This window comes from Dunckerocampus dactyliophorus, chromosome 7 (genome assembly GCF_027744805.1).
Source record: "Dunckerocampus dactyliophorus isolate RoL2022-P2 chromosome 7, RoL_Ddac_1.1, whole genome shotgun sequence".
NCBI classification, from domain to species: domain Eukaryota; kingdom Metazoa; phylum Chordata; class Actinopteri; order Syngnathiformes; family Syngnathidae; genus Dunckerocampus; species Dunckerocampus dactyliophorus.
Window position 1 is genome coordinate 11,332,057 of NC_072825.1, and position 520,708 is coordinate 11,852,764.

The following is a 520,708-nucleotide window of genomic DNA, read 5'->3' on the forward strand; positions in this document are numbered from 1 at the left end:
CACCAAGCCAGGGAGTTATTAATACTGTAAGTCCACACCAGCTCGCCGCCTCTCCCTTGTAGCAACTCCAGAATAGAACAAGGTCCAGCCCCTCTCGGTGAGTTTGGTTCCAGAACCCAAACTGTGGGTCGAGGTGAGTCTGACTATATCTAGTCGGAATGTCTCAACCTCTCTCACAAGTTCGGGCTCCTTCCCCACCAGAGAAGTAACATTCCATGTCCCAAGAACTAGATTTGGCCGCCTAAGACCAGGTCACCTAGGCCTATAGCCCTAAACAATATAGCTCCTAGGATCACTCGGGCACACAAAGCCCTCCATCACGATAAGGTGGTGATTCACGGAAGATATAAGGTGGTGATTCACGGAAGACATGCTATAAAAAAGCATGCTATAAAAGTTGTGTACTCATTCATATTTTTCTATATATAATAAAAAAATATAAAATATAAAAAATATTATATATATATATATATATATATATACACTGTAGTCATCATATCTTTAATATATACATATATGTATTAAAAATATAACGAGTACACATTTTTTATATCATGTTTGTGGCAGAGAGAGTATATATACAGGGTATATATATTTAAAAAAAAATCTTGAGTACCCCCTAGAGTGCCTTCAAGTACCCCCAGAACCAGTGTTGTCAAAAATACACTTAGTTTTCCACTATTGAAATACATGTGCTGAACTTGAAAATAAATTGCTGTAATGCTTCACAACAAATAAAAAATCATTTGAGGATCGGAATGATTGAGCTGTGGAAATCCATGCACACTGACACTGACACTGAGCACAATTACATCATGGCACATCATCATATTATTTATCCTTTTTTTTAACTCTGTTTTTGCTTGAGACTATACAGTAAGACTCTCAGCAGTAGTTGTGCTGTAGCTGGTTGGAGTGTGTGTGTCCTGATAACATCCCAGCAGACTGGAAGTAAGCCAGCCATGGGCAAACTTACCATGCTGTTTGATGTGGAGGGTTGGCTCCAGGCAGACCAAGCATTGTGTCCCAAACAATGAACCCCAGACCCACTGAACTATAAACATGTCCTTTTGGGGGCGTTTTCCTTAGATTCTGTACTGGAGACACCCAATGTCAGGAAACCTGAGGCGACTCTTCTAAATTTAGTATCTATAAGAATTCTAATGCTGCTGACTTGCATTCCAAGATTGTTTGACGACTTTTCTAATTTATAATGCACTTGGAATGTTGCTGGATTCTTGAATGGAGATGTAATTGTTTCTTGTAATGCAAGAAATTCAGTTCATTTTAAATTTGAAAACAAAAATGTCCTTTTTAACCGTTTGGTGTTGAAATATTTATTGGTTAAAAAAATTGAAAAGTGTGTCTTTTGTCAGGGGTTGCCACAGCAAGTCAATCATACCATTAGTTTGAGCTCAGAGAGCGCAGACTTCCGCCAAACGTAATAGTTCACCCAATATTGTGCTTCACACCAAAATAATAATACAACATTTTTTGGACCAGTCTTTGATATTTTGTAGAACCTTTTGGAAACTTGTTCTGTATTTTTTATGTTCTATTATGTTTATGTTCTATTATGTTCTATTATGTTTATATTTATTATGTTCTGTATTTGTTTGTCTATTTTTTGTGGAGTTATATGCACAAATGCCGAAAATGGTCCTATCTCACAATGTTAAAAAATTCCTAGACTCAGACGGTGATCTGGATCACCCCCAAAATTGAATCAGATCTTCCATATCTCTTTCCGACAATTCCTGAAAATTTCATATCATATCCATTCACAACTTTTCAAGTTATTTGGAGAACAAACGAACAAACAGACAAACAGATAAACACCGGCAAAATCATAACCACTGTGTTGCGCATGCGCTTTGCGCTGCGCTTGGCGGAGGTAATAAAGAATTACATGATCACATTACCGTACATTATTAAATTCCATCAGGCTGCTGTGCAGATTTTGGCCGACCTGCTTAGGGTCTTGCTTATCATTTTTATTGTTTATTCTAATAGTATTCATATTTTACCATTTTTAATCTCTAGTTTAATTTGGAAGAATTCCTGAAGATCTCTGCGATTGACTGGCGACCAATCCAGGATGTACCCCGACTCTCGCCCGAAGTCAGCTGGGATAGGCTTCAGCATAATCCCGCGACCCTAGTGAGGATAAGCGGCATAGAAAATGCATGGATGGAAATGCTGAAGATCCCTGACCTATTTTGGCAATTTACTCACTACTGCAGTAAGCCCAAGCCACCAGCTATTGGCGCTACTGAGTTTTGTTGTATGTCGGTAAGCACTTCCGCTTCCTCTGGCTGGTCAGCTGACTCTGATTCGACTGTCAGGAGACCTCACCAACTGTGATTGAATGGTAACAATGCGATTCACCGTCTCATAATATGCAATAAAAGTTACATTTGTCTCCTAACGACCACAATTTAATACATAGGTGAGTAAACCCTTCAACAAATTTTACCGTCAGCCCGTTTAAGTGTTTTTCAGCAAAGCTAATTTCCAACGGTGGCTAAACCCTGATGGATGGAGCTGTAACAATAATAATATTCTATGGACTTGTTTGTGGGCATTAGTTAGTTATCCATATGTAAATATCATGCTAACATTATACTAATATTTTACTGCCATTGTCTGTAGCTTGTGTTTTTAGGGTGTTATGTCGTCCCATAACATTTAACGGGATGATTTTGTGTTGAGACACTACTTTTTACTTAACTTTGAATGTTGCTCAGTAATCTCAAGTACTAGTAGTAATCAGGTAGTCCTCTGACAGAGACTTTGGTTTGAGATGTAAGGCTGTTTAACTGTTGTTTAAAAAAATACGACACTTACAAATGAAAATACAATTTGCCCTTTGAAGACCTGTAGTCCAACCAGAATCATGACTGAGTTTTGGTTGATCTCTGCTCCGGGAGAGAAAACCTGCCAGCAAGCATGGGACAAAATGATGGCGGCAACCACACGCACCAACAATCTTTCTACCAACCACAAGTTCAGCATCCCAGACCTGAAGGTTAGTGTGGATTCATCTGCTTCACTGCTTAATTTTTTGTATTAATTGTCATCCTTTGATTTACAAAGTTCCGATACACAAACTTAAGACGCAAGCAGTTGCATTCACTGGCTCGAACTTAAAGTAGAGCTACTGTATTAAGTATTTTGTCTTGTGTTCAATATAAAGGTTAGTTATGATTGAAACTGGCAAAGTGTCACACAATGAGAACAAATATAAACAAAGCATAATTATCTTTGTTTTGGTAGAATTCTTCATCCAATTGTATGCATTGGATCTCTTGTGTCCGGTCCTGTGCTTGTTTTTTTTTTATTATAAATTTTTTCCATAACAAAAAAATATTTTAAATTCCTAAATTCCTCATAATTTTTTTCAATCCATTATTATAATTAGTAAAGTAGTGCATTGTAAAAATCTCACCTTATGAATCCGCTGTCAAGAATATGCTGCCTCTGTGTATGGGAAGCAACCTTTAAAGAGCTCCGTTGTTTGCATGTTGAAGTGTTGATTTGGTGAAGTTTTCATCCAAGTCAGCTCAGCTTGTCTGGTTTGGGTCCCCTCTGTGCTGAAGGTGAAGTAACCCCGTTGACCTTGATGCCACACAGGGCTGTAGTGGGCTTCTGGAACATTTAATAATGCATGAGTGGCTCTGGACAACGAGGCGCCATCCTAAGTACACCGGGCCCCTTGGTTGTCACTGTAGGCTGACTGGACCCCACAAGCCACCGTTTAAACACAACCTGCCCGACCCCCACCACTGTCTAGACTCATGTTATTAATAATATTGTGATAATGCTTTATTCTGTTTTTGTGTCTGTATACAGGTGGGAACTCTAGATGTCTTGGTTGGGCTGTCAGATGAATTAGCCAAATTAGATTCTTTTGTTGAAAGGTAAGACATTTGCAGAGTCATGGTTAGATTATTGAACCGACTCGGGTTCAAAAGTACTTAATGCATACTTTGTAATATTAGGGCTGCCAAAAATAGCGTGTTACGGCGGTGACTAATATATTTAATTAATTACGTTACATTTTTTAGCGTCATTAACGCACACACATCATGGCAAGCCACGGCTCTCTATTATGACGATAGACGGCGGCACAGTGTAGCTCCCCCCCGAGTCACACAGTGTCTGATTCTCTTTTATAACTTTATTCTTACCTGAACACATTAACAGCAGTGCAATTCCAACAACATATATATATCTCCTGGTCCAAACATACACATCTCTAGTCCATTCATTGCAGCAACACTTCCTCATTGTCAGAGACAGAGCGCGAGATGCGTTCATGGACGCACTGAAAATCACAACAGCGTCTTTATTATGCGTGTATGGGTGGTCTAAATAAACAGAAATGCAATGAAAATCAATAAATAAATCAATCACCCACTTTGTAACTCTTAATGCGCAAGTGCAATTAGCTGAATTCAAGTGTGCTCGTAAATCCCAGAAAATCTTTGAACGCAACTCCTCATTGCTCATACTAACACAGTTAAAGTCTGATTCAAATAGTCTGCTATTAAAGAAACCAGTTTTAGGAAAATTGATTTTCAGACTTCTGTGCCATCTCTTAACTTAGTACAATTTACTGTTCTACATGTCCACAAAGGAGTAGGAAGAAGCGTATCTTATTTAATCCCCCACCAATCCATTTCACATCAATTGCAATACATTTGTTCACTTCCTGTATTCCAAATGTACTCTTTGCTAGTTTGAAATGCATAGGAAAATGATAAGGTAATATAAGGTAATAATAGTGTGACATGGTGATTAATCATGGTTAATTAATTTGAAATCTGTGATTAATCCGATTAAAACATTAAAACAGCCCTAATATATATATATATATATATATATATATATATATATATATATATATATATTTTTATACCGTGTAAATCTCTACCATTTGATACCATTTATAACTTGCAAGAGTGAGCCTTAGTGCGGATTATTAATGAGGTACTACATTTTATAACATTCTTGCTAAATGTCAACAAACCAATTCATAACCAATGTATAAAATCTAAATGAACTTTCAGTAAGGGTAGCCTTATTGTAAAGCGGAACGAAAATGTCTCATAACAATTAAATGAAATCAGTCGTCATCATAAAGTCCATCTTCCCTTATTATATGCATCATTTTCCAACTCTCTGGTGCAACTGGTATAATCCCACCTCTTGTCTTGTAACAATGAGGAATTTCACATGCTGCTGAGTCTAGCATGACTTGCAGTATAAACATGGCAATTTGCAGTTTGGTGGCACACCAACAGCTCTTCATTAGTCATATTTATAGCCAGTGACTTACTGTATGTTCCGCAAGTGTGTTTGACTCTTCTTTATCGTCCTTTGGAAATATTAACGTCTAAATCTCACACAAAGTGTTTACCGTCTTTCCCCTGCTTTGCTTTCCTCTGTGGACATTTCCGAGAATGTGTGAGAAAATCAACCTCACAACTTGGTTTGACTGTAGGCTGCCTTTTTGCAGTTCCCCATTGATGTTTCCATCCAGCATATGGAAAATAAAACATTTTGTGTGTGTGAATGCTTGTACGTGGGTTCGAGGATAACTTAGGAGTGGTCGTCTTTGCAGACTGCATGGAGAGTGAATATGAGAGTTACACTGGCTTTGTGTATGCAGCTTGTTTTGATAAAGCATGTTTTAAATGACTCTTGGCTAGTGTCGTGAAGAAGGTGGCCCAGTACATGGCCGACGTGCTGGAAGACAGTCGAGACAAAGTGCAGGAGAACTTGCTGGCCAATGGAGGTACAGTACAATTCTGATCCTGTTTTAGTAGCCAATGTTATTTTTCAGTTGATTCTCGAGAGCACTGACAGTGTGACTAACCCAGGGGTCGGCAACCCGCGGCTCCGGAAAGAAGAAAGAAAATAGAGAGTTTAGTTCTGAATGGACATTTTCATTTACCTTCACTGCCAATGACGCTGGCTTACCCGTGTGCTTGATATGTGGCAAGAGATTAGCAAACAACACAAAATGGAACGTTGAAAGACATTTTCAAAACAAGCACTCGTCTGCCCAACTGCAGATGAGCGTAAGAGAGCGATTTTGGAACTACTACAGAAGGTTGAGGAGAGCAAACATACTTTCAAGAAGTGGATGAACGCTCCAAACTCAACTGCAGCTGCTAGAGTTGTGGCTGCACATGAGATCGTAAGGAGGAGGAAGCCCTTCTCAGATGAAGAACACTTGAAAGAATCGTTCATAAAAATATCAGAGCATCTATTCTCCGACTTAAAAGGGATAAACAGGAAATTATTCAAAAAATGAGAGAAATACCTCTCTCTGCATAGACAGTCAAGGATAGGACCAAGAGAATGGTAACAAACATCACCAAATTGATGACATTAATTCAGCACAAGCATATTGAATTGCCTGTGATGAGTCAAGTGATGTAAACGATATTGAGCAGACACTCTGATATACAGATTGGTGATCGCTGATGGGCTTTTCGGTGTTAAAGTTGGCTACGTCTCTTTTTTAATTTGACACAAATAGGAGAGTGACTCAAAAAGGCTTACATAACTCAGCATTAAATTTCAAAGTAGGCCTACACATGCGTTCTGCACATCTGTTAATTGAATTGTGTTGTTGTAATTAAAAAGATAACACGTTTTAAAAGTTTTTTAAGCTGTGTAATGGTTTGTGGCTCTAGACTATTTTTGTGGACTGGAAGAGGAGGCAAAATGGTTCTTGGTTGCTGACCCCTGGACTAACCAATAATAACTGAATAACAGAATCATCTCTTATTCATGTTTTTTCCTTTTAAATCAACACCATTGCAATGGCTGCCCGACAAGTCTTTTTTTCCTCCCCCCCAGTTGATCTCATCACTTACATCACACGGTTTCAATGGGACATGGCCAAGTACCCCATCAAGCAATCACTAAAAAACATTTCTGAAATAATCTCTAAGGTAATGTTGGTGTTTAAATCACAGTGTACATTTTTTTGAATTATTTTGAATAACTTTCACATTGCACTACAACAGTGTGCTGACTTAAGGTTAAGTGTGTTATTAATTAATAGGCTGTTTTTGTGGGGCGTATTTTACAGCAAGTCACCCAAATTGACAACGATTTGAAGACCAGAGCATCAGCTTATAACAACCTGAAAGGAAACCTACAGAATTTAGAAAGGAAGAATGCGTAAGTAAAAAGTAAAGTATTGCTGTTACACTTGAACACTTTAATACAGATGAATTCATCTGCATGATTCATTGGATCAAACATCCTAAAAAGATGAATGCATGCGCAGCGCACAGTCACTCAAAATCACACAATTCCACTCACTGGCTAGGATCTGTGTGCATACCATACCTGTCAAAATTTCCATTCGAAAATAAGGGAACTTTTCCATAGAATATTTATTATCATCCCAGGCCTATCCCCCACTGAACGTGAAATCTTGAAATCACATTTTAATCTTACGAGATCTTGTGACACGAGATGTTATGACACACCTACACAGTAACAATGAATGGGTGGGTATTAATCATGATTAATGTAAATTAAAATATAGTGATTAATCTGATTAGATGCTTTCATCTCTTGACAGTCCTATAAATAAGATTATTTATCTGCGACCACTCTAGTGTCTTTTTAATGCTGAATTATCTACCACGGTATTACAAACATGCCAGCTTGCTCGAATATGGCTGAACATAGAAACATTAGTGGCTAAATACTGTCCTGTCTATTTCAAAATTATTTTATTGTCTGTTAAATATTTCACAGATTAAGAGGAAACTATGACATTTTGGTAGCGCTAGTACCATGATATGCTGTGTACACAAAAGTAATTACACATATGATCACTACATTTACAGGATGCGAAAATGGCAGAAAATATGGAGTTGATTATATCGTACTTTACACTTTCCCACATAATTTTCCAATTTTTTTATTCTTAAAAATCAGTTCCCCTTTTGCACCAGAAAGGAGGCATCTGTGTGTATTTTTACACTTGACCGATGCTTATTCAAAGGTCAAGCTGCAAGGATCACTGACTTTGCGTGACCATGTCAGCATAGTCTTAAAAGTTAGCACAACTCTTTAATGCTTTGTCAGCATTGACCTCCAGGCTGGGTTAAAAGCTGTGTTTTAGTTGTGTGTTTGTCTGCCCACAGGGGGAGCTTACTGACCAGGAGCCTGGCTGACATTGTCAAGAAGGAAGATTTTGTTCTTGACTCAGAGTACCTTATTACTCTGCTTGTTGTTGTTCCAAAGTAAGTGAATTTAGATGCAAAGGTTTTTTGCAGGAAAATTAATGTATGAATAAGTATGACCCCACTCTGTTATACTCTCAGAACGTCGTATGCTGACTGGCAGAAAACATATGAAACGCTAGCTGAGATGGTGGTGCCTCGATCCTCCAAGTAAGGAGTGTGAAGCTAGATGAAGTATTTGTACTGGTAGCATACAACTTGTTTTATTTCCATTCTCTTTGTATTTTTGTCACTTTTTTGTGTGAGGTGTTTGTGGTATATTTTCTCAATTCTTACATACACATTGCTATGTATTGTTTTCTGTACCACTCAGTAACATTTTTATCTTTATTTTTTCTAGTCTTCTGTTTGAGGACAATGACAGTGGATTGTTCAGTGTGACACTATTTCAGAAAGCAATCGATGACTTCAAACACAAAGCCAGAGAGAACAAGTAAGATGTTCAAGTCAAGTCAGTTTTATTTATATAGCACCAATTCACAACAGACCTGTTTAAGTCAAGGCACTTTCTACACAGAGCAGGTCTGGAACATGTTCATGCTCCTCATACATTAAAGCAGGGGTCTCAAACGGAACTCAATTGGGGGTTTTTGGAAGTAGAGTCTGGGTGAGGCTGTCCCGGAATCACGTTTCAACCAAGTGACTAACTCATCAGCAAACAGGAGGTCATTACTCAACATCAGTCTGACTCACAGTGTCATACAAATGTTATAACCATCACCAGCAACAAACACACAACAGGTAGATAACACATAAACAGGATGACTACTACCAGTGGAGGATAATAAACAACAGTTATGTTAACTGTACACACGTGACTTTAGTAACTTTTTACAAAAGAAGTTCCACAAAGCATGCTGGGAAGCCTGAAGCACTCCCAGCGATGGCAGTGATGCTGTCTCCCAGCATACTTTTGCAAATGCCCCGTTGGCTGCAAATTTGAGACCCCTACATTAAAGTAAGCCAACTGAACCCCATGAGCAAGCACTTTGTGGCAAAGGCAAGGAAAAAAAGAAGCCTTAAACAGAATCCAGGCTCTGAGATAAAGAGACAATAGAAAGAGGAGTCTCTGTTCAACTGTATAGAGACACTCTAACACTCTCCATTCACCTACAACTCCATGCATTAGTTTATATAAGTTGATGGTTCAAGAGAACCAGGTCAAGGAAGTCTAAAATTTCAGAATCTTAAACCATGATCAAACAAACCAAAAGCACTCTGAAACAGCTTGATTTTTGCACAGTTAATATTGATTTTTGCATATTTAATGTTGAAACGAAATACTGTGTGTATATTTACATATTTTTTCTATTTATTATTCTTTATATTCTCCAACTCCGCCCTGCTTGCAGATTCTCTGTGAGGGACTTTCAGTACAATGAAGGGGAAATGAAGGCAGATAAAGACGAGATGACTCGGCTGTCTACAGATAAAAAGAAGCAATTTGTAAGTGTTTAGAAAAAAGTTTCAGATGAACTAAAGTTGGCCTTGTGTCGCAGTTAAATGTTTTCTTCTGTCAGTTCTGCCAACAGTAGCGCTTCAGCAAATAGGATCAAACTTGGTTAAAATGATATAAGTGTAATATAATAAGTCTTGCTTTCACACTAGCACTCTTTGGTCTTTCTTAATTGAACTCTGTTTACCCTCTTGGTATGGTTTGTTTAGTCATGTAAACATGGATGTGGGTGTCACTTAAACATGCTAAAACCAATCCAGTGTAGGTCAATATATGCTAAGCTATCTGAACAAAACATCAACATCTTAACTTTGTGTTATAGGTGGCAAAGCAGATGAGTGTAATATCTAATAATATAGCTTTAATAATGAATTCATGTTATTTTTACAATAAAAAAAAAAAAAAGCTGGCTCCCAGGCCACACTTTGGACACCCCTCCAGTGTAAGGAAAGATCATTTTCTTGCGATATCCTTTTAAAATGCATTCAGCTATGTGCTGGTATACTGTCGCCTGGTAAACTGTCCAAATACGGATATCATTAAATTATCAATAAAGGACAATTTTGCATTTAAATTCTTATGCCCGCTGTTGACCAATAAGAGAAGAGAGTGACATCATATGGCTTGCTGTGACGTATTTTAGTACACTGGAAATTTTTAGCATGTCAGCAGGAACTGCACGAGCGGGGAAATGCACAGTTAACAAACGCATCAATTGATTTGGACCAGAGAAAGCGGCCTATAGATGTGAAAGCATGCTTTCTGACAGCCACTTCCACATTTAGCCAACAGGATATTCATATGAAATAGACTTTACTAACAAGGGGTCTCAGTTATAAAAATGTGTGTACGCACAAAAGCCAAAAATGGTGTATGCACACCGGCCTATTTCCCTCACACATGGCTAAGTATAATCAGGTAGTGATTTGTGGTATTTTCCAGACAGTAATATTGTTCAGACATGAGGGTTTTTATTTAATCCTGTTTTGTTATGTTGACATTCACTTGCAGGACTGATAGTGACAACATTGCAATGAATGACATATCATTCAGCATACCTTTAATGCTAATGCTATTGGATGCAGTGTTGTATTTACACGATCAAATATGACAATTTGATGGATACTTTGCGGAAGGATAATCTGAAAAGAATGATGCCATTTAAAAATCCAAGGGAATGGAATGATTATGGTGAATTATATAAGAATCCAAATAAACAGTAATAATAAATACAAGTATTTGATTGATTTTATAAAAGCATGAATCGTGTGACGGGTTTTGTGACAAAGCGGGTCTATAATTAAGTTTGATATGAAGTGGAAATAAACTTCATAATTAAACAGTAAAAAGGGGTGTACGCAGCCTTTATAAATGAGACATATAATCGGTATTTCTTTGGTGCAGGGCCCGCTTGTTCGATGGCTGAAAGTGAACTTCAGTGAGGCTTTCATCGCGTGGATCCACATTAAAGCACTGAGGGTTTTTGTTGAATCTGTTCTCAGGTGCTCTCTTCACTTCGCTTAGATTTACAGCGCTTAAGCTAAACACTACTGAAGTGAAGTGCTGTATTGTTGAGGAGTAACTTCCTAATGTGGTGACCCTCAGATATGGACTGCCAGTGAACTTTCAGGCCATGCTACTGCAGCCTAACAAGAAGACTGCAAAGAAACTGAGGGAGGTGCTCAATGATCTATACAAACATCTGGACAGTAGCGCTGCAGCAATTATTGACGTGAGTACTTAAAAAAAACCTTCTTACAGATCATTATAATTTCAGTTATCCGGGGATGCGTGGTGAGAATTTTGCATGAGAGCGCCCCACAAAGTTTGAGCAAACATTGATTGCTTAAGTGTGCATGTTTCAGCCTCTGCCTTGTCAATACCAGTTGCTGATACTTTGTGCGTTTTGCGCCAAAATGGACTCCGAATCCTCGGGCGTGTTTCCATGTGTTGATGGCAGTAGTATGACAGTAGTCACCTGGTACAACGATTGACCCACCAGTCTTTGGATACCTGCTGAGAAGATGCTAAGTTTCCTCATGCACATCCATCCATATTTTTTTCAGTCAGCAATGGATATTCCAGGATTGAATCTGAGCCAGCAGGAGTATTATCCTTACGTGTACTACAAGATCGACTGCAACCTTCTGGACTTCAAAGTGTAAGACTTCCTTTTTCACGGAACATCCCCACTTGCTCCTGTGTTCCTGGAGTCTCCTCACTTCCACACTGAATGACTGAAATTACTGCATGCTCATTCCTTGTGGCTCCAAAAGAAACCCCACACAAGCTTATACCACTTTTAAAAAGGACTTTTATGACTTATGTATGAGTTTTTATGAGTTCTACATGATGTGGAAGTGTCATATGAAGAAGTTGGGATGTTTTTAAGTTATCCCTGTTTATTTTCTATGCCACTCCTAAATCTCACGAATGGTCGGGTAAGGGATCTTCACAAGAATTCAACAAGATCTTTTGAATTTCTCACATCACGACTTTAGAAGTCCATGTATGACAACTTGACACCAGAATGTGTTTTTTTCGGATGTAAGAATTGTATAGACTAAGGCAGCAAATGAAAGATTTTTTGTTTGGTCACAGCTCCTCTGCTCTCGCCACTTCAAGAACAGTTTGACGCTGGATTCTCCAGTGTTCATACAATTACTGTACATCCAATATCAAATTCTTCTTTACTGTTTACTGATAACCATTAGCATGTAATCGATTGAGGGGTGTGTTTCGGGGGGTTGGAGATTACCTTTGTCCCCTGGGTTAGGGGTTAGCTTTTCGGGCAAGAGGAGAAGAATGCAGATTTACTCTGCACACAACTTGAGCTTTATGGAGTCTTTTATTAAAATAAACTTTCTATCGTGCCCCACTGGGATTCAATATCATTTTAAAAGCCCCTGAAATGAGTATGATAGGGCCCCTTCAAAGACATTTGTTTACAGTTTATTCTTAAGGCACACATTGTGAAATTAATTTAAAAAATGATGATGGACTGTATTATGTATGTAGCCATTCCACATGTATTGATGACAGCACCTCCTGTGTTGTTTTTTTAGAGTTATGTGTTACATTAAATTCCTTCTATTATATTGTATGTGTGGCAACCAAATTAGGTGTGTGTTTGTGAGATGACGGCATGCTGATATTGTGAAACATGTTGTTTTGTCCTGTGTATAACTTTTAACAGAGGTACAGCTGAACATTATGAAAGTCAATTATATTGATTGGTGATCACACTTTACTAATGGTCTTAATTAACAAATGAAAGGACAATAACGTACATTAAAACATTACATTTTGTTTTATGGCATTTTTCTTGATTAGGCTTGAGATGTACCAGTCTGCAGTCTTATGTTTCATTTGATAACAAACTACCGCATACTGCCCCCGGACTGGTTGCAAGTCAATCACAGGGCACATAAAGACAGTTAATAGAACATGCACACTTTTGTGAATGTGCATGCACCCTGATAGAGAGTAGTTGTTTTTTGTTGTGTGTAGGCATCATTCACATGAGCAAAGATGTAAATGTTATAACATTCCCTCATGTTTATGTCAGTAAATGCCTGTTAAAACCGATAGTTACAAGAAGCAGAGAGGGATATTTCTGCTTGGAAGGCAAGTCCCCTCAGGTGAAGACTAGATTTTAACTTTTTAACATTCATAACTGTTATACAAGACTAAAAAGAAGTCAACCACAGTTATTGTAAATAAGCGGTTTAACATAAAGTTTAAATGTGGCTCATTTGTGGCGTACATTTTATTCTAGTTTTATTATTATTGTCAACTTAGCCCATTGTCCTGAACTCACAAGCAGCTTCATTTACCTTTATTAAGTAACAACGATTTACCGTAACCAGTTAAGTCTCCCCTTCACTTTGATACCAATATCATCCATGTAGACCTTGTAAATTAAGAGAAAAATTGTATTTATTTTGGTGTCTTTTTCAACAATACTGTTGTTTCTACATTGATATCATAACGCTGGTATCGACACAATACTGATACTGCCGTTGGTATCGATAGTATTTGGGATCGATCCGCCCACCCCCAACCGAGAGGGCTGTAGCCACACATCGTCTTGTGATTCTCGGTATCAGAACCTTGAGCGGGCCACGACAGCGTCTCACGGTGCGTCCACACTGTTGCTGTTGATCCAGGAGGAGGACGTGAGTGAACATCAATGTCTTCCCCAGGTTAGCGCTTGCTCATCGGCTTTGCCTGCTCTCGCTATCGAGATAATGAGAGGATGGCGGAACCTGGAGGCGGGCTGCATGGACTGACGGATGCGAGTCAGCTCAGTGAGCATCAGCACCACAGCACGATGACTTCCACGGGGGACGCGCGGCCGGAGGATCTGTCGTTGGAGGAGATTCTGAGGCTTTACAGCCAGCCCATCAACGAGGAGCAGGCTTGGGCCGTGTGTTACCAGTGCTGCGCTACGCTGTTGAAGGAGCATCGGAGGAGGAGATGCTCCAATGCTGCCCAGACACCCCCATATCCGACGAGAATATCAGGACCAAGCGATGTTCGGATTGCAAAGGACGGATCTGTGAAGCTGCATCACCAGTGCGGTGAAGGTAAACATTGTACAGCATTTTAAACACGATCATAGCAAGGTGATGTCATAGAATATGAAGGCCAAATATACTGCCATACAATTAGCAAGGAGTGGTCTTAAGTGTCATAACAATATACAAGTCGGCCCCCACATGACCAGTGACAAACAAAGGAACCCTCTTTTAAAGTGTTCTCTGGATTTTCACATTTTCCTCTTCACTAAAGGCACATGTTTTGCATCATGTGACTTCCACGTATAAAATCCCCGCAGCCTATTTTGCGGTTTAAGATCACACCACAATGCTCATTGGGTATTAACTGGGGAAAGCATGTGATTAATGTGTCTGGCTGCTGATAGGTCAAGGTGGAGATGCATGCCTGCATGGATAGACGGATACAGAAGGTGTATGTGTAAATGTCATGAGGTTGATCCTCCCACATATATCACAATGTGTATAATACCGCTTACTAGCAATTGCAATGAAAGATGATCAGACTAATTAATGACTTTAATTATATACTTATATATGATGTAAACTTTAACATACTGTGACATAGTAAACCAACAACTCACAACTACTCTATTACTATAAAGGGTGTGTAGAGTAATATCAATGTAATTGATTATTCATTATTATTCAACCATTACATGCCTGATGTTATTTTTCCAAATGACCCTGATGGAATTCAAGGTTTGCGTAACAAATTTTTGTCGACTCCAGCTATTAATTGATTCTTCAACAATGCTCCTAGTTTATCGTCTGAAGTAAGATAACATAGCAAGGCTCCAACAATGCTAACTAAGACATATCACACTATCAAAAAAATGTCACATTAACATTGCTGTACCTGTGTCTTTTTCTCAATTTTACTGCTAGAATATCACAAGGGCGGACTCATACTAGGCCAGTCGTACTGTGCTTGGGCCCGCTTCACACCTAAAATCCACCACGTTTGACTAGTGTGAGTGCTCTGATACATGCTCAAGTTTGACACACTTCCCCTCCCTGTGCATGAATGGAACAGGTGGGCCAGGGCACAGCATGATTGCGTTCACACAGGTCATCGAATGACTGTAATGCAGTCGCTTTGTGCAGGTTCTTAATGATAACCAACACATTTTATAATAGAAATAAAATACAAATTCTCAAAATAACGTGTAATGTAATTTAATGAATGCTCTCGCAAGTAATTTATGACAGCCGCCACCTTGCACAAATTAGATACTCAGAACGACTCGAAGTAAAGGAGTTCAGGAAGGTGCAGTAATACTGCAACCGCAGACCAGGTCAGGTTCGCTATGATGTGACGTCGATGTGGGCTTATGTGATAATTCAAAATAACAGTATTAAACAAACAAAATGTTGATGGAGCCCCAAACATTTGCCTATCCTGGGTATGCCAAGGGCCTCTGAGGACTTGTACTAACCGTAGATGTATTCCAGGTCATGTCCAACTGCCGGTTTGTCACGCTTATGCTTTATTGGTTAGGGGTAATCACTTCAGCTTACAAACTGAGTGCAAAGAGCTGACTGACTAATTGCCCATCTACTTTATCTGTCTGTCTGACTACAAGGACCCACAAGGGATGTATATTATACACAGTACTGTAAAAAGCCTTTGAAAAGATAACAATTCTCCGTGTTTGCTATTGTGGTTGGAGTTTGCAGTGATTTGAACTGCACTGCATCATACTGAGAGACGTATTTTGGTTACCTCATATTGTGTCATGAGAGGAAAACATAAAAATATGAGACACTCACTACAGTACAACCACAATACTTTAATATTGGCACAGATGCTCTTTAAGTAACATCGGGGTGGTTGATCAACAAGCTCTTTATTGCAAATAAATAGCTACTGTCGGCCATAACCACGCCAAAGCACATTCGTACAACAACAGTGGCTTTCCTCAACTGACGCCAAAACACGCCCCACCGCTGCTGTGTTTACGGCAACCCAAAAACAGTCAAACAACACAGAAGACAAACATGTGTTTGTGGCTACAGGTAGGGGTGTCGCGATACACAGCTCGTGAGACGAGACGATACACAATACAATATTGGGTTCACAAGAAGGAGACGAGATGATATTTTCACATTAGTTTCAAGAAAACTACAATGACAAAATACAGGACTGGACAAACAGACTTTTTATTTAACTGAGATGTTTTATAACTTTGCATGCATAACCTAAGCATGATGATTTTATAACTGTTGAACTTTTTTTCCACAAATTGAAACAAAAACTAAAAATCATTAAAGTTAAAATAATGGCGGCAGTTGTAGCTGCTTCTACTGATCATTTATGTTGATATGTAATTACCAGTGGTGGGCGGTGCATTTGCTACCAGGGCCTTCAGTGGGAACTTGACCAGCCAAAATTTGTCTTTCCATATTTTCCGTTATTTTTGTTTGAATTACATCACAAAACTTGTATTTTTCTTTGATAGATTAGACTTTTTATTGATTATAGGTAATTATTGTGTAATGGTTTAATTTATATTGAACATGCATACAGTTTACATTGAAATGCTTCATGTTACCATTCACAATTCCACATGTCCGAAAAGGAGTAGGAAGAGGCAAATCTTATTTAATCCTATGTTGTTTTCAGAAGACTTGTGTACAGATCCTTGTCATATGGGGCCGTGCATTATCATGTTGCAACATGATGTGATGCTTGTGGACAATGGCATAGCAATGGGCCTCAGGATATCAACACAGTATCTCTGTGCTTTCAAAATGCCATCAATAAAATGCACCTGTGTTTGTTGTCCATAGCATACTCATCGAGTGTGCACCGTCAGCATACTCACCTAACATGTCATCGATTGAACACGCTTGGGATGCTCTGGATTAGCGTATACAATATTTGAGGCCAATGGTAGTCACCCCAGATACTGACTGGTTTTACTTTGCCATTGAAAAAAATACTTCTGCTGCTGTAAAAAGCACTGGAATTCCAAATATCCACTAATCCATAACTGGAAGGAAAGGTACAAAGGCTGAGCATGTAAAATTATGCGTTATGTGTGATGTCACATTAAATATCGCTGACTCAAAAACAGGAATGCAAAAGAGTTGCACAGTATTGTTGGCTATGTTGTAATGTATTTACTTGTATCAGTATGTGTGTTTTTCACAGGGTTACACAATAGATACCTGGATGGTTTCCACCAAACTAGGTCATGTCACATGGGCCATTTATTTTTTGGGATCCGATTAGTTGAATATAGCATTAGTTTTTTAAACATGATATTTGATGTTCTCAGTTGTGAGTTGAGTTGTCATAAAGTACGTCGACTCTCAAATGCCACAGAGAAGGTACTGCAGCACTGCAGGTATTTTTATTGGCATTTGTACAGTGGTACAATGGCATACAATGGCTGATTGTTTGAGAGAGTCTATAGGTGTAGATACTTATTTTGTCTTGGGGATCTAGACCTATAGACTCAATAGACGTTTCTTGAGTCAAGGGCATAATCTACTAGGCCAGGGTAAATTTCTGCACGGTAATGCTATAAAGTGCATCTTAAATCTGCTGCCTAAAGCGTGACAACCCTTCTGTCTTGTTTCCCTACAGGTAAATACAACCTGTGCACGCAAACAGAGGTGAGTAACCTACTTGTGTTTTAATTATTACATATTAGCATTACATGATGTATCTGGGGTCCTGTCATCTGTGTTATTCTGGCTCTTTACATAGAATCGTTTAAATACACCCATTTGTTTACAGCATTTCTTGGGTGGAAGAATGGTTCCATCCTATCTTAGGAAAAGACAAATCAGTTCCTTTAAAATTCCAATTTTGGTTTGTTTTTTCTTTCTGTAAATTAGTTAGCAGGCTATTTCCTGGTTCATGGAGAATCACGTAAAATGACATAAAATATATATTGGACAGACAACCATTAGAATTCTGCTGCTTGATGGTTTTAATTGTTACTGAAAAGTTCAAAAGAGAAAATAAATTCCCCTATCCTCATTTTAGTCTGGATATGCACCAACATTTCATGGGTTCTTCCTGGAAACATGTGCCACTCCGCTACACAATTTGTAGAAATTTGAAATTTGTTGTGTCAATGTTGTTTAATCCTGCTTGAGTGGAACCCGTTTAAGTCGATGCCTCTTGGATTGACTGACTGACATCGATATAAGCGGTTGTTGACATAACCAAAATCAAAACAGAAACGAGCCATTCCTTGCACAGTACTTGTGACTTTCAGGATTTATCAACCTACGCCAGTTTGTGGGCATCGTTTTCCTCCAGTTGTGCATATTTTTATTTTGATTCTTTTGTTTTCATATGTTATGTTCATATGCTATGATATTTCAACTAGACAGCTGAGTAATGATAGACTCCTAACAATAATGATGAAGTTAACAATACTACAATACATGTCGACATAAACAGACTGATTTTTTTAAATAGAAGTGACCCTTTTGGGTCTCAAATTTTATGTCGACAAAAGCGGTATTTTGACGTCAGCTTAAACAGGCACTTTGAACACGATGGACAGGGACTTGATGAGTTGGTTGGCATAGACGGTTGTCAACGTAAGTGGGACTGAATTAAGCGATTTCCATTGTAACTAACTATACCTTTTGTCTTCATATTTTTCTTTTGCACATGGCAGAGGTAACTTAACATTTAACGTGTACTTACTCCCATATAGAATATCAATACAGTACATCCAATGTAGCCTTATCTCCAATTTTATTAAACATCACATTGTTTGTACACTGCCTCAAAGAATGTGAACAGTAGACGAGGTTGTGAATGTCAGATGATGTTTTTGGGTCTTAGAGGCAATTCCACAAATTTTCCTGGGAATTGCCAGCCTATACATCATGTGTTCACTAGTCAGTTGGTTTATGTCAATAATTTCTTTAGTACTATTGTAAGTGCGCCTTGAATGTGGATTATGTTTGATTTCATTACATCCTTTGGATTTGAGAAGTCAGTGCCTAGATGTTTAGATGCCTTGTACATGGTTTCTGTTTGCGGGAAAATGAAACTGTTTTTCCCTTAGCTTCCACTTAACTAAACAAATTGCAGATGTCAGCGAGAGCAGACCTTTGCGAAGGATTTAAACATCCATCCATCCTCAATGCCGCTTATCCTCACTAGGGTCGCGGGTATGCTGGAGTCTATCCCAGCTGATTTAGGGCGAGAGGCGGGGTATACCCTGGACTGGGGGTCAGTGAATCACAGGGATTAAACATTTGTCACCTATCAAATAAATCAAAACAAAATGATTAATGATCAAGGATCATATTCACTAAAAGTAGGACATGTTCCATCCAAGGGAACAAAATGCTGTGTTGTTATTTTTCTCGGCAAAAATAAAAAGATACTGTATATATGTGTTTTGGTGTATGAGCACTTTAATACCACAGCTTCTGACCCTTCATACAGTTTAGTTTTCAGCATTATTATTAAAACATCTTTATACTTATTTTTACACTCACAGTGTATGACAGTTGAGAATGTTAAAGGGGCCCTATTATGCTTTTGCTGTTTTCTGACCTATAAATGTTGTTACAATGTTGTATTCTCGTGTTAAACGATGCCAACACGTCAGATAATGAGGTTTGCACATTTGGAAGTGTGACCTGAAAGCAGTTTTGGACAGCTCTGCATGCTGAGTTTTCTTTAACACCCAGTTCCATTGACGTCAATGCAACCCAGACTTCCTTATATGGGCATGCCCAGGCAAACGCTGTAGGCCTGCCTTCCCCCCGCTCTGCTTCGCTCTGCTCTGTTCACTGTGCGCCCAGCAAATGTTTGTTCGGATGTGCCTAAAGAAGCAAGCATCAAGCAGAAATGGTTGGAGTTGCTGATTCCCGGCCAGTAAGAAAAAAATAAGCTCATCTGTCAGCGGCACTTCACACGGGACTATTTTGCGAACATGGGACAATACGAAGCTGGACTATCCGCTAAACTGTTGCTGAAGTCCGAAGCCTTTCCAACGTTACTTGGTCATGTGTAAGAGTTTTATTTATCAGTGTCCTAATTGTGTTTATTTTGTCTAAGTAATGGTTCGGCAGCTGTCCGGAAGTCCTCGGGAGTGCTTGGGAGTGTGACCAATCACACCGGAGTGGGCTTGGCAGAAGGTGTACCTGGTGGAGGGCAAGGGGTGGTCCCATAGGTCCCCTTTAAAATGTTGCTGAAAATATTGTCAGTATTGTTTAAAGGTTTAATGACGGAAACCGTTCAATTCCATTATTTTGTATAGGAAAATTAATTCTCAATCCAAATTTATTGGAGATTGACCAGCATCCTTGAATGGAATGCGTTCCACTACAGTGTACTTCTCTAGATTTCCACATCTACCAGAGAGGAAATCAAAGTAGACATGCTCGTCATATGATAGTTAGTGGTCAAAGTAGTGCTGTCAGGTTTAAATGTTGGAGAAAAGAATCTCCAAGAACTGGTTTTGCCTAAGGAAAAATTCCTTCCTTATTCTGTCTTATGATGAAGAATGTGAATGAAATATTTGTAAACAACTTCACAAATGTGTCTTATCTTTGCACACACAGGTTACCATTTAGTTGTGAGAGCTTTGCAAGAGATTGTAATATAATGTAATGGCACAGAAATATGTATATGTTTATTATTTTCCCCACGACTAGTCAACCATATAACATTTTTGGGGTTATTCTTATAGTAGAGCCTCACCTCATCCTAACTGTGCCGACTCACATATGATAGATAGATAGATAGATAGATAGATAGATAGATAGATAGATAGATAGATAGATAAACACTTTATTGATCTCCAAGAGAAATTCACATTTCGAGCAGCTCTGCAAAATGTCATAATGAACTTAATCACTTAAATCACAAAATAGAATGAAACAACCAAGGCAAGACATGACAGACAAGACAAACAAGAAATAGAATAAGAATAGATAACAATAAATAAACCAATAAATATGGGACAGATCATGTCAAGTTTGTAGTGTAATAATACATAATGAATAATAATCATAATAATAATACAACATAATAGTAATACATCATAATTTAATACTGTAAGTCCAGTCCTGTGTATGTTTTTACCGCGCCGCCTCTGTTGTGTTGAAAAGCCGCATGGCGTGGGGGAGGAATGATCTGCTTAGTCTTTCAGTGGAGCAGGGTAGTGATAGTAATCTGCCACTGAAACTGACCACTGATATCAGGCTGTCCAGCTCAGTGCCAATGACAGAGCCTGCCTTCCTCACCAGTTTGTCCAGGCGTGGCTAAGTGCTCTATTTTAAGTGAAACCACAATTATTTATGCTCAAGTAACAACTTGAGATGAGATTGTAGGGTCCTTTGCAGGACAGAAGCAGTTTGGCAAAATAATTGTGTCATAACCAGTATTTCAGCCTTTTGTTCCTTGACACAAATGTTAAAATTTAAGTCAAGTTGATTTTATTGTTACTTGTGATAACGCTAACTTCAGTACCTGTAAATCTCCTTTGTTTGGCATGGTTGCCTCTTTGCCAGTTTGCCCTTTTTCATCTCCTCATCAGCCTATCATTATGCTTGGTTGCTTGGAAGCCTGGGAACCACTCAGTGAGGCTGATATGCATGGTTGGTCAGCCTTCATCATCAGATGCCTTAGAATCACGAGGAAGGTTCTTGTTAGTAAAGTATGACTTATTCTCTTTTAAACTAAAATAGATTTTCAGATGATATTTTTAGGCAATGAAGGGTAGTGTGGGAATAAAAAAAATAATCATGGTTTGTAGTATTTTTCAGAACTCCTAACTTTGTTATGAGCAGTCAATCAAAGTTAATATTCTACTTGCTACCATTTTACTCAAGGACTCATGCTACAATGTTGTTAGCATGGCGGCCGACACCTACTCCTCAACCTCCCTGTGCCCTATTGAGCCTCACTGGCCAGGGCAAGTTGGCTCCGGTGCCCTGGCCAGTGAGGTGCGGTGGCTACCATTCATCAGCTTGTGGGAGAAGTGATTGACGATCAGTTGACTTTTTTTTTTTTTTAAATGGAGTGAGCAAACATACCATGTTTTTGATTTGATGGATTATTTTGTTTGTTATTAATTTCTACCACAAATGTCCCCCATCAACTGCCCTTCCAGGGTGAAGATTACAAGTAATAGTGTGATTTCTTTAAAACAAAAGTACATGGCCCTGAACACGGTGTGTGTTTTTGAGCTTGGAATGTTGCGGGTTTGTGGACGTGCATTTGTGTGTATGTTTTTGTTTGTTTTGTGTGTTTGGTGCTGGGTTCTGACTGAAACCAAGAAGTGGCACTCAGCCATACCCCCTGAAGAACCAAAGCTCTAATGCACTGATGGAGAAGAAGAGGAAAACTACATATTACAATTCTCTACCTTTTTAACCTCTTTTACAAACTCGTATCTACGCATACATTTCCGGATTTTGCCCTCCTTCTCACTTTAACTTTTTACTTTGCTCCTTCCTGGATTCAGTCATGCTGCCACTTTAGATCAGTTGTTTATGCAATCTGGCCGTCTCTCTCTCTTTTCTCAGTGCTCAGGCAAGCAGATTAATCCCCTGTGTGATTTCTCATTCTTGTCTTTTGTCTGAGCCTTGGCATTGCTGGTTTTATCAGCCATGGCTCTCCAGTCCCACATTTATATGGTCCAAACAGGCAAAACAGAGGCAGAACCAAACAAAGCCATAGGTAGATTCAACAAGGTTTAGGAGATAAGCAACGGTATGCAAAATGCTCAGTTTGCAATGTGAACAAGAACAAAAAATGCAATTATCTAGAGATAAAAATAATATCAAAATTAAGGATGACTCATTTTTTCAGTCTACCCACCCCGACAACTTACACCACAAATTACTACAACCTGTTGTCATTTAATGTTTTTGCATAAAAGTTATGAATCAAAAAAGACAATTCAGGGTCTGAATTTTCTTTTTTCTTCAGAATGTGTGTGACACAAAAATGGAATTCTAATGTTTTTCGTGCATGGAGAGTACAGGGGAGTGAAATAAAGCTGTGCAATATGATCATGACCATGACGCTCATGGTCATGATCATGGTTTGTTTATTTAGGACGTGCTGAACAAGTTACATTAAGGAATATAACGGTTACACGATTCACATGTCCGGAAAGGAGTAGGAAGAAGCAGACCTTATCTCTGTAGAGAAAGGAATAGAGAATGTGTCGCAATAGAGCGATAGCTTATGCAGTGATGAAGGAAAAGAGATTAAAAAAATAGCAAATAAAATAAATTCAATAAGTTTATAACATAAATGACAATACAAATTAATAAATAGATAAAATAAAATAAATTACATTAAAGATATAAGGTGACTAAATAACAAATACAGGACTAAAAATATGACAGAAATATTGTATAATGCATGATGGAGATTGTGCTGTAGATTGAGCAATAACTTGATAAAGGAATTAAATATATGGCTTCATATTTTTTTTAAATTAACATTCATGCTTCTTCTGTTGAGATGATTAATAGATCATTTATTTCTCAGCAAATTGAATGTCAATGCCTTATTATTCCTCAGAGTGGTCAAATGTTTCCAATTCCAGATCTTCTTCTTCAGCAATTCAAACCTTTGTGTTATGGTGTTGTTGTTGTTGAAAACAAAATGAAAATAAAATACTAAATGCAACACAATCCTAACGTACCGTTAAGTTAACAGACTACAAGACGATAATGCCATGTGCAATGCTGAGCAAATCACAACGAGACATGCACGTGAGTGCAAAAATGCAAGTATGTGTGCATTGTTGGAATATCACAAGGCGGGGTTGGAGTCAGGGTCAGCGGCCTTGTGGAGATTCACGCATGGCATGAGATAATTAGTAGAAAACAGACTTTATTACTTAAATAAGCTTTGTTTTTAATGAATGATTTTATGAAAACATTTTACTCCATACTTTTATCCAAATAAATAATATTTTGACAGCAGTATATGTTACCATAGTTTGGTGTGTACAGTATATAGGTTTAAGGGTCTTTCATATTGCTGGATAATAGTCCAGTTTCTTTCAAAATTGTTATGCTCATTAGGGCCTTGGGACTCCTTTTCACTCCTTCAGAAATATGTCTAAAGGGAATATTATGCTGATTGGATAGAGATGTACTGTTCGGATTCAAAGTTGTGGTGTTCTGTGTCCTCCTACAGGTGATTGAGTCTCTGGGTATCATGATCTACAAGGCTCTGGACTATGGGCTGAAGGAAAATGAGGAGCGGGAACTCAGTCCTCCTCTGGAGCAGCTCATTGACATGATGACCAACATAGTCGAGAGCGATGTCTGCCCTGATGAAGGCTATGAGGCAACTGAAGAAGAAGACGACGCGGATGACGACCCTGACAACATTTCGAATCTTCATGGCTACAAGGGTATCCTTAAGGTATGCAGTAAACGGTGTGGGAGCAGGTGGGTTGAAATGATGCTGATGGCCTCAGCACAGGATGGAGCTGTGGTATTCTAACCAACTGTATGTAAAACTTTCAGAAAATGCGTAGTATGATTCCACCATATGTACTGACACTGGAACTATACTCCCAAAGGCAGTTGTACCCAAAGTGCGACCCAGGGGCCATTTTTGTTGGCCCACGGCTTCTTTAAAAAAAATTTTAAAAACACATTCTACATCAGAACATTACGAAGGATGATAGGGCCACACTGAAAAGAAAAAAAAAAATTAAGTAAAAATGGCCTTGATTTGGATATTCAAGAATAATTTTGATAAAATTGCAACATACAGGACTAAAGAAAATACCGTTAAAATTGCCTTTAATTAAAAAGATAATCACTTTAGCCAGGAATTATTTAGTAATTTAAAAAGTTCTTATCTTTACTATTATGTTTTGTTTAACCCCCCATGTCTTGACTTTTATAACGTTTGGATAATCAGGGAATGTGTTCACTAATTACAATTTTAGATGAAAATAATCCATAAATAAAATAGCATGTAAAAATGTACACAAATATGCTTAGCATACCTTGACCGACACTGGATTGGTTTGAACTCGTCTTATAAACACCAAATGTGAAGAATATCAAAATGGCCCCTGCATATTTGAATTCTTCTGTATGCCGCCCTCGGGGGAAGACGTTTAGACACCTCTACTCTCAAGTGTGAAGACCAAATTTATTATATATTAAGCTGATAGCTGGACAGCCATTTTGTACTTATTCTGGAGTACGAAAGTGTGGATTTTTTTTTTTTTTTTACCCGAAAATCCATCCAACCCTAAGTTTTGGGTGAGTACGGGCTAGCCTAGTAAGTTTGCTTATAAGGTAGTCATTGCATTATGTTTCTGACTAAATAAAGGTAAGTCCACCTTGGGTTCATGAATTTAGTTCAAAGTATCTTGGTCTTTTGAATCTCATAGATCGTAGAAGCAAAGAAGTCTGTTGAAGACTGTTGCTTGCAATACTGCTTAATTTATTTTCTGCCTTTTTTCTAGTTTTGTACGGACCATCTGCCCAGTCAGTCGGATGCCCCCAGTCACTACCAGGCAGTATGTCGTGCTCTGTACACAGAGACCAGGGAACTACGGACATTCCTGGAGAAGATCAAGAGTGCCAAAGAGGTGGGTCATGGGTTTATAGCCTTGGAGAAGTCCCGTCCCCTCTCATAAATCTGTACAGGTTGATGACTGACCCTTACTCTTGCTATAAAAGACTTTCTAAGGCAGGAGATTTAGTGCTGGTGGCTTGCATGGCCCAGAGGTGCTTTGGGATGACGGCATCATTGTGAAGCTTCTTGTGCATGTGTTGAAGGTTTCACACTATTTAGTCTCATTCCAAAACCTTTTTGCAAATAATTTTAAGATTAATTGTAGCATTGCAGTTCTACCCGGTCTCATTTATAAAAGTATGCGTAACAGCCCAACTAAAAGTGCGCATAATTAATATGTGATGGCGTGGTATAGTATAGCCCTGTGATTGACTGGCAGGCTGTACCCCACCTCTCGCTCAACATCAACTGGGATAATCTCCAGCTCACCTGTGACGTTGAACAGAATAAGCAGTGAAAAAATGATTGAATCATACTATATGAGTGTAACATCTATTTTATTTTAGTACTTAGCCATGACGTGAAAGGAGGGTCAGACAGTAGCATGAAATAGGCATGCACATTACAGAGGCTCACAGAGCTCTATATAGCAGTCAGACAGTCAGCTGAGGCATCTGTGGAAATGCCTGTAGATAAATAAATGAATGGGTTCATCACAGCACATGCTGTGACATAACACATCTTAATCTACAACACGTTTTCTTTATTTTGCTGCCAGTGATAAAACATATTTGGAAAATTAGAGTCTCTAAATCATGATTAACACTAAATAGCAACCCTTAATCATTGTTATATCGAGCACTGGTAGTGTCGTTGTAGTCCATGCTGCTGCCTTTTGTGCAGTCAGTGCAAGTTCAATTCCCAGACAGTCCCCCAACACGCAGCCATTTGATTCTCCAGTGCCAAGCCTGGATAAATGGGTGGGTTATGTCAGAAAGGGCATCCAGCATAAAAAGTAAGACCAACAAATTGTGTGAGTGACATTCTGTGGCAACCCCTGATGAGAGAAGATGAGTGAGAACCCCCCGATTATTGTTCTATTGAGCGCAGTCGGATCATTTTATAATGGGGAAAAAACTATGGTGGCACATCAACATTAGATTTTACCCATTGAATTAATGGGCGATAGAACATTTATTGAGACCTCAATGGAGGCTGTTGTTTCCAAGACTCCAAAAAAATGCTAATTTTCATGTCAACTTGTTCCACATGATTGCATTGAACTGTATGCAGCAGATTCCTCCAGCTGCAGCGAGGACAACAACATTCTAACTTACTGCTGAACCACCTCTTCCTGCTTTGAGTATGCTGACAATAAACACGCACTGGTTAGGTTTGTTATCAGCTAATGATAGTGAATTGGCAAATTAGCTACTGACGTTAGTTGTAATTGAATGTACAGTAATCCCTTGTTTATTGTGGTTAACTGGTTCCGGACCCGACCGTGATAAGTGAATTTATTATTTTTAAAAGGAATATTAGTAGTTAGAGCCATTACCCAATGTAGTAGACATAATAAGAGCAAATAAGCCATTCAAGACATAAATAAAGCTCGTGTGTGTTGCTGTAAATGTGTTCCCTTAGGGAGATGAGTGGCGGGCGGTCAGGAAGTGACGTCTGGGGTTCAGAGTTGAGTTTTAGCTTGCCGTGGGTGACTGCAGCAACGATAGTGTTTTTATTATGGATTTTCATTAGAGATTATTGTGCCTGTTGTAAGACAATTCAACCCTGCAATAAAAATCTGTTCAAGTGTCTCACCGAACATTACAGTAACATTACTGACACCTAGTGACCCGTGTAGAATATTGCATCTTATTCACAGCGTGTTTGAACGCGTCTACTGAATTCCTTATATATGTATTTTAGTTCATTTAGCCAGTTTAATGCTTAAAAATGCTTGATTTAGGCAAAAAATACGTACAATTTGCTTTAGTATGCATTTTTTTTAAACAGCATTATTTATTAATTCATATATTTTTGAAAAACTGTGCTAGAATGAAGCCGCGAAATTCTAACCACGATGTGGTAAGGGATGACTGTATATCAGGGCTCATCAACACAGCGCCCCCGGGACAGGGTAGGTCACCACAACCACATGAGGCACCCGCAAGCCTGCTTTTTATTCAGGTTTTCAGTTAATAATGTGAGAACACTACAAAGAAATGCATTCTGGAATACAAAATGTGAGTTGTGGATATCAACATTTAGTTAACGTTCTGGTAAGACAAGCATATTCCGTTTGTTTGGGTTAAAAAAAATAAATGTCACAAAAAATGAGTAGACCACTATTGGTCACATGCAATCCGCTAAACTTAGCAAAAAGCCCTCTTTTAAAAACAAACTTTTAAAAGGTTGTAAAAATTTTAATCAGCCCTTTAACACAAAAACATTTAACACTCAAAAGAATATGTCTGCATTTTGTCTGCATTTTTTTACGCAGTAAAAGTGGATGTAAAAGTGGTCATTTGCGCAGTCCAGCCCTGCACATGCTGGGGCTCGAACCGACAACCACACATCCCCACCATATGAAACTTAAGTCAAACAACACTAGCCAGTGCCAAAAACATCCCAAATTTGTGTAAATATCTTGACAAATGGGAGCCTTTTTATCCCTACCTAAAGAAGAGCAGGCGTTTCCCATGTTGTCAAATGCAAATTTGAAAAGACAAAGATGATTACAACTTTCTGCTTGATTGCACAACATTACAAAAATGTGGTTGAACACAGGATCATTTTATCAGTGCATTTGACTTTTTGCCTAGCGCCCTATCAGGCTGTTGCATTAAACACACAACATAATGTTTTTCCACTGTTCATTCATCTATTAACATCTAGTGAAGGACTCACATTAGGCTTTGCCTCGAGGGCTCGGCAGTGGTTTTGAAAATGTCCTTTTGGGAGATGTGTGTGTGTATTTGTGTGTCTCCACCTCAGGGTTCCTTCCTGTTATGCACTACTGCAACTGCCCTTTTAGTGTGCATAATGCACCAGAATGAATAGAGGGAATCCGCTAGGTTACGTAACTGATAAAAAGAAGGGAGGACAGAGAGGATACTTATTGAAGAAAGCAGACTAAATGAATGACGTTCACGGATGAACTAAGCCAAGGGTGTCCAATGTGCACCCCCGGGTTCATTTGTGCCGGCAGCTCTTTTTTTAAAATAATATTATATAGAAAATAAAGGGGCTCTATCCCAGATTTCCAACTTTTCAGACATGACAGACAAAATGTTTGCTGTTTGCTGTTTGCTCTTTGCTGATAACTACAGTGGAACCTTTGTTAGCATCATTAATTTGTTCCAGATGGTCTGACTCTAACCTCAAACGGACGCTAACTGAATTAATTTTTCCTCAAAGAAATAATGTAAATCAAAATAATCCCTTTGAGAAAGCCAAAAATGTTAACACAAAGCAAAGTTTTTATAGTTTAAAATGATAGTTTGAACAATTTTTAACAATTCCAAATCCATATTAATGACGAATGAAAGGGATGAATGAACATGAACCCAAAATGGAGCCAGAGAAAGTTTCAAGTACCGGCATTTGGATAAAGAAGGTAAAAAATACTGTTGAATTGAATTAAAAAAATATCTCAATAACAAGACAGGAAGATGATGTCCATAAAAATGTGTTTTGTTTTTGAGAGTCAACCGCTGATGACATCATAGACGGGCGACGTAACTGACTTCCGGTTCCGGTTGCCATTTTGTTAGCAAACTAGCGTCTTTGTTAGAAGCTAAGGACATTTTGTGATCAGAATACATTAATAACACAGACACGTGCCGTATTGTATGCTAACTGGAAAATGTACGCAAACCGAGGCAAAATTTTGACGTTAACTGAAAAACATGCTAACCGGGGCGGACTCTAACCAAGGTTCCACGGTATTAGCAAGTAACCGGTTGAGGGGTGCATGTTTCTGTGCAGCTCTGAGCGGTGGCTGATGAGGATGGGGGCGCTGGAGCCCAGCTTTGACCCCTGACCATTTGCAACAGAGTAGGCGTGGTCGGCGGAGCGGGCTGCGGAATATGAGCGTTTCGGACAAGAAAGGACATTTATTTATTTTATTTTATTCAAAAGAAACTATAGTGCCCCACTGGGATCCAATATCATTTTCACAGCCTCAGCAGGATAGAGCCCCTTTAGCATAGCATAGCATAACATACATTTATGTGTTGCTGACCTAAGCATTATTAATGACCAAAATCATGTTTGTATTGTTTTTTAATCTCTTTAACCAAAATGTTAAAAAAAAAATACAAAAATTGTTGTTATCTGAGAAACTTTGAATTTACTGTTTTCTAAAGACTGTACAGTCATGCAGATTATTATAATTTATTATTATAATATATTATTATATATTTATTATTTAATATTTATTAAAATGTATTCCTGAACACAAAATGTGTTTGCAAGCTGCTATCAAAGGAGGACATAGAAAATATTAAGTTATTTGGTTATTAAAAGGACCATCTAGTATTTTTTTCTATTTGCCAACAAAATCACAATTTTCTTTTTAATTTAAGATTTTAGTTTAGTTTTATTTTCTTGTTTTTAATGACGAATACTCTAAGAAATGTATTTTGCACTTTACATTGGTTTGGTTTTAGTGTGTTTAACTATGTTATTTAAATGTGAAGAATATCAAAGTAGATTTCCTTACATTTTTTTGTATGCGACCCTTCTTGGAAAAAGTTTGGAGACACACAGAGTCTTGCTATAATTGACACATACTGTAACGGTAACATTTTACTGAATGAGGTTCTGAGGAATTGATTATTTTCCAGTGCTCTATATAGCGACATATAAGTAGCCTTATAGTATATACAACCTGTATATAACTAAAATTCCTACCCATTAGATGTTAGTCTTGAATTCTCTTGTAAACAGGGTTCCTACTGTTACTGCACTGTTACTACTGTTCTGTTTTTTAAAAAAAAATGGATGGATGTGTTTTTCTAAGGCGCTTGCTAGGGCAGCTAAAACATTTCTGTTAGAACACAGAGTAGGCGACGCATCCCGGAAAACATCTGGGAAGATTGACAAGTTGAGTGGCCAGCCTTTCTGCTCTTATCCTCCTCTAACCCTTTGTATGAGCTACATTACCTAGCTATAATCTCCTGGAAATTATATGCTGGTATTATTTACATAATATTGCAACTAACCATTATTTTCTTTGTTGATTAATTTGAAGCTTGTTGTTTTGATTAATCAAGTAATTGGTACAAAATCAATACAAACCAAACACAAACAGTTAGTGGTTTGGTCCGCAACATATTGCAAAAAGGGCAAACATTTCGATCACTGTTTTCAAAAGTCAAAGCTGATGTGTGGGAATGTTTTGTTTTGCCTAAAACACAACGATAACAGGTTTGCTTTCATGGATGACTAAATTGAAAAATATTCCCTTTTGAGTGGCTGAAGTCAGAGGATATTTACATTTTAAAATCAAAAATAATGAATTGAATACCCCAATAGTTGTCGATTAATTGGATAATTAATTAATCATCCATTCATTGATTAATTGTTGCAGCTCTAATGGTACACATCTATTTAGTGAGTCTGGAAAATGTCCCATAGAACATTATCAATGCTACTAATATGCTACTACTATGTATTTGTAATGCAAATCAATTTTGTTTCAGTGATTACTAACACATCTAAAGAAAAATCTGTTTACAGTAGTACTACATATGTCAAAATAACGGTCATTGATATAACTTACCACTATCACAGCCTGATGTAACCCCTTACTGTTGTTTCTGTGATTCCACATGAATACTTTCCTGAAAGTATGCGCATCTGAATGGGAGAAGGGTATGTAGTATTTGTTAGGTAATATATGCATACATCTGTGCCTTTGTGTATGAGTGTGAGATCAGCTGTGAGTGTCAGCCTCCCCCCAACCCTGCACAGCTGATCTGTATGGCAGCAATGCCAGGCAATGTCTTTGTCTTCTTAAATAGATATTCATTGAAAAGAAGCTAATCGACGTTTTAAAATACAAGCATGGTGGGCTTCTACCACGGCATTCAAACACATTTTTCATTTAAATTTTTAGATTCTTAGCCACCGGAAGAAAGATTTGCACGTGTATGAAAGCTTTATTGTTATTGTCCGTACAACAAAATTACCACAGCAGTTTGTTAGATAAGGGTATGAAATATCATATAAAAACAGAAGACTCACAATGACATTTTGCACAAACGGAGGGAAACAAAAACGGTTACAGTAATCCCTTGTTCAACCGAAATAAGTGAATTTCCATGAAGTAGGATTCCTTTTTACGACCTTCTAAATACGTTTTTTAACATTATTAGGGCCCTCTAGTCATGAAATAACACCTATATACCACCTTTTGGATTACCCAATATTGCAGATAGACTCAGAGGAAATAAAGCCATTTAAGACATAAATACAACTTGTGCTTGTGTGTGTCGCATTAAATGTGTTCCAGATGTGTGGAGGACAGGAAGTGACGTCTGGGGTTCAGAGTTGAGTTTAAGCGTGGTGTGGGTTACGGCAGCAACAGTAGCCTGTATTATTATGATTTTTGTTATTATTATGATTTTTATGTTATTAGCATAGTGCCTGTTGTGAGAGCATTTAAACCTGCAATAAAAGCCTTTTGTTCCGGTTATCAAATCTGGTGCTTTTGTCACTGAACAATTACTGACCCCTAGTGGTAACCAATGTAGAATACTACATTCACAATTTGAATATGTCATCTTAATGCCTTGTAATGCCTTTGTATTTTAATTTAGCCATTTAATGCTTGAAAATGCTTAATTCAGACAGAAAACACCGACAATTTGCTTAAATATGTATATTTTTGACAAATAATAGGCCATGTTCAAACACAAAACTTAAATTAATATTTTGTTTGAAAACCGTGACAGAGTGAAGGTATGAAATTCAAACCGCATTGTGGTGAGGGATGACGGTATGTACTTGGACATAGACGGGTTCCACTGTAGTAACAATTTGACCATTAGTAACCAACACTAGTATTCAAGTGCAGCATTTCAATAAATGGTTTCCATAGTTGACTGCTTTGCAGCTGGTGTGATATCATTCCTCTCATTCAGGGGCATTCGCTGTGACCCTGAACAACATATGTGGTATAGGCAATGGATGTATTCTGCTTCTTCCATCATGTGCAAAATGTGATGTTTGTGTGCTGTACTGGTAATTCCAAAGAGCTAATGGAGCTGTTCCAATAAATAACGCTCTGCATGGTCACTGGCTAGATGAACAGTGTTTTCCTTAAATGGCCTGCTTTAATCCCATAAGCCCTTCAACGTTGCCACGTAACAATGGAGCACTGTACACACTGTAGTCCTGCAGTTATGATACAGCAAAATGCATGTGATTGTGTGAGTGATGTTATGTAACAAATACACAGCAGAGCTTATATTGCAGTCACGGCAGCTGTTCCTGGGTAGGATGAGACTGCATCTAGATTTCCCCTTTGAGTAGACATTCTAGCGGGACGAAGTCATGTGATTTGATTTGATTTGGTGTGACGAGCGCAGCATTAAGCAGAGGGAATATGTTTGTATCCTTATGGATTTCTACCAAGATGGACGTTTTAGTTCCGTTCAGTTGGCATTTATTGGCACATCGAAAGAGTGCCAAACTCCATCCCACTTTCCTTGGGATGCCTGTTGTAATAGTACTCTCCTCCACCATTTGTTGGTTGACAGAGAACTGCAGAATTACAGACGTTGCAATTGAAAATAAGAATATAGGGGAAGACACACACGCACACAAAAAGGGCCGTTGTGATGGAGAAAGGAATTTGAAGGAGAACTATTTCAGATTTAAAATGTCACACTTTTTTCCCTCCTCTTTATTAGTCTCACTTTTCTGCAACAGAACCTTCGTAAGATGGAAGAAGAGTCAACAGATGATCCCAGCAGAGACCTGGATGAGTTACAAAACGCAGACTGGGTAATGTACACAAACTGTCATTGATGTCGACTGATCAATAAAACACGCCTCACCTCAGTTGCTATGACTAAACCTTAGGGCAGCCATCACCAAATGGCGGACCTCGGTCCGGTTATGGACCCGGTGATGGCCCTTTTCTGACCCGTGACCAATTAAAGTGAATGGGAAATATAATAATAACATATAATCATGCTTGCGGACTGATCACAGCGGCAGTAATTGCTTTCGTTATTACGGTTACGTGACAGCAAACACGGTGACGTCACTCAAAATGAGCTAATGAAAATAGTTTGTTGACTTGCCGAGAAGTGAATGAAAACCATGGCTTTCTCATAAGTAAGACAAGTTGATAAAGAAAACCGAACATTTAAAAGTGAATGGCGGGACAAATACTGTATATGTTCATTCTTCCAGAATCCAGTGCTAAACTGCTGTGTCTCATATGCTCTGAAACTGTAGCGCTGGTCAAAAGTGCAAATGTGATGCAACATTACCTGACAAAACACAGCTCATTCGAGGGGAAGCGTCCACCGAAGTCTGATATGAGAGCGTGGAAAATAACGTCCCATTGATCGCAGTGTGAAAAATTTACGAGGGTCATAACACATTCATTTTTAGCACAGCAACGTGCAAATGACTGTTCATTAATGATTGTATGGATATTGGAGCAAAACAAAAAATCTTTCACTCACGAGAGAGTTGTGAAGAAGTCCTTTGTGTGACAAATTCAGGCAAATCCCAATCAGCTACAACAATAACAAGAAAATCTGAACCGAATACTGTTGCAGTTTTTCTGTTAAACAGACACATGTTCAATTGTTATTATTTAATGTTATTTTTTCAGAGAAGCTGGCACAGTTTTATTCAACTTAAAAATAAGCCTCTTGTGTTCATTCCTTGTTTGTACAGTCAAACCTTTAATTAAATAAAAAATTTGGTGCCATTTTCTTTTAAATGCAATTTAGATGCAGCGATAATTGTGTTGTATTGAAGCAATAGGATGATGTGCAGGGTTTCATTTCATTTGATATTCATATAAACTAGTCTGTTTGATGCAATTTAAGGCAAAATAAGGTTCGGACCATCGCTGTGAAAAGAATTGAATCAACCAGACTAAAACTGTTATCACAATGAATTCACATATCACGCCAAGTGGATATTTTCTGCTCTCCCCTCTTGATGTCCTTTACTCCCCACGTCAGGCTCGATTCTGGGTTCAGGTGATGAGGGACCTGCGAGAAGGAGTCAAGCTTAAAAAGGTGCAGGAGCGCCAGTACAACCCTCTGCCCATTGAATACCAACTTACTCCCTACGAAATGCTTATGGACGATATCAGGTCCAAACGCTACAAACTGCGCAAAGTCATGGTTAGTATGCCATCTGGACAACACGTGATGATGTAACTGTTTGTTTTAAAGGGAAGGATGGTGGTTGTGTGGTTAGCACCTCTGCCTCACAAAGTGGAGATTCTGCGGGATTCTCCAAATGTTATAAGTGTGGATTTTTTTTCCATTATTGCCTGTTTCAGGTGAATGGAGACATACCACCCAGGCTTAAAAAGAGTGCCCATGAAGTCATACTGGAATTCATTAGGTCCAGACCCCCCCTTAATCCTGTGAGTGGAACTAAATTCTTACATCTTCAAATCACATTGCAACCCTGTGCAACTTGTGACATCCTTGGTTAGATAAAACAGACCTTTGTGCTGTCGTTTTATGAGCTCATCGACTAGACGATTATTCCACGAGGCAGTCATGGATCATTAGTGAAGAAATGTAACTGTAAATTCACTGCATTTTTTTTGGTGCACACACTTATTTGGATTACAGTCAGTTTTTCTGTGTTTGTAACATTACTTGATATGTCAATCCGTGCTAAAAACGCTATCTCTTTTTTCAATTTTCACAATAATATATTTTCTCATAGATTCTTGAAAGACAGTTAACAGTTTTTGTAAATTCCCTCGTTATTGGAAGGTAACTGTTTATTTGAAAACCAACATTTTTGTAGCTTTTTGTCATAGCATATGGTTTTATCATAGCACATCATTAATTATCACATTGTTGGGAAGGTGTCTGCACGTAAACTCAAGCCACCAACACAGCCTCCCCCCACGCTTCATGAAAGGATACTCGAGGAAATTAAAGCTGAGAGGAAACTTCGACCCGTATCTCCAGATCAGATCCGCAGGGGGCGACTGGGTAAGATCTTCAACACTTTTCTGAGTCTTGCTCTTGTTACATAATAGGACAAACGTACAGTACAGTATATCAGACCGGTTTGTCTGTCTGGTGATGAGCTAACCACCAAAAACAAAGTTTAAAAGCCCAACATATACAGTAATGTGTTTATGATAAATATTATGACCTCATCTTTATATGAGACACTTCCCATGAAACTGTAATGACAATCAATCTTACACGTACACCTACTGACAGTCTACAAGTTACAGCTCCAAAACTGCTCTCTGCACTTGTTGCTAATGTGGCTTTTGTGTTGCAGCTATTGCACCTTGCACCTTTTATTGCTTTACTTGCTACTGTACTGGGTGTCCCTCAGCTCTGTACATACATTATACAAAACAAGGTTCATTTAATTCATAAATGAAAAAGTAAAAAATAATTATTTAAAACATAATTACAATTAAATAAATAAAAAAAATATATATATATATATGTGAAAATACTGTGTATTAAAATGAATACATTCAATTTTAAACATGAAAAATATTTATAGTATATTGTTACTTGATTTTATATATTAAACTCTGTATATATATATATATATACACTGTATATATATGTATATATATATATATATATATATATACAGTTCAAACCGTATATGTATATATAGTTTTTATTTATTTATTTATCTATGGTGTACTCCGCCTCTCCCCCAAAGTCAGCTGGGATAGGCCTCAGCATACCCCTGCGACCCTAGTAAGGATAAGCGGCATAGAAAATAGATGGATGGATAATAATCTATGTATAATATTATAACTATAATATACAGTACAGGCCAAAAGTTTGGACACACTTTGTCATTCAATGCATTTTCTTTATTTTTATGATGATTGACATTGTAGATTCTCAGCACTATGAACACACGTGGAATTATTTACTTAACAAAAAAGTGTGAAATAACTCGAAATATGTCTTAGATTTTAGACACATATTTTATGTCTGATAATTTTTTTGGGATAGCGCTGCAAACCCTTGGTGTTCTCTCAATGAGCTTCATGAGGTCGTCACCTGAAATGGATTTCACTTCACAGGTGTGCCTTGTCAAGGTTACTTAGTGGAATTTCTTGCCTTTTTAATGGGGTTGGGACCATGGGGTTGTGTTGTGTGTGTGTCCAAACTTTTGGCCTGTACCGTATGCATTTTTGCCTCAGTGTCCAAACTTTAGGGACACCCTGTATACAGTATAGTTGGCAATATAGTGAGAGTTGAACTGTAATTTTTGCAATGCATGTTACATAATGTGCATAATATAATAATAAAGCATAATATACATAATGTACACATAATGTTCACAATGCTAACATCAACTGTTTCAAGTTGTTGTGACAGTATCTCTCACTATTGCATTTCCAACAAAAAAAAATGCATGCTAACATCCAGAATGTCTTGCTATGTGCAATATAAGCACTCTGTTCATAATAATACTTTGCCCCAAATAAGCTCCTAATGAAAATGACCGTCCCATGCCATGCATTTCTCTTTGCAGCAATTCGACCACTTAGCATGTCTTTCAGTTTTGATACGTCAGGTAACGTTACTCCTCCTGCTGCTTACCTGGCTTTTATTTATTTCATTATCGCTTCTTCTCTTCTCACTCGCTATGGCCGCTCATCTGCTCTACATGCACACACACACACACACACACACACACACACACACTACCATCTGCACACTGCATTCATATTTAATGTCATGCTTTAGTGTTTTTAGTGGTTGTGCTGATGTGAAACGTGAGAGATTGTTCAGTAGGGGGGAATATAGATGGTTGACACACACAAAAACAATGATTGACAAATTGCAGAAATATTTCGTAATTGGAAAGTAGATTAAAAAATGTAATTATTTTCTAAAAAATCATTTGGCACTACATATGAACAGGTTAACATTTGAACATTCTTAATGGTCATACAAGTGCAATAAAAGGTGCATCACATTCTTTTGCAAAGGCATCATTAAGGGAAAGTTTTAAAGAAAACTTTACAAATAATAAAACAACTGAGTGATTGCTACCTTGGTAACAATTACCAAAAACAGCTCACCATTATAACAGCTACTAGCACTGGCAGCTAGCATTTGACCACACTGCCTGGAATGGTTGCTTCAGCCTAATACGTGGACAGGTTTTCTTCTGTTATTTGTTGCCAGTTGGCAAAACGATTTTAGTATTACCACTGAAGTCTGGAGTCAGCTATTGTTTATTATTATTTCCTATTACCTGTACATTACCTATTAATGTACATTTGGAATTTTGAGACCACTGTACTGCTCACTGCTGGTGTATACAGGCTTTTAGATGCCCATAGTTTTCATACGTTCTGAGGACAGAATTTTGCATTACTCCTGTCGAACTGCATTGATAGGATTGTGTAACAAAACAGCTGCCTGGTTAGGGTTTCTGCTGTTTCCAATCAAGGAATTGAGTGGGGCAGCAAACTGTGTCTCTGCCAGCTTGCCGTCTTCAGTAGTCGTCATTGTACATTTCACAAAAGGATTTTTCATTATTACTGGTGACCTTGCAGAATTTAATCAGTGTGCAGGAGGACATGAGCCTAGAAACACTAAACTAAGCACATTACTTTGTGATGCATAGTCATCCCACCAAAAACATTTATTTCAAATAGCCAATGACACAAATGTGATTGAGATGTTCCCTCTTACTGAAGCAAGTGTCTCTCATCCCAACATAAGCTTTATTATCACGCTGAGTCATTCATGATGTCAGATTATCCTATGTGTCTGCTACTCCACTTGTACTCCTGGGCCCATTTAACGGTTTGTTTTTGTACTTTACTCCACCTGGCAACTATAGGCTATTGTATTTCTGACTGGTGTGCAGTATTTGCAATGCACCTTCAATGCGCCAGACGGCACTTGGTATAAATTCAGGGAGAAACAGATGAAACAATCAAATGTATTATCCAAATGCAAAAAGGTTGCAGCAAAATTTCAATACATTGCATGTGAGAACTTTACTAAATTTCCAAATTTGGAAAAGAATTACAGGTGGTCCTCAGTTTATGGCGTTTCGTGTTCCGTCATTTCGTGGTTGCGTACACACTGTGAAGAATACACTGCAGTATGTGCTCAATCGCTTGACTCTCGCGACCATCATTAGCGATAAAGATCTTGTTTTAACGTCTACTCGGATGTTGTAAGGACGACAACGGGGTGGTCGAGCAACAATTTCTTTACTACAACAACAAAACAGGCTACTGTTAAAGTAGTCCATATGTTAAAAGTAGTGGTAAAAATAGTAACCTTAGGGACATAACGCCTCCAAGCATTACAAAGTTACCAAAATACAGATATATTAAAGCGCTGGTTTAGAGAATCAGAGCAGTTTTATGGTACTGCAAGATTTGCATTGATTGTAGTTATTCTTACTTTCAAAATGGTCAGCCCTTTTTTTTTTAACAGCATTGATTTCTGCCTGTTGAGTCAGCAAACTAGGTGCGCCTAAATTAACTGTCTCCTGTTCCAAGTGCTTCAAATCCATTAATGCCTTCATTGCTTCAAAGTTAGTTTGAACGTTAGATTGATCATCCTTTCATTACACTGACTCATTTCTGACTTCACTGACAGTCGTCTAAATTTCTTAGTCCACTTTTGCTGCTTCATGGTTTGATAGCTGGCTCAGAAATATGACACTGAAAACCCTAATTGCCCCCAATTGGCACCATGCCACCAGGACAACGTAACCACTTTAAAACCACAACCTTCATTAGTCCATATGCTACACCTTTAAAACCACCACTTGATATTTGTGGATCTTAAGAGAATTAAAGCGGGCCTTACATCCCAACATACGTGCTACCACACGCACGGGCTTTGCAATTTTTGGGAAATTTGTTGGCCGTAGCCAACATTTAGAGGAAGTAGGGTATCAGTGGGGTTGCAAGTGTGTCGTATTTACGGAGCAAGCGATTAGTGACACCCATGTATTTGCCGCTCGGCCACCGTTGGTCGCTTTTAGGTCGTGAGTTGGGCGTGCGACTCGTGTGTGCTCGGTGTGCTTCATGTAAGGTTGTCGTATGTTTCACTCGGTGGGGACGTACGTGTGTGGGCATCGTACGAGGCTCATGCAGCCCACTCAATTCGATTGCAAGATGGGCGTACTGGCTTCCTACGGCGCCTACGGCTATCGTGACCGGGAGAACCAGAGTGTACAGCGGGAAAAGCCACCTGCCGTGGCCGGGTAAGGTGCATTAATGTCGGATGCAGTATGTGGGCAGCTGCCGTGCGTCCACGGAGGTCGGGAGAACCAGAGTGTTGGCCAGGAGAAGCCACCCGTCGTGGCCGGGCAAGACACATTAATATCGGATGTGCTATGTGAGTAGTCGTTATGCGTCCACGGAGGTCGGGAGAGCCAGAGTGTACAGCTGGAGGAGTCGCCGGCCGCGGGAGTAGCCGCTCCTTGCGACCTGGCTGCGTGCAATGTTTTCCTGCGTGCACGCGTGTTATAATGTTCATCCCAACTCTCTTCCTACGGGCTTTGCGTGCTGTCTGCGGGTTTGAAAATCCATGCGGGCCACTTGCGTGTCTCTTGCGATTTTCCCCATTTTTGCAAGTAGCCAGCACGTAGGAGCATGTACGTCGGGATGTTAGGCCTGCTTAAGTGTCGTTCTCATAGTTGCCTCTGTCTTTGGATATTGTGTTCATTTGCAAACAAAAAATGACATCACACCAAATGGCAGTCTTGAAATAGTACATGTAGGGACTGTTTTACATTTTTTAAGTGTTAAAATCTGTTAGAGTACCTTTACAACACTGTAATATAGCAACTCTATTAAATTCATGTAATAATAAAGGGTTAGCTTATTTCCTCATACAGTATGTTGTGGATCAAACAACTAACTCTTTGTGTTTGCTTCATATTGATTTGGTTCGTCTAGGGCCAGACCGATTACTTGATTAATCAAAACAACAAGCTTCAGATTAATCGACTAAGAAAATGATCGTAGTTGCAGCCCCAGACTGCATAAAAACTCCCTTCTTGCATTGTTTAAATGAAGAGCGAATTTTAACATAATTCAAAAGGTATTGCAAAAATATGACATATGTTCTTATAGCTTTCCCTAATGAAGGAGGTATTCCCTTCTAGGTTTTGGCAAAACTCGCAGTATGCCACAGGACTTGTTTCGTACGGGATTAGGTAAAGTATGAGCAATGTTGCAGCAATGCTGGAAGGTTTATTTCTCAACCCTTACCTTGTCTCTGTCTGCCTGGCTGCTAACTAATGTTTCCTCTGATTAAATAGTGAAGGACTGGCCAAATGACAGTACAGTGCACAATGCCGACCTCTATATTCAGCCTTTGTTTGAATCCAGAAGATAACCCATCAAAATGATGAGCTACTGAGGATATACCCCACCCCTAAAACCACAGCGCGATTAAAGATCTGCTGTGACTCGTCTTCTCCTTTCACACTAACTCTCACCCTACCAAGTTTTTTTTGTTTGTTTGTTTGTTTAAACATTTGTTCCATGCCTATAAACCACCAATTTTGAAGGTGACCTTTAGATAATCTTCAATCAATGACCCGAGGTCATTGTAGTTGTAAAAATTTGATCTCTAAACATCAAGTGGTGGCTGTGTGGAGCCCAGGGTCTACATATTTTATGAAAGATGCCTCCATGCTCTGTGTTTAACACCCGCTTTTTCCAATCTCCTGCCCTCAGACCAACCTAATTCACCCATCCCGACCCTCTTGGAATGGATCTCCATTTTCCTCTATGATCAGGATTCATTGCATTGTTTGACTTTACTCTCATCATAACATTATTCTTTTACTGTAAGTGACAAACCAAACATCTAATTTGGAATGAGATAACAATGGATGCAAAGAATCACAAGAGGAAATGATTAGAGATCCAGTACTGTTTATCTGGTTGTTTGACTGACAGTAGTTTGTGTGTGGCCATATGTAGATGAATTTAGTCCCTACATGGGCAGGAGGGCATCCAGCACTCTGTCTTTGAACAACGAGCCATCATCTCCCAAAGCGGCACCCTCCGGATCTCAGTCTGTACCCCAGAGGAAGAAGCTTCTGAAGGCTCCCAGCCTTGCTGAGCTGGACAGCTCTGACTCCGACGTCAGTGTGGGCTTTTGTGGTTTTTCCTTTCCTCCAAAATTCATCTGACATCAGCAGAGCAAATTGTGACATATATGTGCTTGTGTGTTCTGTATATTTCTCCAGGATGATATTACAGGGCACAAATCAATAAGTACCTCAAGTGTGGCGACATCTCTAATGGATGATACATCTCCTGAATCAGCACTGGGAAAGAAGAGTGAGTCCTGTATTGTTATTTTCAGATTAGCACATCCTTAAGCGCTTGCATGTTCTTTTGTTATTTTTTATTATGCTCATTGAGTCATTGACTCACAAATATGGATTATTTGATTTACATAATTATTTCCTTTTCCTATTCATGACTGTGTTTTTCTATTCCTGCAAACAAGCTCCACCGCTTTTCCTGCCCATTTCGTCCACCCCGCAGCCAGAGAGACGCCAGACCCCCCAGAGGAGACACTCTATTGAGAAGGAGACCCCAACCAATGTCCGACTGTTTCAGCGGCCCTCTAAACAGAACTCTAAATCTCTGGTGAGTTAACAATGTCTGACCACTTCACGTACAGTGGAACCTCTTTCGTCAAAGTGCGGGGACAATTTTCGGGATGCTACGGACTTGTGCAACTTAAGGGGAATATTTTTCCTCCAAAAATATTGTTGAACTTTGAAGTGTATGACCAAAAGACAGGGGTGCCTAAACCTTTCCCACTGAGAGACATTAAGAGATGCTACAACCAAGCCAATGTAATAAATTGCATGACAAATCTCATTAATTGTATTTTTACAATATGCTGAGGGCCAGTAAACTGAGCACATTGGACATCGCTGCTGTACATGTCGGGGTACATTAGCTTGTTGCTGAGATTGTACCCTCAAAGTGTCTACGTACTGTACTGTTTACACTGTTCGATAAAAAGTGCAGTAGGGATTTGTGTAGATTGTACTTTTGTTTTTGTGTGTTTGCAGGAGGAGTTTTGTTTCCCTGTGGAGTGTCTGTCTCTGACAGTGGAGGAGGTGATGCACATCAGACAGGTGCTGGTTAAGGCAGAGCTGGAGAAATTTCAGCAGTATAAAGAAATCTACACTGCAATGAAGAAGGGAAAGGTAATCTTTTCTTGAATGACACGTTACTTGCATCACTGTATACATGCTTCAATTATCCAATAACATTATACGGTACATGAATAGGGCTGCATCATTAATAAATGGTCTCTGTTTCATGACTACGGCCTATTATTAGTCCTAAAAATGTATATTTAAGCAAATGTTACGTATTCTTGGCTTTTGACACCTAAAATCAAGTCCTGATCCACCATTTTCTTCTTATTTTTAAAAAAGTGCCCGCTTCAGTCCACGTCAACACGTCGATAGATATATACTGTATATATATAGTATAAAATATGATATGAAAACAGAATAATCTAAATAAAACTATGCATGAAAAAACAATTGAAGTACGTTCAAAAATTCTTTGTCTCTGGAGAAAGCCACAAGTAAAAGTGCAAGCGACGACTATTTTCTGTTTTGATTTCGGTTAAGTCGACAACCACTTATGGTGATGTCAGGCAGCCGGTCCGAGGGGCGGCGACATAAACGGATTCCACTGTGCTATGTTGGGTTAAAACATGATTGTGTCATTCTAATGTTGGTCTATTTTCATTGCAGCTTTGCTTCTGTTGTCGAACCAAACGGTTTTCCCTTTTCACCTGGTCCTACATCTGCCAGTTTTGCAAAAAGTAAAACACGATCTACATATAAAAAATGAAGTAAAAAAAACAAACACATTTCATTCATTGCTTCTTTTGTCTTCACAGGCCTGTGTGTTCACAGTGTTGCAAAAAGGTAAGACATAACAAGGCATATTGTTGTTCTGATCGGTACATGAAAAAGGCAACTAGAATTGACATATGTGACACCACATTTCAAATGACAGAATCAGAACATTTCCAGATGCTCTTCCTTGTTAAGATGCTATATGTTTTAACCTATGTTTGTAATAGAAACATAAAGGAAGGAACACATGGAAGTTGTGATCATTAAAAATAACAACAGGTTCAAACATGTGCTTATTTTAGTACCTATTATGTTGACAGATGAGACTGCCATCCAAACCTTATTCCAGCCTGCCCATCTACTCCATCGGCTCTACTAACACTCTACCCAGGGAGAGGATAAGTGCCATGGCTTCTGCAGGACAGGGATTCCATGTGGCTGGAGGTCCAGAGACTTCAGCTTTGGCTGAAGCAGCACCGGCTCCGACTTCCAAAGGACCTAGAAAGGCTTCTGGGGCTGCAGCGGTCAAACCTGAGAAGTCCTCCAGTGGCCACCGACGGCCAAGCATTCACAAGACCATGTCCAAGTAAGACCTTTATCCTGCTTCTGCTTTGGTTTGAATTGAACATTGGTATGGCGGCCTCAGAGGAAAACTCATTTGAAAGAAAGAATTTTGCCCCAAACCTCGCTGTCCTTAACCGGCTGTACGATATCAGATTGAATCCTCATGGAACAACACGAGGATTCAACAAAGACCTAAATTAACAATCAGGACCTATTCACATTAGGCCATTGGTACCGTGCTGGCCCATGCGAGCCTGCATTCACAATGTGCATTTGAGTCACGACCCGTCTGCTTGTTCCGCCTCTTCTATTCTGCTGTATTACTGCAATTTCTCCAACTTTGTGAACTATTTCCAGTCATACATAGAGCCTTTCTGATTTTTAATTTTGTACAAAGTTTCCGCTAGTTACTTGTAAGAAGAGCGATTGCATTAGTTTAATGACACCTTCTATTCTGCTGTATTATTGCAATTTCTATGACTTTGTGGATTATTTTATTATTTGTAGTCATTGTGATTATTTACACTCAACAAAAATATATACAGAACACTTTTGTTTTTGCTCCAATCTTTCATGAGCTGAACTCAAACATGTAAAACTTTTTCTGTGTGCGCAAAAGGCCTACTTCTCTCAAGTGTTGTTCACAAAATTGACTAAATCTGTGTCAGTGAGCACTTCTCCTTTGCTGAGATAATCCATCCACCTCACAGGTGTGGCATTTTGCACAGGTGTGCTTTCAGCTGGCCACAATAAAAGGCCACTCCATAATGGCAGTTTGGGGATTCCTACCAAGCTTGACATAGGTTAAGTGGAGGCTAAATTGTCCATAGGTGTGAATGTGGGTGTGAATGGTTGTTTGTGTGTTTGTGTTCTGTGATTGACTGGGGACAAGTCCGGGGTGTTTCTCACCCAAACTCTGCTGTGATAGGTTCCGGCTCACCCCTGAATGTGAACAGAATAAGCGTAGAAAATGAATGAATAGAATACTAAATACACCATAATAAATATACTGTTAGATTAATACCGCACTCTTTGTAAAGGAAGATATTTTGTATTGAATCTGCCACTTTCTGAAGACCCTTTACATCCGGTGATGATTGGAATATCTTTTTCATCGTCAGCCTCCCCCCCTCTCTTAACTATTGCATCCATCGATTTTAATAAGGGTTTCTATTGTTTTCAGGCTATCTAAGCACGGCTCCTTAAAGTCTCATGAAGCACTGGAGCTTCCACCAGAGCTGACAGAGGACTGGGCCACCATGGAGGTGTGTGTCGACTGCAAGAAGTTCATCTCTGACATTATCGCCTCCAGCAAGCACAGCCTGTCACTGGCCACCAAGAGAGCTCGTTTAAAACGCAAGACACAATCCTTATACATGTCCTCGCCTAAAGGAAGGGAGGAGTACCGGCCCACTGAGCGAACAATCAGTGAGATCTAGACGGTCTTTATATGTCTCTCCAGCTGATGTATGTACTACAGCCATAAGTAATAAACCTCTGGAATGGATGGAGGCTCTGTTGCTGTGTTCACGCCGTCATGTACAGCCCTGTCAGTCGACTGATCTATGATCATTTGGCCCTTTAATTTCTGCTCAAGGACTTTAGGAAGGAGAAAGTACAAGAACCACAATGTTTGTCTGTACTCCCTTCTCTGGTTGCACAACAGAGTGATCCACCCCAGCTCGCACCGAAACTAATAAGCACAAGACAGAAGAAAGACTGTCAGACTTCCTTCAGCTGTTGCAATGTGAGGATACACGAGGCCTGCGCAGTGGTCATCGGGTAAAGAGTGACTGTCATATTGAAGCTATACATTTTGTATCAGGTTTAATTTACTTTTGTATTTTGTTTTTACACTAATCATTTTGGATGAAGTGTCACCCCTCCATTATTTAGAGCAGCTTCAACTGTTTATTAACTAAAATCTATTTTTGGGCAAGTTTAGTGCCATAAAATGACATACAGGGTGTCCACAAAGTCTCTTTACGATGTCAAATATGTATTACACAAGCAGTTGATGAGATATGTGAATCACATTGGTTATATATTTTCTGTGGTTATCAAAGTTTTGCATTTTTTCCTCCTCTAATATTAATATTTATATTAATGTTTGTACTAATCTTTATTAATAATAGTCACTAGTTATTATTATAAATAATAATAAATGTATAATAATACATGTAATAATTTCCACAGATTTTTCAATTCAATTGCATTTGTAATATATTTGTAATATAATTGTAAAGAGACTTTATGGGCACTGTATTTTCTTCTTCATGTGACCCAAAAGAAGGTCTGATAAAGTGATCCGACAACCCTTTTGCTCCAAGGTTGTAAGTATTCATGAATAACAAGCAAACAAACGATCGTACATCATTGTGTGGTTTGCACGTTCAACAGTAATCACAGGTGTGTTTATATGAACTTGCATTGATCGTGCCGTGACCTGTTTCCAATTAAGGTTGTGTGTGAAGCATAAGTTAAAAAAAAACAACATAAATCCCTTGTATAAACCAAAAATTGCATAGGTGGTGTACATTTATGATGCAAATGTGCCCAAATTGAGGAACTATGTTAAAGATGTGTTTGAAGTCATGCTTTCTACTGTTCATTTCTTTACTTATACCACTATGTGCACATATAGACACATCATTACCATTGTCACCACTCTTATTTTAAAAAGCTGCTGCTTGGCAATTATACATGCGTTAACTGGTTGGTTGTTTTAGGCAGCATCAGTGCAGTAATCTTTGTACATTACATTTACTTTAGTTTTCACACCATTAATTATTTGAAAGTGCATTTTAAATGGTAAATGGTACATTAGATAAAATGCCTAATACTGTATTACACATTTTTTTGCACAGACGTTTAGTTAAAGCCAAACAGTGGAAAACATACACTCAGCTCAACAAATACAATACATCTTAATATACTGCCTTCCTTTGCTATCCAGAAACTGATTAACTAACTTGTGGATTTTTTATTTTATTTTCTGCCTTAAAAGTTGTATTATATTAGTGGTCTCACTAATATGCTGACATGTCATTTGCAGTTACTGTACAAGTTTTTGCTGAATGATGTGTTGGTTCACTTGGTTCTTGTGTTGCCTTGATGGTGTCTGTAGGTTGGAGGAACGAAGGAGAAGTTCACAGGAGAAACAGCATCATGCATGAACGGTTTTGCTTGTATCTTCAGTGTGTATTACCTTCAAACTCCAATTCCCTGGCCAGAGTGCAACAAATGAACAAAAAATAAATGCAATACGTCCTACACTTTGCTATCATTTTTTAAATGTCAAAATATGTTTGGTCGACGGCCCCATAATGCCTCCAGGCCTGGTCGATAGGTCTCTGGACATATTTGGACTTATTTTCACTTTGAGAGGACGCAGAGCAAAGTTCAGGTTACAAGGCGACACAATACACTATAGTGGGTTCATTTTGTCGCGCTGTGTTTGATTGGGCAGATTTTGTACCACCTGACCTTGACGTTACCATAGCAATTAGTCAACGGTCACCTCTTGTTTGACTGTGGACGGAAAGTGACCGTTTGTTTGCGATACTACAGATCGGCACGCTTTGCTTTGACTATTATGTTGAGTTAAGGACGTAAGTATTCATATCTTTTAGGCCTTCATATTGTAATTCACAGCCTAGCACTACCGGTTAGTATTAATGGAAAGATTTGGTCGACAATATCTCTCGAGAGCAACATGGCTGATGACGTCATTCGTCGCGTGTCTCTTTACGATGCTCTAACGTTATTGTTTAAAGTTTTCTTTGTCATTGTGTGTAATTTATAGCGCACTTACGTGGAATTACTTGAATTTAAGACTATATTAGCATTTCAATTCATTGACAATCATTCGTATTGACTGATTGGCTGAGCGAAATCACGTGGTCAACTACTCGTAGTAAGGTGTGGAGGATCTCGTTTGCTGACCCATTTAATTTACCAAATACGTATGCTTCATTTTTTTTTTCAAATAACAACCTGTGTTATACAGATGCCTTGCCCTCTCTTATTCTTCTCTGTCTTAATCAATGCTTTACATTGTTCTGATGTTTTAGTGACTAGGTTTTTAGGTGCCCTCCAGTGCCCTGATTTAGTATTGCATGCAGCCTGCTTACTTTTCGCTACATTGACATGTCCACAGATGTATTTGTCCCAGATTCAGAGTCTCAGACTGGCAGCTGTACTGGAGGAATGCTCAGACCAGTTGGACATACTGGAACATGCTCTGACCATCCATATCCACAGGGAGTGCAGCACTGAAGAGCGACAGGTAACCACTTCACAGTCCACAAGAACATCTCTCAGATGGCAGTCAGTAATGTGAGGATGAAAGTGTGATGATGGTGTAAATACTTTACAGTTTTCTTTGTGTGTGTCTTTAGGCCAGAGTAAAAAAGGTGAAACGAGACTGGTGAGTGCAGATGTGTTTTTTACAATTATTTAATTATTAATGGACTGTATACTTGTGCATTATGTTGCACACCACACACAAGCAGGCATGCAAGAACTGATGTCAGAGAGAGGGGGCATGCATGGTACTTCAGTTCCAAAACTCAAGTCCTTATGAACCAAATACTGTAGATCTGAGTTGGATTTCACCTTGAATCATCTTGTGAACCCTACTCTCTTTGTTTTGTTTGTGTAGTCACTATATCTCACAGCAGCTGTCCAAGTTACAAGGTGAGCTGGAAGAGAAACAGAGCTTTGCTTGTCTGCTGCAGGTGGTTCACGGACAGGACCAGGAAAAGAATGCTGAGAGCAGCAAAAGGTTCATCAACACACCATCACGTGGAAACAATACTCTTAATAATCGCTACATTTACCAGAATCCTTACCAAAACATATTAGACTCTATGTAGATTTTCCATATTATTTAATATTTTTTAGATGTTATTTGTCTACAGTGTATTTGTAAATGTGTATTGCCAGGCAAAGGGATGCATGTTGTGTTAGTCACGGTAGTCATGTGAGTGTTTTGCTCCCAGAGAAGCAAAGAAGGAGATGGAGAAGAGAAGGCGGCTGCTACCAAAGCAACAAGCGCAGCTCCAACAGAAAGCAAATCAACTGAAGGTGAGATGGCAAGTCTAAACATCCCTTCATCCATGCTCATGAATTTGGTTGATGCAGCCACTGAATGCATCTGAAACCTCAAACCTTTCCCCTCCGGTCAGGAACTGCAAACATTATACGAGGATATCAAAGATCGGCTGCATCGCCTAAATGAGTCAAATGCTGAAAGGAAGCGTCTTGAGGAGAGAAGCATTGAGCAGCAGCTCCAGAGAACTCAAAATGAGATGAGGGAAGCTGAGAAGCGACTTGAAGACAAAGTAGTGGTGAGAGCAACAAGCCATGTGTAACACATGATTATTCCCACTGATGCATCCTGACTTCCAGGTCTCAGAATCTGGCTCCAGCATCTCTGTGTGGAGTTTGCATTTTTTTTGTTGTGCTTATGTGGGTTTTCAGTTACTCTGACTTTCCCCAATATTCCAAAAACATACATTTTAAGATAATTGGAATGCCTAAATTGTCCATAGGTTATTTTAAATGGTTGTTTGTCTATACCAAGGGTGTCCAAAGTGTGGCCAGGGGCTCAAATGGAAAAAAATGGAAAAATCAGCAGTAATTTTACATGAATAAAGTCATAATGTTATGGGGAAAAGTTCTACTCTAATGTGGAAAAATCAATCAAAATGCTCATCTAAAATGACATCATTTTAGTAAGCATAAGGTTGAAATATTAGAGAAAGACATGTTTAAAAGTCATAGTCTTATGAAAACCAAAAAAAAAAACAACAAATAAAGTTTTAATTTTGGTAAAATTAGGTTGCGAAAAAAGCTATAACTTTGCGAAAATAAAGTCTTATGGAAATAAAGTCAACTATGGGAAGAAAATTTACAAGAAGAAAGTTGAAATAGTTGGGAAAAAAAACAGCAGAAATGACAAAAATAGCTGCAGTTTTACAAGAATAAAGTCAAAATATTATGAGGAAAAATAACGTCATTTTAGTATAATTTTGTACCCCGCCTGTCGCCCAAAGTCAGCTGGGATAGGCTCCAGCATGCCCGCGCGAAGAGAAGCGGTATAGAAAATGGATGGATGGAAGTTTTTTTTTTTTTTTACAAGTCGTAATATTATAAGAAACAAACAAAACAAAATAAAGTTGTAATTTTTGGAAAATTAGATTGGGGAAAAATGTATAATAATACTTGTGAATAATTATGGGAATAAAATCATAATATTCCGAGAAGAACATTTATGAAGATTATTTGAGGCAAAAGTTGAAATATTTGTAATAAGAAAAAACAATAACAGCGAAAAAATGGGGAAAAACAGCAAAGACCGAAGTTCATACTAATAATACGCTTTTTCACCTATATAAAGCTGAGAAGTGGCCCTTGCATCCTTTCATTTTTCAGTATGTGGCCCTCTGTGGGAAAAAGTCTGGACACCCCAGGTCTATACTGTATGTGTCCTGTGATTGACTCTTGGCTGTACTCTCCATCTTGCCCAAATGTCAGCTGGGATAGGCTTCAACGCACTCATCATGCTGAAAAAGATAAGCAGTAGAAACTGAATAAATGAATGAATAGTATTTCAGTTTGGCAACAGAAACTCTATATACAATTTTATGTATACTGTACAGTAACATGATGTATTCACATTTGACTTCAAAGTACTAATACATAGGATTTGCTCTGTCTCGTAGCTCCTGAATAATCAGTTGAAGCTGCAGGAGAGAATTCATGAGGAGTCAAATATATTTCTGAAAAAACAACATCAGGTCAGTATTGGTATCTTACAAAGTAGAGTATTAGGTGCAAAAATGAAAACAAAATTAGGTGAAAAAAGTCAGAATTTCAACTAGTGGATGTGAAAATGATTATTTATGTGAAAATTATGGTCAACCAACAAACTAAATTGAGTTGGGAAATATGATCATTTCTGTACAGCCAAAGGAAAATTTTATGTGGTTGTGGTTGAATTTGTGTTTGAATATTTCCACAAAAGTTAGAAAGTTTATTATATACAAGTTAAGCAATTAACTTCTTCAAACGGCTGCTTATTTGAATGCACAATATTTCATATTGTAGCAAGTGTTAATCCCACATGACATAATGCAAGGAAGGGCTTAATTTGCACACAGAAGTACTTTCATAATTACCAATCGCAGATTAGCCATACCAAATACTCCAACTCAGAGGTCCAAAGTGTCATTAGTACATTAATTAGTGACATGTGATACATAGTACAACTCTGACTGCTGCACTATGAGAACATCAAAAGAAAACACTTACACAATTACCAATATGTAAAGCACAGCAGTTGCAATTCAACAAACACAAAGCATACTTTCACAGTGTCAAGTAACTTCAACTTTACATTTATTTGAGCTTTTCTTTTCTGGAATGAGAGCTTCTTTTCTGAAGTTCAACATCTTGTCAGCCCCTTGCAAATAAAGGAAATAATGAAGCTAGGCGTGATGCCTGCTATAGTGTAGTATCACAAGGAACAAAGCGGGACCAAATAATGCTATGACTGGTGGTGGCACGTTATTATGCACATATATCTATAGTATATCAACGGCCTGCATGTCACTTCAGTGTCCACTGTTCACTACTACTATACAGGAAACAAAACAGCTAGTCAACAAGAGTTGTGGTCGCTCACTCTTTGGAAAACATTGCCCCTAGCATTTTGGTAGCGAATTGAAAATCACGAGCTCAGCCCTCAGCCTAATCTCATGAAACGTCCTTCAACGTCACAGGTAAAAAGGGATTTCTCTGGTATTGCAAATAAAACCAATACAATTTGGTCTGTTATACTTCTACTCGCACAACCTCGGCTCCTAACCGATTTGAGCAGTGAGTGCTTTATGTTGTGTTATACAGTAGATTTCAGTGCACCTCCTTCTTTGGCACTTGAGTGAAGTGATCAAAGCTCCCAGTATTTACACACAATTACTGAGGGAATTGCAATTTCTAGAAATTGCTATGTCAGTTTTCTTTACTTGGCACGCCAAGCACATCATGTTGTTCTTTATTGAGCAGGAGTTGCAGGAGCAGCTGCGACACTGGCAGCAGTGCACAGAGCAGAACATGCAGGAGAAGGAGCAGCATCTCACCAGCATGCGCTACAGAAGAGCAACAAACTTGGAGAAACTTACTGCCATGCAGAAGAAGGTGAACAGTTAAAAAGCCATCTCTGCAAAACAAAGAGTACATAGTCAGCAGGAAGCAGGAACATTAATAAAGTGTAAATGTGTATTTAGTACAGCGAGATGGAAGAGGTTGTGAAAGAAGACTGGGAGGAGCAGGAGAGAATTCGCCAGCGGGAGCTTGAGATTGCAGCTTCTATCAAGGTAAGAGCATTCACGTGGATCTGTCAGCCTCTGATAGCTGGGGCATTGATGACTCGTGACCTTGGATTCCCACAGGTACAGGCTTGGTGGAGAGGTTGTATGGTCCGTAAAGGCTTCGGCATCTATAGGAAAGTAGAAGACAAGAAAGGAAAGAAGAAGAAGAAGGAAGGAAAGAAGAAGAAGAAGAAATAAGTCAGATATTGGGTTTCTTCACGAGCAGTGTACTGATTTGTCTGTTAGCTGGTTAGCAGGCTATTTTCTTGCTCTTGGAGAATGACATATTTTTTTTACTAAACCTCTTAAAGCTCATAGTCTACACTTCAATCATCTTTATTGTTTTATTTCAAATCTGTTTTGGTCGTGTATAAGCGAAACCTCACTGTAGAAATACTTCTGGACCTAATGTAACTGTAATGTAACCCAACCCATTTGCTTTTATTGCTTTGCTTTGTGTTAATTGTCTTTCCCTCGTGAGGACACAAGCATGGCGGTGTACAGCGGAACCTCCAAGGTGAAGTCATAGAATTTGACCCCCCCAAAAAATCAAGAAAAAGATGCCTCGGAGGTTGCACAAAAATATGGAGGTCAAATAGTTAAGACATAATACTTCATCTCAGTGAGCATACATACATACAGTACATGCATACATACGGTACTTGGAAGAGTCTATTCATCTTACGTTGATGGTTGGAAGTTTTATCAAAAGTCTAGTGGACGCACACATTTAGGTCAACAAAGAAAATGAACTCATTAATTATTTTATTATTAATCTTGAACTTACATGTATCATCTAGTAGTAGTAGCATTACTGTAGAAATCCTCTAAAACAGCTATTGAGCCCTAAAATAAACATAAGTTTTTTTCTTGGCATCTAAAGGTCTACATAGATGTTCTTGGTCTGATGGATTGATGTATATGAACGAGTGACATGTCATTCGAAAACTTGCAGTCAAGATACGAGAATCCGCTTCCAACAAAAAAAAATCGGTATCGGAAATTCTTTCTCCTGTTTTTACATGGTATCTGATCGGATACCAAAATTTGCAGTATCGTCCACCCCTAGTATCAACCCTTGATGCGACGGCCAAGCAAACACGCACACTCCGGGTACACATGAACGTTTTCGTATAATTTACGTACTTTTAAACAATGTTAAGTAAAAAAGCAAAATGATATCGAATGTAAAGGTTCGGGAATTGAGTATGATAACGAGTTTCAAATCTACATCATGATATGGTGCATTCATATCCAACTTGTTTTTTCCGACTGTCTTTAATGCAGCCTACGTACAGTATGACCAGCAGGAGGAGTCGCGGACAGCAGTTTGCTGAATGGAAGCAGTAGACTGCACACACTCACACAGTTGTATGAGTAGTGTTAGTGTAGGCGTTGGCAGTGGCGGTTGTTATAACGACAGCACACTGTGAGAGCACATGTGTCACAGTGTGGCTGAGGACTCGCGCAGTTTCTCCACCGAGCTGTCCACTGGCAAGGTAAGCGTCATCACTCTACACGGAAGCTGTTCATAAATGCGTCAGTCTTTAAAGATACGTGTAAATATGCAACCTTGAAAGAAAATGCTTCACATTTGATTACATTGAACATTTTACTGTAAAATGGTAAAATAGCAGTGACAGTCTTGACAGTGGTACATGTAAAATAACTCTAACGACTGCGGAAACCTGATTGTTATATCATAACTTTCAGGTTTCCACACATACATATTGTCATTTTTCCCTGGTTACGATATTGTCATTTTTGCCAACCATGGAGACCAGAAAGGGAGTGAGTGGGAGTTGCCTTTTAAATGATATACACATTCAGACTTGTCAAGTCACTTTATACGCAGGTCTTACCTGTTTGGCCATAGTGATCTGCAATGATTGGAGTGCCACTAGACGCCATTGTAAAATTTGCATAATTTGCCATGACGCTAGACTCCTGCCATAGTGCAGACTTCTAAAAGCTCCAGTTTTTGTGTGTGGACAGGTAAAACGGAGCTTTTTGGTTTCTGTCACAAGAAGTGTACAACATAAAATGAAGTTAGAGTGGCGAAGTAGACGTGCGTGTGCCTGTGCGCTCGTTATGCATGAGGTGTGTTACGAAGCAGAGTTAAGATGCCATTTACTGTACGGCCTAGGTTCCCAAAGTGGGGTACGCGTATCCCCAGGGGTTCACCAATTGTCATAGGGCTTTGGCGAATCAAAATGACAATTAGCACCTAACACTCACAATATGGCGCAGCGGTGAAAACCTGTTACTGTGAGTGACACTGTTACAGATTTCCCCGAAAATGAGGCTTATCGTTGGTTGTATGTATTTTTGTGCTTTGGTTACTGCTTTATTGTGATTGTTAAACTTTCCTTCAATTTGGCATTAAATTAATATGCAGACTTAAACCATAGCCATTGTGAGTGGACAACAAAGTGAAGCTCAAATTCAAGCCATTCAAATGGAAGGATGCCAACATCAAACTGAAAGAAAAGCTATGTAGGATGACTACTTATCTATTTATCAGTGCTCATGTGAAACTTTAGCAAAATGTGACCATGCAAAATACACATTTTTGACCCGGAAATACATTGAAATTAATGAACCAATTAATAATGTTCAATCTTTCAAGTTAATGAAGATAAAAATGTTTCTGTTTTTTATGTGTGTAAGAGTAGGGGGTACATGGCTTCGCATCAAATGTCTGAAGGGGTAATGGCAAGCTACACAGACAGTCCCATTAGAACAGAGATTCTTAACCATAGGGCCGCGCTTGGGCCGCCAGCGCCACCTAGAGGGCCACAAAAAAGTTGTAGTAGTAGTAGTAGTTCTGCACCTGTGGGCCTCGGCTGCATGCTGTTCTCAGACTGTATACAGTGTAAGGGCTGTTATCTGTGAGACAGTCAGTTGCAATACCGCCTCCCACCACTGGTGGCAGTAATACATCAGTCACTTGTTAGGGACACTTGGAGGCAGAAGAAGACACTCAACTAGCAGCTAAGTTAAAAAAAAAAAATCAAGATGAAACCAAGGACAAACACCTCAAAATACGATTTTTTTCAGGAAATACAATCCAGACTTTATCAAGTACGAATTTTTCGAATTCCAAACAAAAAGAAAATGAGCTACAGATGCAAAAAAGGTCTGTTGTGACAATGGTTAGCCACTCCAAATGTGCCAGACGTGTAGCACAACTCACTATAGCAGAGAAGTTGGCTCTGCCTGCCACAGTTGATATGTGTGATCGGAGAGACCGCTGCAAAGAAGCTGCTGACCATCCCACTTTCAAACGACAGTGAGTCGCCGTGAGTTGTTCTTAAATATGTTCTTGCAGTAATTTTTTTCCACTATTAGCCTGTTGTGCATCTCAACATAGATTGATGGATGGATATTTGAATGGGCCCCAGGCCACATTGTACAGGAAAATTTGGTCCCCAAGGTCAAAAAGGTTGAGAACCCCTGCATTATAATGTGTTTGTGAGCCAGGGTGAACAGGTAGCACTAAACCTATCAAATGTATTTGTGGTGAGGCGCAACAAATAAATGCAGCAAAAATTACAAAGCCAAAACATTTAAAATGCCAACCCTGAACTTAATCGTGATTGTTAACAACCAAGGTTGTGATGTCACATGGTTAATCTTTATTTCCCATACAATAAATATAGTTGTACTCCGTCATGACTGCGCATGGATACCATCATGCTTTTCTCCACCAGCTTCACTGTCAATGACGTGCATCTATGCCACCACTGATCAATAGTAGATAATAAAAGGTTACTCACTTCAAATGTAGGCCACTGCTGACCGGGTTGCGCTTCAGATCCCAGCCAATTTAAACAGCCTGGTCAAACAGAGAACACTGTGTGGGTAATGTTGCTGTAGATTGTGTATTTAAATCCACAGTTTCCTAGGTTACAACATATGGTGTCTACACACAGCAGAAGAAAACACATAGAAACATGAATGTACCCAATGCAGTGTACTTTTGACTGGGATTTTTATCATCAAAGGAGACTTTTTTACAATTGTTGTACTAATGCTTGAATCAGCTTTGTTTTTTATTGGCCAATGGTCCTTGTACAAACAACAAAAAACATTTTTGAATAAGCAATTTGTAGCAAACAACCTTTAAACTGAGATAGGCTGTTCATCAGCTGATAAAAAGTTTACAACCATATTTAAAAAAAAACAAAAACATTAGAATAGAAATAAAATGGACTCAGTAATAAGTAACTGCGACATTCACCTCAGAAATGAGTTTGGGCATGCTTGATGCCAGTGTTTCCAGGAGGCTAGTGGGAATGTTGCTCCAGGTGGTGAAGATGGCTTCACGGAGGGCACCCGCTGTCAGGAACTGATGTCCAATTTTGTCCTTTGCCATCCAACCCTAAATGTTCTCAGTTGAATTTAGATCAGGGGAACATGCAGGATGGTCCAAAAGAGGGCGGTTATTCCCTTGGAAAAAGTCCTTTGCCAGGCGGGCATTGTGAACTGCAGCGTTGTCCTCTTGAAAAACTGAGTCATTACCACACAGACGAGGGCCTTCTGTCATGAGGGATGCCCCTTGCAACATCTTCACATAGTCAGCTGCTGTTTGTCACCCCTGCACAACCTGAAGCTCCAATGTTCCATTGAAGGAAAATGCACCCCAGATCATGATGGCCCCCCCTCTACTGTGCTGTGTGGTAATCTCAGGTGGGGTCTCTTTGTCATGTCAGTAACGTTGGAAGCCATCAGGACCGTCTAAGTTCCATTTTTTCCTCATCTGAGAATAAAACTTTCTTCCACCTTTCAGTGTCCCATGTTTGGTACTCTTGTGCAAATTCCAAACGGGCAATTTTGTGACCTTGATGGAGACGAGGACATTTTTGTTTTTAAAACCCTTCTCTGGCAGATTCCTTCTGATGGTTATTGGACTGCACTCAACTCCAATAACAACCTTCACTTGGGCCTACGATCATCCCATGTTCCGGTTCAGGGCTGGTGACTTTTTTTGGGTCTACCAAAACTTTTCTGTTCCGTAACCCTCAGGATTTTTGAAGAAGTTTCAAATGACTGTCTTCCTGTGTTCAACCTCAGCAGCAATGGCTCACTGTGAGAGGCCTTGCTTATGCAGCTCAACAATCCGTCTGCGTTCAAAGAAAGAAAGCTTTTTTGCCTTTGCCATCAAGAGATCATGGCGGTGTGAATATCTGACAGAAAATGACACTGAATTCACAAAAGATTTTGGCTTTTAAAGGCTGTAGTCTTAAACTTTTGATCAGCTGTTGAACAGCCAATTTCACTTTAATGGTTGTTTGCAATAAATTCCTTACTTTTTTTTGTTTTATTCCCATTTCTTCTTTTTGCATTTACTCGACTCTACTACCTCCTTAAAGGGGACTTATTATGCTTTTCCTCTTTCATGACATATAAATGTTGTTACAATGTTGTATTCTCGTGTTAAATGATGCCAACGCGTCAGATAATGAGGTTTGCGCATTTGGAAATGAGACCTGAAAGCAGTTTTGGATGCCTCTGCACGCTGTGTTTTACAGAGTTTTTTTTTTAACACCGAGTTCCATTGATGTCAATGTAACACAGACTTCCTTGTATTGGCATGCCCAGCACCCCGGCTGTGTTTCGCTCTGTTCGCGGTGTTAGCACGTCGAGCAATGGCTCCCAAGAAATGTTTGTTTGGGTGTGCTGAACAAGCATCAGGCAGAAGTGGTTGGCGTTGCTGATTACCAGCCAGCGGGTCTCATTTTGTGAACATGGGCCAATATGAAGCTGGACTATCTGCCAAACTGTTGCTGAAGTCTGATGCCTTTCCAACATTACTTGGTCGTGTTGAAGAGTCAGAAGAGCAAGCTGTAAGCAACAATTTATCAGTGTCGTAACTGTGTTTATTTTGTGTAAGTCATGGGACAAAAGGGGTTCGGCAGCTGTCCGGAAGTCCTTGGGAGTGCTTGGGAGTGTGACCAATCACAGCGGAGTGGGCTTGACCAGGAGATGTACCTGGAGGAGGGCAATGGGTGGAGTAAATTACACAGACCTTTTGGGCGGGAGGCAGGAAACACTGCAGGAAGAGGTGCAGAGTCTGGATGATCTAGAAAGCTTTCTGTGCGGTTTATCGTGTGTAGCTGCTCTATAGGAGTCCAGAACTCAATACAAAGGCCCAAAAATGTGTATAATAGGTCCCCTTTAGGATCCAACAGTGCAAAATGTAAATTCATGCAATTTTTCAACTGGTCTTAAAATTTTGATCCGGAGTGTATATACATTTTATCTTATTTTTTTTAGCCTTTTCAAAATAAAAAATATTTATAAAAACATCAAAGTGGCCCCACACATCCTTAGATTTTTCAGTATGCTTCCCAAGGTGGAAAAGGTTTCGACAGCCCTGATTTAAATGACCTCAATTAACAATCATGTAACCATTTCACTATTCCACCAAGGCTGATTTGTATCCAAAATGTAGAAAAACAGAGTATTTGTGCTGGTTTGTTACAGTATATCACAAAAGTGATGACACATTTCGGCAAGCATTTTAATCTACCATCTCATGGGACAATATTGAGGAAATGGAACTTGGATATGCTTCAGAGTAGTCCAGAATATTGACCTTATCCCGAATATTGACTGCATGTAAACGTGTTTTTGTTGATGCAGCACCCCCCCCGTGCTACATCACTGATCCACACCACAAGGAAGGTCATGTTTATGGTGCAGGGCTCAGGGTTATTTGAAGTTGCTGTTGTAAACACAAATGTGTTTGTGTAAACCTTACAGCAGCATGCAGGGTACAACTCCCCTCTGTTCCCATAAGAGGAGCTAGAAGCAGCCTGATTCTGTCATCTTTCCCTGCTGACGTCATTCCAACATGACCAGCACAACTTCTAAAGATTCAGAACCGGGGGCGTGTGCAAGCCTGGACCCCCGGCATGGTCCTGATGTCTTCTGCAAGTTGTGCCTCTGCAAGCATGCACCTGCGCTCACCAGAACACTGCACAGCTGCAAGTGCATCTTCTGTACAGCTGTAAGTGGCACTGAACCTCCAATTTCACCAATAATACATATACAGTATGTACAGAATAAAAGTTAGGGATATGCACAACTGTTATGTTAGAGAAAGCCAAAAATATGAACACAAAACACATTGTTATAGTTTACAATTATAGCTTTACACATAGAAAACAATTCCAAATACTTGGAAATACATAGAGTATAAATGATGAATGAAAGGAAAATGAACATTTAAGTTTACTTTTACCTCAATTAAAGACATGATTCTTGATGTGACTGTTCTCAAAGACAACATGCGGCAGCAAGATCAACATGGACACGACCTTCCTGTTTTGCCATGAGTTATTTCTTGAATTCGTGTTTCTCAAATCAATAACTCAAAATGGAGCAAGTAAGAAGGTTGCAAGTACCAGCATTTGATAAAGAAGGTGAGAAACACTATTAAATTCAAGAAGTAACTCCTGACAAAACAGGAAGATGGTGTCTGTGCGGTGTGTCGCTGCCACGTTGTATCCTTAGGATCAGCCACGTCTCCGATGAAGGTAAAAGTAAGCTTAAATATTCATTTGTCCCTTTAATTCGGCATTTATATGCATTGAGAACTGTTTTATGCATGTAGAACTAAAAACGTGTTTTGTGTTAACATTTTTGTGAGTCAACCGCTGATGACATTATAGACAGGCGACGGACGTAGCTGACTTCCGCTTGCCATTTTGTTAGTACGCTAAGGACGTTTGTGATAAAAACACATGGAGAACACAGTTGGACTCATGCAGTGTGTTAATAACATAACAAGACGTGCGCGATATTGTACGCTAACTGGAAAATGTACACAAACCGAGGAAAATATTGACTTACATTTTTTATGTGAACTAAAAAACACGCTAACCGAGGTTCCACTGATAAAAATATATAAAATAACTAAATAAAAATATGTCATAAAATAATTGTTTTTTAAAATAAAAAACATTTAATTATCTTTTTATTTAAAAATATATGCAGAAAATATATGTATCTGTATTTAGACTAATAAAAGTGCTCTGCTCATACTGTCGCGATAAGGCAGGGGACTGTGCATATGACAATAAAACTCCTGAATCTTGGATCTTGACTGTGCCACTATCACTCTCAGTCTCATAGCCTGTTTATGACACACTATAAACAAGGTCTTCTATCACTGAAAAGAGGTACAAAGGTGTACGACTAAACTGTCTTTGTTAAATACAAACAGAAAAGTGAGATGTTGATATCCTGCCCTGCTATAGCGAGCTTTGAAAATAGTGTAATTTACTGTATGCAAGTGCAGTACACACATGCAGTGTTTCATAAAAAAAGCACATGATGTAATTGTTACCCAATAATTGACATTTTATTTTATGTTCCTCAAATCTGTCTGCAGTTGTGCAATTCAGTGTTGATGCAACCTTTGCTAAGTGTCCATAATTTCATACTCGAGCTATTAGATATTACTAGATATTACTTATTAATCCAGCACTAGATGTCCGTGAGTACGGGTTGTGTTTTTACATTTTTGACACTTGGTTTGTCCTATTTGAAAATGCTACTGTGACATTTCTATCCCTCTAGTGTCTGCAGCAGTATGTTGAGCTGGCAATCAAGGAGGGTGGAGGGGCACCTATCACCTGTCCAGATATGGATTGCAAACACATTGGCATGTTACTGGACACGGAGGTAAGCCTCACTAATAAAAACAGCGATATTTGTATCACCACTTAAAGCAAATACTGAGGCTTTTACAAAGCTATGACTAACCAAACTAAAGCCAGTGAGCAAACTGTAAGATCCTGTTTCAGCCAAAACATGTTGATACTTGTAAGAGAACACATTTTACCCACAAAGATATAGTTAGAAGCTAAAGAAACTAAGGAAAAAGACAGAAAAACAATTAATAAGCTATATAATAAGTGGGAAGTGACAAAATGTGATGATTTTAAAATGGTAGCCGCTAGATTACATAGGGTTAAATGTTACATGCTCCACAAATTGAAATTAAATTGTATGCTAATATTAGTACAGTACCTGTAACTGTGTAAATGAATACAGTACTAGAAGCCACAGAGGACACTAAGCATTTGATACCAAAATTACTAATAGGGGTGTCACAATACACTCAACTCACAAGATGAGATGATACACGATTTTGGGTTCACGAGAACGATACAAGATGATACACTCCTGATCAAAATCTTAAGGCCAGTTGAAAACATTTTTGCACTCTTAGATCTGTTAGACACTGTTCGAAGTAGAGCTTCAAAATGCAAAAAGAAGTAATGGTAGTGAGGCAAAAAAAAAAAAAATGTAGTAAGCAATATATTGCAAACAAGCATTAAAGTGAAATAGGCTGTTCATCAACTGATCAAAAGTGTGGGAATGTTGCTCCAGGTGGTGAAGATGGCTTCACGAAGGGAATCCACTGTCCGGAACTGACGTCCAGTTTTTGTAAACTTCCCTTGCCATTTAGATCAGGAGAACATGCAGGATGGTCCAAAAGAGTGAGGTTATTCCTCTGGAAGAAGTCCTTTGTCAGGCAGGCACTGTGAACTGCAGCGTTGTCCTGTTGAAAAACATAGTCATTACCACACACCACACACTTGACTTGGTTGTCTTTACTTGAGACTTGGCTTGGGATTAGTCTTGAGACTTACTTGAGACTTGCAAAACATTGACATGCTCCCACCTCAGGCAATATGTAAAATGTATGTACAGGTTGTGACAGTGATTTTGAGGACATTATATGATGATTGATGCTTTTTAACCTTTCTGATCCTGCCCCCCAACCCCCCGCCCCCCTGGCCACACCCCCCGCAAGTGTCTTGGATGATGGTGTATTAATTCACATGTATACAAAAAATTTCACCTGTCAATACAACACGTGTCTTTGCCACCAAGACCCAGAGCATCTTTATTAGTGTCCTCAGTGTACAGCCCGTGTTCACAGCACCACGTAGCTCAAATATAACAAGATATTCTGTGTTTCCAGATAGACGACTTGGCCTCTGCGAATTGTGCAAAGCTGTATCAGCGTTTAAAATTTGAGAGAGGTATGTATTGTTTAGGGTTGGATAACATTTACATATTATTCGATACCAGTATAAAATAAAATCCATAATAAATTGTCACAATTATCACAGCAAAACCAGCAGCAATACAGAACACCACAGGGAATGTGCAAAAAATTCACAAGATTTTACAGCACTTAAAGGGCGAGTTTGAATTATTTGACATGAAGTTGTATGACATCCCTATCAGCCGTGTAGTGCAGCAACAGTGACTTATCTTCCACCCCGTTCAAAAGAGTAATACATTTGCATCACAAAAATGCCTCCTCAAAAAAATGAGACCTCACAAAACACCTGCCATTATATTCGGAGTTATATTTGTCTCCCACATTAATTTAAGTGTACGCTCACTGTGCTGTCCACAGGGGTGAACCTGGACCCAAGTAAAACCTGGTGTCCGGTGCTCGAATGCCAGGCTGCGTGCAGTGTGCAGCTGAGTTCTGAAGGCCAGCCCGCCGCTGTACCCTGTCCCACTTGTCACACCATCTTCTGTTCCGACTGCGGGGGACCGTGGCAAGGTGGCCACACCTGTTCCGAGCTCCAGCCCATGATGCCGCACTCTGATGAAAGCAGGTCAGTCTGGCAGTCACAGAGAATCTAAACCGATCTGTACAAGTATGTAGGATGAGTGTGGAGTATACAAAAGTAACATTTGTTTGTCTTGGAAAAGTGAAGTTTGTTAGTACATCATTTTATCTATTTAGAAACACTCTTCTTTGACTCACTAAGCAAATGTAGTGCCACAGAGCTGAAAACCTTGTCCTCTATGTTCTCCTTGTTGCACAGCCACATTAGTGTGCCACACTGGACTGGGCTGCGCCAGACTGATTGATGTCACCAGGGAGGCGTTGAGTGATAGTGTGATTCCATTGTGTGTGTGCCAAGGGACGGAAAGGAGGAGGGTGGGCCCCCAGCCAGATAGGTCGTTGTACAGAGGGAGCCTGTATACTGCGGTATACTGCAGCATGATGAAGCAGGAAGGAATATTTGGGAAAATATATAGTTTTTTTTATACACCACCACAATGGATGTAATGTAGACTTTCAGCTCTAAGAGGTTTCACAATATGGCAGTTACCATTTAATGACAGCTGTTCTCTAGCGGTATAGCTATTGGCTTTTCTAGAAGTTGCTCAATGACGCCATCATCTCATTTGCATAACTGGTCATGACACGTGTGCATTTAATTGTAGAGAGAGGGTAACGTTGTGGGAGAGACAACAAGTGAGTAAAAAACATGAAAAGCAAAACAAATGTTAAGAAATACAAATGAACTTTCTACTGTCGCTTCTTTTTGTCATTTTTTAAAAGTGTCACAAAGAAGACTGAGCCACCTGTGGGTGCTTTTAATTGGGGCAGGGGCCAACAGCAGCACCTGCTGCTCAGTGAGAAGAGCGATACGTGCTTTCATGTCAGAGTCTGCAAAAGTCTCCAATAACACCAGATAAAATCATGAAGATTTGTTGCTAGTTTTTTGAAAAAGAGTCTTTAGAGCAGTGGTCATCAACCTTTTTGAGCCCAAGATCTTTGATCTCTGCCATGAACCTAAGCACTTTCAACATTTTGGCTTTTTCTCTTTTGTTTTTGCCATTTTGGCTGGATTTTTTTAAATTTAATTTTGTTTCTGCAATGTGCATTTGGCCAATTATCTGAGGGCACTGATGTATTAATGTGTTTATTTTTCCTAATGTTTTCGGGATCATAGATTAAGATTGGATGGTCGATTGTGATTGACGGGTTGGCGACCTGCTCTGGAGAGGTCTGAATTAGACCTGCAGTAATTAATGTGTGAATCGATAATTAATTGATTATCCAATTAATCAACAAGTTTTGGTAATCTATTTGACGTTTTTGATTAAAAAATGTAAACACCCTCTCTGATTTCAGCCTTTCAGATGAGAATATTTTTTAAAATATTTTTTAGTTATCCATGAAAGCAGACATATTATCTTTGTGTTTTAGGCAACACAAGATATTAACACACATCAGCTTTGACTTTGGAAAACAGTGATCGACATTTTTGCTTCTTTTCTGATATGTTGCAGACCAAACCACTAACTGTTTGTGTTTGCTTCCTATTGATTTGGTCTATCTAGGGCCTAACCGATCCATCCATCCATCCATCCATCTTCTACCGCTTATCTGAGGTCTGAATACTCACTATATATAACAACAAAGTTACTAAGTTGTCACCACTGATCCCTCCTGCTACATCTTCTGTGGTGCATACTGTATGAGCGGATTTACGGCGCATACTGCCATCTACTGTACGGAGTTGTAACAACAAGCTACATCCACAGACAGACCATTATAATAACATAGGACGAGCAGGTAGCATTAAATCTATTTGTGGCGATCCAAATTTATTTGTGTTGGCCACCAGGAATAAGTGAATATGTGGGAAACACTGATTTAAGAGAACCAGGGCCAAAGTGTACAAGGCATCATGTTAGTATCATTTTGTGCTTTGCTCAGGACCTCAGAACACAATTAAGAGGGAGTACAGACATATCTTAAATTGTCCGTAAATTTGAATGTGAGTAAAAATGCTAGTCTGTCTCTAGGTGTCAGTCCTATGATTGACAGGTGATGAGTACAACATATGACAGGCAACATTGATAGGTCCCAGCTTCGCTGTGACCTTGAACAGGATTATAGGTATAGTAAATGGATGATGGTAGTTGTTTAAATCAACAAGGCCTGTGCCATGAATTGTGCTCTTAAAATATCCCTGTCATACAGCTGACTCCTACAATAAATAACCCAGTTCAACACGAGCACTGACCCAGGACTGTGCTGTCTGCCGCTGTGATTTGGTACTCTTACTCGCCCCCGTTGTTTGCCATCTCTTGTCTCTCTTTCATTTAATCACACGTACAGGGGCCACAGTGACAGCGACTCTGAGCAGCCTATCAAACAGTGTCCAAAGTGTGGCATCTACATCGAGAGGAACCAGGGCTGTGCACAGATGGTGTGCAAATGCTGCAAGCACACATTCTGTTGGTACTGTCTGCACAACCTGGACGTGAGTGTTGTAAAAACACCACCTTTATGACCTCATGAAAGAGCATTTTCTTCTCTTAACATGTGTCTTTTGTATTTATAGGGTGACATTTTCCTCAGGCATTACGATAAGGGGCCATGCAGAAACAAACTCGGCCACTCCAGGGCCGTGCTAATGTGGGACCGAACAAAGGTGATGCAGCTCAGACAAATACTAATAATAAACGAAACAGCTTGCATGTGGCAGAGCTCCGATGTCTAATCCTGTTAACACACTGACGAGACTCTTATTACAGGTAATAAGAGTAGTGCACTAGCTCTACAAACTGTTGTTTGCTAGTACATTGTATAGTGTGACACATTAGTGACTCACTCTAATTTAGTTCGACAATAATGTCACTCAAAAGCATGTGGTTCATTTGTTTGTTGTTGCATAAATAGTCCTTCATCAGACATTAAGCTGAGATAATCACCCCAAATCTGAAATCCTTGCCCACAGTTGACGTCACAGTGAACCTTCTGACTGCGCGACCAGCTCAGGAATAATAATTGCTACTGGATTCACATCAGGTTATGCAGCATTACAAATGGTTTATGATGGGCTATTAAAGGAGAATATTCATTTTGCTGTCAGACACCCTATTTGCAATTAAGTTGAAATGTGGTTCCCATTATTAAACAAAAGCCAAGCGTATTGACTCCCATTGACTCCCAGTGAAGCTGAGCAAATAATCATATCGTCCAATGAATGTGCACTTTCTCTCCAAAGCAAATACTTCTGAAACCAGAGAGGCAGAGGGCTTGAGTGGGGTTGTATGAGATGTAAAACAACACAGTCAGAATGTTTTCAACGTAAAAAACGGACATATTATATGTTCATTTATACAATAAAACCTCAGTTTTTGTATGATTTGTTTTTTGTCTGAAATTTTCATACAGTCTTGTTTATTGTACAATATTGCACGTAACAAACTAGCCCATTCGAGTGCCCAAGCAAAGCACGCTATGTGTTGCTCACTCACCGTCCGTGCCTTTTTTATTTGAGTGTGACTGCTAAATAACCTGCCATGGGGCAACACAACGTTGTGAGTGCCAGAAATTTCATTAAGATGGTGAGAAACAGCGCAAACCAGGATGTATAGGAAGTCTGCATCAACAATAAGTTCCATCCATTTGTCATTTATAATTATTTTGCATAGTTTTCTGCATGTAGAATTGTAATTATTCTCTATAAAATTGTATTTCTTCTGAATATTTTTATTTTTATTAACAGATTACCAAAAATTCCAGACTATCGAGCACACCGCATCTACCAAATTTAAAAAGAAAAAAAATGTGTACATAAATACACTTGTTTAAGCTGCAGGTGTACACATTGTAACATGTGATATTTACACAGAAGGACACTTTGCAATCCTACCTACACTGTTCAAAACGTAATTTGTTAGTGCCGATGATTGAGACGTGACATGCTTTTTTTCATTGGCGTTCAACAGCTCACACAGTCCAAGCAGAAGCTGTAGTAATTCTACACTTGATCAAATTTACTTAAGATTTGTCAGATGAAAACATGATCCCTGCATAAGACTTCAAAACATATTAGCATCCACTTGACTACTGAGTTCACTACAAACTGTAGTTCTTTTAGCCATAAACTAGCTGCATCAGTGTTTAAGGCACAGGGTCTGAAGCGTGTAAAAAAAGTATCGTTTTGTAGTCCAGAATCTACAGTAATTCATTTCGTATGGGAAAAATCGCCCTGTTTTTGTATGATTTGGTTTTCGTCTGACCTTTTGGCATGAATTAATAATGAAAACAGAAGTCACACTGTATGTGTAATGTTTAGGTGAGTTGGTATTATGTTGGGTGATTAAAAAGTAACACCCTATTTTTAAATACATATAATTTATGTATTAACTATTATTTCGACAAGAAATAGACATGGAAGGAAAGCATGAGGTTTTATTTAAAATTCAGTTTGGGCACCAGAATATGCATCAACTGATTTCACCAGGAACTCTTGAGGGATGGAAGACATAACCTCTCATAATCACTTTTCAAGTTCTTCCACAGTCTCTTGAAAAAAAATAGAAAAAACAAAATACAACAAATAATTTATAAGTATTTTAAAATAGGGAGTTACTTTTCAATCACTCTTGTAGATCTTTGCTTCTCCCGTAGTCGTAGAACAATGGCTAAGTGTCTGCAGAGCTTTAGCGTAGTGCAGTAAATCAGCTCATAATTGGCAAATTTTAAGCCTGCCTGTAAAAGTACTTTATTTAGTACCAGTGTTACTCCATTTGCGGCTGTCTATTACAGCAGCGGTCCCCAACCTTTTTTGACCCACGGACCCAAATCCCCAGCAGAACGGGGGGGGTGATTACATTATAGCGATCAAATTTATCTTATTTATAATGTATTGTGTAAAACTAAGACATGAACAACATCAAATTAAAAGCACAAAATGAATGCAGACCCACCATCCACCAGTACAAGCCTAGAGTTTGTTTTACAGAGAGATTATTACATCGCTGAATGTCGTGTGTGGTAAAAGGCAGTGTGCTAGCATGAATTAACTTGAGACAAATGTGCACATTAGCACTCAGTAAGTTTACCAAAACGTACCTTTATGCATTCCCACATAGTATCAGCATTTGACACCAAATATGAGGTGAAATATGAGAGAAAGTTAGCACACGCACAATGGTGCGTTCAGGGACCGTCGAACAAAGCTTGCAAAAAACAACATATAAATGCCAAAACTATTGTATTTGTAACTGTATATTATTTTTTAAATAAAATAATGGCCCTTATTACCGCAATTGACATAAAATTTGATGTAGCTATTTACAAGTGTATCTTTTTTATTTATCATTGCACCTGAAAGCTTCCCGCGGTCCGGTTCATCCCCACCGGTACTGGACCGGTACTGTATTACCCCTGTATTACAGTGTTGTTGATACATAATTAGATTTTCCATTTATGCATAAGAGTGTATTGACTCGTTTTATTAAACTAATAAAAGTATATAAAAACATTACACACGCACTGTTTGGAATGCCGGAAGGCTATCTGTGGACAATAATCTAAGGTTTAGTTTATATTATTAAAATTGTCTTGGCGGACCTGATATTTTCAGTCAACATTACAACAATACCCCTAACCTCTCACAACATAATGAAGCAGCGGCAAACAGGAATATTTGATCTGTATACATTTGTCCTGGAACAGCACTTTCCTCCCTATTTGCACCATAAAGCAAACCAAAAAAAAGCAAGGATTACAGTAGATTTTCTTCTTACATAAATAGGTTGTGTTGGCCACTACAGTTCTCAAAACAGTCAGGTAAATTCAGATAAGCCAGTGCGGTGGGTTCATGATTGGTGCGGCACTGACTCCCTAGGAAGTTTTTTTATGTTAATACAGGTTGCTCATTAAGAGCATCAGCAGAAAAAGAATAATTCACTTTGGGTAAAAAAAATGTCAAATCCTTCTTAGTTCCATTTATTTATTTTTTTAATAAACTGAAAAACATTTGTGTGCTTACCTTTTATCGGTATATGAAGTACATGCAGTCTTTCCTTCTCCAGGAAAAGTTCTGATGCTTTTTTGAGTCTGATCACCTCCTGGTGAGTTTTAGTATATAATTCTCCATCTTGGCAGTCAAATTCACTCATTCATTCAGCAGATCCTAAAGATCTATTGAATAAATTTGATTTTCAGCTAGCTAGTGCTAGCAGAAAGAAAAAAAAACATTGGCTTTTCCTCTGTGGAAGGACTTCTGTGACAAGCACCTTCCAGCTCATGCGCGCCCCCATCCCTTGTGGATGCATCGGTACTGCATGTGTCACCCGTATGACATTTCTATGCATTTTATTGTCTGATTAGCAGGAACAGTGATGTCACACTTACATTAAAGACATTAGACAGGCTGGAGGAAGTCATGGTGCACAATACACCATGACAACTGCAACATTACAGTATATTATTGGTGACATGCTGACAAACAGAAACTTGCAGGTGCCATGAGCCCACTCTTGGCCAAAAAGCCACGCTCACGGTGGCCTCACCTTCGGTTTCTCAAAGAGTACAATGTATACTTCATTGCCTGTTCTCATCAGACTATTAAAGGAATAGTTTGGATTTTTTTGACATGAAGTTGTATGACATCCCCATCAGCAGTGTAGTCCATCAACGGTGACTGTCCCCGCACTTGGTCCCGTGAGCCCAGTACTTGTCGGATTTCAGTGATGAGAAACGCAGTTCCGGTTAATTGCTGGGGCTACTTAAGTAAAGAGTTTAGCTTCTCAAAGCAATATGTGTTCGAAAGAGTCATACATTTGCATGACAAAAATGCCTCCTCTAAAAAATCAGACCTCGCAAATCACTCGGCTTTATTTTACTCGGCTGTCCATTGTTGCGTATATGATGATGGCTGCAACGCTGGTGGATGCAGCTTCAAAAAATCCTAACTATTCCTTTCATGAATTCAATCACTGCTGCCATCTATCTGGAGGCTTGTGTAAAGCCTGTAAAGGAAAGTGTATTTGAATTTGATGTTATAGTGCCTTTTAATGTAATATTCATGTGCAACATATCATAGTCTCAAATGCATTGATCAGACTGACCACTTTGTTTTATAGAATCTGCTTTTATTGCTCCTCAGGTGGTGGGGATCCTGGTGGGGGTTACCATTGTGGTTCTGATAACCTCTCCGCTCCTCCTGCTGGCCTCCCCGTGCTTCCTGTGCTGCATGTGCAAGACCTGTGGGGGGAAGAAGAAAAAGAAGAAGGACCTCAGCCAGCCAGACTCCACCACATCATAGCAGCTATCCTGTGATGAAGCCCTACTCACAATCGCTTCAGCAGTGGACTCCATGCAGATGGACTCCATCACCTAGAAGAAGCTGTATGCTGGACAATAAATTGCGGTCCTTGACAGTAATGCCAACAACACGTAGATATAATCAGTAACATAGTTTGGTGTGCTTGAATGGTGGCGGTAAATGGATTGGGGTGGTTCCCTCACACCTACACTTCAATACTTCCTATTCTGTGCCAAATGAGAGACATTAGTCAAGTGCCTAAGTCTTGTCAAGTGCCTGCTGATGGGTTGCGTTTTGTTTATTCAATTAATTTAGCATTAAGACAATTGATAGCGGAGTTATACAGAATTGTTCAAAATCTGTCAAGGTACTTTAATGATGCAAGGGGGTATACTATCATTTGTGTGTTGTATTCTGTGGATGAAACATGATAGGGGTTCAGTAGTGCACACACATACAGTATGTTTCACTGAAAATAGATTATTTTTGTTTCCATGCATTTTAAGTTCCAGACTCGAAAAGGTTTTCTAAAATGTGTTCATTATGTATTTATTTGCGACCAGTCCAGGGTGTACCCCGTGTCTCGCCCAAAAGTCAGCTGGGATAGGCTCCAGCATATCCCCACGAGCTTAGTGAGGACAAGCGGCATAGAACATGGATGGCTGTATTTATTTGTTGTATGTCATATCTTAAGTACAATTTCTTTTGATGTCTCTTGAGTCAAATATTTTCTAAAAGTGCCATTGTTACTGAAATAAACATACTGTACTGAATGTGCATCTCTATTGTACTGTACTATGGTCTCATCTCGATGCTTGGCTTGGTTTTCCAAAGCATTCCTCTGAAATATTATGTTTGTGGTTTGCAGAGCATCACAGAGAGAGATCTGATTTACCTGAATGAGAGCAGAATGGAAATATTACATATGTGTCTATTTACATGAGACCACTGTGTGCGACAGTCACAATTGTACATTTTTCTTGAAAAACATCATTCCCGTCATTTAGTCGCCGTTTGTTCCATTTGTTAGCAGGATTTTGTAAAATTTACAGTACTTTTGGGGCTCAAGTCCATAAAACATTGGGCCCCAGCATCAGAAAAGTTAAGAACCCCTGCTTTAAATGACTCCAAGCTCAGTCCTAACTGTGTGTGAAGAGGAATTTAGAAATGAAAGAGAGCGGCACATGCCTGTACCACAAGTCTTATCCGTAAGTGTCACCTCTGCTCCAGCCCGTCATGGAACAAGGTGGCCTGCAGCCTGAAGGCCAGAACTTTGATGAAAAGGAACGCAGAGTGCCGTCATCGCTTACACCAGAACCATGGATGCTTGGTTTCATGGTCTCAAGTTTCCATCACTGAAGATGGACTTTACTACAAACATGGTGAAGGCACTGTCTGTGTCTATGTGAACTTCGCAGTTGCGCATTTTTTTGCCTCTTCCAACCAGCAGTGCATAATTTGGCCAGGTGCACAGCCGAGGTATTGGACCAAAAGTGCATGACGGTGCTGCTGCTTTGGGGGAGATGCTTTAATCATTGAGATTCCACTTTAACTCTCAGAAGTCCATCTCTGTGGTTTATGCATGATGGCACAGCCACACACACACACTCCATTTCAATTTGCGTCAGAAGTGCAGACTTCATGCCGTATATAAGTTTTGAAAGGGTTTAAATCGGTCAAGTAAAACCATAGTTATGAGCAACCATTTTGGCCATGTTATTTCTCATTTGTATGGACTTTGGATGCAGGAAGGCACCAACTGTGAAAGTGAAAGCAAACAGGCAATGAAACATCACCTTTATATTGGTGGGGGAAAAAAAACCTTGTCATCAATCAGTCAGCATTTGAGGCCATTGGGTTGCAGACGGAGAGTAGGGAAGGTAAGCCAACACGCCACCAAGCTGCCAACAAGGTTGAAATTCCAGCACAGGCCTGCCACTTACTTCAGTGATGTTATATTCAGCTTTCTTAAGAAACACACTTTATTTTGGATGGGGGGGAAATTATTTGTTGTGCACACTGTAATGGCCCGAGGTCTCGCCTATCATTAGATATCATGTAACTGAGCTTAGTTTAGCATGTTTATTTTTTCCTCAAGCAGCTGTCTCTCCCCTGAAGTCCTTCAGCGCACCCTAGTGGTCTAGTGAAAGCCGCTGGTTTAACCCCAAACCAAAAGGCCCACAAAAATTTTGAGCATAAATTAACCTGTTTAAAATTTGTGTTAAAACATTTGTTTAATCATTGCATAAAATAAAGAATCATTCTTTTACTTTTACTTTAGCCTGTGAAATGCAAACACATACATTGCAATGAATTGCAATTGCTAAAACCCAAAAGAGCATGAACTGCTCTGTATTAATTATACTGTGTAATTACCTTGTTTGTTATAGCACCAGGACAGTCTAGGGTGTGATGCAGAAAGCACAAAGAGAACATTAAATTGTCATTTAGTGTTCTTTATGCATTTGTACTGTGTAATTTTGCCTGTTTGTAATTTTGGTTTGCACATTATGCAGTGGATATAAAATGTCCTCGTTCTGAAAATAAACAGATAAACACAACAAATATGACGTGCCTATTTTACATTAATATCGGCTGTTCCTTTGTGCAATAAACTTATTGTGTCATTATGTTTTGCTGTGTAACTGTTTTATCTCTTAACTTTAGAGTAGCTGTATTCTACTAGAAACTAGTATAACTTCTATTACTCGAAATGCAAAGCAGTGACTCAGTTTCAGAGTTTACATATACAGTATATATAGTACAGTATACATATACTGTAATGGAATTGATACATGCATCATACTGTACACACGAGTGCCGGAAAGAGAGCTACTCTGCATAATTCTCAATACAATGTGTGTACCAAAGATTTTGATAATTTAGTTGCGAGGTCGTCTGTTTATGGATGTTGAAATTAGCACTTAATCACTCATACACAAGGAAACATAATTGAAAAGACTGGCATCGCTTTTTAAAATTACAGAGTAACACATCGCTTCCTTCATAAACAATCTGTGCTCCAGTGGTTTGATACAGAGGTGAAAAATGCACCTTTCCACTGACATCACATCATACTACGAGCCTGCTGGTCGGCTGTCCAATCAGCGCCCGCGAGGAGGCCAAACGTTCCGAGCATTGTCCAATCAGCGCATAAGCATAACCTCTGCTCACCATCACGTTTCCTCTCATTGGATTATTGCCTAAAAGGCTGTGAAAGCATCCAATCAGAAGAGTCTGCGTCTTTCGCATTGTCATCCAATATTCAGCATCCCCGACTTTGCAACCGAGTTACAAAAGTATGATTTTTTTTCTTGTAGCTCCTTCAATGAACATTTGGTGAAGATGAACTAGTTTCTTATTTAATTCATAAATTATTCATATTGTTTTTACCAAGTCGACAGTTTATCTTTTTATGTAGAAATATGTGGACTTTTTTGGGACTAGCTAGCTTCACATATTTATACAAAAAGTCAGGATTTGATTGGTCTTTATCTCAGACAGAGCTGGTGACAGCCATAGCCTTACTTCTTTCAGCGGGACTGCTGCTGACCTATTTCATAAACTTTCATGGCCAGAAGGTGTTTACATTACCTCTTAGCCTCTTGTCTGCCTTACCAGTCGTCAACCACCTCGTCCCTCAAAGTCAACCAGCTAGGAGCGGGAATGCTGACAACATGTGTGGAAAGGTAAGATTTTGAAAATAAATAGAATACATTAAAATAGGTTACATAGACAAAGGGGTGTCCAAAGTGTGGCGCGGCGGCCATTTTATGTCCTCAGCCTGTTTTTAATTACCCCTTGGCATATTGTAAAAATAAAATAAATTAATTATTAATGAGATATATTATTAGATGTGACGCATTTGCGTTGTCACCTATATGGTGGATGTTTAGTTCAGATAGCTTAACATAACGGACTACATGGGATTGGTTTTAGTATTATTAAATTACAAAATATATCAAAATGGCTACCACACCCTTCAATTGTTCTGCATGCTGCCCTCAGTGGAAAAAGTCTGGACACCCCAGTTAGACTTTTGTGTGTTTGTGTTTGTTAAAGGTACATATACATTTTTGTTTATAGTTTCCTGTTCCATGTACACATGTTGTATAGGTACAAACGTTATAAGACTTGTGCTTGTGTGTGTTGCTATAAATTTGTTCCCGAGGAAAGCTGAGTGTCGGGTGGACAGGAAGTGATATTGGGGGTTCACAGTTGAGTTTAAGCTTGGCGTGGGTTCCTGCTGCAACAGTAGCCCGTGTTTTTATAGGGATTTTTATTTGGGATTGTTGTGCCTGTTGTGAGATAATTCAACCCTGCAATAAAAGTCTGTTGTTCCTGCGATCAAGTCTGGTGTTTGAATGTCTCACCGAACATTACAGTAACATTGCTGACACCTAGTGACCAGTGTAGAAAACTACATATTAGGGGTGCTCCGATCGATTGGCCACTGATCAGTATCGGCCGATTTCCATGAAAAAGCACGGTATTGGCATGTGCCCGTACTTGCTTTTTAACGCAGATCAGCTCCACCGATCACTTCCGCCCCCATTGCACCATCCAGCCTATACCGACCATCTCCAAAACAAACATGACTGCCGTGTGGGATTTCCTGTAGTTGTGAGAATTATGGAAGTTTTGCGCCGTGCAAAACACGCAACGAAAAACATCTCGTCGGGTGGCGCGTTAAAAAGCTTTAGTTTGGTGCGACATTTGGGGGGTGGGCACTTGGCAAGGTGTGGTGAGTTTGAGGCTCGCGATGTGATCATGGGTCAGTCAGCGGCTAACATAGCCAAGACGCGGGACACCGTGTGTGCGTGGCAGTCGGAGGTCGAAGGCGGATAGCCCGAAAAGTGGTTGGATTTATTGGACTGGGTTTGCCGTCTGCCTGAGGGTCTTGCTCGAGCGTATTTTATTTGTATTTTAGTTCATTTAGCCATTTTCATGCTTCAAAATGCTTAATTTAGACCAAAAATATGTCAAATTTGCTTCAATATGCATGTTTTTGGACTAATAATAGGCCATATGCAAGAAAGCATTTATTAATTTATATATTTTTGAAAAAACGTCATTGTAAAGCCGCAAAATTTGAACTGTGAAGTGGCGAGGGACGACTGTCAAATATAAAGGTCAGTGAGAAATACACGCCCTAGGTATACTTTACCAGTGTTGTTTATTTGATTTATTTTATTTTACGCAAATGGCATTTTCTCTTGTGTGTAACAACTCATTCATGTCCTTTTACTGCCAGAGGCTCAAAAGAAGTAAACAAGTGGATACAGGTGGCTCCTCCTCGGGGATTGGGACAGATTGGGATCCGGATGTGGTGATAGTTGGGGCCGGTGTCCTGGGCTCAGCAATGGCTGCTGTGCTGGCGCGGGATGGAAGGAGGGTGACCGTGGTGGAGAGGGACTTGAAGGAGCCTGACAGGATAGTTGGGGAGTTACTGCAACCTGGGGGCTATAGAGCGCTCAAAGAGCTGGGCCTGGAAGGTGAGAGAGATACGTGCACATGTTGTATACTGATGTTGTATACTGATAGAGCTTCATGCTTCTTACTTGGTAACTTAAACCTAAATCAAATGCCAAACTATTAGGCAGTAGAAAATGTGATTGAATGGTGCAGAATTTCCATTATTTTTCTGGAAAATTTCAACAGCAAATGTTGACAGGTTTGGCCAAGAAGAGAGATGGAATATGTTTGTTTGCCCTTAGCTTGGTTAGCCACTAGCAACTCTTCTGCCCCCAACCTGTATTTATTTAAATTTATTCCTTTGGCAAGTACTTCTTCCACCCCTTAGGTCAATCGTATGATTTGATTTGGCTTAGTTTTTACACCGGATGTAACCCTCCCATGACTCCTCCACTGGACATCTCCAATGGCTTGGTCTTGGTGCCTTGCTCAGGAATCAAACCCGCGCTGTCCGCACAAAAGGCAGGAAATTGACATGATTGTTCTCATGACACGTGACATGTATACAATTGTACCTCCATTTCCATTATTAATTTGTTCCAAAAGGTCAGACGAAAAATCGAAATGTATAAAAACTAAGGCAATTTTTCCCATAGGAAATAATGTGAATTCAATTAATACATTCCAGACACCCAAAATATTAACAAAATTAATTTTGTATATTGTAGTTTTAACATGCAGAAAACAATGATAAATAATATTCAATAGTGTTTCTCACCTTCTTTATCAAAGTGCGGGCATTCACAACTTTCTTTGGACCCATGGTGGGGGTTTTTTAGCAGTCGCACTCAGTCAGCAGTGAGTCAGCATTGCGTCGGCTGCTTTGTTTGGGCACTTGATTTTGCGTAACGATAAAATACAGGGAAAACAGACTGGTTTGTTCAATACTGTACGAAAAGCTAGTCAAAATTTTGGCTAAAATTTCTCCCGAAAGTCGAATCGTACGCAAACTGTGGTGTGCAAAAAACGAGGTTTGACTATGCGTTATATGTGCTGTTATTATGTAATATGTTGATGTTATGTTAGATGCTTTTCACTAACAGCTTAAAAAACAAGCAGTGACCTATTGGTTCTTAATAGTAATGAGTGTAACGTTGTTGCCACATTCCTTCACAGGCACGGTAGAGAATCTTGATGCCCATCTGGTCAACGGCTATGTGATCCATAACGTGGAGACCAACACAGAGGTGGAGATCCCCTACCCTCAGCAGGAGGAGAAAATCCAGTGTGGACGTGCTTTCCATCATGGAAGATTCATTATGGGCTTGCGGAGGGCAGCCCTGGCTGAGCCCAAGTAAGCTCATGTGTCAGTTGCCTCGTGACATGAACAAACATACTGGTTTACACCTGATGGCAAAATGTTGTTTTTTTAAATCTGAAAATAGTCGATTTTTTCTACAGAAAACACATGTCATTCAGCATAAGTCAGTCATAATGTATAAATATGTGATAATACAGGTAAAATGTACAGCATACTGTACATGTACAACTGTTGAAAAAACCCACTTTTTTATTTTTACATCTTTATGCTTCATTGATAATGTTTTTTGTGAAGTGATCAGATTTCGCACTTTGTTTGGTGGTCCTTGAGTGCACCATCGTGAGATGCAAAAGTTTGTTTGGCTTTAAGCAGTAGCAATATGTCTTCAAGTGAACCGTGTGTTAAAATAGACATTTTTACGTGCGTCTCGCTATTTGCTGGTGGTTTCACCTGGCTATGCAACTATTTTATATCTATTATTTATCTACATGCACTGTAAGTAGTAGGGATGTCCTGATCCGATCTTCAGGATCAGGATCGGCTGCCGACCCGCTGTATTTTGAAGTTCGGATAATACCGGCTTCCGCCATGAGATCGGGCCGATCCGGTTGCTGTATAATGTTTGTAACGCTGGGCCACACTTCAACATGGTAGGTGCGGTAATGTGCCTCAAAGCTGGTTGCCACTCGATTCCCGCCACCCGCAAGAAGAAGAAAACACAACACCACCATGTAGACATGTCGGCTGTTTACTGTGGTGAAGTTAGTTTCACGTTGGACGTTTGGCTCCGTAGCTACAGCGGTAGTTCCCCCTCACTGTGCCCAGACTGCTGTGTGGTTGTGCGGGGAACTCGCGCAGGAAGTGCTGCTCTAACCGCTGGTTGTTTATACTAGGGGCTGTAAATACTGTAAATTACTATTGCGTTGAAGAGAGTTTATAGAGAGTTAAAAAGTTATATGTTCTGAATCACACCACAAATTGTTCTATAACCATGTCAAATCATTTAGCACGCCCATTTTTTCCAATTTTATCTTTGTTTGGATGGACTCTTAGTGGATTTTTTATTGGATTAGGTACCTGATTCACAGAGGTTTGTTACAAAAGCCAAACAATATAGTTGGTCTTACTGTGTAATAAAAAAGTAAATTCAGCAAATACTTTCGATGCATTATTTTGAATGCTTTGAAGACCTATTTTCAGAGCCATGTTCAATTCCACAAATTCGTGTTTGTAACAAAAGCTCATTATATATTAAAAAAAAAAAAAAGGATTGCTATTGGATCGGATCTGAAGCCCAGAAATGTGGATTGGGACATCCCTACTAAGTAGATAACGCTATATAACAATACGTACATGTTCGACACCTTTACATGAATATCATAATCTTAGTTTAAATATTATGTGCGGAGCACCCCAGGGGTCAATACTGGGACCAAAACTGTTCAACTTATATATTAAGGATATATGTAAAGTGATGAAACTGGTATTATTTGCAGATGATACTACTGCTTTTTGTTCTGGGGAAAGCACATAAAAGCTAATGAAAACTCACAGAGGAAATAACTATACTAAAAAGATGGGGTAATAACTAGAAAAGTAATCTTAATTCGCTAAATGAACTGCATAAAAGATCAGTTAGGATCATCCATAACGCCGTGTAGAGAGAACATACAAATCCTCTATTTCTAAAATCACAAGTATTCAAATTCGCTGGTCTAGTAAATTTTCAAACCGATAAAATAATGCATAAAGCAAACAATAATCTGCTAGCCAAAAATGTCATGCAATACTTTTCAACAAGAGAGGAGAAATACGATCTCAGGGAAAAACTAAATGTAAAACACTTTCATGCGAGAACAACGCTAAAAACCCACAGCATTTCATTATGTGGAACCACATTATGGAACAGATTAAGGAACTCAAACAATGCACCAAGACAAGCGATTTCAAGAAAAAATACAAGCAGTTGATGTTTGTAAAATACAAAGAAGAAAATACAAGTTTTGAACCACTGTGTACAAAACCATGTGATGTGAACCATGTGATGTATTCCATTGTAACTTGTATGCATGTTCAAATAAAATGAAACCATTACCATTAGCATAATAAATAGTAAATGTCATCGTTAAATAGGTTGCAGTGTAAATCACGTATATTTACACTACATGTTGTAGTGTGAAACATGCATATTAAATGACAAAACACATGACTATAGCATTGTTTAGTCAAAAGATTGTTCTCACATGAAAGCGTCCTTTTAAAAGGAATGACATTTAGAACAGGTTTCCTTGTTTGCTTGCACATCTCGAGGAAAACGCCAGGACTGAACTATCATTTGTCCGTTTGCGCCCTCTAGTGTCACATTCATAGAAGGCACGGTGACCGGTTTGGAGGAAGAGGATGGCTGTGTTACAGGAGTTCAGTACAAGGATAAAGACACAGGCCACATCAAGGTACGAAGAGAAAATACGATGTAAGTTGAATGTAAATTATACTTCAATGAAGATTAGAGTGAAGGTGATGATGTCTTTCAGGAAGTGCATGCAGCTCTGACAGTGGTGGCTGATGGCTGCTTCTCCAGGTTCAGGAAGAGTTTGGTGTCTGGGAAAGCGCACATTTCCTCTCACTTTGTTGGATGCCTCATGAAGGTGCCTTTCTCTTATTTTGGAGTTTTTTTTCTCCACTTACTCACAATGACATTTAGGACAGAGCAGCTTTAGAATAAAGTACTTGCTCTTCTTAGGACTGCCCCCAGTTCAAAGCAAACAACGCAGAGCTGGTGCTGGCCAACCCCAGCCCCGTGTTGGTCTATCAGATCTCCTCCACACACACCAGGGTGCTTGTGGACATCAGGGGGGAGATGCCGCGGAACCTCCCGCAGTACTTGGCAGAAAAAATATACCCTCAGCTTCCAGGTAAAGGCAGTCACTGGAAACACTTCATTAGGTACACCAGTGAAACCTCTGCAAAAGTCATACAGTAATGCAAATACGATAGCGTATTTCTTTGCTTACCGTAAGTCATACAGCGGGGGAAATACATATTTAATCCCCTGCTGATTTCTTCCAACTTAGTTGTAAGCGTGAGAATGTGAACATGTATACGTATGTCTACTTGTGCTTTGAAGATGTTGACATTCAGGATGCTTCAGAGCTCCAGCTGAAATGCTGACGTCAGTCACACTGATGTATTGATGTTGTACTTTTACACATTCTGTATCTTCCTGGCAAGGTGGCAAAGTGATGGAGCCCCCGTGTTCTCTTCATCTCTCTCTTCTCTTTTCAGAGCATTTAAAGGAGCCTTTCATGGAGGCCCTACAGAACGATCGTGTCAGGTCCATGCCTGCCAGCTTCCTCCCTCCTTCTCCTGTCAACAAGTCAGGTACTCACAAGCTGCATGCTCAAAATGGAAAATGACTGGAAAACATTCAGTGTTGTACATGATGTCCCTAAAGGCTGGACATGTAGGAAAACTACAAACATGTTTCATATAAATATTAAATTCTTTTTAATTTATATATTTTTTTATTAATATTATATATTTTTACATTTAGTCATTACATTTTTATGTATGGATATTATGTGGATATTTTTATGTCCAGACTTTAGGGACACTATATATAATTTAAAAAAAGGACGGGGCTACATACAAACCTTTTATTTTCAGATGTTTTTTTCCCCATCAGTGGTCATTTAAATGGTATTTTTCCTTGCTCCTTGATGGTTTAAAAAAGCTGCCACAAATGACTCCAAAAAAGTATGAAAGCAACAGTGAGACATGTATTCATGCACATGATATTCACCATGAAATCATTGCTCTATCTTAAATACAAAATGGATGATGCATGTTGTGTTGTAGCCAAAAATCAGTGTGTGGTCTGCAGGCGTTCTGCTCCTGGGTGATGCTTACAACATGAGGCATCCTCTGACTGGAGGAGGGATGAGTGTCGCTCTGAATGACGCCATCATCTGGAGGAGCCTGCTGCGGAACATTCCAGACCTGTATGACGACGGAGCTCTGCTGCAGGTCAACTGCTAATTGCTTATCAACATTCTTGCTGAGCAGAGTGTGTCAGTGATGCTGGTGTTATGGCCTTGGGATTGTAGTGACAGGGAGTGTTTCAGTTCACACTTGCGTACTTGAGACTTGACGGTCTGTGGTGTAAGTTGAGTTCTTTCCCATGTAGGACTTTAATGTACCTGTGCAAGTAAACAACTACTATAGACAGTTGACCCTCCAAATGTATTTATTCATTTTAGTGCAGGGGTTTCAAACTCATGCCAAGGAGGGCCGAGACACTGCAGGGCTTCTTTCACTAAAGCAAGTGAATTTTAATGATCAACATCTCCTTCAGTTCGAGGGAAGGAGCTCATCAATTAAATCACCTGCTGCAGAAACTGGATGGAGAGAAAAGCAGCAGTTTTGGCCCTCCATGGCAGGAGTCTGACTCATGTGTTTTAGAGTCTGCAAAGCAAAATTCCATTCCGCCTTTTCTGTCACCTGACAGGCCAAGAAGAAATTCCACTGGGAGCGAAAGTCATCACATTCCTTTGTGGTGAACGTGTTGGCCCAGGCCCTGTATGAACTCTTTGCAGCCACAGATGGTGAGTTTGCATGCATTGTTATTAGCATGCACAGGCATCATCTTGTCTGTCTGTTTGGGCTACTAGACTCTCTGCATGAACTGAGAAAAGCCTGCTTTCAGTACTTCAAACTTGGAGGGGAGTGCATCAGCGGGCCCATTGGACTTCTTTCAGTGTACGTACAATAGTGTAACACTATCGTTATTCACAATAACACTTTCCTCCTGGAAAATAATACAAAACTATTTCATCATTTTTACCAGTTTATCTCCCAAACCAATGACCCTCATTGGACACTTCTTTGCTGTGGCCCTGTTCGCTATCTACTTCAACTTCAAGTCCGAATCCTGGCGCACCAAACACCGAGCTGTTTTTAGAAGTGGAGCTATCCTCTACCGAGCGTGCACAGTCATGTTTCCCCTCATCTACTCTGAGCTCGAGTACCTGCTGTATTGAAGAGCCCTCCCGACGACAAACAGCGACAAGACTTGGGCTCAAAAATCATCCAGCCTTCAGCATTAGCAAATCTTTCGAGCATGAGGATTTTCTACATGCTGAGTGTGCCATAGTGACGACATGTTATTCTGGGCAAATGTTTGTGCCTTGTGAGTTCTCACCCATGCTTCACTGGACATCTACTGTTGAGGTGGACAACACAAAACATTCAGGAACGTCTCATTACCATGCTTCAACTTTTTAAAATTACAGTACAACCACTGTATTTTTTTAATTGTGCTAGTTTGAATAACCATGAATACTACAACGCCTATGATTACTCTGAAGTGTACCTCTATCTGCTTTTAGGTACTTCTGTACAAATATTGGAAACACTAAAGAATGATCCTGATCCATACTTGAAAGCAAACATTAACTATAGAACATGATAACCTCCAGGTCAAACACCACGTTTTTATTTTTACCCCAAAATATGTGACCCTGTACATAAAAAAAAAAAAACATTTTGGGCAACCATAGTATAAATATCTTAAAAAATGTAAATGCACAATAAAGTGGGGGCATATTAAGTGTGTACACCTTATAACTAATAGTTTAGTCTTTTTAGGTTGGCGCATGCCACGTTTTGCATCACATGACTACGAAGACAAGCACGCATCAACAAAGGACGATAATCTAAGTTTTGGAATGTTTAGCAAATCAAACTGAAAATGTGTAGGGTGACCTGACAGATGTACACGAGATAGATGTCCTGGCAGTGACACATTTAGAAAGGGTGAGTTGGCAAATGTCAAGTCAAGATTTGCCGTGCTGCTCGACTTCCACCTAAGTAAAATACAGTCTTTCACTACAGTACATTACTGTGTATGTTGTCTCTATAATGGGCCAACGCTACCACTAGAGGGCCCTTATTCCCAACTGAGTATGGTAAACAATGTACTGTATGTTTTGGCATACAGAAAAATCAGATGCGGGTGGGGGTCCCCTAGGATATTTTTTATATATTTTTTTATTTACAAAAAGACAAAAAACCTATTCACATATATTTAAAGCCAAAGTTTTATATTATTAGTATGAACATTTCAGCTTTTTTTTTTCATTGCGCCTTTTTGCTTTATTTTGTCCATTTTTGCTGGGTTTTGCTGTTTGATTTATTTTCGGGACAATAATAAATGAGTCACAGGCTACAAATGGTCCCCGGTCTGCACTTTGGACAACCCTGCTGTACAGCCATGCATTTTCTACATAGTCTATCCTGTTAAGGGTCACAGGGAAGCTGGAGCCTATCCCAGATGAGGCAGGATATATTTCATCATATATCAACTTTGTAGAAGTGACTACAAAAATCAGGTTATACAGGCCAAAAAGGAAACAAGACATTCAGACACGTTCCTAGTTACAACCATTAATTGATCTTTATTATTTATACATCACTGATACATGGTATTCTGGTGAAATAATTGGAAGGACTATCCATATTCATCTTTGTGACTCCCCACAAGGACACAAATACTGGCATGGAAGACCAGAAAGGGGGGAGAGAAGTGTCCTTGGTTGAGGGTTACGCACCGTCCTAGGTCAGTTTGCCAGCATACCTACCTGTGTGAGACTCACCTGGCACACAAACCGAACCCCCGTGTTCGCTCTGAACCACATTCCACCCCCTTCCCACCTCAGAGTGATCCTTGTTTTTAGACACACAAGAGCGTTATGGCATAACCTTATTGATATTGGTAGCAGCAAGCTTCCTAATAACAGTTAACATCTTATCGATCTAAACCAAAAAGTACTGTACAGCTACTGCTAAGAGAATCTAAGAACCTGGCCCTGACGCTTTTACACCAGATTAAAGTGCTAGAAGCAAACCCACCAATCCACACTTCATAATATGTATTTATATAGCATCATTTACAGGGTAAATATACATTATATTGTAATCGCTGAAATATCAGCACAAATAGATCACTGTCACACTTAACAGCAAAATATATATGATTATATACACCCATATATAATCATATATACTGATATATAATTGTCATATATGCATGTGAAACGGTTCACCACGTCTCAGGCTTTTCAAACGATACCCAGAAAAGCAACTGTGTATCAAGACGTAAAAGCTTTACATGTTCCTCTCTTGAGCAAGCCGCAAAGTGGCGGCCAAAACGCCGCCGGGGCCCTGCGGGGTATTTGAGGTCACAGGACAGTTATTTGCATATTCCACAAAATCTATTGCAACACGTTACTGTCTACTAACAGTACAGCCAGCATCTGCGAGAGGAGCCGGTGTTAGCTGGACTCACACGTACACCCACTGAACAGAACATTACGACAATGGGCGATGTGGTTATAGCTATGTGCTTTCAGATGGTGTGCTAGGACAGTGAACGACAAGAGGACTACAACACACAATACTCTGATTAGTTTAGCCTCTGGACTGGACTGGGGTGGTGGGGGACAAACAAAATGTTAACAAAATACAAACCTCAGCAAGCGTTCTCTCATCTTGAGCTTCAGCGGTGCCATTGAATCTGGCCTACGACCGCCGATCACTTGATTTGGACACGCCCACACCACCACGCGTATAGGAATGTGTTCATCTTCCTCACTAAAGACCCTGACTCCACAATGAGTAGCATACTACTGAATGGACAACAGTGAGGGGGCTGCTGGGGACTCCTTGAGCTTCAAGTTCACACAAATGAGCTAGACTGGTAGGGCAGCTTTCTGTCACGCACACACGCACGCACGCACGCACGCACACAAAGTCCCCTTTTCAAGGCCTCACAACGACTTTTACCTCCCTTTAGGCGTTCTTCTCTGCATGACACACTCTTCCCTATGCTGCAAGGTGCTGCACAAGGCTGTAACAAGATATACATAAAGGTATTGTTTCCACAAAGAATAAAAAGCTCCGGAATAACTGCAGTAGTAACGCACAACAAGCATCCGATAGCTGGCTTCCGGCTTGGGGAGGCCCGGTCGTGTGCAGTTAGGGTTGGGACGTTGCCATTGTTCTAAGGAGCGCCTTGCTTTGCCCTTACTCAGGACTTGTCCATTTTGCCCCGTGGTGTGCTGTGTTGTTATTCAAAAGCCCAGATCTCTATGTCCTGCACATAGAAATCCTCCTTTTTCGACAGCATGGGATTCCCGAATGTTTTACATGAGTGACTTCTGCCGTGGTAAAGGTCTCCATCCAGCCACAGGCCGAACTCGCCACTAAAAGAGAAGAAAATTCAGCTTTGCGGTGTTTTTGGAGCAGCAAAAAAAGCCGTGTTCCAAATACGGCGTGACCTCACCTGCCTCCCCCGAAAGCTAAGGAGTCCATGTCTCCCTTGATAAAGAACATGTTGTCTCCCGTCCATTTGTACACCTGTTGTAGACACAATAGTGCTGATATCAGATGATATTGCATGATATATCCTTGTTGACATTATTTAATAAGCCCTGTGCAATACTCATTAACCTGAGGACAACAGCGCAGACGCACATTTGCCACCTGAATCAACATCAGACAATTCAGATGGGCATTTTCAACCAACTCTTGCTCTACTAACGTGTCGAATTAGGATTTACTTGCAACAATTCTTCTTTGCTCTACGAATGAACACAATGTGTCACACCCCTCCCCTCCACATATACATCATTTGACTTAACCTCCTGCCATACAAACATGTGCTTGGGTTAGGTATCTGTACAGCAGGGTTGGACGATATGGACCTTAGCATGTATCATCATGTGTCTGGGATGATATCACAACCCCGTAGAATTAACCAGACGTGTCTCAAACTGTAAAGCACATTTATCGATGATCCAATATCTCTTGCGTGCTCTATGGAAGCCAAACCACTTCCATAATACAGCAGTACCGCCCCGTCTTTGCGTTTCCTCCGCCTTCAGCCATGCTCAAATACAGTGCGCTGCGGCCCGCAGTTGCAGGAAATACACGTCATCAACTATGACTGATACGGTTATAAGTCATTTTCTTATCATTGGAAGAATGTATACGAGTATAGAGAAATGATCAGGCCAACACAACAATATAAGCAATAATACATTCAATTAAATATTACCAATTAAAGCTGCTAGCAGCCTTGAACGCGCCCCCGCACCCCAACACAATATGACGTTCACTGAAGTCGGTGAGACCGTGGGACTCAGGACTCAAAGCAAGTACCTTGAGTTCGAAAAGCAACAGGACGGCTCGAGCACAATTTCCACAATTATGTTTCGCGGGTCACCAAAGTCTCCGCCCACATTTGATGGAACAGCCTACAAACCCTACGCAATTTATGACAAAGCGCATGAGTATTAACACCTATTATTACACCATTTTGGTCTTTTTTCCCCCCATTGTTGCTGCGGGCCAATAAAAAAAACAAGTGAGGGGCCACGAATGGCCCGAGCCATAGTTTGGACACCCCTGGTCTACCACATTCCCCGGGAATTGGTGAAACATGTGGCTGAAATTAGGATAGAGTACCAAAAGAGTTGTCCATTAATTGGATAATCAATTAATAATCAATTCATCTCTTAACTGTTGCAGCTTTAGTGCACATCCTTTTTCAAAATAACATCAACCCTCATTAAAGTGTAAAAATAAGCTAACCAAACGATACGTTAGTTTTAAATGTAAAACACACAGTGAGTCTTACTGCTCTGAATGATTTGCTTCACCGTAGAGGCACTTTTTTTCCCCTCCAAAAAATGCTGAATTCTTTCACTCAAGAGGTTCCACAGCAGTTTGCTAATGATGCTTTGGATGCCAGGACAACTAGAAAACACCCAGCGTGAGTTATTAGGTGGGTGTGCCAGATGCAGCGGGTGTTGCATAGCCAGTGTTGGCAAGTACTTTTAAAAAAGTCATTATACTTCCATCCATCCATTATTATGCTGCTTGTCCTATTAGTTAGTTACTTTACCAAAAAAGTGATTGAATTACTGATTCATAAATGTAATTAGTTACCAGGGAAAAGAATTATTGCGTTACTTGAGGTTAGGCTGAGGCCAAAGTTTGTGACTTGCAATTCTCTACCAAAACGCTCGGGGGGGCAGTGTTTCCCTAAGAGCGAGCAACCACAATTCTTGTGGTGGTCGTGAACAATGGCGATTGAAGCAACATCCAGATGATTGATATGGAGATCAGTTCATAATAACGCGCCACATTTCACTGTCGGTAACCGTAACGCCATTGCACGGTTGGGATAGTCATTCAAAGTAATTCATTAATGCTGGAAAACCATAAAAGCGTTAGTAATGCCGTTATTTTTAACACTCTTACTCCAGGCACTGATAAATTGAGGAATGTGCAGTGGGCTTGTCGTTGTGTACAAATCATGTCAGATGAGACATTTGAGCCACTGACGTGTCAGAATTTGTGAAAAAGCTTGTAACGTGTGTACCTCAAACTCTGGATTGAAAGTGAAGAGGAAGGTCTCTCCTGTGCCATAAAAGCCATCGCTGACTTTAAAGGGTTCTGACGCAAGAGCACCAAAAACCTGGAACAAAGAAGACGCAGGACTTACATTCTCTCAAGTCTACTAAAACTTTGTGTATGTCACATGAGACACTAAAATCTTAATAAATTATACACATTGGATGTAAAGTTATGTTTATGTGAATATATCTGGAGGAAGGAAAGGGATCCGTAGCGTTTCTGAGATTGTTAAAAAGGTTAAGAATCCCTGTGTTTCATTGACAGTGTACCTGCCCATCGCTGTCCTTAATGACCATGAGCACTGGGGTGTCCTGTCCCTGCATGGCTCTGTACAGCGTCTTGATGCTCATGCCATGTTTGGATGTGCCAAAAGCAAGCGTCCATGGGTACCCGATGGTTCGTGGTGGCAGATTCCTGGCAAGCTACATTCCAAAAAAAAAAAAAAAAAAAAAAAAACAGGTACAAAAGGGAATGAAACACCAAAAAGGCTACTGTGACCAGTGCTCAATTACATCTGTGCTGACCTTTTAACACCAGCTATCATTTAAAGAAGGCTAACATGGCTGCAAACACACACAGGCATCCCTGGAGAATGTTAAGTAGAGCGCCTCATGAGAGCCTCCACCCCCGGGCTGTGCCCTGCTGCTGACACACTGACGTGCTAACAGCAACTTTGCTACTTGGGGAGGAAAAAGCTAGCAGCATTCTTTTAAACATCAGTTATAACCCTAACAGCCTCAAACATTGGCGTTTAAGTGACAACTTTGATACTGCAGCAGCTTTGCTGTATGGCCTTTAAGCATCGTGTTCGTCCGAATAGTTCATCAGTCTCAGGCCTCTTCTTGTTGTTTCAGCACATTCTGCTTGTAGTGTGGTGGCGGCCGCACCAAAGCCCTGTAATGATGCCACCAGCAGATGAGGTTCCACTTGGTTCGTCTCTGTGCTGCCTGAGCTGCGTCAGTGATTACAGTAAGCCACATATTGGCAATCTATTGGTCAAAGTGCCGACTGGGACATGTTTGGAGGTGTAGGAGTGTTTGTCACAGCAACATGCCTGTGGGCCCTACACGGGAAACACTATTTGATCCCTGCTGATGTTGTAAGTTCACAAAGACATGAACAGCCTACAATTTTCTGGTGGGTTTCTTGTCAGACGATCTTCTCTCAGTCTGTAGTTGTGCTAGACAGTCATGAGGTCACTATAGATATTTACATCCAATATTTTAGATACAATGGAACCTCTAAAGCTCCATAGTCATCTCTCACAATATCGCAGTTCCATTATTGCTCCCTCGCTATATCGCGTTTTTTAAGAAATCAATTAATAAATGTTCGCTGTTTCGTGGTAGACTATGGCCCATTAGTCACAACATTGAAATACAAGTGATATGTAGTATTACATACATTACCTTACATTTACAGTGCATGAAGTCATGAAGACAGCCATGGCATGTCTGACACCATAGAAAATAAAGATCTCCTCCTATCCCGTGTGGAAGTGGTCAGTTTTAAGATCCTTAAGCTTAGAAGAAATAAATTTGAGGCTAAGTGGTTTGCTTGCTAGCTAGCAGCCATCTAGAGTGCCTGCAGCATAAGGGTTGCAATGTGCTGTAAACACGGAGTAATAAGAGTGTAAAGGTGACTATAGGGGTGTAACAAAAAAGTAGGAATGTTAAAAAGTGAACTGCATGAGGAACAATTGCAAAGTCGGTCACCTTTGTATTATGCTTTAGCATTTACCTATTTAAGCTAAGGATTTATTCTTGTATAAAATATGAGTTGAAAAAAATGCCTGTCATCTTAAAGGTTTTTTCTATTGGGAATGTTCGACCCTAGAACAAATAATTTCCTATGGGTGTGTGTGTGTGTGGGGGGGGGATCCAAACAAATCAAGCAGTGTCCAGACGTGGATTGCAGCAGGCACGATACCTTCTCTATTTGCTCAGCCTCCAAGAGATCACTTGGCTCTCTGAGGTTTGGTTTGAATGTTTCTGGCTCCAGCTCAGTCTTAATGGACGTGTCATGCTTGGAGTTTACCTCCTCCTTGGTGGTGATCTACAACAACAAACACCAGTCAGACATCTATGCATTGCATAACAATGATATTAAGTTTGCGTCCCAAATAGCACTTGAGAGATGTCATAGCAAACTGCTATTTTAAGATCATAGAGCGACTTCAGCTACTTTGACTCCGGTCTATTAAATATCACATTGGGAGTATTTGGGTGAGCTGGGAATAGGTTTGACAGTACGCTCTGCACTCACATTGGGGCTGCACAAAAAAATCTTATGCAATCTATTTTCTAAATGACGCCGACTTATACAATTTTACTGAATGCTGCCTTTTGACTGAAGAAATCGCGGACCTGACGGCTGACACTTTCTCCTCCTCCCCCAATGCCCCAGTGGGCCTCGTCGGCCATGGTGAGTGGGTCCACTGCCCTGGTTCTCCCCGCTGATAGAGACGGAAGGAGCGATTGCAATAATTCACTTTTCTTTTGATGTGCATGACTGTACTGTCCAGGGAGCGAGCGTGCTATGGTTTTGATTTGATGGATTCTTTTCTGCATAACAATATGTACCCTCGTCACAGAGAATTGCAATGTCAATTCTAAGCAATGTTGATTCACATTTTGTGCAGCCCTAACTAAAAAAAAAAAAAGCAGAAGAGAGTGCACTCAACATCTTCGGTGGGTAATAGGAGAAGAACCACAAGCTTATTTACCTTCACCTTTGGTGTTTTGACACCTTTGGTGTTTCCTGCATAAATTATGACCTGGATTCAAACTACTTGATACATCTACACTGCATTGTTGGACGTGTTCTCTAAGCTGCAGGGTTTTTGGATTATTTAAATTTGTTGATAAGACCACCACTGGTGGTTAGGAATGTGGTCATGTTTCAGGCCTCATTCACAATGGGTCTACATGTGTTGCTATCAGAGTACACTGACCCATTCAGGAAGGAGGAATGCTTCCAACCTCTTCAACTCACCACAGCTCATTTGATTTTCCAGCAGTTTTGTTGAACAATTGTAAGAACAACTGGACTTCCCTGACCATATTTATTCCTGAGAGTCACACACAGTATGTGTTGTCCAACACATGGAGCTAGTAACATAACCAGACTCAGAAAGTCTGACATGTAAAGATAAGGCTGCTGTCATGGCAACACATCAAGTCTTTTGACACAACTTTTCTGTGTTCAAGTGATACGTTTTTAGTCAACTGCTCTGGAAGTTATTTCAACACTTTATGAATGTGCCCCATAAAACGTTTTTTTTTTGTTGTTTTTTTTAAATAAAGAGAATGCTTTTATATACACAACAACAACTGATGGAGTGTGCAGTCTGGAGCCTAAAGGAGACTGTGCTGGCAGGGAGGGAAGCAGGGCTGGGTGAAATACAGAGTGAGTGGGCAGACAGGGTTATCGGGGCACCTGGAGTCGTTTGCAGAGTGAGCGCAGATCTTCGCTGTTTAGAGCATCGATCCGACGGTGGTACTCCGTCATAGACACTACCTGGTAGTACAAAAACAGGCACAGCAGGTGGAACATACAATTCTGCCAGTTCTACTGCTAGCAACGATGAAAGGTTTCTGAAGTCACATATGTGCGTGAAGCACTGTGATGCAACAGAGGTCTTCATTAGAAGAAAGGGGCCGGGGCAATTTTCAAGCACTCTGTCATTTTGCATGTTTGTGTAATGTTTAACAGCATCCTTCTAGGATATTGTGAAACTACTAAAGTGTTCAGCAAACTGCTGTTCGAACACAACAACCGACAGGCTCATGAATACAACATGACCACAAAAGGACAGAAATAATTCTCAAGAGGAACAAGGATGCAATAGCAATACCAGATAGTAACTTGTAGGTGAGAAAGTTTCTGTCACAGGCTGCATTTACATTGCAGGGCAATTTGGCAGTCACACTTGCAACACCCTCTATTAAGATACCTGTCAGTGTTTACACAGAATTACATTTAACAATCTTAAAAAAAAAAAAAAAATGCCATGTTGAGACACATTTTCAAACATATGCCTTTTCTGTCTCGAAAAACAACCATACAATGGCATTTTACCGCTAAAAATGTATACACTCCAGTTCTTCTGCGTTGTTTTTTTGTGAACAACACAGCCCTAATGTTCTACTCTGGTAAAACTTGTTTTTTTTTTTTTTATAAACCAGAATTCATAGACAAAATCAGCAGAATCTGCTCTGCAGTCACAGACAAAACTTTATTCCCAGAACAAAAGTATTTTATGTCTGACTGCTTTTATCCTCTTGAGCCCCTGGCCATTAAAGCGCACTCTGTTTGGAACAATTCACAAAACTACAAGCCAGACTCCAGACATCCACATGGTGACCTTCTAAGCATGGATTTAGTCCAACAAAGTCACACCCCACATGGCCTACTCCACAGGACACACTTCTTCTGTTCTATCACAGTACCATCACAACAAGCAGAAAAGCAGAAACAGTCGTAAATGCTTCATGATAGAACTTTGAGAATAACAAACACACATAAGGTTAGAAACACGATTGAATTCACGAAATAACTCATAGCAAAACAAAGGTGGTATCCATATGTATTTCGCAGCCTCATAGCAGTCTTTGTCAACAATCAAGTCTTCATAAAAGGTAAAAGTAACGTTAAATGTTCATTTATCCCATGTAAAACTGTAGTTGTAAACCCATAAAGAAGTGTTTTGTGTTAACATTTTTGGGTGTCGGGAACGGATTACATGGAGTTGCGTTATATCCAACCATCCATCTTCGATGCCACTTATCCTCACTAGGGTCGTGGGTATGCTGGAGCCTATCCCAGCTGACTTCGGGCGAGAGGCAGTGTACACCCTGGATTGGTCGCCAGCCAATCGCAGGGCACATACCTGTATAGACAAACAACCATTTACACTCACATTCATACCTATGGACAATTTAGAGTCGCCAACTAACCTAACATGCATGTTTTTGGAATGTGGGAGGAAACCGGAGTAACCGGAGAAAACCCACGCACGCACGGGGAGAACATGCAAACTCCACACAGAGATGCCCAACGGCGATTCGAACCCAGATTTTCCCGATCTCCTAAGTAGCCAACATGCTAACCACTGAACACTGAAAGTACTCCCCGCCCCCCTCATTATTTGAGAAGCACTGCTTACCCAAACAGTTTACGTAAACAGTACAAGCAGGTGCACGTTTAAACCATCAGCCACTCTGAGGAGTTAATAAACCTTGTGTGACAGACTACCACTACATTCACGATGTTAAGTTCTACTTTAGCAGTAACAAAGTCTGAACTCAAACGACAAACCCACACATAGCCGTGCAAATGAACAAGTATGTCGGAGTAAAAGACATTGCTAACTAATATAGATAAAATCTATTCCACCCCACTTCAACGCGACATCGCAGTTAATACAGCATTGTGTCATTGCAGCCACCTTGCCCAGCAAACTTTCCAGACCACTCGCCTGGATTCACCGGGATCATAGCACGAAGCGGTCGTACCGCTGAATATTATAGTTCACTTTTTCTGTATATAACTGAAAGAATAAGAAGGAACGAGCTAATTCGCTAGCGGACTAGTCAGCTTTGCTAGCAAGCTAGCGCGGCTCGCCGACCACAACACAGCATGTGAACGTACAGGAAAGTACATCGCTGTATATCTGACAAGTCAACTGAATGTAAGGAACATACACGGGTATACTTAGGTGTCAGTCGTTTCTCCTGGTCCTTCACCCTCCTAGAAAACATTTCTTGCTTTCTGGGCGAGGTTGAAAGTAGAAAGTGGCATTACAGAGCATAAGTCCCGCACCCGAGAGAGATACATTCAAGGTTTGTACCCTATCAACCTGACTGTCTAAACGCAAACATTTTTTACTGAAGGGGTCGTCATGCGACAAGACTTGAGTGACATTACCAAAAGCCAATCACAACATGGGACAGGAATGGAACCGGAACCACATTGGTTGAAATATTGTAAGCGCAACCCACTACACAAAGAATTTAAAGCAACAGTACCACCAGTCTGCCACATTGATAGATACGTTTTTGAGATTTTTCTAAAACAATAGCTTTAAAGTAGCCTTTAAAATATGTCAAAATCATTTCACTGTAACACATCAGTATAAATTCATTAAGATATTCATAAGAGCACAAAGTACAACTGCTGGTCCCCCTCTGTCATTGTTGTTTTAACAACAGAACAAAAATAGGCAGTGTCTGAACTGGCGCACTTCCGTAGCATTTTGACTGTACAAGTGCGTTCACACTGAGAAGTATCCTGATGTTGCGTTCAACATAGCCCAAATGTGGAATGTACAGCGGTGGACCCTAAACCCCCTTAAGCATTGCTAGCTGGGCTACTTAGCAAAGGGGTGGGACTAACTTGAGTGGTTGCAATTCACAATTAAAAAGGAGAGAAGGGGAAGCAGATAAATAAACAAGCGCATAAAAAAACCAAACACCAAGGAAAGTTATCAAGGAGGTGGCGACTCAAAAATGTTGAGAACCACTGGTTTGCTGTAACTATGAAGAACAGAACACAACCCTGGTTTTGCTTCCTTGTACCACTTCCACATTCTGTAAGAACATATCAGGAGAAAACTTAAAAGACACCAAAAAAGGTGAAAAATGTGAAAACAAATATTAAGTGTACTGTTGTAATTATAGCCCAAATGAAATTTGATTCAATATATAAAATAATGTAGAATGATGTTGGCTGTTTCCCATTCAGCAAAATAGGCTGCTGAATTCCGGCAAACATTAGCGACTGCCACACAACATGTGCCACACGATACACTGACTGAAAAGAGTCAACAATTCCACAAACATGCAAAACACTTTGGTTGGAAGTTTCGAATTTGCAATTCCAATCAAAGCAAGTGTTCACACGGCATACATAAAATACATGTGAGTTTAAATTCACATAAACATTACAATAAAAATCAACAAATGACGTGGTACACAGAATTCCAGATACGGAAGCAGCTTACAAAACGTAAAGTTTGATCACCACAATACAGCACATTTACACTGAGCATTACATAGTGAAAGTAAACTGAAGTGTTGGCTGTTCAATTTGACATACAATACAACACACATGATTCTGGTTTCACAGATGATGGATTAATGGATAGTAAAAAAAAACTATGATTAATCCATGGCTGCGAGCCTGGTCAAAAAAGTATGCAAGTATGGTTGAGGCAAGTTCAGCTGGGTTGACCCTACCTCCCACTCTTTGACATTGAGGTCAGTGATGGCCTCGTCCTCAGCACTCTCAGACACCTCGTGCTTTTTGACAACCATAAAGCCAGGCTCTTGTCCCATTCCTCTGACCCCTTCGCCATACATATCCGGGCTCCACTGCATGAAGAAGACATAAAGGTGGTCTGACCTGAAGGTGGGGGAACAAACAAATAAAATCAATTATAATCGATTTTCCCTAAACACCCACAAATTACAACAAATACACTCTGTCACAGATCAGGTAAACATTTTGGTCTAATATATAAAAAACAAAGGAATTTAACATATAAAATGTGCCATTTATGTAATTGTTTAGATTCTTTTTCTGATTTTCCAAATGGCTGTTAGTTAACAATGCCTTGTCTAGTCCTTAAATGTTTGCTAAACAAGTAATGGCTTACTGGAGATGTTGTTTGATCACAAACACCACAAAAATAATGACATCAGTTATTTACTACAAGTTGCTGTGGTGAATTACAATATGACACAAACCTCTAAAAAGAAAAAAAATGCTCTCATTTGGGTATTTTTGCAACTCCATGACAGATAATTCAACTTGTGATAACACAGCATTGTAACAGAGAGGCGCTTCCTGCCCTAAAAAATATTTTGAGTCCAATGCCCTGGTAAGAATATATCAGCCATCTGCAATAATACAGTATATACAGTCCTCCCTTGCCAAAATTCACTTATCACGGTCGGGTCTGGAAGTAATTAACAGTGATAAACGAGAAATTAAAAAATACAGTAGTACCTCGCATAACGTAAACCTCCTTTCACGTAAATTCCACTGAACGTAAAGAATTTATGTAAAGTTTTTGCATTGTATTACGGAAGAAATTCCATATAACGTAAAGCGTCAAGTTGGTGCAAGATTTTTTTTTTCCAATCAACTTTATTAATGCCTTACAAATTACACTAACAATGAAGTCGGTGCAAATTCAGCTTACACTTGGTGACGCCTTCTGACGCTTCACGCTCTCATTGGCTGATTATCGGGGCACCGCCTACGCACTCAACTCATTGGCTGACTTATACAGCGCGTACGTGAGTTTGTGTGAGAGACAGGCTTTTTCCTTCAACCTCCCTTCCTCTTCGTAGTCCCCCTTAAACTAACTTAAACAATTAAGTTAAGTTACAAATAAAAATTCTGCACACAGCATTATCATGTAGCGCGTGTGCGTTTGTCTGTGAGACCAGCTGACTCTTACTCTTTGAGTCGCGTTTTGACTCAGGCTAGTCCTCCTCCTGCTGCCTCCACTTGCGCTCCTGATCAAGACATCTTGTGAATGGTAAGATTGTTTTTGTTTTTACGTTTTATTAATTTACAGTAATCTTATTACCTTATTTTATATTGGAATGTTACTCTACTATATTTATGCTAATGTTTTCTCATATTTTCCCACCATATTTGGTGGACTTTGAATATTTTGAAGGGCCAAAGGGCTGAGTTTGGGAAGATCTTGGAACAGATTAGGCTATTTACATGTATTTTACGCTTCGTATAACATAAAAACCCTATAACATAAAGGTTCTCTGAACGGATTATTTACGTTGTAGGGGCGTCTACTGTACCATGAAATGACCAATAAAACGATCCTCCCAAACCACCTCCACAAAGGGAGAAGTGTGACTTCAGCTCTACTTGAATTTAGTTTTATCTTTAATTCGGATTGTTTAAGCTGATTAAGTTGCACATTTTTAATAGAGAAAGCGAGATAAACAGACATACTGTATAAATCCATATCACTGTAGTGTAATACTTTGCCTTAGAAGCATGAAGGTCAGGAAGTTCAGCTGTGTTCGGCTCATTCAATATTACACTTTACTTTCTCCCTACACCAAGATAGAAGCACTCATCTCACACACTCACACAAAATGAGTTGTTACATCTACAAGCATCTTTCCAAAACATCTTTCAAAGCTTGTTTCGAATATGATCCTAATATGACCCTTACAAGTCGCATTCAACATGGAAAAGTACTCGCCAGGTGGGAAATGGTGTAGCTAAGCAACCTGTGGCTCAGACAACAAAGCTAGACTTCAGATGTTCATAGTTCATGATGAAGTGGGATTTCAGGGCTCTTACTAGAGTCTTAAATTCAACACATTGCATATCTGAGAAGCATCTAATGCAGTGGTTTGGTGGGTATCCCTCAGAGGAGCCAAACAGCTTAAGTACTCAGGTGCCTCCCAGGAGAGGCATACCTCATAATGGAGCCATGAGTGACATGGGTGCCTGTCTTGATTAAAATGTGATTAGTAGTGAGAAATGGCAAAATGTTAATGAAAAAGCATGACAGCTTTTACTGGTTCACATATATTGCTTTTCTTAAAGTAAAAGTTAGGTCAAGTTATTAGTTTTGAAAAACTAAAAATCCCAGTTTGCCTGCCAAGTAAATAAATAATAAATCATTTGCTGTCTGGCAGAATGTGACAGACCCACAAACCTGACATTGCATATCTGACTGGATTAAAATATAACAATAAGTACAAATAATTTACTATACTACTTGAAATAATACTTTATTTCCAATATGTATCTTTTTTTATTTTATTTCAAACGGTTCCACACAGCCTAACACAAAACATTGATTCATTTATAAGTTAAAGACTGTTATGAGTGCAATGAATCGTAATGCATGTTGACGATATGTTGCAAAGCGACTGACCTCTCCTGCGGCACAGCAAACCAGTACTCGTGCTTCTTGCCCTGCTGGGCATACTGCTGCATAGAGGCGCTGGCATTGGAAACAAATGTCTTCTTCATGGGCTTCCCCACCCGCAGACAAAGGAACTTGTGTGAGCGGCTCTTCCGCCTCTCTGAAGATGAGGAGAAAAAAAATTGAATTCAAAAGCAAAATACTATATTAAATCAAAAGGGGTTATTTAATTGGTATAACAAGCACAACATTTATTTCACGTACAATAAAGAAGCCTTGATTGTTTATTCTCTAATATCTTCCATTTACTGTTCGATTTATCATCTGACCAATGAGAAAAATAAAAGAGTAGCAAACAAACAGCTTATATTAGCACAGTATTCTGTCCATCATTATTTATCATTATCACAGCCTAAGGACACTGAATGAGATCACCATGCCAGGAACATTACACTGGCACATTTTGTGCCTTATATAACACAATGGCCAAAACGCTCATCTGCAAAGGCACCATAGTGGCTAAACATACATCTTGTTTTTGAAGTTGCTGCTGTTACTGTGTGGGCTGTGCTAATATGCACCTAATGGTGGTAAACCCTGCTGAGATAAAAATTGTAAACTGCTTTTGCAGAATAATTGCTGGAGGGAAAATGAGAAAACTCCCTCCTGCAGAAATATGTGTTGAAATCACTATTCAGCGGAGTCCAGTTAAAGCGGGTAATATAACATCAAGCGAGGAGGCTCTGTTCAGACCTGGTGTATGTCCTCTGTGATATGATCACAAGCAGACAGCTCGAGGTACAGTGCACCAGTTCTCAGATAGGCATGACAATGCATCCTCATGTGCGAATAGTGACCCACTTGTGCACCCACAAATGCACCGTTTCATCCAAGATGGATGCCAACAATGAGTCAACAAACTTGGGATGCATGTTGAAATCTTGTCTGAACAGAGAAAGCCATCTTATTTGAGGGTCACTTGGCAATACTCGTCTGGAAGCGACAAACAAGGCTTTAGAGAACTACCTATATGCAATTCAGCAAAGTCCTAATCCCAAATGCTTTGGGGCCTGCAAGTGGTCATAACTGGGCAGTTTGAGAAAGACATTTAAAATCAATTAGACGCTTTAAAAATGTAGCATTATTACATTACTTCAAAATACGGGATGGATATTGTTTCAATTGTTTAAAGTATACTGTTTATTTATTTTGCTGCTTTCTGTACTGTAGTTTTCGAAATGTAATGAACTGTACATAAACTGAAAACATTTACTTTTTTTTTTTCTTTTTTTTTGCCAGAGGCTAGTATTTTGAATAGTCATGACAATGACTATTTGGCTACTCGGTGGGCGGTATATAATGCTAATGCTGCCCTGATTGCAAACAGTGCCTTTACGGTTTCAGAGATGTTTAAAGCCCAGCTTTGCCAAAAAGTCACAATCGCCCCTCTCCTTGAACCAGACCAAAGCAGAATGGAAATACAGTATAAAAGACAGGGGAAGCTTGCAATTTTTAAAATTAGGGATTCAAAACTTCCTCATCACACATTATGATCAACAGCTCAACTCTACCAATTGGTACAGGCCTGAAAAGAGATATTTCACCAAAGAAGAATAATTAACTGTGATTTAAAGTTTAACTGTGTTATAAACATTTTCTTTCTTACTAATTGAATGTGTTTACCCTGTGAGTTGTTGCCCTTTTGTTCCCATTCTACATCATCCTTCTCCACCATCTCTTGTTGCATAGAGTCTGTTTTGGAAACTTCCGTCCCCTCGTTGGCATTCCCCAGTGGACTGGCTGTGGCAGAAAGAGTATCTGTGGAAAGTGGGGCGGCTGAGCTTTGGGACCCTGGACGAGAGGTGCTGCTGCTGGGGCAGTGGGCCTGGCTAGTGGGGGTGCTGGTAGTGGGTGTGCTTGGTGGCTTCTCTTCACTGTGCTGCTTGGATCCCAATGGGGACTGGCTATTCTTTTCAGTGGCAGTGTCAAGAGGGTTATCCTCTCCTGTGGAGGAGGCCGAGGCCTTTACTGCTAGTGGGTCCTCAGGATGGCTGACTGAGCTGCGGGCACTGCCTGGCACCTGGGAGCCAGTGCGCTCCTCCTGAGTCACGGTTTTCACAGATTCTGTAGACGCGCCAGAAGACTTGTCCAGACCAACATCCTCGCTGGATGCTTGCTCTTCCTCCCGTATGGGGGACAGCTCTGTCTCTGTGAAGACATCTTCTGAGATTGAGCCCTCCGTGCTGCGTGGGGCAGTGCTGCCACTGTCATTGGCCCCTGGCTCCCTTAGGCGCTGCTCTGGGTCCTTCTGCTGTGAGGGATGCCTCTCAGGAGGAAGAGGCTCCAGGTCACTGGAAACATACATGATGTAAAATGAGATACAATCATTTCTACCCATAATGCTTTGCCTTAAGGAGGTTTTTACCCTACAGGCTGTCACGGTTCACTACTACTGCTTTCCTTTATGGCCGTTTCTGAGTTGGTTCTGGGTAAGTTCCCAAAGTTACATAAAGCAAACTCTTTGGTGGGGATGGCGTTGCCTCCCCACCTTGCTGCATGTTACTTCCATTTCAACATACTTGTTATTGCTGAAAACATGGAGGGCCCAAGCAGTTCTTATCTTAATCAGGAAATGCCAAATTTTGACTGTCCAATAACACAAATGTCCTAAAAATATTTTGCCTTACCAGCCACAAAGGAAATTCAATCCAAAAAAAAAAAGAAAAAAAAAGAAGTCAACAACAATCGACAATAACAACTCCACAATAGCCGATTATGCCAAATTCAACAATAGTAAGAAACATCTCATTTACAGATCCTCAACAATAAGTTTATATACAAATATAAATATATATACATACAAATTCATATACAGAAATGACTTATAATTGTGCAATTCAGTCAAAATTGTTACGGTATTATTTATATTCAACGATTTTTATTTACTTGCCTTATTTAATGTCGTCACGTATTATTCCTATTTATTAACAATTTATTTCAAATGTATCACTTTTACTACATTTTACCCTTGTCTTATTATTTTTAATTTTTTTCCTTCACACTGCACAAAGTTTACAGTGTCATTTTAACTCCTATATAGTTTTCCTTCCTTTTCACACAAGAAGTGACCAAAATTTCAATGACAAAGTGTAAACAAGTGAAATATGTTAGGTGTAAACATGTAAAAGTTATGTGAATGAATTATCTATCAATACACATGGAGAAGGGGCTGTGCTTCTTCCTACTACTTTTCAGACATGTTGAACTGTGAACATGTCACTACGTGATGTTCCTTGATACAATTTGGTCAGCATGTCTGAAACAAATAAACCAAATCATATCATACCAATGTTCGGACCAAGAAAAAGCCTTCAATAGTAAACCCATTCTTTTCAAGCTTGAAGTTTACTCTCAACTCACACATTGTATGGTCGTTGACTTCTAAACCACTGACACCACAAATGGTGCTCATAGCATTGTTTTCTTTTATTATCCTGCCACATGCATTGGGCTAGTGTGACACCCTCACAAGACGAATTTGAACGTTTCAGTTGTATATTTATGGATATGACAGAACATCTTAATCCACTGTTGCAACATGCCTGAAACATCTGACATGATTGAGCATTGGGATACATAGGGTATCCCGATTACATACCCTTTGACAGACAGAGAGAAAAAAAAAAATCAATTTTGAGGGGAGCGAGAGCAAGTGACAGATTGCCAGGACAATATAACTGTTCCATGGGCAGCAACTCCCAACCAGCTAAATACAGCACTGGGCCTTCCAAGCTGCCAGCAGAGGAAACCAAAAAAGGAAAGCACTCGCCAGGGCTCCAACACTATATTTATAGTTGCATCATTTAGGCTTTGCCAATAACTTAAAAACAATCCAAGCAAAAGAAAACAAAAGAAAGGGAAGGAAACAATTGATTCCACAGAGGTGACTAATTCCTTCTGCACTGAGAGCAGCAACCAGAGCGTAGGAAGGTGAAGGCATACTTAATTAACCTTGGTATAATTGCCATTTCCTTTTTTATTTGGGTAAACATGGGAAAACAATTAAACTGTCAGTTGGTTGCTGATGTAATCAGACCGTGGGTGCAGCAGAGAAACATTGATTAGAAGAATTTTGCTACATTTCTGTGAGGGTTAGAGCTGGGGGTGGATACAAAAATGCATAAAGCATGAACCATAATGAGTGTATCAGTCTTTTGCAGGGAAGAAAGGCTTTGATAGATAGATATTTTTCAACTAACAAAAATGGCTAACAACCGATGCAAAAAATCTGCACTAATTTGACCTCTCACCACCAAGTATTTTCTTTCATGAGTAATGGTAATAGTTTAGTTTAATTTGATGTAACCAGGTTACAAATGTTCTAATCCGGAATAAAAGAATATAAATGTTTAATAGTAAGGTTAATAGAGTTTGTAGATAGGTTATGCAGTAATACAGAATACATAAATAATAAATAAAGGCGTAAAAGTTGACAGAAACGTGCAAAGCAGGACATATAATTGACGATACCTTAATTAAAAAATAAAAATAATAACAAAATAAATAGTTCCAGGAGTAAAACTGACATAAACATTGTGTAATAAATAGTTACATACATAGTATCCTGTAGAGTGGGAAAGAGTTATTAAAAGTGAAAAAGAAAAGTTTGAAAAGAAAAGACCCCTCAGCCAAACCTTTGACCTTAGCTACCTCAGAAATTGTTTTTGTTTTTAGATTTTTAGTCTGAATTACAACTTTTTATGGAAACTGTTTGGCTTTGACCTAACATCTCTGAAAAAGTATTACGAAGTCTCTCAGAAATAAGGAAAATAATCCCTGGAAGATGAGGATGAACTGAATCAATACCGGCAGTGCACTGAAACAAAATCCTTACAAATATGTCAACATTCTAAATATACAAAATGAAACGTATGTAATATTCTCTTCACATTTTGTTGTGTGTGTGTGTGTGTGTGTGTGTGTGTGTGTGTGCTTTATCTTACTCGGGCACAGTCTCTCTGATCTTGGGGTCAGTGATCTCTTTAAAGATGGCAGCAGACTGCACTTCTTCCAGAGGACACATGATGCCATACTCCTCACACCCATGGGCCTGAACCAGTGGGTCTATCCGGTGTGGATCAAACATGATGTTGTTGGGTGTCACCAGCAACACCCCGCTTACTGCACCCTGAAATTGATGCAGAGAAGAAAAAGCGGGATAGCTGAGTAACAATTTGCCCTTTCGATATGTCATGCTGCTGGTCTGTGTTGCTGTTCCCAATATGCTGCACACAGACAGAAAGTTGTGGTCTTCCATTCATGCGAGGCAGTCCTGCGTAGAAGTTTCAAACCAAAGAAATTAACTAAGATTTTACTTATCACTAACAATGATCAAAACCTTATTGTTACAACTGAGAGCCAATTTGAAACCACAAATCTTCTAAATCAAGTAGAAGGTATTGAGCGTCAGAGCTGACCACTTTAATACTTTCATTTCAGCAGTGGTTCAATACCATGGATCTTTGTGTGCGTGTCTGATGGGCAGGAAAGCTGCCTTGACACACACATGCTTACTGGCAGGCAGTGGGTGACAGACAGGGTGGAGTCTGTGTAATTCAAGGAAAGACATTCTATTCTTGGTGCCCTCATTTACAGTATCTCAGAAAATTGAGCAAATACAGTACCTCACATTTCAGGAACCATTTTCATTATAGTACTACTGCTGAAAAATATTCAACACACAGTCATTGCTGTCTAAAATGGAAACACAAGTGAGTACTGAGACAACTGTGTCTTGCCTACAGTCAATCAAGGTTGTAGCATGAGTGTGCATGAGCGATGCCGGCATGGAGGAGCTGCAGTTCAGTTCATGCTGTAGCATGTATTGTGACGTACTGAAGCAGAGCATGATCCCCTCCATTCTGAAACTGGTCCGCATAGCAATTTTCCAACATAACCACCCCAAACAAACCTCAGAGATGATAACTGTCTTGCTGAGGAAGCTTAAGTTGAAGGGATGGCGTGGCCAAGTCGGTCTCCAAACCTGAACCCAATTTAGCAACTGTGGGCCATCCTCAAGCAGAAGGTATAGCCATGTTTCATTTCGACAATATTGCCCCTTGAGAAGATATAATAAAACAGTTGCTAAAATGTGAGGGGTATACTCACTTCACTTGAAACTGAACTTTTTAGCTCGCAAAAATAAAATGCACTAATTTAACCAAATCGAGTAAAAGTGTGACTGCATTGTGCTAGGTTTGTGCTCTCTTAAAAGTGTTCTTCATTTTCTATTTGTTATATTGCTTAGCAAACCTGGATATCTTACCTTGCCATCAGTTATGTATTTGCAGTTGATCTTAAGAAACTTCTCTGTCAGGGCCTCTTCCTCCTCGGAGGTGGATGACACCACTCTCGACTGGCGGAGGGCAGAAAACACTGGAGGGAGAGCAGCCTCTGGTCTGGAGGGGCCATCTGAGTCCTGAGGGAAATGTGGGTGGGGTCCGGACATTGGTGTAATCACAGGAGGGAAGGGGGAAAAAAAAAAGACACTTGTTAATTCTCTTACAAAGCCATCTCATCTGATAAAAACTGAATCTAGTGAAAGAGTTCTATGAATAATTTTTATTTTGTGTGCTGGGTGAAATTGATTTAAATTGCTGAAGCCTGGGCGAGAGCATATACGCCGTATATACGCTGTTTCACTGTATCCTGGTTCAGAAAATGTAATGACAATAATATGCACTGACAAACACAAAGTTTGTTCCACTTGGAAACACATGGTGTAACTAATCTGTGTCCTATTTGATCATACTAATGCAGTTGAGTCTCTAAATATATTATCCATGTATATAATACTGTATAGAATGAATAGCTGTTTTTCCTGCCTTCCGGACACTTATAAGGTGAAAATTATAGCTACTTTTCCAAAATTTGATACCTCTGAATATTATTAAGGATGAGCATGCCCCTCGTGAAGTAAAGGATTCTTTCTTGCCTCACATGCTTAATTGGAGTTTGTTCATGGACCAATAAGTATTTGAAATCAAGCAACTTCGTCTCATACAGTTAGTGTTATCTAACTAACTGAATTGAAACTGCATTCATCAACAGGCAAATAACCCTGAACAAAATCATTACAAGAAAATCTAAAGGAATGGTTGCAAAATAATGCAAATTCCAAGTCTTTTCCTTTTGAATCAGACACAGTGGGTACAAATAAACAATATCTATATCACATGCACGTAAATTACATTATTCGGGTTTAATTTAATGTCAATAAAAAGCATTGCTCTCAACCAAAATGACATTTCATTTTAACAAAGGAAAGTTTTTTTTCCCCACAGGCCTTAAATGAGAATGCAAAATTGTTAGTAGGCAGCTATTATGCAGCTGAATTACAAAATAGATTTTCCCGACAAATTTATTCATATCAAAATTTTAAAAAGGTATCTAAAAATTGCATTGCACAGTTTGGCCTTTTAAAGCATTCTGTAAGCAATACACTCCTGTTCAACATGTGAACACCGGTTGAAAGAATGCACATTTTGCACTGTTGCAACTCAAGACTGTTCTAAGTACAGCTCCAAAATGGTAAGGGTTTAATTTTATTTGAACATGCATGTAAGTTAAAATGGAATACATCACATAACTCAATTCACAGTTCCACATGTCGGAAAGGAGTAGGAAGAAGCAAAGCTTATTTAATCCTACCCCCAACCGTTCCACGTCGTTTCGGTACATTTTATTCACTTCCTGTATTCCATATGTGATTTTTAATACATAGAATAATAAGGTAATGTAACAATATGATGATGTAATAATTAAGATTTTCACAATTTATATAATAATCAGTATAATATTAAATAAATAATAATATAGACAAGCATAACACACGTTCAAGACTCTTCTGCCTTGTATTTTGCAAACATCAACTGCTTGTATTGTTTTTTTGTGAGATTTTCTATTTGTATTTGGTCGTGTGTGTCCTTTCTGGTATTTCCAAATAGCATTATTTTAGTTTCACTTAAGTTCAGAGATAACTTTTTTTTTTTTATAAATCAAACCATCTTTTTAATATGGCCATTTCATCCGTGACTTTTTTAAATTAGCTCTTGTATGCTTCATGCACACAAGAAAATGCAGAAAGAAGAAATTGGAGCAACACACAAATCATTCTGAGCAAGCAACTGACTGGAAAACAACATCCATCCATCCATCAATCCATCCATTTTCTATGTCGCCTATCCTCATTAGGGTTGCGGGGTATGCTGGAGCCTATCCCAGCGGACTTCGGGCGAGAGGCAGGGCACACCCTGGACTGGTCGCCAGCCAATCACAGGGCACATATAGACAAACAAACATTCACACTCACATTCATACTTATGGACAATTTAGAGTCGCCAACTAACCTATTTTTGGAATGTGGGAGGAAACCAAAGTACCCGGAGAAAACCCACGCACACACGGGGAGAACATGCAAGCTCCAGTTTAACTGAAATACACTGTTGTTCAGCTGAAGTTTAGAACCATGGCTCCTACAGTAATCCAATGTTCTTGTTGATCACTTTTTCACATTTTTTTTAGGCATGCTTGATTCAAGTGTGTGGGAACGTAGCTCCAAGGGGTAAACTGGCTTTACAAAGGGCATCCACTCTCTGTAAACTATTTTTGTAAACTTCTCTTGCCATCCATCCGCAAATGTTCTCAACTGGAATTAGTTCAGAGATAGTCCAAATGATTGATGTTATTCTCCTGGAAGAAGTCCTTTGTCAGGCGGGCATTGTGAACTGCAGTGTTGTCCTTTTGAAAAACTCAGTCATTACCACACAGATGAGGGCCCTCCGTCATGATGGACGCCATCTGCAACATCTCCACATAGATACGCCGTTTGATGCCCCCACACAACCTGAAGCTCTATTGTTTAATTGAAGGAAACGTACCCCAGATCATGATTGTTGCCAAGTCCAAACCGGCAATTCTGCGTTGTTGAATACATGGAAACAGGAACTGGAAGTCAGCTCTGTCACCCGTCTATGATGTCATCAGCGGTTGATGCTGTTGTTCTTTGCTAACACAGTTCCGCCAAAGAAGTCTCAAACACAACACGTTTTAGTATTAATTATAGTTTTACATGCATGAAACAATTCTAAATGTATATAAATGATGAATGAAAGGCATAAATGAACATCTAAAGTTACTTTTGTTGACAAATATGGCGATGTGGCAGCTGTGATCAAAAGAAAAGCAGAAATTTGAGGTGAGAAACACTATATAACTCATGAAAAAACACAAAGGTGTTGGTGTTTGTCTCGCATTTCCATATCTCGTTTTGGTCCCGCAACCACATTGTGTCTTTGTATCACGTCTTCAATGAAGGTAAAAGTGACCTTAAATGTTAATTTATCCCTTTCAATCGTCATTTTTATTTATTTATATGCATTTCAAATTGTTTTATCCATGTTAAACTATAATTGTAAAATAAATGTATATTTCGTATATATAAAATTGTAAAACTATAAAAATATGTTTTGTGTTAATATTTCTGGCCTTGCCATGGCTTAATTGAATTTACATGAGTTCTTATCGGAAAAATTTCATCGGTTAGAGTATGTTTCAGTTAGAGCCGCACCTTCTGAAACGAGTTAACGACGCTAACCAAAGTTCCACTGTATAACATTGTTACGTGTAATTTCTCGTCATTAAATCAGTTTGCCAATAATGCACCAGATGTTTCTTCCAACTGCACAACGCAACTTTATCATGTCTCAGTAAAACAGCCATGTTGACACAGACACCATGAGCAAATTTGTTGTTGTTTTTTTTCCTTTAGGACACAGAACTGTAACTGCAATCTGGCACAGATGGTGCATCTGATGGACTGGAAACACAAGGTGTGGTAGTCTTGATTTGATACATAGCTTGTTGTCATACAAAGACTGCACCACAGGGAGAGTGACTGAGGTCTATCTGAATTCATTGCCGAATGAAACCTATCTGAGCAACATTTTGTAAGATGATACAGAATGACTGACCAACTATTGCTGAAGATTACTGATTACTGAATTGACAGAGAAACTACAATAAACTAGAACCCAGGCCCAACATTTCTATTTGTGAATAAGTACCCAAAATGAAAACATTTATAGATATCCACATCCTGCACATGCCTGAACTCTGAATAATTAAATAAGGCCCTCCTTTGCAATGCTCACAAAAGTGAAAAATTATCACACTGGGGAAAATAATGATTTGATTTCCTACTGGTTTTATCAGTTTACCCTTTTACAAAGACATGATTAGTTCAAAATAGGCTCAGCCACACTGAAGATGGGCATGGATGTGTCTTCCACCATGACAATGACCCAACGCACCACTGGAACAAAGGATGGTTTCAAGAAGAAGCACATTATCGTGGAGTAGCCCAGTCACTCTCTGGACCTTAATCACATGAGTTGCCAAGTAATATGGAAAGTATCTGTAAAGAGGAGTGGACCAAAACCCCTCCTATTACAAGCCACTCCAGCAAGTACAAAGTTATGTACAGTATTTAACTCCATTAAATACTTATTAATTTATAACCTTGGTTTAATGTTCTTTTTCAGGTGTTTTGGTGATTTGATATTCGGTCTCTGACTGTTAATAATCCTATCAAAAACATCGGGACTGTTCATGTCTTTGTAAGGGGGTTAAACAAAATCAAATGCCAAATCAGCAGGGGATCAAATAACTGAATAAACACTGTACAGTATATCCACACCTTTATCAATGCAATGGGTTCTCCCTTTGCTCAAGCACCACCCCCCCTTCAACAATTTGCATGGTAGACTGGTCCACAACGGGTCCTTACAGTGATTTATTTGTGGGCTGGGGTAAAGATTCCATCATGGCTGAAACGGCACAAAGTCAACAAATTCTAATAAAAGTCAATAAAAACAGTTACAAAAAAAGAAATGTTAACAAATAATGGAGGGTTAGATAAGATTAGTTTGATCTTCCATTTTTAGTTATCAGGCCAGATATCAGTTAATAACGACTGACGGGCTTGCCAGATGGTGACAAATCAAATACTGTATATTCCAAACAATTAAGACTTCCACAAATCTGAGGAAGACTAAAAAAACCCTTTCTGAACAAGAAGAGACCTAAGATAAGTGAACAGAGTACTGCACAGGACTGCATCAAGACAACATCCGAGAAGACCTCATTCAGGCAGGAGGTGGAAGATCAATCATCTTTTAATGAAAGCCAGTGTACAAAACACCAAGCAATACAAACATTACACTAAAGCATCACCCCAAAATGACCTGACCACGATAAGTCAATTTCCGCCAAGTGGGATTCCTTATTTATCAATTATAATATTTTAAGTTAGAGCATAGAAAACCTGTTTACAACCTACACTTGTATGACCCACAATAGTAAATGCAATAATACAAAATAAGCCATAATATAGACTCACATGCTAGCATTGGGAGAGTTCCGTGTTATAAGTCCTGCGACGGCTATTGCCTCAAAATGTGACATTGCTGACACCTAGTGACCAGTGTAGAATACTACATACCATGTGTCTTTCAAAGCCTTTTCTGAATGCCCAACATTTATTCAAGTTAATTTAGTCATTTTTATGCATGGAAATGCTTAATTTAGGCCAGAAATAATACATTTTGCTTAAACATGCATATTTTTGGCCAATAATAGGCTGTTTATCAATCAATATATTTTGAAACCATTATAGTGTGAAGCCATAAAATTCGAATTGCGATGTGGCGGGGGACGACTGTAACCTATTATGATCCCTTAACAGAGAATAGGGAAGACCACAACTGTGATATGTTCTGAGGGGAGGCTCACTGTGCCAAACTTCGAAAACTGCTTCAATAATGTAATGTGATATGAATAATGTGATATGAATAATGTAAATGTGATATGAATAAAACATACATCTCTTTTTTTACTGAACATGTAACAAACATGGATGTTTCCTTGGAACATGTGACACCTCGCTCAAAGTTTTGGGGATATCAGTTGCGTCATTTTTGTGTAATCCTGCTTATAAACCATCCATCCATTTTCTATGCCGCTTATCCTCATTAGGGTCACAAGGGTATGCCGGAGCCTATCCCAGCTGGCTTCAGGCGAGACTGGACTGGTTACCAGCCAATTGCAGGGCACATATAGCCAACCAACCATTTACATTCACATTCATACCTATGGACCAATAGAGTCGCCAATTAACCTAATGTTTTTGGAATGTACCACGCAAGCACGGAGAGAACATGCAAACTCCACACAGAGATGCCCAAGCGAAGATTCAAACCTAGGTCTTCCCGATCTCCTGACTGTGTGGCCAACATGCTAACCACTGCTTATAAACCAATGCAATAAAAACGATACATCTTGCCTTTGGGATTTCACACTTGGGAGTGTTAACAAAGGGCCATGAAAACATGACCTCCTTGGCAGAGGTAACAAATCAGAAACACAAGAAAAGACAGACTTCTGGAAAGAAATACTAAGAGACCAAAGATAGCTAAAGGCAATGAGAATGCCTGCAGTGAGGACAAAGAACAAAAACGGGAAAAAAGAGGAAACAGGACTGTGTGTGGGAGTTTTTATCAATGGGGATTTGGAGCTGGAGAGTCGGAACTCATAGAACTGTCTGGTGTTCCACTGACACTCACCCACACAACTCCTCCTCACTGTCTCCTGGTACTGTCAACAAACATTCTGCAGCTACTGACCCACACTGACACACGCACCTCAGACCATGGCAGACAGGGGAAGACTGAGGGGGGGATGGCAACGTCTTAAAACCACTACACGCCTCTTGTAAAGTTACTGTACGTTTAAGAAAAAATTGTTGGGACAGACAGTGTTTTTAATCTGCTGAGACCTGCTCGTGTCAATAGCGTTGCAAGCCAAGGACCGGGTGTTCCAATGAGGTAGGCAGCCGTGGGAATTTGTCAGCGTTTTACCAGCTTGTCATCCACTTCACTTACAGTGAACCCACCTCACCTACACAACTGCAATTCATGGCTCCACTTCACTAGCAAGTCACTTCCTAATGACTCATTCATGCTGAAATTCCTCCTCGATGGTTAAATATAAAAGTGGAGGCCGGTTTTTCTAAGCGGTAAAACAGACAGACACACCTGAAAGCCAAAAAAATGCATCTAAATTACACAGCACACACCTGGGATGAAAAATGTGGCTACATATGCCATATGTCTTTGCTTAAGCGTACAGTATGCTTAGCCAACATTGGCTTATATCCTGTGTAATTAAACGTGATACACCTGAGAAAAATTATTACAACTAAAACTCGATTCCTACTATTACAAATATGAGGGGTGGAATGAGGCCAGTAATTAACCACTCTGGGCTAAGCTGTGAGAAAGACATTGATGCTGAGGAGAGAAGATGGGGGTAGAACAGTATCAGGATACAACTGCAGAAAGGCAACATATATGAATGCAAGTTTCCTTTACAACAAGTATAGTTGTTTTTAATTGGACTGGATTGAAAAGTACAGTAAATAACTGCAAATGTATATATATATCTCACAGCTCCACCTCGTGGACATCACAGCCAATTCCATGCAACCAAATAAGCAGTACAAAATTTGACAAACCTATTTCATCATCAAGATGATCATATTGTTACTTGAATACTGAGTAGAAATGTCAGACTTTTATCATTATCACAAGAGTGGTATCAAACATAATGTATCTGATTTTGGCTTCCTTGTACATTAGCTTAATCAATTACCCCCCACAAATTACCCCCCACCTAAAAGACGTCAGGACAGACTGACGAGGCAAATTTAAGGAAGGGAAATATTGTGAAGGTGACAGCAATGATGAGTATGTGAGTGCTTGTACTGTATGAGTGTGTGCATGCACAAATGTACATATCATCATGGGCACACTGAATAGGACAACAAGGGCATGCCGGCCCGCACAGATGACAAGAGAGCTACTATGCCAACAGGCGGGTATAGCTGCCAAATAATCCAATGACAGCAATGCAGGCAGCTACAAAGTCAGCCAGTTCTGTTCTGCAGGGTTTTTGTTTTTTTTGCAGCCAATATCAACAGGCCTGCAGGCCCCCGCATGAAGATACTTCAGAGATGCTTCATTTGACCTTCAGCTCAATGAGAAGACAGAAACGCATTGGGTGAAAAACCTTTATGTTGCAAAATTACAATATCTCATGATACATAGTTAATAGTTTTCTTAATCTGGCAGATCTTCATTTGAGTCCTGACAAGTATAACTTTCTAATAATGGGAATTAAAGTGTCTAGAACTCATGGACATCACGAGAATGAAGATGTTTTGATTGGCCTTTTGTCGTTAGGTGCTTATTGCTGGACTATCTCCAACAGAAAAAAAAAATCAATCTGGCTTGTCGGGTGTGTTCACGCTAATAATAATAATAATAATAATAATAATAATAATAATAATAATAATAATAATATGGTTCTCTGACTCAGACGAAAGCTTTACATCGTACATTCAATCCTGCTTCACTTACTCACTTTGGTCTGTGTAGTGTTCATACGAGTATAGTTTGTGTGTAGTGGACTTTCTTTCTTGAACTGGCACTTCTAGAGTGCTATGTTGAGACATCACAGCAGTCTTACCTAATATATTTGTAGGATGGCTTCAATGTCAAAAATGAGCTTAGTTGATTATGTGCTATATTCTCTCTCGTATGTGCTGTCACTAGTGCAAAGGAATCAATGAAGATTCACTGGGACATACAGTCAAACCTGTCTTAGCGGCCACCTTTATAGAAGGGCCACCTGCCTATAGCAGCCACTGAAAAATCCCCCCCAGCAAATTTACATGTTATAGACCCTGTGTATAGCAGTCACCTGTCCAACGCAGCCAGCAGCCACCCATTTTGTCTCCCTTGGTCAATATCTGACCTGCATATAGCAGCCAAATTACCGACTCAAGTAGAAGCTTCATGCACGAAAAAGTTTTTTTTTTTTCCCCAATCAATGAAGCCGTCGTGTGTAGACTTTAATTACTGAGTCCTAGCTCAGTCACAATCATTCACAAGATCCACACAAACTGTCAGTTGTTCCACATAAAAAAGCCGTCTTCTTTTGAGCTTGCTATTTCCTGGTTAAACATGTAACCATAGGCTGGGAACAGGACGTGCTCCCAGCGACGCTACAATAAAAAAAAAAAAAAAAAACATACGCCAGCATGCATGCGGCAGCGGGAGCAAAATTGAGTTTGGTTGTACTTAACTGAAGTATTTTATCAGTTATCAGTTATTATTAAGCCTCTAGCTTCCTTTTAGTAAGTAAAAACCTTGGCTATGATTGCACTACATTGTCATGTAGACCTACAAAGTACACTTGGAAGAACAAGAGGTGAATAAATGTATTGCAACTGATGTGAAACTGATGAGGGGTAGGATTAAATAAGCTTTGCTTCTTCCTACTCCTTTTTGGACATGCAAAATTGTGAATTGTACTATGTGATGTGCTACTGTTTGACTCATGCATGTTCAGGATTAAAACCATGAACCATGATAATAACAAGCCTAGTAGTGCTGTACAACTTTTATTAGCAGTCCGCAGTGCCATCTACTGGTCAACATTATTATTATTTTTTTCCCCTTTTTTCCTCTACTGGTCAACATTCAAACTGGACACCAACCTGTCTATAGAGGCCACCTGTCTATAGCGGCCACTTTTGCAGACTCCCTCTAGTGGCCGCTATAGACAAGTTTGACTGTACTATGCTGCTCCATAAATTGTGTTTGATCATTAAAACTGGGAGGTGTTTGCGTGCTGACCAAAGTCCCAAAGGGGTCCCCAGCTTCTGCAAGACATTTCCCTAGTTCACAACTTGCACGGTCCTGTGACTATATCGCCCCCTTTACCTACTCCGACTTCTCTTTCAACCATTTTTAAATTCCTCTCCGATTATGAAACGCTTTGTTTGCATGTCATGGCTTCTAACGCAACATGCAGACTCCTACAGATGAGGTCTTCACAACTGTATATAGCAATGGGAGAAGTGTGTGACTATTGGTGGTATCGATGTAGCAAAAGACTAATAACTGTGCCAAGTTTCGTTCCTCTCAGTCCATGGGAAGTGGGTCAGGAGAAATCATTAATGACCGTCCCTTTTATACTGTACAGTATATGACTGTCCTAAATTTCTATTACCAAACATTGCTGAAAAAATGTGTGGTGCAGTTGGTTAGATTGTTTGCAAAGTCATTTTATTTACTTCAAGTTTAAACTCAATTTGTAAAACCACAAGTGCCAGATGTATCAACTAAAAGAGAGGCATCTGCCGTAATTTCTTTTCAGAGCATCTGTTTTGTATTAGGTGATGCTGGCTGCAGTAGTACTATGCATTTTCAAGAATAGTCATAATTGCCACAAAGCCTAAAAATGCTTGCAATTACAATGTGGAGAAAAAAACAGAAACTGAGGAGGTTATTAAGTTCCTTCCTGAAATCACTTGGATGTTGCTCCCAAATAAAACACACAAACACCTTCCAATTGACACATTGGATAGGGTAACGCTCTCTTCCAAGCACACTTCCTCTGCCTGGAATACTGTAATTGCTGCTTGCCTATGAGAGTTCTACCATTCATTAGTTCCTCTAAATATCTGAAACAGCATCACTTTGAAAGGCTTAATTTCTTTGCAGTCACAGCCCTTAACTCTGTTCCTCCTCCATGGAGAGCTGCAGAATATGCTCCTGTTCTCACAGGCATGACCCAAATAGATAAGTAGTAAATGAACAGGAGCCTTTCTTTTAGCAGCCGTGGAGAAAGAAACAGAGCTGAGAGCAGAGGAAGTGCTTATGGTGAGAAGCTGTTGAAATTCAAGTGAAGCGGAGGTGAGAGTGATGGTGAAGGAGACATCATCAATTTTTCCCCATTTTTAAAGACACCAGCAGCCAACAAACATGTTAAATGTATAACTGGGCTGTGTGTGGCATCACATGATTTGCTCATTTAGATGCTGGAGACATTAACTCAAGGACATTTCTCACATTGCAGGTCTGTAAAGGTTATTCAAAAATACACGCTCATCAAAACAACAATGGCTCATTAAAATAATCATTGCATTCAAATATCTTCATGTACTCTTACACACAACCGATTAACATTCAACTCATTACACAAACCAGTTGGGTTGGTCAATTGAAAAATACTTTTGGCTGCTTGGGCGCAAACTAAGAACAAAAAAACTGATCTGTAACTTTACATACCACAATGACAACGACAACAACCCTTATTCGCAAAGCTACAAAAACATCTGAGGACACTAATTTGCATACCGTGAATATCCCACACGTGGACAAACCACTTAAACTCCTGGTTTTATCCAAATTATATTCATAACATGACACAACAACAACCGTGCGTTCTGCCATTCATAAACAACTGCGATGTATTCCGGTATGCACACATGCACCATTTTGGGAACAATGTGTCTTTCAGTGTTAATAGATGTTAATAGTGTTATAGTGTTAATATAGCATTTGTACACCGCTCTTCAAATGCATTTTTTTCTGTAACTGAAAATACAAAAATCACTTGAATGGCACAACTGAGATGTGTATAAATTCTATAGCATAATATAAAAGCACAAGGGAAAATGACAAAGTCTTGCTTTGAGTGCAAGAACAACAAAATAATATATTTTTCAAGTAAATAAATGCAGACTATTACACACACTTCATGTTTCATCCCTTAGAATTACTGGCTATTTTATTGCTTCTTGTCCTCCTTTTCTGTCCTTGACAGCATGACATCATTCTGAATGTTTGAATGCTGTTGAAAGGCCCAGACTATGTTCCCTGTTTGTGTGCAACTGTGTTTAACAGCTGTGGATGACTTGCTGTGGAACCACACGCCTTGGGGTCAACATTATTTGTTGTACATTGTCATGTCTGCTTGTAGGGCGTAAACTTGCTTTATTTGAGTTGGCAGGACTTTCAAGGATAAATCAACATGTCAGCTGCCAGCGGACATCAGTTATATGGTAAAACATATAAAAATCTATGGGCGGCATTTGTTGACAAAAAGCTCAGGGTGACCAATACTTTCATAGTGTATAAGATTATGCATCAGAGGTGTGGTCAACATACCGTCACCTTGTCTAAATCAGCTTCTGAAGAGGTGGGAGAGAGGGGGCTGATGGGACTGAGGGAAGGAGAGCTTCCAACACTGGAGACGTACTCAGGATCAGGAACATACAAAACCTGAAAACACAATACATGTACGTGACATTGCCTTTGTGCAAACACGCATGCACATCACATGTGCATGCACAAGGGAAGACTGGGGAGAACATATACCTATATAAACATAGCTTAACTACTCTACATGTTTTACAAGTTGGTGATGACAAAAACAGAGAATGGAAGTTCCATACTTGAGCAACTGTCAGTTGCCACTGGAGTGTGTCAACACAGCAAATATACTGCTACTAAAGGGAAGCGTTAATATAGGATAAAGAAATTGCAACAAAACAAAACACCCTTTCATTGAGGTAAAGTATTCACCCCCCCTTGGATATTACAGCCTTTTATTGCTTTTATCAATGCAATTTGGCTTTTTTGAAGAAAAAATTGTGCATGTGCATGATGGTCGATACTTCCTCCTCACTCTCCCCAGCGAGGCGCATTTGACTTGATGGATTATTTTGTCTTTCTATTCACTTGTATTAAAAAAGTCCCCCGTCAATTGTCTTTTCAAGACCTCCCACAAAGAATGGCAAAAGATCATAGGACATTTCTTTAAAGCAGAACAAGACAACGAGGAGTCTAATAATAAGAAAATTTGATTTATTAAAAATAAAAGCCTGTGCATCTGAACAAGACGTGTGAGAATCACAATCTCAACGTTTTCGGAAGAATTATGCAGCCCTACTATCTGATATTCACTGTTTTTGGACTTTCTGGGCTCTACTTTACTAATTTAGCCTACTCTCTGGGTTTAGCAAGTGAGCAGATAAAGCAGTCATGAGCCATCCATGTCTTTTGTGAAAGGTTTGGCAGAAAAACATAATGAAGCGATTGAATATAATTTTGGCTGAAAGCAAAAAAAAAAAATACAATCAAATAAAACCTTGTTGAGGTATAGGAAAGGTAACCATTTCTTAAGGACTCTGACTTGAAAAGTTACCAAGTACTGCTAATGATGTGGATTCCTTCAATTTTTAACTTTTCATGTCCTGGTTGTGTAATATTTGGGTAGGCAAAGTGCACAACATGAGGCATGTTTTTGCTTTTGATCAGTGACTGATATTATGAGATTTAGTGTGACTCATGCAAGTTCTGACTTGTTCTGCAGACAATGAGAATAAAATAGACTGTGGTGTAACTCCAGCAGTTTAACTGTTTTGGGATATTTACAGTACTTTGCATGGCTACCTGTGGGATTATTGGCAAATGTTTCCAGCAAACAAGTGAGTAGGAGGAGTATGTTTTCTGTGTTTTCCGAAAAGCATAAATCATGAAATTGTGCAGTTAGTGAATGGCCGTAGTCCCAATCCTGATGCTGGACAGAGGTGCGGGGATAGTGCTCAATATATTTGTGAAGGCGTGCACGGCGGTTCACACCTGGCCAGGCACAACTGCCCTGGAGAACAACTTGTTCAGCTGAACCAGCTCGTTGGGTGTGGTGTCAAACTTGAGTGCAATGCTGTTCAATGTGTCCCGCGATTCCACCTGAACCAAGAGAGAGGACAGAAAATGACATGATAGCTTCTTTTTAGGGCATTTCCATAAAAGCTTTAGTATGTGACATGTATCTAAAAATGAAGAGGCGAAAAAAAAAACAACAACTTGACAGTTATTAGTTTGAAAATGTTAATGTGGCTTCTTTTATTTTCATGCTTGAGTTTGCAAAGTTATGCAAACTTGAGTCGTTGACCAGGAAAAGATTCTCATGGGATGCACAGTCGTAGGCTTGAAATTTTCGGAATCCTTCCAAGTCATAAGCACTCTTTAGTGTTTCCCAAATAAAGCGCCATTTTAACAATGTAGCAATCTATTAAATTTGACAAATACAATGAATGCATTTTTAATTGATAGATTTTTTTTTTAAAATAAAATAAGACCAGTGTGGCAAGGCTTAGTTACAGAAAAAGAGTGCTGACATAGCATTCAGGATTTAGTCCATGCACAGAAATGTAATCCACACATTTGTTGTTTATTCCTAAACTTGATTGGACGTTAATAGATGAGATGCCTTCAATGAGGCAGATTCAGAGGGAAAACATGTATTGCTGGAAATTAAATAACGATCACGTTAGTTGAATACTTTGAATGGGGACACATTTTACTCAACACCGTCACTGAAAATCTAAAGTATTTTCAAGTCATCAGACTAAAGTTTTTGTTATACTGTATCAGTAATTAAGACATGGTAGGTAAGGTGTTGTTCAAAGTTATATTTATTGACTATAGGATCCTTGTGTAATTTAACTCTGTTAGGTTATTATACTGAGAGATCAAGCTGCTGTAGCCTGCAGAGTGACCCAGGTGCGTTTGCTTGTCTCCACCAGTTATGAGGCATACAGCAGAGAGGTAGTCCACGTGCCTGAACCAGTGAAGCTTCTAACATGCCCAGTGGGAGGTTCTACTCTCCAAATAAGGATGACAACCATGTCTGTGTGGGAAATGTTGTATACATGAAAAAAACAAGCCCACGGGACAGAAGCCCTGAAAAGCAGACAGGCAGAGCAATGCATAATCAGGGCAGTTTAATGGCAATTTATTTTTGTGCAGTTTAGTGACTGAGTATTGCCCAGCAACCTTTTCCATACTAGCACCACGAAAGAGGGTAACTTCTAAGAATACTTGACATGACTGACTGTTACCAGACATTTATTTTTGGACAAACACACACACACACACACACACACACGCGCACACACACAGTATAGTCACAGGTAGGACCAAAGGGGAACCACGAGAGACAAGCGAGATCATTGTGCTGTCACACATGAATCGGTTGGGATCGTGTCTACGGGTACCCATAGAGACACACTAAATTCAATATTGACACAGAAGAGAGGAAGCACACATGCTGTTAGAAACTAAAATGTAGTTGAAAAGTGCAAGAGTCCAGTTTGCTTGGACATATATACACGCCTAGACTAATCCATCCATCCATTTTCTATACCGCTTCATCCTCATTAGGGTCGGGGGGAGCCTAGACTAATATTTATTTTAATTATATATAGATTTATTTTGTAGAAAGTAAAGTAAAAAGTGATACATATTTCGATTTGTCTTTAAATACAAAGCTTTGTGTTATTATTGGTTGTTATGTCACACATTTCAGCTTTTTCTCCATTGTGTCTTTTGCTCTATTTTTACAATTTTTGCTGCTTTTAAATTTTTTTTTTTTTTTTTTTGCAGTGACGCAATAACAAATGAGCCATGGTCCGTGTGGTTGGCCACCCCACTTTTGTGGACCTTTGTCGGGGTCGGGCTTGTGGCGTCGGCTCTACAGTGGGCAATATGACTTTTAAATTGACTATTCATTGCAGCATATTACGAACAACAAATCTGTGGCTTTGTCCCGATGCATTTAAGTCATTTAAACAAAGTCGTTCGAAGATACAGCTGTTTTTTTGTAACTAGGTTACGTGACAATTATGGGTAAGCGAGGCTATTCTAAATTCCAGAGGTATTCTAAATTCTAATATATGATGGCACCTTAGGCATGACTTGGTGTAAAAGTGAAAACAAAGAAGGTGTAAGCTGTGTTTAGTGCACAAGTAAAGGACTCAGCTTTGCAAGTCTTTGACTTACCCAGTTTAACTATTGTTGGCGAAGGTAAAGGCTGACAACCAGTTTGTCTATAAACTTTCTAAAAGGAAAGCAGCAGCGTCCAGACGCCACAATAAGAACACATGAGATTAAACATTAAATGTGTGTGCTTGGCAACAAGCTGAATTTTAGCAATATGAAATAGGTACTAAGGCCAACGGTGTCTTTTAGTGAGGTTGATAAAGGGTTAATGACCAGCAGGGTCAAGCCTTTCATCTAGGCAGCTTCAACACAGCATTGATTCTATTGTCCCTTGGCTTGCTACTGGCCCATCCATGAACTATTTATTTTTAGCTTTACAGCTTCTTTGTGGCAAAACATAAAACTAACCTAAACAAACATTTATAGTACAGTCGGTCTTTTTAAAAAAAAGAAACAAACAAAAACAAAACAAAACAAAACAAAAATTCTAGCACATTTGGTTAATATTCTTCAAAACAAGGGTACATCCTTCAGTTAATCAGCTCCAAAACACAATGTAGTAGACACAGTGGCTTGCTGTGACATTTAAAAGAATATTTTGCAGTTGAATAAAACCTACGGTAGCTGGTCCTTGCATTAAGCCACACTTAACAGTAGATCGGCCAATCAATACTAATAAAAATATCTGGTGTCCAGTAAAGTCAATATGGGGAAACAAACCAGTAGGTGGAACAATTAGTATGATTTCAATTTTCCAGTTTGAGATGTTCGCAGACAAACTGGCCGCATATCTCAAATCACAGCATATATGACATGGATGGGATTCCAACAAACTTAAACTCAGCCACTGAGTGCACTGTAACCAAAGCCATCTGTAACTCAAAGGGATAGTTCAGATTTTTTGACATGAAGTTGAAGGAAAGGTGCACAACAGTTGACAGGCGGCAGTGCGCAGTGATACGAAGGATGAGAAAATAGTGCAGAGCCACTGTGAGGTCACGATTTTGTGGTGCAAATGTACTACTCATTTGAATGCATATTGTTTTCAGAAGCAAAACACTTTACTTTTGTGACCCCAGTCAACTAGCCAGAACTACTTTCTTCAACACCAAATATTGACCAGAACTCTGCCCAACGGAACGAAGTAGGGCAAAGGCCACTGTTGATGCACTACACTGCTGATGGGGACGTCATACACCTTCATGTCAAAAGATCCGAACTATCCCTTTAAGTGGGAGAGGTGATCAAGACTGTTACTGACACCTGTTATTGACAAGCGAATGAGAGAGGGGCGAAAGCAGGCCATACCATATTCATGATGATAACATCTAATAATGGGAGGACACTATCTTTTTATACTCTGGATCGATAATGGCCAATATTAATCTAAAAAAGGATATGAATATTCAAGGCTGACATCTCTTCTTCAAGTAGAAGGGTAGAGGTTGTGGCAGCCATCTTGAGAATGACTGACAATTAGCTAATGGTCACCCTACTCAAAGGTTAAGGAGATGGATTCAAAAAGGGCAGTTGGCTAGTAAGTCATAGACTAATGGCTCCATTTTAGACTCTGTTGGCATCAGTGTAGAACATTAAGTTGGAATATCAGAGCAAAGAGAAAGGGCAAAACCATAATCAACAATCAGTGAATCAAGCTTGAAATAAAATGGAATATAAAGTTTAATCACCCATAATCCTATATCTAAGCAGCTATTGCTCTTAATTTCATGATGGATGAATCCCAGCATTGATATGACAGTTGCCATGGTGACTTTGTCATTACTACCCAAATGGCATGTGACTCCTGTGCAACTACATCCTTGTCGTTTATGTGCCGGTCTAATTTTAGAGCCTCTATAAGTCACAAGATTGTGTCCTTTTCAAGGGGATTCCTTCATGGATTTCTCCTTGTATCAGATTAAAAGGCCTGTCTGAGCTTTGATAGTCCTCCGACTGACTTACCAGCACAAATACAAATAGCAATCAAATGACTGCACAAGGGGCTGATTTCCTTTCAAATACCACCGCCCTGCTTGTTTTTAGAATTACATGTGCCAGCATCAGGTGTAACTCAATTCTTCCTATTTGCAATCAAGTCATTAATTCAACATACAAAAAAGCTGTGACAGTAGCAGTCAGGGAACAGTCAACTCAAGTTGTACTACAACATTGGTGAATGCAAACACGCTCAGCATATAATACATGACAACATTCAGATTGAGGAACTGATATACGGTTTATCAATCTGTGATAACATTTCAAACAGTTATTGTACCGTTGCACAATTTTATTTCTGTAATTATATTTACTGGACTGTTATGCCGTGTTTAGCGTCTCTGAGTCCTGTGCGCAATCCAGAGCTGTTCGCCGATTGCACAAAAAGCACTGTAACGCCAATAGGAGTACTTCCAAAACAGAACACAGTTCAGCTTGCCCACTTGTCTCCTCCTCACTCTCTCGCCCACAAAAACCATGCTTCCTCCTTATCCACCAATAACAGCGAGGTGCATTCACAAACATCAGCATTTAAGATTATCAACATTACAACATCAACTGGTTGTTACTGACACCGAGTGACCAGTGTAGAATACTACATATCATGTCTTTCAATGCGTTTTCTGAATGTCACATACAGTAATCCCTCATTTATCACGCTTAATTGAATTGCTTCCAGACCCAAACGTGATAAGTGCATTTCTGCGTATTCCTTCTATATAAATTCAATTATTTCGTAGTTGGAGCATAAAATACCTGTTTACGATCTTCTTAATAATAATAGAAAAAATAAAAATAAATTTAATGCCCTCTAGACATGAAATAACACCCATATAGTCACCTTTACATCCGTATTACCCAACATAGTACATGATCAGAGGAAAATAAGCCATTTAAGACATAAATTCTAGTCAAATGTGTTGCAATACATTTGTGTTGGATGTGTGGGCAGGAAGTGACGTCACGGCTTCAGAGTTCAGTTTTAGCTAGATTACGACCACAACAGCAGCCCATGCTACTATTAGGATTATTATGTTATTATTATTGTGTATGCTGTGAGATAATTCAAACCTGCAATAAAAGCTTATTGCTCTGAAAATCAAGTGCGGTATTTGCCTCACTGAACAATTACAATTAGCGACCAATGTAGAATACTACATTTACAATTTCAATGCCTCTTCTTAATTCCTTGTATTTGTATTTTTAGTTTATTTAGCAATTTTTATGCTTGACAATGCTTAATTTAGGAAAAAAATATGTAACATTCGCTTAAATATATATATTGTATATGTATACAGTACGTACAAAACAGCACGATAGAGGGACGACTGTACTTTTTTTTTTTTTTTTTTTGGGTGCCACCATTTTCAAGATGTACTTAAAGAACACAAAATTATAACTTCAGCCCCAAAACAGATGCATAAGATTTAATCAATAATTTTCATTCAAACATATTTGCATTTATCTTGTAGTCAAGGCACATTCAAATTCGAGTCAGATCCAACATGATAGTCTGAAGCAGCTACAGCAGGACCATAATGATGTAACATACACTTCCTTTCAGAGCTGCATTTAGTTTGACTTTGAGAGGCTGTCCTCTGGCAGACGATGGCTAGAGTGAGAACCTCCCTTGAGCGGCTCACCTATGTGCTGCTCTATGCCTTCTGTCTGTATCTTTCTGTCTCCTCATCTATCTCAGGGTTTCCGCTTCATGTAATGGATCGTGGTGCAGCGGCACGGTAAAATAAAACCCGCCACACCTTGGAAATGATTTTTTTTTTAATTATTATTGTTTTTACATGAAATGTAAGTAATACATTGTATGAATGGACATATATGCTATATCAGGGGTGCCCATTATGGGAATTGCGAAGGTAATGTTGGTCACTTGTCACCTACATCCTAACCGTTACGGTGTAAATGCCATATGACATCAGTCATCTGACATTAAGCCGCCTCCTGATTCGCTCCTGTGCTTCGGCGGCAAAAAAAAAAAAATAGGTGGAGAACAAATGTCCGCAGCCACACACGGATAATGCTTATTATCCATTATCCATTATCCATCTTTATTATTCAGTTTACGGATAAACTAACTGGGCGGTAAAATGCCTATAGCGACATCAAAAGTTATCCGTTCACTTGTAGCAGCTACTTGTGTAGAAAAAAAAGTCAGCTGTTTCATGGCTGAGTTAATTGTGTTTTCTACAAGTTCGCGTCAAACTACTATTTCACAATGAATTGGAAAATATGCGCATTGCCTAAAGCTTTTTAATATGTTGCCTTAACTTCGGCTGCATTGTCTTTTGCATAATCCTTTTAATTTATCGTCTACAAATGGTATAATGGACGCTACGTAGCTATTTTTGCTGACATATTACTCAGTTTAGATCTATCAGTCTGAAAAAGGTTATAAAGCTATTTCTAAAGCTTTGAGACTCCAGCAAACCACAGTGAGAGCCATTATTCACAAATGGCAAAAACAGTGGTAAACCTTCCTAGGAGTGGCCAGCCATCCAAAATTACCCCAAGACCACAGCGACAACTCATCCAAGAGGTCACAAAAGACCACACAATAGCACCCAAAGAACTGCAGGCCTTACTTGTCTCAATTAACATCAGTGTTCATGAGTCCACCATAAGACAGACACTGGACAAAAACGGCCTGCATGGCAGAGTTGCAAGAGGAGAACCACTGCTGAAGGAAAAAGAACATTAAGGCTGATCTCAATTTTGCCAGAAAACATCTTGATGAAAAATACTCTGTTATGACATAACAAATGTTGAACTTTTTTGGAAGGTGTGTGTCCCATTACATCTGGCGTAAAAGTAACATCACATTCCAGAAAAAGAACATCATACCAAGAGTAAAATATCGCGGTAATAGTGTGATGGTCTGGAGCTGTTTTGCTGATTAAGACAGTAAATATAAACATATATATATATATATATATATATATATATATAAAACAGCGACGCAGCAGCGGCAGCAGTCCACCTCCCATGCAGCCCAACACCACAGCTTCAAAAAAATCCTTGGGGAAACAGCGTATCTGAGTTGTTCCCACAGACTTCAAACACTTTCCAATTAAATACAGGTCAGCCAGTAGGTGGATGTGACTGAATGGACTGACGTTATCAGTTTCCAAGCAGATGGGATGCATTTATTCGGGCTATTTCTCAAAAAAAGGCTAGGGAAAGAAACCCATGTAGAGGGTGGGGGTGGAAGATGGCATTGATAAGAAGGCATGAGAGAAAACCCACCATTTTCCTGTGGACACTTGGAGATAGATTATAAAGTTATCTGCTGGAGAGCAAAATAGGGAAACACAGCCGTCCGGCCCCTCGGCACAGGAGATAAGTTTAAGATAAAGGTGTACCTCAATCACTGTCGGCTAAATGTCCCTCACAATGTAAGCGAGGTGGTAAGGCACAAAGAGAATTGGTTATGTCTTTCAACACTTTGTTAGCTTACTGGCTAAGCGCCGGTGCTACATGTCAGGCAAAAAGACACGACCATTGGCAGTGGTAGGTCCATCCATCAGCAAACTGGGAGAATGGTAATAAGAAATAATACGTGAAATAACATGGCCGCACGGTGGCCTAGTGGTTAGCATGTTGGCCACACAGTCAGGAGATTGGGAAGACCCGGGCTTGACTCTCCGTTGGGCATCTCTGTGTGGAGTTTGCATGTTTTCCCCGTGCGTGGGTTTCCTCCCACATTCCAAAGACATGCATGTTAGGTTAATTGGCGTCCATAGGTGTGAATGTGAGTGTGAATGGTTGTTCTATGTGCCCTACGATTGCCTGCCGACCAGTCCAGGGTGTACCCTGCCTCTTGCCCGAAGTCAGCTGGGATAGGCTCCAGCATACCCATGACCCAAGTGAGGATAAGCAGCATAGAAAGTGGATGGACATGAAAAAACAAGAGTGACGGCTGACAGGTTCAGATAGGAATGCTTTCCTTACCCACAATGTGACATTAAACACCTACTGTGTTTTTGTGCAACTGCTCATAAGGCCATGACATAGTGCTTTAGCCGCAATAAACTGCTGTACAATCCTTAGCAAGGTAAACATGGGCCCTGTCAATCAGCAGGTCCAAAATGACTGACAGGTTAGGGAGGTGGTGCTGATGTAGCTTAGGTGTCGGAGATGGGGGAAGGGAGCGAATGCCCATTATTTCCAGACGCCTGTTCAGGCAGCAAGAGGAACATGTATTGAATGAACAGTGACAGAAAGGAGGAAATACACTGGAGAACACCACGCTTTTGCTCCCTTCCCTCTCTTCAGCTTAAAGGCATATCGAGTGAACGGAGCCACAACTATCCGACTCCTCACTGTTGCCACGGAGAGGGCTGAGTAAAATCTGTTTGACCGCAGCTGCATTTGAGGGTCATTTCAAGAACACCAGGCAAAGCAGAGACGGGCTACATTTTTAGTGCAGGCTAGTGGAACAAGAGACCCCCAACAAAACTGGCCCCCCTCCTTCACCCGTCTCCCAAACAACAGCTAAATCAATAGAAATGACACCGCAGTTGGAAGGTCATTCATTCACAGCTTGGTCTGTGGTGGAATGCTACCAATATGTGGCATGGAGAGAATGGAAAAAAACATTATCATCTTGGCATTAATCCTACATGTCTGCCTCTAATCTACCTAGAGAAACATGCAGAACTATTAAAATGATCTTCCCCTTCTATAGATCAGCAGGACAAATAGAGCTGCTATGCATCATGTCTTCACAAAAACAAATATATAGTTTAAGCATCAGGTACACGTGTTGCACGGGCTGAAGTCTGAAATTGCGTCTCTCCAACACTAACGAGCTAGCAAGCATGGTTAGACACGGTGTAACACACAAACATCCGCTACGTAGCTAGTCAGGGCAACAGAAGCACAGGAAGCAGACATACACACAGAGCAGCAGCAAGAAAGCTGAAGATGGTCAAATGCACCAAACGACATTACACAAATAAAGAGCAGAGTTTTCTTTGTGCGGTACTCACAGAATATTCAATGGTCCCTTTGGGTCTCTGGAACGACATGCGCCTCCCATCCTTCTTCTCTGGGGTCTTCTTTTGGCCGGTATCTGTAAGCAGGCGAGGCAAGGTACGCATTACATTCATGTTCCTCTCTCTCCAGCTTGTCACAAGCTGCCGATTCCCAGCCCCGTGGGTAGACAGCTCATTCGTCAACAGTGAGCGCGCCAGCCAGAGATGTGAGCTGTGAGCGCTGGACAGCTTTCTCTCTTGCTCGCTCTCTCTCTCTATGCTTGTAGCTCTGCTTCTATGCTCGTGCTCTTCTTGCGCGCTCTCTCACGCTGTCCTCCTCTGCCTCTCTCTGTTCTCCGCCTAGATCACCATGTAGAGCAATGACATCTGTTGAAAACAATTCACCTTGATTTCCTCCCTTTGCTGGCTCTCACGGCAGACAGAGACCAGGCTGACCTCCATCAGGGCGTCGCTCTGGATGCGAGGCGGAGAGGACTGACAGGAGAGGAAGACGTTGGGAAGTGATATTACCCAAGACAAATATGAAGAGGGAGGACTGGGGGGTGGATGATTACGAGGGAAAGATGCCGTTGAGTGTCTTGCTTGTGTAAAGGGAGGGGTTGTGTGGAATAGCGGCACATGAGGGAGGGTTATTATATTTGCTTGCAGTGGTGTTGTTTTTAGGGATTTGTGAGAGGAATCAGTAAACTTTATGACGGGAAAAAGCAAGGCAGATGACTGCAAAAAGAATGCAACCTCAGGCAACTGGGAGATTACAAATAAATAAATAAAAAGGTAGGGTGACTGGAAATTATGTCTGGGTGTCAACATGTGACTTGAAGTGTACGAAATGTAGTGTGAATATTGGCTGGACAAGTGTGAAGAAAACAGGAAGAATGTGGGGGCTGGGCGAGGACTAGTTGGAGGAAAAGGGATGAAGGCAAGAGGATGGATGGAATACTGAGGCAGTACAATGAAGATGAAAAAAAAATAATAATAAAAAAAAAAAGCTGAGACTGAGAAAAGTGGCCAACCTCCATCGCCACCTCGGAGTAGAGGCAAGAGCAAATAAGCTTGGAAAAAGTACAAAAACTTGCCGCCGATGTCTTATCATTTGTGTTCAGTTTGTCACTGTGTGGTGGAAACAGGTACAGTCTGTCCACTGTGATGTTGTTTTTCCACATTCATAGCCTCCGTCTATGCACACATAGCCAACAGGAAGGCAGTTATTTCAAAACCTGCATAGTCCATGTGGTGCAGTTACATTGTGTGTTCCACATGTGTTACTTGTTATTTTTGGTTGTACTGTGAATAAGGAAGCCACTTGGTTTCATGACTCCTATGGTTTGTGTTAAAGTGTCAAAATAGACATTTTATTGGCGTCTCAATTACTTTGCAACCACATGTGAATAGAAGGTATGTACTGTATTTTGTGATGTCATTAACAAAGAATCTAATCAAAAAGTGTGTAAGAAAATAATACAGTAGCTCTTCATTAATGGCTGCAAATATGTTTGCACATGGTGAGGGAATGACTTGTCCAAAATTAAACATCACCCTGAACGGTAACAGAAGAAATATGCATTTCATTTGCAATCAAAGCACAACATAACAGTGGGTCTATCTCACCCCACACAACCTAGTAGCCTCTGTGGTATTCACACAGTGTAAGTCCACCTTTTAACTATTGCTCAATCCACCAAATATGGCTTCATCTGCATTCAGGAATATACTGTATTGGAGTTTTGATTTTCAGTCAAGCAAGGTTTTGTGAGGTGGAGTGAATTTCAGCTATGATTTGTCTTCTGCTGGGTTACACTGTTTTCCCCTTTATCCATAACACTGATGTATGTCATGCATTCAGGCGGTATAACATAACATCCTCACAATACAGACAGGTGGAGGGACAAGAAAAGCATGCAGAAACAAGCTTGGGGTCATGACCAATAAAGATTAAGTGAAAGCATTTTTTTTCGCCCTGAACAATATGGTGGAAGGTAATCATGTGCTGTGCATCCAAGTAAAACAACAGTTCCCACATCACAGGCTTTTTTTGTCCATAAAGAACGTTTTACTTGGCTTGTTAATGGCCTCGATTACAATAACACAGGGTCATGTGTAAGAGGCGCAAGCAACAGTATGTGACTTGCACGGACAATGAAAGGAGTTACTGTGTCAGGAAAACAAATAAGGCTGCCAATATGTGATATCACGGCTTAGTGAACAATTCAACAAAAAAAAAAAGATACAATGTACTATAAAATACCTAAATAATCATTTATTTACTGAGTAATATTCATGAATTCTCTCATTTCTGTATTCTTGATTAGCAATCTGCTATAGATGAATCACTGTTGCTAAATATACAGTTCCCGCACTTCATCCATAGCAATGAAACTGAGGCTGGCAGGGGAACACGAGAGTCAACAACTACATGACTAACATTCCCTCATGGTCTGATAGAATACACAAGCAGATTTCCCTCTGCTCCCTTGTTTTTCCTGCCTGTTGGTTATGTAGCCCACCCCAGCTGTTATTATTAGAAAAACCTTAACAGTTGGCGAGGAAAAAGCTGTCACCCATAGCCACATTGCACAGGTGCTGTGCTAAGACTGGTTAAGACTGTCTCAGACATTTTTCATGGCTGCACCGTTTCGGGAATTCAGGTCTTAAAACATTTATTTTTCCTGTGAACTACTTTCAGATACAATTGGCCTGCAAACAATTCTTGTGGTTTGTTAAATGTGCATTTTCTTACCCAGAGGTAACTAATAGTGAGCTGAAAGAAGGACCCGATGAAATAGGTTTGTTTTATTATACCAGTGTCCCTTTGACATTGCTAATTGTGTTACCTTATGGCATTGCTTCTCAAATAGTGCGTAGGGCCCCCCAAGGTGTGTGTGTGTGTGTGTGTGTGTGTGTGTGTGTGTGTGTGCGTGTGTGCGCATGCGTCTGTGTGAGACTTCGGACTTACAAAAGATAGAAAAAAAATGCCTCTGACATTCAGCATAAACGAAATGCATTTACGCAATGAAAATTTACACTGAAAATCCCACATACACACTGGTGATTATCATTAGCGATTTACATGGTGATATGGCAAACACCTGCAAATATGAACAACTAATTACAGATTCCACTTAAACAGATGATGCATACTTCCAGGAAAACATTTTCTACAGCTCAACAAGAGACAAGGCTGGCATACTGCACTCCCCAATGGCAGTAGCTACTTCCTGACTATGGCAATTCCCAAAGGGACAAATTGAACGAAATGCTGTGCATCTGTCTGTATATGCAGCACCCAACAATCATGTATGCTCTAGGTTCCCAAAGTGGGGTATGCGCACCACCAGGGGTATGGTAGTTTGGATTTTTTTGACATGAAGTTGTATGACACCCCATTTGCAGTGTAGTGCATCAAAAGTGACAAATGTCTGAAGGGGTACGTTTGGGAACAATGCTGCTGTTTCAGAGTGTATTCAAGTGATGTCCAAGACAGGACTACACAGTTGCCAACTTGCCAGGAAAAACCTTGGTTACAGCAAAGAAAGAGAAGGATTAATACATTTAATGTCCCTAATTAAACAAAATTTGACAGCTGTAAAAGGGCAGTAACAAGCAACTTAAAAGCAAGCAATATCTTTAACTAACAGAAAAGCTATTGCAATTAAAAAGCCCACGCTTGCTTATTATATTTATTGCAAGCTGCAATAAATCATAGCAACTGCAGCAAATGTCAACTTTCTCAACAAATACTTTTACTATCTCAAGAGATCATTGGAAAAAAGCAGACAAGGACTAACAGCAATGAATTAAAAACAGGGAGGTGTTAGGGTGGGTATTTTTGACGACCTCAGACACAAACAAGTGCATGTGTGCAAGAATAGCTGAGCTACAGAATGATTATAATGTGCAGTATGTTTTTTCTGCATGCAATATATGAGTTATAATTTTCCTACTTTTATTGTATTAGTTTTAAAATCTTCATTCCATTTTTATTTAAATTTAAATTTGTTTATTTTTTTTCTCCTGTTAAAATGTATGCAAATTTTATACCGTAACCTTGGAATTTCCCCAATATGGGATAATAAATACCTTATCTATGTGATTGCTACCCACTAGTTACATTTATGAACTGTCACCTTCTGTAAAAGGAGTCCATAAAAAGACAAAGCCAAAGTCAAAACCTATGGCAAACTCGTTCAAATAAAGACCTGTCATATAATTCCTTTTATCGCTCTGTCATGCGTGATAGAGAGCAGTGCATTGTAAACGTGTGGTCACAGAGACAGAAATAGCGCGGTGCGTGTAAATAAGGCTATTTTGTATGCTTAACAAAAGGACAAGAACTTGTTCAATAGGAAACGCTGTCCTTAAATGACTTCCTTTGTGCTCTGGTGCTATATGGAAAATAAACCTAACATGACCTTACAGAATGTTGGGCGGTGGGGGCCTTGGCCGCCTGCCCCACCCAATAAACACTGCACTGGTACAGTGTAGTACAGAAAAACTCAATTTAACACAAAGCGCACGATCCCTATCACTACGCTGTATGCCAATGTGATATTATTGATGCTACTTCTTCATCAATCCAAGTCCCCACTCCTTCCCTTATTGACCTCGTATCAATTTTTTGTATGAATTTAGACAACTCATATTTCGGTTTCAGCAGAATTGAGTGCTTAAAAGGAATCGATGCGCATATCTCTTTTAAACACTCATTTAGGTTAAGATACAATCTAGGAGCAGGAGCAGGTTCTTCATTCCTATCCTAGCTCAACCCTGAGACTAGAATGACACCCTCCAACTTTAACAGGAAACTGTGTGTGTGCTAACATGCTTGTCAGCAAGTGTGTGCCCGTGCTGGAACAGGAGGCGGTCGATCTGCCCTGTCCTCTGATTAACACTCTCCCCGTGTAGAATAATCACACTCTTCCTTCGGCGCCACTAATGAGTTGTAAGTTCTTTACCGTGTGAGATGGTTGCCGCTCCGCATTGTCAATGTCAAAATGATTTGCCTATACTGAGGCGTGTTCCTGGTGACGCACTCTCATCCTTATTCATATTCACAGACATCTGTTGCCATAGAAACAAAATTGGCACAAACTTCGAAGAAAAATGTGTCATTACAAAGAAGTGGGGCAAACCTGTCTACCGCAGTAATTGCAGTAAAGAAAATAACGGTCAGCATATTAGTCTGCAATACTCTTGGGAATTACCAGGGGTGGGGAGTAAACCACTAATGTGCAAGTCTCAAGTCATAACCTTCAAGTCTAAAACAAGTCCCAAGTCACTGTGGTGAGAATCAAGCAGGTCACTGCTCAGGTCATGCAAGTCACAAGTCAAGTCATACCCCGGTTTCCACATTTAAATCAGTAAAGACAGTGGTACACACATTCACATATTCAAATGAAACATCTACAAAGCTGGTTATTATTATTGTGTATGTGTATTATATGTGTATTATATGTGTATGCTATTAAGTGACCCTTAAGAAGGCCTACACTTCATGGCTTTCAGAAACTTTCAGGAAAGAAAATGCATTTGATCATCAGAAAATAATGTAACCTATTTAATTATTAATGAAGTAGTGTCTGCCATGATAAAAATCAATAACTGGGATGTAGTGCCGTGCTGTCCGCATGGTCAACATATCAAAAACGGTACATTACTCCACATAACGTCACATTAATCTTATGCATTTTTGAAAATGTTAGTTTAATAAGCTACATTAGCATTCATGTTGCCAAACATTACCTTTCTATTTGGGGCCATTTGACAAGCCAATAAAGTTCGCAAAACACACCTTTACTGCACATTTTCGTTGAGACGACATATGCATTAGGTAGCTTGTCTTGGCAGATTTTTGATCTGCAGACCTTGCACACCGGTGTTCTCTTCTTAATACCATTCCTGAGTGGATCAGCTCCTCTGTTGCCCCGCTTCTGTGTTGACTGCTGCCTTGCATCGAAAATCACTCGGTGATGTTTCAAAATAAAACATAATTTCTAACGTAATCTAATTTGCATTTTTTTTTTAAGTTAAAGAACTCAACCCCTTTCAAGTTAACTGTGTCAAGTCTGTCAAGTTTCAAGTCATGTTTCAAGTCATGAAGACCAAGTCACAAGCAAATCAAGTCTTGTTACTCAAGCAAAGCCTCAAGCCCTCAAATTTCAAGATTCAAGAGAGTTTTATTGTCATGTGCATGGTAAAACAGCAGTTATACCATGCAATGAAAATCTTATTCTGTTCATTTGCGACTGGGGTCTGACTCTAGTCAAGTCATGTGACTGGAGTCCCCAAACTCTGGTAATTACCACCACCGAGTAGGACAGAGCAAGGACAAAAAGAATTGCTTTGATTGCTGAGGATTATGCAAAACCTACACAACTGTCTGTTCATCAGCTGGGTGATATAAGCACATCGCATTGCTTTTACAGATGCATTTAGCACTGGAATTCCGTGTCACCAGAAACGTCTTCTTCATCTCAACTTGTTCTGACAGTTTGAAACACACGCTAACAACACCTACAGGACTTAAGTAGAACAGCAATTATCTGCATGCACTGTGACAGCAGTCATGTCATCTCTCTCAGGCTTCATTGTGTTGTCATTCTTGCAAAAATGATTAAATCTTTGTACCTTTCATTTATCAAAGACTCCTGGTAGACTAGTTTTCCTACTCTCTACTTGCACTGTTATATCATCACAATGTTAAAAAAGTATGACTAACCAGAGCGAAACCTTGGGTATTTTGGTTATTGCCGTGTGAGCGTTTTCTTTTTGCAGGTCAAAGTTGGGGGGGGTTGGGGGTTGGCTGGTGTCAGGAGTAAAGGAGATGTAATGAATTGTGGTGCTGAAGCCAACCTCTGCATCGGCTGGTTCGATTAGGATGATACATATGCTTAATGTACACTTGGCTGCAGCGTCACCAACAGCTGCTGCATCTATTTTGGAACTGGCAACCTCAAGAGAAAATGTAACATATTTCTAAACCGTACGCCTTTTGTTTTACATACTGTACTCGCATCTTAGGTCTCCTTGTGGAGTCTTGAGCATCTCTGCAGCAACACTCACCTCTTAGGTTACAGCTTCAATAAATATAGTTGAGCTCATCGCTTCTGCTAAGACACACAACTGTGCATTATCAGATCTTCTTATTAAACAAGAAGCAAAAGAACCCTGATAAGGAACTGTGATTTAAGTCTGCTCATGTATTGACACTATAAACTAAGGCTATCAAATATTTGAGTAAATTGGGTATTCCACTGAAAATTCCTAATCGAGTAATCCGATGAAACATTTTTGCTTGGTTTAAGAGCAATGATAAATAAAAGTGAAAATAAGACAGTTCATTTAACAATGAATGCCCAATTGGTTTAGTTTAATTTAGATAATCAACCATATTATTTCTTAAATTCTCACTGTGCATAGGAACGAACTGTACTTATCCACCATGATCAGTGGGCATATGTCTTGGACTATCATGTAATGGTGCTTTGTAGATACTTGTATCCATCCGAGATTGGAATGATTTACTGGAAAAAAAGAGAAATAATTAGTTAATTGACACTACAAAGACTAAATTACATAGCAACATACATTATTTTGATGGCTGTGAATTTATGAACCCTAAGCATAGACCAGCTGACTAGAAATACTAAAATTAAGGCAATATTGTTGTGGAACACATTAGGATATTTTATCCAGCAACCAAGAGTGAGACACACACACTTCCTTGTTCCATTACACACAATTGTCTGCTAGAAATGACCTGCTACTGGTTTGTGAGCTAAAATGTTTTAATTTTCCATCTTCTTCACTCACAGCGCTGTCTTTTTGCAGATGAAATAAACCCTGTATGAAGTCAAGTTAACCTTGAGGGCATACATTCATAATAAACTAGCCACACATTCGACACTAGTGTGGCTACGCAGTAGAAACCTAGCCCTTCACACAGCTAACGTTATGTAAGTAAGGTACATTAATGTTCATACCATTGATTTGCGCTGCAAAATTCAAACTGCGGTAAGGCGAGGGACGACTGTATATTGTGTTACAGATTTAATCAGGTTAACATCAGTTTTTGGGCCAACGTTTGCAGTGTTAGGTCTCCCAGTTTAGCAAACAATGAAACCCCTGGGAACAAACAGAGGTGTGGTTCATGGCTGGTGGATCAACTGCCTCTTGCACCTTTACAATAGCCAATTGTATTCCATCATCACTGGAATGTAAACCTTATCATTTCTCCCCTTAATGGTCAGCTTAATTTTATGTAATTTTATTTTCTATACAGTGCCAGATTACAAGAGAAGTCATTTAAGGATTTCCCTGTAGAACAAGTCTATACCTTGTCCTTTTGTAAAACAAACTAAGCCTTATTTGATTTGTCTTATTTACCCAATGGCATGTCATTTCTGTCTCTACACTGTTGTATTTTTCTCTGATCTCTGTATTGTGTATGACAGAGCGATCGCATTAATTATTTGGCATGTCTTATTTACATGCGTGAAGCCACCTTGGGTTTGGATTTTGTGGATTATTTTAGAGCCTTTCTATTGATGTTTATCATGAAAGATGACAGTTATTTATAGGGATGCTCCTATCAGGGCTTTATGCTGCCGATTGTGATATGGACTGAAATCGTCCGATCTCGATACCATATAAAAAGGGAATAGTCCGGACAATTCATGGGGGCCCAAAAAAAGAGATAATTACTAATAATTTTTATTATTATTATCATTTTTTTTATGTGAACCAGAATTCCTGGCTGCACCCCTGCCACTGGCTATATGATATGAAAAAGGAACCATAAAATCACCTTAATTTAGACAAAAACATATTTGACTCAGTTTTTCAAGAGAACATAACACTCTAACTTACAGAAGATGAAACACCTTCTTTAAGGAGACTTTGGATGTTAGAGTATATTGGTGGAGCTGATTGTTTTTGTTTTGGCACGCCTGCGCACTGTGAAGGAAAGTGGGAGGAGGGCGCTGCCCAAGACATTAGTTAGGGCAAGACACTACATGCACGCAGGGATCACTGCAGGCTGCAAAAGTACTAGCCACAGACGATCGGCTTTTGAAAGGCATTTATCGGCATATGCCGATCATGTGATTTTTCACAGAAATCGGACGATACTGATCGGTGGCCAATCAATCGGAGCAACCCTAATCACATATAAAAACTATTTAGCTTGAACATTGTAAGGCCAATGTATGACCTTCACACAGCTCTTGCCATGTTGCTGAAGGAAACAGCGCAACTACAGGGTTACTTCTTCAGCGGTTGACTAGGTGAGAAGCAGGGTACACCCTGGGCTGGTAGCCATTCAACCACAGGGCTTCTGTTCCTCATTCTATGGTGACATTTCTGTGAAATGCAAAACTGCTGCAAGGATCCCTTGCAGACAAACAGCTCTTAAATCTCAGCATTTTCTCTTGAATCAACACATGTAATCACATATTTCAGACTCCAATATGGAACAGTCATGTGATGAATGGCTCTGCATGCTGATGGATTACAGTATATAACCTTATTAGTAATAGTTGGGATAGGACTCCCTAGCCAACCCACAATTTGATTACGGTTCAGAGGGCAGAGATGTGATTCTACATTGCTGATCCATTACTCTGATTAAAATGTACAAAAATATGCGCTAGTCAACCACAAGGGTCATGTTCCTCATTCTACACTTAACAGTCATTAACTTCTGTGACGTTCATATTGGGTAAATAGACAACGGTACAGAGTTGTCTAATTGTGAAATTAGAAACTGCTGAAAGACAAAGATACACTGGATTCTGATCTCAAGTAGCTGGGTGTTAAGCGATGACCCCGGTCAGCGACCCACCATGAGAGTTCACCTTAAAAAAGAGACAGTGAATGCCTATGCTAGTGGTGGAGACTTTATCATCCTGCTTACACAAGTCGAGTTAGTCGTAGTACCATGGGGCAATAACCGGCATACATAATCCACCACAATGGTTTACACTTCTGCTAGAAAGGGAGGCACAGGGACTGCTAATGAACCACACGACTTTCCATGCATTTTAAGTTCAGCAAAGCATGCATCTGATTATTCTGTGTCCTAATTAGATAAAACCATTAACCTTCCTGCAACTGAGCTCGGTGCTTGATGACTCTGCATGAACTGCAAAGCCCTGTACATTCAGTCAAGTGCAAAGTAAGACTGTGCTATCTTACAGGAAAGCTTTCTTTAAGACACTTGTATATTTACGATTGATAGATTTGATAAACTTCTGTTTCAGGTTAAAGAGGACACTTATTATAACTCGTGCTGTCAAGAGACAAAACAAAACAAAAAGATTAATTATGTACAATTATGTATTCTGCAATTAATTGATCTAATGAATCTCTCTTTTAATCTCACCTAAATATTGCTGAGAAAGCAGACTTGCTCATACATGGGGTGTTCTCTTCCGAGTTTAGTTTGGCGAAGAGCTTTTCTATTGCTTGCTAAATTGCTAAGGTCTTCGCTGCTAGCGTTAGTTTGGGCTGCACTCGCGACTGGGTGCTTTGTGTTGATGTGGTAGGCTAAAATTGACCTGCTTCGGTAGTAAGCAAACTCCTTACAAAAAATGCATATCACTGAATTGATCAATGGTGCTGCCGGGGCATTTTGCAAATATACATTTCCCATTCATTAGACTGACAACTCTCTCATGCTACTCCCTTTTCACGTCTCTTCGGTGCTGCTCACGGCTCCTCACCTTGCCCTCCCAACTACCATGACAGCCTATCAACTTATGCTAAACAAGCCTAAAAACAATGACAGTCAATGAATGCCTTCTTCAGGGTGTGACTGACCATTGTTTTCCAACCAGAAACTGTAAAGTTTGGGATTACAAATTCGATTAACAAAATTTAAACCCCCCTCACTAAATATGACTAATTAATGAATCACAATTCATGCACTAATTTGACACTCATTTTTTCAATTTGACAGAGCAGACAGTGGACGATAAAGAAGCCTTTGGTGGTGGTTGTGTTGCAAACTATGCACAAATTTGCATGAATTGGTCGCATGTGTAAAAATACCAGCACATGGAACACACTATAGTTAAGTGTTGTTTAAGAGATGCACTTTATGACCGCTGAACAATTTTTATTAACGTACATCTTTCCATGGGAGAATGCTAGAAATTAAGGCTGGATATAGTTTAGAGTAGTCAGCGTTAAGCCGATAAAGACACTGTCATTACCCTTGAAGAGTGTGTGCATTGTCTAGTCTTCCACATAAATTAGTTTTAACGAGAGGTAAAATCACTGCTGATCGATCGGGTATCGGCGATAGGACGATCTTTACATAAGAAGCAGATCTTATGTCTCTCCGCAAAGGGGTGTCTACTGCAACAACAGTCACTTGGCGCACAGCCATGTCGTTAGTTTGGCAGTACTACACAGTAAAATAAGGAGTGCAAAGGATTGCAGTTTGGAATTTATGCAGGGCCAAAATAAGTTGCAGTGGGGCCGCAAACAAAACGTTCAATATAACAAACCTCATTCACCATTTAAGAAGCCACAGCACCATACAATATGCTGCATTTGAAGTTAGCAATGTAACCTAAAGCTAGCGGGTTAAAGAGCCCGACAGCAGCTGTTTATTACTTACGCCACCATAAGGAGTGGATGGTTAGAGCTGAATACTTGCTCACAACTTCGTAGCGGGTACAATCCTCACATACTTGCACATACTGTATAAACACATACAGTACAACTAGCCTGGCTCTCTTCCGGTAAGGTGTCACACTCAAAAGTTCCCCCTGCATCTTGAGCTAACTCAAAACATTTCCGTTACAATCCTAATGTATGAGCAGTGAAAAGAGCAATGCTGCTACGAGGAAAATTAGGGAGTTCATGGTATTGGACCACCAGCCATTAGTTTGTCCTGTAGATTATTATTCTATTAACTGCCTCAAACCTTGTGACTTACTTTTATTTGGGAAAGCAAATTACTGCTGTGCATGTTATTTTTGAGAGGCTCAAATCAGGTCTGCAGTGTTACCTGCTGTGCAAGTTTTGTTTGTTTTTAAAATGCGAACACTAAAAAGATGAAAGGAACTGACATAATTTAGCAATTCGGACAGCGAATTTCTAAACTTCTCATTTCTATTTGAGAGAACTACCTCGTGCAGTACTGCACAAGGGTTAAAACAACAAGTTTGTATTGTATGGTATTTTTCAACAAAATACGATTACAACATTGAAGGTATATGTCGTCAGTTATATATAAAAAAAAATCTGTATCGGCAGTTCAGGCTATTCAAAGATCAGTGATCAGCTAGAAAATTGTAATCGGTGCACCCCGATTTTTTAACTGTGAAAGTTTTGAGATAACATGTTTAGTCTTTTCTTTATAGGCATACAGATATACGCTGTTGTGGCTGAATATTTTGGACATCTGGGTGTGCCATGTTGGTAAGATGCTTTTCCTCAAAACTTTTTGTCCTTTATATGTGTTCATAAATTACTTATTGTCCAACAGATTTCTCTACTATAATTACACAGAGGAAAATCACAACAATTTATTGAAACTTTTCACTTTCTTCAACAGCCATCTAAAAAACACTGTACCTGCCATTGTAATTTTTGGTGAAAAATCAGCCATCTTGAAAATGGCCTGTGAGATCCGAGGAGGGACTGGAAATCAATATCAATGTTCAAAAACGTCCTCTGCCCTTGAATTTAAAATGCAATTAAAACATTTTGTTAGACTTGTTTAAATCCTGAGCTTTACGGGGTTAAGGTTACAAAGAAAACCTAAAACATTGATAACACATTCATAAAATCACAAGCTGATGTAATATTATCAAAAAATAACCCTCAAAACCTTTTCTACAACTTTGTGAGGAAGCTGCTGCAAAATCTGGCAACAATGACCAAAAAAAGCCAGCAAAATCCTGGAGGGACTGATTATAGCTTCCACTGTAACAACGGTGAATAAAAATGCCAAAAATGTCATTAATACGGAGAGGTGATTCAATGTGAAAAAGCCTTGGGGACATGACTCACTGTCTGTATAGTTTGAGTATGCACTTCCAGCTGATTTGACATGTTCTAAATGCCTCAGTTGTTAAGTGTCCCACTGACAAACAGAGCACAAAATGCAACCATTGTGACCTGTCAGCTGGTTGGTCTCACACATTCATCTGGGAGAGAGTGGACTTGGAAAATGTAGGAAAAGCACGTTTAAAAGAAACAGAGTGTGACCGGGTAAATTCCATCTATCATGACATTACAAATGCTGCATTCATTCAACTTAGATCGTCAAAACTTGACATGGTAGTCACGAGCACGCTTGCATGCACCTATAATTGAAGTTTGCAAGGTTATAATAATCAGTATTCTTGGAAATCCAAATGCCTTACAATGTTGTCAATCAAGTAGTTTCAGCAAATGGTCTGTCAGAAAATTTAAAGGGTGTCTACGTAACCTCACACACTGCACGTCTTCACAGCAATAGAGCTTCATAAATACTACGTTAGCCGGTCGTCAACATTCTCTACAACTGTTGCTAACTTCTTTTGCTAACTTCAAGGGGCGACCTTGCCTTTGAAAAAAAAGTCCACATGCACCTCGTAATACCGAAGCACAGTGCAGAAATGCAATCAAGTAATACAACGCAGTAGCTACTCTTATTTCTCCCAGTCTACACTGTCAGAAATACCAATTTACAACTACAATTCTGTCATTATTTTAAATCATGAGCTGTAGTTTAAGCACAGAACGACTACGACTGTAGCAACGGCTACTTTGTTACACAGAACAACTGGTAAATATAGTAAATATGTATACTTGTCCAATTATCGATAAGGCGACATAAAAGTTTAGATATCTGAAGGGAGTTTTGCACTGCGCGTTGGGAGCCAAGGTACACGTTGACAGCCTAGCTTGAGCTAAAAAGGAGCTTCCAGTGATCTCAAAACCAGCGACACAAAAGACTGAAGTTTCACCAACCTGTCCTGGTGCTAACGGTGCTTTTGTTCAGCACTGTCTCGGCATGGTACGGGTTATAATGGACTTCGTCGTCCTGTCCGAATGCAGGCCACAGTCTGTGGGTAATGACGTCCCTGACAGCCCTCGCCCCGCTGCCGGTTACAGAGAGTATGTAGCGGTAGTCCATAACTAGCAAACTTAGCTCAAGACAGCTAGGAACGACGACTTCTAATGGCTACCAGCGCTGTAGTCATTCCACTGTTAACTTCAGCGAGAGGTGTGAAAAGTCTCTGACCGAATACAAATTCCTAAACACAAACTATTTCTATTACGTCACCAAGTACACACTATTTTTGTGTGTGTGTGTGTGTGTGTGTGTGTGTCAAGCTGTGCGTTTACTTACACTGACGTCTGATGATTTACGTTCAGTAAAGTCACCGCTTTAAAGACCTCCCAAATTGTTTCGATATTGTTGCTAAATAGATTTTAAAAATATGCCAAAAATACCTCTTTTGTAGGCGGTGGGTGAGTCGATCCAAATATCGAAAGTGTGGATACCGTGGTATCAGTATCGGGTCGATACTAACGTGATGAGATCGTTATTTTTCAGTTGTCTTTGATGTTACGTTGTTGACATTGTATATATTTATTATATATCATATTGTTTATTTATATTATTTATTTATTTATCATATTGTTAAGAAACTTAGGGAACAATAAGTCCTCGGACACTGGAGGGCTTTGGGGGCACAAAGCCAAAGGATTTGAATAGTGGTTTTTGCTTTTGTTTAGTTATTTTGCACTTATATGTGTTTAATAAAAAAATAACTCATTGTACTGCTTTGTGGATATTGTTACATTGTCTTATATTACTGTGATTATACACTGATAACTTGTTCAACAAGTATGTTTTTGTTTTCCTAAAATCTTTTTCCAGTGTATTATTCAGATTTTAATCATGATCACCAAATTAAAGGGAAAAAAAATTACAAAATAATTCAAGGATCTTGAACAATTTCAAGTAAAGTGTAGATATCAGTAAGGGTATTTCCAATACTACTAAATCTTCACCTATACGTATTAGTATTTAATTAAAGTCAAAATCTCAACACCCAATTTATGTTTATTATGAAACTATTTTTGCAGAATTGTCATACTTGACCTCAGACACGTTTATGTTAGTCAGACTTCATATAGCTTTGACTATTCTGTGTATGCTTATCTGGTGTGGGATATCAAAGATATCATTTGCACTAATTGAATAAACCCAAATATATAGAACAAGGTTAAGTGGAAAGGTTGTGAGGAATTCTTAATTCAATAGCGGAGCCTTGGTAAATCATGGGAGTTTAAGAGATTCATTTTAATGATGAGCTACTGTATGTATGACTGATAAATAGGACGACCTTGTCCTTTATTGTCACAACGCATTCTCATTTGAAGCTCAGATAAGACAAGAATATGAAACATGGGACAGCTGGCAAGTCAATGAAAAAGTGAGAAGGGTTTAGTCAGCGAGTCAAGCTCAATACTGAATGTGCTCCATCTGCTGGACGCAGTGAGTAGTGAAGGCTTTAGTGACCTTTAGTCAAAGTTCAGGTACAATAATAGCAAACCATAAAAAACAATAATAATGATGAAATGCAAAGACTTCAAACTTACCATAACATGACTTTGTTATACTATTATTTTACAAGATGAAAGGATAAGGCTCATGTCTGCCTTGACCTTGTAACCTATATGCACAAATACTGTGCCTCTGTCCCCCATTTTGTTCCCCCAAAAGGTGAATGGCTTCCATCATGAAGCAAGGTAATGTAGCCGATATCTGTGAGCTTGCTTGACTTGGCCATGCTTACAAATACAGTACACGTTATCTACCTCTTATGGTCAATCCCAATAAAGGTTTAATAATTCCCTCTGCATATCATTTCATCTGAAAGCTTCACCCAAAAAACTTGACAGTTGTGAGAGACCCTTTACGATTTGAAAAGGAGGTAAAGAGGCCCACAGGATGCCCATAAATACGATTATAGCAAGAAAAAGAACAATACGTACGTCAATGCAGCTAAAAGCCTTGAGCGCCAATATTCAAGCATAGTCTCCAGAATAGAGTGCTGCACATGAATCATTTACCCACACGGTGCAGCTCTACTATTTATACATCACCACCAAGGGGTCACAGGACAGGTGGCTTATTCTAAATACCATAACACCCATTTAAACAAATTAGAAATTTATATTTTTAAAATAGCCTTGAAAAGAAAAGATATGATATGAAAGATACAACCAACATACGGTACACACTCTTTTACAAAAACGTCATGTTCAATAAAGACATTTGAAATACTTTTGTAAACAACCTTACATAAATATGCAGTGACAAGACTTCGTCTGACCCCATGTTCCTCTCTGACATTGCACGGGGCCCTGCTGGTACACTTGGCATTGGGACAGTGTAATCAGACGGGTGTCACACTGGCCCAGCGCCACCCCACAGGGCCTTGTAGCTGCGTGATATACTGTGTTGCTGCACAGCTGCCCACAGCACTCAACAAAACATCCATTAAATCCTCAGAGGGAGCCAGATCCACCCGTTCTCCCTACTTTCCAACCTTATAGTATTTAACGTAACATACTTTCTAGATGTACAGAACTACCACGCTGAATTTTAATCAAGTCATAAGCATTTTCTTAGAATTCACCTCCATTCTGTAATGGAGTGTCGCGTATGGCCAAATCGAGCAAATGAATAATTTCCTCTGTGTTCATCAAATGACTCATTGCCAAGAAATGATGCAAGTTGCTTTGTGCTGCTCAAAACCAGAGTTTGATGCATTGACAGAGACGACAATTAGTCAACCATCAGTGGGACTTCCAAAGTCAAACACGGTATGTTTATTTTATGAATTTGTTCTAGGGTCTAAAATCCCTCATTAACTTTTAAGTAAAAACAAGGCAACATGATGGCAGGTTAGCAAGGGGGTAGCAGACGTCTTATGAAGAGAAAGGTGTTTGTGGTGTGTTATAGACATTGCTGGAATTAATGTACGTCTGCAGCATAACACATCCTGAGCTCTGAGATTGTTTTGCCAGTAGTGTAAGAAATTGTATACTCAACATTGTTATGTGTGAAAACGTTCAGCATAAAAAAAAAAATGCATTCAATCATTTACATGCTTTTAATTATTTTAGTTCATAGTACCGAAGGAGCATACGTGCATTTAAAAAACCCTTTAGTGATGTTTATAATGCAGGCACATAAGTTAGCGTTTGATAGAACAGGACTACACCGGGAATAATTCTGTTTAATGACTTTCACTGTTGAGGTCTTGCTGTGAAAATACCCATATTAAAACCCCCCTCGTGTCAGCCGCTGCCAGCGACAGCCTTGAGAGGGTTTTGTTTGTGACGCTTTGTCATCATCTACGACTGCAGCATTGGGGAATCGGTAAATGTTAATCTCAGCAGTTTCCTATTGAGAGCAAGGTAGGCTTCAGCCTAATCCCGAGAAGAGGAACATCTTTATTACGGCACAACAAACATAAGGGACACAGGGGAGCTTTTTTGCACTGGATAAAGAGCATAAGTATAACCAGAAAACCAGAAGAGCTTGTGTTAGCATATGCACGTAAACACATTTTCACAGAATCTGACATTTACCATTGGAGTGGAAAGCAGCATGAAACTCACTCAAGTGGCATGATTTCACCTGCTGGCAAACTCAAACAAGCCTTTTGAAGTTTGGTAATTGGGAACTTTCATTGTGGTATGTGAGGCAAAAGACATCACTGGGAGCGACTGACATCTCACGACATTTTGTGGAACATCTCTTTAACTAACTAGAGTCTAACTACAGGACCACACTTAGCTTTGCATTTCACAAATTCTGGTCTATTATCCAACATCTTATACAAGAAGCGTTAACAAGACAACGACCCATGAAGACATTCAGAGGAAGCAGGCTGAGGCATCCAGACAACGGCCACAATCAAAAGTGTTTAAGTCCTTGTCAGAGGATCCCACCCTCTTGGAGGCTCTCTCTTCAGGGAACTGAAGCTTCGCCTCTCAAAAGCTGTCACTGCTACAGCAGCTGAGCATGTTTTTCGATTTCACAGCAGGGCTCAAATATTCATGAGAAAAAAATAATCAAATGTCATGTGTTGCCTGTGACAATGATTCACCACATCATCTGGAGGAATAATTATTCAACACTGTGGTTATACAAGTGTCACTCAAACTACTGACTGAAATATTTGTTTTTCCATTTTGCATGATACTGTATATATATTAAGGTGGGTATGTACACTCCTGGTCCAAATTTTAACACCAGTTGAAAAAACTGCAAGAATTTACATTTTTTACTATTAGATATTGAGGGGGTTCTAAGTAACATACAAAAAGAAAAAATGAGAGTGAAACAAAAAATGTTTTGACTAAGCAAAAAACATTAAACAAGCATTAAAGTGAAATAGGCTGGGCATCAGCTGATCAAATGTTTAAAACCACAACCGTGAAAAGCCAAAATCTTGGCAAAAATGTGGATTCAATGTAATTTTCTGTCAGGTATTCACACTGTCATGACTTCTCGATGGCAAAGGCAAAAAATCTTTCTCTCTTTGAACACGGTCGGATTGTTGAGCTGCATAAGAAAGGCCTCTTGCAGCGCGCCTTTTCTGATGGGGTTGGATGCATTAAGACATTTATTTTAAACTGTTTAAAAGATGCTGTTAGGAGTGGCGCCATGACACACCACAACGTTTGGCGTTTAGGTACCAAAACATGGTACCTTTTGATTTTTACGTGAACCGATGATCCATAGTACACATGTAGTATTATATAATTGGTAAATTACCTTTTGTTGGACTTACGAACAAATCGACTTGCGAACGGTCGTCTGGAACCAATTGTGTTCGTAAGTTGGGGACCTAGTGTGTGTGTGTGTGTGTGTGTGTATATATATATATATATATATATATATATATATATATATAAAAAATTAGAGGAACACTTCGAAAACACATCCGATCTAAACTGGGGGAAAAATGATCTTGAATATCTTTCCTGATAATAAGTGGGTGATGTATTAGTAACAAAATGATGCCACATAATTTGATAGAAATGAAAATGATCACCCTATAGAGGGGGGAAATCAAAGACACCCCAAAAATGAAAGTGAAAAAATTATGCAGCACACTGGTCCATTTTGCTAAAATGTCATTGTAGCAACTCAAAATGATTCTCAGAAGTTTGTGTGGCCCTCACGTGCTTGTACGCATGCCTGACAACGTCGGGGCATGCTCCTAATGGGCCACACAAACTACTGAGAATCATTTTGAGTTGCTACAATGACATTTTAGCTAAATGGACCAGTGTGCTGCATCATTTTTTCACTTTCATTTTTGGGGTGTCTTTGATTTCCCCCCTCTATAGGGTGATCATTTTCATTTCTATCAAATTATGTGGCATCATTTTGTTACTAATACATCACCCACTTATTATCAGGAAAGATATTCAAGATCATTTTTCCCCCAGTTTAGATCTGATGTGTTTTCCAAGTGTTCCTTTAATTTTTTTTAGCAGTATATATATATATATATATATAAAATTATAGGGGCCGCATAGTGGTCAAGTGGTTAGCATGTTGACCACACTGTCAGGAGATCTGGAAGATCTGGGTATGAATCTCCATTGGGCATTTCTGTGTGGAGTTTGCATGTTCTCCCCGTGCGTGGGTTTCCTCTGGATAATCTGGTTTGCTCCACATTCCAAAAACATGCATGTTAGGTTAATTGGGGACTCTAAATTGTCCATAGGTATGAATGTGAGTGTGAATGTTTGTTTGTCTATGTGTGCCCTGCGATTGGCTGGCGACCATTCCTCTCGCCTGAAGTCAGCTGGGATAGGCTCCAGCATACCCGTGACCCTAGTGAGGATAAGCGGCATAGAAAATATATAGATGGATATATAAATATATAAAGTGCATATGACAATTAAGTCAACTTGAAGCAGTCAAGGGCAATATTTAGCTAACCAACAGGTGTTGAAAACAGTCTTCTGGAGCATAACCTCATGTTAAGAGGCAACCGAAAACAAGGACGTGATGGTTGATGAGCTGTGTCTTCACGTCTGACAATGACCCACTTCTGCAACAATTCAATCCACTGTTATTGCTTGTGTTTCTCTCTCAGGATTAGTCAGCGGGGTGGCTGGTGGTGATCAATAATTAGTGGCGTCAGAGCAAGTTATCTTTCACCTCCACTTCCACTGCCCCCGCTCACGGTCATCCATCCTCTCTGGGTGTCTGCGCAGTCTGGGGCCACCTTGACGAATGATGGCCACTGGCTTTAGAGGAAGAACACATCCATCTGCAGAGCTAAGTCCTCCCCCTTCAACCTGTTCTCTCTTTATGTGTACATTTTATGTCACCCTAAAGCAAACAGGCTGTTTAGGAATCAAGCTGCAAAAACATACAGAAGAATGTATGTTAATGTATGCAAAAGAGAGGGGGTAAGGGAGGATGGGACATACTGTACATCATGAAGCACTCCTGTCTTCATATACTGCAATTTATTCAAACAAAAAGCAAAGCCTTATACTGAAAGCTGAGCCCACAATAAACTTGACAGTGAGATGGAAAGAGCTTTGTGACTAAGGTGAAGTCACAAAACAACATGCTCTATTACGTCAGTGTCCACTTTGTTATCTGTATTGAACTCTTGGGACCGAGTTAATTGCTTTCTTTTAAACCCAGACGTCGTCATATATTTCATCATTAGCCTAAACAGCCTCCCATGAATCACTAAGCTACAAGAGGAGCACAAAAGCACATAGACCGCTCAACATAAGCCTCTGCACCCTCCATTACCCCCACCCAAAGGCATGAGAATCAGACAGACGTGCACTCTGGGATCAGAGGAAATTATAGCCAAACGGACAGGTGGCAAGAGGTTCTGCACTCTCTCGATCTGTTGTAAAACTGTCCTCACCCTGGACACTCCTCATCCATCACCTGCTATCGTTGGCTCCACAAGTACACTAAATTGAATAATGAATCTCATCCCCTAGGAGATGCAGTAAATGGATAATTTGTTGGTTAAATTATGAGACAGGGGCATATTGCATCATCCAAGGTGTTAGCGGTTAATACACTTAAAGGGTTGCAAAATTGTAGGTCACAGTGTGAACATATCATTAAAAATATAGATGTAAACCTACTGAAAATGGTTAGCTCTTATTTTTTTTAAGAGCAAACCACAAATCAGTAAAAAAACAAAACAGCCTATTTGATGCTGTAAAAATAATGAATATAATGCTAGACCATCAAAAAGATACACATTTCTCCCAATATATTCTACAGTGGGATTGTTTGTTTTTGCCAAGTAACTAATTTCCAATCAAACAGATGAAACAGTTGGAGGTTTTAGGGTTAGACTGTGACTGCAGGGAGGCTTGTTATTCAGTCAATTTTATTGATTGAAAATTGAAAATTGCAGCATTTGTCCTTGCCCTTGTAAGGTGACACCAAGTGCTTTGAAAGGCGTGTAAAAATACAGTTAATTATTGTTATTACTATTGGTCCATGTCCCTCACTTAATTACAGATTGTGGAACATTTGCTACATAAAGGACAAATTATTTGAAATTTTCATGTTTCATCATTTGTTTTATTTTTTATCATCCATCCATCCATCCATCTTCCTCCGCTTATCCAAGGTCGGGTTGCGGCAGCAGCAGCCTAAGCAGGGAAGCCCAGACTTCCCTCACCCCTACTACTTTGTCCAGCTCTTCCAGGTGGATCCAGAGGCATTCCAAGGCCAGCTGAGAGACACAAGTCTCTCCAACGTGTCCTGGGTCTTCCCCGAGGCCAGGGAGGCATCCGGGAGGCATTCTGACCAGATGCCCGAGCCACCTCATCTGGCTTCTCTCAATGCAAAGGAGCAACAGTTCTACTCCGAGTTTCGCCCGGATGACAGTGATTTTAACCTTCTCTCTAAGTGGAAGCGCAGCCACCTTAAGGAGAAATCTAATTTCGGCTGCTTGTACCCACAATCTACTTTTCAGTCACTACCCAAACTCATGACCATTGATGAGGGTAGGAACGTAAATTGAGAGCTCCCTCTTCACCACAACAGGCTGATGCAGAGTCTGCATCACTGCAGACGCCGCAGCAATCCACCTGTCGATCTCGTGTTACATCCTTCCCTCACTCGTGAACAAGACCCCGAGGTACTTAAACTCCTCCACTTGAGGCAGGATCTCATCCCCGACTCGGAGATGGCACTCCACCCTTTTCTGAGCAAGAACCATGGGCTCAGACTTGGAGGTGCTGATTCTCATCCCAGCCACTTCACACTTGGCTGCGAACCAATCCAATGAGGGTTGAATATCATGCCCGATGAAGCCAGCAGGACCACATCATCTGTATAAAGCAAAGACGCAATCCTGCAGCCACCAAACAGGATCTCCGCAACCTATATGTATATATATTTCTGTCCCAGTAGGGGGCAACAGTTCTTTGTTCCTCCAACCGGCAGTGACAGATTGTCTATGAAGAAGACGGATTGTGGGTTGAGAGAGGAAAATGGCGAAAACACATGCAGAAATCGAGCAGAGACAAAACATACAGGCAGCTAACACTGTCAAAGGGCTTGTCTGGTGGTGGATCTGCCTTTAGTAGTGACGCAATCCCAAATGATAGAGGTGACATGGGTGGTGTAGGTGACGTAGACACAAATGCAGTTGACAATGGCAGCCGAAGTAACAAGCTAGTGGTTTAGCGTTGCTGAGCCATGTAGAGCAGTTCAGAGTTGGGTGACTCAGAACCCAACCCTGATTATTCTGACAAGTGGCTGCCATCTGGATCGGTCAGCAGCAGGGATTCATCCCCACATCCAGCAGACCCCACCGTCACTCTGCTTGAATTTGCTTCTCTGCAGAAAATGCTTGCCTTTTCTGTTTTTTGGTCAAAATCAGGTGTTTTTGCTGGAACGCCAATATCTAAAGACCCAAAAAGGCTAGAAACAAATGATGAAAGAAGAGACCTAAAGTTTCTTTAGATACTTTCAATGTTTAAGTAGTCCTAAAACTCAATATTCTGTGGGTCTTGAAAGAATGCCCAAAAACTCTGGCAGTATGGAGCTCTCTGCTCTGAACATGGCTGCCAGTCAATGGGTTAAAAAGTTGACATTTTGCTAAGACTCAATAAAAGACAAAATATTGCTGTGAAAAGCAAAAGTATTATGCCTGAACATACTTGAAGTTATTTTCTTTACAAAGTTTTACATAATTAAGTGTGAGTGATTACCCTGTGGCTGTTGACAGACCTGTAATTCTTTTCTTAAGGACTTGCTATTGCGAAGCACCACAAACATGGCAGGCATCTTGAGGTTATGCTCCACAAAAAATACAAGATTTCTAAGCAGTTGAGGCAAGTAATCAACATCTGTTACTGTAAACTCTCATGGTGTAATCAAACTCATTCATAGAGAAGCCTAAAAGTCAATTTCTAGTTTCATGAATGATAAATGATAAATCCAGCAACTGAAAGAAAATGTATTTTTCATTTACTGATATCACGGTGGACATATAAACAAGGATCCTGCAGGAAATACTGCTGCACATTCCAAGGTTCATAGACAGAGGATGTCAAGGCATGCATCAGCCAAGTAAATGTGGCATAATAATGCCCACAGCCTGTAGATGTCTGCCTGATACACGAGTCCCCAAATATAAACTGTCAAGAACTTGAGGGCAGCAGTCATGACCTTACATTCACCATACATCAGTGTTGTGCTGTCTCTATTCAGTCAAATAAATGTGACAAATAGAATAAAAAAACAGAACCTTCCATTGTCAAATGCTATTTTATACCCGTACTGTTATGTGTAGGTTGTTCATTAATGCTAGTCATATTTCCGCACAACTGTATGTCCATTAAGGCTTAGCGCTGTCTAAGTCGAACAAGAGGGAGTCTTTCTAACCTGATAAATGTGTTTTTTTTTTTTGCCACTACGCTTCTTTGTCACAGTTTTCCAGAGCTCTGCCATTTCGTGAATGTCCAAAGAGCAATGACCCATATGAGAAGACAGCGTACGGCTCTGGCCAGCTAAATCCTGTCCTCCAGCTACTCTTCCTCTTGGATAAACCAGTGCATAACAAATGTGGGCCTACAGCATGTGCAATACTAGGCTTTTAGACATTCTAATAAAGGGGACAGGAAGACTATCAGGAGCTAAGAGAACAGGGCTCAAGGTAATTGTGGATGAGTCATAAACATAGTCTGCCAGTTTAGTTGCTTTAGCTGCTGAAAATGCTTGTTTAACAGCAAAATATTTGCACATCAACATAAAGATGACTTTCACCGTTTGTATATTAGGATTTTCTAAGGATCTAATGTCAATGTTGAATGAGTCTTTGTTTTTTTCTTTGATTGTTTGTGTACAGGCGGAGCTGGACAAATAGATGCCTGTTGATTGGTCAAAGGAGAATGGTTACTTCTGTGTTATAGTGGGAATTAAATCTCATATTTGCAGGTTCTATTCGAATGTCCTTTTATTCCTCAATCAATAATGCTCTCCACAAAATGTGTTTGAGGTTCTTAGGGTGCACCAAAAGTAGGTACAGTGGAACCTCGGTTTTCGTCTTTTAAGTTCTTCCAAAATGTCAGATAAAGATCAAAACGTACAAAAACCGAGGCAATTTTCCCAACGGAAAACAATGTAAATGTGTTCCAGACACCCAAAAACATTAACAAATGCATTTAATAGAGTATAATTATAGTTGTACACACAGAAAACAATGCAAAATCATTAGAAATGACAAATGGATGGATTGTACACCTCCGTTTCTGAATGATTCGGTTTTTGTCACATTTTCGCTAAAATTATGCCTCGGTTTTCATACAATTTTGCACTTAAACTAGTCTGTTTGTTCTGTCCTGAATCGTTCTGCAAAATCAAGTGCTCAAACAAAGCACCCCACCAATTTATTATATATATATATATATATATATCTCGCCAGGATGTACAGGAAGTCAGCATAAACAATACAGTCATGGAAAAAATTATTAGACCACCCTTGTTTCTTCAGTTTCTCGTTCATTTTAATTGTTGCCAACTAAGGATACATTTGTTTGGACAAATACAATGATGGCAACACGTTATTTTTTTGGCAGCACAATTCCATAGCTATTGATCTAAGAACTTTAATGATTTTGGTTATCAAGTAAACCATGGAAACGACTAGATATCAGGTTTTAAATTATATTCTTAAGAGCTATTTTTGTTGCCATCATTATATTTGTCCAAACAAGTATACCTTTACTTGTAGCAGGCATTAATATGAACAAAAACTAATGAAACAAGACGGTCTAATAATCTTTGCCAAGACTGTATAGTTGATGCAGACTTCCCTTACATCCTGGCGAAATTGAATTCAATAGTGTTTCTCACCTTCTTCATCAAATTGGGTATTTAGTAGGTGGTACGTTTTGTGTAAAATTGGGATGCTACAGAATAGGAGGAAAACAAAATAGCAGTTGAAAAAAATACTGCGAGCTATGAAGCTTTGACACAGAAAGTTAAGATGATTGTGTTGCTTGTTTTCTTCTTTATGGAATTCGCTGATAAGTTACACACTGGCACGACTACAATGATGTCACACTATTTACAGAGCCCTTGTATCAGCTACACTGACCTGCCTTCATCCATCCCCCCAAATATCAAATTTCTATACCACTTGTACCTGTTCAGGGTTGCAGGTAATTGGATCCTTTCATTTCAGATGAATTTGTGGGAAAAGTGGACTACAATATGGAATGGTTGACAGTGAAGCACATCAGCCGAGATGCAACCCCATAACCTCCTGGTAGTGAGGCACGTGTGTTTTCGGTATTGATATTTCTAGTATCCAGTAGCCTCATCCACCAAATACATTAGTAAGAAACACACGCAGTTCTTTTCAGCTTTTGTGAGAACAAGACTAATAGTTTTCAGCTATGTCGGAGGATCTGTGAGACACAGCGCTACTTTCAGTTTAAGCCTAATCACAGTGTGACTGCAAACTGCTGGGGTATGCTTTCTAACAGCTACAAAAGGTATTCAAGTCTTCCTTAGCAATTATACTATCTCCTGGGGAACACAATTAGACTTAGACATTAAAGACTTAGTGAGATTTGAAGGAAGATATGGTAACCAACAGTAAACAACACTAACAGTAACACCAACATTGAATTCATTTAAATCACTGAAATAGAATTGAGAACATTCCATTTGCTGTCATAATATTTTTCAGTACTGTACAGGCAATGCTTTAAGTCGGGACTTGTGACAGCAGAACAGCTTAAATAAAATAAAAAAAATTAACTTTACTTGCATTTTTAAAGGCAAACCTGATTGATGTTGAAAATAAGTCAGACTGGGGACAGTAGAAAAAAACAGGACCCTGATAACCAGTTTGTTTATAATGAAAATAAATTAGATGGTCCGATCAGAGTTTTATGCTGCCAATTCCGATACTGATCAATCCATGGGCGAGATCAACTGATCCCGATCACATGGATTAAAGGTGGGTCTTTAATCAAATTGCATTTTATGAGCGCATTTTACAATAGTTCTGTATACATGCCCCTTGAATACTAAAATAACTTAAAATAATAACAATTAATTCATGAGGTGAAGGGAAACAAATATCAACAGTTATATGAAGTGGCAGTTCTTGTTTTCCCTCTGCTGCAAAATGAATCAATATAAGGGCTGGCCCGAGTGTTTGACGGTGGAAAACTGCTTACTCTTCATTTGAAGTATATGTAATCAATCTTAGCCAGAGGATGGCGAGAGCCTTTTCCAAACTAAGTGGGGAAACAGTGAGATTACTGGCTCTGTGGCATTTATAAATTGAACCCATCAAGAAGGGGGGCCACCAAGAGACCCTCCCCAGTCCACGTAATTACACCAGCAGCCCAATATACTGCATACAAATCTTTCGTTTACTGTAGCACTGCAGTAAATTCAGTAGAAAGCATTTACACTGCTGGCACTACAGAAGAAAACTATATTGCTGTTGCTGTCCAAGAGCGGGAAAACAACTACACATCTCCTTGTTGTGTCCTTGTTGGGGGCACTTGTAGATATTCAGACAACTCAAGGTATGACACATGACAATCTAGTTTATAGTGGACAAAAATCTGCATTTAACCTTCGAACAAGTGAGTGTGGCGCATTCTTGAAGGTTGAAGGAGCTGTTTAAAAGCCCGGAATTGATTTCCGGACTACAGGAGTCGTCTCTGGAGACATTCAGAAATGACAAATGCCAGACATTTGTAGCAGCACTGACATCATAGAGATGGTCATGACATTGAGAAAGCCTGAGGAGAAGTCATTCTTTTATTCTAGGTGCATGCCTGTCTGTGTGTCTGGCATGCACAAATCCTGACCTTTTGTCTTGCGCCATGTCAGTACAATTCATGCTTTGTTTTGGTAAAGATTGTAAATACATGTTTGAGGCAGTCAGTTACAATTTAAAATCTCCTCTTTTGACAAAAAGTTGACCTAAACCGACGTTTACCATAATTGTGCCTTCCCTCTAATACAATCTGTGTAGTGCACCATTGATTGACAGTATGTGTGTTTTGTCCTTCTCTCAGGGGGACAAATAGAAACAAGACCAGCAGAAATCAATCAACAAACCTCTTAGGTTTTTAACATGGGATGTTTTTTTGTGTACATTGGCTTCTAGCTCCAAGAAGGCACTTAAGGTGAGTTACCTTGATATGGATAATAACATCAATGACACAGACAATAATATGGGAAGATTCAAAGTAAAATAAACAGGTGACATTTTCTGCCCACAATGAAGTTAGGGTTAAAGCTTCTCGGTTGGATGACAAAAGCATACCATTAACCTTTAAGGAAAAGGTTACCAAGATGTCCTGTCCTCTGGTGAATTGTATGTACTGTATATACAGTACACGCTAGGCCACCACAACATTAGGTACACATGCTTAATGTAATGATTTCAACAGTTTAGTTGACACATTTAGATAAGTATTGTTTGAACAACATCACTCACAGGGTCAGACAACAATCCACACTCCTGCTCACATTAGGGATGCACTGATCCACATATTTCTTCTACTTCTGATCCGATCCCGATATATGAATTTGGACATCGCTACAATTCCGATACTAGAGCTCTTTTTGTTTTAATATTCAACCATTCCAAAAGAATATCAGCATATGTACAGTATCTAGAAGAATATCAGGGACTGTAGCTGTCTCCACACACACACACACACACACACACACACACACACACACACACTCCCGGCTTCGCAGACAGATAACACAGAACTCTTAACATTGCACATAACTTCTGGGTCACTATATTATCAATATTCTTGATTTTATATGAGCTAGTAACTCCTTTCTACCGGCAAGTATGACATTGTAACGACATGGAATTTTTGTGTTGTGAAGCTGTCTGACTGTTTTGTGCGGCTGTGAACTTGCGTGCGTGTGTGTGTGTGTGTGCGGCGCGAGTGAGGACGACAGCAAGTGCATGTGCGGAGACAGCTACTGTTTGCCAGTACTCGGAATGGAGCGCCGTGGCCATCTTGTTTACATGTGTGGGAACGACTGCAAATACAAAGAACCATTCCCACTTACACCTCTGGACAACTTAAGAGGTCCCAATTTGCCTAATAAACATTTTTATGTGTGAGGAAGCTGGAGCCCCCACCCCCCATGGGGAGAAAATCTAAACTCCACATAAAGATTTTGCAGCAAAGCTTCAAACACTCGATCTCCTGTCTGTGAGGATGCCATGATAATCACTAAGCCACATTGTAGCCTTTTTGTGATAGTAGGATAACATATATACTTTATTGATCCTTTGGGAAATTACTATGTTACAGCAGCCACATTTACAGATACTACAGTACAATATAAATAAAATAAGAATGAAAAATAGTAGTACAAAAAAAAAAATCTAAAACTAAAACCTCTGATATGTATATTATCTATACTTGTGTATCAATATCCTATCGAATTGTAAAGGTTTATCCTCACACTTGGAGTATAGGGAACATGTAAACCCCAGCAGGTAAAAAAAAAAAAAAACAGTAACCCTGAGAAAATATAGGAAGACAAAGAATAGACAGAGGGCAGATCCCAGAGAAAATGTTGCACAGTCGGAAGAAGCAAAAGTAGGAGCGGATAAGAGAAAGGCCCTTCATTGGATCTGTGTTGAAGCTAAGCTGCCTTGTGGGGCTACGTGACCGGCCTGGAGCGCCAAGGCAAGAGGGCTCAGGCTTATCTCAGTGCACACATGCAGCTCTGCTGGCAAAACGCAATGTGCCATGGTTGAGGATGCAGCTGACTGAGAACCACAGATAGCTCTCACTCCGTGAGTCCTCCCTTGTGCTCATTCAGTCAGTGAGGAGCAGCACGCAATGGGCTGAAGATGATCGACCACATAGGAAAAATTCAAACTTAAGTAGGATTTCCAGAGAGGCAGGGCCACCTTTTCACTTGAGTGTGCATCGCACAGGATGTTTATAAAAGCATGAATTTAATAAATTGAATATTTCCATTTGCCTGGTTTTATGTTGACCTAGCAAACCCACAACCTATCATTTGAGTGCTTTCATTTCCAATTCACCATGGATGCCGTTTCAGTATCAGATATGATCATGTGCTGCTCTGTGCTTTGTGCTGGTGATTTGATTTGGTACTTTAACTAAAAGGTGTTTGTCAGACACAATGGTTCTCTCTCATCCTCATGATATTATCTAAGTTAATGTGAAAATATTGCATCGCGGTACCTTCTAGACATAGAAGGGATGCGGTATTTGCCGGATTATTAATTATTAAGGACAAGAATGGGATGTATCTGGGGCCTGAATGTCATCTCAAGGACAAGCGTTGCACACTCCAAAAGATTCTTCATAAGGGACTGCCTGCATCTAATACCAAAAGTATTGTGGCAAAATTTCTACCTTTACAAAGGTAAGTACAAATGCATGGTCAAAGATGGCCATACTGCTAAAGACTGGGCATCCTGATGTGTTGTATATGCCATTAAAGATTTTTCAACTTCAGTGTATTTATTTGTAAAAAGGGATGGTGTCCAGCTAGGTCCTCAATATGCAGCGCATGGGCCACATCTGGCCGTCCAAAGCTTTCATTTGTTCCGCCAAACATCACCCACGGCTAACTAGAGAAATACTTGTTTATGTAATACTTCCTCCATTCTGCAGGCGGCAACAGCAAGACATACGCATCACAATGAAGCAGCTGTAGAAGATGGCTCGCATGTAAACAAATATGGCACTATCAACTTGAAAAAGTAAAGGAAAAAAACAACGAGGAAAAAAAAACTTAACAGCAACCGGACTACAAAATGGTATGGTAATACTCAGTTTTGTTAATGTTTATAGAATGCTTGGTTGGAAAGTCAAAATAAAAGTAGTCAAAATGTGGTTACTCCTGTCAAGACAGCATAATGGGACAGTGCATGTCTGGCCATTGGGCCCTTACATTTCTCAAACTGTGGCGCTCTGCATTATGTAGTTGAATAGCCCCGCTGTACCATCAATGTCACACCGATTGTAATGCAGTATATAAGTTGTTACATTTGCTTATAAACAGAATGTGTCTCACTGCAACATGCACTGTAATTGGCACCTTGGGCTATAAACCTGTTCTGCAAACACAAAAGAAGAGCCACCTGAGACACAAATATCAAATGCAAAAAAAGAGCACAACTGTGTATCTGCAGTCAGCCCCCCACCCCACCCGCCTCCCCCAATGTTTCTCATGTCACATGATGGGGAAACACACTTTTATCAAGGGCAACTGGTCCTGCCATGTGCTCACACTCAACAAAACTACAATCTGACCTAAGGAGGCAACAGGATTGCAAATTAACATCTAACATGACACCCTATCGATGTATTGAATAACTGTTGATTTAATTCCGGCCACTGAGTCCTATTCATGAAACTGCATATCAAGCGCACTTGGAAGGGAGCCTCCAGCAAGTTAGTGTATTGCTCCCCCAGCACCGATTCCTCCCCTCTTTGACCCTGCAGTGAAAATCCAATGAATAACTAACAGGGGAGTGATCGGTTTTGTGGCTGCCATAGCACCGCCACTCTTGACGAGGAAGGGTAAGCTAGCATGTGTGCGTGTGTCTTTTTTATTAGCATTTGCTCTGTCAGGTGTTGTGGAGATGCAATGCTGAGTTTGCAGAGTCAGTGCTTCATTCATTTCACCCTGATACATCATTTACTTTCTTAAAGGTCGTTATTTATGATGAATTGTTATGGGACTTTAGATTTGATGATTGTCAGTGTTCAATTGTTTGCAACTCTTATTTTAAGATAGAAATTGCCAGAAGGGTTAGGGATAAGGTTAGGCAATACCAAGTTATCATGTACAGTAAATACTGAAATTTATTCAAACAGAGGAGGGGAATACAAATATTTTTCGACACGTTTGTCTAGCAATATTTCCCATTCATAATAGCGTTGAAATGAAGCGAGTCCAACACCATCAAGTATAATTCACGGTTTCATATTTTAAAGGACATGTCACTGAAGCTTCAAATGATTAAAATTAGTGTGTCCTTGTGTTGTATATTTTTGCATTGCTCAGGTTGTTGATTGTCTTTACAACTGAAGATATCAATCATCTTTGGCAGTATTATGGTTTTCTCCTTAGGGCGACAGACAAGGTTGGCGTCCCCACGTTTACCATCGTCCTGTCCATTTGTCCTTGAGACAATTCTTCCTTCTACTGCATTCTCTGGTCACACACAAAGAAAATATATATAGCACAAAAAGGTAAAGTGTGTGAAGACTGAAAGAGGAAAGAGGAAAAGAAAGATGAAGGGCGAGAGGAAAAAAGGAAAAAAAGATGAAGGGCGATCAATGCGTGCATCACTTAAAAGCCATTAGCTCTATTGGCATGTTATGCAGGCTTTTCAAACAAAGAAGGAGCAACAGTTGTCTGCATGTGTCAAGTGCTTAATCTAACCTACTCATAAAACATTATTCCTAAAGCCCGCACATACAATAAGAGCATGAATCAGACTTGGATAACACAGAAGAGTTGTTGAGCAGTGCACGTCTAGTGAGGACATAGACTGATAAAACTGTTCAAATACACTCAGTGTAGGCAGGAACAATTAAAGTCAGGCTCAGTGAGATGCTTGAGTTCATTCCCTGTTAAGTGTTCCAATACTCAGTAGAGTTTGTTGAGTTTCAGGCTGGATATAATGATGTAAATGTCAGCTTAGACACCAGAACAAAAAGGCTGGGACTCTGGTGAAAAGCAAATTCACGCCCTCTTTGGGCGCAACATTGTCGGCCTCAGTGAGAGTCCATGAAATCTCTGCATTTTCTTTTCTTTATTTCTTACTTACTTGTATTAACAGCTCCAAATGAACTCAAAATTTAAATCAAGCTAAAAGAGCTTTTTAATAGTAGCAGAACATTTGAGTCACACTTTCAGTGTATTATAAGGTGTTGTGTTCTAAAACACCAACGATTTTTTGGCCCTGCGATTTTTTTTTGGGTATTCCCCAACTGGCTGCCTTTTTTTTTTTGTTCATGGAGAACATAGGTGCGGTGACCATGAAGGAGTAAGATTACCACGCACCCAACGTACAACCTGGAAGTCGAACGTACGGCTGTCGCTTCATTTGTACAGCACGTAGGCTGCAAGGCCAACGTCCGTCAAACTTGTAATAGAAGTAATGACCTTGCCTTCCAGAAGGGATTCGTAGTAAGGTTGTAAGAACTGTGCACAATCTGTACGTTGTGCATACCAACAACATAACATCCCTACTCGAAACAAAATCGGTTAAGAAGTGAGTTAGTTTGAAAAAAAAAAACAGAAAAAAACGTAAGCCCCCGTAGAGTTTCTTTGACATGGCAAAGAACCTCTGCGGCCAGTCTGCAACTCAAAAATCATGCCCTCCGTGTGTTTCTTATGTTTTTTGCTCTTAGACCGGCTGTAGGTGCCCGTACGACCGGTTGTGACCAAGGCTTAAGTCGAATTCACATGTTTTGAGTGTTGACGCATCATCATGTGAACAGCTCCTGGCCGGCACGTAGCGCTCAGTTGTAGTTAGGTCCTGCTCCGACATGAAGAAACGAGACAGTTACGGAGGTGTTCATCATGTGCATTATAATCAACCAATAAGTGAGTTTAATGATAATGTTTGACGTCAAGAGTGAGTTGCTTTGAGTATTAGTAATAAAAATATCCACTTATGATATTTCTATGTACTTCTGTTTATTTAGACCACACATACAAGCATAATAAAGATGTGTTGTGTGGATGGTCCGTGAAAGCACTTCGTGTTAATGTAGATGTGAATTAGAGATGCGTTTGTGAGTTAGAGATACATACAGTATATGGTGTGGGAATGAATTGTACAGCTGATGTGTTCAGGTCAGAATAAAGTTATAAAACAGCATCAGAGTTTATGTGGACTCTACACTGTGCCTCCATCTGCTATTTACTGAATTATTGTTGCTCTTCTTGCCTCCGACTACACTGACACCAATCACTGGGAAAATGAAACATGTTTAACACCATCATCTGGGACAAATCATTGATGTGACTTACAGTTGAACACCCAATGGGATACAACATTAGGTGTGTTATTAAAATAGATGTTGTAAATGTGGTATATGTGCCTCAAATGACACGTCTGTCTAAAGCCTGACAGAGAGCACAGCAAGCAGCCTGACACATTATTAATTTCTCAGTAGAATAAATTAGCAAAATGAGGCCTGAGAGAGATCAGTGAGTGGGGTGGGGTGGGGCTGCAAGAAAAGACCACATGGTTACCCGTACTGAATACTATCTAAAATAGAAAGGAGGGTCAGCCACTAATCAATCTTTCATTACGTGAAAGAGAAGCAGAATTCTTTAAAGATGCAGTGCTTCTGTGGGCACACATTGAAGCTTTACATGAGCTATAGCAAATGATTAACTACGATGACTTAAGTGAAGCTTGTACAATTTGTCACTAAGCAGTTAAATATCATATAGACAGAATAAGCCATGGCCACATTGCATTTAATGGTTGTATTACTTCCGACCATGATCGCTCTCTTTCTTTTTAACAGCCTGCATATGCCATTGAACAGATAATGGCTGATGAAAGAAGGTAAAATGTCAACAGTGGGCCCATTATCTCGTCTTTATCCTACAGTTTCCCTTCACTGATTATTGTCAACTGAACTGGTATGAAGGCAGATCAATCCGCTATTACCGCGGAGCCTTGGCCATGCAGCAGTCGATACATGATGACTCTGTAGTGAGTTTATCATAGTGTGAACTCAGCAGAATGACACACCTTCACATGCTCTAGATGTTCTCTTTCGCTATTCAACCCTTGATCTATCACCTCATGATGAACTCCTGAAATCCTAACCTTGCCCTCTGTGCCGTTATAAAACTACGTTATAAAAGCTATAGTATTTACATGACTAATGGCAGAACATCTGCTCAAGAACATGGAACAAAATCTGAATTCAGGATTTTACAGTGAAGGGGCACAAAAGCGTCAAATAGAAATATACAACCTAAAATATATTAGTGTGCGCTAAAAGAAGGTGCTTTTGGAAAGGACAGGACATCCTCCTCGCACTTTTTTAGCATAATTAATCACACTTTTGCCTAGTTGTTGCATATTAAACAGGCAATAAGAAGACAAATTGGGATTGGGATTGGGATAACTGAATTTCCACAAAGTAGAATTGAGTAGAATTTATATTTGAATTGAATAGCGAATTGAATATTTTTGTCGTGGAGTGGAGTCACTGTTGGTGTAGTAACACTGCTGATGGGGATGTCATACAACTTCATGTAAAAAAAATCTGAACTCTCCTTTTAATTTAGGCAAAAAATACATAACTGTTGCTTAAATATGCATATTTTTTTGACTAATAGGCCATATTCAACGAATATTCACGAAACAGCATGATTTAGGAATCAATATATTTTTTAAAAACTGTGATAGAGTGAAGCCGCAAAATTCTAACTGCAATGTGGCGAGGGATGACTCTATGGTATGAAGAAGAAATCTTGCGTATTATTCCGTTTTTTGTTTCTTTAGATTTATGTGTGGAGCAACTAAGCGTAAAAATTTGGCAAAACATGCACCCGTACTGTGTTGCCTGTGCTATCAGTTGTCTGACAAATACACCACATTAGACATTAGAACAACATGGGGAGTCCTAATTTCACATATATATTCTGTATTGTATATTTACTGGGAACCCAAACAAGAATTTGTTAAGGAAGACTGAACAAATTGTCTCATCTAAACAAAGCAGCACCATCATGCAGTCATCCCGCCTCCAGTACAGTGTATTCGGTGCCTGCATGATTGAAAATCTCTGTTGCAAATTTGCCTATTTCAGCAACAAAATCACCCCTCTCCTCTCTATATTACAGTTGATTCACTCTGAGCCTTGTTGTCTCCTGTGTTGGTTGTTCTCCTTCCGTGTTGTTATGGCATGGCCGCTAATTCGGGGCGGAGCAACAAGGCACACCCGCACGCAGCAATTAGGCAGACCTGGGAATGCCAAGTTCCTTTGTCTTCCACCGTTTGCTGTGCAGCATTGAGTTTCCCTCCTGTTTTTAAACCGTGTCCTTTTTGTTAACTCCTGTCATTCTCCTCTGTTGTCTCTTTGTAACATAGCTGTTTAAGTTGTTTTTACTTGTTTTTGGCATCTTCCTAGTTTCCTGGTAAAAGAGGGCAGGTGGATAAGTCACAAGCTTAGGTAATAACTTAACACTGCTTTTTTTTTTGTGATGCAGTTTGCAGTGGTGTAGAACGCCCCCTTTTGAATATTTTGGCTACCATATGTAGCTACATGAAGTCAAAATGAATATATTTGTAAAGCTTTAGCCTTAGAGCTCAATATATTGTCAAATCTTCATAATGTTGTGGCCAGTTGGTGTACATTGAAATGCATATTTCATTCGAACTACAGTATATGGAGCACAATAATATAGTGTTTTCACGCAAAAGCAAAACCAAAACCAAAACCAAAAGCAAAACCAACAAATCACCTACCAATGGTGTAGCCTCTCTTCAGCTCGCCACACCGTGGACTGCGGCGCTGGGAGTTGGTGGTGTTGTTTTCCTGCACCGCGAGGACGGCGGTTGTCTTGGCAACAGGTGATGCAGGTTTGTTGAGGGGCGAGGCTGGCACCAAAGTCGGGGAGAAGCCTTGACTGGCAATGTCCACCGACTGAGACTTTTTCTTCAGTCTGCAGTAAAAAGCAAACCACAGAGAATAAACAATGTTCATACAATATGATATATTATATAATATAATCTACAGATAGGCAGTTTGAAGCTCTGTACTGTATGTGTGAACGGCATTGTAAATGTCAGTGGATGAAAACACCTTTGAATGACCTTAACTGTTCATGAGCAAACCATTCAAAGCATATTTGCATTTTACATTGTTGATTGCAATGGTTTGTCATAGAAATTAGATCACGCAAATACATTTTTCTTCCAGAGGCAGTGAGTCAGCAGGAAAAAAAAATCAATAGGCTAATCGCGTCCTTGTTGAGGTGGAATTTCTCAGCCGCACTGCTCGCACAGCAGGCAGGAATATAGCAGGATAGCATACCGACAACAAAGTAAAACCAAAGCAAAATCATCAACCAAAAGTAATCCCTCAGTTAATTGGCTCCAGACACGACTGACATATGTGAATTTCTGCGAAGTGGGATTCCTTATTTATAAATTGAATATTTTTGTAGTAAAAGCATAGAAAATTACTTGTCTTCATGTTAAATTCTCCAAAGGAAGAGTCCAGGCATAGCTAATAAAATAACTATGTATTCTATGTGATGAATGGCCAATTTAAATTTAATCATTGAGAGTGGTTGTTTTTTTTTTTTTTGCTAACATAGTTAAAGTTTACATGCTGTCTAGAGAGTGACAACTTTTCCTAGTTCACCTTTTTATTTGCAGTTAAAGGCTTCCGAGGTGAAATTTTATGTATCATATATGTAATGCCATGGGCCGAATCAAATCTGTCTAGGACAACTCGTCAAAGCCCATTAAAAGGATGAGCGGCTCCTTGGTTTAAGTTAGAGCAGTTTTCAGAGATTACTAGGCTAATCAGGTAATCCCAAAGTACAACTCACATATGTTCGCTTACGTCTACAAAAGGTTTACATAGTCATAAGCCCTTTAACCCAGCTGTTTCAGAATGGAATGGAATGTTCTGCCAATTAGCTAGCTAGAGCAACATAAGAAGGTCTGTGTAAATGGGACAGCTCAAGTGTTGGGCTAAAAAAGCCAAACTGTGTAGCCTCACCTCAGGTATAGGAGGTTGTAGACTTTACAAAATGACGATTTTAGCAGATTGAAATAAAGCAATAACTGATTCGATCACATAATTAAGTGTCTAATTACAGTATGTCTAATTATCTTGTAGATTAATAACATATCTATGTAATTATGTCTCTGATAAAATTGTTCATATAAATGGCTTATTGTTTTTTTAAAATATATTATCAACAACAGCATTCTCAACCATTTTAATAACAGCATTCTCAACCATTTTTGTAAGTTTCTTTTTTCCCCAAACAGATGCACGGGTTAAAACTATAGAGATGCTTCATATTGGCTTTCTGATTTATCATTTCTAATACCAATATCAACTGATACATATATTGCTAGCAGCTTGATCCTCAAACTAATGTCAGGCCACATCCTGTGTAATGAATGCACACATTATGCTTCGTTTCATGTGATACCACTGGAAGCATTTTACAATGAAACACTATTTGTGCAAAACAAGACAAACACTGCAATATAAATTATATGTAAGTTATATGCCATATGCATTTGTAACATTTTGTCTCAACATCCATTCTTTTTCTAGGGTCACTAGGGTCGGGGGTATGTTGGAGCGGGTAAGCTGACCCAGCTGAGAGGCGGCGTACACCCTGTACTGGTCGCCAGCCAATCGCAGGGCACATATAGACAACCATTCACACTCACATTCATACCTATGGACAATTTAGTTGCCAATTAACCTAGCATGCATGTTTTTGGAATGGAAACCGGAGTACCCGGAGAAAACCCAAGCACTCACAGGGAGAACATGCAAACTCCACACAGTGATGCCCAGGTTCGAACCCAGATCTTCCCAATCTCCTGACTGCCAACATGCTAACCACTAGGCCACCGAGCGGCCCCAGTTTGTCGAAACAAAAGTACTAAAATAACATGTTCTCCTACTATCGACAAGTAAGACAGACAACTCTCAATAAATTCACAAATAAGAATCCAATTAAATAACGCTGGCAACGATATCATTTTGAAAGCTGAACATTTGTATGTGACACAAGGATCCATATAAGAACAAAGTAAAGTGCCAAGTATGAAACTCTGGACTAGTATAATCAGTGAAATTATCAACTGGGCTAATACAACACATCACGCATGAACACAGCGTGGACGAAACTAGCGCTTTACAGTCATTGCAAATTACATATCTACAATTCGAAGGCAAAAATAATTCCAGCCCGCGGACATACTGAGCTTTTTGCAGTGTGGAGCACTATGTCAACTGCGTGTCGATATCAATCTCGTCAGAACAAACTACACCGTTATGAGCAGACATGTAATTTTTATGCAAATATCAGCCGATAAAATCGGTTGGGATGATATCGGACATTCCAAGTTAAAAGTAGGGCTCAATGAACCCCAACACGTTTTTTTTTTCTCATTAGAATATAATTTTTTTCTTTTAATATTTTTTACTTTATTCTCATAAAAAGTTATTGAAAGTGTTTTTCCATTTCTGCTGCTCTTTTAATTTAACATTTATTCATTTTAAAATTTTCAAAATATTTCAACTTTCTTTCTTTCTCTAAATGTTCTTCTCATAATTATGACTTTATTCCCGTAATATCTGACTTTAACCTTGTAGCATAACTTTTTCTGCCTCTCGCCTCATGTCAGCTGGGATCGCAAAGACGTGTAGAGGAAATGGATCGATACAGTACATATTCATATGAGTTGCTACACTGTAGGAACAAATATATAGACATATAAAAAAATAAATAAATAATGAATCGAATGGGAGTTTGACTGGGCTCCTTAGTTTCCCGTACATTTTCAGACTAACATGGCAGGAGGCTCGTCAAACACACATCTTGTTGAAAGCCTTCACAGGAGTGTGATTTGCTAGACGAACAACTATATTTTCTCCCATTTTAAATTCCTAGGTGTAGTCATAACACAGCCCAATACTTTTGTCCAAATGTTGTGTAGGAAAATCCTGAAACAGCAATTCAAGATTCCCAGCTCTCTCTCACTCTTGCACACACTTTCAATCACTCCTGCAGAACTGCCAAAGCAAACAGAATCTTTCTGGCCATTTCAGCCAAATGCTCATCCCCCGACGGACGACCAAAGCTGCTCACGTGATGTAGTGTTAATTTTGTAATGAGAATGCATAATCTGTAGTCCATCATAGAGTGTGCGTTCCCTGGGAATTAAACCCCAAATGGTTCAGTGAGGCCAAATTGGGTAGTTCTGAGAATTAAAAAAAAAAAAATGTTCTGCATCACACACGTTCCCCTAAGAAATCACATAAACCTTCATTACGCTGTATGTGAAATACAGTCAAAAATTATAAATCCGTTCCAAAGGGTCCGTCTAAACAATGTAAATCCAATTAATCCGACACCCAAAAAATGTTAACACAAAACACTTTTAATAGAGAACAATTATAGTTTCACATGCAGAAAACAATGTGAAAATGACGAATGAACAGGATAAATGAACATTTAAGGTCATTTTTACCTCGAATGAAGACTCTTGTGGGTGAGGACTATTGAGGGAGGACAGTACCTTTGTACTTTGCTATGAGTTATTGCTTTAATTCTCACCTTCTCACCTTTTTTTAATCTCAAGTGCTGGCACTGGCAACTTTCTTCATCACATGGTGGATTATTTTGCAGCTGTATTCAATAACTGTGTTAGTTAGCAAAGAACTACAGAGTTAACCAGTGATCATAGAGGGACGACAGAGCTGGGGGATTATGACTTCCAGGTGGGAGTTCAGAGCAGGCTAACAGGCACGCTTTGTAATAAAGACACATTACGAACACAGTTGGACTCATGCAGTGTATTAATAACACAACAAGACTGAGTCAGCAACGTGTGGGATTCTTTATTTGGGCACTGGTCTGTGGAATGATACATGGGCAAACTGAGTAGTTTGTGTAACATTCTCATTTGAGTTCGCCAAATGAATGTGCCTTAAACTGTAGTATTGTGTCAACTAAGTATCACAAAATTTGATATTGGGTGTGGGCTCCAAGATAGCTGAATAATCAAGCAATGGTGGGAGCAGTCCGTCCACATCTTTAAAGACCATCAAGATTCAGCATGCCAAAGGGTAGGATGCAACATTTTATAAGCGCAGCAATATACAATAACCGAGACAGTTAACGCGAATCGAGGCAAAACTTTGGCAAAATTGTATACAGTACATGTATGAAAATGTCTCATTTGCGGATTGTTTGTGGCTTATTTTTAATTTATTGTATTTTCTTACTGAGAAAAAATAAGACCAGACAATTTTACCTGGATTACATAATTTTAATGACTATTTTGCAGTGCATTTGTTTAGATGGCGCATAATGAGGATGAAGATATGAAAAGCAGAGACCTGCAGCTGCTGTTTTTGCCTATGCAGGAGGAGAAAGAGGGATAGTGCCAAGCTGTGTGAAGTCTATCTCCACTCCCTTAGGAGTTGGTACTAATTACTTTCTCATAAGTAGAGCGGAAGCCCCTCTTCTGTAGCTCACCATCTCTGTTCATTGAGCTGCAAGGCCAACTGGTGCCAACCCAATATGAAAGTGTGTGCATGTGTTTGTGTGTGTGTGTGTACGTCAGCTTCTGACATGGAATGAGAAGGCGGGGAAAGAATTAACATGGTGCCTTGTAACATAGATAGAAACGGAAGGACAATCAATGCTTATGCTTGTGTGTGTAAACAGTGAAGGCAGTGTGTGTGTGTGTCTATGTCCTCATTTCACTTATCCACATTTCAATCGAATACAAACTTACTGACACAGTGTTGCTGTCTTGCTTTTTTTTTGTGGGAACAAAAGTATATTTCCTTGAAATAAAGCATTTGGCGACAGGAACAGTGTTGAATGAGGCTAATTTACAATTTTACAGATTCTATTAGTCCAGAGTTTAACACTTTGCACTTTACTTTGTTGTTATACGAATGTTGAATTGGCCACATACAAATGAGCAGCTTTCCAAATTGTATCACTGCCAGCAATATTTAATGGGATTTGTGAAATTGTTAAGATTAACCCGTCTTGCTTGTTAATAGGAGGAGAACATCTTATTTTAGTTGACCATTAAAATATTATTCATATTATAGTAATGATTGTTTAATGCCTGGTTGGGACAAAATGTTTAAAATAAATGTCTTTTTTTCTCTAACTTACATTGCTTACTGCAGTGTGACTTATTTTTCACAATTTGTGAAATGCATCCAGCGGTATCACAGTAAAAGAGGCATAATGTGTTCATTACATGACATTAATTTGAGGGAAGGGCTGTTGCCTATATCGGTATTGGTTGATATCGGTATTGATTGCTGGACAATATAGGGATATCCAATATCGTGTTAGAAAACCAATATTGAGCATCTCTATTATTATCGTTGAAAGGGTTTAGTATGTTTCTTTTAATAAAATACTCCATACATCTCAACTTATGTACAGGGTAAATGTACATTCTTCTTCTCATAGCTGACATGCTCGGATTCATGCCTACTCTGTTGCAATTGGTTAGGGGTTGTGAGTCTGTGCAGGACCCCCTTTTGTTTTATTTATTAGTAAAATAAGAAAATTATGTTCTGTATGTGTTAAGCAAAAACAACCTTACAAGATACATGCATTTAACTGGTCTAGAATGACGTCCATTACTGGTACTGCATCCCTTTGCGCCATTGGATCAATGCATCATATAAGGTGAACCCAAGGAAGAGAGGATTCAAGGCCTGTGTGACGTGAACAAGCTACAGTTATGGTGACATAGATTTGTAGTTCACTACAAATACAGATGCAAACGTGAAGTGTTTCCCTGCCCCGACCTGAGATGAAGCATAATGATTGCTATGGGTTGCCCTGACAGACGGAAAGCACATGCGGTGTTAACATTACAGATAGCTTCCACTGCTCAAATGATATGATGACTATATGATACTGAGGAAAACTGCACATGGGACATCTGAATGGCATTCTACAAATACAGTACATTCTACATCATGAAAACCAGACAAGACTCCACTGGGAAAATACCACAAATTAAACAAGCTCTTCCTCTCACACCAGTGGGGAACTGGGACAGTGTTGGCTTAGCATAAGGGTGTTTTCTTTTTTTTTTTTTCTTCTCCATCTGGGTAAATAGGCTTCGTCACAAGCTATGATTGCACCAATCTCCCCTGCAAGCAAAAAGCGCTCATGAGCACCAGGGAGGAATGAGAGATGCACATCAAAAAGACACCAATGGTGGCAGATTGCTATCAACAAATATGACAGAAACGAGGGGAAGAATAATGACGGAAAACAGACTCAGGCATTTTGTTTTCTACTCGGCTGTTGTGATCTGACCTGGGCCAGGAGGTTGTGGTATATTTGCAGCCCTGCCAAATTGGCATCGCTGCGATTATTCGACTCTACAGGGATCCACGTGGTTTGGCAAATGATGCATAAACAAGAGGAAATTTGAGGCTAAGTCAAAACACACTTATCACACTGCTACTAAGACGGATTAGACTCAGAAAAGGGAGGCTGTTTTCGCAATACCATCTTTTCATCCTCTGCTTTGCTTCCCATACCTCGCCTTGCAGCGGCGGTTGCATATTTTTACAGGGGGAGGGGTTTTTACATACAGCCTCAGATAGGCTATATAAAGCCTGTGGTGCTAAAATGGGATGACGTCAGTCAGTGCTGGCAGCACAATGACCATCTGACAGTAATGATGCTTTAAGTGTCGCCACAGTCTGAATCGCGGTTATGTAACTTTGCATTTTGTAGTTGCTTATTGTTTTGTGGCTTCCGAAACATCTACCAAAGTCAACTTTGTTTGTAGTTCTGCTTAAGGCAATGGATTGCACTAGCATATTTCAGCTGAGGTGTGTTGTTTTTAGCCTGCGGTTGCAACATTTTGAGCCAAAAAGACAGCTTATTCATAGAAAATCCTTAAAGGAATTGAATCAACACAACCGAACCAAACTGAAACCCCTGATTGCAAGCATTGCTGAATAGAGTAGGTGAATATTTATCGTTCTTTTTCCCAATTCAGTGCACACCACAACATCTGTCTGTTCACAACTTGAATGGAGGAAGTTTGGTAGTTTTCCAGACGTAGGATTCCTCATGTATAAATGGTAATGGTAATGGTTTAATTCATCCTGAATATGCATATGAGTCAAACTGTAGCACATCACATAGTACAATTCACAATTTTGCATGTCCAAAAAGGAGTAGGAAGAAGCAAAGCTTATTTAATCCTACCCCTCATCAGTTTCACATCAGTTGCAATACACTTATTCACCTCTTGTTCTTCCAGGTGTACTTTGTAAGGCTACATGACAATGTAGTGGAATCATAGCAAAGGTTTTTACTTACTGAAAGGAAGCTAGAGGCTTAATAATAACTGATAAAATGGTTGACAGAATCGTTGGTTGATAATGAGTGAGTACAGACCATGTACTCACCACAATGAAGAGTTAGTAGTCAGTGTAGTGACCACTTATAAATGGAATATTTTTGTAGTTAGGGAATAGAACACCTGTATCAAATCGTGTTTCAGCATGTCTCATTCACATGAATGAACTTTTCCACCACCTCTTGGACCAATTTGGGGGGAATTCTCAAGTCATTTCTTTAGCCTGTTATTCACTACACAATGCCCAAAGCGACATCTTCTAGTCAGCAATTCCTTCTCCTTTTTCCTAGTTGCACATTTTCTACCTACAGCTGCAGAAAATATAGACTTACCTTTCTTTATTGCACGAGCTTCTTCAAAAGGAGTTCAACAGTTCTTGTAGGACCCTTGCAAATAGAGGAATTAATGAAGCCAGGGGTGACGCCTGCTGTTGCACGGCGTCACACGCGACGCAGCGGGAGCAAATAATGCCACGACTGCTTCACGGATTCAGGAAGCGGTGGTGGCAATGCATACCCACGCGGGAACATTGCATGTCGCACGTACGGTCGTCGTGCACCAGACGTACACAGTACTTGACGAGTTGTAAATAAGTCGTGTGGGAGCTTGATCATTTCGTGCTATTGCGCACCGTTTTCGGTTACGAATTGCACGCCACGTGCGTAAAAACGCAAAACAGTGCGCAAACTACTCTTCACGCTTTTCAGGCGTAAATGAATAAATATATTACACGTATTGCAAAATAATTGCGGGACAATGCGGAGGCAAAACGGTTGCAAGTGTAAACGCAAGTAATACAGTGTATGAATGGACATATATGCTATATCGGGGGTGCCCATTACGGCGATCACGAAGGTAGTGTTGGTCGTGTGTCACCTACATCATAACAGTCACTTCATAAATGTCATATGTCATCAGTCAGCTGATATTAAGCCCCCTCCTGATTCGCTCGTGTGCCGCGACTGCGGCATAAAAAAGGGGAGAACAGATGTCGGCGGCCACACACGGATAACGCAAATTTACTCTTTATTACTCCGATTACGAATAAACTAACTCAGTGGTAAAGTTATCTGTTCAGTTGTAGAGGCTACTCTTGTAGGAAAAAAGTCGATTGTTTCATGGCTGCACTTTTTCATCACGAAATGTGTTTTCTCCAAGTTTGTTTCTTAAACTACTATTTCACGATGAATTGGAAAATGTGCCCATTGTTGAAAGCTTTTTAATGTGTTGCCTTGACTATGGCTGCGTTGTCTTGCATAATCCTTTTAATTTCTCGTATAGAGTATCTGTAATGTATAGCAAAAGCTAACTGGACGTAATACATGATGAACGCTACGTAGCCATTTTCACTGACATATTACTCAGTTTATGCACACAACTATTGAGGAATTATGTGTAATTATGTTTATTGCCGTATTAAATTGAATTGTGAATTATTTGTGTATGATATCAACTATGTTGATGACCAGTAAACTTTGAAACTGAATGTGAAATACTAATCATTAGTATTCAGTTTTGTTTTGTCGTAAGAGGTAGATCGTTTTGATTGTGTGCACCTCTGAAATACATGTACAATGTACATAAATACTCATATTTATAAATAAAATAAATATATATATTCTCGATGTTTATACTGTAGTAGGAGGTAGATCTTTGGAACAATGTAGCCACAGGCTGAAAAAGTGTGAGCACCCCTGTGCTATATAGATACATGTATAGCCTATTATTTACATATTGAGCAATTTTAAACAAAATATCTACAAAATATCACAAAAACGTTTAACTACACTTTATTTTGGAAAAACACCCACCGGAATCGCCTGTCTGCCCTGTTGGCACTTTACAGATAAGGAGTGGAAGAAAAGGCAGAGAGAAAGGCGTTTAAAGTGAATTAACTCGTTTATGAAAACGACCCTAATATTGACGTAATTACCGACAGTAACTCTAGATATTAAAAAAAAAAAAAAAACAACTCCTGATGCAGCAGCAGCACGACACAGCGGTGGCAGTCCGCCTACCATGCAGCCCACCGCCACAGCTTCAAAAAAATCCGAGGGGAAACCCTGCATACAACACGAAGGAATAACCTCTGCTAATCATCTCACCAGCATCTATCTGCCCTGTATCTAACAGGTTCTATGAAATAGATGGAAGGAATTTCAATTCCTGTCTCCTGCAAGGCAGCCAATCATTACAAAACAATTGGGAAAACTGTGACTATCTTAAGCTTAATGAGAATGTGCAAGTCATGGCTCAGACACCCAGAGAACGAGGGCAACAACAACCTGTGGCCATGCATGTTAATGAGGCCTTCTATTGCATCCGAGAGCCTAATGAAATACGGCTGAACCTCGCCACACTCTGCTCTGCTGTCGGACACCTCCGCATAATGATGTATAGAGCACCACGCCGCATTACACCCATCTGCCCTTGCTAAATGCCACAGCAGCAATTCTGTGTCACAGGGTTATTGGGCAGTTTTGACCAATGAGGCTTTAAAACTCCATGTCAAAGTAATAGGAGCTAAAGGCCAGCGACAACACTGACACAAGGTTGAATGAAAAGGGATTCACGAGCTACATAGATGTATGTGTGTATTCGGGAGTGTGACTGCTCCTGTAACTTACTGTAATATGTAATTAAATGCACAGTTTCAAAGGCATCTGCAGACAAAGTACAGTACTTGGGCTAAAGTTTTAATGTACTGATGTATTTACATGGTTTCATGTTGTGAACTGTCGGTCCCAATTGTGATTTAGCGCTTAGAAAGGTTGCGCAATATCAGCAATATACAATAGAAACTATTTCCATTTGGCCTACAAGAGCGATTTGAATTCTATCGCGTTGTGCATGTAGTTGTTGTTGCTATAGCTAGCCCGGCTTAGCCGCTCCTCTAAATTACTAATCCTCGCCTCCATAGTGGCAAATAAACTACATTTCTTATAAGTATCATTCTCACTGGAGGGCTGGGGGACAATAAATAGCTAAACATGCAACACACTGTGTGAGAGAAGCAGGAGGAGAAGAAGTGGCCATGCTAACCGCTAAGCCGAGCATGAATGTAAAGTAGCGAAATAACAGAGGAATAAGTACTCAGTACACTTTAATGGAAGTCTAGCTGGAACCATGTTGCAGCGGAGAGTAACCAGTTATGACCAGGAAATGATCACGTAGATTAATACCACATTAATTAAGAGTGCAGAAGTAGAATAATACAACAGGTACAAGTCGGCCGGAAATGATGCAATACATTACCACATAAGTCAACAGCCAAAAGGGGAGCCTGACCTGTATACCGTCTTGAAATGGTTCTATTCGAATTTATATGGCAAAGAATATATTGTGATATATATCGTTAGCGCAAGAGGCTGCAATATATATCCCAATATGGATTTTAGGCCATCCTTAGCGCCTAGCGAAGTCCCGACACAAATTTTTCACTTCCGATACAATACCGATATTGCAGCCTTAAGTACTGGCCGATACACTTGGACTTGCACGTCTTTGCTTGAGACTTACAAAACACTGACTTCCTCCCACTTCTGACAGTAGGTTAAAAAAAAATCACTTTCTCACACTCTGCAGATGGTTTGGACGCCGTTTGGTTGGGAGTGAAGGTTTGTTTCCTCGCCTGTGGATGCGCAACGGGTTGGTCGTGTTGGGCACTTGTGCATGGCGTCTTTTTCGGACTTAGACATCGCTACTGCTCCTGTGTTCGCATGTCAGCACACTCTGCTGTTGTGATCACAAGGGCTCTATTTGGGCGCTGCTGGAATTGACTGCATGTATCGAGTGCTTAATATTAGAGATTTTAATTACAGGCTGATATAATATGATACTCGTTTTGTTGCTGATATGGTACTGATATCTTATATCAACATCAGATCGTGACACCCCTACCAGCACCTACCTGTACAGCTGTCTTTTTTTACTTTTATTTAAATACACTTTCAAGTGACATGTATCTGATATCACTGTTTCCTACACCACTATATGCATGCGCCCAAGATTTACATACATGAACAACTGCACCATTGTGAACATAGTGCAGCGACAACACAATCATAATCCTTAAATCGCCCTTAAACACACACACATTGCATTCATCAAAACACCAGCTGAAGACACTAGCAAACAATGTCTCACCAGTCAACCAACCCTCAAGCTGTGTCTCGTTATTCCTCCATCACTTGGCAGCATGTGCCAACAACAGTGCCAAACCGCTTGATTTTGATTACAAACAACATCTATAAATCAACCACTGATGGAAAAAGGCTGCTATTCATTTTGTACAGTGTATCAATACAACGTAGAAACTGCCATCAACCAGAGCTTTTCAGATGACTCACAGAGGAATTATCTCAACTGCCACTAGGAGTGGAGGCAGGGTGGGCGGTGTGGGAGCAGTATACATCTGGCTTTGACTCCAGGGCATGCGTTTTCCTCCCTCACTTTCTGGGTGTCTGTATCACTCAGGCAACAAAATACAGACATGCACAGAAAACGCGAAAACTGTTTGCTCTTTTCGTCCTCATCTTGGCAACAAACGCACCCCGTCAGAGTCAGCTGCTCAATCACACACAGCCTCCAGCGGTTCATTCACCGAGTACCCACGGGGACCTTGGGTCTGTTACTGCAGTTTGCTACTGTCCTCCTTCTCCTCGTTGCTACAGCCTCGGTTTTTCTCTTGCTCTCCCATTGGCCGAGTGCCTGTGACAGCCAGCGAAATGATTGGTCAGCAGATGTAGCGGATGCACCGTCATGCCACTGGCTTGTGGTAGTGCAGTTTGCAGCAGCGTGTTCATGTTATCATGTGAGCTCATTATGGCTACACAAGAGAGAAGAGGTCCGCTAGACAGAAAGCTAAGTCCTTTCGTTGCATTTACATTCTTAGAATAACCAGCTCAGAGAAAAAACACTGACTGAAAGTAACTGGCTGGTATTTTACTGGAATCTCATGAGACATACTGGAGCATGCTTGAATGATATAAGAATATAAGAATGAATGATATAAGTGAGTACACTCATTCTTCGCCAATTGGCAATTCAAATTTTGCAGCTTTACTCTCACGATTTTTCAAAATTATATTATATTATAATACTTCTTTCCTGAGCACATTGATTTCACCGAGCCCATAGATGGGAACGCCGAGGGATGAGTGAGTACACCACTATCTGTATCTTTATCTGTACACTATTTGTATCCGTATCTGTACTCTGAGTGGGCGGGGCATAAACCGGAAGTGGGTGTGGTTTAACCGGAAATGAATGGCCTTAAATTGGTAAATTATTTTAAGCCTGAAATTGACATGGATTGATCAGAAGTTTCTATATTTATTTTTTATCATTCAGTTATACTGTATGCGCACTGTGTATGTGTGTAAGTGATTAATTATTTTTTTAATGGTCAAGTTCCTTGGCACATACATCAGCGAGGACCTCACCTGGTCTCACAACACCCAACAAACTATAAAGAAGTCCTGAGAAGACTGAGGAAATTTGGCATGTGCACCAAAATCCTGAGTTTGTTGAGTCCTCCCCTCATTGCAAGACATTTATAAATCTCAAGTCCTACGAAGAACAAACAACCTCATCAAGGACAGCACACATCCACAACACTCATTATTCACACTCCTACCGTCAGGCAGACGCTACAGGAGTTTGAAGTCCAGGACCACAAGGCTGGCAAACAGCTTTTACCCACAGGCCATCAGGCTTCTCAACGAAGCACTCACACACACCGCACGCAACACACGCCCACACTCATAGCACTTTATTTATTTATTGGTATTCATGTCTCTTCTGTTGTTGTTTAATTTATTGGTATTTATGTTTCTACTGTTCTTATTCATTTTCTTGTGTTTTCTTTCTTTTTTGGGAGAATGAACAGAACAACAATTTCATTGCATAGCAGAACTAACTGTTTTACTGTGCATATGACAATAAAACTCTTGAATCTTAACACATTAACAGTTACACAATAGCAGAAATAACATACTGTACCTGGGAGGCTAAATAGGCTAAACTTAACACAACAAGTAGCATATAGTTGTCGCATGCCTACCCTCTTGTGGCAGTCACTGGTAAAGTTCACTCCCTGGTTCATGACAGTCAGTATGAACTAAAATTTTAAAATGTTAAATTATATATATATTTCGATATATAAGTCAGAGGACCAACCAAACTACAAAAAAGTGTAACTTATAGTTCAGAAAATATGGCAAAGTGAAATTATTTGTACAATGTTGTTTTAAAGTTGCTTATAAGATTAAATGTTTCGGGAGCTGAATATAATGTAATACCAGTCACTTTCACTGCAAATGATGATGCAAAACGGGAGGAGCACGTCAATGCCGTGCGTCAACACTAGACATGCTTATGCGTATCAATTACCTGCGGTTTTTCGCGATTCCCTGGTGGTCCTGGAACGTAAACCCAAGAAAAGCGGACTCTACTGTATTGTTTTATGTCATCTGTCATAACTCAGGGACCACTATGTTAGGTCCACCTACACTACGATCTGGAAAGCAGAGTTTTATACAAATATTTCAAGTTTTAATCATCAGATCATTTAACAATGTGTTTATTTTGTGGTAGTTCGCAGTTGCACTGCAAAAGGTGCAAATTTCACTATCCGTTTGCTCTGTTGGAATACCAAATGCTCACATTTTCTCAGCCAATGCTCTCACTTGCAAGGAAAGTACTGACTGGCTGGAGGCACCAACATCTGCCACCACTGGTGTCACTGGCACATGCCAATGAGGTCACACATCCCTGCTGCTGTATGGACACGTCGATGCTGTGGGTCAACTAGAAGTTAACATATGTTGTCATGCCATTATTTGGAGGTTGCATGATTTACAGTATGTGATAGTGACTTGCACACAGAATGCATCTCTACGTTCCTCAGTTGTTTTTTCAAAATTCAACTGCTTTTGTCTACGGCTGCTCCTCCAGACCACACGTCTTTACTTCCTCCTGTCTGCAGTAAGTTGGCAGCCTGCTTGGCTCAAGCTGGTCGGCCCGATGCCCCCCCCGCAGCAGGCACAGTTGGCACCAGTTGGCATATTCTGCAACGTGCTGAAATACACTCTGCACATTAGCTTGAGTGTGACACAGTTAGATGAAGTCGATGACAGAAAACGTGAGCTTTTTTTCATGGTAAATACGGGTCTGTTTACGCAATGGTTGGTTTACACCATGTTTTGAGGTCTGAAGGTGCTAAATGTAGACTGAAAGTTATAGATTATATTATAATTAGACGGTAATCCCTCGTTTTATCTCCCTTAATTGGTTCCAGACTCAATCGCGATATGTGAATTTCCGCCAAGTAGGATTCATGATTCATAAATCAAATGCAGTCATAGTCAGAGCATAGACAACCTGTTCCTGGCCTACTAAATGTGTTTTTTTAAACATTATTAGAGCCCTTTAGACATGAAATAGCACCCCTATAGTCACCTTTATACTCGTATTTCCAAATATAGTAGATATAATCACAGAAAATAAGCCATTTAAGAGATAAATAAGACTAGTGCTTGTGCGTGTTGCAATAAATGCAATCCGGATGTGTGGAGGACAGGAAGTGACGCCGAGTTGAGTTTTAGCTCGGAATGGATTATGGCCACAATAGTAGCCAGTCTTATTATAATGACGATGATGATTATTATCCATTCATCCATTTTCTATGCTGCTTTTCCTGATTAGGGTGGCGGGGGTATGCTGCAGCCTATCCCAGCTGACTTATTATTGTTATTATTTTTGTGCCTGTTGTGAGATCATTCAAACCTGCAATAAAAGCTTGTTGTCCCGGCGATCAAGTCTGATGCTTGTGTGCCTCACCAAACATACAGTAACATTACTCACCGACAGGTAGTGACCAGCGCAGAATACTACGTCGCATTGCGTTTTTGAATGCATCTTCTGAATGCCTTTTCAGACATTTGACCAATATTAAGCCATATTAAACCACAAAACAGCATAATTAATTAATTAATTGAAACCGCAATGTGGTGAGGGACGACTGTATATCACACAATATATAAATTCTATAATATTGTTTCCCCTATCCCTCCAAAAAGCACCACACAAATGGTCTATGACTTGCGAGCAATTGGTTGCCAAGTTCTGTCACAAGCTAATCACAAAAAGCTTGTTTTCTTCCTTTTCTAGTCGTCTGAAACTTACCTATGTTACCTTACCTATGCTAATTTTACCTTACTAAAAAACAGAAAAAGGTAAAAAAAAAAAAACAAAAAAAACTTTTTTTTCCTGATGAAAAATGAAAGAACACAATATTCTGTATGCCTTCAAAGTCAGTCAAACCTGTCTAAAATGGTAGATAGTGAAGGGGTTGTCTTGTGAGAAATGGCTGGGATTGAATGAGTTAATGGTAGCCATGTTTTGTTTTTCAACCAATCTTTCTCATTTAATTACATCTGTGCTTTTCAGTTCCTTAAAGGTGTTCAGCACAGCCCCACTATTCACAGGTGTTAGGGTTCAAGACCACCTGCGAATGGCGAAAATCGACAAGTAAAATAAATAATTGACCGACAAAAATTCTTGTTTCTATTGGTGTAATTTTTCGGGGTCTATTTTTTATGAGCAGCTTGCTCCTTCTCTCCTTCAAAGCCTCCAGCTAGCTTGAAGTTCAATATTCTCCCCTGATTTTGGGGGGGGGGGAAATTACATTTTATTAAAACACAATTAAAGCATAAAATGCATAGGTACTATATGTACAGTAAGATGATGAACAGATGGAACTATGGGATCAGAATCACAGTACAGAAATTATATGTAAGTTTCACTTTGTGTCTGACAGAAACTATGGTGCATTCAAGGACAGCCAAAGAAAGTGCAAAATCGCAGTGCTTGAGGAAATACATTATCAGTGATGCACAAATACGGTGCATCATGGTTTTATAAATTCTTATTGATTTAGGGTGAATGGGATGTGTTTTGGGGGAAAAACAATCTATTTTCCTAGAAAAATAAAATGTATTTATTTATTTTATTTAAACCAAAAATCCATGGATTTACAGGGCCATGAGTGCTCAATCGTGACTGTAAACCACATTTTTTTGGTGGTTCTTTCAAGTCAAACTTCAGGTCAACCAGACTAATGGGATCAAGCTTTGGGCTGTCAACTACAGTGCCAAAAAGTGGTGTATTTGCCAGAAAATAATAGAAAAAAAGGCAAAACAGTAGTGATACATGTTTTGACTAATTTTCACCTATTTGTGGCGTGTCCTATTTCTCCTGCCATCAGTGATGTGAGACATGAGGAGGACACAGAACGACAGATAAAGAATAACATGTTTAGAAGCGAGAGAATGACGAGTTCCACAATGGAGAGTGACAGTTTAGACGGACATTGAAAATGAAGACAAAGCCTCGAGCACTTTCAGAGGACGGTGTCAGTCCCATAAAGAGACTACCACACATCACAAACCATTAGAAACTACACATGATGGAAGTGCATGTGATGGGTCTAGATTACTTGACATTACTTGAACAAAACTGACTACGTTACAAAGTGAACTTGATTTACTGCATACAGCCCACACCCTGCAAACAAATCTGGCTGCTCCTTTGAGTACCTCACCACAAGGATACATGTAACCTTCAAGCAACAAATACAGTCATCAATGGAAACTATTAATGTGTGATAACAGATTAACCACATTGTATGCCACCATCCAAATGAAAAAGATACTGTATGTACCATAATGGTTGTTCAGATAAACTGATTTGCTTTCGTCTCATGCATACATTGGCAGGTCACAGCTTTATGATTATCTGCACATTTCAATGGCATGTAACAAAAGTTCTTTACAAAGATAATGCTCAGTTCTGATGGACTCCGTCAAAGAGTTATTGGTTTAACAATGGTTATTATTGTGGTTGAAGTTTGCATTGCGCTACAACTGCATCATATTTAGAGCTATTTGTAATATTTAGTCCATCTCATGGAGCAAAATGAGGAAACCAAAATATACCAACATAAACAGCTGATGCATGATAGTTGCATATTACAGCAACTGATACCACAATAATAACATACAACATAGAAATTCTATAAAACTAAGAAACACTTTCAGTGCTCCAAAATAGACTCTTCTAGTCCCCATTACATTATTCTGTGTCTAATAGACACAATATATACAGTAGTCATGAAAGACACCTAAAAGCAGTAGTCTTGCATACTATGCAGTACAATGAGAAACGTTATTTTGCTCATTCTTATACTGTACGTGTGTTGCCATATGTTTGCATCTCGATCAGGAGTTTGGTGTAGACATGGTCCTTTTTCCCCCTAAATGCACACACAGGGCGGCCGATGGCCATATTGGGGCCCTAAGCAGAATTTTAGTTGGCCGCCCCACTGCTCCGTTACAAAATTACTGTCATTTTTGGGCCCGGCCCCAGCCCCGGCCCAGGGCAGCTGTGGTCCACATGTCTAGGACCTAACAGACCCATTAAAAGCTATTTTCAAACTAGAATTTCAATGCATGTTCAATGCATGCATTGAATAAATAGGAATACATTGGGAAAAATTGTTATTTTTAGTGCAAAATGACAAATCTAGAGAATTTTAAAAACTCCTCTGTCCTAAAAGGTAGCAGCTGTACCATTACACTACCAGGAACTGACAAGAGTGCTGTCTCTCCTGTCTTGGTTCTCCATGCCTCACTGCAGCCATGCACATTCTTTGCACATTTGAAAAGACTGCGCCCCCCCTTGTGCAAATGGGCCCACCATGGATCCTGGGGCCCAACACAAAGCACCCCTGTGCACACACTTGCCCACTGAGATGATACCAATCTGATATTACCTAATACTGTTCTCGCATGACCATGCCCCAGTGCACAAAGCAAGGGCCATAAAGGCATGTTTAGATAAGTTGATGAGCAAAGAGCTGGAAAAGTCTTGCATTCAAATATGCACGCAAACACTTGATGACACCGAGGCTGGGCTGTGTGATGCATAGACTAAACTTGACAGTCAAATGTGACACAGAAGGTTTTGACAGTTGCATGTTGTCTCAGCTGGATGGCTGCTACAATACAGCTGCAGGCACTGTGATTTCACTTAATGAGATCATTCATTTTCTTCTCACCAGCAAGGTGCGCTCTGCTTGTTAGTTTGATGCAAGAGGTTAAGGGTGCACTGCAGGGGGTGTTTATATTTTATATCTTCAGTGTCATCAAACTGCGTCAGCATTTCATCAGTAAAGGTGTTTGAAAATCCACACGTTTAACATTAAAATTGTGTGGGTGTATAATAACGCACACTCTAAATTTAACCAATATGACAAGAGAGCATAAAATGTGGCACGACATCCGTTGTGTTTATGCTGCAAACGGGGGAAGCCTTCTATAAAAACAAAGTCACACAACCATAAACATTTTGCGTGTGGACGCACTTTAGATTGAGCATATAAAATGCAACACCGTCAGTCTCATCGATGGAAGCGGCGACATCACCCTGAATAGACACGGGATCGTAGAAGTAAGCTCATCTCAGAAAGTCAAAACAAATAAACGTTGTTTCCGTGTGATGTACTCCAGACCAGTCAGGTACTAAAAGCTGATGTGTATCTAAAAACTAATGTAACGTACACATTTGAATGCCAGTGCAATAGCTGTACAGCTATTACATAAGTTATAATACAGCTATTAAACCAAAAAATCCACACTCTTAATGTAGTGAGACTTCAGCCCTTCTCCATAAAAATGTCTTTTGCAAGGGGTTGGTGCCACCACAGGACACAACACAAGCGATATGATGACAAACGTAAAACCAGAAATGAAACTTATTGTGATTTAGTGGTAGCATAGCAACTAAAGCGCTCAATAACAACAACAACAACAGTTTGACAACAATTAGTCAACCTGCAGACCCTTGCGGTCACCCAATGGTGTCACCCTATCATCGGGCTTGTGGCACATGTCCCCACAATTAAGGAACGCAGCACCACGTCAGCTTGGTTTCTGATTTAAACTGGTCGTGCGGTGGGTTCAGAGCACGTGTCTTTGTGGAGGCTGATCAGTACACATACACATACATACACATTATACTGTTTTTGTTTTAAAACGGCTAAAGACACGAAAAGGTCCTTTGTGTCAGGACAGGCTAAAAAAAAAAAAAATTAAAAAAAATGTTGAATTAGAACCTTTCTTCCCGTGACCGCTCACGAGCAACACGGTCAACTATACTTGATATTCCGAAGACAGCTCAGCTCAATTGGGACATCTGTTGTCTTCCAGCACCTTGGCCTCCATCAACACACCTCCCTTGTAATAATGTGCTGTCGCAGGAATTTGGATGAACTGCCCAGCTGCTTCAAAGTTAATAAGCAACACAAATGACTTTGATTTAAAGATTACGTTTTGCTGAAACACACTGTAATCAAACACTGCAGGAAAATTATGCTCGACAACTGCAGCATTCTAATATCAACAGTGTTCATGGGTGCAAGCATTTTTCTTCATTCTTGTTTTTGAAGTGGATGCAGAGAAGATTTATATGAACAGATGCAACACTTGTGGTGTTTGCGGTGGTTCTTTTGCTCTCTGCTTGGGACAGACTGTGACGCATCAGAAGCTGATTTGGATTTTTGTTCCATGTCTATAAAATTTGCCCCTGCTCATGCAGTCATTTGGAAGCTGTCTCCAAGAACACCATCCCACTGCTTTGGGGCCGTTTCTTTGCTGAGGGTACAGGAAGACCCACATTTTTCAACCGCTTCCACATTTCCCCAACCGATTCAGACCACGCCAACATGAAAGCATTTGATTAATAAAGGACATTCAGGCCATTTTTCACATACCAAGAATTCCCACTTTTCTTGACATTCCCATTTTTCAGAATGCAAAATACCTTTGGTCTAAGGAGTTCTAACTACTTCCATATTTCTCAACCAATTCAGACCGTTCCAAAGTCCAAATTCTCAACTCATTTGGGACATTTAGCCTTCCCAGTACATCATGTTAAGAGTTAATTGGCTAGGTGTTAGCATTGCTAGTATGCTAATGTTTGCATATGTTTGCATGCTAGTATGCTAATGTTTGCATTCTAGCATTTTTAGCTATTTTCATGGGTAGACGCATATATAAAAACTTAACACTATTATTCCACGTGTTAGCATGCCAACGTTAGCTTGTTAGCATTGTTAGCATGTTAACATTAGCATAGTAGCATTTTTAGCTATTTTCATAGGTAGACACTTATATCAAGGCTTAGCACTATTATGCTAGGTGTCACCATGGTAACGTTAGCATTTTAGCATGCTAACAGCATAATAGCATTTTTAGCCATTTTCATAGCTACACATATATAGGAACACTTAGCGCTATTATGCTATGTGTTAGCATGTTAACGTTTAACATTAGCAATGTAGATAAAATAAATGAAGGACTAATGTTTATGATGTAAATCACAATATGGGATGACTGTACATTAAATATTGTGATAAATTTGCAGCGTATAAAACTAAAACTAAATGTGACTATAGACTTTCAGTGTTATTTGAAGATGTTTCACAATGTCTATTTCAGTATATTTCCAGCGGCTTGCTTAAGAATAGGACTTAATAGAAGGGATTAAGGTCAAAAATGGGTTTACTTGGAGAAAGGGTCAAACAGTTCGCAAATAAAGGAAGAAACACATGAAGTGTGTAACTGAGCCACAGTGCTGAAAGCCCATTGCTGCATGTGCGGAAGTCCTCAAAAGACATAAATTCAACAGTATCTTGGTGTTCTCCTTCACTGACCACTACTCTGTGCTGATGTGGACCTCTGCTGACACAGTCCGCACGACGTCAGCTAAACCACTTCACCTCCCACAACACACACGCTACATAATAAAAACACAAGCCAGCTTGTGGCCTGTCTTTGCTTTGCCCTTGTCATGGTGACTCTTCCTCCTTTTTACCCAGCACCGCCCTTTCTTAGTAAGCCGATGCCCAACCCAATGTGTTTCTTTTTTTTGTTGTTTTTTTTCATTGGGAAGCGAGTGCGGCAGGATGAAGTAACAACTTCTCTTCATTCCGCCTTTCTCTCTCTCTCTCCGCCCCCGAGAGCATCTTCTGCCCCGCTGCTCTGCCACCATGTATTCATCAGCGCAAACTTACCAAACAAGTGTTCCGACTTCTGCTCCTGAACACACATTGTTGTCGCGACACACACACGTGCAGACACACAAACAGGGAATTTTAAACACTTTACGCATTCGACGTAACAGATGTTGAAATAAATGTTTCTCAAATCACCCAATAAAAAAATGGTAGTGAAGCTCAAATGTACTTAATGTTAACTTCATCCACTCTGTGATTCAAATCAGTTTTATTTACCTAATTGGCATAAATAGCCTCAGGAGAAATGAATACTAATGCCAATGAGGTCAATGTTGGTAAATAAATCTTTTTGTGTGTGCACTGAATAAATGAGCAGTAGCTGACGGCACTTCTGGGAGCCCTTTCTTTGAATGTTACAAAAATTAAACAAGATAAAACATACTTAAATGCGTATCCACACACCAAACATTATGGAGCAATGATCTGTTGTGTTTGATGCTAAATAGAGTAAAAGAATGACAAAATGATGGCAAATGACTGTGATCACACAATCTGGCTTAAAAGCTTTAGTATTGTAGTGACTGGAGTTGGCGTGTGCCGGTTAACTGGTTTCAAGGTGTACCACGGTATGGAAAAAGTCACGATTTCAAAACCACTAAAATCTCGTGTCATACCGTTTCTACGATATGAGAGAAAGTGGGGGTCCAGTGTGGCCACGGTATGGAAATACTTTGTCATGTCCTGTGTTATTCCATAGCAAAAACAGGTTTTTACATGTCGGCATCTCTGTCAATGTGATTGCTACTCAGGGACAAATTTGACTGGCGGAAACAAAGACGATATTTAGTTCCAAATGTGGAAAGGTGCATACTGTAGGTGAGGTGAAAAGGGGCTGGTAAGATAGGTCTTATTTCTCCTTGCATCATTTCCTCAAAAAAAGACTGTATGTGGGCCTCTTGGATCACTTTTCATCTGATCAAAGTGGATTAAGGAACAGTTGTTCGGATTAGAGAAGCGTGCCACACACAGTGTATAAGTAAGGACATGAAACCCAGTAACTAAAGTTATCTGAGAACTTCCTTGTCAGTGTAGTTAGTGATTACGTAAGAATGACAAAGCTTAAGTTCCACAAAGAATGGCAGAGAAAGTCCCATGGAGCCCGTGGGGCTCTCAACATTGTCTATGTTGTCAAAGTTTTATTGATAACATTTCAAATCACTTTGTGATCAGAGTTTTTACCAATTTAATTTCATGAAAAGCAGGACATCTTAATTAATACAGTAATTCTTAACTGGTTTTCAAAACACGTATTTTTTAATATATACAGTATATACACAGGGTGCACCTGAAGTACATACAGTAATCCCTTGTTTATCCCGATTAATTGGTTTTAGACTTGACCGTGATAAGAGAATTTCCGCAAAGTAGGATATCTACATCGAAAACCCGTTTTACAATCTTGTAAATACACATTTTAACATGAGTAGAGCTCACTAGACATGGCATAACACCCATATAGTCACCTTTACATCGCGATTACCCAATATAGTAGATATAATCAGAGAAAAGTGTGTGCAGTCAGACACAAAAAACATATCCGTCGAGTGTATTTCCCCCATGGTAAGCTATCCATAACCATGAATACGTCCTTGAAAAGAAAACTCTCTGAAGAAAATAGAGTTCAATCCAGTCATACTGTGGTTGTGCCATGTGCCATGCACACGCACATGCACGCGTGCATGCAATGAAGCTGTGTCTAGAAGGAATTGCTACGGCTCCTCGCCGGTTTTTAATGATAATCAATACATTTCATAATACAAATTAATAGAAAGACTCAAAATAATCAAGTCACGTCCAAACCCATAGCTCGCTCAGCCCGTTACATCGGTGTGGGTTAGGGATGTCCCGATCTGATCTTCAGGATCGGGATCAGCTGCCGATCTATGTATTTGTGAAGATCGGATAATATCGGCTTCCGCCACGAGATCGGGCCGATCGTAAGTCTGAGCGACACTCCGACATGGTAGGTGCATTAATGCGCCTCAAAGCTGGTTGCCACTTGACTCAAGCCACCCGCAAGAAGACGAAAACCCAACACCACCATGTAGACATGTTCGTGGTGTACCGTGGTGAAGTTTGTTTCACGTTGGACATCGGATATTCGGCTCCGCAGCTACAGCGGTGGTTCCCTCTCACTGTGCCCGGACTGCTGCGCCATGGTGTAGGGAGCTCGCACTGGAAGTGCCGCTCTAACCGCTGGTCGCTTATAATAGGGACCGCACAAAACTTAACTTCATCACAAGCACGGGCATTACAGTTTGTTGAAGATTTTGTAGCAATATGTGCTGAGGCTGACATCCCATTAGAAGAGTTAGCTAAGCTACATCCATTTCTCAATTGCTGGACAAAATGGACCAATGATGTATTGCATCAATAAATGTAAGAATTTTTCCATTTAATTAATGGATGTTTTATTCTAACCCAAATATAAAAATAAGTAAAATAATCAGAAAAGGTAAAAAAAATGAATTCTAAAAATTTAAATGGAAAAAAATGAATTTGGGAAAAAATAAAATGGATTTCATAGGGCCCTAAGAAAGATGTGTTAAAAAAATAAAAAAGTCATATTCTAAATCACACCACAAATTGATCTATAACCATGTCAAATGATTAGTCCTACCCTAGAAGTATTTTGCAGGCCCATGTTCTCCAGTGTTATCTTTTATTGGATGGACTCTTATTGGATTAGGGACCTGACTCAGAGGTTTGCTACAAAAGCCATACAATATTATTGGTCATGCTGTACAATAAAAAAAGTACATTCAGCAATACTATTTTCATAACCATATTCAATTCCACAAATTCATGTTTGTAACGAAAGCTTATTATTAAAGCAAACAAAAAAACGGATCGGATCGGCAAGACTATTAAAAAAAAAAAATGGGATCGGAAGCCAAAAAATATGGATCGGGTCGTAAAAACATGTCATTTCATTAATCACTGCTCTAGCAAATAATGACAGCCACCACTTTCCACAACTGAAATAAGGAAAAGTCAAGGAAATGTTAGTAATACAGCAGGATAGAAGTGATGGGACAAGCAAATGGACGGAAGTACAAATGCTAAGTGTTAGCACAGGCCAGCGCCCAAGTTCAGCATGTATGGATTCCCAAGTACACCCTAAATATTGAGAGAATCTAGACCTACTTTACATAGGGGGCAAAATGCCTTGAGATATACGCTCACAATTTGAGCAAACATACTGGGAAAAAAAAATCAAATGAAAACAATTACAAAATCTAATTTTTATGTGTGTGTGTGTGTTTCACAATGTGAAAAAGCATTATTAGTCAAGAAATTATATTACTGCTTCAGTGCAGTAATGAGGTCATAATTGTATGACCAAACAAGAGCAGCAAGTGAAAAGGCTTGTTAATTAAGATGCTGAATCTACTGCTCAAGAATTACCTTCTGTTTGATGAATGCTTTCAAAACACATCTCTGACAAATCAAATTATTCCCAGCAAAACTCCCAGCAATCCTTTCAAATGTCTTCATTCTGCTCCCAAGGGAGGGAATGCTCGTGTTTTCAATGTCTTTTCTCTTGGACATAAAAAACCCTTTTATGTTCCCCTCGCTGAACTGACTCAAAGTGGTTTACAAATGATAGTGAGAGTGGGAGTGTTTTTGGGCTTTTCCTATCAAATTAGAAGAAAATCAAGCATAATTATATACTGTATATTTTAAGAATTGGCTATTAAACTGTTTAGAGCAGAGCTTTGGGAAAAGCACTTTCAGTCCAACAAAAAAAGCTTTGCCATCAGTTCGCTTTTGATTGTCTTGAGTGAGAGCATCAATACACCCAAAAGGCTTTTTCCACTATTTCTCTGTAATAGTTCATATTTGCACTGGAAAGCACATTATGCTTGGATTTCTTGAAAGCACAGCTTTACTTTATAGCTTTAAAACTACTGTATCTTCTAGATGCCGCCAGCAAGAAAGATGTCTAAGCACTCCAAGTGGGAAACCAGTGAAAAATGTTGGTACATACCCAGCAGGTTTCAGAGCAGGTTCCATTGACTCTTGTGCAAAAGCGATAACAGAACTGATCCCTCAAACAGCTTAACTTGAAAGGGCTTGTCATGTGACCTTGCCCGCATTAGGAGTGTGGGGCACTGTGCTAATTTATTTACCTAATATAACCCAGACAAGCAAGCAGGTGGAGGATGAGAAGAAGGGTTGAGTAGGCCAAGCCTACAACAGTGAGCCTGTTACTGATACCTCAGCCAGGAAGTGAGATACGGGGGATGACCTGTGTAGGAAGTAGAAAGACAGTCTGAACAGCAAACTGTGTTTGAAGTTGTCAAAAAAGGGAATGAAAGACAGCCGGCTGTTAACCCCTTCGCATTACGGGATTTTCTGGCTACAACACCTAAGAAAAAACTCATCATTAAAATTTGATGTTACTGCCCTGCGCTACTTACTTTAAGGGGGGCTGGTACTATTTTTTTACGCACAGAAGGTCATTGGCTATTGTGCCAAAGCAAACCTTGAACGGCTGTTTCATTGGGTCGAGTGAGATGACAGTTCACGAAGTTCACAGTTCATTAAGTAGCGAGATGTGGCTACTGCATCCGTGTTAACCGAATTTGCGATTATATGTGGAAAATATGAGCATTTGAAAAAAATGCAACCAGCGTGTCTTTGTGGACATAAAGATTGGTGTGGACTAACTATTTACATTCACTGGATCACTGGCAATAAAACAGGACCTTATTTGTCAGACTACAATTTAGTATTTGGACTGGACGACTGGTTGTGTTAGAGAGCCTACAGTTATAATTTTATGCTGGAATGCTGTATGTCAGTCCATCCTCAACAAAATAAGCTTTCCAAAATGACGTATAACACACCTAGGCAAATAAAACCCTGGCTTCGTCATGACAATAGTAAGACGGTCCGCCTGCATGTCATCGGAAACGGTAAGGTTCTTCTGTATAAGACAGGAGAAGATAAGGAGATTCAGTAGAACATGTAAAGTCAACAAGCCTAAATGTCTTACAATGTGGAATTTCAACAAAAACAAACAAAAATACCCCAAAAATTGCCTTAAAAGTTGCACGTCATCATTGCGCATGACGTCAAGCAAGACGAGGAAAATTTGGCTAGATTTCAGCATAACTAATGAGACGTCAATTTACTGAGCAGCGAATAGATATGGATGAGTACTGACTGAGTCGTTCAAAGCTTGAGAGTTTTTTACTGAACGGTCACTCTCACGTCTGTTAACTCATTCTTCCCCTTGCGGCCACTAGCTACATTAAAAAAGGCAACAACGTAGGATGTCATTAATTGTGCAACTGTTACTCTAACTGTATTTGTATAAATGTATTAACCCTGTGGAAAAACAGATCTGTTCCTTGCAGCAAATCAATTCTCCTTTACACTTCCTGTTCCTAATCGAGCAGTTCGAGCACTAGAAGAACCCAGGTACTTGCAAATGCCAAGCATCTACTGTTTACGGACACCCGACCAAGACATTACTCAACTCAACTTGACTTGACTCGCCAACACTGAGCATCTACGGCTAAGATGCTGGACGAAGCCGGATGACTCCAACTTGGTTGCCCTGAAGAGACTTCATTTGGAAGTAAAGACGTTTATTTTGTCCATAGTTGTATTATTCAACTTTTGCAGTTTAACCCTTAAGAGACAAATAAGAGTTTTGATATAAAGAATTGTTCGTGTTTCTGTTACCACATCAATCATTTGAAAAGGGAGCAGTGCATTAGGACAGGCAGAGAGAAAGACAGGAGGGATTTGTTAAAAATACAACATTAACTGCAGATCAATAGTCAACAAAGGATGCAATTTATCAAGTACAAGTGGACTATCTTTAATCTTTTCCACAATGGTATAGAGTCAACACTTTTACCTCCAAATCGTGCAGCGTTAACTTGCGTGACTGCCGTAATTCAATGCGGGACAATCTGCGAGTTTCTGCGCATGCGCTCTGTGATGGGTTGAGTTACTCGAGTGTGTGGTAGTTTCTGTACTTGGGTCAGTGACGTGTGATGAGCCCGAGTGCTGAATCAGACATCTATGTCATTGCCATACTGGATGTGGTAAGAAGAGAGAACGGAGAAGATGCCTCGTTCATGTGCTGCATGGAACTGTACCGACCAACAGAAAGGCGCTTCATGATATTTTGGTCCTTTTCCATTTGTTTATGTGACAGATCTGCCACATCCTAACGTGTCACAGCAACGGGCCAAGGCGCTCAATGGGGTGTCAGTGTATATGCAGTCATCCCTCGTTTATAGTGGTTAACTGGTTCCAGACCCGACCACCTTCAATTCATTTCAGTTACATAGAATTCATTGTTAATAAATTAAATAGTTGTTAGAGCATAGAAAACCTGCTTGTGACTTTCTAAATAAGGGTTTTAACATGATCAGAGCCCTGTAGACATGAAATAACACCACTGTCGTCACCTTTACATTCCTATATCCTATTTATCCATTCCTATTTATTGTTTACACCACATCTTAGAGGAAAATTAAACTTAAAACATTTATACGCGAGAACTATGCTGAAAACACACAGCATTTCCGTATGTGGAATTAAAATATGGAACGGATTGAGTAAGGAACTCAAACAATGTACAGAGATGAGCAAATTCAAAAACAATACAAGCAGTTGATGTTTGCTAAATACAAGGCAGAAGAGTCTTGATCATCACAATGATGTTCTGTCAGATTAGGTTTTTTTTTAAAGGAAAAAAAAAATCTGTTTCTTTATTCATATTTATTTATATATACTTTTTTTTGGTCTTACTGTCATCTACTATGTATTACTATCCTGATTATCACAGAAAACATGACATGGAATGCAGGAAGTGAACAGCAAGTGTTGTAATAGATGTGGAATAGATGGGGGGTAGGATTAAATAAGCTTTGCTTCTTCCTACTCCTTTTGGACATGTGGAACTGTGAAAGAATGATTCATGAGCTGTATTCCATTGTAACCTTCATGTTCAAATAAACTAATACCAAACCAAACCAAACATTGCAACTCTTATGCTGCATGGACTCTAGACGGCCGCCAGCAGTTAGGCTCGAATTAATTTATTCTAAAAGTTAAGAAGCCAAAAACTTACCACTTCCACATGGGATCCGAGGAGAACTTTTTTTCACTCCATCATGACTGACACGGCATTACTGCAGCCAAGTGACCAGAATACTACATAAAACTTGTATTTCAACATGTTTTGACTAATAATAGACCACAGTCTACCACGAAACAGCAATCATTAATTAAATTCGAAAAAACGCGATCTAGCAAGGAAACGATAATCTAACCGCAATCTCGCGAAGGACGATTGTATGTCTATGGGAGTCTCCAAGTGTGTGTTATTTTTGTTTTGTTTTTGTTTTTTTTTACATATGCCCTCCATGACAACTGACTCGAGTGAATAGAGTTCCCTATTATCTTCAGTGACTCCTAAACTCAGTTGTATTAGGTTCCTGTAGAAAAATTAGCTTTGAAATATGAGCAAATGCAATCAGTGTCCCTGAACAGATTGTGGTCGACATTGGAGGTTCTACTGTAAAAAGGGGGGGAAAAAAAAAAACATACGCATGGTGAGTGTGTCATAGTGCCTGGTCCTCGCTGTGTATTTCCTGAGTGGCTGTCCTCCAAAGCCATGTCACTTTGGGTCCAGGTGGTAAAAGCATAAGGGCTTCTGGTGGCGGAGATGTGCAACACTCAGCCATCTGGTGATGAGTCACTCTGTCTCTCCTCTTGTTCACTCTGACTAGGCACAAGATTGGAGCCCATCACTGTACGTGTGCGTGCTAAAATGCATTAGTGTTCGATTTAATACGATGGGAACTCAGCACAGACGTAATCTGTAAAGGCTGAAAGCACTCAAACAGAATTGGGATTCCATTTGTTAGAATGCTGTGATGAGGGAGACCTTGACAACTAATTTCATTCAGAAACACGGTGACTGTATACATCAAGAAGCTGTGAATCTCAAAAAAGATAGAAAAGAACAAAAATGACAAGGTGTGTGCGTGTGTGTGTGGACGAGGGCGAAGGGCTTGAATTCACAGCAATAAAGCTCGAGACACTGCACATCCACAGAACTGCAAATAAAACTGAGTATGGGGAGATGTGCTGTAGCCTTCGTGTACATTAATCTTTGGAGTATGGAGGTACACATGCTACTTCTACCACAGCGGAATCTGAGTAAAAGCCTGACTCCAGTATGACAGCTCTGCTCCTTCAGGCCACAACTAACCCAAATCCTGGTTATATCCCCTCCACCTCACTCACATTCCAATCATCTAAGGGTGGTGTGTGTGTGTGTGTATATATATATATATGTATATATACATACACACACACACACTGTATCTCTCTCTCTCTCACTCACTCACTCACTCACTCACTCACTCACTCACTCACTCACTCAAATCGCCACACTTGTGATGATGCAATTATCATGGTGGGAGATACTGCTTTGGTTGTCATGCTTCTACTGCCCCCTATCCACCAACATGTTGCTTTACTACCACGCACAGGAACCATACAGTGGTTGAGAAACTGCAGTCACTCAGCTGAAACTCAAAGACCCACAATGACAAACAAGTTTTACTATTACAGTACAAACGTGTGCCATCATTCTCCCCGTTATTCTGATTTACTGAACGAAAAGGACTTGCTTGCTTTCCGATATGTTAATAATCAGCACTTCAGATCAGTGACGAACACATGATCCCAAAAGCAACCATCAATGGAATTGTTTTAGTACTTGTAACCACACTCCATTTCAAATTTCTAGCGAGGGCAGGGAATTGTAAGACACATTTAAGAGCAAAAAATACAACTTCTGAAGACTTTCAGAGATTGTGAAATGTTGCCTCAATGAGGTGTCAAACATGGCAGTAATGCATCTTTTTTTACTTTCACGGAGATGCATTTAAAAGACACTGGGGGCAGGGCTCAATGTCAAGTGCCTGATTGCCGAGCCTGTACCCATGGGGAGTGGCCGAAGGCGGGGACCTTGGCGGTCCAATGCCTAGCTGCAGAGACTTGCTTTGCGGACATGGAACATCACCTTTCTGCCAATGAAGAAGACTGAGCTAGTGAGCGAGGTCAAGAGGTTCCGGACAATTATGCTGGAGTTGAGCTTGGTGAGAGTTGCTGAAGAGGTGCAGACAGACTTACTGAGCTGGGGGGCAGCTCAGTGCCTGTACATTTGGGGTCAACCTTGAGGTGGGGGATCATTTCCAGTGAGGGTTTGACTCTGGAAAGTCTGCCCTTTGTCACCGATTTTGGTTATAACCACTATGGACAGAATTTGTAGGCACAGCCAAGGGGTTGAGGGCATCTGGTTTGGAGGCCTGAGTATTGAGTCTCTATTTGCAGATGATGTAGTGTTGGCTTCACTAAGCCAAAATCTTCAACTCTTACTGAAGCTACTCGCAGCCAGCTGGGATGAAACTCCGCACCTCCAAATCTGAGTCCATTGTCCTCAACTGGAAAAAGGTGGAGTGCCCTCTCCAAGTCGGGGATGAGGCCCGGCCCCGAGTGGATAAGTTCAAGTACCTCAGGGTCTTGTTCGCAAACAAGGGAAGAATGAAGAGGGAGATCAACTGTTGATTGGTGTGACATTGGCAGCGATGTGGACTCTGCATGAGTGTGTTGTGATGAAGAAGATTTACTGGTTGATGTACATTTCTACCCTCACTTATGGTCACAAGTGCTGGGTAGAGACCGGAAGAACAAGATCACAAATGCAAGTGGCCGAAATTAGTTTCCTCTGCAGGATGTCTTGACTCCCCCTTAGTAATAAAGTGAGAAGTTCAGTCATCCGGAGGGGAGCCACTGCTCCTCCACGTCAAGATGTGGCAGCTAGGGTGGTTTGAGCATCTGGCTAGGGTGGGAATACCTCGGGGTTCCGCGATGGAAGAATTGGCCGAAGTGGCCGGGGAGAGGCAAGTCTGGAGTTCCCTGTTTAGCTGCTGCTCTGCAACCTGCCCCAATGTAAGCGGAAGAAGATGGATGGATGGATTTAAGGACAAGTTGGATATGTTTTTGCTGTTGCCTCTTACCAATAAAATCTGTGCAATAGAAAAAAACTCAACAAAAGCTGTTAAAGTTAGTGTCATTTGATTAATTATCTGTTGTTTACTCTGCAATCCAGAAACAAACATTTGCAGGTTACACTGTAGCTTTGTGTCCCCAAAATGCAGCTTCAGTTGTTTGCAAATCCTCTTTGAGGTAACAAATACACGACATTGGCAACGCACTCACATGCCAGGCATGCTGATGTTACAGAAAACAGTATAATGCTGCCCAGGAAGGCTGTAGGAAAACATATGTTTTTAAAATTGCCTTTACTCTAAAGGGATGTTCTTACAATCAAAGAACCATGTGAAAAAGGTCCATTTGTCTTCATTCCACAAACAGAGCTAGTTTGGCTGACAGTACTTGAATGTAAACTATCAAGCGGCTCTTGCCTGGATTCAAAGGTGGTCTCAAGCATTACATATAAATAGTCTCCTGAATCCATCTCTGGACAGGCACTGACTTGTGTTCACTAACCATTGATTTATCCCTTCCCACTACAGTAGATGCTGATCCCTTCTCGTCAGGTAGCTGATGTTGTCTTCTTCCATTATTCATTCAGTTTTGTTCTGCTATTTCAAGCAGCTGTAAGTAATGCAATATACCACCACAACTGGCTTTTATTCATAACAAAGTATGCAGTAAATGTAAGGTTTATTTAAATATGAACAACTATAGGCGCACTCACAATATGCTCTGAGTAAAACCTTTATTAACTTGTAATGTGTTCAGTAACATAACTATCTTAACTATCATACATTATCAGCAGAAGGCAATCATTATGTTAAAAAATTCATGCATCCATTGTCTATACCACTTGTCCTCATTAGGATCACAGATGAGCTGGAGCCTTTGGAGCCTGTCCCAAATGACTTTGGGCGAGAGGCAGGGTAGACCCTTGACTGGTCACCTGTCAATCACAAAAGAAATTTGCGAATCTGCGGGGGAGCAAATGCCAAACCGCAAATCGCGGGCGTCTCTTGTGCTGGTCCTGGGCCTGCTTAATTATTTCAACAGAGCACTTGTAGGAAAGAAACAAACCACGATAACTGACCAAAAGGATGCTAGGCTAAAGATATAAACAATCGTCCCTACATCGTGGTTCGAACATCACTCCAACACTCTTTTGCGGTTTTTACAAAAATGAATTAATAAATGATTGCTGTTTCAGATTCAATACAGCCTATTAGTACAAAAAAAAATGTTTTAAATGCATATTTAAGCAAATTGTACTTATCTTTGGCTTAAATTGAATGAGCTAAAATACAAGTTCAAGGCAGAATAAGCATTCTAATGGTGAATGTAGTACTGTTTTCTACATTGGCCACTAGGTGTCATTGTTCAGTGAGGCAGACACTAGACTCGTTCCCTAGGGAACACATTTACTGTGACACTCAAGCAGGAGTTTTATTTACATCTTAAATTGCTTATTTCCTCTTATTTTGTCCACTATATTATGACTAATATATTATATATTATTCGTAAATATATTATGACTAATACTGTATATCTTATTTTCTTTGATTATATCTGCTACTGGGTAATACAAATGTAAAGGTGACTATATGGGTATTATTTCATGTCTTCAGGGCTCTAACAATGTTAAAAACCTTATTTAGAATATCGCAAACAGGTTTTCTATGGTATAGAAAACCTGTTTGCGATATTCTAAATAAGGTTTTTATTTAATTTAATTTAGAAAACATTCAATTTATTAATATTGAATCCTACTTGACATAAATTCACTTATCGCGATAACTGAGAGACGACTGTATGGCTCTTCGGTTTTTATGGCTGGCCAAGTAGTCCATCTATGGGAAACCCTGCATGAAAAGAGGTTGGAATAGTCTTAAGTCCTTGGTGGGAAAATGACACCCTCATGCTGAAGTATTTTGAGTAATGCTGCACGGACAGGCTTATCTGTATTCTGAAGGAAGTAGAGTCGGGTGGTTCATAATGTTGTTTCTGAACAGTGGGTGACAAATGGCTGTGCTCTGTAATGCTTTCCTGAAAGACAAGCACAGCTGAATACTGATGACCTTGCTTGGGTGAAAATCGTTTGAATTGTTAAAAACAAAACAAAACCAAACCAAAAAAAAAGCAATATAAAAAAAAAGACAGCCAGAATGGCACTTTGGCCCAGACCTCCCCCTCTGGAACCACTAAAGCCACTTGAAATGTAAGACCTGCTATTTGAAATTTGCTGAGGAAGGCTGATCATCAGTGCTACCAGGCTTGATCACTTGTGGGGCAAATCTGACAGTTGAAAAGAGCTGTGAGTCAATGCGGGCATAGAAAAGGGTACCCACATCCAAACACATCCATTTGCTTGGTTTGAATAATGAGTTGTCTCTGAAAGATACATTTTTGTTGCCGTAGATGATGCACATGCCCCATGTACACGTATTGAGTTTGCATATGAATGCTGCTTTGAGGGAACTTATGCATACTGTATGCATCCAAGTACAGTATATCTTTTATCATATTACATTTGCAATCCTTCATAGCATGGCAAACCGTCCCAACAGTCAAACCTCTGTTTTCGTAAACCCAAGTTTTTGTATGATTCGATTTTTGTCAAATTCTCACCAAAATTTTGCCTCCGTTTTCCAACATTATCTCGGTAATCGTACAGTATTGCACGTAAAAATATGAGTCTGTTTGCCCCGTATCGTATCGTTACGCAAAATCGAGTGCCCAAACAAAGCACCTTACGTGTTGCTGACTCTTTTTTCATTTTTTTTATTTTTTTAAATTGAGTGTGACTGCTAAACAACCCAAAGAAACCTCTACCTCTACCAAAGAAAGTTGCAAGTGCCAGGCCTTTGACAAAGAAAATGACACACACTATTGACTTCAATTTTGCCAGGATGTAGGGAAAGTCCACATCAACAATAAGTTCCATATGTCGTTTATACATATTTTGCTTTTTTTTCCTGCATGTAAAACTATATTCTCTATAAAATACATTTTTGTTAATATTTTTGGGTGTCTGAAAAAGATAAATTAGCTTTACATTATTTCTTATGGCAAAAATTGCTTTGGTTTTAACATAAAACCTCATTGTGGTCACGGGGGTATCCTGGAGCCTATCCCAGCTGACTTTGGGCGAGAGGTGGGGTACACCCTGGACTGGTCGCCAACCAATCACAGCGCACATGTAGACAAACAATCATTCACACTCACATTCACACCAAATCTATTACTATTATCATCATTATTATTTCCACTAGGATTTGTTTTTAACACGGGATAATTTTATTCTCAAAATTAACCGGATCTATGTCAGCCTGTCTCACTTGATGCATCTGCCTGAATTCGGAAGAAGCGTAGGCAATAATGAAGTAGCAGTGGTCCTACACAGCAGAAAACCCACAGAAACAGTCACACATTTTGCGCTGCTCCATACATACCTGTCGTGTACACACACTACACACTGTTGCCAACAGCGGCCAATAACATGTAGGCTTATTTTTTACAAGAGTTCACTAAAACTTAACTTAAGTTTCCGTTATTGACAAACTATAGGAATGTTTGAAAGACAAACCATGCATTCAACTACACTTGCTAATGTATGGTGGTCACGGAGATGATTAATCATATTGAAAGTGTTAGCCCTGTTCGCTGACATTTTTTTTTTTTTTTTTTTTTTTTTTTTTGCATTTTCTTTAAATAGGTTCATTGTCTTTAATTTTTTTTCCTGCGTTAAAATCCTCTGCAAATCCACCATACATCCGGACATATCATATTGCCTTCCGCCATGTTTTCACGAGCCAAACATTACAAACTGTGCATGCTCGTATTCTGCTGCTGCTGCTCTGGGAAGTGGATTTATCGAAGTGCGATTATCAATACGGTTTTACGATCATTTTAATTTGAAACGGTAACACTAACCGTTGGGAATTTCCACACTAATCATTAATATCGGTAATCATTACATCCCTCCAGGGTACCCAATTTTTACTTAACCAGTGACAGTATTGTGCAATGTCAAGGTTACCACCCCAGCAACAAGTGTAGACTAAAAAAGGAACAATGGGTTACTTCCTAGAGCAATACAAATGTAACACAAATGGTATAAGGTTCAGTGTGATGACAAAGGGCTATAAAAGAGAAAAATGGCAAAGGGCCATGAAACCAAAAGAAATGTCTTCTTGTGTTGATGTTATTATGATGTATCTTTCATATTTTCCCCAACTGATTAACTGTCCTTACCCTGATTTATAGGCGTACTATACGCAGAACTGGACTTAGTAATTCATAAAATCTCATATTTGTTGTAAACGCAAACATAAATTGTCTGCTGGCAATTTGGAGTGCAAAGAGCTTTATCTGCACCTCTCTGTGATGTATTGAGTAAAGCCTGTGACGAGGGAGCATTGGAGAACAGGCTTTTAATCAGGAAGACCAAGGCCCGCGGCAGCAGTGTGCAAGAAGGGGGAGAGAAGGGGGAGGCAAACATTACATAAATAGGTTTATGCCACATCAAAATTCGTTATCAGAGCAGATATTAATCTTGTCAGATATATATTTAGAAATGGCTTACATAATAATAGTAAAACCAGTCCAATCTGTTTTTAATGGAAGCAATAAGAGTGACAAAATGTCAACATGCTGAAGAGTACATTTATCACTGCCCTACTGGCCCCTATTGGTGGACAGCAGGAAATGCATCATTAATGATCTGCAGCAGTGACAAATCTACAGTATATCTGCAGTTTCCGAACAAATAAATGACAATTCCACCCGGAAATGTACCATAATAACTGCAGCACAACCACATGCGCTAGCAAAAGCCCAGGTTTTGCAAACGAGTGGATTTCCTCTCTCACACCTTTGAGCTGAGCTGAGAGGATCTCTGTGACTACAACAGTCTCTTTCTCGCCCTCTAAAATTCAGAGTTGTTTCCTCCACCGTGAGTCACCAGAGATTATCTAAGGCAACATTCGGTGCAAACAACAGGAGGTAAAAATTGAAGGCTAAATGTCTTGCATGCTCAAGCGCTTTACTCGGATGGCTCTGACTCTGCATGTTAGGTGACTGATGACCGTTTTAACCCAGAAGCAGATCTTATTTAGGAGCCAATTTACTTTATTTCAATTTAAATTCACGACATCCAGATGCCAAGAAACGACAACATACCGAGTTCTTTTTCTGATTCACGTACATAATGGTGTGCATCCAGCATATTCTGTTAGACTAGATGACCTTTTATAGTAATTGTGGTGGCCCTGTGTCCTTCGGCTTTCGGCCTACGGGTGGATATTATGCAACTTGGCTGACTATATTGGACTATATGTTGCTCTCAAATGTCAAGCATGTGAAGGGTACATAAAGGACATCCCATTTAATACGCCTTTTACATAAGCAAGCACACGAATACAGTGTAACACACCTCTACACACACACACACGCAATTTCATATATGAAATTACACCACAAAAATGTAAAGTCAAGTCAAAATATGGTGTAGTGTTCTGAACGGACATGGTTAATATTTAGATCTGCCTGCAGTACTTCACTGGAAAAATCACCGATGCAATGCTACATGTCACACAGTGTTACCGTCAGTTGGTAAAACTGTAGAGGAATGCTGCATTTACGGCCACAGTGACTGCATGTGCCTTCACATGGAGAACAATGACTTGTAAAATGACTTTGCCAAAGGCACAATTGAATTCAGGACTTAAGCAGTACTAGCCCCTCAGTTTCTGGTCATGTACTTCAAAATGGGATTCATAGATTTTTTTCTTTTTTTCTTTTTTTTTTGCATCAGACGGAATGATTGGGGGGGCCCACATTGAAATGGATCATTTGCATGGAGTAACCTGAACAGGTCTAAGTGAGAGACAGAGAGAGAGAGACAGATTCTCTCCCACAAACATGGGCAGGATATCAAATATAGATGTCTCAATTTCACGAGCACAGCATGCAGAGACAGAATAAATATATGATGGCGAGATCCTCATCTCTCCCCTGATAACCTCACCTTTGTAGAAGCCATACTCTTCACATCATTCAATTGAATTGAGGTCAAAAAACTATTTCCAGATTTTTGCACGTCAAACAGTGGAAAATGAATTAATGTTTATATAAAATGTTATGGCTTGCATTAGGACCGACACATAAATCATAATGTAACACTATGCTTGGGAAATCTACATGAAGCTTTCCATCCATGTGTGACACACACACACACACACACACACACTATGCTACTATTAGGCTCCTGAATGGCTGAAATACCGTCTACTGCTAATTATTGCTACATAAATCACATGGCGCTAAGAGGGCCATGACTAAAAGCTTACTACTCAAATTTAAAAGATAATTAGTACATTTGGATAATTAGAACATTTGGAAAATCAGGAAACCTTTGTGCTGCTTGTGCATGTTACTCGAAGAACTTCCTATAATTTATTATAGAAAATAATAGCACATTACAATCAGTGCTTTTGCTAAATGTTTCAAACCAAAGTTACGTTTAGAGAACATGCATCATGCCTCAATGTAGTTGAGGAGTACGCCAGGGGTCATTCCTGGGACCGAAGTTGTTTATTTTATATGTAAGTCACCGTAATTTCTGGTGTGTAAGCCGCAGAGGTGGACGTCGTTTGAATTTGAACGATGCCGGTTCCGATTCAGATTAGTTGTTTCGATTCCAGTTCCGAAAGATTTGTGATTTCAAAGCTTTTAAGAGGTAGCATCATAAAAGTTTGCATGGTTTAAATGAGGACGCCAACCAAAGTCCTTTTTGGATAAAATTTTGAATTTTTTCAACTTTCTCACAGCTCTATTACTGATCTATTACAGTATACTTTCACAAAACATGTTTACTCTTAAAAGGCACATGCAGAGACATTTTCACATATGCTGTTGTTTATGTGTTAGTGAGTGTGTGATGCTGCAGGCACTTAAACATGCGGTAACCTGGGTGCAGAATATCAAACAACTTGTAAAAGGTTTGTCTATGAGCTATGAGTCTTGAGCTTCCATATTAGCACTAGTATACTCTGCTGCATGAATGTTGGTGTAAGCTATTTTTTATGACACCTCTGTTTTGTTATCACAAGTAAACAGGATGTAGTGCACCACGGTCTTATTTTGAGGGCTGGAAGTGTGTTGTGTGAGTTGAGAAGGTGTCTTGACTTTTGCTAAAAAAGAGACGCGCCATGGACTGTACATGAATAAAGTCGCATCGGTGGGCATCCCGGAAACCTCGGTTACGTCGGCATGAGAGCCGTCTTTCATTGTTTGACTTCCCTGATTCTGACTGCTTAGAGGAAGTGTGACGTAGCGCGTCAACAGTGGCACTCTGTTCTACACCATGAATCTGGAGGTGTTTAATCATGTTTGTCGTGCACCCTCCTTTGCAAGCTATCGTTGTGTTGTGCAAATGTTGCACTGAGGTGCAACATTTGCACATTTGCACCTCAGTGCAGAAAAAAAGAAAAAGTGAATTGTTATTATTTATTATTATTATTTTACTATTTAGCAATACAGCTCAGAAATTCCATGTATTAATCATTATAATAAATGGCCTGAAGGTTAGGCTAGTGAAGGTAGCTGTGCAATGGTGAAAAATCATGCTACCAGCTAATATGACATAACATCAAATGATAATTTCTCTATTTTCTGGTGGAAAATGAGCATTTTTGGTGAATACTTAATATCGGACCATTTGTATTAATTACCCCCGGGCATATTTATGATACCTTACCTGATTAATAAGTTATGGCCATAATCTATGAATAATATACTTGGGTTATTGACCTTTATATTACATAACCAGGAAATCATGAACATAAACAATTACAAATCATTTTTTGACTTTGGAACAGGCACAAGACCACATTAGCACAATTGCGCATTCACAAGTCCCCAGCACATCCAGTTACTGAACTTGACCTTGTTTCTTTACTCCAACGCATTCATTTATTTTAGTTTACGTTTTACATGCACGTGGCGTGCATAACGAACAGGACACCACTACGTTACCTAACACTCCCTCGTGATGAATCACAAGCCCAACCTGAAGCAACTCATAAGTCCACTATGTGATGGCGTTGACTTTGTATCAATGTGCTCTGTACTCTCCTGCATTTACCATTAAAATGTATCAATAAAAAACAATGAAAAGAATGTTTTATAAACTAATGTTTTACGCATGTAGAACAAACAACAAATCTGGATGAAGTTGGAATGGTTTGTGAACCACGGATACCGAACGATTTATCCACATGATACAATGTGTAATGATGGCTGTGAAAAGATATTTAAACTGGGCTAAACAGATCTAATACAGTTTGTGGTGAGTTCAGTAATTACCGTACTGGCCTAAATATGAGATGGTATTTTTGTCCTAGAAAAGAGTCTGAAAAAGACGAGTCTTTTGGGGGGGGGGTTTAGGGTTTTCCGGATGCAAACCAACAGGTCCACGGAGCAAGGGTGGCTTCGCAGATGCGCCACGTTCTTTAAAATGTAAACTGTAGAAGCAATTTTTGAAAACAACCTACATATTCAACCCAGCCGACATTTTATTTTAAAATATTTGAGGGCCAGTCCACACGGGAATATAAAAAGTATTTTATGCCCTTAACCGCTAGTTCCAAGGTGGGAAAATCTGATAACGCCGCCTTGTCGCTGCCATGTGGACAAGCAAAACACTCCTTTCTGAAAACGATGACTGCACGTGACTAAAAGTGACAGGTTGTGTAATGCTGGCAAAAAGCCAACATAAAATCTGAATAATTCGACTGGAATGACTCCCAGTTGACGTTTTGATATTTTTTTCTGTCGTATACTCCAAAATGACTTGCAGGAGTAATTCCACTTCGTCTAGACACGCGGACGACGACGTGTTGTTACTTAATGAGTCACAAAAGCTGCCCGCTCATGTCCTTACTTTGTGCGTATGTCTTTTTTACACCACAGACTTAGGTCCCATGGCAATCTGTTTTTTAGTTTTGGTCTAATCCAGAGTACCGAAGCAGCACAAGCGTGAACAGAGAAAACAACAGTTACGTTCCTAATTTTAAGATAATGGTGATCCGTAAAGTAAACAACTGTTCACTAGCTAAGAAATATGAAGAATCAAATATGATTTAACTGATATTGATTTGTCTTAAAATGTTTTTTTTTTTAATGTTTTGAAAACGATGGGTTGTCTTATATTCAGTTCAGTACAGTCCTTCGCTAATTATATTTTTCCCTGTGTCATACATGGTTGTGAGTGAGTATCGGACAGCAACAATATAGTTTTCCTCTTGGTATAAACAAACAAAAAACAATGAGGCTTCACAATGGAGTAAGCTGAGTGAGCAGCCTGCCTCCAAGAAGGACTCATATTTTACAAGCTTGTACTTTACCCTTCCCATGAGCCCTGGAAAATGAGCCCACCTGCTACCTTCCTCGCCCTGTTGTAACATTATTGTCTACCTGACACATTTTTTAATCCTGTACACATTTCCATTTTTTTGAAAATCATCACGACCAGTCCAGGGTGTACCTCGCCTGTCGCCCGAAGTCAGCTGGGATAGGCTCCAGCATGCCCCCGCGACCCTAATGAGGAAGAAGCGGTATAGAAAATGGATGGATGGATGGAAGAAAATCATTTAAAAAAAAAAAAAAGCATGCGAGTTGCATAACAGAAGCAATTCAATGAGGAGATACAGTAACTGGTTACTGTTGTGTAATGTCACTGGCCCCCCCACATCAAATCACACCTTTTGCACGAGACAGTTGGCACTTGTACCACTGTTATCTATCTGGACCATCAATGCAGTATTTTCCTCTCGTACACTGTTGAGGGTAGAAAAGAAGTCAGTGTGTGAGGAAAAACCTGAGCCGGGGAGATCCCGGTCTTTGTGTGAGAAGCTGGTTTGTTTTAAGATACTGTCACATTAATGGGACTGAAAACGTATCATGCCATCTTTTGTAAAGCCATAAAACACAGACGATGTCATGCGGGACGGTGTTACCTCTTACAGAATACAACCCTGTGGCCATGCAATTTCATTGGCATTCTGGGTCCACTATTGGGGACGTATGTCACCAAATAAAGTCTCACATTTCAATGCGACAAGCTTTTATTTACTGCGAGTTTTTGCATCTCGAGCAATATGTGATAATGCAAAAGTTTGACTTTTTAAACTACACTAGACTTCTTCTTTAAGAATCATTGGGCTGACCAGAAAAGAGCTTTTTGTTTCAAGACCACCAGGAAATGCGGAAAAACCGAGTACCGTAATTTCCGGACTATAGAGTGCACCTGTATATAAGCAGCACCCACTGAATTTAAAGAGAAAAAAATATTTGTACATATGCTGTATAGGCCGCAACGATATACAGGTATAAGCCACAGGTATCCACGTTTTAACATGCACAGAAAGATGCTACACAACGGTTTTTAAACCTTTTATTAAATGTTTTTTCCCCCCCAGACAGTGCGGGTAACACGGCTAGTTAAACAGTGGTCTCCCAAAAAAGCTTCTCCACGTGGTCTCCATGATGAGCCGATCGATACAGAAATATCGATAACAATACCAGATCTTAAGGCTCAACAATGGATTGTCAAATCAAAATATTGATACTTTGATACTTAAGTCATTTGAGATATGCATCTCATTAACAGGAACACTGTTAAAATAAATTAATTATTGAGACCTCGTCTAAATGATATGGAGTTGTTAAAAATAAACAAATAAATTACTTTGATGTCTTATATTCTTTATTTTATGAGCTATGCTATCACATCGGTATTGCGGATACAAGCCTGAATTTTACTCAGCATCGAACCAGAAAAGAAATGGCACATCACTAAGATGAGGGCGCGCGTACGAAGCGCAAAATGGCTACTCCGAAGCACACTAGATGTCGCAAGGTCAGAACGCGACCACAAAATTCGTGGCATCACTGCATAAGCCGCAGGGTTCCAAGCCTGAGAAAAAAGTAGCTGCTTATACACCGGAAATTACCTGATACAGTACACGCAAAAAAATCTCTAAATGTGAGATATAAATGTGAGATACAAGGCTCGCTATCCCTCCCTCCAAACCCTCCTGCTGGCTTGGCGTAGACAGACGCTCTCCTCCAATTTTGGACCAACACTTGCAAAAAAAAGTCCCTTTATGCTATTGTGTAGCTGAATAACTGTTAATGTGTTACGTCAACATACCTGACACCTATTCAGCCTATTGCTCTGCGTGCTATTGTGTAGCTGAATAGCTTGCCTTTCCAGATTAAATCATGACGCATTTTTTGACTGATGCAATTTATATATAAATATGGTGCTGTAAATGGAATAAAAAAATTCATAAAGTTCAATAAACACAGGGCATTCATAATTATTTTTGCATAATTCATTCTTATATAAAGCATGTAATAACCTAGATGGACAGAAGTGCTGAGCTGTTACAGAAGCAGACCAACTATGAAGCAGTGGCATTCTTGCTACAGTGAAATAACACACTCAACAAAGAGCCAACCACCCTGAGGTGCTCTCTTTACTTCAAGGACACTGCTGGCCAAGCTGTTTGCATGACATAATACTTCGGCCTCACAGAGCTGCTGTTGTCTTTGGAAAAAAATAGCTAATGAATACCAAACTTGGTCATGTCATTTGTGGATTAAACCGCAGTTTTTTGCTGGGGGTGTACATTTGTACGTCCTGTGTTGTGATGTGGCTTCAGAGTTTCCCCACTGGCTGGGCAGGGTTTACCCTCTGGATGACATGAACAAAAACTACGGCTGCTGCTATTGGTGTTTTAAAGTGAGTAATGAAATGAAACGCTAATTTAACTCTTCTTCAGTGTTGCCCTCAGGCTCAGCCATCTCCCAGGACACCGGATGCTGCACCTAGCAGAGCTGGAAACCATCTATCCCACAGGAGGATGAGAGGAGAGAGGGAACGAACCAGAGGAGAGGGAGCGAAAGCCCTCCAAATAAAAAAAAAGAGGAGACAAAGTTTGACCCTAGTTATACTATACTAATTGACCAATTGCACAACCAATGTTGCCTACAATTTTAATCCTGCTTAAGCTTGAAGAAAGCTTTTCCTCAAATGAATCTAAAACTTTTGAGCACCCCTATATTACAAATAATATTTGTCGCGATATCGCGGTTCGGATATCACTCCATCGCGGTTAAAAAAAAATCATGAATAAATGTTTGCTGTTTCATGGTTGACTATGGTGTATTATTAGTATATAAAAAAATATTGAAAGACAGGTCATATGTAGTATTCTGGTCACTATTTGGTGTTACATTGATGAAACATTACCTGCATTAAGCCAGCCATCAAACCTATTCTCAAGTTTAGAATACATAAATTGGAGGCTAACTAGTTAGCTCAGTAGATTGATACAGTATTGCTAAAGCGGCGGCCGTCTCTTGTGTCACTTCAGGGATCCCGTGGCCTGCGCACAAGCGGCGCGCAATGTGATAGATGTGTAAACAATGTGTAAACAAACCTAGCAGTATTGAGTATTGAGTGTATGTCTATGTATGGCAGATTAATGCATGGCTGTCCTGTGTATCAATGAACTAATACATGTCATAGTGAGGATGGATGATAGGCTGATATGACCCGACCCACATTACGTTCGAGATACTACAACAGCAATGAACTTTCCCAATGTTCCCAATGCTAACGCCGAGTTATTATGTCTTATTATTTTTTTATTATGTCTACAATATTAAGTAATGAGTATAAAGGTGACTATAGGGGTGCTATTTAAATGTCTACTGGGCTGTAATGTTAAACAACGTTTATAGGTCATAAACAGGTTTTCTATACTCTATGAAAATATTTCATTTATTAACATTGAATCCCATTTCACGGAAATTCACCTAGCGCAGTTGGGTCTGGAACCAATTAACCGCGATAAACGAGGGACGACTGTGATGGGGCTGAGCAAGTTGCAACTTGCAACCTTGTTCAAGCACCCCTCCACAGCGCTTTGTGATCAAAAACTGAAAACCGAACGCCTCCGAAAGATTTTAATGGCACGCTAATCTGATCACACACAAACTCTCTGCATATGTCACTTCGTGGATTAAAAGAGTGATGTGCGAGAGGGATGAAAACTAAAGTAAACCAGATTATAAATAACCACATCAAACCACTCCGATTTATGGAAAGCCATCCTAAATGTGTGGGAAAACCAGCCAATCTTGAGGTGGTGGTACAGGAGTGGAATGCCAGCACCAGCAGTACTGACAGCTTTTCTTTGAAGTTTGAAATTGAGCCTGGGAACGTAATCCACTATCAAATATTTTGAAATAACATATTCAAATTTCATTAGCTTGTGCTCATGGCTAGCAGGCTCACTTTCGCCAGTTTCTCCGGGTGACACCGAGCTGCTGTCCAATGACCTCACGTGTGACGCAATACGTTTAGACTCGTAACAGGCTCCTGAGGGAAGGTAGAGCTCCATGTTTTATATCATCAACATAATCTCGTTTCATGCTTCTTTGGTGTCTAACATTTGCGCAGCTGTCCAGTACAACAAGATCAGCGCGACAATGGATTGCAGCAGTAATAAAGTGAACCAACAGATAAAACGGGCACATGAACACCAGAGTTGGACCACTGACCAGTGGAAAAGGTGCACTGGAAGAGACAGATGTCAGCAGCAAAACCAATTTTAGGAAAACTCACACCACAAGCACCTTGATGGTTAAATTTTAAATACAAGCGACCACTATGAGAGCAGGATATACTATTAATAAGTCCATACTATTAGATTTCCACAACAAACCAGCCCTAACCCTAATCACTAAAATTCACGGGACATGAAGCCAAAACAGTGCAAAAATGACTGGTGATGACTATGAATCATGTCTTACCTTTGTTGTTTAGAACATATGAATGTAATACCAGTTTTGAATTGGTCCATTGTTTGGGGTAACACTGACATGATTATGACCAATAAAGTGGACATGCCTCATGTGTAACCGCCTGTGATGACATCTTCCTGTGACTTTGCATGGATCTTATAGTCAGTAAACTGACCTTGCTTTTGTTATGCTTTTGCTCCCTGCTCTCATGAAACTATGACACGTCGGGCTTTTCCAGCATATTTGTTCAGTCTTCGGAACATGGATTAGCATTGACATTAGCATGCCCTTTGTCAGCACAACACATTTTGAGTCCCCGCTTTACTGCGTTTTAGGTCCTCGGGCTGATGCTGTCATTTCCTGTTTTGTTTAACTGGCTCATCAAATTTTGGCTGATCACAGCAGTTCTGCATGTTGGCACTTGACAGCAAGATCAGGGCAGTTGGCAAATCAAGTTTTTATCATCAGAGGGAGCTAGAAAAAACAACCCTCGCACTCTGCAACTGCAACTGGATTACTCCAACACACTTTATGTAGCGGGTTAGTGGGTCCTCCATCACTTGCCTTCAGATTAGGGATGCCAAATCGCTGATAAATAAGGGGCACCTAATTGGTAGGGCCGCTTTTTTTGTGCGAAACAATTTTTTAACTATTTCTGTATGTTTTTTATGATGTATGTTTTGAAGTAATACGAATACATGGGAAACAAATTGTTCAATCATTCATTTTTTTGTGCAAAATAAAAATAAAAAAAATTAAAAGAATAAAATAAGTGTCTTTCAGCTTTTTCCCCAACAGAGGTCACCACAGCAAGAAAATCCCACGATGATTTAGCTTCATGTTTCCACCGGATGCCCATCTTGACGCATACACCGCTTATGACTTAACACAAGAGTTGGTGAACTTTATGCTCTCATTTGGTGAAAGAGAGGGAAAGGGCGGGGGCAGGTTTACCATCAAATTTCATATAAAGAATCCTGTTATTCATCGATAATCATCGATTTACAAACTAATTTTGAAAACAAAGCGCATCCCTTTTTAACCCAATACCAGATGCATACTTTTAGTTCTAAATCCGTGACGGGATAGCACTTTGGTCCACTGTGGTTATTTTAAGGTGCTTCATAGATGAAGTTCGATTATATATGTATTAAAATAAACTGGTATCTGGTCCAGCATAACACATTATGCCTAGTACAGGATATAGAAAAACTAACCGACAAAGACCATATTACAATAACACTGCATTACAAAGTCTACAATTGCGATAGGGACAGCCACACTGTAGCAATACCCCGAAGGTCAGCCCAAGGAGTCAGCGTACAGTGTTGGGGTGACAGCTTGTTAATAATGATTGGATCAGCAGGCCTTTGCAGGGGGTTAACACTTCCCAGCACACACTATGGTCCCCAGACAGCACTTGCTTCCCTCTGCATACATAAATAATCAAGTCCAAAGCCCCTTAATGTCGATCAACAGCTGAGGGGTACAGGCAGTTAGATATCCAATTACTTTATATGAAAGTCAAGAGAAGTGGGGCGTCAATGTCAGAGCTGATATTTTGTTAAGGCTGTAATTACTAACGTGTCATCATGAGCTTAATTACAATGATGAGGATATGACATTGATCACCGTAAGCATGTGGGGCTGATGAGCAGTGACATTATGTCATGCCTTTACACGAGTAAGCCAAGGACATCGCGGACGTTGTGGAAAGACGTGGCGTAACTGACAGGACAGGGTGTGGATGAATGGTCCAATGAAGAAGACATACAGTGATTTCTCTGGTATTCGATTAAAATGTAAATAGCCTCTGATTTCAGCCTCTCAAATGTGAATACTTTTTAATTCCCTTAGTCATCCATGAAAGCCGACCTATTATCTTTGTGTTTTAGGCCAAGACACACATCAGCTTTGACTTACAAAAACAGTGATTGGCATTTTTGCCACATTTCTGACATGTTGTGGCCCAAACCACGAACTGTGAGCGTTCATGTTGATTTGGTGTGTCGAGGGCCTAACCGATTACCCGATTGATCGAGACAAGCTTCAGATTACTCGATAAAGAAAGTAATCGTTAGCAGCCCTAACAGACAGACACACAGCTCAGCTTTGAAGATGTTAATTGTGGCTCAGCACTACACAGTCGTCCCTCGCGGTTTGAATTTCACGGCTTCACTCTCACAAAAATACACTAATTAATAAACAATGCTGTTTTGTGGTTGAATACATTCTATTATTAGTCAATGCATATGCATATTTACGCTGATGTTACATATTTTATGTCTAGATTAAGCATTTTCAAGCATAAAAATGGCTAAATGTGTTAAAATACAAATACAAATACAGTTCATTTAGGTATAATGTAGGTGTAACATCTGATTTACACAAAAACCCAACTTACATCATGGTCTAGAAGAGAAGAGAAATCATAGCAGCGTTGGATAAAGCCACTAAAAAGGTAGGAAGCAGCACAACAAGATTCTGTTGGATATATGTCTTACTTTTAAGCGAGGCAGATTTATGAATCCATGTAAAAGTAGTCATTACAAGGGAAACTTTAGATGAATAACCAAAATCACAACTGTCACGCTGTTCAACAGTATTCCAGTTCCATTTTAATGAGCCCATGTAGGCAGAAACAAGCTGTAGAAATGCTGCACTCTCCATTTTATTCATTAGAGTGAAACAGATTACATTAGAGGGTTTAAGACCATTACAAGCACAGCGAACTTCCGCTTTGGATTCATTGTCTACATCTTTACACTATACTTCATAGAACATAATTTGCTTTGTTAAGATTAAAATTTTAATGGAACGTTTAATTACACTCCTGCATTGTACACAAATGTTTGATATTGCCTGAGGGAATCCATGAGGGAAACAAATACTGAGAATTCACAAATTAAGCCACACCAGCAAACGGCAATCTCTGACAGCTACGCAGACTTCCTCCCCCACTTTATGGTTCATTCAGCAGTTTAGAAGGAGAAAAATGAATTGTTTAGTATTCAGCAAAAACGTGAATGCGATTTGGAGGCTTTGAATTTCCAGATAGCAACCTATTACAGTCATTTTGACCGTATCGGTGTCATGTGCTGTGCTGACACAGCTCCCAGAAGACAAAGTCCTGCCTTGGTTTAATCATCTTCTCACACACAGTGTGATGATCACACACTCTGTGAGGAGACAGGTGGATGCTGGATGCAGCATCATGAAGGCACTCAGTCATCGTTATTATCCTGGAACATACTTCTTTTTTTTGTTCTCATGGTGTTGACATGTCTAGCAAACAGATACTGCAAACTGCAACGACAGTACTCCCTCGGGGCTGTATTTTGCCATTAATGGTCAGGATACAGGGTTTCCCCTAAGATTTTTTGAAGCTGTGGTGGTGGGCTGCATGGGAGAGCGGACTGCCGTCGCTGTGTTGTGCCGCTGCTGCGTCTGCAATTTTTATTTATTTTTTTATTATCAAAAATTATTATTTTATTTATTTATTTAACTATTTTCAGCAACCAGCAGAAAATGAACAGAGAACATTGCGAAACTGTTCACAGCAAAACTGTTCATGGCAAAGTCGCTAAGAGCACTTAAAGTGAGAGTTAACTGTCATGTTGCCCGCCCCATTTAGTCAAACAGTACTACGTGACTATGTGACATAAAAGTGCAAAATTTTGTACTATTGGACACAAACCTAAATTTCATTTGATGCCTGTTTAAGAGTAATACGAATACATGGGAAATGAATTGATCGCTAATAGATTTAGTTCAAAATAACAATTAACAAAATAAAATAATTGTTATATTTTTGTTAAAGAAATGTGTCAGTGTATAGACAGTATAAATTCAGAGTACAGGGTTATGATAGCACAGGTTTATCTAACTTGCAGAACTATTAAAGCTACTTTAGCTACTACAAGTATTAAAGCTACTACTAAGGAGAGGCGAGCTACAGTATACAGTATGTGTTTTATGTGGCTAAAATTGCACTTAAGCACATCTTTACTCAGTGTGTTCATTTGGCGTTAAATACAGGCGTCATGTTTGAATGGAACACATGTGTAGACTACCGGTCAAAGGCTTTAGAACACCCCATTTTTTCCAGTTATTTATAGAAATTCAAGTCGTTCGAGTCCAACGAATAGTTTGAAATGGTAAAACAGTAAGGGCCGAGTAAGTGCCAGAGGTTAAAAAAAAAAAAAAAAAACAAAAAGGGGAAGGTTACCCAAAATTAAAAAATTATGTATATTTCAGAATTATACAAAAAGGCCTGTTTCAGGTACCAAAAAATGGGCAAACAATTAAAGCTGTTCTGCAGAAATACTAATTCCTACAAGTGTTCCAAATTCTGGAGTACCTACTACTACTACTACTACTACTACTACTACTTAGTACTTACTACCTCCTCTGTCTGCATAAAAGCAGTGTTTGGAACACAATGAGGTACTATACCCTCATGAACATCAGTTGAACAGTATTGAACTGGAGAAAGTAATTTGGACCTCGGCCGGGCAGTACGTCCAACGCCTTACCGCCTTGACTCGTTCGCTCGCTCATTCATTCATTCCTCGGAGACAGAGCGGAGTCAGCGGCTTCACGGCTTCTCCTCTGCCCAGCTAAGTGGTTGGTTCGTTCAGCCGAGGTCCCGCCCTCGAGAGCTATATACCTCACCGCGATTGGTTCGTTCAGCTTCGCACACGACAAGTGTCATTCATATCAAACTTGCGGGCCACACGAATATTAATCTTTCATATTAACACGGGGGCCATGAGTCTGAGACCCCTGGTGTGTGTGAGCATGGCCACTCATGGATTTGTGACTCGCTAAAGCATTAATACGTCATGTTTACGTCAAACTCGTGATGAATACGCTCTTTATACGCCCAAAATTGAAGAAAAAAAAAATGTCGGCGGTTCAATGTATGCCATCAAAATGATCACGTCAGGCATGCGATGCCTAAATCGTCAGGGTGTGACAGGGCCCTAAAGAAAGTCCCGGGGCCCAATCGCATTGCTGCAGCGTCCTCCACCATCACTGAAGACAACAGTCCCCGTCAGCCAGCAAACCATTCCGAGACACGGTTTGTACTTCTGAGTCACTGCTATTCTTTTGACGTTTTGTTAATACTGTAGTGATGTCATGATATTTGACAAATTGTAGGACAAATATACAGGTACAGTTTGTGAAATCCAACTTTGTTTGAGTCATTCTTATTCCCAGGTATGCACAAACTATAGTTAAATCTAAATTACAAAAATAATAGACATAAAAAATTAGATTTTTATAAAATGTCAATCATCTGTATCGATATGTCTTGTGAAGCAGAAAGTTATCATTTTCAGCTTGAAAAAAATGTATTGTGCATCCCTACTTAAAAGTATTTGAAGGAGGTAAAGTTGGCAAGGTTGCTTTTATTTGTTTTGTTTTACAGTGCGTTTCTTCCAACTCCCACATTGGCCAACGTCGGGGTCCCCAATATGGCAGTCGGAGAAACACACGGTAGCTGCTCCCAAGAAGGTCTTTATTTCTGCACTGCTCACAACAGAATGAATGCCAAAAGCAGGAACTTCTCTTTTCTGGTGCCGACAATTGCACACTCTAAGCCTTGTAACTAGGCCGTGCCCCCAGCTCAAGAGATACATGGGGTGCCCAGGGGTGGCCATGGCCACCCTTGGTCACTCTCCGGCCACCGCAGTGGCCACCCCCACGGCTGGGGGACAATTTTGACAAACGCGGCTCTGTGGTGCAGAACATTACTTCAGCCTAACCGGCATTTCCGCTTGGATGCATTTCACTGCAGCACACAACAGAAGAGAGCTGCCTATTTTATGGAGGAGCTGTTTCGCATGGACTGCAAGCGGTTATGCCCTGCACATATTTGGCCGCCATGATGGGGAGCAGAATCCAGAAAGTATACATTGAAAACATGTCCTCGGCACACTGCTCAGCTATGAATTGCTCTAATAGACTGTCCAAAAGCAGTGCCGGATCTACGAGGTAGCCAGTGGTACCTTGGCCACCCAGGTCACTCTCTGGCCACCCCAATGCCCATCTAGACAATTCAGGTATCAACCTATTGCCACCCCTATGTGAGTAACACCTTGGCCACCCCAATGAAAAATTTCGGGCTCCACCACTGAAGAGATATGACCCCTACTGTCCACCACAATTTATCTGTTGGATGACACACCAAGGTGCACAAACAGGACAACATAAAAACATCAACCCAAACTGTCCTTGGTAGAGGTAACAACATATAGTCTTATTTTACGTCTACTGACCCTACCTTACACATACTGGATAAGCAGTGTCTAGCTCATAGGCAACAACCAGAACACCAAAGCCATAAATGATGTATGCAAACACACAAAGCCACATTAAAAATAGAAAGTGTACACACAAGGACACACAACACTAAACTGGGTTATGAAACATCACATGATTTCTGAATGAAGTGTCGACACACAACCGAGGGATTATCAGCTGTAGCGGCTATAAATAAATGGCAGTATACATGTATAGCTTATGTATGCACTGTGGCTAAAGTCACCAAGTGGTCTACTTTTCCTAAACATAGGCCTGTCACGATAATCGTTAAATACATTAATCGAACGATAGAAAAAAACAAGGTCGATAATTTTGATGCCTCGATAAAATCGACATGTGCATATACGTATGCCTGTTCCCTTTTCCGCGTCTCGCGGAACCACACAGGCTGGGTGACAAGAAGGTTCACTCTGCATATGTCTGTGCGCTTTGGTTCTATAGTGGAATGAATGGAGAGAGTGATCCTCCTGTCAGCTATTCAGCCTCTTTGTCCCAGTAGGTGGAGGCAGGGGGCATGTAGTGAGTGGATACAGAGCAAAATTGCATTTTACGCCGCCAGTCCGTTGAGGTCCCGTGACCTCCTACATTAGTTTAACAATACACTACATAACTGCGTGTGTGTAGGTTTTATTGGAGTGTTTTTTTTTTCTTAACAGCGACGGTCTATATAGTGTAGCGTTGTGGGGAGCACTTCCTGTTTCCTAGCATGCTTTGCTGTACTATTTTTGTAAATGGCTGCTAAGTACATGCTTCGAGCTCACATAGTAGTTGGTTACTGTTTTGCATTAGTCGTTGGTAGTGTCTTGTCTGTTGTTAACCACCTATTGCGTTGCTGTGTGATGTTTTAGCTCTTTTATGACACCATGAGTAGGATTGGTATTTGTGGCGACGTGCCGTGATTTCAGTGAGAAGTTCATTGTGAGATGTGTTGTTACTCTGCTTGTGAAATAAGTTCTCTCTTCCTCACCGACTCGTGAGTGCCACAACATGCAACTTCTGTGGTACTTGAGTACCATCTAGTGGTTCAAATGGGACATGACAATAAAAAATTTCTGGGGGAAAAAATGAACAAAAAAAAGGTATTTGAAAAAGCCGATATGATCAATTATCGACGATAATTTATAGCACAGTTATCGACCAGCAAAATTTGTTATCGTGACAGGCCTACCTAGATAGAAAAAAAACATTGTGCTGACCTTTTGGTGCTGAACATGTTGGCGACGTCTTCTTTCTCCTTCTCAGAGTTTTTAAGTTGGTCTACACTTGAGGTTTACTTCTCAAACCTGCAGCACACACACACACACACAAACAAACAAGGGCAGGGGAAAGAAAAAGATATCGGTGAGATTCTCAGCATCACAGTCATTTTGCCCTGAGGTTTTCTGCATTACTCAGCCACTCTGACCTCAGCAACCTCCATTAGCAGGCCTCCAACTGAGCTATTCAAATTGACTGGCTATAGCAGGAGGCACTGAGCACAGCAGAACACTGCAAGCACAACAATACAGTAGAAACCAATAGTCATTCTTTTATTTAACAAATTATCACAGCAGCAACCATTAATAACATAAATTAATCCATTGGCTCTGAAGCAAACACAAGTAATTAAACCCTATTTTAAAATACATCTGCCTGTGTCAGTATCCTGCATACTACTAGGTGGTACAGTCTCCCATGCAGAGCCTCCCTATGCTATACCTTCCATAATGGGTGTGAGTTAGCCTCTGGTCTTTTATGTAAAGGTTATCAGAGACTGGAGATGAGGAGCTGCAGTAAAAGAAGACAGGATTCAATAATTAATACGGAGGTCTATGCAGGCCTCACTTCTCACCTTCGCCTGTCTGTAATGAGATGAGAGGAGGCCCGGGGGAAGGAAAGCAGAATTGAGTGATTAAAGTGCCTGGCTCTGCCCCATCTAACTTCATCTCCACACACGAGTTAGACGGACAAGCCTGCACGTGCATACACATAATCTCATTTACAACTCCTGCAGAGTGTTGTCCTATTCCCACACACACACACACATCACACACAGGGTGGGAGCAGAGGCCAGCTGAATGAAGGCGAAAAGGTTAACAAAGTAGCGTGACACAGGAAACAACTAATACTTCACTCAGGTGACATGGAAATTGAATGCGCACTTAATTCTCCAAGTATACCAAGGCAGCAGCTTCTGTGTTGCTTCGATCGTAATTCAGTGGATAAAACACAGGCCAGTTTTATTCATAAACAGGAATGTATTAAATGAAGCCATCTGCTAAGATTAATTGTTGTGACACTGCATTACTCCAAGTAATGACATATAATTGACAATGCAATAAAAAGGATTAGGGATTCTGAAGCCAAACAAACGGCCAAATAAAAGGGAAGCACTGTTGTAAATCCCATCAAAACAGTAACAGCGGGACATTAATGAGATATCATTAATAATAAAATCTCGCTGTAAAAGAGGTGCAAATACAGTAAGTCAATTATATAATATTTCAATTCATTAATGTGTGTTTTATCTTAATTTTAAAAGGAAAACTGCACTTTTTTAATTTTACCCATCATCCACAATCCTTATGAGACAAGAACATGTGTCTCTCTTTTCTGTGCGTTGTAAAGATATAAAAACAGATAAAAAGAGACAGTTCATTACTGCACGTAATGGGATACACCTATGCCATCTATAAAGCCTTCTGAAAAAAAGCGCCAGCAACGCGCCATTTAAATATAATGTGATGTTCATATTAACCAAGCTACAGCACCTTTTGTTATTGTTATTGTTGTTATTATTATTATTATTAATATTGTTACACTGAAGAACTACGTTACGGACACCTTGACACACTACACAGCCTAACTAATAGCCGGCTATCGACTAGCTTCACCACACACACTCGCCCACAGCGCGTCAGTGCCGCGCTCACAGTAATATAAAATAAAATAAAACAATAAAAACTTGTTGCAGGTTTTTGGAGGTGTTTTAATTGCGGCCTTTGTAGGCGGCATAGGTGTGTCCCATTACGTGCAGTAATGAGCTGTCCCTTTTTATCTGTTTTTATACCTTTAGAATGTCCAGAAAAGAGAAAGACATGCATTCGTGTCTAACATAACGATTGTGGATGATGGGCAAAATTCCAAAGAAAGTGCAGTTTTCCTTTAAAGTCCCCAAGCACAGTATGTGGAAGGGGTTTAATAAAAAGGAGTTACATTATTTCCAATTCCATTGCTTTTAAAAGGTGACTCATCCTCCCGTTTGTTACAGGGCTCTAAAATGATGGCACAGAGTGCTTTACAGAACTAAGCATGGCCACTGGAAAAAAAATAAAGCTTTCAGCCATGTATGTGGACCAAAACACATTCTGAAAAGGCATACAGCCATCCCTCGCTCCATCACGGTTTGAACATTGCTCCCTCACTCACGATTTTTCAAACAAGTATTAATTAATAATTGCCGTTTTGGCCTATTAGTAAAAAAAAATGCATATTTAAGCAAATGTCACGCATTTCTGGCCTAAATTAAGCATTTTCAAGGAAAACAATGTTTAAGGTAATACAAGACGTTGCTGAACTGTAGTCTACACTGGCCACTAGGTGTCACTAGTAACATGCACCAGACTTGATCTCCAACAACAGGCTCTTCTCATTTTACAGTTACTTATGTCACAACAATAGCGGTCATCATCATCATCATAAAACAGGCTACTGTTGTGGCCGTACTCCAGCCAAAACTCGACTACTTATCCCCATACGTCTCTTCCTGTCCACATGTCCGGAAGACATCTATTGGAACACACACAAAAGCACGAGTCTTATTTGTGTTCTAAATGGCTTATTTTCTTCACATAGTGGCCGCGCTGGACCCCCACTTTCTCTCATACCATAGTACAGTATGACAGACTATTTTAGAGGTTTTGAAACCGGGACTTTTTCATATCTTCAAACCGGTAACCGGTCCATGCCTTGTAGTGGTCTTATTAAGATAGAATGGTTGCTAGTGCGTCGACTTATTTCTTATTACCGTTTCATTTAATTCTTGTAGTGCTTTATCACTGTACTGTATGTCCTTCATGTGTTGTGTGTACAGCGTGAGTGACATAGGAGCTAATTTAGGCATAATTTAGGTATAAGATCAGATTTACACCAAAACGCGACTTACATCACAGTCTAGGAACCAAGCTCATGCCTAACCCCAGGACCTCCTGTGTCACATCTAATCTTAAGGAAACATAAATCTGCTTGAAAAAGGACAGAAGACAAAAATATATATATAAAAAAAAAAGTTTATTCTCTGAGCGTACCTTTTTAAGAGTATTTGTTGGATTTTTGTCTAAAAGATCTGCATCGTAATGTAACAATGGCCTTTAATGTAATTCTGTGCAATATACTGTACCAGTCAATAGGTGCTGTTTACGTTATGTGATAGTGCAGCATGCCCTATGCTTAGGAATTATGCATAGGTAATAAGGAAACTTAACTCGGAAATTGTTTTATGCTTTCATTGAAGTAGTTGCAGATGTTATCTCAGCTCAATGTATTTTATGCTTTCACTGAAGTTGTTGCAGATGTTATCTCAGCTCAATGTATTAGTCTGTTTTGATAATCAGGTGACTGGAAACAATGCTGGTCCTAGCAACTCATACAGGGGTTGGTAGTGCTAAATAAAGAAATATTATAAGGTTCTCAGGAGAATTTCAGTTTGGCGTGAAAAAATTCTGTCTCCTGGGGGGGCATGAGAACCATTGCCCGAAATGGACATTCATGTATATCGTATTGGAGTAACCGTATATCGCATGCTTCAGAGAATAGTTAAAGCAGCACAGAAGGTCATCAGCTGCCCTCTCCCATCCCTGATGGACATATCCACCTCCTGCTGCCTCAGCAGAGCAACAAAAATTGTCAAGGACAGCTCCCACCCTGGCTTTGAACTGTTTAACCTGTTGCCCTAGGGAAGGAGCTACAGGGGTGTCAAAACCAGGCCCAACAGGCTGAAGAACGTTTTTTCCCCAAAGCCATAACCGCATTGAAATCAAACATCCACCGACTCCACTAACCACCCCGTCCCCACCCTGCCTGTTCATCCCTCCAGCTACAAATGTCCATCCATCCATCTCCTATGCTGCTTTTCCTCACTTGGGTCGCGGTTATGCTGGAGCCTATCCCAGCTGACTCTGGGCGAGAGGCAGGGTGCACCCTGGACTGGTTGCCAGCCAATCGCAGGGCACACATTGCCATACTGTACAACCAGTCACACTCACATAGCTACAGATGTGCAATATGAATTATGACTGAACCACTGTGCAATCTCTGTATACTGCGCAATATCATACCAATACTCATATTCATTAACATATCATCTCATTCTTTACACTTCTTAAATTAATATTTTATTCTATGCTGTAAATGTGTATATAGTGTACTGTGTATATATTGTCTACATTTTTATATTTATTATATTTACATAGCTGTCTGCACAGAGAAGGGTCTGCTTTAAATCTCATTGTACATGTGTATAGTGACAATAAGGCATTTTATTCTATTCCATTGTATGTATCTCAACTTAAGAACAGTGTGTATAATTCATAGTGCATTGATCCAATACGTACACACCAAAGTAACGACGATAAAAGGAGTAGCACTAATAATTTGTGTATTTCATTTACATAGCAAACATGACTGAATGCATCTAGCCTGTATTTTCTAAAAAGGTACAATTCACGTCGTACACCGGTTTCAATTTGTGGTAAATTCAGCATAGTTTTTTAGTTTTCCTGCATTATTATCCCTGCATAACCTAAAACCAAAACAATGCACTCAGTGGCGCCATGTGGTTCCTCCTGACACGATTAGACTGGACCTTGTCAACTTCTATCTCTGTGGCAAAACAACCGTGTTTGAGGATGTGTGTCCTGCCGAGCTTCATCAGGCCAGCCTTTTGTTTCAGCTTAATTGTCTCTGGGCGTGCAGCACATTCTGACAGACCCCATCAGCATCCAAGCATGTAATGGATTGAGGCAAATCCTTCCGACAGCTAGAGGGACAGCAGGTAGCTTCTGCTGGAGGCTGCCAACTGTAAAACATCAACGACACATAGGTGATGTGTTCGGGCTGAACACAAAGCAGATTTAAGATGAAGGCTGACGAAGTGATTTTACATCAAACTACGATGAGCCAAGCATGTTTTCCCAGCTACTATTAATATGACCAAGTGCAAACAGGCACGCTTTGCTTTGGCTGCAGAAAACTCATCCCACTGTTTCCATTGCAGCAATGTTTTTGATATTTGTCTACTTTGTTCCCTGCCACCGAGCTTGTGAATGACAAACAAGAGAAGGTAAACAGAGATATCAATTGAGTTGTTTGCTGGAAGAAATCCAAACTGTGAGCTGTAGAAGTGGAGTATTGATCACGGGTCGGATCAGCTGCCCCAGCAAGCAGCTAAAATCGGTAACTGCCATGGAGCAGCACAAACATGGAGGAAAGGAAGTAGATAAAAATAAAAACACAGAGCAGGTCATGGTACAGGTATAGCTAGGGGAAGATTTTTGGAGAGGCACATTCCTTCTTTGTTTACATCAACAATTGCGTAACCATGTACAGTATTTTTTTGTTCCTAAAATTAGCAACTAAGCAATGGTAGGTATAGCTGAGGGAACCTTTTCAAAACAATAAAACAATAAATAATTTACAGGAAATACTAGCTGGAGGTCCCCATTTTTGTTTACATCCATTTATTTTTGTTTACGTAAAAATAAATGGCAACTAATAAAGTTCTACTTCCAGCTCAGACTCATTTGTGGATCCCAGATGCATAATTTGTTACATTGCACTAAAAAGCATGAACGCAAGAAGGTTGTTGAATACAAATGTGTCTCAAATATCTACATAAATGTTTAATAATTTGGCAAGTACTGCTTTTAAATGAGGCATTTTTATCCTGCCCAAAATTATGTGCACATCCAACAACTGCAGTGGCATTTCAATCAGGGCCCTGTGCTGTGCTGTGCTGCAGTAATATGACTCATCTGCTCTTTACTAGTGTCCCATGGTTGCTCCTTTGTCAGCACCTACCCATTGTTTACATCTGTCTTCAGTCTCTCATCTCCTCTTTCTCCACTATTAATTTCCTTGACCATGTCTGGTGAAAAACACAGAGCCTGATTGCAGTACTCTTGCTGTAGTAGCAGGGGTCATATTAGCCTCGAAGGAAATGCAATGCCACTCTGAATATTCTCAGTCAATTACTGGCACCTTCTGCCATGTTTAAGTGTGACAAATGGTCATGATCTCAGTGGCATCTTATCCACATCTCCTGTGGGTGAATGGAGATATATCCATGAGGTCAGTAGTTCTGATGGATGGAAGTAGTTCTCAAACAGAAAAACCTACACATAAAATCTTTTGAAGCACAAGTAAAATTTGAAATTGTCTTAATGGACAGTCTTCACAAAACTCCCATTAAGGCTATTAAGAAGATTCAAGAGTTTTATTGTGGTACTGTAATCCCTCATCTATTGAGGCTAATTGGTTACAGACCCGACCGTGATAAGTGAATTTCCACAAAGGATTCCTTCTTTATGAATGGAATATTTTTGGAGGTATGGCATAGAAAACCTGTTTTCGGTCTTCTAAATACGTTTTTTAACATATTAGAGCCCTCTAGACATAAAATAACACCCATATAGTCACCTTTACGTTCGCATAACCCAATATAGTAAATATAATCAGAGAAAATAAGCCATTTAAGACAATTAAAAAAACTCTTACTTGTGTGTGTCGCAGTAAATGTTTTCCGCATGTGTGGAGGACAGGAAGTAACGTTGGGGGTTCAGTTAGGTTTTAGGTTGTCATGGGTTACAGCTGAAACAGTAGCCTGTTTTTATTATTATTATTATTATTATTATTATTATTAATAGCATGGCCGCACAGTGGTCTAGTGGTTAGCATGTTGGCCACACAGACACAGTCAGGAGATCGGGAAGACCTGGGTTTGAATCTACTTTGGGCATTTCTGCGTTTTCTCCGGTTTCCTCCCACATTCCAAAAACATGCACGTTAGGTTAATTGGAGACTCTAAATTGTCCATAGGTATGAATGTGAGTGTGAATGGTTGTTTGTCTATGTGTGCCCTGCGATTGGCTGGCGACCAGTCCAGGGTGTACCCCGCCTGTCGCCTGAAGTCAGCTGGGATAGGCTCCAGCATACCCCCGCGACTCTAATGAGGTATAGAAAATGGATGGATGGATGTTATTGTGCACCAAGTCTGGTGCTTGTCTCAAACAATTAGTGATTATTGACCAATGAAGAACACTACATTGAATTTTTTTTTGGACGTTTTTATTCTTGATGATGCTTAATTTTGGAAAAATATACATAGTTTGCTTAAAAAAAATGCATTTTTTTTAGGTCATACTCAACCACAAAATAGCATGATTAGCATTAATATATGTTTGAATAACAACGTAGCAAAGCCACAAAATTGGAACCGCAATGTTTCGAGGGACGACCGTACAGTGTATCCCACAGTACCGTAATCTATCTATGGCATGTAGATGACTTCATCGTCAAATTTGCATAACTGGCCATGGCGCAAGGCACTGGCCAGACATGAGAGTTTTAAAAATTCAGACTCAGCGTTTCTGTACGAACTGATAAAACTGAGCTTTTTGGTTAAGTCGTAAAAAATCCACGACATGATCTCATTTTTTAAACCATATTTAACAACACAACATGAAATTATTTGTTGAACATGAAATTGCTGGTTTCATTTCGTGCAGCAGCAGACACGTGTGCATGCACCTTGCAACACGCATGGCTGATTAAAAAAAAATAGATTCCCGATGTTTCCTGGGCTCCAAGTCTGTGGTATGTGCATACGAGGTGTGCTAAGAAGCAGAGTTACAGTGCCATCTATCGTACGGAGTTGTAACAACAAGCTCCACAGGCAGTCCTATGGAGTTTGTGAGGCAGGGCCAACAGGTAGCGCTAAATCTAAAGAAAAAAAAACTAACAAAAAACATGAAATCAACATACCCGCCTTTTTCTTTTTCATTTATGTCTTAATATTCAAAAAGATCTCAACAGTAGGGGTGTAACTAACGATTATTTTGAGAGTTTTCTAATCTACTGTAAAATTCTCACAGTTGTGATCTCAAAATGTCCCATCTGTAAACCTACTCAGCATTTCCTTTGATGCCTTGGCACACACACACACACACACACACACACACACACACACACTGCCATGTATTAAAGATGAACACATGTCTAAACTGTTCCTTCTATGGACCAAAGCATGACAAAAATCTTCAAAATAAGGCTTGTGAAACCCATTTTTTCGAGTCTTGAATGCTTCCTGTTTAGTGTAATCTCCTACATATCACATTAAACTCAAACTGATAAAACTGTACATTATTTAAAAGAGCACAGACAGAACTGGAAAAAATGGCCCTATAGCACAACAGCCTCTAGCAGTAGCATACTTCTTTCTCACACCTGGGGGATGTATTGTGCTTGTGTGTACAATACTATATCAATTCACTCAAAAACAAATACAGCCACACGACGATAACTTATTGCAATAGAACAATTCTCTACTTTGCCAACAGCCACTGCCTGCCTGCCTGATTTGTTTCTCTTTCCTCCAGAACATTTCCTTGTGCATACAGCCTGCACATGATGACGAAGGTTGGGGGGGGGGGGGGGGGGGGGGGGGGGGGGGGGGGGGGGGGTGAGCCCACAGTGTCCAGCAGAGTAGCTCATGGCAAGGTATGCAGAGGAACGGGAACACTGTCACATTAACTTAAAAGAAACAGGCGCAACTGAACTGGGGACTTTTCTCTGCTGAGTCATTGTCTGGCATGGTAATAGGCTGATGCCTATGAAGTGTCACTCAAAAATATACCCCTTCCTCTTGCTTTGAATCAGCCTTTAAGCAGTGTTCTAAAGTCCAACCAAAGCCAAAGTTGGTCAAAACATCAAACTATGCTGGCAGAACGGCTTGCTTCCAAACACGTTTCGTGATACACGTTAACTGCTTGTCACGCTGTTGCTCAAACTGCAGAAAGCCATGTACCAAACATGTCAAATCATTTTAATTTATTTTGCCAAATACAAATACAGTAGATTTTTGTGGGGGTTATAATCCGGAACCACCCGCGAATGGCAAAAATTGACAAGTAATTGAGACACCCACAAAAAATGTCTATTATTGACACATGGCTCACACCACATGCAGGGCTCCAGGCAAAATGCGACCATTTAGTCACATTTTGCAACTAAAATATGACAGATTGCCAGTCAATTTTTCATCTACTATTTCGCACGTGCGACCAGACAAAAGCACTTGCTCCCTCATTACCGTGAGAATGAAAAATAGTACGTAAAATGTGGAGTCAATTGACGACGGCGTGTCACAGTCCAAGCCTATACTGTAGAGGTCAGCGTGTGTGATCTCTCACGTTTTAATCTCATTGCAGTTTGACTTATCTGCCATCTTTGTTCACACATTTTGCCTGGCTCTCACTGTCTCTCTGGTGGCAGGTAGCGAGAGCAGATTTCTATAAGAAAAATATTAAAACTGTTACTTTACTCGGTGGCCGAAACAGTGGCCTAATGGTTAGCACGACAGGTTTGAATCTCCATTGGAACATATTTGTGTGGAGTTTGCATTCTCTCCCCGTGCGTGTGTGGGTTTTCCGAGTGTACGCCTACATTACAAAAAACATGTGTGCTAGGCTAACTGGAGACTCTAAATTGTCCATAGGTGTGAATGTATGAGTGTGAATGGATGGTTGTCTATATGTGCCTTGTGACTGACATGACATGGCGACCACTCCAGGGGGAAAGGTATATGATAATGAAAAGTAATTATGATGCTTTGGGAAAATATAGAATTCACTCAATGGAAAAAAATAGAACATGTTAAAAATTGTCAGTAAAAAAAAAAAAAGAAAAAAAAAAAAGCTAAAACCCTTGAAATCACTGCTTGCAAGTAGGACCACACAAGCGTTGCACACTTAAGATAAGCAAGATCTGCAATACAAAGAACAGAAAAGACATTTTTTTTCCGCAGAATATGGCCTCTTTTCTATTTGCTACAGTGCCTAAGTGTCTCAGAGTGGACCATTACCTTGATTGCACTCCTCCATCCTCGCTCTGCCAACAACCACAACACCCTAATTCAACATACCTGCGGTGCCAATGTTTTCAGTTCCATCTTCACCTACTGTACACCTGTGAGGATCCATCACATGAACTGTCATCCAAATCCAAGCGGTGCATTCTCACTAGTGTCCAGATAAGTGATAAAGATAAGTTAAAGATCTCTAGCAAGCATCCTGTGACTGCTGACACAGTGGGCATCATGAGTGGTGTGAGAGTGTAAGCAGGGTGTGCATGGAGGCTGTAGCAGCGTTGTGTGTTTAGTCAGGTCTTCCCACTTCTCGTGACCACTGAAAATTAAGATTGCCAACAGATTTTTGATACGTTAAATAACGGAAGCAGAATATGGTCTACTCGGAGCTGACTGTATCCCTCCTTGGTACAAGACACAAGCCATGCGCCAAAATCCATATTCTGGCCACTACATATCCACCTGCCAGAAGGCTGGAAGAGTGACTGGGACAGCAATATGACCCCGTTACGTGTAACAAAAGGGGATGCCTGACTGTATAGAGGACTTCCTCAGCAAGCAAAGCAGACTGTGTGGCATGGAGGATGGCGTGATGGGTTCATGCCTGCTCTGATGTCCAAAGAGGACATTGAAGTTGACACATACAAAATATACATGCTGTCCTTTTCTACCTTTTGTTTACATTCTTGAGTTAAAAATCAGCTCTTTTTGCTATGACAAAAGTTATTAAATGTCTCGATGACTTTGGTATAACACAGTCTGTCACTGACGGTGACAAATTCATGACTTCGCCGAATCTGAGCGGCAACTGTGTCACTTTATTAGCGCATCAGGAGAATTGGTCACAAGAAGGCGACATTACAGTCTTATGTGTGGATGATAATTATCTTTAAAACGTGCAACTTTCTGAATGTTGCCATTGCACCCATGGCAATGAATTCCTACTGCATAACCACAAAAAAATACAAACAGCGACTGGTGAAATTAAACAAAAAATTTTAAAAATGGCTCTACCTGAAGTAATAAATAACAAATAAAATATATAAATAAATTTCATAGGGCCCTATTATACCTTAAAACATATTTGAAGATATCTACTAGGGGTGTCCCAATCCGGTATTGGCCGAAACAAAAAGATCCCTGTTTGTGTAAAAAGTCACACTGAAAAAACCAAAAAAACAACCATAAAAGGTCAAATTCCAGTCAGCATCACTGACCATGGTGCTGATTCAAGTAAGAGCTAGCTTTGGTCCCTGGACACTACACAGTGGTACCCACTACCCATTCATCCATCCATCCATCCATCCATCCATCCATTTTCTATACCGCTTCTTCTCACTAGAGTCGCACGGGCACGCTGGAGCCCATTCCAGCCGACCTCAGGCGAGAGGTATCCACTACCCCTCAGGAATAAATGTAGTGAACAAATTCCACTCTACATTTTACATGTGACAAATAAAGTAAATTTGCATAAATCTTCATTTGTGTACAGGGCTTAAACAGAAAAGCGAGCAACAAACGTAAGTGTTTTCATCATACTGCTGTGTTTTGGTGATATTTGAGACAAAACTTTCCCAAGGAAACCACAAAATTATTGTACAAATACCAACGTCAAAGAGGCCATCTTTCGTCTCATCAATACAGTCAGGATCACATTGTTGGCCTTCTAAAACTAAATAGGAGAGGAGGATAGAAGGGTGGTTTGTTGTTACACTCAAGCGAGGGGGAGGAGACATGAAGGGGGTCACTGGACTGGGTTCCTGGGGCTTAGCGTGGCAAATCCTCAGTAATCCTCAGACTAGTTCCATGGCTACGTTTACACATCAAGCTTGCTTCACAACACTGTAAGTCCTGACTACCACTTTGTCCTCCCTTATAGTTCACCTGTTCTTTTATTTAAAAGGACAATTGAAGATGTTTATCCTCCTTAAGTCTCTTTTGAGATCATCATCATTCGACAGCAGGATAACCGTGAGGGAGTCAGACAAAGGGAATGAAAACCAATCATTCCACAGGGTATTTGTACATACTGGAACAAGTGAGGCTGAGGGAATTGCTTCACAGTCTGACTGCACAATCATCGCCACTTTGAATGTTTTTCCTGAATTTCTGCTGCATTTTCACCAATGTCCCAAGGTAACATGAGCCCATAAGGTAAAGAATGCCTTTCTTGGAAGTTGTAACATTTATTTACTACCGAGTTCCTGGAATCACATTACAATAGACCTTCATAAATCACAGCATCCTAGCCCTGTTTATTATCTTATTGCAATCCTGTTGATTGAAGACGCATCTTCTCGCTCTGTATTTCAACATCTATGATTTATGATTTCCCACAAATCTGGAAGCACAAAAAAAAAAAACAAAAGACAAAACTTGAGTTGAGGGATTAATTGTATTTGAGACTATGTTGCTATATGATAAAATATGATCTTCTAATAGCAAAGGATGCAATTTCAAGGAAGTCCAGTGATTAGTGGTGGGAATCTCTGGCCACCTCACAATTCAATGCGATTACGATTCAGAGGCCTGTGATGCGATGGTAAAACGATTATCCATGGATCTTTTTTGTGATCAAAAGTTTGTTAATTTTTTCAAGCATAATTTTTTTCTATATAGAATTTCTTTTTACTCACTGTGTACTACTAAAACAAAGCAAATTTGTAATGATCCACAATTAAAATAAACATGAAACAGATTTATTACCCGGAGCTATTTGACATTTCTTAAAAAAGAATATAAAGAAAAAAGCAGCGGCATGGGAACTTGTTGGCGCCAGAGTCAACATATTGGGTTACATTAATTGAAAACAGACGTTTATGTATGTTTATTTTCAATCCTAGCAAGATCCGGTACTAGCAAGAGTACTTGATCAACACCGGCCGCTTTTCCTTCTCTGAACTACTTTGACACCCCCCAAATTCCACATCTGACAGCCAATCAAAACCGTAGGAGACTCGTACAATTCGCTCTGCACGCGACTCACCAGTGTAGCTGGTCACAGTTGCTCGTCACCATCCGTGTGCAGGGTTTGCTACGCGTTGGCGATGAGTTTTCGCCAAACACTGTCACCTCCCGTGTGTGGCGCCCATTACCCTTAGGTGCACCACCATCAACTGTCCATGCGGCACTTCCGCGTTGCGTCTTTTTGTTCCGTCAGCATCGATTATTGACATTTATGAATCGATTAATAATCGTCAATGTCCGCATTGCGATGCATCTAAGAACCGATTATTTCCCCCACCTCTACCAGTGATGCACACTAAAGAGAGAATGGAGTATGTGTGAAATAACTCGGCAATAAGAAAGTTCAATGCAGTGCCTATCAGCATAGTGACGAAGCTTTAGTTCACAGTCCAGATAAATGATAAAGTATACCCTCCCATACATACTTTAGTCAACATATCTCGTCAAATCTTCTCTTGCAAATCTCAGGGGCTGGCTGCCTATAGCCCAGCCCCTGAATCACAGCTCAGAACTACATACACACACATCATATGAAAACAGAAGAATCCAAATTAAAATATGCACAAAATGGAGGAAAGCGATGTGAAATTGCCGTCAGTTGAAAAATCCTTTATTAGTCGCACACTCTCATGTCTCTGGTGAAAGTCACAAGTAAATGTGCAAGTAATGGTTAGTTTCGGTTTCAGTTATGCTGACAACCGCTTATGTCAACATCATCTTCTGCATTGCACAGAAACAACAATTAAAACAACAATGAATGACTATTTGTTGATGAATGATTATTCCCACGCTGGTACATTTTCCATACAAGTGGTCTACTTATAAACCAGAGAATTCCCAGAGAGACTGCTCTTGTTTGCATCCACTGATCGACCTTTTCCGAAAGGTCAAACCACAACGGTGCAATGTAAAAGCAGTTTGACATACAGTAAGACACTGCTAATTAACACCACATTATGGACACTTAAATACATTTCTTTACAAATATTAATTTCAGAAGAAAAAAAAATAAGTCGGTTGTGGTGTTGAGTGATTGGATGCCTCAGGTGTAACAAAGTACATTTAGGAGGTAATTAAAAAAACAAAAAAAAAAGAAATATTGCATTAATTCAGATGAAACAAGTCTTTCAAATTGCGGGGCTTCACTCTCACGTTTTTAAAAAAATGCATGAATTAGTAAATCATGCCGTTTTGTGGTTAAATACAACCTATAAGTGAAAACAATTACGCATATTGAAACAAGTTCTATATATTTGTCTAAATTAAGCATTTTCAAGCATAAAAAAGGCAATGAACTTAATACACAAATATAAGGCATTCAGAAGACACATTCAAAGAATGATACGTTGCATTCTACACTGCTGACTAGGTGTTAGTAACGTTACTGAAATGTTTGATGACACACAAGCACCAGACTTGATCGCTTATATTGCAGGTTTGAATTATCTCACAACAGGCACAATAATCCCTAATAAAATTCCAAACAAAAACATGGGCTACGGCTGGGGCCGTAACCCACTCCAAGCTAAAACTCAACTCTGAACCCCCAACGACATTTCCCGTTCGCCCGCCACACGACTCCCCGAGGGAACACATTGAAAGTAACACACACAAGCACGGGTCTTATGTATGTACGTCTTAAATGGCTTATTTTCTGATACTATGTCTACTATATTGGGTAATACAAGTGTAAAAGTGACTATGGGGTGTTATGTCATGTCTAGAGAGCTCCAACAATGTTAACAACCGTATTTAAAAAGGTCATAAACAACAAACTACAAAAACATTCCATTTATAAATAAGGAATCCTACTTTGTGGAAATTCACTTATCACGGTCGTGGAACCAAATAACCGTGATAAATGAAAGATTACTGTACACATTTTGTGGGCCTTTGTTGACATTGTTGCAGCTTTGAGTGCCTGATTTTGTGGAAACTTTTCCCAAACCTTGCAAAAGGAGTTGCAGTGCTTTTTAGATAAAGTGAAAGTTGTGATAAATAGTTGCGATGTTCCCTCCGCGTAATTACACTCAAAAACTAAAATGCAACTCTTTTGGTTTTGCTCCCATCTTTCATGAGCTGAACTCAAAGATCCAAAACTTTTTCTATATAAATGGCCAATTTCTCTCAAACATTGTTCACAAATCCTAGTGAGCATGTCTCCTTTGCATATCAAGACGCATGATTATTGCACCGTTGTGCCTTAAGCTGGCCACAATAAAAGCCCACTCCAAAATGTGCAGTTTTACTGTACAGAAAACCAGTCAGTATCTGTGTGATCACAATTTGCCTCACGCAGCGTAACACATCTCCTTCACATTGAGTTGATCAAGTTCCAAGATGCACAATAAGGAGGCACTTGAACAAAAACAGGCTGCATGGTGAAGCTGCCAGAAGAAAGGCACTACTACGCTAATACCTCAAACCAGTCCACTTACAATAGTCCAAACAGCACAGAGACAAGCCTCAAAACTTCTGCAACAGGGTTATTTGGAATGATGAGACATATACAATGTTTTACCATCCAAGACTTTAAGAAAAAGTACAAGCAGTTGATGTTCACATATATATATATATACACACTGTAGCGTGCTTTAAAATAATTGAAATATACTGTATAAAACAAGAAACCACTTTATCAGACTTACAACTAATTGAATTTGCTTCTTTGTGAAAACATCATGTATGCAATCATTTCCTTCTATGTGAATAAAAGGGAGTTTTATTAGCATAAATCTCAAAGCAGGAATCAACTGGTAACAGCGAGCACTCACTGATGACAGCGTGAGGGATTAATGAAAGCCAGCAGGACCGTGCATAATATGATCATGAAAGTCATCATTCAAGGCGTACGTGTGCGTGTGCAAAGTAAAGGCAGGGTGCTTTACCGTATATTTATTTGTTGGAGACCACCTAGAAACATAAATGGAGTATGTTTTCACTCTAGTGTCTGCTACCTCAAAGTATGACAGTATGACAGTATGACACAATGAATCCACAAATACACAATTTATTCCTATTTATATGATTTTGCATTTAATGCACCACCCATATAGTCTCTTCAAGGTGTACTCTGACATTGATTGAACCAGTCATACATACATCACAAGAACACAAACTGTCAGAAGGCAACAACTCAATTCTGCACCAAGCTCTGGCCCTTCTGTCTTTTATTAGGAAGTGCAATAAGAGATTAAGGAGACAATATAGAGGCTACCCTCATCATCCCCATGAGGCAACTCATTGTACACCTTATGGGTCTATACCTTATTGCATTATGCAATGGTATAATAGGCTTAGGATCATGCGACTCCTCAGGAGGGAGTTTTGGGCAGACTCAGATGACTCAGTTCATTAAATCTCCCCTCCTCGGAGCTTTACAGCTGCTGAGGAGTGAAGTTTCTATGCTCCCACATAAACACGGACCTCAGGTGTATAGATTAGCCCAATATTACTCATATCCTGGCATAATTTGAATGAAAGTGTGTTTTATTTGATGAATGGGTATGTTGAAGCTGGACAAGGCACACTTGCTTTGTTTCGTTTTATTTTTTATTTTACATTTTCATAAAAAAAAGTTTCCTGTCCAAATTATGCATACCCCTTCTCAATACAGGCATACCCAATAGGTAAAACGTATAGTTTATTAGAATCCTCTAGTTTACATTGTGCTCAAGTTATAGTACAATAAGCCCTCGTTTATCACGGCTAATTGGTTCCAGACCCGACTGTGATGAGTGAATGTCAGCGAAGTAGGATTCCATGTTTACAAATGGAATATGTTCATAGTTATGTCATAGATAACCCGTTTACGACCTTTCAAATACAATTTTTAACATTTGTAGAGCCCTGTACTCATGCAATAACACCCCTATAGTCAACTTTACACTCATATTAACCTGTGAAAATAAGGCACTTAAGATAACCAAAACTCCTGCTTGTGTGTGTTGAAGTAAATGTGTTGCGAATGTGTGGAGCACAGGAAGTGATATCGGGGGTTCAGAGTTGAGTTTTATCTCGGCATGGATTACTGCAGCAACAGTAACCCTTGTAATTATTATGATTAGGGATGTCCCGATCCTTCAGGATCGGGATCGGCTGCCGATCTGCTGTATTTTGAAGATCAGATGATAATCGGCCTTCGCCACGAGATCGGGCCGATCCGGTTGCTGCATAACGTTTGTAACTCTGGACACACTCCAAACACTCAAAGCTGGGAGCCACTCAACCCCCGTCACTCTCAAGAAGAAGAAAACAGAACACCACCTTGCAGACATGTCCGCGGTGTACCGTGTTGAAATTAGTTTCACGTTGGATGTTGGCTATTCAGCTCCGTAGCTACAGCGGTAGTTCCCCCTCACTGTGCCCAGACTGCTGTGTCATTGTGCGGGGAGCTCGCACACAGTAGCGGATCTATGTGATGGCAGTGGCCACCCTTGGTCACTCTCCAGCCACCCCACTGGCCATCTATACATTTCAGGTATCAACTTATACTTCAGCCAATGAGATGAGAGCGTAGGCGGTGCCCCGATAATCAGCCAATGAGATGAGAGCATAGGCGGTGCCCCGATAATCAGCCAATGAGATGAGAGCATAGGCGGTGCCCCGATAATCAGCCAATGAGATGAGAGCGTAGGCGGTGCCCCAATAATCAGCCAATGAGAGCGTGAAGCGTTAGAAGGCGTCACCAAGTGTTAGTCTGAACTTCCACCGACTTGAGGCATAAATAAAGTTGATCGAAAAACTTGCACCGACTTGACGCTTTGTTATATGGAATTTCTTCCGTAATGCGATGCAAAAACTTTACATAAATTCTTTACGTTCAGTGGAATTTACGTAAAAGGAGGTTTACGTTATGCGAGGTACTACTGTATATTCTAAAATCACACCACAAATTGATCTATAACCATGTCAAATGATTACTCCTACCCTTTTGCACGCTCATTTTTTCCAATTTGATCTTTTATTGGATTAGGGACCTGAGTCACAGAGGTTTGTTACAAAAGCCAAACAATATTGTTGGTCATGCTGTGGAATAAAAAAAGTCAATTCAGCAATACTTTGGTTGTGTTATTGTTAATGCTTTGAAGAGCTATTTTCATAACCATACTCAATTCCACAAATGCATGTTTGCAAAAACAAAAACAAAAAAAGGATCGGTACCGGATCGGATCAGAAAGACTATTAAAAAAAATTTGGATCGGATCGGAAGCCAAAAAAACCCTAATTAGTACATCCCTAATTATCCCTCCATTCGTTTTCTATGCCGCTTATCCTAATTATGAGGATTATTTACTGTTATTATTACTGCACCTGTAAGATAATTCAAACCCGCAATAAAAGCCTGTTTGTCTTGCGTGTCTCCGCTTGTGTGTCTCACTGAACATTACAGTCTCACTGACACCTACTGTCCAGTGTAAAATACTGCATCAGAATTAAATCAGAAATACTGTCATTTTTTAAAATTACCATTTGCTTAAGTATGCATTTTTTTTTACTAATTGGCCATATTCAACCACAAAACATCATTAATTTATTTTTGAAAAACTGCGATAGAATGAAGGCGCGAAATTCTAACCGCGATGCGGCGAGGGACGACTGTATATCTTAAACCAAACACAGTAAAAACAAAAAAACTTAAATGCACTAAAAATTGGTCAGGTAAAGTTGGGCTTAACTGTTTTAGTTATATTGTTTGCTTTCACATGAGTTATCATTTGAATATTATTTTTGCTACACGAACGTAACACACATAACACAACAGCCATTCGACAATAAATTGCCTTTTATCTAACAGCAAAGCCACTGTCGTCAAAATAAAACAACATACTTCATACATTGAGCATCACAAATTATTGCGTAATTTACAAATGAGTCCGTTTTTTCTCTTGTATTTATTCATCTTGAATCTCTTATTATTTGATATACTGTATTCGTTCTACTTACTTAATTTCTTCTCGTTTTCTTCCTTTTTCCTTCATTACTGAATAAGTTCTGTCGATCAGTTGCTTCACATTCTCTAGTCCAGGCGTCACCAACGCGGTGCCCGCGGGCACCAGGGAGCCCCCCCCCACAACCACATGAGATGCCGCACGCCTGCTTTTCATTCAGGTTTTCAGTTAATAATGTGAGAAAGAAAGAAATGCAGTCTGAAATACAAAATGTGAGTTGTGGATACCAGCATTTTGTTCATGGTCTGGTAAAACAAGCATATTCGGTTTGTTTGGGTTGAAATAAACTATGAAAATATAAATGTCACAAAAGTAAAGTAGCTCTTGGCCATTTTCACTTTGTAAAAGTAGCTCTTACAAGAAAAACGTTGGAGACCACTGCTCTAGTCCTTTCTCTCCCCATTAGAAAATGGACACCCAAACACAGGAAGTTAACACATTTTCAATGACAAAATGTGACACGTGAATTATTCTAAGCGTCAACATGTTAAACACATGGTGAGAATGAATTGTCAGTAGTAGACTTGGAGAAGGTGTTGGATTAAATAAACTATGATTCTTCCTACTCTTTTTCGGACATGATGAACATGTGGGTGCGTTCACTTGATTTTCTTCCCTGGACTTTTTGATGATCAAAAAATGTAAATGGCTACTCTGTTGACTTTTAAAACAAATGCCACAGCCTAAGTTATTAGATATTTTGTAGTATGGTTGTACTTGCCAAGGTCCGTGGGTCGATCACTGCTGCCGTCTTGACTCAATGTTAAAGCAATGGGAACCAAAGGCACTATTTCCCGGTATGAAATTTCGAGGCGCGAATGTGAATGAGCGATACCGCACTCAAGTGACCACCAAATACCTCATCTGCTACCAGAGTACCAGATCGCGAGGGGGAACGCACCTTGTTAATGTCTGAAACTGTTTTTTGGTTATTTTAACCGCATGTTTAGTTTGAGGTTTTCCATATAATGTACCCAAAATTGTAAACCGATAGAACGTCAATAAATGTCATGATAACATTACGATGGGGTTCACAAACTAAGAAACGTCTTACTTTCTATTACTTAAACCTTCAACCTGTCATGTCATGTTCGTCATAATAACACAGGCTACTTAGTAATGCCGCAGTTAACATTGCAAAGTTTCCCTGTGAATGTAAGCCATCTAAAAATTCATTCAATCGCGTTAGTGTGTGAATAACATCAATAGACTTCACCCGGAAGCGTCAGCATCAGCATCCTCCTATTTACGAACCAGTCGGGCTTCTGTGCAATGCAACACAAGACTTTGCAAACACGAAATGTTTACAAGGAAACCGCTCATCACAACATTAGCCCGGGACGTGCGGAAAACAACACACAGCCGGTGCACATCTGTACTTACTTTCAGTATGACGTCAAGCCTCGATGGAAGAAACATCATTTACGTTCAAAGTGAATGAATACTCATCAGCCGTGCACCCTAGTGGGAATGTAACACTGCACACACAAGAAGACATGCGGAGTCATTTGACCTTCTCCCAACAGAAGGTACCATCAGTGAGACGGAGGATGGGGGTGGGTTGGACCATACCAAGAGGGTGTCCTGGCTCGGCAAGGGGGTGTCTATCCTGCAGAACAGCTATGCATGTCCACACAGTGTTTCAACATACAGTAGTAAACAATTATACGTGTATTCTATTCAACTCAGTGAAAATTAATGTTATTAAAACAATAATTTATTAACTTAAACATATTATGCATTGCCATAAAGGTGATTTACTCATGGGCACATGGCTTGACAGGTATGATGAATGTAAAGTATTGACATTTTTTTGGGTGAAATGTAATGATTGAAAAATGTAGTTATAATATTCTGATAAACATTAATATGCAAAACTACAGTGGCTGATAGGAGTAAATAAACAGCAATGGCCAAAGGCTCCAAACACAGAAATGATCCAAAGCCAAAAGCACACAAGCACAAAAAACACAACCATAAAACAAATGCAATGGGAAAATGCTACAAATTTAAAAAATGTTGCAATCACACAAACGAAGCAAGATCAAAAGCAATTGCAAAAGAAAAATCCTGCAACCCCCCAGCCCTCTTCCAGGCTACCGGGGGGAGTCAGACGCCCTATTCCCGGCTACCGGGGGGAGTCAGACGCCCTCTTCCAGGCTACTGGGGGGAGTCAGACGCCCACTTCCAGGCTACCGGGGGGAGTCAGACCTCTAATACGCTACATTAATCGGTTGCGCTATAATATTTTAGAATACAGCTTTTCAGCCAAGTGTTTAACAAAGACGTGAGGAAAAATATACCTTTTCATTCAACCTTTTTAAAAGTGTCTTTAATGACGGGCATCCCTCAGGGCATCCCTATGCTTTCCCTGTTAGCCTGAAAACGTCCGTTTCCTTCCGTGAAGTGGCAGCAGTTTGCTCATGCAGTTGTTTAGGGGATTTGTGTGTGTTTTTGGTATTTTTAGCATTTTTCTTTTGCATTTGCTTTATGGTGTCTGTGGTTATGGATAATCTGATAATCTGTGATTTGGAGCAGTTGGGCATTGCTGCAGATTTGCCCCTATAAGCCACCATAGTTTTGCACTTGAATGCTTATTGTAATATTATAATGCCTGTTTCTTTTTAAATCATTAACCATAATCGTTTTAGTTTTGGATCATTTCTGAATTGTGGGGATCTACTTAGCCTGAAAAACATTCCACTCAAAAATACAATATGTTATTTGGATATTTTTATTGATGTCTTTTTCAATGCCAGTCTGAGCAGGTTCCTCCAGCTGCTCAGAGGGTGCCAACGTTCAAACATACTGCATGGGTTATATCCCGCCTCTTCCTGCTTTAACGACGTAACAAACACACAAGCACTAGTTATGTTTGTTGTCAGCTAATGATAGCAATGTGGCAAAGTGTAGCTACTAATAATAGCTTGTTCACCTTTGTGATCTTTCATTTTTATTGTTTCCCATTAGATCCTTTCTGAGAGGGTGGCGCACACCTGTCACCATTTTACAATTACCAAAGTGGTATTTAGCTACCTAGATACATGGCTACAGGAGGAGGATCTGGGTTTGTACTTCAATGTCATCATGCTGCTCAAGTGGCATTTGAATTGTTTTCCTGACACAGCATCTCGCCAACCTTGTCAGTATTCGTTGCTTTTCTGACTCAGCCTTGTTTTTTCATATTAACTGTTTCCCATCCTGGAGCTCCTTGTGACGCTGTCCGGCTCACCTGTGTCCGAGTAGTTCTCCTTCCCTGCTGTTTTTTCTATGGTGCTTTATGTTTTTATACCTGCTATTGCACCGTCTTGTTTTGAGTTTTTTCATTGAAAAACTGTTTTTGATTAGAACCGTGTGGTGTGGCTCTGTAGTTAATTTTATAGTCTCGTGACACATTCCAAAAATACAAATACAAAAAAGAACACAAAAATGGGAAAAGAGCAAAAAGTTTAAATGTTCATGCTAGTAGGACAAAGTTAGTGAGGTTAGTGGGTTAGTGAGGTTTGTTGAGTGTAAAGCCGGGCTTGCCTGTTCAAGGAAGGTAGCTCTCTTTTAAAGCAGCTATATCACCATGGTAACACCAGGTTATGTCCAGACTTTCATCTTAAAGGAGACCTTTTATACTCATTTTTGGGCCTTTGTATTGAGTTCTAGACTCCTTTAGAGCAGCTACACACAATAACCCGCAAAGAAAGCTTTGTAGATCTTCCAGACCTGCAGTGTTTCCTTGGATTTCGAGCCTCCCAGCCAAACGTCTGTGTAATTTACTCCATCCCCGGCCCTCCTCCAGGTACAGCTTGCTCTTCTGACTCAACACGACCAAGTAACGTTGGAAAGGCGTCAGACTTCAGCAACAGTTTGGCGGATAGTCCAGCTTTGTATTGGCCCACGTTCAAAAAACAGTCCCGTGTGAAATGACAGATGACAGATGAGCACATTTTTCTCTTGCTGGTCGGAAATCAGCAACTCCAACCACTTCTGCCTGATGCTTGCCTCTTTAGGCACACCCGAACAAACATTTCCTGGGAGCCATACATGCTAACAAGGTGAAAAGGGCAGAGCGAAGCTGAGCGGGGTGAGGGCAGGCTTACAGCGTGTGCCTAACCATGCCCATATAAGGAAGTTGCATTGACATCAATGGAACTCGGTGTTAAAAAAACTCTGTAAAAGACAGCGTGCAGAGCCATCCAAAAATGCTTTCAGGGCTCACTTCCAAATGCACAAACCTCATTATCTGACGCGTTGGCATCGTTTAACACAAGAATACAACATTGTAGCAACATTTATAGGTTAGAAAAGAGGAAAAGCATAATAGGTCCCCTTTAAAATCGACTTTGAAAGTGTCACTTTTTCACTAATTCGGAGATGGCGTCCCCATTTATTGAGAAACCGGTGGACCTGGGAGCAAAAATAACTGGAGTAGCACTACGACGGGAGCGGCGTTTTCAAGATGCTGCTGATCCCCTAGCATTCTCTGATGAAATTATCCATCTGTAAGCGAGATAGATTTTCAGCCGAGGGAATACACTACATATGCTCACTTTTTGAGCCGAGCGTCAGGAATAAAATGCAACATTAATTTGGCCAACGTTAGAAGATGTGTATGTCACATCAGTCCTTGTGTAAGTACTCAGCCTGTTTATCCATCTTTTTATATTACAATATTTGCTGGCGGAATAAGCACTCTGAGGCATCAATCAACTGTGATAAAACACTTCTTTATCTTAACAAAAAGGAAAAAAGTGTCACAAAGAAAAAGTCTCCGTGTGAGGTGTTTTTTTGTGCATGCGCGTTGTGATACCCGACTCGGGTGAATCGAATTGTCGATTCACTTTAGTGAGTGACTCATAAAAAGTCGAGTCGGTAAAAGGAATTGAGTTTACCATCAGTATCAGAAATGATAGGGCCCTATGTATAACACTCGCTTGCAATCTTGCTTCTTTCTACCCGGAACCATTTTTATTCTGTGATCACGTCCTCTGTAGAGACACTGCCTTGTTCAAGACAGTAGTGCCACATAGTGTTTAAACTAAGAAGGACAAAGCAGTTAAGTACATGTTTTAAGCGGGCCATAGTCCATTATATTTTTACACTTTGATATGAGCCAGTTAAAAATGGATGGCGTGCTGCATTCTAGGGTGTAGTTCATTTTTGGCCCAAAGTCAGCTGGTAAACGCTAGCTTGTGACCCTGAACAGGATAACCGTTGCGACACCATTGCATACAGTAAACCACAACGTCCTTTAGAGTGCTTCAACCAAAGCACAGACCAAAATCCATTTATTTTACTGTCTTGAGTGTGCTCTTTTTGTGATGATGATGCATGTACAACCATGCATCGAATCAAAAGGGGCTCAAGGGCGAATGCAGAAAATACATGTCTGGTCACATTGACAGGAGTAGGACTTCATGCCTGCTGAGTTGGAAACTGGATTTCTCAAGTATAAATGAAGACTTGTTAGTGTATTGATTGATGCTGCACTTCCGCAGTGAGGGGCTAAAATCAATGAGCACAGCATGGAGCCTGAAGACTGAGTGTTGAAGTCTGCAATGCCTCTTAAACGCCCCGGAGCTCACTCATAAATAAATGAAGGAGACATTGTATTTCCTTGGAAAATAAACATATTTTCTTCAAAGAGAAACCAGTTTGTGCCTTTCAAGCAATGATTCTGTAAAAAAAAAAAGATCATTGGCTAAACCAATGCATATTGCTTCCTCTGTATGACGTCTGTTCAATGTAATGATTCCCTTACGGGTGAGCGTCATAACTCCCATTATTAAGCCAGATTTACAAACTCACACTAATATATGAGTGTCCTAGCAGTATTTTGCCGTAGAGATGTCATTCCTTTAACCTCTTCCAAGATATGAAGTAGATAGACAGGAAATGGCTTTCTATCGACCTGCCATGCTATCTCAATTGTTTCTAAAACGGTTACGTTTCACGTTTGCCCCCCCTGCCTTTTCTGCCTCTTTGTGTTGTCTCTGTTTTCATAGGCCCTCGCTCTGGTTGGAGGCAGGACAACTGTGTGTTCCTGCTGCTGATTAGCAGACTGGCTACTTAAACGCTCTCCTTTTATATAACGGTGATTTCATTGGTGCTTTTGCCAGCTCAAGACAAAGCTCAGCCGGTGCCTGATGCTTCCTCCTGGGGTGGCTTTGTTGCACTTTGTGTGACTCCCATTAAAAAGGCTATAATTTTTGTTTTGCCTCACGCCTCTGCATCTAAGGTCCAGACCTACACAGCATGTACAAGTAACATAAAACCTCTTTTTTGAGGTTATGAGCTCAGGTAGAGGAAAAATGAGATGAGTTTTTTTTGGAGGGGGCAGAGACATGTCAGTAGCGTGACAAGTTGTCATACTAATGCATTATTATTTTCACTCTGCTCCTATTTTTACAAGCTATTCTATAACCCCGTAGCGCTGCAACACAGAATGAAATGTATTGTGTAAGACTTGCTGAATGTCAGGGCTGGAGGGGGACAAGCAACACTGTCAACATGTCTGCTGCCTCCAGACATGGCACAAATGGCAACGATGGTGTCAAGGTGACCTGGCATTGAAAGAATGCCTAGTTACTGCGTGTGCACCATGTGTGAACATGTTACATGCAGCCTGAAGAAAGATTTGTTGTTTTATTTATGAGAAATACCTCATTAGAATAAAAAAAGGGTACAAAACCACGAAATGCAAAGAGTTGTTTTTCTGTAGGCACTAAGGGACATGTAGAATGTTAATTTCTCTTGCAGATGAATAAATCTATCTATCTATCTATCTATCTATCTATCTATCTATCTATCTATCTATCTATCTATCTATCTATCTATCTATCTATCTATCTATCTATCTATCTATAGTCCATGTTTATTCAAGGCAATGACAAACGAGTATGTTCTCATTTCAAGAGCTAAAACTTGGTAAAAGAATACTGTAATACTGAGGTATTACACTGATAAAAGTCCCTAAAAACCTAAGTGGATGCCATATACAATTTCCCATTATCATTTTTGTGTTAAATGTTGAGAAGTACAAATCTTTGATGGAATGAGTGTCTTATATTTTCCAAAGTGGTACTCTGGTATGGGTGGTGCGGTGGAATAGTGGTTTGTACGTCTGCCTCACAATCGGGAGAATTAGAAAACTGGATGTTTGTGTGGAGGTTGCATGTTGTGTAGCTTTTCTCTGGTGTACTCTGGGTTCTTCCCACATCCCAAATTGGAGAGTATAAACTGCCCATCAGTGTGAATGGTTGTTTGTCTGTATGTGCCATGTGATTGACTGGTAACCAGTCCGGTGTGTAACCGGTTTCTCACCCGATGTCAGCTGGGATAGGCTCCAGCTCACCAGCAACCCTAATGAGGACAAGCGGTGTACAAAATGGACCGATTGTGCACTGGTGTTTTTCCAGTGCTATTCAAAGTGACATAAAGAACGAAGGGTCAAGAGAAGGGCATTCGCTACATGTTGAGAGCCTGATTACACCAGCTTTAGCCTCAGTACTAAATATGTGGAACTGGAGCTGAAAAAAATGATGCATGACCCACCATCATATGCTTTAATCAACCATTGGTGCCCTAAAACCAAAAACAACATACAATACTCATCCTCTGTGAGCTTGACAGCGAGTCAATACCAAACATTCATCATTGTTTATTACTGCAATGAATTCGCTACATGACTCCAATTACCATTCAGCTGCTAAACTGGGTTTATTGCTGAGTTTCTATTTTGTGTAAAAAGCATTTACTGGACGAATGCACAGGATATTCAGGCTTTGTTCTTGCATTGGTAAATAAGCGAGTGAATGATGTGTGCTTGACTCTCAACTGCAAATGCATTTCCTAACTCTATTCTGGTGTATTTTACAGTTTATTATTATCCTCCAATATTTCTCTCCTAAATGTGCATAACAACTACAAAAATGTAGAACAGCCAATCTGGGACCTGCAATTGTAAACCGACTAAATCAGATTCAGTAGCGATGTCACAGTCGCAGGATGACGTGAATAGAACTATTTGGTATACCATACATGTATGAATGCATAAAATAGTGATTTGCATAGATTACTTGTCTTGGAGCATCTGCCCTCACCGCTATTAATGCAGGATTGTATGTTATGACAATGCAATATCTGTTCAAATTTTCTTCATGGTTATACCAGGTGAATGGCGTTATCCATATCTGCCAATTTCTTACAAAAAAGTCCGAGATAGTCAAAGTGAATGTGCTGATAATGACTAAAGGGTTTGAGTCTATTTAATATTCGTCCGGCTGCCTGCCTGTGCAGGGTTAGTGGAGTTCCGCATGAGTTTGTGGAATATAGCGACCCCCAAAGGCCAAATCACCGACATTGCGACCTGGGTGTCCTGAGCCGTATTAAACAGACAGAGCGACAAATACGTATAATATGTTAAAGTCAATCGAATGACAAAGCAAAACATGGCTATTACGTACACGTGTCTTTTATTACCGCCACAGGTTGTTGCTATTTGGAAACGCGTTCACGTGAGAAGTTTGTCTTTCGTCGGCTTCTGTATCTCAACCAGGAAGCTACTCTCACAATAGTCCATTCATCCGTTCATCCGTTTTTCTACCACTTATCGTCTTCGGGTTCACTGGAAGCTAGAGTCTATCCCAGCCGAAAGGCGGACTGCATCCTGGAGTGTTCTCCAGGCAATCACAGGACAGACATATAGACTATTCACATCGTCACTGATGGGACTGAGTCCACGCTTGTTGTAGAGACACTGCCAATATAAAAGCTATTCAATTAATTTTCTCCATTACTATAGCTGCCGCCAGCTATAAAACGACTTGGTTAAAAATGAAGAAAGAACCTAAAAGTCAAGCTCCTGCGTCTAGAAAGGTAATGTAATGCAAAATTTTTAGTTCGCAAATTGGTTACCATTAATAACGCTTACAGGACCACTGAGCTACAAAGGTCAGAAACATTTTCTTGCATTAAAAACCTTTATTTGTCTGGTCCAATCATAATATTGCCAACTTATTAAGCGTCCAATCAGGTTGCTCTGATGTCCTCCCTGTGCTCATTTATCAGAAAGACACAATTTCTATTATCCGTGCTCGTTATAGCAGGGGTCTCTAACCGGTAGCTCGGGAGCTACCAGTAGCTCACCAGCTGATTTTTGAGTTGCTCATGAATGGGTCAAAGAATATTTACTTGAACTCTTAGTATTTTTTGTATTCAAGTGTTAAATTCTGACGTTATATCTCTATCTATCTCTAATGGCCACAAGCAATGACCACACTGTTTAAGCTGAGATCTGCTTTGTGAGTAAAGTACAATTCCAATATTGCCAGTCAAATAAATAAAACACAAATAGCTCAATAGCTTTGTCAAAGTAGCCCTGATAGCAATGACATTTGGAGACACCTGCATGAGAAAAAATGCTTACTGAAATACAAAATGCAGATGAACAAAACTGTTTTTGTTGTTTTTCTGCACAATGTGACTACCAACATTTTGTTCAAGTTTTTTGTTAAAGTTTTATAAGCTTGCTTCTGCCCTCTCATTTTCAACTAGTGTTCCATTATTTTGTATTTTGTAAATGTTCGTTTTATTTGGTTGAGTGAAATAAACTGAACTGAACTGAAAGTTCCGACAAAACAAGTTTATTAAGTTTGTTTGTGTTGAAATGAGCTATGAAAATAAATGTTACAAACAGGAGTACCAGTAGCTCTCGGTCATTTTGCTTGGGGAAAAGTCGCTAGTCAGAGAAAAAAGGTTGGAGACCCCTGACTTATAGTACAGTCAACCCTCGCTACATCGGTTTGAATATCGCTCCCTCTGTCTATCGTGTTTTTTTCCCAATTAATTAATTATAAATGATCCCTGTTTTGTGGTTGAGTATGGCCCATTATGAGTGAAGAAATATTGAAAGAAAAGTTATATGTAGCATTCTGGTCATTAGGCGTCAGTAATGACACAAAACGTTGTTGAGACAAAAATATTAACAAAAAATACAATTGATAGAGAAGTACTGTTATTTTATGTGCAGAAAACAATTATTAAATGACAAGTGGTTGGAAATTTTATTGTTGATGCAGACTACCCGTACATCCTGGTGAAATCAAATTCACTAGTGTTTCTCACCTTCTTTAACAAGGTATCACTTTAAGTAGCACTTGCACTTTCTTTGGCCCCATGGCAGGTTATTTAGTAGGCGCACTCAATAAAAAACAGTGAGACAGCAACGCGTAGGTTGGTGATTTGTTTGGGTGCTTGATTTAGCGGAACGATACAGTACAGGCAAACAGACTAGTTTATTACACGCACTTCTGTTTGAAAAGTGTGACAGTCTAAGAAAACCGAGGCAAAATTTTTCCGAATTGACGATAACCGAATCATACAAAAAATGGGGTTTGACTGTACATCCAACTTTTGTGCTAAAAAGTTGGTCTAACCTGTGCTTTAACACTGGAACCCCCCCCCCCCCCCCCCACTCCAAAAACAGGAACCAGATGAGAGACAACAAAGCAAAGCTGAGGTTAAAAGCGGACTCTCTCACAGCTCTGTGCTCATGAACGTTGGAAAGTGTTTGCTTCTAATCATCGTCATCCCTCCATTCCTTAACTATGCATCGCTGCAGAGAGAAGGACAGATGCTGCTGCCAAAAGGTCATCAGTTAAAGTCTAACAAGCTCCTCCTCACATCACATTCACTTTTAGTGAAACCTTTATATCACAGTCTGTTGAGATTCTCAACAGCAAATGGTTCTGTACAGCTTCATATTTTTGGTTTTTTATGATCTCAACTAGATGGCCAGATTGTAGACGTCGGCTTGGGTCAAAGGATGCATCTCTTGTGTAAAGGACAGGGACAGCCAGTTGGTAACTGCCATGATTTTTTTTTTGTCTTTTAAGTACAATATTAGAAGTCTGACAACATTTGATGTTTGTTCTGTGGCTGCCTTTTGTTTCCAGGCTCACTATTTTTTTCTGTGTTTAGTGATACTGGATGCGCCAACCGGAATGTCATCAGATATTTGGTTTCATGTCCAAGAGAGTGTTGCCACATTAACAAAGGTGAGGAAATTAAATAAAAAAAATACATTTTCATTTCTTTTTTTCAAAGAAAAGAAAAGTAAAAAAAAATTATATAGTTAATTTTTTTTTTTTGGAGTCACTGATGATCTAGCGGTTGACGCGCCTGACTTCCGTGCAGGCATGTGCAGGTACGTTCAGTCCCCACTCAGTGATGGTGTGAATGTTTGTCTACTTCTGTATGTGCCCTGTGATTGACTGGAAACCAGTTCAGGATGTAGATCACCTTTTACCTGAAGTTACCTGGGATAGGCCCCAGCTCATTCCATAAGTGGTACCAAATGGTCGGATGTTATTTTGGATAAAAAAAAAATAAGACAAATACAAAATTTAGAAATATTGTACATGGTTTTCATTGAACAGCCACATTAATAATTATGAATTAATCAATAGTGACAATGGGTCTATCTGTAGAAGTAGCTACTATTTCCAAGACTCTGTTTTATTCTTTTTGTGTCAGGGCACATAGACAGTCTTTGCTGTGGCTCTGCCACATCGTCTCTGCTGCAAAAGAATTCAGCACAGCAGAAATTCGGGGCTGACAGCCTGCCCCGTGTTGTTTGTCTGAAATGTTGTGTGATTTAGGTCACGTGCTTGCTTTGTAGAGTTTCATGTCCTCAGTTTGAGTTTTTCCTATGCCTTCCCTGTACTCTGTACAGGTTTGTGCCTATGACCGAATTGGACTGGGGTTCAGCAAGCGTCTGATGCAGAATGAAACCACGGGAACTGAGAAGGTTTGGGGGATATCCACAACTGGACGGTGAGTATTTGAAATGTACAAAACGTGTATTTGGGTTCATATAGAATTTAATATTAGAATTTATTAATATCAATACAGTATATGACACACTCTTCAAGAATATTCTATTCCATGTGTATTTTGAAATTGTTAGTCATATGTAATATAGAAATTCCATGGTTGTAATAGTTACGGTATTGTGATGATAAAATGAATCTTTGATAACGTTTGGTCTTTTCTACACAAAAACCTGACATGAGCATCATGGTTTTATTGAGTGGCTCTAATGTTAACTGTGATTGCATCTTGTAATAGGATTTGCAGTGGAAATCATTATTGATGTGCTGTTTGCACAATGCACACACACATTTTCTGTGACACAGATAATATTGACCAAGTACAGGAACTTTGTAAATCCAATAACAATAGTTAGCTTTCGTGTCTGCTGCCGTCACGCATGTTAATTAGCTTATGAAGCGCATTGAACGCCTTCTGTTTTGCTTCTAACACACACCAGCTGCAAAGCAAGAAGCTAGGCTGTAGTTATGGGGTCAAATTACTGTATATGAATAAAATTTAATTAAGTTAATATAGCTAAAAATCATGTGGTGACCAAATCATCGCAATTGTTACACGACTTTTTTATGATGTTGCGGTGATTGAACATTGCAAAACATAAGCAAGTTTTGAGTGCACCTCAACTTTAAATTTGGTCTTCCTTGTCAGGTTTTCAGTCAGCAGGTTCGGAGGACGTGTCATATACATATTCTGATACATAAATTGTCTCAGGGGTGTTAAGTGGAGGTGCATACTGTCGAATTTTGGAAAGACATTTTACTCTCCAGGTTGCAGATGCAACTCTTTTTTTCGCAAATGTAAATCGACCAGGCAAATTTCTTATTTTGTAATCGAGCACTGAATAAGTTTAAGCAAGTAGTGCAGTATGAAGCATAATCAGCATCAGATTTCAAATTAAGCATCCTAGCCAGTCACTATCATTTAGCCTGATATATTATAAGCCAGGCTGTCTGATGCCTCATACACCACTGATTAAGTAATGAAATATTACTTGAATAGGTTTAGTTGAATATTGATGAATTCATTTATTATGTGTGATTTACTTGTGAATCAGTGTGAGATCAGTTTCATTTGGGTTTAAATGTTTATATAATAGTGTGGCTAGAGAGACTGATGTGACATCTCGGTTCTTGCCTTGGCCCATCTAATACTGTTTGCTACTCTGCACTAAATCGTGCTGTCTTTGACGTCCGAACTCATTTGATGTGCTTTAAATCTGCCTAAAGGATGAGCACCAAACAACGGTCAGCAGTCTAGATTACCTTGGCATTTGGCCCAGTAAACATACGGCTGCCCGTTTTAGATGTAAGCAATCAATTTCCCAGGATTCAATTTCTCAAGGGCTTTGATGACTACCTAACCTTAACCCTGTGAGTCTTGTGAAATGGCTCCTTTTCAAACGGGACACATTGAGTTTGATGGATGAGCAAAGCGTACGTAAGACAGCAGAGGGCTATCAGAAATGAGCAACTCCATCTCATGTAATAGTGATGCTCGTTTCGATGGTATTTTGAGGTTTCAGAAACACTCATTAGTTTGGTACCACTGAGAAAACACATGCAACATTTAAAGCCAGTGAATTATTTTATTTTAGATTCAAGTTACATTGTTTTTGTTGTTATGATTGCTCCGAGGTGTTGATAAGAAGGTTAGAAATGAATCAGTGTAATGATATCATCTTTCATGTCCATATGCTTTGGCCCAGCGTAGATGAATAAATCAACCTCCTGGCCCAGTTTGCACGTGACCTGGTTTTATTTTTTGCAACCAAAGACATATGAGTTGTGTTGTCTTCAAGGATGGTAGACGATCTGCACCGTCTGTTGGTGGCCGCTGGAATCGCCATGCCTATCATCCTGGTTGGCTCCGAGATTGGCGCACTCAATAGCAGGTTCTACAGTCACATACATAACGTGTAAGTCTCAACAGGGAATAATGAATTCATATACTGTACATAATTCAGAATGCTTTGATAGTATCAAATATTGCAACACAACATATTGTGAGAATTTAGCTTCAGATACGTTCTGCACCAGTTTACTTTTACTAGCTGGTTTACTGTGGACTAGTACATGATAACCTGTTAACAGTGTAAATTATCTACAGCCTCTCACAAATATGAGTACACCTTCACATTTCAGCAACCATTCGTGTTGTAGTTTGTCCTCCACACAGAACAATACAATAGAAAGTAAAGGTGGACATGCAGTCATCCCTTGCCACATCACGCCCCGAATTTCTCGGCTTCACTCTATCACGGTTTTTCAAAATACATGAATTAATAAATCATCGCTCTTTTGTGGTTGACTATGGCCTATTATTAGTCAAAAAAATATGCATTTTTAAGCAAATGTTACTTATTTTTTGCCAAAATTAAACATTTTCAAGCATAAAAATGACTAAACAAACTAAAATACAAATACAATGCATATAACACATTGATATGTAGTATTACACTGGTCTCTAGGTGTCAGTAATGTCACAGGAGCCGCCGCACAGAGTTGTTGAAGTAAAAAAAAAACCCAACAAGGAACTCTTCCAGTGGCAGTGTGTGAGTGTCTATTGGAATCCTACTTTGCGGAAATTCACTTATCACGGTCGGGTCTTGCGATAAACAAGGGATGACTGTACTTTACAGTAGTCAGTGTGCAGCTTGTGTGGCAGTATAGATGTACTCTTCAGCGAAAATTACTCAAAACACCATGATTGTCGTAAGTAGCTGGTAACACTAGTAAGTATCAAGACAATTGTATCTTGCAGACAGTCAAGCATGCTGTTGTGAGCGTGATGGGCTAAACAAAATATTGACACTTTGGCCACAATTTACACATATTCACTGGGAGATGTATGTCAGTATTCCTCACATTGGCATATAAATAAATAAATGTTTGGTCCACCCCCCTGTAACTCAACCATCTAGGAGACAATGCAGTGATGAACGTGACAAGAAGTGGGTACAAGGGATGAAACATTTAGTGTTTACTCAGGGACTGTGTTGCTGCCAAAGGGAGAAAATTAAGTAATGGTGAGATGACACCTTTCCAAATGGAAATATTACCTAGGGATCCGGTGTACGTGTGGTCATCAGTCTATAGGGACTGGGACAGGCGATTCCACAGAGAAAGACAGATTGGGTGATGCGATTGTTGCTCATGATCATTACAGCCTCCAAGGGTTATGTGAACCAGGGTAGTCAACAAATCTGACCTCACCTAAAAGTGTGTTTAAACATCTACAGTTAAATTGTGTGTGTCCTCTATTTGTCAGGCAAGTGACAGACCTGGTGTTGATTGATCCTATACCAGAAGACCTTTTTGAAGAGGAGCAGTGGAAGGAGTATTGGTGAGTTTTTTTAAGTAAGCATGGATGATTGTGACAAAACAGATTTCAGGTCAAGATTCGAGGCAGGGGAGTTTGCTTTTATTTTATTATTCCATATTTTTCTCTTTTTGAACGAAACAGATAAGTGGAGAGTGAGGGTGGTGATGTGGTTAAAACTGACTGCTACTGTAGAGCTAAAGCCAAAGAGAGGTGATCAAGGCTGGCTGCAGAAGTCAGCTTTAAAGAAATACATCACATTTGTTTCTTGCACTGCACTGCACTATCCATGTCTAAGTGTCAGTCACATACACGCACCTTTGTGTCCATCCATAGTATACTTTTTGTCCCTTAAAAACAACTGACGTAATTGTACTCTATTGCTGCAGTATTGCAGTCCGACATTTATAAATCATTTTCTCAAGCTTTCATTCATGTTATACGCATTGTATTTTGTGACTACCAGTAGAGTATATTCTGTAATTATTTAGGGAGAATCTGCATTTTCATAGACGAGAGGAAATGTTCGTTTCACATAATATAATCAAATCCAGGCCATGACTCAATGACTTACGTCATTAGCGGCTGTGTTCCTGATTACTGGTGTAGAGATTTTATGTGCATGACCCAAGTCTGCGAAATAAATATCCCTGCAAATGGCTTATTTACACGTGACTAGAAGTGGAGCAGCACCATTTATAAGCTGTATGTGTCCAATTATCTTTTGATTAATATGCATTTATCTACATGAATAGTACATGACGGTTCCACCACAATCCAATTACTGCGCACAGAGGCAATGGAGGAAGGAAATGAAGCAAAGACTTATATTTTCTCTCTGAAAAAACATTCCATCATTGCTGTCCATTTGCATGGTGGAGTAAAAATAGAAAAAGGAGGGGCGTAGGCAGTAAGATGATTGAACAGAAACACAGTACAGATGTTTGCATCACTACATTGCAGTTCAATTGGTATCAGCCAGCTTTCTTTCTGGTCTTTCTTTCACCATAGCTCAATGGGGTCTTCATGTATATATATATATATATATATATATATATTTTTTTTTTTTTACAGATATGGCTTTATTAGCTTTTTTTCATGATGTAAAAGTTAACAGGCCTGCACCTGAGAAGGATTCTGGGTAGACCCAATCAGCTTCGGAAAAGTTGAGGATTTAGACATCAAAGCTGTGCTCATTAACAGAGGCTCACTCCCAAAATTAGTTATGTTACTTCCTACGAAATGAATCGCCACCATCTCCCAGCAGTGGCATTTGTGTGGCATTTCTGCACGTGTGTGCGCATACGCGTACGTTTGCTGGTGTGGACTTATAAGGGGTCATCGTTCTTATTTTGGATTTTCCCAGCATGTGTCTCATTTCCTTGCCGACATAGATAATGCGTCTTGATGAGAAATAAAGCAGTGGGTCTAGCATCAAAGATTACTGCAAGCCTCACAGTGTGTCTGGACAAATTGCATTCAGAGAGTGGGTTGATCATTCACTGCTGTGACGTGTTCTTTTTTCAGTGCAGGCACTGCATCTGCCTTCTTAAAGGAACTAAATGCAACTCGCTCCAAATGACATTTTTCGAAACCAAAAATATGTTACCAGTATTAGTTCAAAATAAAAAAAATGTACAAAAGATGTGTATATTTCTCACAATTACAAATTAAACTGCATAAAAATTGTAAATTTCGTTCGGCCCCGATAAAATAATTGCAATTCATGGCTGTCAGTCCCCACTGTCTCATATACGTGTACATGTCCGTTTGGAATGATTGTGTGGGTGTGGTTATGTGGCTAAACATTCAATGATAGCAAACGTTAGTAGCTAAACCTAGCCAAATTGCTATCATGAGCTGACAACAAACGTAACTTGTGCATGTGCGCATGTTACGTCGGCCTCGCTTACGTACTCACAGCAGGAAGAGGCGGAATATATGTTTGAATGTTGGCGCCCTTTAGGCAGCTGGAGGAACTTGCTACATGCAGTCCCTTGAAGGACAGACTGATTTTGCTTTTGCTGCACATTTCAATGTAGGCCTGACAGTTGAAAAACCAATATTTACTACTGTATGTGTGTCAAAAGGCACCTAATTAACAAGCTTACACCTGTTTTCTTTGGTCAACATACGTGCATGCTCTAATGGTGGTTATTATTGTGAAATTTTTTTCTCCATTAGCTCAACCAGCACAGGGAAGCGGTACCAAAGAGAGAAGATCAAGTGATATGTTCCTTAAACAGCTTTTATTTCATAAACAATATTTTAGCTGCTAATAATGTAGAGCTTTGGGCATTAAATCTCTAGGCTAGGGAAGTGTTCAGCGTGTGCAAATTGAGTAAGAGTAATTATGCAGTCTGGCCTCTCAAGATGGGTCATTATTTGATGAGACTCCAGCTGAAATTGAACAAATGCAATCAAAGTACATTGTAAATTGCAGTTAAAGGAATACAGTGACAATTCTGTAATTTTGTTTCTGGAAGAATTAATTTAGCACTCGGGAGTGCGTGTCTCCTCTTAGCCAAGTGTCTGAACAAAAAAACTAATTTACCTCATGGGGGAATATATTTGCTCGTGAAGCAGAGACTATTGGGAATGCACCCTCTGATGAAATGGGCCTTACAAAATGAATGAATGCTGATTGGACAATTCTTCTGTTTTAATGCACTATTATTGTGATGAGTCAAACTACAAGAATATCACTTGGACTCCCTTTCCTTTTTATAGTTTTTTCCCCGTTCGTATCCTTTTATGATCATTCGAACCATTTCAGTTGTATGCTGAGAGCAGTTGTTTGGGAGGAAGTTCATTTTCAGCTTACAATTGCGGTACATTTGCCTCATCATCTTTTATGGATGTGTCAATACCTGACGTGTGTGCGTGTGTGTGTGTGTGCGTTCCTGCACGCCTCAGTGTTTCACCCTCGGATAAACCTATGCAGTATCCTTATTTAATTACACATTTGCTGTCATGGCTGCATTTTGTGTAAATAAATGCATTTTGTGCCTGATATTGACCCTTTTGTGATTGGTACTTGACATTTAACCAACTACTGTACCTCAACATGACTTTTTTTGCGTCCTATTTTCCACTGCTCATGATTTAACCCTCCAATTGTTCATGTAACTCGTAAGAGTCATTTTTTGGTCTCTGGAGGATTTGTTTGCCTCCTGCCGTCATTGGTAAACAGTCGTACCGACTGATGACATATTCAGTTCTCCTGTTATAGGCATACACTTGTACACTGCAATCAATAAGTTACTGGAGCGCAGCGATGCTCCAAAGCCCTCCAGGGATCATTGTGCGAGATTGGCAGTAATAATGTAGCAATAGACTGATGGATGGTCAATGATGAGGGATGGTGAAAGACTACAAACTATGAGCAGGTTGACACAGGTGCCCATAGTGAAGCTTCAACTAAGCAGTGCACTGGTATTAATAGTTTCCACACTGCCCTATGATTGACTGCCATCCAGTCCAGTGTTTATGCCAACTCTTACCCAAAGTCAGCTGCGATACTTCAGCTCACACGGGACCCTGAACAGATTTAGGGATGCACAAATCCACAATTATCTGAATCTGGATATCTGCCGATACAGTTGAGATATGCAACTACGTCAAAAGAATATCAGCAAATGTAGCGAGAAGAATATCAGCGAATGTACTGCAGCTGTCTTCACCTGTGCAGTGCTGCATGCACACAACTCTTTAACGTTGCACATAACTTCCGGGTCGCTACATTGTTATTGTTGTTGATTTTACATGAGGCTGTAATAAACTACTCTCTATAGGCAAGTATGATATTGTAGCGGCCCAGATGTTTTGTGTAGTGGAGTGCTTGTGTGTGCGCAGCACGAGTGAGGAGGATGGCTGCAGTGCATGTGTGGATACAGCTACGTTTGCTGATACTGTTGTGGCTGGTCTGCTGATATTCTTCTAGCCATGTTTTCTGACAACATTAAAGCTAGAGCTGCAACAATTAATCGATGAATCTATGATTATTGATTATCCACTTAATCGATAACTATTTTAGTGTTCGATTAACTGTTTTTTCTATTTAAAAAAATTAAAGATCCTCTGATTTTAGCCTCTCAAATGTTACTATTTTTTTATTTTCTTATTCATCCACAAAAGCTGACGTATTATCTTTGATATTCACACACATCAGCTTTGACTTTGGTGATCGACAGTTTTACTTTTCTGATATGCTGCACACCAAACTACTAACTGTGTTTGGTTCATATCGATTTGGTCCGTCTCGGGCCTAACCGATTACTCGATTAATTAAATTACAAGCTTCAGATTAATCGACAAAGAAAATAATGGCCCTAATTAAAGCACAGATGTGGCTCATGGATTGGAAATCTCTGCAGCTGGTATCAGAAAAATATCTGATACATGAATTACTCTAGCATCAGAACCTGATACCGATACTGGATTGGCTCAGCCCTGTCCTTAAACAGAATAAATAGTATAAAATGATTCAACACACATTTCAGTATGTCACGTTAGTAGAGTGATCATGAACACACAAAAGTGGAAAGTAAAGTAAAAAATTCTGACACCCCTCAGGTGCATGCAGATGGGACACTGTGGGGTGTCCCAGCCTTTTCAAATGATCCTATCTGAACCTTGTATGTTGTTTATTGTGCTTGTTGTCGTACTTCCCATGGAGTCACCATGTCTTTTTCCTGACTCAACTGATTCTCAGCCCCATTTTTGGACCTTCACACCATTAGGAGACAAATAGATGAGTCAGAAAAGCCAATTAAACGTTTAACAACTGCGGTTAGCATTCCTAATGAAGCTGGACTTCTGCAGCGTGCATGTATTACCCCAGTTTAAATCTATATATTGGTGCAGAGGCTAGGGTTTAGTCTGTCGTTGGTTGTGGTGCAAGAAGGACACCTTGTGCTCATGTAAGGTATTACACCCAGGATGTTTCTATCTAACAATTTAACAATATATACAGAATGTTGCTTATTTGCTATTTCTAACAGTATGAATGTATTTCATACTAAATGTAACCTTACCTTAGACACCATTTGAATGAAAGTAATGCCCATGTATACTAAACAGTAATAATTGCCTTAACCCTACCTAATTAAAGCATACTGTATATTTTTTCACGGTATTTCTCCTAATGAATGCAACACTGTGCTGTTCTTTTCAGTTTTGCGCCAATGAATGATGTGTGTGATACAATTACAGTATATAGTTGTCACTAACTGAATGTATTCAGCTCGCCATCCATTAAGTGTAGGTTTTGTGTCTGTGTGTTAAAGTGTCCTTGAGTGATTCCCTTCTCCTTCCAGAATACTTTGCAATAATCACTTCAATATTCCGTATGCATAATAGTTAGTTGATCCCCATGTAATAGGCTATGTTTAAATGTTCTCTTCTCATTGTAATAGTTGGCAGAAGCTCGTGTAATAGTTCGTGTCTTGTGTGCGAGCAGGCTCTCAGGTAACAGAGGCCCTGCATATGAAATGAGATGGTAATGAGGGAGGAGGAGGAGGAAGGGAAGCTTATCACTACAGGGCCAAATTCCGACAGTGAATTGCGCAGTTGTAACAAAAGTAACAGAGCGCCCATTCAGCCTGCACTAATCCAGATGGGAAAGTCAAACAGCAGAAAGTCCACGGTACAAACTCATTTCATCACTTTATTAATTTAGATATTGCCTTCTTGCTCCTGTTGGGAGGGCGGGGGAGGGTACGGGGGGGGAGAGCCCATCTGAAATGACCAACAACTGCAAGGCGTTTTGCTCTACATGTTTCCCCCACTTCGTCTCCTCACGTTATCTGTTTAATTCATCCCGCCAATCTTGGCTGTCTTTACCCACTAAATTTCCCTTTGACACGCATGCCTTGCTTCGCATAATCCTCACTCCGGGGCAGAATTAAAAATGGGGGGGGGGGGGGGGGGGGCGAGGAAGAAATTGGACAGGTGGCTGGAGAATCCTTGAAATAAGGTTCAATGCCAGACCCAAAAATGATTGGAACAGATTTGAACTTGGGGCTGATAGAAGTTTTTCGTCCTTGTTATTTTTGGAATCAAGGGGTGAGAAAAGGGTGATAGGTGGAAAATGCTCCGCCACTTTTAAACTCCCTTCAGAGTCGGGTCGAAATTGTACTGCCAGAATGACTACAGGGGAAAAAGTGTGGCAAGGAAGATGGAAATGTCAAAATGTCATTCTCCTGAAATCTGATTAAAAAAGTTTCTCCACCGTTTCTCCACATTGTTCACTTGTTTCATTTCCTGTCTGTACTCTTTTTGAAAGGATAGGGAGCGTTTACTATACCATGACTTGCCATTACTAATGATCAATACCTGACACGTTTCTGTGTGTGTGTGTGACACTGTGTAGTCAGTGGCAGAGCCAGACATTTTTCATTGGAGTGGCCAAGGTGAGACCATTACTCACATTGGGGTGGCAATAAGTTGATGCCTGAAATGTCTAGACGGCCAGTGGGGTGGCCGGAGAGTGACATTGGCCACCACGTAGCTCCGCCACTATGTGTAGCACTACTTTGTTGCAACAACTGAATATTGATTTGATATCAGTCATCAGTCTCTCTCAAGGGTGCATACTGTAAGTTTGTGTAAGGCTTACATATTGTAGCTTACATTGCACTTTTTGGAGTAGTGGCATACCATAAAAAAACAGTAAAAATGAATAGGTGCATGTTTAAATCTGTGCACCTGTGAAATGTAGGTCTTTGGTGTCTCTGTTGTGACTCAAAAATAAGGTTGGAACTGTAAAAGGTATATACAAATCCACATACATTCAACCAGATGTGTAGAGAAAACGTTTTTGCTTGTTCAGTAATTATTATGCGCTGAAAACTAAGTTACCCCCCTCTGTTATTCTTAAACAAGATTCTTTTTCAAGATGTTTTTGGCGAAATATTTTTTCAAGAAAAAGGAAGGACAGCAATTTTTTGAAGTCATGTTTCCAATAGCACCAAAATGATATTTTATTCATCATATTTCTTAGCTACTCGACAGTCCTTTGATGACTTCACCGATCACCATTATCTTAAAATCGGCATCATAACGCCTCCTCTGTTGTGTCACATTCGGCCAAGGCACCAAAAGAGGTGGCTATGAGACAAACAGGGGTGTACAAAAATGGTAACAAAAAATCTCAGGGCCGGAAAAGATACAACAAAAAACAATGCCAGGGGAAAAAATACGCTCATGAAAACGAAGGAGCTGCTGAAAAAAGGTAGAAGAACTAACCTTAGCGAGAGGCTGGAATAACACGCAGGGGAGACAATAACATCAATACACAAAACTAGACCAGTTAGGAGTCACCAGGAGAGCGAGTACGGCTGTAGGTGAGCAGGTGAAAGCAAGAAACAACTGGCGTCACACTGCTGCCTTGCAGCAGCTAATGAAGGTGCAGGTAATTGGCCACAGGTGTGTGCAATCAGCTCCGCCTTCTGCAGGAGGGCGTGCACTAAAACAGATAGCAGACAGACAGCAGCAGAGTGACAAACACCGGACATGACATGTTGTTTGCTAAGGCTGTGTTCACACAGTTTGGCTGGTCCAGACAAAAAAAAAAGATTGTAATGGGACACTAGGCTATCTATTAAAGGGACACTAGGCTATCTATTTAAAAAAAAAAAAAGTAAATCCATGATTGGGCATTTTTTTGTGAATTATTACGTGAAAAAACTCAAATATTCCAAAATAATGCCTGCTGGGTTTAATACTAATAATTTATATATTATATATAATTTATTATGTATCTATTTATGAACATAGACTTTATTTATATTGCTATAATAACAATTTACAAAGCGTTAACTCCACTCTACTCTTTGTATTCGTTAACGCTACTGTTACACATTGTTTTCTGTTTTTACAAATTAATTGGTAAAGGGTACATACAGGCAGTGAACAAATGTATTAGCAATTGCTGTGAAACCAAGAAGGGGTAGGATTAAATAAGCTCTGCTTCTTCCTACTTCTTTTCGGACATGTTGAATTGTGAATTGTAGCCAAGTGAAGTACTCCAATGTAACCTTGTATGCATGTTCCAAATAAATCAAAACCATTATCATTGTTTTGGCCTAGTGGTTAGCATGTTGGCAATACAGTCAGGAGATCTGGAAGATCTGGGTTCGTATCTTTGTTTGGGCATTTCTGTGAGGAGTTTGCATGTTCTCCGCCGTGCATGCGTGCGTGCGTGCATGGGTTTTCTCCAGGTACTCCGACTTCATGCATGTTAAGTTAATTGGTGACTCTAAATTGTCCATAGGTATGAATGTGAGTGTGAATGGTTGTTAGTCTATATGTGCCCTGCGATTGGCTGGCGAGCAGTCCAGGGTGTAAGCCGCCTCTCGCCCAAAGTCAGCTGGGATCGGCTCCAGCACACCCCCACGACCCCAGTGAGGACAAGCGGTATAGAAAATGGATGGATGGCATTACCATTTTGTCCAGCTCAGATTTCACAAAAAGCTTCTAAAATATACTTTAAGCGAGTGTTGTGTGCGTCTGCAAAGCATTCAGTTGTGAACGTTACAAGGACCAAAGACACAGACCAGCAGCAAAGTAGTGGATAAGTAGGAGAGATGGGTTAGTGATATACCTGTATAGCGCATAGCATATGAATGTGAGCAGGTAGAGATGGAGAGGAGGAAAGGGAAGCTTGCTGCATCAAGGGAGACCCTCGGCAGTCTAGCCTTATGGCAACATAACCAAACATATGCCTGTGTCAAGCCTGACTATAAGCTTTATCCAAAAGGCAAGTCTTACGTTTACTCTTGAATAGAGAGAGAGTGTCTCAATCAGGAACATGATTCCACAGGAGAGGAGCCTATCTTATTGAGCTGTCTTAGACTTTAATCTCCTCCATGATCTCACCGTTAATGCTGCTTGTGTTGCATGCTTCAAACCGAGGTGAGTGAGCCTAAAGCAAATCGAAGCTGTTGTGGGGCAGGCCCTTACCCGTGATTTTTCAACATAGTTTTATGCTGAACTGACATTCCAGGACTTTTTTATGAGACACTAGTGTTAACCACTGGCCTTACCCATTTTATGGATTAAAAAATGAAAATTAAAATATCTCTTTGTTGACTAACAGGAATGTTGGTGTCAGCCTTGTAGCCATTGTTGAGTATTTTAGGATATTTTAGCAGCCATTTAGTGACTACTACCGTTTCTTACTTATTAAATCGTCATAGAACTGATCAAAACTTGCATCTAAAGTACGGAAAGTCTGGCCCAGATCAAGAATAAGACAGGGACCAGTGTCCCCTGCTGCCTGGTGGATGATCTACGGTGCGTTGGCAGCATTTAGGGGCAGGCTGTGCTGCTTGGCACGGCACTGGCGGCAGAGAGCGCATGGCACTATTGACTAGGCTCCACCGGCTGAGACCAGCCAATTCAGAGCACCAGTGAGCTAAGACCGATTAGGTCTCCTGAGTTACAAAATTGCAGTGCTCTTCTTTCATCTCCCAGAAGAAGGTTTTCTCATTCCCCAGTCAAATGTTTTTTTTTTTAACTGAGAAAGTTTTGCATTTTAGACTGAACGACACTTGTACGACTACGCTCTTCATTTTACCAAGACATTAAGACCTCTAATATATTGTTGCTTAACGCTTACTAATAGTACCTTGATCATAAATACTTAATCAGAATTACAGGCGATGTTAACACAAGTGGAAAACAAGAAACACTAAATGTTGCATGGATGGTCAAATCTTAAAGATGCAGTGCGAGCAAAGTAAAGTCTTGTTTTACTTGCTCATGCAAACACAAAGTACAGTACAAATAAACAAAGGGAAGAGGGAAGTGTAGACTAACAGAAGGTGCAAAAGGTTCAAAACAGGATAACAGGAAAAAGCAGAGTGGATAAAAAATGGAAACCATGAGGTACTCAGGAGTACAGGTCTCTTGCGAAAGAATAACACCAGAACATGGAAATACTCAGGAGTTGGAGGAGCACAGAATCAAATGACAGGTCAGTCTCCATGAGGAGAAGGTCAAGTAACTAGGAGTTGCAATAGCTTTTAAGGCAATCTGAGGAACGAACCGGCGTCTTCCTGCTGCAGCTAAGGTGCTTAAAAGCAACACACACAAAAAAAAAAAAAAAAAAAGCAACACAAAGCAAAGCAGGTGTGCCTTGTACTGTAGTTCCGCCCACCACCGGAAGTAATCATCCATCAGGGGAGGAAACCAAGCACAAACAGGAAAACACAGCCAGAAACTAATTACTGACTGTCAAGTAGAGAATGACAGATTATCAATGAATTAATCATGTCTTAAAGCATGGAGGATGTATGAAGTGCACTACTTGGCTGCAACCAGCAGCAACTATAGTTTGCAGTCTAAAGAACAACATGACACCAAAAGTATCCATCTTTTGCAGCATTCTTAAGCTTAAATAGTTGTCCCCGTAGACCAAAGGAATTTAGTAAGAAGAGTGGACCATGAGAGGAGAGTTACTATTATACACATTTTTCTTATTACACACTTATAACACAGTCTTTTTGGAGTGAAACTTTACACTATACACCACAGTACACAACTCATCACGGTTTGGTATGAAACTGCTTTAAATGTAAAATTAAAAAGATGCAGCATCAGCAGTAAACTTGTACTGCATGCTGCTTTTGTCGTACCCATTTGTCTTTGTTCATTTACGCATTTTACCTGGACGGTCAAGTGTTCGCAAGCATGAGACTTTAGGGACACAAGAGCGTTTTCAAGCTGACTTATACTTATACTTCCTGTACCTCATTCAATGCCATACTGAATATTCTGTACCGAAAATCAGATCATGAATACATGTACCGTTGTATTAGGGATGCGTATCTATTGGAATGGCATCGGTTCCGACCTAAACTGTAGTAACTGGACTGAAAAGCTAAGTGGCTATCGGTACGTCCATCATTTCTGTGCTGAATTAATACAAACTCAGCCACCTGCAACAAGTGCTTGAAGCTGATATTGTTATCATCTTATATTATGATATTATCCACCAATCACGGTCACGTCAGGGTGCATTCATGAGCACCGGAATCCTAATTTCATTTTTCAATTGGATTTTGCTCAATGAATACACGACTCTTGCATTCATGACTAACTAGCAAACACCGTTGAAATGATTGTCAAACATTGATACAATGGCATATCACTGATACATTTCTGTTCAAATTGTGTGGAATATATGCACTTAAACAACGAAGTGCACTAATCCTTGTTTGTCGCGATTAATCGGTTCCAGACCTGACTGTGATAAGTGAATTTCAGTGAAGTGGGTTTACTTATTTAAAAATTTAATATTTTCATAGAACATAAAAAAACCTGTTTACGATCTTCTAAATACGTTTTTTAACATTATTACAGCCCTCTAGACATGAAAAACACCCTTATAGTCACCGTTACCCTGTTCCCAATATAAAAAATTAGACATTATTATATACAGTAGATAGAGTATATACACAATACAGACTCACACATGTAAGCACAGGGAGAGTTCCATGTTGTTTCTTTTTTTTACCACCGCTACTTCCTGCGTTGGCGATTGTCTCATAAATGTAATGTTGGTGACACCCAGTGTAGAATACTGTACTACAGTTCACATACACTTTCAATGCGTTTTCTGAATGCCTTACATTTTTATGCTAAATGCTTCATTTAGGCCAAAAATATGTAAATTTTGCTTAAACATGCATATTTTTTACTAATAATAGGCTGTAGTCAACCACGAAACAGCGATACTTTATTCACGAACATATATTGAAAAAGTGTGATAGAGTGAAGCCGCGAAATGTTAACAGTTGTACTGTTGTACTGCATTCCCTGTGTTTGGTATTGCGCTGGTTCTGCTGTGATAATTATGACACTTTGTTCTGGATTTCATTATTTATCATACTTATAAGTATTTCAATTACTATTCTGTTCAACTTGCATGTCACACAACTCTGTAAAAATAAAGTTATTGTTTTAGGACAACATTTGGATGAGTTTTTTTCAGTATCTGTTGGGGCCCCATTTCAAAAGTGACAATTTGGCATCAAAATCGGATAATATGTGAAAGGATAGTATGTTAACTACTTACTTAAATCAGCAATGTTTCATAATACAATGATGAGACTTTTGTAGGATTCGTATAAATATTGAAATATTTGCCTCTTTTTGTCAGGCACGGTAAGCTGCTGCCATCCCTTCAAGCCAAGCAGTTTTCCGCAGCTTCCGGGCTGAGCCGCTTGCTGATTATCCTGGGCGCCATTGAACCAACTATCAAAGAAAATGTCTCCGAGGAGATCATCCAGCGGCAGGTCAGGCTAATGCACACACTTGAACACACTCTTTGACACAAACCACATAAGAGCAGTTCCCATGGGACATATGATATTGATTATTGAAACTCTAGTAAAAACATGGCTCTAAAAAGGTCGACAGCTGTTTGGGGAATGAATATGAAATCAAACGCCACAGATTTCACAATCACTATTAAACTTCTTTCCTCTGCTTATTTTACATATTTTTAATGCATTAAACACATCATCAACATTACGTCTAAGAAAATGATTTTCAGGCATTTCCAAGATAGTCATTGTTCTCAGTCTGCCATGGGGTGGTGCTGTTGCAGGAATAATCACGGCTCCTCTTCAGCAGTGGATGATGCAGACGCTTTTGTTTCCATATCCTCAGAAATTGTGCATTTGGAACGATGGCAATACCAGATGTCATTTTTAAAGAAAGGGAAATTGAACGTGTTCCCGGATACAACATTGGCCACAAACGCAGTGTCCTCTGATGTATTCTTATGTTTCAAAGTCAGCTTATGACAGGTTGTACACATTGTAAGACAGACAGTTCATATTAAACACATAGATTGCATAAGGTCCTCAATTCATACATTAAATCACGTTATTGAATAATAATAATATGTAACAATACTGTATATCATATTAAATTCATAATTCGGACAGTGAAAACTGAACACTAATACATTTGGAAAGGCATCATTTTAGATACAACACATTAATTGGATCCCATTAGATCTTTTAGAACAGTAGCTATTTATATATATCTTAAATCAATCATAATTTACATTTTTAATGGAACTACGCTGACATTTCTAACAGTCAACCACCCGTTCTGTGTTTTTTTCTTCATGATGATGACCATGGTTTGTTTAGTCTTCTTGCTCCTTGCTGCCAGCCACCCACGGTTTGATGGCAGTGGCGATGTGGGACCTATTTCAAGTCATACAGTTGTTGCCAAGGAGATAAGGACATCACTGTGCTTGGATTTTCCAAGGACAGAGAAAAGATTTTGTCGACAAGCTTGCGAAGGTTACGATGTGCACACGAGCTCCAATGCAGTTCATATCCCAAGGGCGCGGCCCACAACCACTGCTCACTGCTGTGTCATGATCACCATATCTGATTGAATTACAGTTTGGTGAAAGTTTATGAGAAAGCCCACAGGTTTTATATGTCTTTATGCTTCACGGGTGATGTTTTTTTCGTCATGCATTGAGATTTCCCTCTTTGTTCGGCGTCGGTGAAGGCACCGTAGTTGTGTGCTGTGGGACGCGGAAGGCACAGAAGTGAAGCTTAAGTAGAACTTTCTCCGACGCTGCCGCAGCTTCATAAATACACCAAACAGAAGACAAACTAACTACTGGAAACCAGTTAAATCCGGGGAGACCTGCTGACTTAACTTGTTCTAAACAGAGTATTATAACTTACATTTCCGGTGTTACTTTTACACAACTGAATTCCATTAAAAAACATTTTCAGTTGCGCTTAAGATCTATTCTATGCTCCTGCTTTCCCTAGAAATACCTGCTAAGTAACCCTGCCCATCAGAGTGGCGCTGTGGACGAGCATTACTTTCTCAATGAAAGTGCAGCACAAGTAAGGTAAACCTCACTGGGAGGTAAGTTTCCAAATCCCAATATGAGCAAGAAAACACAAGTTATGTTTGTTTCTAAAGGGACATCACAAAATATAAGCCCCTCTCCAGCAGAACGTCAGTAAGTGTGATCACGGGGGATTCCTTTGACCAGCAAATCCCCGAACACCTAAATCAGGTGAGCATGTTTACTGTACATGTCCATGATGCATTTTATGAAGCATTGCATGCTGGGAGTAACGTGTAAAACCGTGAATACATCCTGTTTTACTTGCACCAGATGGTATCCAAGCTTCAAAAGAAGTTTCTGGAGGAGTCCTACCCATCAGCCAATCACATTCACATAAAAGGAGTAGACCGTCGAATGATCTACATGAAGCCATCTGCCATCAGCCAGTACCTGAGGAAGCTCGTCAACCAGCGACAAGCCAGGCAGAGCGAGTGACCCATGGCCAACATGTAAATAAAGCACACCCAGGTAGAATGTTTTATAATTAGTCTGTAAAACATTCAAGTCATCTTTTTTAGTTTTCCCTCTGGCATAACGTAGAGATCATCTGCAAGACCGGTAAGGTTCATCGTATAGTTCCGTTTTTTTTTTTTAAACAGCTTTGCTGTATTGGTAGCTTTAATTGAGGAAAGCTGGAGGGTATTCAGCTTGATGAAAATATTTGAAAATCTTATCTTTGAGGTTGTTATTCCAGCCTCTTTACCTGGTTGGCCAATACCAAAAATGACTTCTTATCATTGGAAAGGCCACACACTTCCCTGCTCAACCTCGTACTTTTATCTCTTGCAGTTGTGTCTTAAGATTATTAAATGTTATGACCGCGGGGCAAAGTATATGAAATTCATCATTTTTGCTAGATTGAGTCCGATTGTAACATGACACAGACTTCTATATCGAATCATTTTCGCAGACTGGTAATTCAGGAATGAAACTATTCAAATGAAGATTTTTTTTCATTATCTTTACACTGTGTGCACAGTTATTAGGCAAGTCGGTATTTTGACCATATTCTCATTTGTATGCATATTTTCCAACCCCAAGCTGAATAAACTTGAATGCCTATTGGGTTTAAGCATACCAGGTGATGTGCATGTGTGTACTGAGGGAGGGTGTGGCCTTAGGAGATCAACACCCTTTATTAGGTGTGTGTAGTTATTAGGCAGCTTCTTTTCCTCTGGCAAAATGGGCCGGAAAAGAGATTTAACAGACTCTGGAAAGTCAAGAACTGTAAAGCATCTTTCACAGGGATGCAGCACTCTTAAAATTGCTGAAATTGCCAAAATATTAGGACGTGACCACAGAACCATTAAATGTTTTGTTGCAAGGGTCGCAAGAAACGTGTCGAGAGAAAAACATGCAAATTAACTGCCAAATATTTGAGAAAAATCAAAGCTCCCAGGAAGCCATTATCCTCAAGTGCTATCATTTTCCAGAACTGTAATCTAGCTGGAGTTTCCAGATGAATGGTACACGGTGTTCAGTGCTCAGAAACACTGCCAAGGTAAGAAAGGAGATGAGAGTGGCTCTTGATGGACCAGAGGGATGAGCCCGTGGCTGCATCAGCAATAGGCAGAGAGGTCCACTCCAACTCAGACACCAGCAAGGTGGAGGTGGGGTACTGGTCAGGGCTGGAATTATTAAAAGATGAGCTTTTTGGGCCTTTTCAGGTTGAAGATAGACTTAAACTCAACTCCCAAACCTACTGCCACTTTTTCCACACAGTGGTACAGGAAAAAGTGTGCATCTTTCAAGAAGAACATGATTTTTATGCAGGACACTGCTCCATCTCCTGCATCCAAGTACTCCACTGCGTGGCTAGCCAGTAAAGGTCTATTAAAAAAATAAATGACATGACTCTTTGCTCAACTGACCTAAACCCTAGTGAGTACTTGTGGGCCCTTAAATGTAAGATTTACAGTGAAGAAAAAGGTACACCTCTCTGAACAGCGTCTGGGGGGCTTTGGTTGCTGCTGCACAAAAAGTTGATGGTCAAATGATGAAGAAACTGACTGACTCCGTGGATGGAAGTCTTTTCCGTGTCATTGAAAAGAAGGGTGGCTTTGCAAGCTGGTGTGGCTGTGCAATAGCACGTGTGTAAACCCCACTCTCTGATGCCTTCAGCGCTGCGCTGGACTGTCATTTGACAGCCTGAGGATAACTCTCAAGTGGTGGTCGCTGATTCGAACCTGGTGTGTGCAGGGCTGGCTTGCGTCTTGCTTTGTAGCTGGTGTGTATTAGAAGCAAAACAGAAGGCGCTTCCCGTGCTAATTAATGAGCGTGACGGCGGCGGACACGAACGGTAAGGATTGTTATTGGATTCCCAAAGTTCCTGTACTTTGTCAGGATCATCTGTGTAGCAGTGAAATTCCTGTCAGGTTTTTGTGTCCTGTCCTCTTTTTTTTTTTTCTCTTCCAGTATCTGGTATTGAGGCCTTGTCCACACGAGAGCGCTCCTGAGATTATTTTTGCGTCCACACTGCGCCGGATTAGTAAATACTGTAGTTTTATCCAGACATGAACGGATCACTGAGTGAAAACGATGTAATACACAAGGCACACCTACTGTACGTGTGGCTCCGTGAACAGACACGCAGACGGAACACACCAAACCATAGAAGAAGAAAGAACGCATGCGCATAAATCCATTGTCTTCATTTTACCAAGGCTCTTCCAGACTTAGAGAAGTGGAATTACTTCTGAGAGTCATTTTGCAGTATAAGACAACAAAATATCAGGAGACTGGGGTGAGTCATGTCAGTTGAAATTATGTTGGCGTGTCATGAAAGCTCACTTCTGGTCATGTGACGACGAAGGAGTGGCGGTGGGTCGGTGATGTCACCGTTCTTGTGTCGACTATCTGCACGAAAACAGCAAGGTGGCGTTTTCAGATTGCCCATGGAAGCGGTTTTCAAACAATGCCATTTCAGGACACCCACAACGCCGTTTCCGTGTAGATGAGAGGCTCAAACTATAACATACTTTGCCGTTTTGACCTGAAAGCGTTTCCGTGTGGTTAGCCCCTAAATCATCAATCAAGAAAAGACCACGATGACGTCATCCAAGCTTCATTTTATCATCGCCATACTGCAACAATGTAACAATCACAACCATGGAATTCCCATTTCACTTACAACTAACAATTTCAAAATATACTAGAAGATTCTTGTAAAGAGTTCTGCAGCTTTGCAGAACGTGTCAGATACATTAGTGTGAAAGAAAGACCCCACATCAGCGTTTCATCCTGAGGATTTAAGTTTTAATTATGACACCACATCAAAATAAAAATTTCCAACAGATCTGGAATTTAATTCCATCCATATACATGCATAGCAACAACATTTTAAGAAACATTTTCAGGACATTGGAATGATAATCAGTATTCCCGCTGACCTCCCACCCATCTTGTTCGTTAGCAATAAACCTAATTCTTTTTTTTTTTTTTTGGCCCCCGGAAGGGTTACAAATAATTATATGCACAGTCCCCATTTCATAATACTGCCTTCAGTAATGTTCCTTCATTTACAAAGTATTGCATTAAGAGCAAATTTTCCAAAAGGGAGACCAAAGTGTATCGTTAAACAGAAATAGGAGTACTATACAAGATTGCTGCCATCCTTATGAAAACATCAACATCTGATTTGAAGAAAAAAGACAGGGACAAACAGCCACATATGAATGCAAAGCCATGTGTATATGCCAAAATGTGAAATGCAGGGTTGTGGCTAACAAGTCATCAGTTGCCTACATTAGTCGACATTTGGGGCATATACTGCATCTGCTACAGCAAATAAGAATACACAAGTGCCTCAGTAGCTATTTTTGTGTCTAAAATGCATCGCATTGTTTTATTGACTATTGTTTCATTGAGCCTACATTACAATGTAAACAATATGTGTGCTACACAAGAATGACTATACAATAACATTACAAACAACTCTGATATAAATTTCATTTGAATTTAAATTAAAATCACTACTCATTAATACTGATTGTAAAATAAATTAATGTGAAAGTGGCACCAATATTATTCTTGATTCATTTGTCTTCTCTTTTTATATTTTAACCAATGCTTTTTGCATGTTTCAGTCTTAAAACGATGAAAGGAGAAGCTTCTCTTGATTGTCCACAAGCAGTTTTTAGCACTGCATGATGCACTATTCCAGACACAAACAGTGTACCAAAAACAAAGGAGGAGTGAAAAGGGGGGTTAAATATCATGGGGATGGGGAGGAAAGAGGTTTGGGTGGAAGAAGAGGTCTTCTTATTTGACATGCTCTGCAGCATGTGATGAACAGTAAAACTTCTTATGAGTAATAAAGTTTGACAGGTTGTTGAATTGGATATCACACAGGCGACAGTACTTGCTACTTCCGGAGCCATTCACCCCTTTATTGGCGGTGGGGGCCGCCTCCTCATTTGGGGACTTGGAGGAAGGTGACATGTTCTCGTTGGAGTCGGCGGGGTTCTCGGTTGTCCACGTTGGTGAAGGATTAGCAGGTTGGCCATCTGGCTGGGGCTGGTTCTCCTGTTGTGGTGCTGTGCTTGAACGTTCTTCTGGCTTATGCGCCCCATTGACAATGACCATGCCCCGATTTTTGGGCAGTAGTGGGAGAGGCTCCTTGCCAGGATGAGGGCAGCCGTTAGCAGCAGGCTGTTGGGTCTGTTCCCTTGTTGTTCCCGCCTCAACTCCACCTCCTCCTCCATTAACACTTTGCTCCTGTTCGCTGGCCTCTCCCTGCATCACCGGTCCTCCACTCACATAGTCAGTTGGCTTTATCCCAAAATAGGGTGATATTTGCTCAGGACCTTTCATCTTCTTTATTGCTCCAGGATAAAGGCAATGGGGCAGATACATATTCTTGTTGTCATCTTTTGATGGGATGAGCTGAGGTTCAGCAAAAGGCTTGAGACCAGGCACAGGCCCCAGGTGGGGTGGGAACAGACCTCCATTCTGCACCATCGCCTTCCCATTGCCGTTTTTTTCACATTTACTTGGGCTCTTATCAAGGGCCTCATCAGTGTTGTTATTGCCTTCGCTCATCACATCAGGGAACATGGTAGTGTCCATATTGGCAGTCTCGTTGTGCTGCTGCTGTTGATGAGGCTGTTGTGACTTCTGAGCGGCAGCAGCGGCAGTAGCAGGGCAAAAGTTCTGTTTGTGTGCCAAGTAGTTCTCCACTTTGTTAAAACTTATCTTGCACACTGCACATTCATGGTAGTCCAACAGTCTTTTTGGAGAGCTACATGTCTTGTCAGAGACTGGTGAACACTTTTTGCTGAGATCAATGGGAGCGTCCAGCTCTTGTGGCTCCATTGCGTTGCATTTGGGAGCCAAAATAGGCTTAGTGACAGTCAGAGAGGCCTCCAGGTGTTTGGGTACCATACCTGGAAAGATGTCACAGCGTGGGTGGAAACGGTCTCCGAGGCTGTCCACAGCTTCCTGGGACGTACAAGGATTCATAGGAGGAACCCCAAGGAAACCCGGCTGTCCCATGGAGGGCCTCTGATGGTCCTGATCAGGGAGACACATCTCATACATCTTTCTGCGTTTACGAGTTCTCATGGTTCTCTGCATGGAGGGCACCTTGTTGGTGGACATGCGCTTCATGGGTGGGTCATGACGAGTGGCGCAGTAGTACTGCTTGTGCACCATGTAGGTCTCATGGCGGCTGAAGGTGATATTACAGGCATCACAGGTCGTCTTGCTCGGGTCATTGTCGCTCTCCACAAGACCAGTACTTGGGCTCTTTCCCTCCAGCTGTTTTCCATTCAGCCTCTCCTCGGTCCCAGTTGGTGTAGAGACCTTCTTCACCTGTCCTGATAGATCCTTATCAGGTCCTTTGGCCCCAGCATTTATCATGTCTAATACACTGGAGTTCAGGCACGCCGACTGCATGAGGTGACTGTCGGCTTCAGCAGGGTGGCATCCAGTCAACATGCTGACAGAAGTGTGTCCACCGTTGGGACTCACCGCCTCAGGGACCTTGTCAGAAAGCGCGGAGAAGTCGGGTGACTTTGCCATGTGTTGCCAGCGGCTATTACAGTAGTGCTTTTTGTGGACCAAGTAGTTGTCCAGGTTACTGAAGGTGATATTGCATTCAAAACATGTGGCCCCTTTGGGCATAAGAGGGCTATAGATGACTGGGGGGTAGCTGTTCCCTCCGTGACGTAGCCTCCTGTGAACCAGCTCTGACATTTTAGCTAGAATCTCCGAAGCCTGCGGGACCACTGAAATGTCTTGGGAGAAAGCGAACTGAGACAAGAAGGGGCCCATGGGAAATGTAGGCATGTTATGTTGCACGGGGGAGGAGGCCAGGCGGGGGCTTGAGGGCTCAGACTTGATCCTAGTGTAGGAAAAACTTGCTTTGCTGCCTGGGTGGGCATCTCCCTTCTGAGCAGACAGCATGGGCTTCTTCTCAGCCTTGTCAGCCTCTCCGTCTGTGCTGGTCTCCTTGCTGAGGGCCCCTTTGGGGCTTCCCAGCAGAGTGTCCTTCCTGTTGGCGAGCTCGGTGCAGGCCTGCTGCTGCTGCTGGAGGCTTTCCTCAGACCCCCTGGGGGAATGCTCGGTGGCATCGCCTTCCCTGTGAAGTTTGCTGCCATGCCCATGTAAGTCCTGATGCTGTAAGAGTTCCCTGTGGCTCTGAAAGCTGATATGGCAGTGATTGCATCTGAAGGCCGCCTGTGACAGGTGAGACATGATGTGATGCTGGAATGTAATAAGAGAATCTGCCGTGTAGTTACAGATTGTGCATTTCAAGCTGGTGCCAGGAGGGAGGCTCTCTTCCATTTTGACACCTGTGAAGGAGATAAAAGAGACAACCTGAGAATCTCGCCTCCCACTTCTGCTTTAGAGTTAACTGTTGAAACCATCAAATAGCCATGCATTTATGCCAAGGATATTCCCATCCACTTGATTTTTATTCGCCAAAGCATATTCTGTCAACTACGCTAGCAGACAGCAGGATACAGCGGCACCTTGGTATCAGAAAACCAAGGCAATTTTTCCCACAGGAAATAATGTAAAACCAGTGAATCTGTTCCGGACACCCAAAATATGAACAAGAAATATGTTTTATAGACTATAATTGTAGATGTACATGCAGACAAAAAGTGAAATAATTACCAACAGATGGAACTTATTGTCAATGTGGACTTCCCGTACATCCTGGCGAGATCAAATTCAATCGTGTTTCTCACATTCTTAATCAAAGTACAGGCACTCGGTGAGTTTGGGCACTCGATTTTGGAGAACAGACTATTGTGACGGACTATTGTGTTACATGCAATATTGAACGAAAACCGAGGCAAAGCTTTGGTGACAATTTTCGAGAAAAAAACGAGTCACACGAAAATTGGGGCGTATGAAAACCAAAATTTGACAGTTTATTCCTGAATCCCGTGCCTTTCTTCCTTTACATTGGCACATACCAAATTAATAACGAAATTCAGTCATGTTACTCACCACTGTGTGAGGTGCTGAGGTGCATCTCGAGGGCCCTGGCCCCTGAAAAGGTCTTGGTGCATTGTGGGAAGGGGCAGGCGCTAGAGGTCTGGTGTGGTCCAGTGTCATTCTCTTCAACGATCGTCTCGGGTTCTCTTTGCCGCCCGCTGCAGTAGTACATCAGATGGGCCTGGAGATTCCTCTCACTGCGAAACCAGATTCCACAAGCTTTGCAGGGGAAGATGTCCTCTGGAGGGGCGCAAACAGGAAGAGCGTAAGATATTAGGATACATACTTTTACACTAGACTGCAAGAAAAAGACTGCACTTCAATACATTTGCATTCCCCCGTGCATGCTTCTTTCCATTACTCCACATCTGCTTCTCAGAGCCGGCTTTTCCTCCAAATCATCAGCTGCTGCAAATTGCTGCATTTTCACCACTGGGTTTGGGCCCTTTTTTCAAGGGCAAACAAGAAGACTGGACCATCTGCTTACAGAGACCTCCCTGTTGAGCTGAACCCAGATAGCCCTCGCTAAGTAAACAAACGCACTATTTGCATGAGGCCTGTATTTTGCAATTAACACGATAGTCCGATCCTCCGAGTGTTTATGTGAACCTAAAACTTGAAGGTCGTTGGTTCTTATCGCCAATGCAGAGACTCATCTGGGTTAATCTCCGCCTTGTGGAGACAACGCTCCTTGTTAAGCAGGTGACTATGGGCAAGCTGTGTGTTTGCGTGTGCGCGCGTGTGTGTGTGTGTGTGTGTGTGTGTGTGTGTGAGAGAGAGAAAGCGAGAGAACAAAAGAAAGCGCATGATATGTGCATGTCGAAACAAAATGAATGATGGCACATGGATACTCACTGTTGACAATTGCAGTAGGTAGGATGGAAGCCATTGCAGCCTGCTGTGGCAGGAGCTGGATGCTGTCTAGTAGCCTGGCTGGGTACATGCCCTCACTCAAAGACATGTGGTTCACTGCCTGCAGACGCGAGTCAAAGTCCACTGCAAATGCCACCAGCTCCTCACCCTCCATCATGTTCTTGGTGGTGGTGCACCACAGTTGGCCACCTGCACAAAACAGACGGAGACGATGTTAAAGTGTTGCTGTGAGAGAAGGGGAAGCTTTATCACATGTACAGTACATTCAGTATTACACTCAACAACATTATTATTAGTAGAGTATACATATACTTATATGTGTGTGTGTGCACAACAGGTTTTATTTAAAACATGAGGATATGTTGCATGTACAGTAGAACCTCTGTTTTCATACACCGTGGTTTTTGTAGGATATAGTTTTCCATAAAAACAATTGCTAAAATTATGTCTTGGTTATAGTATGACCAGAGAATGAATGGTGGTACTTTTACAGTTGGGACACTATAAACACATTGTAGAATCAGATAGAATCCTCTAATCATGTGTATTACGTGTCTGTGTGTGTGTGTGTGTGTGTGTGTGTGTGTGTTGTGTGTTGTGGGTGGGGGTGAGGGGACAGAACGATGAACAACTACTATCTGTCTCCTTTCTTCCTCCAAATAAACAATGTGTGCGGTGTACCGACGAGGCGTTCAAGAGCACTGCGTATTGTGTGTTAAAGGAATCTTTTCTTTTTTTTTTAAATTAAATTCGGAAAAAAAAATGCAAAAAAAGTTTCAAGCGCCAGAAATTTCGTAAGGAAAGTAAGTAACACTACTGAATTCAAGCACGAACTGGTAACATAGTACGAAAGTAGTGTCTGTTAGAATAGGATTGTAATGTAAAGGTAGGAACCTTTAACACAGGTGGCAGAGGGAACGATTTAAGGGAGACACGTAACAGATAGTGAGCCGTACCAGTGTGTGCAATGATTATACCTAAAGCAGAAGTTTACAGTAAAGTTCAAGTGAGCATGCTTTAACCGTCCAGTCTTTACAGTTAAGTTTGTAACAAAGTGAAACAGCGTCTGCGTGGCACCACCTGTTCTCCACGCCACTCATCACGGTGTTCACCAACAAGAGTCTTCAAGTAAAGTTAAAAGTCATGTTAAATGTTCATTTATAGCATTTAATTCATCATTTATACAGTATGTATTTCACTTTATGGAGTTAATGACGCCTGCAATCGGCTGGCGACCAGTCCAGGGTGTACCTCGCCTCTCGCCCCAAGTCAGCTGGGATAGGCTCCAGCATACCCCGGTGAACCTAATTAGGATAAGTGACATAGAAAATGGATGGATTGAAGAGTTCATGACGCGAAGCGCAGCCATGAAACAATTGACTTTTTTTCTACATAAGTAGCCGCTACAAGTGAACGGATAACTTTTAGCAGTGGTTAGCAGTGTGGAGAGTGCAGTGACTGGCGTGAGTTGTGGCTGACAGCAGCCCCTGTGTGTATGTTCACTGCATTGTGTTCTCTGCTTGTTAATAAAGTGACTGAAGTGCATTGTGAGTCTTGTCCTTATCCACAAACAGCGGCATTACAGTAGTATTCTACACTGGCCACTAGGTGTTAGTAAGGTTACACTGATGAGACAATAGCCACCGCAGGAAGTCCGCTGTCAGTGTGAGTCTGTTATGTCTTATATATGTTTCTGATGTCTTATTTTCTATTATTATGTCTACTATATTGGGTAATACGAGTGTAAAAGTCACTATAGGGGTGTTTCATGTCTAGAGGGGTCTAATAATGTGACACCTTACTCAGAAGGTGGCAAACAGGTTTTCAAAGCTCTAACTATGAAAATATTCCATTTATAAAGGAGACCTACTTCGCAGAAATTCATTTATCTCAGTTGGGTCTTGAACTAATTAACTGTGATAAACGAGGCATTACTGCATTTACATTATTTATTATGGGAAAAATTTACTCGGTTTTTGTATGTTTTGGTTTTCATCGGACCAAAACTGAGGTTCCACCGCATATAACTAATTTGAAATCCCAACATGGGCCAAAAAGCGTATCTCTTTTTCACTTTTATAAGTTCTCCCACCAGGTAGAACCATACTGTAGTTGCTTTTTCACTGCAAAGGCTCGACTCGTCAGTGGGAACAAACATGCAAAATGCAACAAACAAGAATGAAGGAGAACACGCGTCTACATTTACCGGTACTTGTCGACACATGGATGTTGGCCACAATAAGTAGACGACAAATGCTACTTGAGAAGACTGAGGGCAACATGGCTGTTTTCAGTTACAACGCGGAAAGAGGACCTTGGTATTATTAGATTGTTGTGTTTTGGCGTTTGGGATTAGACATTCCTTTTAAAATCTTCTGAACATATTCATTAAGGGGGGTTGGGGGCTGAATGAGGGGAGGTAGAGGAAGAGAGCGAAAGCTTTAGCTTAGATAACATTTATCTCAGCACATGACAGGTTTTTTCAGCTGCACTTCATTTACCATAGAAGAGATTAAAGTTTTTAATATGACTATTTACAGAAATCTGGCTGCAGAGATAACAACAAACGATGATATGCTCCCGCTAAATGGCAGAATTAGGACATTGTTTCCGAGGAAAGCTGGACAATTAATTAAGGCACGCTGTTAGCTTTCAAAGATGTGCAAACATAGCATCACAGTGTCAGGCTGAGAGGCGACATGTGATTTGAGCCCTGGCTGATGCGGAATAAAGAGAGCGCAGAGAAAGCCCCTCCCTGACTACCCATGTTTACATAAACCCTATGAAACCTCCCCATTTAAAACCACGCTGTAAACGTTATGAAGGTTCTCTCAATTAACACCATCCACTTTTTTATGACATGAAAAAATAAAGTTGACAACAGTATAGCATATCTACAGAATAAATCATGCATTTCCTTGAATGAATTCCCCCATTATTATTTGGATTCCAAATTGAATATTTCACTATCCGCTTTGACTAAAATGCTTCCTATCTGCTGGTGAAGTGCTGAAAATTAGACCATCACAAACGTCAAAGGAGGGAAATTATATTAAAATATGCTACCTCTGCGCACAGCATCACTCCCTATGAGTGTGTGCGTGCATGTCACCCCTTTAAAGAGCAGTGCCTATCTGTTGGCCAATCGACTGTGACGAGACACCCACTTCAGGCCGCTCCACTTCATCGTTTTGATTCTGTCATACCGCACACTGCCTGGAGAGGCCCTTTGAATTTTTATCTCCTAATTAAAATAACAAAACTCCTCTCTACTGTCTGCCCAAGTTACCATCAAGGTAGATACAAACGGCAACTGACAATGACGGGGGAATATATCGCACCCATAGCCACAAAAGTTTCTCTCCTCTGTATGGATCTCTTTAGTGGAGACATGCTCGGAGCTTACAAAGAGAATAATGAACAAGGGCGTGCATGCTGCGATACAAATCAGTGTTTTTGGATCAATAGCGATGAAAGACATTCAGAAAGGAGGCAGATTATGCGAGTGTGGAGAAATGTTTTACTGCTTTTGACAGCAGAATATGCAGTCAGCTTGCATCCCTTCAGCCAAGGAAGCGACAGATCCATCTGTTGTGTGCACAAATGCTGGAAGTGAGTACCAGGACTGGATGTACCACTTTTTTTTTCCTGAGCTAAACAAAACACTGAGGCAGCATTCTGCTAGTATCAGTCGATTTGTGGGGAGATACTGTATGTGTGTTGGGTTTAACAATACTCATAGCATCATCAAATAAAAATAATCATACCTGCTTCGCAGTTGCAACTGCAGTTTGACTTCAATTGTGTGCACTGTGTAGTTGATATTTTTTAATCTGCTTCTTTGCAATACAAAACCCACACGTGACTTATATTAGTATTTCACACATCGAGGGAGCCATAAGGGAGAGAAAAGCACCGTAATGACAATTCTAAGGCCACATGACTGAGGAAACACTTAAAGTAATGCCTGCCTGTGAACACCATAACACCAGATAGAGTCAATCCCTGCAGATTTTTGATCAAAACATTTTTATTTGTGGCGAGACCCGCCATTTTGTGCTTATAATCTCCATAATTAGGCTATTTATTGGTCGAAAACCCATACCTTGACTTGCTGAGGAGGTGTTCTTTATATGCAGTGAAACAGCATTTACACCCTTACAAACCAACAGCAGCTTATCAACCCAAATGCTTATACTTCACATACGGTGCAACCAAAAATACAGAGTAGCACATGTGGAACACACAATGTGACTCTACCACACAGACTATGGAGGTATGGAAATACAGTAGATGCTTACACACCAATATACGTAAAAAAAGAATACTACTGTATACTCATTTATAACACAAGGCATGCTGGGAAGCCCACACGTGCATTTCCCCAGCAGGAAGTCACCCAGAATGCCTGGATAAAGTATTGTTTTGCATACGTGTTAGTGTGTAAGCATTTATTTGGATAACCACAGTCTGTGCAGTGCAGTTACATTGCGTGTTCCACGTGTGTTCTTTTTTTTTGGTTGCACCATGAGTGAGGGAGGCATTTGATTTGATGACCTCCTGAGCATGCACATTTGTACGCGTCTATTACTGGTTCGAGAATGCAACAAGTGCATTAAAATTTCTGCTTTTAAAACATGCCGCTAATAAGAGCTTAGATTTTACACAGTTGATCCAAATATAGAAATTCAATGAGGGAACCAAAATATCACAAGCATTATTGTATTATGACGTGTTCTGTACCACCAATAATAAACATTCGGTTAAATACCTGTACATCTGTCAGTGTCCATAAAAACAGTTTTAACGCATGTATAATGCATTTTTACACGAGCCCCGCATAAGACTAAAATGATGTCTGTGCTCTTCTGACACCCTGTTCGGAAAGATGATTTAACGCAGTTCCAAAAACACAGTTGGATCGCGTATGACAATGGCGTGCTTTGTGTGAATGAATGCATGAACAGTAAGGTCAAGAGGTAGAGAGAAAGACATAAGTCAAGAAAGTGGACGAAAAGGCTGGGAAAAGTGCAGCTTGTGATTTGCACTTGTTTGCCTGCTAACTGTCGGCAATGAGCTGCCTTTGTGCACTAGCCAATGCAGTTGGAATGAAGGCTATTGTCTAAATCCTCCTGCAGAGCACCTGATAAAAGAATAAAGAACTATGACATATTCTAAAAACAATGGAGGAATTAAGGAGAGACAATAGGCCAGCTGCCTCATTAAAACAATCAAAACGGCATCCTGTATGTGGTCCAGATAATTAAAAACCACTGCTTCCTAAAGTCTCTCAATACCATATCCACCAGCTCACTGAGGCCCTGAGACTATAGCTCTGCTGGCTAAATGCCCTCTTCCCTTCTTCCTCCTGATTAGTGCTTTATTTGAACGTTGAAGATGAACATATGAGGGAAATTCATGAAACACATTTATAATGCAAACCCTTTCCCCCTCTATAAGTACTTACAAACTAATCAAACGTCTTGGGATGAATCACTCGGGGCACGTGTCGCCTCCCCTTTGCCTAAAGCCTCAAGAGATTTCAAAGTGCAAACATCACAGGGCGTTTTTTTTAATTTCCTCCATTTAAATGACTTTATAAGAAAACGGTTGTGTACAGTATCTATGGGGGAGGCAGGGCAAAGTGAGATACAAGAGCAGGATGTTTTTGGTTTGCAAACCGCTCCGTGGCACCATATCTTAATGAAGTCGCAAACAAATCTCATGCCTTGTGCAAAGCTGAGAGACAACAAAGCGGCAGAAATAACAGAAGGGTTTGGATAATTAAACTGGCCTGAAGACAGGTATTCAAATGTTGGTGTGTAAACAGCACAACTCTTTAATAGTTTAGCTGTAAAATGCGTAGTTAAGCACATCAGCACTTGCCTCTCCCATCTGTCTAAACACATTAACATTGCAGAGGCCATTACGGATCTGGAGTACAGTTGCACATGGGACAGCATGGCTTGAATGCAGCACATGGGAAAACTAACAGTGGTCCATGAATGCATCATGTGTAATTTACAGCAAAGCATCGTGTTGTGCCTTTACAAATTAGTTACAGTGGAAAATCTGAAGTTGAATGCTCGTTAGATTGCACCATTTGTAACGTGGCCAAAGTGTATCGATGACATGGTGGCAAAGTGACATAAGACTCTACGAAACATCAGCTCAGCCAGTATTCAAGGAGTGTGTGTGTGTGTGTTTCACTTTTTCTTCGGACGCAAACTCAAAGCAGTACGACTCCAGCGTCACTCGTTATCAGATTTCAGGCGTATTTATTATTATTATTATTATGGGCATGCCTGCAACGCAGAGCACCCACTCACAGTTGGAGTTATTATTATTCGTAACTTATTTTACAAGTTGTAATTTGACGGTCCTTTTTGCACGGTTTTGGCTTCTCGTCCAGTAAGTTTTAGCAGTAGAGGTGCGGAGTGGGGAGTTAGCTTCAAGCTATTGTTTTTTTGTTGTGGAAGACTCATGACTTATGGGCTTATTAATATGCTGGTCTTGGACTGTTCACTTGTTTTCGACATTGGCAAGGCATGGCAGACATGCCAACATGTACACATTTTTTGTACTCGGCATGCATTTTATGCATTTTGACCCTTGAATACACATGGAGGCTTCTCTTCTCTGCGAATATGCATTTTGTTGCATTTCATCGAGTATGAATTTTTAATTTAGTCTCTTTAGCGTAACATGCACCTGCCAAAAAATCCTCGTACTGCACTCACGCAGACCGTTAAGGCTGTGATTGGTTGCCTAGTAGTACATTATTTCCTGTCTGTACACAACTCGTTCAGAGGGTGGACAACCCACTTCTGTAAACGCCTTCTCGTCCATTTCGGATCTATTGACTGCTGTCAGTGACTTCCACTTACAATGACGCTCACGCCTCTTCTGTTATCATCATTCGCTACGAATAAAGCTAAGAAGCTAAATAATGGATGAGAGATGTTGCTCACAGAGTGACATCACGCCATGCGCTAAACCCTGTCGAAGAGCTATAAAAGCAGGGGTGTCCACAGTGCGGCCATTTGGCCATTTTCATCACACAGCTATTTTGTTATTGGCCGCGGCACATTGTAGAAATAAAATTAAAACCGCAAAAATGGGAAAAATACAGAAAAGACATAATGTCAGGAGAATAATACTAGATACCTGAGATGTCCCAATCTGTGCCTTTTTTTACTTTTAATGATGGGAGATCGGAGGATGAGCCCATCCGATCTTTATGGCAGCTGCTGCTTTTACAGCAGGCCAGAAAGTAAACAAAGTTTACTGGAAGTACTTCTGCAATGTAAATAAAAATAGTCCAACAGCCACGTGCAATGTTTGCAAAATGACTATTTCAAGGGGTGGTACTAGCGCAGCTGCATTCAATACCACAAAGTTAATCCGCCATCTGCGGAACAAACATAAAACGGAGTACAAATCGGTTAGAAAGACCACCGACGAAAAGGCTGTCACGCCAAAGCAACAAACTCTGGACTTTTGGAGGAAAGACAAATATAGAAAAGAGACCGAAAAGGCAAAGCGGTTCACTGAAAAGGTCGTCGAAGTTATTGCTTGGGACAATCGTCGTGGATTGTGGGATTGTGCTGTCTTTTAGAACGTATGGATCCACGCTATGTTCTGCCATCACGACCGCAGTTGTAGAAAAAAGTACAGGAAAACATACAGCATGATTTGTTCGCCCCATGCAACTACATTTTATTGTACAATACTGCACCAAGTCCATGTGTGATTCGACTATTTTTTGTCAAATATTAAAGTGAAGCTGACCTTTAATTCTCTGGAAGAGTTTTAATTTGTGGGATTTACAGCAAATAGGGGTGTAACGAGTCATTCACTACATCGATGCGTTGATTTATAATCCTACGATTCAACTACATCGATCTGGGTCCTCAAGTTTCCATTCAGGATGACATACAGTAGTACCTCACATAACGTAAACCTCCTTTTACGTAAATTCCGCTGAACGTAAAGAATTTATGTAAAGTTTTTGCATCCTATTACGGAAGAAATTTCATATAAAGCAAAGCGTCAAGTTTTTTTTCAATCAACTTTATTAATGCCTCAAGTCGGCACAAGTTCAGACTAACACTTGGTGACGCCTTCTGACGCTTCACGCTCTCATTGGCTGATTATCGGGGCACCGCCTACGCTCTCATGTCATTGGCTGACTTATACAGCGCGTACGTGAGTTTGTGTGAGAGACAGGCTTCTCCCTTCAACCTCCCTTCCTCTTATTAGTCGCCCTTAAACTAACTTAAACAATTAAGTTAAGTTACAAATTAAAATTTTGCACACAGCATTATCGTGTAGTGCGTGTGCGTTTGTCTGTGAGACCAGCTGACTCTTAGACGCTTTGAGTCGCGTTTCGACTCAGGCTAGTTCTCCTCCTGCTGCCTCCACTTGCGCTCCTGATCAAGACATCTCGTGAACGGTAGGATTGTTTTTGTTTTTCAGTTTTATTCATTTACAGGAATCTTATTTATTACCTTATTTTATATTGGAATGTTACTCTACTATGTTTATGCTAACCTTTTCTTATATTTTCCCACCATATTTGGTGGACTTTGAATATTTTGAAGGACCAAAGGGCTGAGTTTGGGAAGATCTTGGAACGCATTAGGCTATTTACATGTATTTTACGCTTCGTATAACATAAAAACCCTATAACATAAAGGTTCTCTGAACGGATTATTAACGTTGTAGGGGCGTCTACTGTATATCGATTTAACATCCTTTAAAAGGTCATCAATCGATTTAATCGATACACAGAAATGAAGCATTGGATTTAAGCATGGCATGCTTTATATGGATGTGCTTTTTTTTAGCACTTTTAATGACATTAAACGTTACAGTCTGCCTGTGGGTGACGTCATTGTCTTCAGGGTATGTGGTGGTCATGGGAGTGGCAGTTGACCTGTGAAATACAATCGATTCGCTTCTTCTTTTGGTCAGTTCATTCACTTTATTCAGTATTCATATTTAACTCATCTGGCCTTATTTGAAACTCCTTTTAAGTGACATTTATGAGGACGATATGCAAAGTAAGGATGTTTTGTACGCCTCTGGACGGTAGTTTACGGTCCAATAGCAGTGACGCTTAGTGACGTCATCATCAAGTGCGGCGTGTCCAGGGGAAAACACGTTACAAATACAATCCCCGTATATCAGCGCTGCAAAAATCTAACACTGTGCGTGAGCGCTCGATAAGGAGAGTCTGCGGGAACGTCCTTAAAAAATGCTAATTTTTTCATGTGATATCGGGTGTATTTTCATTCATATACAGAAAAGTTAAGTCCAACTTTAAAGGCATAGTTCCGATTTTTTGACATGAAGTTGCATGACGTACCCAACAGCAGTGTAGTGCATCAACAGTGACCCCCCCCCCAATTGGTCGCGTGAGTCCGGTTCTGGTCGGAGATCCGTGACAAGGAACGAAGTCCTGCTTAGTTGCTGGGACCATTTAAGTAAAGAGTTTGGCTTCTCAAAATAATATGCATTCAAAAGAGTCATACATTTGCATCACTAAAATGCCTCCTCAAAAAAATTAGACAAATCGCTCTGTGTTATATTTGCCTCCCGCTGTGTCACCTGTGCATTCTTGTGTATGTGATGAAGACGCACGCATCACGTTTTGACAGTTCCACATGTCCGAAAAAGAATAGGAAGAAGCCGGGTTTATTTAATCCTACTCCTTCTCCGTGTCTATTACAATAATTCTGGGACATTTACCCATCTACGTGAATTGTTTTGTTTCTCTAAAATGTATTTTGCTAAGCTTTTAGCTGACGTCCGTCGTGTTATGTAGCTGTATAGCATGGGTATAGCGACTATGCATATCGATTATTGGTAATATAGCTATACAGCCAGAGTCTCGTTGGGCGTAGGAGGTGAAGACGGTTCAAAGTGAGATGCATGAGGCACATCTGCAAGTGCATCACACCAGCATCCTTTATTACTGCCGACCTTTTACATTTTATTATTAAAAGTATTATAAACATATGCATATTTTTATACCTGTATGTTAAAATGTTCCTTAAAACATTGTCAGTATAGCTAATAAAGGTTTTATATTGATAACAATTTCATGCAAAAACTGACTAGCATTTATTATGACATTATTATGTAAAAAATGGTTTCCAAATCACAGCACATCCAAGGTCAACGCATGCACCGAGAACAGATTGTGTTCTACCCTACTCGGCGTTTCTAACATTTTTTTGTGGGCTCTCTTTCTAAGCTTAATGACTGTTAAAACTTCTTTCTTTTGTTGGTTCAGACTCTTCCGCTTGTAATCTGCGTCTATTGGCAGCGCGCTAACTGTTGGTCTTAATTGTGAAGTGAGGCCAGTGGTGCCTGAAGCCACAGTGAGAGTTGTAATTAAAGACCTCTACTCTTCTTGTCTTCACATCAGCTCCAACTCCTTCTGGTCAAATGGGAACAGGCGCCACATACCTACGAATATCAAGTAGCTGCAAAGCTGTTAACGGACACTTTGTTTTCATTTTGGAACAAAGCTTTATTACAGGTCAAGTCAATTTCAAACTCTTCCTGTGATTAATCTGAAATAGATGGATGCATAATATGTGTATCTGCACCTGACAGCCCATGATGCATTGACAAACACTAAACAAATCACCCTCATGAATACTGGTAAATATTTGGAATGTTTCTGGATGGCCACAGTTGAACACATTAGCATGACTCACACCGCTTTAGCACTCCTCGTCAGACAGATAGAAGGATTCATAGAGAAACTTCATTAATGATGTCACAGCAGCATGTTCGCACAAGTCAGGAAAGTGACCCGAGTTCGATCCGGACACGCACGCCTCTCTCAAACTAGCTCATTACTATTGACGGTACACTAAAGCCAAATTAGAGGGTGTTATTCCACTGAGGCACTGACAGATTGATCCTCTCTATCTCCACTCTGTCCAGTTCAAGTTTAGGACGGCCACTAGGAGGCACTCTTCTCATGCCCAAGCTGCTCCTAGTGGATGTTGACGCTGTGACGATGCAGAGACTGTGCACACATACCATATCATACCAGCAGTGTGCCTTTACATCTTTGCTTGCAGGTACCTTGTAAAGATCTTTTTGTTATGAGAATTGTATGCATGTAGCAAAATGCATCTTCCCGCCAGTTTGACATGTCTATCTTTACCTGGGAAATGTGATGTGGGAGTCATATAATATAAACGGTTTCTGTTTTCCAAATCTATTCTTACTAAATTCCTGCAAATACGTGCATTTCATTTTTTTTGATTCAACATTTCAGCAAACATAAGACACAGCTATTTATTAATGTTGTGTTTACAAACCCCTGAGTTTTCCCTGCTTTTGTGTCCAGACTACTTTGAGCATTTTTCTACAGTACACATATAGCTAATACTGAGAGCACATGCACGGCCTTGAGCGAATGGCACGCAGGTCCCAATCTGCAAATTAAAAAGTCATCCCAGGGGAGCCTCATACCCGCGTCTCACTACAGTACTGTATACACACAGTATCAACGTAACATATATATTTTAGAAATCATACAAAATAGATGTCATATTTTATAAACATGAAATTAGCACAGTACACTCAGTTGGAAGAATCCAATGTTCAAATGAAATTAAAACACTTCTTTTCTGGATAGTTGCTGGCGCTTTTCAGTACAGCGACATAGACACCGGCAGAGGATATTTGCCTGCTAATAGTTTTTCCATAATTCTGAAGGAGAATATTGGAGATATTTAAATTAAAACCTATTTTGTTGTATCATGGTGCAAGCCATTTTAATTTATCATGTAAAATTGTTTGTATATAAAATATATAAAAAACATAACATAAATATGATATTATATATATATTTATATATATATATATTGAATTATAAAATCTATTTATATAAAAAAAATGTGTTTCCTTCTTCTAAATTCATGTAATTAAGTTGGAATATTTCACACTTTAAGCATGGCCAATTTACGACAACCTCAAGAGGAACGCTTTTAAGGATGCTACTTGCTGGATTTATTACAAGTCATGAATTGTTCTCCTTGCACACATGCTCAAAATTAAGAGGGCATTTTCAAGTTTGTGTTAAAATGGATTCTGTACTGTCAGCGTTAGACAATACCAGCCACAGATTCCAACACTGCAAAGCTGTTTCCTCTTATTCACCACACACACACACACACACACACACACACGCACGCGCACACACACTGAAAAAGTGGACTGTTTAAGCAAAGCGGTGACTGGCTCCTCTCCTCCGCTGTGCTTTATTCTCCATTTGGACAGGTCCATCCCACTGAGGACTCTATTAAGTATCCTTCTCTGCGGGTAGTTCTGCTCGTGTCCTGGTTGTGGCCAGTCGACATGTGTTTACCGCGGCCCCTGCTGGGGCGGCAGGCTGGTTGGGGACCTGTCCGAACCAAGCCTCGCTAATGGGACCAAAAGACCCCTTGTGACCCCCTTGGGACAGAACACAATTTGAGTGACCACCACTGCAGACAGACCTCCTTTCCCTCCAGCGGTAAACCACATCCGCTACTCCATCATGGCTCGGTAGGAGCAGGTGACCACTAAAGGGGCCAGCACAGGCCAGTTGATTTTTTTTTTTTTCTGTGAGAGCAGCAAAGCCATCACCACGTGCCTCAGTGCCTCCTCCAACATGGCTCTGGCCCTACACCACATGGCCAGCCTGTGTGTGTGTGTTGTAGGAGGGGGTGGGGGTGTTGTCTGCTTGATGCCAGCCTAATGCAAATGCTCGCCATTTAAAAACTGGGAGCTTCCCTCCCGCCTCGTCTCTCCTCTTTGGAGAGGTCTACTTTTGGCCTTCTGGTGCTGGCAGTTATTTTCTTAGTCTCCAGAAGGACTGAGCCACAGAGATGCACCTGTCATCCGCTTTGGAATTCAAACAGTATTGTTCTGGTTGCGAAGATTTGAATTTATTAGCTCATGAATGTACTAATTCCTGTTGATTTGGGCTTAAAGCATTTCTGACTGTTACAGTTAGTCCGTCAGCTAAACAACACAAACCAGTGTAACATCCCAGCATGCCCTCTGTAACTGACCCCACTGTAATGCGACATACTGCTTAAAGTATGTGCTAATTCTGTCGATTTGCAAAGACAGAAATAATGTGGGGGCTAAAAGGCTTAATTGCGTTTGTCACATTGTGTCTCGGTGGCTCCTGCATGGGGTGCACACTCGCTGCCCTTGCTCATTGCCATTCAGTCATCGCTGCCCCAGGTATCACCATGCGGCCATCTGGAGCCGACATCTGTCTCTCTATTGATCACAAGGGTTTAGCACTTGATCAAACAGACTGTGACAGGAAATTGCTCTTTTCCCCACAGAAAGGGCCAATTGCCTGCATGAGGGTAATAGAGTGGAACTGCGATGCAGCAGCAGGGCAGTGGGCAGGAGGGCACGAGGCGCAGCCACTGTGGAGGTGTTCAGACCTAATGCATCATCACCAACATCCTGTTTGCAACCCTTACAACCTTCCAGTTTCAGACTCTCTCCATTCCATACGGACACATACCGTATGCCACAATCTGAGTCCCTTTTCTGGGGACACAAAGACAATGTGTGATTTAAACACACACACACACATTTGCACGTCAGTGAAACGCAATATTATGACGACTCTACCTTTACACAGATAATACTGCTGGCCTTTAACTGACACTGCCAGAGAGCTGTGAATGTAACTGTCTTTCTCTCAAATACTACAGAAAGCTGAACAGCAGGACAATAACAAAACATATTGTTTAAATCACAACAGTTAATCACGCATTATATACAGTATTTGTGGAGGCTTATTTTTTATATTTTTTGTATAGCTCATGTACAATGTTATTGGATTGTGCAGGTGGTCATCATGTAGAAATTCATTTACAAAATCCCAAGCAAGTTATTCTAGTAGGACAATGAAATAATCATGTGAGGTATTAAAGTGCTAAATCGTGCTCAAATAAACAAAAAATGCAATGGATAGATAAGTGGGTGATGTTGCTATCATCAGTGTTCAGAGATACATCTACCTACATTAAAAATATATATATAGTATATCATATTTTATATATAATAAAAATAATTTGTGTGATTCAGTCACATCTTTTACTCTAGAATTCATACACTGGTAGTTATCCTCAATGTTTTTCATTTACTTGTTTTATTTAGTGTATCCACTTATTTGCAACTTGTTCCTTTGATCATTAACAATTTATTCTTATTTTGTCACTTTAATTACATTTTAATCTTATTTTAACCTAATTTTTCCAATTTGGATTTCTTCCTTGCCATTATTTTAGAGCTGCAACAATTAATTGATGAATTAATGATTAATCAACTATCCAATTAACCGACAGCGGTTTTGGTATTCGATTAATCGATTTAAAAATGTAAATATCCTGTGATTTCAGCCTTATGATATTATTACAGAATTGCACATGCATTTGGTTATTATATTTTTGCTAACAAATTGATGCATAACTTGATTTGAAATGAGAAATGAAGTGAGACCGCCTTGGTGTCAAATAGACGTTCGAGTATTTATTTTTGATACAAAAAAAACGCTTGCATGATCAGATAATATTCAAGTGTAGAAGAACTGCACAGTGCATTTTTTCTGTCAAAATGAACGAATAAATTCATTCAGAAGGAAAAAGGTGAAGTGCATGATTGACACACGCTATTCGCAGGCTTTTACGGGCCACATCTGGCCCTCAGGCCTTGAGTTTGACACCTGTGGTCTAAGACATAAACGATTACTCGATTAATCGAAACAAGAATCAGATTAATCGACTAGAAAATAATCGCATGTTGCAGCGCTACATTATTTCAACTCATTTTGCTTTTGATATGTTGTAACATCTTCCTTTACTTGTGCATAAGTGACAAGTAATGGCCATTCTCTCTCTTTTTTCTTTTCACACAGGAAGTGAACAAAGTGACAAAGTGTAAGTGACAAAATATAAGCAAGTGGAATAAGTGTCAACATGGAAAAATGATGGTGTAAATGAACTATGAGTAACAGACATGCGGAAGGGGTCGGACTCAATAAGCTTCTGCCTCTTCCTACTCCTTTGACGACGTGTTGAATTGTGAAAATGGAACCACGTAATGTTCTTGAACGCAAAAAAATAAACCATACAAGACCATACCATACCACACCACACTATTAATGCCTGAATGTTTATTCCAGTCATTTCCAAATGTGAAAATAGTTGGTTCTCTGCTGTCGGGCATGCTTTCCAGGCACTCACTATAACATCATGTTTAGCAAGTACGGACAATTTGATACTGAAGGTGACATTTATTCAGCATTGTAGAACATATTTAATTGTCACTGCAGAAAGCAAGATATGTTTCCTCTTGCCTACAGTGCTGGGATTGTCCTTTGGAATATGATGCAAATTTGGGATGAAGCAACTAATTCCTTCCTTGCACCTCTGAACACCCCCTCCACCCTCAATCCTCTGCCAGCCTCCATCCTCCCCAGACACGAGGATTCTGATTAATCGTGTGACCGCCCCTCGTTTTGCATTTTATACAATTTCACGGCGCCACGGTGAGATGTGCGAGGTGTTTCGCCACTTTTGGCAAGCTGAAAAGATGTAGCCCAAGGAAGAACAAGTCGAAAGTATGAGGGGGAAAAAATATGACCAGGGGATGTGATAAAAAAATTATCAGACAGTGTGTTTTCCTGTTTGGTTTTAATCTACATTTAATTAAATTCTTATCTGCTGTGTGCTTATGGCTGCATTTGAATGGAGAGGCTGCATTCATTATGAATGGTAAAATTGAACTCAGTACATTGTGTGTGGCCCAATAAAGGAAGCAGGCTCTTATTGCGGTGCATGCACAAGCTCCAACAGACGTGCGGAAAAAATAAGTCAATTAAGATCGGTCTTTAAATTACCGCTGTATCAAAACAAGGGGCGGGAACATGCTCCATAATAGAATCCTGACAGGGAAGAGAGCACATCTGACTGTTGTTAATATACATCCCATTTGATGCAGCCAATTGTATTACATAGCCTGTTTATGGAACGAGCACAATTCATGCACACCGCATTTACGAGGCAGTCATGATAGTACCTAATCAATAGTGAAGAGGGGAAAGTTCTGTGAATGTAGAGGTCAAATGAATGTCTGCCGCAGCCAAATCTCAGAAGATGGAGGCAATATGGGTAACGTAGTGAAGAGTTACATTCAAAGGCGTAGAGAGGAAAGGAAAAAAAGGAAAGATCTTCAACATTTTGTAATGCTATTGACAAAAGACGCACGGCTTATAACTGGCAGGTGGTACTCTGTGAGCTAAGAACAATATCTCGTAGGTAGCACCCCCGCAACCGTCGAAAAAGACCCTGAGCCGGTACTTCAAAGTTGGGCCGTGGCAAAATCCCTAAATCTTCCAGTTTGCGTATTCTGAGCAGTGTAGGGAAGAAAGAAGCTCCCTGCTGCCTGTCCGTGTTTACAGAGCTGTTCTCATCTCTAGGCCTTGCTCATCCACGGCAGTCACGCACACTCCGCTATTGCATGGAGCCGTGTCTGTGTATGGGAGGGGGTGAAGGATCGGCAGATGAATGACTTTGGTGCATCGGAGGGGGATCACAGCAGATAATCGCTCCCGACTGCTGTGCTGGCGTGCGCGGATCTGGTCTTTAAAATAATGTTGGAAGTCAAGCCTCTCCAAAGCATTTCGCAGGTTATCGTCTGCATTTTATGTTTGCTGTTTAAATCTTAACAGGACGCAAGCGGCACGGGAGAGCAAATATGTCTGGAGTCGGGTGAAGCGGACTGGAAATGTCATTGCGAGGGGTTAAGATTAGCCGTTGCTGGCTGGGGGGATGAAACTCTTCAAAACGAATGGCGTTCATTCTCGGAATGTCGTATTTAACCTTACTGGGCTGGATTGCCTTAAGAAGGAATGTAGTACCATCAAGCTGACCTCTCGTTATTCAGAGACTTTAACTCAAACACAAGACAAATCTCCCTAAGTAGATTTAAATACACACCACCACTGAGACACAGACAGTGTGAATACAGCACAACATAAATTCCAATATCATAAATACTACTATCACACAAACAGAGAGGCCATAAAGTACTGCTGCCTGTGTCTGGGACTATAAACCTCTGGTGTTACTCATAGGGAATAAACACACATGCACAATTTACTGCGCTAGATCCCCTCTTTGTTTATCTTTTAAATAACCACAGTTTATCACCCTTCTGCATAAGCAAATTGCATGCACTGTGTGTTGTTTTAACATTTGATATGCTGTCCAGAAGATTCATTCGTCCCTATGAATTCAATTGTCTTTGCAATATCCCGCTGCCATAGGCATCAGGCCCCATCACCTGTTCGTTATCACTGGCCATCCTGTTCGGGAGCTCTTGAAACGGTGCCACAGCATTGACTCTCAGCTAACAGCAGGTCTCTGAACTTCTCACGCTTGATGGCAGGGCTGGAAATTACGCTAACAACTAATTAACATCATAAAGCGTGTTTAAATGGACGGACGACACCTGCAACCTTCATTTGCACATGCTAAAATTACCTGTGTTTTTATTTTTGCAGATAACAGAGATGGGTTAAGGAATATTTAAATTTCCCTGCTGGATTGCTGCCACTAGGCGTCATTTTTAGCTTGTGCTGTGAAAAGCCGACAGGACAAAGTAATAAATTGTCAAAACAGAGCGCTGGCAAAATTCCTAAAGCTGTTTTTTTTTTTCTTTTTCCCTTTTCCTTTAAAAGAAGGCTTGCATGAACCTTGAAAGAGTGCACAGCAATTTACTGAGCCTGAAATAATAACACATTCCATTCTAATTTATATTTCAATATAAAGTATTTCCAGGCATGCAGTAGGCATGGTCTTCCAGTTACTGGTCCAAATAACAAAGTGCTGCCTGTCAATCCGAGACACTTTGCTGGCTGGCTGAACTAAGCTGGTTTAGACTGACAAGACGGATGAAGCATCTCTCTCTGGAGTCCCGACTCCCGCCACCAGCTCCTTGCCTCTGCTGGAGAAGATGACCACGATACCACCAAGAGTCCCCGTTTTTTGAAAAGGGTGTGTCACAACAGCAAGACAGTACTGCACTCCCAACTCGTCCACATTAAGGGCTACAGCAGTAATACCGCTTTAATCGTCCCCAAATAATTTTAAATGTCAAATCGGGGCCAGGGACTTCCTCGTCGACTGCACCAATGGCTGAGCCTGCTCGCCCTATTTGCTGAATAGCTGAAAGCTCACTGCCAGATCCCCTGAAACTTTCAAGCTTTTTGTTCCAACATTCAATGCAACATTAACATACCCTTTGAAATCGTCTCCCTTCCCTTCCCCGAAAAAAGCCCCAAAAAGCTAAATATGAAAACAGTTGATACTCCTTCGCCCGTGCCTCCCCCTTCTTTTTCCTTTGGCTCCCTTAATGAGACGCAACGTCCCCGTCTCTCCACTGAAGGATCCAGACATTCTGTGTGATAGAGAGACTGCGGCTGTTTATTAATAATGAATTTGGATGTTTGCATGTGGAATGTTATCAGCCCGCACACAATCCCACCAATCGTTTGCCCTGATGGGGTAGCTGGGTTGCTCATTAGCAGAACATATTTAATCCAGAAGTTTCTTATCAAATGTCACACCTGCATCTCTAAATGGCATTTTCACATTCATTCGCCTGTATTTGGGAGATGAGGCTCCAAGGTGCTTTGCAGAGATTAAGAATGAGAGAGAGTGTAAGCTTATTTTATCATTTAGCGGGTCTGGAAGGAATCCAAGGAGTTTTTGTCTTGTTGTTGTAATTAGAAAGCCTTTTAAGTGATAACGCCTGCAAAGGAATATGAGTATGTAGCGATCAGGCCAGTCCCCCCTCCGCTCTCCTCATCTCTCTTCCCTTCTCCTCTCCTGGCTTTTTTAATTGTTGAATGCAGCGGTTTGTTCTATGCACAGCAAGGATTAACTCGGAAGCTTCTGAAGTTTAATGAAAGACTTGAAAGTGCACACTTTCTTGGGTCTCACTCTGACAATTTTTTTGTTACCTGCGTGGGAATGGAAACACTGAAATTTTTGTTCTTAAATTATCAACACACAAAAATGGACATTGCTTTATGTTAATGTTTACGACAAAAAGCATTCAGAATAACAAAACAATATGCCATAAGGCAACGTTTAGCTAAAGAGCCTTGTATCTTTCTGAGTAAAGTGGAACTACAAAAGAGGAACCTAAAAGTTGTACATTTTGGTGCTCCACCAAAAATCTTAGAGGTCATGATGTCACGAAAGATTCAGCCGATCCTGCGAGATTTTATTTCAGTCAGCATCTGAAGGCTAAACTTCAAGTGTGTTTTGTTTTTTTGTATTTTTTCATTCCATCACCAAAATACCAATCATGACAAAAAGTAAACACAGTGGGACCTTGGTTAGCATCATACATATTTTCTAGGTCTGACTAACCGACTCATGCTAATCGAATCAGTTTGTCACATAAGAAATCATGTAAACACAATTAATCCGTTCCAGAAAGCAAAAAATGTGATCCTCTTAAACATCTTCGAGAGTCAACCTCTGATGACATCATAGACGGGCGACATAGCCGACTTCCGGTTCCGGTTGCCATTTTGTTAGCAAGCTAACGATGCTAATAAGGACATTTGTGATAAAAACAACATTAAGAACACAGTTGGACTCACGCAGTCTATTACCATATTTTCCCGACTATAATTCCTTCCGGGAAGAAAAAAAACATACATAAGTCGCACTGGACAACAAATCATATTTGTGGGGGCAAATATATTTTATAAAATCAGACACCAAGATCAGACATTTCATCTTTAAAGGCAAGTTATAGTAATAATAAAATGGAGAACAACAGAGTAAATAGGTGTCTGTTAACGTAATGTGACTAGATGGTGACATATTAACAGTTATTCAGATTACTATAGCCTAAACATAACATAACTAGTTTACTTGCAGCTTGTAATCTGCAGAATATGATTTTCTTTTTGGGGGCATTTGTGTTCCGTTTTTCTCAGTTGTCTTTATAAGTTGATGTTTACATTGTAAATTTTCGGCGGTACAGGAGTGATAGGAGTAGCAGATACTGGCACACGAGCCTAGAGCGCCCTCTTGTGGCTGTCAGTGTGAAAAAATATATATATAAAGTCGCTCCAGGGTATAAGTTGCAGGACCAGCCACACCATGAAAAAAAGTGTGACTTATACTCCGGAAAGTACGGTAATAACAGGACAAGACGTGCGCCATGTTGTACGCTAACCGGAAAATGTACGCAAACCGGGGCAAAATTTTGATGCACATTTTCAACGTTAACCGAAAAACTGGCACGGACGCTTACCGAGTCCAAATACATTTGATCAAGCAGATGCTATGAACAGTGTCAGTCAGGCTTAATCAAAGCTTTTGTTTTATTCTACAGAGGCTAACTTATTTTTACAGTTCAATAACAGTTAAGAACGTTATAATGTTACTTAAAACATTGTCTTTTCAATTGCAATGGATCATCACATAGTCCTAATTCAGCATTCATGGCCCCACAATTTTGCAGATTTTTGTTAAAAAAAAAAAAAAAAAATACTAAATAACCCGCCCGAAATTACACAGTCACCATAAATCGGTAGTAATTTATAAAGATGTGATGATACAGGTAAAATGTACAGCAGACATGCACCACTGTTAAAACACAATTTTTAGATGGCGATGTCTTTATGCTTCACTGATAATGTTTTTTCATGCGTTTGTTCGGCGGTCCTTGAACGCATCATAGCTGCTGTGAGACGCGCTAGCCTGTGACTCTGTTTCATCTGCTCTATCAATCATCGTTATCATTCATTAGTGGTGAATTAAAATGTGTCTAATTTAGCTTTTTAGCTTCCGTTGCTTGTGAACAATGGCGTTTGAAGAGAGAGGGTTCTGGAGCTGAATGTAATGACATAATCCTAACAGCCACTTTTATTGAAAATGTTGATCCGAAATCAGTGGAGAACGTCAACGTCAATCTAGCAGGAGTGAGACGCGTGCTAAAAATAGACCCTTTTATGGGTGTATCAATCAAGCAGATTTTCCTCATTTGCTGGTAGGCGCGGAACGTAACTTCTGCCAAAAACCGGGATGTTATCAGGGTTTTACGACAGCAACACCTGGAAAATATTACTTCAAGTGATCTGGGAAAATTTGGAATAACCTGGAAGTGAACTAACATCACAGAGTAGGTCGTGGAGGCTATTGCACATCTTTTGAATTAAGAAATGGGTGAGAGCTGAGATTTGATTTAGTATTTTATTCCATTTTCAGTTGTGGAAAATAAAGAGCACACACTGTACTTTTTTCAGTAGTTGCATTAAATCCCTACGTATATCCTGGAATGCTGCTGCTGCGGCTTGCCATCTGGCCAGATAAGTCCAAAACTGAGAAGTATTGATCCGGTAATAGTGGTTCACACTTTGACTCTGACACCTTAGCCCTGCAGACATAATGTCATAGCCTCTTATCCTTTCCTCTTAACACAACCTGCCTATCTCCAACAGGCTGTCACCTCTAGTAATACGCTTCTCAAAAGCCCCCTAAATCACAGAAATCATTGCACTTTCAGACATTATTTATTTTTCCACCTCTTAAAAGTGAATCATGATGTACAGTTCGGTTAAAGGTTGTTGCTTTGTTCGTGCTCCCCTCCCCCTCCCTGCTTCGGTCTTCCATCAAGACCTACAAGCGCTTTTGGTAAGTAATTCTAGTTTAGACATCGGGAGAACTGCTACATAGCAATTACTGGGTTGGGTCTGTGCGATTGTGTAGGCTTACACTGCATGACAAATATCGTCAAGCTAGACCCTGCACAGTGATCCCACGTGCAAGCACGTGCTTTAGACGTTTTCATTAATTGAAATCGTCACTGCGTAACCGTTCAGTACTACACTCTGGCAGGTATGAATGAAAGCTGCTACAGCTTAATTACTCTGCAGCTAAATATGCATTGTCGGAACCCCAAATGTCAGGCTTTATATCTGCTACAAATCACTAGTTTAATAAAGTGGGAATGACAATTACTGAGCACTTAGGCATCAAAAATTTAATGAAAACTACTAGCCCAAAGCCAGACTTTCTTGTCAAATACAAAAGCCTGCAAATGATCAGATGATTTGCAAACTTTTTGAGAGCAGCTTATCCACTGCTGAAAGATGCCAAACATTGCCATTATATGCAAATTGTGTTTATTATCTTGCAGGCAGCACAGATCCTGCCGTGGTTGGGCTGATGCAGCCCACAGCAACTTCTGAGCAAGGTTTAAGCACAAGGGGTTTTAATTAGCTCTCTAAGGGCTGCAGTTAGAGGTGCACTTTTCACAACAGCCGTTGGGAAGTTGAAGACTAACTTGCAGCGCTCCATATGTTGCCCAAGAGGCCTCCGAGATGAGCGGAATTCACATTTGGAGGCACAATGACCACTCCTGAGAGCAGCACTCCTTTTTTTTGTGGACTGAATGTTTTATGATTCACAGCAATTTTTGGAATGTGATCAAAACATGTTGTAAAAACATTTTTATTACAAATATTTAAACTTCTTTCTATAATGTCATCTACATTATTTTTTATTTTTTTAAATCTTTTTTTATACTCAGAGTGCATATTTGGGGGAGGGATTTAACTTGTATTTTATGTAGTATATATTAATGTAAAATGAATAAAATGTTTAATCAGATTAATCTCTGTTCACAAATGAATTAATCATGATTAATCACTATTTACAACAACTATGAAATATGCTCATTTTTACTGTATTTTATTAATAGAGAGATAAATGACATATATATATATTAGTGCTGTCAAGAGAGTAAAAAATTGAGAGATTAATTCATTATGATCTGTAATTAATCTCTTTTTTTAATCTCACATAACAATTGCTGAGGAAAGCCCTCACTTTGAGGTATTTTCATTTAAATTCATTACATTGTTGTGACAGAGCAAAAGGTTGACATACAACCAAAAAAGTGGCTTTATAAAGTAATGTTTTTAACAGACTTGAATAGATGCAGTGCTAGTCATTTACGTTCCGCTGTATTTGAAACTAGCCAAAGTGCCTGCAACCTAGTTTCAACCACGGGGGGAAAACTGCTGTGTTCTTTTGTGTCGTACATGAGGTGTTCTTGAGTTTAGTTTAGCAAAGAGCTTTGTTATGGCTCGCTAAATTGCTAATGTCTGCACTCACGACTGGGTGCTTTGCGTTGACGTCTTCGGCTAAACTTGACCTGCTTCAGTGGTATGCAAACCCCTTACAAAAAAGGCATATCACTCTATCACTCTATCGTCTGAGTGTTTTTAAAATGTACATATCCCATCCATTAGACCGACAACTCTCACACACTGCTCCATTTTCACATCTCCTCTCCGCTACTCACCGCTCTTCACCTTGCCCTCCCAACTACGACAGCCTGTCAGCTTATGTTAAATAAGCCCAACAACAATGATAGCCAATCAATGCTTGAATGACGCAAAAAATGTTAACGTAATTGAATAATTTACTTACTGGCATTAACACATTTTTGTCAGCCCTAATATTGTTAAAGACAAAAGACAAATCTCAATCAGGTGTTGCACTTTAATTTGTGACTGTTGCTACATGCATATGTGTACAACCTAGTGGACAACAAATGCAAACATCGTAAGAAAATATTATTAATACAAAAAGAGATACTATACTATAAAACAAAGTAGTGAGTTGCACCATTTTAGAAGCTGCAACCACATGGCTGATAGTTGTCCTTAAATTAGTGTTTCAATGAGTGAATCATTAAATAGTCATGGATAATTTTCTGTTCCGGATGTTTATGATTGCAAGGTTTATACCGTCTCTTGACTCTCATCCTTTTATAATTTCTATCTCAGTGTACCTCCTTTCTCATCAACTCTCATTATATTTTCTGCCTTTGACCCTGGAGCTGCCAAAAATGATCTGCCTCATTAACTGACGCGTCACTTTCTTTCTTCTTCAACGTATTGTCTCTTGCGCACTATCGGATCTTTCATCTTAAGCTTGGAATAAATTAGAGCAACAATCACTGCCTGCATGCCATTCGTCACAAATGAAGCAGTTGGGCATAAAAAAAAAGCGTGACGCTGATATCTGATCCCGATTCATACAAGTGAGGATGGAAGCCAGTGCAAACTATGTGAAGGGAGCATTTTTACTCATCTTTCACTGACCATGCTGAGGAAGACCATAAGAGACCACGAGTAGTAGTCATTATTTGAACAAATACAACAGATTACACGGGAGCCACAGATTGCGTCTTTACCTCTCTGATGTATTTGCTATAATTCATATATTCATTTGCAACATTTTACACAATCTCTATGGAGACTCTAAGCATTACAGGCAAAATGAGGTTTTGAGTAAATAGAACGTGGGAGAGAATGGCCTCTAGATAAAAATATAGTGTTTGTTCAAGCCGAGTCTTCAGCCTCAATGGTCATGGCCTCATAGCCGACCACATCTTTTCTGTACGTGATATGCAAGAAAATGTCATTTTTGAGATTAAACAGAATCGAATGCAAAGGACAATTTGCAACGACATGTGGTAAGTACAGTCCCACCTTTCTGAAGACGACAAGGTGGGGGATGGGAATGCTGTTGATGGGTCTAGGGGAGTGCTTGTAATGTGCACAGAGCAGACATAAGGGAATGAGTTGGAAGGGGAAAAAGACAGAGAACAAACCTGGCAGGCACGTTGAGGCCATGCCAGTCGTGCCTGCGCCACGCGGTGTGGCAGAAGGGCAGTGCCAGGAAATGTGGCAAGAGAAGGAAAGATCAAACAACAAGGGCTGCAGATCTCCACCAATCTGCTCTGTATTAATGTCAGAGCCAAGGAGCAGCTGAACCAGACGTGATCCACAAAGTGTGAGATGTGTGTGTCTGGATGACCATTTGCTGCAAACTGGATCAAATTCACAATAAACTGATGGCGTGAGAGGCAACCATTTCCAAACTTGCTGTCTGATACTTTAAAACAACAAAAGAAGTTTGCAGTTTAAACTTCTCAGCTGCTTGATTTGGAATTCAGTGAGCATGCTTTGAATATTTTACATGTGTGAGTGAATGTGAGACATGCAGTAGGCTATGATGGAAGGTTTGTATGGAAACGCCCGTCAGCTCCAGTGGACTGCATCCTGCTCCAAAAATCGTACTCCATATAGCTGCAATAAAGCAAGCAGACGGCAAATGAGCTCCATGCTGCCATCACTCCCTCCAGGACAGATGGCAAAATTAGTCAATATGCTTTCCAAAATTACATGGAAATCACATGGCTTTGTGTCTATCTGTCTTTCTGTCTATGCTTTCCATAGCATCATGGCCATCTTTGTCTGGGTGTGAGGACTGTAAAAGGGGTGGTGTGCTGGGGTTTGGGATGGTGAGGAAGGCAGAATCATCATTATTGCTATTGATTGGGAAGGAGGGGCCTGAAAAAGTAATGATGGAAATGAGTGCTTTTGTTGGTGGTGTGAGTGTGTGTGTGTGGCTGTGTTGTGTATGTATACAGGTGGTGGTAACTGGGGAATGAGCCTGTTCTTTGACAATGTATGATGAACAGCCTGCTATTTGGAGTGCATCTGCAGGAGCTGGTTTGAAGCGCCTGGTCCTCGGAGAAATGTCATACGAGTGCAATGTCTGAGGAGCAGACTACAAATGCTGAATCTCCCCATGGCCCATGTATTTTGGGGAATGACACGGAGCATCTTATGACAATATTAGCCCGTATCCCTGCTTGTCTTTTTGAATAGAATCTTGAACCGCGGGCAGATAATGGTATCTCTGCTGATATAAGTCTCTCTGCAGCAAAGCGGGAAAGGTCTGCTGTTTTGGAGGAATCTCTGCTCAAAATCTTGTCAGAGGGGAAATTGCGTGATTTCTCCGCTATTCACAATGTGAGATAAAATTGCAGAAGTTGGCAGCGTGACTATCTTGTCATGTAAATAATTCAACAGAGGATTCTTCCATCTGTTGTGTAAAAAAATAAAATGTTTACCGTGTGAACACAATATAGATTTATGAGACACTTATTTTGAAAGTAATAGAAAATGTAAACTCAGGATAACTGTAGATCACATTTTTTTAGACAGTGTTCAGAAAGTGCTGGCAGCTCCTGTCATGCTGCAATGACTGTGATCAGTTACAACATATAGAAATCATTTCCAGTAATTACCTACATAAAAATGTGATAACTGGGATGAAAGTGGAACTGCAGATGGCAGAACAGTCTGATGCTGGACTGAGCTATGGACACAGTGGCCAGAAAATATATGTAAAAAATTGGAAGATGCACAGTAGCCTAAACCGTGCAGACATTCTGAGTTGCCTAATTGCATATGTGCCGTAAAATGATCACAACCACAGTCCACTGAGAAAACTCTGTCCCTTCTGTGAAGGCTCTGTCTTTGTGTCCTGTTCAGGCAATTATGCCCAGCTCCGTGTTCTCCTATGGGAATCGATGGGGGAGCGCAGAGTGCGGGCAGGCTGGGGGGCGCTTGTGAAAAAGTCATTTTGGCGTTGAACTCTTCAGTTCCGGTCATGCTCTGTACCTACGCAAATTAAAACCTCCCCAGTAGCCTATGTAAATATGGTGCCTACTGTGCTGCGCTTTAATGAGCCATGATATGAAAGACATTGAAAACCAATGGAAAATAACTGGCCACTTAAAGGTGGGGTGCATCTGACAGGTGACAGGTAGAGGCAGGTTTAAGACAGGGTTGGGTGTAAGTCATGAACAGAGGGGGTTGCAGGATGATGGGGCAGACCAGCTCTGGCACTTGGGAATAATACGGAACTGTGAGTAGTGAACCAAGGGAAGGTAACCAGTTTTTGCAGCCTCGAGCATTTCAAAAAATTCTGTGTGGTTGCAGTGGAAAAGGGAAAGGGGTTGTGTACACACAAGCACACACACACACTTTTAAGAGTGTTGGCTGCTATTTAGTGCATTAAAAGGAAATGTTAAATGTTGTCTACCTTGACACAAAGATGATTGTCAGCAATTTTAATGTGCATCACTCCACTCCACACGGACACACACAGCCTTCAAATCCTACAATAACCCTTGTCTTCTACAAACGTTACATGGATTACCTATCAGACAATCTGCTTTGTTATGCAAAATGTAGCCGTAGAAATGAGGAACTCTTCAAGATGGGGCCCTTGCAAAAAAGGGAATCATCGCCTGCACAAACTGTTTAATCCGAAACATTCAGAGGAATCTCAAGTCATTTACAATATCACAGAATCCATAATCAAGATTTCCAGCCACAGCCAAATTTGCGGCACCGTCAATGCCCAGTTCAATGAGGGCTGATGGAACGTATAATTTCATGGCAATGCACATACTTGCAAGGGAACGTGGTGTCTTTTTAAGGCCCAAAAGCAATACATAAAATAAAATACAGTAATTTACCAGAGGAAGGAAACACATCCAGTACCTGATTGTTAACAGACATTAAAAACAATGAAGTATGGACCTCTAATTGGACAAATCCTTGTGTATGTATTCCATGAATGAGGCTGATCACGTGCATTGTTAAGATTATGGGGTTTATTTGTGCGAACAGGTGACTTACAAAGAAGATACCAGTGGACTCTCAGTGAGAGTTAATATTACACGATCCAAATCTAAAAATGGACCGCAAAAATATACTGATGTAAAATCTGCAAGGTTTTTTGTTATGAAGTTTTCAAACCACACAAAATGGTGTCTCTAAGAAGACACAGCCAGATATAAAGGGTAGAAACTGCCTGCCTGGCTGGTGAGCGCCATTGTAGTCAGGCCATCTGACAGACTAAGGACGAAACAGAGGAACATGACAGTGGGGTGCCTCATGAATTTAGACTAAGTTGAGATTCAACATTTGGCTGACAGACACTTTCTCCAGTCAACTGTCAGCAAATGCAAACTCTCTTTGCAAGCAGTCATTTAGTTCTTGTTTTAGGTCTTTTGTCCTAAAATCAGACATCTGAAGTGAAAATACATGACACGTTCTCTGAAGCTACAGAGATCTTTACAAGGATCTTCTATTTTATGTATATTTTCATACTGTTAGTTGTAAACGTGAAATGGAAATTCCATCCATCCATTTTCTATGCCGCTTATCCTAATTAGGGTCGCGGGGGTATGCTGGAGCCTATCCCAGCGGGTGAGAGGCGGGGTACACACTGGACTGGTTGCCAGCCAATCGCAGGGCACATACATAAGCAACCAATCACTCTCACATTCACAAGTCGCCAATTAACCTAACATGCATGTTTTTGGAATGTGGGAGGAAAGTGGATTACCCGGAGAAAACCCATGCATCTTTCGAATTTCAACGATTCCACTGACACTGACAATGTTGGTGTAAGCTATTTTTTATGACAACCCTTATTTGGTTACCACAAGTAAACATAATGTAGCCCACAGTGCTCTTATTTTGAAGGCCGGAAGTGTATTGTGTGGGTTGAGAAGGTCTCTTGACTGTTGCTTGCAGAAACGGACTGTGTACATGAATAAATGTAGCCGTAGCTACCGTTCTTTATTTACACCCAACTTCCCTGACATCAGCGGACATCCTGAAACCCTCGGTTGGCACGAGACAGATGTCATTTATTGTTTGACTTCCATGACTCTGACTGCTTAAAGGAAGTCCAACGTAGCCTAACCCTAACCCTCAAAGATGGGGCACTCTGTTATTTCTACACCAATCAAGTTGGTCATGCATCCTCCTTTGCATGATATCATTGTGTGCACAAATGTTGCAATGAGCCGACCGCTCCTTTTTTTTGGATGGATGGAATATAAGTATTTGATTCAATACCTAAAATTATGATATACTGTATACACAAACAGACACACTCACCCCCCCCCATCACCATCACTGCATACATCAAAGCACCACATGTTAACTGGCGTGTACAATGGAGCATTTACAAATCAAAACATCTGAACAGCAGTGGATGTTACTGCTCTGAAATGCAAGTGTGCAGAAGCATGATTCACTATCAGTTGTCATGGTAGGTTGCATGTCCACACAGCAAAAATAACAAATTGACCCAAAGAATGTTTCCAGTGGTTCCTTCAGTGCCCTGACTTCACTGCATGGATGGAGGAAAAAAACCCTTCATGGTAGCTGCTATGAGAAGATGCTGATAAATCTGTCTGACCAGTTTGGGTCGCTCTCTATTCTGCTCTTCCAGCTCAGATAGCAGAAGCACTTTACAAGGAGCCATCTCTCGCCCTGGCAACTTTGTGTGACCTTGTGGAGCTGAATAAGACTGTAAAATTGATTCAGCTCCTGTAATAAAAGAGCATACACATTATCAGCATTCTAATTATAATTAATACAAGCAGCAGAGGCAGACCCATTATTTATGATAGCAGCCCATAATAAGCAAACAATAATAATAATCAGCTGCTTATTTTAGTCATATAATGATGAATGACTATCCCTCTGGCACACAAAACAGTAGCTGATCACACAAGTGCTGCTTATTTCATTTCTACTTTCCGTTACCCCAGATCCCCTCTTGCTTTGTATTCCTCATTCTTTCATGAGCATCATCTTGAGTCACTGACAGGAAGTACCAGCAGAAAAAGCCCAGCATTCAAGCTGTTGTCATAAACAGATTGATTCACATTGCGATTACACACATTTTGAAACCATTTTACCTCTTTCCACAATAAACCAGGGTTGGTTCACTCTGTAAAACCACTGAATGAATACATACAAAATAAATGTAAACTATTTTTGGTACTCGCGAGAATCTAAAAAAGCACAGCTCTGGTGTTATTGAATTTAAAAACATTTTCTCAATCAACATAAAAGAACACTTGCTGTTAGCAGCTAATAAGTGATCGCTACGATATAACGTATCTAATACAGATCTGACTTAGTGAGCACTAAACTGCCTCAAAGTGTGTAAAATAAAACGACCTCAGAGATCTTGGTTATCACTCATAATTAGGCATCCATGTAGCTTATGCCATTTCCCCTGTTTGATAATTATAGTCCATCCTGCCTAATTTTGCAGAGAGTCAGAAAAATGCTTATTGGTGCCTATCTTCCTTATTAATTCTTCTCACAAATCCTTGATTATTTTCCAATTCTATCCTCTGATATCTCTCTGGCTCTGTTTGTTTCACTCGCTCCTCCACTGAGCAGTCTGCCTTCCCTCTCAATCGACTGTTTTGTTTCCCATTTTAATGAACAGTTGGATTCTTTTATTTCTCTACAAGTGCTGGATTTGCCTTATCACCCTCCGTCCCTTTGAGGGTTGCCAATTGGTTTTATCCACGGATGTATCATTTCTTAGGCTTCCTCTTTTTTTCTCCACAAAGAGAAATAACCACTTCGTCAACAAGCCTCTCCGGAGCCAGAGATTAAAAACCTCAACATCATCTACCTTCCAGCGCTACTCCCAACTGGTTTGTGTAAAACTCAATTAAACTTGTCCCCAATGAATTTCTCATTGCGGCACATTAAAAGGAAATTCTTCAAGCATGATGACAAACGTAGCTTCAGAGCGGTTATTTAGGGGCCCATTCTAAATGTTGAACTCTTCGGGCTTTAGCATCATGTCGCTTCAAAAAAGGGCCTTAGCACAAGACAAAGAAAAAGGTTTGGGAGGAAAAAATACAACAATTTATTTGTAGGCACAGTCAAATTCAAAAGCTTCACAAACAACAAGGTATCAGCCTATCAATTAGCTCCCAGCAGTAGTACAATGCAACCTTTTCATGATTAAAGGTAAACAATCTTAAAAGTAACAGAGATATAATGGTGGTTGTCAACCATGTGACATTTGCTATTTTTGTGAAATGCAGATTTAATCTTTAGGGGTTTGCAGATTTGTGGTCTCTTGTTCAAATCCCCTGTGAATCAATAACAACTGACTGCACTGCTTGTGTACAATCTGTCTAGGTGAAAAGGCAGTGTTCAGTCAAGCATTGCAAGTCGATGTGCGCGTTGACTTCATTCATATGTGATAGTGTGCTTTCGACTACATGAGAACCAACCTGAGAATCTGAGGAGAAAGGCACCCTTTAGATGTTGTCTCTCTACGAGGACCTTCAATTCTTTATTTTGTATTTTTCTATTGAGTGGGAAAGCACAAGTGAGAGCTTTTTCTCTAAAGCACAACAGGAGGGGAAAAAATAAGACCTGGCTTGGTTTCAGCCAGGTCCGCCTTACAAGACGACAATCCTCCCCTCCCCCTCACTCTTTTTCTTGTTCTCCCCGTGCAGCAGTCCCTCCCCAGCAGCCCAAGAATTTAAGGGCATCTTTGAAGCCTCACAGTGTTCCTCAGTGTTGTAAAATGTGCATGTTCTCGTCAGGCTGTCAGCCCCGGGAAGGTGTTTTCGTGCTGAGATTAGTGGATGAGGTGCAGTCTGTGTTTTTGGCCAAACATGCCCATGCTTTGACACAAGGAGGGACTCTGACTTGAACTGGGCAACAAACCAAGATCACTCCCTCTTGTCTCCTCTTCTTCTTTCCCCCGCAGTCCTCTCCAAGACATGACATGTGTCACTACCATAGACCTGCTCTGGAAGATACAACCGGTTCAAGGTCAGGGCAGATCCCCAATGCGGGGAAGAGAGTGTGAGAAATTATGTACACCTCTCCTCTCTTTTGACGGACTGTGTGAAAAATGTCTTTTTCTTAAATACTTTTCATATTTCATGGCGCTATTATGTGAAATCATCATAAGGCCAAGTTGGTCACCGTGGATATGTTCATTTTCTTGTTCTACAGAAAAAACTATTTACAATTGAATAACTCAACAGAGGGTGGAAATGGTCTGGGACCATTTTGGATCTCTTTCTTCAATTAGCCAAATTATAAAATGTGATGTTTCACATGGAAATGTGTGTATAAGGTTATCATGTATCTTCATGTAGTTTTCTATAACTGCACAGTTACAGCATTCACACTGCCCAGAAAATTTCCAAATTGTTGGTCAAAAAACTATTTATTTCGTTTTTTTTCTCTGAAAATAGGTGCCTTTTTTTGCAGAAAACACATCTCATTCACCGATAATTTATCCATGCGTGATTATACAAGTAAAATGTACAGCGTACATGTGCCACTGCTGGAAAGTCCAGAATGTTTAGACATTTATGTCTTTATGCTTCACTGTTGTGTTCCTCATGCGTTGACATCTCACACGTTGTTTGACGGTGCTTGAGCGCACCATGGTTGTGTGCTGTGAGACGCAATGTGACTGATTCCATCAGTTCATTGATCAGCTGACATTATCATTCATTACCGGTGAGAATCTATACATTTTACATTTAGGGATTACTTTTATAATTAGGCATGCTCCAATTGATGGCCCACCGCTCAGTATTGGTTGATTTCCGTAAAAAACGTGATCAGCATATGCTGATAAACGCCTTTCAAAGCCGGTCACAAAAAACGATTGGTAACCCTAAACCTACAAGTCTGTTGTGTAACGTAGGGTTGCCAACAAAATGACGCATCTATATTGAGCTGACACTTTGTCCCGTATTGCCGCTAGAATCAAAACCTCAATGGCTTCAGTTTGACAGCTTGACACAGGCTACGCCAATCAATGCCAGCATGTTTGATCACTCCCTTATCAAACCTATTGCCGTTCGACTTTTCTTGCATCTTTGCCTGTATGTTACTGGCTGTACTTTGTGCATTGGCGGCAGCTAGCTAGAGTTATCAGTCTAGCTTCTGGTCTTCAAACTCCAAATGTAACTTTTTACCACAGTGACATTTTGTTTTCAAAACAAACAAGCAATGTGGTAAGTTTGGAGGTTCTTGTCAAACAGGAAAGCCACAAGTGGATATCACGTTCATGGGGTAAGAACTAACTTTTTCAAGCGTCACTGTTATGGTTGAATATGTCCAATTATTAGTCAAAACATATGCATATTTAAGATAATAATATGTATTTTATTACTAAATAATGCCTTTTCAAGCAAAAAAATGGCTAAATGAACTAAAATACAAATATGATGCGTTCAAATTACACATTCAAAGATATTGATGTAGTATTCTACACTACTTACTAGGTGTCAGTAACGTTACACCAAATTGAATTGCCGGAACAACAAGCTTTTATTGCTTTTATTGAATGATTTCACCACAGGCACAATAATACTAAATAAAAACATGGCCTCCTGTTGCTGCCGCAACCCACAGCAAGCTAAAACTCAACTCTGAACCCCTGACATCACTTCCTGTCTAACTCACTTTTTCAAGTGTCACTGAACAACTTTACTATCTTGTTGTCATTTCTACTAATTATGTATTGTCTTCAAAACACTATTTGTGTGTGGTTGCTCAATGAACATAAGCACATAGTGTGTCCAGCCCTATGCTGGTGATTCTATCACAGGTGTCTCCCATCTCGCCAGCTGATTTTAGCTCACCAAGGGGTCAAAGAATATTTGCTTCAACTCTTAGTAGTTTATTATAACGGTTGAATTCAGACTTTATGCTTGTATATAATGACAAAGGACCACAAAGACGATGGCCACACTGTTTCTTTGAGTGGAGATCTGATTGGCAAATAAAGTAGTGTACGATTTAAATGTCGTCATAAATAAAACACAAATAGTTGACAGCTCTAATTGTGATAAAAGTTGGAGACCCATGCAACCTGGACACTGAATTTATTCTGTTTTAAGTTGAGAAGGACAGATTTCTATTGAGTAAAGATATTATTTTATTCTATTAATTTTGTTATCTTGAGCTAAAAAATAATTATTCAACACTTTATTTCCCATGTATTCATATTACTCCAAAATATGCATCAAGTTAAATTCAGGTTTGTGTTAAATATTTAAAAAATCAGTTCACATAAAAAAAAAGGCAAAACAAAAAAAGACAATCCACCCATTTATGCACACATTTAGGTTTTAATAATGACCTATTTGCCACGGGCCCTTAGAATTGTCTAACAGCACCCCTGGCCAATAGCACTCAACATAAATATATTGAAAAATGTACAGTTAATCCATGTGATCGGTATCGGCTGATCTCACTCATTTATGATCGGTATCCGAAAAAACAGCATAAAACCCTCATCGGAGCATCCCTACTTTAAATGCATTTAATAAGTGTGTGAGGCATATTAAGGGCATCAACCTGGATTGTGTTGGTTCTCGAGCTGAATGTAATCTAATGATTACAACAGTCACTTTTACTGCAAATGTTTATTCAAAATCAGAGGAGAACGTCAACGTCAAGCTAGGAGGAGGTTCAATTACTCGCAATTTTTGGCCATTTTCTGGTGGTCCCAGCCGTAATTGCCACAAAAGGCTGTAGTTGTAGGGCGAAAGTTAAAAACCCAATTCACCTACAACAAAATAATAACACTAATAACACTGGAAGTGGTTCTGATTCCAAGCGAAAAGGAAAAGGGGCACTGTGTAATTATTTGACACTTACAATGCCTTACACTTCAGATCTGGGAGTATGGTGAGCAGAAAATCTGTTTACTATGGAGCTGAGTTCCTCTCTCTTCTGTGCGGACGAAGGCTTTGAATAATTCATAGAGAGTGCCATAGGCATATATGCAAAGGAAAAGTGTCACAGAATATCTCACCAAAGATGGCATTCTCCATTATGTGTGCTGTGCCCAGTGTGCCCACAGACCTCACATAATGTAATTGGATAAAAGTCAAATGCTGACTATTGAGAGGCTACATAAGGCAATGATATTTCCCTGAGCCTGTGTTATGTGCATTTGACCAGAGAGCAGCTATAAGGAAAATGTATTTATTATATATTTATCTTGAACAAATCGTTACTTTTTTGTCCAATAAACAACTAGAATAAATTTACCTACAACTTTTTATTCAAAATGCATGACCTCTCCAAATACAACAAGGCAAAAAATATAGCTCTTGAATTAGAAAGTCATTATTGTGATTGGGTTCATCAAAGTTGTTTTTGTTGTCATTGTACTCTGCTGACAACTTGTCTCATTGGGATGTGGCTGACTGAAACAATGACGTGCTTTACATATCAAGACTGCAGAGCCTTTCATTTAAAGAGGCTTCTTCTTCACAGACAACACTTTTATTGACAGGTAAACCCCAGGAGATTACACACAGTGGTCTAATTAGTCTCTCTCTCCAATGCACTATTTACACACCCCAAGGAAGGAGTGTGATCCAGGCAAAGCCAACATTCTAGAGAAAGAGAGAGACTGGTGACTATGATGGATGTGTCGGCCATGTAACTGTAGAGAGGAGTTGGCGGCTTGCTTAATTCCTGACATGAAATATTACCTGAAGCCCTCAACTGAGCAGACCTGCGTGGATGGGGGCTGAGATAGCATCCATCCCTCCAGTAGAGGAAACAAATAAACAAACAAAAGCTCCAAGACCCTTGACCTGACAAAGCAAGTGCCACTGATAAAGTTAGCACACATTTTACCCACTTCTGCCTCTCACTCTTCTCATTCAATCGCATTGTGCCGTCTTTGGCCTCGGTTTCACCTTGTTATGCCGGTGTTCTTCTATTAAAGGTAATAGCTGCCAACTTCCCACTGGCCTTTTTTTTAAACATTTGTCAAAATTGAAAGAAAAAATGGAGTAAGGTAGACGATAAATCTTAGTTCAGCCAGCTACGGGCTTCTATCTCCAAAACAAAATAAAATCCAGTCCAAAACACTGCTGTGCGCATTAGGTAGCTATGGGTTTAAGCCTTGTCCGCCATGATCAAACTAGGATTTATGAAGCATCATAACTCCCGACAACATCCAGCGGCTTATTAATTTTATATATTTCTGTCCATTCCCTGATATTCCAAGCCTTGACAGTCACTCAAGATAAGCCAAAAGCGTTCTGACAGGATGGAGTGTGTATATATTTTTCACTGCTCTGCCGCTCCCCCTCCATTTGAATAGCTTTAGAAGAAACCTTGAAACGGCTATGGTGCAATTTGTCTGTGGTTTTGTCTTCACTTGCAACCTTCCCATTCGTGCAGGCCCTTAAATCACCTTTGCTATCTGCCGAGAGCATAAGAAGTGACCAAATAGAGACAAGGAGGCAAGGTGAGAGGCCTATGTCTGTGTACATCTTTATGTACAGTATGTTTATTAGAAACGGCTGAGGGGCAATGAGCAGGAGGTGATTGGCTCCACCAGAGTATCATGTGATTGAATTTTAATCAAAACTCACTAATCACCATTTACAGGCCTTCTATGTGAAGGCTTGTTCTCTGATATAAGAGGGAAACATGCTGATAGAGTTTAATTTAACTAGAGTCTAAGTCGGAGGCGTGATTTAGTGTGGCCCACGGGGAAAGTGTGCAGCAGGGAAAGGGGAGAGGAAGAAAGAAATGGTACTTCCTTATGCAATGACTCTTTTAAAACTTCTAGAATATTGGTTTCTTTTTAACACACACCTTTTGATAGATAGGAAACAAAATATACTGTATCTTTACAGAGGTAATAGATGCTCATTATTTATTTGGAGTGATGTCAAAATGCTTATACAGTTGTGTACAGAAGTTTACGTGGACTCATAATAAAGGCTCAAATATATACAGTCTTCCCTTGCCACTTCGTGGTTCAAATTTTGCGGCTTCACTCTATCACGACTTTTCAAAACCATATTAATTAATAAATCATGCTGTTTTATGGTTGAATATGTCAAATTATTAGTCAAAACATATGCATATTTATGATAATATGTATTTTATTACTGAATAAAGCATTTTCAAGCAAAAAAATGTCTAAATGAACTAAAATATGCATTCAAATTACGCATTCAAAGATATTGACGTAGTATTCTACACTACTTACTAGGTGTCAGTAACGTTACTGTAATGAGACACCAAATTTGATTGCCGGAACAACAGGCTTTTATTGCTTTTATTGAATGATTTCACCACAGGCACAATAATACTAAATAAAAGCATGGCCTCCTGTTGCTGCCGTAACCCACAGCAAGCTAAAACTCAACTCTGAACCCCTGACATCACTTCCTGTCGCCACTCACTCAGGTTTTCTAAGCTCTATGAAAATATTAAATTTATTAATATTGAATCTTACTTTGGAGAAGTTCAATTATCACGTTCGGGTCTGGAACCAATTAACCGTGACTGTATATCATAATAATGCAATATTTAATTTAATGTGTCATCTTTCACTCTGTAACGTTGTGGAACTTCCATTTGTGAGATTTAATTTCGCACGGGCAATGCGTACTAACATTTGCAGCGTTTCTAGAAATGCTGGCTTTTCAACTGTATTAAAGAGCAGCATTTCTTCGGTGGCATATTAAACTTCACTCTCTGAATGTCCACCATTTTGCACTGTTCCGTTTGCATTTACTTTGCCAATCAAACGTCTCAGTAACTGTCCGTGTGTATTTTTTTTTTTTCCCAGATGGGAAAAATGGGTTCAGTGGATATGTTTAGGGGGGCTAGTTCATTCTGTTTAGGTTGCCACCACTTTTGAACAAATTTGGCATACTGGCTCATTCGTGTTGATTGGCTCACCTTGCTCATTTTTAATATTTCCACATGGGGGCAGTGGTATTTGGCTCTGCAATCATTTTTTTTCCCTCTTAATTTCTGCAACCTTGCATTCCTCCTCATGAGGCTCACTCTTTTGCTGCATGTATGCTAGCAGCCCCGACTCTCCCCACAGAGACAAAGCAACTGTATCACTAACAAAAGGTCTCACTCCGTCACACAACGTCTCAAGCTATTCTATGAAACAATGCACAAAGTGAACCTTCTTCCTGCTCTTTGGAGGCGAGAGATGAGTAAAACAGATACGCATGCACATGGCAGTATATGGAGGCCGGCAAAGTTATCAAGTTCAGTTTCATTTATAGTGTGATTAAATAATTTATTGTTGTTATTGATCGTTTACAGCGGGATTCCTTAATTTTGTCAGGAATAATATTCAAATATCATATGATTTTATTTATCTCTAAGAAAACGACTTAAAATCGCCTACCATCTACTGCTTTCCTCACTCCTCTCCCAGGTGTCTGTACATATGGCGTCCACATAGCCCAAATAACTGGGCCACAGTGGCTATCGCACCTGGCAGTCTCTGACAAAGACCCTGACCAGCCACGATGACTGAAGCAAGCAGTGGAGAAGAAGCAAGCAGGATGTAATCTCTAGGAGCTGTTGATAAAGGGAAACGCACAGGGTTTGGGTCAAAGGGATTAACATGGTGGAGGTGCTGGTTGTAAGAGGGACAGGTGCTGGTTCCAAGAAGGAGAGTGGCTGTGGAGTCGTGGTGGGACCAGCGGGCGAACCACCCCATAACAGTGAGGAGCGTGGAGATTACAGGGGGAATGGTGCAAGGGGGAGTCCGGTGTGTAGAGAAGAAGAAATAACTCCATATGGCATTGGAACACAGTATTAGCGGTGTTCGTTCAACAGTAGGCAGGCTTAGTATGCTCAGGGCATTATGTAGGTATGTACTGCTGGTCATGTGACAGTTGGATGGTGCAGGTGGCAAGTATGAAAAAAACTTAACATTTAAAAGCAGACAAAGTTCCTATTATTGTCTCATGTATAGACAATTGAGGACTTTCTTTCTGCAAGTGTTCTCTGTATGTAAATATTGTCAACCCCATGAATAGAAATGACATTTTAAACTAAAAAGACCAACCATGCTGGGTGATATCAAGCGGGAGTGTCTGAGTTTGGAGTTTTCGAGCCCTTCATGCCTACGCAAACCTCACATGGTTTGGATAGAGTTCTACCAACAAAACATGTCAATCACCTCTTCGTGAAAATGGGGCAGATATGAGACTGAAACCTATCTTGCGCCGCACCAAATACTGTACTCACAGCTTCCATTTCACAGTCGGTGGGAGAGCGGAGTTCAAAAATCTCTCTTTTTTTTTTTTTTTCCAAGCCAGCTATCCAAAGGCTCACATTCCAGTTACATTTCAAATTGAATAGACTTGTGTTTCCAGCAGTCCAGCTTCTGGCCACTAGAGAGATGACAGACTGGTTTCCACTCACTGCTCAGGGGAGCACAATGGCTTTGACAGAGTTAAGAGAAAGAGTGCATCAATGCCCCACCATCTCTCTTTTACCTCCACACACACACACACACACACACATGCACACACAAACACACACCTCTCTCACTTCTCTCCTCATACTCCTTTTTGTCTTTTCCATCCTCTCTCTCGCTCTCTTGCTTCCCTTGGGCCTCCAGGATGGATGGCCCTGTCTGACCGGGGCGACACTGATGTCTGCTCTGCCACACTTCTGTACCTACAGCACGCCTGTCTGCTTGCTCACGTCTCAGTCCACTCGCCTTCTCTATCATGAATAAGGGGTAGCCATCTCTGTCACTCATTGGTGGCCACAAGAGTTCAATACTACTCACAACTAAATGACACACTGTTACCTCTGCCAAGGAGGTAATGTTTTAAGTCTTGGTTGTCTTATTCATTGTTAGTAAGTAGGTTTATGCAAAACTTTGGAAGCAAATTGCACACATTTTTTTTTTTTACAAATAATGATGGCATGTGGGACCTACAGCATTAAGCAGAGCAATTCGATACCGATCCAAATTAGGATTGTTAGGCCTTGACAGTGGTCTGCATTTTACCGATATGCCATTTCAAAAGGAAATTGATACCACCAAAGACAACTTTGACCACAAATAGTGAGGTCATCACATCGTTCACATCGATCGTTCTGTGCAGGTAGCCCTCAGCCGCTCACTTGCAGCCACACTACTCCCAACACTGGACTGTCACGATTATCATTCAGGATAAAAATTGTATTGGAACATCAACAAAATAGGCTACTGTCGGCCAAACCATGCCAAAACAACATCAGAAAACTCAACTGTCCTCTAAGCCATCCTACTCCTGCACCAACAGTCACACGCGGTCAGGACACATATTTGCCAGGTCATTGCATTGCATTGTCTTTTAGCATGCTACCACCTATCACCTACCACGTGAGATCTGTTTATTTTTAGGGATCCCCATGATGTGTGCTCCAAAACAAAAGAAAACAAAAAAACAACACTGGACAATTAGTCAACTATGGACAAAAGCTAATGAATCGCATTTGATTTTAAAAATCCTTAGCCGAAAACAGCCCTACTCTTAACTTATTATTTTGTTAAACTACCTTTTGAGGCAATTGCTGCAATCAACTGATTTCCGTTTCTGTCAATGAGACTTTTGTCCTACTTCTTGTCAGCAAACTAATTCAGCCGTCTCAGGTTTGAAGGGTCCCTTCTCCCAGCTCCTACCACAGCTGTTCAATAGGATTTAGATCAGGCTTCATAGAAGGCCACTACAGAATAGTGTTGTGTTCTTAGCCGTTCTTGGGTGTTTTTAGCTGCGTGTTTTGCATCATTATCCTTTTGTAGGACCCATGACCTGTGACAGAGACAACGCTCTGGCACTGGGAAGCACATTTTGTTCCACAATGCCTTGATAGTCTTGAGATTTCACTGAACCCCGCAAAGATTCAAGACATCCTTTGTCGGGAGGTACCAGCAATTTTATCCGCGTCTATGTAATTATTGACTCTAAATTCATTACCATGTTCAGTTTTATCTGCCACCGAGCAAATTAATTGAATAAACTCAGATCAAACCTACCTGTTCTGAGCAGATTGTACATTTTAGGAGAGAAAACACATTATTAGCAGTACTGGCTCTTATAAGATGTGCTCTGTTAAAGTAGCATAAGACGGCAAAACATTTGGCTTTCAGAATAAATTGGAGCTGTATCTCCATCTGATTCAAACACAAGATGACACGTGACACTTGAAGGATTATTCAAATTCAATGAGTCATCTGTAAGAAATGCTGGCAACCTGCTATAAACCATTTTCATTTTTCCCTGTGTCCTTAAACATTGCATTGGGCTTAAAGAGGGGTAGACTTGCTCGGATCCTTTGACCAGATCACCTGATAAACAGAGACCCAGATAAGGTACTAATGTTAGAGGTGGTTGAGAGAATAAAAACAGCGATATCACACTGATATGACTCTCTAAAGACTGTGGTGTTCTTTCAAACTGGTGGCTGTACAATCAATAAAATGGATTAACTGCAAAGGTATGTATAAAGGTTATCAACAAGTTTTCCTGCATGATCACACTGGCGACCCCACAAAACAATTTTGTAACGTGTTGAGTTATTTTCTCTATGGAATATCTGATCGTGATTTGCGCTACCAGAGAATGATTGTTACCAAAAACAGAAATGTAGCAACTGCATTCTCTTAGCTATTTCTATCATAGTAACATTTGTTTTCTATCTAAGCTGCATCTGTGTTTTTCTTCCTTTTCTCCCACTCATAGCCTGATCATCCCCTGACTGCTTCGCTACATCAGGCCTGCAACAACCCTCACAGAGACTTTAATCATGTGGTTCTCCTTCACCGTGACTGACGATCTCAACATTCACCTGTGAGTGAGAGCTCTATCACTCTTTTTTTCTTCTCTTTTACGCACACACACAGAGATCCAACTTTGATAAAAGTCCTAAAAACATGCCAGTCTAGTCCTGATGAGCTATGACAGCTCTCGTGTTAGGACTAGGTAGAACAGCTCTCGTCTTAACTAGGTAGGACAGGTTTAGTTTTTAGCTTTATCCGGCATCTTTGTCTTATCTAGTCAAGAATAGAGCTGTCCTACCTAGTCCTGCAGCTGTTCTCAATAGGACAGCTTTAGCTGACAGTGCTAGCTGTCCTATCTAGTCAAGACTAGTGCTGTCCTACCTAGTCATACAGGTAGAGCTGTCATCTTGAAGTAGTCTTGACTCGCTCTAGCTGTCCTAGCTAGTATTTGAATCAGACCCAATCCAAGCAGCCTTCATCAGTGCGGACAGCAATGTTAGGACAGCTCTATCTGACAACTCTAGCCAGAGGTGCCGTATAGGGGCCCCAATTTTTTTTTCCAATATTTTTTGTTTCACGGTGCCAAGAATTCCTGGCGGCACCCCTACTTTAGTCAAGACTTGAGCTTCCTACCTGCTTGTTGAGCATGAACTGATGAAGCTTGCATGGATGAGAGGCAAAACATCTTATGAGACAACCTGAACAGTCCAGTTGCCATCGATTCAATGCTCTGAGAGTCCTAAAAACCAGTGTAGATGACGAGGAAGGCCCTTCTTCTTAGTGTTTTGTCTCTCACAGCCTCATGGTGTGTGTGTGTGTGTGTGTGTGTGAGTGTGTGAGCGAGAGAGAGGATCTGACCAATGGCATCCAACAGCGGGGCTTATCCTAAAGCTCAGCGACAATGCTTTTCACACCTACTTACCACAGCAAAGATGGGGGCGGTAGACTGGATCATAACCAGGCCTTAAAAGCAGGCTAAGGGCTTTTAGAAGATATACCCTCTTTAATTACTGACTCAAGATGGCACAGTAGATTATAATCCTAGCAGAGGCTCGTTTTCATATCTGCGGGATTTTTCAATGAATATAAAAATGGTCATTGATTATGCTGTTAAGAGAGGACAGTTAAGAAGAAGAAATATAAAGTACATATCATCACATTAACTTGAGGTGATTAATGTAATAAAATGTGATCTTTTCCCCTCCATCTGTACTGAACAGATTCAATACCAGAGAGACAAGCTGCAAATATTAAGAAGGGGCTTCTTAAAATCCACTTAACCAATTCACTGCTCAGAGACTTGTAAGACAGTAATGTGGTGAAATTCTACTACAGATAGTAAAACAATGATTAATATGTCCTTTTAACGGACTTGTGGGTTTGCTGCCGACCCTTTCAGGCACACAATGAGCCTCCCTGCATGATCAATACCAAAGCATTTCAAGTCATTGATTATACCATTATGAACAGGTTAAATGTACGACACACTCATGCATTAGCCACTGCAGCCACTGAATCCAAGGAGGAAGCTGACTCTTCAACTGCTGTTTTTTTCTAATTTTGCCTTAAATGCAGCGCTTAGAGCAAGCTCCGTGTAGTTCAGGTACTTCACTCAGATGATTATAATGCCACGAGGGTGCAATAAATCACTCTTATTAGCCACACTGGAGCACAATGGTATCATAATTAATGGCAGCAGCAGGATTGAACGCTGCCCTGACATGGAAAAGTGGGCCTACTTAAGCTCTACAAGGCATTTAAATATGCAGAGTGAATGGCACAACCCAAACCCTCCTGCTCTAAGGACAGCCTACGCTCATTAGCCTGACACCCTCCATGGCACTGATACAAGGCCGACCGGCTATTGTCAGACACACACACACACACACACACACACACACACACACACGCATCCGGACCACAAGCACACCCTCAAAAATGCAAATACACAGACCATGGCAACAAAATGTTGCGTGATAATGTACTAAAAAAAAAATCAACAAACAAACAATCTAGTCTTCATCAGTGCCCACCAGTCCATTTACATGCTCTGTCTGTATTGTTGTTTTTGTCTGGGGGTTTAGCCTGCAGTGAATGCAGATGGACATTTATGTGTCAGCAGCCATTATGTGAATTTTCGGTAATGGCGTCTGGTGTGTGTGTGTTTTTGTGGTGAATGTGGGTGCAGTGGCAGAGCGGTGCATTGGGTGCCTGTGCTATAGTGCCTATGCACATAAAAGACTGCCGGAGCACGCGTCTGGAGCTTTGAAGAGAGCAGCAACAATGCTATATTTAAGCTCACTTCGATTGCTACATCACCTAGATTTTGTCCTACCCGCCACAGTCTCCCCTCCTCCTCCCATGTTTTTTTTTGTCTCCATAAAGCCTGTTTTACAACTTCTCTATTACGGGGGCGGACTTACCATTAGGCAAACACAGGCAATTGCCTGGGGTCCTGAGATTTCCAGTGGTCCCCAAACATCACATAAAAAATGATTATTGATATTTTTCTTCAATTTAAAGTACATTTTACACCGTTAGTCTGAATTCACATGCTTAAAACTACTGTACATCAAAATGTGTAATCCATCATGATCGTTTCGACTGCCCACTCCCTTCCCATGCATTGGACTATTCCATGTTATTGCGCATGTGCAGATTGATTCTGGAAAACGGGAGCAAAACAAACTTGTTGGCGCGGTTTGGAGAAAAATGATGCGGAGTCAGGCGAGAGGAAAACGGATTTGATCAAAACTACCGAAGGAAGACAGCCAGGCTAATGCTGTAGTTTTATGGAATAAGTTGAGAGTGACACTTTTCCTGAAACATGTGAGTATGAAAGCGGTAAACTATATTAAATGTTGCTTCTCATTAATTAGGATTTGAAGGACATTATCTAGCTCAAGAAATATGAGAATGTTTCTATATTCACACTTGTTAGTAGATGACAAACAACATCATTTAAAATATTTTTTGTGGGGACGGGGGGTAAATTAACATGGCAGCCTGACATATCTGTAACAGATTTCAAAAGCAGGAAAAAATTACATAAATTACATACTCGCCTTCTGTAAAAATGTAAATTAAAAAAACCTTTGTCAGTGCAGTACAAGGATGCAGAGGGCCCCACTGACTGGGTTTGCTGTGGGCCCCCAAATGACTGAATTACACATTATTACAAAAGTACAAGCTTCAGCTTCAGAAAAAGCCGCTTCTCTCCACCCAGCTACAGAGTGAGCCTGACCGTATAGAGCTATCGCGTGGCTCAGTGCAATCAATTATTGTTGCAGCGGAATCATTAATAATTTCCTAATGAAAATGATTCTGTTGATCTTTGTTGTCTTTTAATTAAACATAATTAGTTGGCTGCTCTAAGCTGTGGTGGGGACTCCTTTAGGGTACAATTTTGTTTTAATACACTGATAATGACATTTCTACATTGTGTGTCAGTTGTTTAGTTATTATTCAGTCACACCATTTCACTGTGTTCCCAGATAACAGATAATAAACCCTTGCATGCCCTCGTCGCTGCAGTCATTTTAAAAGGAGAGGGGTTGAAATGAGCAAACTATAATAGCTTCTTACCACGGAGCAGTCAGCGGCATGCGTCACACTTTTGAGTTACATTCCAAATATAACAAAACAATGCAGACACCTTCATACCAAACATTCAAGAAGGAATTTAAAGTAGAACCATGCAGGTGCGGCATGTGTCTGCACAGGTCATGTTAGTTCAGAGGGCTTCAGTCGGCCAGCTGTGAAAACGAAATGGAGGCATAAAAAGGATCTGATTGTGAGGACTTAGCAAATATGAAATAATACAAAGACACAGCAAGTTAGCTAATTCTTCTCTGTTCGGGCTTATGTAAAACGTCCTAGTTACATTGGTCAATTTCTGCACAAACAATGGGCTAATGCTCTGGAGACTTGTGGGACAGGCTGGATCTGAATGCGGTCTGACTTAAGAGGCTTACAATTGAAAAGTTTAGGTGACCTCTGAATATTGCCACATAATGGAGGGTGTTTAGTTTCAGTGGGTGCAAATATCAGTTAACAATGGCGCAAAAACGACAGTTGTCGTTTACCCAAATGCTACCGGAGTCTCGTGTCAGCAGGTACTGATTTTGATGGCTTTTTGTCAGAATTACAGGTTGTCCTCTAATAGACAAAAAAGATATGGCTGTGAGGACGAGAGATCAGCTACATCAGGGGTCGGGAACCTTTTTTGGCTAAGAGAGCCATGAAAGCCACGTATTTTAATATGCATTTCTGTGAGAGCCATATAGTATTTTTTTTTAACATTGAATACTGAATGTATTCTTTTTAATAACGTTGTTACACTGAAGCTAACCAATAAGAAATAAAAAATACTTCTTGCCATTAATGCGACTTCTGATGCTACATGGTTTTGCACCTTACTCCTTATCCGTCTTTCTTTTTGCCATCTTCTTCACCAAAAGGCTCTGCAGAATTAGCTCGCTGATTATTTGATCAAAAGGAGGGAAGTTTACTTCTTGACTTCCCAATAACCCGGGTAGGCTACCACTTTGTCCAGTGATAATTGAGTTTTGGTGTCTGACCCGGAATATATCGGACGGACAGCTGGCATTGGCTCTGGCTACCTGCATTGCGGTAGAAAATGGATGGATGGATTAAAATGCATAAACAAGTTTTATATTTTGAACATTATTTTTAACACTGTGATTCTTGTAATTACTATTTTTGTTTTACTTGAACAGGTTCCATACCCATGCTGCAATAATTATTCTGCTGAACATGACATGGACGTTAAAACAGAAGTTTAGAACATTTAGGGTGAATTTTCCCAATCCCAGGAAAAAATAGAAATTTGCTCATCAGTGCCCATTTTTGAGATAACAACATGGAAACGATTTAAAGAGGTAGTTGCTTCATGTGCACTTTTGAGGTGCCCTTGAGCAAGGCTCCAAATGCTCAACTGCCTGAGGCACACCAACTCTTGATGTATGCAATTGTATTTTTTTTTATCTCAATGATGATACTTTAAAATGACTGTTTGCAACTGGCTTAAAATTGCACTTTTAAACCAAAAACTATAAGAGCACCACCACCGGCTGGCATGTTGCCATTAGTGGTTTAAAAAAAGTGATTGAAAAGAAACATATCTCTATTTTTCACAATTGCAAATTAAATTAAGTAGAAATTGTTGTTGGGCCTGAATAAGATGACCGGCGTTCACGGCTGTCTCGTGCACGTGTGCCCGTGGAGCGTGCCTGTGTATGTTCAATGATGGTTCACGTTAGTAGCTTAACTTTGCCAAATCGCTATCACAAGCTAACAAAAAAAACATGGCTAGTGCGCATGTGTGTGTATGTTGCGTGGGGTGTGGCTTAGATGCTCGGCGCAAGGAGGGGGGCATGCAAAACATTGGAAAGTTAGCGTCCACCAAGGCAGCTGCGCAGTTCCTTTTAACTGGAATCCCCCAGTTTATTCTGCAGTGAAATAAGAAGTAATGAAACCACTGCAGTTTACATAAGCACAAACCCACAAACGATGTACTGCTAATATACTGTAAAAGATAAATACATACAATTATTGTTCTGAATAATAAAACAAGTTGTATCTTTGACGAACAGCTTGACACAACAAAAATGTTTCCAATCAAGGAGAATTCACAACGAGCCTTCGTTAAATGTCTTCCATTTTTCACTTTCCCTATCAATCTGTTGTTTATCTGCACAGAAAATTCCCAACTGGTTCCTATCTTTCTCTCCGGGTCCCTGTCTGTCATCCTCGTTCACTCCTGGTGCGCCACTCTTACTGTAACACATAATTACTCTGCAGACTTTCAGCCTGTTTCTAGAACTTCTGTGCTTCAAAGAAATTGTCAGAGTGTGGAGGAGAGCATTGTGGGAGTTCCAGGTGGATTTCTCGATAATGAGTTAGCACAGTGGTAGAGTTGAGCGTTTTAGTAACGGCTGGCTGCTAAGGCGCTTCATGGGAGTTTAATGTAAAACAAACAGGGCCACAGTGAAGGCCTGAGAAAAGCAGATATTGCACTTTACCAATGTCACTTCAGGGCGCTTGCTGCTTCTTATTTTCAGAATTAAATCATATACTGTGACATTCTACATTTTCAGGGATTTGAAACTGTCCTATCGAATGACTATCAAGTGAGCAGAAACAACACAAACTAGGGTTCCTGTGATTCTCCTCCTAATTTTCATGTTTAGAAGAGGATATTCGCAGTTGGATACTTTCCATCGAAAAGTCCGTTCACTAACCAAACACAAGACTGTATAAACAGTACATGATTACCTGCAGAGACTGATTGGTCAAATGGTGCATAATCAATAGTCCTGCAACAAGTAGTGTACACTGTACTGCAAGCAATAAATACTGGGTAAAAAAAACTGTTCTAAAATATAAATCTACTGGTTGTTAGTAGGGCTGTCAAATTATAAATTTTTTTAATCAGATTAATCAGTTTTTAAATAATTAATCATGATTAATCACCATTAGCAACTATATCTGAAATATGCCTATTTTTTACTGTATTTAATTAACAGAAAGATAAACGACAGGACAGGATTACATATATATTTGTATGTATTAACAGCTCCAAATGAAACGAACTGAATGTTCATCAAGCTAAAAGATACCACACAAGTCTAAAAATGGATTTGTCTAACACTAGTCTCTTTAATAGTAGCAGAACATTTGAATTGGACTTTAAACCGTGTTATTATGAGCAATGAGGTTGTGGGTTCAAAGACGTCACGTAATTTCAGGTAAATTTACTTGTTTTTAGTGTATTTTCCAGAATACTTAAATGCACTTAAGATTTACGAAGTGAGTGATAAGAATATCCACTTCATATTTTTCTTTATCTTCCTGTTTATTTACACACACACATGCATTATAAAGCCGTTTTTGTGACGTTCGGAGTGTCCGCGTTGAGAATGATAAGAATGAGGAAGTGATCGTTGCCAGGATGAACAGACTAGAGAAGTGTGTGTGTTGGAGATACATACAGTATATGGTGTTGATGTGTCAGAATGAAGTTAGAAAAGAGCATTAGACTGTGTGACTGCGTGGGGACGCTCCACTGTGCTTCCGTTTGCCGTCATAAAAGAGAGGCATGCTTGCTCTGGTGCGAATGCGTTAATTAATTAATTAAATCAATGAATTACTGCCGTTAACGCGTTATTTTTGTTAGACCATGAACCTTCCAAAGTTGACTAATTTGTAAGTTTGCCTAACTTTTCATCGTTTTCTTTTTTTTTTTTTTACATTGCAATTTTATCAGATACTCACAGTAAATGCTAAAAAAAGACAACATTATCAACATTACGTAAAAAAAAAAAATGGTCTTAAAAAACAATGCATTCAAAAATGAGCAAATGAGCAGAAAAAAAAAATAGTTCTGTTTAGCTTGTCATGGTGCTGATCACCTCGGGCGCCCTGTGGGGGACCTGGCCAAACCATCCTGCTTCTTGTTCCACTCTCCAACGCATGCATTATACATATTTGACAAACCTCCAGACTCAAAAATAAGGGAGTTTTTTTTGTTTTTCTCCTTTCATTTCATGTAGATATAATATATAATATGTATGTATGTATGTATGTACGTATGTATGTATGAATGTGTGTGTAGGCCAAAAGTTTGGACACACCTTCCCATTCAATGCATTTATTTTCATAACTATTTACATTGTACCTTCTCAAAACTATGTACTTACCAAAACAGTGTGAAATAACTCTAAATATGTCCTATATTTTAGACATATGTCTTACAATGTTTGGTTTTTTTGATAGCGCTGCAAACCCTTGGTGTTCACTCAATGAGCTTCATGAGGTAGTCACCTAAAATGGTTTTCACTTCACAGGTGTGCCTTGTCAGGGTTTGATATATTATATATATATATATATATATGCATTCACTAATTCAATACGATATATTATCTACAATAGATAAACAGTTTGATAGATAACTAGACAGCTAGATAGATAGATTATTGGTCCCGATGGAAATTCTGACCACTAATATCACAGTTTTATTTGTGTTCCTTATAATACACTGCTGTTTATGTTTGCCCATGTCAAAAAAAAAACAAAAACACAAGTGTCAACTCGGAAAATGTAAATAATGGAGAAATGGGAGCATACAAGTACAGGACTGTAAAACATTGCCCTTAATGCTAAATAATATTCACTTCTACTCTTGCTTCTGGAAGTACTGGGGACAAATGACGAGCAGTCAAACAAAGTGTAAAGAAGAAATCACAGGGCAGAACACACAATAGTACTCTGTAGCCACTCAAACCAATCACCAGTCAGATACTCGCACATAGATTCACGCTGGCAGGCATCCAAAGTGAACGGCTACTATCTTTGCAAGCAGCCATAAAGAAAGCTGAGACCACTGAAACGTGAGCCAAAACATATTATGTGAGCATACTGTGCAGTGAGATATTCGCTGTTTTTCATAAGTAACACATCTCAAGGAGCAATGAAGCAGCTGACAGAGGGGAAGCAGCACAGGGTGAAGATATAAACAATCTGGACCCCAGGTTTTCAAGGTGGGAGGAAAGTTGCAGTTGGACTCTGCAGAGGCTTTAATCAACCCACACTACAATCTACACATTCCAGCTCCAAAACGGTGGCCAAAATAGCAAAATTCTATATTAAATTCAATGTTTTGCATTTTTTTTCCATTATAGTGTCCACTCCAGAGTCTACACACACAGACACACACACACACGCATGTTGGAACATTTTTAACACAGGCGCAGAAGAAGGATGGCGGAATAAATCGAGTTCCAGACTGACTTTGCTCTCAAGAGCTGAAAACATTCAATAGCATCAAACACTTTTTTAAACTCAATCTCACCACACAAAAAAGAAAAAAAAAAAGAAAAAAAAGTTGCCAGGAGCAAAAATGTGGAAGAATTTTGGTAATATAATACTTTCAGACTCTGTGGGGGAAAAAAAATGATACAAAGTTTTCATTCAGTCATTGTAGAAGAAGTTTATGAGAAAAGTTTTTTGTCTGTGATTTGATGTGGCATGTTTTAAGGCCACCATAAAATACAAAAATGTAAAAATGTAGAAATGACAAATAACTCTGTTGACTGATGTTTATGAAGTTGCTTATGTGATGGAACAGAAGATACTCGACTTCTAATACAAGATTTTAATTAATTCTTAGCATTCTATCAGGGTTTAATGACTCGCTTGGAGGATTTTCCAATAATGAACTTAATACAGTACAATGCAGAACAAGTGTCACTAGGGGAAGTGTGGAGACGACATTGTGTTTCATTTAATAAGGTTCAAGTGAAAGTGACAAACAAGGTGGCTGTAAGTGACACAGAGTTGGGTAAGTGATGCTGAATGTGTTACGTGAGATGCTATCTCATCATACATGTATGAAGAGTGGCAGAGCTAATTGTCCTGCTCAAACAAAAACGGGAGAAATCCTGTTATTTCCCTCCATTTTTGTTCCATACAGTAAGTCTGCTAGCAAAACGATTAGAAGATTTTAAAGAAGTGCATAATCTTCTTTAACAGCTTATCAAAACTTTAATGATCTGGTGATAAAGAGCACAAAGTTAAGTAGCCGGTTAAGAGGATAACTCCCCAGAGCAGTCTAGTGATTAGTAGATGAGAATTGGGAGACCGAAAATCCGGGTTGCAAATCCCACTCCTGCCACTTATTCACTTTGAGGCAGAAGACGCTCCAGTCGAGCTTTGGGTGTATTGTCACGGGTAATCATTTTTGAAAAGTGATAAATGGAGCCTCTTTCCTTCACCCTATGTGATCCGAAACACATACCGTGTCAATATTTATGTATTTATTTTGTGGTGTTTTGCTCGTTAACACCCATAAAGACCCAATTATGCCTGTAGAAGCCCAACGCTTTTATTAGACGGGAATGTTCAGAAGCTTCAGTGTCAGTACTGTACACACTTTCAAGCATGCTTGTGTGCAATCTGCAACAAAGTGCACAATCTGCAATGCTCTTTGCAAATCACTGTTTTGCTTTTTTTATAATTAAGGTTTGCTTGGACACAATTCAGCAAACTGAGGAATTAAAGGAAAACTGCAATTTTTTGGGAATTTTCCATCATCCACAATCCTTGTGTGAGACATGAACACATACGTCTTTCTCGTTTCTATGTAATAAAAAGAAAAAAAATAGATTAAAAGATAAAAAAGAGCCAGCTCGTTACTGCACCTGTGGGACATAATTATTGCTCCTATGAAGTTGTCTGAAAAAGTCTCCAAAAAGCACCAGCAACGCTCCATTTACATGTAATGTGACGTGTATATTAACCAAGCTACAGCGAGATTGCTATTATTATTATTAACATTGTTACGCCGATCAAACTACATTACTGGCGTATTGACACACCGGCTAGCTACTAGCCAGCAAGCAAACTGGCTTCACCACAGACTCGCCCGTAGCGCATCAGACACGCTCACAAAGCCTCAGACACTACCAAAAAGGTCTGGCTGCATATTTGAGATGCCGCCACTGCTGTTGTGCTTTTATTTCTGAGTTTGGAAAGGTTAACGCTAGGTGTAGGTGTTCATCTCCACGACGTTGTTATGTGAAATCAATGCACTGAGCAAGGAAGTTCTGGTTGGTTTAGAATGGCTGAAATATGCAAAATACTGTAAGTATTACATGTTATGATCAATGTACCTGTTACTACATGGTCACAGCATGTATATAAAACCATAAAATGCTGTTGGAGGTTTTTGGAGATGTTTCAAGGAGGTGATGAAGGTGCTTTGTAGGCCGCATAGGTGTATCCCATTACGTGCACTACTGAGCTGTCGATTTTTATCCGTTTTCATAGCTTTAAAACACACAGAAAAGAAAAACACGTGTTCATATCTCACATAAGGATTGTGAATGATGGGCAAAATTTAAAAAAAAAGGTGCATTTTGAAGTCTTATGCAACAATCTCTGACACATCATAAGTAAGTTTGATCATGTGTAGAATTACTACAGCTTCTGTTTGGGTTGCTCAGAACACCAGCCGTTCACTATCACCAACGGGTTACTGCGTGATGAAGAGGATACTGCAAACTAAATGGCTAATTTGCCTTGAGACAAAAGTACCACCAAGAGAGACAATGCAAAAGAGAGGGAGAGAGGGAGGGAGACTGACAAAGTGTGTGACAAAGCAATAATGAGGCTGTGCAATTGTGATCCTGAAGAAGACGACATTAGTGGTTTTAGTTCCCAGGAGGAGGAGGAGGACGACGGCGATGAACTACTTTTCTGGTAGGCGACTGTTTAACTATCCACATTACGCGCACTGTATGGAAAAAAGAATTTATTTAATCAAAAGTTTAATATTTTTGTGTAACAAAGCTTCAAAGTCTCAGCTCTGCTAGATCTAAGCGCTCCCTTTCACACAGTTGACCATATGATCTTATTACAGAGGCTAAAAAAACTTGATGGGAATCTCTGGTACTGCTCTAAACTGGTTCAAGTCTTATCTGGAGGATAGGAACTACTTTATTGTAATTGTTAACTGAGTCTCAGACCAAAAGCTATTACCTGTGGGGTTCCCCAGGGGTCAATCCTGGGGCCGCTATTGTTCAATCTGTACATGCTTCCTCTAGGCCAGCTAATACACAGTTGCCATGTGTCCTACCACAGCTATGCAGACGACACTCAGATCTACGTGTCACTGACGGCAGGTGAACATGGTCCTGTACTTACTTTGTCACTGCAATCAAACAGATCAGTGTGTGAATGCAAAACAACTTTTTCCAGCTAAACTCAGACATAATTGAAATCATTATCTGTGACCCACAGAAACAAAGAGAACGTGTTGTTAGTTGAGACTAATAATCAGGTTAGAAATCTAGCGGTAATAATGGACTCAGATCTGAACTTTAACAGCCACATTAATTCATCATCAGCAGTTTTTTACCACCTAAAAAGCATTGCCAAAATCAAGGGAATAGTGTCTAAGACAGATTTAGAGAGACTAATCCATGCCTTTGCCTCCAGCAGGCTAGACTACTATAACGGCCTTCTCAACTGTAAAACAGCTGCAGTACATTCAGAATACTGCTGCTCGAGTCCTGACTAGAACCAGGAAATATGACCATATTAGTCCAGTCAGCACTGGCATCCTGTCGCTCAGAGACTAGACTTTAAAACAGCTCTGCTTGTGTACAGGTCTTTTCATGGTCTTGCGCTGTAAGAGACTCATTGCAATTGTTATCGCACATGCTTGATTGCAGTTGTTGCTGCTAAGGGTGACCCAACCAGTTATTAGGTTTTGGGGACAGTCACTTTTTCACACAAGGCCACGTAGGATTGGATTTTTTTCTCCCTTAATAATAAAAAGTTTCATCTAAAAACTGCATTTTGTGTTCAGCTGTGCTGTCATTGACTAATATTTTTAATTTGTTTGATAATCTGATACATTTACAAACATGCAAAAAAATTAGAAATCAGGAAGGGGCTAAACACTTTTTCACACCACTATAGTAGATATAGTACTGTCTACCTTACAAAATCTATAATAATAATAATACAAATTATAAATATATATAATAATACAAAATAACCCACCGATGTATTTGTTTTTCTGAAGCAATGCTGCAATGACCATGTATACTGTAACTAACTTAGTGGAGTACAACATAAGCTGCTAATTGTATCTGTCCTTATATTTACTGTCATTAAACCAACAAAGCTACTAATGGCCTAGACTTGTGCACCATACTGTAGCTGTCTCATTAATTGCATTGTATTTATTACCTTATTGTATTTACACAGTACAAGAACATGAATATATATAGCAAATTTGCAACCTGATCTCTATTCCTCCCTTGCTTGTTATCTCCTCTAAGACACAGTATAAAGGGGGGAAAAGGGGCATTAATTACGTTGTGAAATCTAAAGACCATTAACTTTGTGTGTCAAGTGATGTTTCTCACTTCTTAATCAGGGTTTTAGTGATATAAATTACTTGCTGGATGAGAAAAACAGATAGCCGGCGAGTGTGTGCATGTAATGTTTAAGTGTGTGCTTGTCCTTGCAGCTATGCTCTAAGAACATTTGAGAACATTTGTGGCTTGGAGAAGCATGGAGAGCAATAGAGAGAAAGTAAAAGACGGCCAGGAGACAGACAGGTGGGAGTTGAGTGGATCGTCTGTGTCTTAGCTGTGGTGTGTTGTGTTGCAGTGTGGAGAGATAACGGGATGCAGCGTTGCTTGCTTACCTTTGCTGTACACCACACAGTTGTTTTTGTTGTCCTCTGCTCCCTGCCAAGTCACATCCAGTAGCCACTTGGGGCCAGTGCTCAGCACCACCGGGACCTTGCTCTTCGTCTTCTGGACGGGGACAGATAACAAACATTTATCAGTTGCTTATTTTAGTGATTAAAGCGGCTTTAATAAGCATGCTTGTCTGCCACAAACAAGACAATTGAGAAACTATACATCGGGGGTTTCAAACTCGTGCCATGCAGGGCCGAGACACTGCAGGTTTTCTTTCCAACCGGTCACTAAAGCAGGTGATTTCAATGATCAACACCTCCTTCAATTTGAGAGAGGAGCTCATCAATTAAACCACCTGCTGGAGAAACTGGTTGCAAGTCCATGCAAATCCTATTTTTAAACATTGCAGAGATGATTACTGGGATGTTTTTGCGAGTTGTGCTGCACTTCTCCTTGGAGAGGAGACCAATGAGAGCCAGAGCCTACACAATATCAATTCCAGTGGTGAGATCCTCATTTTCTGGGAGATCTTTTGTACTTTGGGTACACTGCACCTCACTATTGGCATCACTTCACCATTTCCTGAAACAAATCAGGAAGAATTCAGAGAATCGGCATCTATTTCAAAGGGCGGTTGAGGTTGGAGATTTGATAATATGGTGAAAATTAATGTGAATGTGTAAAGTATTTTTTCTTGTTGGTCAGAGGTCAAAGATGGATTTTTTAAGAGGAAAAACAAACAAGAAAGGGCGGAAGAGTACAACATCCGCCTAATAGGCTTCTGTGGAAGCGGTCCACCATATGTGTTTGCTATATTTACTCATCATCATATGCTGCTTTTTTTGCTTTGTGGATGTTCGTTTTTGCCTCTTTTTGTGTTGCTGTTGTTTGAGTGTGTGCTAAGGCACCTGAGTACAAAAGTCTATTACTTAAAGGCAAACTGTCAGTATTTCAAGGCCATTACTTTTTAACCCCGAGGCCCTTCTTCATTAGGGTGTTACAGAAATAGTAATGCTTTGAGAAAATGGGTTGGCATGCAATCTCAACTCAGTTCATTTGCATAATGCAATGGAAAAAAAGTAGTCCTTTGCACATGGCAACAACCTTGAAGGATAAATGCAAATGTCACTTGTGCATGTTAAAGGTCTGAATTGGCACAGATATGCACATGAGATGAGCTCTGCAGTGCGTCTGCATGCCCCCTCCCCTTCCTTCTCCTCCTCCTCCTCCTCTGTCCATTTCTTTTTTCATGAACTCTATCCAGTCAAAGGCTAGAGAACAAACTGACTTTAGAGAGCAAATAGTAAAAACATCTCCCAGAGATCACGAGAAGCTCTGTGTGATTGTGTCTACAAGCAAAACAAATGCAATGAGTCCAAAAGAAGACATTAGATTTCAACACCATTCATGGATATTACTCACAAACTGCAACACCAAACTAATAGTAAAAAAAATCACACACACACTGACAGTAAATTGCATACTCTTATTTTTTCTATTGGCATCGTCTTATCCTGCCTTGGCAGCAGATGAGAGAAGGACGACCTCTGTAATTTAAGTCATCCTGGATTTCACATTTCAAATTAGCCTCACAATAAAGTCCTCTATCTGGCTAACCTGAAAATCTCACAACCCTGTCAAAGGAGCAGGGCAGACTGGCCGATTGTTGCTAGGACGACTATCTGAAATGGGAATCAGATTAACCCTTTCTTAGATCTCTAGACTGGAGCCATTTCTTATTCACCAGCGAGAGGCCTTTCTGACATCCCTCTGAGCCTTTGGGAATTTATGATATTCCAGCTGGTCTTAACGTAGCCAACAGAGACTGAACACCACTTTAACTAGACTTCCTTTCACATGTTAGGTATTACATATTACTTGAATGGACTGTCAATTTCAGTTAACTTGGCTTCACCCTTTCTGCAAACAAGTGATGACAGTTTTTCACTGCAGATTTACATAACTCATCCACAGCGACAATAGTGGCCTATGTGCTTTGGAAGCATGCTGCATGTAGCAGCCGCCACAAAGACAAAGAGATGCACAAGAGCATGCAACATATTTAGGATTAAGATAGTGTGGTGTCACTGCAAAGAGGAGTGTTTGCAAATGCAAATGAAAACATTTGTACAACCAAATCAGTTGGCCTAAGTGGCCACGGCAAGGAGAAATACAGATTGACAGGCAGAAAATTATAATTTGGAGCATGGGATGAACTGGTTTTATACAAACAAACTCTTCCTCCATCCAACACAAAAGCAGGGAGTTGACATATGGAAGAAAAAATGTCCCAAACCAAAACAGAAAAGTTGGTAAGAGTCAGGACTCTTCTTGTTTGTTGAAGACGTTTCACCTTAAACCCAAAAGGGTTCTAAATTTTAGGTGTGGAGTTTCCCTCTTTACAGCCCCTCTTTTTTAATCTTTATACAGTGGAACATCGGTTCACGTATGCCCCGGTTAGAGTATTTTTCGGTTTACGTCGAAAATGTATGCAAAAATGCCTCGTTTCGCGTCAGTCAGCATATACTGTAATATGGAACATACCATCCATCCATTTTCTATACCGCTTCTCCTCTTTAGGGTCGCGGGGGTATGCTGGAGCCTATCCCAACTGACTTCGGGCGACTTCTGGTCGCCAGCCAATCGCAGGGCACATATAGACAAACAACCATTCGCACTCACATTCATACCTATGGACAATTTAGAGTCGCCAATTAACCTAACATGCATGTTTTTGGATGTGGGAGGAAACCGGAGTACCCGGAGAAAACCCACGCACACACGGGGAGAACATGCAAACTCCACACAGAAATACCCAAGCGGAGAATCGAACCCAGGTCTTCCCGATCTCCAGACTGTTACTGTGTTGGCCAACATGCTAACCACTTGACCACCGTGCAGCCCGCACATACCTTGCCATGTTATTAATACACTGAGTTCAACTGCCTTTGTAATGCATTTTTACCACAAAACGTCCCTGTTAGCATGAACTGAACAGGAAACCGAAACCGTAAGTCTCTGTCCCCCAGCTCCCTCGCCCGTCTATGATGTAATCAGCGGTTGACTCTATAGTTCTTTGCTAACTAACACAGTTATGCCACAAGTTACAAAAGTTACGCCTTTTCTTTTGATCATGGCCACAAAATAACCCCCAATGGAGCCAAATAAAGTTGCAAGTGTCAACACTTTGATAATGAAGATGAGAAACACTCCTGAATTCAAGAAATAACTCAGCAAGACGCCAAGGTGGTGTCCGTGTGGACCTCTGCTCGCTGCTGCCTCATAGCCATCTTTGTCAACAATCAGGTCTTCCATCAAGGTAAAAGTGACAGTAAATGTGGATTTATCCCGTTTATTTGTCATTTATATGCATTTCAAATTGTTTTCTGTATGTAAAAAGATACTTGTAAAACTATAAACAGTGTTTTGTGTCAACATTACTTGAATTTGCATTATTTCTTAAGGGGAAAAATGGATTCATTAGAGTATGTTTCAGTTTGAGTCTGACCTTCTGGAACGGATTAATCATGCTAACTAACAACTATAAATAATTTTTGTACTCAAATGTTAACTAAACATCATGTAAGTGGGTCAACATACATTTAAATTCAAACAATTAAATACAAACAACACTTACAAAGGTTAAATCATCAGTCTCCATTGATGTTAGCACCCGTACACCCCCCGGTACACGCACAAGTTGTGTGTTATAGTTTATCCACCCTCTGCTTCCACTTCAGTGGTTTTAACACTCACCCTTTTTTTCCCTGAGCTCTGTTACCTTTCCTCGTGTAAGAGATACCGCCACCCAAACAGTGAAGTCAGCTAGGAAGTGATTACAAACTGATGCTCCAAATTCACTATAAAATGAAAATCAATATTTCCACAAGTTGCTGCAACATAAAAGATAACCTTCATTGATTTTTCTAGACTTAGGCGTCTGTGATAAAATCTAATATAAATTTTCAGCCACACGGATTTGGATCAGAGCAGAGCAGGGGTTGAACGATAAGTTCTGTGCACATCTCTCAGAGTTGGATTTTTTTTCCTTCCCCCGCTTCCTTCTTGCAAGGCAGGGCTGTACAATTTATAATTGGCCCTGTGTGAGCAAAGCTTCTATCAGGAATCTGTTCTAATTTTTATTACTGAGAAGCTAAAGCCTGTTCCAGATAATTTGGAAATTTCAGGGGAATTGTGATAGAGCTGATGGCACAGCCGGACTGGCTCCAGAAAGGAGCTAACCTGTAATAGCCTCTGTGGCTGCTGTGATTAAATGTTGCCATAGATGAAAGACCTGCCATCACTGCAATAAATTAACCAATCACACAAATCCCAAGTCGCTACTAATCCCTCCTTGATACCATGATCCTCTGATCAGCTGAAAGAGGTGAAGAAGAAAGTGTCTTGTGACACTCAGCCTGCCTCTAACTCCCAGCTTCCCTGTGTAAACAACTAGCTAATGATATCACCGCTGACCATTTCACCACCAGTGGCTGCTCTTAACCTGCTCCTATTCAGGGCAGGTGAAATCGATACAAACCTTGGTGGGAATGATTATTTTCCTCATGGCTTTTTCCCTGGCTCCCTCCACCAAGGTCACTGGCTGGCACTGGAGCTGTCTTCTGATCCCACAGCTGCAGGATTTAGACAACTGAGAGATCAAAAGAGCTCTGTCTGAATATCTGACGACATTCATTGACTTCATACTTTGAGCTTTCAATAGCCACTCATCAGCCAGTTGGAATATGATGATGCAAACGCCACCTCAAATACTGTCCGTTTTCTCGCAATAAAAACAAGTTTGCACCAACACAGTACATGCCGTTTCTCCTTTCACAAATGTGCCCTGTGCTTTAGATTATGTTGACAGTACAAATAAGAGAAAAACAAGCAGCTATATGTAGTGATGGCAGGGTTATTTGTTTCTAACATGGCACTGAGGATAAAGGATTTGTAACTGTTTTACCAGTCAGTTTACAGCAGACAGCACACTCACACCTCGATAACGTCCATTGCAATTAGTTGTTCACTGCGATGAAACAAATTGCATGTGGTCAACTGGAAATTTCATTAAGGGAGATTTTCCTCTAGCCATCGTTATCGCTGCATGTTTTAATATTTTCTTAGCCTCAAGGATGGATGGGTTGCAAGGGTATTTTTTTGCAAATAATTGGCCAAAGCTCACCTCACAGTCTGTGTCTCACCACTATTCACGCTACATAAAAGCTGTATATATGTATACGCGTGGTTAAGTGCTGCATATTTTTTTCATGCTCCCAGAAATATGGTTCTCAGTCAACATCCTACACAAAGTGGGACATACCCCAATTTTTCACGTCTGCTTTTGTGTTATTTTCTCCTCATAAATGGCCACGGTTACATCTGGCTGAGATGAAAAGATACCTACGTAATGCTTCAATTCCTTTTCCACCCCCCCTCTTCAAGGCTATAGCATCTGCTGCTGGGAGACTAAATAACAGAAATATGCAGAAATTGCACACTAATTCCCTTTAGAGATAGATCTTGGCTCGTGCCCTGTCATAAATCAGAGAATTTCGATATGAAATGAGGCAAGCTGCTCTAATCATTTCTGCATTTCAAATTGGATCACTGGCTCAATCGCTTGGCTTTTAAACTGCTTGCCTAAGAGCAAATGTGAGGTGTGAGATAATTCAGGCAAAATCTTCGCCTGCTCTGTGCGGCGGTTAGTTTACTGCTTGAGTGCAAGAGAATGCTTTTTTTTCTCTCCCCCTCTTCCCTTGGCCCATCTTTCTCTTTTCAACTTTTTCAAATTAACTTTTCATTTTCAAATCGATTAAATTGAGAGAGAGTCACTGCTGTTCCCAGAATCTTTGAAGGGACACACATGCTTTGGCTGTCGCTATCGTGGTCGCGCTAAGAGGAAGAAATATTTTCTCATTTAAATCACCTTTTATCCCGTTGGCTGGACTGTAAGCATCAAAGTACAAATGCTGCATTAGCTATTGCTTATTTGACTGGTCACAGTGGTATTTATATTGACCACGGGTGGCACTGCAAGAGTATGCTTACTCTGTTTTAGACATAAGTGCTAATAAAGCAGACAAATGAGCGGTTGTCGAGGATTCAGCTTACACACCAATGATTAATTATCAACAGACCATCACAAAATTGTATAATATTGTTATTTCATCAAATGTCAGCTCTTCTCCCTTTGTAGATATTCTTTCGGTATATCTACAAAGAGAAGCACTAAAGAATTAAAAATGTTTGTGAGGTGTTCCAATTCTGAAGTCCAAATGCTTACTGTCAGCTGAACTTGCCTAAAGAAGGCAAGCACGTCTCTTTTCCTTTCCACCTCCACACCAACCTTCTCTTCTCTATTACAATTATTCCACAGTATCCCAAGTCGGGGCTACATGTTTAATTCAACTTCTCGTGTAAGTTGAGCTCAGTATTACATATATTTCCCGAGATACTATTTGAAGTGGTAAACAAGAGAAAGGTACATTTGTAATGCTTGTGCTGCAGGTCTTAATTATGTCTTGGAGGTACATGTTCAAACATGTATGGATCCGGTCAGGGAACATCCCAGTCGCTTCACTACTTACTGTTGGAATTACAAGAAATTTCCCATTTGAATTCAGTGGGGAAGGTTGTTTGATCTTTTGCATGTACTGTATGCAAGAGTTACTTGGCTGAGCAGGGAGATGGTGTGTGAGGCACCATAATAGGAAACTCTGAGCCAGTAATGTTCACCTGTATGGATATTAACGCGACCCCTGGAGGCTAAGGTAGCAGGTGACATATTCTCAAGACAGATCTACTCGTCCCCCGTTAGGAATAAGCATGTGTGTTTGCTGAGAGAGGATGGAAGGGAGTCAATCAGTCAATGAGGTCATAATAAATCCCTGCTCTCTATACAAGTACATTAGACCAGGATCAATCACAAAGAGTAAATATAGACAAAAAATAAAATGGTGGAAATGACACTTGAATAAAGTCCTTGACTTTAGATAAACCTCTCTGTACCCCTTTTGGTTTAAAATTCTTTTGAACTCCCCTCTTTCTCTGGTTGAGTCAGAAATTTCACGATGCATTAGAGTAGCATCCCTCCGTGTGTGCTTTTATATTTCAGGAGACTCTGTGTGTGCAGTCAATCTCACTTTCTGATGCAGAAATTGGGCTCTACAGCTACAGAATATAAATTAGATTTAACAGTGAAAGTACAATAGATTAAATCCCCCCCAAACAATGCACCGAAACACACAGCATGCATTGCTAACTAAGCTTATATTAACAGACAAATGGAACATGATGCCGAGCTGTATCTGATTTACATATACTGCCTGATCATCTCCTGCATGCTGCAGTCTTCTACAGGTTCATCACTGGGTGCACTTTAGAGAAATGGGGTCTTACTAAATCCACTGTAAAAGACCAACAATATTTACACCAAGTTAAGTAAATAAGATAAAGATGGTGAACTTGCCCCTCACTAAATGCATTAGACGTGAACTCTCTTATCAGAGTCTCAGCACACAGACTGCTAAAAGATGGGTTTCCTGTGCTGAAAATGGTCTTTGTTACCCAATTAGTTTGCTGACGACCTGTGGTGTAACATTACAGCTTTGACAGCTTCATACTCATCCATCTAATGAGGCTCTGCTAGACCACCAGGGAGTGAATGGACAGTGTCCAGATCTTCTTTCCTATCTTCAATGCTAATTTTCTCTTTTTTGCGGGTTAAAAGACTTTGTTGTCGGTTGTTCATCCACCCAGAACTATTTGTCTCTTTGGTATAGGCCTTGTGCAAACTAGGCTTAGGATCTGAGGGCTAAGGCCAGGCTAGAGGACAACAAAGACGTATCAAGGTGTACTAGCGGGGGTTCACCTGCGTGGTAAAGAAATTAAGGTTTCCTTGTTGCTTCACTTCCCATGTCAGTGTGACCAACAGTGAACGTGAGTTAAAAAACAGCAAAAGGCATACACATTACAATAATCTAATGGTTAATGGTAAATACTTCATTCAAAATGTAAGTGTTTCACACGGTGTTTAAGTATGGTGGTGTATGTTAAGAACATTAAGAACATGAAGAGCTCAAAGATGCGCCAGCTCAACTAAGGAGGTACCGGTGGCTGCACCTGCAAACATCCAGGTGTGAAATGACCACTATACCTCCTTAGCCATATCACCTCAATTAATTCATCTGCCATTTCAACGACCAAATATTTTTTTTAACATATTAAAAAGGAGAAGGGCTAATCATCTTGAAATTCCTAAGGAATACCTACCAAGGAATCCCTACCAAATATACCTGATGTATACGGTGAGAGGTGGGCTATACACTGAACTGTTCTATGCTGACTACACTGAACCTATTCAGGCAATAAAGGTTTTTTAAAATCAATATCCCTTCATATATTTTTTTTTGTTGCTCTCACTTGAAGAAAACCCACGCAAGCACAATGAGAACATGCAAACCCCACACAACTCTTGAGGTGAACACTGCACCACCATTCCGCCCACTATCAGGGACCTGCTAATGGAAACAATCAAGAATTATCTGCAGCACTTCTCAAGGAAGTTGTTTCAACATATCACAAGAAAAGCCATGACGGTGACAGATGGCAAGGCAGCTGGCACCACTCAAACTTTTCTCTCGCTTTGCTTCTTCTTCCACCTGTGCCTTTGCGTCAGTGGAGGTCCACTGTGTATTGAAATGTTGTATAACCATTCATTTGGGAAGACTGAGTTCTAAGCATTACTGGTGCTGCCTACTCTAACATTCTGCAAAACCTGAAACTTTGTGTCTCAGTTCAGAGGTTCGATATGTCTTCTGCTATTAATCATTCTATTTCATGAAACTCTTGAGATGACCACATAACTTATAGCATGTTACTTATCAATGCTCATTCAGCCATTCAAGTAATGCCACTGAACTGTTCTGCAAGATAAATACAGTCACTGGCCAGATTTGACATAAATGCGCACATAAATTGCTAATAGTAATCTAATGATATTGTCATTCACCGATGAAACAAACAACACAAAAGAAAGCACCGTGAGAAAAGCACCGTTACAAGTTAAAACATGATATAAAACACACATTAACGCTGACTACCCATCAGTACGAGCCTAGAATTTGTTTTCCGGAGAGAAGATTATAATATCGTAGTTTGACGTGCATGAGTGACAGAATCTAGTCATAGACAAAATCTAAGTCATACACAAGTAATTGATGATGTGAATGGCAACGTTTCCAATGCCATTGTGGAAAGCGCTGTATAGTTCCATTTAACTTTCATCCAAAGTTACGGCGCAGCAAGCTTCTTCCCATACACAATAGACCAGATGCACAAATGCTTTGGCGAGAAAGCTTGTTAACATAATTCGTCTCTTCATTTTCGCCACTTTTGATAGTAATCAAATGCACCCCCACTTTGACGGTAACATCAGGGTAAAATAAATTCTTAAAATTAAATCTGAAGCTGCTTGTTTCGATCCAGTAATACGTACTGTACGTAAAATGGACCAAATCAATATGAACCAAACGCAGTTATTGCTTTGGTCCACAACATATCAGAAACGAGGCAAACATGCTCATCACTGCTTCACAAAGTCAAAGCTGATGTGTGTGAATATCTTGTTTTGTCTAAAACACAAAGATAAAAGATTTGCTTGGATGACTCAGGAAATTTAAAAAATATTCACATTTGGGGAGGCTGAAACAACAGGATATTTACATTTTTAAACCTAATTATACCAATTATTTACATTGAAGAGACATTACCTTAGATTAGGTTTCCTTAACACTATACTTACTATACACACTTAACACTATAGCCATGGCATGTCCGACTTGATAGACTGAAAATAGGGTTGAAAGGTTAGAATAAGAATAAGTGAATTGGAGAGGCTAAATAGTTAGCTTGGTAGGCTGCTATGCTAACGGCGGCCGTCTCTCATGTCCCTGCAGTGATCCCGTAGCCTGCGCAATGTAGTATAAACAAAGAATACAGGAGTGTTATTTTATGTCTTCATGGTTCTAATAATGTAAAAGAATATATATTTAGAAAATCATTAAAATGTTTTCTATGCTCTGCCTACGATACACAAGGGACAATTGTAGATATTTTCTATTCCGTCCGTCAGTTCGGCCCAGCCCATGTATCGGTATGGTTTGGGTGCCCTGGTGTACAGCTTATATTTGATTAATAATTATAATGCGCAATTGCATAATGCTCTCGCTTAATAAAATGTCTGAATTACAAATATTTGCCAGTGAATTGACTCTCTCTCTCTCTTTCTTTCTCTATAATTTCTAATTTCTCTATCATTTCAGTTAGTTGTGCTAATAATTACAATACAATAACATCACATTTGGTGTATACGGTCTACTCACTATTTGAGCTTCAGTCAACGACACATGCATTTGAATATACAGGATGTTATGTTGGCGACTTGTTTGTTTCTGTATCATTACATTGAGTTCAAAACGAATCAGTGTGTCGAGCTGTTCTTATCAGTAACCGCCATATCAGTTTAGGTAGTTGTGTTGTGATGGAAGGACAGCAAAATGTCAGGTTCACTTGTAGATCAGGTCAACCATGCATTATCGCTCAAACGGTGGAGCTCAGCCATGGTCATAACATCACTGACTAGCTGACTGAGTGCTTCACAGCTAATACACAGAGCTGTGGGTAGCAATGAGTTGCGGTCAGGCACACAGTAACTGGCTCAGAAACTATAATAGTGATGATAAAATATATGATCATACTTCCCGATGGCATACAACAGCTCTGGTCAGATGCAGTGATAGATTTATGTGATGTACTTACAGGTCATTTTAAATGATCACGTCAAGTTGTATTTATATTATATTATTTATCATATTTTATTTATATTATACCAGTTATACCACTGGTACATATATGAATGGTGGTGAGCAAGGGGTGATGGAAAAGCATGCCAAATAATTACCATTGTATCCATTTGAAGAGCCCTCAGTCCTGGATGTTGGTTGAAGCCCAAGAAATAATTGATGCATGCAACAACGTTGGTTCTATGCCGAAGTTTGGGCCGATTATTTCATTAGATGAAACCACATTCCTGGTGCCAAAAATGTTTGTGTTTGTGCACCACAGAAATTTAAATCCTGTTAGTCCTGATAATGTCTGATGCTGGTAAACCAGATGGAATGTTGCGTGGAAAAATATTACCACTTTTAAACACCAACTTAAATCAGAGTAGTTTGTACTTCCACTTGTTCCACTGTTTCAGCGTAATAGTTTGTTCATGTGAATACAAGTGTATGTTTGCGGCTGCATATATGTGTTTGTGTCATTTTACACTTATCCCGGTCGTATCCTGCGGTGCTTTCTTGCATATGTAATTGGATGTTACTGTAAATAATTGCCTGAGCATGTGCCAGTGTGATGGTGGTGATGATTTGTGTCTCGGCTCATGTGTGTGTAGAAGGTATGTGTACCACTCACTATGTTTGTATGCATCTGTGTGTGTGTGTGTGTGCGCGCGTGTGTGTGTGTGTGTGTGTGAGAGAGAGAAAGAGAGAGAGCATCTGCCCCATCCATACTCGACTCTCAAGTCCCACTGATTCTCCTTTCCAGCCATGTTGAATCCTCTTTTCCTTATCAGGCGAGCCCAGGCCTGCATCAGGCTCTCCTTGCTATGACAGAGGCTACAACAATAGACCTGCGATACCGCTGCTTAGCGCTGCGTTTCGGAGGGGAAACCTGCCACGGGCGCAGATTAACTACAACACACACATGCACACAAAATAGATTGCAGCCACCAAAACAAAACATTTTTCAGAATGCCTCCTCTTGATTAATGAAGCAATGACAAGAAGAAAAATATAATTTCTGAAAAAGAAAAATCCGCCGCCACTTGTTAAAGTTTAGGGGTAGCAACAATAAACATATTGGATGGAGAGGGTGGGCAAAAAAGGTGTGCGATAAATGGCATGAGTGATGGGCTGAATAATTTCTGGAGCATTTTTTGGTTACACGGGCCCATATTCCCACCCTTGTAGTGAATTGCACAATAACCACACTCCAATGGCTGACAGACCCCACATCTCTCTCTATCCCAGGTGAAAATTAGGACAGTATCTTGACATTTTTGCTCTTTTGTAGTCGACAAGCTAAAGCTCTCTGTTCACAACACACAGCCCGCACACACACTCGCTGATGCATGCCTGCCTTCACATACATCACATGTCATATAACTCCCCCTCTCCTCGAAAATGGGGATGCACCAATAAAATGTTTTCTTCTTAATGTCTTGGTGTATAAACTTGTGAATGACAATGACCTCTCCTTTTTAAAATGTACTTGTTTACAAAGATATTCAAAATGTGGACAGTATTGGTATAAGAGTCAAATTACTGTATACTGTATTATTACACACACACAAATTTGAAAATAGAAGATAAGATATAAAGCTGCCAAGATCTTAACAATTAACCTTGTCTTATGCATTTAATTACTGAGCAATTTACTCTAAAATACCCTCAAAACACATCAGGACTAGTATTCTATAGACTCATTACAGTCACCTTGACTAAGCTCTTGTAATTACCGTTGGTAAGGCACTGTACAAGAGGCAGCAACGCCTTCATCAACACATTTACAACAGAGCTGGAAATCTGCCTCTCATTAATAGCTTGCCCCCAAATCAATTATTAACACGTACAACAGAAACCAGGCTAACAAGGGCCAGGCTTCTTACTTCAGGCAAATCGTAGGCCACCTTCTTCTCCCAGTCCTGTCCAGTCAGGTAATTGTCACTTTTAAAGACACCTGCTACTCAATAGCTTCGACCCAGACTGTTCATTTAGCTCCTCGATTGCAGCCATTTATGTCTGAGTGTCACTATTAATTTGGGCTAATTTGGAGAGTGTGAGGAGCCGTGCAGAGGCGTTGTCGGCAGCCCTGTGAATGTGCTCGTTGCTCACCTGCGCCGCAGCCGCGGCTGTAATTGCAGTCTAATGGTCTGATTGATCAGAGAGAGAAGTGAGGGATGAGATGGTGTTCTGGCAGCTCGATCAGTCAGACCAAGAGGAAAGGAGTAGGAACAGGGATGGGGGAGCAGCTGCAGGAATGCCAAATCTTGGTTTGTTAGTTTTAGTTATGGTTTCAAATATTTGCTTGCTTTGAGTTCTCCTGTTAATACCATGAATCAATACAAGAGAAACAACTTTGGTTTCATTCCAACAATTAAGTGGAAATATCTATCTCTGAGTTTGAATTGCAGTGGTACCTCTGTTTTCGTTACTAACTCGTTCCAAAAGGTCAGACGAAAAATAAATGTATAAAAACCCAAACAATTTTTCCCATAACAAGTAATGTAAATCCAATTATCGTAATTTACGGTGCATAAGCCGCTACTTTTTCTCGTGCTTTGAACCCTGCGGTTTATGCAGTGATGTGGCTAATTTGTGGTCACGTTCTGGTCTCGCGACATCTCGTGTTTTTCGGAGCAGTCATTTTGTGCTATGTGCGCACGCCCTCATCATTAGTCATGCATGTGCGATACCACTGATTTCTTTTCCGTTTCGATACTGAGTAAAATTCAGACCGGTATCAACTTTACCAATCCGATAAATATACCTTTTGCAAATACACCCAATGTGTCAGGTAATTTATTCATTTATTTCAAATCTGCATAATATTTAGACAAGGTCTCAATAATTCAGTTACTTTGCACTGTGTTCCTGTTAATGAGATACATATCCCAAATGACTTAAGTATCAAACTATCGATATTTTGATTTGAGAATTGCTTTTAGAGCCTAAAGATCTGGTATTGGAGGTATCGATGTTTCAGTATCGATCCGCACTTCACTACCCATCATGGAAAATGCATGGTGAGGTGCATGAGATGCAGCTTTCAGGTTGAAAGTGATCGATCAAGCGGCTTTTGCTCGGGTCTGCCGGTGGATCTTGGCAGCCTGGAGCAGTGTTGGGAGGTCCACCGTCACCGGCGGTTTTAGAGGGGCTGGACTGCTGCGTGCTGGGGAAGACCCAGTTGACTTTGGGTGAGAGGCAGGGTACACCCTGGCCAATGGCAGGGCACATACCTGTATAGACAAACAACCATTCACACCCATATTCATACCTATGGGCAAGTTACAGTCTCCAATTAACCTAACATACATATTTTTGGAATATGGGAGGAAACTGGAGTACCCGGAGAGCATGCAAACTAAACACAGAGATGTAATAAATGTATTAATATTTTAATACATTTTTAATAAATGGATAATTTTGGTGATCATTTTTAAAGGGTATAGAATCTCACCCAAAGTCAGCTGGGATAGGCTCCAGCATACCCCCTGCAAATCAGCAACACATATCAATATACTGCAATGCAGTTCTACACCAGTTCAAACTACAACCACAATAATGAAATATCGTATTCATATGTTTCTGACACTGGCAATTCAAACTAAAAATTAATAACTTTGTAAAGACAGCATTTTTGGTGCAGCACTTGCGTTGGATTTCATCAGATTTTTTGCATCTTTGAAAGACATTTATAATATCCCAAAATATCCTTTGTAACACAGGGCAATGTGGTTGAGCTAACAGGTCTGTAAAAGCAGGGAATATAATACCAAGCTGAGCCTCTGTGCTCTGCAGACCTGCGACAGACTACCCATCAGCTGTGAAATCTGCTTTCCTCTTTGATAAACACTAGAGATGTGACCCTATCTTTGTCCTGCAGATGACCAGATTTCCTGTTATGCGTTTTTCCCTTGTGTTTTTTTTTCTTGATTTATATCTCCCTCTCTTCACCACACGGCTGTTTCATTCTCACATTTCCAAGCTTTATACCTCTCTTTTCAGGCCTGTCTGCACAAATGCATTCGCCACTCTACCGTGTTCTTTCTCAGCATCATCCATCACTCTGGTCAGCTACTGAGGCCTGTCATCCACCTGCAACCAGCACATATTGGCTTCCACCCCACAGCACATGTAGCGACAGGCTAGCTCTAGCTCACGCACCCATTTGCTTCCTCCAGATCACTCACCCCCACTCATTTTCACTCCTCTCCACAAAGTTGTGTAGCACTTCAACGAGACACCAGTCAAACCTAAACGTGCTTTAATAGCAATTTGTTTGTGCAGTTGTTGGCATCGCTGCTTAACTACAGCAACTTCATTATTTAAGGACTGTGCCAGACCTATGCACTGTATATACTAGACAGAGATATTTGAATTTCAAAAAAGTGTCTCAATTTCAGAGAGGGCGTAGAGATATCTCCCCAGTGGGTCATGAGTTTTGAACATGAGAGAGGTGTCACTCCTGCGTTTTAGCCAACCGTTTCCAGGTAATTCATTCACTACTGCGAAATCAAACATCTAAGAGGGTAAAAGGAGATTTAATAGTCTGTGGAGGTCACACCTCATAAGAATGACTGAGAGTGGCTCCTGGGTAAAGCTGGGACCAGCGAAGCAATGAGCTTTTATTTCTACCTCAAACGCTTTAGACTGCCTTATGACCCCGCTCTGGACCACCCTGACATGCATCACAATGAGCCAGCTTTAGAATACCCCCATTTTTTTCTTGTGCCTCTAAATCCTCACAGTCACATCATGGTTTGCTCTTGTACACTTGTCATTGTTTGATGAATTGCACAAGGTTCTCTGAAATGATGCTACCCAAGAAGCTCCAGCATTTGGAAAGCACAGGCACATTGGCTAGATTCATTAAATACTGAAATAATAAATTTAAAAAAACAAGAAAAAACTTACAATGGCACAGACTTGAACCCCTAAAAATCCATACAAAGCATATTGCTTACTGCCAAACACGAGCTTTTTTCAACTCAGCTCCTTCTACTGGGTCTACTGGGAAAGTACTGTAATTTCCGGTGTATACGCCGCTACTTTTTTCTTAAACTTTGAACCCTACAGCTAATTTATAAGTTCTAACCTTGTGACATCTCCTTTACTTCAGAACTACTAATTTAACTACTAATTGTTTAAATACTGTGATGCTCGCGAGTCAGTGAGGAAAAGGTAGCTCTTTCTTTGGCAAGAGCCAATCACAAGCTTTTCAGTGCACTCAATCTTGTCAACGCATTGGAAATTGCAGGCGGTCCTTATATATAACATAACATATATATATAGCATATTAATATAACAGGCTGACACACGGTATAATCTTACAAAGAACGCTAAACTCATCACACAGCAACTTAACACTCAAAAGGTATACCTGACAAATATACAAACATACCAATACGAGTTTAAAATAGAAAAAAAAAAAACGTTTAAAGTTTTCCCGTAATGCATTGCGTCTGAGCAACATATTCATTGGTGCCTGCTGCTATCCATCCGTTCTATGTCGCTTGTCCTCCAATTAAATGCTTTGCTCAGATGAAATGCGATATGGGAAAACTTCAAAAAAAGTTTTTTTTTTCATTTTAAACTGTCATTGGTACATGCTTGTACAGTATATTTATTAGGTATACCTTTTGAGTGTTACGTTGCTGTGTGATGAGTTTAGTATTCTTTGTAAGATGACGCAGTGACTTAGACTGTCATATTGAGTAATGATCTCCTGTAATTTCCAATGGTTTGACAAGCTCGTTGTTGAGTTTTTTCATAGCTCATGCTTGGTTCCTGTCAAATAAAAAGCTGCCTGTTCCTCGCAGACTCGTGCGTGCCACAATATGCCATTTTATGACGTGGACATGTGCGGCTTAAATCTATTTTTCCCTATAAATTTAATGGGTGCGACTTATACACCGGTTTACGGTGGAATTCACGGTAGAAATAATAAAATGCTAAATTGCCTCCATTGTTGTCCTGTGTACAATTGCTTGGTGGGTTACAGTGTGAAATGCTGGTATAATGTATAATCTAGGTTTCATGCATCTGGTGCAGCTATTACCATTTTGCCCAAACACCCCATACTGTAAGCATTTACCAATCCACACTGTATCATTTTGATCTGAACTTGGTTAAAATGTGGCTCTCAAAATACAAGAATTGATAGATAGTTGTAAAAAAAAATAGATAAAAGCTTTCTCACTGAGAGAAAAATGCAAGTTGTGCTGACCTAGCCTTTAATGAGACATACTGAGAAGCTGCTAACAGCCTGTATCCATATGAGAGATGGAGCCTAGGCAAAGAGGAGGGCAAGAAGCAAAGCACTGAAAGAGCCCCATGAGAATAGACACACCAGAGATCCTTAAAGGCAAGACACAGCAGCTTCTCCCTTTGCTTTTAATTGCAAGGAAGGTTTGGCATATTCTGTAACCCTCTGTAGCCAATTAAAGTGGATGACCAGCACTTGCTCACAAAATGATAGACTAGAATGAGGATCTGCTAGGTAGTGATGAATTCCTTAGAGGGCACTTAGTTAAGAACACATCACTCTTGCCAGGAGCAGGTATCAACAATTAACTGACGCATTTTGGTCAGTTTTTTTATTTTTTTTTAAAAAGTTTGTACACATGAAAAAAATTGTTGTGATGTGGGAAAACATTTTGACTTGCGGACCACATTGGTTTAAAATATTCCGCAGGTTGCCCCGGCTATGTATATATACATACAATTAAACACCTACAATAATAACAGTTCGCCTTGAATATAAACGTTTTATACAGTCTGCTGTATGTGCATGTGTCCCTGTTTTCAGGAGGTTTAAACATCTAGAGGTTGCTTTGCATTACTACATGCTACAAATGTTATCATGACAGACCACCACAAAGAGCAGAATTTAATTTTACACGTCTTTACTAAATAAGACACCCTTAAAACCTTGAATGTCAAGCGTTTGTGAATGTCCCACATTGTTTACTTCCCAAATACACAGCAAAAAAGTGACAAACAACATGGAAAAACACCCATAAAATATTGAAATATCACTTTACTGCAGAACTTTGTTGTAGAAGCCTTGCTTCTCCGACCCTCTCCATCACACGGGCTTGAGCTGCTCTACACACAGAACCCCACCCACTCTGCTTTCTATCAAAGCCTCATCTTCCTGGAGCTGCTGCGACATAGTCTCTGATTACTGTAATGACCCATATATTACTAGACAGCGCAGAGTATCACTAGCGCTTCAGAAACCACTACAATCACTTACATAGCTTAAGACTTACTTACAAACATAGTTTGCCCATATGTGTTCAGCACTGCTGAGGGTCGGTTTTGGATACCTTTAAAGGAATTAATTGTCCTTGGAATGTGTTATAATGGAAGTCAATTCAAGGTGTTTTGTATGAAAAAACCCCAACATTTTAAAGTGTTCCGATAATGGGAAAACCAGTTCATTGGAGGAGCACAGAAAATGGCCCTGCGATGCTGTTCACCAGCGGGAGCCAGCTGACCCGGAGCCCAAACCAAAAAGAGGGAAGCTGACGTCATGGCAGCTCCACAATTAATGCGTTGCTCATGACACAATGCCTTATTGGAATTATTTTTTTTCCATTTTAAACTGATATTTGGACATGTTTGTATATTTGTATATACACCTTTTGAGTATTAAGTTGCGGTGTGATGAATTTAGTGCTGTTAGTAAAGTGTTCTTTGAAAGATGACACTGTGAGTCAGACTGTAATGTTGTTATATTGGTACATATACTGACCTCCACTTACTTTCAATGGGTTGACAAGCTTGTTGTGAGTACACTAATAGCTCCTGATTGGCTTCTGCTCTGCCAAAGAAATAGCTATCGTTTCCTCATTGACTCGCGAGAAGCACACTATTTGAACAATTAGTAGTGGTTCTGAAGTAATGCAGATTTCACAAGATTAGACTTTAGGGTTCAAAGTTTACAAAAAAAGTAGCAGTTTATACACCGGAATCCCTTGTTTAATTGGTTCGTGACCGATCGTGATGAGTGAATTTCCGTAAAGTAGGATTCCTATATTTTCATAGTGAGAGCAGAGAAAACCTGTTTACAACCTTCTAAATGTGTTTTTTTTTTTACATTATTAGAGCCCTCTAGACAGGAAATAATACCCCTATGGTCACCTTTACACTTGTATTACCCAATATACTAGACATAATAAGACTAGATTAGCAATTTCAGACATACAGCAAATAAGACTCCTGCTCGTGTGTGTTGATATAAAATGTTTTCCCTAGGGGAGCGGCAGGAAGACAGGAAGTGATGGTAGGGGTTCAGAGTTGAGATTTAGCTTGGCTTGGATTATGGATCCAACAGCAGCCCGCGTTTTTATTCGGGATTGTTGTGAGATAATTCGAACCTGCAATAAAAGCCTGTTGTTCCGAGGATCAAGTTTGGTGTGTGTGTGTCTCATGGAACATTACAGTAACATTACTAACCCCTAGTGACTCGTGTAGAATACTGCATATCATTCACAGCATCTTTGAATGCATCTCCTGAATGCCTTATATTTGTATTTTACTTCAATAAGCCATTTTTATGCTTGAAAATGCTTGATTTAGACAAAATATATGTGAAATGTGCATCAACATGCATATTTTTTTTTACTAATAATTGGCTATATTCAGCCACAAGAGCATGATTTATTAATTACTATATTTTTTAAAAAACGTTATAGAGTGAAGCAGCAAAATTTGAACCGCGATGCGGCGAGGGTCGACTGCGAGCGGCTCTGGCTATTTAAAGCCATTGAATACTTCAAAATGATGAGGACAGCTCAGTTCAAACTTCCCCATAAATGGTTTAATAAAGTTGAGCTGTCGGAAACTAGGGGATTGAGCGGGTGGGAGGTGGTGAGTCCCAAATCCACAAGGACTTGCCTTATGTGTCTTTGCAAAGGGAATGTGAGACTGGTTACAGTTTTAATGGGAACTTGTTAATTAATCTAAATTCAGAACAGAGTATCAAACCCATGGAGGAATCATCCCCCCACCAGAGCAGCGGGTCAACACTCAGCTTTGCTCGATCTTTGAAGCTGAATATAGAAAGCTGCCCAGTACTGCATAGCATCAAAAACTCATCTGAAGCTCTGCTCAGTTTGTATGTTTTCTCATAAAATATGCATGTTTAATTGTTGAAATACACTATAAAGGAGGGAATCAAGTTTGTTGTGTTTTGCACATGTAGGACAATCTTGTAATTATGTTGGCGTGGATATTGCAGGGAAAGTTTGAACGAATGATGTGATATTACTTCAACTTTTGAGTACTCCTAGTTTCCAAGGACTATTCTTGACACTTTTGGAGAATTATTAAATAAACCATTAGTTTATTAATATGGTCGTAATGTACAGTGGTATAGAAGTGTACCGTATCATACTGAAAAGTGTTGCTAATATTTTGGATAGGCATGATTTAGCAACACAAGAGTAAATGCAGTGCTATTCTACACCCACTGTGCCACCACATTTCTACAACCATAACAATAAAAAGTATATTGTTAAATTAATACCTCTCTGACTAGCAGTTTATATCTATAAAGCGTCAGGATTTAGATTCAACTTTTGGAATAGGTGGCTACTATACTATAAAATACTTTTACGTGCCGATGAAAAATTCATATTTTAACCTGCCTCATTCTCATATGTGCAAAATTAGTAGAACACAAATATACAGGATTCCCTCACAAAAAATTACATTGGTTTAGCTTTTAGTTTTACAATTGCTTTGGCATTTTCAGTAATACATTGCCTGATATTCTTGTTTTTATTGCCATCATAAACCACAATTGTAAACAATACTGTCTTACAGTTTAAGAAGTAAAATTATTTTTCCAATGATATCTGTTCAACTTTGTCCTTTAAAAAAAATCGATAAAATTTTGTAATCTCCTAAAATGAATGTCATGCCACTATTACCCATGTTTAAATCAATGTTTAAAGCAAACCGCTGATTCAAATGTGATGTGTTAGGATAGGGACATACCAGTGTGCTATTCTCGTTACCCATCTCAATCTTGCCTTCGAAAGGTCCCCATGTTGTTCCCACAGGCAGCTGCAGACGGCTATGGATCCGACGCTCGCCATCTTTAAGGAATGCATCCAGGTCTCCTGAAAACACACAACAACCGAAGGCAGTTAACCACACTGCTCTATTTAACCCAGAGGTTCCCCTTCAAATTACAGTGACATTGATTGTTTTTCTCCTTAAACATACATTGGCATCATATGATTGCCTCCTTGCGGTTCAAAATGTAAAGGTTGAAGCTAAGCGCATTCAAAATGGAAAAAATAAGCAAAGGATGGGAGCATCCATCTGATGGTGTTCCTCAGGCACATCATTCACTAACATGAGTTGAAAGGTGTCTTCTGTTAAGATAAACTCTCTGAGACATTGCAGGCAGCTTGCTGGCTAGTGGCAGGACTATTTTTGTAATTCCAGTAAGGCAGGGGCCTTGTTAGTGCTGTACAGCACTCTCGTTAATTAACAGTGAAACCGGACAGCACTGTTAGTACTACCCGTACTCACCTCCCTGACACCCATCGCTATCTTATCTTGTAGATTGAGCATACATTTTAGGGATAGTGTTTAATCAAATTGTCATGTTGAACTACAAGGCAGGCTGTTGCATAGTTGACTAAGGATGATGACCCTCTGTTGGGGTACATATTTGTGTGTTGTACAGCAAAATACAGTTCACAGTACATAGATACTGTATTAATGGACAGAATTGGCTTGCTTACCCCCAACCTGAGATAATTCAATTCGAACAAACATCCATGGTTAATTCTAAAACGTCACAAATGAAATGTAATAGTAGCCACAGAATACTCCATAAGCCATAGGCCAACAAAATAATGACATGCAGTACGCCAGTCGCCCCCACTCTGTTGTTTGAATGGCAAAGTGCAGTGCTGTGTGGCCCTGGATGTAGAGCTGGCAACAAGAAGTCAGACAGACTATAAGGAACATTGATTTATGTGCAATGTAAACGTTAGTCTGTATGAAACATAAAATACATATTAGAACTGCTCATTAAGTTTGTGATCTGATGTGATCCAATTGAAAGTGACCCTTTTGTGCTTCCTGCATGCATGAAAATAATCACTACATCAGAATACCTTGTTGGTATACATTAATAGGTATGTATGCATAGCTATTTAGAGGAATACATGTATAGCTCATCCTTTCTCTCTCCCTGTCCATGCTGCTGCAGCTCATTATGGACAAATAATTAAACACTGGTGCACAGCTGGTCGTCATCACTGAGAGCAACAGCCACTGTTTGATGCATTCTGTTTGTCCTCAGATAAGACCCGCGGCCTTTAACCACTTGGATGCAAGTTGCTGTTTAGCACCGCTTGACACGCAGCTCAACCAACCCCTACCCGGCCATTCTTTTTCTTCTTTTTCTTTCCTTTGCCCTTTTCTGTCCTTTTTTTGTTGGGGTGGCTTGGAGCAGGTAGTGAACAGTGTAGATGCAAGCGATGACGGTTGGGGGGGGGTAAGGGGCAATGTGTGTGGTTTGTGGTCCACCGTGTTTGGGTTCCAGTTGTGTGCATCACACAACAAATGTTGCCTGAGGACCTCAGTGCACAGATGGCTAGTCACAGATGTTGCAGGTACTCATGGACCCCGCAAAAAAAATGGATGAATAATGAGTTGACTTCACAGACTGTCTGCATTTTCCATGTTCACGTTTACAGGTTTTGCAGTTGAATATAATTTCTTAAAGTCTTCTTTCATTTTATTTAATTGTGCTGTCTTTGAGTACCTATATAATGTAAATGCATTATTATTATAAGGTAACGGACTGCTAGGAGACTTTACTAACCTTGTGTTTGCAACACTTTTGGTAACCTAATTTTCAAAAGCCGAACACGTGGCCAACGAAAATATAATAACAAGGCTGTACTCCCTCCTCTGCATCCCAACCAACACCTCCCTACCACCTTCACCCTCTACGCCTCCCAACACCACCTACCCCTCACCCACCCCCCACATCCACACCCCACCGGCCCTCCCTCGATAAGATCATCATCTGTCGCTAGACTCTAGGGTCTGTTCCTGCACTCCACAGATACTTGGCAGACCAATGAATGTCCCTTTGTGTGGCGAGATCCTCCTCAGATAGCACCCAAGATGCTCCATGCTGGCATCTGTTTGTTTTTGGGTGCAGTTGTGTCCATTTTCTGTTGTTGTAGAAAAGAATAGGATGCCTCTTCTCTCTCTTCAGTGCCATATGACTGAATACAAATAAGTTTCTTGGTGGCAGAGTGCCAGTCTGGTATGTTTGAAGAATAAATTGGCATAGACTATTCATAAATTGTGTCCTTGAAAGATATGGACTCCCAGTTTATCCACCATCTTGTTATCTGTCTAAAAAAACTGCCTGTTCATGGATGGTTTTCTGTTCTATTATTTGACTTTATTTGCTTGTAATCCAAAATGACATTAGTATTTTTTATGTAGCAGTGATTTTTAAATTATTAGCCTAGAGAGATGTCTTGTCATAAATTGAAATGAAAAATTGCTCAATCAAATTGCTGATGCAGAACCTGGACTTCTTCGAGGGAAAACTGTTTGTCACAGTATAGACTAACCACAAACACAGTGAAAAGCAAAGGTTTATATATGTATATATAGAGTCATGCCTTGCCACTTCACGCTTAAAATTTCATAATTTCACTCTCACGTTTTTTGAAAAATATATTAATTCATAAATCATGTTGTTTCGTGTTTGAAAACAGCCTATAATTGGTCCAAAGAATTGCATATTAAAGCTAATGTTGCATATTTTTGCCAAAATTAAGCGTTTTCAAGCGTAAAAATGGCTAAATGAGCTAAAATACATATAGGGCATTCACAAGACGCATTCCAGGACGCTGTGAATGATATGTAGTATTCTACACTAGTCACTAGGTGTCAGTAATATTACGGAATTATAAAATATTCGGTGAGGCACACAAGGACCAGATTTGAGCGCCTACAACAGGAACAATAATTCTTATTAAAAATCCTTAACAAATCAATTACAAAACAGAGGTGGCCGTGCATGTTCGTCGTGCCGCCCATGTGTCAAATTTTTGTGAGACAAATCTTACATACTGCAAAGTCCTGAACCAGCTTTGTCCCATCCACACTATAAAAGCCAAAGTGAGTCCACACTTTTGATGTCAACTATGCTGGCGCATCATTTAGTTTAACTTTTTTTTCTTTTTTAAAGTAATTAATTCCCTATTTTTTTCCCTGGAAATATGGATTACTTTACATTATTATGGTTTATGGCTATTATTAATTACCTTATCATTGTGACCATGCAGCATGCTTGCTTTCACCAAAAACAATGCAACGCTCGCATCATGGTTATTTGCTTGTGTAGGTAGCCTATCGTTTGGTTAGAAAGGGGGTAAAACAACCTTAATTTCACCAAGATTATTAAATGAGCAACCATGCGTAATATCAGAACATGGTGACATTCATATAAAAAGCTTTGGTGGAGACATCATATGGAGCGTGTGTTGACACGTTTGCGTTACTGGCAAAAAAAGCCCAAAAAGTAGAGCAACAAACCCAGCAAATGTTTAAAAGATTGATTTAACATTGCAACGGTTAAGTGTAGTGTTAAAAGTATGTTTTATTTGAAAATAAGTGAGTGAGGTGTGCTTGATATTAAAGCAGTAACATTCATTTAAAAGCTATAAGTGCAAATTGTTTTTCAAAGTAAAGCCTACAAGTTGATTTTTTCCAGTGTACTGCGGGTAGGAATTGAAAAATCTGCTATACAGTATGCGAAAGATAATCCCACTCGATATCAAGCTTTGAATTAAAGCTAATAAATGGCTGCTGCTCAAAGTTCAATAACCTGTGTGGGGCAATTGTGAGATGTTCTCTTGCATCCCACTCATCTCACCTGATAGGAAGTGTTATAGAGCCAGCAAATTGTCTATAAATTAATAGACCATGAGAGGCATATGGAGTGAAATGGAATGCTCTGTATCGGTTCAACAAGAGGTGCCACATCTTCACAGCAAATATGTGATATGAAATGTTACAGCTGAAGGAGAAATGTCACAGAGCTTTGATAAGAGAGCGATGAACTTTCTCCTTCCCCCAACCCAAACTGCTATTATCAGGTCTCAGTGAGCAAAATGCAACATTTATAACCCACAGCTCACACTATTATCTCAGGCACTTGTTTTAAAACACTGAAGATACCCCTCCCCAGCCACTGCACAGTGCATCTCATCTTCCTTGTCCTCTTCCTCCTCACTACCCACCTCTATCATCCCTAACTGCCTAAAGGGTGCTGGCCCAAGTACCTTTAAAGAGTAGGAAAAAGGTGCTGAGCATGTTTCCAGGAAGTAACAGTAATCTGCTCTCATGTGTAAAAGAGAAAGAGGCCGTGGATTTTAGGATCAGACTTGTTTTCAGGCAATGGGCAGTTTAGGGAGAGTGTTAAACGGGCCAACGGGATTAGGGCATTTTAGCTAAGAAAATCCACATAAACCTTTCTGGGGGTTATGTGGATGGCCAAATGTCAAATACAATGGTTTAGTTTAGTTTTAGTCCTCCTTTAAAACCTAAACTAGAGACTAACTAGAGAGCAAAACAACTATTGCAGGGTTGGAGCAATCCAACCAATGCCATAAAAGAGGAGTTATAATATTAATGAGGAGCTGCCATCTCTAAATACATAAGAAATTGCATAGCTACATACAAAGTCACTCACATGCAAGAATTTGGTTCTGCAGTGCACTATCAGTACGTGCACTGTTTGGTGTCATTGAACAAATGAAATATACCAGCTGTCAAGTCTTTCCTTCCATCAAAAGCCTGGCAAAGCAAGCAGCTGGCCTGCTGACAACAACTGCGAGGCATCCATCTTTTGGGAAGCACTGCAATTTCAATTGATTGCATGTAAAGAGAGACAGCAAAACTCAAAGAATAATTGTCCTCACACAAAGATATCTGTCATATCACCAAAATCATCTAGAGGACACACACCACTCCAGCTGCAATCTGATTATTTTAAATGTTTTTTGCAAAATTTCCAACCCATCAGAAGGGCATTACTCCACTTGTGGCTGTCAGGGTGAATGAGAAATTGATGGTATGCTCATGTGAGATGCATTTTCAGGGGTATAAGGAAGTTGCCATCTTCTCTGTTGACTATTTTCACAAAGAAGGTGAGTGAAAACAGCATGGATAAAGAAGTTGCACTTTGAAGTTAGAGGTAACAATTTCTTAGAAAAAAAAACAGATACTCTAACATAAGCCTCATTTCTACAAGTGGCATACAGGCATCGCTAACCCCTTCACCACTATCACAGGTTTTAAAAAATATATATTCATTGATAAATCATGCTGTTTTGTGGTTGAAACTGGCCCATTATTAGCTGTGAATGTAGTATCCTACACTGGTCACTAGGTGTTGATCATGTTACTGTAATTTTCGGTGAGACAAACAAACGCCAGACTTCCAGGTCACCTGAACAATAGACCTTTATTGAAGGTTTGAATTATCTCACAACAGGCACAGTAATCCCTAATAAAAACACAGGCTACCGTTGCTGCACTAACCCAAGCCAAGGTAAACCTCAACTTTGAACTTTTTTGTTGTTGTTGTGGACTGGAAAGGATGTACATGGCAAGAGCTCTGCTGCCGATACTGGAGTATTGAACTATTTTGGTGCTTTCCAAACTGCACTTCACAAACACAAGATCAGAACAGCTTGCTGACACCCTCAACTTTAACTTGGACAGGCGAAAGGTACCGATTCCTTGAAATGAAGAAGTTACAAGTGCTGACAGCTGCTAGCTAGACAAGCTTAACTGGCTAACAGCTAAACAACAATGCCTCTAGCAACAATGCCAAACACAAAGCAAAATGATACAGGCCCTGGAAATCCGGGTTCAAAATAAAAAACAGGGCCAGTCTAGCTGTCGAATGAAGAGGATGCTGCCTCGAATGTAAAACCAGAGTACTGCGCAAGGATACCAAGGCACTACGACACGATATCAGTGTACTACAAGATGATAATGCTGCCTTGCACGCTGCTCTAAGGAGGTTAAAAACCCTATGGAAGAAAAGAGAGCACTACCCAATATCATCAAGGTTCTACAGGATGATATCAAGGCACTATTTGAAGATCATGCTGCCTTGAGATATCAACGATCTGGATAAATATTAAAGATCATATTACCATGACACCAAGGAAAATGTAGGATACAATCCACATATAAATAACCATGCAGATAGAAGGATTACATTCAATAACGTTTGTAATTTCATATCAATGCCACATTGCAAGGGTCTGCTCAACAACAAGTACTGGAATTAGGAACCCATGTACCTTCAATGACACTTACAGTACAACACAAAAGATGGCAGGACAGGAAGACTGGACATGTGGAATTGTGAATTGTTACATGAAGTACTTCAATGTGAACTGTATGCTTGTTCAAAATAAATTAAACCGCAACTATAACAACGTCACTTTCTGTCCACCCGTCACTCAGCTCCACCTAGGGAACACATTCATAGCAACACACACAAGCTCAAGTATTATTTATGTCTTAAATGGCTTATTTACTCTTATTTACTCTATTTACTATTATGTCTATTGTATTGGGTAATATGAGTGTAAAGTGTAAAGTGTAAATATGGGTGTTATTTCATGTCTAGAGGGCTCTAATGATGTTAAAAAACGTATTTGGAAGGTCATAACCAGGATTTCTATGCTCTTAACTACAAAAATATTTGATTTCTAATTAAGAAATTGTACTTCACGGAAGTATACTTACTACGGTTGTGTCTGGAACAATTAACAGCGGTATAGGAGGGATTACTGTAGTTCAGTTAAGTTTGGTACGCATTTAATTGCATTTCCATTTTAAAAGGTCCCAAAATATACAACCTAAACCATCTCACTTCTCTGTAATCACAGTTGGGGTGCTAGTTGCAGTAGTGACATACTGGGCTGTACTGTACTACCTGGTGGAAATGTGGCTTAGTGAAATGTATGTAGCAGTAATGCAACAGGAATCAATTTCTGTCCCCCCCAAGTACAAACTTCACTAATATTTCCCATAAGAGCATTTATTGGATTTCAAGGTAACTGTCAACTGCAGGGTAGAATCCCAGTGACAAGCTACAGGACCCATACAGGTACAATGATATACTTTTATTCTGACAGTATAGTTAACGCTGCATCGTGGTATTCTGCAGTTAATTCAGGAAAAGACTATTTTAAGTGCTCCTGAATCTCCTCCCAAGTCAATTACTAGGATGCAACTTCCCCTGGGTAACGGGGAATTCTCTTTTTTTCCTGGGTGACCTAGTTGTCTTTTGTGAGTAGGTTTTAGCCGAAGCAGTTTGACAGCCAACAGATAAGATGGATTAAGCTTTTTTTCATCCAGTTTTGATGTGAACAGCGTAAAAGCGGGTTAAATCATTGAGTTTCAGGAGTATTTTTAAATGCCTGAAGATAGTGTGATAAAGGAGCTAAACCTAAGACTTCGGCTTGGAAGGTCAAGGTCGCAGCTTTGGAGAGCAGCTACCCTGTGACGGGGCCAGCTCTCAGTGGGAGCGGAGCGCCGTGGCCGACCCCACCTCTCATCACTCCTAGAAAAGATACACGAAAGGAGTGAAACAAAATCCCGCTAGGGCTCAAAGAGCAGTGCACCCTTGCCTTGTGTGGGTGCATGTGTGTGTGAGAAAGCGCATCAGCGAGTTTTTTTAGATCCTCTCTGCCTGTGTTTGTTGGTACACTGTAAAAACTCATCCATGAGCAACTTGCTCTGTAATTAGGTTTTGATTGTTTGCGAGTACTGAAATAAAACAGCAATTAATCTGTTTATATAAAACAGGAACTGAAGAATGATGCACAAATTAAGCACCCCATGTCAGAAAGCCAATCTATCATCAAAAAACAAATTATATTTGTGACTATAATTTGAGCACTACTTCCTCCTTGCGCCTCCCCCAAACCTGAGGTGTGCTTAACATGCACATAGGAGTTGACAGCCATACAATCACATGACGCCGCTCAGCCAATCCGTAATTCATTTGAATTTTAAGCCGTGCAGCAGTGAAGCCACTTGAGAAACAGAAAAGGTGAAGAGGCTGCAAACAATTAACGAGGCAATGATGGTACATGAGGTCAAAATCCAACATGTTTGCTTATCAGATGTCACATCAGGCCAACACTGACAGGTTTCTGCTCCAAAACCTTTCCAAGGGGACATATTTAGACACATTTTTGGACATCTTTTCCCTCACTGCTCCTCATGTCGGTGACAGGGGAGAGTAATCCTATACACAGGCTGCTATTGTGAAATGAGAAACTAGCCTCCTTCACTGCCAGAGACCAGATGCACCTCTCTCTCTCTGTCCTAATCTGTAAACGACTTAAAGGAGCCTTATCTCCGGGCTCTTCTGCTTCATTTCATGCTTGATTTACTTTAATTTGTCTGATAGGGCACAAGGATTTGGAAATGGCCCATCTTTCGGTGGAAAATGTTCTGATTTTTCTCTGGCATTGTTATGTGGCGGTTTTTGACTTTTCTCATCCATCCCTCCCCTTCACCCTTTCTTTAATTCCTCCATCTTCATCTCTCTCCCACTCACCCTCTTCCTTTCTCTTTTCCTCCATCATGTCTTTTTTTTTTGAAAGAGGAAGCGGGGGTCGGTCCAGCGCAACAGTCTGTTTGAGTGCATTTGGATTCAAGCTAACACAGCAGAAGCAAGTTCTCCATAAATGTGTGTGATTTTTGTGATGGACAACAGCAACAGTGGAGTGATACCGGCCTTTCTGATACACAGTGGGGGAAGAGCAGCCGAGTGCTTCAAACCACAAAGATCTAATGTTTAAGTTAAGAGGTGGCCAGCCCTCCAGTTCACCGAGTGGGGGAACGGCTTGAGCTGATAAAGTTGCTTCACAGTGTGAGACACGGACAAGCGACATGCTTTTACAGATGCCTTGAGTTTTTTTTTTCTACTGCCAGAAGTTAAATACTTGCATGGTTGTCTGACTGCTCTCGTCACCAAGACATTTTCTCACTTGTGCTGAATGACAGTACAGGGAGCGAGCTATGATTAGAGAAGCCCAGATCCTGAATAATCTCCATCCCCTTCCATCAATGAGCAATACACGGAGGCAATAGGAAAAAAGGCACTAAAGGAGACAGGGTGGAAAGAAAGATATGCACTGTGTGTACAGAGATGTCATATGGCTCCACTTCCCTCCTTTACCCACTCAAATCTAAATCCACACAATTTCAGTTTGACTGGTCTGAAAAGGGCTATTAATTTTCAAATGATTAACATTTGAGATCTACAGAAAAAAATTAGATTTAACAACACAAATTCAATGTAAGTAAGCTTACATGGTTTCTAAAATACTCCCACTAAACTGGTGGTCTTCAAACATGAGCAGAAACAAGTGTTTAACCACACACATACACAGGAAGAACCATTGAAATTCATCTCACAGCCTAAATTTACTTAACTGCGGGTCTGTGCGTGGTGATAAACGCAGTGATGATCCGGCAACACGTCTTTATCCATGTTTTGCTTTAATTAACAGTGGCTTGTTTGTTGAAAAGATGATTAATATGCCAATAAAAATGGTATAATTGAATAGCACAACACTAGTGCAATCAGAGAAGGACATGCGATTTTTATGAACTTTTTATTATCATTATCATCCACAGTTATGTTGAATTTTAATTCACTTGACAAGCTGACTCCGTCCGTTCCATCCTTGTACAAAAAAAAAATGACCAGTATGTTTTGCTGTGCATCATCAGGCCTTCACAGCAAGGAGCATGAAAACACTAAACGTCAACAGACATGTGTCGGCACGTGTGTGAAATAGTACTCTCAGGGGGTTGAGGTTTTGAGATATTTTTCATTGCATGAGATTCCCTTTCCCTGCGATTGACTTGCAACGAGAGGAGGGTGTATTGTATCTCGCATCATGCTCAAAGTCAGCTGGGATTGGGTCCAGCTCACACGTGATCCTAATGAGGACAAGCGGTGCAGTAATCGTTTTATCGCATTTAATTGGTTCCAGATCCGACTATGACAAGTGAATTTCCGCAACGTAGGATTCCTTATTTATCAATATTTTCGTAGTTAGAGCATAGAAAACCCGTTTACAACCTTCCAAATACATTTTTTTAAATTATTAGAGATGAACTAACCCCCCCTCCATGGTCACCTTTACACTCACATTGGTCAATATAGCAGACATAATAAGAGCAAATAAGACCTAAATAAGGCTTGTGCTTGTGTGTGTTGTTATAAATGTGTCGGGGGTTCAGAGTTGAGTTTTAGCTTGGCGTGTGTTACAACGGTGCCACAACGGTAGCCCGTGTTTTTATTAGGTATTATTGTGCCTGTTGTAACATAACTTAAACAATGCAATAAAAGCCTGTTGTTCTGGTAATCAAGTCTGGTGCCTAGTGTATGCTTGAAAATGCTTAATTTAGGCCCAAAAAAAAGTAAAATTTGCTTCCATGTGCATATTTTTGACCACGTAATAAGCCGTATTCAACCACACAACAGGATGATTTATTAATTGATATATTTTTGAAAAACCGTGATAGAGTGAAGCCGCAAAATTCAAACAGCAATGTGGCAAAGGACGACTGTATGAAGAATGGATGGATGCATGTTCTGATCAAATATCAAAATATAACTGTAAGGATAAAAGTAAAATAGTGTTAATAACTTACTTTATTAAAGTATCTGAACCGTTGAGATGCAGATTTTTTTTTTCCCCCCAGAAAAAGACATGCAAATTAATGCGTTAAAAATAACTCCAAACCAAATTCACTCTTATACACTCTAGCCCAAAGAAATTAAAATTTCCACAAGCAAGTCATTTTCAGTTCAGCAATCTAGAGTTTACCCAGTCTTATTCCCCCAGCGCAGCTCACGTGAGAGTCTCCCTATTAATACAAAATACACACATCAAATATTCAACCAATTACAATGATACCTCTTAGAAAAACGTGTGCAGCCATGGTGCCTGCAAGGGTATGCATTGCAGAACAAACACATTCAAACAGCTAAAGAAAGATGCAATGGGTGACTGGCCCCCAGGGGCACAAACTGCACCACCAGCTGTGTTTTAAGTCAGCTTCATATTAAGTGACAAGTCTCATTTTCTCTTAGAATTCTTTGAATTTGCTTGCATGAAATCGCAGCAAAAAAAACAATGCATTGTAATCGCGGCCATAAATTCAGATCATAAGCAGGAAAATGGTATAGATTACATTTTTTTTTTTTTATTAAAAGCATTCTGACTGTGCCACATCCCACGCATCTGCACAAAACTAGGACTGAATGCGGTGACATCTTCCTTATATGATAAGAACACTGATTACAGTTTTGCCCTATTTTAGATTATATAACTAACAACCATGAAGTTCCTCCATAAAGCCTCTTAGTATGGCGGATCAGTGACTAAATTTGCATCAAGGCAATGCAGTACTGAAGTACAGTGATTTGTCTAATCTCTTGTTGCATATTTCATCATTATAATCACACATTGTGAATGTGTGTATTGTGTGGCGGCAGTGAGACGGTAGTTTCTCTCTCACACAGGTGATACCTACCGTCAACAACAAATGTATTTGATGGCAACTTTAAATCTTAAAACTTCATAGAGAAACTGACGATGGAATATCATTATCAGCATCAGTAATATGTGTCATTCATGTTTTGTGAGACTTGTCGAAAGATGTTTGAATAAACCCCTTTAGGTGCAAGATAAAGCCTTCTCTCTTCTCAGACAAAACTGCTGTGATGCACCTCCAAATTTCTTGATTACAAGAAGGCGGTGCTGCTGAAGTGGAGTGGGGTGGGGAGGTGGCATCGTGCAGAAAAAAGTTTCCAGTTTGCTGATATAACAGTCAAGTGTGTCTATAAGTCTACTTAAAAAGCTTAGGTATCAGTCGAGACAGCTGCAACACCCTCGTCTTACGATTCTGTCGAGACAGTACACTATCAAACCTTTCATACCACTCCCAAGCTACATTTCCGGTGACAAAAGCTTTGCGAAAGCCTCCTGAAGGATTCATCTATATCCTAATATTTCCAATCCAATTTAAGTGGAGCAGCCAGAGTGGTCTGTGCACTAGTTTACCAATCTTTGCTTTCTAAGACTCCGTGTGCTGAAGGCTTGAGGGGTTCAATCAATGGCTCTTTGATCTCGGCTGGAACCATAATTATTTAACATTGTTACAAGGATTTCTCTAATCCATCCTACCATTAAATCCCTTTTACACCCTCATCTTCAGCAGCCTAATCTGCATCTGGGTGCTCCATTTGTCTCTCTCCCCTCATTTTGGCGCACCCCTCCCTCCCTCGACTGCGCCCTGACTTTAGAAAAGAGTTGAGTTCCAAGTTGGAAAGTGTCTTGTTTACAATGACAGGACAGGATTGCCACTGCATGAGAATTGTAATGTTATTCAACTGTGTACTATACTGTGCACTGCGCCAGCTGCACTTGCATCTTTTTTTAAATGACACTGGAGGAGCTTGTTAATAATCTCTATGGACCTGGGACTACAGCCACCAAGAAAACCATAGGTAACCATAATGGATGGATAACCGTTATGGATTGAGATCCTGCAGTGCCCACAAGGTCCTGCTGTTCAAGAAGGCAAGTGTACATTTGCCAATGAACACCTGAATTAGTCAGAAAAGGTTTGGGAGAATGTGATGAGGTCAAATGAGACCAAAATTGTATCTCTTTAGCATCAAATTGACTCACGGTGTTTGGAAGCAAAGAAATGCTGACTATGACCCCAAGAACAACAGTTGTTCTTGGGATTCTATAAAGAGGAGTGGACCAACATCCCTCCTGAGATGCAGGTAACCCTCCGGGGTTACCTGCATCTCAGGAGGGACCAACTTCAAGAAACATCTCACCAACAAGGGTTTATCCACCAAGTTCTGCATAATAAATTGAATTACATCATATCAAGCAAAAATGTAATATGACATGGAGATTTATTTTAAAAATCATTACTACTTAATATCACTAGTTCATGACACACACTATGACAGCAAAATCAGCAGTAACTACAGTAACTTGCTGTGATGTTTTAGTGAGAGCTAAAAAAACCTTTTCGAATAGGAGTACAAAGCAAGATGTCAATAAAAAAGTGAACATACACTTCTGGACTGAGGGCATTTTAACGTCCATAATGTGCATAGTAAAGGTCCTCGATGCATGCAATTTGGGCATAACTCACAGAGTTGCAACACTTGTGACTAGACATGTGACTAGAACTATACATCCGTCCATTTTTTATGTTTTTCTTATCCTCATTACGGTCCCGGGGGTATGCTGGAGCCTATCCCACCTGACTTTGGGCGAAAGGCTACACCCTGGACTGGTTGCCAGCCAATTACAGACTGGAACGATAGAAAAACATGTAACACAAAACAACTACAGTCGTATGGTCTTACATAGAATCACGGTCAGTATATTGCAGTAAATTTAAATGAAGTTGGTAAAATTTCGCTACATGAATTGAGAGAATTCAAAGTAAATTTTACTATCCAATTGATGCACATAGGTTTCATCCATTGGTTTATTCTATGATCACTTTGGATCACAACAAGGTCCCACTCTTGTTGAGCAAATAGTTGTGTGTCTTTGTTTCACCATGACATAAATAGCTGCACAGGCAACCGCAAACATTTGTTGAGCCACCTGCCAAAGTATCGTGGCCATCTGGTCCTCCTGTTCTCCTATTATGACATATGTGCATTAAACCTGAAATGTTTCTGTAAAGGGGGGGAAATCTGGGGGAGGCGGTTTATGAATGGAGTTACAAGTGAGACTTTTTTTTGGAGTCAAGCTGGATTTTCAGTATGTGCATGTTTGATGTCTTTAAAGGGGAAGGAAGGGGATGGGTGACAATGGAGTTCTATTTTGGTGTGTGTGTGTGTTGTGTGTGTGAGACCGTCCGGTAGATTCCATTGGCTGACCCCTGGCCAATGGTCAACTGGCAGCAAGAGCTGAGCAAGGTGGTCCATGCTGGCCGCCAGGGACAGCCAAGTGAAAGGATTTGTCGACAAGGTGGCTACGTTGCTTCTGATCGTCCTTTCTGTTACATTTTGTTCCTGCTGCATCTTCTGCCTGACAACAAGACGTAATAGCTTGATAGTCAAAACATAGATTTTTCTTTCAAAGGCACTTTTAATACAAGAGTGTAATTATTCAGACTTATTTATCTCTAGAAGTGATATTTATGTTGCGATTCTGTGTGGAGCTGTCGATTGCTAGACCCCCGGGATGCAGACGCAGAGGCTACGTGCAAATAAAAGCCCTTTCTTAGGCAAGAGCAAGTGCAGGTACTCACACTTGTGCAGGCAAAAGGCAAACAAAAGATGGCGGAGAAAAAAGGTCTCAATGAAGCATAAAACTGGTTGGTACAAAAAACAGTAAGCAAAATATGACAGAATGTCTTGGTGACCGCGTGGAGGAGAACCAAACAACGGCAATGAACCAGCAAAGCCAGATTGACTCCGCTGGGCTGATAAAGCCACTGATTGTTAAAGGGATAGTTCAGATTTTTTTTACATGAAGTTGTATGACATCCTCATCAGCAGTGAACTACATCAACAGTGGCCTACCCCCCCACTTGGTCTGCGAGTCCAGTTCTGGTCGGATTTCCGTGACGAGGAACGTACTTCCGCTTAGTTGCAAAAGTAAAGTTGGTTGTCATTTAAGTAAAGAGTTCGGCATCTCAAAACAATATGCGTTCAATAGGGTAATACATTTACATCATAAAAATGCCTCCTCAAAAAAATCGGACCTCACAAATCGATCTATGTTATATTTGTATCCCGCTGTATCCCTACGCACTGTGGCCTCTCCATTCTTGTGTATGTGATGAAGACGCTCACGTCTTCCGCTGTGGAGCACACACGTAAACAAGATGGGCGCAGCGGTCCATCGTGGAAGAAGATGCGAGCGTCTACATCACATACACCAGTTACTTGATGTACTCACAGCTCCAGTTACTTGATGTTCCAGTTACTGTGGATGCCCTGTGGTTGCCCTGCCTGCCTCTATAATCCTGTTCAGAAGGAGCCAATCCTTTCTGAAGATCCTGCCCATTGTCAATGGCCAGCATTACAATGTCCACCTTCATCAACTCTGTAACATCCTCATGGTGCAGTGTCAAGTCAATGGCCAATCCACACTGTGGATTCTAGCCTTAAATGTGCTAGCATTGTCGCCATGTATGTCTTGGCTGAGGTCATTATATAGCTGCCCGACTCAAAAGCTATTGCCAGTTAGCCTTTATGAATTCAGTCTTTAGGTTAAGAATACAGTGAGCGCAAAATGTTAATTTAAAGACAAGAGACATACAGTATGCGTATGATGACTCAGAGCTACTGCGCTCTTAATAAACCATGGATTCCTATGACAATGTATCGTGGGTGTGGTTTACATGCTCAAGCACTTTGATAAGGCTGGTAACAAGTTCATTAGCAAAGTTCGCTAGTTAAAACATGCCATTTCCAATTAGCCTAGAGCAGAGCAAGTGGAGGGGAATGAGAAAGACCGAGTCAGATTCCTATCACTGCCAGTCCGTGAAAATGAAAAGAATAGCATGACACGCTATCTTCCAAATCAACCGCTGATTGCAAAAGTACCATGACGAGAAATGAACATGAGACAGGAGATCAGCGTGCAGATTTGCTTAAGGACATACTTGTAAAGACAAGGGGAGAGAAAGGGAGCTCGCTGGGTGTTCCACATCAGAGACTCGGCACTCTGAACAACAGAGACAGCTATCAGATTAATATTGAGTCATCGTGCATGCTTCTCTGCTGCTGCAGACTACGAGACAATCAGAGAACAAGGGCCAATCACGGACAGCCACTTGATATGTGCAAAGTGGAGATGAAATGCAGCGACTCAAAAAAGAAGAAATGTTCAATTACAGGATGTGGGTTGTAAAGGCTTTTGTTGTTACTCAGCAAAAGGGAAAGTGTACTGAGGTGTTTCAATAGAATCACCAAAGCAGGTGGACATGTTCCGAGTTAACCCACCTCATTAAAAGGCTTGTCTCTCTTTTTATGGAACGGCCATTACACAACCTATTCAGATGCACACGTGGAGTGATTAAAAATTATCTGTGGGTGATCATAATCAGACCTGCTTTAACTTAAGCCAAAGAATAACAAAGAACTTTTTGAATGTGGAACTATCTGAACATTTACAAAGAGATTAAAGGGTAGACAGTCGCAAACTAAATAAATTTACTTTTAATCGCTTTGAACAGGAAGTCATGTCTTTTCAAATACGTCCTATCTGATTGTCTGATTCGCCTCTTTATTCAAATTATAACATGCCCATCTGACTTTTGCAACACAATGGGAAAAATTAAAAAGGGAAATGACCTTTCATGGCAGCCATGATGGCAGAGTGAATGGCATTATTATGCTGCAAGATTAATTTCTGCCCACTCTGTGCTGCCTAATGAAAAAACAGAGGAAAGAGAGGATCACTCAGTATTATGGTGGCATACTGTATACTGTAGGGAAACACATATTCGAGGCGATATGTTGATTTCAAACAAGATTTTCTTTTCAAACCTTGCTCTCAAGATGCAGTCAGAGCACGCAGAATGTTGAAGCGCTCGATGTGGCCATTTTTTAGGATGTAATACAGCAGAGATTAGGACACTGTGTGGAAGAATGTTACTTGATAGCTCAGAACCACTCAGGCCGTGCTTCAGTAAAACATGAAATGGGCAACATGTCTCACATCACCTCCTCAGCAGTTCAACTATGTGCAGTGTATGCAAGAGTGTCTGCAGTCAAGCAGTGTTTTTCTGAGCCTGTAAATCTCATTCTGATGCTTAAGTAGTAGCAATAATTATAGTCATACATCTGACCGTGCTACATCCATTCCTCCTTTTCAAAGTCGTACTTTTAAGCTCAGCATTTCTCGGCCCAAACTGTCTTTTCACGGCATGTGATGCCTTCTTTTTGTCATGGCCCCCATAGTTCTGAGCTGACCCCCTCAGCCCTGTCTCCTGACTGATCACAGTGATGGTTTATTACTGTCATCCTAGCGCTCTTATCTTTAGCCAGCAATGCTCATTTCCTTCCCCAGATTTAAATGCAAATGTGAAATTTAATGATAAATGCATTATCTGATAGGTGCGATAACACTGATTCACTGTCAGTATAAAATACACACCCCGGGGGGCTTTGAGCGAGCAAGCACAACTTGCCCAAATCCACTTTTTTCTCTCTCGCTCTTTTTTCCCTCCCTCTCGTTTCGCAAATGCCTTTACCTGCAATAAATTCTTGAGGTCATTTTATACATTAAATGGAATCATGTTTTGAGAGTTCAGCAGTGTGCGTGCTGAGAGGTAATTGCCATGCAACTATCTTGTTCAATGTATTATCCATCAGTTTGATGAAGTCACCTTTAGTAGAATGGCATACACGAAAATGTATTTTTGGAATCTTTAAAAAAAGCAAAAACAATGTTGCTTTTCAAGAAAAGTACCGTAAATGCTAGTACACTGGGGCCCCGGTTTTCGCTATTAATCCCTTCCTAAAGTTCAGACAAAAACTGTAACGTACAAAAATCAAATCAATTTTTCATAAGAGAAACAATGTAATTCCAATGCATCCGTTCCAGACACCTAAAATATTAACACAAAAAAACACATTTTACACAGACTAATTATAATTGTACATGCTGGAAAGAATATGAATTACATATAAATGACGAATAAACTAGACAGAGAAGGGGCAGGGAGGGAGGAGCCATGCGGACACTGTTTCACTCTAGTTTGTTACAGTTACAGTAACTTTAAAGAGTTGATGGTGAGAGGTGTATACTTGCTCGCTTGAACTTTCTTGTAAACTTCAGCAGCAAGTACAATCATCATTACGCTCACTGGCCATGCTCACTTTCTGTAACGTGTCTCCTTTAAACCATCCCTCCACCACCTGCATTCAAAGGTTCCTACCTTTACATTCCAATCCTGCTGTAACAGATGCTACCTTCGTACTTTGCCACGTCTTTCTTGAATTCAATTGTGTTCTTACAAGCAGCCGGATTCAATAGAAAGCACAGATTCAACTAACACTCGGAAATACGTAGTGCTCTTGAGCGCCTCATTAGCGTAGAGCGCACTGTGCTTATTAGAGGAAGGAGGGAGACAGATATGAGATGTTCATCATTCCGTGTGCGCTTATGAACAACTGTGTCCATCCAATGTGTGGATGTTTGTTAGGCGGACTGTTTGGCTGCATGAAAATCGAGACGAAAAACGAATCATACAAAAACCAGGGCGTACAAAAACCAAGGTTCCGCTGTATATGTTGTAACTGAATTCTGTCTGTATAACTTATTTTATGACAGATTAAGCCACCATGCAATCAAAGACAATGCTTCATTACTTTGCAAACGTTCACTCTGTTCTAGTCCTAGTCTACTATTCTACTTAATGATGCTTAGTGTGATGTCCGTTGCACGTTATTTAATAACTTAAACCAATGGCCCTCAAAGGCTTTCTAGGAGCTTGCTGTGGGAGAATACTTTGCTTGCTTACTTGGACCATCCCATTCTTCTAACCCCGCTGCAGCATGCCTTGTCTTCTCAGCCTGGCCGTCCACCTCGGGCTCTCCTGTTTCTCGGTTGCCGTCCTCCTCTCCTGCAAGCCACAAAAGTCCAACAAAATCACACAAGTAATACAAATTGAGCACTATTTGTTACTTAATTGCAAAAAACCTTACATTTCAACACCATATCTTGTTGTGTGCGCTTGTCAGAAACTGTACAATGACACCCTCATATGAATCACAGTCACGTGTAGTATGTGACCAGGTCTTATGCACAGGGCATTGGCACATTAGTAGTGAGCTTGCCAGGTGCAGCTGCACACTTTTATGTGAAAGGATTTCCCATGAGTGCTTGCAGGAAGAGGAAGAAGCACCATAGAACAGGAAGGAAAGCAATGTGTGGGGGAGAGGTGGCTATTTATTACCGTTTGATCTACTTTGGAGTGAGAATGTGTGTTATATGATGTGGGGCTGATTTACAGTCTTTGGATTCAAACAAACCGTACTAAGGGATATTTGGGTATCTCGCTCCAGCATGTAAGTTCTTGTTAAAGGAAAGCTGCACTTTTTTGGGGAATTTTGCCCATCACCCACAATTCTTATGTGAAACATGACCACACATTTCTTTCCCTTTTCTGTGCATTCTAAAGAGAGAAAACAGTTAGCATAAGGGCTCTAATAATGCACTTCATGGGGCACAAAACCTCCAAAAAACCTCCTAAAAACCTGCAACATTTTATTGTTTTATATACATGCGCTGACCATGCACTAACAGATACATTCATGATAACATGCAATACTTGCAGTGTTTTGCCGTATTGTGACCATTTTAAACATTACTGGAACTTCTTTCCTGGGCGCACTGATTTCACATCTGGTACAACTGCTACTTCCGTCGACAACAGCAGCGTGTCAAGCGCGTGTCTGTTTGTTACTACTAATCATGGCAGACTTTGTGAGAGCCGCCGCCGACTACTTTTGGACAAATGAGGATCCAGTACCTTATCTTTTTTAGCCTGAATATAGTTTTATTTTTAGAAGCTGAGCCCGCAAGAAGAGAGAGTGAAACTTCGAAGGTAGCATATAGAGGGCAAGTCATTACACCGGCATGACTTGGAGGTATAAATGTGGCGCTTGTCAAGCCATGCCGACACAAATGGAGTGTGGCATACAGTGTTAGAAAAGGCTTTGTGTGAATGGCAAGGAGGACATTGCTCCAAGAGATTGCATCACAACGAACGATGAACTGTTAGCGCTAACAAACCCTGCAGTGATAGAAACGTTTTTTCACCTACCCAAAATAAACTGGAAAAGACGCCCCAGACCAGCTGGACCTGACCGACAAATGTCCATCGAGTAAGTCACCATGATACTGATTGTGATACAAGGAGCACATAGCACATGATATCACAACACGTCCATCTAGCCGTGTATAAACAAAACATGGAAAACATGGAATGTGGGCTAACACTTTACGGATAGTGCTACGTTAACAATGTTGTTGTAGCTTGGTTTATGTACAGGTCAGTTATGGATATAAACATTGTTAGCATTTCCTTAGCGCACACAGAAATGAGAAAGATGTATGGTCATGTTTCGCATAAGGATTTTGGATGATGGGCAAATTTTTTAAAAAGTGCAGTTTTCCTTTAAATAGGCTCCACCACCAAGTGTGCAACAGTGATACTGATGGGATTGCTTGGTGAGTAATCTTGCATGCACTTACTGGAAGTAAAAAATATTTGTATATTTAGTTAACTGCAGTAAGCACAGTTTCTACTCAAAGTTGACAGGTATTTAAATCAGGGCTTGGTAGGTGCCCCTATAGTGGGGTGTTTTAAATAAAAACCAATGTGTCGGGTGACACCTGCTAAGGGCATGAAAACATTTTAGTTGATATTATCTTCATCCTCATGATTCTGACTTACTAAACACACACAAGAGTCACAAGAAACACTTTGGAAAACAGCAGATGACGTGATGACGTCTATTAAGGGCCAATCAGCTTGTCTGACAGCCTCTGTCTGACATTTTTCAGAAGCGTGAAAACATTTATTTTGCCCTTTAATCTCATTTTTAACTTCCATTTAAATATACAAAAAATTTGATTTCCGCAATATAAACATGCTTTTGTTGGCACATCTGAGCCGCAACCGCAGCTGCTGCATGTCTCGTTAAAGAACACCAGTTGGTGCAGAAATTTTTGGATGGCTACATATGTTTTAGCTGATGTATGGGTTATGCAGTACATAATAAAAATCATACCATGTCACCCAATGGTAAGCAAATCATCAATTCATACATATTTTTACAGATCAAGTTATTTCCTTATAGGTTTCAAACTACATGTATATGTGTTACCAGAGTGTCACTGTCTATCCTCAGTAAAGTTAATCTTCACATCAAGCACACACTCAAGCTTGTTTAGATTTTTTTTGACATGGTTCAGTTCAAAGGAAGCACACACTGCCAAAGGGATGTCTGCTGTCGTCCTCCTACTTGAGGAGATGTTAAAGAGAAAAGTATTATTGGAAAGAAGTTTTAAGATATGTCCTACTTACACCACACGCGGTCATTACGACCCAGTTCTGTTTATGCGAGTGTCTACTTGGACAGACATTTCTCCCTCCATTTATACTATCAGAGAAGCCACTAAACTAGATTTTCCTCATTATTTATTGCCAGGCTGTATGCTAAAGAGTTTCTTCAGCATACTACAAGTATTACCTCCTATTATGATGGTGATCACAAAAGCCCCTATCAACAGTTCCTTCCAATGGAGCGGAGTTAAAAAAAAAAAAAAAGCCAGCGAGATAACATTAAAGGCACTACCTTGATCTCAGGCGAACATGCTAAGCTCTGTAACGGAACATATTGGAAGTGTTTAATTACAGCCCGGGAAACGAAGCTACATGATGATTCCTTAATTAAGGAGTGATTAAGGATTTTCTGCCTTCTATCTAACACAGTTTGCAATGCATTTTAAACGCAAGCATCCAGGCAGCTTCACAGGGAACAATGTCACAGGGCTTTGATGAAGTTCCCTGCACAAATGTCATGAAGAAAAAGCACGGCAGAGGGAGGAAGTGCTGTGGCAGCATTCCTTTGCTTATAGCACAGCAGCCGAGAACAGGAAAAACTATCATTTTATGGTATTGTAACCTGTCATGTATAGAAAGAGATTCATCGAGGTGCTCCATTTTAATCACAGAAGTCTACATTAAATAATAAAGACAATGTCCTGTGTCCTTATTCTGACCAAAACCCTCTGAAGCCTTATCAAGGGAAACAGATTGACATAGATCATCCTCTACATATCACATTTTACATTTTGCATCAGTTCCTTTCCCTGCAGACTCAAACGGCGATACTTAAGGTTGAGCGAGACGGGGCTAACCAGAACAGAGGGGATGGGGAGCGAGGTGGCCTGCTGAGTGCAGGGTTGGCGGGCATGCATGAGGAGCCAGTGAGCTGTTCAAATCACCCTATCGCTGCTTTATCAAAGGACAGCTCTCGAGCCAAATCACAGTCGCACACAGCGTGACACACATTCAGGTCAATAAGCTTATAGGCAATTTACACAAACAATTCCTCGAGCAAGGTAGCAACAAAGTCATATTGGCTTTTTCTCTCCCTTTTAGCATTGTCTCAGCTAAGGAAGCCCTTGAAAATGTCAATCCCATGTGTGCGAGCTGAAGGACCTCAGAGCGCTCTAATCCTGACCACTGAGGCGAAAGAAAGGGCACAATTTCAGCAATATTGAATATACGATTTTTAAGTCTTCATACATGATGGTCCCTCATTATATGTTAGTGAATTCAAGTTTTCATACTTTAACCCAGTGACAGGTTTTTCAGGCCTCCCCAAGAGTTGGAGCAAAGTAATAATTCAGAATGCAATGAATGAATAAATTAATTTTAAGGGGAAATACCTCCCATCCACGCAGAAGTGGTAGTCAGATGATAATGCATTTATTTGCTGACTGATACTATGCAGCAACAGATTACATTTCCTCATAGCCAACATTTTTCTCCAAAGTCAAGCTTGGTTGACTTCTCTACTATCAGAAAAACATGTTGAAACTGCATTCAATTTGTGGCAGTAAAATGCCCTATCACTGTCTCGTTAAACGCCAATAAATTCCCATCATTACAGAATCTGGCAGTTTTCCTCCTTTTCTGCAGCCTCTGTCTTTATCTCGCTCTGCCTCAGTCCCAGAGCATGTAGATCTGGCCCAGTTAGATTGTCATACTTAACAAACATTAATGATTAATTTCCTCCACTGAGTCAAATGGGGCTAAAGGGATGACTCGATTCATCTTATCGCACCACAAATTAGCATTTCCCCATATTCTCCAGCTTCAGCTATGCATTCAAATTCCACATTGGCCATTCTGGGCACTAGCAGCACTGGCGAAAGAGCCAAGGAGATGCTCCTGGTGCATTGCTGGAGAATGTGATTACTTCCGTGTAACATAAAAGGTGTCACCTTTGATTCTGCCACTTTGTTATTGCTAGGAGTGTCCGATAATATCTGTCAACCAATATTGGCATAAAAATGTGATATCAGATCACATCTGTGTTGTTTTTTTTTTTCTGTCAATATCAATATCGGTGCCCGAATGAGACCTCATCAAACTGCACTGTGCTTTACAGAGCAACAAAGCTTGTGAGCTCACAATATAAATTTTGCCTTCAGATTGTGAATATGCAATTTGCAATGACTGTAAAGCGCAATTTATGCGAGCGGGGAGTAAAGCGTCTTCCTTCAATCCACCTAATCTAATATCACACCTCATGAAGAATCACTCGGAGTCACAGACAGTGCAACACAACAAAATAATAAGAAACAAGCAGTGGTACTAAAAAACAATACCCAGCTATCCATCCAGCTTGTCCTTACTAGGGTTGCGGGGGTATGCTGGAGCCAATCCCAGCTGATTTTGGGCGAGAGGCAGGGCACGTATGGACAAACAACTATTCACACTCACATTCATACCTATGGACACTTTAGAGTCTCCAATTAACATGCATATTTTTGGAGTGTGGCACTTTTCTATTACTTGCTTTGCACATTGCAGTATTTGCCTTATTTTACACAAACGGTGTTTATTTGTGAAATGCATTCCGTGGCATCACAGTAAAATAAGCACAGCGTGTTCATTATATCACACAGAGCTGCTGCCAAAATCTGTATCGGTTGATACCGGTGCTGGACAATATGGGTATATTCGCAGTGGTTCTCAATTATTTTCTGTTATGCACCCCCTTGGGGGAAGAAATTTTGTCACGCCTCCCCACCCTACTTTGAAATACTATTGCAAACCTGTAGTTTTTCTTTATGTATTTATCTGTACAAACCAATGTTGGAGTAGGATCATCATTCACACATGAATAAAGACACTAACAGACCTGCCAAGTTTAGTAAACTGTAGTATCTTGTATGGTCCCCACTGCCTATCACTCGGTGATGCACAAGTCAACGAATATGTGACATACGAATTGTCATGTTATCAGGCAGCACTTGGAAGGCACAGCTTGTGACAATGGCCTGTGTTGAATCTCAAAAATAGATGACATGAAAAAAGGGGGCAAAACAGAGAGGGCATATTCTTTCATATAATTACAACGCCAGGTGTGTCAATATGGAAATGCATCTGTGGGTTCTTCACGGGTAGGGTTCAATAAACATGATGTAAGATTTTGGCTCAGTACCTAAGAAATGCGAGGTTGTGTCTTCAGCTTGGTGATAAAGATTATATTATCCCGAAACATGACTTGCAGTACAGAGGTAGTTTGATTTGTGTTTATTGGTGGTTTTAAGGCTATTAGGCTAGCCAGTCACAGCCGCAACACCATTAACTAAACCAGTTCTGAAGTCAACCACCACCCCATTCAGAGGTCTACAATCCTCACACCAAGACGGGACATGAAGGTGCTCCCTACACTTATCTAGGCAGTCTCTTTTCTGCAAGGGTAAGGCAAATGGCTGAGCCTTGGTGGCATTCAACTTCTTGACCTTTGCGCCTTTAAGCAGCTTTACTACTTCACCGCACTCTGATCAAAGTTAATAAGTGCTTCATATGTTAATGAAAATTGGTACTGTTCTTTGTGTTCCAACAGCTTTTTAATACCTATTATAGACTGAAACTTTTAATGGAGGTTTTAGGTCCCCCTGACAAGCCCATTTCAGAGAGTGACTACACAGATACAAGGCTAAGCTAAGACCAGAGAGCCGCTGCTCAGTGGAGGAACCTTACACGGGAGACCTTATTCTCCGGAAAGCAGCACAAGATAAAGGCCATGGGATGAGTGGCTGCTTTAAAACCCACGTTCAAGTCCGCACAAGGCTAATTACAGCACGCCATCGAATTTGAGAGGGTTTAGTTAATCAAGGGGTCCCTTTTCCTTTTCCTCTTATAGTCGAGGAATAACACACTTAAACCATTTAATGCTGCCTGGATTGCATTTTTCTTAATTCACAGCAGTTTCACAAGTGGGGCAAATTTAAGCCACGCTGACATTAGGTTTAAATAGATCTTATTGTGAAAGGGATCATGGGGGAAATGGCTACACCTGATGATGGCGTAAAACTTGCCATGATGGAAAAATGAATGTGGATAAAACATCATTTGGGTCTTAGAGGCAAAGGAGACTTAGCCGCTGTAAGTGTAGATAGAGAAGTAATACAAAAATCTGACATGTCGAGCCTGTGTATGACAAGGAGCAGATTAATAATTTCAGCATTTGACATGACGCTTTTTACTGTTAACTTTCTTCACAAACACCGGGACTGAAAAGGAGATTTGAGGCCAAGTTCCTCACACGGGTTTACCCAAAACAAAGAGAATATCAAGTGGCTTTGAAGATTTTCAGAAGTTGTATTTCTTCCTTCTTGCAGCGGCAGCAGAAGCCTCCAATGTGTTCTGCACCATCTATATCATAGCTACCGGGCAATTACAAACCTATACACTCCACTTTGAAGTTTAAGGACACATCACGTCAGAGACAAAAGGCTAAAAACAGACGCAGTGTTGCTGGTAATTGCAATTTCTAAACAAATGTGCCGTTCAACTTTTCCCAGAGAACAAAAGGAAGACATTGATACAATTACTGGGGCATAGCCTACCTGAAACATGAAAGATTAATTCTGCGTCTCTAATGTAATCCCACAAGGCACATCAGTTTAGAAGTGTGAAAAAATTATTCTAAACAATTTTCCCTTTGAAAGGAGAAAGAAGGCACGCATTCAAAGAATTGGTGCTTCATTAAAAAGTCAAATATATGGCATCCGTGAGGGGGACACCTGGGGTAGCGAAGACATGCAAACCGGGGGTTAGAGGAGGTGAGGGTTGGAGGGGGGTGGAGGTGGGACAACTCTGTCATCTTCACACTGTAACCTGGAGCAGACCACAAATTAAGTCCTGTGATGGCAAGGTGTGACCAAAATGAAACAAACGCACAAAGAAGAAATCTAATTGAATTGCAGTTCAAAGAAGGCTGGGGCCTGTCTGGCGAAGCTATGCTGGACCTCCAAGCAGTAGCAGGTGCTGCTTAGTGTAGTCACGATGCTTTAGCACAACCTCAAAGGCAACCACCGCGCTCTCCAGTGCATTGGTTCACCATAGCACACATTCACAGCACTATCACAGTAAGCGAGCCAATGTTGCCAATGCCATCTCTCAGATCAAACCACTGCTCTTAGGTGGGTTGCGGGAATAAAAATCAAAATGGATAGTTTCTACTGTAGGCAGTGATGTTGGAGAAGTTATGATATTGATGCCAGGTTTGATTTGAACAGGACTTTTGTTAAAAGCCTTTGGCAGTAGTTAGATTCATTTTTGATGCCTTGACACCAGGGTTCCCCAACATATTGTCAGGTATTAGGCATCAAAAAGAGCCTTGCACACGCCATGTGGAAATCACGTTTTTTCTTTCTTCTTTCAAATATGTAAATGATCCTCACCTTTGCTGCAGAAGTACTCCATGTCCCCACAGTTCATGTTCTCAGTCTCAAACTCGGCAGAGAAGTTCTCTTCCACCGAGAACTCATCTTTGGCCAGAAGCTCGTTCTCCTCAGAGATACACTCCTCCTCCTCTTCCTCCAGGCCATCCTCCAGAGGACCTGAGGGAACACACACACACACACACACACACACACACACACAAATACACACACACGCATGCCGATGTTAAGCAGTTTCATCAGATCCTTGAGGCTTTCAAAAAGTAAGTTTGTCTCCTTGTTGCTTTTTCTTAGCTAATACAAATGCAGATTTTAGTCTGTTCAGTCTTGTGTTGGACTGTCAACACAGTTTTGCAAAGGATTTCTCTCCCTCATTGCCAAAGCGAAGCTGAAATGCTGCCAAGGTGAGCGGTAATATTAATTAGAGCCCATGAAAAACAAAACCTCACATAGAGGAAGAAAAAGTTTCTTTTTGTACAAGCATCAGCAGGGGAACAGGAGTGAAAATACTTTTATTAATTTGTTAGTCTTATCACAAGGTACGATGTACAATTTTCCATTTACATTCCATGCCTCAAGGTAATACACTAGTGCAATCTTAAAGGAGACACTTTTCCGTGTGATTAATTTTTTTCTCCCCTCTGTGCATTATTACTTCTTTAAATCTAAATGATTTCAGAGTTTGGCTTGTAGCTGTACATCTCCTTTGGAATTTGTATATTACCATTTTTTGCTTGAAATCAAGGGCATTGATGGAATTACTCTTTTGCTACCTCAATTGTATTAACGGTAAAAAAAAAAAAAAAACATTTCACCCAGCCTTTGAATGTTATTAAGGTAATGTGCATGTCACACACTATTCTCCTTCACACCACAACATATCCCCAGTGTTTGCACGCCGATTGCACAGTGACTGAAAAGTTTGAAAGAATACTGTTCAAGCAAGAGAGCTGCTTTTTTCCCCCCAAAAAATCCTTCTTGCTGAGGATGAATAATCATTTCAAAAGTGTTGTCATCGCCGCCTGCAACATTTGGGTGCTGTATCAGTTTCTCCTTGTCACGTATGAGCTGTGTTGCACACACTTGTGCATCATTCTGAAGCTCAAACAGCGCTGATATGCTCTCAGCACCTTTTAATATGTTTTTTTCTATTGTAGTGGAAGTGATGCTTAAAACTAAAGTCAGCTTTAATAAAGCAGGGCAGTGTGCATCTTATATTTCTCTCACTCATACGAGACTCCTCTGATGCGCATAAAGTGATTGTTCTTTTCATTAGTCCTATAAATTACTCCTTTGAAGGGGTCCACATCTGCAGGAGCCCTGGACATGAGAAGCACACAGATCTCTACCAGCCATTGCAGAAGGAAGGGTGTTGAAATTAGGATTCAGTTTTATGATCTTATCTGATGCCTTCTGCTGAGGAGTGAAGTGAGCCGTGACACAACTCTATGAGTCCAGCATCGCTTAAGATGATACAGAGAGATAAACAAGGCAGTATCAAGGGGAGATTGTATGACTGGCGTTAAAAGCTGCCACCAAGGCAATTGGAGACAGAACGGTCCGAGAAAGCGGGAAAAGATATTTCTAGAAACAAAAGTGGAACTCTAAGATAGACTAAATATCTGAAATCTATGTCAAAAGTGCTTAGTTTTTCTTACAGATACTTTGTCATACCAATTTGATTATCTTCACTTCTAATCTGAGATATATTACTAAAAACAAGCAAAATAAATCAGCATTATTTTACAACAATAAGCACTTTTGACCTTCATTTCAGACATTTAATCTTGCTGAGACTTTTTGTAGTGTAAACAACTATTCTTCCTCAGTTGGGTGCAAATACAGCGGCACTGTTGCATACCTTAGAAAATGGAGCCACAGTGTTGTGTGATGATAAGGCTAAAGGGAGATTAAAGATAAACTTTGTGGTCAATAAGACACAAAGATTAGGTAGATAAAATGACATAGAATTGCAGTTTAAAAGACTCAGAATAAGGGCATCTCACTTCCCCCTAACAGATAAGAACTAAATGGAGCATTTTCAGACTGATAGAGATACTGGAGGCCTATCTGAATATGAAAAAATGAAATACTCCACTCAGTCAGCGTCATTAAAGGGGCCAGATGGCGACTCCTTGCATATTGCGTAGATTAGTAAAGTTTGTTCACATTCTCACATGTTTAGTTTATTATATAGTATTCATTGCATGGAGGGACCTGAAATTATTTCAGAGACAGCAATGATAAGAATAATGACTTTCTAAACGACTAGCACCACACTCCTAACTCATTTTCTGATAGTGGCGTCCGTGCTATATTTAGTTGTGTACTGTTTAAAATCCTGTCACATTCAGTGTGTGACCCATGCTTGTTGGTGCATTTCTATAGGCTCTGCAGACCAACTGGGGCAGAGGAAAGTCTGCTGCTTCACCCTCCTATCAAGACTCCACTGGAGTTCAGATGGCCAATGACACCACAGAGAGCTTCCGCTTTTCATTTCACCTAAAAAAAGAAAAAAATCCCTTGTGACCGATGATGGGATTATAACTCCCCAAATCATGTCGATTTAGGCGTTCTCAAAACTCAAGCAGACAAAATAACAGTCCATGGTCAGTCCATACCCAGATGCCTAAACTGACCCAGATGCTAGTAATGTAAGCATCAGTTGCATTTACATAGTCTTATTTTAACCTGCACAGCTTTCTGGCATCTTTCGAGGTCATTTTGTTCATATTTTTTACAGGAAAGAGACCAATCATGTGCTTTGTAACTCCTCCCATCTGAGCTGACTCAAACATTACATTGTCAAATTGTTTAATCAGAGCAACTTTGCCAGTGACGCGAGTGGGTGTGGGAGAGGCAGGCAACTGGTGAGTACAGCAACAGAAGTCTAGGGAAGGCTTAGAGGGTTGAAACTGTTCCGTTGTTAACATCAGCTAAAATTGTTTATATCCATCCATCCACAGTTTCTTCTGCTTACCCTGTTCAGGGTCGCAGGGAGCTGGAGCCTTTTCCAGACTAACAAAAAGGCAGACTACACCCTGGACTGGTCAGTCAATCACAGTGCACATACAGTATAGTCAGACAAGCATTCAAACTCACATTCACATAACCACTGAGTGAGAACTGAACACACACTGCCTGCACAAGAAAGATCCACAAACTGGTGTCAAAACTGCTCACACACAATAATCTTTCTTTATGTTTTGTTCATATGTATTTAGTTATTTATTTGTTTTCCACAACACTTTGATTTTGTTTTCAAGTGCAAACATCTGTACTTGATTTCTGGAAATGTTACATTTCATAATGGGCGGCTCTTGACATTAGGACTCATACATACATCATTATTAAGAGTATTATTAATAAAAAAAAACACACACAAAAGCCCCAGTTACTCTACTTTCAGCTCTCTAAGATGAACTACGAGGTAACCTTTCTGAAGAACCCAATGTCTGAATCTCTCCTCTGTCAGGGTCAATGTTTGGATCTGTTTTTTCGCACACTCCACCCTGAACTGTATCATCCACATTCATCAAGCTCTTCCTCTGCCCCCGACTACTTCTGAGGGGGAAATATCAGCCCTGTTCAAACAGTCATGCAGTGGGAGCAGCAGCCAGGAGCAGCCAATGTTAATAGAGACATTGGTTGCTGAATGCAGGCTTGATCACAGTGGCTCTTTTGTTCATGGCATGGCCTCTGTCTGATAAGGATCGGCCATGCAGAGTGGAGCTCCGGAGAGGGTTATGCTAATGCTCACACTGAGTTTATAAAATGGGGTGATACTCACAGACCACATGATGGACAGAGGATTAATGAGTCACAGAGGAAGGGGAGCCACGAGAAGAAGACTGCAGACTGAGGTGGTGGAATGAGCAGGGTAACTAAAAAAAAAAAACAGCAAAGGGGAAAAAAAACATACAGTAGGTTCCCCACTTTTTGTGAGAGGTAAATTCCACGCCTACACACAAATGGCTAAAATCCTTGAGTAATTGATACATTTATAACATGTCTATTTGTAACACAAAGCTAACAAGGCACTGGCCCCTCCCAGCTTGCTGTCGGAGAAGGCGTAACATAATCCACACTGCTTGCATATATTCACTTGTTTTCACCTTTGCTGCACGTTTTGAGGATGAATTGTTTCACTAAGTTAACTAAGTTAAGTTTAACTTTTGCATCTCACATTATCTGTGATGCCTTCAAGGGTCACCAAACAAGTGGAAATTCTCAATTCTTGACGCAAAAAAGTAAAGCATAAAGAAAAAAAAATGGTGACTTTTTTGAACAATGATGCATTTATGCTGTACACCCGTGTTAGCACATATTTATAATTTTTTCCTACTTAGAGGGAATGAGATGTGTTTTCAGCTGAGAAAATGGCCACGTTACGAAGAAAAATAAAAAAAATATATAAATTTTTTTTACTACATTTTTTTTGACAGCCATTTGCAGGGTCGTGAATGCTGACTTGCAGAAATCCACTGTATATGCCAACTTTGACAACAACCACATTTTTAAAAAAGAAGCCTGCAAAACAAGTTAATGTGTCTGAGCTTGGATACTACAGTATATGATTGACTGCTAACTTCATGGCATGCTTTTACACCCGGCTTCAGTGTGAGCAGCTTTTGGCCGGGCCGTGATAGCGATACCTAACATTATCAGCAGGCTCCACAGTGTGATATGTGGATCACAAACCCAACCCCCTCTATAGCACCCTAATTAGAGGTGAGGTAATTGAATCTGACAGAACAAAGCAGCAGATCTCTATAAGCATGGAAATCATTTTTGCTCCCACCTATACAGTTTTTCATCCAAAAGGTCCATTGAAAATGTGTCCAAGCTGGCCTGGGGATAAAACGTAGCACCTGAGACTAAACATGAATGCATAATGCAGCCCGAAAATCCAACAGAGCCACACTGCTCAACCCCTGCCAGCACCGCTCCCTGTGAGTGGCCCTTTGTGCCAGCACTGATACCGGGCTTCTTCAAATCCAGAGCAACACAGGCAAACTCTGTGGGACTCTCTAAACTTGTGAGGCGGAAGAAATATAAAATCTTGAAATGTGCGAAGTTGTATGTTCACTACGAGTCAGGTAAGCTTTACAATATATTCAGTATGTTTACCCCCACAGCAGCAGAATGGGGATTATTCTACTATCTAAAAAGGTTAAAAGTGTGAAAATAAAATAAAGCTATTTTGTCTCATCGTACATGAGAAGTGTAAGCAAGAGAGTGAAGGAGCAGAAAAGCGGAAAGAGACTTGGGGCCATATTCTCTGCTCAGCTATAATGACCTTTGGGAAGTAGAGGGCTCCCTCAGCCTTAGAGGAGACTTAGTGTATATGTTACAGGGCTCAAGCCTCTAATTTAATCCTTGATCACTGTAATGAAATAGATATCATTTATGCTGCTCTTAATAGCTTAATATGCTACAGGAATCCCCAGAGGAATTGTTCATTTCATTCCATTCCATTCCATTTTCTCCCCATATGCCATATATCTTTTACATAAAAGATTTACATAAAAGAAGTTGTGCACTCTGATCAATATACATGTGGAGTGAATGCTAAGTAAAACACTTAAATACTGTTTTTGAATGTAAATGTGTTTGTGCTGGGATGACATGGTCTCAAAGCTGCAGTCTGTGGCCGTGAAGAAGCAATGGCATTGTTTGACTTGTTTTTTCTGGTTGCAAAGCAATGTAATTGTCATGATTATAAATGGTCGCCTTCCTAAATTTGTGCACTTACAATCAACAGCCAACAAACTGCTTGAAAACTCAGCCGCAAGGATACTCGCCCAGATATTGCAACAAAAAAGACGGAGGGCGGATGGATGGGGCGGGGGGACAGATAAATGTATTACCATTCTTGGAAAACAAGAATGTTAATACATGGTTAGTGTGCAATTGGGGCCCGTAACCAACTGTTGTATTTTTGCTTGGTTTGTTTACGCTGCCATCTTGGATCACACCCCAAGACAAGATCTTGCGATACTTAGTTCACCCTAAGCTACGACAGCCTCTAAGGCACATACAGCACATACTTTATAATGCAATGAAGCGTCCAAAACAATAGACCCTTGTGTTGATGACTACTGCCAGTGCATCGTTTCAGTGAGTGCAACAAACTCTAAATAGGCCGCTATGAGTCCAAAGGAGGCTGCGAGTGACGGCCACATTCCAAAGAGAGTGAATACCACGATTGGATTCAAGTAAGAAGAATAACTTTGCCTTCGTCAACAATAAGTACCACCATGAAGAGTAACAACGCAATCAAGTGAGCTAATGTTGCGAACGGAGTAACAGTGTTAACAAAACAGAGACCACAAACCATGGAAGGTGCTCAGAAGCTATTGCTGTTGTGGATCAACAGCTAGCCGGCTGTGATGTTAAATGTCATGCTTCTTGCATTGCTTTTTAATGTACAACAATGCATTTCAAAAAGCCTTTTACTGCCCATGAGTACAATCATAGTCAAAAAAGGGATTGCCCTCGAGGTAAACGAGGTAAAACGAGGTAAAAGTGATGTTAAATGTTCAGTTGTCCATTCATTTGTGATTTGTAATTATGTTTGCATCATTTTGTGCTTGTAAAACTATAACTATTGTCTACAAAATGCGTTTTGTGTTCAAATTTGTGGGTGTCTGGAAAGGATTAATTGGATTTGCATTACTTTCTCTGGGAAAATTTGCTTTGGTTAGAGTCTGTTTTGGTTTGAGTCGGACCTTCTGGAACGGATTAATGACACAAACCAATGCACCACTGTAGTTGATTCGGTTGTAAATTACCTCATTTTTGCCTCATTTCAGTACCACTAGATGAATTGTAACTATTAATTTAGCACCAAAATGAGGCAACAATATCTATTTAGTTTTTCGGTATGTCGGCACTGGTGCCATTACGGAGTTTCGGTACGCATGCCTACCCACCACTGGACCCTGTCGTGTTTTCAGAGTTGACTTAGGTTGACTGTTGTTGCGCCCAGTGCAGTCTGTTGAAGGGGAATAACATGAGCTTGCTTCTTTATCCAATGAATTGCAATAACACTGTTTTGAAAACATGCTGGCATTTGACTACGCCATTAAAATGCTGGAGGCACCTCTGAGCATGCCCGAGGGCTTTAGCAGATGCCAGGCAGTTTCTCTGTGGAGTTAGCTGGGTCCTGCTTCACTCTCCTGCCTCTACTTGTCTTTCCAGAATTTACACACAAACGTCCAAGTGGACCTGGTACATCATTTGCACCCTTAAAGGAAAACTGCACTTTTTCTGGAATTTCACAGTCCTTATGAATCACCCACAATGCCTATGTCAGACAAGTGCACACGCATTTCCCTTTTCTGTGCGTTCTTGATAGTTGCCTTGGATATACAGTAGACGCCTCTAGAACGTAAATAATCCGTTCCGAGAACCTTTATGTTATAGGGTTTTTATGTTATACGAAGCGTAAAAATACATGTAAATAGCCTAATCCGTTCCAAGATCTTCCCAAACTCACCACCTTTGGCCCTTCAAAATATTCAAAGTCCACCAAATATGGTGGGAAAATATAAGAAAACGTTAGCATAAACATAGTAGAGTAACATTCCAATATAAAATAAGGTAATAAATACGATTACTGTAAATGAATAAAACTGAAAAACAAAAACAATCCTACCGTTCACGAGATGTCTTGATCAGGAGCGCAAGTGGAGGCAGGAAGGAGGAGGAGGACTAGCCTGAGTCGAAACGTGACTCAAAGAGTCTAAGAGTCAGCTGGTCTCACAGACAAACGCACACGCACTACACGATAATGCTGTGTGCAAAATTTTAATTTGTAACTTAACCTAATTGTTTAAGTTAGTTTCAGGGGGACTACGAAGAGGAAGGAGTTTGAAGGGAGAAGCCTGTCTCTCACACAAATTCACGTACGTGCTGTATAACTCAGCCAATGAGATGAGAGCGTAGGCGGTTCCCCGATAATCAGCCAATGAGAGCGTAGGCAGTGCCCCGAAAATCAGCTAATGAGAACGTCAGAAGGCGTCACCAAGTGTTAGTCTGAACTTGCACCGACTTGAGGCATTAATAAAGTTGATTGAAAAAAAAAAAGACTTGCACTGACTTGATGCTTTATGTTATATGGAATTTCTTCTGTAATACGAAGCAAAAACTTTACATAAATTCTTTATGTTCAGTGGAATTTACGTAAAAGGGGGTTTATGTTATGCGAGGTACTACTGTAATTGGGATTCACCTATTCCACTTATAAAGCCCTCTAAAAAACATCCAAAACACTCCATTTACATGCCCTGACCTGCATATTAACCAAGCTATAGTGACATTGTTATTGTGTGTTAGTGCTAACAAAGAGGAACTACTTTTCCGGTGTAATGACAGGGCTAGATCAATGTGTGTATAGCACTATGTGCTCCATGAATCAGTATGATGGCGATTTACTCGATGAACACTTGTCCGTCTGGTGGAGCGTCTTTCCCAACTGATTTTGGGTAAGTGGAAAAAAGCTTCTACCACTGCAGGGTTTGTTAGCGCTAACAATTCTTTGTTATGATTCAGTCTCTTGGAGCAGTGTCCTCTTCGCCAGAGACACAAACTTGATTTCTGTTGGCATGCCTTGGCAAGCTCCACATTTACACCATCAAGTTATGCCAGCCCTGACTCTCTTGGCCCCCATCTCCTCCGATGTTTCACCCTCTCTTCTTGCCCGCTCAGCTTCTAAAACCTGTAGCTCAACCTCCGTCTATTAAAGCTCAAAAAGATAAGGTTTTGGATTCTCATTTGTCCCAAAGTAGTAGTCGTCGTCGTCTGCTCTCATGAAGTCTGCCATAGCAAACACAGAACGTGCTCTCTGTGCTGTTGTTTTTGACAGAAGTAACTTTAGTGTGCTCTGTGAAATCAAGCACCCAGGAAAGCAGTTCCAGTAAAACCAAATACTGTAAATGATACTTTAAGTTACATGTAATAATGAATGTGCCTGTTACTACAGCATGTATATGAAATGATGTTGGAGATTTTTGGAGTTTAGGCAAATCCCTATTACATTCATTTTTAGTGAAAAACTGCCAGCATGGTGACTATCTAGAACGCACAGAAAAGGGAAAGACATGTGTTCATGTCTCTCATAAGGATTGTGGATGATGGACAAAAAACTGCAGTTTTCCTTTAAAGTCACACAGTGTTATGCCTTTGTTAATTTCTCATTTGAAAGGTGAAATTTCCCTTTGCAGAGGGAACACATTAAAATACTTTTTAAGCACGTTAGCCTTCTTGGTGCTCTTCCGGTTTGCCATGATTCTGGCTGGATGATTTATTGCGATCATTCTGGTTCTTGCATTAAAATAAAACCATTTCCATGTACACCAAACGTGACAGCAGAAACAAAGCAGGTAAAGGAGGTTTGGCTTTAATTACTGCTTTTTAAGCAAGTTTTTCACACAAACATTCACTTTTAATGAAGCCATTGAGTGAGGCTCCAGGGAGCTATCATGGCTAAGTGGGGGCATCCATCTTCAGCCATCGGCTCATCTGCAGACGAGCGGAGGCTCTGTCGAGAGCGCGCTCACCTCATATTGGCTCACTTTATCTCCACTAAGTAAAGTCACTTGGATGGTGGTAAAAATACTTTTATTCACTAGCTGTGACTGGCCAAAGGGAGTTTTGATCTAACGGTGGCAGGAGATGTTTTGTGCCTAAAGCTAGGTGCTTTTTAAGCACAAAAAACAAAAGAAGACTGCATCACAATCTGGGGGAGGTTGAAATATAATAATAGTAATAAATTATAACACTAAAATTGCCTCTGACACAGTTAGCTTTTAGTGGAGCCTAATTTAATGGGAACACAAAAGTGTTAAGTGTATCTAATAACGTAGATAAAACAATGTTTTCCATCAAGGAATTTCTATGAAATTAATATATCTGAGATGCCAATTTCATTCCAGTATTATGAAGGATGGGGGGTTCTTTTTGCAATAAATTCTTCATTAATTTAATTCTAATTTGCCTCTGGTTCCTATTTCTACTATTGATAGTTCCACTTCTTAATACCTCGGATAAGAGGGAGAAAATCATCGCAATAACTCAGTGGAGACTGTGAAACACAGATAGGATCTAAATATTACCAATGCCAAAAGAAGTGTGAAGTCTGATGAACATTTCAAAAGAACAATTCTTTATGGATCAGCTAAATCTTTTCCACTTTTTAATTAAAAGTAAAGAAAATAGAAGTTAATTATCCTGTAAAGATTAGCTGGTGGGCATCTTCCTGTAAATTAGTTCTAATTAAAAGAAAATTGTCAAATGACATTCAAAGCACTGTCCTCTAAAACAGAGAGTGAGATGGGCTTTTTGCTCGCCGCCTCCCCTCTTTCCCACCCGCAGCCTTGCTGCTAATTCGTGATCTGGCCTTGCGAAGCCTCTTGCTGGAAGATTATGATTGAGCCAGTTCTTCAGACAGCGCACACAGACACACAATCTCTCTCCTTGGCTTGGAGGCCACTATAGCACACAGTGAAATACTGCAGCATCCATGGTGAACGAGAAACATCAGCGAAAACACGCTTATAAGCAATTACAATTTTATTTTTACTACAACCAAACAATTTTGTGGTGACAAATTTTTTTTATTGAATTTGTACTTACTTTGTTAATTAATGAATGTGTGTGTATTTATATATTCACCATAACACTAAGAATGACCTATATTGATTTTACCTGACCTTTATTATGCTACAAGAAAATTCTCTGAAGAAGAACATTTGCAAAACATTATTATGACCATATTTCATTAGTGCCCAATAAATACTGTAAAGTAATTGCTTGATCTAATGATCCCAAGCTAGAGAGAACCTCATGGATCAATCAAAATTCAGCAATAATGCTTTTGCTTCAATTCAACAACCCCAAATCCAACTACAGTGTTTCATTTTTATGCATGTCAAGGTATTTTTCATATTTTAGTGTTTGCAATAGTTAACTTTGTTAATTATTTACCTGTGTCCACATGTTAATTTAAAGTCAATGTAACAAATAGCTTTAAAAATCACCAGTACTTTAAATACTACATCGCTTTACGTGAGTTACAACACTATTTACACTACTGTTAAAAATAATACCTAAAAAACAAAGCAAATAATGACAGAACAAATACCATAGCCAGACATCACCGGTGTTTTAGTGTAAATAATATTCCTGCCTCACATACATACTCTAACCACAACGCTTTCACCAGTAAGTAATGAATTTGAGCTTCTTTGTATGTTTCATACTTTTCTATCTGATTTCATGTGCATTTCATCATCCAGTGTGTTTCGTGCTTCCATCCCAGTGCATTGTATTATACAATATTCCAGCAACAGCCAAACAGAAGAGAGAGAAAACCCTCACTGATGCCCTTCCATCTGCTGTGGCTAATGATGATGCTCTCTGTGGCCTGGAGCAGAACTGTGTGAGGGAGATTTACACCCATAATACCCCTGGGTCTCTGAAGCTGCACTGCTCTCTAAAACACCGTCACTCCATCATTTTCCATAAGATATCTGGCAGAGCAGGTAACAATGGGCCAGCAACAATGTCTTTTTGTACTACTGACAAGCGCCTTATTTGGTTGACATAACCTGCCTCGGTGTCTGAAGAGTGTCACGAAGCACACAGGGAAGTGGATGACAGCTACACCGCTGAGACATTGTGCACTTGCAACAATCATACCAGACTTTATTTGAAAAGATACTAGACAATAAGTGTGACATTCTGGTAAGTGAGAAGGACGGCTGTCTTGAAATGCTCTAATTAGAGTGATGATGGCAATAGGGGAAAATAAGGCAGGGGAAAGACTGCACAGAGCTGCCTTTTCTTATTTACTTTGTTCCTAAGGTTTATAAGTCCTAATTGCCCTTCAATTTTGGTGCCTACAACAAGTGAAGCAAATATGGTGAGACACAGGACCAAAACGTGTGTGTGTGTGTGTGTGTGTGTGTGTGTGTTTGTTTATGTGTGTGAGGGGAAGCGAGAGAGAGAGAGAAAGAGAACACCATTCCTCAAGGATTGAATGCACATACACAGTAAATGGAAGTGGCATGTCTCTGACCTTTGAGCTGCAGCATATGAGTAAAGTGAATGTGCTGTCAAAATATTGCTTGAGAAATGACAATCCACCTTGCCTGTCCCAAGTCTTGACATGGTGTGCAAGTGGAGAGCAGTAACCTGCTGATCCCGACATTACAAATGAGGGGATTATCATGACAACAAACTGCCGCCTGACACACCGCGTCCCCTAAAGATATTCTGGATTGTCGCTTATTATTGCCAGCGTCCCACACAGTCTCCCCAGCAATGACGTTTGGCAGGTATTAAAAGGAAAAAAAAGTTATCTTCAAAAAAGATTCAATACATTCACACTTGACAAAAGAACTTAATGGCAATCTTCTTGTTCTGAAGTAAACTTAAAGGCTGGACATTTGATTCGTGTCTTCATTTACACCCATGTAATACTCAAGTCCACAGAGAATAACTCAAATTATAAAGAAAACAAGTGCTTTGAGAAGAGAAAGCTTGGAAGGAACAAAGACAGGCAGCCTTAATTATTTCTTGGCGTGAATAGCATGTCAATGGGTCACCTTAGTTCTGCTAGGCATTCCCCCCTGGGACTCATAGGTTTCAAAATGATGTCCAAATTATTGTGTGCTCCACTGCAGCATAGTGCAATTATCATGTTTACCGGTAGTGCATTATGACAGTGTTGATGTTTACACCTGTCTGCATGAGATGGCAAGGTTTACACGCCATAATTTTGCAAATGTACAGTATACATATAAGCTTGTTGGCAACGAATTAAATTAGGTCAGAAATGGAATACATCAATAGCAACCCATATGTGCATCTTTCTTTTCATTTTTTTTCAGCGACCCCCCCTCCCCCATCCCCTATCCCCATCCGTCTTTGCTCAGAAGCTTGGCGATGAAGCAGCTTGAAGACTGCAGAAGTGTGATATGTGAAAATCACATTTGCAGATGAGCTTGAAACTCCTTTTTAATATTCAGATATCAAACATTCCGCAGTGAGAAGCTCGCTAAGACGCAATTCGGGGGAGAAAAAGCAAGATCCGCGTCATTAAGGGAATCGTTGGAGGCTTGGTTTACATTTTACATAGTGCACACAAATGCACGACCAAGTAGAAACATCACAAGTTATCTGCAATAACAATGCAAATTTTTGTCACACAGTGCAGGAAGATTGTGTCAAAATCCAAAGTCGCTCAGGTCTTTCTTTGCTATTTCCCCCACTCTGTGGCTTAACACCCTCAGCTTATTGGGGCTTTGATTTCTTTCATTTTTCCCTGAGAAGTCACACAGGCTTGTAGAGTCACAGACACTAAAAGGTATGTTTGCCACGAGGCACAGGAACACGTGTCCTCATAGCCTGCCAATAGCTCATCAAACACATGAGACCGTGGACGGATGGATGGAAGCCCGGCTGGTGTCTCGGATGTCTAAACAGAATCCGCTCTTCCGCACAACCAATGTTTGCTTGCTTTCCTCAATACCACAAAGAACCGTCCATTTTGTGACCTTTTTGTCCACATAAACATACCAAGAAGACTACAACGCCACCACAAGGTTGTTTTCCTTTCTCATGCCTCGTGATTTTCAGAGAACAGTGGCTCTCTGACAATCATTTTGCTGTTTTATGGCCCAAACCTATTCACTGAATGATAGAATATAGCCCTTGCAATTTCCCCCTACTGCCTTCATTTCATCTTAGTCCTGTGCCAAATTTGTCTTCGTGCCATTTTAATTACAGCCAAGGCAATCTTTATGATGGTATTCAGTGAAAACACCAATCTGCAAAAAAGGTGATAAGTAGAAACGCCACCCGGCTTTGGTATCAGTAATAAACAGACACGTAATTGAATAATTTGACCTAAGAGGCTGATCCTGGGAAATGGCATGTTGGAAATATTATTTGGAATATTTTAGGCAGTTCACTGTTTTGCATGACGCCCGCAGTTGGAGAACACAGTGGATTTGGCTGCTTGCCTGGGCTATAGGGTGAGTTTTTACAGTACTGATAAGCCTTTGGTAGCCCGGTAGCACTGAGATGTGTGTGCTCATTTTCACCAGAGGAACACTGGCTTAAGTCTATGTGCGTGCATGTGTGTATGTACACAGAGGAGGGGAAGACAGCCAAGTGTGCCGCCATCCATATGGATACACACCCCTGTGCGCCCCTGCCACAAACAGACATGCACGCACACACATCTATGAACACACACATGTAAAAAGAAGATTTACGCAAAGCCTTAGAGACAATGACACAAGGTTCCTTCCTGTTTAAGGATAGCTGTCAGAGGATGATGGCTCTGAGTCAATACTGCAGCAAGTTTGCATAGAACTATCTAATAAAATGTTAAATAAAACAAAATCCTTTTTTCTGTCTGTGTCTTCTTTCAATCTTTTGCTCGCTCTCCTTACACAGTTCAACACCGATTTGACTGCTGGCATAATTTTGCAGAGACAATTTGCAGATGCAGCAGAGCTATCAATCCGAACAGACACACAATCCGGGTCCAATGTCACTTCTCCTCATTATGTTAATGGTTAATACATGCAAATGAAAACATTCTAGCAATTTGATGTCTTTGAAGATAGTTTTCATATTGTCTTAGCCGTAATGATGGTACACTTTTCTCTCTAGCTTTGATTTATGGCAGTCTAGTTAGTTCATTTTTATCAGCTCTGAGTTCATTTCTAGGGCTACTGGAATGTGCTTTCCCCTTCCCCTTACTATTTAACTAATTACAATTCAGGTACCATAAGCAGATTTTTCATGCTATTGGTGTTGTTCTTAATTAAGAAACAAATGAATTCTCCCCAGCAAAATAGATGGAACAACGGGATAGGGTGCCAGGGGCCAGATGCGGCGCTTCTTAATTAGAAGTCACCCCATTGTCTGAGCTTTTTAATGAAGCCCCAATCTAAATGGATATCAAAAAAGCTTCTAGTGAAGAAGAAAAACACACACACACACTGGCCATTTAAAATAATAAGGAAATAAAGATAATGAAAGACAAAAGACATGTACTTGCAGCCCCTGCTCCCACCTTCAGTTCAGTTCAAGCAGTGCTCCCGTCACCTCTGGATGAGCCCTATTAAAGCCGCTCGATCCCTCGCCTGCCCCCGCCTGCCTGCAGCCATGTCTAATGTTCTGCCAAACCAACATAGAAACACTCTTTTCAACTTCTCATCAAAGTGGAAGTTTCATTACCCTGTGGATGGTTATCAACTAACTGAGGCAGCCGTCAACTTCCTGTCTCGACTGGGAAAAGAGCTGAGGCGAGCTGAATCCATGTTTGTGATATCATTGTAATTTGTGATAGGCTGCTGTTTTGTTCTCTGAAGACTGACACAAACTTCCAATTAGCTGGAACAAATTGTCACCTCAGTGCAATATAGATGCTAGAAATGGTGGTAGACAAATCAGGATGGCCCTGTGAAGCCCAATCATCAGCTTCAGTGATGCTGGCATCGTGGGGAGTGAAGATGATAACATCGGGCTGCTTTGACTGAAATAAAAAAAACATAACATGCCCATAAGTGCTGCCAACCCCATCAGACAGCATGGCTTAGGAGCTCCCAGAGGATGGGCCAATGCCCACTGATACAAGCCCAGCAACCATCTTGTCCAGCCCAAGTATCCCTGTGCCCAGGGGCTGTGCCATCAATGGCACGACTTGTGCCAGACTGGATCCCCCCACCAGCAATGCCTTTCAAAAGATTTTTTTTTTTTTACGGATCAGGTATGCAGTGTGATTTTTCTTTCCCTTTGTAATGTAGCGTGTCAAAGACTGATGGAGGTTGACTTTAAAACCATTTACTTTATTTTTATTTTATTTTGAGAAAAAGTGATGGGACTCTGCAAATACCAGGTTGGAAGAGATTAAGAAAAAACAAGTTTTAGAAATGATCAATATGACATTATTTATATTGATGATATTTAGTGCTTTGGCCTTTTTATAATAACTTTTAAATCAAGTTTAATGTTGAGCAACACATACCGACTGCATCTATTTACTTGCTGCCACCGCGACCCAGATCTGGATAAGCGGAAGAAAACGGATGGATGGATGTACTGTATCTAATTAGATATATTTTTAGATGCACTACATACCACATTTTTATATAGAAAAATACCTAATATCTTAATACACTATTCAAAAATATCATCACACTAATCCCTCGTTTATCACGAGTAATTGGTTCCAGACCCGACCGTGATAAGTACATTTCTGCGAAGTACGATTCCTTATTTATATTCTGGATTTCTATTATTTGTTATTTTTGTCTGTTGTAATAATTCAAACATGCAATAAAAACCTGTCGTTCCAGCGATCAAGTCTTATCCTTGTGTGTCTCACTTAACATTTCAGTAACATTACTGGCACTTAGTTACCAATGTACAACACTACATTCATGGGCGTATTTAGTCATTTGGGGGCCCAAGGTAAACCTACTCATTGAGGCCCTCCAAATCCTTAAGTTCTATTTCCTGAGCTAGATAAAGTCTCAATATACTCCCATCTTTGTGATGAAAAGCATCACTCAGCTTCATCTCTAAAACTACTGCATCCTCAGCTGACACTTACAGCAGCAGTGCTGCTGTCCTTGTGTGTCTACTTTGTTGTGACTGTGAAAAAGGTTGATACCTTCAGTAGTTTTTATCAAATTTGTTTTGCTCTCGCCTTCACCTCTTCTTGTTTCGCTCCAGTCTTCCGGAATCGTGTAGTAACAAGGAATAGTCCATTGCATGACAAGGGAGGGGAAGCGGTCAAATATCATGATAGATTACGCATTTGGATTTAGTTGTAAGCATGTAAATTAAGACTAAAACAGTAATATGGAAGAAATGGAAGAAACAAAAATCAATAATTAGTTTTTATGAGATGTTTGGGGTCCCCTGGAAATCACGGGGCCCTAGGCAATTGCCTGTGTTTGCCTAATGGTAAGTCTGCCCTGATTAAATTTCATCAATGTCTTTGAATGCGTCTTTTGAATGCCTTTGCTTTGTATTTTGGTTCATTTAAGTTTCGTCCCCAACCCGCTGGACTTGCAAGTCGTGCCGTCTACTTGCAAAAACGTGGGCAAAATTTGGGGATCCATACGTGGTGAGTACAGCCTCAGTGAGGATTTGGGTCGGACGGAGATCTTACATTGCATGCACGCATGTACAACTCACTTACCATGTGCACAACGTACGATGCACGCAACCGCTCACGGCCAGGCGTGGCGTGCGGGCCAAGTACTTACACCTTGCGCAATCGTGCGAGTGCCGTTCTCCCTCCCTGCCCTTGCCACTCCCTCTCCACATTTTCAGAAAAACGTGGCGGCCGTGGCCTCCGCAAAAATCGTATGGACTAAAAACACGCACGGTGGGTTGTGACCGAGGCCTTAGCCATTTTTATGCTTGAAAACACTTAATTTAGGAAAAAAATGCACAACATTTGCTTAAATATGCATATTTTGTGACTTATAATAGGCCGTATTCAACCACAAAACAGCAAGATTTATTAATAATATATTTTTGATAAACTGTGATTGAGTGAAACCATGAAATTCGAAGCGCGAAGTGGTGATGGATGACTGTATTACCCAGACGCATAATATTAACAGAAAATAGATAGATTTTATGACGTAATTTACTGAATAAAAAGAGTCCTCTATTCATTAATTACCATAATCTGCTGGCTGTTCACTCATGTGCTCTCCTTCTCATTTACAGCGTTACTTGTTTATTTATATCTTTGCATGAGATTAGAGGGGGAGATTACTTAGTGCAGACACATGAATAGCGATCAAAGACAGGAGAATAATGTAAGTCTTTTGGTGATTGCTCAGCTCCTTTCAAATCTACCGGTGGAATATGATAACAATACATGCGGATGCACTTCGTATATTGTGACAACAGTAATACAAAATCATCAGGGAGTGAGCGCGTGTAAACACTACAGATCAACACACACTAGTACACTATATACTCACGAAGCACGATAAATTAGCTTTGATCTTGATGAGGGCAAAGGAAAGCAGCAGTTCAGAGGATTTACAAAACATCTCAGACCTAAATAGAGATGTGTATGGTTACGCATTTGTACAAAGTGTTTACAGCCCTCACTGTTTCTGGATGCCCTCTTGAGGAACATCAGCCAGGAAGAGTAAACAAGCAACACATTTGCAGCAAAAGTATGGCCACAAATATGACATTTGCTCATCCAGTTGATTTATGTAGAATGCTGTGACAGCTGAATTGCCTTTTACCTTCTGTTTGTCTGGATTGTGCACATTTGGAAGATGCACTGTTCTGGCCAATTATCGGTAGCAGGACAGGCAAACCTGTCACTCATATTCATATGACAAACGGACAGGGGACAACACAAAAAGAGGGGAGAAATGCGAAAACAAACCATGACAAAATACACAGCATCAGTCTCGAGTTTTGACAAACTAACTTTGTAAGAAGGATTTATTTGCAGCTGTAAATGAAGGGTCGGATCTAAGTACCAGTTGGCTAATTATTTATCCTGCTGGCTTTATGGCTCTCATTAATTTTCTCCCTCTCTTTCTTTACCTTCCATTGGAAGTCTGAAGTCAACCTGCATCTGGTGCTGATAACGCCGGGGTCTCAGCACACCCCTCAAACCCACACAAACACACTTCCACTAGAGAAAGAACCATACACACTTGCTGTATGATTTTAAATAGAGCCTCACGTGCAAATGCAGAAACATGAGCTCTACCTTGAAGGAGAATTATTATCAGTAGGTGGGGGTGCATCTGTCAGTACTCTGGTTATGGGTTGTAAATCAATTGAAATTATACTGGAATTAATGTTCTAATTTTTTAGATTTTTTACTTTTCTTTATGATTGATACCATCTCAAGTATTGAATTTAGCCTTGACTGGAGTCTTGGCTCTCTGTTTATTAAGCTGTATCCCTTTATTGGGGAAAGTACCCATATTTAGTAACTCGCATACTTCTCACTATAAGACAGTAGAAATGTGTGATTTATCCCAGCCAATCCCTGAAGAAAGGTAATTATAATAATTAAAAATACATACTATAGGTAACAAATATATAGACCACTGTCATTATACAATACTTATTTTATTAAATATGACTTAAGTTAAGTATGACTGTTTTTATATGTGTCCTCTCCAGGGTGTATCCCACCTCTCACAGAAGTTGGGGTGGGCTGGGATAGACTCCAGCTCACTCCTGACCTTGAACAGGATATGCAGTAAGTGAATGACCAAGTAAATAATAAAAAAAGTACACCGCTGCCTTGGTTAACGTTTGCCTCGGTTAGAGCGTTTTTTTGGTTAACAACCAAAATTTTGTGCAAACATTTTGCTTGCTCATTACTTTTCATTCTTGTGAGTTCATTGTCAGTACTCACCCATTATTGCAACTCTGTTCTGTTACAGTATCTCTATTTATAGTGATTAATATTTATGTATTATTATACTGATGATTATATATGATATTTATTATGATTGTGAAAAAACCTTAACAATTATATTACTACATTGTTATATTACCTTATCATTTCCCTATGTATTAACTGGCAAAGACCACATTTGCAATACAGGAAGTGAATAAATGTATTGCAATTGAATAAATGAGCTTTGCTGCTTTCTACTCCTTTTGGACATGTGGAACTGTGAATTGTATTATGTGATGTAATCCATAATACAATTCACATGTAATTTGGATGCATGTTCAATTAAAATTAAACCATTACCATTAGCATTTAGAGTCCAAAATACCATCCGGTTTGTTTATGCCGCCATTTTGGATCACGTGCACAAGACCAAATCTTGCGATACTTGCACGCAATGCATTGTGAGCTGCGGGTGCAATTTTAACAAGACGTAACAAACACATGGACCGCACAAAAGAGAATGGCAATGGACCGTACCAAGACAAGGGGTGCAAGATCTCCAAATTTTAAGGCCTAAAGAGAAGACCGTCATCATTTCAGAGGTATATAAACGTGATGGCTAGGCTCGGTCATCAGCTGCGTGCACACACACACGCACACGGATACATACATACAGACACAGCGTGCCGCGTAACAGTCTAATAAATCGGCGGCGCATCGAGGGTGACACTGTGTGTTTCTGCCTGTCTCATTTTACATCCATAACACTCAATTCTGGTTCCAACAACAAAACATAAGCATTCCAACTTACTGTAGCCCGTTCGCGGCATCCACAGTCATACAGTAGCACACGCCACCAAACATTCCCGCCAGTGGAATTGTATGATTTTAAAATTTTATGAGTTATTGTTATCCTAGTTTATTATTTGTTATTGTTGTTGTTGTGATTGTTATTATCATTATTGTTGTTATATGTAATTTGTGTATTTGTGTGTCTTCACTTTTTGCTTGTTTTGTGTGGTTTACTGTCTCTTCAGGTGTTGTGGAGCTGGACTGGGGTGAGGCTGAGCTGTTTTTGTTTTTTGTTTTTTGTTCTCTATTAATCAAATAAATTAATTAATTAAAAAATTAAAAAAACATTTTCGCCAAGGCATTCTTGCTGGTACACTTCCGCGACATCACTGCCGCCAGCAGTTGTTTGTTGTTGTTTTTTTCATTTTCTATGTTAAACGGCAAGCTACATGTTTATTGGTTCTGGAATGTTGATATTTAATTGGATATATATATTTTTAAATTTTTGTGGTTGTGGTTGCAGCAGAATAATGTGTTTATTTTGTATTATTTTGTTAATTGATAGTTTTGTCATCATTTTCTGCATGTACAGTAAAACTATAATTATTGTGTATAAAAACGTGTTTGTGTTAACATTTTTGGGTGTCTAGAACAAATTAATTGGATTTACATTATTTTCTATGGGAAAATTTGCTGTGGTTAGAGTCTGTTTTGGTTTGAGTCTTACCTTCTGGAACGGATTAATGACGTTAACCAAGGCAACACTGTATATTATACTACAAATGTTAAAATTATGAGTTTGGATTTTTTAAGTTAAAAGAAAAGTCTTGCAATGTACTACAATAGTTGTAAAAGAATAAAATTTTGACTTTTTTTAAAAATTATTACGGCGTGTGCTCAATAAAAGTTAAATCCATTATTTTTTTAAATTATTGTTTAGCTTATTTCATTAATTTCTTGACTATATCTGCTAAGTTGAAATGTATTCTTCAAGTAAACTTTGAAATTGAACTAGCTCCAGCAAAATGAAAGTAATGAAAGGACTCAAGTATTAATATTGAATTGTCGAGCTGCTTGTCATTGAACTCATTGGTCTATCTTTATTTGTGTCTCACATGTCTTCTATATTGCCAGTCAGGGTGGTGAATGAAACTGTACCAGTTTGTTGCATGAGATCACAACCCAGCAAATCGGAATTGAGGGTATCTGCCATTTCCAAATGGCCTAATCGGGCTCCCTGAAACCTCCATTGTGCCTGTCCATTCTCCCTCCTCCACCTGTCCATCACATTTACTCCATCACAACCATGACTGCAAAAACGTTGCTTCCAACAGTCACATTGTCAATGCACCGACAAACCAAACGTTCAATTTGAGCCATTTCTTCCAGGCAGCATCCTGATAGAGACTCCACACAGGTCGCACTTTCAAACGCAGCAGAGAGACGCAGTGGGCGGGAATTGGTGCAAAGCAAATATTGTCAACTTGTGCTGACTTCAAACAGCAGTCAGATGGCAGTCGCCAACTCGGCAGAACAGAAGCTGCTTTCCACACAAGAGAAAGAACCCAAAGAACTTGGGATGATTCTTTTCAAGTTGAACTTTTCAGGCAAACCACAGAATTTATTTCTCTTCTTCAATGCAGGAAAGTTATATATTGCATTAACAAACACAGTTCCAGGAATAATGGTTCTTTCTTACTAGGATTTGATAAGTTTGATCGGCTGCAGCTTTTGCACATTGTATAATTTTTGCATTTGTCAAATGTACAGGTGCTTTGACTCAAACCTAACTTGGAGAACATTTAACTAGTTCCGTTCCATTTCAGGCTCTACAATGGCCCGCTGATGCTCTCGTGAAGCCTTATTGGACTATCAGACCTCTGGGGGTGATGGGCCTGGCCGGTCAAGATAAAGGAAACCCTGATGAAATGAACCATGTGGAAGCAGAGAGTGCTGCTCTCTACTGATGGAAGACATTCATGAGAGGTGAGACTGTCACAGTGTAGTATTGACCCGCCTCACTACCTGACGGTAGAGATGACAAGGTTCCACTCATAACTACAGCATATAAAGGTATCTAAATAAACTGTCATAATGAGTACAGCACCAACTCAGGTAACTAAAATATTAGAAACAGCTACAATAAATAATGTGTTAAAATGACATCTCTCTAATGATCTGAACATTATTACATCTATCAAGGCAGAATTCCCCATATTGGATTTAATTACACAGAATGGCTGTATCCAGCGTTGTGTGTGTGATAGTGGCATGTGAATAAAAACAGAAAACTGACATAACTAACTGGTCCTTTAACCGTGACATTTTAAATACTGTCTGACAATGCTGACTGACAACAAAAAGGGCTGTTCTCAATATTCCATGTTGTATGATTGTAGCTGTGTGACACAAATCATTATTTACCATTTCCACATCTGAGACATGCACTGTATCACCAGCATTGAGCTGGTCAATATACATCACTTCTCCCCCAAAGGATTACAGAGCTTATCTGAAATGATATTCAATAAAGTATGACCACAGAAATACAGAGTGGAGTGTTCCTGCTCAGATCTGGCTTGTGCTTAGAAAAAAATAACACTTTATTGGAATTAAGATCTCAGTCAAGATTACCTGCAGAAAAAGTGGTTAGATGTCTGTTCTACTGCCACGTCCTCCACTTTATTCTGTGCTGCTTGGGTATGGGGACCAGACCAGTGTACTGTATTGTGTATTGTTTTCCACAAGCCATCGGGGTGTAATCGGATGCCTTTGTGAAATATATAGAGATGACCCAGTACCTTCCACAATGCATTTGCTTGGACAAACGAAACAAATATTACTTGCTTAAATGCCCTGCAATCCAAAATGCCAGTGACTGGTAACACACTAATAACGTGGAAAATGCTGTAATTATACCAATGTTTCTCCGAGGTGTACAGCCGACCCTCGTTTATCGCGGTGAATTGGTTCCAGACCCGACCATGGTAAGTGAATTTCCGCAAAGTAGGATTCAGTGTTAACAAATGGAATATATTAATAGTTAGAGCATAGAAAACATGTTTATGTCTTTTTAAATACGTTATTTTAGAGCCATGTAGACATGAAATAACACCCCTATTGTCATCTTTAAAATCCTATTATGCTTTGTTTACACCACATTGCTAAAGCACAGGCTACGTGATCACCCTAGGGACACAAGAGATGGCCATGGCTGCATAGCATGCTAGCAAGCTAGCTAGATAGCCTCAAATTTATTTATTCCAAACCTAAGAAGGGGTTTCAAACGTTTCAAGTGGGGAAGAAAGACAAACTAAGAAGTCAATAATGTACCACTTCCACACAGAATAGGAGAACTTCTTTTCACTCTATCACGTTGGATATGCCATGGCAGTGAGATGGCAATATGATGTCATCTCACATCAATGTTTTGCGTCATTACTGGTGTCCAGTGGCCAGAACACTACATATAGCTTGTATTTCTATATTTTTTTTAACAATAATGGGCCATAGTTAACCACAAAACAGCAATCATTTATGAATTAATAAATTTTTGAAAAAACACAATAGTTACATTCTTATATTATACTATATTATATTATTATTATAGAGTTATACATCATAAAATAGAAAAAAAGAAAAAAGAAAAAAAACAAGTCAACATTTCCACCGAAATTTGGGTTATTCCTACACATACTACTCCAGATAGTTTTGGGGAAATGTGTAGTGTACTGTGTAGTAGTGCTGAGAATCTCAGGGTACCACAAGATACGATACAATTCATGATACATGGCTCACGATAATGATAATATCTCTCTATAATATCCTTATAGTCACCTTTACACCCATGTTACCCAATATAGTAGACACAATAGGAGTAAATAAGCCATGTAAGACATAAACAAGATGTTCGTGTATGTTGCTATGCTACCCAGAGAAGCTAAGTGGTGGGCGGAAGTGATGTTGGGGGTTCAGAGTTCAGTTTTAGTTTGGCGTGGGTTACTGCAGGAATAGCAGCCCATGCTTTTTTTTTTAAGCCTGTTGTTCAATATGTTTTATATTACAATATATTTGAACTAATAATAGGCCGTATTCAACCACGTACCGGCATGATTTCTTAATATATTTTTGAAAAGACGTGACTGCGAAGTGAAGAGTAGTGCAAAAACAATGACGCTGTTTTAGTGCAACATAACTGTAAATAGGGTTTTTGTCAGGTGTCTGACAAACAGTGACACTATTTTAAAATTATTCAGAAAACACATCTCATGTCTCTCAAGAAGACCAAATCTATAAAGTACAGTAGAAGCATAACAAAAATAAATATTTAGTGGAGTATAGTAGTAGTGACGTAATCTCCGGAAAGAGACAGACTATCGACACTATAAAAGCCAAAGTGAGTCCACACTTCTGATTTAAAATATGCTGTCACATCTTTATGTTTAAGCTGGCCACCAGAGTCTGCCATGCCACTGTTGTTTGCGTTTTTTCTTTCTCCATCAATTTTCTGCCACTTGCATGAGGGGCTCCTCCTTGATGACATGTAAAATGGTGACCCGACTCACTGAGAGGAAACGGTGAAAGAAGTTTATAGCGACTATATTTCAATAATGAAAATCCCGATACGCGGCAGAAGTGTATTAATAATCCATCATAAGGTTAAATATCGTGATTGTTTGGAATATCGATATTGTGTCACACTCCTAGTTTCTAGCTCATAATCAGAATCAGAATCAGCTACCACACTAGGAATTCGACTCCAGCCATCACTCTCTGTTATAAAGTACAACAATAGTAAATAAAGTTTACATATAAAGAAGAAGAAGGAGAATAATACTATACATATTATACATACTATTAAGAATCCGGCTAACTAACAAACCAACTGACAACAAGCAATCAAAACAATACTATTTGCTTTTTTTTCCACATTTGAAGAACTAAAATGGTTGTTTTGTTCTGTGTTGTTTGTGTTTGCTATGCTAACCCAATACTGAAATACATGCCACCGTTGTATTAACTCATTACGTTTTCTATGATTTCAATTTTTCTCTCCCTCAAGCACACAAACACGCACACACACAGCTAACCCTGCTGTGCACAGTATATCTTTTCTTTCCTTGTCAGGCATTTCACAAAGCTTTCAGGGAGTGCGGTTTGAGCACTTGGGCTGAGTATCTGATGAGAAGTGTGGGGACTGTCAGGGCTGTCACACACTGTAAGTACATGCTAATTAGCTGATGTATGCAGGGCCTCATCCATGTTGGAGGGGTATCAAAAAGCAATCAACGCCCCATCCCTGATGAGCCACAGAGATTCACATTGTCTATGGAAAGATGATGTGTGGCTGGACACCGACTCAGCTTTCCAAGCCGCCATAATGCTGCACAATCACTAGATTTTATGCAGAAATCTTAACCCCAAAGCCACAAAGGATAGAAAAAAAGTAGAGGAAATGTTGAGTTCATCATTTTACAAAGTAGTCTGAAGATTTTGACAGCTGCGCTTCTGAAATGCTGCTGTGCAGCGGCAGAAGTGGGGGGATTTTCCTGAGGGTGCCATAAAATAAATGTATGAATGCATAAAAGAAATAATGTAGATCAGGGGTGCTCAAAACTTTTTCAGCTTGCGAGCTACTTTTAAAATGGCCAAGTCCCAAAGGTGTACCTCTTACTATCAACATAGAAAATATATTTACGATATTTATTAAAAAAAATATGACTACGTATTTATGTACGTTATACATGTGTATCAGGAGTGCACACACTTTTTCAGCATGCAAGTTACACGTCAGAATGACCTACCCCTTCTATAAAACATTTAACATATATCAAATCTAACAGGTAGAATTTGACATACTATTGTAAATATTAATGACTAATATTTCACATTCCCATTTTCAAAGTTTACCTGTAATCAAAGTAGTTGATATAATTCTATTCAACATGGCAATAAAGTTAATTACACATAATTTCTCAATAGTTGTGTACATAACCTGAGTACTGGTAATATGTCAGTCAAAACCGCTATGTAACGTTCATTAGACACAAAGTTCATGTATTACATCCAGTTAGCATTTGCTATCAAACATTACTGATATACAAAAATTCTAAATGATTATACAAAAGACAATGCAGCCAAAGTCAAGGCAACAGATTAAATAGGTTCTTACCACTGAGTTAGTTTATCCATAATCAGAATAACAGAGATGGAAGTTGAAACACCAAGGAGCAATAACGAATCAGGAGGGTAGCTGACTGATCATATCATCTACAAAGTGACATTTACACGATCGACCCAAACTACCTTGGCAACCTACCGGTAGCTCGCGATCAACGTAATGGGCACCCCTGATGTAGATACTGAAGTAGACAAATCAGCAGCTGTAAGATGAAACTTGGCTGGTATGGAAAAATAAAAATTCAAAGTGAACAGAATGCATGCAAAGACATACATTTTAAGTGTGTTGAGGAATCAAACTATAATCCATCTATATCAAGCACTCCACAATATGAGCGTGAAATAGTAAAGAAAATAATTAAATCCCCTAAACACAATTTGGCCACCCTTTCATAATCTAATTTGACCTAAGGCCATACAGCCAATTCGTTTCAGTAAAGACCATAGGTGTTTTAGCTGCAGGCTCCAGTGGAGAGAGGCATGCATGTCACACAAAGACCATTGGTTAGCAACGTACCAAAAGGGACTCTGTATCACCATCTTATCTTCAAAGGACTGGGCAGAGGCTCAGGGGAGCTGTGCCACCGCCTTGCCTCCACACAGACACACACAGAGGGGGGATTTGGACCTACGTGGAGGAACCAGAGATCTCTCGGCCAGCACCCAGGCCTGGACTCTCCTCCAGCTCACCCGCGGAGAACAGGCAGGGTTCCTGCACACGCGGCACAACATCAATGAGCTCATCGCCCCTCTACTCCCCTTCCCTTCTTCCTCTCCCGCTCTGCCTCCCTGCCTCCCTTCCTCTGCAAACCCCCTCATTCGACTGCCTGCCCATTTGCTTCCTGGCCTCAGCTTGATGGAGGGAATGGGATCTGAACTCAACTTAGACACAGAGTTTCCACATTTCACAGATGGCCGGGAGAGGCTTTGCATGGAGGTGAGGAAACAGCAAGAGAAGAGGACACTGAAAGAAAAAAGGGAGAGAGGGAGCCGCATCGCCGGCGCCGAAGCGAGGCCGATTTCACACCATGGCAGAGTGCGCTAAAGCAGACCGCCGTTAATCCACTCACTGAGGGGAAGGCCTGGAGCTATTCCACCACCCGACCGCCATCTCCATCCACAAAGCCATAAATGGTACATTATACAACTGGGCTTCAGAGACACTGTTGATATGCTGATAGGTGATGGACAAAGACCAAAGCAGCCACAGGAGCCAAGTTGCATACAGGACTGAAGGCTTTGGCGCTGGACAGAAGAGCATAAACGTATTCAAGCATGATCTCTGTACCTGCTGAGGTGCAAACTGTTAGCGCGCTAAATCTGTGCTCTATATCAAGGTTAACTCAGGATCCCTCCTGGAAACAGTGATGGATGTACAGCACACTAACACTCCCACGTCCGCTCTTCAATAAAGCAGCTTTTCTCTCGTCCCGTCCCCACTGTGAATTCCTATCAGTAAACTTACCAAAAGTCTTAAAGATGAGTCTTTGAACTTATGAAAGACAATCATTTGAATGAAAGACGAAAGGAAATATATAAGCATGGGGGAATTTAAATAAGTTGCCACAAAGAAAATTGCAGTGAATTGTGTAACGATAAGACATGCAACCAGGCTGAGCCACAAAATGAGATGTTTTACATGAAGCGAGCAGCCGTGTAGATTAGAGCGCCATCCTGTTTGGACATGAAGCCAATTGGGTTACTATCGCATGTAGAGAGAATTTGAAAGATAAGTGAGAACTATGAGAATTGTTCTAATCCAACTGTAACAAAAAGCTGAAGTATATTGTCTTTCCCCTAAGAGGCACTGTATGATAAGCATCTTTGATGAAAGAAGTTCATTACTTGTGCAGTGTTAATATGCTGTGTTATGAGCCTAAGCCAACCTACAGCGAGGCAGCCTCTAAATGAGGCCTCAAACATTTAATGGACATCATTAGGTGAAAACATATAAGAAATAATTATGGTAATTACAAACCCCTTTTATTCACCCTGTCTTTGACAAGAACGTTGTCATATCAACCACTTCAAACAAACAAAGAGTTGTTGTCTGTTCGCCCAAATGATGTCTAGTTCCATTTGGATGGGAATTGTCTCCGGATTTTCATTTTCTTATTTGGTGAATGGCTCTGAATGGAAGCTACATTTTAAAATGAAAACTTGATTAAAACGGGTGATTCGCATTTGTTGAATTTGACTTCCATTTGCACAGCCACTTCATTACAAGTGAGACCTTGATCTTGAAAGCAGCTCCCTACAAAGCTAATGGACTTGTCTGTTACATCTGTGGACCCCGAAAGGGGCCAAAGCTTTCTATTAAATATCAGTCACCACTGTGGGCACATGAGGCTCCACTTCATCTTTAGAAACATGATCTCAGCAGTGACAAAAGACCAAAAGTTGCACGGAACATCTTTAAGGAGATTCAAAGCAAGACTTTATTTACACTATGCATCCAATCATCTTTTGTCATAATGTTGGTCTTTTTTCCGAAAATACAGAGCGACACTCACTGTAGACTTTCTTTTTTTTTTCCATTTTTGACTCTGTTAAACAAACATATAATACGGGGGTGCCATCTTATCAGATTCTGCTTACAATAACAGATCGTTTCAAGTCAAAGCCTATGTTTAACTTACTCCATCCCATGGGAACGTTCAGTTCAAACAAGTCAGGAGACATCTGCCAGTCGCCTGCAGTTGATGATGTCAACGAGTCCCCACTGGTACCAGATTCCTCCACCACACAATCATTCCCTGTGAGATTACTGCAATAGGATATTACTGTACAAACTATGACCATGTGTCCTCCTGCCACAAAGCTTAGCAACATATTACAGTTTGTCAAAGCAAGCTATTGCCAGCGAGAGATAGATACAGAGAGAGGAGAGAAGCCATTGACCTTTGTGTCCTTCATATTTGCCTAGCTTCCCCTCAACCCCAATCTTCAGAGTGAAATCATCTGATCCCAAACTAACTGTCAACTGGCTTGTGATGGTGGCAAAGCCGACGGACATCAATCAATCAGATTTTCTCCTCTTCTATCACACGAGAATTTGTTCCTGCTTTTTTTAAGCTTATCAACTGAACCAGTTGTTATCCTGTTTCTGAAGCTTATAAAAACTTGATTATGGTCAAATATACTGTATTCCTCAGAGATTCATATCCACATCCCGGGCCGAGCACAGTATGTGATGATTGTAGCTTTTCATAATGTACCTCGTAACTCTGATAAATCGATAATTTGAGCCGGTTATCTGCGGCTTTCAGGAATGCGTAAACCTGAGATAAAAATCCAATCTGATATCAGACAAAACACCATTTTAGTTGGCTTACACTTGCTCAGTGTCAACAGTAATTACTACATAGGCATTCTGGGAAATGCAGAGAGAAAGAAAATTGGTCAATTCTAAAATAATAGTGAATTTTTTTCGGGATGTTTACTCTGGCACTTAACAAGGCCTGATTTGAGATAATAGGTAGCAGGAGACATGCACTTTGCAGTATGTCACACACGTTGTCTGATCTGATTTGCATAACAATTTGCACTTACGGCAAATATAATCAATGGTCATCAACCAGTTTTGATTGGAATAATTCGGCATTAAGACCATTTATGTTGCAACACTTTCCCACTAATCACATGCAGGAAGATATGGCCTCTGATCACATGACGTGTAAGCTGTGCTGTCAACAGCTTTAGCAGCTTTGCAATGGTACAAATCAAAACACAGCCATTTTCAGCATTAACATGTTTGGAAGTTTGTCTTATACTTAAAGCATATTTGACAGATAAATTGTTTATCTATTTACAAAGCCTTGTCATTAGCGATTTTTCACTGAACCCCTAAGATGCTATGCGTTTTGTGCTGTTTGACTGGGAGAAAATGCTGATGTACAAATTGAACTGAAAGGCTTGTTGCCTTAATCCTCTGTTGCCACCTATCCCTTAACTATCCTCAGTGCCTGGTGCTTTTCATCCAAATGTAAAGTTGTGCAATGGCTCCCTACAGTACACACACACACACACACACACCTACACACACACACACACACACACACACACACACACACACATACACACAACATCCCCAGTAATTCCTGCCAAGCTAAAGATTTGGCTTGAACAGCTATTAGGGTGTCATTCTGTGATGTGCCAGCTACTATCCTGCTTCAGAAATGGTGTACACTACATTATCACTACATTATCCCTTTAATTAGTCTATTTTACAAAACATTTTTTTAATTTTTCATTCACAAAAATGTCATTTCGATTGAATGTGAGGTCAAACTGACATAAATACATTTTCTATTAGTGGTAATATATTGGGACAATGTCTCAATATGTGAGTCATATATCCAAGGTGTCTCTTTACATCTAATCTTTCAAAACTCAGTAAAAACACAAATATTTGACGTACTGCTTTGATTTACTGAAACTAATTAAAGAGCGCAAAACAAAGACTGATCTATGTTGTATGTATGTCTGGCGTCTTCACAGAGGACGACTGTCAGACTTGCTTGGAATGGAACAATTCCGATTCACAAAGATGTGAAAGCATTAAACAAACATACACTCACTATCCATATGCACAGCAGAGAACATCTAAACCGTTCAGTGCCCTAACAAGAACTACATGCCTCATCATCAACCCATTAATTGTACAATATATTCATTCCTAATACATTTGTGTTACCAAGGTGAAAAAGGACCTGTGCTAGTTAAATGAATGCAGAATTTATGATGTGTGGCAGTCTCTGAGCCTGGCTATTTCCTCTCTTGGCTGGGGCCAAATGGAGAATGTTAAATGAGGCAATTGAGTCCCCGGGGCAAGAGGAGGATGAAAAAAGAAGGCATTGCCCCTGCTCCAACCCCAAGGAGCATTCTGTAGCATCCAAGCACTCTGGTCCGCTGCTTTACCCACATAGCACAGAATGGGCCTTATGTCTCACGAGAACACACAAACTCAGCTGCTTTTATATACAAAATACACAAAAACTAATAATGAGCAACACTTGCAACCACTCGAAAATACTGTACCAGCAAAGACCCAACCAAACTGGAAGAGCAGTTTTCGTATTTGTCAGGATCACAATATGCAGAGTTCTGTGTCAACTGAAAAAAAATATCGCCTTTGTCCCAAAAACGAGTACTTTTTAGAAATTGCTCATCCGGCATCACACTCAATCATTTTTTAACATTTACACAACTTTTGATTACGTTTCTGACGAATAAGTGAACAACTGATGAAAGTGAAATAGAATATTCAAAAACTGGCACAATAAGACAGGGTGCTGAGTGGGATCTTTTAATATTCTGTGGCTGTATTTACAGGAAACTGATTTCCCCTGCAGTCCCACACTGTCAGCTATACAGACACACTCCACAGTTGACACCCCTGATAATCAAAGCTTTGTCTGGGTCTTAAAAGGGCGTACTTGAACAACAGCAAGACCAGAGGCCCTCTTTGCTCATAATGGCCTTTGGACATCAATATTTAAATCTTACATCTCTGTTGTGATTAGAAGGATGCCTTTTTCTCCCTCAGCCTCCTGTCCTGGAACAACAAGGTGGGGGTGAAAGAAAGCCTAAATCAATGATCTTTGAGTCTAAACTAGATTCCTAAGCAGTTTGCCACTCTCAGCAGCAAGATAAGATAAACTCTCTTTGACCTTAGAGATGAAGTTGCCATGACGATCAGGGAGTCCACTTCTTTATTGATATTTTCCTGATGTAACAACAAATGGAACTAGATGCTGGGCTTGATAATGGCGATTAATTAATACCAATATTGATCAGGACAAGCAAGAGACAAGGCTATTAACTTAAAGCAGGCTGAAAGTCAGTTGTTACGGGGGGGCTCAATAGACATCACTGATATCAAATTTGAATAAACAGAGAGCCACACAGTTAGGTTGTGGAAGATAAATAACATCAAGTGACAATAAAAGTCTTTTCTGTTATGATGACAGCTAAAGTAGTGCCCTGAATGAAGCCTGCAAAATGATAGCCTGGCCTAGCAGTTATTGGAATAATAACAGAAAAATCCAGGAAAGAGGAAGATAAAGAGGAAACTGTGTGAGGAAGTGACCTGCACCTTGGTTACAACCCTACCCACTTATCACATTGCCGTCGAGGCTTTCCAGGCTGCAGGGGCACCAAGGGCAACTTTAGGCACTGTCAGTCTATCAGCTGCCAAGCACAAACCCATCCAACATGACATATAGCGTTTAACAAAGGAAACAACAGCTGCTTTCCATCCCTCTATCTACGCTGCAGCTACAGATGACAGCAGTTAACAGCAGTGCTGCAAATGCGGAACATTCTATATTCAAAAATACATTTTAACAAAAAAAACCACCTCAATTAGACAAAATCTGCCTTGTTATTTTGCAAAAAAAAAATTAAGGAGGCAATTGGGGATCCTTCAGCTAAGACAAGGCGACAACACAAGCTGTTATTGTCAAGGAACAGATGTTAGAGGGAAAGTTGGCATCTAGAAACCACTGTGCTTCTGACACAAATCACAAAGAAAAACACAGGAGATACAAAATGATTGTCACCTAATGGAAAAGAGACTCTTAAATATACAGCACGGTGTACATAGGCCTGCAAACCTTTTTCATTTCCCACCCCCGAAACATCTGACTGCCGCAGTTGCCAGTGTTTGTGGACAAGGGTGAGAGGCGGCACAATACGACTCTCTGGATACAACAACCTCCATGAGAACAAAGCTGTGCTAAGTTGTAAGAAATATGGATGTAGATTCTGTTTAAGTGCCACAAAAATAAATATATCAACACAGCTAACAGCTGATCCTTCTGCTAAAACACATAAGCACGTGATTGTTGTACTGTACAGACGCTAATGTATACACAAGCAAACACACATTTGCACACACTCACACACACACACACACACAGGATGTTGGCAGACAATTCAGTAACCACTCTTCTTATCATTTACGACTATAATCTGCCTCTGATAAATGCCCCTCAAAGATAGAAATGTCACCTGATATGATAAACAGTTTGCTGGCATTCCATAAGTGGCCATATGCAAAGGATGGTAACAGTAACAGTAGCACAACGATGGAAAAATAGTTCCAAAAAACTGTTTTTACCTTGTTTATGTGGATACATTTTCTGTTCCAACTGCAGGGACAACATTGTATATGTTGAATTTCAGATAAGTAATAATATGTGCACACAAGTTAATTAACAGTTAACAATAATATACAAATACCAAAGGCCGAAACAGATTTTTCACTTTACATGTTATCATCATTTATCATCTATCAAAAGAAGATTATCCCTCCCTTTTTTAACATTTTCATAAAATAACCAAAATGCATCATTGTACACTGCAGTGGATCATCTTCTTGAATGTGAGATCACTATCACAAAAGTAGATTAAGCATGATGACGGAGTATGACATCGTGTTAAGCTCTGGAAAGTGTGGTTGCTGTGCAGAAGTACAGCCCAGCTTGTTGCCTCACATCTTGATTGGATAATATGAAGTAGCAAAAAGAAGCTGCAAGAATTTTCAGGCGACCACATAAAGACGACAACAGTTAAGGCGATAGCACTAAGTCAATTTAATGAGCACATTTGACACAAGATGTCAGCGCATGGCCTCGGAGGGCTGCTTCAATATGCTCCCATAAACACCAGTGGAGGCACACCCCCTACATCATCCAGATTCACTTTTATGCTGTGAAACTTTGTGGGGCAATTTTAGAGAAAAATTACTCAGAGGACCCTGGTTCCAATTGAGCCTGTTCATATCTTTCCTTCCTATTAAGCATCAAACCGCTCTCCTCTGAGTACCAGTAGAGGTATGGGCATCACCAGCCGCTGGAAGAAGGGAGGGAGAGATGGAGAATAAGGAGGGTAGAGGGAGCTTGCTGGAATTCACACATCATACTACAGCAGCTAATCGCAATCCGCAGAGCATCAGCGATATTTTCATCAGTCCTGTCCAATTCTACTGACCAGCCTAACAATCTGGGCAATTTATTGGCATATTGGCACGGGGTGATAAGGCTAAAAACAACAGCAGCTAGCAGCTGGGCTGGGGAGATGAGCTGATAACATTGATATGTGCTCCCACACAAAACACCTTCACCACAATCTCCTTTTTCTATCAAACTCTTATTACAATAAAAGTGTATGGGTTTTTTCTCTTTCTTGGAAAAGGGGAGGGTGATACAGAAAGAGGGCAATAGATATATATACATATGTGTGTGTGTGTATATGTGTAACATTTCACAGAAAAAAACAAGAGGGGAAAATACATAATTTATCACTGTATTATCGGGATATCCAGGCAGCCTAATCAAGGAGCACTGAGTGACTATTTTTTGCCTTATCATCCAAAGTGGTGGAAACGGAGAAGGAATTATCAGGCAGCTGCAGATTGCTAGGCTGGAATTTTAATGGTAATAATCGGGTTTCTGATGGTATATCTTCTCTGCTTATCTTTCCCATTATCTGCCCTTATCTCCCCAGTCATCGGAGCAAATTAATGGTGCTCTTTCAGCATTTCCTTTTTATCACTGCTCAGAGAGCACCCAAGGGGAAAGAATAAGCAAAATATTAAAATACTGCATAAATCACAATTTTAGATAACAGTCCAATGTATGCAGGGAAGAGGGTGGTGGTAGTGGGAGGGTGGTGGGGGCACTGCGCCCAACAACCTTTTTGTCCTTTAGAATGACTGTCTGCGTTGACTTTCTGTGCAGTGCCTTTTTCCCAGAGTTCCCGGGGTGTGAGAGAGGATCTAGGCTCCTTGTGACCTTTCTGGTTGCAACCACAGCTTGATTATACAGCCGCACACCGGCTGCACATTAACATGATCTTACACATGACATACTAATTCACACACGGCCGGGTCACAATGATGAAAATGCAACACAAATGCTAGACTTCCTTCGCTTGACAACAACATTTGGATGCTGCGATTGGATTGGTTCAAAGATGAGCACGTCTGTCACGTCACATGCGTTGTTATGCTTGATTTGATGTTTTCGTGGCTCTGATGTGTTCAATTAATAGCTTGAATATAACATAAATTGTCCAGACTTTTACACTACTTTCCCCCATATATTTGTCCTTTTGAAGCTGTTGGAGTTAAGAGTGCATTTGCACATTTTTCGAAGGCACTATACGTTCATAAGACCATTTCTAGGAATAAGGAAAGTTTTGAATGGGAAATAATGTAAAAAAAAATATGTTCAATATTGCATGAATATGTATTGAATCAAACATACTAATTATTATTTTTATTTGAATGTAGTGATAAATATATAAATCAGAATTTCATCACACACAAAAAAAATAAAATGTCAATAAGATGGGGAAACAAATATTTAGCATACGAAAAAAAAGCACAACACCCACTGATGCACAATTGCCTTAACAAAAAAGTAGCAATAACACGCTCTTGTGTGCCAATACACAGTGTGTCCTCATGAACAGTTGAGTGCAAGCATGCAAATACATACAAACACACACATACAGATGCACAGACACCTACACAAACACCTAATATTTTTTTCCCTAGCCCCTCGCTCTTGATTGTTTTACATGTCTTCAAGCAAAAGGTATTGTGAGTTTAAGACAAATTAGTAGCAATGCATTTTTGACATCACATTCAATTACATCTCACAGTATCGGTGAAGTATTGGAAGAAACATCACACAGTGGACCTGTTAAACACACTTATTAACCACACACCCTCAGCAGTATTTAAAAGTATTGTACTTCAGGTGTATATATATGAAATTGATATTTATCCGTCCTAATAAAATGTCAACAGGAAAAATACAGGAGGCCAAAAGGTCATACCTGTAGACCTATCCTTAAAAAAGATAATCAAAACCAAAAAAAACATGACGAAACCATCTAGTAAACATTAGGGACTCCACAGTATACACGGACTATTCATTTCTGTTGAAAAAGTAAACATGTGTCAACTACGCGGAGGATGGAGGCAGGGTCAACGGTTTTTCCGAAGGACAATCAAACACAGTTTTATGAAATGAAAAATATTTAATTATTTTAATAAATACCTTCATGAACATTACAATTATTACTACGGATGTGTATATAAAAACAGTGACTTAAGAAGGAACACCTACAAAAAAATGTACTGTAAAATGTGTGTGTCTAGTCAGGTACACACACATGTGAGGGTCAATGACTATGCAAATGGAGGTGCGTGAGTGTGTGTGCGTGTGTGTGTGTGTATACGACGAATATGTGGCAATTAAAGCATCTAACAATATAATTCAATAACATTTAGATTTCTTTTCGGGTATGTATCATATCTAATTTAACCATGCTGGCTATCACAACGGGGGTGCACACACAGAAGTGTGGCACTGATACACATTTCTGGATGGAAACTAGGTTCAAGTCGGATGAAAGCACACAGAGTAAAGATCTTTTTCACTCAATTGCCGCTGGTGGTAAAACTTTTGAGCCGTGCAGCCCCACGGTGGGATTTAGAGCGGAACTCACCTCTTGAGAAGCCCACAGAATGAAGGAGCGCCGTGACATGAATGGCGGCACTTCGGCTGATTCAGTGTCACTGTGGTCACCAGCGTTTACAAACATAGTAGAAACTCTCCAAAGCCGAGAGACAACATCCAAATAAATACATAGAACTTACGTTTGATCTGCCTGGGGTTGCTCTGCTTCCTTCGGGACATGCCTGCTGCGTGGACGGTCAGTGAATCCAGGTGTAGTGCGGACAGATCGATAGCTTTTGCTTCATCCAAGCAGTCGGTTTTAATATTTTGTGTGCTGTTAAGTGAGAAAGAAAATGTTCAAGAAGGAAGCGCAACTACTTTTTTTTTTACGTATATCGTTCCGTCTGTCTTTATCTTTCTGTCCTCCCAGGCTCTGGCTTTGGCGTTGCCCCTCTCTCTTTCTCTCGCTCTAACACGCACACCCCTCTCTCTCCTCCTCTCTCTCTTTTCTCTCCGAAGTCAGCCTCTGACTGGGGAGGTAAAGTGTTTCGCGATTTTCTTTGGAGATAAGGTGTGGTCTTCACAGGCCACCGTACTTCACTTGACGTCCAATGACACTTGCTCCAAGATGTTAATTAGCATCGCCCAAAAGATGCAACTTGTTATGACAGTAAACTCCAGTCCAGCATACTACACATTAAAAATACATACACTGGTCACATTACACCTACAAATAATTTCTAATAACCGAATGTACCTGGTAATGTATCCCAAAAGCAAACACTTTGCACTCTGACTTGAACTAAACATGCAAGTTTTTGTCATTTCTATTTCTATTTGCAAAAATGATTACACCAATATTTAAAAAAAACATACATTTAAACACACGCACCCACACACACACAGAATTCGTAGGAGCAAATAAACTCTCAACATTGCTCAGTCTCAAATAATATTACATTGTTGAAGTGACAATCAAAAGTGAACAACCTCAATTTGGTCACTTGTTTATGTTAAAAACATGACTCCACAAGTTGTGAGCCTAGTCTTAAAAAAACAACAACAACAAAAAAAAAACTCACAATGCAAAAATCAATAGTATCAATACCAAGGGTAGTATCGGTATCGGAGTGATGCTAGGATACACTGATTTTTTTCTGTTATTATTATTAGGGCCCGAGCACTAAGATCCAGCCTGTGCAATACTGTAATTTTATTTGTTATTATTTTTTTTCTGTTGTTCACATTGATCCATTTTTGATATTGTATTTATAGTTTGTTATATTGTTTACAAACCATTGGAATACATTCTTGAACACAAGTTTGGAGGATTTGAATGTTTGTTTAGTTACACAATAACAGGGAATAAGAGAATCATTTTCTTATTTTTTGATATCGTTATACTGTCTATAATGTATTTACTGTATATAGTGTTAAAATGTCCGCAAATAAATTTGTTGATAAAAATAGTGGTTTGCCTAAAATCTTTGTCCGATGGTTTGTTCTGATCATAGTCATAACCAACAAATTACAGGCAAAATAACAAAAATCATTCCAAGAACTCGAACATTTCCAAGTGAAAAGTATACTGTAGGTATCCATATCAGTATACTGTATACCAGTATCTGTATTTACGTGGTATTGGATCAATACCAAAATTTGCAGTATCACCCAACCCCACTTTACGCATTTCAAAAAGGAGTAGTTATAACACTTTACTTTTAAATGTACACAAACATAGAATATCCCTATCTCCCTAAAACATGACATAATTATAAATGTCAAATTCAAAAAGAAATAATGTTCTGTTCGTTTGGACCCTTGCTCCCACAATGCACTCATGGGTTTATCTAAACTGACCCCAGATGACATCTAGGCCAGGAAATAAAAGATGCAAACCACCATCGTTTAAAATGTGATTGCACTAACATCTTCCAGTGAAACTGAATAACATTCACACACCAAAAGGCATTTCCAGACTCAGAACATGCATTTTTTAATATATATATTTTTTCTTAACATGTATATATAACACATTCAGATTTCAACAGCCATGTTCTGAATAGTTGCCCAAACTTGAAATCACTCCCTTCAATTAGCTTGTTGGACTGCAAAGGAAGACAAGCAAGTGGCCTGTGAAATTATCTCATAACCCAATTCCACAAGTTTGGAATGGAGTGTAAAAGCACATAATAATTCATGTGGCAGACAGTCAGTGGTGGTTCTCTTCCATGAGAGCATCTGTTTTGCAAAACACCTGACCCTGTGTTCCCCTCTATCCTTTGGTGGCTCCAGGTGAAGTAAAGGCTTTCCTTAATTATTTCCTTCCATTGAGCGCAATGAGCTACACATAGTCATTGTTGTTAACGCCCTGACAGTTGTACAGTATATACAAAAATGGGAAAATGTGTTCACAAATGTACAAACAATAAAATTTGGACAACTAAGAATTTTTTTTTTTAAAGAAAGTCATGTAGGATCATTTTTGTCTGTGCTAACCTTCCAAAATTCAAAATTAGAAACAAAATGAAAATATGATTAAAATCGGACAATCGCCCTCTGCATACATATCAGCAACATAGCATCTATACACTCAATAATAACAGTTGTAATGAACAACAACTTTTTGCATGAGAGGGAGTCAAATTGCCAGCTGAAGATTAATTTAACGCCACTACTAAATCCTGTGACTGCAACATGGTTCTTCTCTGCTGTTCCCGAGCCCCAGTGGCTCGTTTGTAACCATGTGTGATTGACAGGTACAAATCTGAAAGAGAGAGGGTTTTTTTTGTCCCTACTGCTCAGACCAGATGGTTGTGATAATTAACATGATACTGTTTTCATCGCAGGGGAAATCACTGACACAAGGTTGGTCATATTAATAGGTTAAGGTAGATAGTGTTTGCTGTTGGGAGGCTGCACAGTGCAGCCACATAATCAGATTATTAGTGGAACGGTTGATTTGATGTGCTAAATCATTTGATTAGAACTGCCAAGTCACATTTGGGGACTGCCATTCAGTGTCAATGCAGGGAAGGTGTTCTGTCTGGTCGCTGCATCATGTTCACAATTAGAAAAGGGTTTTAAAGGCTCATAGGTGAGGATGTGCAAATACTGTGGGACATGTTAGCATTTACTGATAAAGTTTCAACTACTCTTCAACCACTGAATATATCCGCCACAAGTGACTGGTTTTTAACTAGAGCTCTGTTTTCTAAAGCAGTGGTGCTTTCACAATGGACATGAATGGCTAATAAAATTGCATAGCTGATAAATGAGAGGACAAAAAGTATAATTCCATCCAAATGTATTTTGTTTCGACCAGGGTCAGGCAAAATTATCTGACACATTTGTAGGTTAAATAAAAGACAAATAAAGTAAAGAAACATAAAAGTGTTTTTATTTTTGAAAAGTACATATAATGCCATTTTTTTCATATAATGCCATTTTGCTTTGTTTCTTTATAATGCCATTGTTTTTCGTTTCTTTGTCAGTTGCTGCCATGAATTGGACTGGTGAGCATCGCGCTTTCATTGTGGAAACGTTTATCAAAACAAACGAATCTGTAACTGCAACACAACGAGCGTTCCGTTTGCACTTCAATCTTGGCAGACATGATCCCGTACCAGCTCAAAGCACCATCTTGTTATGGGTTACCAACTTCAGAGCTACTGGATCTGCATTGAGTGTGTGGACAATAATGGATCCCATTTGACTGATTTAATTTTTAAAACATAATGAAACAGAATGGTATCATATGTACTTTCAAAAATAAAAACACTTTCTTGTTTCTTTACTTTATTTGCCTTTTATTTAACCTACAAATGTGTCAGGTCATTTTGCCTGACCCTGTGTAAGTGGCTTCATTTAGTGGCTTTGAAAAATATAGTGTAATTGTACTATTACCAATACACTTCTGAAACAATATTTTCTAGGGATGCTACGATTAGGTTTTTATGCTACCGAAACTGATACCAATCATCCGTGAGTGAAGTCGGCCGATACCGATCACATACTGCAGATTAAGTGTACATTTTTAAATGTACTATTGGCTATATCGGGGTCACCAGCGTTTTTTCTTGTGAGAGCTGCTTTTACAAAATGAAAATGGTCAAGAGCTACTCATTTTTGTAACGTTTATTTTCATGGCTTATTTCAACCCAAACCGAATATGCTTGTTTTACCAGAACATTAACAAAATGCTGGTGTCCACAACTCATATATTTTGTACTTCAGAATGCATTTCTTTGTAGTGTTCTCACATTATTAACTGAAAACCTGAATGAAAAGCAGGCTTGCAGGCGCCTCATGTGGTCGTGGGTTTTTGAGGCACAAACCCCGCCGAGATATTTTTTGTGGCATGTTTTGTAGGGTGCAAAACTTATATCACTCTGACAACAACAGGAAGCCCCACACGGCAGACATGCTTGTTTTGACTTTGTGAAGGGAAAGTGGGCGGGAGACGGTCGCTATAGGCTGGAGGCTGCGATGGTGTCGGAGATGATCGACGAAGGTGATCGCCGTTAAAAAGCAAGTGTCTGCATATGCCGATACCATGCTTTTTTACGGAAATCGGCCGATACTGATTAGTGGCCAGTCGATCGGAGCACGCCTAATATTTTCATATATATTTTAGGTACTTGGTTCATTCAACTTCATTAATTTGTCCAGGAAATTGTTTGAGATAATTTTTTTCTGAAGGAGTTTTTTATTTTTATTTAAATGTACTAAGATGGTGTAGGTTATTGTGTTACATCGTGATACTAATCAGTTTGTGGGCTTTTTCTGTGACTGTTTTGGGGTAAAATGTATGATTTCACAGTAGCTTTTTTACAAAGTTGCGGCAAAAGTTGTTTTGAGGCTTATTTTTTTCAATAACATTGCATCAGCTGTGATTTTACAAATTTGTTAGCAATGTTTTAAAAGGACGATATCCAACCTTCTCAAAATTCTTTTTTTTTAACCAAAAGAACACCACCACGGGTAGCATATGTTACCAGTAGTGGTTTAAAAAATGTGTTATTAAGGATGAGTCGGATACTAGTCTTAGACGATACAAGCTGCTGTGCTTCAGGCAGTTACTGCGCTGAGCCCTGAGGACGTTGTAGAGGCTCATGGGTAAGGTCACAGTGAAGGAACAGGCAATGGTCATCAAGGTGAAAAGGTCTCTGTACAGGAAGTGGAACAGGACCGGCTGGTACCATGTATCTACGCCGACCACGGAGGTGACAGCTCTTAGACGAGTATCCGTTACGGATAATGGATTTTTGCTGAGTGCGAGCATGAAACGAGTACAGCTCCTCATTATCCGTGATCGTGGTGAAGGAAAATCCTCATTGGGTAACGACCTATGTACTCACTCTTCACGCTCTGTGATTGGCCAGTCACACATAGCGGCCGACCCTCCTTAGACAGACTCGAGAGGAACCATGCCCCTCACTCTTTCAGACACAAATACAATACAGACAGTGACGCTCTGCTTTGTTGGCTCGACTCTAGCTCACATTTTATATTTCTCTCTATTTTGGTTTGTATGATATTTAAAGTTAGTTGGTAGACTTGTTTCGTTACGTACGCGATGTATTTGACAAGACAGACCTGTAAACGGCTCGTGTTGCATCGGTCACTGCCTGTGATTTTTGTTTTTATTTTCGTCTGCTTGCTTCTTTGTTTGGCTGGTGATATACAGTAAAGTCAGTTGGAAAACTCGTCGTAGTACTGACCGTGGTGCTTTTGGGAAAACTACAGTGAACAAGGCTGACAGATTATTTCCCTGTTTGCCATCGCTGGATGTTTGCATGAATCACCAACTTCACACAGATCATAAAAAAATAATGAAATAATAAAGTCTTACACATCACTTACATCACTTACAAACACACACGTACACATATAGCTGAATAATAAAGAATAAATATAGCAACTTCTGATCAATCCATTAAAATAATGTACAGATTTAAGCCCCACCCATTTCCGCTCAAATCACGCCCACTTCCGGTTCATGCCACGCCCACTCCAAGTACCGCTAAGGATACAGATAATTTAGATGGGTGAACAGATACAGATACAGATAGTGGTGTACTCACTCATCCCTATAGACCGGGGGTGCTTACACTTTTTCAGCATGCAAGCTGCTTTTAAAATGACCAAGTCCCGAAGATCTACCTCCTATTATAAAAATAGAAAATATATTTTTAAATATATAAATGTGTAATGTATTTACTGTATTTACAAATACGGGTATGTATGTACTTAGTACATGTATATCGGGGTGCACACATGCAAGTTACAAGTCGGCATGATCTATCTCTTACTATAAAACATATAACAAATATAGTATATTATCTAACCGGTAAACTTTGAAACTACTACACTAAATACTAATGATTTGTATTTCACATTCACAGTTTCAAAGTTTACAGTTAATCAAAGTAGTTGATAGCGTTCAACAATTCACAATTTAATGCAATATGGCAATAAAGATAATTACATATAATTCCTCAATGGTTGTGCACATAACCTCAGTAGTATGTCAGTTAAAATAGCTATGTAGCTTTCATTAGACACACAATTCATGCATTACTTCCAGTTAGCTAACTGCAAATGCTAGCATTTGCTATCAAACATGACAGGTTTACAAGAAATGAAAATGGTTATGCAAAAGACAATGCAGCCAAAGTCAAGGCAACACATTAAAAAGGTTTCTGCAATGGGCACATTTTCCAATTATCCATTATATAAATGTACAAAACCCACATTTCTATAGTGAAGTTCAGGACGCGAAGCGAAGCCATCCATTGACTTTTTTTCTACATAACTAGCCGTTACAAATGAGCGGATAACTTTTGTTATAGATATAGTTCTAGTTATAGGCATATAGATATAGTTGTGGATATAGGCATCTTACCGCCGAGTTAGTTTATCCGTAATCAGAATAATAAAGATGAAAGTTGCATTGCTGTGTGCGGCTTGAGACGTCTACTCACCACTTTTTCTTCGCCACGGGAGGAGCACCAGCGAATCACGAGGGGAGCTTCATGTCAGCTGGCGACGTGACATTTATGAGATCGACCCACACTACCTTTGCGATCTACCGGTAGCTCGCGATCGAAGTAATGGGCACCCCTGCTCTAGATTATACCAAAAAGTCTTATTTTTCACAATTACAAACTAAACTACAGAAAAATTGTTGTAAATTTAAATAAAATAACTGTCTTTCACTGCTGTTGGTATTCCCTTATAGTACATGTCCGTGGCACGTGCACTCACACAAAAGCAGTCTCAGGGAGGTGATGAACAATTTGCAGTGATGTTGTTACAATAGGATATACATTCACTGACAGCTTCCATCAGTAGCTAAAGTTTGCCAAATTACTATCATTAGCTTACAGCAAACATAAGGTAACATACACAAAGCAGGAAAAGGCGGGTTATAATGCTAGCAGTATGTCTGAATGTTGGCGCCCCCTAGGGAACTAGAGGGAAACGCTGCACACAGTCCCTTCAAGGCAGTGGTTCTCATCTGGTTCAGCTGCGGGACCCACCATCACCCCTAAATGATGAACTATGAACTATTTCAGTTTTTTAAATTTTGTTTAAATTACAAGTTCCAAATGTTTTTTGTCTCACTCCCCCTTTGTGCTTTTGCATATTGTAGCTCTACTTAAAACCTCATTATGATCCAAATGTGCAAAATGCAAATTCTAGCAATTTTTCAACTGGTCTTAAGATTTTTATCAGGAGTGTATCACAGGGCAGCTTTCAATTTGTGGATGAAACAGCTCAGTCAAACACAATCACAATGTCCTTGTTATGCAGACATTCTCATGTCCATCCATCCATCCATCTTCTATGCGGCTTATCCTCACTAGGGTCGCGGTTATGCTGGAGCCTATCCCAGCTGACTTCGGGCGAGTGGCGGGGTACACCATGGACTGGTAAGACGAGAGGTGGGGGACTGTGCAACGATATCAGGGGTAGGGAAACTATGGCTCCGGAGCCAGACGTGGCTGCCTCGCAGGCATTTCTTAACATGATAAAAATGTGTTTATTTATGTATGTATTATATACATATATATTATATATTATATATGTATTTATTTTGCTAACATTTTAAAGTAAAACATTACAGAAATCACAGTGTTAAAACTAGCGTTCAAAATGTAAAACCTTCTCATGCATTTTAATCCATCCATCCATTTTCTACCATGATGAGGGTGTGCCTGCTGTCCTTCTGATATTTTTCCGGGTTAGACACCAAAACTCGATTATTACTGGATAAAGCGATAGCCTACCCGGGTTATTGAGAGGTCAAGAGGTAAACTCCGCCCCTTTAATCAAATTGTCAGCTGGCTAATTATGCAGCGCAAACCCTTTTGACAAAGACGATGGCAAAAAGAAATAAATATACGGAGTATACGTATATTGTACGGATGGTACAAACCTTGCAGCATCGGAAGTCACGTCAAGGGTAACCAGTATTTTATTTATTCTTGGTTAGCTTCAGTATAACGTTAATAAAAACAATACATTCAGAGGCTTATTATACTCTAAAATAGCTGGCCTTGCATAAAAATGCACACATTTAGTTATATTTAAGGTTAAAAAATATTATATGGCTCTCACGGTAATACATTTTGAAATATGTAGCTTTCATGGCTCTCTTAGCCAAAAAGGTTCCTGAGCCCTGCTCTATGTGAACTGCTTCCTGTGTCACTAAATCAATAACAGTACTGCTGCTGCACACCTACCATGTTAAGCTGTTTATGCGGGTGTTTTATTTGAGGTGGAAAAAGTCGCAAATGGGATCTGTTTATTTGTAGGGATCGCCATTAGCGGTGCTCTCTAAAAAATATATAATTAGTCGACTATCAACAAAATCAAAAATCTGATCTGACTATGAAAATCCTTCATCGAAGGCAGCCCTAGTATTGTTAGCTACCAGTACATGTTGTATGAGAAACTCCCATCAATGAGACATGATTTTATTAATGGCAAAAGTTTTATGACCGCTGAATGCATGACCAATTTTTAACTGAAAATGAAATTCTTTCTGAATGCACATGCTCTCAAAAGGAGCACCCCCCCCAACCCTCCAAAAAAGTACCAAAATAATTTTCGGGCTGCTCAACTTGGGATGATTACACAATGCTAAATTACAACGACTCATTCCCTTATAACAAAGAGTTAATTAAACAATGATTCATTTCTTTCCAAATTAATATTTCGATAACACTATGTTACACATCTTAAGGGATGAAACTGTACCATTATTGTGCTAATTTGCCCTGAATGGAATATTGCCATACTCACAGCTGCATGTTCCTTCACTATTTGCTAGTGAGCAGCTGTGCTGCATGTAATGTCACAGTGCTGGGCACGACAAATTATTCGGTTGATGTTGTGGAGTGGATCACACATGTCCAGTGACAGCCATCCTTTTGGACAGGAACTCCATCGTTAAAGAGCCGCCTCAGCAGTTAAAGTTGGACAGCAGTGTTATGAGTTTGCCTGCTGTGGTGTCACCCTCTGGCTGTTGGGGATTGGTTTGTCTCCATAGGAGTGTGTGTATGCGTGCGTGTGTGAGTGCGTGTGCGTGTGTGCGTGTGCGTGTGTATAGGCTCGAGACACAAGATCACATCGGTAAATGATAACTTTACTTTGACATGATGTGCTTTTTTTTTTTAAACAACCATAAACAGAAGTTGTGGATGTCCAGTCTTTCTTAAATGTTCTTGTGCAGGTTGTGGCTAAACACTTGAGGCCCCAATCCATCCAACCGGCAGCAGCAAGCAAACAGATGTCTGAGCGAGTGCCCACTCTGATGGCTAAGCTGCCAAAACCACCGGCGGGCCTGGAGGCCTTAGTGGCACTTCTTTCCAAGCAGGCTTCATTCTCCGCATCACCATCTAACACAAATTCTCTCCTCTTTCCCAAAAATACAGTAAATCCTAGTATATGGCGAAAATGATGAGCTTTATGTTAAAAAATAAATTACACCAAACACCAGACGACTACAGCAGAATTTGGCAGTCTTGAGTTATAAAAAAATATTATTATTATTGTATTTTATTATAATAAAATACAAAAAATGCGTGGGATGAACAAAGCATGCTTCCCCCAGGAGTGCAAATCTGTAAATAAAGGACAAAGAGGGAGGGGGAGAAAGAAAGGGACAGTATACTGCTAATCATTGTCTTATGTGGTCAAACTGAGATTGTAACACCTCCGGGGAAAAACAAATGCCTTTGAATGGATTAGAATCATATATACACCATTCTACTTCCAAGGACGTAATTAGTTTAAATAACACCGTTGCTTTCTTAAGAGACTGCAAATTGATCACAGTTGAGAGGGAATGCAGCCTGTCGAGTGAGCAAATGAATGAAATGGTTCCTAAAAGGTTCATTTCATAAGGAATCTGTACACATCAGTCCTAATTTTTAATTTTAATCTGAAGTAACCCTAGAAAAACAGGCAACAAAGGACAAACTGGGAATTTTGGATTCGGCCTGTAAAGGGGTGTGACAGCCCAGTATTTTTTTTGTTTTCTGAAAACCTTCCATCAGATGTGGTGGCCGGTGCACCATGTCGTCAGAATAATACAAACCATCAATAATATACGAAAACGCAATATAACAACGCATGGCATTAGAGAATTAGGAATGAAGACCATTATTACAAAAGCAAGAAACCACTTAACGCTTTATCTTTGAAAACAACACCTCCAAACTACAAACCTCTACACTACAACATCATTAGAATCAATATATCTAATAAATTGTCCAAAAAAAATCTAATAAAATACATCACGCTCACCACTCACTCATAAAATGTGCCGTTCATGTGATGATGCATTCAAGCGCACTGGTAACTTTGAGTGTTAGGGAATAGACTTTCAGACATCAACCAATCAGAAGATGCTAGCCTTGTGTGGTGAATAGAAAATCTGGTTGGTGAAAAAAAAAACAAAGAACAAAACAGCGGCATTATTAATAGTGTGTATGTGACAGTGGCCAGCACTCACGATTCTGAAGGCCCCTGGCAGATTATTTTGACATAGCAACACATAGAAGCTGAAATCTGATTGGACAAAAATAATCTAACATACACTACTGCAAGCAGTGCAGCCAAGAGACACGCTACTTAATGAAGATAATAGACTGGTGGGAAATATGTATACAATTTCATGGAATAAATACTACAATTAAATTGTAAATGTTACTCAGTGTCACTGATAGTGTTTAGGCCAGCAGAGAAGGTTTTCCTGGCCCTGACTGCACACCACTGAGCGGATATATGTGAAAAAGTGTTTGCCCCCTTCCTGATTTCTTATTTTTTTTGCATGTTTGTCACACTTAAATGTTTCAGATCATCAAAGAAATGTTGATATTGGTCAATGACAACACAATTGAACACAAAATGCAATTTTTAAATAAACTTTTTATTTTTAAAGGGAGAAAAACACTCCAAACCTACAGTGTACATAGCCCTGTGTAAAAAAGTAAACCTAAACCTAAACCTAATAACAGATTGGGCCACCCTTAGCAGCAACAACTGCAATCAAGCGTTTGTGATAACTTGCAATGAGTCTCTCACAGCGCTGTGGAGGAATCTTTGCAGAATTGTTGTAATTCAGCCACATTGGATGTTTTTCCAGTATGAACCGCCTTTTTAAGGTCATGCTATAGCTTCTCAAAAGGATTCAGGTCAGGACTTTGACGAGGCCACTCCAAAGTCTTCATTTTGTTTTTCTTCAGCCATTCAGTGGTGGACTTGCTGGTGTGTTTTGGATCAATGTCCTGCTGCAGAACGCAAGTTTTTTTCAGCTTGAGGTCACAAACAGATGGCCGGACATTCTCTTTCCGGATTTTTTTAGTAAGCAGCAGAATTCATGGCTCCACTTATCTCAGCAAGTATTCCAGGTCCTGAAGCACCAAAATAGCCCCAGACCATCACACTACCATCACAATATTTTACTGTTGTTATGATATTCTTTTTCTGAAATGCAGCATTACTTTTACACCAGATGTAATGGGACACGCCTTCCAACTGTTGTAATTTCAGTACAACAGACCAAACGAATAGTGAACAACGCAGGATTGTAGAAATAATGTATGATATGATGGAGAAATACGAAGTGCTTGCATAGTGGGTGTGGCCACTAGTTGAGGGCTGTGGCCTCAATAGCTGTATGGGAGTGAAGGATGAGCCAAAGTTATTTACTTTTTATATTCCCAGTAATTTATTTTATTCCCAGTAATTCCAGTAAAGTTCGTATCTCCGTAGGAACATCTCAGTGTGGAGTTTGAATGTTCTCCACGTGAGTGTGATGTTTCTTTCCGGGTACCTCGGCTTCCTCCCACATTCCAAAAATATGCATGCTAGGTTAAATGGAGATTCTTAATTGTCCACAGGTGTGAACGTGAGTGTGAATGGTTGTTTGTCTATATGGTCATATGTGCCCTGCGACTCAGTCCAGGGTGTACCCCACCTCTCGTCCGAAGACAACTGGGATTGGTGGATGGATAATTCCAGCAAATGAAAATGGCAGTTCATTCCTCAAGAGTGTTTCAACCGTCCGTAATGTTGTCACGTTTTATGTTTCTCTATGCAAAGAGTTTTATTTTCTTAAATGCATCTTTCGTATTCACACATTTAAGGATGAACTCTAACTAGGATGCAAATTATGTTATGTAAAAGGTTTAACTATTTTTTTAAAGTGTGCACTTGCAGTAATTCTGATATAGAAATATATTCAGCATTTACGTTTTACTTGAACATTTCTACTCAAATTACTAAAAAACAACTGACCATTATTGTCACATTAGGTAAACATCACTAGGCATTCGTTAACATGTCCACTACACAAGTGCAACTCTTATTATTCTTCTAAGAATTTAGTAAATTCTATTTTATTTTATATTTTGGACTATATATAGGCAGTACATATACAGTATGCAGGATGTGTACCTATCTCCACCTGATCCCTCTTGGGACCCACAGCGGAGCAGCAACATAATATAGTCTGTTGGTGTATTTTATGTGTGTCTGCTGGTTTATTACATATGCAGAGGCATCAGTGCATAGTAAAATGGAAAAATGCATCAGTGTATTCAGAAAAAGGCAGACCGAAGACAGCTCAGAAAATAAATCTACATCTGCCAGGCTCCATGCAAACAGCAGGGCCATCCTTAATGGTGAAACCATTGATGAAAACAGATAAAATGTTTAAATATTCAGACATTCCTTTCACCCAGTATCAAAAGCGTCCAGATGTGGGAAGCTGAAGTTGTATCACGAAGGGAAAGACAGCCATTGAAAGGAATTTTCACCCATATAAAAGTATTTTATGGCATGCAAATAAATGGTAATTTTGGATTATGGAGAAATAAAAACATGCCAATAAACCCTATCATTTGGGACTAAAACTCCACAAACAGGAGACACTTTCAATTTCCTTTGCATGTCTCCCTCTTTTAGATGCTTGCGATTGCCGCAAAATTAATCCATTCAACAATCTGTGGCTTAAATTTGAGGATTTACAGTTTTTTTTAGAATATCAATAAGTTCCAATTGAAGGGAGGATTCTTTTGCAATTCAGGCATGTTCAGGCGATAACGCTAGAGTTGGCATGAAGAGAGGCGAAGATGGATTAATTATGCAGAGAACATGGAAATTCTGCTTATCATCGCTTAGCAAAGGAGCCCAGCTCACATAATCAGAAAAACGAGGATGAAAAAAATAACAATGCAATGGCACCTTCCAGCCCATCGTGTTACAAGTTAGATTTTTCCTGTAATTAAAAAGTAACATACAATTATATGCATATCTCGTATGCAGGCTATGAGTGGGTGTATATTAAATAATTGCATTGCAATGTGAGGTTTGAAGTGAAAAACAGAAAAAGAAGTTGAGAAAATGGTATTGCACTAGGGTATAGCTCCCCTGGGTTGGATTGAACTACTTAGAAAGTGAAAATTTAAATTATCTTTGGAAAGCAAACAAAAACAAAGGCTAAAGAGAAATGAAGCTGAATATATATTTATTTAAAGGCCAAACGGTGTTTTTCCAACGTGCTCTCAGTGTATTTGCAGTAAATAAATAGTGATTATGTCTGAAGGCAGTTAGCAAGTCTCCACTGAGAGTGTTATGATATTGAAAGATACAGTAAGGGAAATACTTATTTGTAAGTTTGTCCCCTTAAAAAGACATGATGACTCCAGAATTTCTATGGATATAAACATAGACATAAGATTTTAAAAATCCAGAAAAAACACCGAACATTGCAGCAACATTATTGACACCTAGTGACCAGTGTAGAATACTACGTCATTCACAGCATCTTTGAATGCGTCTTCTGAATGCCTTATGTATGTAATTTTGTTCATTTAGTCACCGTTATGCTTGAAAATGCTTAAAAAACACAAAATTTGCTTCAATATGCATATTATTCAACCACAAAATAGCATAATTTCTGAATTAATGTTTTTGTGATAGTGTGAAATTTAAACCGCAAAGTATAATTTTTGTAAAGTATTTGATCCCAAAGCAACATGTGACTTAGCACTTGGTGGCGAAATCCTTGTTGGCAAGCACAGATGTCAGATGTTTCTGTAGTGAGTCACCAGGTTTGTGCACATCTCAGGAGGTATTTTGGTCCACTCCTCTTCACAGATACTATCCAAATCCTGAAGGTTTCATTGCTGCCATTGCTGGCAAATCAAGTTTCCGCTCCCTACACAGATTTTCAATTAAATTTCAGGACCTGAATGTGCTTCTTCTTGAGCGACTCCATTGCTGCCTTGGCCGTATATTTTGGGGTCATTGTCCTGCTGGAAGAACCATCCACAACCCTTCTTCAGTGTTCTGGCTGAGGTCAGGAAGTTCTCATCCAAAATCTATGGTACATTGCAAGTACATCAGTTTGGTCTTCCTGTACCCTTCCTGTGCAAAAGAAACAGTCCAAAAGCAGGATGTTTACACCTCCGTGTTTGACAGTGGGGATGGTGTCACTGGGGTCACATTCAGCATTTCTCTTTAGACAGAACAACACATGCACCTTCTTGAGCGGGGTACCTTGCAGTCGCTACGGTGATGTGTGTAACCAATGGTTTTCTTGGTGACTGTGGTCCCAGGTCCTCCTGTTAATGGTCACAGGTGAGCTGGAACCTATATCAACTGACTTTGAGCAAGAGGCAGGATACACCGACAATCCTATAAAGACAACCATTCACACATGCACGCATATACAGTACATACATTTCCTTTAACGGCACTAATTTTTTTTTACCCTTGGCCCACATTGTAGTTTGAGGAAAGGCAGCGGTGTGTCAGTGATGTCGATCCACAAATGGAAACAAATATTGGACCAAGACAAAAATGGACAAAGAAAAGGGTATTTTGAATGATAAGTTTAGCTTCATAGCCCTGGCAGATGGCTCTCTCGACAAGACCTATGTTATTTGTATCTACTGTTGCTGTGAGTTGAATTGTCACGGAGTACGTCACCAGAAGTTAGTGGAAAACTAACCTTAGCATACAAGTGTCCCAAGTAACTAGTGTTTTTTAGATGTGAGCTGTTTCTCGGCTGATTTTTGCTTTGAACTGTGAGAAAAGGAGGCTTAGGGGCTTGCGTCAATGTGACTATGACTGAAGATGAGAATGGATGTAAATAGCATCAGCAGCTCTAGCATTCGCAGCGCACTTGCTGCTAGTGACCGGGAAAGATTTTCAACACATCCATAAAACATACGTACATTGTAGCAATCTAATTTATCTTATTTATTATGTATTATGTAAAACTATGACAGGAGGAACATCAAATTAAAAACAATAAACGGGATTCACCATCCACCAGTACAAGCCTGGAGTTTCTTTTTCAGACAGGTCATCAAATCTTACCTTTATGCAGTCCCACAGCATTTGGGACCAAATATGAGGCGAAAGAAAAAGGAGGGAAATACAGTATAGTAGTCTATCTGTGCAGTGTGGGAGAAAGTTAGATGGTGCAGTCAAGGACCGTCAAAGTGGGACAAGTCGCTGCTTGCATTAAACATGCAAAAACGGAGGGATTTCTAACTGTATATTATTTTTTGAATAAAATAATGGCCCATATTTCCAATTTTTTTTTATCATTTTGCCTGAACGTTTCCTGCGGCGCAGTGGTTGGGGATCCCTGCCTTACAGCATGCTTGGAGATATGATGTGCTCTATTGCACATTTGAAAATACTGAATGAATGCCACTTTTATACGTAGAATTGGCTTATTTATTTTATAATGTAAGATTGTCTACATCAAGGGTCACCAACGTGGTGCCCACGGGCACCAGGTAGCCCCCCACGACCACCTGAGGTGCCCGCAAGCCTGCTTTTCATTCAGGTTTTCAGTTAATAATATGAGAACACTAGAAAGAAATGTATTCTGAAACATAAAATGTGAGTTGTGTATACCAGCATTTTGTGAATGTTTTGGTAAAACAAGCATATTTGATCTGTTTGGGTTGAAATAAGGTATGAAAATCATTTCTACAAAAATTAGTAGCTCGTGGCCATTTTCATTTTCTAAAAGCAGCTCTCGCGAGAAAAAACGTTGGTGACCCCTGGTCCACATCAACAAATGTAATTGTTGAATCGTATTGAATCGAATTCTGTCGTTTGTACACTGTATCGAATCGTTCTGTATTTAAAATATATCGTTTTGAAATCATATCTTCACCTGTGTATTATCGAATCGTTTACCACAGAGATTTACATCCCTACTTATTATAGATAAAAACGTATTTCTATCTGTGATTAATTGTGATGGTTAACGAGGACGAAATGTGATTAATCGTGAATAAATATTTACGTATATCGATTGACAGCCCTAATATACACACAATACACGACAAAGTAAGAGTCTTCAATGAACCTTAAATGCATGTTTTGGAATGTGACCACACCAAAAAGAACAGTCACATAAGTAGTACTATAAATGTAAATGTATAAAAATCAATAATATACTATTAGTAATTGCCAATTTTATCAGTTCAGTCAGTCGTGACTTACTTCTATTTTTACAAACATCAAATCTGCACGATATTTTGCTTTCGTTTTGACTTCACTTGGAGGAGTAAATCATTAAGGCAAAGTTATGACATGAGTACAGTAAGCGCCGTGAAGTACAGAACATGTAAAGGGAGATCATTCTATCAAATGATATTTATTGCTTTCCGTAAATTGTGTAGCATCTTAGCCCAAATTAACTTTCTCAACAGATCCCTTGGAGCAAATCCCTTGAAACTTTCCAGTCATTCTTCTCATCTGAGATAGCTTTCCAGTTCAGCTGCAGATTGCAGCAGCCTTTCAGACCGTGCACCTGTTGCTGGAGCCTTGATTTAGCTTCAGAGGGCACTTTGACAAAAGAGGAGGAGACGAGGATGAAGAAGAAGAAGAGGCAAGGGGAAAGATGCTTATCAAAGGCTCTTCGCTGGACAATGCATTTTCACTCACCATTCAAATGTATCTGTGGAATGCTTGAGTGATTCATTACAGCAGATTCTTAAGTGTGACAATGGACCTCAGAAATGAGTGATGGTATCTTTTTGCTGATTTCATTTCCCTGATCCTCCTTATCCCTCTGGCCTGTGTACTTCTATTAATTAGAAAGTAGAGATTTCCTCTCATCAACGGATGGGTTTCATGCTCTTCTCTGTCACAAATCTCCTGTCCATGCTATCTCTCTTTTCTCAACCCGTGACTCCTGTGGAACGCGCATTGTCCACTTCAGCTTCAATCTCAGCTGCAAGTCTGGGTGGCTTTGGGGATTCATAAATATTTATAAACCGATTAAGAAAGAATAATAAAGTTATAAGACATTGGGTTGGTTACCCTTGAAGAGTGCACTGGATGACTCCCAAAGGAAGGGGAATGTATCCAAGTGTGACAGAGTCCTTCATTTCTTCATTTTATTTACTTCATTTTTTGCAGCATTACAATATAGTTGTTTCCACAGTTCCGGAGATAGCAAACTTTTTTAAATTTCATTTTTAATTTGGACAGCCTCGATATTTACAAGAAATTAATTATGATCTACCATTTCCACAAAATGATTAACAGGGTGGTAAAAAAGAAAAGCCCATTACACGTTTCTTTAGCTCATAATTACAGTATCATGTCATCATGCAATTTAAGCCCAAATATGGGTTTTTACATCCCAAAGCCACTTGCCAATGCATTTCATGTTTAAGAATCTGGTCCATTTTAGTATCTAAAACCTGGGTGTTCGAAATGCAGCTAAATGTAAACGTGATGTGATCGTTTGTAAGAGCGAGAAAAAATGACAAAAAAAACATTAACAAAGACGAACAAAAACATAAATGGCCCAAAGACACAGACACACACACACACACACACACACACACACAGATGCCACTATACTCAATTGTAAGCAAGTAAACCTTCTGAAAATACTGTACGAATGTCTATAATTCATTAGAAGTAACGAAAGACACAAGAGATTAAGGATGCATCTGTAGGGCTCTGTGATTATATATTACTTAATCACGGACGGAATCGCAATAAAAACAGAATCTGCTGTTAAAACGCGGAATGTCGTGGAAATTGGCATATGTGAATGAAATGCAATGTCACCGGGAAGCGAAGGAAATATTTCCCCAGCAGAACGTTCATTCATGTTGCCGTTTCCTCACAAACACTAACCTACCCCCTCCTGAACTAAACATGTCATAGTGGCCACCTGAAACATTGGCTAAGTTGGCGAAAAAAACTTCAAAACACATCTCTTACTTGTCAGTGAGTGAGTGAGTGAAAGCCGACTGGGTTAGTTTACGTAGTTGAGCAGAGCATGCTAGTTCGGTTGTGTGTGTGAGTGCGTCCGTTTCTGAAATACTATGCAAAATTGGCCAATGACGCATCGCATCAATACATTTTGATAGCTTGCATCATTAAATGTGATTGTTGCATTTAATTAACGGAAATGTTATTCACTGACACAAAAAGAACACACGCTATGGTGGTAAAATAAGCGTTGAAGGTAAAAATCGGAATTCTAAAAGATTAAACAGATTTTATAGGTTCCTAAAATTGTCATGTCAAATAAAGTCTATGTCTATGATGTCATCAGTGGTTGACTCTAAAGATGTTAACACAAAACATGTGTTTATAGTTGAAAAAAACTATTTGAAATACATATGAATGACGAATGAAAGGGTTAAAAGAACATTTAAGGTTACTTTTACCTTGAAGGCATAACTATTCCCAAAGACACAGTGTGGCAACGAGATCAACCACCACCACATTCCTGTTTTTCCAAGTTATTTCTTGAATTCAATGGTGTTTCTCATCTTCTTTGTCAAAATTTTGGCACTTGCAACTTTCTTTGGCTCTATTTTTGGTTATTGAGGTGAGAAAGGCTATCGAATTCAGGAAATAACTCACAGGAAGGTGGTGTTGAAGAGGAAGATGTTGATCTCACTGCCACATTGTGTCTTTGGGAACAGTCACAGAATCATGTCTTCAATGAAGGTAAAAGTTACCTTAAATGTTCATTTATCTTCATCATTCATCATTTTTATGTATTTACATGCATTTCGAATTGTTTTCTGCATGTAAAACTATAATTGTAATACTAACTTTCTGGAACGGATTAACTGGATTTACATTATTTCATATGGGAAAAACTGATTCGGTTAACGTCCATTTCAGTTAGAGTCAGACCTTCTAGAACGAAGTATTGACGCTAACCAAGGTTCCACTGTCTATATTTTTCACTGGCCATACAGTGTATTGAAAGTTTGTACATTCTGTTAATAAATGTAATTTACAATAGGAGTTGAATAATTTTGAGTGTGACACTAATTATTTTTTTAAAGGAATTTAAGACAAATGTGTTTTGTTTTTGTTTTTTAACATAATTTCAAATGCAGTCTTTAGAGATGGCGTGAGCCTCAGTAAGAGGACAGATAAATGTACTTTCTTAATCCCAGGAGGGAAATTAAGGCTCCATTTGCAATCAGAACTCCTGACACATTGTGTCACACCCAGACCAACTTGTGCTCAGGTTTTTAGGGACAGTCTAAGTCTTTTAAAAAGTGCCATGTATAATTAATGACACCCAGCAGAGCTGAAATGGCCAGTTTCCCTGTTGTTGTTCATGGTGCTTGGGGGTGAAGTCTTGCAATTATCTATTATATGTGGGTGGCCGTTCACGGCAGCATCAACTCTTGTTAGTAGCATGACTGCAGAGGAAATGAGAGCGAACCGCCCCAACTAATTATCCTTCCCCACTTCCTTCAATATTAAGACATTAATGTTGATTAGTCTTTCTAATTAGGTTATGCTTTTGATACCACTTGTGTTTTTTCCTTCTGGCTTTTAAGTATGATAATCTCTTTACACATACTAGCTTGTAAAGTTATTCCTTCATCGTCAAAGACATTTGCAATTGCATACAAATTGAAGAGGTATGTAATTCTATTAATGTATGTATTAAATATAATTACATTGTTTTATTTTATTTTTTGGTATCATTCTGGTCACAAAGATGAATAAGGTTTCTACGGATTGAGCAGAACAATGTGTCAACTTGGACAAGTTTACAGTAAAATAAACTACAAGAGGCAGAGTTGTGATTTCAAATAACAGCTCCATGCGATATAGAAGCACCTCTCCCTCTTTGCAACAGTACACGGGGACATGACTTGGCAGAAAAAGCAGAGTCTGTTGTAAGATTGGGTTTGGGGTAAATTATAGTGAGATTCTCTCAGAGATGACAGATGGAATCTGTCTGTTAAGGCTTGATGTGGAGCTGCAGGTGATACATGATGTGCGATAAGACGATGACGTCACAGCCGCAGGTGCCTCTTGCCATCCCCCCCCCACCCCCCACCCCTACGGCTCCTCCACTTGTGTGGAAAATGGCAGCTCTCTGAGTGACTCACGGAATACTGTACTCACAATGAGGACAGCGATTTTGGACTCTTAACGACCCGAAACTTAATGAATGCCTTTCAACAGGAAATTGTCCTGTTTCCAAATGTAAGAAAGCAGTTGACCGTTGTTGATTAAAGTCAAGATATTCAATGATAAGTGTTCATAATTCATATTCATAATTTATATAATTAGAACACCTACCAGGGGCACAAGCAGGAATTCTGGGCCCCATGAAAAAAAATCATATTGGGCCCCCTGGGCAGCTGTGGTCATACATACATACAGGACTTAACTGACCCTTAAAAGCAATTTTCATACTATTTGACTCCTGAATTTAGTTAGATGCATGTTTTGGAGTAATACGAATACATTGTTATTCATTTATTTTTTTGAACAAAATAACATTCTAAAAAAAACAGCTTCTCACCGGCTGGTGTCATACACCATGGCAGTCAAGGTGGAATCTCTCATTATATTCTGTCAAGAAAAGAAGTCTGCCGTAAAATTTCCAACATTTTGCAGACTATTTTTAATTCTCAAAGTAATAAAGAACATATTGCTTCCCTTTTGACCTCAAAACAGGTCATTTACCTCTGTTTCTAAATACAGTACTGGACAATTCCAATTTTCAACGTTGCTCTAGTTCTAGCCGATCTCCTTCTTTTGCCTTTCTTCCTAACTCCCCTCTTGCGTTCCTTTTAGAAAAACAGATTTTATTTTAGTACCAGGCAACATTGTATCGCTCTGGCTGCTACAGAGCACCACCACCGGTCTGTGGACTAATGCAGGACCAAACCATTTCATGCAGATATAGGGGGGTGGTTGGTCAATATGGAGGTTTACTTTTTGGTCAATGTGGATTTAATTTTTTCTGCCAAAAAGAAGTAAAAGCAGATTGTTTTTGATAATTTTATAACTGTATCTCAACCCAGATAGCAAAGTGATCTTTTAATTTGTATTTATTTTTATGTGGCCCCTGTCAGTCAGTGCCCTTGGAATTGTCCTCACCTTTCCACACTTTTACGGCACACTTGACAACTACTGTAGAGCCCCGAAATTGATGTCTAATTTTGACCTTGACGGTGTTTCCTCCTCACCTTTCAAACCCTCCTGCTAGCTTGATGGTGATGGTCTCCTCCAAATTCGGATCAACATTTGCAAAACAGTAAAACTTAATAAGACGTTTGTAATTGTTAGTATAGATTAAACTCCAGACTCCTCCCCCGTCTCTCTTAAAGGACCTGTCACACCTTGACGATTTAGCCAGCGTACGCCAACATATGAAAAATTTGGCCAATACGCTAACGTACGTCGAATAAGTAATGGGTAAGTTTTGTCTAAGTTAAGAGCACGCTGAAGCACGCCGGCATACGTCGTAGTACGTCCAAGTCGTCCCAAAATTTTGTGCATGCACAAAACTTTTCGACGTATGTCAACATATGATTCATACGTTACGCATACGCGGGCAATAAGTTATGTGATCGTTGATGCCCGTTCACACACGTTATTTGTAAGTTACGCACAAGTTGTAATACGTCAACATACCTTGAGACAAAACTTTGTCTTCTTGGCTCTCTTCTTGGCAAGGATTGGCTGAGAGGAGATAGAGACCGCTGGGGAAGCATTGACGATGCCTGAGAGGCGTTAGAACCTGCGTCATCTCCATCAGAGTGAGAGTGGGAGGGGGGGTGATGTATCCCTCCGCTACTGCCCTGATACTTCTTGGCAGCGGTCTTCGAAATTTTCTTCGGCATAATGGTGATGTTGACACTGCGATGTCTAGTGAGGTTATGATTTGCGTCATCAAGTGGCAGCCTTTTTATAGGCTACGGCACGTGATCATCGGCCATACGCTGCTGCGCGGTTTGCATAAGTTAGACTGGCGTTGGGGATAAGTTGTCAACGCTGGCAACACGCTACGCATTCGTTGGTATAAGTTGTCTGGAAGTTATAGAAACGTTCTATATAAGGTACTAATACGTCATTTATATGTCCAACTCGTTATGAATACGCTACGTATACACCCAAATTTGAAAAAAACGTCCACAGTTCAACGTATGCCATCAAAATGATCACGTCGGGCATGCGCTGGCTAAATCGTCAAGGTGTGACAGGGCCTTAAGTGAGGTGCTCAGCACTAATGAATGATAATGAAGATAGAATCATAGTCACAGTGTAGAAGTCACTGTTAAGATTCACTTTTGTGTCTCACAGCAACTATGGTTTGTTCAAGAACCGCTGAACAAAGTGCGAAATCTTAACCCACAAAAGTTATGATCATTGAAACACAAAGACGTAAACATGCTTGTTTTTTTTTTTTTTTGCAGTGGTGTTTTCTGTGGAAAGAATGGCTATTTTTGAAGAAAACATAGAAAATATAATTTTTTGGACCAAAAATGTGCAAATTTGAGGGTCTGTGAACGCTGGATGACGACTGTGCGAGGATCCACTGTATTGAATAGTCTTAATTCTGTGCTTTAACTAATGAAAGGGGGCTGCACGGTGGCCTTGTGGTTAGCATGTTGCCCACACAGTCAGGAGATCTCCGGGTACTCCGGCTTCCTCCCACATTCCAAAAACATGCATGTTATGTTAATTGGCAACTTTAAATTGTCCATAGGTATGAATGTGAGTGTGAATGGTTGTTTGTCTATATGTGCTAAGAAAATGAATGAATGAACAAATAAAAGGCTCTAAAGAAACAAAAAACTCATGATTTGGAGTGGAGTGAAGTGTAATATTAATATTAATAGCTTCACTGTGGACTAGAATGGGAGGGCATTTTATTGGAAATCCTTTGTGAACAAACAGGTATGTCTGTAATTTTTGATAGTGACATCTTTCCACTGCAGACAGTGAGTGGGGCTTGAAGGACGTATCATTGTGAAATGAGGAAAAGTAAATATATGTTGCTTGTCAATAATTATGAATGCCTTGCCTTTTGTTTCTACGCAGCGGCTATGTATGTTGTTGTCAGTTTGCCATTTGGGGCTCAGCTGCACTTGCGAGATATACTGTAGAGAGTGGCCCATGTTGCCTTCGCTGTATTGTGATATTGCAGCTTGCCACTGTTCTTTCATGTTAATGGATAAACACTGGCTAACACTATATCAGCGCTCAGGTTGTGTGTGTTTATACATAAAACTGCCTTTAATAGAAGCTATGACATCAAAGATTGTTTTAAGGTTATTCTGTGCAGTAATGCTGGAATTCAATTAAATCCTATGACTGTGTATGAAAATGGGGCAGGAGAGCAGCATTCAGCTATATAGCTTTGAACTGCAGATAGTTTCCATTAATTAAACTGGATTCCAAGTTGTTTAATCAATTTCAGAGCGCCAAACAGTGACAATCAACCGCCTGTGGTCAGGGTGTGTGCGTGTGTGTATAACGTGCTAAAGTGTGGTGAAAAAGACAGAAAAATACAAATGCGTTTGTCTGTTTGCGATGCTACCAGTGGTGCTTGCGCATAGGGTCTCACTAATTAACCCTCAAACTGATAATGTGCTTAATTACTTTATATTGTGATTTCGTTTCTTCCAAGTGGTTATTCTCTTTTATCCCTTTCAGATTGCAGAAATAATCTTACACGCCTCAAAGGTGCTGAGCTGCAAATGCAATGTCCCAGTGAAACCTCAACATAAGCAGGCATCTGTGGATAGACTTTGTGATTACCACCACATTGACATCAATGGAGACTGTTTGACACCTGGCCCAGTGAGGGAGCAGCGTCTGGCTCTGAGAACTCTGATTAAAAAGAAAAAAAAAAATACCAAAAACTTGGTGTAATTTCGTCTGATCCCCACAGTGGTCCTGTGTCCTATCAGACACAGGACCTCTCGTCACCTTTACATTTCTCTGGGCTCATGAAAAGACCAGGCATAGGTTTGATAAAAATGAAAGGAAAAAAAATGTGCCAACACAAAATGAGGTGGAATGAGCCTCTGATCCTCGGTCTTTTGATATCTGGTGGAATGACTGTGCAACAACTTACCTGGAGCACATTATTTAGTCATTTGAATTAGAATGAATCCTGGCATGCTGAAAAGGGAATATGAAAGTGAGACACATTATTGAATATTAATAAATGCACTGATTGACATGTTAAACGACAATACATTTAGATTTTAGTAACAGTTCTTCCTATATAATACACAAAGACAGCAACATGACGTCTCCAACAATGACTCAATTTGAATGACAGCTTGAATTTAAAGAAGTTTATCTGCATCTATTTAGAGAACAATGCACTACAAATTAGTGCTGGGGCTGAGGAACATCAGCTAAATACAATTTTGTTTGGTAATGACTTGGGATTGTTCATAGATAACGACACACACCTGCATCCACAACATTATTCACCACATACACAACCCCGCCCCCCTGCTTGCTGTGGGCAATGAGGATAACACCTGTGTCTGGTTATTTTAATTTATGGCTCAAACCCATTTAAAGGCCTTACACAATTTGTTTAATTTCTGATGTCATTTGCACTCTGTAATTACAGTTCTTCCCCTCATATTTATCAGGCAATGTACCTGTAATGTAAAAATAAGACCTTACCGAATCAAAATAGTGTTTAATTTGATGTCTTCGCCTGTCAAACAACATTGTTCGAATGACGTAATTAAGATACATTTATCTTTCTTATTTTATTTTGTGGATATTGCGAGGACATGTGGGACCTTTATGATAAGAAGGAGGGAGAGAACATTGAACACTGCTGTCCAGTATCTCATGGTTATTGTGAGAAGCTTTCAGTGAAATTAATGGCATGGCCGAGACTGCAGTGTGACCACGTTTAAAAAGGATGCAGATGTGCCTAGAGGGCATCCAGGAGAAGAAGCGGCGTGGATGCACACATGCACCACGTAGGAATGGGCGTCAGTGTCGCTATTACTCCCTTACGTTTGTCATGTTTTAGCAAAGCTGTGGGAGTTACGGCCCGGGACCACCAGCAAATGGCAAAAATCCATGAGTAATTGTGACACCCATAAAAATGTCTATTTTTGACACAAGGCTCGCTCTTCCGCCCCCTCCAAACCCTCCTGTTAGCTTCTGATCCCGATCAACATTTGCAATAAGAGTAACTTGTAATTATTGGATTCAGCTCCGGAAACGTTCCCCATCTCTCTTCAATATGCCTCGCACACGTATTAAACACACTTCAAATGATAAAATGTATAGGTACTCACCAGTAATGATCGACGAACAGATGGAATCAGCGTTAGTGTCGAAGTTTTGCGTCTCACAGCAAATGTGATGCAGTCGAGGGTCGACGAACAAAGTGTGAAATCGCGACACTTGACGAAAAACATTATTAGTGAAGCATAAAGACAAACGTGTATTATTATCATGTACAGTATTTAGAAATGATTACCAACTTATTGTGAGTGACGTGTGTGTTTTGCGGAAAAGAATTTCAGAGAAAATAAACACAAATCGAATTTTTTTACCACAAATCTGGGAATTTGCGACTTCATGATTGCTGAGTTGCAAATGTGCGGGAATCCACTGTGTCTTGTATGTTTAAACCAATAAATGCTTACTAAGCTAGATATGATGAGAGCATGATCTAATATAACAATTTTATGAGCAGTGAAATATAAAAAAAGCCCAATTACATAATTTTATGGTTCTAATTTCTGGAGAGTCCGTTACATTTTCATCTTGCACAAAAGGTTAATGCTACTTATTTATTGGTGTGACTGATCTGCATGCACAAGAAAGAAGATGTGAGACAACTGCTCCCAGCAAAGTGAAAAATTACTCTTGTGGAGAAACAGATTTTTGGAAGGTTTTTCTGTTCACAACCTGCTGTATTTTGTGTTGTCAAGACTGATTTTTTTCAGAAGCAAAGGAAAATTAATTGCGACGAGGGCCGAGAATTTGTTTTGGTTTGGTTGAAGCAGAGTGCCAGAATGGAAGAGGACAGCTGTAGGGGAAGGCTGGCCGACCTGCTGCCTTCTGCCTCTCCCATGCCTAACTGCGCAGAGTGGGGGACAAAAAAAGCCTCCAGGAATACTGAGCAAACACTAAGATCTCCTCACAGGGAGCTGCACAATTTCCTAACCAACAAGCTCCAACAATGTCTTCACTGCTGCTGCTTCTTGCACTTTTTGCAGCAAGTCATGATCGGGAAATCTGTCAGGGGCTGGTAAATATGATTGCAGCCACACACACCGAGGTGCTGAAACTGCACACGAGTGTTCTCTGTTAATGTGCTTCAACAGCTCGCAACAACAAATAGGGTCAAGCATGTTGTAAGTGATTCCAGCTCTTCTCAATTTGCGTGTGCTCTCACTGTACGAGTCTGTCAAGGCTGAGCCGTGAGAGATGGGGGAGATAGTGCAGGCTGAGGTAGGAACCATTTTCACACTCTTACAATTACAGGAACCGTCATTACATTGCTCACTCTTACGCAAATACAGATAGACGAGCCCCCCAACCCAACCCCCTCCAAAACTTATGCGTAGACTAGGAGGAGAAAGCGGCTCACTTCTGTTTGTTAAATTAATCGCTTCCTAAATGGCTCCAGGCCAGGCAAAGTTAACATTTGCAGTTTCAAAGGTTTTCAGCGCTTGCAATGAGCCATGAAATTACTGCATGCCGTCGAAAATGGCAGCTGATGAAAAGCCCAAGGAGCAGGTCCCACAGGCAGAGGGAACTTGGAAGTGAAATCTTCAGCACAAAAGTCACATTTGTGATTTGGGATCATGGACAAATTCACAACGAAGCTCGAAAATGTGCGATCCCAGCGTTCAAGAGTGGGACAAGTTTCTGCGAGACCGAGATGAAGACCGTGCTGTTCCTGGCCTGGCGAGGGGAGAGCAGGGCTCATCTGTAGCCAAAATGGACTGACCCAAATTGTATTTGATTAAATCAGGGTCGACTTCGCAGTCCTGCACTGCTTATCACCATCAGAATAATTAGGGTGAAGCAGTTTGGCTCAGCCTAACCCAACCAGTTCACACCAGCGCACTAATGCAACACCTCCTATTTGCATATTGACTGCATTTTACTACATCTGTGGTTTGACAGAAATTTTGTATTCTGGACAGATCATCAAGCTATTAAGATTGGGTGAAGCCAGTTTTCTTGTCGAATGATACCAAATTTTTCTGTTGTTGACTATAAAAAAAAAAAAATAATACACACAAATGAAAGATGAACATGAACAAGATGTCCTAAAATCTCCCACTATGCTGTGATCGCAGCTCTTCCCATGCCAGGAAAAACTCCCTCACATTTTGCAATGAGAGAACCGAAAGGACACTGTGGACTGAAGAAACTTTGACCTACGTGAATGCGTGATTTAAAAGGTATTTTTATTATTACCAAAGTGTGACAACTAAACGCCCTCTAATCTTGAAGTGATATAAAGAGAGAATTTCACGATATGTTTATTTATTCGTCCACGCATTCATGTCATGCCTGTTACGCCAGAAAACATTAAAATCTCATTTACAGGGTCAAATTCAGATTGAAAGACAAGTATAGATTGTTTTATAAACTAGAGCTTAATTAATTAAAGAATGCATTACATTTTAATGGTGATTTGTTAACTCAGGCTGCAGCCTCATTAATAAAGACCCCATGGGGATTTCAGCACCATCATCTCAGCAGTAACCCGCAGGCTGTGGGTCCTGTGGCCATCTTAATGGTATGTAGATTGATAGTTGACAAAGCAATTAATCACAGAGGGGAAGACCATCTCCTCGGTGTCTGCAGCTGGAGCAGGAATGTTTCCCCATTTGTGTTTTGTACTATTTCAATTTGCAGAGAACATTTGACCACTGCTTGAAACTGGATTGAAAGTGGAGAAAATAATAATAATTTTAAAAAAAAACAACATAAATGAATGATAAATATGGCTGTCCTGAAAGAACCATGCTTCCAGAACTTGCCTGATTTGGTTAAATTTGCTTTTTGATTAAAAAAAACAAATAAAACAGATTAAATTTGAATAGTTGACTTTGTAAAATCATATTTTTATATTATCTTTTTAAAAAGCGCATTTTGACTGACACTGAGCCATACATTTAATTCAATTAATTTCTATGGGTTTTGAGGAGAAGTATTTAAAAATTGTTCACATTGAATTTATGTCTGCATTATTCAAATCATGTTTACATTGGAAACTGTTTCAGTGGAAAGCTACAAAAAGGAAAAAAAGACACCCATGACGATATATTCCTTTACTGTTTTTTTTCTACATATACAGCATGCAATAAAAAGACAGACCAACTCTTTACGGGTAACTGGAAAACAGGACCGTTGCAAATTCAAGATACATCAATGTACTTCATTTGAGGTTTGTATTTTGGTGCAGGTCATTTATATTATAATATAAAATATGTATTCCCCTTTTGTTTAATTTTCCGCAGATTTTTCAGGCTTTTTTTTTTTATCACACTGTTACAATATCAACCTTAGAAAATAATAATGATAATGTCTGTGACACTTTTTATAGTAACTTTGTCCAAAAAATATAACAACGACTTGAAGGGTTTGAAGAAATGTTTTAATCGATTTGACATATATTGTGTATTTTTACAATAAGTTTTGAACTGCAACACTGACACTGTCGGGACAACCGAACAGCATGTGAAAGCATGTTAACATGAACACAACAATGGCATGTTGAGTGGACAAAGGCCATGCGAGTCCCCGCGCCACTTGAATACTGTTGTTTAAAGAATCTCCCATTTTCTCTCCTAATTACCATAGCCTCTCCAGAAAGTTCTCTGTTGCTCCATCTGTCCCCTCCGCCGCTGACAGACATGCTCTAATCACCTCGCATGGCAGGCCTCACATGGGAAAAGACTACACAACCGCCATACTGTCACAGATACAGAGCTGCTACTGGATGCCAGCACCTCACAGGGGGTAAGCTATAAACACTAGCCTCAGCCTTGTGTGGGATATGTTCAGTGATGTGCACTGAAATGGAGCCATTTCATGTTACAGATCTCCCACAAAGCCCAAGAACACGGATGCCAAGTGGGGTATTGTATTGAATATATGTGAACATATGACGGGGCTGTCTGTAGTTCATCAGTAGCTTACATCAAAACGGTCTTGAAAGGATGAACCTCGGTTTTGGACCGAGGCTGCAGGTTTACATTAGGTGGCATTGAAAGTGAGCATCGCAAATCACAGCAGGAGGGCGTTTGGAAGGAAAAGCAGTATGTTGTTTAGGAAAATTTAAAATAAGTCTAATTGAGAGTGAGGTAAAAACAGTCCCTCTAGGATTTCGCAGGCTTTTTTTGTGGCATCTTTTTCACAAAGTTGCATAAAAGTTGTGATATTTTGAGGCTTATTTTTTTCAATAACATTGCATCAATTGTGATTTGACATATTTGTACATGGACAGCAATTTATATCACGGACCCTTTTTGGTTTGGTTTGGTTTGGTTTAGTTTATTTGAACATGAAGGTTACAATGGAATACATCTCGTGAATCATTTTTTGACAGTTCCACATGTCCAAAAGGAGTAGGAAGAAGCAAAGCTTATTTAATCCTACCCCCCATCCATTCTACATCTAGTACAGTACATGTAGTTCACTTCCTGGATTCCATGTCATGTTTTCAGTGATAGTCAGGATAACACATAATAGATAACGGTGAGATAACCGTCCCCCCAAAGATGCCTTGAGATGCCTGATTTGATGCCTTTTTTGATTCCCTGAGTACATTACTGTACTAGATTTATGCTAAAGACAACTAAACAATGCAAATACTCTTAAAGGGTATTACTATATAAATGACACTTTCTATACCATCTGTACACCGACTAAAGTCTATCTATCCAAGCTTCATTTCTGGTATTCTCCCTTGAAAAGATGCACTGTAATAACAATAGATGAAAGGTGTCCTCACTTTTGTAAGAAACAGTCGTCCCTCGCCACTTTGCACTTTAAATTTTGCAGTTTCACTCTATTACATTTTTTCAAAACTATATTAATTAATAAATCATACTGTTTCGTGGTTGAATATGGCCTCTTATTAGTAAAAAATTGCATATTTTCAAGGCCATTTTGTGTATTTTTTTCCTAACTTAAGCATTTTCAAGCATAAAAATAACTAAATGAACTAAAATGCAAGTATAATGCACAAAACGCATTAAAAGATGCTGATATCGGTAGTATGGTGGTCACTTGGTGTCAGTAATGTTACTGTAATGTTCGGTGAGACACACAAGCACCAGACTTGATCGCAGGAACAACTGTTGTGGCTGTAACCCACGCCAAGCTAAAACTCACCTCTGAACCCCTGACGTCACTTCCTGTCGTCCACGCACTGAGCTCCCCCTAGCACCGTAAATCATACAGCCACACACACACACACATGTCTTATTTATGTCTTAAATGGCTTATTTTCTGTTATTACTGTATGTCTACTATATTGGGTAATACAAGTGTAAAGATGACTATAGGAATGTTATTTCATGTCTAGAGGGCTCTAATAATGTCAAAAAAAGGTATTTAGAAGGTCGTAAACATGTTTTCTATGTTCTCACTACGAAAATATTTCATTTATAAATAAGGAATCCTACTTCGCGGAAATTCACTTATCACCATCGAGTCTGGAACCAATTAACCGCAATAATGAGGGTTTACTGGATTGCATATGCACATATGCCTATTAAGGCCCTTTTCAATATACAGTCATGAATGCCATGCCGGTGTGGAATACAATCCACTCAACCTAATTTATACAGTCATGGCCAGGATTACTATTGCAACAAGACATCATCGGACGCGGCTGGGCAGTTGACAAACTCGATTGGGCAAAATGCACGGAGAAGTTGCAGGGACAAGACAAAGTTGCGAGGCTGCGCGTAATTCACTGCAACGTTGCAAAATCCTGAAAGGTCTTAAAAGAATGGGAAACGCCGTTAAAAAACCCCCACCTAACAGTATTTAATCTTTTCAAGTATGCCCTGTAACTGTATCATCCTTATGTAAATTCTAACTTCAGTTTTGTTTTACCATCTTGACAACTTTCATGTGTTCCCCTGTGGGCCGCTTCAAGTTCTCCCAAACTTTTTCCCAACGCACATACAGAGGAACTTTCCGATTTTGCCAGAAAGCTTTCTCATCTTGACAGAGGAGCAGCCGAGGGTTCGCTCAAATGATGACAGCCATCGTGAAAGGGCAGATAAGCCCGTGTGGCTTTGCCTCTGATTGTATGTTCATCTCATTCTGATCCAGCCACGATTCTAAGCCCCTGTCTCGCAGTCCTCACTCTCCCAAACGTTGATCTTCTGCATGTCATTGAAATCGTCTTATAGCTGATCCAGGAGACATGGGAGAAAGTGACTGTTTTTCACCAAACTTCAAGCTTGGCAAGTAAGATAAGTTGTGCCTTTTTGTGTGACATGAGTGACTGACCATTTAACTTCCTGTACACCAGACATTTTTGTTTTGTTTTTTTCCACACAGGCTTCTAACTCATTCATTTTCTATGCCGCTTCTCGTCATTAGAGTCACGGGGGTATGCTGTAGCCTATCCCAGCTAACTTCGGGCGAGAGGCGGGGTACACCCTGGACTGGTCGCCAGCCAATCGCAGGGCACATATAGACAAACAACCTTTCACACTCACACTCACATTCACACCTATGGACAATTTAAAGTCCTTTAACCTAACAAGCATGTTTTGGGGACGTGGGAGGAAGCTGAGAAAACCCATGAGCACAGGGAGAGCTTTCCGGTGCCTGGAAAAAAGTGTTAGAGAGAAGTGATGTGTGAATGGCATGCATGTAATTTTTCAAAATAAAACTGTGTGCAGATAAATATCGTAGAAATAACAATTTCGAAAAGTTTATATATTTTTTTCCTTTATGGTCAGTACAAAATTACAAAGGGACTCCTGTAGTGTGACGAAGCCAAAATCCTGCACACACACCAATATTTTTGCAGAAATATATGCAAAATGACAGATTATGTATGGATTATTATTAAACTTTTATTATTATTCAATTATGAATTTTGACTGGCAGTGCTAATTTTTGTATCGTAGCACCAGGAGCACTTTTGGGGAGAAAAATGTCACGGTACGGCTTAACCGAAAAGTAGGACCCCAAAGTAAAGAGGGAGAGAGAGAGTCAAAAAATAGTTACAAATGTGCAAAATAAGGGTGCACACAGGTGTGAAAAAACTCTATCATCGGTAGGGTTGGGCATCGTTTCAATTTGAGCGATTCTGATTCCGATTCCGATTCCTCGTTTCGATTCCGGTTCCTAACGATTGTTGATTCCGATGCTTTTGAAAGGCAGCGTCATAAAAGTTTGAATGGTTTAAATGAGGGTGATAACCAGAATTCTTTTTGGATGAAATGTTGGCACTTTTCTATGAATTGTTTAATGATATGACCTTTTTATCAACTTTACTATAAATTCCATACAGGGCTATTTTCAACCAGTATATACTGTAAATATTAAAACAATTAAGCTTGAATAGAAATGTTATGAAGCTTCTTTTTACAGGAGTACATTTCACAAAATATGTTTACTTTTGAAAAGTAGTCTAGTTTGTTTTCTGCCTCAATGTTGGCGTAAGTTATTTTTTTACGACACCCCTATTTTGTTAACACAATTAAACAGGATATAGCTCAAAGTGCTTTTATTTTGAAGGCCGGAAGTGTTTTGTGTGAGTTGAGAAGGTCCCTTGACTGTGCAAATCCTTTTCATGATATCATTGTGTTGCAAATGTTGCACTCAGTCGACCGCTCTTTTTTTATGAGGCTAAGCCAAACTTTGAAGCCGCTTCTTCTTGGCTGGTGCTCGCCGGACTCGTCTTCGTTGGTGTTCGCGGCTGCTTCAGCGAATCTACTAGGCTGAGCATCAAAACTAGGAATCGAAAGAAAAACATTTGAATGACCCCGGGAGAATCGGAATGCTAGTCCCGGTTCACATCAGTGCTCGAGAATCAACGGCCAACCCTCATCACAGGGGTCTCCAACATTTTTTTATGTGAGAGCTACTTTTACAAAATGCAAATGGCTTATGGAATATGCTTGTTTTACTAGAACAATAACAAAATGCTGGTATCCGATTCTCACATTTTGTATTTCAGAATGTATATTTTTTCTAGTGTATTATTAACTCAAAACCAGGCTTGCAGGTGCCTCATGTAGCCATGGGGGACTACCTGATGCCCGCGGGCACCACGTGACCCCTGCTGATTGTAATACTGGTAAGAACTAAAGGTGATGCCGACAACAAAGTCGCCGTGCCTAAAGGCTGAATTATGCTCCAGCGACGTCAGTAAACCGGCTCTGCTGACTTAGTCTTGATTTATTTCCGTATAGCTTTCCTGCGAGGGCAAGCGCTTAACGTACAATTCTCCACTAAAATGCTAGGGGAGCACAACTCGTCTTTTTGACTCGCTAGCTTGCGATATACAGTAGTAGTAGCAAACAATTGCAAATGGTGACATCCACATAAAATTAACATGGCACTTCCCTGAGAGAGAAAACATGGAAATCATGAAAAGAAAAGCTTTGTAGTGCACGTCGCTGTTGACATGACGGAAGATTTTTTTGGAGGTGCACGTCAAGCTCCGCAAGAGGGTTCAGAGAGGGCGCACCGTCACGCAGGAGCTTAATTAAACCTTACGCTAACTAAAGAACCAAAGTACAAACACAGGAGGGCGTAGCTACACTACAGGACCTAGAGTACAAATGATTTTAGGAAATTTAAGCAAATATTAATGACAAAGATTCAGTGATTAATAGAACACAAATGTAATGTAATGATCACACATCATAAGAAAATCAGCACCTGAATACAGTCGTCCCTCACAATATTGTGGTTCGATTATCGCTCCCTTGCAATACTGCGTTTTGCATAAATTAAATAAATTACAAATGGTCCCTTTTTCGTGGTCGATTATGGTCTATTATTAGCCAAAACATATTGAAATACAAGTGATATGGCGGATTGAGACATTGAGACATTACCTTAAAACTGCATGAAGTCAGGAACTCAGCCATGGTATGTCTGACATGATAAAGTGAAACAACGTTTTCCTCCCATTCCGTGATTAAGTGGTAAGTTTTTGTCTTCTTAAGTTTAGAAGAAATAAATTCAAGGCTAACTGGTTAGCTCACTGGCTCTCTGACTTGGTCGCTAGCTGTCGTCTCGAATCCCTGCAGCCGAAGAGTTGTGCAATGTGATGTAAACAATGAATAGTAGGAGTGTAAAAGTGACTATAGATGTGTTATTTTATGTCTACAGCGCTCTAATAATGTTAAAAACTGGATTTAAAAAGTCATATTCCGTTTTTTATGCTCTAACTACAAAAACATACTTTTTATTGGCATTGAATCCTATATGGGGAAAATTATTTTATTGCGGCCAAGTCTGGAACCAATTAACCACCATGAAGGAGGGACGACTGTATGTTCAACCACTCAGATCAGTGATACCAGCGTAAAGCAAGTGGAGCAAAGAAACCTCTGGAAGCAACCAAAAACTGCTGAGTTGCAAGTGGAGTGATACAATATAATTTTTTTCCACCTCAGATAGCATTGCTCCTGTATCATGGTTATCACAACTTAATTTCCTAATTAATTTCACCATTTGCTATGAAAATCACGCTAGTAGTCTGTGTGAAAGCGGCACTCCCACACATCCCCCCCGTGGGGAGTTCGTTCGCTGCTCACTAGAGTGTGCAGGGGGCGAGCCGCTCTTTTCACTTAACTTGACATTTCCAGCTCCACTGTCTGTGGCGGGTCCTGTGTGGTGTCACATCTCAGGCCCCTGCAGTATGCACTGCTGAACGCCGTGGGCCTTAAATGAGATCCCAAAGGGAGCAAAGAGTTAAGAGTGCGGATGGGGAAGAGAGGTATTATCTTAGCCACTAATGAACAGGTTAGTTAGAAACTATACGGTGCCATATTATTTATCAAAAGTAGGCACTGTCTTATACATTGGGGGAAATCATTATTTCATCCCCCGCTGATTTGGCAAGTTTATCCCCTTACAAAGACATACATGACAACAGTCCATAATTTTGGTAGCTTTATTTTATCAGAGATAGACTGACTATCACACAAAACAGAAAATACATGAACTAAAGTCTAATTTAATTTGTTATTTGGTCGAGTGAATAAGTGATTAAGTATTTGATTCCCTTGGTGCCAAGCACAGATGTCGCTTGCTTCTTGAAGTTGGTCACCGGCGATGCTCATATCTCAAGCGGGATTTTGGTCCACTCTTTACAGATTCTCACCAAATTCTGAAGGTTTTGAGGCTATCGCTTGGCAACTCAAAATTTCAACTCCCTCAACAGATTTTCTAAGCAGGATTAAGGTTCAGAGACTGGCTATCTTAGTGTGCTTCTTACTGAGCCACTCCTTGGTTGCCTTGGCCGCACGATTTTCGCCATTGTCACACTGAAAGACCCATCGACAATTCAGCTGCGGACAGGACTTTCTCTTCCAAGATTCTACAGTACATGGACTAGAGCAGAATGTTTGACAGGAATGTTCCCAGGGGGTCATATTCATCATTTCTCTGTCTCCCAACATGACGAGTCGAGTGGTGCCAAAGACTTTAATTTTGGTCTCATCTGACGATATCACATTCTCTCAAGCCTGGTCTGAGTCTTTCAGGTGTTCATTGGCAATCTTCAGACGGGCCTGTACATGTGTCTTCTTGAGCAGTGGGATCTTGCAGGGTACTTCAGGATCAGGAAAGTGTGTTCAACAGTAGGTGTGTGTGGTCCCACCTGGAGATCATTAAGCTCTTCCTGTGTAATTCTGGGTTGATCCCTCACCTTTCTCAGAATTAAAGCAATTTATTGTAAGTTTTGGGATTTAGATTTGTGTTGATATTCTCTCTCTCTGTTATAAAATATGTTATAAAAATATATACTTATTTACTTTGTATTTGTGAGGGATAAAATTACAAAAAGAGCAGGGGATCAAATAATTATTTCCCGCACTGTTGTATCTCCTTTAAATACCGTCATGATAAAGGGACCGTTAATAGGGGACGAGGGAGGAGGGACTTGGAGCTGTCAAGAGAGGCCACTGTGGTCAGGAGAATCGCAAGAAAAGGAAAGCCTCCCCGCCTTTATCTGCCATTTCCTGCTCCATTCCCTTCCTACGTTAATAATCTGTTAGAGCACACAATCGCGCACAACCATGAGAGATAAAACACGGATGACAAAATATCAACTTCCTGCTACAAAACTCGAAACCATTATTAGAATATCAGGCTCAGCGGATAATTAATTTCGACTTTAATTACTTCCACTGTTCCTGTAGATTAGATCACAGGTTTGAGATGGGTTATTAAAACAACTGGGGAAATCTGCCAACATAAAAAAAAGTTAATTTCTCCAACCTTGTCTCTTAACCTGCTTGTTGAGTGATGTAATTACGTGTGTGTGGTGCAGACAAGGGGTGATAGGATGTAGATGAAAAAGACACTCGATCGCTTCAGAAGCTTAAAGGATTTTGTCCAACGACACTTAGAAATATCAAAAAGATGACGGTACCATCTAGTGATGAGGTAATACTGTAAAACAGGTATCACACAGAATGTGAGTCATTTAGAATCAAGCTTTATAATAGAAATAGTGTATGTTCTTTCCCTTGCTGGCATTTATTGCCCCCCCACCGTTGCCTCGGGTTGGTGCATGATAATGCATGGTCCCATGACGCACGGATCTTTATACTTTATTCTGGAACATATTCCAGTTCTTGCAGAATCTCGATGGACAAGCCTCAAGTCACAAAGCAGCCTGTTCACAAAGAAACGTAATTTGTAGAACATTCAATTTTGGGTTATTGGAAACCTCTCCTTTTTTTTCCTTTTTTTATTGAATAAATTTAATTATTGAATGAACTTAATATGCTGTTACAATCACCACTTTGAAATGATGGTAATATTTTCAGTGTGTGTGGAGAGCGTTGCATCATTTTTTTTTTATTTTTTTTTTTGCACAGTGATGCTGGACAAACTGCCAGTTATGAATGTTGTACAGTGCTATTTTATACGTATGGCCTTGTAAAGTTTCCTGCAGAAGTGTGCAAACTCGTGAGGATCAAAGCTTATACAATACCTAACAAACTTGAGTACACCTGCCACATTTTGACAAATATTGTATTTCTTTTTTCAAGGGATGACACTGACGAAGTGACACTGTGATGCAATGTAAAGTGGTCCGTGTAGTATACCGTCTCTTCAAAATAACTCAGACAGCCACTAATGTGTAAACCACTGGCGCCACAAGTGAGAAAAACAAGAAAACAAACAAAAAGAAGAGAAAAAGAAGGAAATAATTCACTTTTGTTAAACATTTGTTTTCAAATACTTCTTCCAATTTATTTATTTGATTAACTGAAAAACATTTGTGGGGTTAACGTCTATGTGTACATGAAGTACACTAATCACCTTCTGTTGAGGTTGGATACATAATCCTCCTCTCCAGCTGGTGCTGCTGTCAAAAATCTAAAAACAAAAAAAAAAAAAAAAATTCTGGCTTTTCCTTTCTATGGAAGGACAGCCGTGCCAAGCTCCATCCAGCTCACGCATGCTCACATTCCTTCAGGATGAGGAAAGTCTTGGAGTGCCGCCACTTATTTCTATATATTTTATTGTTCATTTAGCAGGAATAATGATGTCCACGTACATTAAAGAGATTACATAGGCTGTGGAAAGAAAGTTGTATAGTAAATGTTTCTGCAACATTATATTATTAGCGACATGCTGACAAACAGAAACTGACAGGCGCCATGATCAGGCTCAGTGCACTCACTGAGTGCACTCAGAGGGTAGGCTGGGCTTGCCCTGTTTTTAATCGGGAAATATGCAAATTCAGCAATTTTTACTTAAGAAAATGTTAAAAACAATAGGAATCATCAAGAAAATACATTTATAATACAGTTAAATGAACAAATCTTTTTTTTTTGTTATTATTAGTTTTTTTTTTATTTTTCAGGCAAATCTTGACCAGCCTCCCCTGACCGACCATCACTGATGTTTGACAGCGGGGATGTTCTGGGGATCTCAGGTGGGAATGGGGAGCAGGTGTGTTAAATCTAGTCTTATCACTCTCAGAGTCTGCCACATTAACGACTGTGTGTTGAGTTATTTTGAAGAGACAGTAAATGTAGAGTTATACAAGCTGTACACTGACTACTTTACATTGTAGCAAATATGTTATTTCCTCAGTGTCGTCCTATGAAAAGAAATGTGAGAGGTTAACTCACTTTTGTAACACAGTGTAGCTGTGAAGACCTTATGTGTCAGACCGTACTGAAAGTCATCTAGTTGCAGTGGGAAATGTAGCAGAGCAATGTTCTGCAGTTGCTGCAGAAACGCTCTTTTTCAAATAGAAGTATACTTTTCACAAATGTATACTGTTCATATGTATTAGGATATAATTATCATGCTATGACCGGGTTAGATCAAATTAGTGAGGGACAGACAGTTGAAATTAAGACGTTATCTGTATTGTTTTGGTCCCTTCGGATGCACGCAGTGACGCTTTTAAATGCCCCCCTTAATAGAGCCAACAAATGATGTTCTGAATGGTCCGTTCATATCCTAACCGATGAATACAACTGAATGGCTTTATGTGTGCAGCAGATATGTGCAACATGACACCTTGAGTCTTTGCATGCATCCTTGTTTTTGCTATAATAGACTGAGTTCATATCAGCTGAATCAATGCGGACTGTCTTCACCAGTCAAAATACTTACAGACTTTATCGATCCACAAGGGGAATTACTTGAATTACAGTAGCTCATTTGGAGAAGAAGAAAAACACTCTTAAATAAAATGCAATGCAACATGAATAAAATCTAATAAAATAAAAATAATATAAGATTAAAAAAGATTTGCTTATTTAAGAATAGGGTGCAAAAATATGGTAAATACAGGTAAATTATACACACTTTATACAAGGGAAGGCAGACGGTGCAGCGCAATTATTCTGTGAATTATCTTTTACAAGCAGGTGAAGTATTGTAGAGCTATGGCGTGTGGAATGAATGAAATCCTGTAGCGTTCACTGTGGGAACTGAACTGGAGGAGTCTGTTGTAAAATGAGCTCCGCTGCCCCTCTATTGTCTGATGGAGTGGGTGGGTGGGGTTGTTCATGATGGAGAGCAGTTTGTCCAGTGTCCTACTTGTTTGGCTTTTCGGATCAGTTTGTCCATCCGGGTTATATCCTTTGTTAGTGCAGCTCCCCCAACAAACCACAGCAAAGTAAAAGGCAATGGCAACCACAGACTGGTAGAACATCTCCAGCAGCTTGCTGCACACATTGAAGGACTTAAGCCTCCTCAGGAAGTAGAGTCTGCTCGTGCCCGTCTTGTAGACACCATTGTTGTTCCTTCCAGTCCAGTCTGCTGTTCATGTGGACTCTCAAGTACTTGTAGTGGTCCACTACTGCCACTTCCCGGCCCTGAATGGTGATGGGGTCCACTGGAGTCACCTTCCTCCTGAAGTCGATCACCAGCTCTTTGGTCTTGTCCACATTCAGGAGCAGGTGGTTTACCTGGGACCCACTCTACAATCTCTGTATCTCTGATACACCCAACCACTGCAGAGTAATCTGAGAACTTCTGCAGGTGGCAGGACCCAGAAATGAGAGGTGTACAGAATGAACAGGAATGGAGACGGGACAGTCCCCTGCGGTGCCCCTACACAACTGACTCCAGCATCAGACAGAGAGTTCCCGAGTCGCACAAACAAGTAATGTCAGACAAGTAATCAAATGTAGTAGTCTAGTAACAAGTAATCTCAGTAACAAGTAATATGTATGCAAATATTCTGCTCAGAATTCCATCCATCCATCCATTTTCTATACCGCCTCTTTTCTTTTAGGGTCGCGGGGGTATGCTGGACCCTATCTCAGCTGACTTCGGGCGACAGGGTACACCCTGGACTGGTCTCCAGCCAATCGCAGGGCACATATAGACAATAATCATTAATATTAAATACAAAGTGCATATTTATCATGGGATTTGCAAATGAAATGTCATTTCAAATTAAACGTTCTGCGATCTTTTTTTTAAATAATTTTTTAGATAGTCTAATGAATTTACCTCAACAGTAAATAAGTAATCATCTTCTGGCTAGGTCACACACTAGAGCTGGTTTACAGCATCAAGGCGTCATTATACACATGCGTGGGAATGACTAATCTTAAAATCCCTGCCACACAATAAACAGAGTGACAGAAAGAAAGGTTGTATGAGATAAGTCTCCAATAATGAAAGTGGATGCCAAAAGAAGAGGACAGTATGTAATGAAGTGAGAGCAGGGGTGAATGTTTAAAATAAGTTCAAGAACAAAGATAAAGCCCAAGGATGATGTTATCTGCAGGATTGAAGAAAGCATTTCAGTAAGAGATTGGTCACAATCACTTAATCAGCCCAATTCCACCCTGCACTGTTCATGTCTTCCATCATATGCTATTTCCACTGCCCCAAACAGTCAATTTTCACTGTGTGTGTGTGTGTGTGTGTGTGTGTGTGTGTGTGTGTGGCTTTGAGCAAAAGGGTTTCAGAAATCACTGATGGGTCTGTCATGGTGGAGGGTGGCCTTGCATTACCAAGCCAAGAGAAGTGTGAATGGAAATTGTGTCATATGTATGGATAGTTGTTATCAGATGTGTACATACAGTACACTCATGGGCACATGATTGTCGTATTATTTTCATGATTTATTTGAACTTTGCTTTTTCCTATGGTGGCATTATTGTACTACGTAGATCTTCTATGTTGTTTAAATCAAGAACCCAAGTTAAAATTTATTTAGGATAGGGTGAAAATAATACATGCAGGCCCAAATGTGTATGTAACACGTTTTCCGAACCTGCTGACTAAAAACCTGACAAGTCAGTCCAAATCTAAAGTTGCGGTGCACTCAAAACTTGCTTAAAAGTGTAAAAAAATAACTGTACAATGTTATGTTCATGAAAAATAGTGTCAAATAAAACCTTACACTCACCAAAATATATGTCAGCGATATCAGTTGTGATGATTTGGACAGCACAAGATTTTTACATATTAAAACGAAATGAACGTTTTATTCACATGGAGCAATATGGCTCCATAACTACAGCTTAGCTTCTTGCTTTGTAGTTGGTGCGTGTTACAAACAAAGCAGAAGGCATTCAAGACACTATCCACACTAACTAAAATCATCAGTCAAGAAAACAACATTCATTTTATCATCACTATACCTCAATAATGTAACAACTACAACCATGGAATTTCCATTCCACCTACAACTAACAATTTCAAAATATACTTAGAATAGAAGACCCTTGTAAAGATCTGCGCAGGTTCGGAGAATATACAGCACATTTACCTAAGTGGTGCTTAATTGCTATGATTTTTAACTTCAACAAGGCCAATTTCTTATTATAAGATAATGATTGACTGATTGACTGATGATTGACTGTACTTTGGTACTTAAAGATTTAAGAAACTATCTAAGATCAAGTACAGATATGTGTATATTTTTTTTACATTTTCCCTAGAGTATCTTTTATTAATTGATTTTGCTAGTTTTATTCCTTTTGAAACCCAAGTTTATCAATAGACCTGACCGATTTTACTGATCCAGGTATTACATAGTTTGTGAGTAGGCGGCAAGGTGTACACTGGAGTCAAGCGACTGTATGCAGTAAGCGATGCTGAATGGAAAACCTCATCGTTGGTATTCAGTGGAAAAGGCTCTCTAAACTTCCTTGTTTTTCCCACTACAATTCAATGTTTTACTGTGCCATCTCCCCGACAAGCTTATTTCTAAAAGCTGCTGAAGATTTACTCAAATCCTCTGGATTCCAGTGCCTACTGAGATCCTCACAAAACACTGGCCCATAACATTTGATTTGGACGACACCCGTTCACCACACTCTGCGAACAATCTCTGTGCTCATTTGTGAAGCCTTTAGTTGGTCACGAGTTTGCGATTAGCAGCTCTTTGGTTTGGCGGCAGCTCACCAGTTGTAAATGTCGGCATAGACACAGGCCCCCCGCTGAGAGCGCTCGCAAACTTGGCCTCTCATATTTCGACCTCACATGCACGAGGCAAAGCCCAACCATTCTCTGAGCACAAGGCGCCTTTGTGTGTCAGTAAGACAACATCAGGTAAACATGTTTTATTCAAGTTGACCCAAAATGTACTGTTTACATTTAACACAAAGTGTAGTGTGAATAATACCTTGTGCAGGCATATCGAAAGTGCAGCCCGGGGGGGCATTTTTGGCCCGCAGTTCATTAGTTACTGATCCTCGGCATATTCTAAAAATAAAATGTAGTTATTATTAATAAGAAATGAGTCGATATTACTCTAATTTGAAGATTTTTTACACTAATAACACAAAGTAAAGACAAGATTTTGTTTAGCATTGACCTACATGGGGTCCGTTTTTGCATCTTTAATGTACAGGCTGTAATATTTTGCTAAGCTTGCGTAAAAAGTTATTCCACGAAATTAGGACATAGTGGCTGGTGCAGTCATTAAAGTGTTTTTTTTTAAAACAAAATACGATACACAAAAATTCAAAGTAGTACAGCTACAGCACAGGTCGGTCTAGAAAGAAAATCACCAGGCAGAAAGAGGGATAGTCCTTATGGACAAGCAAAATCCTTCAGTTTTTCTGTATGTGGCCTTCGGTGGAAAAAGAAGTAGTAATTGATTTTTATTTTAAAAAATGTGTTTACATTTGAAATGTACAAGAATATTTTCAATTGCAGCAAGGACTTTGACCTATTGACCTATGGAATATTCAATATATTTTGCTTTATTTATATAAATTTATATTTAATGTATATTTATGTCAAAGATATTTGGTAAACAATACATTTAAATACAAAAAAGCATTGTGGCTAATGCATGTTGGATTAGCTAGGGACTGACAGAGGGCCAAAATAATTAGCACTGTGAAGCGATTGCACTAATGAGAGAAGAATTTGACTGAAATACTTTACATGACCTTCGGTGTTGTTTTGCTGTCCAAGAAAAAAAAAGGCAGATTTATAATTATGCTCTAAAATGCACCATGAAATTGTTATAATGGACTACCTTTCTGGAAATGTTATCAAACATTTGCTTTAATTTTTACATCAACAACTGTTGTCCGTGTGTAACCTGAAAATGAGATGCCAGGTCTCCTGCCTCGACAACCACTGCTGTTCATGCAGATGAGCTTTTTTTCGCTCCTTTCCCCTGAGCCTCTGTTCCTAGGGATGCTGTGGCAAATAAAATAATACTCTGATAAAACTGAAATATTTTATGACAGAATGATAATCATTGCAAACGTACGTGCCACTGATATGAGACTGTTGCAGTTGGGGGAGGACAGAAAATAATCCTTTTTGTGGGCTTTAAAAAAATGAATCTCTGTTGAATCACATCAGAGAGAAAAAAAACTCAAAGACAGTTCCAAGATGAGCCAACTCTAGGAGAAAATGACCTCCTCGTTTTGGTGATAAAGTTCTAGCCAAAATATGATATCAGCCCACGACGTGACTCATTAGAAATGTGTGTATGGCGTGGAGGCAGCTCTCCCTATCTGCCAGTGCCTGGCTTGCTGACTGATAAGAGGCAAATGCAAATGTCCTGATAAGAACTGAATGCAAATATGTATGATATGATATTCCCTGGGAATTATGTGTGGATAAAACAAAGTGTTTTATTTTCCTGTAATTCTTTCAGGTTTGCCAAAAATGTTCTCTCTGTTTCTCCTTTTTCCAGTCTTTTTAACTTTCAGAATTTGCATTTCTTCAAAATTGATTGGGCCCGCGTATTATGTTAAGCTATTTGTTTGTCGAGGATGGTAATTAGTTACTGTAATTACGGCAATGACAGTTTCTAAATTGTTTTTAAAGCATTACAGTGTGTCTGTGCCAGAAGATTGTAGTACTTATTTTAGGATTTAAGCATTTGCTGGAAACACTCCCACTCTAAGGCCAAAGTGGGAATTTTTGAACAACAAAGCAGCCGTTTTTCAAGCAAAGACATTTTTGAAAATGTCTGTTAATTTGCACTAATTGCTGGTTTGACTGTGTTGTGTAGTTTCTTCTCCAATCAGGGACTTGTTACTGATAGGATGTCTTGGGGGATCAGAATTGGCTTGAAATAGTTGAAATATGTTTGTTCGCTGGGCACATTCATTTAAGTCATACTTTTTATGTCCGCTGTAACCCAATAAACAAAATGTTGTTAAAGGCACATTTGTAATTATTGCTCCCAGTGTAGGCTATGCACGCTTTCAAGTGTAGTAAACATTAATTAGTGTGGACACACAGACAGTTGGAGGCTTTAGTGGGTGTTTTATGTACAGCGAAAACAAGACCTATATGGAATACACATGTAACACGACTGCCAAAGCTGCTTGACAGTACTTTCAAATACACAAACATACTTGTCTCAATGGTTAAATGTACAGTAGCATCTACATCAGACCAACCTTTTTGAGCCCAAGATCCCTGGTCTCGGCTGTGAATGAATGCAGGAGCTACCATTTTTACACAATTTTTTTGTTTAATTTTGTTTCTGCAGTGTGCCTCGGGCCAGTGACAAATGAGCCACGGGCCGCAGATGGCCCCTGGGCCGCACCCGTGCTTTTTTGGCTCTTCATCGGGACTCGACGCGTGGCGTCAGCTCTCTGGGCAAACAACAGTTCTATCTGACTTGTTGGCTTCCCGTCGTGAGGGAGCTGAGAGGAGAGCGTGAGTGTTGTTGCGGCTGGACCTGGTCGATGCGTTACAAGAGTCAGCCTTTAAGATCGTGTCACCGCAGTTAAATAATTTTTTTGGGCGTGGTGTTAGCTGCTTGCGGGGCAAGCTGGTGTTGCGTACGGTGGCACCTCCAAGTTTCGGGGAATAGTCTCAGGGCTGAGGCTGGCGTGGTGCGTGCCTGGAGAGCGGCGAGGTGGACAGGCGTGTTCAGCGATCAAAATGCATGCCTGTTGGCAGGTCTGTTGGTCATTCTCCAGGAGGGGAGGGCACTGATTTGATAATGCATTTATTTTTTTGCACTCAGACGGTAGGCGAGCGTGCTCGCGCAGCCTCCCCGATCAGGAAATGTGCAAATTCAGCGATTTTTACTTAAGAAAATTGAATAATGATTGGACTCAGTTCAATTGACAAATATGAATATTCTTTTTGTTTTTTTAGCATGACTGGTGAGGCTTGGACTCACCTGCCACCTGTACATCACTGGTCTGTAGCAACCCGAATATTACATCATATAAACACGGAAATCGGAAAATGCGCCCAATGTTAAGTTGTTATCGCGCATGCGCACTGCTTAGATCGCAAAGGATTGTGGGATTCGTGCTTCGCATAGTGCCATAACCCTCTCCATCATGGGGCATTGTTTGTCAAAGGAGGCCCGAGTCGTACTAAAGTTTTCTTCCCAGTTTTCTACCCTCGCCCATCAGTCCTGCCAGCGAAACTCCATTTTTGGAAGATAGATCGTCTACTTCCTGGACAAACCCAAAACATAATCACATATCACTGAAAAGCTCAGGATGTCCTCTCCACAGTTTTATTCTTGAAGATTTTTTTGCCTATAAAATAAGGCTGACAAACGCTTGTCCCTTACAGAGGACAAAATTAATTGCTCAATCTCATGAGGCTGTCGGGCTGGAATAAATATGCCGAGCAAATAAAAAATAAATAAATAAATTGTTGATCTCCTCCAATTTTCACAGCTATTTCTAATCATATTTTGTATTTACCTTTGCACGGCAGTGATGCAACAAACAAAGAGATCATGGTAAGAAACAGTCTTGTCCTCAAGGTCTTTATGGCTCCACCACTCCACTCCCAAAATGCAGCATTTAAAATGCAGTACTTCCTCTACTTGAGAACCCCACGGGCAAGAAGAGTAGCATCCTTTTCAAGCATTATACTTTAAGTGCATAATTGGATTTATTATTAACATAATCGAACCCCGTGCATGTTGACTTTGGTATTCCCCTATGACCTACGCTGCTTCTCTCAACCTCATAGAGGGAGGGATGCTGAATGTACTTCCTTGTCCCATGAGCAGCCTTTTGTCTCCAAAACTTCATGTTCAGTCCTGATGGAGGTTGTAATATTGTGTTCATTTCGAGGGAAAGCATTCTCTAATCAAACACAGTACAGTATGTTTGTAGAGCAGGGGGGAAGCTCGTCAAGTTCCCCAAACTCTTTGTTTCAGTGATATCATTCAATACCATTCACATTTTTACTAGAGAAAACGAGCCTAGTGGTTAGCAGGTTGGCCTCACAGTCAAGAAATTGATGTTTTGAATCTCTATTGGGGCATTTCTACGTGGAGTTTGCATGTTCTCCCTGTGTGAGTTTTCTCCAGGTACAATGGTCCCTCACCACTTTGCGGTTAGAATTTTGAGGCTTCACTCTATCATGGTTAATTAATAAATTAATTAATCAGCGCTATTTTGTGGTTGAGCTGCACGGTGGCCGAGTGGTTAGCATGTTGACCAGGCAGTCAGGAGATCTGGAAGACCTGGGTTCGAATCTTCGTTGGGTATCTCTGTGTGGAGTTTGCATGTTCTCCCCGTGCGTGCGTGGGTTTTCTCCGGTTACTCCGGTTTCCTCCCACATTCCAAAAGCATGCATGTTAGGTTAATTGGTGACTCTAAATTGTCCATAGGTATGAATGTGAGTGTGAATGGTTGTTTGTCTATATGTGCTCTGCGATTGGCTGGCGACCAGTCCAGGGTGTACCCCGCCTCTTGCCGAAGTCAGCTGGGATAGGCTCCAGCATACCCCCGCGACCCTAATGAGGATAAGCGGCATAGAAAATGGATGGATGGATTTTGTGGTTGATTACAGCCTATTATTAGTAAAAAAAAATTTTTAAAAAGCACATTTAAGTAAATTAGACATATTTTTTTACTAAATTAAGCATTTTAAAGCATAAAAATTACTAAATCAACTAAAATACAAATATAAGGCATTGAGAAGGCACAAAGACGCGATAATATGTAGTGCACTACACTGGTCACTAGGTGTCAGCAATGTTACTGTAATGTTCGGTGAGACACAGAAGCATCAGACTTGATAGCCAGAACAACAGGCTTTTCAGGCAGGTTTGAATTATCTCACAGCAGGCACGATAATCCCTAATAAAAACACAGACTACCCCTGAAATCACTTCCTCTCTGCCTGGCACTCAGCGCTCCTAGAGAACACATTTATAGGAACACACACCAGCGTGAGTCCTATTTATGTCTTAAATGCCGTATTTACTCTTATTACGTTGACTATATTGGGTAATACAAGTGTAAAGGTGACTATAAGGGTGCTAGTTCATGTCCAGAGGGCTCTAATAATGTTAAAAACTGGAGATTGACCGATATGTTTTTTTCAGGGCCGATACTGATTTTTAGTAGTCAAGGAAGCCGATAACGGCTATTTGGAGCCGATATTCATTTGTAGTAAAAGTGAAAATATTGGACAATATTGGCAATAAATTTTTGAATAATACACTCTCCAACTTTTAACTTACTTCAACTCAAATTATTTTGCTTATACCATGCAGTACAATTCATCAGAGTACTATGTATAGTAGTGTGTAGTAGTGTATGCACGGGCGGACCATTAGGCAAACACAGGCAATTGCCTCGGGTCCTGAGATTTCCAGGGACCCCCAAGCATCTCATGAAAACTGTTGACTCTTCAAATTGAAAGGACATATTAGCATTTTAGTCTTAATTCAAATGCTTAAAACTACATCAAAATGTGTAATCTATCATGATCTTGATGTCCGCTCTCCCTCCTTTCTCATGCAATGGAATATTCCGTGTTCCTGCGCATGTGTAGATTGATTCCTGAAGACGGGTGCGAAACAAACTTGTTGGCGCGGAGTTGAAAAGCCCTAAAGAAGAGAAGAAAGCCAGAGGGAAACAGTTTAAAAAAAAATAATCAAAACTACCGAAGGGAGACAGACAGACACTCTTGACAGGAGAACAGCTGAGGAGAATGCAGTAGATTTAGGGATGAAGCTGAGAGTGATGCTTTTCACCACAAAGATGTTCGTAAAAAACTTGATTTTGATTATTTCCTATGGTAATACAGTGGAACCTTGGTTAGCGTTATTAATTTGTTCAAGAAGGTCTGACTCTAACCGTAATGTACCGAATCAATTTTTCCCATAAGAAATAATGTAAATCCAATTCATCTGTTCTAAAAAGCCAAAAATGATAAGTTATTATAGTTTTGCAATTAAAGTTTTACATGGAGAAAGCAATCTCAAATGCATATAAATACAGTACACATAAATGATGAATTTGTGTTTGAAACCAGCCTCCGGCACTTTATTAAGTTTGATCCATTTTCTTGCATTTGTTTAAGGAGCAGAGCTGCCATTTTGAGAGTGAACTGCTGATGACATCATAGAGGGGCAATGTAGCTGACTTCCGGTTCTGGTTGCCATTTTGTTAGCAAGCTACTGCATGCTAACAAGGACATTTGTGATAAAAATACGTTAAGAAAACAGTAGGACTTACTTAGCGTACTAATAACACAACAAGACGTGCAGAAAACCGGGAAATGTACGCAAACCGAGGCAACATTTTGGCGTATATTTTCAACATTAACCGAAAAACACCCTAACCAGGGCGGACGCTAAATGAGGTTCCACTGTAATGGTTTTGAAATCCCCAAAAGTCAGGTGTCCAGCACCATTCCGGAACAGATTTAGGTTTGCCTTTTAAGGCTCCACTATATATATTAGCGTACAACAACAGCGGTACAAAACATACTCCAAACAAGCCAGCCTAAGGTACAGTACTTTTTGGCAGAGAGTTCTGCTGTGAGGAATCTCCGCCCAGGTCCCGCGTTTCACGGTAGAGACAAAAGGTTGACCTCAGATGACGAGAGGCTTTAGGAATGATTGCGCTCCTGAAAGAGCTCAGTGTGGTCTGGTCTACACATCTATTCATCCATTTAATTTATATATCGCTTGTCCATTTGTGGGTTGCATACATATAACAACAGACCACTGACACTAACATTCACACCATCACTGTGTGGGAACTGAACCCGCATTTTTAAAAATCTGCCAACACAAGCTTGGCGACTGAGCCCCTGTTATGACCTTATGGCCAAAAACGTAACTTTGGTCCGTAAGCACAAGACTCGCTCGAGCACTTGTTACAGTGCGGTGCACCGCAGAAGAATTCGTTGTCAGGATGACGAGCAGGTAGGTGGCCGATAAACATGCTACTGGTGGCTAAACCACGCCAAAGCAACATCAGAAAATTCAACTGTCCTCCCTGCACACAGCTACACACACATTCAGGACTACTGTCATGTTCAAAGATGGTCAGAAATCACAAAATTCTTTAACACTACGGTACACATAACTGCAAGGTCGCTGATCCGCTGAAAGCAACAGTGATAATCAAGCAGTGCAGTGGTCTTGCTTTTGAGATAGAAAGGTTATGAGTATTTTGGCTTTTATTTTGTATTATTGTTTCATTTAATTCTTGTATTTAGTGTTTTTTTACTATATTTTATGTCCTTCATGTGTACAGTGGAAGAGAACTCGTACATAACCTGAGGACCACCTGTATTTAGGTAGAGTTCTTTCTCATCAACAGCTACTGTACATATACTGTATGTATATAAACACAGTATATGCACATATATATATATATAGTATTTATTATAAAGTTATAATCCAAAATTAAATCATACAGTAAAAAGCAAAACTGTTATAGACAGCACAACATATTCGTTTTGTCACATTGGTCTGACTTGGTCGTGAACTACTGCGCAATAATTATGTTGTGTGAAAATGCAGCACAAGCCCAGCAAACATATTCATAGACGCACCCGCTACTTACTTCCTCATTAAGGCCAACTGCATATAACAATAGAGTGATATTCCTCCTTTAAGAAATCCCTTTGAAATTATGCAAGATTAAGGAAAGTTGGTTGCTAAATTGGTGTGCGCATCTGTAATTTAATTGCGTCTGAGGCCATTAATTAATAAGGTGTTTCCTTTAATAGTTAATGTATAAGTGCAATTAATTAACTTGCCCGTCTTGATAAAGTGTCAGCAAAATCAAACAAAAACAATTAGCTTTTTGAGGCAAGTGTCTTTTAAAAGCTTTGCTCTTCGACTACTAGAGTTATACAGTGTAGATTTTAATTTGGATGGGGAGCAAGTGAGAGAAACACAGTTGGCATTCATAAGGGAATTACTATGTTGTAATTATGGGATAAGCTTATTGTTACATGATAAATAATTTGAATCTCTCCCCTCTGGTTAGGGTTGTTCCTCTTTTTATGAGGATGGACTTTTACTTTGCATTTGGTCGCATGTATTCTAAGATCATGTGAAATTATTAATATTAACACAAAGGCTGTAGATTATTCTTGTTTTAAAGACTGTGTGTGGTTTGGACACTTAAAGATATCTGACTCCTCTAAAACTTTGATTTGTTCATTACATTTGTTGATGTAAGCATTAATGGGCTGTTCTTGCATCATAGTCTTAATCACAGAGTGACATGGATTAAACATAACATGGCATAATTTAGAGAAAGGGTACAAACATTTGCGACATCTTACGTACATGGCGTCGGGAATGTATTTAAACAACGGTGATATGAGGCATATTTAGGGAGAAATAGCACCTAAACAATCTGTTAGCGTTATCCTTATCTGGTATAAATCAATGGCTTGGGGTTTTAGCTGGGAATTACATGCTGTGTGGGTGTTGATGCACAGTAAATTGGGTTCCAGGTTGCAAAGCATAAACACATATCTGGAGCGTGTTACTTTAAACAAGCCCCAGCTATTATTTGCACAGCCATATTACCTTGAATACAAATGACAGCATGACCTCAATTTTCTGCACAGTGTGACTGAGTGGAAGAAACTAACGCTTCAAGTGCTTTTCCTTTGCAAAGTGCTTGTTTGGTCACAGTTTCACTCCAATTAGAGAGTCAACATACATTCTGTTTAATATTGAATTTGCAAAAATACTATCCAAGGTCCCTCTGCTGTTGGCTTTGTTGAAATGCATGTCTAGTTTAATGTCGCACACTCTTGGAATTCACTTTCCATTGAACAGGTAAAAAGCTGTTCAATAGAGAGTATCTTACTTAACAATTACAGCACATTAGCTCCATGTCACAAAATATCTCCATTCATTTCCCTTTGCATTAGCCCCTCTGCTCTGCGCTCCCAGACAAGCGGTGATGTTCATAGAGTCCACAGGGAATTAGGGAATATTTTCCTCTGCCAGTGATGCACCCAGTGGGAATAGAGGTTGAAACTGTGTGACTATGTATCTAATTAGCTCAGTTATGTAATTGGAGCACTGATAATCCTCCAGGACTGCAAGTTGTGCACCTTCGAAACAAGAGACAGAGTCGTCAACATGCAGGCGAGCACGGACTAAGCTGCTAATTGCTGCGTGTGGTAATATGACTTGTAATGTACGTTATAGCCCTCTATGGTATTAATGGAGGATTTAATACCTGCTTTTTCAAACTTACTTACCCACTGTAAAATGGTGAAAACATAACCCAGCAGTGTTTACTACCACATTTGAGATGACATATTTTTATACTATTAGATGATATTACCATATTCCTACCATAAGACCATGCTTTTCCTTTCAAAAATATCCTAGAGATGTTTTTATTTGCCATCAGATTTTTTGTTGAATTCAAATATTGCTACTTTCTCTGTGGAACAGTTTACGCCCCTCAACCAGGAGTTATTGCAAGTAAGCCAACATGGTTGTGCTGGTCAATCTAGCAAGGACAGCAGGCCCAAGCTATTGTTCCGTTGTGTTGAGGTCAGGACTGTTAGCAGGCCACATCATTCTTTCTACTCCAAAATTGTGGAGGTAGTCTCGAATAAACACCAGCGTGTGCGGGTGAGTGTTGTCATCTTGAAGAGTTTGCTCCAACACTTCAGTGGTGATAAGGCTTGTTTTTCCAGTGATAGAGATGCTGCCCCAAACCAACACAATGTCTTCACCAAAAGGTGTTACTCTATTACGTCACAGTGTTCTCCTTGTCTTCTCCACACGCTATTACTTACCTAAAACTGAATTATTTAGACACAGTAACAGAGGATACAGTATTTGGTATTTGAAGCATGTCGGTGGACATGTCATGGTTTGGAGCTGCTTTGCTGCAGCAGGGCCTGGCCAGTTCACCAAAATATAATTCACTATGAATCATTTACTGTACCAGACAATGACAGAAAATCCAAATTCCAAAAATCCACCAAAAAATCTCCTTTCTAGTTTTTCTGGAAAAGTCCTCCTTGAAAATGGATTTTTAAGAATGTCCGGCACGAAGACAATTTCTTCTCTTCCTCAGCCACTGTGGGCATTATTGTGTGCAAATTGCTACATTCAGCTTGTCAGAGGGCAAAAAAATTCTGAGATTATTGTGGGCCATCAAGCTCTCCCTGATCTCCCTAGCCCTCCCTAAATCTGATTGGTTTAAAGAACAGCCCCATTACTAATAGAGTTTAAGTGGCATCCGCCAGCACTCCTGATTCTGAAGGCCCTGGGCAGATTAGACTGATATGGCAACACAGAGAACCTGAAATCTGATTGGACAAAAAAAATCTAGCATACACATTCACATACTAGAAGTGAATACGGTGCAGCCAAGAAGATAATAGACTGTTGGAAATAAATTAATACAATTTCATGGAACAAATACTAGAATTTAAGTTGTTAATGTAGGTCAGTGATTCTGATTGTGTTTAGACTGGGAAATAGTAACTATATAGTGTCCTAACTTTTTCCTCAGTAATAATTTGAATCTTTGTTAATATCTTTTGTTAAATTTCATTTATTTTGTTGCGAATTGCATGGTTTCTAGTGTGTTACATTGCTTTTATTTATAGATATAATTTGAAAAGATAAATTATTGATATGCTTTTCTTATTAAATAACTACATAACAAATGGGGTGTACATTTTGTTCACATGGCTGGATAAAGCATTGTTATAACTGAGAACAAATCAATCCAAACACAAAATTTAGAACTTTTTTTCATGTTTAAAAGATCGGAGGTCTGGATTTACTGACTTTCAGAATCACAAAGTCTGTGACAGCACTGAGACCATGTGTAGTCATTTCAGTTTCATAGCAGTATGTACTGAACCTTTAGGTTGAATCCAGAACAAATCACTGACTTTTCTTGTTGGGTTCACTGACTTTAACTCTTGACCCTCATCCCGAGGTCATTGTAGAGCGGCAGCCTCAACACCGCAGAGAGCGAGGAAGTCTGGAAGGCAGAAAAGGTGTCGGTATCCTGCGGTGTGACTTGTCATGTCCAATAACAACGAACTACATAACATCATTTAACCTTTACAACATGTGCATCGATCCATCTGGCTGTTATCATGCTGTGATCATGGCTCGGCTCAGAGCTGCTGCAGCTTTAGGGACTGGTTGTATCTCCCTCACAATATTACTAGGAGACAAAGAGATCCAGTTCTCTTTTTTCAGCCTGTCCTTCGATCATCCTTCATAGATGACTGTCTGCAAAACAGTGGGAAGACATCACTGACTGTTTCCTTTGAAATGCACTATGGGAGGGATGAGATACAATCTTAGCAAAACCCTGGGTTGGGATGATACGAAATATGCAAAAACACATATGAATTAATTTTAAACATAGACTTTATGCGCATTCTTCCACTTCTGGTGCATTTTCTAAATAAATAATAATAACAGAAAGTGACTCATCTCCAAAGACACTAACTTTTTCATTTAAATCTTACTCAACAAGTATAGAAAACATTCAAACCGCCCACCTATCTTGAATTCATTGCCCAGATCTTTGCCATGTTCAGTAAAACAGGTTATAGCTTTATGTGTAAACAACACATATTTACCAAATATGCTATCAATGTGTGATAGCATCATGTGTGCAGTAAGTGCACTAAAATGTAACCTGATCCAGTATTTATTAGACATTGTTTATTAGGGCTGTCACAGTTGCTGCATTAGTAACATGTTCAAGCACATTCAGCTCCAATTTTTTAAAACTCAAGATAAACGATTGTGTTTTCCTGTAGTTTAGAGAAATCGGAAGCGATGCAGCTGGAATGTGTGTGAGATGTTAAAACACATCCCCTTGGGCAGACGTGGCTACAAAAAACAGTCTTATCAATGGAACATTTAGCTTTTGAGTCCTGCCAGATGGTTCTATTTGTATTTATTGTCAATGTCAACTGAGTTACCACCGCAATCTGCTGAGTCTCCGTCAAACGTGAATTATGAACCAAAGACAGATTTTTATATGTATGTATGTATGTATATACACACGCACGCACATTTGGAATATGTGGGCCAGGGAACGGCACGACTCCATGCACACGCACATGCACATGTGCAACGTAGCCGAATCATAGAATGATTGTAATGTGATTGCTCATATTTGAATGTTACCAGTGGGTTGCACCTTGTTGTAAACCCTGTGTTTACATTCGATTCAGGAGTCAATTTTGACAATGATACTGCGTCAGTGAGTTCTGTTGCTGCTGTTGCAGAAACATTGCAGAAACAGAATTCTGAGATTGCAGTAACAAAGTGCGCCTGCTGCCCGTAATCATTATCGTTCTTCAAGGGATAGTTGGGATTTTTTGACATGAAGCTGTGTGACATCAGCTGTATGTCAGTGTAGTGCATCAACAGTGACTTACCCCCCCACTCCTTCCTGTGAGCTGAGTTCTGGTCGGATTTTGATGGTGAGGAACGTAGTTCCGGTTAGTTGGTGGGGCCACTTAAGTAAAGAATTTGGCTTCTCAAAACAATATGCGTTCAAAAGACTAATATAATCACAAAAAAAACTTTTTACGACATTTACTTTCTCTCCCATCATATCACTGCGTGCTGTCGCCTGCCAATTGCTGTGTATGAGTTCCACAGTGGACGAAGATGACGAAGAAGGCACTGCGACGCAAGAGTCATCCATGCATGTAAACATCTGCGATGTCAGACAACTGTCAGTAAATGTTTCCCGTCAGCTACTTCGAAGAGCTTTGGCGTGTTCCCCTTTTTACGATTTGCACCTTATACCTGACTCGTTTTTGTTTCTCATTTGTTCTTTTCTTACTAGCCTCTCGATGCCATGTGTTTTTGTACTTTTTGCACCATCACCTTTAGTTAGTTTTCTGTTGTCATATTTGCTAGTGATGTGAGATACCACTGATTTCCTTTTTCATCCAATATTGAGTGAAATTCAGGCTGGTATCAGCGATACCAATCGAATAATTTCTGCAAATACACCTAATGTGTCTGGTAAATTTGAAAAAGTAGTGTATTTCAAATCATAGCATAGCTTGTAGCATATAAAAATAGAAAACATTAGAATAATCTATATATTTATGAAGTATATTGAGGTTGCAGTAGGTTTACTATACAGCCAAGCTGATATACATCAACAATTCAAAATCATATAAAATACGTGAAAATTGTGTTTTAAACTATAAAAAAAGAAAATAAGTAAAATAACCAAACAATTACAATTAATTATTAAGAGCGACTGTAAGAATACGAATGAAAACTAATTCGCAATTCACTTTATAAGACTTTTGATAACTGGACATTTGACTGGTTTCTGTTTTGGGACCCTCTGACTTATACGGATGGGTATTGGTGATTAAGGGTGTTTTTTGATGGAATTTTGTGACATGCAAGTTGAAAGAAAGAACGGATTTCATGACACATTGCTTCAGTTCTCAAGCATCCTCATGGAATGAGTCAGTGACCATTAGAAAAAGGATTTTCTAAGTTTAAGTTTTGAATGCCTGCCACAGAAGCGCTGTAGTCACATCGTTCCTCCGCTAACGTTGGTTGGAAGGGAGGCAAAGACCTTTGTGCTTGGCCGGCAATATCCCTAGACCTCGCTATGTGTGATTTTTTTCTTGTGGAGATATGTAAAAGAATTAGTTTGTTCCACCACTACCCACTAATGAGGGATGAGCGAGTACACCACTATCTGTATCTGTATCTGTATCTGTATCTGTATCTGTATCTGTATCTGTATCTGTATCTGTATCTGTATCTGTTCATCCTGTTCATCTGTGTGTGACTGGCCAATCACAGAGTGTGAAGAGTGTATACATAATGAGGATTTTCCGTCACTATTACGGATGATGACGAGCTGTACTCGTTTCATGTTCGTACTCGGCAAAAACGCATTATCCGTAACGGACACTCGTCGACAATGAGTATCCGGCTCATCCCTACCACTAACCTCAATGACCTTAAACATCAAATAAGAACAGCGATCAACTCAGTGGATCGTAATATGCTGATACGCGTGTGGAAGGAATTCTCTTATTGCATTGATGTTGCCCATGCTACAGGTGGTGGCCGCATTGAACACTTGTAACACAGGAAATAGAACTTGATTGTAAGTAGAATACTTGTGACTTGGCTAGAGTTCTCTGTTGCTTTCCTTAATAAAATATTGCGGAATTAAATAATGAATTTGAATAACCATGTAGTAATATAAATCCTTCTATAATATAAATCAAATTATGTGATGGGTTTATTGCTATTCCTAACGCTTCAAAGTATTTTCCTGGTACCCTGAAAGTACAAATTATTCTCAGCTTGATATAGCGCAATCGACCAATGAATGATCAGTCAGATCACAATTAAACTACCGTATGCAAACTCAAACAGATAAGTTAAGTTCATTATTTTGATATTCCACTATGTGTAGTGTAAACAAGCTTCACTGCAGAATCACACCTTTGTTTGCAAGCATTTGTTTGCATCAGTGATAATGGTGTCTTATTGTATAGTGACAAATATATAAATATCTTGACATGCAAGAAAATATTTTAAAGCTGCATACCACATTATCATCAGTAGTCCGCTGGCAAAGGAATGAGCGTTAAAGGAAAGCACAATGACGGTGCTGCAGTTATCAAATTTGCAGGTAATGTTAGTGAGATATGTATGCTAAGTAAAATTGTGCTTTAATAGAGTTTTTAACTGTAGATCTACAACCGAAAATTGGACATACATTCTAATTGAATACCTGGTTGAAAATGCACCTTACACGCCGTTATAAATCATCTGGAATCAGTTTTCCTGAACTCCTCTCTCCCACTCACACACTTTGTGAACACAGAGCAAGGCTTTTTCAGCCTCTGATAAGTGTTAATAAATTACCTGAATTTGAAAATTAATGGCTAGCTGCCTGCTTCAGGGAGATATCATTGTGTTGAATATTTTGATTTTGTGATTAGATCAAAATGCGGTGAATTCCTAAACAGCCCCCTTGTCCAGGCTCGACTGATCATAAACTCTTCCCCTCTTAAAAAAAAAACATTCCATGCAAATGTGCTGATATGAAATAATTAGAATGAGTTTTGCCAGTATTTTTCTGCAGTAACATTTGCATGACTTTAGATCTCATCCGACTGATCTGCTCTATGCTGAGGGAAAATATATGTTTTTGTGTGGCATGCCCACACCAATCCACCCCCAACCCTACCTCCATAAAAATTTACCTTGCCAGGCGAGATAATGGCTTATATTGTGATGTTAAAGAGGCTTGTATTTACAAAAAGAAACAAAGGCTAGGCATTCGCCAGCCCTGGAGAACATTCATTAGGCTCTTGCTGTCTCTTTCTATTCATACACTGTATCAGTGGCATTCCAGCTCCGTGTGCTTCTGTATGAGGTGAGCATCAAATAGATTTCCACATTTTGTCACATTTACAGGTTTAAGGTGAGGTGGGGAAAAATGTCGCAAAAAGGCAAAAACAAATAATGTTTTTTCAACAAATAATGCCGTTTCTTTGTGCAGTCATATTCATACATCACATCATCATTAGGCAGAATATAAACAATACATTTGAAGAATATGCATAATAAGTTAATTCGTATAAAACCTTATTCCCTGTTCCAAGCCACTAAAATCATACAAAAAAGCTGATATGTGACACAAACATTCCAGCAGAGCACCTCAGATTTGTGCTGATTGGGCTTTCATTGAGGCACGCATAGCAGCATACCATGCAGTGTCTTCAATAAAGAAGCTTAGTTCTGCGACACAACCATCAAAGTACAATACATTAATCCCTTGATCATTGCAGTTAATTGGTTCCAGACCCAAACGTGATAAGTGAATTTCCGCAAAGTAGGATTCCTTATTTATAAATGGGATATTGTTGTACTAGAGCATAGAAAACCTGTTTACTACCTTCTAAATACGTTTTTTTTTGGCATTATTGGAGTCCTCTAGACATGAAATCACGTTTACACTCGTATTAACCAATATAGGAGACATAATAAGAGAAAGTAAGACATCTTAGACATAAATAAGACATTAGCATTGACAGCGTACTTCCTGTAGTGGCTATTGTCTCATAAATGTAATGTTACTGACACCTAGTGACCCCTAGTTAGCTGATGTCACACATGTCACTTCCCAGGCCACGCCCCTTAAAGGCACACACAACAAGTTACAGATATTACACTACATATCTCGTCTTCTGAATGCCTTATATTTGTATTCTCGTTCATTTAGCCATTTTTATGCTTAAAAATCCTTCATTTAGGCCAAGGAAATGTAAGATTTGATTAAAAATGCATATTTTTTGGCTGATATTAGACCGTAATCAACCACAAAACAGCAATAATTTATTACTTAATTTATTTTGAAAAACGTGATAGAGTGAAGCCGCGAAATTTGAACCACAAATTAGTGAGGGACGTTTGTAGATCCCTGCTTGTCGTAGCGGTTACATTTCAGAGCCACGATTGAATGGCAAAAAAAAAGCCGATAAAAAAAATGTCTATTTTTGATACACAGGTTTAATCATATATGCTTCACGCACTTGTTAAACAAAGGTACAGATGTTAGCTGGTGGATGAACGGGAATCTTATTACAGTGTAACCTTGTGCCTGGTCGTCAGGCTAGCACTACAAGCTAGCAGGCTAGAGAATGCGTTTTTTTACGAATGCGTTTCTTTAATTCACTACATAATCTACACTCCTTGTCTGTTGTAATTCCCGTAACAATTTGCTGAAAGTTTTGAGGCCGTAAACAAACATTTGCATCTCCCAGCAAATATGAGGTGATCAAGTATCGCCGACCAAAGCGTGAAATCTCACCGACTGAACATTGAACATCATCAGTGAAGCATCAAGACATAAACATGCAAAAATGATGTGTTTTTCTGACAGTGCTACATGTATGCTTTACATTTTATCTATATTTTCATGTATTTAGAAGTTCTTAACGATTTAGAGAGAGTGAGATGTGATTTCTGCGGAAAAAGCTGTCTATTTTCTGAGAACAAAACTAAACTAAACATTTTTTAATCAAAATTTGCGAATTTGTGAGGTCGTGAATGCCGAATCGCAAATGTGCGGGGATCCACTGTACGATTATCCACACACTGAGTGTGTGATGTGAAGCACATCTGCTCCTACCATAGTTTGATCAAGTGACGGCAGATTTTACCAGTCAGATTTTAGCGAACCCAATCTTGATTATGCCAGAGCTGGTGAATTATGACAGGATAGTATTTTCTTTTCTCAAAAGTATGTGAGGAACCCGAAGAAACAGCATTCTTTTGATTGCTTGATAGCCATGCAGCATCAAATTATTATATACTATTTAAGTTACATCGAGGAAAAGGCTTCTTGAGACGTCATCTGTACTTCTGTGAAGAAGGTGTCGGACGTTTCGCTCCTCATCCAAAGAGCTTCGTCAGCGAACTAATAAGTGCTGGTAGCTTAGGCCTTAAATACAGTAAGAGTGGGCGGAATTGGTGTGCCAACACCCTCCTACTATTGGTTCCTTACACTAAGCCTGGGCGGAGTAGTGGTATAATTCTATCCTGCTATTAACACCTCCGATAAAAGGGAAGTGTCGCTCCCTGAATTGGGTATGAACGACTCTGATAATGGCTCGTTAGCATCTATTGTTTGAGCCATTATCAGAGTCGTTCATAGGCTACATAAAGTAGTTTTTTTTACACCATGTTTGGCACTTCCATGCTATAGGATGTGGAGCAAGAAGATACTCAGATCATAGATTGCCAAGGTATGCTTTCAAACATCATGTTTGACATGACTAGAAGCCGAGAGCTCTGTTTGTGGAGCCGGGAAGTGTGTGCACGCACATAAGTGTGTGTGCCCAGCAGCTGCATGGGGCCCCAGGGACCGGCCTGTGTAGATTGGGTCTCCACAACCGGTAGCTCATTAGTGGATAGTGAAAGGAATCCACACAGATGGCTGTCAATCTTCAAAAAAAGTTGGCTATGTGAGACATGTCAATTGAGGTTCAAGTTCCTTCTGCTCGTTTTACTGACACTGTAGAATTCAAACGATATTTGTTTGAATTAGTCTGCCCAAAAACTACAAAAACCCAAAAGCATGTTGACATCAGAAAATGTGTTTTCTAATGAATGCTCAGCCAACTGAACAGGAGCCTGCACTTGTCATTCATCACTATAAATTACTCCTACTAGCTTGACATTTTTTCAGTGCTACAGATGATGGGCTTGTCTGTTCTGCAGAATGGTCTGTGTTTCGACTGGAAATATGACACTGAACAGTCTGCTAAGATTAAAAATCAATTACATTGTTTACCTGCCAAAGTAGGAATTGAGGCCAATCGTGTTGTGACTGTTACAGCCCAAACACTGTTACCTGCTCCCGTTACTCTTATTAAATTAAAGCAACGAAATAACTACTTTTTATTATTAACACGACAAGGGTACAGTTGATCACATTCCAGATTTAATTTAGCATTCCCGGCTTTGAAAATTTGCAGATTTTCGGTAATTCTTTTGTCGCCTCGTTTTTTTTTTTCTGCAGAAAACACATCTCACTCCACGTGATAATAGAGGTCAAACGCACTGCATACTTGTACCATTGTTACACTCAACGATTATATGAACGCAACACTTTTGTTTCTGCTTGCATTTTTCATTAGTGTGTGTTACCGTCGACATTTTAGAGTGGCCTTTTACTGTAGCCAACATGAGGCACACCTGTGCAATTATCTGTCCAATCGGCATCTTGATATTCCACACCTGCGAGGTGGATGAATTATGAATGCTCGCTAACACAGATTTAGACAGATTTGTGAACAATATTTGAGAGCCTTTTGTGTGCATAGAAAATGTTGTAGATATAAGTTCAGCTCATCAAAAATGGGAGAAAAAACAAAAGTGTTGTGTTTGTATTTTTGGAGTATAAAAAGCCCACAACTTTGACATGCTTATGTCTTCACGCTTCACTGATGTTTTTTTCATCGAGTATTGAGATTCCGCATTTTGTTCAGCGGTCCCTGAATGCACCATGTTGTGTGCTGTGATGTGTAAAAGTTTGTTTGGCTAGGGAAGCACTCGCTTTGACTTTGAGCACTTTGCGAACAATGGTAATTGAAGAAAGAAGGATAGGGTTCTGGAGATGAATCTAATCGAATAATTACGACAGTCACTTTTTCGGCAAATTTTGATCTGATATTGGAGGACAATGCCGACATATAGCTAACAGGAGTGTTTGGAGGGGGAGGGAAGTGTGTCAAAAATGTCATGAACTTCTCAATTATTCGCTGGTGGTCCGCAAAAAGCGGGGATCTATGATATAATTGAATGAACGTACTCATAATATGCCACTCTGTTAATTGTATAGGAATGAGAGATGTCCCAATCAGCATTTTTGGCCTCCAAACCGATCAGATACTTTGAGAATGCTATTGTATTACGGAACTGAAAATGTTTTTAGCAAGTAACTAAAGTAAACACAGTAACACATATTTATAAAGCTTATTTCATTAAATTTAGAATTATTAGTTTAGTGTTGTTGTAAATCAACAACATAGTGTCGCGATGGCAGAACATAGTGTAGAGCCATACATTGTAAAAGACTGCAAAACCCCACATTCTCCACCATAGAGATGGGCTGGTTGTCCGAAGCAATACATTTGGCTACCTTTTCGGTGATCCGATTTGCCTTTTCGCTCTCTTTTGGATATTTTTCTTTCCCGCGAAAGTCCAGAGTTTGTTGCTTTTGCGAAGCAGCCTTTTCGTCTGTGGCCTTGCTAACGGGTTGATAGTCTGTTTTATATTTGCTCCTCGGATGACATATTAAATTGGTATATAATTGATATTGAATGTCCTCCTGCTAGTACCACCCCTTGAAATTGTCACTTTTTTGGGTGTCTTCCAATACCAGCTGCTCATGCTCTAAAATCAATTGTCAAATCAAAATATCGATACTTTTGATACTTCAGTCATTTGAGATAATGTTTGTCTGAAACGTTTGTCTGTTGAAACAATGATCGATCATAAACAGAGCCATGTGTGAACTGTGAATAACGTTTTCATTCTTATAGCAGTTAATAATAATTCATCATTTATTTTAATGGTTTTATTCTTATCAGCTACTCGTATTTTTTATTTTTGTATGATTTAATATACAATTTTCACATATTTGATATGTTTTCCTCTGTTTTTTCTGTTGTTGTATATTAGCTTGGCTATATTGTAAACCACCTCGCTACCTCAATATAGTTCACTTTAAAATACTTTTTATGCTATGATATGAAATAAACTGGTCAAATTTACCAGACACATTAGATGAATTTGCACAAAGTACCGGTGTCAGATCGGTATCTCTGATGCCAGCCTGAATTTTACCCAATATCGGATCGGAAACAAAATCATGGTATCGCACATCACTAGGTTGTAGGACTATTTCCATTTACAATGCAGGAGTACTTCGACGTGGCTAACATGCCTTTGTTTACTTTCCGGCCTGCTGCAAAAACAAAGCACTTTATGGAAGCTGCCATGAATAAATAAAGGTTGGGCTCATCTCTCTAATCTCCGATCAATAATAAAAGGCAAAAAAACAAACATGATAAAGGCAGATTGCAGGAGAACAAACTATTTCAAATGTCAATTCTTTTAATAAAAGTACAACCTGCTATAATTCATGCTATCAACAGCAAAATCTGAATGAGAACAAACAGTTGCAATATGTGATACATGAGCGTCAAAATTCTGCATTGATACACTGTCTACACTGTTCATTTAACAATATGTTTATTATTGTGGTTGTAGTTTGCAGCGTTGTTGAACCGGATTGCATCATACCGAAAGGCCCCCCACAAGTGAGTAATCGTACAGTGAGTATCAAGACAAATCTCCTTTTTTTAAGTTAGTGAGACAGAAACTTGAGGCAGAGACTTCTCCATTCACTCCAGCATGGATTATAAGTTTCTCCGGTCCGGAGATGCCACTTTTCAGTAATTGTACATAACAGCAATCTGAACACCACTTGAGCTGACCTACTTATGAGGCTCAGAAACTTTCTATCCTGCAGCCAAGTCTAAAAATAACCCTGTGGCCAGTTTTAGATTCATCTCAATGGAAACCCTGACAGTTTTACAGAGTGCCAGTGACAGAGTTCTGCTAAGCAGCAGTGGACAGCAACATTTTAAACATTCTCCACCTCCTTGGAGGAGTCGCCTCACGGAATTTGGAAAGGAAATTGCAGCGAACGTGTATTTTGGAATTTTGATTATACAAGCACTTGTTACTCTTTCCTCTTGCCGTTTTGTGTTACAGTTGTGTTGTGTGTGAGCGATTGCGGTGAAGTAGCACTTCTTTCATCACTTACTCTGAATAGTAGTAAAATGACTCTGGGAATAAATTGGTTTCATGTCCAGGCACGTTTTTGCGTTTTTGTGATGGCTTTTCTTTCCCCTACCGTTTCTTTTTCTGGGTATCTTTGTGCAGTCGTCTTCTCTTGTTGTACGCGTGGCTCCTTTAAGATGATTGGGAATTAGAGGCTTTTCATACAGCGCATATTATGCAGCTTCGTGGGACTCTATTAGTCTGAATCAAAGAGGACAGCAGACAGTGTAGAGCCACACAATAATGTGACAGCATGTGTTTTGGCGAATAAATAACAAATCCGACAACAAACTGCAGCAGCCGACGCAAAAATAAGTAATTAAAAGATGATAGTGGGATGTCTCCTTTTGAGCTAGATTGGGATTTTTCTTAAAATAGTTTGATTCTAATAAGGATTTATATGTTTTGTTGCATAGAGTGCAATTAGGGCCAAAATGCTGTCCCTGAACTGACACTTGCCTGTGGCTTGAATAAACTGTTTTTTTTTTGTTTTTTTTTTTCCATAAAATCTGAGGTCTACTTCCCTCCCCCTCGTGACTTCCTCTCCTCTAGTGTTCCTCCTCTCAGAGCATCTTGGGAGCATTGAGCTCAGACAGCAGGATTAGTCAAGGATCCATCTTGAGACGCAGATAATGTTTTGCACACAGACTTGCCTTCTCTCCACTGCAGCTTCTGCTGCACTGATTAGAACTCCAAACTCCACCAGAAATGGCTATTTGTTCTTAAGCTGTTTTTCCCCTCCCTTTGTTGTGCGGGTTTGTCAGCCATCCCTCTAATTCAGTGCAATAACAAGTCACAAGTAGGTCAAGACAAAGGAAGCAGCTAGCGGTGGCTGGTGTCACAGTGGACTGACAGCAACATGGAAGAGCCACAGGGCTGTTCAGATATGCCCTCCGGCCCCTTGCACCGGCTAAATGGCTGCAAGTGGGTGGCACTGCCACAAGTTTTCTTCCTCTAAGATGTCTATTCTTGGGATCAAGTTTGAGATACAGCACAGTATGAGAGCGACATCAGTGCAATGCACATTTTTATGGCATACACTCTCCTTACAGATGTGCGTTTGCAACTGTTGCCTTACACGCCTGTCAGTGTGACTGACAGGTGAGCCCAGCAGCTGCTTTCACACCTGCACAAAAACACACATTTCTAAAAGGTACACCATCCAGATAATTTATTTGTTTCCTCTTGTTTTGAGATTTCCCTCAGGCAATTTGTTGTTAAAATTATTTTGCAAAGAAATGGAAGGGAGAAATGATGTGCAATGACTTATCTCTGCACCTCATTATTTGAGGTATAGCAGCTAAGATAAAGCACACAATAAATACAAAAAAAACGGGTTAGGGCCAACACTGGAACAGTGAAAAGGCTGTTTCGGCCCAATTTAAATCTCACAATTATTGAAATCAAACAAGCTGACATTTGAATATTAATAGTCTCCATTTGCGCACATGAAACTATTACATGTTTTGTGTGATTGTCAAGAGGGGTGAAAAAGCGTTTCAGTTTCAAACACGCAAATGTGCGTACGCAACACTGAGGCAAAGCCTGTGTAAATTTCATTTGGAGACAGTCTCTCCTTCCCTCCACATTGTGGGCTTTTAAGACACTGAAGTGACTGTTCTTTGCCCATGTAAAAGAAGCCCATTATCAAAGCATTAAGATGTGATTAAACTGACATTTTCTTAAGGGAAACCAAAAAGAGTGTGGAATAAAGGGAAGAAGAGAACTACATCCAGATCTTATCAGTAGAGAGGTGGTGTGGGTGGGGCGGGGGAGCGACGAATGGGTGATAGAGGCCGATCTCTGAAGGAGCTTATTATATAGCTTATAAGAAGACAAGCGCGGCGGTGTGCTGATCACAGGTATGCAAGCCAAACGCACCTGCTAGATTTCACTATCACTCAGTGCTGATGCTCCCCCAGCCGCTGCTAGTGCAAGCTGCTCAGGCCAGACTTGGAAAGAAATCTGCAGCTTCAAGGCCTGTTTAAGAATCCATTTTTAACAGCATATACTGTAATATTTCTTCCTTACATGACTTAACGATAATAATGGTCAATCTGGACTGACACTGTCAAAAAGGTACTCATTTCAAATGTTTTTATTCATTTCCAGTGGTGTAAAATTGCTTAAAGGGACTTAATGTAGCAGATTCCTCCAGCTGGCTCGGTGGCACCGACTTTCAAATGTAGCATTGCATCACGCCTCTTCCTGCTTCGTGCACATAAGACATAACTCACACACGTTATGTTTGTTATCAGCTAATGATAGCGAAGTGGCTGAGTTTAGCTACTAAGGTTAGCTGTCACTGAATGTACAGCAGTTCATAACCACACAATGACTCCAAATTGTCGCTCGCTTGTCTGACAGTGATGTGCGATAACACTGATTTCCTTTTCGATCCGATACTGAGTTAAATTCAGTGTGTCACCGATACCAATCTGATACAGACACTTTGTCGAAATACAGCAAATGTTTCTGCCAAAAGTTGTGTACAGACGTCCCTTGTTTATCGTGGCTAATTGGTTCCAGACGCGACCGCGTTAAGTGGATTTCCGCGAAATACGATTCAATATTAATAAATAGAATATTTTCTTACTTTCGAAATACATTGCTTACCATGATTACAGCCCTGCAGACATGAACGTGCTGAGGTGGCTGCCAACTCTGTTGTCTTGTCCCGCATCCGCTGGTGGCTGTGGGAGAGCAGGGCCAGGTCATCTGCAAAGTCCAGACCATACAGCTGGTCAAACAGTGTCCACTAGATTCCGTTTCTTCCGTCTGCTGTTGACGTCTTCATGGTCCAGTCTATCGCTATGAAGAAGAGGAGCGGTAAAGGGAGGCAGCCTTGTCTGACTCCGATCTTCACCCTGAAGCTGTCCTTCATGGACTGCTCGACAGGTCGTTCCTTCAGAGGAGTTCTTGATCAAGTTGACCAGTTTGGTTGGCACTCCGTAGTGGCGAAGCGGCTTCCAGAGAGGGTCCAAAGCTGATATACAGCGAGGACTTCCACTCAAAAGACTGCTCGACGATGATGTGCAAGGTAGCGATGTGGTCAATGCACGATCTGTTCTGGCGGAAGCCGGCCTGCTGGTGTCTGAGGAGGGGGTCGACAGCACCTTTCATTCTCTCAAGTGGAATCCTGTTGAAGACCTTCCCTGGCACTGACAGAAGCTTTATTCCTCTGTAGTTGGTGCAGTTGCTGAGGTCCCCTTTCTTGGGTACCTTGATGAGGTAGCCCTCCTTCCAGTCTGCTGGTACTTCTTTTTCTTCCCATATCTTCTCGAAGAGAGGGTACAGAATCTCTACGGTGGTCTCCAGGTGTGCCTTGAGCACTTCTGCAGTCCTGCTGCCTTGCCGTTCCTCAGTAGCTTGACGGCTTTATGTAATAGTAATAGCAATATATATGCACATTTTATCAATAGACGTTATCAGTGTCATACAGTATTGCAACTGTACAATTAAATAGAAATTTGTGACCTTTTGCATTAAATGTTAACTCAAGAGCAGGTCAGAATGCAAATACATTATTCCTGCAAAAATCTTAAAAGTATATAAGTATATTAGGTACTTTAACACAAAAACTAGGTACACATATATATACATATACAGTGTTGACGAGGGAACTGTGCCTATCCTATTTGTCTTTCATTGTCCCCACAGACAAAATGAAGCCTATAGCCAACAGGATGCATGCAGGAGGTGTGCAAAAAGGCTCAACTGCGGGGATGCCCAGCATGTGATCTGAAATGTGTGCATTTTTTTAAAGGCTTCACCTAATCAAGAGGAGCCAAAAGCTTGCTGGCAGTGTTAATGTGCTGGCCGCATCCAGAATGTACACCCCAGATTTGCAAACAACAATTTATGCATGCATTTCTATATCGACTGACAGAATGCGACGGGGGGCTATGTGTTAACACATTAGCCTCCTAACTTCCTTAAAATACTGAATGTTATCACCTGCAAGAAAGATATATATTTCAAATACATCCCCATGAAAAAAGGCGAAATCTTAAACGAATCTACGTTTTTATCTTGTTTGTGTGCTTCCTGATTTGGATCTCTGCTATCTAACTTGATGTGCATCCAGGGACATGTCGCACAATGAAAACAAGCAATATTCTGTCAAAAGATCTGAGCTGAGATACAAGAGGCACGTTTTGATTTATGGTGCGGTCAGCTTCCTTCCGTGTGAGTTGCATCGCACCTCCTCGCTTTAATTATACCGTGCACTTTGGCTTGACATTTCAACTCTGAGATTCCATCCTACCTAGTTCTCAACTAAGGTCAGCTATCGGCGTACAAACACGGTAAAGTATAAGGATGAGGTAAGTGCTAAAAGAAAAAAAAAAAAAACATTGACAAAATAGTTTCTTTCTAAAATGTATTTTTTTCGGTGACGTGATAAAATGTGAATCAGTGTGTTGAGTTGCACAACGTGCTGCATTGTTACAGTCCTGACACACTCCTGCTGAGTTAATAAATCTGACCTCTACTTAATTAGAATAACAGAACATCCTCCACTGAGGAAAAAATCAGCATGAGAATTTTTTCAACTAATCGCTAATTAAGATTATACAAAAAGAAAAAAAAAAACACGTCAATTAAGATGCTAAATTTTTGTAAGGGAGGACGTGCATGTGGAGCTTTAAGTTGAACTACAGTGCTCAAACACATTAACAGTGAGCTACCCACCAGGAAAATGAGCATATTTACATGTTCTTATGTAGGATATAAGCATAATACACCATTTTCTAAGGAAAGTGTAGCTTTGCTTCTTTAATTGCTAATTTCGTAGCATTGCTCTTTTGACCAAGTGAGGTGAACAGGGCCAGAAACACAGCCACAACATCATAATTGTGCTGTAATAACTGTGGCTCCGCTCTAGTTTTGAATCTTGGCCCCTGCTGCTGTGAGGGCTGTAATTCTGCAGCAAGGAGTGTTAAGAGGATATCATTATCATGTGTTTTCTCCAGTAAGCTGCAGATTTAGTTAAATATAGTAGCATTTTTGTTTCCTCTTCTTTTCAGTTGTGCATTAAAGCTGGGTCAAGCCGACCCCTCCCATGGCAATTCTTTTCAAACCGAGCTGCCAAAGCGCCTCTTCTGCCACAAATGTAGCCAATATCGATGCCATGTGCGAAAACTGATTGAAAAGAGACTTACATGTTTCAAAGCATGCTGGGAGCTGGGGGCCAGGCGACAGCCCAAAGTATTAAAGCTGAGATAGCCACCAGTATGCTACAAAAAGGCCACATAAGCCTACATGTCAGACAGAGCGCCATTATTTTGAAAAAATACATGTATTTGTTAAACGCTTATACTCCTATTTTGTAATTTGGAACACCAAATTCAGGACTTACAGGGGCTGTATGCAGCTATTTTTTTTTAAACCAAACCATATAAGAACACCACTAGCACCGCTAGCATATGTTGTCAATAGTGGGTTAAAAGAACAGATTGCCCAAATTTAAAAAAAAACAAAACATATTTCTTACAATTATGAGCTAAGCTGCATCAAAACTGTCGGAATTCTTTGTGCACCCAAATAAAATCGCTGTTGGTATTCACGTACAGTACATGTCCGTGACGTGTACAATTTGCATCATGGATTTTCATACAGCCGTTGATAGTTAACAGTAGCTAAAATTTGCCAAATTGCTATCGTTAGCTGACAGCAAACATAAAGTGCATGTGCGTGTATTACGTCGGCGTGCTCTCAACTCTCCCGTTTTCCCAGCCATTTTAACATTCACGATAAAAAATTTAAATCCTCTCCGGTACTGCCGGAGCGGCTCAGCTTCCGGTCCTCTCACTCGGGCAACACTGGCATAACGCATCCTGTAGCCTTTAAAGTTGGGCACACAGTCAGGTCTTTACACTAGAACCCTTCCCCCCTACATTTTTCTTGCTTTTCTTTTCCTTTCCATCATTTTCTGGAAAATGTAGCTTATTTTCAAATGCAAATGTTGACAGGCATGCTGACAGTACAACACTCTCATCTAATGATCTCATGTGAGTGATGTGATCATTGTGACACTGCTGATTTGGATGATAAATGACAAATACTTGACTAATCCTATCATATTGCCATATCAATATAGATTAGAGTGCTTAATTAATGAATGGGATTATTTTTTGTGTCATATGCTTGTAGTTCATCAAGAGATGGTGATGAATAAAAAAGATTCCCCTTCGACCAAATCCCCACAGAGTCCCGTTGTTATCTCAGTATACTGCTTGCCTTTAAATTTGCAAGCATAATAGAAATTCTGTGGCGAAGTGTCGAGCTGAAGACTGCGTTTGCATATTTATTCAGCTGTCATAACTATCAGTTCAGATCATCAGAGGAGATAAACCAGCGAGATGAGGGAATAATGGCGCTGGCTGAGAGGCTGCTGGATGATACAAGCATTTTCTTGAAAACACGAGGAACTTGGGCAAACAAAGAAGGCGCTCTATCAAGCCGTGACATTCTAAATGATGGTAATGCTGGTGATGAAGTGCAATAATGACAACCTGTATGGTTTCTCTGGAAAAAGTCATTTCAGCACCAGAATGCAACTTTTGGGTTACGATTGTTGACTCTACATCCACCTACCATGCAATACAAGATATTAAAAAAGGGCCACGACAAAGATAATAGTTTTGCGCTGCATTTATTTGACAACATGTTTGTTATTATTGGGGTTATAGGTTGCATTAGCGTTGATTTGTACTGCATCATGCTAATATGTGTTCCTTAAATTTTCATGACTCTGAATGGAGCAAAATGTGGTTACATTCTGTGCATTGACTGATTAAATGACATGATTCATATTATTTCTGCAATTACTCCACTCTTTTATGCATGCAACACCACAGCATTTCTAAATATGCATAAAAACATGATTCAAATGATTTCTCCCATGCAAGCAACAAAAGGATGCCGCAGACCACCTCAGAGGAAAACGCTGACAAAAAAGAACACAGTCGCTGACATTTTGTGAAAGAAGCGTCTAAGGTCAAGTTGTTGATACCACTTGTAAAAAAAACAACAACAAATGAATCAGCATCAGGGGAATGGGGAGACGTGGACAATGTCCCTTTTGATTTAGACAAGAAGCGCAAACAGCACTTTTTAAGCAGGATGCAACACAGTGTTGTTATTTCATTGCCGAAATCAAACTTAGAAGACATTCATCTACACCTGAGTTTATCATGCAGCTCCTCGTGCCTTCTATCCCTCAAGTGCATGCGTGCTCTTTCCACGAGGACAGTATAGAACAGCTAATTGAACAGTATTGATGCAACAGCAGAAGGCGCCAGTGGAAACTCTGCTCAATGGTGCCATCTAGTGCTTGTTTTTACTCAGACCCAAAACTCGTGTTACAGTAGGACTTCTCCCTTGCTACTTCTGAGTAAGTTTGGATAACAATTATCTGTTGTATTTGCATTAATGTGATTACTTTGTGTGCAGACTCATCTGACTGCAATTATAAAGAGTAGCATTAAATCACTAATTAATTAACTCAATTGTGACTAGATTGATTAATTCTAGACAAACATGAGATCTCAGCAAGTAAATGAGCTCTGGAGTGCCGATGCATGAGGGAGTGCTGCTGCAGAAGTCATTTTGATTATCTGCAGACACATGTAGTTGCAAATCTTTTAATTAACAAAGACACTATGTGTGCTGGTTGGGCGACCATCCTGCTTATTACTTGGACTTAGAAGTTGGTCAGTTTGAAAAATGAGTGAAGCGGTGATAGAGAGTCACCTTTGTTATAAAGTTTTGTTACAACCAGAGAGGTGTTGGGTTTTTTTTCCACATTTGGTGAGTGTGTTCTGGTAACAAAAATGGGTCTTGACAGGAGAAGCCATCACACAGAAAGAGATTAGGATCCACAAAGCAGATGGTCACATAAATCATCCATTCATGTGTCGGACTGGCACCTCTGTTGCGAAACAATGAATCACTGTCTATCAATATGCAAATGCTTTTATTGAAAAAAAAAAGTACAATTAAAAAGTTCACGATTGAAAATAAGGGGTGCCCAAACTTATAGCACTGGGGGGCACACTACTTTTTTTATTTTGTAAAAAGGTTTTTAAAAAAAAAAAGATTATGTACATATTTAAAGACACGAGCTTTGTGTTATTTGTGATTAGTATCAACATTTTCTCGTTACATTGTGCCCCTTTTTCCCATTTTTGCTGGCTCACTAATGATTAATTGATTTGTGAGGGGAAAGGACTTTGAATGATTGCTAATAATCATAAAATGTGTTTATTTTCAACCGCATTTTAGACGTGCCATTTAAAACACATCTCAGATCTCGATCCAGAACTCTTAAATGTAAGAGTAGTGAATCAAAGCCTTTCCTTCCCATTGAGCTGTCAGCATCTGCACATGCGAAAAAAGCTTCATCGGAGAGATACAATTAATACTTTAGAGATTGAACGCACTTTTTAATTGGATAGAAGCCCATTATTTTCAATACAGAAGGGGCACTGAGGCACATAAAGCTCTTGAATATTTTTTTTTTGCAAGTCGTGAGCATAATGATTAATCGCGGCACTAAATTTGCCCCACAAAATGAAAAGCAAACTTCACGCAAAGCGTAATTTAATTGTTTCTGTACACATTTTCCTGCCTCCTATTGTGGGAAGGTTAAGATTTTTAGCTGCCTCGTGATGCCCGAGCTGCAACAATGTGACTGACAAACGTTTTGAAGCAGTTGCAGACTGCAGTGGCTTTCAAGGCATCACTTTGTCACATTTCGAGTGGAGCTGGGCGATACTGCAAATTTTGGTAGCGATCCAATACCAAGTCAATACAGGGCCAGTATCACTGATACCGATACTGATACCGATTAATACGATGACGTTTTTACATGAAAATGTTTCAAGATCATTGAATGATTGTATGATTTTGTCTTTAATTTGTTGTTCGTGATTATATTTCGAATAAAGCACAGGATAAAGATTAAACATTTTCATGTTTTATATGATGTAATTTTATTTTTATATCTCACTAAAATGATCTATGACCAATTGAACCATATAGAAATATCAACAAAATAATACAACCACAATCTCTTATTCCCTTTTATTACATACAGCAAAAAAGGTAAATTATGCAAAATAACTTAAAAAAAAAACGAAGACTACCATTAGCCCTCATTCAAATGCTTATTTGACTTTTTGCCCCCAAAGCCCTCCTTTGTTTTATTCACCGGATTTATAAACAATATAAAGAAAAGGATATTACAATATGAACAACAAAACAAAACACAGAGGTATTTGTGAAAATAAACATAGAAAGGCACTGAAAAATATCAATTGAATCCAATACTGATAATACCCTCTGGTATCAATAGCATCGATATTCGTATCGCTCCACCCATCCCCTAATTTGCAGATTACCCACGCTGAATATTTATTTCAGAGCTGAAAATGCCCACTAAATATGACATCCAAGTGAATTGAGTATGCATCACGTGCATGTCAGCGTCGACCTTTTAACCACTTTCATCTGTCCCCTTATTGTCCAGCACAATTTTCTGCAATATTAAAATTAATTTCTGGTGCTCCGGTCTCATTCAGTATAATTTAGATATAATTATGACGTAAATAGCTTGATTTAAATCAGTAAAGAAAATCACAAATTACAGGCGAGATTTCCTCACACCAAAAAATACAAAATTGGGTGGTTTTAATTCGATATACGGTATTTATATATAGTAGTAGTTAGTTGCGCCCTGTATTAAATGCACCCCGAGGAGAGCAGTGCCATCTAGGTGTCAACCAGTGGTAGTGCAATCCGACAGCATCCATTGTGTTCATGTAAGCATGAATATTCAAAACCAGATTTTTTTTGCTTACGTATGCACACATGATAAAGTTATCTACCATGTGAAAAAATTAATCCAGGTATTACAAACCAGATTAAACACAAAGGCAAACAGAGAGAAACAGAAGTAATTCAAAATAGCGAAAAGACGTGTCTTCATCTGTTACCTATTCCACGAGTCACTGTAAATAATGTGGTGGTTAACTATCACTATTATTGGTGTAGCGAGACTGTGGTTTCATATGGTGGGATTAAGAAGGCATGTTTAGTTTCAGATTAGTCCCATTTTTAGTGTCACTGACCGTGTGTTCAGCTGATTGCCAAAGGTCTTCACAAACGCTTTGACATTCTTTGTTTTAGATGCAGCAGTTTGTTTGTGAAGGAGTGTTCATCCTCGGGGTGCATCGAGTGAAGCAAACTGTGCTGACTGTGTTTTCTCAGCCTGCAATTGTGCATAAGGGGCTTCAATACAGACAAACCTGAGGGGGAGAAAATTAAAGATGCAGTGCAAGTTTGTTCTATCCTTTTTAAGGTAATGAATTGTACAAAATTATGTTTTTGTGACATGTCATACCTTAAAGAAAGAAGAAAGAGTAACCCACAAGAACCCATGGTGGCACGTGTCACCAACACTGCCCTAAAATACACCCTACACGCCTTTGTGCTGGACTTGAACTCATGAAGTGATGTATATGTGATGTCATGTGACTGTCCCAAATAAACTTTTCCCAAATGCATCAGGTAAACGCAAGACGAGGAGCTACAGCTAATTTCCAAAAGCTTGTTTTTGCCATTAAAAGTCATTTTAAACCCATTTACAAACTCCAGTGTTTTAATATTACAGTTTAAATGTTCCTACTATATTTTATGAATGATTTAATATAAAACAAGTAGCAAAAATATCACTGTCAAGTATATGTCACATTGGGCTTCTAGGCTTAAAATTGCTATGGAAAGCCATAATAGCATAATTGCTAATAATAAATCACTCAATACTTTTCACAGTTTTACTTCGAATTGATTTTTTTTTTCATTCGGTGGTAGTGGCTTCAAATAAGGTATACGTTTACCTTGAACACCCAGTGTCACATATACTGGTATGGAACATCACAGACGTCTGACATTAATTTGTAGTATTTTAAGGGGGGAAGCCATCAAAAATGTGTTCGATGTGTGCCACTTGGTCTGTGGTATACCCCCATAGTTGGTCTGTGGTCTGTGCTCTTATGGGATAGTTTTGTACCAATAAATGATAAATGGTGTGTGCAAGACGTGCGCTTCTAATGCCACAGTTCATCACACTCGAGAAGTAACTAACTAACTATCTAACTAACTAACTAACTGTTTTGATTTGTAGTGTTTCTAGACGAAAAATAAATAATGACAAGCGTCTGTTTCTCAAGCCAGCCAAGTGGTAACTTTTCTCTTTCAGCACCGCAACGCGAGACTTTTGAGGAGATGCCATTGCTGCTTCACTGCTTTTTCACTCCCTCTGATTACTCCTCTCATCTTATGTAAATCCTCTTAAGTCACATGTTATTGTTTATTGCAACTGTGAAGGTTAGGTGTTCCTAAGCCCCGTGCGTGCGCTTATCTCACCAGCGCATGCATCTTTGTCTCTCCAATGTGTCTTGCTTTGCTAATACACTAATGGATGAGGAAAGTTGTCTGTCTTGATGCAGTGCAGACAACCAATCTACTGCAGTCGGAAGCTAATCTCTCCCATTGGCTAACAACTCCTCGTGAAAGGGAGGCAGACGCATGCATCAGGGATATCTCAGCACTATCGAGAGAGATGGTTTTTTTTGGGGGGGGGGGGATTTTTCAAAGAAAGTGACATTATAAACAATTCCAAAACACAAGAACACAAGTGCAACGGACTACTTCGTTTGCATAACACAGTTTGTCTCTAAAATGATTAACCTTGTCATTGCAATAATATAATGTATCACCCATGTGCTTATCTTTACGTATTCTCCCGGGGACTCTCAGAAGTACAGACCTTACTGTCCCCCAAGTTTCAACCAAGCCATTAAAATGGAACTGAAATCACTGAAATCAATTACATGAAATACTAACAAGCCATTTAAATGAATATTCAAATACAGATTTTAAGAATCATAAAGATAATGACACTGACATTTACATAGTGTAGTGTTTCCCACAGGACTGCAACACCTATTTTTGGTGGTTGTGGGCTGGGGGGGGGGGTTACATAATGACGTAATCATTGAATTTGCCTGATTGGCCATGAAGGATTTGCACAAACAGAGTAAAAAACATGACAAACAAAACTAATATGTTTTGAATTACAAATGCGTCTTTTAGATGGAGGAGGGGCATACAGTTGCACCCGCTGCTCGTTGAGAAGAGCGAGCTTTCATGCCATGGTCGGCAAAAGCCCAAGCCAATTTTATTATTATTATTTTTTAAGTAAATAGAGAGGTTTGTTTACTTGCTAAAAATAGTGACTCAGCTTATCTTTCCTGCTCTATCTTCTCATTCTCTGGCAGACCAGGGGCATTATAATGTGTTTATGAGTAAGGGCGAACAGGCAGTCCAAATTTATTTGTGGCAGGCTGCCACAAATAAATATATGCGAAACACTGGTGTGTGTTGGGACGCACTCAATGCTACAGTGTACCTGTAGCTGTAATTTGCCCAAAGTCAAGTGGGATTTCAGCTAACCCGCATCCTAGTGAGAACAGTGGTATAGAAAAAAGGTGGATGGATTATAAAGAATATTTATACAGTAGTTATTGCCACGCAATCAGCAAAGCAACAAAATAAGAAATGATAACGTATCACATACAAAAAAACGCCAAATGATTTAATAATGGAGGTTTGATTAGTTTCCATTCACCTGTAGCAAGAACAGTCACCATTGTCAAGTGTGGAGACGCACACATTTGTCGTCAAAGTACACATCATAGGGATTTATTAAAGGCTGTTCACAGATTGGAGGAATGAACAGCAGCTTAATATGGCAATGACATCCGTATGAATGTGAAAGGCATTTCTTAAAGCGAATGATTGTTTGCTTGCCAAAACTGATAACTTGAACTGCTTGGAGTAAAAATCTGATTGAACCGCTCCCCATTTGGCTGGATTAATTTAAGTGATAAAATGCAGAAACAGTGTGCCGCCTGCAGATACCAAAATCATCAAAGGCATTGCCAAGAAGGTGGATCACTCTTTGCAATATTCCCAGAAAAAAAGGGAAAGAGGCCCAGTTCTGTGGACCTGCACATTTAGTCAAATTTGTAGGTGGTGTTTTCCTGATAATGCCAATTGGAAAAGGGCTTAAAACAATTTATTTCATTTTAAAAAATGTTCATACAGCATGTATCACAGAAAACATTTACACAACAGGCAAAGAGGACTGAGCTATCTTTTCTGTTCATTAATATAAAACAAATTAACACATTGAAAGGGACATAAAATGTGATCGTATTATATGTGGCTTTTTGTAAAACATGAAAAGTCCAATTGCGTTTATTTTGAACATGCTTCACAAAATTGCATTAACGAACATTGCACATTTCAGCATGCCCGAAGAGGAGTAAGAAGAAGAAGAGCTTATCCAGTGGCGATTTTTGCTATGTGCCACATGGTCAATTGCCCCAGGGCAGCATTCTCAAAGGGGTATTTTTACAAAAGAATCATATTTATTTGTGCTTAGCGCTCATTTCCTCATCAGGTCAGGATATGTGTGTCAGATGGGCACCCCCTTACAGGCGGGGTAAGAAAAGTAGCTATTGGCTGTCCGAGAAGTCGCAATCTGAAGTAATGGGCAAATTTGCATATTATTTGCATGTGATCTACTGTAAGTACGGTGGCCGAGAAGTGCAAAATGCGTTAACAAAAAGCCAATCAAATTACAATTACACCAGCTGGAAAGGCTTGGGCATATTTGTGTGGAGTTTGCATGTTTTCCCTGTGCATGCGTGGATTTCTCCCGGGTACTCCGGCTTCTTCCCACATACCAAAAACATGCAGGTTAGGTTGTTAGGTTAACTGGAGACTCTAAATTGTCCATAGGTATGAATGTGAGTGTGAATGGTTGTTTGTCCATATGTGCCCTGCGATTGCCTGGCGACCAGTCCAGGTTGTGACTGCTTTGGGGTGGGGCGGACCTCTCAGCAGCACCGACTGCTGCTCAGTGAGAACAGAAACTTCAGAACAATACGTGCTATCACTTGTAAGTCCCCAAATATCGTAAAAGTCGCTAGAATTGTAAGTAGTCGCTTTTGAGAAAATATGTCGCCAAGACGGTTTGGAACGTCGCCAGATTTATCAACTAAATTGCCAAATTAGCAACACTGCTTGATAGCTGGCAGTTGCAGTTGTTTTTATATGGTTTATGAAAGCGGAAACTCATTTTCTGTTCTGTCATTGGTCCATTTATATGTCAATCATTTTAGCCAGTCACTGATTGGCTGCTTCAGCCATCAACGTTCATGCAGAGTATTTGGGCGTCAGTGAGAGAAAGAGAAAACAATCTTAGCAACAAATCGAGGAAGACAAAGTTAGAGTTTGGACAACTGTTCTGCACCTCGCTGATATGCTGGTACAAGTCTATTACTATACTATATTATTATAGTTCCGCAGAGATTTAAAGCAAACGATGCAAGCTGTCTAAATTGTGACAGCATATTTGTGTTTTACGTACACTCCCTGTCTTTTTGTATTATGTAATTTTGCCCACAGTCTCACTAGAGAGACTAGCTTGAATAGGTTTGTTTTGTCTTCTTACTGAATATATTTCTTAGAGGTTTTAGAAAGTATATTAGAACTTTTTTTTACCTTGACATGTTTCAAAGGAACGCATCTCTGTATGGAGTTTGCATGTTAACCAGGTGCGTGGGTTTTGTCCGCCCAAAGTCAGCTGGGATAGGCTCCAGCATATCCGCGACCTTAATGAGGACAAGCGGCATAGAAAGTGGATGGGTGGATATGTTTCAACGGTCACCTACAGGATTTCTTCTCAAAAGCGACACGTGACATCACACTGCAGTTGACATTTGTGTCATGTCAAGGTAAAACACCATCTAATATACCTTAAAAACATATCTGGATATAATAAACGAAACATACAACCTTATCTAGGTGTCATTGCAAAGTAACAGTTTCTACGTGGCAAATCCTGAAAAACCTCCATAGCACACTGCAAACAATTGTAATGACAGTTTGTCGCCCTCTAGCGGCGCAGTTTAGCTATAACCTCCATATGTATTGGAGCGTTTGACTGCTTCAATGTGTATTTGCAGACTGAACCATCACCTTTGGTTTGTTTGCATAAGCTCGGCTCAAACAAATAACAGTTAGAAGCCAGGCCACTTGGTCTTGATAATAATGCACCGGTTTGTTGACCTGCTGCATAAGTCATGAACTTTGGAACAGACACTTGTTAGTTATTAAAGCTACAGGTCTGCTCACTCTGCAAACACTTTGTCTCTGCACTCTTTTACAGACATTCACCTGTGCACAGCAGAATGTGTGAGCCCAGAGGGATCCTGATAAAAGGAGGCAAAGTTGTGAATGAGGATTGCTCTGCAATCAGCGATGTCTATATTGAAAATGGGAAAATAGTGGATGTGGGTCAGGATCTTCAAATTCCAGATGGAGTGAGAGTCATTGATGCCACTGGTAAACTGGTGATCCCTGGCGGCATTGACCCACACACACACATGGAGCTTGCATTCATGGGCACCAGGACTGTGGATGACTTCCATACTGGAACCAAGGTGAACGTTTTTGGTTTCTGACAGTACAATGTTGTGACAGTGGAAGAATATGAATAAGTCTTCAGAATAATGGCGCAGGATTACTCAATGACAGAAACTACAGCACTATATGCAGTCTTAACTGCCAAAGTTAATAATAATATGCACTGCACAAGATGTGGAATGGACCACATCCAAAGTTGTTATTGTGCATAGAATTAAATTCAAAATATAATATGCACTGTAAAGGTGGTGTACTATCCCGAATGTTCCCAAACACTGAGTAGAAGCCCAAATTGTTACATGAGAAGTGTCCAATGTCCAAAAATTAATGGACCTTTTCCCTCATGGTAACAAAACCAGATCCATCTACCTCTGATCTGAGGTCAGCTTTTATAAAAGGAAACCTTTGCAATAATGTTTTTTTTACAGGCCTGTGTACTGATAACACACCCCACATTCAGACAGTTGACATTGTGCTAGTGTGACAGCCTTTTACCAGTTATCTTCAACTACCAATATTGTGCCCATGTGTATTTCATCAGGCTGCCTTAGCAGGAGGGACCACAATGATCCTGGACTTTGTCATCCCCCAAAAAGGCAAGTCCCTCCTGGAGGCCTACGACTGTTGGCGCAAGGCAGCCGACAGCAAAGTATGCTGTGACTACTCACTGCATGTCGCTGTCACGTGGTGGAGTGACCAGGTGAATTGTTACCACCACACAACACTATGTATTATAATAATAGATAATGGAGTATGGGACTATTTTATGTTACATTTACCTGTTACTCTGACTGTGGTCCATTTCCATTTCCCACAAATATATAAATATGTTGGTATTTATCCTTTACAAAGTTTTTTCAAAGCCTATCTTTGCATTGTAGGACATACCCAGTTAGCCGGACCGTGCAAAAAAACACATCACATTTAGATTAGATTAGATTCAATTAGATTAGATAAATCCCACAAGGGCAATTTCCAGGTTTACAGCAGCGAAAGTGCAAGAGCACACGATCAGATAAAGTACAAAATCAAGGTAATACAAATCAAGAAGTTCTATACATTATTTACAGCTGTATACATGTTGACCAAGCCACAGGTTTATTGCACGGTTTATTGCACAGTTCTTGTACAGGATTTTTGCAGCAGTTTTTGTTATGGATTACGACAGCTGTAGGAAGGAAAGACCTGCAATATCTCTCCTTCACGCGCCTTGGACGTATCATCCTGTCACTAAAGGAGTGCCATAGTGCAGTGAATGTGCGTTGGAGGGGGTGGGAGTCTTTGTCCATCATGAAGGACAGCTTGGCTGTCAACCTCCTCTTGCCCACCTACTCCATCTGTTCAAGAGGACATCCCAGGACAGAGCTGGCCTTCTTCATCAGTTTGTCTAGCCTCTTCCAGTCAGCTGCTCTGATGCTGCTCCCCCAGCACACCACACCATAGAAGATGGCAGAGGCCACCACAGAGTCATAGAAGGTCTTCAGGAGTACCCTTTTCACCCCGAAGGACCTCAGCCTCCTGAGCAGATAGTCTGCTCTGACCTTTTTTATAAAGTGCAGCTGTGTCGTCAGTCCAGTCCAGCTTATGGTTCAGATGTACTTATAAGATGTCATCATCTCAATGTCCCTTCCCTGGATGTTCACTGGTGATGGGGGAGGTGTGTGGGCGCCGACGCAAGTCCACAACAAGTTCCTTGGTCTTGTTGGCATTTATGAGGAGGTGGTTTTGCTGGCACCAGTTCACAAAGTCCTGAATGAGTTCTCTGTACGACCGGTCGTCTTCGTCTATGATGTGTCCAACGATGGCAGGCGGGTGACAGGTGGGAAAAGTCAGCAGTGTAGAGGGTGAAGAGGAACGGTCTCTGATACACAGTCACGGGTCCGCACATACTGTGGGCGGTTGGTGAGGCAGTCCACAATCCAGTATGTGAGGTGATGGTCCACCCCTGAACGTGCCAGATTGTCCCTCAGAGTATCCGGACTTATGGTGTTAAAAGCACTGCTCAAGTCCAGGAAGAGGACCCTAACAGAGATTCCAGGTCTCCAGGTGGGACAGGGCTAGATGGAGGAGGAAGATGATGCCGTCGTCCACTCCGATGCCAGGCTGGTAGGCAAACTGCAGCGGGTCCATGGATGTACTCACCAGGGGGCGCAGGTGGGCAAGGACGCTCCAGGGCCTTCATGAAGTGAGATGTTTGAGCCACCGGCCTGTAGAAACTAGGGTCCTTGTGGTGTGGGGTCTTTGGTACAGGTAGTACGCAGGACGTCTTCTCGAGGCGTGGCACCCTCCCCAGTTTCAGCTTCATATTGAACAAATGTCCAATGAGCCCACTCAGCTGGTCCGAGCAGGACCTGAGGAGCCTGGAGCTAAGGCCATCCGGTCCTGCAGCCTTCCTGGTCATCATCCTCCTCAGCAGAAACCCCACCTGGAGAGGTGAGAAGGACAAGCGGGGGGGCTTTGTGTCTTGGAGAATAAATGGGGGGTTGAGCAGAGTATTGAGGGGAGAAGGTAACGGTGAGCTGAGCACTGTGGGAGTTTTGAGCAGAGTGCTGGGAGATCCGAGGAGGCAGACTGCTGCAGGGCTGACACAGCTGTAGGAGGGGAAGATGTCTCCTCAAACCTGCAGAATAGGTGTTAAGTTCATCTGCCCACTTTTTATCTCCAGCTGCCAGGGAGTTTGGTTCCTGGTGGCCTGAGATGGTTTTCAGGCCCTTCCAAACGTCCCTGGTGTTATTCTCCTGCAGCTGTTTCTCCATCTTCTTCCTGTACACCTTTTCTCTTCAGCCCCCTCTGTACGGTCTTCACCTCTTCTTTATTTCCTGACTTAAAGGCCCCCTTTGTAATAAACTTCACAGTGGTGCAGGGGCCATGGAAGAACTCATTACAATGTAATGTATTTTTTGCAGAGGTGCAGATACACAATTTTATTTTCATACATCCTTATGGCATTAATGAAACTAACCACCTCAAGAATCCTATTCTTACTGGCTGTCTATTCGCTAACCTCCATGAACCAGGAAGTAGGGAAGGCATCTCTTGACATTCTTGTTTTATATTATTATAAAATTAATACTGACGTAAGACTTTTGTACAGCGCTGTATCAGTCATTTTCCTATGTTGCTCATCATCAATTGACCCTGCAAGAATGTCAGCGTGTGTCACCAGTGTGTGTTCATAAAAACATTTGCAGTAGATCAGCATTTTTATTTTTAGGCATTTAAGACATAATTTGACTTTAAAAACAGTATACTGTTGTCCCATGCCACTTTGTGGCTTCTCTGTATCACGTTTTTTCAAAATAAATGAATTAATAAATTACCGCTTTTTTATGGTTGACGACTTGTTAGCAAAAAAAAACATATTTAATCAAATATGATGTATTCTTGGCTTAAATTAAGCATTTTCAAGCATCCAAATGGCTAAATGAACAGAAATACAAATATAAGGCATCCAGAAGACACATTCAAAGACATAGGATATGTAGCATTCTACACTGGTTACTAGGTGTCAGTAATGTTACATTGATGCTGTCCAGAAAAAACAACAACAAGGAACTCTCCCAATGCTAACGTGTGAGGCTATGTTATGTCTTATGGAATTCTATGCCTTGTTTTCTCTGATTATGTCTACTATATTGGGTAATATGAGTTTAAAGGTGACTTTGGGGTGTTATTTCATGTCTAGAGGGCTCTAATAATGTTAAAAACTGTATAAACACTTTTCATTTACAAAGAAGGAATCCTACTTTGCCGAAATTAATTTATCACGGTCGGGTCTGGAACCAGTTAGCAACGATAAATGAGGGATTTTTGCACAGGTACAGCTAACAAAAGGATGTGCTTTTATACAATCTCTTCAGAACTGAAGGTGGTGACTTGTGTTCCATTTTTTCCTACTCAGGTCAAGAAGGAAATGGGGAGTCTTGCCAAAGAAAGGGGAGTTAATTCCTTCAAGATGTTCATGGCCTATAAAGATCTGTACATGCTGCAAGACAATGAGCTCTATGCAGCCTTCTCCCAGTGTAAGGCCATTGGAGCAATTGCTCAAGTGCATGCTGAGAATGGAGACCTCATTGCTGAGGTTGGTTGGTCCAAAGTACACTAAATAGTAAATTGGAAAAACACCACGAGGTGGCAGCAGATATTTACCATATACGTAACTGTGCTTCTGTGTCACACAATATCTTGTGTTCTACTATAAGTGGATGATCTCAATGTTATCACTTGCAATACTAATAATTATTGCCATTGATGATTTTTCACCTGTTTTATGTGAGCCTTTTGAAGGTGCAATTAATCCACAGTCATTTTGGCACTGTCAGAAGTTCACCTTTCATCACCTTTTCTTCTGCTTTGTTGTTCTCCCCTCTATTGGGATTCCTCAGGGGGCCAAGAAGATGCTGTCCATGGGCATCACAGGGCCTGAGGGTCACGAGCTGTGTCGGCCAGAGGAGGTGGAGGCCGAAGCCACCCAGAGAGCCATCACCATTGCCAATGCTGTCAACTGCCCTCTCTATGTTGTCCATGTCATGAGCAAATCTGCTGCCAAAGTGGTGTCCAATGCACGCAGAGATGGTGTGATGTGATATTTAATCGTGGCCTACTGGAAAAGCTCCTTAAACAATATACTGTTATGAATTATGTCTGAACTCTTTAATTGAGCTCAAGTTTTTTTTTTTAATCTCTTAACAGGGAGAGTGGTGTTTGGGGAGCCTATTGCAGCTGGACTGGGAACTGATGGGACTCACTACTGGCATAAGGACTGGGCCCATGCTGCTTTTTTTGTCATGGGTCCTCCCCTTAGACCTGACCCCAGCACTCCTGGGTACCTCATGGACCTGCTGGCCAAGTAGGTGGAGAATAAGAGAGAGGCAGATGTGTAGACGTAAGGGTGAAGATGGCACGACAGTGTGACATTCTTGAATTTACAAGTGAATAAGCTTATACAGTATTGTTATGAACACCTATACTGTCATTCATTCATACGTTTTTCCACTAAATTAGTGATGATCTCAGTGTGACGGGGACCGACAACTGCACATTCTCAGTGTGCCAGAAGGCCCTCGGAAAAGATGACTTCACCAAGATCCCCAATGGAGTAAATGGCGTGGAAGACAGGATGTCTGTCATTTGGGAGAAGGGAGTGGTACGTCCCAATCATACACTTACACACACGTACTCATTTTTCTCAGACAATCATAGCTTGCTCTTTAACCCTGTACACATGCGACTTGTGCAGCTTTGTGGCTGAAAAACGGTGTGATGATTAATTGAATGCAAACATTTTTATTACCACCACAACAGCTCATTATTAGAACTGTTGAATGATGTTTTGGGCAGCTCACCACTTTTTCTTCTCCAGTTAACCTAACCTGCATGTTTTTGGACTATGGGAAGAAAGCAGAGTAAACCCAAGTACGTGCAGGGCAGAAAACACACAATTGTGCACAACTTTACAAAAAAGTCAAGGTCCAAGTCCAAGTCGAGTGTCGAACTGTAACTCGCTGTGATGCATCCATCCTAATATCCCAGGTCATAAAGTTGGATATGAGTTCTTGCTACAGTGTTGTCTGGGGATCATTCTTTTCCCTTGACCTTTTTCCTGAAATTGTTAACACGGCTATAGAGAACTATTCATTTATACAATATGCTTATTACTGTGGCTCTACCGTGTCTACCTGGAAGGTGTACTGTATCTAGTATTTTGAATACTATTCAGCTACATGAGAGAGGTTTTGACCAATGAATGAACTCAAAACTGCCCCGAACTGACATAATGACCTTGATATCTTTATGAAATCATTGATGTGGACTATTGTGCTAAAAGTCAAATAGTGGTTTCATTTGGGTGCCTTGCAGCACACATGCACAGTGTTCTTAAGCTTTTCCAAGCCTGTGCATGAATCCATACTGCTGCCTCTGTCCAAGCTTACTCAGGGGTGATAGGGCTGACACATATTGACAAACTCACATTCACATCGGGAAGCAGTTTAGATCTTCCATTAACCTGACATGCATGTTTTTTGATTGCTTGGAGCACGTCTTCATTTTGTCACCATCAGTGAAATTTTTTACTCAAGCAAGGCCATGAAACTAGGCCATTGTATCCCACCAGATTTAAAAATGTGTGCCATTTATGTATGTAGAACAAAGGTCATCCTTTAATTTAGAACACTTTTAGAACAGTACTTGAGATTTCAAAATGAGTCAAAAATTCATCTCAATTCATTTAGCCTTGCATTTGTGTTCTAATATTAGATTTTGACTGATTTTATATGCTTTTCTTTCCTATTCTACTATATGCAATAATAGAAATGGCAGTATTCACTGACATCAACATATCAATGCATAGAACTGGCTATGCCTTTTTTTCTTATTCACTGTGTGGCGCTTTCTAATCTCACATTGCCTCACATTGGGTCTCGTCTGCTAATTGTGCACTGTGCCATCAACGGAGCTCTATCACTCAAACAGGCTTATTTGTGCATTTCCAACTTCCCAGCACAGCGGCAAAATGGATGAGAATCGATTCGTTGCCGTCACCAGCAGCAACGCAGCAAAAATCTTCAACTTCTACCCTCAGAAAGGCCGCATCGCCAAGAACTCGGATGCTGATGTGGTTATTTGGGATCCCAAGTTGTCAAGGTGAGGAGCCCACTTGGTCCATCCAGCACTTGAGGATAGATGGAGACATTTCAAGCACTGAGACCATCTGCCCAAACTGCAAATTTGCGTTATGGTTTTTAATGTTTTAATTTAATTGTTGTATTGTTGACTCACCAATTTACTGAGTCATCTGGCGTATCATTGCGATCAGTGATTCTCAACTAGTGACCCAACTGTGACCCAAAAGTGGGTCACAGAGTTGTTTTCAGTAGGTCACCAGTCTTGCCAAAAAAATTGTTTAATGACCTGATGTCCCTGAACGCACCTAATGTCTCTTGCTGTTTGCTTGCTACGTGACTTGGCCAAGCTTGAGCAGGAGGGGAAGGACATTGAGTGTGAACTTAATGTCCGACACACAGCGAGATCACCTTTCTATCAGCTGGAGAAGATGATGCTGTTAAGAGATGAGCGTCTCACCGCTGCAGCTTCCGCTGCGTTGCGTGGGCGATTCCGCCCACAATGAAGACTCGCGGGTACAGTTTCATGCCCAGTTCAATCTATAGATCTATTGACCCAGGCACAGAGATGGCCTACAGAATACAAACCTGTTTTTTATTATTAAACTTACCTGCTTTCACCTCTAATCCAGGTCCAAGTCCAGGTGCTGCCATTCAACTCCTCAGTTACACCATGTACTGAACATTTTTGCACACACTTTTTGTTCAAATAATTTTTGAATTTGGGGATTAAAATGTATTGTTCCTGAGCAGAAAGAGGGTGGGATATACGTAAAGTTTGCAACTTTAGAAAGTAAGCGCCCTCTGCAAACTTATTGCAAACAGGCCCTTTAAATATAAGATATTTACGAAGTTTTAGTTGAAAAATTTCTGCAATTTGGGCTGCTGCTTGTCATTGGGGGGCGATGGTGGGTCCCGCAGCCAAACCAGTAGAGAACCACTGATTTAGATGAACACCTTTCAGTGTGAGGCAATGTGGTAACACAGAATACACACATAAACCATTCAACTACATACTGCATATTAAAAATATGTCACAAAGAGGCACAGCTGTATAATTGGACCCCAAAGCATACAAACACAAAAAAGGTAAAATACAAGAAAGCAGACAAGAAAAAGGGAAAACAAAAGTGACTTCAGCAGAAGGTTCTTGAAATACAAAAATAAAGTACAACTCAAATATACAAAAATCAAACATAGGGCAAAGCCACTCAAACTAAAACCATAACACTAGCTAGGCAAAAGGCAAGGATGCAAGGACGGTAGAACAGCACAAGCACAAGAAGACAGCCTGGTGTCTGAGTACAGCGAAGACAGGGCTTATAAGGCCCGATTGGGAACACGAAACAGGTGTGCAACCAGTGGCTCCGCACCAGGAACTCCAAAAAAAAAGGTACTGCATACAGATGAGAAAAAAGTGCATCAGCAGGCAAAACAAGTAGAGTCATGACAAAATAACTGTGGTGGATCTAGTATACCTATATCCTCTGGATCCCAGTCGTATACAATAATGAAATAACTATTCTAATAACATAGCATTATTCATTCTGTGGTCAAAAGTGAATACATCTACTTCTTTTAATTATGCTCTCACACATATCCACAAAATGCATATATCCTGTATATGCACCAACCAACACAACCAAACAAGTTGCATCGTCATCATCCAAGCAGCCAATTTATGAGACATGAGGCCGTTGACTGAGCTTCTGGTTATGCAACTCTTGTTAGCCCCCGGTGACGGATGTTATGGTGCAACACTTGCACAGAGAGCAATTAACTACGCAGTTTTACAGATGAATTCATTGCAGCAATTAAACACGAGGCAGTCATGCTTGAAAGCCATAAGTACATTAGATAGATAGATAGATAGATTGTTAGATAGATAGATAGATAGATAGATAGATAGATAGATAGATGTAATTTACAAGAGCAGTCAGTCCACAGTATTAACTGTTATATTGTATTAGCAAGTTGCATTAGGTCAGAATGAGTTCTTCTCCAATTCACATCAGTGCTTAGCCACCTCCCGGAGGGACTCAGCCCAGATTTTCTTGCAAGTAGAACAGTTTTCTAGGTTATATAAGCAAGCATGTGCCATAGACCACAAACTACTGTTCGTGTAACTTCGATGACATGGACATGTGTTTCAAAAGACCACTTGTGTTGGGATTTACATTTGTTAAAGAGATCCTAAAGAGATCCAATCCTGACATCAGATTTAATTCTGAGTAATTTCCTTATAGCTTCATACTGTGAATTCTTTTATATGGAAATGGGTTAAGCTCCCACATGAACTACTAAGTCTTAACCTGTTGTGCCTGAAATACCCCGATACCAGGGCATCGAGGCTTTGGCTACATTAATCGACGCAACTTATGCCAGCTAAAAGATCTGCAAAACCATCCATCTTCTATGTCACTTATCCTCACTAGGGCCTATCCCAGTTGACTTTGGGCGAGAGGCGGGGTACGCCCTGGACTGGTTGCCAGCCAATCGCAGGGCACATATAGACAAACAAGAGTCGCCAATTAACCGAACATGCATGGAAACCGGAGTACCCGGAGAAAACACACACATGGGAAGAACATGCAAACTCCACACAGAGATGCCCAACGGAGATTCAAACCCAGATCTTCCCGATTTCCTGACTGTGTGGCCAACACGCTAACATGCTAGCATGCCAACATGCTAACCACTAGGCCACTGTGCGGCTCTGCAAAACCAATTTGATAAAAATGTAAACCACAGGCACTTAAGCGGACAAATGTCTAAAACAAATGAACACTCCATGACTAGCACATATCATTAATGACTTCATAAGTCATAAGATTTCCAACATTAGCCACTTTGAAAGGTGCACATATTATTCCTCACTGGACATGAAGCCAAAAACAGTGCAAAAATGAGTGCGTATGACTATGAATCTGGTCTTACTTTTGCTGCCTTCCGTTGAAAACTTTGTTTCATATTACCGACGCGCCACTTTTTAGTAGTTAGTCTGTAAACGGATTCGACCAGAAACAATGACGCTTGCTTGGATCTCTGTGTCATGACAGGAAGATTTCAGCCAAGACGCACCACCAGGCGGTGGACTACAACATTTTTGAGGGCATGGAGTGTCATGGTGTGCCCGTGATTACCATCTCCAGGGGCAAAGTGGTGTACGAGAACGGCCAGCTGAAGGCGACGCCTGGCTGGGGCAGATTCATCCACAGAGAACCATTCTCTGACTTTGTCTATAAACGAATCAGACAGAGGGACCAGGTCAGTAAATATTTGCAGTCAAGTGTGTAGCGTGGCGGTCTCGGGTGCACTCAGACCAAGCAATTCATCAAGAAAGTTGCGGTAACATGCAAACCAGTAGTGTATAATATTGAACTTTTGGGCAATTTATTAATTTATTCATTAATCACATTTTATGAGATAGTGAATTGGGGGGGGGGGGGGGGGGTGGTTTACTAGCAGGAAGCTATAATCAAAATTAATGAACTGAAATATAATTATTGAAATATTTCACTCTCTGCTTAGTGAAAATAAATAATCAGTTGAAACTACTGAAATAAACTTTTCAAAGATTGTAATAATTTATTAATTCATTCACACATGACAAGATTTGTTGTTCAGAAAAAAACGTTCCTGTGGCTACTAGGCCTGGGACCATAATAAATAAATTAAATAATCACACAATAAATGAAAATGGACGTGATAGTTTTGCCGACCTCAGTACATTGCCATGTGCATGCGTGTCTCCCGCCTCCAAACAGGCAGGAAGAGAGTTTACTGCATTGGTTTTTAGCAATTTGATGCGTCTGTTCCATAAAACAATGGCATGAACAGAGTGAGCCGTTTTGTCAGTCATACAGTCTCTTTGTCTCGGTAGGTGGAGGCAGGGTTGGTAGAAGACATGCAGAAAGGTGTGACGTAGTAGAAATTATATCAGTAGATTGCAATGTACTGTCATATATTTGAGCAGGAGTAAATTACACAGAACGTTTGGGCGGGAAGCAGGAAGCCCAAGGGAACACTGCAGGAAGAGGCTCAGAGTTTGAAAGATCTGAAAAGCTTTCTGTGCGGGTTATCGTGTGTAGCTGCTCTATAGGAGTCCAGAACTTAATACAAAGGCTCGAAAATTAGTATAATAGGTCCCCTTTAAAAGTAAAGGTCAAATCTTGTCTCGTCCCGTTCTCGTAGACCCAATCTTGTGTATTGTCTTGTCTCAAGAACTCAATGTTCAATTTGTGACAATCCTAATATATACATACTGTAAATATATATATATATATATATATATATGTTAACTAAAAGCAGTAATTGCAAATATGCCACTTTTTTGCATATAGGTTTTGAGAAAAAAATGTGTTTGCCGAGCCCATTTTTCGGCTGTTGTGGACAACTAAAAGAATATTGTACGAGCCAAAAATCTGATGACCACATTGCCTTCTATCTGTCCTCTGAGCTGCCTTTGACTAAACAGAACATAACCTTTCTGTTTGCTTTGGCTTTGGCCTGCAGGTGGGCCAACCTACAGCTGTGATCAGACAGCCCTATGAAGGAAAAGTCATTTCTGTGTGAACAAGTGAGCCACTACATGAAAGCCACTTTGAATCTCCAGCTGCTGAACCTTCAGTGCCTGAACCAGTCAGCGCTCTCACAGATAGCCGCTACATTTTATCCAGTATTCCTGCAAGCCATCTGTACAGTCTGCTCTCATATTAATTAGTGCATGCAGTGAGGATGGGAGAATGCTGACATTGCTATATTTCTTCCAACGTCTGCTTTCACATTTACAATCCAAATTATTTTTTGCTGGATTGTGCTTGCAAAAATAAAAGTGGCAAATAGGAAAGAGTGTCGTCTCATGCTTTATAGTGCACACATGATGAATGAGTGTGTGCTGTGTCGTTATCCCAACCGTTCCCTTTGATGGAACACACCTTATATAGACTGTCTTGTGTGACAGTAATGAGACTTTTGTTGACCCATGGTGGCTCTGCATTTGCATATTCAGCAGCATGGCACATTATCATAGCCACTCCATCCATGTCCATAAATGGAGCGTAGTCTTCCCCTCCCGTGTTAGATAGGTCTGCGGCTGTCGGCGAACATCATGTGGGAGGTTGCTGTCGGGCTGGCATGCTGGCGTGGTTTTCTGCCACAGGGCCAGTTGAGACATAATGTGAGTTTATCAAGTTGCCTCATGGGTCAGTAGCAGCGTGTGACTCACACAAGGCACACTCTTTTTTCAGCTGTACCGCTTCCTTCCTCTTACTGTTGACCGTGGATAGGGTCGTGCCACGCAGGAAGGAATAGTACAGTTGAATCACGTAATGTGATTTACAGTACTTTGCAGAAGTCTTAGGCCTACTGCTACCTTTGTTGTTTTAATGTCATACTCAAACAGTAATTGTGAAAAAGTAGTCTGCTAACTAATGAACATATTTATTGGGACTGTCGGCCTCAAATATCAGTCATACAAACAACGAAAGGCTGTAAGTGTTCCCGTGCTGTGTAACACCTGTATGTCAATGCGTAGTGACAGTACCGTGGAAGTGGAAGAAATGCTGTGCTGTTCGCTGCACATTGAGGGGACATCTGTCTTGGATTACGTAAGCTCTCTTCTTGGCTATGCACACATATCATACGCATACACACAAATACAACACTTAAAGCTTGTTGGATAAAATCTATCCAGTATATACAGTATATATACATACAGTGTATACACACACACACACACGTCTCTTCTATAACCATGTTCTTTGAGAAAAAGCACAGCAGCTGCTTGCTCCCAAATGTGTCCCACAGTTGGAGTAGAAACACATGATAGCATAAAATCACAGCAATCCCATCGTACACCCTTCAGTTTCTTATGCTATTGTATAAGCTCTATAAGAAGTTGTTCAAGGTAGGAATTTCAGGTCATATGCTGAAACAGGTAACTGATATTTCAATGACAACGTCTTCAAGAAGAAAACACGGGAAAAATGTCATCAAAATCGAAGAAGATACCATTTTTGGTCCATTTTGAGAAGTACCGTTAGAAACGCACCTGATTTATATAAAACTGTGACCTGTCTTCTGCTCATTCAAAGTTTCCAAAAAAAACCAAACTATGAACCAAAACTATGAATCCAATGGATCCTTGATGACCTTGAAACCAAGATGGTGATCATCAACTGACAGTAGTAAACATACAACTATTAACTGGGAAGCACATGCTCAGAAAAATAACATCATGCCTTAATGAATCATAGTATTTATAAATATGTGTGCAAATGGTATACTGCATTCTCTTTAACAGTTGCACATTTCAACCCTGCACATTTACAGTATGTTTATTCTCAGAGGTGTTGATTTCATACTTAAACCTTTTGGATTTGAAAGTTTTTTATTTTCAAGTACTAAACACAATGAACACCTGCAATATTCTCAAAAATCAATAAGCATATGAATTGATTTTTTCATTTTGAGCACGTTTACCAGCTAGAATATGATGCACCCTGTCTGGTCCTCCCCTGTGCACGCTCGGGGTTCGAACCGTAGTTCACCGAATGAGAGTGGAGAGTGCTGGCAATCGAGCTAAAAGATGCAGCTGTCAACTTGATGTCCACCATTACTCATGAGGCTTCAGTCAGGGAAGGAGGTTTACCAACGCATTTCTGCATCCTTTACACTCACCCTCCCCCTGTGAACTTTGCTCTCACCCGGGTCATGGCACCGAGGTAACACAACTGGTCCGCCGCCTGTGCCGGACCAGGGCTTGAACCAGGGTCAACAGGTGGGAGATGAGCAGCACTACCCATCGAGCTAAAAGCTGGAGCTGTCAACTCGATGCTCAGCGTGACTATTGAGGCATCAGGGGGTGAGGTTTACCAACGTGCTCTTGCGCAGCTGCACCAAAAGACTGCATATCACCTGCCAATGTCATTACACATGACGTTTTTATAAGAAGTCACCATGAAATGGACAAGATGGGAATATTTGGGCAGGGCCTGGATCCTGAATGCGGACAACTTTCTTCACACAACATTGTCCTCTTCTGGGAAAAGCAATGGACACCAGAAATGTGGCTGTTGGGTGAAAAAAACAGAAACAGAAAAACATAATTTAACATCCACCCTCAGCCTTGTTATACCAATAAAGCATTATTATTATTATTATTATTATATGACACATACCTTACTGATGAGTGAATTAAAACTGCCATTTTGCGTCTTTTCCCTCCTACGTCTTAACCTTTTCCTCAGTATTTTGGCATGCAGATACTTTATCCTCTCTTCTGCTGCATTGGAGTAGAATCTCTCAAACACCAAGAGCTTGAACTGGACCACCTTGGCCGCCACTGGGGCCATAATGAGCAAGATCAGCAGAATGGCAGCCAGCGAAACCACTGAGCTGTAGAGCAGCGGTTTGGGGTTGGGGAGGCACTGCTTCTCAAACAGTGTCACAGAATAAGAAAAGTCCTTTTGGTGGTTCTCCTCAGCCAACTGTATTCCAATTAGAGTTGCTACCCCCTGAAATGAAAAACAGTTCATACCTAAGTATTAATATTTTGAAACCAAGCACAGATGTTTACATTTTGTGAATTTTCACAATTATTCTAGTTGATTATAATGTAATGATATGCACTTAGTATTATTGTTAATGCCGCTGTGTTGTATGTAATGTTGTTTTTCCTTACATTGCTGGCTGAGAGAAACCACAGGATTATTGCGTCATAGTGAGGCATTGAGGGTTTGCACCCACGTTGCCCTTTGTAGGACAAAGAACCATTTAGGTAATATACAGTCATGGAAAAAATGATTAGATCACCCTTGTTTCTTCAGTTTATTGATCCGTTTTAATGCCTGGTACAACTAAAGGTACATTTGTTTGGACAAATATAATAATGATGACAAATATAACTCATAAGAGTTTCATTTAACAACTGATATCTACCAACTTCTGTGGTTTTCTTGATGATAACCAAAATCACTGAAGTTCTTACATGAATAGCTATAGCATTGCACTGCCAAAAAAAAAACTCTTATGAGCTATTTGTTGTCATTGTTATAGTTGTCCAAACAAAGGTACCTTTAGTTGTATCAGGCATTAAAATGATCAAGAAACTGAAGAAGCAAGGGTGATCTAATCATTTTTCCATGACTGTATGCTGTTTTTTAAAACGGACGCACAGAGTCTCACAGCAGAACCACATCATACAAAGGCAATCAGATAATACAAGCATTGAAATCAGGGCTGCAACTAACGATTAATCTGGAGCTTGCTGTTTCGATTAATCGAGTAATTGGTTAGGCCCCAGACGACCAAATCAATATGAAGCAAACACAGTTTGTGGTTTGGTGGGCAACATATCAAAAAAGAGGCAAAAATGTCAACCACTATTTACCAAAGTCAAAGCTGATGTGTGCAAATATCTTGTTTTGCCTAAAACACAAAGATCATAGGGCTACTTTCATGGATGACTAAGGAAATGTAAAAAAGATTCACATTTCAGAGGCTGAAATCAGTGGATATTTACATTTTCAATCGAAAAATGATTAATAAAATACCCAAATAGTTGTTGAATAATCGTATAATCGATTAATCGGTGATTCATCGATTAATTCTTGCAGCTCTAATTGAAAACAAGTGTAAAAAAAAGACATACTGTATAATTATACAAAAGTAATAAATAATACAACATTATGAAAAATACAATATAAAACTCAGTGTTTCCCACAAGACTGCAATCTATTTGTGGTGGTGGTGGTGGATGGAGGGGATGGTATAATTGTGAAATTGGCATAATTTGCGGTGACACGTTTGCAAAATTGAGTAAAAAAAAACATGAAAAGTAAAACTTTAGACCTAAAAATGAACTTGAATGTTATGAACAAAAAGGAGCCGCCTGGAAGTGCTTTTAGACGGGGGAGGGGCTCACAGCAGCACCCGCTGCTCATGGAGAAGAGCGATACATGCTTTCATGTCAGTCGCCAAAAGTCTCTTCACTAAATGTGTAACGACTCGCTCTTTTTAAAAAGAGTATCTAGCGGCGTATGATTACTCAGTAAATATGACATGTTGGCAACACCGACCCCTCCCGGCATTCTCAGGAACATTAAACATTCTCATTAGAATGTTTATGAGCGAGGTTGAACAGGTAGCGCAAAATCTATTTGTGGTGGTCCAAATGTCTTAATGTGTGGGAAACACTGAAATGGTCTTGTGACGTCGGCCAATATTTGTCAACGTGAAAAGGTTCCTGTGCTTACTTTGAGGCTCAGCAGCAGCGGGACATGGAACGGTTCCATCTCTGATAGCTTGGTGGTTACAATAGCAACAAAACAGTACAATAAAGCATCCACAGTTATAAAAATAACCCAAGCAAATAAATGGCACACGACTGGAAGGCCAAATTTCAACAGAGCTTTTCCTTCCTGGGTTGTAGGACGGAGGGAAGGGAGAGAGGGGTAAAGCTTCTCCTCCTCTGAGGTGAGAGGAAGAACGTGACGCCTTCCTTCCGCCTTCTGCTTCTCATCATAATGAATGAATTTGCTGCTGATAAAGTTATTTTTGTATGTCATGTCAGTGCAGTAATTTTTGATGTGCAAGGCTATAAAAAGGGTGAACACCAGGAAACTGATGGCTGGATAAACACGTTCCTTCACAGAAGAGACTGTGTCCACAAAAGTCAAGGCGTATTTGACACTTTGATTTAGCTTTGTTTCTGCTTGGCTGAGTCGCCCCCTGAATTCTTCCAAGTCCACTTTGGATGAGATCTTTAGCTGGGAGTCCAGGTTAACTACCCCAAGATCTGTCACCCCTTGCAGTACATCAGCCAGCCATTTCAACATGTCCACATAGTTACTGAAGGGAGCCATGACGGATGCCTTCTTAGCCCTTAGGTTGCAAATCATGCTCCGGACCAAGCCTGTGAGATTCTCCAAAGTGTTGTGAATATTCCCGAGGACCACTAAACTTGTCCCAGCAGTCAAGAGCAGATTGCGACTCTTCTTGGTGAAAATAGAGATGACCAAAAGAGTGAGCAAGCAGCGTATTCTCTTTGACAGGAAAAGGGCCACCGTCAACACTACCCCATGGAGGGCAGCGATCCCCCCAGCCACTGCTGGGTTGTAGGTGAGAGTACAGAGGAGGTACAAGAGGAGCAGGATGCTCAGGAGGATGCTGGGGAGGACACATACGATGAGGAGGACAGTGGTTCTCTTGAAGGTCTCTCTATTACCACTGGTGAAAACATCCACTGCCATCGTTCCAAAATCCTTCAGGCCCTGGTTGAGCACAGTCCACGGGGGTAACATCTTCTCTGGAGTTCCTGAAGGACAATCTTGATGTGTTGATGTGGACCTGGACAACTATTATTGTGTGTATTGTCTGCAGGCTTCTTAAATAACACTGGAACAGGAAGTGGTTGCTAACCTCTGTCATTCGTCATGTTTGTCATTGCTGTTCTTTTTTTTCCCAAACAAAAGAAGAAGTAAGATGTGGAGAAGGTATTTCAAAGAAGATTATAATTTAGCTAGAAAAAAAAGGTGTAAATACAAATGGGGGTGTCTACAAAGTCTCTTAATAATGTACAGAAAATTACAAAATCAATTGTTGAGATCTGTTGTATGCACTCTGTGGTTATCAAAGTTTTGAATGACATCAAACATTTTTAGATCAAACATTTTCAGACTGGTGGATTGGAAGAAAAGAAACCCTTGTTAATCTTCTGAAAAATGAGTTTAGACATGCTTGATGCCAGTGTTTCCAGGAGGCTAGTGGAAATGTCCTTCCAGGTGGCTTCTTGAAGGGCATCCACTACTGTCTGGAATTGACATCCATTTTTGTAAACTTCCCTTGCCATCCATCCCTAAATGTTCTCAATTGGATTTCGATCAGGAGAAGACACAGGATGGTCCAAAAGAGTGAGGTTATTCCTCTAAAAGAAGTCCTTTGTCAGGCGGGCATTGTGAACTGCAGCGTTGTCCAGTCATTACCACACAGACAAGGGCTTTCTGTCATGAGGGATGTCCCCTGCAACATCTCTACATAGCCAGCTACCGTGTGACGCCCCTGCACAATCTGAAGTTCCATTGAAGGACAAATCAACCCAGATCATGACGCCCCCTCCGCTGCACCGTGTGGAAAACATCTCAGGTGGGATCTCCTTGTCATGCTGTTGAAACCCTTCGGGTTACATTATTTTCTCATCAGACACTTTCTTACACCTTTCATTGCCCCATGTTTGGCTCTCTCGTGCAAATTCCAAACGGACAATTTTGTGGCGTTGAAGGAGACGAGGCCTTTGAAGATGCTACGTGGTCTTACAACCCTTCTCTCGCAGAAGCCGTCTGATGGTTATTGGACTGCACTCTGCACCAGTAACAACCTTCATTTCAGCCGAGGATCGTCCCGTGTCTTGACGGACAGCCAATCGGATGACATTTTTTTGGGTCTACCACATGACTTTTTTGTTCCATAACCCTCATGATCTTTTAAGAAGTTTCAAATGACTGTCTCACTGCTTCCAACCTCAGCAGCAATGACACGCTGCGAGAGGCCTTGCTTATGCAGCTCAACAATCTGACCGCGTTCAAAAAGGGAAAGTTTTGCCTTTGCCATCAAGAGATCATGGCGGTGTGAATACCTGACAGAAAATGACATTGAATCCACAGTTTTGCCAAGATTTTGGCTTTTAAAGGATGAGGTCTTATAACTTTTGATCATAGATAGATAGATAGATGCTGTTGCAAGTCTCTTGCTTTCGTCTTCAGCGCGTGATCCAACAAACCATCCGCGTAAACAAACCGGATGGTATTTTGGACACTAAAGAAGCGGACGAACCCAAGCCAAGGCAAACTTTTAGCAAAAATTTTGGATGTTAACCTAAAAATGCGCTACCCGTGGCGTACGTTAATCGAGGTACCACTGTATATGGCATAATATAAAAATATAGTACTTATGTACAATGTTTGGGACAGTTTCTGCGATTGTACGGTTGTGTAATTCAAAAGTCTTTAAAATGCCGTTATATCTTCATGATTATAATCCACCTATATGTTCCTCCATTTTTCTTACATTTTCCGTGAAGAAAAAAGCTCCAAAAAAAACAATGAAGGGTTATTAACCTGCTTGATTGTTCGCAACAGTCAATCTGCTCATAAATTGCTTTAGCGTGTGCAATTCATTCATTTTCACCTTCTGCTTTGATATGATGCAATATGATTTGTCCTACACAACACTGGCCAACTTTACTCAAACTCATTTCATAAATTGGGAGTGCTAAAATATGCTAATCAGGAGCAACTGTCACGCTGCACAGTTGGGCAGAGGTGTGAGCGATCATGAACAGTTTAAGAACTCATTTCATGTAAGAAAATTGTTAGATATTACATACTTGTGGCTCGGGCCCCATGTTCTGAACATGTGACCACGTGCTTTAGCTGCTGTTTTTCCAAAGAAAGGACTTTGTGAAGGTGTTCATTTTGATAACTTTTTTCACAGTAGTCACGTTAAAGTAAAACAGTGAACATTAAGGCAGATGGTTAGTGCATAAAATGGCACAGTGGGGCGGATAAACGAGTAGCAGGTCACGGCAAATACTTGCCCTTTTTGCTTGGAAGCTTTTTGCCATTTTAGGTTGTACAATATTCTCATGTAGAGACTGAATTTTCATGACAATATTGCTAAAGAAACACATTACCTAAGGCCTTTGCACAGTATTGTATATCATCTTTCCAAATCCAAAGGGATTTAAGTATTTAAAGTGAGGGATACAATTTTGGGGTAGGTGTTTAGGGCACATCCAGCTGGTAGGAGGCCTCGGGGAGACATTGGAGAGACTATGTCTCACAACTGGCCCGGGAGAGGGAAGTCTGGGCTTCCCTGCTTAGGGTGCTGATGGATGGATGGACATCATTTTGAGGCGCGGGTCTAAGTAATTTTCTTTCTGCATTTTGTAGGATATAACACACAATACATGTCCTTTGACATAACTGTCAGTGTTGCAGGTCCTCTGAAGGAGTGTGATAGCCTACTGTTCAGAGAGAGCATTCTTGAAATAAAAATGTAAATCGATATCATGTTGAGGTGTACAGGTCTGTGTGAGCCACAAGCATGAGCATCAGGACACAGTGTTCCAGTGGCACATTAAGGCACTATGCAGCTGTGCCTCGCAGCACACGTGCAGCAACATTTTGGACCTCTTAAGCCTTAGGAGACTTTTTGCAGCAGCCTGCTACAAAAGAACGCCATAACAGTGCCAGCATGTGACAAATCATTCTGCTTTTACTCCTCTCACTTGGTCTTGGAGAAGCGCATGTCTATGAAACACGGGAGAGAAATGATTTGTCATTTTCTGTGGCTTCCCAAACACTGAGGAATGAATTTTCGACAATTAGTTTCACTAATGTCTCCAAGCTGACATTGCTTTGGATGCTGGGCCACAACAGATTTTTTTTTTGAGAAATTTGGTGAGGCGTCTGAATGACATGAGGTAAAAGGTTGTGTTGCATTATGGGAAACACCTCATCTGTCTGCTGTTAAACACCATGGTGACATCTAACTGTCCCGTCTGCTCCCAAGTTATCTTTCTTTGAAAGCCTGGTCATCTCAAATAAACAACCCCTCTCCATAACAACAGTCCTCATGCGTCTGTGTAGGCTCTCAGTCGTACAGGAGTTGTCCATCGAGGAAAAGGCTTCTTGAGACGTCATCTGTACTTCTGTGTAGAAGGTGTCGGACGTTTCGCTCCTCATCCGAAGAGCTTCGTCAGCAAACTAATAAGTGCTGGTAGCTTAGGCCTTAAATACAGTAAGAGTGGGCGGAATTGGTGTGCCAACACCCTCCTCCTATTGGTTCGTTACACTAAGCCTGCATTCCTCATCTTTACAGTGGTATAATCCTATCCTGTTATTCACACCTACGATAAAAGGGAAGTGTCGCTCCCTGAATTGGGTATGAACGACTCTGATACTGGCTTGTTAGCATCTATTGTTCTGGCTCGGCCCTGCCTTCACCTCATTTGCAAGACTAAGAGCTGTGGGTTTTGGTCTCAGTAACCTGCTGAACACAGGGTCCAAATTGAACCTCAAACCACCATTCCGATTCAATGATGGGTTCTGTTGTTTGACAAAAATAGCTTCCTTTACTCCTCTTTCAAACCATCTGTTTTCTTTGGCCAAAATCTTTACCTCGCTGTCCTGAAAAGAGTGATTGGTAGCTTTCAGGTGTAGATGTACTGCTGATTGAGGACCACTAGCATTGTCCCTGCGATGTTGATAAAGCCTTTTTTGGAGCATTTGCTTAGTTTCCCCAATGTAGTGCTCTTTGCATTCCTCATCTTTACAGTGGATGGAATAGACCACATTGCTCTGTTTCTGGTTTGGAGCCTTGTCTTTAGGATGCACTAATTTTTGTCTCAGGGTATTTACTGGTTTGAAATAGGTAGGAATTTTGTGTTGCCATAAGATCCTCTGGAGTTTTTCGGAGACCCCCGCTACATAAGGGACTACCACTCCTCTCCTTTTAGCTTCTGTGGGCTTTTGGGTTTCTTTCCATACTCTCTTCTTTTGACATTTGTTAAAAGCCCACCGTGGGTACCCACAGGTTGAGAGCGCTCTCTGGACATGTTGTGTCTCCTTTTTCTTTCCCTCAGCACTAGTTGGTATTTGTTCCGCTCTATGTTGGAGGGTCCTAATAACCCCTAGTTTATGTTGTAGTGGATGGTTTGATTCAAAAAGCAGGTATTGGTCAGTGTGTGTGGCCTTTCTAAAGACCTCTGTAAGTAGCTGTCTGTCCTTTCCTATAATTACCTTGCAGTCTAAGAAGGCTAGTTGGTTTTCTTTAGTGTCCTCGCGAGTAAATTTGATATTGGTGTCCACCGCATTGATGTGATCTGTGAAAGACTGAATTTCTTGTTTTTTGATTATGACAAAGGTGTCATCCACGTATCTAAACCAGTGCCTTGGTTTTGTCCCTGAGAAGGATGTGAGAGCCTGTTTCTCCATCTCTTCCATGTACAGATTCGCCACTATGGGTGAGACTGGTGAGCCCATAGCACAACCATGAATTTGTCTGTAGAATTTCCCTCTAAACTGAAAATATGTGGTGTTAAGGCAAATTTCCAGTAATTGGCAGATGTGGTCAGCACTAAGTTTTGTTCTCCGATGCAGAGTTGAGTCCTCGAGCAGTCTCTTCCTCACCACCGAGACTGCTGCTGAGGTGGGGACAGATGTGAAAAGTGAAGTCACATCATAAGACACCAAAGTTTCCTCTGGCTCCAATCTGAGGTCTTTGATGCTCGCCACAAACCCTTTTGTGTTCTCTATATGATGATCAGTGTTGCCTACCAATGGGGATAAGACTGTTTTTACATATTTCGCTACATTGTACGTGGTAGAGTCAATGCTACAGACAATGGGTCTGAGGGGAAACCCTTCCTTGTGGATTTTTGGAAGGCCATACATACATGGTGTAGCCTCCCCAGGGTATAACCTATGATACATCTGTCTGTCAATTAGTTCTTCCTTCTCTAACTTTTGGAGACAGTGTATGATTTCTTTCTTATACCTGCTGGATGGGTCCCTTTTAAGTTGCTCATATGTGCTGGCATCACTAATTAGACTTGTTATTTTTTCTTCGTAGTCCAATGTGTTGAGAACCACTGTGCATCTGCCCTTATCAGCTGGTAAGATGGTGATGCTCTCATCTTTCTGCAGAGCCGCTAATGCTTTCCTCTCACCTAACGTGATATTGGACGGTGGTGGTTTGGCACTACTGAGAAGGGCCGATATTCTCAGACGAAGGTCCCCTGCCTCTGTTCTAGAAAGGTTATTGTTCCTGATGGCCGATTCAGCTGCTGTGATATAGTCTACTGTGGGTATCGTTTTAGGAGTCACTGAGAAGTTGAGACCCTTGGTTAATACTGCCTTCTCTGTCTCCGAGAGGCTTCTGTCTGACAGATTTTTGATCCAATTTTCTTTAGTATTGGTCTGATTCCCCCCATCCTTAGTGTTTACGACAAGCTGTGGTCGATTTTCCAATAGAAGTTTCTGGAATTTTCCTTTATGCCTTTCTTTGGTTTTGCTATGGTGCTTCATATAACCTGATTTGGTAAATTCACAAACCTCCTGATAGGTTTCGTGCGTAAGCTTGGTTTGCAATCTCTGATAGAAGGTTTCTACTTCAGACTGTTTATTTTTTATCTCTATGTTAAGTCTCCTAATTCTCAAATTCTGTATTTTTCTGATGTAGTTTTGTTGCATTTTCCTTGCCAAGTGTCCTTGCTCAAGGGACGCTTGCCTCATGCATTTGGGGATTAACCTACTCTGCCTGCATCTAAGATTGAATCTGAGGTGGTTCCTTAAATCTGCTAATTTAAGAGTGGCCTTTTCTAAGCTACGTACCAGCAGAAGGATGTCTCTCCCAAAGTTGGTCGCAATGCGTCTGTGTAGGCTCTCAGTCGTACAGGAGTTGTCCATCGAGGAAAAGGCTTCTTGAGACGTCATCTGTACTTCTGTGTAGAAGGTGTCGGACGTTTCGCTCCTCATCCGAAGAGCTTCGTCAGCAAACTAATAAGTGCTGGTAGCTTAGGCCTTAAATACAGTAAGAGTGGGCGGAATTGGTGTGCCAACACCCTCCTCCTATTGGTTCGTTACACTAAGCCTGCATTCCTCATCTTTACAGTGGTATAATCCTATCCTGTTATTCACACCTACGATAAAAGGGAAGTGTCGCTCCCTGAATTGGGTATGAACGACTCTGATACTGGCTTGTTAGCATCTATTGTTCTGGCTCGGCCCTGCCTTCACCTCATTTGCAAGACTAAGAGCTGTGGGTTTTGGTCTCAGTAACCTGCTGAACACAGGGTCCAAATTGAACCTCAAACCACCATTCCGATTCAATGATGGGTTCTGTTGTTTGACAAAAATAGCTTCCTTTACTCCTCTTTCAAACCATCTGTTTTCTTTGGCCAAAATCTTTACCTCGCTGTCCTGAAAAGAGTGATTGGTAGCTTTCAGGTGTAGATGTACTGCTGATTGAGGACCACTAGCATTGTCCCTGCGATGTTGATAAAGCCTTTTTTGGAGCATTTGCTTAGTTTCCCCAATGTAGTGCTCTTTGCATTCCTCATCTTTACAGTGGATGGAATAGACCACATTGCTCTGTTTCTGGTTTGGAGCCTTGTCTTTAGGATGCACTAATTTTTGTCTCAGGGTATTTACTGGTTTGAAATAGGTAGGAATTTTGTGTTGCCATAAGATCCTCTGGAGTTTTTCGGAGACCCCCGCTACATAAGGGACTACCACTCCTCTCCTTTTAGCTTCTGTGGGCTTTTGGGTTTCTTTCCATACTCTCTTCTTTTGACATTTGTTAAAAGCCCACCGTGGGTACCCACAGGTTGAGAGCGCTCTCTGGACATGTTGTGTCTCCTTTTTCTTTCCCTCAGCACTAGTTGGTATTTGTTCCGCTCTATGTTGGAGGGTCCTAATAACCCCTAGTTTATGTTGTAGTGGATGGTTTGATTCAAAAAGCAGGTATTGGTCAGTGTGTGTGGCCTTTCTAAAGACCTCTGTAAGTAGCTGTCTGTCCTTTCCTATAATTACCTTGCAGTCTAAGAAGGCTAGTTGGTTTTCTTTAGTGTCCTCGCGAGTAAATTTGATATTGGTGTCCACCGCATTGATGTGATCTGTGAAAGACTGAATTTCTTGTTTTTTGATTATGACAAAGGTGTCATCCACGTATCTAAACCAGTGCCTTGGTTTTGTCCCTGAGAAGGATGTGAGAGCCTGTTTCTCCATCTCTTCCATGTACAGATTCGCCACTATGGGTGAGACTGGTGAGCCCATAGCACAACCATGAATTTGTCTGTAGAATTTCCCTCTAAACTGAAAATATGTGGTGTTAAGGCAAATTTCCAGTAATTGGCAGATGTGGTCAGCACTAAGTTTTGTTCTCCGATGCAGAGTTGAGTCCTCGAGCAGTCTCTTCCTCACCACCGAGACTGCTGCTGAGGTGGGGACAGATGTGAAAAGTGAAGTCACATCATAAGACACCAAAGTTTCCTCTGGCTCCAATCTGAGGTCTTTGATGCTCGCCACAAACCCTTTTGTGTTCTCTATATGATGATCAGTGTTGCCTACCAATGGGGATAAGACTGTTTTTACATATTTCGCTACATTGTACGTGGTAGAGTCAATGCTACAGACAATGGGTCTGAGGGGAAACCCTTCCTTGTGGATTTTTGGAAGGCCATACATACATGGTGTAGCCTCCCCAGGGTATAACCTATGATACATCTGTCTGTCAATTAGTTCTTCCTTCTCTAACTTTTGGAGACAGTGTATGATTTCTTTCTTATACCTGCTGGATGGGTCCCTTTTAAGTTGCTCATATGTGCTGGCATCACTAATTAGACTTGTTATTTTTTCTTCGTAGTCCAATGTGTTGAGAACCACTGTGCATCTGCCCTTATCAGCTGGTAAGATGGTGATGCTCTCATCTTTCTGCAGAGCCGCTAATGCTTTCCTCTCACCTAACGTGATATTGGACGGTGGTGGTTTGGCACTACTGAGAAGGGCCGATATTCTCAGACGAAGGTCCCCTGCCTCTGTTCTAGAAAGGTTATTGTTCCTGATGGCCGATTCAGCTGCTGTGATATAGTCTACTGTGGGTATCGTTTTAGGAGTCACTGAGAAGTTGAGACCCTTGGTTAATACTGCCTTCTCTGTCTCCGAGAGGCTTCTGTCTGACAGATTTTTGATCCAATTTTCTTTAGTATTGGTCTGATTCCCCCCATCCTTAGTGTTTACGACAAGCTGTGGTCGATTTTCCAATAGAAGTTTCTGGAATTTTCCTTTATGCCTTTCTTTGGTTTTGCTATGGTGCTTCATATAACCTGATTTGGTAAATTCACAAACCTCCTGATAGGTTTCGTGCGTAAGCTTGGTTTGCAATCTCTGATAGAAGGTTTCTACTTCAGACTGTTTATTTTTTATCTCTATGTTAAGTCTCCTAATTCTCAAATTCTGTATTTTTCTGATGTAGTTTTGTTGCATTTTCCTTGCCAAGTGTCCTTGCTCAAGGGACGCTTGCCTCATGCATTTGGGGATTAACCTACTCTGCCTGCATCTAAGATTGAATCTGAGGTGGTTCCTTAAATCTGCTAATTTAAGAGTGGCCTTTTCTAAGCTACGTACCAGCAGAAGGATGTCTCTCCCAAAGTTGGTCGCAATGCGTCTGTGTAGGCTCTCAGTCGTACAGGAGTTGTCCATCGAGGAAAAGGCTTCTTGAGACGTCATCTGTACTTCTGTGTAGAAGGTGTCGGACGTTTCGCTCCTCATCCGAAGAGCTTCGTCAGCAAACTAATAAGTGCTGGTAGCTTAGGCCTTAAATACAGTAAGAGTGGGCGGAATTGGTGTGCCAACACCCTCCTCCTATTGGTTCGTTACACTAAGCCTGCATTCCTCATCTTTACAGTGGTATAATCCTATCCTGTTATTCACACCTACGATAAAAGGGAAGTGTCGCTCCCTGAATTGGGTATGAACGACTCTGATACTGGCTTGTTAGCATCTATTGTTCTGGCTCGGCCCTGCCTTCACCTCATTTGCAAGACTAAGAGCTGTGGGTTTTGGTCTCAGTAACCTGCTGAACACAGGGTCCAAATTGAACCTCAAACCACTATTCCGATTCAATGATGGGTTCTGTTGTTTGACAAAAATAGCTTCCTTTACTCCTCTTTCAAACCATCTGTTTTCTTTGGCCAAAATCTTTACCTCGCTGTCCTGAAAAGAGTGATTGGTAGCTTTCAGGTGTAGATGTACTGCTGATTGAGGACCACTAGCATTGTCCCTGCGATGTTGATAAAGCCTTTTTTGGAGCATTTGCTTAGTTTCCCCAATGTAGTGCTCTTTGCATTCCTCATCTTTACAGTGGATGGAATAGACCACATTGCTCTGTTTCTGGTTTGGAGCCTTGTCTTTAGGATGCACTAATTTTTGTCTCAGGGTATTTACTGGTTTGAAATAGGTAGGAATTTTGTGTTGCCATAAGATCCTCTGGAGTTTTTCGGAGACCCCCGCTACATAAGGGACTACCACTCCTCTCCTTTTAGCTTCTGTGGGCTTTTGGGTTTCTTTCCATACTCTCTTCTTTTGACATTTGTTAAAAGCCCACCGTGGGTACCCACAGGTTGAGAGCGCTCTCTGGACATGTTGTGTCTCCTTTTTCTTTCCCTCAGCACTAGTTGGTATTTGTTCCGCTCTATGTTGGAGGGTCCTAATAACCCCTAGTTTATGTTGTAGTGGATGGTTTGATTCAAAAAGCAGGTATTGGTCAGTGTGTGTGGCCTTTCTAAAGACCTCTGTAAGTAGCTGTCTGTCCTTTCCTATAATTACCTTGCAGTCCTCATGTAGCACCCGTTTAACATCCGCATGGACTCACACTCCTGCTGTCTTGCTGCTGAGTCTTTGCCAGATTCTTCGGCAGCTTGTTGACATCCCCCCACACAAGTACACACACTGGACCCGGTCACCGCTACCCCTGCAACAGTTACTACCTTCCATTCCAGACTTAGCTATCTCCTCAAGCCATCACCAGAATAATACCTCCGCCATCACCCCTGACTAAACCACAAAGACACAAAACTTTACTCTGCCTCTCTGAACCTGCACATCAAGAATCTCTCCAAATCCTCCACATCCTCATCAGTCAGCGATCCTAGTGGACCTTTTCAACAGCCTACACGCCATCCTGGATTACCACACCCCAATAAAAACCCCCTAATGTGTCTTTCACACACAGCCCTGCTCACAAACGTAAGAAAAAGAATGCCTGTCAATTTTGTCATTCATTGAATGGGAGGTTCGAGATGGGGCCTGTCGTTGGACAGCACACATCTCATTTGCGACTTTCCCTCCTGAAAACAGCACGCTCAGACAAACAAATAAACATGGTAGGTGTGCAACAACAGTACCATTATTTATTTAGTGACACAGAAAGTGTCTTTGGTCTTGCCAGTTTCAGCCGCTGTTCTATGAGTGTATGGCAGCCAGCGAGCTCAATCGCATTGTCCGGTACTGCGGTACTGTTTAGGTCATGGCTTGTTGAAAATTATGACATTGCAGTCCAAAAGTCTCTTCCTGTGCGTGATGTGGAATCATAACTCGCCCATTTTATTCACTAAGTCCTTTATTAAAACAAATGAGGCTGAATTTGTATCAAAATAGCCCAGTTAGAACCATTTTAAAACAAAGACATCTGTAAAAATGTATGCTCATCAGCAGCCGTGGGCAACCCCATGTCGTCGGAATGGTACAATCTTGATCACATGACATATTCATATGATTAGACTGTGTGATTGATAGTCGAATCAGACTCCTCCGAATGAAATCATCGAATAGTCAAATATTCTAAGACACCCTTATTACTAGAACAGTACTAGAACAGTTGCCATATTTGCAGCAAAAACCGCTGTGAAGCCAACTATAGCTGTGACTGGGGGGACCTGCCCATTGGAAGTACCATGAGTTTTCCCAGTGGGCCTTATTGTGGGCTTATTAAAAAGAACTATCTGAGTGTTTACGTATGTTAGAGAAGGGCAATGTGGTCGTAACTGCACTTTTTTGAGTCAACGGCCCACAGAATATGGTTGAGGTTGGGTTGGAGGGGTTGAATGAAAGGTTGAATTGAGGCAACTGGGCTCTTGTTTGTTGGAGGTGTTTCACCTTAAATCCAACAGCGTTAAAACCAAAAGGCTTCTTCAGTTCTAAAATTGTAAGTGTGGGCCTATGTCTCTGGTGGGTGTGTCTCCAGGTTGGTTTCTATAGAGGTGTGGTCGTTGTCGGCTTGGCTGGTGAACGAGCGTCCTGCATTACATACAATAGGTCATTCGCCTGCATGGTGGCAAAACAGCTTGTTAGTGGCCACTCTTCCCGTGGAATGAGACAATCTTTAGGAGAGAGACGTGAGGACAGTGTTGTAAGCACAGAATAGGCGATGGCGCAAAACCCTTCCTCTGTTAGAGTGGGCCTTTCTACTGTAGATTGACTTAAATTGTTTAATTCACACCTCTTTCAAACCAGTGGTCCTCATCCAGAATTTGGACATTGTTGTTCTCAAAGGAATGTCGCTTGCAAATAAACTGCTTGGTTACTCCAATGTAGAAGTCATTGCACTCTTCACTACACCGCACTGCCCACATAATACATTATTTCAGCTTGTATCTTCTATATGTGCACTTTGGATGCTGAAGTGCATTCTGTCACACACAACTCAGACATCTACAGCAGTGGTCCCCAACCCCCAGTGGGTCATTTGGTACCGGGCCGCACAGAAAGAAAAAATAATTTCCATTATTTCATTTTTGTATCTTTTATTTTGAAAAGTGACCGGATTCTCTCTGTTACATCTGTCTCACTCGACGCATGTCCATTGTGCGTGTGCTAACGTTTTTTTTTGGACTACTACTGTATTTTTACCATTTTTCTTTCACCTCATATTTGGTGTCAGATGCTGATACTATGCGGGAATGCATAAAGGTAAGTTTTGATGACTTATTGAGTGATAATGTCCACATTTGTCTCAAGTTAATTCATGCTAGCGCACTGCCTTCTATGCACACGTCAAACAGGGATGTAATAATCTCTCTGGAAAAACTTGGCTGGAACTTGAACTGGTGGATGCTGGGTCGGCATTCATTTTGTGCTTTTAATTTGATGTTATTCATGTCTTAGTTTTACACAATACATAATAAATAAGATAAATTACATCGCTATAATGTAC

The 520,708-nt window shown here is 40.1% G+C and overlaps 10 protein-coding genes across 28 annotated transcripts; 7 read left to right on the forward strand and 3 right to left on the reverse strand.

Moving 5' to 3' along the window:
* The first annotated feature begins 2,310 nt into the window (after positions 1–2,310).
* LOC129184973 (V-type proton ATPase subunit C 1-A-like) lies at positions 2,311–13,211 on the forward strand. 2 transcript variants are annotated; one of them, XM_054781562.1, is made up of 13 exons: positions 2,311–2,449; positions 2,876–3,028; positions 3,853–3,920; positions 5,715–5,800; positions 6,874–6,968; positions 7,109–7,200; positions 8,181–8,279; positions 8,361–8,429; positions 8,620–8,712; positions 9,632–9,725; positions 11,140–11,237; positions 11,341–11,467; positions 11,802–13,208. In XM_054781562.1, exons 2-13 carry the CDS (start codon positions 2,897–2,899, stop codon positions 11,898–11,900), a joined length of 1,152 nt encoding a protein of 383 aa, XP_054637537.1. In that variant the 5' UTR covers positions 2,311–2,449; positions 2,876–2,896; the 3' UTR covers positions 11,901–13,208. The 2 variants fall into 2 exon arrangements, with proteins under 2 accessions (XP_054637537.1, XP_054637536.1); XM_054781561.1 differs by having other exon boundaries at positions 2,312–2,371; positions 11,802–13,211.
* A 584-nt stretch (positions 13,212–13,795) lies between these two features.
* On the forward strand, positions 13,796–47,728 carry spire1b (spire-type actin nucleation factor 1b). Of its 3 annotated transcripts, XM_054782175.1 has the most exons (18): positions 13,800–13,875; positions 13,941–14,324; positions 17,890–17,918; positions 24,448–24,678; positions 25,742–25,867; positions 33,733–33,807; positions 35,010–35,174; positions 35,336–35,422; positions 35,879–36,008; positions 37,540–37,581; positions 41,981–42,144; positions 42,250–42,343; positions 42,516–42,658; positions 43,093–43,230; positions 43,792–43,862; positions 43,941–43,968; positions 44,220–44,485; positions 45,647–47,728. In XM_054782175.1, the coding sequence occupies exons 2-18, from the start codon at positions 13,994–13,996 to the stop codon at positions 45,900–45,902; spliced, it is 2,376 nt and encodes a 791-aa protein (XP_054638150.1). In that variant the 5' UTR covers positions 13,800–13,875; positions 13,941–13,993; the 3' UTR covers positions 45,903–47,728. The 3 variants fall into 3 exon arrangements, with proteins under 3 accessions (XP_054638152.1, XP_054638151.1, XP_054638150.1); XM_054782177.1 differs by lacking the exon at positions 37,540–37,581 and adding an exon at positions 41,155–41,205 and having other exon boundaries at positions 13,796–14,324; XM_054782176.1 differs by lacking the exon at positions 37,540–37,581 and having other exon boundaries at positions 13,796–14,324.
* Positions 47,729–47,949: 221 nt separating this feature from the next.
* iqcg (IQ motif containing G) lies at positions 47,950–53,290 on the forward strand. 2 transcript variants are annotated; one of them, XM_054782373.1, is made up of 10 exons: positions 47,950–48,074; positions 48,623–48,751; positions 48,864–48,892; positions 49,127–49,249; positions 49,467–49,551; positions 49,653–49,814; positions 51,192–51,266; positions 52,534–52,665; positions 52,755–52,844; positions 52,920–53,290. In XM_054782373.1, the coding sequence occupies exons 2-10, from the start codon at positions 48,623–48,625 to the stop codon at positions 53,034–53,036; spliced, it is 942 nt and encodes a 313-aa protein (XP_054638348.1). In that variant the 5' UTR covers positions 47,950–48,074; the 3' UTR covers positions 53,037–53,290. The 2 variants fall into 2 exon arrangements, with proteins under 2 accessions (XP_054638348.1, XP_054638349.1); XM_054782374.1 differs by having other exon boundaries at positions 52,760–52,844.
* Positions 53,291–53,436: 146 nt separating this feature from the next.
* Positions 53,437–71,520, forward strand: rnf144b (ring finger protein 144B). Of its 2 annotated transcripts, XM_054782375.1 has the most exons (8): positions 53,437–54,337; positions 59,607–59,853; positions 61,428–61,532; positions 62,842–62,902; positions 63,286–63,493; positions 65,800–65,944; positions 66,026–66,115; positions 70,589–71,520. In XM_054782375.1, the coding sequence occupies exons 2-8, from the start codon at positions 59,698–59,700 to the stop codon at positions 70,745–70,747; spliced, it is 924 nt and encodes a 307-aa protein (XP_054638350.1). In that variant the 5' UTR covers positions 53,437–54,337; positions 59,607–59,697; the 3' UTR covers positions 70,748–71,520. The 2 variants fall into 2 exon arrangements, with proteins under 2 accessions (XP_054638350.1, XP_054638351.1); XM_054782376.1 differs by lacking the exon at positions 59,607–59,853.
* Positions 71,521–74,052: 2,532 nt separating this feature from the next.
* On the forward strand, positions 74,053–83,699 carry sqlea (squalene epoxidase a). The gene is made up of 11 exons (XM_054781633.1): positions 74,053–74,436; positions 76,002–76,242; positions 77,339–77,516; positions 79,840–79,936; positions 80,018–80,131; positions 80,227–80,398; positions 80,769–80,864; positions 81,367–81,509; positions 81,991–82,087; positions 82,154–82,241; positions 82,330–83,699. Exons 1-11 carry the CDS (start codon positions 74,173–74,175, stop codon positions 82,520–82,522), a joined length of 1,683 nt encoding a protein of 560 aa, XP_054637608.1. The 5' UTR covers positions 74,053–74,172; the 3' UTR covers positions 82,523–83,699.
* Positions 83,700–83,911: 212 nt separating this feature from the next.
* Positions 83,912–236,285, reverse strand: oxr1a (oxidation resistance 1a). Of its 11 annotated transcripts, XM_054781623.1 has the most exons (17): positions 236,150–236,285; positions 215,926–216,012; positions 162,685–162,881; positions 126,635–126,717; positions 117,492–117,599; positions 116,016–116,129; positions 104,207–104,359; positions 102,885–103,069; positions 99,565–100,232; positions 97,891–98,041; positions 95,201–95,366; positions 91,401–91,481; positions 89,892–90,017; positions 88,232–88,384; positions 87,928–88,023; positions 85,825–85,898; positions 83,912–85,744 (listed from the first exon to the last, which is right to left on the reverse strand). In XM_054781623.1, exons 2-17 carry the CDS (start codon positions 215,940–215,942, stop codon positions 85,609–85,611), a joined length of 2,508 nt encoding a protein of 835 aa, XP_054637598.1. In that variant the 5' UTR covers positions 215,943–216,012; positions 236,150–236,285; the 3' UTR covers positions 83,912–85,608. The 11 variants fall into 11 exon arrangements, with proteins under 11 accessions (XP_054637598.1, XP_054637597.1, XP_054637596.1 ...); XM_054781622.1 differs by lacking the exons at positions 215,926–216,012; positions 236,150–236,285 and adding an exon at positions 188,475–188,538 and having other exon boundaries at positions 116,022–116,129; XM_054781621.1 differs by lacking the exons at positions 215,926–216,012; positions 236,150–236,285 and adding an exon at positions 188,475–188,536.
* Positions 236,286–243,322: 7,037 nt separating this feature from the next.
* On the forward strand, positions 243,323–264,944 carry si:dkey-122a22.2 (uncharacterized). Its single transcript, XM_054783274.1, has 11 exons — positions 243,323–243,634; positions 245,244–245,406; positions 245,548–245,619; positions 245,738–245,814; positions 246,492–246,592; positions 248,448–248,564; positions 249,917–249,991; positions 262,134–262,269; positions 263,782–263,864; positions 263,939–264,035; positions 264,138–264,944. Exons 1-11 carry the CDS (start codon positions 243,593–243,595, stop codon positions 264,300–264,302), a joined length of 1,128 nt encoding a protein of 375 aa, XP_054639249.1. The 5' UTR covers positions 243,323–243,592; the 3' UTR covers positions 264,303–264,944.
* Positions 264,945–267,044: 2,100 nt separating this feature from the next.
* On the reverse strand, positions 267,045–411,661 carry zfpm2a (zinc finger protein, FOG family member 2a). Its single transcript, XM_054783273.1, has 8 exons — positions 411,349–411,661; positions 374,273–374,431; positions 366,297–366,398; positions 347,667–347,791; positions 326,814–326,925; positions 272,172–272,378; positions 271,329–271,556; positions 267,045–270,661 (listed from the first exon to the last, which is right to left on the reverse strand). The coding sequence occupies exons 1-8, from the start codon at positions 411,386–411,388 to the stop codon at positions 268,128–268,130; spliced, it is 3,507 nt and encodes a 1,168-aa protein (XP_054639248.1). The 5' UTR covers positions 411,389–411,661; the 3' UTR covers positions 267,045–268,127.
* Positions 411,662–489,706: 78,045 nt separating this feature from the next.
* On the forward strand, positions 489,707–502,784 carry dpys (dihydropyrimidinase). Of its 4 annotated transcripts, none has more exons than XM_054782812.1 (10): positions 489,707–489,783; positions 491,056–491,329; positions 491,854–492,012; positions 495,214–495,393; positions 495,698–495,887; positions 496,005–496,161; positions 496,317–496,458; positions 497,815–497,957; positions 500,995–501,202; positions 502,451–502,784. In XM_054782812.1, exons 2-10 carry the CDS (start codon positions 491,078–491,080, stop codon positions 502,508–502,510), a joined length of 1,491 nt encoding a protein of 496 aa, XP_054638787.1. In that variant the 5' UTR covers positions 489,707–489,783; positions 491,056–491,077; the 3' UTR covers positions 502,511–502,784. The 4 variants fall into 4 exon arrangements, with proteins under 4 accessions (XP_054638787.1, XP_054638785.1, XP_054638786.1 ...); XM_054782810.1 differs by lacking the exon at positions 489,707–489,783 and adding an exon at positions 490,024–490,152; XM_054782811.1 differs by lacking the exon at positions 489,707–489,783 and adding an exon at positions 490,052–490,110.
* A 230-nt stretch (positions 502,785–503,014) lies between these two features.
* Positions 503,015–508,239, reverse strand: LOC129185259 (dendritic cell-specific transmembrane protein). The gene is given in 5 exon segments (XM_054782079.1): positions 503,015–503,087; positions 504,617–504,782; positions 504,870–505,008; positions 505,117–505,452; positions 507,193–508,239. Coding segments are annotated over 5 exon segments (1,761 nt in total).
* Between the last annotated feature and the right edge of the window lie 12,469 nt (positions 508,240–520,708).

Excerpts from the sequence above, each read along its gene's own strand:
- dpys (XM_054782809.1), top strand. Across the intron at positions 496,459-497,814 it reads TCATTTGGGAGAAGGGAGTG|CACAGCGGCAAAATGGATGA; the intron begins GTACGTCCCAAT and ends CCAACTTCCCAG. Across the intron at positions 501,203-502,450 it reads GAATCAGACAGAGGGACCAG|GTGGGCCAACCTACAGCTGT; the intron begins GTCAGTAAATAT and ends TTTGGCCTGCAG.
- rnf144b (XM_054782375.1), top strand. The coding sequence starts at position 59,698 with ATGACCAGCACAACTTCTAAAGATTCAGAACCGGGGGCGTGTGCAAGC. Across the intron at positions 61,533-62,841 it reads GCATGTTACTGGACACGGAG|ATAGACGACTTGGCCTCTGC; the intron begins GTAAGCCTCACT and ends CTGTGTTTCCAG. Across the intron at positions 63,494-65,799 it reads CCGCACTCTGATGAAAGCAG|GGGCCACAGTGACAGCGACT; the intron begins GTCAGTCTGGCA and ends TCACACGTACAG.
- iqcg (XM_054782373.1), top strand. The coding sequence starts at position 48,623 with ATGTATTTGTCCCAGATTCAGAGTCTCAGACTGGCAGCTGTACTGGAG. Across the intron at positions 48,893-49,126 it reads AAAAAGGTGAAACGAGACTG|TCACTATATCTCACAGCAGC; the intron begins GTGAGTGCAGAT and ends TTGTTTGTGTAG. Across the intron at positions 49,552-49,652 it reads AGAAAGCAAATCAACTGAAG|GAACTGCAAACATTATACGA; the intron begins GTGAGATGGCAA and ends CCCTCCGGTCAG.
- oxr1a (XM_054781621.1), bottom strand. The coding sequence starts at position 188,500 with ATGGAACCTGCTCTGAAACCTGCTGG. Across the intron at positions 116,130-117,491 it reads GGGCAGTTGTGCCTGGCCAG|GTTTTGTATGTTCCTGATCC; the intron begins GTGTGAACCGCC and ends TTGTGTTTTCAG. Across the intron at positions 103,070-104,206 it reads AATACATAACTGATGGCAAG|GGTGCAGTAAGCGGGGTGTT; the intron begins GTAAGATATCCA and ends CATCAATTTCAG.
- si:dkey-122a22.2 (XM_054783274.1), top strand. The coding sequence starts at position 243,593 with ATGAAGAAAGAACCTAAAAGTCAAGCTCCTGCGTCTAGAAAG. Across the intron at positions 246,593-248,447 it reads GGGATATCCACAACTGGACG|GATGGTAGACGATCTGCACC; the intron begins GTGAGTATTTGA and ends GTTGTCTTCAAG. Across the intron at positions 248,565-249,916 it reads TACAGTCACATACATAACGT|GCAAGTGACAGACCTGGTGT; the intron begins GTAAGTCTCAAC and ends TCTATTTGTCAG.
- zfpm2a (XM_054783273.1), bottom strand. The coding sequence starts at position 411,388 with ATGTCCCGAAGGAAGCAGAGCAACCCCAGGCAGATCAAAC. Across the intron at positions 374,432-411,348 it reads CAACCCCAGGCAGATCAAAC|GTCCTCTGGAGGATGGCCTG; the intron begins GTAAGTTCTATG and ends GTGTTCCCTCAG. Across the intron at positions 270,662-271,328 it reads CCTCAGCACCTCACACAGTG|GTGTCAAAATGGAAGAGAGC; the intron begins GTGAGTAACATG and ends TCTCCTTCACAG.
- LOC129184973 (XM_054781561.1), top strand. Across the intron at positions 5,801-6,873 it reads GAACTTGCTGGCCAATGGAG|TTGATCTCATCACTTACATC; the intron begins GTACAGTACAAT and ends CCTCCCCCCCAG. Across the intron at positions 6,969-7,108 it reads TTTCTGAAATAATCTCTAAG|CAAGTCACCCAAATTGACAA; the intron begins GTAATGTTGGTG and ends CGTATTTTACAG.
- spire1b (XM_054782177.1), top strand. The coding sequence starts at position 13,994 with ATGGCGGAACCTGGAGGCGGGCTGCATGGACTGACGGATGCGAGTCAG. Across the intron at positions 24,679-25,741 it reads GCTACAAGGGTATCCTTAAG|TTTTGTACGGACCATCTGCC; the intron begins GTATGCAGTAAA and ends CCTTTTTTCTAG. Across the intron at positions 43,231-43,791 it reads CTGCAATGAAGAAGGGAAAG|CTTTGCTTCTGTTGTCGAAC; the intron begins GTAATCTTTTCT and ends TTTTCATTGCAG.
- sqlea (XM_054781633.1), top strand. The coding sequence starts at position 74,173 with ATGTGGACTTTTTTGGGACTAGCTAGCTTCACATATTTATACAAAAAG. Across the intron at positions 76,243-77,338 it reads CAAAGAGCTGGGCCTGGAAG|GCACGGTAGAGAATCTTGAT; the intron begins GTGAGAGAGATA and ends ATTCCTTCACAG. Across the intron at positions 79,937-80,017 it reads AAGACACAGGCCACATCAAG|GAAGTGCATGCAGCTCTGAC; the intron begins GTACGAAGAGAA and ends GATGTCTTTCAG.